We start from the raw sequence: 576,716 nt of genomic DNA on the forward strand, positions 1-576,716 counted from the left end.
TCTTACATTTTCTTCAGTAGCATTTCACTGACCATTTGGACCTGCTTCTTTGTCTCATTTATGGGGGCTGTGATAGCAATGCCATCTGCCAACTACTTTTGAGGTGGTGGCTGCAGAGACAGAGAATGCCAAATGTAGCCAGAGGCATGAGGACGGCCCGCACATGTTGCAACAGGAGGCCTTAACCTCCCAGGGTTTTCCGGGAGCACTTCTCCTACATTCATCTCTCAGAGGAGCAGTATGTTAGAAGGCTTCACTTCAGCAAGGAGGTGGTCACAGAGTTCTGCCACCTGCTGCAGCCAGACCTACAGCCTCAGGTCAGGACCAGGACTTCGCTCTCAGTGGCAGTCAAGGTCATACTTGCTCTCAATTTCTATGCTGGCAGCACCTTCCAGGCAACAGTAAGGGATATAGCAAGCATTTCACAGTTCGCCATCCATTGCTGCATCCAGGATGTGACAGACGCTCTCTGCAGCAGGACAAGGGAGCACATCTCATTCAGCATGACCAGGTAGAAGCAGCAGGAACACTCATATAGATTTTCAAGGATAGCGGCATGGTTCAGCGCCCCATTGACTGCCCCTATGTGATATTGCAGGCACCTCATCACTTGCAAGGTGTTCCGTAACCGCAAAGGCGACCACTCTTTGAACGTTTAGTTGGTGTGCGACCACAGGCAGCTCATCCTCACTGTCAATGCCTGCTATCCTGGCAGCAGCCACGATTCTTTCATCCTGTGACAGACCAATGTCCCAGCACTGTTCCAGCCATCACATGAAGCTCACAGCTGGCTGCTCGGCGACAAGGGTTATGCACTCGCCACCTGGCTGATGACACCCCTCCGCAACCCCAACACTCGTGCTCAGCACGCATATTATGAGAGCTATGCTGTCACCAGCAATCTCATTGAGCAGACTATTGGGGTGCTGAAACAATGGTTCTGCTGCCTTGACTGCTCTGGAGGAGCCCTGCAGGACTCCCCTGATTGAGTCTCTAGTTTCGTCATTGTGTAATGCATGCTGCACAACCTGGCCATTCAGTGGACCCAGCCATTGCCATCAGGATTGCAGATCCACCTCAGGAGGACAAAGAGGGAGCAGAGGAGCAGGATGATGATGATGAGGATGATGTACTAGATTTTCCATTATTTTTGCATGCATACCGCCCACTTAACGTCCATTTTAATGCAGAAATGTGGTGTAATGCCCATTTAGCCACAAAATGGAAAGTAATGCCCATTTCTCGGTCACTTATCACCGAGCGTTATTTTCGGCATGTATGTAACGCTGGTAAAAAATAATACCGCCCATCCACTTTTTTGGACGGAAAGATCAGAATGGGTGAAACCAACATTGATAATATCGCTCAGCGTTACTTACGTGACGAATTTAGGGAGCTAAATTAAAAAGTAGGACCTCAAAAGTAGTAATCTCAGGATTGCTACCAGTGCCACGTGCTAGTCAGAGTAAGAATCGCAGGATAGCTCAGATAAATACGTGGCTTGAGGAGTGGTGCAAAAGGGAGAGATTCAAATTCCTGGGACATTGGAACCGGTTCTGGGGGAGGTGGGACCAGTACAAACCGGACGGTCTGCACCTGGGCAGGACCAGAACCAATGTCCTCGGGGGAGTGTTTGCTAGTGCTGTTGGGGAGCAGTTAAACTAATATGGCAGGGGGATGGGAACCTATGCAGAAACGCAGGGAAATAAAATGGAGTCAGAAACAAAAGATAGAAAGGAGAATAGTAAAAGTGGAGAGCAGAGAAACCCAAGGCAAAAAACAAAAAGGGCCACATTACAGCAAAATTCTAAAGGGGAAAAGTATGTTAAAAAGACAAGCCTGAAGGCTCTGTGCCTCAATGCGAGAAGTATTCGGAATAAGCTGGATGAATTAACTGTGCAGATAGCAGTTAACGGCTACGATGTGATTGGCATCACGGAGACATGGCTCCAGGGTGACCAAGGCTGGAAACTCAACATCCAGGGTTATTCAACATTTAGGGAGGATAGACAGAAAGGAAAAGGAGGCGGGGTGGCGTTGCTGGTTAAAGAGGAAATCAATGCAATAGTAAGGAGGGACATTAGCTTGGATGATGTGGAATCGGTACAGGTGAAGCTACGGAATACCAAAGGACAGAAAACGCTAGTGGGAGTTGTGTACAGGCCACCAAATAGTAGTAGTGAGGTTGGGGACAGCATCAAACAAGAAATAAGGGAGGTGTGCAATAAAGGTACAGCAGTAATCATGGGCGACTTTAATCTACAGATTGATTGGATTAACCTAACTGGTAGCAATGTGGTGGAGGAGGATTTCCTAGAGTGTATTAAGGATGGTTTTCTAGACCAATATGTCGAGGAACCAACCAGAGAGCTGGCCATCGTAGACTGGGTGATGTGTAATGAGAAGGGACTAATTAGCAATCTTGTTGTGCGAGGCCCCTTGAGGTAGAGTGACCATAATATGGTAGAATTCCTTATTAAGATGGAGAGTAACACAGTTGATTCGGAAACTAGGGTCCTGAACTTAAGGAAAGGTAACTTCAACGTGAATTGGCTAGAATAGATTGGTAAATGATACTTAAAGGGTTGATGGTGGATAAGCAATGGCAAACATTTATAGATCACATGGGTGAACTTTAGCAATTGTCTGGAGTAAAAATAAAATGGGGAAGGTGGCTCAACTGTGGCTAACAAGGGAAATTAAGGATAGTGTTAAAGCCAAGGAAGAGGCATATAAATTGGCTAAAAAAAGCAACAAACCTGAGGACTGGGAGAAATTTAGAATTCAACAGAGGAGGACTAGGGTTTAATTAAGAGGGGGAAAATAGAGTACGAGAGGAAGTTAGCAGGGAACTGACTGCAAAAGATTCTATAAATATGTGAAGAGAAAAAGATTAGTGAAGACAAACGTAGCTCCCTTGCAGTCGGATTCAGGTGAATTTATAATGTGGAACAAAGAAATAGCAGACCAATTGAACAAATACTTCGGTTCTGTCTTCACGAAGGAAGGAAGACACAAATAACCTTCCGAATGTACTAGGGGACAGTGTGTCTAGTGAGAAGGAGGAACTGAAGGATATCCTTATTAGGCGGGAAATTTTGTTAGGGAAATTGATGGGATTGAAGGCTGATAAATCCCCGAGGCCTGATTGTCTGCATCCCAGAGTACTTAAGGAAGTGGCCCTAGAAATAGTGGATGCATTGGTGATCATTTGCCAACAGTATATCGACTCTGGATCAGTTCCTATGGACTGGAGGGTAGCTAATGTAACACCACTTTTTAAAAAAGGAGGGAGAGAGAAAACGGGTAATTATAGACTGGTTAGCCTGACATCAGTAGTGGGGAAAATGTTGGAATCAATCATTAAGGATGAAATAGCAGCGCATTTGGAAAGCAGTGACAGGATCGGACCAAGTCAACATGGATTTATGAAAGGGAAATCATGATTGACGAATCTTCTGGAATTTTTTGAGGATGTAACTAGCAAAGTGGACAAGGGAGAACCAGTGGATGTGGTGTATTTGGACTTTCAAAAGGCTTTTGACAAGGTCCCGCACAAGAGATTGATGTGCAAAATCAAAGCGCATGGTATTGGGGGTAATATACTGACATGGATAGAGAACTGGTTGGCAGACAGGAAGCGGAGAGTCGTGATAAACGGGTCCTTTTCAGAATGTCAGGCAGTGACTAGTGGAGTGCCGCAGGGCACAGTGCTGGGACCCCAGCTCTTTACAATATACATTAACGATTTAGATGAAGGAATTGAGTCTAATATCTCCAAGTTTGCGGATGACACTAAGCTGGGTGGTGGTGTGAGCTGTGAGGAGGATGCTAAGAGGCTGCAGGGTGACTTGGATAGTTAGGTGAGTGGCCAAATGCATGGCAGATGCAGTATAATGTAGTTAAATGTGAGGTTATCCATTTTGGGGGCAAAAACATGAAGGCAGATTATTATCTGAATGGCGGCAGATTAGGAAAAGGGGAGGTGCAACGAGACCTGGGTATCATGGTTCATCAGTCACTGAAAGTGGGCATGCAGGTACAGCAGGCGGTGAAGAAGGCAAATGGTATTTTGGCCTTCATAGCTAGGGGATTTGAGTATAGGAGCAGGGAGGTCTTACTGCAGTTGTACAGGGCCTTAGTGAGGCCTCACCTGGAATATTGTGTTCAGTTTTGGTCTCCTAATCTGAGGAAGGACGTTCTTGCTATTGAGGGAGTGCAGCGGAGGTTCACCAGACTGATTCCTGGGACGGCTGGACTGTCATATGAGGAGAGACTGGATCAACTGGGCCCTTATTCACTGGAGGTTAGAAGGATGAGAGGGGATCTCATAGAAATGTATCAGATTCTGACGGGACTGGACAGGTTAGATGCTGGAAGAATGTTCCCGGTGTTGGGGAAGTCCAGAACCAGGGGACATAGCCTTAGGATAAGAGATAGGTCATTTAGGACTGAGATGAGGAGAAACTTCTTCACTCAGAGAGTTGTTAACCTGTGGAATTCCCTGCCGCAGAGAGTTGTTGATGCCAGTTCATTGGATATATTCAAGAGGGAGTTAGATATGGCCCTTACGACTAAAGGGATCAAGGAGTATGGAGAGAAAGCAGGAAAGGGGTACTGAAGAAATGATCAGCCATGAACTTATTGAATGGCGGTGCAGGCTCGAAGGGCCGAATGGCCTACTCCTGCACCTACTTTCTATGTTTCTATGGCAAGTAATTAACGGCGAGATTTAATAATACCGCCCGGCCACGGTTTTTTATCGTAATAATATTTGCCGAAACCAACGCCCAGAAAAATCGGCCAGCTTTACTTTCGGCACCTCGCACACATCTCGCCGACAATATCGCTTGCCGAAAAAATAGGTGAAAAAGTTGAACTGACCTGAACTAATCACAGCGGTATGGACGCCATTTTCTAAATCGCAGGTCGCATCATTTAAAAGGCTGCTCTGCTTCAACTTTGGGGGAGTTTGGATGTACTCTCAAAGTCTTTTAAGGTGATGTGAACATCTGAACAAACATCTTTTCATACTGTGGACGACTGGAATTTACTTTCGGTGTCTTAGTGGGGACAATTATTGTTTGTGAAAAATTGGTGTAATACTGATAGTTATTGGAATGGGGTCTGTCATTTCTCAGCCTGTCTTGATGACCACGCACATGCTGCAGACTCAAGATGGCAGAAGGTGCATTCGACAGCATTATGTGCCCAATGTAAGGCGTGCCAGACTGATGATAAGAACCAGACGTTATACTCCCTGCACTTACAGGGAGAAGCAGTCTTACCTCAACTTGTCCGACTCCATCTGCCTTAGGAGACTGCGCTTCTACAAGGAGGTTATCAGTGAGATATGGCAGCTCCTCAGGCGAGATCTGCAGCCTTCCAGCACCATCAGGACCGCACTGTCCGTCGAAGTCATGGTCACCGCAGCACTTTCGTTCTATGCGTCGGGTTCCTTTCAGGACTTAGCTGGTGACATTTGCGCCATATCTCAGCATGCCACACAATGCTGCATTAGACAGGTCAATGAAGCCCTTTATGCTCGCAGGATGGACCTTTTCAGCTTCCCCATGTCGTGGGAGGCTCAAACTGAGAGGGCTTTAGGATTTTACCGAATTGCTAACTTCCCCAAGGTGCAAGGAGCAATAGACTATATGCACATTGCGATGTGGGCACCTTTTCAGAATGCAGAGGTTTTTAGGAACTGCAAGGGATTCCACTCTCTGAATGTGCAACTCGTTGTCGACCACCAGCAAATAATCATATCCTGCATGAGAGCGCTGTATGTGACATGTTTACCAGTCAACCACAAGGTCAATGCTGGATGCTTGGTGACAAAGGATATGGCCTCGCCACCTGGCTGATGACCCCCTGCGTGACACCCATGCCGAAGCCGAGAAGCGATAGAACGAGAGCCACAGAGATGTAAGCAGTTTTGATCCTAGCCCAATTGCTAGATGGACGGTTCGAATCGCCCCCGCCTTACAAAAGTTCGATACCCGGGGATTATTATTCAGAGTGTAAATGGAATAATCACAGACAGGAATGCTTCGGTGAAAAATCGTACTTATATTTATTTAGTCTAACATATGCTGGCTAAAACATGCACGACTAAACAAAATCTCTGTCTCTGTGGAGAATAAGATCCAGGCTACAAACAACATACATACAGGACAGAACTGAGGACCTGTAATATGCAGTTGCTATGGTGGATTCTAACCCTAACAATGAAGTCGCAGCCCCTTCGCCTGGCTAAACCAAACAAAGCTTCCTCCCCAGAAGAGCCCCGAAAAGTTTCACTTCTGAGAAAACCCTGAGCCCTTACACCTCACCTAGCTCACCTGGGATATCTGGTGACCGGCTTGGGACACTCGCGACCATGCTCACCCCCACACACAGTCACTGCCTGGAGGTCGAACCCTGTGAGGGGTATACAGTTCTCTGTCTCAGAGGCTTCTTCTGCGGAACTGCGGTTTCCTCCTCTGGTACTACTTCTCGTTATGTCGAGAGCGAGAGGGAGAAAGGGGTTGCAAAATGGGGAAAAAGAGTCTCTCTTGCTACCCCTATCTTTTCCGCCAACCTTTAAAATCCTTTTGTTTCTAAGCACTCCGGTGCTGAATCAGTGAAGGGCCATCAGACCCATGTGGGTGTATTGGACCAATGGCCCTGAGTCTGGGACATATCTCGGTCTTTGTGTTGGGAAAAAAAAATTGGCTCCTCTTTGGCTGGCCAGGCTAGTGGCTTCATTGTTCGGCTTCTCTTCTGAGATGGAGGTGAGAAGTGCTTTTGCATATGGTCCCCTCCCTTTAGCTAGGACTGGCGGGCGAACCTGTACATTCTGGATGACTGACAGTTCTTTTGTCACAGCCAACTGCCATGAGGTCTCTCTGCACAGGGTGATCCCATCACAGGGAAAAATACCCTCAGAAAAATCCCATAAAGTCCACAAAATATTCTTGACTGAGTCTATTCTTTAAACAGAGATTTTGCAATCTCTTCAGTGCCCCATTTGATGCCTTTTCTTTCCATAAAGCATCACTCAACGAGAGAGCAAAGGCCAAAGTCTCCCACAAGTGAAGCTGTTCCCCTGATTTTACGTTTTAAAACCCTGGAACTGTACCCCTTACTGCATGTTACAGTTCCCTTCTAGAGTCAAAACATCAATGAAAACGGCTTCTTCACACACTCAAACAGCTTAGACTAATCCCCAAGACGTTACCAAAAAGTCACCACGCACATCACACAGTACAGCATTGACAGGTGGTAACACATTACAAAAATCACAACAGCACACATCACGCAATACAGAGTGTAAAACTATAACCAGAATATAATACACTTGCTTACAGAATATATGTAAATTACAAGTTTTACAGACCAACTCAGGCAACAGATAGGAGAGAAAAAAGTTATGTCCAGTTCCACCCGTCTCCGGGTGGCCACACTAGGTCTCCTTGACCCTGGGCCTCTTACGACTCCGGTTTCCTTTGTTCACCGGTGTGTAAGGAGGCGTCCACAGCACCTGGGCCGTGGGATCCTGGCACTCCTTCTCATTCCTGCCCCCACAGGTGGAACGGCTGGTCGGTCTGTGGGCTCCTCACAGTCCCAGATTATGGGCTGGAGACCCACACCTGTAGCGCAGCTCACCACTCCTTGCTGTTTCCGCCTCTTACCAGCTCTTTCCCCAGGGTTGAAAAGCTTGCACTGATTGATATGGAAACACTTAGTGCATCGGGTCATTTTGACTGCATATACCATCGGACTTGCCTTATCCATGATACTGTATGTTCCCATGTATAACGGTTCAAAAGTCCCTACCCTGGCAAAGTTTCTGACCATTACTTGATCTCCGACCTTCCACTCATGGTGCTTCTGAGGCTCAAGCAATAAACGATATTGTTTCCCCATGTTACTGGCAGCCTGCCAATGGAGCTGTTTGAGATGCTCAAAAAGATTCTGAACAAACCTTTCCCGGTTCACCTCTCTTAACTGACCTTCTGTGAGAACCGGGGCCAGTACATGGCTGGGCGTTCTCATGACCCTGCCAGTCACGAGCTCATGCGGGGAATACCCTGTGCTTCTAGACAGGCTGGCTCGGACCCCATCAGAACTAATGGCAAGACCTCCATCCATTTTTTAGGCAAGTCTCCTGTCTCCTCCCGTAACCTTTCTTTGATGGTCCTATTCATCCGCTCCACAATCCCCGATGATTGCGGGTTATGGGCGACGTGCCACTTACCCTCTACACCTAGCATCTTCAGAGTCGCCTGCATGACTGCCCCTGTGAAGTGACTCCCCTGATCAGACTCCACATACTGTGGTAGCCCCCACCTAGAGAACACTTCTCTCACTAGAATCCTTGCGGTTCGCAAAGCTGTGGCTGTTCAGCATGGGAAGGCTTCTACCCATTTAGAGAACACATCGACCAGGATTAGGCAGTACTTGTAACCCTCCTGCGTGGTGGGAAGCGGTCCGATATGATTGACCTGTATGGACTGTGTAATGTCTGTAAGCTTGAATTGTTTGTAGCTCCACACTGTGGATGTGGACGTATTGTGTACTGCAAGTGCAGGGTTAATAATAAACAGAACCAGGCAATTCCGGAGACTTCCAAGAGAGCTGCCTGCCATGTTAGGAGCTGTGTGTGCTGTGCTCTGTGAATATATCACATTTGGCGACTGAGATGGGATTTTTCGGATGATTTAAGGCTTAAATTTTGTTGGTGAAGGATTCAGCCAGTAGACAGAGAGACTTTGGAAGTTTCTGTCTTTGGAAAAGGCTACAAAAATCCGAGGTAAAATACATCACACGGTGTGAACAGCTAGGGATTAAAATGGCAGCACCCGCAGGTGTATTGGGACATTTGGGGGAATATAGACATGACCGGGAACGTTTTAAAATGTATGTGGATCGACTAGAAATGTATTTCATTGCAAATAACATAATCGAAGTTCCAGACAATGCAGTCCAGAACCGGGCTGTGTTGCAACGTAAGAGAGCGATCTTCTTATTGGAGACGGATCCGACATTATACGAAACCCTTGTAAATCTGCTTGTGCCTGACAAGCCAAAGGACACAACGCTTAAAGAGATTTTAACGAAGCTGGAGCAGCACTATAACCCCAAACCGTTAGAAATTGCTGAAAGCTATCGTTTCGGGATTCGGAATCAAAAGACTGATCAGTGATTACATCGTTACATTAAAAAAGCTATCGATGCACTGCAATTTTGGAAACTTTCAAAACTGAGCATCACGGGATTGTTTTGTTTGTGGGGTGAAAAATGATGCGATCAGAAGGAAGTTATTGACGACGGATGACTTGACTTTTGAGATTGCTTGTCAGACAGCGAGGTCGATGGGCATGGCCGAACAATATTCCCGAGAATTAAATAATAATTACGGTCGTCAGTCAACCGAGGTAAATCACCTGCAGGTTCAAAGTAAAAGACGGGCATGGCCGAAAGTCTCAGAAACTGGAAATTCTAACAGAGTGTCGAAGTCATGCTATAGGTGCCTGGAACAACACATTGCTCAAAGTTGTCCATACGTGAAGGCAGAGTGTTTCTTATGCAGAAAGACTGGGCATCATGCGAAGGGTAAACCAGCTTCCAAAGCTATGAGTCCAGCGTTCAAAGCTATGAGTAGAAATCCCAAGACTACATAGCATGGAAGAACAACAACAGGACGAGGAGATGTTAGAGTTACACGCCATCAGGAGCACGAGGTTAACGGACAGCGATTCGGAAAGCATCAAAATCCACATAAATGTTGCGGGATTCAAGATACTAATGGAAATTGACACGGGTGCATCCGTGAGTGTAGTACCGGAGTCAGTATATTGCGACAAATTGTGTGATTTTCAACTGGAGAAATCCAAGATAGAGCTGCGAATCGACTCGGGAGAGAAAATTCCTGTGGTAGGTCGTATCACCGTACCGGTGAAATATATAGATCAATTTCAGAACTTGCCTCCAATAGTAGTGAAAGAAGCCAAGTCTAACTTACTAGGAAAAAATTGGTTGAGCTCACTGAAGCTGGATTGGAGTGAGATTTTCCATGTGGAAGCGAGATTTTCATCAACGGATGAGGTTATCAAGAAGTATCCGAAGGTGTTCTGCGAAACGGGCAGTCCGATCCAAGGCTTCAAGGCGTCTGTCAGGGTACAGAAGGACGCTAGATCGGTTTACTACAAGCCACATTCCGTACCATATGCACTCAAGGAGAAAGTTGAGCAATAACTCAAAAGACTAGAGACTGAGAACATTATTTATAAGATAGATTGATGTAATTGGGCTACACCCATTGTTGTTGTACCTAAGTCGGATGGTAAGGTAAGATTGTGTGGTGATTATAAAGTAACCGTAAACCAGGTTCTAGAGGGTAATGTCCCCAATACATTGCCGAATATAGAAGATTTGTTCACAACACTGACAGGTGGTCAGACCTTCTCAAAACTGGATCTTATGAATGCCTACTTACAGCTTGAACTAGATGAGGAGTCCAAGTCATGTTTGACTATAAATACTCATCTAGGCCTAGATCAATTTAATAGGCTACCGTTTGGAGTGTCTTCCGCCCCTGCCATATTCCAAGGGGTGATGAACCAGATTTTGCAAGGTATTGAAGGGTAGTATGTTATTTGGATGACATACTAATTTCAGCACCAAATAGGCAAATTCATAATAACATATTGAATGAAGTCCTCAAATGGCTAGAGAAGCACAGAGTACGAGTGTCTGCTCGTAAGTGTGAGTTATTTCAAAACTCAGTGGAGTACTTAGGGTATAGAGTAGACAAAGATGGTTTACATCCAACCATGGAAAAATTGGATGCGATCAGAAATGCACCCAGGAATGTTACTGAACTTTGTTCATTCTTGGGTCTTTTGAACAATTATGGGAAGTTCCTACCAAATTTGGCTACAGTATTACATCCACTGAATGAACATTTGAAAAAACAGGTCCATTGGAAGTGGTCAAAAGAATGCGATACAGCATTCAAGGAGTGTAAAAGAAAATTGGTAGAGAGCACCATGTTAGTTCACTATGACATATCTAAGGAGATTAAGCTAGCATGTGATACCTCTCCCTATGGAGTTGGGGCAGTAATCTCTCATGTATTAAGTAGTGGGGAGCAGAGACCAATTGCTTTTGCTTCATGCACTCGCAGTGAGAGTAATTATGCGCAAATTGAAAGGGAAGCTTTGGCATTAATTTTTGGGGTCAAGAAGTTTCACAAATACTTGTATGGTCGTAAGTTTACCATCGTTACGGACCATAAGCCCCGAACAGCAATCCTCCATCCAAAGTCCCCAGTTCCAACATTAGCTGCAGCCCGAATGTAGAGATGGGCTTTGATTTTGTCAGCATATACATATGATATTGAATACAGACAATCAGCTGATCACAGTAATGCTGATGCAATGTCTAGATTGCCTTCCCCATCACAAGATACACCCAATAGGGAAGAAGTGTTTTATTTTTCATACATTGATGAACTGCCAGTCACAGCTGAAGAGATTGGTAGAGCAACCAAACATGACCCAGTGATGTCAAAGGTGTATGAGTATATTGCAAATGGATGGTCAAACCAGGTAACAGACAAAGCTACACATCCATTCTTCATTCGTAGGAATGAATTATCAGTCGATAAAGATTTGTATCATGTGGGGTGCAAGAGTGGTTATACCAAATAAATTCAGGTCCAAATTATTAGGCGACCTCCATGACCAGCACCTGGGAATGTGCTTGACCAAGAGTTTTGCACGCAATTATTTATGGTGGCCAGGTCTTGATAAAGATATAGAGTACATCGTGAGTCAGTGGACGACATGTCAATTGGTAAGCAAGCAAACACCACCAGTACCATTACAGCCATGGAAATGGCCTCCCAGGGTGTGGCAAAGGCTACATATTGATTTTGCTGAGTTAGAAGGACAACAATTGTTCATTGTAATTGATAGCCATTCGAAGTGGGTTGAGGTGTTTCCAATGTGGAAAATAACAAGTAAAACATTGGACATTTTACGAAAATTATTTTCTTCATTTGGCCTCCCTGAAGAAATTGTTTCGGATAATGGACCACAATTTCGCTCAGAAGAATTTGCACAATTCACGAGCAAAAATGGTGTGAAATATACCAAGGTTCCACCATACCATCCTGCTTCGAATGGTGCAGCAGAGCGCACTGTACAAATTGTAAAACGTGCCCTCATAAAACAAATGTTAGATCCAAATCCAAGGAAACGACAGTTGTCATTGGATCACAAATTGGCTAATTTTTTAATTACATATCGAAATACTCCTCATACAACTACTGGTAGAACACCAGCAGAGTTGTTTCTCAAATGACAGCCTCGAACCAGATTCTTGTTGTTAAAGCCAAATTTGGCACAGTTCGTAGAAGAGACAGAAAGAGAATTAAGACAGAAAGAGAATCATGATAGAGGTAGAATAAAAGAGAGAAGTGTGAATTAAACCAGAAGGTGAGAATGAAGAACCATCACCATAAATGTTTAAAGTGGTTACCAGGAAGAGTGGTGAAGATATGTGGTCCTCGCACATATTTGGTGAAGATGTTTGATAATGGACAGGTTAGGTTTGTTCATATTGATCATATTTTACCTACAGACATGGAAGGAGTTGAAGGTGGAAAAGATTCAATTATTTCTGACTCATCAGATAGTTTTGATACACCAGGAGCAAATCCTAAATCCAATGTACTGGAAACAAATCCTGGAGAGAATCGGAATGAAAGTCTGAGTCCGAGTCAGGAAAACAAAGGGCCTGAAGTTAGAGTGAGTTCAAATGAAAATCAAGGAAATTCCTTGGAGTAAAACATTCCTCAGGATGAGCCTCGAATGAGTGTGAAATTGACAGCATGTTTGGAAGGTTTTGTTTGAGAGCGAAGGTATCCTCTTCGAAACAGAAAACAAGTGGTAAAGTTAAATTTGTAAATATGGAAAAAAAATAAGTTCTATATCCTGTGTTATGTCTAAACATGAAAGTTATGTATGATGTTGTTATGATGGCTTCTTCATTAAGAAGGGAGAATTTTAATGTCTGTAAGCTTGAATTGTTTGTAGCTCCACACTGTGGTTGTGGACGTATTGCGTATTGCAAGTGCAGGGTTAATAATAAACAGAACCAGGCAATTCCGGAGACTTCCGAGAGAGCTGCCTGCCATGTTAGGAGCTGTGTGTGCTGTGTTCTGTGACTATCTCACAGACTGCCATGGTCCCTCCACAGTGTGTCCCATGGATACCTTCCTTTTCTGGGGGTCAGGGTTGTTTGCAGCACACACCAAGCAATCCACGCACAAGTCGCGGACGTCCTCCTTCAGTTGCGGCCACCACACTGCCTGTTCCACCCATTGCCAGGTGGACTCCGGCTCGGGTGCCCTGCTCCTGGACCCTCGTGGGAATTCTCTCCAGTGCTGCTGCAGAATTACCCACTGTACCCCTCTGAAAACCATCCCTTCCTTTACTGTAATACTTGCCACTCCGTATGGATCCTCTACCTTAACTCCCTCAGCCAGCATCTCCAGAACAGCCTTTCGGACGAGATCCTGTACCTGAACCATCTTTAGGTCTGGGGCCAATGCTACCCCTGCACTCCCTTGTGTCCCACCTCGGCCTCTGATCGCTGCTACCGGACTCGACCCATATGGATCCCAAAATGAGCCCGTTCGAGCATTTTCTTTGGTCAGTACATCGGTCTGCTGATTGTCTTCCCCACGGGGTTCTGTCTTAGAATGGGCATTGACTTTGTGGATTTAGAAATCCTCCTGAGTTCCTATCGATGTTATGATCTGTCGCAACAATTGGTTGGTTGCTCAGGATTTCCCATCTGCAGATGTGAACCTGCGACGAAACCAAATGGCTAAATATTCTGAACACGAATTACAAGTGAACATGCTGTCCAAGCAAATCGTGTAGGGTGTAGGGAACTCTTCGGGGTGGGTAACCACTTACACAACTGCCAACAGTTCAGCATGCTGGGCGCTCATGGTGCTCGAGAGTTTAATGGCCATGGCAATGCCTGCCTTTGGATCAAAAATCCTGCATCCACTGAGTCGTTCCCCTGCCACCACTGTACTGGACCCGTCTACATATATCTCGCGGCCCATGGGATGGATCCCAGACCGAAACTCTATGTCAGTTATGTTCAGAATAACTCCACAAGACTGTATGCTTTAAGCTCAAACTGTTGTGACCTTGGTCGCTTTAATGTAACTCCAGAGTGAGGAAGCAACATGGTAGACTGCCTTTTATACCTGCTTGCCCGGAGTGTACAGGGGACCCTTGGGTCTCCCACAGGTGCGCCCCCGGTGACAAGTCTTACACACTGGTAAAGCTTACATACATAACATCATTCCACCCCCAAAATCTTATGTACAAGTCATCAATCACACCTAAAGCCGGTGCGGTCTGAAGATCTCTCTTCAGATGACTAAACGTTGCCATGCATTCCTTTCCCACTCCCAGCCCACTCCCTTGTGGAGGAGCCGGAGTAGAGGGGCTGCCATAGCAGCATAGTCTTCTATGAAATCCCTGCATTACCCTGTGAGTCCCAGAAAGGATCTTACCCCCGTTACCGAGGTCGGGGCAGGTAGCTCCTGTACCGCCTTCCTCCTTGCTTCATCGATGGCCCTCTCCCGAGCATGCACGGTCAGCCCGAGGAATTTTACTTCCTGCTGGCCGATCTGTGCTTTCCTGGGATTAACCTTGAACCCAGCTTCCTTTAACAGACTCAGCAGCTCAGTCAGCAGTGGGCCATACCCCTCCCACTCTTTGGAGAACAAAATCAGGTCGTCCACTTACTGCACAAGCTGCGGTCTGCTGAACCCTTTTAAACAGTTGGCCATACATTGGTGGAAAATAGAAGGACTGTTATGAAACCCTTTGGGAAGGCAGATCCAAGTGTACTGCTGACCCTTGAAAGTGAATGTGAACTTATACTGATTCTCCTATTTGAGAGGGATAGACCAGAATCGGTTCGAAATGTCCAGCACCGTGAATGTTTTCGCGGATGCTGAGATACTCTCGATCAGGTCGGCTACGGCTGCAATGGTGGGGGCACAGGCTGGGATGTTCTTGTTAAGAACCCGATAGTCCACAGCGGCTCTCCATGAATTGTCCGGTTTCCTAACTGGCCAAATCGGAGAGTTCACATGGGTCGCTATGGGTCTCAATACACCCTACTCAACCAGTGATACCAACGCTGTCTCTAAATCCGCCTCTGTGTCTCTGGGGAAGTTGTACTGTTTCTGTGGTCGGGCCATGGGGTCTCCTTCTATCTGACCTCCACCCCTGCTATCCTCCCGCAGTCGTGCTTGTATGCAGCGAATGTCGCGAGGTTGGCTCGCAAGGCGCCCTGTACTTTGGCGGGGTAGAAGTGACCAAAAGTACGAGGCCATTACTACCCTTGGTCTTCATCGTACACACAGTTCCCTTGCCTTGCTTCCCTGGTATAACTACCACCTCCTTCTCCTTTCCCGTGCATACTGCCCCCCAAAGACAGTGATTCCGGAAATCCACCAATATCTTGTGGGCCAGTATGAAGTCTGCCCCCAAAATGCCTATTCCCTCCCGCTCCCACCGCACCAGGACACATTTCCATTCCGTATGGAGTGTATCCAGATCGATGGCTAGCGGGATGGAGAAAGACCCAGTTCGTTCGCTCGTGGTGAACCTTACTAAGTTATATGGGACCCCGTTCGATTGAGACGAAGTGGTTGGGTTATCCGCATAGACAATGGTGCTTGAAGCTCCAGTGTCCAGCGTCCAGCAGATAGGTCCCTTGCACCTTCTCCACACCCATCTTCACGCACGGTCTTTTCCAAGCATCATAACTTAGTGGGCACAGGTAAACGGGTTGAGAAGCCCCTAGTCATGGGTCGGGATTGTACGGGGTGGATGAGAGTACGCTGCCTGCTGACACGTCTACCCTACCCTGCCCTGCCGGAAAGACTGCGCGGAAAGCAGCCACTAATCCCGTGAACGGATCTGTGCTGCTTCCCGCCACAGCTACGGCTTTCTGCACTGGCGCTGGAGGATCCCCTTTCCCGCTCCCTTTGTCAGGGACTGGGCAATCTCTCCTCCAGTGCCCTTTACTCCCGCACCCATAACAACCCTGCTTCTTCTTGAGCTACCCCCTTCCTGGCGCCACTCTCTCCTAACGTTGCCTCCACTTGGTTTTAACTCGTGCACTCTGCCCTTTGGTTTGTCATCCTCATCCCTGCCATTCTTAAAAGAGAGAGTTAACTGCCAGATCACTCTCTCTTCTGTGGTCTGGGGATCCCTGAAATTGAACCACCTCTTTGGTCTTGAGCCTGGGCAGGCTGTTCACCACCAGGGTCCTCAGCCAATAAGCCTTAGACTCCCCCTGCAGCTGCGTCTGGTCGGGCACCCCCGCACAGGCACTCCTGTAGACGGGCCACAGCCTGCCCGTGAAAGCCTGCGGTGCCTCCCCAGCTAACTGCAGTGTCCTTTCTATTTGAGAGAAGGGACTTCCATCATTGAGACCCATAGCCTCTAGGATGTCATCTTTATCTCCTCTAACGTACCCTGCCCCCTCTTGCTACCCACTGAGAGCGACTGATACAACCTACATCCAGGGAAAATAAAAGTAATTTGGCTGCCTCAGCTTCGTTACAATTACTGATCACCCCCACTTGCTTCACATCCGTAAAATTGACAGATGGGTCCCCTTTGCTTGTTAGTTTGGTCAGGTTAGAGACCAGTGCCTGCAGCTGGGAGGGCGTATATGGGATCACAAAGTCACTCTGCAGTGGTCCTTGCTCTTGACTGCCTACGGGTGCACCACATTTCCGCTGCCAGACAGGGCACATGGGTCCTGATCCCGGCATTTCGGGCGGTGGTCAAGCGTCCTCCTCTGCCTCACAGTCCTCCTCTTTCCCCGGCTCTTCCTCATCTACCCGGGCCAATCCCGGAGCTACCAAGCAGACCATCCCTTTGGCCTTAGATAGAGCATCAGTCAAATTCCGGATCTGCTCCTGGCAAGGACCATGATTACCCGTATCAAGCCCTCCTGTGCTAGCGACTCTGTATGCCACCTGAATATCCTTCAACTGCTCTTCCAGCACCTTTCCATCACACGACAAGCGAGTGTTCTCCTTCCTAACCACCCTCTCGTTCTCCTTTGCCTCAGTTACCTGGCATTGCAGGAACTCCTTATATTTACGGAAGGTTTTCTCCTCGCTTATTCCTCCCAGCTTCTCATCCCTTAGCTCCGTGCATAACCTGCTCCCTACTACAGCCCTTGCATCTGACTGTGCCTCGGACTCCCTGAGCTCTGCCTCTAACTTACCAACCTGCTCATCTAGCAGTTGGACTTGTCTTTGTAGACAGACGAGCCATATCGCCTTTTCAATACTGCGCCTATCCTCCTTGTCCTCCGTCCATTCTGCCGCTGCATCCGCTGGACGCTCAGCACGCAACAAGCCTAGTGATTTCTTAGTGATGTTAACCATCTTAAATACATATGAAGAAATCCTTTCCTCCATTTGGGATCTTTCGCCAGTAACGCTGTCCATGATTGATTTACACTCCTTTAACCCAGGTCCTGCCGCGGTCACCAAGAGATGTAAACGGTTTTGATCCTAGCCCAATTGCTAGACGGATGGTTCGAGTCGCCCCGCCTTACGAAAGTTCTTTCCCGGGGATTATTATTCACAGTGTAAATGGAATAACTCATGGACAGGAATGCTTCGGTGAAAAATCGTACTTATATTTATTTGGTCTAACATACACTGACTAAAACATGCACTACTAAACAAAATCACTGTCTCTGTGGAGAATAAGATCCAGGTTACAAACAACATACATACAGTACAGAACTGAGGACCGGTAACATGCAGTAATTCCCTTGTTGCTATGGTGGATTCTAACTCCACCCCCATAACAGTCGCAGCCCCTTCGCCTGGCTAAACCAAAAGAAGCTTCCTCCCCAGAATAGTCCTGAAAAGCTTCACTTCTGAGAAAATCCTGAGCCCTTACACCTCACCCAGTTCGCCTGGGATATCTGGTTACCGGCTTGGGATACTCGCGACCATGCTCACCCCCACACACAGTCGGTCTTGATCGCTCAGCTCAGCTGTGGGACGTCACTGCCTGGAGGCAGTACCCTGTGAGGGGTATATGGTTCTCTGTCTCAGCGGTTTCTTCTGTGGAACTGTGGCTTCCTCCTCTGGTACTTCTTCTTGTTATGTCAAGAGCGAGAGGGAGAAAGGGGTTGCGAAATGATGGAAAAGAGTCTATCTTTATAGGAGTCTTGCTACCCCTATCTTTCCCGCCAATATTTAAAACCCTTTTGTTTCTAAGCACTCCGGTGCTGAGTCAGTGATGGGCCATCAGACCCATGTGTATTGGACCAATGGCCCTGAGTCTGGGACATATCTCGGTCTTTGTGTTGGGAAAAAAAAACTGGCTCCTCTTTGGCTGGCCAGGCTAGTGGGTTCATTGTTCTGCTTCTCTTCTGAGATGGAGGTGAGAAGTGCTTTTGCATATGGCACCCTTCCTTTAGCTAGGACTGGCGGGCAAACCTGTACATTCTGGATGACTGGGACAGTTCTTTTGTCACAGCCAACTGCCATGTGGTCTCTCTGCACAGGGTGATCCCATCACAGGGAAATATACCCTCAGAAAAATCCCATAAAGTCCACGAAATATTCTCGACTGAGTACATTCTTTAAACAGAGACTTTGCGATCTCTTCAGAGCCACTCGCAATATCGTCGAGAAAACTGTTGGAGTGCTTAAGCAGCGCTTTAGATGCCTGGATCACTCAGGAGGTGAGCTCCAATACTACCCTGAACAGTTAGATCAATTTGTGGTGGTGGCTGGCTATCAGGAGGGGACAAGAATTGCCAGAAGGGACTGATGGTCCACCTCAGGAGAGAGAGGAAGAGGAGGACGAGGAAGTGGACGCTGACCTCGGACCAGAAAATCAAGCTGACGCTGAAACCATGCCCCCGCCCCTCTCTAGACTGCAGGAAAGGGCCCGTGGTGGCTACATAGCTGCAAGACTCTTACGTCAGCTCATAAATGAGCATTTTGCTTGAAAGAACCTTGTTATTATTTACTAAGCTGCAACACTGCTGGATGGCAGATCATACATCAATGGTGTGCATCACCTTGGTGACAGTTAAACTTTAAGTTGATTCAAGTTAAGTGTAATTATACCCTTTCATGTTAAGGAAGCACCAGTGTATAATGGTGTAGCTATCTGAGCCAATGCGCAACAAAGTTATGTTAAATAAAAAAACATTTAATCCGACCATTTGTCTGAAATCATAAGTATTTCTGTAAAAAACACCCCACCCCACAACAAATTGATCACATTTACATCATTACAATGGTCCCCATTTCCAGCAATATCAGAACACAAATGCAAACCAACAAGGTAGCCCCCTCAGCCCTTGCCCCGATCCTCCCACCAAAATAGCACCAGCAACCAAAAAATGTGCCCCAGACAATACCTGCGGCCATGCACCTCACTTTCCTTCCCCCCCAGCTTCTCTTCCCCACCTCTACCCCTTCCCTCCTGACTCCAAGGCGCCTGGCTGAGAAGCTCCTCAGGCACTGCTTCATTGGGGGGGGGGGCGGAGGGGGGGGCGGTGGGGAGGAAGACGGCAGAACCGCTGCTTGGACGGAAATGGGAGAGGACGGTCCCGAGGTGGGCACATGCTCCGAGCCAGAAGCAAGATGTTGCTCCTGGCTCTTGTGTCGTTAGCAATGGGGATGCGACACCTTGGGGTGCAGTACCACGCTCCGGGACCACTGGGAGCCCTCTGCCACCAGTGTTCCTGGCTACCAGCTCCAGGGCCTCCACCAGCCCTTCCATGTTATATCTTATTTGTTGGACAAAAACTCGGTGCCAACTATGTTCTTGGTGCTTAGTAGGCTTTTTGCTGCTGGTGAATCTCCCTCATGCCTCCCACAACAGCCAAACAAGCACACACCACAGCCACACATGCCTTCAGTCCCTAAGAGCTCCCTCTCTCTCTATCTCCTCTTCTGCGCATGTCATGATGACCTTTGACCTCCTGAATCGCGGGAAACGAGATTTGCCATGCCGTTGCTATGGTCGGCGACACTTTTTACGGCAGAAGGTCAAAACATTTTAACGCTATGCCCATTTCATATCGCTCATGGTAACGTCCATTTAAAAAATGGAAAGTTAGGGTTTTGGATATAGGCGATAATCCGGCGATCTGAAAACCCATATTTACTGCCCACGCTGGAAATAACGCCCATTTTTGGCTGATTTGCACAAAAGTGGAAAGTCTAGCCCATGGTGATTGTGCAGCACCAACAAATGGCTATGTGCACAGCGCAGCCCCTATCACCCTGCAAAGGCCAAATGAGAAATAGCACAAAAAGTGAAATGTCAAATTACCCATTTATTGTAACCCCCAACAGCAGCCGTAACTACCCACAACCAACAATAAGAATATTCAAAAGAACTGGTATTCAAAAATAAGAAACCACAACAAGCAACAAGAATATATTTACAAATTACTGAGCTGATGATGTTAGAAAAACTGCATTACTGCCCTTTAAAAAAATATTTATTTCCAGGTTCCTTCTCCTACTCCCAGCCCTACTGCTCCTCCTTAATGAGGCACCAGTGGCTGCAGCAAGACTGGTAGCAGGCTGCTCACTGTGCGACACAGAGACTGCAGATGACCTACAAGGATGCTCTCGCCAGCTCTGGGCCTGGAAGGCCTGGCTGCAGACTGCACCCCTCAGCATGGGCGGCAATAGTCTTGGATGGCTGGGGTGCAGACTGCACCAAGTGTAATGGCGAAATAGCAGTGGTGGGAGCCGGAATGCTGTCATCCTCAGAAGACAGCACCTTCCATTTCTACCGACACACTGCCATTCCCCCAGGGCAGCATCTCAGCATCCGGGGCAATCTGCTGGAGCATGGATTGCTGGCCTGCTTCAGCACCGTGACTTCCCCGTTGGACTGCAGGGAATGCAGGAACGATGGCAGTGGTCAATGCTTGCATGGCATCAATCTGAGTCTGTATTTCTTGCCCCATTCCTGCCTCCCTCCCCTGAACTTAACCACACTCTTATGTCTTTATGCTTTCAGATAATCAGCCAGCACGGCAGCAGCCTGTCCTTCAGAGGAGGAGGAAAGAAAGGAGACACCATCACTGCCTCGGTCACCTCAGCAAGCTGCCTCTTAGTGCTGTCATGGTGTCAGTTCTTGGTGGCATCCAAACTCACCCTCCGGGGAGCTGGCCCCGAGCTTTCCTTGCCCCGTGGCATCGCTGCATATCACTGGGTCCCGGAGCTTCACTCTCCTCGAACCTAGGACCATTGTCTCCTCCACGAACGTCGTCTCGCTAGAGTCGGGGGCAGATTGCTGAGTTGGACGCAGTGATGGTGTCTCCTCTCCTTCCTGCTCCTCTCCCACATCGCTGCCACTGGGAGGCTGAGGGACAGGCTGCTGCCAAGCTGGGCCTGCAAGAGAAAATAAAGCGTGTAAGTGAATGTGGGGCTATGTGATTGTCACATGTGCCTACCATAGTTGAATAGCTTTTAATATATGGAAGTGGTGAGATATGGATGTCACTTTTATGAGGTGGGCACAGTTTTTGGGTGAGTACTGTGATGTGGTGGTTTCTACAGTGTGTACAAATAATGAGGTTGACATTGTGGATTGCATAGGTTTTGGAAGTATGTTCCCACACTGACCATCCATGTGAGGTTATTGAACCTTTTCGACATTGCATGGCAGTCCTGTCCACCACGCTTCTGGGGGAGACATACTGAGCCACCTCTCTCCAAAGTCTTCTAAAGGCATTTGGAAGTGGTCTCCTGCCAGTATCTGGGAACATGGAGGCCTGTCGTGTTATGTTTAGAATAACTCCACAAGACTGTACATTGTAAGCTCAAACTGTTGTGACCTTGGTTTTTTCAATGTAACTCCAGAGTGAGGAAGCAGCATGGTAGACTGCCTTTTATACCTGCTTGCCCAGGGTGTGCAGGTGACCATTGGGTCACCCACAGGTGCGCCCTCTGGTGGCAAGTCTGATGCATTGGTAATGTTTACATACATAACATCACTCCACTCCCCCAAAGTCTTAGATACAAGTTATTTACAAGTTGAGGCAATCTGGGGCTCTGCGTTCCCGGGTAGATTGCCTGAGTTGAAGTCCTGGCATGGGTAAGTTGGTCGGATCATTGCTGCACGGCAGCGCGGCTGGTCTGATCGGACTGTCGGGCATGGTGGGTTCATCCTCGTGGTTGACAGCGAGGTCGATTGCTGGTTGGGTGTGTGTTGGTGGATGAATGATGGTAATGTCCTCTTCAAACTGTTCTTGGTTGTCAGTGAATCGCAGTTTGGTCTGATCCAAGTGCTTTCTGTACGTTTGTCCATTCAAAAGTTTGACACCAAGCACTCTATTCCTCTCCTTGGCTAACACAGTGCCAACAACCCCTTTGGGAACATGACTATAATTAAGAACAAACACAGGGCCATTAACCACAATGTCACCCGATACAGCCATGCGATCGTGGTACACGTTATGCCGGTGACGCCGGGTTTCTACATGATCATTCAGATCCGGGTGGACTAAGGAGAGTCTGGTTTTGAGTGCTCTCTTCATTAGCAATTCTGCAGGGGGAACCTCAGTATGTGAGTGGGGTCGCGTGCGGTAGCTGAGCAGAATCCGAGATAACCGGGTTTGCAGGGACCCGTCCGTCACGCGTTGTAAGCTCTGCTTGATGGTTTGGACTGCCCGTTCCGCTTGACCATTGGATGCAGGCTAAAACGGCATAGACCTGATATGCTTGATGCCATTGCGGGTCATGAACTCGTTGAATTCCGAGCTGGTGAAACATGGTCCATTGTCAAGGACGTCGGGCAAACCATGGGTGGTGAACATGGCCCGGAGGCTTTCAATGGTGGCAGTGGACGTACACGACGACACTATTATACATTCAGTCCATTTAGAGTAAGCATCCACTGCTACTAGGAACATCTTTCCTAGAAAGGGTCCAGCAAAATCTACATGGACCCTGGACCACGTTTTAGCGGGCCATGACCACAGACTCAGTGGGGCCTCCCTTGGTGCATTGCTCAACTGTGAGCAAGTGTTGCATTGGTGTATGCATGACTCCAATTCCGAGTCAATGCCGGGCCACCAGACATGTGACCTGGCGATAGCCTTCATCATGACTATGCCTGGGTGGGTACTGTGAAGGTCTCGTATAAACGTTTTCCTGTCTTTTTTTGGCAAAATTACACGATTCCCCCATAGGAGGCAGTCCGAATGGATGGACATTTCATCCTTGCGTCGGTGAAAAGGCTTAATTTTGTCTTGCATTTCCCCGGGAACCGCCAAACAGCTTCCATTGAGGATGCAGCTTTTTACTAGTGATAGCACAGGGTCCTGGCTAGTCCAGGTTTTGATCTGGTGAGCTGTGACAAGTGACCCCTCGCTCTCAAAAGTATCCATTACAAGAAGCAAGTCTGTGGGTTGCGCCATTTCCACCCCGGTGGTGGGCAATGGTAGCCGACTGAGGGCATCAGCACAGTTCTCAGTGCCTGGTCTGTGGCGGATTACAAAGTCATGCGCAGATAACGTTAGTGCCCATCTTTGAATGCTGGACGAAGCATTGGTGTTAATACCTTTGCTTTCTGAGAACAGCGAAATGAGCGGCTTGTGGTCGGTTTCAAGCTCGAACTGGAGTCCAAATAGGTATTGATGCATTTTCTTAACCCTGTATACACATGTTAATGCTTCTTTCTCAACCATACTGTAGGCTCTTTCAGCCTTAGATAAACTTCTGGACCATATGCAACCAGTTGCAGTTTGCCTGACACATTGGCTTGCTGTAACACACAACCGACCCCGTACAAAGATGCATCACAAGCTAGTACTAAACGTTTACATAGGTCATACAATGCAAGTAACTTGTTAGAACATAGCTGATTCATAGAAACATAGAAACATAGAAAATAGGTGCAGGAGCAGGCCATTCAGCCCTTCTAGCCTGCACCGCCATTCAATGAGTTCATGGCTGAACATGAAACTTCAGTACCCCCTTCCTGCTTTCTCGCCATAACCCTTGATCCCCCGAGTAGTAAGGACTTCATCTAACTCCCTTTTGAATATATTTAGTGAATTGGCCTCAACTACTTTCTGTGGTAGAGAATTCCACAGGTTCACCACTCTCTGGGTGAAGAAGTTTCTCCTCATCTCGGTCCTAAATGGCTTACCCCTTATCCTCAGACTGTGACCCCTGGTTCTGGACTTCCCCAACATTGGGAACATTCTTTCTGCATCTAACCTGTCTAAACCCGTCAGAATTTTAAACGTTTCTATGAGGTCCCCTCTCATTCTTCTGAACTCCAGTGAATACAATCCCAATTGATCCAATCTTTCTTGATAGGTCAGTCCCGCCATCCCGGGAATCAGTCTGGTGAACCTTCGCTGCACTCCCTCAATAGCAAGAATGTCCTTCCTCAAGTTAGGAGACCAAAACTGTACACAATACTCCAGGTGTGGCCTCACCAAGGCCCTGTACAACTGTAGTAACACCTCCCTGCCCCTGTATTCAAATCCCCTCGCTATGAAGGCCAACATGCCATTTGCTTTCTTAACCGCCTGCTGTACCTGCATGCCAACCTTCAATGACTGATGTACCATGACACCCAGGTCTCGTTGCACCTTCCCTTTTCCTAATCTGTCACCATTCAGATAATAGTCTGTCTCTCTGTTTTTACCACCAAAGTGGATAACCTCACATTTATCCACATTATACTTCATCTGCCATGCATTTGCCCACTCACCTAACCTATCCAAGTCACTCTGCAGCCTAATAGCATCCTCCTCGCAGCTCACACTGCCACCCAACTTAGTATCATCCGCAAATTTGGAGATACTGCATTTAATCCCCTCGTCTAAATCATTAATGTACAATGTAAACAGCTGGGGCCCCAGCACAGAACCTTGCGGCACTCCACTAGTCACTGCCTGCCATTCTGAAAAGTACCCGTTTACTCCTACTCTTTGCTTCCTGTCTGACAACCAGTTCTCAATCCACGTCAGCACACTACCCCCAATCCCATGTGCTTTAACTTTGCACATTAATCTCTTGTGTGGGACCTTGTCGAAAGCCTTCTGAAAGTCCAAATATACCACATCAACTGGTTCTCCCTTGTCCACTTTACTGGAAACATCCTCAAAAAATTCCAGAAGATTTGTCAAGCATGATTTCCCTTTCACAAATCCATGCTGACTTGGACCTATCATGTCACCATTTTCCAGATGCACTGCTGTCTCTTGAGCTTTACCCCAAACTGAGTCGTCATCCTTGCGTAGCAATAAATGCAATGGTTCCAGCAAAGTGCTCAACCCCGGTAGAAAGTTACCAAAATAGTTGAGGAGTCCCAGGAACAAATGCAGCTCTGTTACATTCTGTGGTCTGGGTGCATTCTTAATGGCCTCTGTCTTGGAGTCTGTGGGTCTGATGTCATCCGCCGCAATCTTTCTCCCCAGAAATTCGACTTCTGGTGCCAGGAAAACACACTTGGAACGTTTCAGCCCGAGTTCCACTCTGTCCAATCACTTGAGAATCTTTTCCAGGTTGTGCAAGTGTTTGGTGGTGCTGCGGCCAGTGATCAAGATGTCGCCTTGAAACACCACGGTGCGTGGAACCAATTTCCGCAGACTCTCCATGTTCCTTTGGAAGGTGGCCGCAGCCGAGCGAATCCGAGCAGCTGTGGTATACGAACAGTCCTCTGCGTGTGTTGATGCATGTCAATTTTTTCGAAGGTTCAGCCAGCTCCTGGTTCATGTAACAGAGGTTAGATCCAGCTTGGTGAACGACTTCCTCCCTGCTAGCGTTGCAAACAGATCATCCACTTTGGGTAGTGGGTACTGGTCCTGTAACGAGACTCGGTTGATCGCTACCTTGTAGTCCTGGCAGATTCTGACCGTCCCATCGCTTTTCAACACCGGAACAATTGGACTGGCCCACTCGTTGAATTCGACTGGCAATATCATCCCCTCTCGTTGAAGTCTGTCCAGCTCGATCTCGACTTTCTCTCGCATCATGTATGGGCCTTGTGATGAACGAGCCATGCATCAGGGACTAGATGGATCTGCACTTTGGCGCCTGTGAAGTTGCCGATGCCTGGCTCAAATAACGACGGCAATTTGTTTAGCACTTGGGCGCACGAGGTGTTATCCATCGAAGATAGTGCTTTGATGTCATCCCAGTTCCATCAGATCTTTCCTAGCCAGCTTCTGCCAAACAACGTTGGGCCATTGCCTAGTTCAATCCATAGTGGTAAATCATGCACAGCTCCAGCGTACGATATCTTCACTGCCGCACTGCCAATGACTGGTATGAGCTTTTTGGTGTAAGTGCGCAGCTTGGTGTGGATTGGGCTTAGTTTTGGCCTTTGTGCCTTGTTGCCCCACAGTTTCTCAAAAGCCTACTGGCTCATAATTGACTGACTCGCTCCATGTTCAATTCCATGGAAACTGGAATTCCGTTTAATTTGACTTTTAGTATTATCAGAGGGCTTTTTGTGGTGAAGGTGTGCCCTCTTCAGCCTCAGGTTGAGTTGCTTCTCTTACTCATTCAGCGTGATCCGCGACGGATCGATCATCTTCTGTCGACTCTGCCACGTGGTGAGACGCAGCACGTCTGCACATTCGCTGGAGGTGCCCCATTGTTCCACAGCCCTTGCACACTTAGTGCTTGAATCGACATTGATGGGCTCGATGATTTCCCCCGCAGCGCCAACATGGTGCTAATGGATTCACATTCACGCCCCACGGCAGACTCAGTCATCCTAGGTCTGGCCTCTGCAGGTGTGTAGGCCCCGTCATGTACAGTTCTGCCTGCTGAAGGCATTATTTTATGCACAGTACTTGCCAGTGAGCTTCGATGCTGCAATTATATCTTTTCAGTGTTGTCATTCATGGACATGAAAGCCTGAGCTATTGTGATGGCCTTGCTCAGATCTAGGGATTCGGCAGACAGCAGTTTGCGAAGAATGACCTCGTGACCAATTCCAAGCATGAACAAGTCCCACAACACTTCCCTCAAAAATCCAGCAAATACGCACAGTCCTGCAAGGCATCTTAGGTCAGCCACATCCTGGCCCTCAGAGCGATGGTGCATATAAAAGCAATACCTGGCCATCAAGATGCTCTCCTTCGGCTTGAGGTGTTCCCAAACCAGCGTGCACAACTCTTCATACGTCTTCCGTGTTGGTTTCGTCAGTGCTAGAATATTTATGATGAGGCCATATATCGTGGACTCGCAAACGATGAGGAGTATTGCCCTGCGCTTGACCGCGGTTTCTTCCTTTTCCAGCTCGTTGGCCATGAAGTACTGGTCAAGATGCTCAATGAAGGCTTCCCAATCATCATCCTCAACAAATCTCTCAAGAATACCAATGGCAGCCATAAAAGTGTGAAAGTTCATGATCTGTTACTCGTCGCCAATTGTTATGTTCAGAATAACTCCACAAGACTGTACATTATAAGCTCAAACTGTTGTGACCTTGGTCTCTTTAATGTAACGCCAGAGTGAGGAAGCTGCATGGTAGATTGCCTTTTATACCTGCTTGCGAAAGGTGTGCAGGTGACCCTTGGGTCTCCCACAGGTGCACCCCTTGGTGGTAAGTCTTACACATTGGTAATGTTTACATACATAACACGTTGTGTCCCCACCGCCTCCACCAGAGCCTCGAGCACGTGGTCGCTAAACCGCACTGCTCTTTGGCGTGGTCTCTGAGCTGCCATCGTGCATCTTCCACTCCTACTGCACAGGCTGGAGTGATGAGTTTGAGGCTGTGCAGCATCATTGCCCCTCCCCTTCAAGAACCAGATGGAGCCATTATGTCTGATGAGTCTACAGATTAGCACGCCGGAAATTGATTAGTGCTCTGAGACTAGCACCCCTCTTGTCGATAATGTCGCCCTAAGATAAGTGTGCACCACTTCTCAATCAAATTTCACGATTGCCGGCACTAATTATCGCCAGGCGCTAAACTTACCGACCAAGCGATGATAGCGGCTCAAAATGGTCGATAAGCAATTTTTCCACCAAAGTTTTTTATGTGTGCAGGGAGTGCTGCTGGACGCTTCAAATGGTAAAGGAACGCCTCGGAGAAGACAGAAAATGCTTTAAATACTCAACAGGATAGGCAGCATCCGTGGAGAGAGAAACAGAGTTCGCATCTCGGGTCAAGAGGCTGCATGACCTGCTGAATATTTCCATCATTTTCTGCTTTTATTTCAGATTTTCAGCATCTGCTCACAGAGGGACGAGGAAGACGCAGAAGAGAAAGATGCAGAAGAGGAAGAGGAAGAAGCGCAACAAAAGATGCAACCCAGACAGCCCTTTTCTGGCTGGGATATTCGGGAATGGAATCATTCATCTACAGAACCAGTGAACACAACCTCAATTCCTCTTTCAACATTAGTCCCACACCTTACCTTCCCTCTGTTACTGACCATCACAGCATTCTCTTGGCCACAATGCTGAAATAAAAGCCACCACAAGGCAAACTTCCCAATCCAACTTTATAAATCTATCCATCCAATATGACAAAAAAAATCAACTGATCATCTTTGTGCATTCCCTTGTGTATGCCTTTGCTTATCCGACTGATGTCCACAAAGTGCTACCCAGTGGCTGTAGCATGGCTGGTGGAAGGCTGCTGAGTTTCAGTGGGGGAGACTGCAGATGGAATTGCAGGACAACCTCGAGGAGCTGGTGGCTGGGAGTGTCAAATCAAGTGATGGTGTTCCTCTTTTTCTTCTTATGCCGGCTGGGCAGGCTGGATTTCTTGGGTGTGTGAAATGAGGAAGGCACAAGGATAGAGTTGTGTTGAGTGGGGGAGCGGGAAAGCAAGAGATGCATGCTTACAACTTGTAAACCAGAAGGAATTGTGAGATGAGGAGGAAGTGGGATATGAGAAGGATAACATATAAGGATACCAGTATCTTGTATTCTTTCAGCCCCATCACTAGCAAGGGCCTTGTCATGTCTCTGCCAAGAATGGCCAGCTCCATCTCCTCCAAGGGGTTGAGTTGAAGCTAGGAATGGGAGAGGTGTGCCTCATGTTTGGACAGATGGTTAATTGGTGAGTGATGGGGTGGTGGGGGGTGTGGTCATGCAATGGGCACTGTGTGAGGCTAGTTGTGCAGTTGGTAGGACAAAGCTTTTGAAGATACATTCACTGACCTAGATCACTGGTCAGAGGTCATGAAGCTTCTTTGAACACTGGAGCCAGGTCGCGGGGCGACACTGCTGGCAGTGACACTCTCGTTGATCTGGTCCCACGTCCTTCTTTCTGGAGGGACTCCTGGCCCCTCTGTGTGGATGACCTCTCTTATAGTGTTGACCCCCATGCATAAAGCTGGTGTGGTGCATGTGAAACCCTGGATGCCCCCTTCCCTGGCTTGTTGAGCAATTTGTGTTTATGCTGAAGCACTTTTAGGTGCGGAAGGCAGTTCAGCCTTAAGAGCTGATGACTCCCATTTGGGAATTATATTTAATGTTTCTTTTATCAGAAGGCATTTGAACTCTAAGGGCTAAAATTGCCTATTTTTAAATTATTTTTATTTTTTTCGTTTTGGATGGCAGTTCCCCTTTAAGTGACCGACAATGCTTTCTAAAATTATAATCTTGTCTTTAAGACAACGTTGCTCTTCCTTCAGGGATGCTGAGGCCATACTATATTACGCCTCCTGCTGAGTGTAGCACCGGAAAATTAGTCTTGCATGGTAGGTTTAGGGCTGCGCTGATTTAAATTAGCAGGCAGCACCATAGCTATGATTTTGGGTGGCCGTTAACTTCAGCCTGCAGTGGCACCAGCAGGTTTCCAGCATACTGCAACTTCTAGGCCATCATGTTTTCAGTTTATGGCGGTGACCATCACCACTGACCCTGAGAAAATATCGAAGGCAAACTTGTCATCTGTAACAATACTGTGTAAGTGCAAGTTGTTTGTATTTTATTAGGTAACTGTTAACAGAGATTCTTTGTAAATATGCAGGAATATAAACGTTTACCATTCATTTAACATATATTGGAACACACATCTTCGAAATAAATTGTATTTATATAGCAGTTTATTGTGTCCTCAGGATATCCCAAAATGCTTCACAGCAAATTAATTGCTGTTGAAAGTGCAGTCACTGTTATATAGGCAAGCATGACAACCAATTTGCATGAAACAGGGCCGCAAAAACATAAAATTAGACCAATAACCGAAGAATATGTTTTTTTTCTGTGGTGTTGGCTGAGGGAGGAATGTTGCAGAATACCAGGAGAACACATTGTTTAAGCATCGTATTGATACACAATTACACACGGCTATGAATGAAGTCATGATTGATTTAATATACATTTTAAATCTATCACCCAGCTCTGATTGAGATTTTGATATATGGGTGAATTCCAGATTGCCATCCAGGATGGAAAATATGCTAATCCAGGGTCTCCTAAACAGCAGTCAGCAGGAGACGGATCCATCAGATAATATCCGAGTGGCTTTCTTTGCTTGGGCAACCGGGTCACCATCAGCGGCTATGACTCTGCATCAGTGCAAGTATTTCCTCTTGGGGAAGAGGGATATTTTGTAACATTTTCTAACAGGCTTTATAGGGGTGTACCTTACGTTGAAAATATTTCCCATCCCCTTTCCCTTTGACTATTTTTGGGGGAAGAACAATTTAAAACTGCCATCATACAGGCGTCTGTTTAGATTGGATTCCAGGGCACTCACAAAAGCCAGGTTTGGGATTCCTTCACTGGGGTAAAGGAGCTGAATTCAGAAGCCAGTTTACAACACCACCACCTTTTATTTATATAGTGCCTTTAACGTAGTAAAACGTCCCAAGGCACTTCACAGCAATGATATAATAAAAACAGATAAGTTTAACACCGAGCCACATAAGAAGAAATTACGGCAAATTCCCAAAAGCTCGTTTAAAGAGGTAGGTTTTAAGGAATGTCTTAAAGGAGGAAAGAGATGTGGAGAGGCAGCGATGTTTAGGAAGGGAGTTCCGGAGCTTAGGGCCCAAGCTGCTGAAGGCACGGCCACCGATGGTTGAGCAGTTATAATCAGGGATGCTCAAGAGGGCAGAATTTGAGGAGCACAGACATCTCGTGGGGTTGTGAGGCTGAAAGAGATTACAGGCATAGGGAGGAATAGGGAGGGATTTGTAAACAAGGATGAGAATTTTGAAATCGAGGCGTTGCTTAACCGGGAGCCAATGTAGGTCAGCGAGCACAGGGGTGAAGGGGTGACTTGGTGTGAGTTAGGACACGGGCTGCCAAGTTTTAGATCACCTCTAGTTTACGCAGTGTGGAATGTGGGAGGCCAGCCAGGAGTACAGATACCAGTCTCCCAGAATCTGACCCATATAACCGCACATTATACTGTGGCTTATGGTACTGTCATGTATTAGCTACTTTGGTATTGTTTTATGCTGTTTTTATGCAGCCTCTTTTGTCCTACACAGCAGCACCACTTAAAAGAAACATGTTTTCTTGCCTGGCATCTTAGCAAATCTGACAAGATTATCCTTGTTTTGTCATTAACTGCCCAAGGCCTGTGTTTCAGGAATGGGCAACATGAACAGCACTAGAACAATATAAAACTAGTTAATATGGAGTGATCCCAGGAAAGTGCCACTCAAATGCCACTTCCAGCATGGCACTCCCTCATTTACTTTTCTTTCTGTTGCTGTAGGACCCATGAAAGAACGGGGTCCCCAATTATATTGGATTATGGAGGTTGTGTTATTTTTTTTATTAAAGTGTGATTCTGGAAGTGAAACTACAACCCGCTCCTCTTAATGACACACCATCAATATAAAACCACCTTAAGATTTGCTCACAACACTCAGCCATTTTTCCCAGGTTATATTGCTGCCCACCCAGGGAAGTGCAGGGAGGCAAGCTGTTTACCCCCTGCAGTGATGTTCATTAATTTACAATGCTGTATTATTTTAGTAATTTCAAATATTTCCTCAGAACTCCTCTATGAATATTCACTAACTTCAGTGCATTAAAGGCATTGTTGTTCTTCAAGCAGCAAGTGTCTCAACCTATTATTTAAGGACCACTGAGCGCTGAACTACTTTGAATGAAAGCATTTCTATCTGTTTGCTCACAGTGGTCTGGAATGTGCCCCATTGTGGAGCAGACTGCAAACTAGAGTGGTCAAATGCTTAAAAATTGAGATTGCAACTTTCACTCTCCGTCCATGGATTTTCTCATGTCACAGGAAGGTAAGTAGCAGGACAGAAATGCAAAAACTGCATTGCTGAAGTGCAAAATTAACTGATTGTGTCAAGGATCAAGCAGAGAGAACCAAAGGAAGATGAATTTATTTATAAGAACATAAGAACATAAGAAATAGGAACAGGACTGGGCCATATGGCCCCTCGAGCCTGCTCCGCCATTCAATAAGATCATGGCTGATCTGATCACGGACTCAGCTCCACTTCCCTGCCTTCTCCCCATAACCCCTTACACCTTATCGTTTAAGAAACTGTCTATTTCTGTCTTAAATGTATTTAATGTCCCAGCTTGCACAGCTCTCTGAGGCAGCAAATTCCACAGATTTACAACCCTCAGAGAAGAAATTTCTCCTCATCTCTGTTTTAAATGGGCAGCCCCTTATTCGAAGATCATGCCCTATAGTTCTAGTCTCCCCCATCAGTGGAAACATCCTCTCTGCATCCACCTTGTCAAGCCCTCATAATCTTATATGTTTCTATAAGATCACCTCTCATTCTTCTGAATTCCAATGAGTAGAGGCCCAACCTACTCAACCTTTCCTCATAAGTCAACCCCCTCATCCCCGTAATCAACTAGTGAACCTTCTCTGAACTGCCTTCAAAGCAAGTATATCCTTTCGGAACTATGGAAACCAAAACTGCACGCAGAATTCCAGGTGTGGCCTCACTAAAACCTTGTATAGCTGTAGCAAGACTTCACTGCTTTTATACTCCATCCCCTTTGCAATAAAGGCCCTGATACCATTGGTGTTATGTATACAACACTATGTAACCAGCATTCTACCGCTACCCGAGGGCGAATATGTTGGAGTCCCAAGGGATCCAGCATCTCTTGGGAGCACTCTATATAAGCAGGCCTCCCACGCTGTACCAGCACTATGGAGTTAGAATAAAGAGACTAAGGTCACACTTACTCATGTCTACAGTACTCAGTTACATTGTTTTATTCGAGACATAACAACTGGCGACGAGATAATGAACCATCACGCAAAAATGCAGAGAACTGTTGGTATCCTGGAGAAATTCTGAGAGTGGGACAATTGGGAGGCCTTCATGGAGCGAATCGACCAATATTTCCTGGCCAACAAGCTGGAAGGGAGTGTGAACGCTGCCAAACGAAGGGCGATCCTCCTCACCGTCTGCGGGGCAACAACCTATGGCCTCATGAAGAATCTTCTAGCTCCGGTGAAACAAACAACCAAATCGTATGAAGGATTGTGTACGCTGGTCCGGGAGCACCTAAATCCGAAGGAGAGCGTTTTGATGGCAAGGTATCGATGTTACACATGTCAACGGTCTGAAGGCCAGGAAGTGGCGAGCTACGTTGCCGAACTAAAGCACCTTGCAGGACATTGCCAATTCGATGAATTTTGGAACAAATGCTAAGAGACTTCTTTGTGCTTAGCATTGGCCATGACGTTATCCTTTTCAAACTATTGACTGTTGAAACACCGAACCTGAGCAAAGCCATAACGATAGCCCAGGCATTTATGTCCACCAGCAATAACACCAAACAAATTTTGCAGCATAAAGATGCTTCGGCAAGTACTGTACACAAAGTAACGTCGTTTACAGGCAGGAATGCATGACAGAACGTACACGCCTGCAGCTGCATGACCTCAGATGACTCAGAGTCCACCATCAAGTGCTAATGCGAGGCAATTGACACCTTGTTGGCGCTGCGGAGGTGATCATCGAGCCCATCAAGGCCGCTTCAAACACTACGTGCAAAGGCTGTGGAACAATGGGACATCTTCAGCGAATGTGCAGACGAGCTACAAAACCTGTAACCACCACGTTGCAGAAGAAGACCGATCCATGGCAGATCAAACTGAACTAGAGACTCAAACCGAGGAGGCAGAAGTGAGTTAGATGAGGTCCTTACTACTAGGGGGATCAAGGGGTATGGCGAGAAAGCAGGAATGGGGTACTGAAGTTGAATGTTCAGCCATGAACTCATTGAATGGCGGTGCAGGCTAGAAGGGCCGAATGGCCTACTCCTGCACCTATTTTCTATGTTTCTATGTTTCTATGTATGGGGTACACACCTTCACCACAAAATATCCACAGATCATGTTAAAAGTTGAACTGAATGGAATTCCAGTATCCATGGAATTGGACACAGGTGCGAGTTCAGTCTGTTGATTGGGCTAACCAAACTGGTAGCAATGCGGTGGAGGAGGATTTCTTAGAGTGTATTAGGGATGGTTTTCTAGACCAATATGTCGAGGAACCAACTCTAGAGAGCTGGCCATCCTCAACTGGGTGATGTGTAATGAGAAGGGACTTATTAGCAATCTTGTTGTGCGAGGCCCCTTAGGGAAGAGTGACCATAATATGGTAGAATTCTTTATTAAGATGGAGAGTGACACAGTTAATTCGGAAACGAGGGTCCTGAACTTAAGGAAAGGGAACTTCGATGGTATGAGGCGTGAATTGGCTAGAATAGACTGGCAAATGATACTTAAAGGGTTGACGGTGGATAAACAATGACAAACATTTAAAGATTACATGGATGAACTTCAGCAATTGTACATCCCTGGCTGGAGTAAAAATAAAACAGGGAAGGTGGCTCAACCATGGCTAACAAAGAAAATTAAGGATAGTGTTAAAGCCAAGCAATTGAGTGTAATATCTCCAAGTTTGCGGATGACACTAAACTGGGTGGTGGTGTGAGCTGCGAGGAGGATGCTAATAGGCTGCAGGGTGACTTGGACAGGTTAGGTGAGTGGGCAAATGCATGGCAGATGCCGTATAATGTGGATAAATGTGAGGTTATCCATTTTTTGGGGCAAAAACATGAAGGCCGAATATTATCTGAATGGCGGCAGATTAGGAAAAGGGGAGGTGCAACGAGACCTGGGTATCATGGTTCATCAGTCACTGAAAGTGGGCATGCAGTTACAGCAGGCGGTGAAGAAGGCAAATGGTATGTTGGCCTTCATAGCAACGGGATTTGAGTATCAGAGCAGGGAGGTCTTACTGCATATGTACAGGGCCTTAGTGAGGCCTCACCTGGAATATTGTGTTCAGTTTTGGTCTCCTAATCTGAGGAAGGACGTTCTTGCTATTGAGGGAGTGCAGCGAAGGTTCACCAGGCTGATTCCAGGGATGGCTGGACTGTCATATGAGGAGAGACTGGATTAACTGGGCCTTTATTTACTGGAGTTTACAAGGATGAGAGGGGATCTCATAGAAACGTATAAGATTCTGACAGGACTGGACAGGCTAGATGCAGGAAGAATGTTCCCGATGTTGGGGAAGTCCAGAACCAGGGAACATAGTCTGAGGACCATTTAGGACTGAGATGAGGAGAAACTTCTTCACTCAGAGAGTTGTTAACCAATGGAATTCTCTGCCGCAGAGAGTTGTTGATGCCAGTTCATTGGATATATTCAAGAGGGAATTAGATATGGCCTTAATGCTAAGGAGATCAAGGGATATGGAGAGAAATCAGGAAAGGGTTACTGAGGGAATGATCAGCCATGATCTTATTGAATGGCGGTGCAGGCTCGAAGGGCTGAATGGCCTACTCCTGCACCTATTTTCTATGTTTCTATGTTTCTATCATGAGCAAAAAGGCCTTCGAGAGGCTGTGGCGCAACAAGCCATACAGGCCCAAGCTGAGCCCTATTCATACCAAGCTGAGAACTTACACTTAAGAGCTGATCCTTGTAATTGGCAGCGCAGCAGTAAAAGTCTCCTATGATGGAGCAGTGCACAAATTCCAACTATGGATTGTACCAGGAGATGGCCCTACACTGTTCGGCAGAAGCTGGCTGGGAAAAATCCGCTGGAACTGGGACGACATCCGAGCACTTTCGTCCATTGACGACGCCTCATGTGCCCAGGTTCTGAGCAAGTTTCCGTTGTTGTTTGAGCCTGGCATTGGAAGTTTCTCGGGGCGAAGGTGCAGATCCACTTGATTCTTGGCACACAACCCATCCACCACAAGGCACGGGCGGTGCCATATATGATGCGAGAGAAAGTGGAGATCGAGCTAGAAAGGCTGCAACGAGATGGCATCATCGCGCCGGTGGAGTTCAATGCGTGGGCCAATCCGATTATTACAGTTCTCAAGGGCGATGGCACGGTCAGAATTTGTGGGGACTGTAAAGTAACAATTAGCTGTTTTTCGCTGTAGGACCAGCACCTGCCCCTAAGGCAGATGACCTATTTGCTTTCACCAAGTTGGACCTGACCTCGGCCTACATGACGCAGGAGCTGGAGGAATCTTCGGAAGGCCTCACCTGCATCAACACACACAAAGGTCTGTTCATCTACAATAGATGCCCATTTGGGATTCGATCGGCCACGGCTAATTTTCAAAGGAACATGGATAGTCTACTAAAGTCAGTTCCGCGCACCATGGTTTTCCAGGATGACATACTAGTCACACGTCGAGACACCATCGAACACTTGAAGAACCTGGAAGAGCTTCTAATTCAGCTTGATAGCGTGGGACTCAGGTTGAAATGCTCAAAATGTGTTTACGTGGCACCAGAAGTTCTTAGAGAGAAGAATCGCAGCAGATGGCATCAGACCCACTGACGCCAAAACGGAGGCCATCAAGAACGTGCCGAGACCACAGAACGTGACGGAGCTGCGGTCGTTCCTGGGACTCCTCAATTATTTTGGTAATTTCCTACCCGGGTTAAGCACCTTGCTAGAACCTCTACACATGTTGCTACGCAAGGGAGATGACTGGGTATGGGGGAAATCACAAGAGACAGCTTTTGAGAAAGCCCGAAATCTGTTATGTTCCAACAAACTGTTTGTCTTGTATAATCCATGTAAACGTTTAGTGCTAGCTTGCGATGAGTCTTCGTATGGGATCGGGTGTGTGTTACAACAAGCTAACGAATTGGGAACATTGCCACAGGTCTCTTAAGCCTCCAGGAGCTTGTCCAAGGCCGAAAGGGCCTACAGCACTTTTGAAAAAGAAGCTCTGGCATGTGCATATGGGATAAAAAAAATGCATCAGTATCTGTTTGGGCTTAAGTTCGAGTTAGAAACTGACCATAAGCCGCTCATATTTCTATTCTCAGAGAGCAAAGGTATCAATACCAATGCCTCTGCTCACATCCAAAGATGGGCGCTCATGCTGTCTGCATGTAACTATGTAATTCGCCACAGGCCAGGCACAGAGAACTGTGCTGATGCTCTCATTCAGCTACCATTGCCCACCATCGGGGTGGAAATGGCACAGCCTGCAGACTTGCTCTTAATGATGGATGCATTTGAAAATGAAAAGTCACCCGTTACGGCCCACCAGATCAGGACCTGGACCAGCCAGGAATCCTTTACTGTCCCTTGCAAAAAAAACTGTCCTCCATGGGAGCTGGTCTAGCGTCCCAGCAGAGATGCATGAAGAAATCAAGCCGTTCCAGCGGCGTAAAGACGAAATGTCCATACAGACGGACTGTCTTTTGTGGGGTAATCGCGTGGTTTTGCCCGAGAAAGGCAGGGAAATGCTCATACGCAACCTACACAGCATCCACAGAGGCATAGTAATGGTGAAAGCTACAGCTGGATCCCATGTGTGGTGGCCCGGCATCGACTCAGATTTGGAGTCTTGAGAACGCCAATGCAACATTTGCTCTCAACTGAACAATGCACCCAGGGAGACACCGCTAAGTTTGTGGCCATGGCCCTCCAAACCATGGTCTAGGATCCACGTTGACTTCGCTGGCCCGTTCCCTAGGCAAAATGTTCTTGGTTGTTGTGGATGCTTATTCAAAATGGATTGAGTGTATGATAATGTCTGTAAGCACGTCCACTGCCACCATCGAAAACCTACGAGCCATGTTTGCCACGCATGGTCTGCCTGATGTCCTTGTCAGCGATAACGGGCCGTGTTTCACTCGCGCTAAATTCAAGGAATTCATGTCCCGCATGTCACATCTGCCCCGTTCAAGCCTGCATCCAACGGCCAGGCAGAACGGGCAGTCCAAACCATCAAGCAAAGCTTGAAATGTGCGTCGGAAGGCTCACAGCAGACCCACCTGTTCCGATTCCTGCTCAGCTCCCGCACCAGACCCCACTCGCTCACCGGTGTTGCCCCAGCCAAGCTGTTCATGAAAAGGGCGCTCAAAACAAGGCTCTCTCTAGTCTACCCTGATCTCCAGGATCATGTCGAGGGAAGGCAGCATCAACAAAGCATGTACCATGATCGCGATTTGTCACGCGATATTGAAGTCAATGACCCTGTATTTGTACTCAACTATGGACATGGTCCCAAATGGCTTGCTGGCATTGCCATAGCCAAAGAAGGGAGTAGTGTTTTCAGGTCAAACTCGCAAATGGACTAACTTGCAGAAAGCATTTGGACCAAACCAAACTGCAATTCACAGACTGCCACGAGCAACCTGAAGAGGACACCACCAACTTCGACCCTCTGACACACACACAAGTGGCAACCGACATCACGGTTGACCACGATGTTGAACTCATCATCCCCAGCAGCCCAGCGAGGCCGGCTGCACAGCAGCCCAGAGAAGGCCCAACCAACTCACTTGCACCTGCATTTGTACCGAGACGATCGACTAGGGAGCAGAAAGCCCCAGATCGTCTCACCCTGTAAATAAGTGTACTCTTGACTTTGGGAGGGAGTGGTGTTATGTATGCAACACTATGTAGCCAGCATTCTACTGCCACCAGAGGGCATATCTGTTGGAGTCCCAAGGGATCTCAGCATCCCTTGGGAGCACTGTGTATATGTCGGCCTCCCATGCTGTACCAGCACTCTGGAGTTAGAATAAAGAAACTAAGATCACACTTATTCGCGTCCACAGTACTCAGTTACATTGCTTTATTCGAGACATAACAATTGGCCTTCCTGATCTCTTGCTGTACCTGCATACTATCTTTTGTGCTTCATGCACAAGTACCCAGCATTATCAGAGGCCAATCATCATAGAATTAATTTACAGGGCAATGTGGAAAAAGCAGGGAAGTGAAACTAATTGGATAACTCTACCAAAGAACTGGCATAGGCACAATAGGCCAAATGGCCTCCTTATGTGCTGTATAATTCTATGATTCTACGATTAAGATACTGCTGAAGGGGCTCCATAGGGCAATAACACTTTGGCCCAACCAACTTTAGCTATGTCCTGATTGAAGTTCCCTCGGTCAGGATTTTGGTCTCCCTTTGTCGAACAATTCCTGTGTTTCTATTGCTGGGTTAATATCCTAGAATTGTGTACCTAATGCAATCATGGCAGATCAAGAAAGCAGCCAACCAACACCTACTCAAGGCAACTAAGCAGTAAATGCAGCCTTGTCAGCATCGCCTCTGTTCCAAGATCAAATATTATAAAAGCAAACTTGAGGTTTGAGGCTAAAAAAAAAGCAGCGTCTGGGATTTCTAAGCTTACTGATGACAACCATTCATGTTGATTTGGCACTAATAATGTTTCTTCAAGGAAGACAAAATAATATGCTACCCTCTTTCCTAAAGCAACAATACAACTAGGAGCCGGTTTTCATCTGCACGTGCTCAGTTGGAGAAGGGAGGATGGGTCCTTCTTGACTTGTCTGCAAACTTAGACATGGTTGACAACTCCATCCTTCTCCAATGCCTCTCCTCCATCGTCCAGATGGGTGGGACTGCACTCTCCTCGTTCCATTTTTATCTATTAATTGTAGCCAGAGAATCACCTGTAATGGCTTCTCTTCATGCTCCCGCATCATTACCTCTGGTGTCCCCCAAGAATCTATCCTTGGCCCCCTCCTATTTCTCATCTACATGTTGCCTCTTGGAGACATCCAAAAACACAGCGTCAATTTCCACATGCATGCTGATGAAATCCAGCTCTACCTCACTACCATTTCTCTCGACCCCAAATTGTCAGACTGCTTGTCCAACATCTCGTTTTGGATGAGCAGAAATTTTCTCCAATTAAATATTTGGAAGACCAAAGCCATTGTTTTTGGACCTCAACTCAAACTCTGTTCCCTAGCCATTGACTCCATCCCTCTCCCCAACTTTTGTTTGAGGCTGAATCACACTGTTTGCAACCCCGGTGTCATTTTTGACCCCGAATTGAGCTTCGACCAGATATCCACAGAATAACTCCTATTTCCACCTCCGTAACATCACCCGTCTCCACTCTTGCACCAGCTCATCCACTGCTGAAACTCTCATCCATGCATTTACATAAGAACGTAAGAACTAGGAGCAGGAGTAGGCCATATGGCCCTCGAGCCTGCTCTGCCATTCAATACGATCATGGCTGATCCGATCATGGACTCAGGTCCACTTCCCTGCCCGCTCTCCATAAGCCCTTATTCCCTTATCGTTTAAGAAACTGTCTATTTCTGTCTTAAATGTATTCAATGTCCCAGCTTCCACAGCTCTCTGAGGCAGTGAATTCCACAGATCCACAACCCTCGGAAGAAATTTCTCCTCATCTCAGTTTTAAATGGGCAGCCCCTTATTCTAAGATTATGCCTTCTTGTTCTAGTCTCCCCTATCAGTGGAAACATCCTCTGTGCATCCACCTTGTCAAGCCCCCTCATAATCTTATACGTTTCGATAAGATCACCCACCTCTCATTCTTCTGAATTCCAGTGAGTAGAGGCCCAACCTACTCAACCTTTCCTCATAAGTCAACCCCCTCATCTCCGGAATTAACCTAGTGAACCTCCTCGGAACTGCCTCCTTTCGTAAGTATGGAAACCAAAACTGCACGCAGTATTCCAGTTGTGGTCTCACCAATACCCTGTACAACTGTAGCAAGACTTCCATGCTTTTATGCTCCAGCCCCTTTGCAATATGTGTTACCTCTAGACTTGACTTTTCCAAATCACTCCTAGCTGGCCTTCCACATTCTACTCTAGGTAAACTAGAGGTGATCCAAAACTCAGCTGCCCATGTCATAACTCGCACCAAACCCTGCTCACCCATCACCCCTGTGCTCGCTGACCTACATTGGCTCCCGGTTAAGCAACGCCTCAATTTCAAAATTCTCATTCTTGATTTCAAATCCATCCATGGCCTCGCCCCTCCCTATCTCTGTAATCTCCTTCAGCCCCACAACCCCTCCCCCCACCCAGAGATATCTATGCTGCAGTAATTCTGCCCTCTTGAGCATCCCTGATTATAAATTGCTCAACCATTGGTGGCCGTGCCTAGGCTCCAAGCTCTGAAAATTCCTGCCTAAACATCTCCACCTCTTTTTCCTCCTTCAAGATGTTCCTTAAAACCTACCTCTGTGACCAAACCTTTGGTTACCAGCCCAAGCTTTTGGTCACCTGCTCTAATTTCTTCTTATGTGGCTCAGTGTCAATTTTTTTTCTCATAATACTCCTGTGAAGTGCCTTGGGACATTTCACTACATTAAAGGTGCTACATAAATACAAGTTGTTGTTGTTTTCAGCAGTAGGAACGGGAGTTTCCCTGCTGTGTGCCACAGGGAAAATCATCACAATAATCCTCCTCAATCATCTCCTCCCAGTGACTGAAGAGCTCCTTCCAGAGCTGCAATGCAGATTCCGCCCACTAAGGGGCACAAAGGATATGATCTTCACCATGTGAAAAATCCAAGAAAAATGTAGGGAGCAGCATCAACTTCTGTACATGGCTTTCTGTGACCTCACAAACGTTTTCGACTCTGTCAACTGTGAGGGATTATGGAGTGTTCTTCTCAAATTTGGCTATCCTTAAAAATTTGTCACCATCCTCCACCTGCTTCACAATGACATGCAAGCTGTGATCCTCAGCAACGGATCCACCACAGACCCAATACAAGTACAGACTGGGGTCAAGCAAGGCTGTGTCATTGCACCAATGCTCTTCTCAATCTTCCTTGCTGCAATGCTTCATCTCACCTTTAACAAGCCCCCTGCTGAAGTGGAGTTAATCTACAGGACAAGCAGGAAACTGTTCAATCTCTGACATCTCCAGTCCAGATCCAAGGTTATTCCAACCGCTGTCATTGAATTACAATATGCAAATGACACTTGCATTTGTGCACACTCGGAGTCCGAACTCGAAACCATCGTTGACACCTTCAGTGAAGCGTATGAGAGTCTGGGCCTTACATTAGACATCCGTAAGACAAAGGTTCTCTAACAACCTGCCCGTGCCACATAGTACTGCTCCCCGATTATCAAGATCCATGACGAGACCTTGGATAATGTGGACCACTTTCCATACATTGGGAGCCTACTAGGAGTCAGCAAGGACAGACATCGATGACGAAGTCTAACACCGCCTTCAGTGTACCAGTGCAGCCTTTGACCGTCTGAGGAAAAGAGTGTTCAAAGACCAGGATCTCAAACCTGGCACCAAGCTCATGGTCTACAGAGCAGTAGTGATACCCACCCTCCTATATGCTTCAGAGACATGGACTATGTACAGTAGGCACCTCAAAACACTGGAGAAGTACCACCAATGCTGCTGCCGCAAAATCCTGCAAATTCATTGGCAGGATAGGCGCACTAACATCAGCGTTCTCTCTCAGGCCAACATCCCCAGCATTGAGGCATTGACCACGCTCGGTCAGCTTCAATGGGTGGGCCACATTATCCGCATGCCCGATACTAGACCCCCAAAACAAGCACTCTACTCAGAGCTACGTCACAGCAAGTGAGCCCCAGGAGGGAAGAGAAAACACGTCAAGGACACTCTCAAAGCCTCCTTGAAAAAATGTAACATCCCCACCGACTCTTGGGAATCCCTGATCCAAGACCGCTCAAAGTGGAGGAGTAGTGTTCGAGAAGCCAAGTACAAACAGCGGAAGGAGCGTACAATAAATCAAGCACCCCACCCACCCGTCCATCCAACCACCGTCTGCCCCACCTGTGACAGATACGGTAGCCCCTGCATTGGTCTCATCAATCACTTTAGAACTCATTTTAATGTGGAAGCCAGTCATCCCCAACTTCGTGGGATTGCCTAAGATGAAGAAGAAGGAGTCGGTAGAGCTCGCAAATGCTTAGATTTATTAGTGGATATTTTATTGGTTGAAGTAAGGACCAGAAAGAAAAGATAGTTGGTTATTGAAGCCAGGAAATCGCATAAGATGTTGATTCAGGTGTTATGGAGGGAGATTGCTGTCGCAATCAGTGTAATCTCAACCAAGGATATCTCATTGCAGCTAGAGAAGAACTTGAAATGAGAAGGGGAGGATCCAGTGTTCGTGGTCCACCTAGCAGTGGGGGCGTCCAAGCAGTGATGCCCCCACGACTTGGCTCCAGTTCACAAGAAGCTTCATGATCTTAGATCACTGAACAAGGTCAGTGAATGAATCTTCAAAAGCCATCTCCTACCAACTGCATCACGAGCCTCACAGGCTTGTCAATGCACAACCCCCACCGACTCACCTACTAACAATCTGTACCAAACACAAGGCATAATTCCCATCCCTAGCTTCACCTCACACCCTTGGAGAAGATGGTGAAGAAGAAGAAGAAAAAGAAGAACAAGAAGAAGTATGAAGGACAGAATAAATCTTCATTTAGGAAGACACGGATTAATCAAGGACAGTTAGCACGGATTTGTTAAGGGAAGGTCGTGTCTGAGTAACTTGATTGATTTTTTTGAGGAGATAACCAGGAGGGTCGATGAGGGCAAAGCGTATGATCTAGTGTACATGGATTTTAGCAAGGCTTTTGATAAGGTCCCACATGGCAGACTGGTCACGAAAGTAAAAGCCCATAGGATCCAGGGCAAAGTAGCAAGTTGGATCTAAAATTGGCTCAAAGTCAGGAAGCAGAGGGTAATATTTGATGGGTGTTTTTGTGACTGGAGGGGTTTCGCAGGGCTCAGTACTAGGTCACTTGATTTTTGTGGTACACGTCAATCTAGATTTGAATATAGGGGGTATGATTAAGAAGTTTGCGGATTACACTAAAATCGGCTGTGTGGTTAATAATGAAGAGGAAAGTCATGGGCTGCAGGAGGATATCAATCTACTGGTCAGGTGGGCAGAACAGTGGGAAATAGAAGTCAATGCTAAGAAGTGTGAGGTAATGCATTTGGCGAGGTCTAACAAGGAAAGGGAATACACATTAAATGGTAGGACACTGAGAAGTGTAGAAGAAAAATGGACCTTGGAGTGCATGTCCACAGATCCCTGAAGGTAGCAGGCCAGGTAGATAAGATGGTTAAGGCATATGGAATGCTTGCCTTTATTAGCCGAGGAATAGAATACAAGAGCAGTGGGGTTATGTTTGAACTGCATAAAACACTAGTTAGGCCACAGCTAGAGTATTGCGTGCAATTCTAGTCACCACATTACAGGAAGAACGTGATTGCACTGGAGAGGGTACAGAGGAGATTTACGAGGATGTTGCTGGGAGTGGAGAATCTTAGCCATGATTGGATAGGCTGGGTTTGTTTTCCTTGGAACAGAGGAGACTGAGGGGAGACGAAATGCAAGACGAAATTAAGCCGTTCCACCGACGCAAGGACGAAATGTCCATCCATTCGGACTGCCTCCTATGGGGGAATCGTGTAATTTTGCCAAAAAAAAGGCAGGGAAACGTTTATATGCGACCTTCACAGTACCCACCCAGGCATAGTCATGATGAAGGCTATCGCCAGGTCGCACGTTTGGTGGCCCGGCATTAACTCGGAATTGGAGTCATGCGAACACCAATGTAACACTTGTTCACAGTTGAGCAATGCACCAAGGGAGGCCCCACTGAATCTGTGATCATGGCCCTCCAAACCGTGGTCAAGGGTCCACGTAGATTTCACTGGCCCCTTTCAAGGAAAGATGTTCTTACTAGCAGTGGATGCTTACTCTAAATGGATAAAATGTATAATAATGTCATCATGTACGTCCACTGCCCCCATTGAAAGCCTCCGGGCCATGTTCGCCACCCATGGTTTGCCCGATGGCTTTGTTAGTGACAATGGACCATGCTTCACCAGCTCAGAATTCAACGAGTTCATGACCCTCAATGGCATCAAGCATGTCAGGTCTGCGCCGTTTAAGCCTGCATCCAATGGGCAAGCGGAACGGGCAGTCCAAACCATCAAGCAGAGCTTGAAATGCATGACGGTCGGTTCCCTGCAGACCTGGCTATCTCGGATTCTGCTCAGCTACCACACGCGACCCCACTCGCTTACCGGGGCTCCCCCTGCAGAATTGCTAATGAAGAGAGCACTCAAAACCAGGCTCTCCTTAGTCCACCTGGATCTCAATGATCATGTAGAAACCCGGCGTCACCGGCATAACATGTACCATGATCGCGTGGCTGTATCACGCGACATTGAAGTTAATGACCCTGTTTTTGTTCTTAATTAAGGTCATGGTCCCAAATGAGTTGCTGGTACAATGTTAGCCAAGGAGGGGAATAAAGTGTTTGTTGTCAAACTTTTGAACGGACAAGGAAACTTGGATGAGACCAAACTGCGGTTCACTGACAACCAAGAACAGTTTGAAGAGGACATTACCATCATTGATCCACCCACACACACCCGACCAGCAATCGACCTCGCGGTCAACCACGAGGATGAACCTACCATGTCCGACAGTCCGATCAGACCAGCCACACCGCAGTGCAGTGCAGCGCAGCAAGGATCCGACCGACTCACCCATGCCAGGACTTCAACTCAAGTGATCAACCCAGGAACGCAGAGCCCCAGATCGCCTCAACTTGTAAATAACTTGTACATAAGACGTTGGGGGAAAATGATGTTATGTATGTAAACATTACCAATGTGTAAGACTTGCCACCAGGGGGTGCACCTGTGGGAGAACCAAGGGTCACCTGCGCACCCTAGGCAACGAGGTATAAAAGGCAGTCTACCATGCTGCCTCCTCACTCTGGAGTTATAATAAAAAGACCAAGGTCACAACAGTTTGAGCTTACAATGTACAGTCTTGTAGAGTTATTCTAAACGTAACACTTCTGTGCTGTAACTTTTTATAGGACCGATTTTCATCAGCCCACCGGCCGCTGCCGCCGACTGCCACCCACTCCCACCGATATTCCTTGTGAAGTTCCGCCCAGTGCCACTTTGGTGGTGGCCTGGAGCGAGCGGGAGAGGAGAACCGCCGGGAACTACCCGCTGACGTCAGCAGACGGCCGAGTGGTGCACCTGAGCTCCCGCCCGCCGAGCTCCCAGATTCCTGCGGGTGGGAGTCGACGGGACTCGGCGGAAGAACAGGGGTGGGCTGCTGGCTGGAGGCGGGTCTGTATCCGACGGTAAGAAGGAAGAACCTGAAAAAAAGGTAATTGAACATTTTAATATTTTTTTTCAACAGCGACTTACCTGCATAGGGTCCCCTGAAGGTCTTCCGATATTTTCTGCTTGTTTTTTTTTCAGGTCGCGACCCTCCGAGGATGGCCTCGGCAGCGCTTGGGTGGTAAGTGCCTCTGTCGCTGAGAATGAGACCTCGCCCCCGCTGCCACCCAGATTAGTTGTGTACATCGTCCATTTGCTGTCCGCCGACCTTCAAAGGACCTCGGCCATGAATATCCCGCCCAAAATACCTTGGCGGCCATTGGCAGCACTTTGGGGGGCACTTGGGCGGCGGAGGCCTTGATGAAAATCGGCCCCTATGATTCTACTCTCTGCTTTCTGTCTTGAAACCAGCTAGCTATCCATTCTGCTCCTTGTCCCCCGACTCCGCAATCTCTGACCTTGTTCATCACTCTATTATGGGGTACCTCAGCGAAGGCCTTTTGAGAATCTAGATAAATTACATCTATTACATTACAATTGTGCACGCTTTCTGTTACCTCTTCAAAAAAATTCAATGAGGTTGGTCAAGCAAGACATTCCCTTTTGAAATCCTGTTTTATATGTAAACTTGTATATACCTTGTATAGCCACCAGAGGGCACATCGCCTGGAGTCCCAAGGGATCCCACAATCCCTTGGGAGTACAGGTACTTAAGGAGGCCTCACAGGCTGGAGAGGCACTCTGGAGACCTGCAATAAAAGACTAAAGTCACACTTTACTTTGAGCTCACAGTGTCCAGTCAGATTCTTTATTCATACATAACAAATCTATGCTAACTATTCATTATTATATTTTTGTTTCTCCGTTAGTAGACATTGCATTATTTTTCCTGCCACCGATGTTAAATTTACTAGTCTATAATTCCCTGGATATGTTCTATCCTCCTTAAATATAGTTATTACATTAGGTGTAGTGCCAGAGGACTGGTGGAAAGCGAAGAGTTAAAAGATGGCTGCCGGCGTGGCAGATCACTAGGGAGCTCCCCTGCGAATCAACTCCCATCCTCTACCACCGGCAAATTTCAATCCTTAACCTCCCCCTCCCACTGTCTAAACTACCCCTAGCAGTAATTGATCCTAATAGGGGGTCTTAAATACTTAAACCCTTACTTTAAACCCAACCCCACAAGTTTGAGCCTACCTCAGGCTTCCCACCACACCACCCATCGGCAACCGGGACTCCTGCAGCAAAGACTGGGATTCCTGCGGTGAAGACTGGGACTTCTGCGGTAACGACCTGGACCTGACGTTTGCACCCCCCCCCCCCGCCCAGCAGCGATCGGAACACCTCTAGGGGCAGCAGATGTGCCTCTCCTCCCCGACGACGGCGGGACCTCCTGCGACGATAGACGATCTCCTCCTCAGCGGTGACGCGGCGACTGGAGCTCTCCTGCCCCATTGGTGACCTGGCCTCTTCTCCTCCTCCAAGACATGGTGAACATCATGGCTACAACCCCCGACCTTCCACTCTGAACCCCAGTGGGCCACTGCCCCTCCCAATGCCTGCCCCCAACCAAGTCTCGGACCACCTACCGTCAAGAACGTTACTCAGTGCTGAGCCTACGGCCAACATCTTGCTGTCGGCAACTAGGCCCATACAGCAGTGCCTGGTCTCCAGTCGTCTTGGATCCCTTTGCCACTGGATCAAGACCTTGCTCAGCTAAGCCCGTGTGGTCGCCAGTGTGCAACGACCACCGCACGTTAAAAGAACTCATGCACAGGCACCTTCCACTCCTTTAACATGAAGTTCGGGACCTGGAACATCAGGACCCTAATGGACAACTCCAACAGCGGCAGGCCGGAACGTCGCACCGCCGTAGTTGCCCGGGAATTTAGACGCTTTGATATCGACATTGCCGCCCTAAGCGAGACCCGGCGGGAAGGGGAAGGCCAGCTCAAGGAACAAAGTGGTTGTTATACCTTCTTCTGGAAAGGGAAACGAGAGGAAGAATGCCGCCTCCACGGAGTCGGCTTCGCCATCAAAAACGAGCTGGTCGATTGCCTCAAAGACTCCCCCTGCGGGGTTAACGAATGCCTCATGACTCTTCGACTCACCCTATCCTGGAATCAATGTGCCACAGTCATCAGTGCATCCGCCCCAACACTCGATGCGGATGACAAACTGATCCTCCTCAGTGACTTCAACTCCAGGGTCAGCAAGGACACAGCCCTCTAGGGAGGCGTATTGGCAGAGAGGGGTAGGGAAAGCCAACTCCAGCAGTACGCTACTTCTGACAAAATGTCTAGAACATGAACTTCTCATCACCAACACCTTGTTCCGCCAGAGGGACAAATACAAAGCATCGTGGCAACACCCTCGCTCCAAACAATGGCACCTGCTCGACTATGAGTCCGTGAGTTCGGCGAGAGGCCTACAAAGGCTGCGAGGTCGGTAGGTGCGTCGCTGAGTCGGGAGTCCGTGAGTTCGGCGAGAGGCCTATAAAGGCCGCGAGGTCAGGAGGTGCGTCGCTGAGTCGGGAGTCCGTGAGTTCGGCGAGAGGCCTATAAAGGCCGCGAGGTCGGTAGGTGCGTCGCTGAGTCGGGAGTCCGTGAGTTCGGCGAGAGGAGCATATAGGCCGCAAGATCGGGAGGTGCGTCTGAGTCGAGAGTCCGTGAGTTCGGCGAGAGGCCTATGAAGGCCGCGAGGTCAGGAGGTGCGTCGCTGAGTTGGGAGTCCGTGAGTTCGGCGAGAGGAGCATATAGGCCGCAAGGTCGGGAGGTGCGTCGCTGAGTCGGGAGTCCGTGAGTTCGGCGAGAGGCCTATAAAGGCGTGCTTGTGCAGCTACAGGGAGAAGGCAAAAAAGAAGTAGAAAGAAATAGAAAGGTGACGTCACAGCCAAGGGGGTAAGTGATTGGTAAGTAGTTTTTCTTTTTTCTCTTCTATATCAGTGAGTAACTTTTAGCACTGTTGTTGCCAATTTGAGTTAATCTAAGGGTTAAGTCATGGCAGGAGAGCTCGGACACGTGTTATGCTCCTCCTGTACTATGTGGGAAATCAGGGACGCTTCCGGTGTCCCTGACGACTACGTGTGCGGGAAGTGTATCCGCCTCCAGCTCCTGATGGACCACGTTGCGGAATTGGAGCTGAAGGTGGATTCACTCTGGAGCATCCATGATGTTGAAAATGATGTGAATAGCACGTTTAGTGAGTTGGTCTTACCGCAGGTAAAGGGTCCACAGCCAGATAGGGAATGGAAGACCAACAGTAAGAGCAGTGCAAGGAAGGTAGTACAGGGATCCCCTGCGGTCATCCCCCTGCAAAACAGATACACCGCTCTGAGTACTGTTGAGGGGGTTGACTGATCAGGGAGGAGCAGCAGCAGCCAAGTTCATGGCACCGTGGCTGGCTCTGCTGCACAGGAGGGCAGGAAAAAGAGTGGGAGAGCGATAGTGATAGGGGATTCAAATGTAAGGGGAATAGATAGGTGTTTCTGCGGCCGCAACCGAGACTCCAGGATGGTATGTTGCCTCCTTGGTGCAAGGGTCAAGGATGTCTCGGAGCGGTTGCAGGACATTCTGAAAAGGGAGGGTGAACAGCCAGTTGTCGTGGTGCACATTAGTACCAACGATATAGGTAAAAAACATGATGAGGTCCTACGAGACGAATTTAGGGAGCTAGGAGCTAAATTAAAAAGTAGGACCTCAAAAGTAGTAATCTCAGGATTGCTACCAGTGCCACGTGCTAGTCAGAGTAGGAATCGCAGGATAGCTCAGATGAATACGTGGCTTGAGCAGTGGTGCAGCAGGGAGGGATTCAAATTTCTGGGGCATTGGAACTGGTTCTGGGGGAGGTGGGACCAGTACAAACCGGACGGTCTGCACCTAGGCAGGACCGGAACCAATGTCATGGGAGGAGTGTTTGCTAGTGCTGTTGGAGAGGAGATAAACTAATATGGCAGGGCGATGGGAACCAATGCAGGGAGACAGAGGGAAACAAAATGGGGACAGAAGCAAAAGACAGAAAGGAGATGAGTAAAAGTGGAGGGCAGAGAAACCCAAGGCAAAAAACAAAAAGGACCACTTTGCAGCAAAATTCTAAAGGGTCTATGTGTGTTAAAAAGGCAAGCCTGAAGGCTCTGTGCCTCAATGCGAGGAGTATTCGGAATAAGGTGGACAAATTAACTGTGCAGACAGCAGTTAACGGATACGATGTGGTTGGCACCACGGTGACATGGCTCCAGGGTGACCAAGGCTGGGTACTCAACATCAAAGGGTATTCAACATTTAGGAAGGATAGACAGAAAGGAAAAGGAGGTGGGGTGGCGTTGCTGGTTAAAGAGGAAATTAATGCAATTGTAAGGAAAGACATTAGCTTGGATGATGTGGAATCGGTATGGGTGGAGCTACGGAATACCAAGGGGCAGAAAACGCTAGTGGGAGTTGTGTACAGACCTCCAAACCATAGTCGTGATGTTGGGAAGGGCATCAAACAGGAAATTAGGGGTGCATGCAATAAAGGTGCAGCAGTTATCATGGGTGACTTTAGCATGCATATAGATTGGGCTAACCAAACTGGAAACAATACGGTGGAGGAGGATTTCCTGGAGTGCATAAGGGATGGTTTTCTAGACCAATATGTCAAGGAACCTACTAGGGGGGAGGCCATCTTAGACTGGGTGTTGTGTAATGAGAGAGGATTAATTAGCAATCTCGTTGTGAGAGGCCCCTTGGGGAAGAGTGACTATAATATGGTGGAATTCTATATTAGGATGGAGAATGAAACAGTTAATTCAGAGACCATGGTCCAGAACTTAAAGAAGGGTAACTTTGAAGGTATGAGGCGTGAATTGGCTAGGATAGATTGGCGAATGATACTTAAGGGGTTGATAGTGGATGGGCAATGGCAGACATTTAGAGACTGCATGGATGAACTGCAACAATTGTACATCCCTGTCTGCCGTAAAAATAAAAAAGGGAAGGTGGCTCAACCGTGTCTATCAAGGGAGATCAGGGATAGTATTAAAGCCAAGGAAGTGGCATACAAATTGGCCAGAAATAGCAGCGAACCCGGGGACTGGGAGAAATTTAGAACTCAGCAGAGGAGGACAAAGGGTTTGATTAGGGTAGGGAGAATAGAGTACGAGAGAAAGCTTGCAGGGAACATTAAAATGGACTGCAAAAGCTTCTATCGATATGTAAAGAGAAAAAGGTTAGTAAAGACAAACGTAGGTCCCCTGCAGTCAGAATCAGGGGAAGTCATAACTGGGAACAAAGAAATGGCAGACCAATTGAACAAGTATTTTGGTTCGGTATTCACTAAGGAGGACACAAACAACCTTCCGGATATAAAAGGGGTCAGAGGGTCGAGTAAGAAGGAGGAACTGAGGGAAATCCTTATTAGTCGGGAAATTGTGTTGGGGAAATTGATGGGATTGAAGGCCGATAAATCCCCAGGGCCTGATGGACTGCATCCCAGAGTACTTAAGGAGGTGGCCTTGGAAATAGCAGATGCATTGATAGTCATTTTCCAACATTCCATAGACTCTGGATCAGTTCCTATGGAGTGGAGGATAGCCAATGTAACCCCACTTTTTAAAAAAGGAGGAAGAGAAAACAGGGAATTATAGACCGGTCAGCCTGACATCGGTAGTGGATAAAATGATGGAATCAATTATTAAGGATGTCATAGCAGCGCATTTGGAAAGAGGTGACATGATAGGTCCAAGTCAGCATGGATTTGTGAAAGGGAAATCATACTTGACAAATCTTCTGGAATTTTTTGAGGCTGTTTCCAGTAGAGTGGACAAGGGAGAACCAGTTGATGTGGTGTATTTGGACTTTCAGAAGGCTTTCGACAAGATCCCACAAAAGAGATTAATGAGCAAAGTTAAAGCACATGGGATTGGGGGTAGTGTGCTGACGTGGATTGAGAACTGGTTGGCAGACAGGAAGCAAAGAGTCGGAGTAAATGGGTACTTTTCAGAATGGCAGGCAGTGACTAGTGGGGTACCGCAAGGTTCTGTGCTGGGGCCCCAGCTGTTTACATTGTACATTAATGATTTATACGAGGGGATTAAATGTAGTATCTCCAAATTTGCGGATGACACTAAGTTTGGTGGCAATGTGAGCTGCGAGGAGGATGCTATGAGGCTGCAGAGTGACTTGGATACGTTAGGTGAGTGGGCAAATGCATGGCAGATGAAGTATAATGTGGATAAATGTGAGGTTATCCACTTTGGTGGTAAAAACAGAGAGACAGACTATTATCTGAATGATGACAGATTAGGAAAATAGGAGGTGCAACGAGACCTGGGTGTCATGGTACATCAATCATTGAAGGTTGGCATGCAGGTACAGCAAGCGGTTAAGAAAGCAAATGGCATGTTGGTCTTCATAGCGAGGGGATTTGAGTACAGGGGCAGGGAGGTGTTACTACAGTTGTACAGGGCCTTGGTGAGGCCACACCTGGAGTATTGTGTACAGTTTTGGTCTCCTAACTTGAGGAAGGACATTCTTGCTATTGCGGGAGTGCAGCGAAGGTTCACCAGACTGATTCCCAGGATGGCGGGACTGACATATCAAGAAAGACTGGATCAACTGAGCTTGTATTCACTGGAGTTCAGAAGAATGAGAGGGGATCTCATAGAAACGTTTAAAATTCTGACGGGGTTAGACAGGTTAGATGCAGGAAGAATGTTCCCAATGTTGGGGAAGTCCAGAACCAGGGGTCACAGTCTAAGGATAAGGGGTAAGCCATTTAGGACCGAGATGAAGAGAAACTTCTTCAACCAGAGAGAGGTGAATCTGTGGAATTCTCTACCACAGAAAGTTGTTGAGGCCAATTCACTAAATATATTCAAAAATGAGTTTGATGTCGTCGTTACTACTCGGGGGATCAAGGGGTATGGCGAGAAAGCAGGAATGGGGTACTGAAGTTGCATGTTCAGCCATGAACTCATTGAATGGCGGTGCAGGCTCGAAGGGCCGAATGGCCTACTCCTGCACCTATTTTCGATGTTGCTATGTTTCTATGCCATCGTCTGAGCCAGGAATCGCAAGAATGTGTGCATCACCCATGCTATGACAGGAGCTGACGACTGCTGGATGGACCACCGCCTAATCCGATCCATCACTGACATCAACATAGCTCCAAAGCGGAGGGGGCAGCAGAAGCAGTGCTGCAAAAAAGTCAATGCCGGGGCACTTAAGGACCCAGCTAATAGAGCCCTATATAGTCAGCGCCTCACAGCTAACCTGGCACGTTCGATGACCCTGAGATGCAGAATGTCCACAACGCTTGGTCTGCCCTCCAGGCCTCCATAACCTGCGCCTGCGAAGAGACACTCACTCACTCAACCAGGAAACACCAGGATTGGTTTGATAAGAATGATCAGGAGATCCAAGAGTGTGATATATTCACAGACCACAGCACACATAGCTTCTAACATGGCAGGCAGCTCTGTCGGAAGCCTCCGGAACATGCCTGGTTCTGTTTATTATTAACTCTGTAGTTGCAGTACACAATACGTCCACATCCACAGTGTGGAGCTACAAACATTACAGGCTCCAGACATTACACTTCTCCATTCTTAATGAAGAAGTTATTATAACTATATCATACATAACTTGCATATTTATACATAACACAAGATATAGACTTATGTTTTCCATATTTACAAATTTAACTTAACCACTTGTTTTCTGTTTTGAAGAGGATACCTTCGCTCTCGAACAGAACCTTCCAAACATGATGTTGAATTTAAACTCATTCGAGGCTCATCCTGAGGAACGTTTTCCTCCACGGAATTTCCTTGATTTTCATTTGAACTCACTCTAACTTCAGGCTGTTTGTTTTCCTGACTCGGACTCAGACTTACATTCTGATTTTCTCTTGGATTTGTTTCCAGTACACTAGATGTAGGATACGCTACTGGTATATCAAAACTATCTGATAAGTCAGAAATAATTGAATCACTTCCACCTTCAACTCCTTCCATGTCTGTAGGTAAAATGTGATCAATATGAACAAACCTAACCTGTCCATTATCAAACATCTTTACCAAATATGTGCGAGGACCACATATCTTCACCATTCTTCCTCGTAATCACTTTAACCATTTACGGTGATGGTTCTTCACTCTCACCTTCTGGTTTAATTTCACACTTCTCTCTTTTACTCTACCTCTATCATGATTCTCTTTCTGTCTTAATTGTATCTCTTCTGCGGACTGTGCCAAATTTAGTTTTAACAACGAGAATCTGGTTCGTGGCTGTCGTTTGAGAAACAACTCTGCTGGTGTTCTACCAGTAGTTGTATGAGGAGTATTACGATATTTAATCAAAAAATTAGCCGATTTGTGATCCAATGACAACTGTCGTTTCTTTAGATTTGGATCTAACATTTGTTTTATGAGGGTACGTTTTACAGTTTATAAAGTGCGCTCTGCTGCATCATTTGAAGTAGGGTGGTATGGTAGAACCTTGGTATGTTTCACACCATTTTTGCTCATGAACTGTGCAAATTCTTCGCAACTAAATTGTGGTCCATTATCCGAATCAATTTCATCAGGAATGCCAAATGAAGAAAATAAACTTCGCAAAATGTCCAATGTTTTACTTGTTGTTATTTTCCACACTGGAAACACCTCAACCCACTTCGAATGGCTATCAATCACAATGAACAATTGTTGTCCTTCCAACTCAGCAAAATCAACACCCTGGGAGGCTGTAATGGTACTGATGGTGGTTGCTTGCTTACCGATTGACATGTCGTACACTGACTCATGATGTACTCTATATCTTTATCAAGACTTGGCCACCATAAATAACTGCGTGCAAAACTCTTGGTCAAGCATATTCCCAGGTGCTGATCATGGAGGTCTCCTAATAATTTGGACATGAATTTATTTGGTATAACCACTCTTGCATCCCATATGATGCAATCTTTATTGACTGATCATTCATTCCTATGAATGAGGAATGCATGAATATTTGTCTGTTACCTGGTTTGGACATCCATTTGCAATATAATCATACACCTTTGACATCACTGGGTCAAGTTTGGTTGCTCTTCCAATCTCTTCAACTATGACTGGCAGTTCAATGTATGAAAAATAAAAAACTTCTTCCCTATCGGGTGTAACTTGTGATGGGGAAGGCAATCTAGACATTACATTAGCATTACTGTGGTCAGCTGATCGTCTGTATTCAATATCATATGTATATGCTGACAATATCAAAGTCCATCTCTGCAGCTAATGTTGGAACTGGGGACTTTGGATGGGGGATTGCTGTTAGGGGCTTATGGTCCGTAACGATGGTAAACTTACGATCATACAAGTATTTGTGAAACTTCTTGACCCCAAAAATTAATGCCAAAGCTTCCCTTTCAATTTGCACATAATTACTCTCACTGGCACTGAGAGTGCGTGAAGCAAAAGCAATTGGTCTCTCCTCCCCACTATGTAATACATGAGAGATTACTGCCCCAACTCCATACGGAGAGGCATCACATGCTAGCTTAATCTCCTTAGGTACGTCATAGTGAACTAACATGGTGCTCTCTACCAATTTGCTTTTGCACTCCTTGAATGCTGTATCGCATTCTTTGACCACTTCCAATAGACCTGTTTTTTCAAAAGTTCATTCAGTGGATGTAATACTGTAGCCAAATTTGGTAGGAACTTCCCACAATAGTTCAAAAGACCCAAGAATGAACAAAGTTCAGTGACATTCCTGGGAGTGGGTGCATTTCTGATTGCATCCAACTTTCTCATGGTTGGGTATAAACCATCTTTTTCTACTCTGTACCCTAAGTACTCCACTGAGTTTTGAAATAACTCACACTTACGATCAGACACTCATGCTCTGTGCTTCTCTAGCCGTTTGAGGACTTCATTCAATATGTTGTTATGAATTTGCCTATTTGATGCTGAAATTAATATGCCATCCAAACAACATGCTACCCTTTTAATACCTTGCAAAATCTGGTGCATCACCCCTTGGAATATGGCAGGGGTGGAAGACACTCTAAACGGTAGCCTATTAAATTGATACAGGTCTAGATGAGTATTTATAGTCAAACATGACTTGGACTCCTCATCTAGTTCAAGGTGTAAGTAGGCATTTGTAAGATCCAGTTTTCAGAAAATCTAACCACCTGTCAGTGTTGTGAACAAATCTTCTATATTCGGCAATGTATTGGGGACATTATCCTCTCGAAACCGGTTTATGGTTACTTTATAATCACCACACAATCTTACCTTACCATTGGATTTAGGTACAACAACAATGGGTGTAGCCCAATTACATCGATCTATCTTACAAATAATGTTCTCAGTCTCTCGTCTTTTTAGTTCTTGCTCAAATTTCTCCTTGAGTGCATTTGATAGAGAACATGGCTTATAGTAAACCGATCTAGCGTCCTTCTGTACCCTGACACTCGCCTTGAAGTCTTGGATCGGACTGCCCATTGCGCAGAACACCTTTGTATACTTCTTAATAACATCCTTTGATGCAAATCTTGCTTCCACATGGAAAATTTCACTGCAATCCAGCTTCAGTGATCTCAACCAATTTCTTCCGAGTAAGGCAGACTTGGCTCCTTTCACTAATATTAGAGGCAAGTTCTGAAATTGATCTTTATATTTCACCGGTACAGTGATACAACCTCCCACAGGAATTTTCTCTCCCAAGTAGCCTCGCAGCTCTATCTTGGCTTTCTCCAATGGGAAATCACGCAATTTCTCGAGGTAAAGCGATTACAGTACTACACTCACAAATGCACCCGTGTTGATTTCCATTGATATCTTGAATCCCGCAACATCTATGTGGATTTTGATACTTTCCGAAATTACAGTGAATCGATAGCTTTTTTAATGCTACAATGTGATCACTGATACTGTGATCACTGATACTTTAATCAGGCTTTTGATTCTGAATCCCGAAACCATAGCGTTCAGCAATTTCTAATGGTTTGGGGTTATACTGCTGCTCCAGCTTCGTTAAAATCTCTTTAAGCATTGTGTCCGTTAACCTCATGCTCCTGATGACGTGTAACTCTAACATCTCCATGTCCTGTTGTTGTTCTTCCATGCGATGTAGTCTCTGGGGATTTCTACTCATAGCTTTGAACGCTGGACTCATAGCTTTAAAAGCTGGTTTACTCTTCAGTCGGCATGCCTTCGCAAGATGCCCAGTCTTTCTGCAGACGAAACACTCTGCCTTCACGTATGGACAACTTTGAGCATGTGTTGTCCCAGGCACCTATAGCACGACTTCAATGCTTTGTTAGAATTTCCAGTTTCTGAGACTTTGGGCCCCGACCGACTTGTACTTTGAACCTGCAGGTGATTTACCTCAGTTAACAGACGACTGTAATTATTATGCAATTCTCGGGAATATTGTTCGACCATGCCCATCGACCTTGCTGTCTGACAAGCAATCTCAAAAATCAAGTCATCTGTCATCAATAACTTTCTTCTGATCGCATCATTTTTCACCACACAAACAAAACGATCCCGCATTGCTCGGTTTTGAAAGTTTCCGAAATTACAGTGAATCGATAGCTTTTTTAATGCTACAATGTCATCACTGATACTTTCATCAGGCTTTTGATTCTGAATCCCGAAATCATAGCGTTCAGCAATTTCTAACGGTTTGGGGTTATAGTGCTGCTCCAGCTTCGTTAAAATTTCTTTAAGCATTGTGTCCTTTGGCTCGTCAGGCACAAGCAGTTTTCTCAGTGTTTCATACAATGCCGGTCCAGCTTCCGATAAGAAAATTGCTCTCTTACTTTCCAATTTTGCCTGATTCTGGACTGCATTGTCTGGAACTTCGATTATGTTATTTGCAGTGAAATACATTTCTAGCCAATCCACATTCGCTTTAAAACATTTCCGGTCATGTCTATATTCACCCAATTGTCGCATTACACCTGTGGGTGCTGCCATTTTAATTGCTAGCTGTTCACACAATGTGCTGTATTTTACCTCTGATTTGTAGCTTTTTACAAAGACAGAGAAGCTCCCTAAGTCTCTCTGTCAGCTGGCTGAATTCTTCACCAACAAAATTTCAGTTTTAAATCATTCGAAAAATCCATTCTCGCCGCCAAATGTGATATATTCACAGAGCACAGCGCACACAGCTTCTAACATGGCAGGCAGCTTTGTCGGAAGCCTCCGGAACATGTCTGGTTCTATTTATTATTAACTGTAGCACACAATAAGTCCATATCCACCGTGTGGAGCTGCAAACATTACAAGCTCACAGACATTACAAAGAGCTAATAGATCGCAAGCGCAGGGCATTTCTGAGCCTTAAACAACCCAAGTCGGGAGCAGCAAAGCAGCATTACAGACGGCTCAAGGCTGAGGTCCAACACAAAACCCGGGACCTAAAGAACAGATGGTGGATGGAGAAAGCATAGAAGATACAGCAGCTGGCCAACAGCCATGATGTGCAAGGATTCTTCATCTCAGTCAATGCCACCTACAGTCCAAACACCCAAGGCCCCACCCCACTGCTGGCCAAGAAGAGGGAACACTCATCAAAGACACCGAGGCAGTCAGGGCCCGCTGGAAGAAATCACTTCGAAGATCTCCTCAATCGTGGCTCTGCTTTGACCCAAGTGTTCTCTACTCCATCCTGCAGCATGCTACCCGCCACCACCTCAGCAAAACCCCAACACTGCACGAGGTAGAAAAAGCCATAAGATAGCTTAAAAACAACAAGGCTACGGGAGCGGATGGAATCCCCGTTGAGGCACTAAAGTATGGCAGAGAGGCACCAATGGCGCGAATACATGACCTCATCTCTCTCATCTGGAGGGAGGAGAGCATGCCGGGAGATCTCAGTGATGCAGTGATCGTGACTATCTTTAAAAAAGCAGACAAGTCCGACTGCGGCAACTACAGAGGAATCTCCCTGCTATCTGACACTGGGAAAGTCGTCGCTAGAGTCCTCCTCAACCGTCTTCTCCCCATGGTCGAGGAGCTCCTCCCGGAGTCACAGTGCGGATTTTGTCCCCTCCGGTACACAACGGAAATGATTTTTGCAACGTGACAGCTGCAGGAAAAATGCAGGGAATAGCGCAAGCCCTTATACATGGCCTTCTTCGACCTTACAAAGGCCTTTGACACTGTCAACTGTGAGAGTCCAAGGAGCATCCTCCTCCTTTTCAGATGCCCCCAAAAGTTCATCACCAGCATCTGCCTGCTCCACGATGACATGCAGGCCGTGATCCTTACCAGCGGGTCCATTATAGTCTCAATCCACATCCGGACCGATGTCAAATAGGGCTGCGTCATCGCTCTAACTCTCTTCTCAATCTTCCTTGCTGCCATTATCCACCTCACAGTCAACAAGCTCCCCGCTGGAGTGGAACTAAACTATAGAACCAGTGGGAACCTGTTCAACCTTCGCCGTCTCCAGGCCAGGTCCAAGACCACCCCAACCTCTGTCGTCGAGCTACAGTACACGGACGACACCTGCGTCTGTGCACACAGAAGCTGAAGTCCAGGACATAATCGATGTATTCATTGAGGCGTACGAAAGCATGGGCCTTATGCTAAACATGCGTAAGACAAAGGTCCTCCACCAGCCTGTCCTCATCGCACAGCACTGCACCCCCAGTCATCAAGATCCACGGCGCGGCCCTGGAAAACGTGGACCATTTCCCATACCTCGGGAGCCTCTTATCAACAAGAGCAGGCATTGACAACGAGATTCAACGCCGCCTCTAGTGCGCCAGTGCAGCCTTCAGCTGCATGACAAAAAGAGTGGTTGAAGACCAGGCCCTCAATACTGCAACCAAGTTCATTGTCTACAGGGCTGTAGTAATACCCATCCTCCTTGTATGGCTCAGAGACATGGACCATGTACCGTAGACACTTCAAATCGCTGGAGAGATACCACCAACGATGTCTCCGCAAGATCCTACAAATCCCCTGGGAGGACAGATGCACCAACATCAGCATCTTTGACCAGGCCAACATGACCCAGCAATGAAGCACTGACCACACTTGATCAGCTCCGCTGCGCAGGCCACATTGTTCGCATGCCTGACACAAGACTCCCAAAGCAAGCGCTCTACTCGGAACTCCTTCACAGCATGTCCTGGAGTTCACAGAATCTACAAGGGAGCAAGCTATCTTAGATCTGATCCTGTGTAATGAGACAGGAAAAATAAACGATCTCCTAGTAAAAGATCCTCTCGGAATGAGTGATCACAGTATGGTTGAATTTGTAATACAGATTGAGGGTGAGGAAGTTGTGTCGGAAACGAGCATACTATGCTTAAACAAAGGGAATTACAGTGGGATGAGGGCAGAGTTGGCTAAAGTAGACTGGAAACACAGACAAAACGGTGGCACAATTGGGGAACAGTGGAGGACTTTTAAGGAGTTCTTTCACAGTGCTCAACAAAAATATATTCCAGTGAAAAAGAAGGGCGATAAGAGAAGGGATAACCAGCCGTGGATAACCAAGGAAATAAAGGAGAGTATCAAATTAAAAACCAATGCATATAAGGTGGCCAAGGTTAGTGGGAAACTAGAAGATTGGGAAAATTTTAAACAACAGCAAAGAATGACTAAAAAAGCAATAAAGAAAGGAAAGATAGATTACGAAGGTAAACTTGCGCAAAACATAAAAACGGATAGTAAAAGCTTTTACAGATATATAAAACGGAAAAGAATGACTAAAGTAAATGTTGGTCCCTTAGAAGATGAGAAGGGGGATTTAATAATGGGAAATGTGGAAATGGCTGAGACCTTAAACAATTATTTTGCTTCAGTCTTCACAGTGGAAGACACAAAAACCATGCCAAAAATTACTGGTTACAAGAATGTGGGAAGGGAGGACCTTGAGACAATCACTATCATGAGGGGGGTAGTGCTGGACAGGCTAATGGGACTCAAGGTAGACAAGTCCCCTGGTCCTGATGAAATGCATCCCAGTGAATTAAAAGAGATGGCGGAAGTTATAGCAGATGCATTCATTATAATCTACCAAAATTCTCTGGACTCTGGGGAGGTACCAGCGGATTGGAAAGCAGCTAATGTAACGCATCTGTTTAAAAAAGGGGGCAGACAAAAGGCAGGTAACTATAGGCCAGTTAGTTTAACATCTGTAGTGGGGAAAATGCTTGAAACTATCATTAAGGAAAAAATAGCGGGACATCTAGATAGGAATAGTGCAATCAAGCAGACGCAGCATGTATTCATGAAGGGGAAATCATGTTTAACTAATTTACTGGAATTCTTTGAGGATATAACGACCATGGTGGATAGAGGTGTACCGATGGATGTGGTGTATTTAGATTTCCAAAAGGCATTCGATAAGGTGCCACATAAAAGGTTACTGCAGAAGATAGAGGTACACGGAGTCAGAGGAAATGTATTAGCATGCATAGAGAATTGGCTGGCGAACAGAAAACACAGAGTCAGGATAAATGGGTCCTTTTCGGGTTGGAAATCGGTGGTTAGTGGTGTGCCACAGGGATCAGTGCTGGGACCACAACTGTTTACAATATACATAGATGACGTGAAAGAGTGGACAGAGTTAGTGTAACAAAATTTGAAGATGACACAAAGATTAGTGGGTTGCGTAGAGGGCACAGAGAGGCTGCAAAGAGATTTAGATAGGTTAAGCGAATGGGCTAAGGTTTGGCAGATGGAATACAATGTCGGAAAATGTGAGGTCATCCACCTTGGGAAAAAAACAGTAAAAGGTAATATTATTTGAATGGGGAGAAATTACAACATGCTGAGGTGCAGAGGGACCTGGGGGTCCTTGTGCATGAATCCCAAAAAGTTAGTTTGCAGGTGCAGCAGGTAATCAGGAAGGCGAATGGAATGTTGGCCTTCATTGCGAGAGGGATAGAGTACAAAAGCAGGGAGGTCCTGCTGCAACTGTATAGGGTATTGGTGAGGCCGCACCTGGAGTACTGCGTGCAGTTTTGGTCACCTTACTTAAGGAAGGATATACTGGCTTTGGAGGGGGTACAGAGACAATTCACGAGGCTGATTCCGGAGATGAGGGGGTTACCTTATGATGATAGATTGAGTGAGTAGACTGGGTCTTTATTCGTTGGAGTTCAGAAGGATGAGGGGTGATCTTATAGAAACATTTAAAATAATGAAAGGGATAGACAAGATAGAGGCAGAAAGGTTGTTTCCACTGGTAGGGGAGACTAGAACTAGGGGCACAGCCTCAAAATACGGGGGAGCCAATTTAAAACCGAGTTGAGAAGGAATTTCTTCTCCCAGAGGGTTGTGAATCTGTGGAATTCTCTGCCCAAGGAAGCAGTTGAGGCTAGCTCATTGAATGTATTCAAGTCACAGATAGATAGATTTTTAACCAATAAGGGAATTAAGGGTTATGGGGAGCGGGCGGGCAAGTAGAGCTGAGTCCACGGCCAGATCAGCCATGATCTTGTTGAATGGCGGAGCAGGCTCGAGGGGCGAGATGGCCTACTCCTGTTCCTAATTCTTTTGTTCTTATGTTATGTTCAAACGAGCCAAAGGTGGGCAGAGGAAACGTTACAAGGACAATCTCAAAGCCTCCCTGATAAAGTGCAACATCCCCACTGACACCTGGGAGTCCCTGGTCAAAGACCGACTAAGTGGAGGAAGTGCATCCAGGAGGGCGCTGAGCACCTCGAGTCTCATCGCCACGAGTATGTAGAAATCAAGTGCAGGCAGTGGAAAGAACGTGCGGCAAACTAGTCCCACCCATCCATTCCCTCAATGACTATCTGTCCCACCTGTGACAGAGTCTGTGGTTCTCGTATTGGACCGTTCAGCCACCTATGAACTTATTTCAAGAGTGGAAGCAAGTCCACCTCAATTCCGAGGGACTGCCTATGATGATGATGAAGGGGCACTACACCTTTTGCTAATGAATTATTAAATATGTGTAGTAATGTCTCTGCTATCTCTTCCGAAATTCTTTTATAATGCATAGATACAATCCATCCGGACCAAGGGTTTTATCCTCTGAGTTTGATTTGTTTATTTAACACATCACACTCTTTTTATTTTAAATGCACTTATCTCAATACTAATCTCATCATCCAATGTCCTGTCCACCTGGTAAATACTGAAGCAAAATAATGATTTAATATTTCTGCCATCTCTATATTGTTACCTGTGGTATTCTCCTGTGTATCACTTAATGGCCCTCTCCCATCCTAACCTTCCTTTTTTTTAAATGTTTAGCCTGTGATAGATTTTACAGTTTTGTTTTATGGTCCTTGATAATTTAATTTCATAGTTGCTCTTTGCATTCCGAATTGTTTTTCTGACTTCTCTCCTAATCTTCTCATATTCTCCATTATCATATACTCCCCTGCTGTCTATATACTTAATGTATGTCTCTTTCCTTACCCTCAATTGTTCCCTTATGGCTTTATTCCTCCATGGAGTCTCATTTGTGTTTAGTTTGTTCTTTCATTTTAGCGGAATATATTGTTCCTGCACGCTATTGAATGTTTCCATTGCTGTTCGACATCATTTTTGCCAATATTGTTGCCCATTTTATTTCCCCAAGTTATAGTCTCACCCTCTCAAAATCTGCTTTTCTCCAATCTATTACCCTGCTTTTCGTCATACTTTTCAAGTGTCCTTCTCAATTATCATAAACTGTATTATATTATGGTCATTGTTGCCTCGATGTTCCCCTACTTTTACTTCTCTTATCCGCTCTGGTTCATTCCTCCTTAACAGATCCAATAATGAATCCGCCCTCGTTGGGCTTTTTTTACACGTTGGTTTAGAAAGGAGTCCTGTGCACATTATAGGAACTCCATTCCCTATCCCCTTTACCTGTCTCTTCTGTCCAATTAATATCATGGTAGTTGAAATGCCCCATGATTATTATTCTATGTGTTTTACTCATTTCCCTTATTTGTCTGCTTATTTCTTTCTCCAACTCCCTTCCACTATTAGGTCTGTAGACTGTACCTATTAGTGTGATTGATCCTTTATCTTTTATCTCTATCTATATGGATTCTATTTTTGTGTTGCTGATAGCCGTGTGACTATTTTCCACAGCTATTATGTTATTCCTAAAAAGTACAGCTACTCCACCTTTCCTTTTTTCCTCTCTATCTTTTCTAAATCTCTGATTTTAATGACTTAACCATTGGCGGCCGTGCCTTCAGCCGTCTGGGCCCTAAGCTCTGGAGTTCCTTGCTTAAACCTCTCCGCCTCTCTACCTTTCCTCCTTTAAGATGCTCCTTAAAACCTACCTTTTTGTCCAAGCTTTTATTTATCTGTCCTAATAGCTCCTTGTGTGGCTCGGAGTCAATTTTGTGTCTAATAATGCTCCTGTGAAGCGCCTTGGGACATTTTACTAGAGCGAGGGGCAAAGGTCGGAAGCGGCGAGGGGCAAAGGTCGGAAGCGGCGAGGGGCAGAGGTCGGAAGCGGCGAGGGGCAGAGGTCGGAAGCGGCGAGGGGCAGAGGTCGGAAGCGGCGAGGGGCAGAGGTCGGAAGCGGCGAGGGGCAGAGGTCGGAAGCGGCGAGGGGCAGAGGTCGGAAGCGGCGAGGGGCAGAGGTCGGAAGCGGCGAGGGGCAGAGGTCGGAAGCGGCGAGGGGCGGAGGTCGGAAGCGGCGAGGGGCGGAGGTCGGAAGCGGCGAGGGACGGAGGTCGGAAGCGGCGAGGGGCGGAGGTCGGAAGCGGCGAGGGGCGGAGGTCGGAAGCGGCGAGGGGCAAAGGTCGGAAGCGGCGAGGGGCGGAGGTCGGAAGCGGCGAGGGGCAAAGGTCGGAAGCGGCGAGGGGCGGAGGTCGGAAGCGGCGAGGGGCGGAGGTCGGAAGCGGCGAGGGGCAGAGGTCGGAAGCGGCGAGGGGCAGAGGTCGGGACGGGCAAGGATGAGAAACTATTACACATTGGTGGTCAGAAAGATTTAGATGTCCTCAAACAGAAAACACAGGGAGCTAATATACAGGTACAACAAGCAATTAGGAATGTAAAGGGGGTTGGAGTAAAGAAACAAAGAAGGAAGAAAGACATGGGGCTGGATTTTCGGCTCACTTGTGTCTCTGTTACCGGTAAAAGGTATTTCTGTCCATTACGGCAGGTGTAAAGATTTACCGCCCCGCCCTCTAGTTTCACGGAGATCATGACATCGATCATCATGCAAAGCTCCGCTAGCGCCCCGGATGCAAAATTTGGCCCCAACGCCTTATTAAACACCCATCCCACAAAACGTCTGAAAAAGCAGGCATTCTCAAGGTGCAGCAAGCGGTATTTAAATGGAGGGATGAGGATCCTACATCGCAGGTCACATTGACTGCAACAGTTGCACACATCATGTTGCGTGAAGCTCCTACTTGAAAACAGCAGTGTTATCTGCCATTACAGTGTCCTTACAATGTCAGTAAGAGAAATCAATGGAGGCAGTACTACTTCGGAAGTACATCACGCTGCATGCTATTGCCAGGCAGAGTCAAGCTAGAAGAAGGGCTCTTGTCCTGTCGGCCCATGGATGAGGAGAGGCCCAAAATATCTGGGGAGGAGGGCTTACGACCTATGGGTTTATACGCACCAATGCTCATACCTCCAGCTGTCCGAGGAGCAGTGTGTGAGAAGGCTGCGCTTCCGAAAGGAAGTGCTGACAGAGATATGCCACCTCCTACAGGCAGACCAATGCCTGGACTGCTCTGAGGCAGCCTTCAGTACTTCCTTCAATAGGTATCCGAATTCATTGTGGTGTGCTGCATGTTGCACAACTTGGCCATCATGAGCAGCCAGGCATTGTCAGTGGGCATTTTGCAGGCCCAACTCAGGAGGAGGAGGACGACAAAGAGGAGCATGGCGAGGCCCCCATTGGGTAGCCACACCATCTATGGGGGAGGCAGCGTGGAGATGCTGCTGGACCAAGAGTCGGAAACTGAGGAATGGAGCTAATACTGGACATGCTATGTGCCCCCATAAAGGCACATCTCCGGTGAACGTTGGAATGATGCACAAGACAACAATGCCGAAGGATAAATCATAAATTTTACTGCAACAAAGTAACAAAAGCTTTCCCTACCAGAAGAAAACCATACAATATACAACATTATGTTGCAGGGCACTGAATAACAATGAAGTCCCTTAAATCAACAAAACTTTTTTTAATGCCGCGATTTTCGGATGGGGAGCAAAATCTTCCTTGTGTAACCCCGATCATGGAACCTCATTTTTTGCCAAATTATGCAGACAAGGGCACAAACGTGTTCTAGGTGGTATCAGAATTGCCCCACCGCCATTACCGCCCCGAAATCTCAAAAGCCGAAAATCCAGCCCTTGTATTTACATTGCACCTTTCACGACCACCAGTCTCTAAAAGCACTTTACAGCCAATGAGGTACTTTTTGAAGTGTAGTCACTGTTTTACTATAGGAAACACGGCAGCCAATTTGTGTACAGCAAGCTCCCACAAGCAGTATTATGATACTGACCAGATAATCTGTTTTAGTAATGTTAATTGAGGGATAAGTAGTAGCCAGGAAACCAGGGATAATTCCACAGCTCTGCTTCAAAATAGTGCCATGGGATCTTTTACATCAACCTGAGAGAGCAGACAGGACCTCGGTTTAACATTTAATTCCCTCAGTTCTGCACTGGAGTGTCAGCCTAGATTTTGGTGCTCAAGTTTCTGGACTGGGACTTGATCCCACAACTTTCGAACTCAGAGGGAAGATGCTACCAACTCCCATGCCATGGCTGTCACACTAGAACAAGAGTAAGGAAGTCTTGTTTCAATTATACAGGGCATTGGTGAGACCACAGCTCGAGTACTGTGCACAGTTTTGGTCTCCTTATCTAAGGAAGGATATACTTACCTTAGATGCAGTGTAATCAAGGTTCACTGGTTTGATTCTTGGGATGAGTGGGACGTCCTATGAGGAGAGATTGAGTAGATTGGGCCAGTATTCTCTGGAGTTTATAAGAATGAGAGGTAATCTCAATGAAACATATCGGATTCTGAGGGGGATTAACAGGATAGATGCTGAGAGGTTGTTTCCCCAGCTGGAGATTCTAGAACTCGGGGGCATAGACTTAGGCTAAGGGCTCGGTCATTTAGGATGGAGATGAGGAGGAATTTCTTCATTCTCCATCTCTCTCCGCGGCTGCCATTTTGCTCACCTTGTGTTTCCTCTGGGCCCAGACAAACACAACAAGATTAAACACTATGAATCAGGAAAAGTTAGGTAAGCTACAGGCTCAAGTGCGGATAGGAGGAAAGGGCACAGCTCGCTGAAAGAAGGTGGTAGTGCACAGAAGAGCTACAGCTGACAATAAAAAATTGGAAAGTTCTCTGAAGAAACTGGCAGTTAATAATATTGCTGGAATTGAAGAGCTTAAATAAAAACAGAAACTGCTGGAAACACTCAGCAGATCCGGCAGCATCCGTGGAGAGAGAAAAGTAGGGTTAACATCTTGAGTTGATCTTCCGTTAAATCCCCAATAGCTGAGGAAGGTTATCTAGTGGGAACTTGAACTTTAGAGACCAGGAAGCTTCCAGATTTAAACTTTAATGTCAGTTAAGTCCTCTGATCTTGGATAAGGTTATATTGTGGAGTTTGTATTTTATTTGTTTCGGAGATGTGGTGACATTTTTTGCCCATCCATAGTTTCCCTGTGGGCATTAAGAGTCAACTATGTAATTTCATCGTTTCAGAATAAAGGGTCGCCCATTTAAAATGGAAATGAGGAGGAATTTCTTCGTGGAGGTTGTGAATCTTTGGAATTCTCTATCCCAGAGAGCTGTGGAGGCTGGGATATTGAATATATTTAAGGTGGAGATGGACAGATTTTTAAATGGTAAGGGAGTCAAGGGTTATGGGGAGTGGGCAGGGAAATGGAGTTGAGGCCGAGATCAGATCAGCCATGATCTTATTGAATGGCGGAGCAGGCTCGAGGGGCTGTATGGCCTACTTCTGCTTCTAATTCTTATTTCCTTAAACAACCTCTTCCATTTTTCATGTCATGAAGGATGCCTTGACAGATGAAGCCAGCTACTATCAGCCATTCCAGATATACAACTCCTGCCACCTCCAGATACACAACTCCTGGTACATCCTTACCAGCTCTGTCACTGCATTTCACCTACTTCACCATCTGCCCAGAGGTACCCTCTCCGAAGGAAGTTAAGGGAGCTGGCACTGGGTTAATGGGCATACATGGTAGTCGTGACTCGTGAGTCAAAAGGGTTTTCACTGGGTGAAGCACTAAGCAATAGCGGAGTGCAACGGAATGACCACTCTTGGCTAAGGTGCCTAGGGACCCAGCTCTTAGGAAGCCAGTCTTCAAATGATTAAGGAGCATATGAGAGTGCTAATCTGATATGCAGGCAGTGGAGATAGTCTTCTCTCATATATTGCAGATGTGGTTATGTGGGAGGAGTCCATGGACTGCATCTGGAACACATTGCAGAAAGATTCTCATGACATGCATAATACTCTGGTGGGAGTGACAATCCAGGAAATGTGTGTAGCAACAAGGCACCAGAGCTTTTTAAAACAGTGTTGGCTGGAGTGACAGCTCATATTACTCCAATAGATCCTTTGAGGGTCAGCTTGAACACTTCCACAAGAATTCCAAAATTTGGCTGTGACTAATTCTCAAAGCTTTGTATAAAGTGTTCCTGCTCAATAATGAGCTTCCTTCTATAGGCAGCTGCAATGCAAGAATCCCTGGTGCCTGCATTGACGAATGTCTGGAATGATCCTCCATTTAGTCAGTTCTGATTCCTCTGGAGCCATCTTCCCCTGTTTCTTCACACTTAGGCTGTGTGCTTCACCGGGTGCTCTCCTGAGCCTAACTACCTGAATCCACTAAAGATGTATCCAAACTGCTGCTTATGCAATCAGGTGTGTGCAACTGTTGCTCTTGAGAGAGACAGGATTCCTGGTCATCTCTGGTGCTAGCTACATCACCTTGGTAGACTTCTTTACAAAGAAAGTAAACATGTGTTAGCCTGGCGCTGGCAGGAAATGGATATGGTATTTGGGGGTGGTGCCAGAGGACTGGAGGGTTGAAAATCTTACACCCCTGTTCAAACAAAGGGGGAGAGATAAATCAGATTACTACAGGCCAGTCAGACTAACATCAACGGTGGGAAAACCTCTATAGAGACCATAATCCAAGAAAAAATTAATTGACACTTGGATTAACAAGTGACAGCCAACATTGATTTGTTAAAGGCATATCATATCTGACAAACTTATTGAGTTATTTGATGAAGTAATGGAGAGGGTTGATAAAGGTAGAGCAGTTGGTGTTGTGTATATAGACCTTCAAACACTTTTGATTAAGTACAACGTAAAAGATTTGCGAGCAGAATTTGAGTTCCTTGGGATTAAAGGGACATTGGCAGCGTGGATACAAAAGTGGCTAAGGGACAGAAAGCAAAGAATGATGGTGAACGGCTGTTTTTCAGATTGGAGGGAAGTGGTCTCTCCCAAGGGTCGGTATTAGGACCACTGCTCTTTTTGAATTGGAAATGTAGTAAACAGCCAGGAAGATAGTAGCAGACTTCATAAAGACATCGGCAGACTGGTGAAAGGGGCAGAAACACGGCAGATTAATGTTAATGCTGAGTTGTGTGAAGTGATGCATTTGGAAGGAAAAGTGATGAGAGGCAATATAAATTAAATGGTACAATTTTAAAGGGGGTGCAGGAACAGAAAGACCTGTGGATTGATATACACAAGTCTTTGAAGATGGCAGGAGAAGTTGAAAAGGCTGTTAAAAAGCATATTGGATCCTTGGGTTTATAAATAGAGGCATAGAATACAAAAGCAAGGAAGTTATGCTAAATCTTTAAAAATCATTGCTTTGACCTCATAGAATCATAGAATGGTTACAGCATGGAAGGTGGCCATTCGGCCCATTGAGCCCGTGCCAACTCTCAGCTAATCCCACTCACCCGCCCTATCCCTGTGGCCCTCAAAAAAAATTCCTTCAGATATTTATCCAACTCCCTTTTGAAAGATAAGATTGAGTCTGCCTCCACCACCCTTTCAGGCAGTGCATTCCAGAGCCCAACCACTCACTGTGTAAAAAGGTTTTGTCTTACATCGCCTTTGGTTCTTTAGCCAATCACCTTAATTCTGTGTCCCCTGGTTCTTGAACCTTCTGCCAATGGGAACAGTTTCACTCCACTCTGTCCAGACTCCTCATGATTTTGAACACCTCTATCAAATCTCCTCTCAATCTTCCCTGCTCCAAGGAGAACAACCCCAGCTTCTCCAGTCTACCAACGTAACTGAAGTCCCTCATTCCTGGAATCATTCTCGTAAATCTTTTCTGCGCCTTCTCTAAGACCTTCACACTCTTCCTAAAGTGTGGTGCCCAGAATTGTGCACAGTACTCCAGTTGTGGCCGAACCAGTGTTTGAAACAGATTCATCATAATTTCCACACTTTTGTAGTCTATACCTCTATTTATGAAACCCAGGATCCCATAAGCCACCCCAGTGTCCAGCCTGCATCCCAGCTTTGTGAACAACAAAGCAGTATGCAAACAATTTGATTTGGATCAATCTGATTGGAGACACAGCATGCAAATATTCGGTGTGACATTAATAACATTTTGGAGTGCCAGCCATCAAGTTTACCTGCAGCTTTAGGGAGGTGGAAATGCAGGTATAAAAAATCGAAAGGACTCAATGAGTCATCCTTCTGCCATATTTGCTACATGCTATGGCACATAGGAGGGGTCTCCTCAGCTCCAAATATGGCTAGCAGACCCTGCTGTATGTCTTTGAATAGAACAGCCAAGGTGGTTTCTGCCCACATTTCCTTGCCGATCTTCAATTATCCTTGGAAATTTGTTGTAACTAAAAAAATAGTCAATTTACAGTCGGGGCAACATCCTTTTAGAAGTTGCTTCTCTCTGGATATCCCACTTCTCCCTATCAAATGGAGGTTGCTCCATCTCCAACCTCCCTTTCCTCTTCAAATTCCTTGAGTGTGCTGTCACCTCCCAAATTTTACTGAAACTCCACATTTGATCCCCTCCAATCAGATCTCCATCCCTACTGTAGCACTGAAAAGCCGTTATCAAAGTCACAAATTACATCCTATGTGACTGTGACCATAGTAAACTATTCCACCTCATCCTTCTTAACCTGTCTGAAAACTTGGACATTGTTGACCATACCATCCTCCTCCAACACCTCACCACTGTTGCCGTCACTCACTAGTTCTTCTGCAAAGGAATAAGATGAGTACAGTTTTGGTCTCCTAACTTGAGGAAGGACGTTCTTGCTATTGAGGGAGTGCAGCGAAGGTTCACCAGACTGATTCCCGAGATGGCGGGACTGACATATCAAGAAAGACTGGATCAACTGGGCTTGTATTCACTGGAGTTCAGAAGAATGAGGGGGGATCTCATAGAAACATTGAAAATTCTGACGGGTTTAGACAGGTTAGATGCAGGAAGAATGTTCCCAATGTTGGGGAAGTCCAGAACCAGGGGTCACAGTCTAAGGATAAGGGGTAAGCCATTTAGGACCGAGATGAGGAGAAACTTCTTCACCCAGAGAGTGGTGAACCTGTGGAATTCTCTACCACAGAAAGTTGTTGAGGCCAATTCATATGGTCCTTATTACGAGGGGGATCAAGGAGTATGGCGAGAAAGCAGGAATGGAGTACAGAAGTTGCATATTCATCCATGAACTCATTGAATGGCGGTGCAGGCTCAAAGGGCCGAATGATCTATTTTCTATGTTTCTATGAGGACTTTGATGGGCCAAGCTACAGAAGAAGGCTGATGTACACGACCAAATGCATGGTGCACTGGAAAACTTGTGCTCAATGTCAAGGAACATAGAAACATAGAAAATAGGTGCAGGAGCAGGCCATTTGGCCATTCAATATGATCATGGCTGATCATGCAACCTCAGTACCCCGCCCCAGCCTTCTCTCCATACCCCCTGATCCCTTTAGCCGTAAGGGCCACATCTAACTCCCTTTTGAATATGTCCAATGAACTGGACTCAACAACTTTCTGTGGCAAAGAATTCCAAAGGTTCACAACTCTGGGTGAAAAAGTTTCTCCTATTCTCGGTCCTATATGGCTTACCCCTCATCTTTAGACTGTGACCCCTGGTTCTGGACTTCCCCAACATTGGGAATATTCTACCTGCATCTAACCTGTCCAGTTGTGTCAGAATGTTATCAGTTTCTATGAGACCCCCTCTCATTCTTCTAAATTCCAGTGAGTATAAGCCGAGCCGATCCATTCTTTTCTCATATGTCAGTCTTGCCATCCCGTGAATCCCGTGAACCTTTGCTGCACTCCCTCAATAGCAAGCACGTCCTTCCTCAGATTAGGAGACCAAAACTGCACACAATACTCAAGGTGTGGTCTCACCAAGGCCCTGTACAACTGCAGTAAGATCTCCCTGCTCCTATACTCAAATCCCCTCATTATGAAGGCCAGCATGCCATTTGCTTTCTTTACTGCCTGCCGTACCTGCATGCCTACCTTCAATGATTGATCTACCATGACATCCAAGTCTCTTTGCACCTCTCCTTTTACTAATCTGTCACCATTCAGATAATAATCTGCCTTCCTGTTTTTGCCACCAAAGTGGATAACCTCACATTTATCCATATTATACTGCATCTGCCATGCATTTGCCCACTCACCTAACCTGTCCAAGTCCCCCTGCAACTTCTTCACATTCTCCTCGCAGCTTGCACTGCCACCCAGCTTAGTGTCATCTGCAAACTTGGAGATCTTACCTTTAATTCCTTCATCTAAATCATTAATGTATGTTGTAAATAGCTGGAGTCCCAGCACTGAACCCTGTAGCACCCCACTAGTCACTGACTGCAATTCTGAAAAGGACCCATTTATTCCTACTCTTTGCTTCATATCTGCCAACCAGTTCATTATCCACATCAACACATTACCCCCAATACCATGTACCTTAATTTTGTACACTTATCTCTTGTGTGGGACCTTGTCAAAAGCCTTTTGAAAGTCCAAATACACCACATCCACTAGTTCTCCCTTATCCACTGTACTAGTTACATCCTCAAAAAACTCGAGAAGTATTGTCAAGCATGATTTCCCTTTCATACATCCATGCTGACTTGGACTGATCTTGTCACTGCTTTCCAAATGCACTGCTATTACATCTTTAATAATTGATTTGAGCATTTTCCCCACCACCGATGTCAGGCTAACTGGTCTATAATTCCCTGTTTTCTCGCTCTCTCCTTTTTTATAAAGTGGGGTTACATTAGCTATCCTCCAACTGATCCTGAGTCCATGGAATGTTGGAAAATGACCACCAATGCATCTACTATTTCTAGGACCACTTCCTTAAATACTCTGGGATGCAGACTATCAGGCCCTGGGGATTTGTCGGCCTTCAGTCCCTTCAATTTCCCTAACACCATTTCCTGACTGATAAGGATTTTCCTCAGTTCCCCCTTTTCGCTAGACCCTCTGTCACCTAGTATTTTCGGGAGGTTATTCGTGACTTCCTTAGTGAAGACAGAACCAAAGTATTTGTTCAATTGGTGTGCCATTTCCTTGTTCCACATTATGAATTCACCTGATTCTGACTGCAAGGGACCTACATTAGTCTTCACTAATCTTTTTCTCTTCACATATCTATAGAAGCTTTTGCAGTCAGTTTTTATGTTCCCTGCAAGCTTACTCGCATACTCTATTTTTCCCCTCCTAATTAAACCCTTAGTCCTCCTCTGCTGAATTCTAAATTTCTCCCAGTCCTCAGGCTTGCTGCTTTTTCTGGCCAATTTATATGCCTCTTCCTTTGAATTTAACACTTTACCTAATTTCCCTTGTTAGCCACGGTTGAGCCACCTTCCCTTTTTTAATCTTAAGCCACACAGGGATGTACAATTGTTGTAGTTCATCCATGTGATCTTTTAAATGTCTGCCATTGCCTATCCACCGTCAACCCTTTAAGTATCATTCGCAAGTCTATCCTAGCAAATTCACGTCTCATACCATCAAAGTTTCCTTTCTTTAAGTTCAGGACCCTAGTCTCTGAATTAATTGTGTCACTCTCCATCTTAATGAAGAATTCTACCATATTATGGTCACTCTTCCCCAAGGGGTCAGGCATGACCAGATTGCTAGTTAATCCTCTCTTGTTACACAAGACCCAGTCTAGGATGGCCTGCTCTCTAGTTGGCTCCTCGACATATTGGTCGAGAAAACCATCCCTTATACACTCCAGGGAATCAATCTCCACAGTATTGCTAGCACATTGATTAGCCCAATTAATATGTAGATTAAAGTCACCCATGATAACTGCTGTACCCTTATTGCACGCGTCCCTAATTTCTTGTTTGATGCCATCCCCAACCCTCCAACTTGTGGGTCTGTACACAACTCCCACCAACGTTTTCTGCCCTTTGGTGTTTCGTAGCTCCACCCACATTGGGGTCAAGTTTCAGCATGAGTTACTCTTATTTTTTTGGAGCAACTAGTTCAGAATGGTGTATCTTAGAAATTGCAATTCTCGGCATTTAGTTAGCTCCAATTCAAGTGAGTTGGAACAGTTTCATTTTAGAACAGATTTTTTTTTCAAAAGCCGGTGTGTTCAGCCACTTACGCCTGTTTTGCAAGTTTAGGCAGCGAAAACTTACTCCGAACTAACTTAGAATAAAAAATTAAGTTTCTACTCACCGACTGCGGCACCAGGAGCCCTCCAACAGCATGCTGGGATGGGGCCCCCCAGTATCTCTCTTGTCTGTCAGTGTCTCTCTGTGTTTAGAAACATAGAAACATAGAAAATAGGTGCAGGAGTAGGCCATTCGGCCCTTCTAGCCTGCACCGCCATTCAATGAGTTCATGGCTGAACATGCAACTTCAGTACCCCATTCCTGCTTTCTCACCATAACCCTTGATTCCCCTAGGAGTAAGGACTTCATCTAACTCCTTTTTGAATATATTTAGTGAATTGGCCTCAACAACTTTCTGTGGTAGAGAATTCCACAGGTTCACCACTCTCTGGGTGAAGAAATTCCTCCTCATCTCGGTCCTAAATGGCTTCCCCTTTATCCTTAGACTGTGTCCCCTGGTTCTGGACTTTCCCAACATTGGGAACATTCTTCCTGCATCTAACCTGTCTAACCCCATCAGAATTTTAAACGTTTCTATGAGGTCCCCTCTTATTCTTCTGAACTCCAGTGAATACAAGCCCAGTTGATCCAGTCTTTCTTGATAGGTCAGTCCCGCCATCCCGGGAATCAGTCTGGTGAACCTTCGCTACACTCCCTCAATAGCAAGAATGTCCTTCCTCAGGTTAGGAGACCAAAACTGTAGACAATACTCCAGGTGTGTACAATTGTAGCAACACCTCCCTGCCCCAGTACTCAAATCCCCTCGCTATGAAGGCCAACAAGCCATTTGCTTTCTTAACCACCTGCTGTACCTGCATGCCAACCTTCAATGACTGATGTACCATGACACCCAGGTCTCTTTGCACCTCCCCTTTTCCTATCTGTCACCATTCAGATAATAGTCTGTCTCTCTGTTTTTACCACCAAAGTGGATAACCTCACATTTATCCACATTATACTTCATCTGCCATGCATTTGCCCACTCACCTAACCTATCCAAGTCACTCTGCAGCCTCATAGCATCCTCCTCGCAGCTCACACTGCCACCCAACTTAGTGTCATCCGCAAATTTGGAGATACTACATTTAATCCCCTCGTCTAAATCATTAATGTACAGTGTAAACAGCTGGGGCCCCAGCACAGAAACTTGCGGTACCCCACTAGTCACTGCCTGCCATTCTGAAAAGTCCCCATTTACTCCTACTCTTTGCTTCCTGTCTGACAACCAGTTCTCAATCCATGTCAGCACACGACCCCCAATCCCATGTGCTTTAACTTTGCACATTAATCTCTTGTGTGGGACCTTGTCGAAAGCCTTCTGAAAGTCCAAATATACCACATCAACTGGTTCTCCTTTGTCCACTCTACTGGAAACATCCTCAAAAAATTCCAGAAGGTTTGTCAAGCATGATTTCCCTTTCACAAATCCATGCTGACTTGGATCTATCATATTACCTCTTTCCAAATGCACTGCTATGACATCCTTAATAATTGATTCCATCATTTTACCCACTACCGATGTCAGGCTGACCGGTCTATAATTCCCTGTTTTCTCTCTCCCTCCTTTTTTTAAAAAGTGGGGTTACATTGGCTACCCTCCACTCCATAGGAACTGATCCAGAGTCAATGGAATGTTGGAAAATGACTGTCAATGCATCCACTATTTCCAAGGCCACCTCCTTAAGTACTCTGGGAGGCAGCCCATCAGGCCCTGGGGATTTATCGGCCTTCAATCCCATGAATTTCCCCAACACAATTTCCCGACTAATAAGGATTTCCCTCAGTTCCTCCTCCTTACTAGACCCTCCGACCCCTTTTATATCCGGAAGGTTGTTTGTGTCCTCCTCAGTGAATACCGAACCAAAGTACTTGTTCAATTGGTCCGCCATTTCTTTGTTCCCCGTTATGACTTCCCCTGATTCTGACTGCAGGGGACCTACGTTTGTCTTTACTAACCTTTTTCTCTTTACATATCTATAGAAACTTTTGCAATCCATCTTAATGTTCCCTGCAAGCTTCTTCTCGTACTCCATTTTCCCTGCCCTAATCAAACCCTTTGTCCTCCTCTGCTGAGTTCTAAATTTCTCCCAGTCCCCGGGTTCGCTGCTATATCTGGCCAATTTGTATGCCACTTCCTTGGCTTTAATGCTATCCCTGATTTCCCTTGATAGCCACGGTTGAGCCACCTTCCCTTTTTTATTTTTACGCCAGACAGGAATGTACAATTGTTGTAGTTCATCCATGCGGTCTCTAAATGTCTGCCATTGCCCATCCACAGTCAACCCCTTCAGTATCATTCGCCAATCTATCCTAGCCAATTCACGCCTCATAACTTCAAAGTTACCCTTCTTTAAGTTCTGGACCATGGTCTCTGAATTAACTGTTTCATTCTCCATCCTAATGCAGAATTCCACCATATTATGGTCACTCTTCCCCAAGGGGCCTCGCACAACGAGATTGCTAATTAATCCTCTCTCATTACACAACACCCAGTCTAAGATGGCCTCCCCCCTAGTTGGTTCTTCGACATATTGGTCTAAAAAACCATCCCTTATGCACCCCAGGAAATCCTCCTCCTCCGTATTGCTTCCAGTTTGGTTAACCCAATCTATGTGCATATTAAAGTCACCCATTATAACTGCTGCACCTTTATTGCACGCAGCCCTAATTTCATGTTTGATGCCCTCCCCAACATCACTACTACTGTTTGGAGGTCTGTACACAACTCCCACTAACGTTTTTTGCCCTTTGGTATTCTGCAGCTCTACCCATATAGATTCCACATCATCCAAGCTAATGTCCTTCTGAACTATTGCCTTAATTTGCTCCTTAACCAGCAATGCTACCCCACCTCCTTTTCCTTTTATTCTATCTTTCCTGAATGTTGAATACCCCTGGATGTTGAGTTCCCAGCCCTGATCATCCTGGAGCCATGTCTCCGTAATCCCAATCACATCATATTTGTTAACATCTATTTGCACAGTTAATTCATCCACCTTATTGCGGATACTCCTTGCATTAAGACACAAAGCCTTCAGGCTTGTTTTTTTAACACCCTTTGTCCTTTTAGAATTTTGCTGTACAGTGGCCCTTTTTGTTCTTTGCCTTGGGTTTCTCTGCCCTCCACTTTTCCTCATCTCCTTTCTGTCTGCGAGGGGAGGGAGGAGAGAGGGGGGAGGAAAGGGAGGGAGGGGGAGGAGAGGGAGGGAGGGAGGGAGGGGAGGAGAAGAGAGGAGGTGAGGAGGGGGGGTGGAGAGGAGGGAAGGGGAAGGAGAGGAGGGAGGAGGGGAGGCTGAACAGGCCCGGCCGACGAGAGGAAGCCGGGCCAAAGACTTTGGACAGGGCCCGCCCCCAGCAAAATGCCCGGCGGGCGGGCCCCACCAAGGACGTGGAGGGAGGGAGAACGGCTGAATGGGAGGGCGGGGGATGTGGACTAGACTTGAAGGGGGGGGGGAGGTAGAGCCGGAGCAGACCTGAACAGGGTGGAGGGGGGCACGGCGGGGGGGGGGGGGGGCGGAGAAAGCTGAAGCGGGAGCTGAAGCTCAAGACGAAGGAGGTCCAGTCCGATCTTCACCGCCCCAGTGAGCCCATTTTGGCCAGGGCTAGGGGCGGCGTGCTTCGGGCCCCTCCAATGCAGCCTCGAAGGCCTGGAGCTACTGCACATGCACACACAGTCTAGCGTGCATGTGCAGAGGTCCTGGCACTGTTTTCAGCGCTGAGGCCTGGCTCCACCCCCCACAGCTTGTGCTGCGCTGCGCCGAGTCCAAAGCAGGCCTGATAATGGTGGAGAATACCAAGGTAAATATTAGGTGCGCTTTTTGTTCTCGAAAGCCGGCGGACCTCTCGGAGGTGCACTGTTCTATGGGTCGGTCAAAACTTGGGCCCATAGATTCCACTTCATCCTTGTTATTGCGTTAATCTCCTCTTTAACCAGTAACACTACCCCACCTCCTTTTCCTTCCTGTCTGTCTGTCCTTCCTGAATATTGAACACCCTTGAATATTGGGTTACAGCCTTGGTTACTTTGGAGCCATGTCTCCGTAATCCCAATTGCATCATACCCGTTAACAGCTATCTGCGCAGTTACTTCATCCACCTTATTACGAATGCTCCTCGCATTAAGACTCAGAGCCTTCAGGCTTGTTTTTTAACACTCTTTGTCCTTTTAGAATTATGTTGTAATGTGGCCCTTTTTGATTTTTTCCCTTGATTACTCTGCTTTCCACTCTTGCTTTTCCCATGCCTACCTTTTGCTTCTGCCCCCTTTTTACTTCCCTCTGTCTCCCTGCATAGATTCCCATCCCCCTGCCATTTTAGTTCAAACCCTCCTCAACAGCACTAGCATACACTCCGCCTCGGGGATCAGTTCTGGTCCAGCCCAAGTGCAGACTGTCCAGTTTGTACTGGACCCACCTCGCCAGAACCGGATCCAATAGTTTTGCACACAGTTATTTATGGTGGCCAAGTCTAGATAAAGATATAGAGTACATCGTTAGTCAGTGTACAACATGTCAATCGGTTAGCAAGAAACCACTCTCAGTACCGTTACAGCCATGGAAATGGCCTCCCAGGATGTGGCAAAGATTACATATCGATTTTGTTGAGCTAGAAGGACAGCAATTGTTCATTGTGGTTGACAGCCATTCAAAGTGGATCGAGATGTTTCCAATGCGGAAAATAACAAGTAAAATATTAACATTTTGCGAAGATTATTTTCTTCATATGGCCTCCTAGAAGAAAGTGTGTCTGATAATGGGCTGCAATTTTGTTCAAAAGAATTTGCACAGTTCATGAGCAAAAATGGTGTTAAACATACCAAGGTTCCACCATACCACCTGCTTCAAATGGTGCAGCAGAGCGCATAGTACAAATTGTAAAACGTGCCCTCATCAAACAAATGTTCCAAACTCAAAGAAACGACAAGTTGTCATTGGACCACAAATTGGATAATTTTCTAATTATGTCTCGTAATACTCCTCATACAACTACTGGTAGAACACCAGCAGAGTTGTTTCTCAAACGACAGCCACTAACCAGATTCTCATTGTTAAAACCAAACTTGGCACAGTCTGTAGAGGAGAAACAATGAAGACAGAAAGAGAATCATGATAGAGGTAGAGTAAAAGAGAGGTGTGAAATCACATCAGAAGGTGACAGTGAAGAACTATCACCATAAATGGCGAAAGTGGTTACCAGGAAGAGTGGTGAAGATATGTGGTCCTCGCACATATTTGGTCAAGATGTTTGATAATGGACAGGTTAGCTTTGTGCACATTGATTATATTTTACCGACAGATGTGGAAGGAGTCGAAAATTGGAATGATTCGATTATTTCTTACTCATCAGATACTCTTAATACAAGTACAATACCAGTAGAAAATCATACATCAAATGTACTGGAAACAAGTCCAAGGGAAAGCCAGAATTTTAGTCTGAGCCTGAGTCAGGCAGCCAAATAGTCTAAAGTTGAAGAGTTCAAATGTAGGTCAAGGACATTCCTTGGCGACAAATTCCCCTCACGATCTGCCTAGAATGAGTCTAAGTTCGATACCATGTTTGGAAGGTTATGTTCTAGAGCAAAGATATCCTCTTCAAAACAGTAAACATGTCGTTAAGTTTGATTTGTAAATATGGTAAAATATGTCCATATCATTTGTTCTGTGTAACCATGCAAGTTATATATGATAATTGTTTGTTATAATTACTTCTTCATTAAGGAGAGAGAAGTAATATATATATATATATATATAGCTCCACCTAGTGGGCTACTGTGATAATGCAGCCATTGCTGTATTCACAATAAAGCTTCAGGGACAGGTCACCTGACGAGTTCTTGCGTGAACAGCCATCTTTGGAAGTCTGTGTGTTTGTGAGGTCATACAGAAGATATAACACAAGCTCTCCTGATCAGCCTCTCATTATGCATCCTCCATAAACTTGAGCTCATACATAACTCTGCTGTTCGTAACTCACACCAAGTCGTATTCACGCATCACATCACCCCTGTGCTCGCTGACCTACATTGGCTTCCGGTCCGGCAATGGTTCAATTTATAATTCTAATCCTTATTTTGAAATCCCTCCATGGCCTCCCTATCTCTACAACCTTCTCCAGCCCTACATCCCTCCGAGATCTCTGCGCTCCTCTAATTCTTGTCTTTTGTATATGCCAATGTTAATCGTCCTCCATTGGCAACTGTGCCTTCAGCTGCCTAGGCCTTGGCTCTGGAATTCCCTCCCCAATTCTCTCTGCCTCTTTAGCTCTCTCTCCTTCTTTAAAACTCCTTAAAACCTACCCCTTTCACTATGTTAATGGTCAACTGTCCAACTATCTCCTTACCTAGCTTGATTTCAAATGTTATTTGATAATGCACCTGTAAAGTGATTTGGGACGTTCATGGCACTATAAAAATCCAAGTTGTTATTGTTGTTGTCAAACATAGCAGTCCAAGCGATCATGAAATATGTGCAGGGAGTATAGACTAATTATATGCATATACTGAATTGGGTGAGGTGGCTGACCACTCTATTAATTCAAAGTCCTATTTCTTTTACAGAATGGATTTTTTTTTTCGCTAAAAGAAACATTTCCTCCACTTAAAGAAATCTTGGAGAAATGGTACCTGTGCCCTTTTTCCCTCATTCCTTATCTCCCCAAAAAGCTGTGGATGCTGGATCAATTGAAATTTACTGAGATCAAAGGATATGGATCAAAGGCAGATAAATGGAGTTGAGATACAGATCAGTCATGATCTAATCGAATGGCAGAACCACTTGAAGGGTGGAATAACTTACTTCTGTTCCTATGTCAGATCCTGACACCATTTCAACAGAGATCACGGAATTGGATCTTAGCATTCCCTAACTTGAACATATCTTTTATTCATTTGATCAAAAAATATAAACCCGAGGGTTTATTTTAGATTCATGAGTGGAACTATAAATATATCCTTTATTTGATTTATTGTTTTTCATTTTACTGCAAAATTTATCCTACTGGAGGTGACTGACCATGGATTAAATCTGTGATCTACTGTCTCTTCCAATCGTTCTTGCATGCACATGATCACGTATATACTGGCACATAACCAAAGTAACTGTGGCATCTTACATGATTGGTAGATTTTACCTATGTTCTGTTGTTGTGGAAGTGAAACATCACACAGGAATACACTGATCAGGATATGACAAGGAAATCCAAATGAACTGTGTGTCCTAAAGATTTTCCGGAATCACATCAAAATCAGAGCACATATAAGAATCCCAAATTAACATTATTTTACATTCTTTTACAGTGATTTCAGTGTTGACTTAAAAGGAGGTTTCAGTCTGAAAAGCAAACGTATCCTGTCACATAACTCTGTTTCGGTGAATTATGCAGCTATTATTTGTCCTGGCCTTGGCACTGTCACACGTCTAACCATTGTAGTAAAAACCAATCAGAAATTAGGGCACAAGGGAAGAAAATTCAGGCAAAAGATCAGACAGACCGGAGTGGCCAGAACTTTATTTTGCCTTCATTAGTTTGGTTCTGCACCTTTAAGAGAAATAGTTAGTTTATTTTGATTTAACAAAATACCAGAAAATCAAGTGGTTCAGAATGCACACCTATAAAAAGGAATCTGCCTGATATTCCCGGTAAATGGAGGCAAAATCAGGTGGGTTCCTTCGCAGGCTTGCGCTCCGGCCTACTCAATATTCTGATATACGCTGTATCCAGATATTCAGTGCAACTGGCTGCGAGAGAATCTCCTCTACTGATGTATGCTGAAAAATATTACCATTGCTCAGACTGAGGCATACAGGTAGAGTAATAGGAAAAAATAACTGCAGGCCCAGGCTTTTGAGAGAGGCTGAATCCTCGGTCAAGATGCTGAACAGACATAAGGATGGAATATCCAAAGGCTTTCTCCAAATCTCCCACTGTGTCTTTGGCAGAAGATCAGCGAAAGGAAGGAAGTAAATTTTCCTTCATAGAATGATACAGCACAAAAGGAGGCAATTCAGCCCATCTTTGAAAGAGCTATCCAATTAACTCAGCTGCCCTTTCCCTATTGCCTTGCATTTTTTTCTCTTTCAAATATTTATCTAATTCTCTTGACAGTTATTATTGAATCTGCTTTCACTGCGCTTTCAGGCAGTGCATTCCAGATCATAACTCACTGAGCATAAAACAATTCTCTTCATCTCATCTCAGGTTCTTTTGCCAATCACCTTAACTCTATGCACTCTGGTTACTGACCATTCTGCCACAGGCAACAGTTTCTTATCTATTCTATCAAAACCTTTCATAATTTTGAACACCATTATAAAATCTCCCCTTAACCTTCTCTGCTCTAAAGAGAATATTCCCAGCTTCAATGGTCTCTCCAATATAACTGATGTTCTGCATCCCTGGTACCATTCTAGTAAATCCCCTTTGCACCCTCTCCAATACCTTGACATCCTTCCTAAAGTGTGATGCCCTGATAGAGTATTCAAACAGGCTCATTTAGACAGGCTGTGAAAAAACACAGGCCACATTGCATTAAGTCATCAATCAACTTGACATTTTAGGACCTTGGGTAGTGAGCCAATTAAAAGGTTAAAAGTCTATTAATTGAGCCAATAAGGTCAAAGAAGGCGAGTTCTTTTCTGTAAATTGAACCCGGTATAAATACAGCCATTTTGACTATGTGTCTGAGTAAGACAAAGGAACTGGCAATCAGCCAGCAGCTTGTTACTCTCTGCCAAAATAAAGAAGTTAAAACTACAATCGGAGTTCGTATTTCATTGGAAATTAAGAGATCTAACAATTTTGGCGTCACGAACACGATCGCTGAGGAAAGAAACTGAATTTTGGACATCGGACCTACATATTGAGGTAAGGACACCTCTTTTTAAAAAGTCCTCGGTCAAAAGTCTAAATTTGCCTCTCCTTCTACGCGATTCCGAAAGCCTCTGGTTTGCGAACCCTCCAGTTGGTAGTCGGCTCGAGGTCCCATAGACGTCTAAACTTCGGCGGTGTGTTAGTTAATTAATCACCGACCTAGTGATCGGCTAGAAAGCCTATGCCTCAAGACCACAGTAAAGAAATTATGGCAGCAGGAGATAAGAGCAAAGAATTGCCTACAACTGTTAAAGGTGGGCAGGCACCACCTGCAGTTTCGCTAGATTTAATTCTCAAACAGTTGAAAGAATACATAGAGCAACAATTCAACTTATCTAAAACCTGTATTAAGATCAAACAAAAGTACGGAACCTCCAAAGAACAATGGTCCTTGGACGAGATTAAAAAGGTCTGGGGAAAAACGACCCGAATGAAAAATAAGGAGCGAACTAGATGGTCCCTAGCGGTTATGGGAAAGATCCGAAACCGGAATGAAATTAAAATGCGTTCCCAACATGATCGAGAACTGACCAGTACAAAGGGTCAATTGCAAGCTGTTTGTGCGCAGCTGCGACAGAAAAAGCTTGAACTTGAAAAGCTGGAAACGGAAGTTAAAGATCTTAAAGGTGAAATTAAAGAATGGAAAAAATCATTAGGTCAAGAGACAGTAATAGGAAAAGGAAAATGTATTGATCAATTCCCAGGGTACCCATGTTTGGATAAATTAAAAGCGCAAACCCGAAGACACGACCAAGGAATAGATACGGATTCTGAATCCTCCGACGATACAGGGTCGGAGGATGAAGAATTAGGGGTGCGCTTTGCCCCGTTTAAAAAAAGACAAGTTGTAGTCAAATCAGAAGAGACTGCGGATGAGGGCGGGACCAAAAAAACAAAGAGAAGGGTGTATGCAGAATATTTAGTTCATGATCCGGCAGACCCAGAGAAAATTGATAAATGGTTCAAGGAATTGCCCAATCCAAAGAAAGGGGGAGTAAAAACGTGGGACCAATTGGACCGCTTAAGAAATATATATCAACTTCATCCCTGGGATGGAGTGCAAATTTTGACCATAATGGTGCCAAAAACACAGGGAAGAAAATTGCACGACAAGGTAGATGAAGCTTTGGGGCAGGATGAGCAAGAATTAGACGCAGGATGGGAGGCGATTAAACACTGGCTGCAAGCCTTCAGTCCAGCTAAGATAGACTGGGGAAAAATTGCAGCCTGCCAACAGAAAGGAACAGAGGAGGTCCTGGAGTATGACGAGCGGTTTAGATACACGAGGCTAGAACATTCGGGTATGAATAATACGGATGAGGAAATGGATGAACAAGTGTTTGGACTCCTGAAAGCAGCTTTCGTGGCAGGTCTAAAGCCAGAACTGTCCAAAATGCTTAAGGTAGTGTTACCGGAGTGGGAAGGTAGAGGAACTACCTTTGCAGCATTGGTGGATCGATGTAACCAATTAGATCGGGATATGGGAGCTAAAGTCTGAGCAGTACAGGCTATGGGATGGAAATCCCAGGATTCCGATAAACAGTTATTAGGAAAATTACCCGGAAAATGTCATTATTGTGGGAAAGAAGGTCACTGGGCCAAGACGTGCAGGGCAAAACAGAAAGGTCGTGGCTGGGGAAGAGGACACAGCCAGGGATACAATTCAACCAACAAACCAGGCTTGTCACAAGATAACAACCTCATAGAAGCATTTAAGCGACTGACAATATAACAACAGAAGGAGTTACTTGGGATAGCAAAAAACGATTAGAGCCCACCCTGGCCCCCCTCCTCGCACTAATACAACAAAGGGGAGATGGGCTATATATAACTGTGAGGGTGGGCGATAAGGATGTGGACTGTCTTTTAGACACAGGGGCGGAATTAACATGCTTACCCCTATAATATGGAAACTTTTTGCCGTTGGATGGTAGGGCACGTACAGCCGATGGAGTTGGGGGCCATAAAATGGAAATTAAAAGGACAACACCGGTACTTATAGGGCTGGGTCCACATGAACTAACCACGCCAGTCTGGATAGGCCCAGTAGATCAACCCCTTTTGGGAATGGACGTTCTAATCCAAGTAGATTCATCGTTGCATTTTGAGGATGGTCGGGTGACATGGTTAATTAGAACTTTGAAGAAAGAAGAATTGAAGGAACACCCGATATGGGCTAAAGATAAGAACGATTGTGGCCTACTCCAGATGGAGCCTGCGTCATTTACAGGGACCAAGCCTCCATGCACTAAACAGTATCCCATCAGTCCAACTGCCATCGCGGGAATCTTACCGGTTATTCAGCAATTGGAGAAACAAGGGGTGCTGATAAAAATGCATAGCTCCTCCAATAGCCCCGTGTGGCCGGTACAGAAATCTAATGAGACTTGGTGTTTGACTGTCGATTATAGGAAAGCTAACCAGTGTATTGATCAAAAAGCTCCTTTGGTCGCAGATCCCTCCACCATTTTTAATGCCCTCAAACCAGAACATAAATATTTCTCGGTTATAGATATGGCCAACGGATTTTGGTCGGTGCCTCTGGCACCGGAGGTTCGACAGTGGTTTGCTTTCACGGTTCAAGGACAACAATATACTTGGACCCGGTTACCGCAGGGTTTCCACAACAGCCCTACGGTATTCCACATGGCTTTACAAAGCCATTTGCGAGAATTACCTCCCCTGTTATCCACAGTCATCCAATATGTAGACGATATCCTGCTAGCTTCAAACACGGAAGAACAGCATGAACAAGATTTACGCGCTTTGCTGGACCACCTTCGGTTGAAAGGACATAAAGCCAGCATCGACAAAGCACAAATATCCCAAGAAGAGTTTGTATACCTGGGACAAAAGATTTCACAAGGAAAGAGAGAACTTACCCAGGGTAGAACTGCAGCCATTCGGGCTGCTAAAAAGCCCACCACTATTCAGGAACTAAGGTCTTTTTTGGGATTGTGCAACTTTAACAGAAATTGGATTGACTCCTTCACACAGCTTGCTCAGCCACTAAATGATATTTTAAAGGGGAAACGTGCCTCGAAAGAAGCCATCACCCTCACTAAAGAACAGCAAGAGGCCTTCCTGAGTTTGAAAAAGGCTTTGTGTTCGGCACCGGCTCTGGGAATCCCCAACAGTGGTAAGCCATTTACCATGTTTGTCCATGAGAAAGAAGGATATATGACAGCTATACTGACACAAGAACATGGGGATCGGTAAAGACCTATTGGCTATTATTCGGCAAAACTGGATGCGGTAGCCCTCGGATGGGGAAGTTGACTAAGGGCCATGGAAACTACATGTCGAGCGGTAATGATCACTGCGGGTCTAGTCCTCGACCAAAAGCTGATTGTCAAGTGTCCCCACACCGTATACGCTTTGCTGTCTATGAATAGAATGTCTCAGGTGACGGCAGCAAGATGGACCCGCTGGACAGCAGTTTTGGAAGCTCCTCATCTCCATATCGTCCGGGCCAGCCCGGTTAATCCCGCAACTATGCTCCCGATGTCAGAATAGAGGGAGCAAGAGGGGGGAGAATGTGAAGAGCATGACTGCGTGGAGATTTTAAAAGAAACAGAAGAAGCAGCCTTAGCAGCAGAGGAGCCTCTGCACAACCCAGACCTCATCCTGTTTACAGATGGTTCCTCCTTTGTTGACAATGGTCCCAGAAAAGCAGGATGGGCAGTTACAACCTTATATGAGGTAGTGGCAAAAGGATGTTTACCCTCAGGAACGTCAGCACAACAGGCCAAGTTACGGGCCCTGTCAGAAGCATGTCGAATAGCAGAAGGACAGACAGCTAATGTCTACACAGATTCACGTTATGCTTTTGGAGTCGCTCACGACTTTGGTCTGTTATGGCGGAAAAGAGGATTCCTCACTGCTGCTGGTACACCTATCCGAAATGGAAAAGAAGTCCGGGACTTACTGGAGGCCATACAATTACCTCAGGAAGTGTCCATCCTGAAGTGTAAGGCCCATACCAAGGAAAATACCACAGAAGCACAGGGAAATGCCCGAGCCGACCAGGCAGCTAAAGATGCTGCCTCACAGGGCGTTCCTCCAGAAGAACCAACACAGATGTGCAGATTGAAAGCACTTAGGACTCTGACACGAGACCTTCAAACAATGCAAGGCGAGTGCTCCCGAGAGGAAAAATGGACATGGATTGAGGCAGGAAGTAAGCTATGCGAAGATGGTGTCTGGAGACAAAGAGTTACCGACAAGCCAGTCGCGCCAGAAGCGCTTATGCCTTTTTTAGCCCAACAGATCCACTCGTGGGGACATTTGGCCTCACAACAGATGACGGCACGGTTCCAGAAAAGCTGGTGGGGTCGGGGATTTAAAAAACATGCCCAGCTGGTAGCAGACCGCTGTGTGGTCTGCCAGAAAAATAATTCTGGACCCATCACGGTAATGCCCCAACTGAGGCCCCCTGCCCCTGTTCCATTCCAGCAGATGGGTAGAAGCTGTCCCAACTAAAAGAGCCACAGCTAATCACACTGCAAAGGTCTTGTGTAAGGATTACATTCACCGATGGGGAATCCCGAGTTGCATTGACTCAGATCAGGGAACATACTTCATAGGTGCTGTCTGCCAAGAAGTCTGTCGGTTACTGAACATTATGTGGGATTTACACTGTCCTTATCATCCACAATCATCAGGACAAGTAGAATGAATGAATCGAACTTTGAAACAACGGCTTGCCAAATATCACCAAGAAGGAACACCATGGCCCCAGGCACTACAATAGTGCTATGAAGCATTAGGGCAATCCCGAACAGAACTACAGGTCTAAGCCCATTTGAAATTATAACAGGAAGACCCATGTCGCTGCCAGGAACTTTCGATTTACGGTTAGCTGATGTTCACTTAATGAGTGACACTTTGTTATCATACTGTCAGAACTTAACCAATGCTATTAGTTCTGTTTCCCGACAGGTATCGGCAGCTTGGGGTAATCCACCCGAAGGAGGACACGACATTATCCTGGGTGTATGTGAAAAAGTTGCATAAAGAACCTTTGGGTGCCAAGTGTTATTGACCACCCAGGCAGCTGTTAAAGTCCAAGGAAAGAAAGCCTGGATCCACGCTTCACACGTTAAACGAGCACCCGTAACTGAAGCTGAAATCTAATAAGGACAATTACTTTTTGCGAAAATGTATAAATTTACTGTATTATTGATTGTAGGTATTCTAGGCATAGGCCTACTTCTTACTAGCCGACCTTCTGCACCAAAGGGAAATAGTAGGGTAGCAAGGGAATTACATGTAAATACCTTTTTATATATGTCATATATTTATGCCAAACAAGGTAACATTTCTAGTTGTTGGGTGTGTGCACATATTCCTATTCACTCAAAGGGAGGGATTCCCTTGAGGCCAGTTCCCTTGAATATCTCGGAAATGGCTGAGTGGATAATTAATCAAAATAAAACAGGCAATGCATTTCAGGATACGGAAAACTGGGCACATAAATGTCAGCAGGTTACAATCTGACTACCTTTGAAGGGGGATACCAACCGTGCTACAATAATTCCAAACGGTGCCCATTTTTTGTTATCACTAATAGGAAGACCGGGGGAATCGGTCTGTCTGATTAGAAACATCAAAGGAGGCCAAAATATGGGGTATAGTAACTGCTCCCGGAATTATAATATAATCAAGCCACGGAACCGTCCAAACTGGGCCGATGTGGGAATTTTTAACGTAACGGGGATTCTGAATAAAACAGATGGAAAAGCCTGGACAGGCCCCGGAGTGTTGCTGACAAAGAAACAGCTAACGTTCATTGCATATAATGGCACCTATTGGGTGTGTGGCCACAAGGCCCCAGAATTGGATGGGATCCTGCTATTTAGCCTACATTGTGCCTTATATGTATCATATAAAGTCACTGTTGGAACATTTACACCGGCCTAAGAGAGCTATCACAGAAACAGAGAGGTTCTTTGCCATTCTGATCCCTGGGTATGGGACCGCCAAACTGGCAAGGGAATCCATTAACATGGCATCCATTGTGGAACGAGTAGCCAATGATACCTCAGAGGCCCTAGTTAAAATCAATGCAGAAATGGTAGCAATCCGCACAGTAGCCCTACAGAATAGACTGGCCCTTGACTACATCCTGGATGAAAAGTGAGGTACTTGCACCCTACTCGGAACTGAGTGTTGCACATGTATCCCAGATAGCTCCGAAGAAATTACCCACTTAGCGGAGCATATCCAAAAGGAGGTAGAAAAACTTAAGCAACCCCATCATTCACTTTGTGGAGAGGAGCCACTGAATGGCTAGGTTCAATAGGAACTTCATTGGTGGAAGGTTTAATTCTATTTGTTGTAATTGTTTTACTTTTATATTGTTTGTTTATGTTGATTAAATGTTGTTGCGACCAGGCGGCTGTAGCTGCTGTCCCGCAGGTGAGACACCTTGCAGGTCCCAGCAGACCATTTGTATGTGGCACAGGGGTATGTTATGCTTAAGGAAAGGTTGTTTACTGGTTGAATTAAGATATTGATTTGGATTAAATTGGAATAAGGTTAATCAACCTACTAAAACCAGACTTCCATTGTGGCCACGATGGAACTCGGGTTGGTGTAAATTTGTGTGGAAGCTACTAGTCCGGACATGTGGCGAAACACATCAACAAATTTTAGAAGGAAACTCTATTAACATGTATGAAATTATTTTGTAGAATGTTTAACCAGTGATACCTGAAGTTTTATGATTCAGTTTGTGAAAGAATCAAAGGGGGGGTTGATAGAGTATTCAAACAGGCTCATTTAGACAGGCTGTGAAAAAACACAGGCCACATTGCATTAAGTCATCAATCAACTTGACATTTTAGGACCTTGGGTAGTGAGCCAATTAAAAGGTTAAAAGTCTATTAATTGAGCCAATAAGGTCAAAGAAGGCGAGTTCTTTTCTGTAAATTGAACCCGGTATAAATACAGCCATTTTGACCATGTGTCTGAGTAAGACAAAGGAACTGGCAATCAGCCAGCAGCTTGTTGCTCTCTGCCAAAATAAAGAAGTTAAAACTACCATCGGAGTTCATATTTCATTGGAAATTAAGAGATCTAACATGCCCAGACACAATTCTCCAACTGGGGCCTAATCAGTGAGTTTTAAAGGTTTAGCATAACTTCCTTGCTTTTGTACTCCATGGGGCAAAAATCGGTAGCACCCAGTTTGGGGGGTTACGTTTTTCCTTTTTGAACATTTAGTGCCCACAGGTTTTTAGGCCCACGTGGGCAGAAGTATCGACCAGCGGCGTGGTCGACAGAAGCCCAACACATTGCTGGAAGAAATTCAATGAGTACATGTTTGCACAACTCTGACATAACAGACTCTGAGCATCTGTCTGTGCACACTCTGCAAACCAGCACTTAATCCAACAGGCAACCATCTGTATCAACTCAGTCACATCCTCATTTCACGCCTTGCCTACATTCACAGCTATTTAAGCATGGCAGGCATATCTTTCACACACATAACCGGACTCTTACTCACACAGGTTCCTTTCTTTTGCAGGCCAAGTGGACTGGAAGGGGGGGAAAGCTGAACTGCGCCAGCTGACTGACCTGGAGGAGCGAGTGCTGCGACTCATTGGTCCGCCGTGACTGACAGAGATGTCAAGCCCGCTGGGGGCAACATCATTATCTTTAAGCCCCTCTTCTCACCTCACTTCCCCATTGAACCAGAAAGCCTAATCACATTCCAGCTCCTCATACTGTATGCCTTCCTTGCTCCATTCCTACCACCTGCCCTCACCTTAACATGACGCGTGCCATTTATGCTTTCAGATAACCATGCAGCAGATGAGCAGCCTGTTCCTCAGCCCTCCCAACTGAGTCATGAGGGGGAAGAAGAGGGGAAGGAGGAGGGGGTGGAGAAGGAGGAGCGAAGTACTGCATCACTGCTTCTCTCACCCGCAGGCATCAGCTCAGATACTGGCACTATGCATTCCCTATAGGCTAGGTTAGGATATAGGTCTGCATTGGGTGACGCACCAGGGCCTAGCAGGCTGCAGCATGTTCAAGAGAAAAGGGAACCCTCGGCAGCCACCTCCCGCGAGGGCGAGTTCTGCTGCACAGGACACAGATGAGAACCTCGATGGGGAGGTGTTCACACAAAGGCTGATGGTCATGCACTCAGACATGATAGGTGCAATGGCAAGGGTGTCCAAGAGCCTGTCGGCAATGGTAAGGAGTGTGGAGGATTCCACCTCCTGCATTGTCACCATGGAGCCCATCATTGCCAGTCTGCAGACGATGGTGGAATCCCAGAGAGACCGTGTGGATCGAGACCTCATGACTCGTGTCATGGGCGATATGGTAGCTTCCATCGCAGCGCAGGCGGAAGCAGCACAACATCTTAGCGCTGTAATGGAGTAAATGGTTGCTTGCAAGGATGCTCAGACTGCTCTCATGCAGTCTGAGCTTGATACCACGCAACGTCTTGGTGCTCTCATGCAGTCTTAGCTGCATGACTCGCAAGCTCTCACTGCTGCTATTGCCGCTGGGTCCACCACAGTTGACCGGGGATCTCTCAGTGGCGCAGCAGCCCTGTGATTTTTCCTGCAGCAAATTAGTGGAGATGCTGAGGGGCTGCCCCAGGGGAGTGGCAGTGGGTCAGTGGAGCAGGATGACAGCATTCCTGATCCCATCACTGCTACTCTGCCATTGCACCTGTCGCTGATGAAGACCTTGACTGTCACTGAAAGAGCCATCCTCACCCTGTATGAGCCTCGCTATTGTGCCCGGAGGCACAAGCCGTTGATAAAGGGGAAATTTCACCCCTATGCCTCTGTTTATTAAGCCAAGAATCCTGTATGCTTTTTTTAAAATAAAAACAGTCTTCTCAACTTATTTTGCCACCTTTAAAGATTTGTGCTTGTACACACCCAGCTCTCTCTGTCCCTGCACTCCCTTTAAAATTGTACCATTTAGTTTATATTGCCTGTCCTCATTCTACCAAAATGCATCACTTCACACTTCTTGGAGCTAAATTTCATCTGCCATGTGTCTGCCCATTTCACCTGTCTGTCTCTGCCCTCCTGAAGTTTGTTACTATCCTCCTCATTATTTACTACATTTCCAAGTTTTGTATTTTCTGCAGACTTTGAAATTAAACCCCCTATACTCAGATCCAGGTCATTAACATATATCAAAAGACGCCATTTCTCCAGCATTTAAACCAATTAGAGAGATTGGGTGAGCACTTGCAGTAATAGAACTCCATTATATGGTTAATTTTAATTGTGTTATTGTAGAATATGTAATTTAAAAAAATGTTTCTATCATGTTTGACACCTTATTTTGAGGAAATAGGCATCAGGCTGAGGGGGAAACAATGCAGAGAAGAAAACCTTTCAAAAAAGTTTGAGTGCATTGATTGGCTGAGTTTCAGGTTTGATCGATTTTTGTGTGTCTTCATAATTTCAGGTGAGCCCAGAGAACCATAATTTTGAGAGTTACTTTTTTAACTTAATTTAATTGAAGTGTTGTGCCAAAGTGTGATCATTGAGCATCATGCCAGTCAGGAACAAGGCATTATCATACCCCTCTAAAATGATTATATTTAAAATGGTAAGGAGGGGATAGGAGGTGAGGAGAGGAGAAGAGAGGGAAGGATGGATGGAATTGAAATTTCTCTGACATGTTCCGCCAGTAGAAGTAGTGGCCTCTTGATGGTGGATCAGAGGCATATTATTAGAATGTGTAGAATGGGCACATTTACATGGGAAAAGCAGCACCAGCAAGCCAATATGTAGCTATAGCCAAAGCCACTGGTATGATTATTTTTTATTAGGCCCATTAGCACCCTTTACAAGGGGCCCAATTTTGCTGATGCAGCAGCAGTTTTATTGGGCCCAAGTTTTCCCCCTCTGCTAGAAGGTGTGCTGATTTTGTAGTACAGAAACGGCACCGATTTCTTACCTCTGTATTCTCCCCGTTGGTTCCAGCCCTGTGGCCTGTGGTGCAGTGCATCGGAATGCGTAGTGGGTGGAGCTACAGCCCTGCGCCGAAAAGAATGCCGGCAGCTCCGCGCGTGCGCAGTGGAGTCTGCGCGTGCGCGCAGTAGCTCCTGGCCCTCCAAGTGCATCCTGGCTCCGGGCGACCCTATCCCGGGCCGAATGGCCTGCCACACAGGCCTGCCGCTACCTTCCCGCGCTGAGGGCTACAAGAGAAAGGCTGGTGCGGGGGGGGGGGGGGGGGGGCAAGAGTTTTGATGGGGGTGGGGGGAAGGGGAAGAGTTTTGGGGAAGGGGAAGAGTTTTGATCCAGTGGGGTGGGGGTGGGTGAGGGAGAAAAGAATCTTCAAAGATTTTCCAGTACTTTCATATCTAGATATCTTTCGTAAAAATACACTCAGTTTAATCAGGCTGATAGCAACGACACCCTGTCCAGTCTCGCTGCTTGGGATTTAAAAAAAAATTAGCATTCCTATCATAACACTGTCATTTGGAGGCTGCCTGAGCTGATCTCTTAACTCACCTCAGGGTTTTTCATACAAACGTCGAAACATAGAAATTAGGTGCAGGAGTAGGCCATTCAGCCCTTCGAGCCTGCACCACCATTCAATAAGATCATAGCTGATCACTCCCTCAGTAACCCTTTCCTGCTTGGATAACTTCACATTTATCCACATTATACTGCATCAGCCAAGCATTTGCCCACTCACCTAACCTGTCCAAGTCACCCTGCAGCCTCTTAGTGTCCTCCTCACAGCTCACGCCGCCACCCAGTTTAGTGTCATCTGCAAACTTGGAGATATTACACTCAATTCCTTCATCTAAGTCATTAATGTATATTGTAAAGAGCTGGGGTCCCAGCACTGAGCCCTGCGGCACTCCACTAGTCACTGCCTGACATTCTGAAAAGGACTCATTTATCTCGACTCTCTGCTTCCTGTCTGCCAACCAGTTCTCTATCCATGTCAGGACATTACCCCCAATACCATGCGCTTTGATTTTGCACACCAATCTCTTGTGCGGGACTTTGTCAAAAGCCTTTTGAAAGTCCAAATACACCACATCCACAGGTTCTCCCTTGTCCACTCTGCTAGTTACATCCTCAAAAAATTCCAGAAGATTTGTCAAGAATGATTTCCCTTTCATAAATCCATGCTGACTTGGTCCGATTCTGTCACTGCTTTCCAAATGCGCTGCTATTTCATTCTTAATGATTGATTCCAACATTTTCCCCACTACTGATGTCAGGCTAACCGGTCTATAATTACCCGTTTTCTCTCTCCCTCCTTTTTTAAAAAGTGGTGTTACATTAGCTACCCTCCGGTCCATAGGAACTGATCCAGAGTCGATAGACTGTTGGAAAATGATCACCAACGCATCCACTATTTCTAGGGCCACTTCCTTAAGTACTCTGGGATGCAGACTATCAGGCCCCAGGAATTTATCGGCCTTCAATCCCATCAATTTCCCTAACACAATTTCCCGCCGAATAAGGATATCCTTCAGTTCCTCCTTCTCACTAGATCCACTGTCCCCTAGTACATTCAGAAGGTTATTTGTGTATTCTTCATGAAGACAGAACCGAAGTATTTGTTGAATTGGTCTGCCATTTCTTTGTTCCACATTATAAATTCGCCTGAATCCGACTGCAAGGGCCCTACGTTTGTCTTCACTAATCTTTTTCTCTTCACATATTTATAGAAGCTTTTGCAGTCAGTTTTTATGTTCCCTGCAAGCTTCCTCTTGTATTCTATTTTCCCCCTTTTAATTAAACCCTTTGTCCTCCTCTGTTGTATTCTAAATTTCTCACAGTCCTCAGGTTTGTTGCTTTTTCTAGCCAATTTATATGCCTCTTCCTTGGTTTTAACACTATCCTTAATTTCCCTTGTTAATCACGGTTGAGCCACCTTCCCCGTTTTATTTTTACTGCTGACAGGGGTGTACAATTGCTGAAGTTCACCCATGTGATGTTTAAATGTCTGCCACTGCCCATCCACCGTCAACCCTTTAAGTATTCTTTGCCAGTCTATTCGAGCCAATTCACGCCTTTTACCGTCGAAGTTACCTTTTCTTAAGTTCAGGACCCTAGTTTCTGAATTAACTGTGTCACTCTCCATCTTTATAAAGAATTCTACTATATTATGGTCACTCTTCCCCAAAGGGCCTCGCACAAAATGATTGCTAATTAGTCCCTTCTCATTACACATCACCCAGTCTAGGATGGCCAGTTCTCTAGTTGGTTCCTCGACATATTGGTCTAGAAAACCATCCCTAATACACTCCAGGGAATCCTCCTCCACCACATTGCTACCAGTTTGGTTAACCCAATTATTATGTAGATTAAAGTCGCCCATGATAACTGCTGTACCTTTATTGCACACATCCCTTATTTCTCGTTTGATGCTGTCCCCAACCTCACTACTACTGTTTGGTGGTCTGTACACAACTTCCACCAGCGTTTTCTGCCCTTTGGTATTCCATAGCTCCACCCATATCCTTCCTTGCTATTGCATTAATTTCCTCTTTAACCAGTAACACCACTCCGCCTGCTTTTCCTTTCTGTCTATCCTTCCTAAATGTTGAATACCCCTGGATGTTGAGTTCCCAGCCTTGGTCACCCTGGAACTCTGTCTCCGTGATGCCAATTACATCATATCCGTTAACTGCTGTCTGCGCAGTTAATTCATCCACCTTATTCTGATTGCTCCTCGCATTGAGGCACAGAGCCTTTAGGCTTGTCTTTTTAACACACTTTGCCCCTTTAGAATTTTGCTGCAATGTGGCCCTTTTTGTTTTTTGTCTTCGGTTTCTCTGCCCTCCACTTTTACTATTCTCCTTTCTATTTTTTGCTTCTGCCTCCATTTTATTTCCCTCTGTCTTCCTGCATAGCTTCCCATCCCCCTGCCATATTAGTTTAACTCGTCCCCAACACACAACAAACACTCTCCCTAGGACATTGATTCCAGTCCTGCCCAGGTGCAGGCCGTCCAGTTTCTACGGGTCCCACCTCCCCCAGAACCGGTTCCAATGTCCCAGCAATTTGAATCCCTCCCTTTTACACCACTCCTCAAGCCACGTATTCATCTGTGCTATCCTACGATTCTTACTCTGACTAGCACGTGGCATTGGTAGCAATCCTGAGATTACTACTTTTGAGGTCCTAATTTTTAATTAACTCTTAGCTTCCTAAATTCGTCTTGTAGGACCTCATCCCATTTTTTACCTATATTGTTGGTAATATATATGCACCACGACAACTGGCTGTTCACCCTCCCTTTTCAGAATCTCTTGCACCCGCTCCAAGACATCCTTGACCCTTGCACCAGGGAGGCAACATACCATCCTGGAGTCTCGGTTGCTGCCGCAGAAATGCCTATCTATTCCCCTTACAATCGAATCCTCTATCACTATAGCTCTCCCACTCTTTTTCCTGCCCTCCTGTGCAGCAGAGCCACCCATGGTGCCATGAACTTGGCTGCTGCTGCCCACTGATGAGTCATCCCCCTCAACAGTACACAAAGCAGTGTATCTGTTTTGCAGGGGGATGACCCCGGGGGACCCCTGCACTACTTTCCTTGCACTGCTCTTCCTGTTGGTCACCCATTTACTATCTGGCTGTGTACCCTTTACCTGCGGTAAGACCAACTTGCTAAATGTGCTATTCGCGTCATTCTCAGCATCGTGGATGCTCCAGAGTTCATCCACCTGCAGCTCCAGGGCCGCATCAGGAGCTGGAGGTGGATACACTTCCCGCACACATAGTCGTCAGGGACACCGGAAGTGTCTTTCCACATAGTACAGGAGGAGCATAACACGTGTCCGAGCTCTCCTGCCATCACTTAACCACTAGATAAAGTTAATTTGGCAACAACAATGCTAAATGTTACTTACTGATAAAGAAAAGAAAAAAGAAAAACTTACCAATCACTTACTGTCTTGGCTGTGACGTCACCTTTCGATTTCTTTCTACTTCTTTTTTGCCTCCCTGCTGCAGCTGCACCGACTGGGCTTTTGTCGGCCGCTCGCCTCCCGAACTCCCACCTCTCACGAACTCCCGCTGCTTACTGATGGGCCTTTTGTCGGCTGCTCACCTCCTGAACTCCCACCTCTCACGAACTCCCGCTGCTTACTGATGGGCCTTTTGTCGGCTGCTCACCTCCTGAACTCCCACCTCTCACGAACTCCCGCTGCTTACTGACATGCCTTTTGTTGGCCGCTCGCCTCCCGAAATGCCGCCTCCTCGAACTTCCCGGACTACTTACTGACAGGCCTTTTGTAGGCTGCTCACCTCCCGAACTCACGCCTCCTCGAACTCCCCGGACTGCTCACTGATGGGCCTTCAGAATGTACAAAAGTGGCCACTTACTCTGGCTGAACTTAGTTTGGAATAAGTTTTAGCTGGCTAAACTTGCTTAAGTGGCCAAAACAGGCATAAGTGGCTGGTAATGCCCTCTTTTGAAAAAAAAAACTGAACAAAAAAAACCTAACTAACTCACTTACACTAGAGCAACTTAAATGGGGAGGATTGCGATTTTTAAATTACTCCAAAAAAATCTGGTTGGTCGAAAAAAAACGGAGCAACTCCTGAAGAAATTTGGGCCCATTGAGTGGCCAGGCCAGGACCCAACACTGAGCATGATTGTACACCAGGTTCAGACTGGCTTACAGGTTGTTTGGCAGTAGGGAGGCTACGGCTGAAGAAATTCCTAGCATTGAAATTCCCTTTCCCTAGCTCTGTTGCTCTGGGCTCATGTTTCAGGCAGACTGAAGTTCCTCCCTGAAAGGCCCTTGTATACATTTGCCAGCCTGGACTGTGACCAGGTGTATTTGGGTCTTGGCCAATCTCCCTGTGGCTACGCTGCATTCCCAGTTGACTTATGTCGGGAGAGCATCACTGACCTTGCGGAAATTCAGAGCCATTCTTGCAATTATTGAAGTACAGAAAATTGTTTGAGACTAGTCCCTGCTTCAAATGATATAATCTGATGGAATTGTGTTATTTTACCATGTCTGCAAAGCACTTTTGTCAGGCAAAGCAGAAGTTCATGTATACGTGGTCACAAGTGCAAAGTTCCATTCAACAGTATTAACATAATGTTAGCGAAGAACTACTTGAATATTTAAATTATAATATTTAATTCATGCAAAGAAAGCATAGAAACAAAAATGGTGGGGGAGCAATTGGATAAAACTTAAAAATGGGCGCGAGGAGCGTGTAACGCGATGCACCCGCGCCCGTTCAAAGTGATGCAGACAGCATGCGAAATTGGTGCTGCCTGCTAATTATAATGATTGAAGCATTGATCTCAGGGGGCCGAAATTCAATAGCGCCAGAAAGCTGGCGCACCTCCCGACTTTTTGGGATTGATTGATTTTTAGCCCAAAAAGTTGAAAACTGGGTTCCAGTGGCAACGAGCACCTCCAAAGTGCAGTTTCCAGCAGTGTGGCTGTGTTCATTGAAGCGGAATCCCCGCGGAGAAATTCAGCATGCTGGTAATGTGTTTGTAATGAGCCAGCTGCCCCCTGGCCTTCTTAAAGGTCAGGGTTTGCAGTTAGGCCCTGAGAGGGGAAGGAGTTTACTTTGAGAATGGCTGGTTGAGAGGAGCAAGAAGGGCAAATCGCTTCATAGATGCAGAGCTGGACACCCTTATGCAAGGTGTAGAGAGCAGGAGGAGACTGCTGTATCCGGATGTGGTGAGACCAACTCGGCAGGTCTTGATAAATGCATGGAGGGATCTAGCAGAGGAGGCCTCAGGCACCTCCATTTATCAGAGGACTTCTATGCAGTGCAGGAAGCGATTCCATGACATGAGTACCTCTTCCACCAACTGCTGACCTTACATCTGCAAGCCCCTCCTTCAACATTCTCTTATTTCCCATCCTCACTGTTTAGTCATCGGAGCAGCATTTCATTGTTCACGCCTCTAGACATATATGTGTGTGTTCTCGCAATGGAGGCTCCCTTTCATGTCACACTTGTGCACTAATTTCTGATGCATAATCACAGTGGTACTCACCAACCATGCTTTCTTTTCTTTTGCAGACCAAACTGACTCACAATAGAGCCGAGCAAAGGAGGACCGATGGTAGCGAGGCAGACACGTAGGTCCTCACACCTTTGGAAAAGAGGGCTAAGGCACTGGTCAGCAGACATGGTCCCTTCCCTGTGGGCCAGAGTACTGCGGACACCGATGTGGGTAAGCGAAGGCCCTTCTTAAATGCGCGCTCTCCTTGAATACGCAGCGCCTACTGTTCCTTTCCTTCATGGAAGTCTGCTGGTTGCATCCTCCATCACCCATCTCCCCCTCACGTAGCCCTTCTCCCATTTATGCTTACAGATGACAGACCGAGAGGCAGCACACTGAGCAAAATCGCCAATGACGAGAGACGTCGAACAGCACCTGGAGGCCTGCATCACACCCTTCTCGTCTAAAGCCCTGAAATCTCAGGTCTCAGCAGTGACAACATTGAGGGTTTAAGCCCTGCTGCGAGCATCCACAGCACACTCTCGTTTGGGGATGCCACTGAGGAGGAAGAGAAGGAGGAGGACACTGAAGGCAGCAACACGTCACTGCTTCCACCCACATGCGCCAGCTCAGATACTGGGAGTGCGTGGTGTGATATAGATGAAGTAGTACGGGAGTCTGCACTGGGTGTTGCACCAGGGCCTAGCGGCTGCACCATAGTGACAGGGCTAGGCAACCTCATGTGCCATCACTCCAGGGGGCAAGTCTGCACCGGAGTTTTGCCGACGAGGACTCATATGATGCCATCGATGTAGTGGCATAAAAACGAAGGGTGGAGGCCATGCATTCCCAGATGTTGGGAGCACTGACAAGGGTGCCACAGAGGCTGTCAGAAGTGGTGAGGAGTGTGGAGGAGTCCACCTCCTGCAGAATTGACAGCTCTGTGCTCACCATGGAGCCCATCATTGCCAGTGTGCAGGCGATAGTGGACTCCCAGACTGACCTTGCGGATACAGCTGTGATGCTGCAACTTGCAGATGATATGGCAGCTGCCAGTTCAGCACAGGCGCGAGGCAACAAGCGCATTGGTGCTGGATGGTAGAGGATAGCCGCGGCTCTGGAAGGTCAGAATGCTCTTATGCACTCTGGGCAACAGGACACGGAGCGTCTTACTGCCTCCATGGAGCGTCAAACTGCTGCCATGTCTGCTGGCTTTGAGACTCTGGCTGCTCTCATGCCGTCTCAGTTCGATGCCACCAGACACCTCAGTGTTGCGTTCGCGGCTGGGTCTAACACAGGCCATGGAGGATCTTTCGGTATCGCGCCACTACACTGACCTGACCTCCCTCAGCTTGGTGGTGGTGGTAATGTGCCGGCCCCAGTGAGTGATTCAGGTTCCTCGGACCAGGATCCTGATGATGTCCTCTCTCAGGACCAGAACATTCCTGGCCCCAGACCTGTCACTCCGCCAGTGCCTCCACACATGGCCACACCCAAGCCAAGTCGACTGCACCCTCCCAGGAGGGTGCTGGCCAGTCAGCACCCGGCCCTTCTAGGCCCAAAGGTGGTCAAGGGCGTCCAACAAGGACATCTGGAGCTCTGACACAACAACCACAGCAGCCTTCCCAGACACATGATGCAGCCACAGGGGTGCTGACTGCACTCATAAGGGGTATAAAAATGATTATTTATGGTAGTTGATGGTAGTCTTTTTTGTTTCTGTTGTATTTTTGCACTGACTTACATCATTTGATAAATCTTTATTTTTGCACATATATCCGGCCAGGTGTTTTATTTGGGAGTGGGCAATTCTGTGTGAAGACACTCATTGGGATGGCCATGGAATGTGGGAGCTGAAGGGACATGTGAATCGAGCAGCAATCAGATGTAGCTGCACCTCCCTTGCAGGGTTGCGATGGTGACGATGCCTCCTGGCTGGATGGCGACAGGGATCCTCCTCCTCCTCCTCCTCATCATCAGGTAGTACTGCTGGCTCGACCTCCAGCGGCTGACCCCTCATGAGGGCCACGTTGTGCAGCATGCAGCAGACTGCCACGAATATGGAGACCCGTTGAGGAGAGTACTGCAAGGCGCCACCAGACCGGTCCAGGCAATGGAACCTCTGCTTGAGGATCCCAATGCAGTGCTCGATGATGCACCTGGTGCCAGAGTGTCGTTGTACAAATGCTCTGCCACTGTCCTGGGGTTCTGTAGTGAAGTGAGCGGCCAAGTGGGCAGGGGCTATCCCTCGTCATCAAGCAGCCAACCACAATCCTGATTTGGGCCAGTGAAGAGGGCGGGCACACTGGTCTGGCACAGAATGAAGGAATCATGGCTGCTGCCGAGGTACCTCGCATTAACTGCCAGGATCCGACGCTGGTAGTCACACATGAGCTGCAGATTGAGCGAGTGGAACCCCTTATAGTTGACAAAGTTCTCGGGGTGGTGTTGTGGCGACCTCAGCCCAATGTGTGTGTAGTCAATCGCACCCTGCACCCTCGGGAACCCTGCAATGCGGGCAAATCTGGCCTCCATTTCCACCTGCTTGTCCCTCGTCATCAGTAATGAGATGTAGTCCATTCTTCTCCTGTACAGTGCATCGGTAACCTGCCGGATGGAGCGATGTGCAGAGAATTGAGAAATGTTGCCAATGTCTGTAGTGGCAGACTGGAAAGACCCTGTAAGCATAAAAGTTCAGAGCTATGGTGACCTTGGTCTCAACAATCTGTGCAGTCCTGAGCCTTGTATAAGGCTCGCGATCTTGCCCCAACACATTGCAGAGCTCCCTCAGTACCTCCTTTCTGCATCTCAGCCTTCGCAGGCATAGCTCATCACTGAGCTGGAGGAAAGAGAACTGAGGTGTGTAGACCCTTTGAGGGTAGGGCCTCCTTCCCCCAGCTCGGTGTTGGCCACCTCCCATGACAGCTGGATGATGGCTATCTCCCTGGTCCTCCTTATGAACGCGTGCCTCTGCAGGCTGTTGATGGCAAAGCTCCTGGCCCAGTATGTGGTGGGGGGGGGTGGGCCTGCGGGGGGTGGTCAGTGTGCCTGACCCTCCTGACACCATCTCCCTCCTGGACACCCTCTCTACGTGCACATCTGCAGGCCCTTCTGGATGTTGGGCAGGCATGGCTGCTGCCTCCCTTGCTCACTGCCTCTCTGCATGTTGCTGACAGAGCCGCCTTCTCCTGCATGACGCCCTGCATTTTACAAGGTGTACCAGGCGCTCCCCTGCCATTGTGTTTCAATGCTGCACCCTGACAAGCAGGCCTCTGGAGCACAGAATGAGGCCGACGAGCCTCCACTATGAATCAGAGCTCAAAGTCCTGAAAATGCTCCCAAAAATTCTAAATAGCACTCAGCAGGTTCAACAAAAACAAAAAACATAGAGCAAAAGTTATCAGCAAAAATACCCCCGGTCACAGGAATCCTCCGTTGTTCTCCTCCAGCGGTGTCACGTATCACAGCAAAGTGTATCGACCCAAAAAGCTGGCGGGCCACTGTTCAAAAAAACCCTCACTCTTTAAACCTGAATATGGGCGGCATGGCCGCGTAGCAGCGGTGCGCACCCAGATGACATCACTGTGGCCGCAAGCCCTTTACCGCGGTTTCAGTTGGCCGATTCCGGCAGAAGTGCTCACCGCTGAAAACCCCCCAGCGCTGAATAAGCATCGGGGGGGTTGCCAATAGAGCAGAACACGTCGACCAATCGATTTTGCCGATTGGCTATCGAAATCCCGAGGTAACGGTCCCTTCCCAGGACACTGAATTTCGGTCCCCAGTACTAAACACACTGCTGGTTGACTTAGCGCTGAACAGGGGGTCAATATCAAATTCAGTCTACTGGTAAATATAATTTGGCTTAGGCTCTCTGCACTATTTAAGGGGAGGAGCTTTGTTGCAGAAGCATCTTATTGTCACTCTGGATGAAGATATGGCCAACAGGCAGAGAGAGATGACAAGGAGGTTTTCAGATGTGGCACTGGAGGACTTGGTCCTGGGGCTCACAGATGACATGAGGTTGTCAAACTGCAGTGGAGCTGGTGGCCTTCCAGGTAGCATGCCAGCAGGCTGTGAAAGGAAATAGCTCAAGCTGTCAGTAGCGCGAGTGTTGTGCCAAGAACCTGGATCCAGTACCGCAAGAGGTTTAATGATCTCACACAAGTGCTCAAGGTGAGTGAATGCATCTTCAGATTCCAGATTCCACCAACTGTACCATTAGCCTCATACACTGCTCAATGCACCATACCCACATCATTCACCTACCAACAAACTTTAGCAATCATGACTCATACCTCACAATCATAGCTTCACCTCACCCTCACACACAGTTACCGCTGCTACAAGACTCACACCCACATCTCACACCTCGCACACACTGCCAGATTTTAAACCAAGGCAGGGACATAACCCAAACACATTGCACCACACTAACTGACACACTTCCCTTTCTCTTGCAGGCAATGGTAGCTCATAAGCATTGAGAGATGAAGCAGACAGGCGGAGAGGAAGCACGACGTCACAACCTCACGTAGCTGGAGAACCCAGTGCTGGAGAAAATTAAAGGGACGGTCACTGAGGCTCTGGTGAGTGTCAAAGTTGGAAGCATTGCTGATGATGATGGTATGCTCATACCTTTGGTAGAGTTATTCTATTAGTCTCACTTTCCTGCTTTTTCCACATTGCCCTGTAAATTAATTCTATTATGATTGGCCTCTGATTATGCTGGGTACTTGTGCATGAAACACAAAAGGATAGTATGCAGGTACAGCAAGTGATCAGGAAGGCCAATAGAATCTTGGCCTTCATTGCAAAGGGGCTGGAATATAAAAGCAGGGAAGTCTTGCTACAGTTATACAGGGTATTGGTGAGGCCACACCTAGCATATTGCATGCAGTTTTGGTTTCCATATTTACGAAAGGATATACTTGATTTGGAGGCAGTTCAGAGGAGGTTCACTAGGTTGATTCCGGGGATGAGGGGGTTGACTTATGAGGAATGATTGAGTAGGTTGGGCCTCTACTCATTGGAGTTCAGAAGAATGAGAGTTGATCTTATTGAAACGTATAAGATTATGAAGGGGTTTGACAAGGTGGATGCAGAGAGGATGTTTCCACTGATGGGGAGACTAGAACTAGAGGGCATGATCTTAGAATAAGGAGCCACCCATTTAAAGCTGAGATGAGGAGAAATTTCTTCTGAGGGTTGTAAATCTGTGGAATTCGCTGCCTCAGAGAGCTGTGGAAGCTGGAACATTGAATAAATTTAAGACAAAAATAGACAGTGTTGTATATGCTGACTATGGATGTACTCTATGTGTAGTCACTGTGAGATTGTATAAGATGGAGACTTGTTTACCTGATGTACTATCAATAAGGTTCACAACGTCTCCATACATGTTGGCACCATTTGAGGGTGCAACTGGTGGAGACCGGGAGTGTACTGCCTTGGTGGCAGGGCCCTGTATAAAAGGCTGCACACCATGCTTGTGCAGCACTCTGGAGTTTGGAATAAAGGACCAAGGTCACTACAGTTCAAGTACAACACATTGCCTTGTGGAGTCATTCACAAGTACACTATAGACTTAAGGAGGATGGTGACGAATATTTGGGGGCATCCGAAATGGAAGAGGACACTCCATAGACCCTCGTGGTTGACAGTGTCAAAGGCCTTTGTAAGGTCGAAGAAGGCCATGTATAAGGGCTGGCGTTGTTCTCTGCATTTTTCCTGTAGCTGCCCCACTGCAAAAATCATGTCCGTTGTGCCCCGTAGGAGACGAAATCCATACTGTGACTCCGGGAGGAGCTCCTTGGCCACGGAAAGAAGACGGTTGAGGAGAACTCTAACGACAACTTTCCCAGTAGCTGATAGCAGGGAGATTCTTCTGTAGCTGCCGCAGTCAGTCTTGTCCTCTTTTTTAAAGATGGTCACGATTACTGCATCTCTGAGAACCCCGGCATGCTCTCCTCCCTCCAGATGAGAGAGATGAGGTCGTGTATTCGTGCCAGCAGTGCCTCTCCGCCAAACTTCAATGCCTCAGCAGGGATTCCGTCTGCACCCGTAGCCTTGTTGTTTTGCCGACATGCAGGCCGTGATCCTTACCAACGGATCCATCACAGACCCAATTCCCATCCGGACCGGGGTCAAACAGGGCTGCTTCATCGCCCCAACCCTCTTCTCAATCTTTCTCATCGCCATGCTCCACCTCACAGTCAACAAGCTCCCCGCTGGAGTGGAACTAAACTACAGTACCAGTGGGAACCCGTTCAACCTGCACCATCTCCAGGACAGATCCAAGACCACTCCAACCTCTGTCGTCAAGCTACAGTACGTGGACGACGCCTGCGTCTGCGCACAGAGGCCGCACTCCAGGACATAGTCGACACATTTACTGAGGTGTACGAAAGCATGGGCTTTATCCTAAACATCTATAAGACAAAAGTCCTCCACCAGCCTGTCCTCACCACACAGCACTGTCTCCCAGTCATCAAGATCCACGGCGCGACCCTGGACACTGTGGACCACTTCCCATATCTCGGGAGCCTCCTATCAACAAGAGCAGGCATCGACGACGAGATCCAACACCGCCTCCAGTGTACCAGTGCCGCCTTCAGTCGCCTGAGGAAGGGTGTTTGAAGACCAGGACCTCCAAACTGCCACCAAGCTCATGGTCTACAGGGCTGTAGTAATACCTGCCCTCCTGTATGGCTCAGGGACATGGACCATGTACAGTAGACACCTCAAGTTGCTGTAGAAATATCACCAACGATGTCTCCGCAAGATCCTACAAATCCCCTGGGAGGACAGGTGCACCAACATCAGCGTCGTCACTCAGGCTAACATCCCCAGCATTGAAGCACTGACCACACTTAATCAGCTCCGCTGTGCAGGACACACAGTCTGCATGCCAGACACGAGACTCCCAAAGCAATTGCTCTACTCGGAACTCATTCATGGCAAACGAGCCAAAGGTGGGCAGCGGAAACGCTACAAGGACACCCTCAAAGCCTCCCTGATAAAGTGCAACATCTCCAATGACACCTGCCCTGGCCCAAGATTGCCCTAAGTGGAGGAAGTGCATCTCCGAGGGCGTTGAGCACCTCGAGTCTCAACGCTGTGAGCATGCAAAAATCAAGCGCAGACAGCGGAAAGATCTTGCGGCAAACCAGTCCCACCCACCCCTTCCCTCAACGACTATCTGTCCCACCCGTGATAGAGTCTGTGGCTCGCATATTGGACTGTTCAGCCACCAAAGAACTCACTTCAGGAATGGAAGCAGTCTTCCTCGATTCTGAGGGACTGCCTATGATAGACTTAACAGACAGTTTCTTAAACGATAAAGAGGTAAGGGGGTATGGGGAGCGGGCAGGGAAGTGGAGCTGAGTCCATGATCAGATCAGCCATGATCTTATTGAATGGCGGAGCAGGCTCGAGGGGCCATATGGCCTACTCCTATTCTTATGTTCTTATGTTCTTCTCATATCCCACTTCCCCCTCATCCCACAATCGCTTCTCATTTACAAGCTGCAGACACCCAAGAGGTCCCACCAACCCAACCTATCCCCGAAGTTATGGAGGGAGAGAGAGGAGAAACAGAGACACTGTTACTCAATCTGACACTCCCAAGCACCAGCTCAGAAAATGGCACCATGTTGATTTTAGAGGGTAGTACAGAGGTAGGATTTGCACTTGATAAGTCACCGGGAATGAGTGGGCTGCAGCCAGCGCAGGGGGAAAGGGTAGCGAAGGTGCCAGCTCTTTGGAGGACGAGTTCGCACACGGGTTCTGCTGTAGAGGACTCAGAGGATGACCTTGATGGGCAGCTTTCAGAAGAAGCATATGGCATACACACAGAAATAATTGATGTAATGGCAAGCCTGCCAGAGAGCCTCTTCTCAGTGTCAAGGAGCATGGAGGAGTCCGGCTCCAACATTTCATGGGGCTTTGTATGGAGCTTGGAGCCCATGATTTCCAGGATGGAAGTGATAGGCAGCTCCAGTAGAGAATGTTTGGACCAACCATGAGGCAGGATATGATGGCTGATGTCTCAGTTCCATTGCAGCACAGGTGGAAGCAACCCAATGTCAGTGGTGTAGAGGAAGTTCAGATAGCACTCCTGCAGTCTCAGCTTGCTGCCACGCAAGCTCAGACTGCTGCCATAGTTGCTGGATTTACGAGTGTGGAAAGGAGCTTGCAGGATCTTATAATAATTCAGCAATATGTCCTCCAATAGATGGCTAGCAATGCTGAGGCGTCACCCCAGGAAAGTGACAATGGCTCCGTGGAGCAAGAACCTGCTGTCCTCTCTCAGGATGATAGCATTCGTACTCCCACACCTGCTACTTCATCAGTGCCCTTGCTGTTGCCTGTCATCCAGCCAGCCCAGTCTGCTTCCACCCATGCTGAGATGGTGCAGTCTGCAGCTGGGCCTTCTCTGTCCACAGCTGGTCGAGGTCATTGTGCAAGGCCATCTGCAGTCATCCCCTTTGAAAGTCAGCAGCCTTCCATCAACTGCTGTAGCCACTGGAGGAGCACTAGAGTAGGAAAAGAAAAACGAAAGACAGACACTAAGGGAATGCACAAGGGTGATTTGACATTGCTGTGTATTTTGGAATTGATAAATTTATAAATAATGTTTTGTGATGGCTATCATTCCAGCTTTGTGCCCAGAAGGATGATGTGATGTTCCCTGAAAGAGAGATGGTAACGTGGGGAAGTGATGAGGCGCTCACAGATAACCCGTCTGGAGCAGGTATCTGCTGCCTGCCTTCTCCCTTCCTCCTCCATTTCCTCTTCCTCCTCCTCTTCCTCTTCTGGTGGTCCTGGAACACATTTTGGCATGGTCCGTGCCCTCATGATGGCCAGGTTGTGGAGCATGCAGCAGACAACCAAGAAATGGAACACTCACTCCAGCGAGTACTGGAGGGCTCCTCCTGATTAGTCAAGGCAGCGGAACCATTGCTTTAGCACCCTGATGGTCTGATCAATGATGTTCCTTGTGGCAGCATGGCTCCCATTATATGGCTGCTGGCCACGAGCCGTGAGGTTGTGGAGTGAAGTCATTAGCCAGGTGCAGAGTGGATGACCCTTGTCTCCAGGCAGCCACCCTCCGGTTTGACGTGGTGACTGGAAGATTGCTGGTACAGTGGACTGGCACAGGATGAAGATATCATGACTGCTGCCAGGCTACCGGGCATTCACCATCATGAGGTGAGGGGCTGGCCACACACATTAATCGAGTGGTAGCCTTTGTGGTTGCGGTACATCGCAGGATTGATACGTGACGTATGTGCAGGCAATGAATGGCGCCCTGCACCATGGGAAAACCCGATATCCTGGCAAATGAACATGCATGCTCCTCCTGCTTCTCTCTTTTCAGAGAGAAGACAATGAAGTCCCTTCTCTGTGACCTGTTGGATGCAGTGATGAACAGCGAACGAAGAGATGTTAGCTATGTCTCCTGCTCCTGACTAGAATGATCCAGTGGTTAAAAAAAAAACTGAGGGCCATGACATCTTTGAGGACCACTGGCAACGCCATCATCGCCTTGCTCTAAGCCGTGCAGGAGGTGGCAGAGATCTGTAACCACCTCCTTGGTGAAGTGGAGCCTCCTAATACACTACTCTTGGCTTAAGTGCAGGTAGGAGAAGTGCTCTTGGAAGACCTTAGGTGTACAAGGCCTGCTAGGAAGAGCTCTCCTGTCCCTTCTCCTTCTCCCTCTGTAAGCAGCTTGTCTTCTTCTTCACTGCCTCTGCGTCATCTCTCTGTCATACTCGAGGGTGAAGGGGACTGCAAGTAGAGCCCCCGGGATCAAAATTCAGCTCCCCATAAGGCCCGTTACCGCCCATTTGCGTCGGCCGATTTCTGGACGAATGGCCGTTGCAAGCTAAATTCAGCTCGGGGTTTTTCTCTAGTGGTCCCCACTGCTGCTCTGCTACTGCTGACCAACCGTTCGTGCATCATGAGTGCACGTACTGCCGGGACCCCCCCAACTTGCCACAAAATTTAGTGAGCAAAATCTTATTGCCGCTGAGTGATGTCCCTGACAGCTTTTTCTGTCGGTGTACCTTATATGTTCTCTTTCTGCCGTGATGGTGGGGCGGACATTAAAGGCGAGGGCCCAATGCCACGGTCATTTAATTTTTTTCCATCCGACTTCCATGTTGGCCGAAGTTTTGTGCCCCCGGGTTTGGCCGGGTTGCCAACAGGCAGCCTGGCAATCCTTCTTCTGTGCCAGGCCCCTGGCCTGGCCGAAATCCTCCCTGGTGGTCCAGTGTCCGATCGCAACTGATGGCCGATTCTCACCCCTTTAACGGAGGCAAGATATGTGGTGAAGCCGACGCGCAATGACATCACCACCGCTCCGCTGCTGAGTGACAGCAGCAGAGAATCTGTCCCGCCTCCACTTCCGCTCTTCACAAGCACTTACCGCCGCACTTCCGCCCCCTTTACGACCAACTTCCTGGCCACTCAGAGCTGAATTTCGCGAAACCGAAACGGTGGTACAAGAAATGAAAAAATGGAGGTGTGCCAACTTTCAGGCGGGGCTGAATTTCGGTGCCCACCTCCCCCCTCCCCACCCCGCCCATGTCTGGGGCAAGTGATGTGAGCAGAAGCCTTCAAATGGGAAGCAAGGCGTTCTCAATTTGCAACACCACTACTTGTTACCTCATCAAATTTAATTAACTTTAGAAAGCTCGAAGCAGTTGCACAAACTTACACTGAGCGAGTAGAAATCAAGTTGTTGCTGATCCTTTTAAATAGCGCAGGTGGGGGTTCTTCCTGCTGCTGGATGCATGTTCAGCTGGTCGTGATTTGGAGAGGGCATTGAATGGAGCAGCGACGTTGAAAACAGCAGAATGTGCGTCAAATCAGCATTGCACACTCACTAACGGCACGATCTGCCTCGTTACCATTCCTCCGGTGAGAGCAGGCAACGGCAGAGCTGCCAATCTGCCCAAATTGGTAGCCGCTGTGGGACACGGCAGAAGTGGAGCTTATAGTACTGTGTGCAGTTCTGGTCAACACATTACAGGAACGATGTGATGGCACTGGAAAGGGTGCAGAGGAGGTTTACAAGAATGTTGCCTGGACTGGAGAATTTTGGCTATGAAGAAAGATTGGAGATGCTGGGTCTGTTTTCTTTGGAATAGAGGAGGCTGAGGGGAGACCTGATTGAGGTGTATAAAATTATGAGAGGCCTGGATAGAATGGATCATCATAGGCAGTCCCTCGGAATCGAGGAAGACTTGCTTCCGCTCCTGAAGTGAGTTCTTTGGTGGCTGAACAGTCAGTACAGGTTCACACAAGGCATGTAGATAAGTCAAGGTCACTCTGGACCTGCACCTTTATTTCACAGCTCACGAATGCTGCACTTGCCTGAGACCTGTCCTTATATACCTGTCTCTTGCAAGTGTACCCCTGGTGGTAAGGTATGCTGGTGGCTACAGGTCATATCTTATTACAGTCATGTATAGCATGTTAGGATACAGTTATATATAATAATGTAAGATACATGACATCACCCTCCCCCAAGGTCTTATTGTCTTTATTGGTTCAGTCTCTCAGGTGGTCTACGCTCTCACGTGGAGCGTCGTGAGTTGTGGTTCAGTTGTTTGCCTTGGTGTCTGTTTTTCTTTGGGTGTGGTTGCTGGTATCTCACCTGGGCTGTCTGTTTCGATTGGTGTGATTGTTGTTGACTCGCCTGGGCTGTCTGTTGGGATTGCCCTTTCCTCAGGTTGTTCCCTCTGTCTGTCCACCAGGTGTGGTGTGAGTTCCACATTGTAGTCTGCCTCTGGTTCCGCTGTGTTGTTGGTAAATCTGCTTTTGACTTGGTCTACATGCCTCCGGCAGGTTTTGCCATTGTCCATTTGTGCTACCAGTAGCCTGTTTCCATCCTTGCCTGTTACTGTCCCTGCAAGCCATTTGGGACCCCTACCATAATTTAGTACAAACACATTGTCCCCTATCTCATTCCATCTCCTCCTCGAATTTCTGTCATGGTACTCAGTCAGCTTACGGCGCTTTGCCTCAACGATTTCATGCATGTCTGGGAGGATTAATGAGAGCCTTGTTTTTAAAGTCCTTTTCATCAACAGTTGCGCGGGGGGGATCCCAGTCAATGAGTGCAATGAGATCTGTATGCCAGCAGCAGTCACGACAGGCGACCCTGCAGCGTGGGACCTTGGATTTTAAGCATGCCTTGTTTAATGATTTGCACTGCTCTCGCCGCCTGGCCATTGGAGGCCGGCTTGAACGGTGCCGTCTTGATGTGATTTATGCCGTAGTCAATTCTAAAGTCTTGGAATTCTGCGCTGGTGAAGCACGGACCATTGTCACTGACCAATATGTCAGGGATTCCGTGCGTTGCAAACATGGTTGCGAGGCTCTCCACAGTGGTGGAGGTTGTGCTCGAGTTTAAAATGGTGCATTCGATCCACTTTGAAAATGCATCTACAACTACGAGGAACATTTTGTCCATGAATGGGCCCACATAGTCTACGTGTACCCGCGACCACGGTTTGGTAGGCCAGGGCCAGGGGCTCAGTGGAGCCTCCCTGGGGGCATTACTGAGTTGGGCACAAATGGTGCACCTTCGGACACAGAGCTTCAAGTCCGCGTCAATACCAGGCCACCAGACATGGAATCTGGCTGTGGCCTTCATGAGAACGATCCCCGGGTGCTCACAGTGGAGCTCCCGGACAAATGCTTCTCTGTCTTGCAGAGGCATGACTACTCGGCTGCCCCACATCAGGCAGTCTGCTTGTAGTGATAGCTCATGCATGTGCCTGTGAAAGGGTTTTAGTTCCTCGGGGCAGGCATCGCGAGCCTCTGCCCAGTCACCAGTTAGGACACATCTTTTTACTAAGGATAACTTGGGGTCGCTGGCCGGCAAGGCTCTGATTTGGCGAGCCGTCATGGGCGAACCTGTGGACTCAAAGGGATTGATTGCCATGACTATCTCTGAGTCCTGTTTGTCAGACCCTTCCGTGGTCGCCAGGGGTAGCCTGCTGAGTGCGTCGGCATAGTTGTCTGTGCCTTATGGTATAGTCGTAGGACGCCAGCCTGAGTACCCACCGTTGAATTCGCGCCGAGGCGTTGGCGTTTATTGCCTTGCTCTCGGATAGGAGGGACGTGAGGGGCTTGTGGTCGGTTTCTAACGCGAACTTGGCCCCGAAAAGGTATTGGTGCATCTTTTTGACACCGTACACGCACGCGAGCACCTCCTTCTCTACCATTCCGTACCTGCGCTCCGCCCGCGAAAGTGACCTGGAGGCATAAGCTATGGGTTGTAATTTACCCGCACTATTGACATGTTGCAAAACTCACCCGACCCCATACGCTGACGCATCACATGTGAGAACTAACTTTTTACCTGGGTCAAAGAAAGTCAAAACACTGTTGGAACACAGAAGGTTGCGTGCCTTATTGAAGGCGCGTTCCTGGGCGTCCCCCCAAAACCAATCGCACCCCTTCCTGAGTAGCACGTGGAGAGGCTCCAGCAGCGTGCTTAAGTTCTGCATAAAGTTCCCAAAGTAATTGAGTAGCCCGAGAAAGGCGCGCAGTTCTGAGACATTCCGGGACCTGGATGTCAGGCGAATTGCTTCTGTTTTGGACTCTGTTGGGCGGATTCCATCAGCGGCAATCCTTCTGCCCAAAAATTCAACCTCGGGTGCAAGAAACAGGCACTTGGATTTCATGACTCATAGATCTACCCGATCCAACCGCTTTAGTACTTCCTCCAAATTATGGAGATGGAAGTCGGTGTCCCTGCCCGTGATAAGTATGTCGTCTTGAAATACAACCGTCCCCGGGATGGACTTGAGCAGACTCTCCATGTTGCGCTGGAATATGGCAGCTGCCGACCTGATGCCGAATGGGCATCGATTGTACATGAAAAGGCCTCGATGTGTGTTGATGGTGGTGAGTAGCTTGGATTCCTCGGTCAATTCTTGCGTTATATACGCAGATGTGAGGTCTAATTTTGAGAAAAGTTTACCTCCAGCCAATGTGGCAAATAAGTCCTCCGCTCTGGGCAGCGGGTACTGGTCCTGTAGGGAGACTCTGTTTATGTCCCCACAGATTTGTTGTCCCCACAGATTCGTACGGATCCATCAGGCTTCATGACTGGGACGATGGGACTTGCCCAGTCGCTAAATTCCACAGGTGATATGATGCCTTCCCGCAGAAGCCTGTCTAGTTCGTGTTCAATCTTTTCCCTCATCACATCGGGTACAGCTCTGGCCTTGTGATGGACTGGTCTAGCATTCTGTGTAATGTAGATTTTGACTTTGGCCCCTTTGAAAGTGCGCACACCTGGCTGAAAGAGAGGTTCAAATCGCTTTATAACTGTTGAGCAGGAGGTCCTTTCCTCTAATGACATGGCATGGACATCATCCCATTTCCAGTTTAGTTTTGCCAGCCAGCTTCTCCCCAGCAGTGCTGGGGGGTCTCCGGGGACAATCCACAGGGGAAGTCGGTTCACTGTCCCTTTGTGTGTGATGGAGAGCATGGCGCTGCCGAGGACTGGTACGATTTCTTTGGTATAGGTCCTTAGTGTGGTGTCGACCCTTGTGAGCTTTGGTCTGTCTCTCTTATGCGGCCACAGTTGTTCAAATTGTTGAGCGCCCATGAGAGATTGACTTGCTCCCATATCCAGCTCCATGTTGACAGATATCCCATTGAGTCGGACCCTCATCATTATATGAGGCGTCCTGTTGTAGGAGCAGCGGCCATTGATCGTGTTGACCCGCTGTATATCGGTGTCCCGGGTACTGTCCCCACCATCTTCTGGTGCGCTTTCCAACCCATCCGATTCATATACCAGCCGAGCTGCCCTTTTTTTGCACATGCGGGCCAAATGCCCTGTGTATTCTCAATTTCTGCAAACAGCCTGCTGAAATCGACATCCCCTTGACGAGTGCCTACCCCCACACCTCCAGCACAGACCTGTTCTATTGTTCAAAGAGTTCCCAAAGAATGAGCTGCGTCTGGCTGATCGCACTTGAGCTTCTCTCAGTTTGTAGTTGATTGCTCGCATTGTGGGTTGATGAGGTGTGAACGGCCGTTCCTGTGGCCCTTGATGGCTTCTGCCTGCTGTCGAGAGCCTGTTCTCTCGGTTTTGTCTGTGTGTGGGGGTAGCAGCTTGTTTAGTGCTGTGAACTTCTTGTTCTGATATTTCGTTAGTTGTCGTACCTGCATTGTAAATCAACCTCGTTTTTTCTTCCCCTACCAAGAATGTCTGTGCAACCAGTGCTGCTGCCTCTAAGGTCAGGTTCTTGGTCTCTATGAGCTTTCGGAATATGCCTGCGTGGCCTATTCCTTCAATGAAAAAGTCTCTCAGCATTTCTCTCCTCGGTTCATCGGAGAACTCACATAAACTAGCCAACCTCCGAAGTTCCGCCACGAAGTCGGGTATGCTCTGGCCCACACAGCGTCTGTAGTTGTAGAACCTGTGTCTGGCCATGTGTAGGCTGCTCGCTGGCTTCAGGTGGTCTCTTACCAGTGTGCACAATTCTTCAAACGACTTGCTTGCTGGTTTCTCGGGTGCCAACAGATCCTTCATTAAGGCGTATGTTTTCGAGCCACAGCTGGTCAAGAGATGGGCTCTTCTCTTGTCTGCCTTATCGTTGCCGAACCAGTCTTTGGTTACAAAGCTTTGCTGGAGCCTTTCTATAAAGTCCTCCCAATTGTCTCCCGCATTGTACTTTTCATCTGATCTGTTTTTCGCCATTCTGTGGATTCTGTAATCCCGTAACTGGTCGCCACTGTAAAGTCCTGTCCCCTCAGTACAGATTCACACGAGGCATGTAGTGAAGTCAAGGTCACTCTGGACCTGCACCTTTATTTCACAGCTCACGAATGCTGCACTTGCCTGAGACCTGTCCTTATTGTGGAAAGTATTTTTATCTAAGCTGATACCATACGGTATTTCTGTGCCTTTTGATTAAAATGGAGTCCTGGCCCTTCCAGAACTTTCTGCATTTTAGCAGCCAGCTTGCATAAACAGCTAAACCTGCTGTTAGATGGCTGATGGCCATCAGACAGCTAGGAGACAAGTCATGCTGAGACAAGTAACCCCCCCATGGTGCTCTCCTATTGTCTACACTACAGGAGTTCCATGTCACCCCACCCTTATCTTCTAGCCATTATCTCTTTCCGAGACCTCATCCATTTGAAGCAAACAGGTAAACTGACCAGGAAATTGGATAATCCTGACACAATACAAGACAGGTGATAGCCCATTACCTATGACTCATGGAGTAATGGCCGTTTGGCTTTCTGATAACCCTGACAAAAGGAAATATCTCGACACCCTGTCAGGACCAGGATATAGTAATTAACTCTTTATCTGTATTCACTGACTGTGAGACAGAGCAATACACAGGGAGAGGCCAGAACTTGGGTTTTACTGTATAAATATCTTGTGAAGCTGTACCATTGCGGAGGTGTTCATTTAGCCCTTGACTGAGTGAAACCTACCCCTTGCGAGCAAGTAAATTAAAAGGGAAACTTCTATCGGAGCTGTAAGTGTCGGAGTCATTCTTTTCTGAGGTCGAGATTTCGACATTATATACCTGTATCTTGCAAGTGCACCCCTGGTGGTAAGGTATGCTGGTGTTTACAGGTCATATCTTATTACAGTCATGTATAGCATGTTAGGATACAGTAATATATAATAATGTAAGATACGTGACAGACATGACTGGTGTAAGATCACAAACATAGGATACCTTAACTGCATTGGAGGTAAAGGTAGAGATATAAACCAAAAAAGCAGGACTTCAAGGTATGGGTGCTAGACAGCAGGATAAATGTCTATTTTCATAATGTTATCATCATCATCATAGGCAGTCCCTCAGAATCGAGGAAGACTTGCTTCCACTCCTGAAGTGAATTCTTTGGTGGCTGAATAGTCCAATACAAGAACCACAGACTGTGTCACAGGTGGAACAGATAGTTGTTGAGGGAAGCGGTGGATGGGACTGGTTTGTTGCATGCTCTTTCCACTGCCTGCACTTAATTGCTGCATGCTCTCAGCGATAAGACTCGAGGTGCTCAGCACCCTCTCGAATGCACTTCCTCCACTTAGGGCAGTCTTGGGTCAGGGACTCCCAGATGTCAGTGGGGATGTTGCACTTTATCAGGGAGGCTTTGCGGGTGTCCTTGTAACGTTTCCGCTGCGCACTTTTGGCTCGTTTGCCGTAAAGGAGCTCAGAGTAGAGCACTTGCTTTGGGAGTCTCGTGTCTGGCTTGCGAACTATGTGGCCTACCCAATGGAGCTGATCGAGTGTGGTCAGTGCTTCAATGCTGGGGATATTGGCCTGGACGAGGACGCTCATATTGGTGTGCCTGTCCTCCCAGGGGATTTGTAGGATCTTGCGGAGACATCGTTGGTGATATTTCTCCAGCGACTTGAGGTTTGCAGATACTGTTATGAAGGAAAGGTGGCACACTATGGAAGGTGCATTATATACAGTGCAGGGCAATAGAATAGTAATATTAAAGTATGTCGTACAGGAAGTCTCAGCTCATACAGTGGCTATTATATATTTGAATCTTTCTGATTCAGGGGCACTCCAGTTTATATAAAATTCCTGAAACCATTAAAATTCTGGTTAATAAGCATGCTGAATAACACTCGAAACACCGGCATGGACTTGTTGTGTCGAATGGTCTGTTTGTGTGTAAAGCTTAAGCAATGGTTAATTAACCCTTGAATATGGTTCAAACAAGTATTGCTTGGCTTTCAGAATAATTTGAGACGCCACACGTCCAAGATTGGCAAGATTATCCGTCCATTAATCAAAAGATGCAAAGTTGCAGTCAGTACCCCAAATATTTTCCACTAAGCCACCCTGTGCATGCAAGGCCCCGTCACTGGATTTTGGAAAACATATCCCATAGTCTGTTCTTATGATATGGTCATAAACAGGATACATCTGAATCATCACACAGCAACATAGTCATAGTGCATGTCACAGATATGGATCAACCAAGTACTTCACAAACACCTTGTAGTTTAATTGTTACCAATTTAAATTAAATCGGGATATTTTCCTTCCATGTTAATTGTTTTTTCCATAATGTCAAAAGCTGACTTGAATTTACTGGAATGTATTTCACACATTGTAACATTCCTTATTCTGTGACAATAACCTTGCATGTTTTGCACAACTAAACACTATTGTTTAGTTGATTGTGATTGTTTTGTTAAGAACATATTTTTCCAAGCTCCGGAATAAGAGCAGCCAAAGAACTAAACAGAGCTTACGATAGAGAAAATGCCAGCCGTTTGATTAGAGCGACAGGAAATTAAGTAACATTCCTGCAGGACTGTTGATAAGAGTTGATGTAAGGCTAATAGGCTATAGATTCAAAACTGTATATCCTTTGCTCAGGCTTTATAGAAAAAACAAAAATTCATTGATGTCCAAGAAAAAATAACTTTTGTGTTTTGTAATTCTCCATTTTCTGACAATTCATCAGTATGAATAGCTAAACAGACCAAAAATTCCCTAAAGTTCAATCAGAATGAAACACTGTGATTAACCCTGTGAGTACTGTGCTAGATTTCCTTTGTGGCTTTCATGTTATTCTGTAAAACTGATTCACTGTCTCTCTTTAAAAAAAGATGCTTAAATAAGTAGATATAATGGGCCCAAGTTTCCACATGATTTGCGCCTGATTTTTAGGAGCAACTGGTGGAGAATGGACTATCTTAGAAATCGCAATTCTCCACATTTTCTTTCTGTAGTTCTAGTCAGGTAGAACAGTTCCACTTTGGAACAGAATTTTTTCTTCAAAAGGGGGCGTGTCCGGCCACTGACGCCTGATTTGAAAGTTTCCACAGTGAAAATGTACTCCAAACTAACTTAGAATGGAGCAAGTGAAGATTTTTGTAGAACTGAAAAAACCTGTTCTACACATTAAAAAATCAGTCGCAGGTTACAAATTAGGCGTCCAGAACGAGGTGGGGGGGAGGGAAGGGAAGTCATTAAATTCGACAATAAATCCTTATTTATACTTATACAAATATTATACAAATAAATTCAACCTGAATAAAAATTTATAAGCAAAGGAAAGATTAAATAAACCATCTTCCCACCTGTGTGAAAGTGCTTCAGCCAGGGAGAATTCTGCAGCAAGCCTCACAAAACGAGGCAGCCGTTCTCAAAGGCGGGCGGGCGGGAGGGAGGGAACCGACTGAACGCGGGGGGCGCGGGGGGTGCAGGGGGGGAGGAAACCGTTCCAGACGGCGGGCGAGCGACCGAACGCAGCGGGGGGGGGGGGGAAGGAAGCCGTTCCAGACGGCGGGAGGGAGGGAGGGAACCGACCGAGCGACTGAACGCATGGAAGCCGTTCCAGGCGGCGGGGAGGGACCCAACCGACCGAACGCAGGAGGAGGGAGAGGGAAGCTGTTCCAGACAGCGGCCGACCGACCGAACGCAGGGGGGGAGGAGCCGTTCCAGACGGCGGGCGGGAGGGAGGGAGGGAGGGAAGGAGACAGAAGGCTGCAGGAAGCCTCAGAAATTGAGGAGCCATTTCCCGAAGGCAAAAGGGGGAGGTCGTCGGGAAACGGCTGCCTCAACTTTCCGAGGCTTCCTGCAGCCTTCTCAGTGCTGATGTGCTGATGGCAATGTGCTTTTATTAAAAAATGTTCAAAAACTAAACAGCGACAAAGAACTACAAAAATGGCCGAGTGGCAATGTTTCCTTCACACTGCGCGTGCGCGAATGCTCCAACGCGCACGCGCAGCGTTGCCGGTAGGAAAAAAACTAATTTAATAGTACCCGCCCCCTCCCACTTACAAAATCGGCGCGAGTGTAGGCTCCGCCCCCCTGGGCACCACGCCAAACAGACAAGGAGCTGCAGGGCGCTCCAGAATCGCGAGTTTTTTTTCCGGCGCCGTTTTAGGTGCGAAAAACTGGGGCGCCCGTTTTTTATTGTGTAGAAACTTGGGCCCAATAAATGTAAGGATTCATCCAGAGCTTCTTCCTTCCACATGTATGAAGTTGGGAACAGTCATTTTAAGAGCCCCATGATGGTTCCCAATAACATTTAGCAGTGTGTTGGGCTGTAAGTTTGAATATTTAAAATAACCTTGTCCATCATTACACATTTTTAAAATACTAACAGAGGAACATTCAACCCCTTGAGCCTCTTCCAATGGCTTCAGATGGCTGCTCTGTACCTCTACTCAGTTCACCCCCTTTGATCTATGTCCTGTGATACCCTTACATAATAAAAACTCTTGGATCTCAGTCTTCAAAATTTCAATAGACCCAGCATCCATACCCTTTTGGGAAAGAGAATTCCAGATTTCTACTAACCTTTGTATCAAAAAGTGATTCTTGATTTCACTCCTTTTAAGATTCTTCCCCCTTGTTCTGAATACTCCCACCAGAGGATATCGTTTCTGTGTATCTACCCAATCATTTTAAACACCTCAATTAGATCAATCCTCAACCTTCGAAACTCAAGCGAATACAAACCCTGTTTATGCAACCTGTCCTCTAAATTTAAAAATAACTCTAAGCCCTGGTAGATTTCTGGTCAATCTGTGTTGTACACCCTCCAAAGCCAGAGGCTTAGACATTCGGGGGTTTATCGCCACTCATTACCGTCATAATCAGGCATAAAAATGGCGGTTGCCATTCTTCCACCAGCTGACGGCGGGTCCCGCGGTGGCCGTCAATTTGGGGTCACCAGCAATGCTGCCAATAGCAGTGATCGCAGAAATAATTGAAAATAAACAATATGTGATGTCAATGAGTGTGCAATGTTCACTTGATGCCTCATCTGCTACATAGGATTTTGCCGCTCCACATACTAACATGCCTTAACTACGATGAGCTGAGCAAGCGTTGAGAAGCAGGAAGGAGGCTCCAGCAGCAGTATTTAAAGGGATCATTAGCAACAACTTGCAGCCAAAGGTTTTAACAACCTTTAGAAACTTTTAAACTGGGGAAATTTTTATAACCTATTATTGATTTACATCTTAGACTTTTTAACAACTCTTAGAAACTTATTAAATAAATTGAGAATCTTTATCAACTTTTAACTTTTAAAAGATTTAAGATGACACAAAGATTAGTGGGAAAGCGGGTTGTGTAGAGGACACAGAGAGGCTGCAAAGAGATTTAGATAGGTTACGCGAATGGGCTAAGGTTTGGCAGATGGAATACAATGTCGGAAAGTGTGAGGTCATCCACCTTGGGAAAAAAAAAAAGGGAATACTATTTGAATGGGGCAAAATTACAACATGCTGCGGTGCATGAAACTCTTTTTGGAGTTCATCTGCAAAACAAAAAAACATTAAACGGTGCCACCCGACCTGGGTGACACTCCAGACATTTACAAGGCCCTTTTTTTTTTTTCCCCCTTTTTTTTGGTTTTTTTTTGTGTTTTTCTTTTTTTCTTTTTTTTTTTGGGCACTAAAATCACAATTTTCCCCAGTGCCCCCTATAAAAGGGAAGGGGGACACTAAAAGCACCGGCAATTAAAACAAATTAAACTTAAAAACGTAAAATCAAATTAAAATTTGGTTGCCGGGCGTGATGATGCACTCCAGTCCCTCCGGTGCCCACCTCTCGCGGAAGGCCGCGAGCGTACCGGTGGACACCGCGTGCTCCATCTCCAAGGACACCCTGGACCGGATGCAAGAGCGGAAGAGAGGCAGGCAGTCAGGTTGAACGACCCCCTCGACCGCCCGCTGCCTGGACCGGCTGATGGCACCCTTGGCCGTGCCCAGGAGCAGTCCTACGAGGAGGCCTTCGGACCTACTCGCTCCCCTCCGCACAGGGTGCCCAAAGATCAGGAGAGTGGGACTGAAGTGCAACCAGAATTTCAGGAGCAGCCCCTTCAAATAATAAAACAGGGGCTGGAACCTTGTGCATTCCATAAAAACATGGAACACGGACTCTTCCAGACCGCAGAAATTGCAGGCGGCCTGGGAGTCCGTGAACCGGCTTAAAAATTTGTTGCACGGCACTGCTCCGTGCACCACCCTCCAGGCCAAGTCCCCGACGAATAGTGGGAGGACCCCTGCGTAGAGTGCCCTCCATCAGGGACCCCCGCCTCCTCCGGACGGCAAGATGGTACGCCATGGCATGGCTGCGGTGCATGAAACTCTTTTGAGTTTACCTGAAAATAAAGATAAACATTAAAACCATGCCACCCGCCTGGGTGACACAGCAGACATTTTCAAGGCCCCTTTTTTTTTCTTCCTTTTTTTTTGGTTTTTTTTTGGGGCGCTAAAATCAAATTTTTCCAGTGCCCCCTATAAAAGGGGAGGGGGACACTAAAAGCACCGGCAATGAAAACAAATTAAACTTTAAAACGTAAAATCAAATTAAAATTTGGTTGCCGGGCGTGATGATGCACTCCAGTCCCTCCGGTGCCCACCTCTCGCGGAAGGCCGCGAGCGTACCGGTGGACACCGCGTGCTCCATCTCCAAGGACACCCTGGACCGGATGTAAGAGCGGAAGAGAGGCAGGCAGTCAGGTTGAACGACCCCCTCGACCGCCCGCTGCCTGGACCGGCTGATGGCACCCTTGGCCGTGCCCAGGAGCAGTCCTACGAGGAGGCCTTCGGACTTACCCGCTCCCCTCCGCACAGGGTGCCCAAAGATCAGGAGAGTGGGACTGAAGTGCAGCCAGAATTTCAGGAGCAGCCCCTTCAAATAATGGAACAGGGGCTGCAACCTCGTGCACTCAATAAAAACATGGAACACGGACTCCTCCAGACCGCAGAAATTGCAGGCGGCCTGGGAGTCCGTGAACCGGCTTAAAAATTTGTTGCACGGCACTGCTCCGTGCACCACCCTCCAGGCTAAGTCCCCGATGAATAGTGGGAGGACCCCTGCGTAGAGTGCCCTCCATCGGGGACCCCCGCCTCCTCCGGACGGCAAGATGGTACGCCATGGCGTGGCTGCGGTGCATGAATCCCAAAAAGTTTGTTTGCAGGTGCAGCAGGTAATCAGGAAGGCGAATGGAATGATGACCTTCATTGCGAGAGGGATGGAGTACAAAACAGGGAGGTCCTGCTGCAACTGTACAGGGTATTGGTGAGGCCGCACCTGTAGTACTGCGTTCAGTTTTGGTCACCTTACTTAACGAAGGATATACTGGCTTTGGAGGGGATACAGAGACGATTCACTAGGCTGATTCCGGAGATGAGGGTGTTACCTTATGATGATTGATTGAGTAGACTGGGTCTTTACTATTGGAGTTCAGAAGGATGAGGGGTGATCTTATAGAAACATTTAAAATAATGTAAGGGATAGACAAGATAGACGCAGTGAGGTTGTTCCCACTGGTCGGGGAGACTGGAACTAGGGGGCACAGTCTCAAAATACAGGGGAGCCAATTTAAAACCGAGTTGAGAAGGAATTTCTTCTCCCAGAGGGTTATGAATCTGTGGAATTCTCTGCCCAAGGAAGCAGTTGATTGAATGTATTCAAATCACAGATAGATAGATTTTTAACCAATAAGGGAATTAAGGGTTATGGGGAGCGGGCGTGTAAGTGGAGCTGAGTCCATGGCCAGATCAGCCATGATCTTATTGAATGGCGGAGCAGGCTCGAGAGGCTAGATGGCCGACTCCTGTTCCTAATTCATATTATGTTCTCATGTTCATCGACATGTGATAGCGCTCGGATGTCATCCCAGTTCCAGTGGATTTTGCCCAGCCAGCTCCTTCCAAGCAGTGTGGGTCCATCGACCGGGACAATCCAGAGTGGCAGTTCATGCACCGTGCCCTCGTAGGTGACCTTAACCATGTCGCTGCCCATGACAGTGATAAGCTCTTTGGTGTACGTTCTCAGTTTCGTGTGGATGGGGCTCAGAGCTGGTCTGAGTGCCTTGTTGCACCACAGTCTCTCAAACATCTTTTTGCTCATGATGGATTGGCTCGTGCCAGTGTCCAGTTCCATGGCTACGGGTAAGCCATTCAATTTGACGTTTAGCATTATAGGTGGACATTTCGTCGAAAATGTGTACACCCCGTGTAATTCGGCATCTGCCTCCTCTCTCTGAGGCTCGAAATTGCTTTGATCCACCATGGACCGATCTTCCTCTGCCACATGATGGTTAGTAGTTTTGCAGAGCTTGCAGCTCGTTTGCAAGCTCGTTGGAGGTGCCCCATTGTTCCACAGCTCTTGCAAACATACCCTTTGAAGCAGCATGAATCAGCTGAATGGAAGCCTCCACAACACCAACAAGGTGTGAATTGCCTTGCACTCATCCTTTGTTGCGGATCTGAGTCATCTGGGTCACCTGAGGCCTGCTGGCAGTTGCATACTTGTGGGTTCTGCCCTGTACATTTCTGCTCGCAAATACAGTTCCAGTTAATTTATGAACATTGCTCGCACTTGTGTGCTGAGAGATTTGTTTGGTGTTATCATTGGTGGACATAAATGCCTGTGCTATTGCAATGGCCTTACCAAGGGTCGGCGTCGCTACGGTCAAAAGTTTTCGTAGGATGGTCTCGTGGCCAATGCCCAGTACAAAAAAGTCTCTGAGCATTTGCTCCAGGTAGCCATCAAACTCACATTGTCCTGCAAGTCATCTTAGCTCGGCAATGTAGCTCGCCACTTCCTGACCTTCAGATCGCTGGCAAATGTAGAACCGATACCTCGCCATCAGCATGCTCTCCCTCGGGTTAAGATGCTCCCGAACCAGTATACACAGCTCCTCATACGACTCATCTGTGGGTTTCACCGGAGCCAGAAGATTCTTCATGAGGCTGTAGGTCAGTGCCCCGCAGACTGTGAGGAGGATCACTCTCCTTTTTGCAGCGCTTCCTTCTCCGTCCAGCTCCTTGGCTACAAAGTACTGGTCTAGCCGTTCAACATAGGCTTCCCAGTCCTCACCCTCCGAGAGCTTCTCCAGGATGCCCACAGATTGCTGCATCTTTGCATTGGATTCGATTTCTCGTCACCAGTTATTGTGTTCCTGACACAGATGAGGTTGCACACAGGGAGGTTAAAGTAACAGTGACCTCAGTCTTTAATAAGACACTCCAGAGTGGCGAACAGGCTTTCGGAGCAGACTTATATAGTGCTCCCAAGGGATGCTGGGATCCCTTGGGACTTCAGGGGTGGCGGAACATGGGAGTGCAGGCTTTACAGATACACAACATTCGACCACTATATCGCTCAGAAAAAGTGGATCTAACCGGAACTAATCACAGCCTTATTGACGCCATGTTCTACATCACATGTCGCATCTTTTAAAAGACTGCTCTGCTTCAACCTGGAGGCATTGGAGTTGCTGTGAACATCTGTACAAACATCTTGAGCATACTGTGACCGATTGGAATTTTTAATAGGTGTCCTCGTCGGGACATTCATTGTTTGTGACCAATCGGTGGAAAACAGAGAGCTATTACAATGGGGCATGTCCTTTCTCACCCTCTCTTGATGACCAATTACATGCTGCAGACTCGAGATGGGCGAGGGTACGCTCCACAGCATTATGTGCCCAATGTAAGACGTACCAGACTGATGAGGAGGACCAGACATTACACCCACTGCAAGTACAGGGACAAGCGGTCTTACCTCGACTTGTCTGACACCACCTGCCTTCAGAGACTGCACTTCCACAAAGAGATTATCACTGAGGATGCTTGGTGACAAAGGATATGGCCTCGCCACCTGGCTGATGACCCCCCTGTGTGACACCCACGCTGAGGCCGAGAGGCGATACAATGAGAGCCACAGAGCCACTCGCAATATCGTGGAGAAAACCATTGGAGTGCTTAAGCAACGCTTTAGATGCCTGGACCACTCGGGAGACGAGCTCCAATACCACCCTGAGCAGGTAGCTCAATTCGTGGTGGTGTGCTCCATGCTGCACAACTTGGCTATCAGGAGGGGACAAGATCTCATAAGGGGAGATCTGCAGCCTGCCAGCACCATCAGTCGAGGTCAAAGTCATCGCAGCATGTCATTCTACGCGTCGGGTTCTTTTCAAGCCTCAGCTGGGACATTTGTGGACTGTCTCAACATGCCACACATTGTTGCATTAGACAGGTCACTGAAGCTCTGTACGCATGCAGGATGGACTTGATCAGCTTTCATATGACCAGGGAGGCTCAGAGTGCGAGTGTTCTAGGATTCTCCAGAATTGCTAACTTCCCCATGGTGCAGGGAGCAATAGACTGTATGTACATCGCGATGCGGGCACCTTTTCAGGATGCAGAGGTTTTCAGGAACCGCAAGGGATTCCACTCCCTGAATTTCCAAATTGTTGTCGACCACCAGCAAATTATAATGGCAGTGAATGCTAAATTTCCAGGCAGCATCCATGATGCTCACATCCTGCGTGAGAGCACTGTATCTGATATGTTTAACAATCAGCCACAAGGTCAATGCTGGATGCTTGGTGACAAAGGATATGGCCTCGCCACCTGGCTGATGACCCCGCTGTGTGACACCCACACTGAGGCCGAGAGGCGATACAATGAGAGCCACAGAGCCACTCGCAATATCGTGGAAAAAACCATTGGAGTGCTTAAGCAACGCTTTAGATGCCTGGACCACTCAGGAGACGAGCTCAATTCGTGGTGGTGTGCTCCATGCTGCACAACTTGGCTATCAGGAGGGGACAAGAATTGCCTGGTGAGTCTGACAGTCCACCTCACCAGAGAAAGGACGAGGAGGATGAGGAGGTGGACGCTGACATCGGCCCAGACAATCAGGCTGACGCTGAAGCCTTGTCCCTGCCCCCCTGTAGACCACATGAAAGGGCCTGTGGTGGTATGATAGCTGCAAGAGCCTTACGTCAGGAGCTCATCAATGAGCGCTTTGCCTGAAAGAATGTTGGTGTTATTTATAAGGCTGACACATTGCTGGGTGTGCAGGTCATACCTCAATGGTGGGCATCATCTTGGTGACAGTTAAAGTTTAAGTTGATTAAAGTTAAGTATAATTATACCCTTTGATAAGGAATCACCAGTGTGTAACGGTGCAGCTATCTGAGCCAATGCGCAACAAGGTTTTGTTAAATAAAAAACATTAAAACAAAACAGTTGTCTGAAATCATCAGTGTTTCTGTAAAAAAACAACCCTTCCCCCCGCTTCTCCTCCCCACCTCTACTCCTTCCCCTTCCCCTCCTGACTCCACGCCGCCTGGCCAAGGAGCTCCTCAGGCGATGCTTTATTGTGGGGGGTTGACATCCGATCCGCTGCTTGGACGGATACGGGAGAGGACGGTCCCGAGGTGGGAACGTGCTCCAAACCAGAAGCAAGATGTTGCTCCTGGATCTCATGTCTGGTTGGCAATGGAGGTGCGGCACCTTGGGGTGCAGTGCCACGCTCCGGGACCACTGGGAGCCCTCTGCCACCAGTGTTCCTGGCTACCAGCTCCAGGGCCTCCACCATTCCTTCCATGTTATATCTTACTTGTTGGACAAAAACTCGGTGCCAACTATGTTCTTGGTGCTTAGTAGGCTTTTTGCTAATGGTAAATCTCCCTCATGCCTCCCACAACAGCCAAACAAACACACACCACAGCCACACACGCCTTCAGTCCCTCTCAGCTCCCTCTCTGTCTGTCTCCTCTTCTGTGCATGTCATGATGACCCTTGACCTCCTGAATCGCGGGAATCGGGCATTGCCATGCCGTTGCTAAGGACGGTGACACTTTACGGCAGAAGGTCAATGAGATTTAATGCTACTGTCCATTTCATATCGCTTGTGGTAGCGCCCATTTTCAAAAATGGAGACAAGTTTCTTTGAGAATGGGCGAGAAGTCGGTGATCTGAAAATCCATTTTTATCACCCACTCCGGAAATGACGCCCATCTTTGGGCGATATGCATAAAAGTGTAAAATCTAGCCCCCACTTGTCACAAGATTACCTCCAATTCCATCCACTTTTACTTTTGCGAATAATCCCTCATGCAAAGCCTTATCAAATACCTACTGTAAGTCTATATAGACAACATCCAGATACTCTTCTGTCAATCATGATAGTGACTTTTTGAAAAAAATCAAGAAGGTTAGTCAGACATAATCAATCCTTCACAAATCTATGCTGACTCCCTTTGCTCAGCTCATACTTGTGCAGTCACTCTGTCCCTGATGATAGATTCCAATAACTTCCCTACACCTGACATTATACTGACAGGCCTCTCGTTTGCTGGTTTCTCACTCCCTCCTTTCTTAAATAATGGAGTGACATTTATAATTTTCTAATCCAAAGGGGTGATTCCCAAATCCAACAGAACATTAGAAAAATATGACAAATGATTCTGCAATTTTCCCATGTTTCTTTTAATACCTTGGGATGGAAACCATCAGATCTTAGATGTCCAATATTAGTCCCATTAGTTTCTCCATTCTCAGTGTTAGCCATGGCCCAGTGGGTAGAACTCTTGCTTCTGAGTTGGAAGGTTGTGAATTCAAGTCCCACTCCAGAAACTTGAGCACAAAAATCTCGGCTGACACTCCAGTGCAGTGCTGAGGGAGTGTTGCACTGTTGGAGGTGCTGTCTTTTGGATGAGACATTAATCTGTGGCTCCATCTGCTCTCTCAGGTGGATGTAAAATATCCTATGACAGTATTTCGAAGAAGAGTAGGGGAATGATCTCCGGTGTCCTGGTCGATACTTATCCCTCAATCAACATCTTTAAAACAGATGATCTGGTCATTATCACATTGTTGTTTGTGGGAGCTTGCTGTGTGCAAATTGGCTGCTGTGTTTCCTACATTACACTTCAAAAAGTACTTCATTGGCTGAAAAGTGTTTTGGGATGTCTCATGGTCGTCAAAGGTGCTATATAAATGCAAGTCTTTTTATTACCATTTTTTACTTATATGAAATCCAACTTACTCTTAGGTTCCCTTGTACCATTGATATTTTGTCCTCTTCCTGTGAAAACAGGTATAAAGCATTCATTTAACAATTCTGCTATTCGCTTATCACCTGCATCTGTCTTTAATGGGGCCACATTGTCGTAATATATTTATAAAATGTTTTACTGTTAATTTTGATACCTCTTGCAAGATTTTATTCATATTCCCATTTTACACCTCCTATTACTTTCTTTATATCCCTTTGTTGCTTTTTATAGCTCTCGCAGTCTGCTGGATTTCCACTTTTCCTTGCATTTGTGTAAGCCTTTTCTATTAGGTTAATATCATCTCTTACCTTGTTTGTGGACCATGGGTGCTTAACCACACAAGTGGAGCCTTTGCCTTTTAGGGGTATGCAAGTACCAAAACCTTTATTGAATACTTTTCACTGTTTGGTTTACCCATTAACAGCTCAGTTCAGCTCAATTCGGTCAATTGAGGTTAATTTATTTCCCATCCTTTCAATGTTTGCCTTACTTATTTCGAAAAGCTTGGTTTGTAACTCTCACTTTTGAATCTCAAAGCAAATATCAAATTAATAATTTTATGGTCATTATTTACAAAATTAGTTAACAATCTAAGAATAAGAGAACATTTTGTCATTATTTACAAAATGTTCTCTTATTCTAAGATTGTTAACTAATTCTGGTTTGTTACTCAGCACTAAATCTAGTAAGACATTCACAGTGGAAGACACAAAAACCATGCCAAAAATTGCTGGTCACAGGAATGTGAGAAGGGAGGACCTCGAGACAATCACAATCACTAGGTGGGTAGTGCTGGACAGGCTAATGGGACTCAAGGTAGACAAGTCCCCTGGTTCTGATGAAATGCATCTCAGGGTATTAAAAGAGATGGCGAAAGTTATAGTAGATTCGTTATAATCTACCAAAATTCTCTCGACTCTGGGGAGGTACCAGCGGATTGGAAAGCAGCTAATGTAACGTATCTATTTAAAAAAGGGGGCAGACAAAAGGCAGGTAACTATAGGCCAGTTAGTTTAACATCTGTAGTGGGGAAAATGCTTGAAGCTATCATTATGGAAGAAATAACGGGACATCTAGATAGGAATAAGTGCAATCAAGCAGACGCAACATGGATTCATGAAGGGGAAATCATGTTTAACTAATTTACTGGAATTCTTTGAGGATATAACAAGCATGGTGGATAGAGGTGTACCGATGGATGTGATGTATTTAGATTTCCAAAGGCATTTGATAAGGTGCCACACAGAAGGTTACTGCAGAAGATAAAGGTACGCGGAGTCAGAGGAAATGTATTAGCATGGATAGAGAATTGGCTGGCGAACAGAAAGCAGAGAGTCGGGATAAATGGGTCCTTTTTGGGTTGGAAATCGGTGGTTAGTGGTGTGCCATAGAGATCGGTGCTGGGACCACAACTGTTTACAATATACATAGATGATCTGGAAGAGGGGACTGAGTGTAGTGTAACAGAATTTGCAGATGACACAAAGATTAGTGGGAAAGCGGGTTGTGTAGAGGACACTGAGAGGCTGCAAAGAGATTTAGATAGGTTAAGCGAATGGGCTAAGGTTTGGCAGATGGAATACAATGTCGGAAAGTGTGAGGTCATCCACCTTGGGAAAAAAAAACAGTAAAAGGGAATATTATTTGAATGGGGAGAAATTACAACATGCTGCAGTGCAGAGGGACCTGGGGGTCCTTGTGCATGAAACTCTTTTGGAGTCCTTGTGCATGAAACTCTTTTTGGAGTTTATCTGCAAAAACAAAAAACATTAAACCGTGCCACCCTACCTGGGTGACACACCAGACATTTACAAGGCCCTTTTTTTTTCCTTTTTTTGTGTTTTTCTTTTTTTTTTTTGGTTTTTTTTTGGGCACTAAAATCACAATTTTTCCCCAGTGCCCCCTATAAAAGGGAAGGGGGACACTAAAAGCACCGGCAATTGAAACAAATTAAACTTGAAAACGTAAAATCAAATTAAAATTTGGTTGCCGGGCGTGATGATGCACTCCAGTCCCTCCGGTGCCTCCTTGTGCATGAATCCCAAAAAGTTAGTTTGCAGGTGCAGCAGGTAATCAGGAAGGCGAATAGAATGTTGGCCTTCATTGTGAGAGGGATGGAGTACAAAAGCAGGGAGGTTTTGCTGCAACTGTATAGGGTATTGGTGAGGCTGCACCTGGAGTACTGCGTGCAGTTTTGGTCACCTTACTTAAGGAAGGATATACTGGCTTTGGAGGGGGTACAGAGACGATTCACGAGGCTGATTCCGGAGATGAGGGGGTTACCTTATGATAAATTGAGTAGACTGGGTCTTTACTTGTTGGAGTTCAGAAGGATGAGGGGTGACCTTATAGAAACATTTAAGATAATGAAAGGGATAGACAAGATAGAGGCAGAGAGGTTGTTTCCACAGGTCGGGGAGACTAGAACTAGGGGGCACAGCCTCAAAATACGTGGGAGCCAATTTAAAACCAAGTTGAGAGGGAATTTCTTCTCCCAGAGGGTTGTGAATCTGTGGAATTCTCTGCCCAAGGAAACAGTTGAGGCTAGCTCATTGAATGTATTGAAGTCACAGATAGATATAGATTTTTAACCAATAAGGGAATTAAGGGTTACGAGGAGCGGGCGGGTAAGTGGAGCTGAGTCCACGGCCAGAACAGCCATGATCTTGTTGAATGGCGGAGCAGGCTCGAGGGGTTAGCTGGCCTACTCCTGTTCCTAATTCTTCTGTTCTTATGTTCTTATGTTATGTTTATCCTTTGTCGGTTCTAAAACATATTGTTACATTGCACCTGGACCAGGCTAAAGTCCCTCCCTACCACAGGCCACTCCTAAAAACCCACCATGGGTTTTCTTGCCCCTTCACTCCAGTTTGGGACTGAAGGACAACTCAACGTCCATGTATACCAGCAATTATTGCTGGTATCTCCATTTTCCCTGTTTTGTGTTGGGTTTGACATCAGCAACAGTGCCATTATTCAGAAATCAGAGTGGATAATTGAGCCTAAAGAATGCAATACTTTCGTTATTTCAGGGATCTATTTGGTTCAGTTTTTGCTAGTCTGTATCATTTATATATGTTAAACCAGGTGATAAAAACTTTTCTGCAGTCACAGAGGGGCCTTTTACAATTGATCTTTAAAGTCTGAAACCAGGGCTAAAAGGGTTAAATTATTAGGACAGGTTGCATTGGCTAACGTTGTATTCCCTTAAGTATCATCATCATCATCATCATCATAGGTAGTCCCTCGGAATTGAGAGAAGACTTGCTTCCACTCTTCACATGAGTCCTTAGGTGGCTGTACAGTGCAATACGAGAACCACAGTCCCTGTCACAGGTGGGGCAGATAGTCGGTGAGGGAAGGGAGGTTGGGACTGGTTTGCCGCATGCTCTTTCCGCAGCCTGCACTTGATTTCTGCATGCTCTCGGCGACGAGACTCGAGGAGCTCAGCACCCGGATGCACTTCCTCCACTTATGGTGGTCTTTGGCCAAGGTCTCCCAGGTGTCGGTAGGGATGTTGCACTTTATCAGGGAGGCTTTGAGGATGTCCTTGTAACATTTCCGCTGCCCACTTTTGACTCGTTTTCCAAGAAGTTCAACCTTCGCCATCTCCAGGCCAGGTCCAAGACCCCCCAACCTCTGTCGTCAAGCAACAGTACGCGGACGACGCCTGCGTCTGCGCACACACAGAGGCTGAACTCCAGGACATAGTCGACGTTTTTACTGAGGCGTACGAAAGCATGGGCCTTACGCTAAACATCAGTAAGACAAAGGTCCTCCACCAGCCTGTCCTCGCCGCACAGCACTGCCCCCCAGTCATCAAGATCCACGGCATGGTCCTGGACAACGTGGACCACTTCCCTTATCTCGGGAACCTCCTATCAACAAGAGCAGGCATTGACGACAAGATCCAACACTGCCTCTGTTCCCTTTGTAGACTGCATGACACCTGACCACCAGATAGTCCACCTGTTGGAGTCCCAAGGGATCCCAGCATCCCTTGGGAGCACAGTATATAAGCAGCCCACCCATGAGGTACCTACACTCTGGAATCTTATTAAAGGAGCGAAGGTCACACTTGCTCATTACACACAGTACTCAGTTTCACCCTTTATTATGAGTGTATCAGCCTCCAGTGCACCAGTGCAGTCTTCGGCTGCCTGAGGAAAAGAGTGTTTGAAGACCAGGCCCTCAAAACTGTCACCAAGCTCATGGTATATAGGGCTGTAATAGTACCCCTCCTCCTGTATGACTCAGAAACATGGACCATCTACAGTCACCTGAAGTCGCTGGAGAAATACCACCAACGATGTGTCCGCAAGATCCTACAAATCCCCAGGGAGGACAGACGCACTAGCATTAGCGTCCTCGACCAGGCCAACATCCCCAGCATTGAAGCACTGACCACACTTGATCAGCTCCGCTGGGCAGGCCACATAGTTCGCATGCCAGACACAAGACTCCCAAAGCAAGCGTTCTATTCGGAACTCCTTCACGGCAAACGAGCCCTTAAGTATATACGATTAAGGGCTGTTCTAATTGTAAGATGATTAATGGATTTGATAGAGTAGATAGAGAAAAACTATTTTTTTCTGATGGGTAACTCAAGAACCAGAACCTTAAAATTAGAGCTAGACCATTCAGGGGTGATGTCAGAAAACATTTCACACAAAGGACAGTGGAAATCTGGAACACTCTCCCGCATAAAGAGGTTGAGATTAGGTCAATTGAAAATTTCAAAACTTTGATAGATAGATTTTTGTTGGGTAAGTGTATTAAGGGATATGGAGCAAAGGAAGGAAAATTGAGTTGATCTACAGATCAGCCATTATCTAATTGAATGGCGGAACAGGGGGGCTAAATGATCTACTCTGCTCCACTCCATGTGGGTGGGAGTTGGCAAAAAACAGCTCTTTGTATGTAGATGTGTTTCCTAATTTCACTCCTAAAAGGTGTGTCTCTAATTTTTCGACCATGCCCCCGAGTTCTAAACTCCCCAACCAGCAGAAATAGTTTTTCTCTATCTGTTCCCCTTAATATTTTGAAAACTTCAATCAAATCACCCCTTAACCTTCTAAATTCTAGGGAATGCAACTCTAATTTGTGTAATCTCTCCTCGTAATTTAACCCTTGGAGTTCAGGTAACATTTTAGTAAACCTATGCTGCACTCCCTCCAAGGCCAATATATCCTTCCTAAGGTGCTGTGCACAGAACTGCTCACAGTACTCCAGGTGTGATCTAACCAGGGTTTTGTACAGCTACAGTATAATTTCTACTCCTGGTATTGAAAGCTGGCATGCAGGTACAGCAGGCGGCGAAGAAGGTAAATGGCATGTTGGCCTTCATAGCAAGAGGATTTGACTTTAGGAGCAGGGAAGTCTTACTGCAGTTGTGCAGGGCCTTGGTGAGGCCACATCTGGAATATTGTGTACAGTTTTGGTCTCCTAATCTGAGGAAGGACATTCTTGCTATTGATGGAGTGCAGCGAAGGTTCACCAGACTAATTCCCGGGATGGCAGGACTGACATATGAAGAAAGACTGGATCAACTCGGCTTATATTCACTGGAATTTAGAAGAATGAGAGAGGATCTCATAGAAACATATAAAATTCTGACGGGATTGGATAGGTTAGATGCAGGAAGAATGTTCCCGATGTTGGGGAAGTCCAGAACCAGGGGTCACAGTCTAAAGGTAAGGGGTAACGCAAAACCACGTGATTGCCCCACAAAAGACAGTCCACCTGTTTGGACATTTTGTCTTGGCGCCGATGGAACGGCTTGATCTCTTCATGCATCTCCGCTGGGACGCTGGAACAGCTCCCATGAAGGACACAGTTTTTTACAAGGGACAGAAAAGGATCCTGGCTGGTCCAGGTCCTGATCTGGCAGGCTGTAACGGGTGACTTTTTGTTTTCAAATGCATCCATCACCAGAGCAAGTCTGCAGGCTGTGTCATTTCCACAAGTGGGCAATGGTAGCCGACTGAGAGCATCAGTGCAGTTCTCTGTGCCTGGCCTGTGGTGAATTACATAGTTATATGCAGACAGCGTGAGTGCCCATCTTTGGATGCGAGCAGAGGCATTGGTAGTAACCCTATTGCTCTCTGAGAATAGCGATATGAGCGGCTTATGGTCAGTTTTTAACTCAAACTTAAGACCAAACAGATACTAATGCATTTTTTTCACCTCGTAAACGCTTGCCAGAGCTTCTTTTTCAATCATGCTGTCGGCCCTTTCGGCCTTGGACAAACTTCTGGACGCATAGGTGAGCGGTTGCAATGTTCCCGATTCATTTGCTTGTTGTAACACACACCCGACCCCATACGAAGACGCATCGCAAGCTAGCACTAAATGTTTACCTGGGTTAGAGAGAACAAGCAGTTTGTTGGAACCTAGCAGCTCCGTCACATTCTGTGGTCTCGGCGCTTTCTTGATGGCCTCTATCTTGGTGTCGGTGGGTCTGATGCCGTCTGCCACGATTCTTCTCTCTAAGAACTCGACCTCTGGCGCAAGGAAAACACACCGAGTATTTCAAACTGAGTCCCACGCGATCTAGCCGACTTAGAACTTCTTCCAGGTTCTTTAAGTGTTCGATGGTGTCCCGACCTGTGATCAATATGTCGTCCTGGAAAACCACGGTGCACGGAAGCGACTTTAGCAGACTCTTCATGTTCCTTTGAAAAATAGCCGCGGCCAATCGAATCCCAAATGGGCATCTATTGTAGATGAACAGACCTTTGTGCGTGTTGATGCAGATGAGGCCTTTCGAAGATTTCTCCAGCTCCTGTGTCATGTAGGCCGAGGTCAGGTCCAACTTGGTGAATGTCTTTCCTCCTGCCAAGGTCACAAATAGGTTATCGGCCTTGGGTAGCGGGTACTGGTCCTGCAGCGGGAAACGGTTAATCGTTACTTTATAGTCCCCACAAATTCTGACCGTGCCAGCGCCTTTGAGAACTGGAACAATTTAACTGGCTCACTCGTTGAAGTCCACCGGCACGATGATGCCTTCTCGCTGCAGCCTGTCCAGCTCGATCTCCACTTTCTCTCGCATCATATATGGCACTGCCAGTGCCTTATGGTGGATGGGTCGTGTGCCGGGAACCAAGTGGATCTGCACCTTCAACCTTGAGAAACTTCCGATGCCTGCCTCAAACAACGACGTAAACTTGCGCAGAACCTGGGCACATTAGACATCATCGACAGACGAGAGCGCTCGGATGTAGTCCCAGTTCCAGCGGATTTCCCCCAGCCAGTTTCTGCTAAACAGTGTGGGGCCATTTCCTGGTACGATCCATGCTGGTAGATCATGCACAGCTCCATCATAGGAGACTTTTACTGCTGCACTGCCAATTGCAGGGATCAGCTCTTTGGTGTAAGTTCTCAGCTTAGTATGAATGGGGCTAAGCTTGGGCCTGTGTGCCTTGTTGCACCACAGCCTGTTGAAGGCCTTTTTGTTCATGACTCGCGCCCATGTCCAGTTCCATCGATACTGGAATACCGTCCAGTTCGACTTTTAACATGATTGATGGACATTTTGTGGTGAAGGTGTGTACCCTGTCCACTTCTGCCTCCTCGTTTCGAGTCTCTAGTTCAGTTTGATCTGCCATGGATCGATCTTCCTCTGCAAAGTGGTGATTTGCAGGGTTTGCAGCTCATCTGCACATTCGCTGGAGGTGTCCCATTATTACACAGCCTTTGCACATAGTGTTGAAGCGGCATTGATGGGCTCGATGATCACCTCCGCAGCACCAACAAGGTGTTAACTGCCTCGCATTAAGGTTTGATGGAGGACTCTGGGTCATCTGAGGTCGTGCAGCTGCAGGCGTGTATGTTCTTCCATATGCATTATTGCCTGAAAACGACGTTACTTTCTGTACAGCACTTGCCAAAACCTGTTTATGCTGTGAAAGTCGTTTGGTGTTATCGCTGGTGGACATAAATGCCTGGGCTATTGTTATGGCTTTGCTCAGGTTCAGTGTTTCAACAGTCAATAGTTTGCGAAGGATAACCTCATGGCCAATACCAAGCATAAAGAAGTCTCTTAGCATTTGCTCCAAGAATCCATCGAATTCGCAATGTCCTGCAAGGCGCCTTAGTTCGGTGACGTAGCTCGCCACTTCCTGGCCTTCAGACCGTTGATACGTGTAAAATCAATACTTTGCCAGCAGAATGCTCTCCTTCGGATTTAGGTGCTTCTGGAGCAGAGTACACAGTTCTTCATACAATTTGGTTGTTGGTTTCAATGGAGCAAGAAGATTCTTCATGAGGCCATAGATTGTTGTCCTGCAGTCGGTGAGGAGGATCACTCTTCGTTTGGCAGCGTTCTCATCCCCTTCCAGCTTGTTGGCCACGAAGTATTGGTCAAGTCACTCCACGAAGGCCTCCCAATCGTCCCCTTCTGAGAATTTCTCCAGGATACCAACAGTTCTCTGCATTTTCACGTGATGGTTCATTATCTCGTCACCAGTTGTTAAGTTCATAATAAAGTAATATAACTGAGTACTGTAGTCATCAGTAAGTGTGACCTTAGATCTTTTATTCTAACTCCAGAGTGCAGGTATAGCATGGGAGGCCTGCTTATATACAGTGCTCCCAAGGGATGCCATAATCTCTTGGCACTCCAACAGGTACGCCCTCTGGTGGCAATATGATACTGGTTACATAGGGTAGCATACATAACACTATCCACTTCGAATAAGCATCCACACCACCAAAAAAATCTTGCCCAGGAAGGAACCTGCAAAATCTACATGGATCCTGGACCAAGGTTTGGATGGCCATGACCACAGACTCAGCGGCGATTCCGCTGGTGCTTTGCTGAGCTGTATGCAGGTGTTGCACTGATGCACGCATGCTTCCAGCTCAGAATCAATTCCTGGCCACCATACGTGGCACCTGGCGATGGTCTTCATCATCACTATACCAGGATGAGTAACTCACGCACAAACCTCTCTCTCCCTTTTTTAGTCATTACAAATCGATTGCCCCACAATTTGCAATCTGCTTGAATAGACAGTTTGTCCTTGCGACGAATGTACGGTTTGGCCTCCTCGCACATTTGCTTAGGTATGGCAGACCAATCCTCTTTGAGGATGCAACCCTTTACCACCAATAATATCGGGTCCTGGCTGGTCCAGGTCTTAACTTGTTGAGCCGTGACAGGGGTACCTTCACTCTCAAAAGCATCCATGATTAACATTAAATCTACCGGTTGTGGCGTTTCCACCTCCGGTGTGGGCAATGGCAACCGGCTCAAAGCATCGGCACAATTCTCTGTGCCAGGTCTGTGGCGAATAACATAATCATAGGCAGATAATGTCAGCGCCCACATTTGGATGCAGGATGAAGTGTTGGGATTGATACCTTTTCTCTCGGAAAACACCGAAATGAGCGGCTTGTGATCGGTAACTCATGAACCGCACCGTTATACGACACATTAATTTGTGCACTGCCGATCATCTTTGTAAGTTCTTTGGTGTACGTGCACAGCTTGGCGTTAACAGGGCTCAGCCTGGGCCTCACAATCTTAGTATCCCACAGCTTATTAAATGCCCTCTCGTTCATGATCGATTGACTCGCTCCTGTGTCCAGTTCCATCGATACCGGTATCCCGTTAAACTTCACCTTAATCAAAATTTGTTTACTCTTTGTTGTGAAAGAGTACAGTCCATTCACTTTCTCCTCTGGCATCTTGGATTGCGTATCCAGATCCACGCTAGTCTGACTCTCATCCTCTATGTGGTGTGTCGCAGCTCACTTGCTAATCTGCGGACACTTGCGCTGGAGATGCCCCACTCTCACAACTATATTGCTTAAATCGGCACTGCTGATGCCGATGATTTCCCCCACAATGTCAACACGGAGAAGTCCGTTTCTCGAATGCAGCTGGATCGGCCCTGCCATGTGCCGCTCTGCCAAACGCTGAATCATTCGCGAACGCAGCCGGATAGTCCCTGCTTGTGCCGCTCTGCCGAACATCGAATCAATCGCACTTACAGTACTTGCCAAGGTTCGGTTCTTCACCAATATTTGCTTTAAACTCCTGTCCGGCGTCATACATGATTGAGCGATCTGGATGGCCCTTTTAAAATCCAACTCCTCCATCGCCAGAAGTTTGCACAGGATCACCTCGTGCTTGATACCGATAACAAAGAAGTCCCGCAGCATGTCTGCTAACACTGTCCCGAACTTGCACGGTCCCGCTAGACGTCTCAGGTCGGCGACGAATTCCGCCGCGCTCTGGCCCTCCTATCAAACATGTGTATAAACCTGTATCTCGAGATGGTGATGCCATCGTCTGGCTTGTGGTGCTCCCGTACCAATGTACACAACTCCTCATACGTTTTCTCTGTTGAATCACTAGGTATGAGTAGATTCTTTATCAGACCGTAGATCTTTGAAACGCACACAGTGAGGATCATGGCCCGGCGCCGATCTGCATTGTCAACCCCCTTCATTTTATTGGCCACGAAGTACTGGTTCAAACGGCTCACAAAGTCTGCCCAATCTTCTCCCTCCCCCACGAATCGCGCTAAAAATCTAATAGTGCTCATTTTGCAAACACAGGTTCTTATATTCTCGTCGCCAAATGTTATGTATGCAATAAAGGTTTAAACTGAGTACTGTTTAACTCAGCAAGGTACAACCTTGTTTCTGCTTTATTTAGGCCCAAAGTGCCTGACTCTCAAAATGGCTGGTCTTTTATACCAGAGCAGCACCATGTGTGTGCGGCTCAGTGGCCTCCAACAATGGTACCATCTGGTGGCTACAAACAGCATGTACATACATGACAATTTAATTTATTCCTTATACTCTGCATTTATATAAAGAATGCTTCTTTGGGCCAAACACCCTAATCTGTCCTTCAGCTCTAATGTTTTATTCACATGTTTCTTATTCTGAATCCTGGTTTAATCCTTTTACACCTTTTAGTTTTCCATTTACCTGTCGTGCCTGAAGCACAATTTCTGATTGTAAATCTACTCTCTTCCTTTTTGTTTGTTTTTGAACTATTATTTGTACTGCAATTTCCATTTAAGCCCTCCCCCTAAATTTACTAGGTTAGTGTCCTTGTAACCACCCTGAAGGAAAAAAATGTGCAGGACTACAGGGGAGGTGGGGGCTGAAGGCGGGGGTGGGGGGAGATAGGACTATCTGAAGTGATCTTGCACAGACCTGGCATGGGCTCGACGGGCCGAATGGCCTCCTTCTGTGCTGTAACCATTCTATGGGGGAAATTGTCTGGCGTAATTGATGGCGCGTCAGTTGCGAAAGTGATTTTTTTTTACAGCGGGTCGGGACCCCACTGTTAATCCACCATCACGTGCCTTCACCAAATGTTGGGTCTGTCAGCGCTGAGCAGACCCAACATAGTGGGGAGGCAATTCAAGTCATTATGACTTGTTAACAGAGGATAAACAACAATTCAAGCTCACCTTTAGAATTTATCAGCTCGCCAACAGGGTCCATGCTGCTTGGGGATCACGTCAGGTAAGCAGGGCGGGAGTTGAATGGCCATGGAATCATCTCATTATTGACAGCTTGAAATGTGCTATAAAAGCTGCCAACTCACAGCTGTTTACTTTCCAAACTCAGAAGCTGTTGCTTACTGCATTAGGAAGACAGTGTGAACTTTATACAGGTTGCAAGTGTTTGGAGTAAACTCTCTATCCAGTGTCACCTCATTGGAACAACCACTCTCACCATTGACAGATCACTTCTGTCATCTCAAGTTCACTTGCCATCTATTCCATCAGCATGGTTACGGTTTATACTTTCTTACCTTGGTCCTCAGAATCTGACCACGATCAGCCACAACACCAGCATCACCAGGCACACCAGCAGCAACAACAACCACAATGATCTTCTCCACAATCACCTGATGCTGCACAGGACATATGGCATCAGCACCCGACCACATTGCTGCCCAGGACGCCAGGGATGGCCTCACCATGGCCAGATTTATTTCATGTGATGCTGCACACCCTGGCTGCCACAAGATGTGCCAGATAGGCACACCCCACACCAGCACCATAAAGCATCCCAAGCAATTCCTTTTACAATCATCACTATTGCGGGGGTTGCCATTATGTCTCACCATTCACTGAAAACTCACTAAGCCACTTCCAAAGGTGCACACAAATCTGTCCAACAACAGAAAGTGTTGAAAATAAAGATTTCAATGTTTGATAGCACATTAACAGAAACTTCACATGAACATTGGCTAAAACACACAAATGCCTTGAGTGTTGTTAGTTGGTATGATTGGACTAGGATGAGGTTGAGTGTGAGGGGTGCCTAGTGAGATGGGGAAGTGAGAATATAGATAGAGAGGGATGGGTGGAGGTGCAAGGTAAGTTGGTGTGAATAAGGGTGTGTAGGAGTAGGGTAGGGAAGGCAGAGTGATGGGGATGTGATGAGAGGTTGAGTGTGGCTTTTGTCGAAATCTCGACTCTCAATATACAACTCTAACACAATCAGCATTAGATGTCCTTTTAATTTTTACTTGCAGCAAGGAAGAGTCTCACTCAGTCAAAGGCTAAGCGATGACTCCCAAAATGATACAGTTTCACAATGTAGTTATACAGTAAAAAACAAGTTATGGTTCCATCCTGTGTATTGGTTCTGCCTTTGCAGTCAGCAAAAACAGATAAAGAGTTAATGATTACCTCATCCTTGTCTTTACATTTTTCTCAAATGTCTCATTTTGTGAGTGATTTTTGTGGGCCAGACAGCAATGACTCGATTAGGGTGTGATAATGTGCTATTACCGACTTTTCATTGTTTTAGGATTGTCCAGTTTCCCGGCCAGTTATTTGGGTCCATGATTTCCATAGTGATTGATTGGGTACTTGGCTTCTTGCATATTATGGATGAGTTCTGTACAAGAGATAATGGCTGGTAATTTGAGTATCTCTTAGGAGGTGAATTGATAACAGGGGAGCACAATAGGTGGTACTTATCTCAGCAAGACAGTCTTAATGTTGTCTGGTGGCTATTAATCAGCTATCAGCAGTTCCAGTCAGGGTTAGCATGTTTATGCAAACAGACTGTCTGTTGCAGAAGTTTCTAGCAGGTCCTGGTCTCCATTTTGTTTATGGCAAAAAGGGTACAAAAAACAGTGTAATGCAACTTAAAAAAATACATTTCCACACTTTGCAGTAACATTTCATGATCTACTGAGATCATTGAAAGGAGTGCACAACTGCAGCCTGGTCCTCTTGATGACATCTCTGCTTGTGCCCTCCTGTGCAATGTGCAGCCAGGCTGCATTGGTCTCCTGGGGAGGTCTCTTCTGCCCATTGGAAGGTAAGAGAACCTTCTTGTGTTGTGCTGTGATATGCTTATGGAGGAAGTCATGGGAGAGCCTGGGTGTAACCGTGCACCTCTGTGTAGTGTTTGTCAGTGTTTGCAGCACCTCACAGCTGTAGCACACTGATAACATAAATGTCAAAGTAATTTGTGCATGGTTCCTTTCAGGAAACTGGCTGATGAGGGGGTCATCAAATGACGTCATCAGACCCGCTTTCTTCAATTGGCCGGGAAACACGCTGGGGAAAGTCATGTTGGAGGCCAGGATGGAGCTAGTAGCGAGGCCGCGACCTACCACTGACCTTGCACTCCAAGGACCCACTGAGGTAGGGAAAATCTCGGCCTAAGATTCTATGATCAACAAGAGAAGGGGAGGAGGCTTCTGAACTTAGTTTTAGGGAATCAAGTAGGCAGGTGGAAGGGGCATCAGTGGGAGAGCATTTTGATGGTAGTGATCATAATTCAGTTAGAATTAAGGTAGTTATGGAAAAGGACAAAGAAAGATCAGGAATAAAAGTTATCAATTGGAGAAAAGCTAATTTTACAAAGTTGAGATATGATTTAGCCAAATTGAACTTGAATCAGCTACTTGAAGGTAAATCAGTGTCAGAACCATGGGAGGCATTCAAGGAGGAGATGGTGAGAGTTAAGCATAAGTATGTTTCCTGAAAGAAAAAGAGTGGGACTAACAAATCTAGAGCCCCCTGGATATCAAGGGGCATACAGGGTAGCATAAAGAAAAAAGGGAAGCCCTTTGGAAGGTAACCCTAGAAACCCTAGAGGTATATAGAAAGTTCAGGAGTGAAATTAAAAAGGAAATTAGGAGAGCAAAGAGCAGGCATGAAAAAAATATTGGCAAGTAAAATCAAGGAATATCCAAAGATGTTTTATAAATACATTAAGAGCAAGAGCAAGAGCAAGAGGATAACTAAAGAAAGATTAGGGCCTATTAGGAACCATAAAGGTAACCAGTGAAGATCTGGATATGGTTCTAAGTAAATACTTTGCATCTGTCTTCATAAAAAGAGAGGGACAATGCAGACTTTGCAATCAGGGAGGAGGAGTGTGAAATAAACATAGTGAGAGAGGAAATATTAAGGGGTTTAGCATCTTTGAAAGTGGTTAATCCCCAGGCCAGGAAGAAATGTATCCCAGGCTGTTAAGGAAGCAAGAGAGGAAATAGCAGAGGCTCTGACCATCATTTTCAACTCCTCTCTGGCTACAGGTGTGGTGCCGGAGGACGAGAGGACTGCTAATGGTATACCATTGTTTAAAAAGGGCGATAGGGATAGAGTGAGTAATTATAGGCTAGTCAGCCTAACCTCAGTGGTGGGAAAATTATTGGAAAAAAATTTGAGGGACAGAATAAATCTTCATTTAGAAAGACACTGATTAATCAAGGACAGTTAGCATGGATTTGTTAAGGGAAGGCCATGTTTGACTAACTGATACATTTTTTTGAAGAGGTAACAGGAGGGTCAATGAGGGTAATGTATTTGATGTTGTCTACATGGAATTTACCAAGCCTTTTGATAAGGTCCCATATGGCAGACTGGTCATGAAAGTAAAAGCCCATGGGATCGAAGGCAAAGTGGCAAGTTGGATCCAAAATTGGCTCAGCGGCAGGAAGAAAAGGGTAATGGATGATGGGTGTTTATGTGACTGGAAGGCTGTTTCCAATGGAGTTCCACTGGGCTCAGTACTAGGTTCCTTGCATTTTGTGGTATATATCAATGATTTGGACTTGAATGTAGGGGGTATGATTAAGAAGTTTGCAGATGATACAAAAATTGGCCATGTGGTTGATAATGAAGAAAAAAAATGTAGACTGCAGGAAGATATCAATGGACTGGTTAAATGGGTAGAACAGTGGCAAATGGAATTCAATCCAGAGGAGTGTGAGGTAATGCATTTGGGGAGGGCTAACAAGGCAAGGGAATACACAATAAATGGTAGGACACTGAGAAGTGTAGAGGAACAGAGAGAACTTGGAGTGCATGTCCACAAATCCCTGAAGGTAGCAGGACATATAGATAAGGTGGTTGAGAAGACAGACAAGATACTTGCCTTTATCAGCCGAGGCATAGAATATAAGAGCAGGAAGGTTATGCTTGAACTGTATAAAACACTAGTTAGGCAACAGCTAGAGTACTGCATGCAGTTCTGGTCACCACATTACAGGAAATATGTGATTGCACTAGAGAGGGTACAGAGGAGATTTATGAGAAGGTTGCCTGGACTGGAGAATTTTAGCTATGAGGAAAGATTGGATAGGCTGGGGTTGTTTTCTTTGGATCAGAAGAGGCTGAGGGGAGACTTAATTGAGGTATATAAAATTATGAGGAGCCTAGATAGAATGGATAGGAAGGACCTATTCCCCTTAGCAGATGGGTCAATAACCAGTGGCATAGATTTAAAGTAAAGTAAAAGGAGGTTTAGAGGGGATTTGAGGACAAATTTGTTCACCCACAGTGTGGTGGGGGTCTGGAACTCACTGCCTGAAAGGGTGGTAGAGGCAGAAAGACTCATAGCATTTAAAAAGTACTTGGAAATGCACCTAAAGTGTTGGTGTCATAACCTACACGGCTATGAACCAAGAGTTGGAGAGTGGGATTAGGCTGGATAGCCCTTTGAATGCCTGCACGTGCATGATGGGATGAATAGCTTCCTTGTGTGCTGTAAATTTCTATGATACTACAATTCTATTTATCCTTTCCACTAGGACCCTGGGCCGGTTCAGATGGAGTTCATCCCAACGGTACATTTCCTTCCTGTCCCAATACTGTAATAATGGTTAAAAAATTAAATTAAAGGTTCTTTATCTGAATGCACAGAGCATTCGTAACAAGATAGATGAACTATTGGCATAAATAGAGATAAATGTGATGGATCTATTAGCCATTACAGAGATGCGGTTGCAAGGTGACCAAGGTTGGGAACTAAATGTTCCAGGATGCTTGATGTTTCAAATAGACAGGCAGAATGATAAAGAAGGGGTGGGGGGTGGGGTGGGCAGTAGCCCTGATAATAAAGGATGACATAAGGACAATAGCGAGAAAGAATCTCGCTCGGAAGATCAGGAAGTAGAATCAGTATGGGTGAAGATAAGGAATAACTGGTAAGAGTAGTATATAGGCCCCCTAACAGCAGCTATACCATTGAACAGAATATGAATCAAGAAATAGCAAAAGCTTGTAACAAAGGTCATGCAATAAACATGGGGGACTTTAATCTTCATATAGACTGGACAAATTAAATTGCCAAAGGTAGTCTGGAGGATGAGTTTATGGAATGCATTCAGGACAGTTTCCTGGAATAATACATCATGGAACCAACTAGGGATCAGGATATTTTTGATATTGTATTTTGTAATGAGACAGGGTTAATTAGCAATCTCAAAGGATTCTCTGGGGCAGAGTGATCATAATACAATAGAGTTTCACATGCAGTCTCCAGAGAATACATCTGCTCCACCAGTAAAGACATGCCGATCCAGGCTGACTTGAACAACCGACGATCAACCCATCTCAAATCTAGAAGGCCATTTTGGACCGTTCCCGAAGCCCTTCAATGATTTTCCCTCAGCCTTGATGTCCGATGGCGAAATGCTTGGAAGAACTGCGACATACAGAATGGATTCCTTGAAGAGGATCCCACAGTACAACCTGAAGGATCAAACCTTCCTTACAAACAGTGGACAACCATCAATCGGCTCGGAACTGGTCATGGTAGATGCTGCCACCTTTTCCATAGATGGAAGATTAAAGCATCCCCATCATGTGACTGTGGAGCTCCTAATCAGACCCTGGAACATATCATTGAGCACTGGCCTCAGAGGAAATTTGCAGGCAGCCGACAAGATATCCACGCTGTTAGACTGGAATCTTTGGCCTGGATATCCAATATTGACATTTGATTTGCTTTGCTACGACCATATGAAAGAAGAAGACACACCTTCCCTTTTGTTGTTTCCTCTCCTGCTCCCTATCCCTGCCTCTCTACTTGCTTAAAACCTGTACATCTCTAACTTTTTCCAGTTCTGACAAAAGGTCATTGACCTGAAATCTATTTCTTTCTACACAGATGCTGCTTGACCTGCTAAGTATTCGCAGCATTTTTTGATTTAATTTAATGTTAAACTCAAAATCTGTAAATATCACAGTAACAGAATGATAAACATATGTTAATTGGTAACCCGCCTCTCCGAGGGGATTGCGTGCACGTAGCCTAATGCAGTCGAGTGTAATGCAGAAGTCGGCGGATAGGAGGCGACATTTTCCCCACCCGCACCCAAACCCACGTGTTCCATGTTAAAATTCTCCTAGACTATTCCAATGATCTATAGATATGTGAAGAGAAAAAGATTAGTGAAGACAAACGTAGGGCCCTTGCAGTCGGATTCAGGTGAATTTATAATGGGGAACAAAGAAATGGCAGACAAATTGAACAAGTACTTCGGTTCTGTCTTCACGAAGGAAGACACAAATAACATTCCGAATGTACTAGGGGACAGTGGGTCTAGTGAGAAGGAGGAACTGAAGAATATCCTTATTAGGCGGGAAATTGTGTTAGGGAAATTGATGGGATTGAAGGCCGATAAATCCCCGGGGCCTGATAGTCTGCATCCCAGAATACTTAAGGAAGTGGCCCTAGTGGATGTATTGGTGATCATTATCCAACAGTCTATTGATTCTGGATCAGTTCCTATGGACTGGAGGGTAGCTAATGTAACACCACTTTTTAAAAAAGGAGGGAGAGAGAAAACGGGTAATTATACACTGGTTAGCCTGACATCAGTAGTGTTGAAATTGTTGGAATCAATCATTAAGAATGAAATAGCAGTGCATTTGGAAAGCAGTGACAGGATCAGTCCAAGTCAGCATGGATTTATGAAAGGGAAATCATGCTTGACGAATCTTCTGGAATTTTTCGAGGATGTAACTAGTAGAGTGGACAAGGGAAAACCAGTGGATGTGGTGTATTTGGACTTTCGAAAGGCTTTTGACAAGGTCCCGCACAAGAGATTGGTGTGCAAAATCAAAGCGCATGGTATTGGAGGTAATTTACTGACATGGATAGAGAACTGGTTGGCAGACAGGAAGCAGAGAGTCGGGATAAACGGGTCCTTTTCAGAATGACAGGTAGTGACTAGTGGAGTGCCGCAGGGCTCAGTGCTGGGACCCCAGCTCTTTACAATATACATTAACGATTTAGATGAAGGAATTAAGTGTAATATTTTTAAGTTTGCAGATGACACTAAACTGGGTGGCGGTGTGAGCTGTGAGGAGGACGCTAAGAGGCTGCTAGGGTGACTTGGACAGGTTAGGTGAGTGGGCAAATGCATGGCAGATGCAGTATAATGTGGATAAATGTGAGGTTATCCATTTTGGGGACAAAAACACGAAGGCAGAATATTGTCTGAATGGCGGCAGATTAGGAAAAGGGGAGGTGCAACGAGACCTGGGTGTCATGGTTCATCAGTCATCGAAAGTTGGCACGCAGGTACAGCAGGCGGTGAAGAAGGCAAATGGCATGTTGGCCTTCATAGCTAGGGGATTTGAGTATAGGAGCAGGGAGATCTTACTGCAGTTGTACAGGGCCTTAGTGAGGCCTCACCTGGAATATTGTGTTCAGTTTTGGTCTCCTATTCTGAGGAAGGATGTACTTGCTATCGAGGGAGTGCAGTGAAGGTTCACCAGACTGATTCCAGGGATGGCTGGACTGTCATATGAGCAAAGACTGGATCAACTGGGCCTTTATTCACTGGAGTTTAGGAGGATGAGAGGGGATCTCATAGAAACGTATAAGATTCTGACGAGACTGGACAGGTTAGATGCAGGAAAAATGTTCCCGATGTTGGGGAAGTCCAGAACCAGGGAACATAGTCTTAAGATAAGGGGTAGGCCATTCAGGACTGAGATGAGGAGAAACTTCTTCACTCAGAGAGTTGTTAACCTTTGGAATTCCCTGCCGCAGAGAGTTGTTGATGGCAGTTCATTGGATATATTCAAGAGGGAGTTAGATATGGCCCTTACGGCTAAGGGGATCAAGGGGTATGGAGAGAAAGCAGGAAAGGGGGTACTGAGGGAATGATCAGCCATGATCTTATTGAATGGTGGTGCAGGCTCGAAGGGCTGAATGGCCTACTCCTGCGCCTATTTCCTATGTTTCCTGGCCGGCCTACCATCTTGTGATCTCCATAAATTTGAGCTCATCCAAAACTCTGCTGCCTGTATCCTAACTTCCACAAAGTCCTTTTCACACATCACCCCTATGCTTGCTGACCTACTTTGGCTCACAGTTCACAATGCCTCTGATTAAAAAATTCTCATCCTTGTTTTCAAATCCCTCCATGACCTCACTCCCGCTATCTCTGTAACCTCCTTCAGCCTTACAACCCTCCCAGATTTCTGCATTCACCAATTCTGGCATCTTGAGAATTCCCGATTTTCATCGCTCCATTATTCGCGGGCGTGCATTCAGCAGTCTTGGACCTAAACTCTGGAATCCCCTCCCTTAACCTCCCTGCCTCGTTAATTTCCTCTCCTCCTTTAAGATGTTCTTTAAAACCTAACTCTTTGAGCAACCTTTTGGTCACATCCTAATATCTCATTATGTGGCTCGGTTTGTGATAATGCGTTGGGACATTTTACTATGTTAATGGCACTATATTAATGCAAGTTGTTGTTGTAATACATTATTGTACAGGATAATTGGTGGCAGATTCATCAGATAATGGTGACTAGAGTTAAATATTTAGAAATCAAAAATTTTCCAGGCATGAGTTGGACCTGATTGTGGAAGAGGCTTGGGCAAGAACAGCTGTTAAATTATTTGAAACAGAAGCAAATTAATCAAAACCACAAACCAGGGCAAAGGCTGCTTAGCATTTGGATCTAATCTCCAGGAGTGAAATAATCTGCCACAGAGATCAAAAACCTATCAAGAAAACCAGCAAGGAAAAGTTTGCATTCAGTTGACAAGCCTGGATAGCAACTACAGGAGGATTGTTGGTGTTGACAGTAGCCAAATAGAGGGTTGCCATGTGCAATGTTTGGAGGGGGCTGCAGATCTGATATGGGAGCTGCCGACTGCTTCTGACAAGGCTCTCCCAGTGTATGTGTCTCTTTATACATCAAAATCCCAAAGTCTGGACCTGTCAGTAAGAACTTAAAACAGTAAAAATCTATCTGTAATTACTTATTTGATACAGTAAGTACATATCAAAAAAAGCATCTTAATGGATGATTTATTGTGATTCACTTCTAATATGACATTCTAAATCTCATCAAAGACGAGCCTGAACTTACATGTTCAGAAATAGAGCTGCAACAATCACAACAATTCGCATTTATACAGCACCTTTAACATAGTAAAATCTCCCAAGCTGCTTCACAGAAGCGTTGTTAATCAAAATTTGACACCAAATCACATATTAGACCAGGCGACCAAAAGCTTTGTCAAAGAAGTAGGTTTTAAGGAGCGTCTTATAGGATTAGAGGGATGTAGAGAGTCGGAGAGGTGAAGGGAGGGAATTCCTAAGCAGCTGAAGGCACGGATGCCTATGGTGGAGCAATTAAAATTGGGGTTGCACAAGAGGCCAGAATTGGAGGAGCACAAAGATCTCAGATTGTTTAGGAAGTTACAGAGATAGGGAGAGGTGAGGTCAAGGAGCAATTTGAAAACAAGTATTTGGATTTTAAAATTGAGGCATTGCCAGTCAGGAGCCAATGTAGGTCAGTGAGCACAGGGGTGATCAGTGATTGGGACTTGGTGCGAGTTAGGATAAGGGCAGCAGAGTTTTGGATGAGCTCAAGTTTATCGAGGGTGCAAAATTGGAATAATTGAGTCTAGGGGTAACAAAGGAATGGATGAGTTGTTCAGGAGGAGATGAGCTGTGGCAGGGGCAGAGAAGGGCTATGTTACAGTGATTGAAGTAGCTGGTTTTGGTGATGAAGAGGATATGGGCCGGATGCTCAGCTCAGGGTCAAATAGGACACCAAGGTTGAAAACAGTCTGGTTCAGTCTCAGACAGTGGCCAGAGAAAGGCCAGTGTCAGCTGTGGCTCAGTTGGTAGCACTCTTGCCTTTGATTCAGAAGATTGAGGGTTCAAGTCCCACTCCAGAGACTTAAGCACAAAAATCTAGGCTGACACTTCAGTACAGTACTGAGGGAGTGCTGCACTGTTGAAGGTGCCATCTTTCAGATGAGATGTTAAACTGAGGTCCAGTCTGCTTTCTCAGATGGATGTAAAAGATATGGCACTATTTCCAAGAAAAGCAGGGGAATTATCCCTGGGTGTCCTGGCAAATAGTTATCCCTCACTCAACATCACCAAAACAGGTTATCTGGTCATTATCACATTGCTGTTTGTGGGTGCTTGCTGTGCACAAATTGGCTGCTGAGTTTATTACATTACAACAGTGACTACACTTCAAAAAAGTACTTAATTGGCACTAGAGTGCTTTGGGACATCCAGTGGTGTGAAAGTCTTTCTGTTTTTTAGGCACTGAGTCAATAGCTAGGGATTGGAGTTGGTGACGGGTACTGAAGACGGAGGCTTGGGTCTTCCCAAGCTTGTTTCACCAGTCAATTACATCATAGCTGATCTGTACCTCAATTCCATTGACCCACGTTCTCTCCATATTCCTTGATACCCTTACCTAACAAAAATCTATCCATGTGTCCACTTCCCCGTCAGCAGTCACAATGCTTTCATTTGAAGGGGATCATCTATGCTAAGTTTAGTTGAAATAAACTAGGGTGGCTCTTCGGAGTCTAAGGCCCTAGCTAATGGGAACCTTGTTCAAGCCATGGGCAGAAGCTAATCATAGATCCTACAAAACCCAGGCAGCTACGAGGATACTGTGGAGGTGCTACACAACTTTGTGTTAAATTAAGTCCAAACCAAGGAGGAAGATGATGAAGCCATCCTGAATCACAAAGAGAGCCGAATGTAGGTTCTGAGCAAGAGGATGTCACTGAATAAAACACCTGTGCAGCCAGGAAGGCTTGTACCCCAAACATTAATTGAAGTGACCTTCAGCTAAGTGCTTAAGCTGTTCTTTAAACTATCCACACGTAAACTATCAAGTGGCTCAAAACACCATCACTCTAAATTGTCCACTGCACTACATCAACTAACAAGAATGTTCTTCCTTTGTTGGACTGTTACATTATTGTGTCCCATCAGATAGAAACTCTCTTCATAAAAGTGAAACAAATTGAAACTTGAATCAATGTTTCGAGCACTAGTCTTCCTGGCTGCACAGGTGTTTCTACAGTGACATCCTCTTGATCAGAATCTACATGGCTACAGGAGAATCAAGACTGGGAATTAAATATTGTAATACATAACATATTTAGAAAAGAAAGAAAGGGAAAAAAAGGGAAGTGAAGTAGATGTACTTATTAGAGATAACATAATACAGTAGGACAAAGTGATGCAGCCATCAGTAAAACAGAAATAGAATCCATGTGAATCACTCACACTAATAGGTGAAGTTTTTAGACGATCCAGTAGTGTAAGGGAGGTGGAGGAAGAAATATACAAATAAATTAGGATAATGAGTAAAAAGCACAGAATAATAAGTTTGGGGGATTTCAACTACCCCAAAATTAATTGGCCAGAAGAGGCAGGCAAAAGGGATAAGAGAATGGAGTTTCTACAATGTGTACAGGAATTAATTCTAAGTATGTAAAATGCCCAACAAGGGAAGATTTGCTACTGGGTCTAGTAATGGGGAATGAACCAGAGCAGTTAAGAGAAGTAAAAGTAGAGGAACATCTAGGTAATAGTGACCATAATATAATATGCTTTAAGATAATAAGTGAGAAGGACATAAACATGACAAAGACCAGGGTAATAGATTGGAGAAAAGCCAATTTTGAGGGGCTGAGAATAGAACTTGGGAACTTGGGAAAATAACATCGACGACAATATTGGCAAACAATGATGTAGAACAGCAATGGTAAATATTTAAAATGGTGTTCAATAGAGTTCAGAAAAAAAAAATTCCACTAAACACTAACGAGATGCCATGGATGAATAAAGATATACTGAAGTGTCAGCCTAGATTTATATGCTAAAGTTCCTGATGTGGGACTTGAACCCACTATCTGGCAGAGCAGGTTTGAGGGGCCAAATGGCCTACTTCTGCTATTTCTTACGTTTTTCTGTCTCAGAAGCAAGTGTGCTACCCACTGAGCCAGTGGGAGAGAAGTGAAAAAAATTAGGAAGGCAAAGAGGAACTATGAAATTAAATGATCAAGGAACATAAACCAAAATATTCTACAGGCACATAAATAACAAAAGGAAAGTCAGGATGGGAATAGGGCCACTAATGATGGACAGGACAATAGTGCTGAGACCACTGTTGTTCATAATTTATATTAACAATTTAGACTTTGGAATCAAAACACAATTTCTAAATTTGTGGACAACACCAAATTACAGGTGATAGTCAATACAGAGGAGAATGGCAACAAATTATAAGAAGACATTAATAAACTTGAAAAATGGCACATAATTGGCTAATGAATTTCAACATAGATAATTGTGAGGTTCAACATTTTGGTAAGAAAATTAAGGAGGTCACATATTGCTTAGAAAATAAGAATATTAATGGGGTAGAGAAAGAAAGATAGACTTGGACCTTTCACCTTGGACATAGCACCTTTCACCACCACCGGACATTTCAAAGCGCTTTACAGCCAATGAGTACTTTTGGAGCGTAGTTACTGTTGTAATGTGGGAAACGCGGCAGCGTTACTCCCCTGCGTCCCATTGATTTTGGATTTGGCTCCAAACTGCATTTCTGACCTCTGCTCGCTCACAGCCCTCATCCGGGCAGGTAAGTAATTTGGCTGGTTGATTGATAAACATCCCTCTTTCTCTTTTATAACAGATGTCCAATTAGAGGGATGGCAGGGCTGTGGAGTGCATGTCCTGCGGCATGGGGGAAGTCCTGGATGCTCCGTGCAGCCTCGACAACTATGTGGGCAGGAGGTGTCCCAGCTTCAACTACTCGAGCTTCGCATTTCGGAGCTTGAGCAATGGCTGGAGTCACTATGGTGCATTTGTGAAACTGAGAGCTATGTGTATAGCATGTTTCAGGAGGCAGTCACCCTGCAGCTTACAAGCATGCAGGCAGAGGGGAAGGGCTGAACATCAGATGGAGGAAGAATGCTAGGCAGGTAGTGCAGGAGTCCCCCCCTGAGTCAATCTCACTTTCCAACCTATATTCTCTTCTGAGCACCAGTGAGGGCGATGGTGCCTCTGGGGAGTGCAGCCAGAGACAAGTCCAAGGCACCACTTGTGGGCTCAGCTGCACAGGGGGGAGGGACGAAGAATAAAAGAGCTTTAGTGGTAGGGGATACAATAGTTAGGGGAATAGAGAGGCATTTCTGCAGCCATAGACGTGACATCAGGATGGTATGGTGCCTCTCTGGTGCCAGGGTCAAGGATGTCACAGAGCAGATACAAGGCATTCTGGGGGGAGAGAGTGAACAGCCAGAGGTCGTGGTCTATATCGGAACCAATGACATAGGTGGATGAGGTCCTGCAGGAAGAATTTAGGGAGCTTGGAGATAAATGAAAAGGTAGGACCTCAAAGATGGTAATCTCTGGGTTACTGCTGGTGCCATGTGCTAATGAGTACAAGAACAGAAGGATAGAGAGGATGAACACGTGGAGAGTTGGTGCAGGATGGAGGGCTTTAAATTCCTGAGACACTGGGACCACTTCTGGGAGATGGGACCTGTACAAACCGGACGGGTTGCACCTCAACAGCGCCGGGACCAATGTCCTCGCGGGGAGTTTTGCTACTGCTGTTGGGGAGAGTTTAAACCAGCTTGGCAGGGGGATGGGAACCTGAGAACAAATTCAATAGGGAAGGAAGTAAAGCTGAAATTGGATAGCAAGAATGTAGAAAGTGAATCTGTAAGACAGAGGAAACAAGGGTTAGTAAGTAGTAATCAAGGAGGTCTTCCTGTGTTAAATGGTATATACTTCAATGCAAGGAGTATAGCGAATAAGGCGGATGAGCTAAGAGCACAGGTAGACACTTGGGAGTATGACATTTTAGCCATTTCAGAGACATGGCTGAAAGAGGGGCAAGTTTGGCAGATCAATATTCCTGGTTACAGGAGCTTTAGACAGGACAGAGAGGGGGCTAAAAAGACGAGTGGGGGGGGGGGTGGGATGGATCGCGGTATTGATTAAAGGAACTATACAGCGGTGAGGAGGGATGATATTTTAGAGGGATTATCAAATGAGGCCATATGGGTCGAACTGAAAAATAACAAAGTGCCGATTATACTGCTGGGTGTGTTTTATAGACCCCCAACAGTGGGAGGGAGATAGAAGGGCAAATATTTAAGCAAATTTCTGTGAAATCCAAAAACCATAGGGCAGTAATAGTAGGGGATTTCAACTATCCTAATATTGATTGGAACAAATATAGTGTGAAGGGTTTAGAGGGTGTGGACTTCCTAAAATGCATTCAAGAGAACTTTTTTAGTCAGTATGTAACAAGCCCAACATTCTCGATTTAGTTTTGGGGAATGAAGATGGGCAGGTGGAAGGGGTATCAGTGGGAGAGCAGTTGGGTGCGAGTGACCATAATTCAGTCAGATTCAAGGTAGTTATGGATAAGGACAAGGATAGACCAGGAATAAAAGTCACAAATTGGGGAAAAGCTAACTTTGCTAAGTTCAGAAGTGATTTGGCCACAATGGACTGGAAACAGCTCCTTGTAGGTGAATCAGTGTTGGAACAGTGGGAGGAGATTCAGAGGGCTCAGGCCAAACATGTGCCCTTAAAGAAAAAGGGTGGGAATAACAATTCTAGAGCCTCCTGGATGTCTAGGGACTTACAGGGGAAGATAAATAAATAAAGTGAAGCTTATGTCATACACTGATGGCTAAATACTGTAGAATCTCTGGAGAAATTTAAAAGTTCAAAGGTGAAATTAAAAATGATATTAGGAATGCTAAGAGAGAGCATGAAAAATTCTTGACTAGTAAAATCAAGGAAAACCCAAGGGTGTTCTATAAATATATTAAGAGCAAGAAGATAACTAAAGAAAGGGTAGGGCTTATTAGAGACCATGAGGGTAATCTGTGTGTAGAGGAGGAAGATGTGGGTATGGTTCTTAATGACTACTTTGCATCTGTTTTCACAAAGGAAAGGGGCAATGCAGATAATGCTGTTGAGGAGGAGTGTGAAATTCTGGATGAAATAAATATAGTGAGAGAGCAGGTATTAAGGCGTTTAGCAGCTTTGAAAATAGATAAGTCCCCAAGCCCGGGTAAAATGCATCCCAGGCTGTTGAGCGAAGCAAAAGAGAAAATAGCAGAGGCCTTGACCATAATTTTCCAGTCCACTTTGGATTCAGGCACGGTGCCAGAGGACTGGAGGACTGCTAATGTGGTACCCTTGGTTAAGAAGTGAGAAAGAGATAGGCCGTGTAATTACAGGCCTGTCAGCCTAACCTCAGTGGTGGGAAAATTATTGGAAAAAATCCTGAAGGGCAGGATAAATCTCCGTTTAGAAAGGCAAGAATTAATTAGGGACAGTCAACACGGATTTTTTAAGGGAAGATTGTGTTTGACTAACCTGTTTGAATTTTTTGAGCAGCTACCCAGGACGGTCGATGAGGGTAGTGCATACAATGTAGTGTATATGGACTTTGGCAAAGCTTTTGATAAGATCCCATATGGCAGACTGGTCATGAAGGCAAAAGCCCATGGGATCCAGGGCAAAGTGCAAGTTGGATCCAAAATTGGCTTGGAGGTAGGAAGCAAAGAGTAATGTTTGAAGGATGTTTTTGTGACTGGAAGGATGTTTCCAGTGGGGTTACTCAGGGCTCAGTTCTGGGTCCCTTGCTTTTTGTGGTATACATCAATGATCTAAATTTGAATATAGGGGGTATAATTAAGAAGTTTGCAGTGACACTAAAATGGGCTGTGTGGTTGATAATGAAGAGGAAAGTCATGGACTGCAGGAGAATATCAATCTACTGGTCAGGTGGGCAGAACTGTGGCAAATAGAATTTAATTCGGAGAAGTGTGAGGTACTTGGGGAGGGTTAATAAGGAAAGGGTATACACATTAAGCGGTAGGCCACTTAATAGCCTAGATGAACAAAGGGACCTTAGAGTGCGTGTCCACAGAACTCTCTTTGGGAGAAAATTAAAACATTAAATCATTAAATCGTGTCCCCCCTGCTGGGGGGCGCACCAAACATTTCCAAGGCCCTTTTTTTGTGTTTTTTTTTTGTTATTTTGTTTTTTTTTAAAGTTTTTTTTTGGGGCACTAAAATCATATTTTTTCCTTTCAGTGCCCCCTATAAAAGGGGAGGGGGACACTAAAAACACCGGCAATTAAAACAAATTAGACTTTAAAACATAAAATCAAATTAAAATTTGGTTGCCGGGGGTGATGATGCACTCCAGTCCCTCCGGCGCCCACCTCTCGTGGAAGGCCGCGAGCGTACCAGTGGACACCGCGTGCTCAATCTCCAAGGACACCCTGGCGCGGATGTACGCGCGGTAGAGAGGCAGGCAGTCAGGCTGAACGACCCCCTCGACCGCCCGCTGCCTGGACCGGCTGATGGCACCCTTGGCCATGCTCAGGAGCAGTCCTACGAGGAGGCCCTCGGACCTACCCGCTCCCCTCCACACAGGGTGCCCAAAGATCAGGAGTGTGGGACTGAAGTGCAGCCAGAATTTCAGGAGCAGCCCCTTTAAATAATAAAACAGGGGCTGCAACCTCGTGCATTCGGTAAAAACATGGAACACGGACTCTTCCAGACCACAGAAATTGCAGGCGGCCCGTGAACCGGCTTAAAAATTTATTGCACGGCACTGCTCCGTGCACCACCCTCCAGGCCAAGTCCCCGATAAATACTGGGAGGACTCCCGCGTAGAGTGCCCTCCATCGGGGACCCCCGCCTCCTCCGGACGGCAAGATGGTACGCCATGGTGTGTCCGGACGGCAGGCGAGGATGGCAAAGTTGAGAGTGTGCAGGAGCAGCCAGTACAGGAAACCCCTCGGCGCGGAACTGAAAGGCACGGAGGGGATTTCCTCGAGGCGGCTCAAGTTGTGAGGCGCCGGCTCCCGAGGGAGGTTCCGGGGTTTGGCGCCGATGAGGAATTCTGTCCAGATGGGGGTCAGTTCGGACGGGATCTCCCCAGGTGCTTGAGCCTCCTCGATGCACCTAACGGAGTCAGGGCCCAGAGCTGTTTTTAGCGACTCAATGGCATTGGCCGCGCGGCGGACGTTGGCGGAATTTAGGCGCCGCGCCAGCGTGTCTGGCGCCATCCAACCCGCTCCTCCGCCATCGAGCAGGTCCCTGACCCTGGTCACCTTACCAGCCACAGCCCTCTCGTCCGACCGCCACCTAAAACGTCGGTCGTGGAGGTACGGATTCCCGAGCAGCGGCTCCTGCAGGACGGCCGCCACTCCAGCCGCTGGAGAGCTGCGCTTGGTGGAGACTTTGTTCCAGACCCTGATGAGTTCCTTGTAAAAGACAGGCAGCTCCTGGAAGGCGGTCCTGATGTCCCCCAAGCTCACAAACAGGAGCTGCATGTCGTAGTTGAGGCCGTGCTGCTGGCGGAAGAAATACGTCGCCAGAGCACGCCACCTGGGAGGGGGCTCAACGTAAAGGTATCTCTGCAGGGTCTGAAGATGGAAAGTCGCGAGCTGGGTGCTGACGCACACCAACGACTGACCGCCCTCCCCAAGCGGGAGACTCAAGACCGCGGCAGAGACCCAGTGCTTCCTGTTGTTCCAGAAGAAGTCCACCAGCTTCTTCTGTATCTTGGTGACAAACGCAGGGGGAGGGGTCAAAGTGACCAGCCGGTACCACAACATGGCGGCCACCAGCTGGTTTATGACTAGCGCTCGACCCCTGTAGGACAGCACTCGGAGCAGTCCTGTCCAGCGCCCTAGGCGAGCGGGGACCTTGGCCTCCAGCTCTTGCCAGTTCGCCGGCCAGGCTTCCTCGTCGGGGCTAAGGTAGACTTCCAGATAAAGGAGATGGGTCGTGCTCCAGGCAAAAGGCCTGAGCTCCTCCGGCAGGGAGTCCACCCGCCACTGACCCACCAGGAGTCCGGAACATTTCTCCCAGTTGATCCTGGCAGAGGATGCGGCTGAGTAAATCTCCTGGCACTCACGCATCCTCCGCAGGTCAACGGGATCCTCTACCGCGAGGAGCACGTCATCGGCGTAAGCCGAGAGGACGACCTCCATGCCCGGCCCTTGCAGAGCCAGTCCCGTCAACCTCGTCAGCAGGAGGCGCAGGAAAGGCTCCACGCAGATGGCATATAACTGGCCGGACATGGGGCATCCCTGGCGCACCCCTCTCCCAAAGCGAAGGGGCGCCGTCAAGGACCCGTTAACCTTAATCAGACACTCAGCGGCGGCGTACAAAAGTCGGATCCGGGCGACGAAATGCATCCCGAACCCGAAAGCGCGCAGAGTTCCGAACAGATAGTCGTGATCCACCCTGTCGAACGCCTTCTCTTGGTCGAAAGATAGGAAGGCGACCGACAGACCAGCCTCCTGGGAATGATGGATGAGGTCCCGAACCAGATGGATGTTATCGTGGATTGTCCGGCCCGGGACCGTGTCGGACTGGTCGGGGTGGATCATGTGGTCCAGCACGGCACCAAGGCGAGCAGACATCGCCCTGGCGAAGATTTTGTAGTCCGTGCTGAGGAGGGAGACCGGGCGCCAGTTCTTAAGGAGGCGGAGATCGCCCTTCTTAGGCAGCAGGACGATGACTGCCCTGCGCCAAGAGAGGGGCATCTCCCCGGTCGCCAGACTTTCCCCCAGGACCCGTGCGTAGTCACCCCCCAGGACGTCCCAGAACGCCCTGTGGAACTCCACGGTCAGCCCGTCCAGCCCCGGGGCTTTTCCCCTCGAGAGCCGGTCGAGGGCGCCGGTCAGCTCTGCCAGGCTTAGCGGAGCTTTCAGATTTTCGCCGCCCTCCGGGCCGACCTTCGGCAGGTCCTCCCACAAAACTCTACGCGCTTCCTCGCTGGACGGATCCGGAGAGAACAGAGCCCCGTAATATTCACGGGCCCTGTTGTTGACGCCCTCCGGATCCGAGACGAGAGAGCCGTCGTCGGCCAGCAGCGTCAAGAGCTGCTTACGGACACTCTGCCTTTTTTCCAGCGAGTAGAAGAAGGGGGATCCGCGGTCCAGATCCCGCAGGAACCGGATCCGCGACCTCACGAACGCGCCTTGGGACCCGACGAACTGCAGGTCCTTCAGCACGGCCTTCTTCGCTTCGTACACCGTCCGCAGGGCCGGGTCCCCGACGACTTGACCGAGACGGGACTCCAGGTCGAGCACCTCTTTTTCTAGGCGCCCGACCCTGGTCGACCCCCTCGCGTACTCTTGACAGAAGACGCGGACGAGAGCCTTGCCCACGTCCCACCATAGCCTCAAGGAGGGGAAGCCCCCCTGCTTCCTTCTCCAGTCGGCCCAGAAACGACGGAACGAGTCCTGGAACCGCACGTCCTCCATCAGCTGGTTGTTAAAGTGCCAGTACGCGGACCCCGTCCTCGCGCGGAGCGAAGCGAGCTCCGTCCACACCAGGTGGTGGTCCGAACACAGCACCGGCCGCATGGAGGCCGCCGGGACGCAGGAAACGTACGCCCGAGACACGTAAAGGCGGTCGACTCTGGACCATCCTACTCCAGGCCTCACCCAAGTAAAGGCGCTGGAGTCGGGATGGAGATTTCGCCAGACGTCCACCAAGTCGAAGGACCCGACCAGATCCCTCAACTTCTCCATCGCCGTCATGCTCTGCGGGGCACCGAAGCGGTCCCTCGCCTCGAGGGTGCAGTTAAAATCCCCCCCGAGGACAATGCAGTCGCCGACGTCGACGGAGCCAAGAAGAGCGGACACTTCTTCGAAGAAGCGCGTTTGCTGCGGGCCGGGCTGAGGGGCGTACACGTTCACGAGATGGAGCGGCACGTCCCCCAGGCGAACCGTGACATGCAGCAAGCGGCCTGGCACGGGCTCCTCGACACCCAAGATCTCCGGCTGAAAATGCGGGGCCAACAAGATAGCCACCCCACAAGAAGTGGTAGTGAGGTGGCTCATGCGAACCTCTCCTTGCCATTCCAGGAGCCACGTGGCTTCGTCTCCCGGAACGGTGTGGGTTTCTTGCAGGAAGCACACCGCATATTTCCCCTCCCGCAGGAGCGAAAAATTGTTAAATCTACGGCGTGCCTCTCTGCTGCCGTTAATGTTGAGGCTGGCTATGGTTATCTTCATGACAAGAGCAGAGTGCAACCTCTACCTTAACCTATTGTGGGGGGGGAGTGGAGTCGTTTGTTGACCTCCACTCCTTCAGCAGCCCAGCGAGGAACCCTTTGAGCCAGCGCAGCTCAAGGCCTTGCGCCTTTGATAAGGGCCCGCCCGCGGCCATGGTTTTAGCGGCGGCACGGACGGACGCGACGAGCAGCCCCGGCTCGGACCATCTTTCCAGGGCCAGATGGGCTCGGTTGCCGCGACCCTGGCTCTGGACCAAAACGTCCCGGAGTTCCTTTGCAGGAATGAGGGGGGACTCATCGACGGGCACGAGGAGATCCACCGCCTCACTGGCGATGGACTCGAGATCTTCTCCCGAGTCCCCCACCGAGTCCCCATCCCCCTCCGGGAGGTCGCCGCCAGCAGCTGACCCGTCGACCGCACGAGGTACGGCAAACAGCCCGGCCGCTCCATCCGGCCCTGGCTCTGCCCCGATCCCACCCCCAGGATCGTCGGCAGAGGAGTCCCCACTGGGCTCTTTTAAAAGCGGTGCTGGGTCAGGAAGCGACAGCGGAAGGGGTTCCTCCTCCACCCCAGGAGCCGGGGAACACGGAGAGACCTGGCCAAAGTAATTCTCCAGGTCCTCCAAGTACCCCAGCTCCAAAGTAGGGGGCGAGGGTTGGTGTTCTTCTCCCTCCCCACTGCCACCCCCAGCCCAGTGTGTACAGAATCGTTAAAATTGTTCATATTTTCCGTTTCTTCCGGGCCGAGCGACTCCCGGGGGAAGTTGGGTATTGGCTGGGCGGGCTCAGGTTCGGCCTTTTCGCCCCCGCCCGCCTCAGTCCCCGGGACGCTCGACCCGGCGGCAACGCATTCCTCCGCTGGCCCCACGCCCCCCACGACAGGCAGATCTTCCATGCCAACCCCTGGAGGCAGAGGCTGGGCAGCCTCGACTGTCTCACCCTCCCCGGGGACAGATTCCTCCTGCCTATGGCGCAGATTGGGGGCGCTGGTGGGATACGCGGGACACGCGGCGGGCACCGACTCCTCCGCGGAGGGATGTTGTTCCCCCTCCGCCTCATTGGAGCGGTGCCTCCTTTTGTTCCTGGGGGGGCGCAGAGGCAGGGAGACCACCATGTCTGCCGAGGCCTCCCGCTCCACTCCCCTCCCCTCTTTTTCTTATCTTGCTTGCGCTCGAACCCCTCTGTGATATTGGTCAAGGGCTCGGGCACGGGCTCAGGGCACCCCGCGCTCGCCGGTGACGGGGTTGGGCTGAGCGCGGTAAACAAATTGTCTGGCGCACTGAGGGGACCCGCCTCGATGTTTCGCCTTCTACCGCGCCTTCCTTCCGATCGGACGCTCTCCTTCCCCCCCGCCGGAGGCCGTGAAAACAAAGGCCCCCGACAATGCCCGCGCACCTACGGCTCCCGGCACGCGGACGCTACTAGGGGGAAGGGTGCCGGCGGCGCCAGCCTTGGCCGCCTTCGGTGGTTTGGCAGCCTTGGAGGCGGGGCAGTTCTTGCGAACGTGCCCCACCTCCCTGCAGGCATGGCACCGCACGCCGTCCGATGTCCAGAAGACACGGTAGGCAGTCCCCTCGTGCACCACATTAAAATTTCCCTCCGTCGTCTCCTCGCGCGCCAGCCGGACAAAGAGCTGGCGGCGGAAGGAGAACACATGGCGCAGGCTGTTCTCCCTGAGGCCGAGCGGTATGGGGTTGAACCCTGACCTTACCTCCCCCAGTTGGTGTAGGTGAGGGAGGAGGAGCTCAGCGGGAACAAAGGGCGGGATGTTAGAAAGGATGACCCTCTGCGCGGTGGCCTCGAGAGGGTCCACCGGCAGGAACGTCCCGCCCACCGTGAGCCCCTTTTCAAGGGCCAAGGCCACCGCCCGCTCCGACCCCAGGAAGAAAACAGCCTTCCCAGACATCTTGGAGGCTGCGACAATGGCCGAGGGGCCGACTACCCCAGCCATCGCCCGCACGCACTCCTCGATGCTCATTGTGGGGTGAGTGTAGCTCTTGACCCCGTGTTTTTTTGTTATTAGTCTGAATGGTGGCAGGGCAGCAGGAGGCGCAGGACGTGCCGTGGATATGGACGCCGCCTGCGCATATGTCCTTGCTGACCCCGCCACCGCCGTGGATGGGGTCGCCATCACGGGGTCCCTTTAAGGGCTACACCCACCCCAAAGTCACAGGCCTTAATGGTCTTAAATGCCCTCGTTGGTGTTTGAACAGATGGAGCTCTAAAAGAGGCACACCTCTCCCCTAGTTGACAATTGGGGAGGGGCCTTGCTCCCTCTGCTCAGTTGTCTTAAATGTCTTATTTCCAAATTAGGAGGAAAGGGCTCTCAGAGAGAGAGGGGAGAGACAGAGAGAGAGAGAGAGAGAAAGAGAGTGGGGGGTGGGAAAGAGAGAAGCTGCGAGGGCAGGTCTCCCCTCACAGCGATGGGTGTTTTTTGGGGTGCACTCCCCAGATGGCAAAAAACAGTCTTTGTAGATGGTCTTCGGGTGGGGGGAGAAGATGTCTTCACCTGGGGTAGCTGGAGCCACCCAGGCACACACTCCCAACGATGTTAAATAGGATAATTAAAGATTCTTCAGCCAGGTCACTCCAGCTATCCCAGGCTAGGCAATGTAAGCAAGACCCCCACACACACTTCCACACACGCACCCCCCCGCCGCGATGTTCCGGCCCTCGAGATATTTTCTTTCCTCCCCCCACCGATACAACAAAGTCTTTCGGGGAATGCACCAAAACACACCCACCTTTCGAAGATTGTAGAAATGGCTCTCCCTCCTTCCATACTGGATGGTGTTTTCTCAGGTTGTTCTTTTCCCCCTCTCTCCAACTCTCTGTAGCAGTAATAAAGTTGATAACATTTTCTGCTCTCCTCCTCTCCCTCTGGATGAATTGGAATGCAGCCAGCCCCCTCCTCCTCTTCCTGGGCTGGTCTCAGAGTTCACTCCAGGCCTTCCAGACAGGAGCAAAGCAGGGAGTTCCTTCTCTCGCAGCAGCACAGCTCCAACTGAATAGACCACGCCTCCAAAGCTCCACCATTGGTCCACAGAACTCTTTTTGTGAGAAAATTAAAACATTAAATCATTAAATCGTGTCCCTCCGATCTGGGGGGTGCACCAATCATTTCCAAGGCCATTTTTTTGTGTTTTTTTTTTTTGCTTTTTTTTTTTGTGTTTTTGTTTTTTTTTAAAGTTTTTTTTGGGCACTAAAATCATTTTTTTCTCCAAGTGCCCCCTATAAAAGGGGAGGGGGACACTAAAAAAACCCACCGGCAATTAAAACAAATTAAACTTTAAAACATAAAATCAAATTAAAATTTGGTTGCCGGGCGTGATGATGCACTCCAGTCCCTCTGGTGCCCACCTCTCGCGGAAGGCCGCGAGCGTACCGGTGGACACCGCGTGCACCATCTCCAAGGACACCCTGGCGCGGATGTACGCGCAGAAGAGAGGTAGGCTGTCAGGTTGAACGACCCCCTCGACCGCCCGCTGCCTGGACCGGCTGATGGCACCCTTGGCCGTGCCCAGGAGCAGTCCTACGAGGAGGCCCTCGGACATACCCGCTCCCCTCCGCACAGGGTGCCCAAAGATCAGGAGTGTGGGACTGAAGTGCAGCCAGAAATTCAGGAGCAGCCCCTTTAAATAATAAAACAGGGGCTGCAACCTCCGCATTCGGTAAAAACATGGAACACGGACTCTTCCAGACCGCAGAAATTGCAGGCGGCCTGGGAGCCCGTGAACCGGCTTAAAAATTTATTGCACGGGACTGCTCCGTGCACCACCCTCCAGGCCAAGTCCCCGATAAATACTGGGAGGACTCCCGCGTAGAGTGCCCTCCATCGGGGACCCCCGCCTCCTCCGGACGGCAAGATGGTACGCCATGGCGTGTCCGGACGGCAGGCGAGGATGGCAAAGTTGAGAGTGAGCAGGAGCAGCCCGTACAGGAAACCCCTCCGCGCGGAACTGAAAGGCACGGAGGGGATTTCCTCGAGGCGGCTCAAGTTGTGAGGCGCCGGCTCCCAAGGGAGGTTCCAGGGTTTGGCGCCGATGAGGAATTCCGTCCGGATGGGGGTCAGTTCGGACGGGATCTCCCCACGTGCTTGAGCCTCCTCGATGCACCTAACGGAGTCAGGGCCCAGAGCTGTCTTTAGCAACTCGATGGCATCGGCCGCGCGGCAGACGGTGGAATTTAGGCGCCGCGCCAGCGTGTCTGGTGCCATCCAGCTCGCTCCTCCGCCATCGAGCAGGTCCCTGACCCTGGTCACCTCACCAGCCACAGCCCTCTCGTCCGACCGCCACCTAAAACCTCAGTCGTGGAGGTACGGATTCCCGAGCAGCGGCTCCTGCAGGACAGCCGCCACTCCAGCCGGTGGAGAGCTGCGCTTGGTGGAGACTTTGTTCCAGACCCTGGTGAGTTCCTTGTAAAAGACAGGCAGCTCCTGGAAGGCGGTCCTGACGCCCTCCAAGCTCACAAACAGGAGCTGCGTGTCGTAGTTGAGGCCGTGCTGCTGACGGAAGAAATACGTCGCCAGAGCACGCCACCTAGGAGGGGGCTCGACGTAAAGGTATCTCTGCAGGGTCTGAAGACGGAAAGTCGTGAGCTGGGTGCTGACACACACCAACAACTGACCGCCCTCCCCAAGCGGGAGACTCAAGACCGCGGCAGAGACCTAGTGCTTCCTGTTCCAGAAGAAGTCCATCAGCTTCTTCTGTATCTTGGTGACAAACGCAGGGGGAGGGGTCAAAGTGACCAGCCGGTACCACAGCATGGCGGCCACCAGCTGGATTATGACTCGCGCTCGACCTCTGGAGGACAGCACTCGGAGCAGTCCTGTCCAGTGCCCTAGGCGAGCGGCGACCTTGGCCTCCAGCTCCTGCCAGTTCGCCGGCCAGGCTACCTCGTCGGGGCTAAGGTAGACTCCCAGATAGAGGAGATGGGTCGTGCTCCAGGCAAAAGGCCTGAGCTCCTCCGGCAGGGAGTCCACCCGCCACTGACCCACCAGGAGTCCGGAACATTTCTCCCAGTTGATCCTGGCAGAGGATGCGGCCGAGTAAATCTCCTGGCACTCACGCATCCTCCACAGGTCAGCGGGATCCTCTACCGCGAGGAGCACGTCATCGGCTTAAGCCAAGAGGACGACCTCCACGCCTGGCCCTTGCAGAGCCAGTCCCGTCAACCTCGTCCGCAGGAGGCGCAGGAAAAGCTCCACGCAGATGGCATATAACTGGCCGGACATGGGGCATCCCTGGCGCACCCCTCTCCCAAAGCGAAGGGGCGCCATCAAGGACCCGTTAACCTTTATCAGACACTCCGCGGCGGCGTACAAAAGTTGGATCCGGGCGACGAAACAGATAGTCGTGATCCACCCTGTCGAACGCCTTCTCTTGGTCGAGAGATAGGAAGGCAACCGACAGACCAGCCTCCTGGGAATGAGGAGTGTCTGATGGATGGATGAGGTCCCGGACCAGATGGATGTTATCGTGGATTGTCCGGCCCGGGACCGTGTAGGACTGGTCGGGGTGGATCATGTGGTCCAGCACGGCGCCAAGGCGAGCAGACATCGCCCTGGTGAAGATTTTGTAGTCCGTGCTGAGGAGGGAGACCGGGCGCCAGTTCTTAAGGAGGCGGAGATCGCCCTTCTTAGGCAGCAGGACGATGACTGCCCTGCGCCAAGAGAGGAGCATCTCCCCGGTCGCCAGACTTTCCCCCAGGACCCGCGCGTAGTCGCCCCCCCAGGACTCCACGGTCATCCCGTCCAGCCCCGGGGCTTTTCCCCTCGAGAGCCTGTTAGAGGGCGCCGGTCAGCTCCGCCAGGCTTAGCGGAGCTTCCAGATTTTCGGCGCCCTCCGGGCCGACCCTCAGCAGGTCCTCCCACAAAACTCTACGCGCTTCCTCGCTGGACGGATCCGGAGAGAACAGTGCCCCGTAATATTCACGGGCCCTGTTGTTGACGCCCTCCGGATCCGAGACGAGAGAGCCGTCGTCGGCCAGCAGCATCAAGAGCTGCTTACGGACACTCTGTCTTTTTTCCAGCGAGTAGAAGAAGGGGGAGCCGCGGTCCAGATCCCGCAGGAACCGGATCCGCGACCTCACGAACGCGCCTCGGGACCCGACAAGCTGCAGGTCCTTCAGCGCGGCCTTCTTCGCTTCGTACACCGTCCGCAGGGCCGGGTCCCCGACGACTTGACCGAGACGGGACTCCAGGTCGAGCACCTCTTTTTCGAGGCGCCCGACCCTGGCCGCCCGCCTCTTGGTCGACCCCCTCGCGTACTCTTGACAGAAGACGCGGACGAGAGCCTTGCCCACGTCCCACCATAGCCTCAAGGAGGGGAAGCCCCCCTGCTTCCTTCTCCAGTCGGCCCAGAAACGACGGAACGAGTCCTGGAACCGCACGTCCTCCAGCAGCTGGTTGTTAAAATGCCAGTACGCGGACCCCGTCCTCGCGCGGAGCGATGCGAGCTCCGCCCACACCAGGTGGTGGTCCGAACACGGCATCGGGACGCAGGAAACGTACGCCCGAGACACGTAAAGGCGGTCGACTCTGGACCATCCCACTCCAGGCCTCACGCAAGTAAAGGCGCTGGAGTCGGGGTGGAGATTTCGCCAGACGTCCACCAAGTCGAAGGACCCGACCAGGTCCCTCAACTTCTCCATCGCCGTCATGCTCTGCGGGGCACCGGAGCGGTCCCTCGTCTCGAGGGTGCAGTTAAAATCCCCCCCGAGGACAATGCAGTCGCCGACGTCGACGGAGCCAAGAAGAGCGGACACTTCTTCGAAGAAGCGCGTTTGCTGCGGGCTGGGCTGAGGGGCGTACACGTTCACGAGATGGAGCGGCACTTCCCCCAGGCGAACATTGACGTGCAGCAAGCGGCCTGGCACGGGCTCCTCGACCCCCAAGATCTCCGGCTGAAAATGCGGGGCCAACAAGATGGCCACCCCACTAGAAGTGGCGGTGAGGTGGCTCATGCGGACCTCTCCTTGCCATTCCAGGAGCCACATGGCTTCGTTTCCCGGAACGGTGTGGGTTTCTTGCAGGAAGCACACCGCATATTTCCCCTCCCGCAGGAGCGAAAAATTGTTAAATCTACGGTGTGCCTCTCTGCCGCCGTTGATGTTGAGGCTGGCTATGGTTATCTTCATGACAAAAGCATAGTGCAACCTCTACCTAACCTATTGTGCGGGGGGAGTGGAGTCATTTGTTGACCTCCAATCCTTCAGCAGCCCAGCGAGGAACCTTTTGAGCTGGTGCAGCTCAAGGCCTTGCGCCTTTGATAAGGGCCCGCCCGCGGCCATGGTTTTAGCGGCGGCGCGGATGGACGTGACGAGCAGCCCCGGCTCGGACCATCTTTCCAGGGCCAGATGGGCTCGGTTGCCACGACCCTGGCTCTGGACCAAAAAGTCCCGGAGTTCCTTTGCAGGAATGAGGGGGGACTCATCGGCGGGCACGAGGAGATCCACCGCCTCACTGGCGATGGACTCGAGATCTTCTCCCGCGTCCCCCACCGAGTCCCCGTCCCCCTCCGGGAGGTCGCCGCCAGCAGCCGGCCCGTCGACCGCACGAGGTACGGCAAACGGCCCGGCCATCCATCCGACCCTGGCTCTGTCCCGATCCCACCTCCAGGATCGTCAGCAGAGGAGTCCCCACTGGGCTCTTTTAAAAGCGGTGCTGGGTCAGGAAGCAACAGCGGAAGGGGTTCCTCCTCCGTCCCAGGAACTGTGGAACACGGAGAGACCTGGCCAAAGTAATGTGCCAGGTCCTCCAAGTACCCCAGGTCCAAAGTAGGGGGCGAGGGTTGTTGTTCTTCTCCCTCCCCGCCGCCACCCCCCGGCCCAGCGTGTAGATGTTCTGTAAAATGATCATTTTCAGTTTCTGCCGAGTCGAGCAAATCCCGGGGGAAGTTGGATATTGGCTGGGCGGGCTCAGGTTCGGCCTTTTCGGCCCCGCCCGCCTCAGTCCCCGGGACGCCCGACTCGGCGTGTACGCTTTCTGCCGCTGGCCCCACACCCCCCACGACAGGCAGATTTTCCATGCCATCCCTGGGAGGTAGAGGCTGGGCAGCCTCGACTGTCTCACCCTCCCCGGGGACAGACTCCTCTCGCCTACAGCGCAGCTTGGGGTCACTGGTGGGGGACGTAGGACACGCGGCGGGCACCGACTCCTCCGCGGAGGGATGTTGTTCCCCCTCCGCCTCATTGGAGCGGCGCCTCCTTTTGTTCCTGGGAGGGCGCGGAGGCAGGGAGACCTCCATGTCTACCGAGGCCTACCGCTCCACTCCCCCCTTTTTCTTATCTTGCCCGCGCCCGAGCCCCTCTGTGATATTGGTCAAGGGCTCGGGCATGGGCTCAGGGCACCCCGCGCTCGCCGGTGACAGGGTTGGGCTGAGCGCAGTGATCAGACTGTCTGGCGCACTGAGGGGACCCGCCTCAAGATGTTTCGCCTTCCTCCGCGCCTTCTTTCCGATCGGACGTTCTCCCTCCCCCCGCTGGTGGCCATGAAAACAAAGGCCCCCGACGATGCCCGCGCACCCACAGCTCCCGGCACGCGGACGCAAATAGGGGAAGGTGTGGCGGCGGCGCCAGCCTTGGCCGCCCTCGGTGGTTTGGCGGCCTTGGAGGCGGGGCAGTTCTTGCGAACATGCCCCACCTCCCTGCAGGCATGGCACCACACGCCGTCCGACATCTAAAGGACGCGGTAGGCAGTCCCCTCGTGCACCACATTAAAATAACCCTCCGTCGTCTCCTCGCGCGCCAGCCGGACAAAGAGCTGGCGGCGGAAGGAGAACACGTGGCGCAGGCTGCTCTCCCTGAGGCCGAGCGGTATGGGGTTAATCCCCGACCTTACCTCCCGCAGTTGGTGTAGGTGAGGGAGGAGGAGCTCAGCGGGAACAAAGGGCGGGACGTTTGAAATGATGACCCTCTGCGCGGTGGCCTCGAGAGGGTCCACCGGCAGGAACGTCCTGCCCACCGTGAGCCCCTTTTCGAGGGCCAGGGACACCGCCCGCTCCGACCCCAGGAAGAACACGGCCTTCCCAGACATCTTGGAGGCTGCGACAATGGCCGAGGGGCCGACTACCCCAGCCATCGCCCGCACGCACTCCTCGATGCTCATTGTGGGGTGAGTGTAGCTCTTGATCCCGTGTTTTTTTATTATCAGTCTAAAAGGTGGCAGGGCAGCAGGAGGCACAGGAGGTGCTGTGGATGTGGACGCCGCCTGCGCATATGTCTTAGCTGGCCCTGCCACCGGCGTAGATGGGGTCGCCATCACGGGGTCCCTTTAAGGGCTACACCCACCCCAAAGTCACATGCCTTAATGGTCTTTAATTGGCCTCGTTGGTTTTTTGAGCAGAGGGAGCTTTTAATGGGGCACACCTCTCCCCTCGTTAACGAATGGGGAGGGGCCTTGCTCCCTCTGCTCAGTTGTCTTAATTGTTTTTACAATTAGGAGGAAAGGGCTCTCAGAGAGAGAGGGGAGAGACAGAGAGAGAGAGAGAAAGAGAGTGGGGGGGGTGGGAAAGAGGGAAGCTGCGAGGGCAGGTCTCCCCTCTCAGCGATGGGTGGGTGTTTCTTGGGATGCACTCCCCAGATGGCAAAAAACACAGTCTTTGTAGAATGGTCTTCGGGTGGGGGGAGAAGATGTCTTCACCTGGGGTAGCTAGAGCCACCCAGGCACACACTCCCAACGATGTTTAATAGGGTAATTAGTACTACTTCAGCCAGGTAGCTCCAGCTCTCCCAGGCTTGGTAATGGGGGAGGGGTGCTTCAGTGGTGTGTGGTGCCTAGCTGTCAGCAAGACCCCCACACACACTTCCACACACACACACCCACCGCGATGTTCCGGCCCTCGAAAGGTCTTCTTTCCTCCCCCCACCGATACAACAAAGTCTTTCGTGGAATGCACCAAAACACACCCACCTGTTGAAGATTGTTGAAATGGCTCTCCCTCCTTCCATACTGGATGGTGTTTTCTCAGGATGTTCTTTTCCCCCTCTCTCCAACTCTCTGTAGTAGCAATAAATGATACATTTTCTGCTCTCCTCCTCTCCCTCTGGACGTTGAATTGTAGTAAACCAGCCCTCTCCTCCTCTTCCTGGGCTGGTCTCAGGGTTCACTCTCGGCCTTCCAGATAGGAGCAAAAGCAGGGAATTCCTTCTCTCACTGCAGCACAGCTCCAACTGAATAGGCCATGCCTCCAAAGCTCCACCATTGGTCCACAGACCCCCTGAAAGTTGCAGGCCAGGTGGATAAGGTGTTTAAGAAGGTATATGGAATGCTTGCCTTTATGATCCGTGGCATAGAATACAAGAGCAGGGAGGTTATGCTTTAATTGCATAAATCACTGGTTAGCCACAGCTGGAATACTGCATGCAGTTCTGGTCACCATATTATAGGAAGTACGTGATTGCACTGGAGAGAGTGCAGAGGAGATTTATGAGGAAGCTATCTTGAATGGAGAATCTTAGCTATGAGGACAGATTGGATAGGCTGGGTTTGTTCTTCTTAAAACAGAGGAGGCTGAGGGGAGATCTCATTGACGTGTAGAAAATTTTGAGGGGTCAATTACAAGGAGACATAGGTTTAAGATGGTTGGTGGAAGGTTTAGAGGGGATTTGAGAGGAAGCTTCTTAATGCAGAGGGTTGTGGGGGTCTAGAACTCACTGCCTGGAAAGGTGGTGAGGCAGAAACCTTCACCATATTTAAAATGTGCTTGGATGGGCACTTGAAGTGTCGTAACCTGCAGGGTTACAGACCTAGAGCTGGTAAGTGGGATTAGACTGGATAACCTCTTGGCTGGCGCAGATACGATGGTAAGTACTTCAGCGAATCTAATATGGCCAGGGTGATTTCCTGGACTAGTTTCGATCACCTGGATGGGCTGGAGAGGAATTTTCCCAGATTTTTTTCCCTAATTGGCCTGGGTGTTTATCTGTTTTTTTGCCTCTTCCAGGAGATCGCATGGCTCTGGGTGGGGTGGAATGTAAAATGTTGCGATACATGGGGTATTGCAGTTGTGTGTGGTGGACTGGTTGGGCCGGATTCTCTTTACCTGTCCGCCATTGTTCATTGTTCTTAGGTTTATACGTAACCTTCAGGGCTGCTGGCAGAGGGCCGTGTGGCTCTTTTTCGGCCGGCGTGGACACGATGGGCCGAAATGGCCTCCTTCTGCACTTTAAATTTCTATGTTACTATTTAAATTACAATTTTCTTTTCTATTTTTTCTGCCAAAGTGGATGACCTCACATTTTCCCACATTATAATCCATCTGCCAAATTTTTGCTCACTCACTTAGCTTGTCTATATCCCTTTGCAGATTTTTTGTGTCTTCCTCACAATTTGCTTTCCCACCCATCTTTGTATCATCAGAAAACTTGGTTACATTGCACTCGGTCCTTTCATCCAAGTCATTAATATAGATTGTAAATAGTTGATGCCCCAGCACCGATCCCTGTGGCACCCCACTAATTAATGTTTGCCAACCAGAAAATGACCAATTTATCCCGAATCTCTGTTTTGTGTTAGTTCGCCAATCTTCTATCCATTCTAATATATTACCTCCAACCCTGTGAACTTTTATCTTGTGCAGTAACCTTTTATGTGGCACCTTATCGAATGCCTTCTTGAAATCCAAATACACGACATCCACTTATCTACCCTGCTTGTTACATCTTCAAAGAACTCCAGCAAATTTGTCAAACATGATTTCCCTTTCATAAAACCATGCTGACTCTGCTTGATTGAATTATGCTTTTCCAAATGTCCTGCTACTGCTTCCTTACTAATGGACTCCAGCATTTTCCCAACAACAGATGTTAGGCTAACCTGGTCTATAGTTTCCTGCTTTCTGTCTGCCTCCTTTTTTAAATACATGCACTGTTATGTATGTAAACCTGTAAATACCATTTCTAACCACCAGAGGGCTTATCCTCTGGAGTCCTAAGGGATCCCACAATCCTTTGAGAGCACCTGTATATAAGGAGGCCTCACAGACTGGAGAGGCACTCTGAGATCTGTAATAAAGGATTACAGTCATACCTTACTTTGAGCTTGCAGTATCTAGTCTGACTCTTTATTCAAGACATAACAACTGGCAACGAGATACAAATGACAAACCCCACCGCAACAATGTAGAGAACCGTGGACACCCTGGAGAAATTTTCAGAGGGAGATGATTGGGAAACCTTTGTGGAGCGACTCGACCAATACTTCATGGCCAACGAACGGAAAGGAGAAACGAACGTTGACAAACGAAAAGCGATCCTCTTCACCGTTTGTGGGGCACCAACGTATAGCCTCATAAAAAATCTGCTCGCTCCAGCGAAACCCACAGACAAGTCGTACGATGAGTTGTGCACACTGGTCCGAGAGCATCTAAACCCGAAGGAAAGCATTCTGATGGCGAGGTATCGGTTCTACATGTACAAGAGGTCTGAAGGCCAGGAAGTGGCGAGCTACGTCGCCGAGCTAAGGCGCCTTGCAGGACATTGCGAATTTGAAGGACACTTGGAGCACATGCTCAGGGACTCCTTCTACTTGGCATTGGACATGAAGTAATACTTAGCAAACTTTTGACTGCAGAGACCCCAACCTTGAGTAAAGCCATAGCGATAGTCCAGGCGTTTATCGCCACCAGTGACAATATCAAACAAATTTCTCAGCACACAAGTGCTGCTGCAAGTACTGTGAACAAAGTAACGTAGTTTTCAAATCAAAATGTACAGGGCAGGACTTATACGCCTGCAGCTGCACGTCCACAGATGACTCAGAGTCCACCATTAAGGGTGGTGAATACCTTGTTGGTGCTGCGGGGGTGATCATCGTTTCCATTCATGCCACTTCAAAGGTTACGTTTGCAAGGGCTGTGGAACAATGGGACACCTCCAACGCATGTGCAGGTGAGCTGCAAACGCTGCTAATCCTGCAAACCACCATGTTGCAGAGGAGGACAGATCCACAATGGATCATGACGAACCAGAGCTTCAGACCGAGGAGGCAGAGGTATATGGGGTGCACACATTTACCACAAAGTGTCCCCCGATAATGCTGAAGGTAGAATTAAATGGACTCCCGGTGTCCATGGAGCTGGACACAGGCGCAAGCCAGTCTATAATGAGCAAAAAGACTTTTGATAAATTGTGGTGCAGCAAGGCCTCAAGGCCATTCCTGACTCCCGTTCGTACTAAACTGAGAGAGTACACAAAGAAACTGATTCCTGTAATCGGCAGTACTACCGTAAAGATCTCCTAAGATGGACCGGTGCACAAGTTACCACTCTGGGTGGTACTGGGCGATGGCCCCACACTGTTCAGCAGGAGCTGGCTGGGAAAGATATGCTGGAACTGGGATGACATCCGAGCGCTTTCGTCCATCAACGACACCTCATGTGCCCAGGTCCGAAACAAGTTCCCCTCGCTATTCGAACCAGGCATCGGGAAGTTCCAAGGAGCAAAAGTACAGATCCATTTGATTCCGGGGGTGCGACCCATCCATCACAAGGTAAGAGCGGTACCGTACATGATGAGAGAGAGGGTGAAGATCGAACTGGACGGGCTGCAACGAGAGGGCATCATTTTGCCGATCGAATTCAATGAGTGGGTCAGTCCGATTGTTCCAGTCCTCAAGGGAGACGGCGCCGTCAGAATCTGTGGTGATTACAAAGTAACTATCAATCGTTTCTCACTGCAGGATCAATACCTGCTACCGAAGGCAGACGGCCTATTTGTGACGCTGGCGGGAGGGAAAAAGTTCACAAAGCTGGACTTGACCTCGATCTACATGACTCAGGAGCTGGAAGAATCATCGAAAGGCCTCACCTGCATCAACACGCACAAAGGTCTCTTCATTTACAACAGGTGCCCATTTGGGATTCGATCGGCCGCGGCGATATTCCAGAGGAACGTAGAAAGCTTGCTGAAGTCGGTCCCGCGCACCGTGGTCTTCCAGGACAACATCTTGGTTACAGGTCGGGACACAGTCGAGCACCTGCAGAACCTGGAGGAGGTTCTTAGTCGGCTTAATCGTGTGGGGCTCAGGCTAAAATGCTCGAAGTGCATTTTCCTGGTGCCTGAAGTGGAGGTCCTGGGGAGGAGAATTGCGACAGACGGCATCAGGCCCACCGATTCGAAGACGGAAGAAATCAAGAACGCACCGAGACAACAGAACGTGACGGAGCTGTGGTCGTTTCTAGGACTCCTGAACTATTTTGGTAACTTCTTACTGGGTCTTAGCACATTGTTAGAACCCCTGCACTCTTTACTGTGTAAAGGAAATGAATGAGTATGGGGTAAAAGCCAAGAAAATGCCTTGAGAAATCTAGGAAGCTGTTATGTTCAAACAAATTGTTTGTGTTGTACGATCCATATAAGCGTTTGGTACTAGCACGTGATGCGTCATCGTATGGGGTCGGGTGTGTATTGCAACAAGCTAATGAATTTGGGAAATTGCAACCAGTTGCTTATGCATCTAGAAGTCTGTCGAAGGCCGAGAGGGCCTACAGTATGATCGGAAAAGAAGCGTTAGAGTGTGTTTACGGGGTAAAGAAAATGCATCAATATCTGTTTGGGGTCAAATTTGAATTGGAAACAGACTGTAAGCCGCTAATATCCCTCTTTTCTGAAAATAAGTGGATAAATACAAATGCATCAGCCCGCATCCAGAGATGGGCGCTCACGTTGTCCGCATGCAACTACGCCAGCTGCCACAGACCAGGCACAGAAAACTGTGCCGATGCTCTCAGTAGGCTGCCATTGCCCACCACAAGGGTGGAGATGGCACATCCCACAGATCTATTCATGGTAATGGAAGCATTCGAGAGTGAGAAATCACCTGTTACCGCCCAACAGATTAGAACCTGGACGAGCCAGGACCCCTTACTATCTTTAGTAAAAAACTGTGTGCTCCACGGGAGTTGGTCTAGTGTCCCGTTAGAAATGCAGAATGAAGGAGGTGCAAAATTAATAAGAAACCCCCCAGTGTTTGGGCTCATTTGAAAGGAAATTTAATTTGGGAATATCTACCGAAAAGTTTGGAACTCTAAAGTGCTTATGGAAGAAACTACGAACTTTAATAGAATTTTGGATTTTAAAAGACAAATTCAAGGCTGTGGGCGGGCCTGAGGAACTAGCAGGAGACAGTCTGATTAAATGAAGCTACCTGGGTGTGAGGACTAAGTTAACCTGTCTGGAAGAATGAGTATTCAAAAATCCTTCTCCCACAAGAAACATTTACATCACAAAATCACCCAGAGGTAGTTACCCATCAACATGGGTCTGGACAACCATTTCAGGATATACATCACAAAGAGGCCCAATCCAGCCTGTATGCGAAAGACTAAGCACAAAAGGACCTTGCAATTACCAAACTAATATTTCCATCAGGAAACAGTTTTCGAACATCAACTCACCCAAAACATGTCAACTTTTAACGAGCTCGCCAAAATATTACAAAGAAGAACCAAGCCCGCCAAAATTATACAAAGGATTTTGAACTGATTTGGCGCCAAGATTAGAAACACTGAAATCATATAACTGGCCCCTGTTTTCAACAGAGGGTAGGTCACACCTGACTGACACACTTCGCTATACAACCGAGACCAAGTTGTTGTCATCACAACAAGGAGAGAAACCAACTTGACAGTTGTAAACTAACTTCTCCAGCCTCGAAGTCCTGAAGTCCTGAAGGAAGAAAGAACATCACCTTCGTAGCAGCAACCGACCACAGTCAACGTGGTATCAACGGAAAACCCACCACAATCTACCAAACTCGAACAAAACTCCAACGGGAAAAAAACGAACAATCGAAAAATTTCCACTCTAAAATCTAATCCTGACCTACCAACAGGTAAAACCTTACCTAAAAGACTGTAGAAACCTATTTCTAACGAAGAAACCCAGGTACTTACCCCATAGATCCAAAACGCACCTTACCGCATCAGCGGACTCAACCCAACTGAAGATTGCGCAGCAAGAAGTCTTCTCCGACGTTCGGGGTACAGCAGGCAGACCCTGCCGCATCCAGCAAACCCCGAAACCGCAATCTATCATTAACTGTCAAAAGGATTGGTAAGCATAGTCCCTGCCTGCCCTGGAGTCCAACCTAGCTAGAATTAGGTATTGGGAGGTGGGAGGTATAATTTTACTGTAACCCCCTTTGAATATGTAGTGTATGGTTCTTTATTAGAGTGATTATAAGTTTGACCGTGTACCTTTCCTTGTATTGTCCTTTATTAGAGTGATTGTAAGTTTGGCCTTGTATTCTCTCACTAGAGTAATAAGCTTGTATTACCTTGACTGTAATAAAATCAAAGTTCTTTTGCACCAAACCAGTGTCCTTTGCACTTTTGTCACACCCCCCAAATAAATCCAGAGTCTAGAACCCAAGGGAGTGGGAGCGATTCGAACCACTCAAGTTGGTCAGAAGAGAACCTGACCCCCTGATAGAGACCACCCCCTTACAAGGAAGAAATAAAGCCGTACCAGCAGCACAAAGATGAAATGACTATACAGGCAGACCGCCTCCTATGAGTTAATCGGGTAGTGTGCACAAAAAGGGCAAGGACACTTTCATCCGTGATCTCCACGGCACCCACCCAGACATCGTAATGATGAAAGCGATAGCCAGATCCCACGTGTGGTGGCCCGGTATCGATACAGAGTCCTGCGTGCACAAATGTAATACATGTTCCCAGTTAAGCAATGCACCCAGGGAGGCACCACTAACTTTATGATCCTGGACTTCCAAACCGCAGTCCAGGGTCCATGTCGATTATGCAGGCCCATTCTTGGGAAAAATGTTCTTAGTGGTTGTAGATGCGTATTCCAAATGGATTGAATGGGTGATAATGTCGGCAAACACGTCCGCTGCCACCATTGAAAGCCTACGGGCCATGCTTGCCACGCACGGCCTGCCTGATGTCCTTATAAGTGACAATGGGCCGTGCTTTACCAGTGCCGAGCTCAAGGAGTTCATGACCAGCAATGGGATCAAACATGTCACATCTACCCCATTTAAACCAGCGTCCAATGGTCAGGCAGAACAATCAAGCAGAGCTTGAAAAGAGTAACTGAAGGCTCACTGCAGACTTGCTTATCCTGCCTAGTTACCGCACAAGACCCTACTCATTCACTGGAGTCCCTCCCACTGAACTACTCATGAAAAGGGCACTTAAGACAAGGCTCTCATTAGTATACCCTGATCTACACGAACAGGTAGAGAGCAGGCGGCTTCAACAGAATACATATCATGATCGCGCAAATGTGTCACGCGAAATTGAGATAAATGATCCTGTATTTGTGTTGAACTATGGACAAGGTCCCAAGTGGCTTCCTGGCACTGCTTTGGCCAATGAGGGGAGTAGGGTGTTTGTGGTCAAACTCTCAAATGGACTCAACTACAGGAAACACTTGGACCAAACCAAACTCAGATTTACGTACTATCAAGAACAACCCATAATAGACGCCACCTTTTTCGACCCTCCAACACACACACACACAAGTGGCAACTGACCACGAAGCAGAACCCATCACCCGCAGCAGCCCAGCAGGACTCACCATCCCCAGCAGTCCAGCAAGGTCAGCTGCGCAGCAGCCCAGCGAGGGCCCAACAAACGACTCACCAAAACCAGCATTTGCACCGAGACGATCAACCAGGGAACGGAAGGTCCCAGATCGACTCACATTGTAAATAGTTACACTATTGACTTTGGGTGGGGGAGTGTTGTTATGTATGTAAACCTGTAAATACCATGTCTAACCACCAGAGGGCTTATGCCCTGGAGTCCCAAGGGATCCCACAATAAGGAGGCCTCACAGGCTGGAGAGGCACTCTGAGATCTGTAATAAAGGACGACAGTCACACCTTACTTTGAGCTTGCAGTATCTACTCTGACTCTTTATTCAAGACATAACATGCACTATATGCACAAGACCTATACATTTCCACTTGCCTTTTCAATAGCCACTCACTAACTCTAACCATCTCTCCCTGCAGGAGAAGACGGCGCCTAATGTGATGGAGAGAAACAAGATGGGGGGAGGAATTGTCATCATCATTGCTCTCACCGAAGTAGAGCAAGACACACTGGAGATGATGGCCCCAGGCAGAGCCATCAGCAGTTTACCTCAGCAGGGTGTATGCATATTACTTCTACTCTTTCATTCACTTCAGCCAATATTTAGCATCACAATGCCAAGCTCTTTTCTGAAGATTTTCACCTGCAAATGTGCATCTTACACCTTCCACACTAACTCTTGTCCCTTTTCGCTTTCTTCAAGGCCTTATTGGCAGCAAGGTGGTCCTGCACAGGAAGACACTTCGGAGGAGAATGATCTTCCTGAGGCCATCATTCCCAGGATCTAGTCCAGACATTGGCACTCTGTGTGGGTCAGATAGCAGTCTATTCTGGAGCATGTAGTCACCTCCAGGAATGCTGCAGATAGGCCCTTACAACAGGAGTCTATGGGGCCAAAATTGCCCCTTCCCTGTTACCGCTGGAAATTGGCGACCACGCTGTGGAGTGCAATGGCTGCCATATTTTCGTGTAATTGCCGCCTTTATGAAAAGTCTACTCCTGCAGTATCCTGGCGGTGACCCGCTCACCCCACTCCACTGCTGCCGATCTATCGTAAGTGTATCATCAGAGCGCGCACTGCTGATGTTCGGCCCAATGGCGAAATTCCCGGCGAAAAAAATCTTGCTCCCGCTTTTTCTGTGGGTGTACTGAAATGGCGCTGCAGCTCCCATTAAAGGGGAGGCCATGTTTATTTTTGTCGGCCGACTGCCATGTTAGGCCGATAATTATGCCCCCGGGTTCGACCGGGCTGCCAACATGCAGCCTGGCACCCCCTCTTGTGTACCATGCCGCTGGCCCGGCCAAAACCCACCCTGGTGGCCTAGTGGACCAAAATTAAAGAATCGTGCAGGCTCCCCCCTTGAAGTGAAGAGGAGTGCCGTGGTGATGCGGCTATGCTGATGACGGACAGCGAAGGACACTACACCCGCTCCCAACTTCCGCCCCTCTCGACTGCGAACTTCCGCTTACCGCCGTACATCTGACTCCATTATGACCGACTTCTGGTCGCTGAAAATAAAGCCAAAGAGCGGAAATTCGCTCAAGAGCCACCGCATCCACTGCGCCGGTAAAAACAACAGAAACACTGTAGGTGCGCCCCGTTTCCGGCGGTGGGCAATTTCGGTCCCTATGTTTACTTGCTTTACAGCTTTGTGGTAATTGACACCAATGTCTGCTTTTGTTGATAAGAGGCTCCCGAGGTATGGGAAATGGTCCATGTTTTCCAGGGCTGCAGCATGGATCTTGATGACTGGGGGGCAGTGCTGTGCGGCGAGGACAGGCTGGTGCAGGACCTTTGTCTTACGGATGTTTAGCGTAAGGCCCATTCAGCACCTAGATTCAACATCGCCTCCAGTGCGCCAGTGCAGCCTTCAGCTGCCTGAGGAAAAGAGTGTTTGAAGACAAGGCCCTCAAATCTACTACCAAGCTCATGGTCTACAGGGCTGTAGTAATACCCGCCCTCCTGTATGGCTCAGAGACATGGACCATGTACAGTCGACACCTCAAGGCGCTGGAGAAATACCACAAACGATGCCTCCGCAAGATCTTACAAATCCCCTGGGAAGACAGATGCACCAACATTCACGTCTTTGACCAGGCCAACATCCCCGGCATTGAAGCACTGACCACACTTTATCAACTCCGCTGGGCAGGCCACATTGTCCGCATGCCAGACACGAGACTCCCAAAGCAAGCGCTCTACTCGGAACTCCTTCATGGCAAAAGAGCCAAAGGTGGACAAGCAAACGTTAAAAGGACACCCTCAAAGCCTCCTTGATAAAATGCAACATCCCCACCGACACCTGGGAGACCTGGCCAAAGACCGCCCTAAGTGGAGGAAGTGCATCTGGGAGGGTGCTGAGCGCCTCAAATCTCATCTTCGAGAGCATGCAGAAACCAAGCGCAGGCAGTGGAAAGAACCTGCGGCAAACCTGTCCAACCCTCCCTTACCCTCAACAACTGTCTGTCCCACGTGTGGCAGGGACTGTGGCTCCCATATTGGACTGTTCAGCACCTAAGGACTCATTCTAAGAGTGGAAGCAAGTCTTCTTCGATTCCGAGGGACTGCCTATGATGATGATGAATTGACACCACTAGGACTGTAAGTTCATTGTGGTGTCAAGCTGATCTACTAAGTGCTCAAGAGATCTGTTGTGACCCCTAAATTCTTTTAAACCTTGTCTTACCTCAACCTTTGGGAGTGGAAATGTTTAATAGAATTTTATGGTCTTCGGGGAGAAATTGGACAGCACCCCATTTGGGTCGTTAACTGTTAAAAGTTTGAAAAATTAGCACCAGGCGTTAATGTTTTCAAACTTTAAAAATTTGGGGCTTTGTGCTCCAGGAAGGAAGTGGAGTGCTGGAGCGCCAGAGGCAGCAGTTGGGACAGTGGCTGTGCAGCGCTGCACAATAGTGCCACGTTGGGAGGCTACCTTCCTCCCTTAAAGAGAAGGGCCATTGCTGCAGGTTCTGCAAAAGAAGACCTAACTTCTGCTTGCCGGAGCCGCGAGCTGGCCCAATCAGCCCGATGCACTGCAGCAGAGTGCTGAGATGATCGATCACGGGCAACCAGCAAGGTAAAAAATTGGGAAGAGATTTGAAATTTTTTTTTACTTACCTCAGCCACCTCATCTTTAAGTATCGCCCCAAAGCGCCCAGCCGCCCGATGGATACCTCCTGCAGCTGCCGGTGTTTTCGCCTGCCAATGCTGCAGGGGACGGAACACAACTTTGTGCCCGGGGCGCTGCCGTGGTGATGCACATGGCGATAACATCACATAGTAAGGAAAGACATTGGCTTGGATGATGTGGATTCGGTATGGGTGGAGCTGCGGAATACCAAAGGGCAGAAAACGCTGGTGGGAGTTGTGTGCAGGTCACCAACCAGTAGTAGTGAGGTTGGGGACAGCATCAAACAAGAAATAAGGGATGTGTGCAATAAAGGTACAGCAGTTATCATGGGCGACTTTAATTTACATATAGATTGGGCTAACCAAACTGGCAGCAATACTATGGAGGAGGATTTCCTGGAGTGTATTAGAGATGGTTTTCTTGACCAATATGTCGAGGAACCAACGAGAGAGCTGGCCATCCTAGACTGGGTAATGTGTAGCGAGAAGGGACTAATTAGCAATATTGTTGTGCGAGGCCCCTTGGGGAAGAGTGACCATAATATGTAGAATTCTTTATTAAGATGGAGAGTGACAAAGTTAATTCACAAACTAGGGTACTAAACTTAAGGAAAGGTAAATTCAACATGAGGTGTGAATTGGCTAGTATAGACTAGCGAATGTTACTTAAAGGGTTGACGGTGGATAGGCAATGGCAAACATTTATAGATCACATGGATGAACTTCAACAGTTGTACATCCCTGTCTGGAGTAAAAATAAAACAGGGAAGATGGCTCAACCGTGGCTAACAAGGGAAATTAAGGATAGTGTTAGATCCAAGGAAGAGGCATATAAATTGGCCAGAAAAAGCAACAAACCTGAGGACTGGGAGAAATTTAGAATTCAGCAGAGGAGGACAAAGGGTTTAATTAGGAGGGGGAAAATAGAGTACGAGAGGAAGCTTGCAGGGAATATAAAAACTGACTGCAAAAGCTTCTATAGATATGTGAAGAGAAAAAGATTAGTGAAGACAAACGGAGGTCACTTGCAGTCAGATTCAGGTGAATTTATAATGGGGAATAAAGAAATGGCAGACCACTTGAACAAATGCTTTGGTTCTGTCTTCACGAAGGAAGACACAAATGATCTTCCGGATGTACTCGGGGACAGTGGGTCTAGTGAGAAGGAGGAACTGATGGATATCCTTATTCGGCGGGAAATTGTGTTGGCTAAATTGATGGGATTGAAGGCCGATTAATCCCCGGGGCCTGATTGTCTGCATCCCAGAGTACTTAAGGAGGTGGCCCTAGAAATAGTAGATGCATTGTTGATCATTTTCCAACAGTCTATCAACTCTGGATCAGTTCCTATGGACTGGAGGGTAGCAACTGTAACACCACTTTTTAAAAAAGGAGGGAGAAAGAAAACAGGTAATTATAGACCGGTTAATCTGACATCAGTAGTGGGGAAAATGTTGGAGTCAATTATTAAGGATGAAATAGCAGCACATTTGTCAAGCAGTGACAGGATCGGTCCAAGTCAGCATGGATTTGTGAAAGGGAAATCCTGCTTGACAAATCTTCTGTAATTTTTTGAGGGTGTAACTAGTAGAGTGGATAAGGGGGAACCAGTGGATGTGGCGTATTTGGACTTTCAAAAATCATTTGACAAGGTCCCACATAAGAGATTGGTGTGCAAAATCAAAGCACATGGTATTGGGGGTAATGTACTGGCGTGGATAGAGAATTGGTTGGCAGAAAGTAAGCAGAGTGTCGGGATAAACGGGTCCTTTTCTGAATGGAAGGCAATGAGTGGAGTGCCACAGGGCTCAGTGCTGGGACCCCAACTCTTTTCATTATGCATTCATGATTTGGATGAAGGAATTGAGTGTAATATCTCCAAGTTTGCAGATGACACTAAACTGGGTGGTGATGTGAGCTGTGAGGAGGATACTAAGAGGCTGCAGGGTGACTTGGACAGATTGGATGAGTGGGCAAATGCATGGCAGATGCAGTATAATGTGGATAAATGTAAGGTTATCCACTTTGGTGGAAGAAACACGAGGGCAGAGTATTATCTGAATGGTGGCAGATTAGGAAAAGGGGAGGTGCAATGAGACCTGGGTGTCATGGTTCATCAGTCATTGAAAGTTGGCATGCAGGTGCAGCAGGCGGTGAAGAAGGCAAATGCCATATTGGCCTTCATAGCTAGGGGATTTGAGTATAGGAGCAGGGAGGTCTTACTGCAATTGTACAGCGCCTTGGTGAGGCCTCACCTGGAATATTGTGTTCAGTTTTGGTCTCCTAATCTGAAGAAGGATGTTCTTGCTATTGAGGGAGTGCAGCGAAGGTTCACCAGACTGATTCCAGGGATGGCTGGACTGACATATGAGGAGAGATTGGATCAACTGGGCCTTTATACACTGGAGTTTAAAAGGATGAGAGGGGATCTCATAGAAACATGTAAGATTCTGACGGGACGGGACAGGTTAGAGCGGGGACACAGTCTTAGAATAAGGGGTAGGCCATTTAGGACTGAGATAAGGAGGAACTTCTTCACTCAGAGAGTTGTTAACCTGTGTAATTCCCTACCGCAGAGAGTCATTGATGCCAGTTCATTGGATATATTCAAGAGGGAGTTAGATATAGCCCTTACGGCTAAAGGTATCAAGGGGTATGGAGAGAAAGCGGGAAAGGGGGTACTGAGGTGAATGATCAGCCATGATCTTATTGAATGGTGGTGCAGGTCAAAGGGCCGAATGGCCTACTTTCTATGTTTCTATGTTTCTATATAGGCGAAGGAGATCGGGCCGCAATGCCGTACCACTGCCGCAAAACTTCAGCCAAATTTACCGGGAGTCACTCATCTTGCCATGCCTGGTCGCAAATCCATTTGCACCCCATTATCGTTCCCCCAAAGTTTGTAACGGGAGGCACAAAGGAGCACAATTTCAAGTCTTTAGAATTTTCATTTGTGGGTACTGAGTTCCATCAGGACTCAATTATCTTTGCTCATTCCTAGCATTTCAATGCAGATTTTCCAACATCTCACTGTAATGTATGTGTGCCTGGGTTTAACTGTCACCAGTAGGAGCGACTATCAGAGGTCATTGGGCCATAGATACATACATGCAGCCCTTGTATATAAAGAAAGCCTCCATGTTTAATCCTCACTTTGAGAGCTAATAAAGTAAAGTCAGGTTGCACCTGATTGAGTTCACGGTACTAAGCCTATTGAGTTATTGCATACGCAACATTTGGCGACGAGGCACAATACGAACTTTCACACACAAAAAAAAATGAGCACCGTTGGAATCCTGGAGTGATTCATGGAGGGAGAAGACTGGGAGGATTTTACAGATCACCTCGACCAGTACTTCATGGCCAACAAGATGATTGAAGACACTGATGCAGTTAGGCGCAGGCAGTTTTCCTCATGGTTTGTGGTCCAAAAATCTATGGCCTCATAAGGAATCTGCTCTCACCTGCACGTCCAATGGAAAAGACCTATGAGGAATTGTGTGCTCTGAGTTGGGACCAACTCAAATCTAAAGAAGGCATCATTATCTCGAGATATCGCCATTACAAACATTTTCGTTCTGAGGGCCAGGACGTGGCGGAATTTGTTGCCGACCTAAGACATCTCGCTGGGCCGTGTAAGTTTGGAACTGTGTTGGAAGACATGCTATGCGACGTCTTTGTAATAGCCATAAACCACGAGGTGATCCTGCGGAAGTTGCTGGCTGCAGAGATGCTGGATCTGAGCAGGGCCCTCACGATCGCCCAGGCTTGCCTAACCATAGAAACATAGAAACATAGAAAATAGGTGCAGGAGTAGGCCATTCGGCCCTTCTAGCCTGCACCGCCATTCAATGATTTCATGGCTGAACATTCAACTTCAGTATCCCATTCCTGCTTTCTCGCCATACCCCTTGATCTCCCTAGTAGTAAGGACCTCATCTAACTCCTTTTTGAATATATTTCGTGAATTGGCCTCAACAACTTTCTGTGGTAGAAAATTCCACAGGTTCACCACTCTCTGGGTGAAGAAGGTCCTCCGCATCTCGGTCCTAACTGGCTTACCCTTTATCCTTAGACTGTGACCTCTGGTTCTGGACTTCCCCAACATTGGGAACATTCTTCCTGCATCTAAACTGTCTAACCCCGTCAGAATTTTAAATGTTTCTATGAGGTCCCTCTCATTCTTCTGAACTCCAGTGAATACAAACCCAGTTGATCCAGTCTTTCTTGATAGGTCAGTCCCGCCATCCCGGGAATCAGTCTGGTGAACCTTCGCTGCACTCCCTCAATAGCAAGAATGTCCTTCCTCAGGTTAGGAGACCAAAACTGTACACAATACTCCAGGTGTGGCCTCACCAATGCCCTGTACAACTGTAGCAACCTCCCTGCCCCTGTACTCAAATCCCCTCGCTATGAAGGCCAACATGCCATTTGCTTTCTTAACCGCCTGCTGCACCTGCATGCCAACCTTCAATGACTGATGTACCACGACACCCAGGTCTCGTTGCACCTCCCCTTTTCCTAATCTGTCACCATTCAGCTAATAGTCTGTCTCTCTGTTTTTACCACCAAAGTGGATAACCTCACATTTATCCACATTATACTTCATCTGCCATGCATTTGCCCACTCACCTAACCTATCAAAGTCACTCTGCAGCCTCACAGCATCCTCCTCGCAGCTCACACTGCCACCCAACTGAGTGTCATCCGCAAATTTGGAGATACTACATTTAATCCCCTCATCTAAATCATTAATGTACAGTGTAAACAGCTGGGGCCCCAGCACAGAACCTTGTGGTACCCCACTAGTCACTGCCTGCCATTCTGAAAAGTCCCCATTTACTCCTACTCTTTGCTTCCTGTCTGACAACCAGTTCTCAATCCATGTCAGCACACTACCCCCAATCCCATGTGCTCTAACTTTGCACATCAATCTCTTGTGTGGGACCTTGTCGAAAGCCTTCTGAAAGTCCAAATATACCACATCAACTGGTTCTCCTTTGTCCACTCTACTGGAAACATCCTCAAAATATTCCAGAAGATTTGTCAAGCATTATTTCCCTTTCACAAATCCATGCTGACTTGGACCTATCATGTCACCTCTTTCCAAATGCACTGCTATGACATCCTTAATAATTGATTCCATCATTTTACCCACTACCGATGTCAGGCTGACCGGTCTATAATTCCCTGTTTTCTCTCTCCCTCCTTTTTTAAAAAGTGGGGTTACATTGGCTACCCTCCACTCCATAGGAACTGATCCAGAGTCAATGGAATGTTGGAAAATGACTGTCAATGCATCCACTATTTCCAAGGCCACCCCCTTAAGTACTCTGGGATGCAGTCCATCAGGCCCTGGGGATTTATTGGCCTTCAATCCCATCAATTTCCCCAACACAATTTCCCGGCTAATAAGGATTTCCCTCAGTTCCTCCTCCTTACTAGAACCCCCGACCCCTTTTTTAACCGGAAGGTTGTTTGTGTCCTCCTTCGTGAATACCGAACCAAAGTACTTGTTCAATTGGTCCGCCATTTCTTTGTTCCCCGTTATGACTTCCCCTGATTCTGACTGCAGGGGACCTACGTTTGTCTTTACGAACCTTTTTCTCTTTACAGATCTATAGAAACTTTTGCAATCCGTCTTAATGTTCCCTGCAAGCTTCTTCTCATACTCCATTTTCCCTGCCCTAATCAAACCCTTTGTCCTCCTCTGCTGAGTTCTAAATTTCTCCCAGTCCCCAGGTTCGCTGCTATTTCTGGCCAATTTGTATGCCACTTCCTTAGCTTTAATGCTATCCCTGATTTCCCTTGATAGCCACGGTTGAGCCACCTTCCCTTTTTTATTTTTATGCCAGACAGGAATGTACAATTGTTGTACTTCATCCATGCGGTCTCTAAATATCTGCCATTGCCCATCCACAGTCAACCCCTTAAGTATCATTCGCCAATCCATCCCAGCCAATTCACGCCTCATACCTTCAAAGTTAGCCTTCTTTAAGTTCTGGACCATGGTCTCTGAATTAAATGTTTCATTCTCCATTCTAATGCAGAATTCCACCATATTATGGTCACTCTTCCCCAAGGGGCCTCGCACAACGAGATTGCTAATTAATCCTCTCTCATTACATAACACCCAGTCTAAGATGGCCTCACCCCTAGTTGGTTCCTCGACATATTGGTCTAAAAAACCATCCCTTATGCACTCCAGGAAATCCTCCTCCACCGTATTGCTTCCAGTTTGGTTAGCCCAATCTATGTGCATATTAAAGTCACCCATTATAACTGCTGCACCTTTATTGCATGCACCCCTAATTTCCTGTTTGATGCCCTCCCCAACATCACTACTACTGTTTGGAGGTCTGTACACAACTCCCACTAACGTTTTTTGCCCTTTGGTGTTCTGTAGCTACCCATATAGATTCCACATCATCCAAGCTAATGTCCTTCCTAACTATTGCCTTAATCTCCTCCTTAACCAGCAATGCTACCCCACCTCCTTTTCCTTTTATTCTATCCTTCCTGAATGTTGAATATCCTGGTCGATAGTACAAAGCAGATATCCTCACAGAGTCGGAACTCCACGGCAAGTACTGTGCACGAGATTGTGGCGTTGGTTGGCACAGCTGCACCTACCCAACTGTGTTTGCGAAACCTGCAGCTGCTCGAAGTCCGCCATTGGGCACGAATCCGATTTCACCCTGTTGACGTTGTGGCGGCAATCATCGGCCTCATCAGTGCTGTTTCAGACAGTATATTTGTAGAGGTTGTGCGAAAATGGGGCACCTTCTCAACAAGCCTGCTGTGACACACCACGTGGATGATGATGACCAATCCTGAGCAGATCCGGCAATGCAACCCGAGATACCCGAGGAGGAAGGGTATAGTGTACATTCGTTCCTGACAAAGAGCCAACTGATAATGATTGAAGTAAAATTGAATGGCGTGCCTTTATATATGGAATTAGACATGGGTGCGAGTCAGTCAATAATGAGCCAGAGGACTTTCGAAAAGCTGTGGGACACCAAGTCCAGTAAATGCAAAATTGCATATGTACACCAAAGAGCTCATACCAGTGATTGGCAGTGCAGCAGTCAAGGTGTCATACGATGGGGCGGTTCATGATCTATCGTTGTGGACCATTCCAGGCAATGGTCCAACGCTGTTCGGCAGGAGTTGGCTCAAAAAAATAAAGTGGAACTGGAACGATGTTAAAGCTTTGTCATCAGTGGATAACGCTTCGTGTGCTCAAGTGCTGAGCAAATTTCCTTCTCTGTTTGAACCAGACATCGGCAACTTCACGGGAGCTAAGGTGCAGATCCATCTGGACTCGGATGCAAGACCTGTCCATCACAAAGCCCAGGCGGTCCCGTACATGATGAGGGAGAAGGTTGAAATAAACTGGACAGACTCCAAAGTGAAGGGGTCATTTCACCGGTTGAATGGGCTCGTCCCATTGTTTCTGTGCTGAAGAGTGATGGCACTGTCAGGATTTATGGAGACTACAAGGTTACAATCAACCGAGTTTCGAAACAGGATCAGTACTCATTACTAAAGGCTGATGACCTGTTTGCAACGCTAGCCGGGGGAAAGTCATTCACCAAATTCGATCTGACGTCGGCCTATATGACACAGGAGCTTGTCGAATCGTCGCTGAAACTTATATGCATCAATACGCATAAAGCGCTGTTCATTTACAAGGTGTTCTTTCAGAATTCGCTCGGCTGCAGCCATATTTCAGAGAAACATGGAGCGTTTACTGAAGTCCATCCCTAGAACCATGGTGTTCCAAGACAACATTCTGGTCACAGGTCGTGACACTGCCGAACACCTGCACAACCTGGAAGAGGTTCTACATCGTCTGGACAAAGTGGGGCTCAGGCTGAAACGTTCAAAGTATGTCTTTATGGAAGTCAAATTCCTGGGAAGGAAGATTGCTGCAGACGGCATCAGGCCTATGGACTCAAAAGCAGAGGCCATCAAAAATGCACCCACATCCCCGAATGTGACGGAACTGCGTTCGTTCCTTGGTCTTCTCAGCTACTTCGGTAATTTCTAACCTAAATTGAGCACATTATTAGAGCACATGCTGCTCAGAAAGGCGACAACTGGGTTTGGGGTGTATCTCGAGAAGGCTAGAAATCTGCTTTGTTCCAACAAATTGCTGGTGCATTATGATCCGTGCAAGCGTTTAGTATTGGCCTGTGAGTCTTCATCACATGGGGTTGTTGCATGCTCCAACAATCCAATTTTGAGTCGGGCAAACTACAACCCATTTTGTATGCATCGAGAAGCATGACTAAAGCGGAAAGAGCTTATGGCATCGTAGAGAAAGAAGCTTAAGCCTGCATATATGGGGTTATGAAGATGCACCAGTATCTGTTTGGGCTCCATTTCGAGCTTGAAATTGATCACAAGCTGCTCATATCTTTGTTTTCAGAGCATAGATGTATCAATACCAACATGTCGTCCTGCATCCAGAGGTGGGCACTAACATTATCTGCCTATGATTATGTCATTCACCATAGACCTGGCAATGAGAATTGTGCCGATGCATTGAGCCGTTTACTGTTGCCCACGCTGGAGGTGGAAATACCACAGCCCACAGACCTACTGTTGGTCATGGATACCTTTGAGAGTGAAGTGTCGCCTGTCACTGCTCAACAAGTTAGGACCTGGACCAGCCAGAATCAAATCTTATCGGTTGTAAAACATTGTGTCCTTAGTGGTGATTGGTCGGCCATTCCCAGGGAAGTGTGTGATGAGACCAAATCTTACAACCGTCGCAAAGACGAACTATCCATTCAATCTGATTGTTTGCTATGGGGTAATCATGTTGATATGCCCAAGAAAGGCAGAAAGAGATTTGTACGGGATTTACACAGTAACCATCGCGGTATTGTGATGATGAAGGCCATTGCCAGGTCTTACGTTTGGTGGCCTGGCATTGACTTTGATTTGGAGTCATGTGTGCATCAGTGCAACACTTGCATGCAGTTAAGCAATGCAGCAGTGAAATCTCGTGGCCATCCAAACCATGGTCGAGGATTCACATTGACTATGCGGGTCCTTTCCTGGACAAAATGTTTTTGGTGGTGGTGGATGCGTATTCCAAATGGATAGAATGTGTAATCATGTCATCCAGCACATCCACAGCCACCACTTCGTGCCATGTTCGCCACTCATGGTCTGCCCGACATCGTTGTGAGTGACAACGGATCGTGCTTCACGAGTTTGGAGTTTCAAGAGTTTATGAGACTCAATGGTATCAAGCATATAAGGTCAGCACCATTCAAATCCGCATCCAATGGTCAAACGGCGCAGGCTGTCCAAACCATCAAGCAGATCCTGAAACACGAAACTCACGGTTCTTTGCAGACTCGCTTGTCACGATCACTGCTTAGTTACAGGATGAGATCCCACATGCTTACCGGGGTCCCCCCTGCTGAACTGTTGATGAAGAGAGGTCTCAAGACCAGGCTCTCGCTTGTCCACCCTGATCTTAACGATCACGTCGAAAACAGAAGTCAACATCAGCAGTGGTATCATGATCGCACTGCTGTGTCACGTGACATCACTATTAATGATCCTGTGTATGTGCTAAATTATGGTCAAGGCCCCAAGTGGATTACTGGCACTGTTATGGCCAAGGAGGGTAACAGGGTGCTTATTGTCAGGCTCACTAATGGGCAAACATGCAGAAGGCACATTGATCAGATGAAATTGCGGCACACAGATGAACCGGAACAGCTTGAAGAAGACACCATCAATGACCAACCGATTCATATTCAGCCATCAGAAGACCCTGCTGTTGTCAATGAATCTGGACCTTCAATCCCTGACATGGACACTATCACTTCCATTAGATCGGCTACCCAGCCTCAAGTCATGAATGACTCAGAGATATCACCCAGATCTGGAATTGAACTGAGACGATCAATTAAGGAGCGACCGTCGGAGGTCATTGGGCCAGAGACACACACGTGCAGCCCTTGTATATAAAGAAAGCCTCCATGTTTAATCCTCACTTTGAGAGCTAATAAAGTAGAGTCAGGTCGTACCTGATTGAGTTCACGGTACTAAGCCTATTGAGTTATTGCATATGCAACACTCACACATGGCGAAGACTCAACTACGCTTCTGTGAGTTCTTATAAATGAATCTTAAGATCCACAGAATTGCCAAGCCTTGCCTATCTGGTGACATGGCTGCCAGCAATGTGGTTGAGTAGAACTTCCACTCATCTGAGTGAACTGGTATTAATCCTGGCAAAATTCCCAGGGTCAACCTCATCAAAAGTCTGAAGCGATCTGCTGGTGATGTAGCTGCCTACATTTGAGAGCCCAGCACTAATCTAGGGTGAGGGAATGCAGGTATGGTTGTTGTCGCAGGAGTCAGATGTCAGCAGTGGTTTAAAGGAGCAGCAAGGGCAAGCAAGATATGTTGTTGTTTCTGACAATTAACATAAAGGGGTGCATGTTACTCTGTTTTCCCATCTGAAAAGTAGAATAGCAGACAGTAAATGGGACAGAAGTGAGCAGTAAGGCCTACTTTGATGTTTGCACCACAAGCTTCATTTGACTCCAACCATCCCTGCTGGGATCACTGCCAGCTGCCGCTTTTTGGTCTGGTGCATAAAAATGCTATCTTGGGTGGTGGAGCTAGTTTCCCAATATCAGTGAGAAAAGGAAAAGCCCAACCAAATTATGGCATTACATATGAATGCAGTGAAAGTCCCCACATTGATCACACTCAGTGCGGTGTGAGAGCAGCGATGGACCATTGATCACACTCACTGCGGTGTGAGAGCAGCGAAGGCCCATTGATCACACTCAGTACGGTGTGAGAGCAGCGAAGGACCATTGATCACACTCAGTGCGGTGTGAGAGCAGCGATCCCTCATTGATCACACTCTGTGCGTGTGAGAGCAGCGATGGGCCATTGATCACACTCACTGAGGTGTGAGAGCAGTGATGGGCCATTGATCACACTCAGTGCGGTGTGAGAGCAGCGATCTCTCATTGATCACACTCAGTGCGGTGTGAGAGCAGCGATCCCTCATTGATCACACTCAGTGCGGTGTGAGAGCAGCGATGGGCCATTGATCACACTCACTGCAGTGTGAGAGCAGCGAAGGCCCATTGATCACACTCAGTGCGGTGTGAGAGCAGCGATCCCTCATTGATCACACTCAGTGCGGTGTGAGAGCAGCAATCCCTCATTGATCACACTCAGTGCGTGTGAGAGCAGCGATGGGCCATTGATCACACTCACTGCGGTGTGAGAGCAGCGATCCCTCATTGATCACACTCAGTGCGGTGTGAGAGCAGCGAAGGCCCATTGATCACACTCACTGCGGTGTGAGAGCAGTGAAGGCCCATTGATCACACTCAGTGCGGTGTGAGAGCAGCGAAGGCCCATTGATCACACTCACTGCGGTGTGAGAGCAGCGATCCCTCATTGATCACACTCAGTGCGGTGTGAGAGCAGCGATCTCTCATTGATCACACTCAGTGCGGTGTGAGAGCAGCGATCCCTCATTGATCACACTCTGTGCGGTGTGCGAGCAGCAATGGGCCATTGATCACACTCACTGCGGTGTGAGAGCAGCGATGGGCCATTGATCACACTCACTGCGGTGTGAGAGCAGCGATGGGCCATTGATCACACTCACTGCGGTGTGAGAGCAGCGAAGGCCCATTGATCACACTCAGTGCGGTGTGAGAGCAGTGAAGGCCCATTGATCACACTCACTGCGGTGTGAGAGCAGTGAAGGCCCATTGATCACACTCACTGCGGTGTAAGAGCAGCGATGGGCCATTGATCACACTCAGTGCGGTGTGAGAGCAGTGATGGGCCATTGATCACACTCACTGCGGTGTGAGAGCAGCGATCTCTCATTGATCACACTCAGTGTGGTGTGAGAGCAGCGATGGGCCATTGGTCAAACTGACTGTGGTGCGAGAGCAGCGAAGGCAGCCTTATTCCTGCACGCACTGCTGTGGATGAACGTAATAATGTTGCCTGCACTGATCATACTTCCTGCAATGGGTGAGTTCAGCAATGGGCTCTGAGTTGTTTGCACTCATTGTTGTGGCTACTTAAATGTGACAAATTGTTGCACCTCACCGAGCGACATGGACTCCTATTATGTTCCGGCATTCCTTGTGTCCAGTATTGCTAGAGTGATAATGACAGAAAAGCTCTCCTCTGACGTCACTCCATCATTATTATATTGTTTGAATGTGCCCACCTGTATTTGGACTGGCGCTCTGTCGTCTGCTGTCACTTTTGGCAAAAATTGTTGGATTGAAAAATGAACAGGGTTCGAGGTAACTGACACATTTTCCTCACCTACTTGCCCCAGTACCACCAGACAAGCAGCATAATTGCAGAGGAAAAATCTGCCTGATGTGTTGTGTGTACAGTGAGGCTGCTTTGGTCACTTGCCACAGCATGCTGCCATTTTGTTTAAAAGGATGGACAAAACCAGAGCCAAAATAATTTATCTAAAATTAATCTGAAATTGCTTAACTTTAGTCACCTAGGCATATGAATTGCGATTAGTTCACATTCTAGAACTCTGGTTTTCAGAGTTGTATAGTGAGTAATTCTTGCTAATAGTACTACCTTTTACCTGCTTGTTGAACTGCCTTGGTTGATGATTCATGTGCTGTGAATTTGCTATCATTGTTTGTGGTTATATTTTAAGTCAGAAAGGGTTTTAATTATTTTTATTAAAACCAAGATACTTATTCAGTTGTATGCATTCATTGTTTGAAAAGGTAAGTGTATTTAATGGTTACTCCAGATCATATAATGGCTTATCCAGTTAATAATTAACTGATACTAAGCATTTACTTCATCCATTGTACCTCGGTGCTGTAGATCACCATCAGAATACAATTATGAAGAAAGCTATTACAAATTGTCGAGATTATTTTAACAGGGAATTCTTTCTTGCTTCTATGTACTCCAGTGCTTAGTTGGTGATGGACATCAGACCCATGTGTATTGGACTGATGGTCCTGGGTCTGGGACATCTCTCAACTTTTGTGTAGGGAAGAACTGGCCCCTTAGTCTGGACTAGCTAGTGGGTCCATTGTTCTGCTTCTCTTCTGAGATGGAGGTGAGAAGTGCTTTTGCATTTTAGAGTGGTTTTCCAATAGTTTATGCATGTCTCCTAACATATTTGAAGAGATCGCAAAGTCTCTGTTCAAAGAATGTACTCAGTCAAGAATATTTTGCGGCTTTTATGTTTTTTTTCTTCTCTGTGGGTACTTTCCCTGTGATGGGGTCACCCAGTGCAGTTACGTGAAAAGGCTGGTTTGTTGAAACTCCAGAGACCGCATGGCAGTTGGCTGTGACAAAGAACTGTCAGTCATCCAGAATGTACGGGTTCACCCGAGCAAAAGGAAAGGGGCTTATATATCTGAGACATGCATAAACTATTGGAAAACCACTCTAACATGCAAAAGCACTTCTCACCTCCATCTCAGAAGAGAAGCAGAACAATGGACCCACTAGCTAGTCCAGACTAAGAGGGGCCAGTTCTTCCCTACACAAAAGTCGAGAGATGTCCCAGACCCAGGACCATCAGTCCAATACACATGGGTCTGATGTCCATCACCAACTAAGCACTGGAGTACTTAGAAGCAAAAGGATTTCAAAGATTGGCAGGAGAGCTAAGGGCAGCAGGACTCCTTTAAAGATAGACATTTTTCCACCATTCTCTAGCATTCTGGAGCGTTCTCCAGTGTTCGAGCGCTCCCCCTCTCTCTCTCGCTCCACCAAGACCAACGTGACAAGAAGAAGGACCAGCTGAGTGATCGAAGCCGGTAACCAGAGCGCCAGGCGAGCTTGTGGGGTGTAAAGGGCTCAGAGTTTTCTTGGAAGTGAAGCTTTTTCGAGCTATTCTGGGGAGGGAGCTTCATGCGACTGGGTAATTCGCTGGTAGGGGGGAGTTAGACTCCACCATAGCAACAAGGAAATGACTGCATGTCACCGGTCCTCAGTGTTGTACTGTATGTTGTTTTAACGTGGATCTTATTCTCCACAGAGACAGTGATTTTGTTTAGTAGTGCATGTTTTAGCCAGTGTATGTTAGACCAAATAAATAAGTGCAATTTTTCACAGAAGCATTCCTGTCCGTGACTTATTCCATTTACACTCTGAATAATAATCCCCGGGTATAGAATGCTCGTAAGGTGGGGGCGATTCGAACCGTCCGTCTAGCCATTGGGCTAGGATCAAAACCGCTTACATATTTTGTGTGTTGAACTTTGATCCACTGATGGTTTTAAATCATTCTGAAGGGCATTTAGACGACATTGGTACAAGCACATTGATCCAATAACTTGCTGCAAATTTAGTTCTAAATGTTCAAGCTGTCAGATTTCAACTGGAGTTGGATTGTTAATTATGAACAAATCACCAAAGTGGTTGAGTGAGTATAGCGAGGGGTTGGGGGGGTGACATATAGTCGCTCCTCGGAAGCCACCACTGTGTTTCAAACTGATCAAGCTGTTATTGAGCAGATCATCTAATAAATTCGTAGGGGGAGAAATTGGCGTGATTTTCGCCTCCCAGGAGGCCACAGAGGTCGGTGAGGTGAGTTCGTGAGTAGCTCTCTTTTCTCTATTTCTTTTTAAGTAGATTTTAAACTAGATAAGGCTAACTAGAGGAATGGCAGTGCAACTCAGTCCCGTGGAGTGCACATCCTGCGGCATGTGGGAAGTCCTGGATGCTTCGCGCAGCCTAGACAACCACGTGTGCAGGAGGTGTCTCCAGCTTCAAATACTCGAGCTCCGCGTTTCGGAGCAGGAGCAGCGGGTGGAGTCAATAAAGTGCATCCGCGAGGCTGAGAACTAAGTAGATAGCATGTTCCAGGAGGTGGTTAGCCCACAGCTTAAAGGCGTGCAAGTAGAGGGGAAGTGGGTGACCACCAGATGTAGTAAGTGTATTCGGCAGGTAGCGCAGGAGTCCCCCCATGAGTCCATCTCGCTTTCAAACCTTTCACTTCTGAGTTTTGCTAAGGGCGATGGTGCCTCTGGGGAGCGCAGCTAAAGCCAATTCCAAGGCACGACGGGTGGCTCAGCTGCACAGGGGGGAGGAACGAAGAACAAAAGAGCCCTAGTGATAGGGGATTCTATAGTTAGAGGAACAGCCAGGCGTTTCTGCGGCTGTAGACGTGACTGTCGAATGGTTTTGTGCCTCCCTGGTGCCAGGATCAAGGATGTTACAGAGTGGATGCAAGGCATTCTGGGTGGTGGGGAAGGTAAACAACTCGAAGTCGTGGTCCATATCGGGACCAACAACATAGGTAAAATAAGGGATGAGGTTCTACAGGAAGAATTCAGGGAGCTAGGAAAACAATTAAAGGGTAGTACCTCAAAGGTCCAGGTTACTACCAGTGCCATGTGCTAATGAGTATAAGAATAGAAGGATAGAGAGGATGAACACATGGCTGGAAAGTTGGTGTAGGAGGGAGGGCTTTAAATTCTTGAGGCATTGGGACTGCTTCTGGGGAGATAGGACCTGTACAAACCGGATGGGTTGCACCTCAACAGCGCCGGGACCAATATCCTTGGGGGAGTTTTGCTAGTGCTGTTGGGGAGAGTTTAAACTAGCTTGGCAGGGGGATGGGAACCTGAGAACGAATTCAAAAGGGAAGCAAGTGAAGCTGAAATTGGATAGCAAGAATCTAGAAAGCGAATCTGTAAGACAGAGGAAACATGGTATAGTTTGTAGTAAGCAAGGAGATCTTCCTGTGTTGAATGGTATATAATTTAATGCAAGGAGTATAGCGAATAAGGCGGATGAGCTAAGAGCACTGGTAGACACTTGGGAGTATGACATTATAGCCATTACAGAAACATGACTGAAAGAGGGGCAGGTTTGGCAGATCAATATTCCTGGCTGCAGGAGTTTTTGAAAAGATAGAGAGGAGGGTAAAGCGGTGGGGGGTTGGGGCGGGGGGGGGAGGGGTTGCGGTCTGAGCAGTGACAGCAGTGAGGAGGGATGATATGTTAGAGGGATCATCAAATAAGGCCATATGGGTCGAATTGAAAAATAAAATGGGGCAATCATACTGCTGGCCGTGTATTATAGACCCCCAAATAGTGGGAGGGAGATAGAAGAGCAAATATGTAGGCAAATTGCTGTGAAGTCCAAAAACCATAGGGTAGTAATCGTAGGGGATTTTAACTATCCAAATATTGATTGGGACAAATTTAGTGTGAAGGGTATAGAGGGTGCCGAATTCTTGAAATGCATTGAAGAGAACTTTTTTAGTCAGTATGTAGCAAGCCCAACACAAGAGGGGCGGTCTTGGATTTAGTTTTGGGGAATGAAGCTGGGCAGGTTGAAGGGGTGCCAGTGACCATAATTCAGTCAGATTCAAGTTGGTTATGGATAGGGACAAGAATAGGCCTGGAATAAAAGTTCCGAATTGGGGAAAAACTAATTTTGCTAAGTTAAGGAGTGATTTGGCCATGATGGACTGGAAACAGTTACTTGTGGGTAAATCAGTGTCGGAACAGTGGGAGGCATTTAAGGAGGAGATCCGGAAGGCTCAGGCCAAACGTGTGCCCTTAAAGACAAAAGCTGGGAAAAATGATTCTAGAGCCCCCTGGATGTCGAGGGACTTACAGGTGAGGTTTAAGAAAAAAAGGAATGCTTATGTCATATATCAATGGCTAAATACTATAGAATCTTTACAGGAATATAAAAAGTTAAGAGGCAAAATTAAAAAGGATATTAGGAATGCTAAGAGAGAGCACGAGAATTTCTTGGCCAGTAAAATTAAGGAAAACCCTAAGACGTTCTATAAATATATTAAGAGTAAGAGGGTAACTAAAGAAAGGGTAGGGCCTATTAGAGAACATGAGGGTAATCTTTGTGTGGAGGTGGAAGATGTTGGGAGGGTTCTTAACGAATACTTTGCATCTGTTTTCACAAAGGAAAAGGGCAATGCAGATACTGCTATCGAGGAAGAGTCTGATATTCTGGATGAAATAAATATAATGAGAGAGGAAGTATTTAGGGGTTTGGCAGCTTTGAAAGTAGATAAGTCCCAAGGCCCGGATGAAATGCATCCCAGGCTGTTGAGCGAAGTAAAAGAAGAAATAGCAGAGGCCTTGACCATCATTTTCTGGTCCTCTATGGATCTGGGCACGGTGCCGGAGGATTGGAGGGCTGCTAATGTAGTACCCTTGGTTAAGAAGGGAGAAAGGGATAGGCCGAGTAATTACAGGCCTGTCAGCCTAACCTCAGTGGTGGGACAATTATTGGAAAAAATCCTGAAAGACAGGATAAATCTGCATGTGGAAAGGCAAGGATTAATTAGGGACAGTCAGCACGGATTTGTTACGGGAAGATTGTATCTGATTAACCTGATTGAATTTTTTGAGGAGGTAACATAGAAACATAGAAAATAGGTGCAGGAGTAGGCCATTCGGCCCTTTGAGCCTGCACCACCATTCAAAATGATCATGGCTGATCATGCAACTTCAGTAGCCCATTCCTGCTTTTTCTCCATACCCCTTGATCCCTTTAGCTGTATGGGCCACATCTAACTCCCTTTTGAATATATCTAACGAACTGGTCTCAACAACTTTCTGTGGTAGAAAATTCCACAGGTTCGCAATTCTCTGAGTGAAGAAGTTTCTCCTCATCTTGGTCCTAAATGGCTTACCCCTTATCCTTAGACTGTGACCCCTGGTTCTGGACTTCCCCAACATTGGGAACATTCTTCCTGCATCTAACCTGTCCAATCCCGTCAGAATTTTATATGTTTCTATGAGATCCCCTCTCATTCTCCTAAATTCTAGTGAATATAAGCCTAGTCGATCTAGTCTTTCTTCATATGTCAGTCCTGCCATCCCGGAAATAAAGAGGGTCAGTGAGGGTAGTGCATACGATGTAGTATATATGGACTTTAGCAAAGCTTTTGATAAGGTCCAACATGGTAGACTGGTCATGAAGATTCAGCCCATGGAATACAAGGCAAAGTGTCAAGTTGGATCCAAAATTGGCTTGGAGGTAGGAAGCAAAGGGTAATGATTGATGGATGTTTTTGTGACTGGAAGAATGTTTCCAGTGGGGTTCCGCAGGGCTCAGTACTGGGGCCCTTGCTTTTTTTGGTATTTATCAATGATTGAGATTTGAATATAGGGAGTATGATTAAGAAGTTTACAGACGACACTAAAATTGGCTATGTGGTTAATAATGAAGAGGAAAGTCATGGGCTGCAGCAGGATATCAATCTACTGGTCAAGTGAGCAGAGTAGTGGCAAATGGAATTTAGTTCAGAGAAGTGTGAGGTAATGCACTTTGGGAGGGCTAATAAGGAAAGGGTATACACATTAAGCGGTAGGCCACTTAATAGTATAGATGAACAAAGGGACCTTGGAGTGCTTGTCCACAGATCCCTGAAAGTAGCAGGCCAGGTGGATAAAATGGTTAAGAAGGCATACGGAATGCTTGCCTTTATTGGCCGAGGCATGGAATATAAGAGCAGGGAGCTTATGCTTAAATTGTATAATACTTTGGTTAGACCACAGCTGGAGTTTTGTGTGCAGTTCTGGTTGCCATATTATAGGAAGGACATGATTTCATGAGAGAGGGTGCAGAGGAGATTTACTAGGATGCTGCTTGGAATGGGGAATCTTAGTTATGAGGACAGATTGGATAGGCTGGGTTTGTTCTCATTGGAATAGAGGGGGTTGAAAGGAGACCACATCGAGGTGTACAAAATATTGAGGGGCCTGGACATAGTGGATAGTAAGGGTCTATTTCCATTGGTGGAGGGGTCTATTATGAGGGGGCATAGCTTTAAGGTGGTTGGTGGAAGGTTAGAGGGGATTTGAGGGGGGGCTTCTTTACGCAGAGAGTTGTGGGGATCTGGAACTCACTGTCTGGAAGAGTGGTGGATGCAGAAATCCTCACTACTTTTAAGAGATGGTTAATGTGCAAAGTTAAAGCACATGGGATTGGGGGTAGTGTGCTGACGTGGATTGAGAACTGGTTGTCAGACAGGAAGCAAAGAGTAGGAGTAAACGGGTACTTTTCAGAATGGCAGGCAGTGACTAGTGGGGTGCCGCAAGGTTCTGTGCTGGGGCCCCAGCTGTTTACATTGTACATTAATGATTTAGACGAGGGGATTAAAAGCAGTATCTCCAAATTTGCGGATGACACTAAGTTGGGTGGCAGTGTGAGCTGCGAGGAGGATGCTGTGAGGCTGCAGAGTGACTTGGATAGGTTAGGTGAGTGGGCAAATGCATGGCAGATGAAGTATAATGTGGATAAATGTGAGGTTATCCACTTTGGTGGTAAAAACAGAGAGACAGACTATTATCTGAATGGTGACAGATTAGGAAAAGGGAAGGTGCAACGAGACCTGGGTGTCATGGTACATCAGTCATTGAAGGTTAGCATGCAGGTACAGCAGGCGGTTAAGAAAGCAAATGGCATGTTGGCCTTCATAGCGAGGGGATTTGAATACAGGGGCAGGGAGGTGTTGCTACAGTTGTACAGGGCCTTGGTGAGGCCACACCTGGAGTATTGTGTACAGTTTTGGTCTCCTAACTTGAGGAAGGACATTCTTGCTATTGAGGGAGTGCAGCGAAGATTCACCAGACTGATTCCCGGGATGGCGGGACTGACCTATCAAGAAAGACTGGATCAACTGGGCTTGTATTCACTGGAGTTCAGAAGAATGAGAGGGGACCTCATAGAAACGTTTAAAATTCTGACGGGTTTAGACAGGTTAGATACAGGAAGAATGTTCCCAATGTTGGGGAAGTCCAGAACCAGGGGTCACAGTCTGAGGATAAGGGGTAAGCCATTTAGGACCGAGATGAGGAGAAACTTCTTCACCCAGAGAGTGGTGAACCTGTGGAATTCTCTACCACAGAAAGTAGTTGAGGCCAATTCACTAAATATATTCAAAAGGGAGTTAGATGAAGTCCTTACTACTAGGGGGATCAAGGGGTATGGCGTGAAAGCAGGAAGGGGGTACTGAAGTTGCATGTTCAGCCATGAACTCATTGAATGGCGGTGCAGGCTAGAAGGGCTGAATGGCCTGCTCCTGCACCTATTTTCTATGTTTCTATGTTTCTATGTTTAAAGTGCAGCAACCTGCAGGGTTACGGACCGAGAGCTGGTAATTGGGATTAGATTAGGTGACCAGTTGTTGGACGAAGCAGATATAATGGTAAGTACTGCAGGGAATTAAAAACGGCCAGGGTGATCTCCTGGACTAGTTTCGATCGCCTGGATGGGTCGGAGAGGAAATTTCGCAGATTTTTTCTCCCTAATTTAGCCTGGGTTTTTATCTGGCTTTTGCCTCTTCCAGGAGATCACATGGCTCCGGTTGGGGTGGAGTGTAGAATGTTTTAGTATTAGGGGTATCGCAGTTGTGGTGAGGTGGATTGGTTGCTCTTTGCCTTTCCATCATTGTTCATAGGTTTATATGTAATCTTTAGGGTCGCTGACCAAGGACCGTATGGCTCTTTGTCGGCCGGCACGGACATGATGGGCCGGAATGGCCTCCTTCTGCGCTGTAAATTTCTATGTTTCTATGTTTCTATGTAACAGGATTACTGACCGATGCCCGCAAACTTCCCTGGTGGTTTTGCTCTGGTGCTAACTCTTACTGCCTCACTCTGTCGCGCCCCATAGATCGTGACATCAGAGAGTGTGCAGCACCCCATTGCTGCCCCAGATGTGATATTCACTCCTGCCCCCCTGCTGCATCACCAGGCGTGAACAACGGCAGCTGCGGGAGGTACTGTCACTTCGGCTGGCTGCATGGGGAGTGCTGTTTAAAGGCAGTGGTGGTCAGGGAGGGCAAAATGTTTTAATCTCCCAGTCTGGTGCCTTTTGGTTTTTTTGCACCCGTCCATTCATCAGCGTTGCACTCTCTTAGCCTCCCTGATAAAGTGCAACATCCTCACTGACACCTGGGAGTCCCTGGCCAAAGACCGTCCTAAGTGGAGGAAGTGTATCCAGGAGGGCGCTGAGCACCTTCAGTCTCATCACCGAGAGCATGCAGAAATCAAGCGCAGGCAGCGGAAAGAGCGTGCGGCAAATCTGTCCCACCCACCCTCCCTTACCCTCAATGACGATCTGTCCCACCTGTGACAGGGACTGTGGTTCTCGTATTGGACTGTTCAGCCACCAAAGGATTCATTTTAAGAATGGAAACAAGTCTTCCTCAATTCCGAGGGACTGCCTATGATGATGATGACTCTCTTAGAGTGCTTGGTGCTCTTATGCGCCGAGTGCAGGTCCCATGGCCTCACAGAGATAGGATGAAAATTGAATGAAAATTAAGTGAGGGAAGGAGCCTCCGAATTCGACAGCGCTGCATTGTGCAGTGCTCTGCCGCTACCGCCCCTCTCACTCCCTTTTAAGCGCTCTAAAGAAAGTGATAGTTCTTGATTTAGCACTCCAATTCCACTTGGAGTGCTAAAGCGGAAGTTTCCGACAGCTGCAAATCTTTTTCGCCCGGCGAAACTATTGCGATCCCGCAAAAGTTATCGCCCCAAATGGGGCACTACACAATTTCTAGCCCTTAATATCCAATCAGCAATTATGAATAAAACAGGGCAATTCTCGCACTTTTTCACAATGAAGAAAAATATGACAACACGGGGCCGAAATTCAGGTCCACCCGAAACGCACTGTACCTACCGCTTTTTGGTCGTCATTACCGCCGCAATGTTGGAGTCAGGAATCCGCCCGAAATTCAGGAATTTTTGGAACCAAATGTCACTCAGCGGTATTGACCGGCGGGAATCGGCACTTTGCAGCAGTGTGGGTGGCCAGGGGCCAGGGTTTGCAGCTAGGCCCTGAGCAGGGAAACTTTTAACTGGAGGACACGGGTGCTAGACCTGCTGGTGCTGTAGCGAGGAGGGCAACCCATTTTTTAGATAGAGGACAGGAGACACTGATGCGGGCTGTGGAGGAAAGGAGGCAAGTCCTGTACCCTGATGCAGGGAGAATGAGTCGAGAAGTGTTCACCATTGCCAGGTGCAAGATATCTGTGGTGGTCTTAGGGACCTCCATTCATGACCGGATGGCCACCCAGTGCCGAAAAAGGTTGAATGACATCATCCATCTGATGAAAGTGAGTACCTGTTCCTCCAACTGCTGACCTTCCATCTGCAAGCCTCTCCTTCATTCTTCTTTTATTTCCCACCTTCACTATATAGTCACTGAAGCAGCATTTCACTGTTGAGGCCCCGACATATATATGTGTGTGTTCTCGCAATGGAGGCTCCATTTCATGTCACAGTCACAGCTGCATGTCAGGGACACACACCTGTGCACTCATCTCTGAGGTCTCATGACAATGCTACTCAGCAACCATTCTTTGTTTTGCAGGCCAAAGTTGTGCACAACCACATTAAACAGAGGAGGACTGTTGGTGGCGAGCCCCAGTTTCAACTTCTGACAACTTTGGAGGAGAGGGTAGAGGTGCTAGTGGGCAGACATGCTGCCTTCCCTGTGGTCACCAGTACTGGCGATGCCAATCCCCTTGCAGGCAGCTTGGGTGAGACCTTCCTTTAATGCTATCTCTCCCTGAAAGCGCCATTGGCTACTGTGCCTTTCCTTCTGAAAGTGTGCTAGTTGCAGCCTCCATGCATCAATCCCCTACCTCCCCTTCACGGGATCCCTTGTGGCATTTATGCTTGCAGATGAGAGGTCAAGTAAGACCCAACGAGTGGGTCCTAGCGTTGGTGCGAGTTGGAGGGCAATGGAGGAGGACAGCATTGAAAGCACTGAAAGCCGAGACCAGGCAGATGGTGAGCTGGAGAGTGGGAGGCGAGTTCTGAATGACAACTTTGAGGGGACTGAAAGCCATGGTGATCCTGACACCCTAGAGGACAACCTGGAGCCCCATCCATCCATTGGTGACCACTCAGATGAGGCAGAGGATGAGGGGGACACGGCTGGCAGCACTGCGTCACTGCTTCCGCTCACATGCGCCAGCTCAGATACTGGGAGTATGCAGTTGAATTTAGTGGAGATAGTAGAAAGGCCGGCACTGGATGATGCACCAGGGCCTAGCGAGCTGCAGCATGGTGACAGGCAGAGGGAACCTCGGGTGCTATCTCTCCGGTGGACGAGTCTGCACCGGAGTTCTGCTGAGGAGGCCACAGATGAGCTCATCGATGTTGGGGCTGATGAAAGAAGTGTGGAGGCCATGCATTCGCAGATGTTAGTGGCAGTGGCAAGGATGCCGGACAGGCAGTCGGAAGTGGTCAGGAATGTGGAGGAGTCTGCCCCCTGCATTGTCGACAGCTCTGCGGACTCCAGTGTGCAGGCGATGGTGGACTCCCAGAGAGACTGTGGGATCCAGCTGTGATGCTGCAAGTCTTTGGTGATGTGGCAGCTGCCATTGCAGCATCGGCGCAAGTGAACGAGCACATCGGTGCTGCTTTGGAGAGGATAGCTGCGGCCCTGGAAACTCAGAATGCTCTTATGCACTCTGGGCAACAGGACACGGAGCATCTCACTGCTGTCATCTCTGGTGGCTTTGAGACTGTGTCTTCTCTCATGCAGTCTCAGCTCAATGCCACCCATGTGGGACCTTCTGGTGTGGCGCCAGAGCACCGACCTGAGCTCCCTCAGATTGGTGCTGGTGATGATGTGCTGCCCCCGGGGAGTGACTCAGGCTCCTCGGACCAGGATCCTGATGATGTGATCTCTCAGGATCACACCATTCCTGACCCCAGACCTGTCACTCCACCGTTGCATCCCACCATGGACTCGCCCGAGCCAAGGCAGACTGTAGCTTCCAAGGAGGGTGCTGACCAGTCTTCAGCCGCCCCTTCCAGGATCAGAGCTGGTCGAGGCATCCTAGACAGACATCTGTAGCTTCCACACAGGAAACACAACAGCCTTCCTAGACCCATGAGGCAGCCACAGAGGAGACACTGTGGCATCTTAGTAGAATAGACACGTGTAAGAGAGGTTATAAGGAAATGCACACAGGTGAGAAATGATGTGTGCGTTTTTTGCACCGTTTTTTATGATGTAATAAATCTTTATTTTGTGTCCCTATATCTGGCCAGGTGTATAATTTGACGGTGGGCGATGATGTATGAAGGGACTCATTGGGATGGCCATGGAAAAACAAAGCTGAAGAGTCATGTGGGCTTTAAATGACCTGAAACGAGCAGCAATGAGATGGGTCTGCACTTCCCTTGCAGAGTTGGAATGGTGACGAACCCTCCTGTGTGACTGGCGATGTACATCCTGGTCCTCCTCCTCCTCCTCCTGCTGCACCTCCTCCTCCTGCTGCTGCACCTCCCCCTGAGGTGCTCCTGCTGGATCGACCTCCAGCAGCTGGCTCCTCATGATTGTCAGGTTGTGAAGCATGCAGCAGACAACTACTAAGATGGAGACCTGTTCAGGCGAGTATTGCAATGCTCCACCAGAGCGATCCAAGCAACGGAACCTCTGTTTGAGGATCCCAATGCAGTGCTCAATTATGCACCTGGTGGCGGAATGAGCGTCATTGTATGAATGTTCGCCTGCAGTCCTGGGGTTCCAAAGGGGACTCAGCAGCCATGTGGACAGGGGATATCCCTTGTCCCCAAGCAGCCATCCACAATCCTGGTTTGGGCCCGAGAAGGTGGTGGGCACACTGCTCTGGCACAGGATGAAGGAATCGTGCCTGCTGCCTGGATACCAGAGTAGGTAGATTCTACATTGGACTCATCAGCCACCTTAGCATTCACGTTAGTGTGGAAGCAAGTCATCCTCGACTCCGAGGGACTGCCTAAGAAGAATACGATTAGGCAGAGTCTACATAGTTTTATGAAATCGTGTTTTACAAATTTATTAGAGTATTTTGAGGATGTACCTCACAGGGTAGATAAAGGGGAACCAGTGGATGTAGAATATTTGAATTTCCAAAAGGCATTCGATAAGGTGTCACATAAAAGGTTGCTATGCAAGATAAGTGCTCATGGGGTTGGGGGTAATATATTAACAGAGATAGAGGATTGGTTAATGGACAGAAAACAGAAAGTAGAGATAAATGGGATATTTTTCTGTTAGCAAGCTGTAACTAGTGGGATGCTGCAAGGATCAGTGCTTGGGCCTCAGCTATTTACAATCTATCTTAATGACTTAGACAGGTTAAGTGACTTGGCAATAAAATGGCAGATGGAGGATAATGTGGGAAATGTGAGGTTATTCACTTTTGGTAGGAAGAATAGAAAAACAGAATATTTTTTTAAATGGTGAGAAACTATTAAATGTTGATATTCAAAGAAATTTAGGTGTTCTCATACAGGAAACACAGAAAGTTAGCATGCAGATACAGCACGCAATTAGGAAGACAAATGACATGTTGGCCTTTATTGTAAGGTGGATGGAGGACAAAGCTTTGGTGATACCACAGCTGGAGGACTGTGCACTGTTTTGGTCTCCTTATCTGAGGAAGGACATACTTCCCTTAGAGGTGCAACAAAGGTTCACTAGTTTGATCCCTGGGATGAGAGGTTATCCGTGAGAAGATATTGTGTAGATTTGGCCTATACTCTCTGGAGTTTAGAAGAATGAAAGGTGATCTTATTGAAACATATAAAATTCAGAGGGGGATTGACAGGGGTTGAGAGGGTGTTTCCCCCAGCTGGAGAGCCTAGAACTAGGGGACATAGTCTCAGGATAAGGGCTTGGCCATTTGAGACTGAGATGAGGAGGAATTTCTTCTCTCAGAGGGTTGTGAATCTTTGGAATTCTCTGCCCCAAAGGGTTGAGGATGCTGAGTCATTGACTATATTCAAGACCGAGATATACAGATTTTTGGACTCAAGGGGAATCAAGGGATATAGGGATTGGGTGGGAAAGTGGAGTTGAGGTCGAAGAGCAGCCACGATCTTATGAATGGCGGAGCAGGCTGTATGGCTTACTCCTGCTCCAAATTCTCATGTTCTTATGTTCTAATAGTAAACATGCAGACCATTAAGTCATGTGGAGGTTCTCCTGGTGACCACAATAACTTCAGTAGGAGACTCTCCATGGAATTTCAGGACTAGTCTCTATCCAAGGTTTGTTATTGCATAATACTCTGCAAACTATCATCACTCCACTGACTGAAACAGCAAAGTAAGCAACTGAAGAATATGCAATTAGAATGAAACTAAGGATTCAGTCATACCTTGCACCGATGTTGCAACTATAGCGTAAATGCAGTCTGAATCCAGCATTGGATTCACACTCCATGGAGACAGTATTTTAACTCTACTTTATTTTGGAATCTCTTTGGGCTTGGGAAACCAACTTACACTGAAGTGGTGACAAGAATATGAAACCACTTTGCACCAACGATAAATTTGTAAAGGGCAGATTTTCCTCTTTTAACTTCAATCTTGGCTGATGTCACTTGACAGAAATCTAACCAATGAAGCCCAACATCGCTACAATGAATGCCATATGATCACCAGATGTGTGATCGAACAAGCCATCGATGTGCTGTAGATGCAATTCACGTCGCTAGACAGATCTGGAGATGCCTTCAGTACGCACCAGCCAGGGTGTTCAGAATGATTGTGATGTGCTGCATTCTGCACAACATTGCACAGCAGCAAGGTTTCAACCTTCAGGAGGAACAAAGCACAGAGCTCAGATCATCGGTGAATTATTTCGAGGAGCAGGAGGAGGAAGATAAGGAGAAAGGTGATGAGGGTAACGCAACACCAGCTACTCACATTGCTGCCATTAATTGACACCAAACCTGGAAGTTAAATGATAATGAGCTGGCTGCAATAAAATGCCACCGACAGATGCACTGAACTTACTTCCATATTTCCCACACAACATTTGACACTCCCGCTCCCAACGCGTCTCTGATAATATCAGAACAATAGAATCTGAGAACACAGCAGGGGGCCATTCAGCTAATTGTGCCCATGTCAGATCTTTGAAACAGCTATTCAATTAGTCCTGATCTTTCCCCATAGCCCTACAAATGTTTCCTTTACAAGTATATATCCCATTTCCTTTTGAAAATTAGTATTGCTTCCATCACCTTTTCAGGCAGTGCATTCCAGATCGTAACAACTCGTGGCTTAAAAAAAATTCTTATCTCCTCCTTGGTTCTTTTGCCAATTATCCTATATCTGAGTCCTCTGGTTATTGACCCTCCTGCCAATGGAAAAAAATATCTTTACAGCATCAAAACCACTCATAATTATGAACACCTCTATTAAATCTCCTCTGAACCTTCTCTGCTCTGAGGAGAACAATCCCAGCTCCACATAAACTGAAGTCCTTCATCCTTGTTATCATTCTGGTAAGTCTCTCCTGCACCCCCTCCAAAGTATTAACTTCTTTCCCAAAATGTATTGCTCAGTATTGAAAACAATACTCTAGCTGAGGCCTAACCAGTGAGTTATAAATGTTTATCATAACCTCCTTGATTTTTTACTCTATGTCCCTACTTTTTAAACCAAAGAAACCATATGCTAATTTAACAGCTTACTAACTTGCTCTGCCACTTTCAGAGATTTGTGTATGTACACCCCCAGGTCTTTTTATTCCTCCCCCATTTAAAATGGGACCATTTAGTTTATAGAGGGCTAGAATTTCCACTTTGCTGTCTATCGCCCAAAAAATGGACGATGTTCCAGCTTTGGCGATGTGTCAGCCTTACTGATCGCTGGCACATAGCCCATTTTTTGGTCCGTGATTTTTACCTTGGCAATAGCGCACCAGTGTTAAATGAGCGAAGCGATAGGCCAGTGATGTTATGTGGGCCCAGCGATAGGCCAGCGATGTGGAAGGCAAAAGCTTTCCTAGCACCGGCCTTCTGTGCATGCATTTTTTTTTTCGGTGGACAGCTTTTCCCGTGTTTCGGGAGGTCAGGGGTCATCCACACATGTGCAGAAGGCCGTTTGTGGTGGGGGAGAGGGAGAGAGAGAAGGAGGAGAGAGAAAGCAGTGGAGGAAAGAGAATATTTAAAAGGCAATGAGAAAAAGGAAAATACAAATAATATTCTAATTAAAATACATATTTTATTATACAATAAAATATAATACAAAATAAAATACCAATACAATTGTGTCCTCGTCTTTGGAAAGTGTGGAGGGGGTCGCAAAAAGAAAAAGACATTTTCCGATGAGGCGAACGAGGCCCTCGTTCAGGAGGTGGAGTCTAGGTGGGTCGAGTTAACCCAGGGTGGCAGTGGGAAACCTCCATCCGGGGCCTGCCGAAAAATATGGATGGAGATTGCAGACGTCGTATCCTCGGCAGCCCACGAGGCGAGGGGGCCCGACCAATGCCGCAAGCGTTGGAGCAGCCTGGTTGCGTCAGCAAGAGTAAGTACAGATTTTATATAGTATTGATGAACATTGTAAATATAATTTTAATATAAAATCTCCTGGATTGAAATATATTGTGTACACACTGGGACACTTTTGTACATTAGCTCCTCTCATTGCCGACTTCAATGGAGATTGTATTAGAGAGAGATATGTTTGTGTGAATCATTAGCTCCCATCCCCGATATTTGTTATAACTGTGAAAATGTTGTCTTTCCTGTTGTGTTCCTAACACATATGAGACTGCACAAAGGAGGTTAAATAACAGTGACCTCAGTCTTTATTAAGACACTCCAGAGTGAGTAACAGGCCTTAGGGGCCAGCTAATATACAGTACTCCCAAGGGATGCTGCGATCCCTTGGGACTTCAAGGGATGCGCTCCCTGGTGCTGGAACATGGGAGTGCATGCTTTACAGATACACAACATCACTCCCCCCCAAAGTCAAAGTGAAAACTATTTACAAGGTGAGGCGGTCGGGAGCCTTTCTTTCCCTGGATGACCGCCTCGGTACAAATGTCTGTTCTGGTGTGTTGGCTGTGCCCTCGCTGGGCTGGCGTGTTGTTGGCCCTGCAGGGCTGCTGGGTGAGCCTGGCCTTGCTGGGCTGTTGGGCATGATGGGTTCGATTTCCTGGTCCGGGGTGGTGTCGTTGATCCTTTGGGTGTGTGTTGTGGGCTCGGAAAAGGTGGTGTCTGCTGTGGGTTGTTCAGGGCAGTCTGTGAACTGCAGCCTCATTTGGTCCAGGTGCTTTCTGCAAATTTGTCCATTGTCTAGTTTGACTACAAACACCCTACTCCCTTCTTTGGTGCGATCCACTTGGGACCATGTCCATAGTTTCGCACATACACAGGGTAATTCAGATCAATTTCCCGTGACACAATGGCACAACCATCGTTTACATTTTGTTGCTGCCGCCTGCTCTCTACCTGATCAGCGAGAGTCTGGTTTTAAGTGTCCTTTTCATGAGTAGCTCAGCCAGGGGCACCCCTGTGAGCGAGTGGGTAGCTGAGCAGTACTCGGGACAGGCGGGTTTGGAGTGAGCCTTCTGTGACTCGTTTGAGGCTCTGTTTGATTGTTTGTACTGCCCGCTCTGCCTGCCCATTGGAGGCTGGTTTAAACAGGGCCGAGGTGACATGTTTGATCCCATTGCGGGTCATGAATTCTTTAAATTCGGCACTGGTGAAACATGGCCCGTTGTCACTGACCAGTATGTCAGGCAGGCTGTGGATGGTAAACATGGCCCTCAGGCTTTCAATGGTGGCGGTGGCAGTGCTTCCCGACATTATTTCACATTCAATCCATTTTGAAAAAGCATCCACCACCACCAGGAACATTTTACCGCAAAACGGGCCTGCATAGTGACATGGATCCTCGACCATGGACTGGAGGGCCAGGACCACAAGCTTAGTGGGCGCGTTGCTCAACTGAGCACACATGCTGCATTGCCCTACACAGGACTCTAAGCCAGAGTCGATATCGGGCCACCACACGTCGATCTGGCTATCGCTTTCATCATTACTATACCCGGGTGTGTTCTGTGGAGATCCAAGATGAACGTCTCCCTGCCCTTTTTGGGTAACACTATGTAGTTACCCCACAACAGGCAGTATGCCTGAATGGACAGCTAGTCCTTTTGCCGCTTTAACGACGTGATTAGCTCTTCCATTTCAACGGGGATGCTGGCCCAGCTCCCATGCAGTACACAGTTTTTTACTGGGGACAGCAGAGGATCTTGGCTGGTCCAAGTCCTAATCTGGCGGGCCGTGACAGGCGATTTATCATTTTCAAACACTTCCATGACCATCAACAAGTCTGCGGGCTGCGCCACCATCAACAAGTTTGCAGGCTGCGCCGTTTCCACCCTCGTGGTGGGCAATGGTAGCCGACTGAGAGCATCCGCAAAGTTCTCGGTGCCTGGCCTGTGGCGGATGGTATAGTTATACGCTGCAGCATGAGTGCCCACCTTTGTATGCGGACTGAGGCATTAGTATTTATCCCCTTGTTTTCAGCGAATAAGGATATGAGGGGCTTGTGATGGGTTTCCAACTCAAATTTGAGGCCAAACAGGTACTGATGCATTTTCTTTACCCCGAACACACACGCTAATGCCTCTTTCTCAATCATGCTGTAGGCCCTCTCGGCCTTAGACAAGCTCCTGGAAGCATAGGCGACAGGTTGCAACTTCTCCGCAACATTAGCTTGTTGTAGTACACACCCGACTCCTTACGACGACGCATCACATGCTAGCACAAGTCTTTTACACGGGTTGTTGGAGCATAAAATGTTTCTGACTTTCTCAAAAGCAATTACTTGTTCTTTTTCCCCATATCCAGTTTTCACCTTTCCGCAATAACACATATAGGGTCTCTAAAAGAGAGCTTAACACCGGTAGGAAGTTACGAAAATAGTTGAGGAGTCCGTGACGTTCTGTGGTCTGGGCGCGTTCCTGATCGCCTCTGTCTTGGCGTCTGTGGGCCGAATGCTGTCCACCATTATCTTTCTCCCCAAAAACTCCACTTCTGTTGCCATGAAGATGCATTTCGACCTCTTCAGCCGCAGCCCTACGCAATCCAGTCGCTGGAGGACCTCCTCCAGGTTTTGTAGGTGCTCGACGGTGTCCCAACCCGTGGCCAATATGTTGTCCTGAAAAACCACCGTACATGGTATCGACTTGAGTAGGCTCTCCATGTTTCTCTGGAAGATCACTGCAGCCGACCGAATTCCAAACGGGCATCTGTTGTAGATGAACAGTCCCTTGTGCATGTTGATGCAGGTGAGTCCCTTCGAAGATTCCTCAAGCTCCTGCATCATGTAGGCCAAAGTCAGGTTGAGCTTGGTGAACGTCTTGCCTCCTGCCAACGTCGCAAATAGGTCGTCTGCCTTAGGTAGTGGGTATTGGTCCTGTAGCGAGAAACGATTAATAGTTACTTTATAATCGCCGCAAATCCTGACCATGCCATCACTTTCGAGTACTGAAACAATCGGGCTGGTCCACTCACTGAATTCTACTGCGGAGATGATGCCCTCGCGTTGCAGCCTGTCCAGCTCCATTTCCACTCTCTCCCTCATCATGTAAGGTATCGCTCGCGCCTTGTGGTGAATGCATCGTGCCTCTGGGACCAAGTGGATCTGCACCTTCGCCCCCGAAAAGTTTCTAATGCCTGGCTCAAAAAGGGAAGGAAATTTGTTAAGAACCTGGGTACATGAGGCCTCATCGACATGTGATAGCGCTCGGATGTCATCCCAGTTCCAGCGGATTTTGCCCAGTCAGCTCCTTCCAAGCAGTGTGGGGCCATCACCCGGGACAATCCAGAGTGGCAATTTGTGCACCGTGCCCTCGTAGGTGACCTTGACCATGGTGCTGCCCAGGACAGTGATAAGCTCTTTGGTGTACGTTCTCAGTTTCGTGTGGATGGGACTCAGGGCTGGTCTGAGTGCTTTGGTGCACCACAGTCTCTCAAACATCTTTTAACTCATGATGGATTGGCTTGCGCCAGTGTCCATGGCTACGGGTAAGCCATTCAATTTTACATTTAGCATTATAGGTGGACATTTTGTCGGAAATGTGTGCAACCTGCCTCCTCTCTCTGAGGCTGGAAATTGCTTTGGTCCACCATGGACCGATCTTCCTCTGCCACGTGGTGGTTAGCAGGTTTTGCAGAATTTGCAGCTCGTCTGCAAGCTCGTTGGAGTTGCCCCATTGTTCCACAGCTCTTGCAAACATACCCTTTGAAGTGGCATGAATAGGCTGAATGGAATCATCCACAATGCCAACAAGGTGTGAATTGCTTTGCATTCATCCTTTGATGCGGACTCTGAGTCATCTGAGTCACCTGAGGCCTGCTGGCAGTTGCAGACTCGTGGTTTCTGCTACTGTACATTTTGGCTCGCAAACACAGTTCCAGTTAATTTATGAATATTGCTAGCACTTGTGTGCTGAGAGATTTGTTTGCTGTTATCACTGGTGGACATAAACGCCTGTGCTATCACAATGGCCTTACTGAGGGTCGGTGTCTCTGCAGTCAAAAGTTTTCGTAGGATGGTCTCGTGGCCAACGCCCGGCACAAAAAAGTCTCTGAGCATTTGGTCCAGATAGCCATCAAATTCACATTGTCCTGCAAGTCACCTTAGCTCATGAACGTAGCTCGCCACTTCCTGACCTTCAGATCGCTGGTACGTATAGAATTGCTATCTCGCCATCAGCACGCTCTCCCTCGGGTTAAGATGCTCCCGAAACAGTGTACGTAGCTCCTTATGTGACCAGAGCCAGAAGATTCTTCATGAGGCTGTAGGTTGGTGCCCCGCAGACCGTGAGGAGGACTGCTCTCCTTTTTGTAGCACTTCCTTCTCTGTCCAGCTCGTTGGCTATAAAGTACTGGTCTAACCGTTCGACATAGGCTTCCCAGTCCTCATCCACCGAGAACTTCTCCAGGATGCCCACAGTTTGCTGCATCTTTGCGTTGGATTCATGTACTCGTCGCCAGTTGTTGTATTCCTAACACAGATGAGACTGCACACAGGGAGGTTAAAGTAACAGTGACCTCAGTCTTTATTAAGATACTCCAGAGTGAGTAACAAGCCTTGGGGGCCGGCTTGTATGCAGTGCTCCCAAGGGATGCTGGGATCCCTTGGGACTTCAGGGGATGTGCTCCCTGGTGGTGGAACATGGGAGTGCATGCTTTACAGATACACAACATTTCCATGATAGTACCTATACCTATAGAACTTGTGCCATGCACTTTGCCACTTTTTCAGATAAAGATATCAAACAACAGGGCACAGCAGAGGTGCACCGGAGGGGGCTCTGCTGCCATACAGCCGTTAAATGGGATCGAGGAGCGTGCGGCAGTTCTGGTTGGTAGCTACAGTTGAGCGGCCACCACCCGTGGTGCTGCAGAGCCCTCTGATGTGTCACATGAATAATGTGTCAAGCAGTGTTAAAGTAATGTAACGCCATTTCATTACAATGTACGAATGTACGCTCCTCTTAATCAATCTGTCTATCTCTGACTGATCCTGCCTCCACAATTCTCTGTGTTACTCAATTCTGCATAGAAGTACTACCATATGTACTAACATATGATGCATTGTTATGCAACATCTCTTGGTCTCATTTATTGTAGTAGTGCTGCTCCTCCTTCATATGCCAGCAGAGCGCAAGAATGTGTACCCTTCTGTTCTAATAAGCTCAATAAGCTCAATTGTGTTTTGCAGGTCCCACAACACCAATGCGCAGCGAAGCAAGACCTGAACCTGCACCGTTGCAGGTGGTCCTCACTACGGGTGGGGAGGAGGAAGAGGATGAAGAGATAACCGAGCCTGAGGAGGAGGATCTGGTGGAAACAGAGGAGAATGCCCCTCGCATCCCCCTGCCTCTGTTTGATTGACCTGTGGGACCTGTGGCCATCACGTCGAAAACTTTGACAGAAGAAGCAGCAGGACCAAGCGACTTGCAGCTGGCGATGCCAAGATGAGCATTAATGCCCTCGCAGACCCCACGGAGGTCGAGTCAGCTGAGTAGAGCACACGCCTACCCTGGCCGATCGCATGGAGGGCTTGGCTCAACTGTGCGAGGAGACTGTCACGATAAGTCGCGACCATCTCCAGGCATTTGTGGCCTTCACGGAGGCCTTCATGGAGGCAGACTCCAGGGTGTCCCAGCAGATGCTCGTGGAGATGCGTGAACAGACCGCTGCCACCGATGCCTTGCGGCCTGCTTTGTTGGCGGAACACAGCACTGCACCTGCTTCGCCTTCCCCTCCTGCACCCCCCCAACAGGCGATTGTGGCACCAGCTCCACCACCACGGCCGGAAGTCGTGCCATTGCCAGTTACACACCCACGATGTCTCGGTGCCAACCGAGGACCAAATTCGGCGGGTAGGGTTAAAGTACGGGGTAGCAGAGGATCTGGAGGGAAACGTGGCTGCAAGTGATGACATCTTCTGGTTATTTTTATTGTTATTGATATTGTTAATATTAATGTTTGTTATTGCTGCTGTTACTTTTTTACTGTTGGGGTGTGGTTTGGGAAGGTTGGGTGGGTGAGTGGGTGGGTGGTTGGGTTGTTTGGTGGGTTGTTGTTATTATAATATACATTTTGTTTGTTAATTAAAATGTTTTTATTACAATTTACAATTGTTGTGCATTTTCTTATAATAACATAATAACATATTAATGTAAACAATGGCTGGCCAGACCGGGCAAGGATGTAATGTAACTCAACGCAAACGCAAATGCAACCATTGTTTTGCCATAACCGTAACTGTAACTGTGACTATCCACAATGTAACTTCATGCAAAGCGTTCATTTATGAGCTGTTCATGCAACAGTTTTGCAACCGCATAACTCCCATGGGGTTTTTCCAGTCTTGCGGGTGGGCGTGTGGGCATGGGTTCATCACCAGGTTGATTATCCTCCACGAGGTGCTCATCGGCCTCCTCCTCCTCCTCCTCCTACTACTCCTCGTTGTCTACCTCTTCTGCCTCAAATCCTTCTTGAAGTGGACCGGCAGCCCCATCTGGCAAATATTATGTAACATGCAACACACCACAATAAACTCAGCGATCTGGTCAGGATGGTACTGTCGGCTGCCTCTAGAGTGGTCCAGGCATCTGAAGCGCTGCTTTAGGACTCCAATTGTCCTTTCGACGATGGTCGGTGTAGCTATGTGGCTTTCATTGTAACTCTTCTCGGCTTCAGTAACGGGAATACGCAGGGGGGGTCATGAGCCAGCTGACAAGGCCATATCCTTTATCTCCCAGCATCCAACCATGACCTTATGGCTGACTGTCAAACAGGTCAGAGACAGTACTCTCACACAGGATGTGTGCATCATGGATGCTGCTTGGAAAATTAGCATTAACTCTCATGATAATTTGGTTGTGGTCGACAATGAGCTGCACATTCAGCGAGTGAAATCCCTTTTGGTTACAAAATTCCTCTGGGTTCTGTAGAGGTGCTTTCAGGGCAATGTGCATGCAGTCTATTGCTCCCTGGACCTTGGGGAAGTTTGCTATTCTCAAGAAACCCAAAGACCTCCCGGTCTGTGCCTCGTTGGTCATAAGGAAGCTTATAAAGTCCATCCTGCGAGCGTAAAGGGCTTGAATCAACTGTCGAATGGAGCAGTGTGTGTCGTGCTGAGAGATACCACAGATGTCGCCAGCTGAAGCCTGAAAGGAGCCCGATGCGTAGAAGGATAGTGCCGCAGTAACCTTTATCTCAACAGGCAGTGTGGTCCTAATGGTGCTGGTAGGCTACAGATCCCTCGTGATGAACTGACAAATCTTATCAATGACCACCTTTCGGAAGCGCAACCTCCGAAGGCACGTGTTATCAGACAAGTTGAGGTAAAATTGCTTTTCCTTGTAAGTTCTTTGGCTGTAAGGTCTCCTCCTACGTCCACGCATTAGTCTGCGACCTCTACGATTGACCCCTTCACTAAACCCTTCACTTAACTCAACCCTTCACTTAACTTATCTGTGTCGTGATCTCTGTCCTAATTAGCAGTGCCGGGTGAGGACCGAGACAACTCATAGGCTGCTGCTATACATTTGTTCTGGGTGTTTCATCATGTGTAGTCCCATCTGGCCCATACAGAGTTCATGGGGCTGAAATTGGCTATCGCCCCGGTTGGGGATGGTAATCTTTCCGAGGCCGTACATTCTGCGCCCGGTGTAGTCCCGCCCCAGAAACGAAATTGGGGTTACCACCCCTCACAGGAAGTGGAGTGCAATGTTGGGATTCCTGGCATTGGGGGAGCTACCCGGGTGCATCGCGGAGCTCTACGTGGCCTCTCTGTGTTTCAATGCTCCTCCCCTTCTGTTAAATGGGAGAGATGCAGCAAGCTCTGATGACCTCCACTGGGCTACCAGGGATGCAGGGTGCCGTGGCCACAGCCCGGCACTGAAAAGGGCTGCCGGTCTGCATGATTGTGGCCCGGACCGCGCAAAAGCATCGGACAATGGCCTGACTGTTAAGTGGATGAAAAAAATGATGGCAGCACGTGGTGCAGCTCACCTCCCCTTTAACTTTCGTCCCGTGATGGGTGGCGGCCCAGTTTGCAACCCGTGAGGCTGGTGTGGGCTTTAGGCCACTGGCGGGACAAAAATTAAAGAGGAGGTGCGGCGCTGAAAACTTTAAAAGTGGCCAACTTACCAGTTGCGGCCTTCTCAACTTCATATCGAGGGATCCGTGCCGTGAAGTTGCAGCCCGGCACTCCACTTCTGTGCCGGGCTACTGCCAAGGCACCCCGCTCCCTAGTGTTCTAGCGGTGGCCCCTTCTCCCTCCTGGAAGGGGAGGGACCTGTGTTCCTACCAGCACTATACGTCTCTCTGCATAGTGCTGGAAACGTCGCGTTGGTTATTGCCCCAGTCCCGTCCCCAAGAGAAAGTGGAGCGCGAGATTTTGCGCTCAACTTCCTCTCGAGGGGGTGGTAAGCCCAATTTAGCTTGTGGGCGGGACTTGTGCACCTGGTATGCCCCAAGTAGGGCGGTATGCAATTTTGCGCTCTTGGTCTACTGAAGTTGAACAAAGAAAAGTGTCGGTAAAGACCCAAAACTGCAATATTCTTTTTCACCAACAATTGTAGCTAGTTCTTCAGGATATTATAGAAGAAAAGCTACCACTGAAAATATGCTGAAAATATGCTGAAAATATACAAAACTCTGACCAATTAATTCATGTACACCAGGAAGAAGCCAGCACCACCTGAGTCGGAAAATTACTCCAACTGTAGTTGAGATAGGAGATCCAAGAACAAGATGTGGCAGTTCACACAAATGCTATATATTGGCCCACTGACATTTAAGAAGCGAAAATCTGTGATCCCTGCCTGCTGGTGAAACAATGGCAGAGGAGGACTTCCGTGCTGAAATTTAGATGCCTGGTTGTTTCAGAGTTCTGGGGGTCAAGTTATTTACAAAAAATGAAGGACTGCTGGATGGAAGCTTGAGGGTGGGGCAGGGTAGGGGCTGGTAGGGCAGGAAATTGTGGTGTTGGCCAGCTGCAGGTCCAGCAGAAGAATGAAGAAATTAGGCAAAATGTGCCTCTTAATTGCTGATTTGCTTACACCTTGTGATTATATGGTGTACGGCAACTATTCTTTCAGAATCTGGTAGGCTTCCCCTTCTATCTTCTTGAAAATATGACATGTCAGCTTCACGTAGGAGTATAGTATGTTGAAGGCAGCACTAGAGGGAATTTGGGTGGGTAATGTTATTCCACCAATTTTGCCTCCATTCATGATGCCAGGTCCAAAGGAGAAATGCCAGTGCAGCACAAGCAAGGTGGTGACCTGACATAAACAAGTTCTGCCCCACAGCCAGCCGACCCATCTGGAATTGTCCCTGGGCTGGGGGTAGCAGGAACAGGTTTCCGATATGCCACATGTTTCCAACCCGCCCGGCGTGCCGACCCCTTACCACCCGGCGGTGACCACTTTTACGCCCCATGGAGGAAATTGCCCCATAGGAGCGCAATCACCGGGTGCTGTGCCGCTGGCCCAGCTGAACCTCTCCCTGGTGGCCCAGTGGGCTACACGTCAGCCTTGCAGCATCCCTCCCCTTTAAGTGAAGGGGAAGGACGTTGCGACACATCAGCGTGACGTGGCATGTCGGTGTCGCGCTGACATCATCAGCGTGGCCGTGATGGATACCACCCCACTCCTGACATAAACCCGCCCCTACACCGCTCAAACAGCGCTCCAATGCGCTGGGAGGTGGTGTCAGAGTTAAAGAGTCAAATTTTCTGGCTCTTCCCTCTGACTCCCGCCGGACGGTAAATTTCCTGATAATTCGAATTGGCTTCCCCAATTTCCCACTGAGGACAATTTCAGCCCAAGAGACCAATGGGCCAGATGACCCTTTCCTTAAGGCCTTTTACCACCATAAATCGGTGGCCACGCTGTGGAGTGGAGTGGTCACCAACTTTTGGTGGAATGTCCATGATAGCCCAATTGCTCTCCCGAGTTTTCCCAGCGGTGCCCCGATTCCCCCCCCCCCCTTACCGCTCTGCTGTTGCAGATCCGCGTTATGCACGTCATCACCGTGTGAACAGCCGATCAAACCCCCCCACTGTAACATTCCCCTCCGAAAATCTTCGGCCCGCCCGGTGGTGCCAAAACATGCATTCACCCAGTGGTCCAGTGAGGCTGTGGCCTTCCACAGAGGCGGTGCCACATTCCCATCGAACAGCTTATGAGATCAGCTGTCGATACACCCACCTGACAAATAGCACAAGGCAGACTCATGCTATCTTTAGTGGACCACCAAAGGGTAGATTTTATGAATTTATGTTCCTGGCACACAGTTGCACATAATGGAAATCTGGCCCAGTGTCGTGGAATTACACATGGCCAGATAGGGTGACAACAGGCAAAATTGCCCTTTTTATGCTTTACATATGAAAACATAACCAAAACAAGACCATAACTCCATCAGTGCTCACCCTCTCCATTAGATGGTGCAACTTCAGACACCACCTTCCCCCACTGCTAGAAATATTAACGCTGGCGGGGCAAAAAATACCTGTGATGAATTTCAGGAAAAATTCCAGGAAAACCTTCCTGACTTCCTATGGCAATGAAGCAAGCTCCAGGCGACCTTGGTTGCTCATGACACATCACTATATGTACTTAAATTAACCCCATCACGATCACCATTTGTCACAGTTTGCTTTAAAAACATGAGCTGGATTTTTGGTTGCCAATAGCCTCAGTTAAATGCGAGTGTTAGAGCTTCCTGACTGGGCGTGCAGCTTTTAGAGCATGATGTGTGAGCATCCGAGTTTGCAGAAGCAGACAGGCATAACAGTTCAGCTTGAGAAAAAGTCATTTTAAAAACTTTAATGGGGGTGTTACTAGTTCACCAGCATCGCATTCTACATGCTCTAGCAAGGCGACGTCAAGAAAGAAGGGCTGTTGGCCATGTCGGCAGCCGAAGGAGGAGAGCCCCTAGACATCAAGGTAGGAGGCCTTACCCCCACTTCCCGCCCCACAGCTTTACCGGTAGCAACGCCCATATCTGGGCCTGTCCGAGTTTTGAGGGGGGGGCATTACTGCGCGGAAGTGGTGAGCCAGTGTGCAAGGCCTCTGGTTGTGACACAGGATCGATATTTTGATCGCGCCCGATATTTGGAACTGGCAGCCGGAGTGAAGTAAGTAATGTCGACCTGTGACCTGTGGTTGATTTGGTTTTTTTGCGATTTATGTTGTGTTGGTGTGAGTTATTTATTGAGAATGTTTTGATGTGTTTCAGATTTTCTTTCCCCCCCCCACCGAGTCCTCTAGGAGGGAGCTCCGCGTCCGGCTGTTTAGCTCGGAACTTTCACTTGTTCAGCCAGCCTTCCACCCTAAAAGGGGTGTGCAATGCCTCCCTTTGCACTCCGCTCCAAACTCAGGGCCCAGCTGATGAATTTTGCCACGGCAGACGTAAACCATTTGCCAGTGCAAAATTTACCGTTCCGCCTGGATTAACGCTGCAACAGAGGCGCGACCAAATTTCCACCCCATTACCTCATAACCCTTAAATAGACTGTCAGGAATTTATTCATCACCTGGAATCATAGAATCATACAGCACAGAAGAAAACTATTCAGACCATCCTGTTATGTCAGCTCTGGTTCAGTAGGTAGCATCCTCTCCTCTGAGTCAGAAAGTTGTGGGTTCAAATCCCACTACAGAGACCCGAACACAAAAATCTTGGCTGACACTCCAGTGCTGTAGTGAGGGACACTGGTCCTCCTGCTAAGGTACATTCATGTGTGAGACTGTGTAGTAATCGGAAAGATCTTGTGCAGGCTGCTCATCGTCTTTTACATTATAAATACCGCGCATGCACAGTAATTTAAAATGACTGCGCAGAACAAAGTGCAGCTTACAGGGAACATTGCTGAGGGAGTGTTACACTATCAGAGGTGCGGTCTTTCAGATGAGACATTACATAGAAACATTGAAAATAGGTGCAGGAGTAGGCCATTCGGCCCTTCGAGCCTGCACCACCATTCAATATGATCATGGCTGATCATTCACCTCGGTACCCCTTTCCCGCTTTCTCTCCATACCTCTTGATCCCTTTAGCCATAAGGGCTATATCTAACTCCCTCTTGAATATATCCAATGAACTGCCATCAATGACTCTCTGCGGTAGGGAATTCCACAGGTTAACAACTCTCTGAGTGAAGAAGATCCTCCTCATCTCAGTCCTAAATGGCCTACCCCTTATTCTAAGTCTGTGTCCCCGGTTCTGAATTTCCCCAACATTGGGAACATTCTTCCTGCATCTAACCTGTACCGTCCAGTCAGAATCTTATACGTTTCTATGAGATCCCCTCTCATCCTTCTAAACTCCAGTGTATAAAGGCCCAGTTGATCCAGTCTCTCCTCATATGTCAGTCCAGTCTGGTGAACCTTCGCTGTACTCCCTCAATAGCAAGAATATCCTTCCTCAGATTAGGAGACCAAAACTGAACACAATATTCCAGGTGAGGCATCACCAAGGCCCTGTACAATTGCAGTAAGACCTCCCTGCTCCCATACTCAAATCCCCAAGCTATGAAGGCCAACATGCCATTTGCCTTCTTCACTGCCTGCTGTACCTGCATGCCAACTTTCAATGACTGATGAACCATGACACCCAGGTCTTGTTGCACCTCCCCTTTTCCTAATCTGCCGCCATTCAGATAATACTCTGCCCTCGTGTTTCTGCCACCAAAATGGATAACCTCCCATTTATCCACATTATACTGCATCTGCCATGCATTTGCCCACTCACCCAACCTGTCCAAATCACCCTGCAGCCTCTTAGCATCCTCCTCACAGCTCACACCACCACCCAGTTTAGTGTCATCTGCAAACTTGGAGATATTACACTAAACTGAGGCACCGTCTGCTCTCTCAGGTGGACATAAACAATCCATGGCACTATTTCGAAGAAGAGCAGGGGAGTTATCCTGGCAAATATTTATCCTTCAATCAACATCTTTAAAACAGATATATGTTCATTATCACATTGCTGTTTGTTGGAGCTTGCTGTGTGCAAATTTGCTGCTGCATTTCCTACATTACAACAGTGACTACGCTTCAAAAAATGTACTTCATTGGCTGTAAAGGATTTTGGGACGTCTGGTGGTCGTGAAAGGCGCTATATAAATCCAAGTCTTTCTTTTTTCTTTTTTCTTTATCCAATTCCCTTTTGAAAGTTACTATTAAATCTGCTTCCACGTCCCTTTCAGGCAATGCAATCCAGATCATAATAATTCTCATTCCACTTCCCCCCCACCCCTGGATTTTCTACCAAATATCTTAAATTGGTGTCCTCTAGTTACATACTTGCTACACGTCCGCTGCCTCTCTGGAAAGGCTATTCCACCACTTTGGATTATCTTTCTTTCACAGACATCTCATCTACTTTGAAATTATCCAAATAAGACAAACATTCAGAGTTTCTGAATGACTTGACCGAATTTGGAACTCCATTCCAGTTTGCAGACACTGTTTGTATATCTGTGATGAAATCATTTAGTGACCAGATCTGACTAATATATTGTGTGTACTCTCATTTGACACTAAATAAGGTAATAATATATCTGAATTGCTGTGATTTTGGTCAGTGGGATATATTTTAACATTTAGACTGAGCTGATAACATTGGATAAAATCTAAAATAAACAAGTAATAAAATATTTCATATTATAAGTTTAAAAATCTTATGCTAATATGATCTCAATAATGTATTGAAAAATCCCATTGGCTCTGCACATTATGATAGAATTCAGGGCAAATTTTACAAATGCACACTTTCACAAGAGCCTTGCTCGGATGGACCAGGTATGGGAAATGTGAACTCGTTGCTCACGATTTTCAAATTAATGGACCTAAAATTGCAGGGAGCTTATAATTATCCAATACATGCTGCCAGTGGGTGAGCCCATGAGGGTGTATTTGAATATGAAAGTTTTGAGATGATCTGTTGCATTTCAGATGTCACACCTTTGTATAAAACACAAATAAATCACAATGAACATTCTTTAAAAAAGATGCAAAAAGAAAAGTGAAGCCATTGATTAACTTTTAAATGACCTCAGCATGTTTCTAACTGCAATCAGTCTTTCATTTCTCTCAGGAAAGCAAGATTTGCATTTAATTAGCAGCTTATCACATCTCAAAAATATCCCAAAGCATTTCACAGACAATGAATTGATTTGAACTATAACGACTGTTACGGTTTACAGGAATTCGATACAGATCCACCTTAGCATCAAAATGCTGCATTGTGCGTTGCATGGTGCAAATCTCCTGTTATTATAAAACAGTGTGGTAGATTTTCTACTTGCCGCCTGGGCATAAAACTAGCAATGTTGATTGGCCACCCATCTCCCAGTCTTCATTTCGGGAGACCACCATTTTCATGCATGGGTGGAAAGTCTACCTCAGTATATCTTTTGAGCACAAACAACACCACTAGAAATCTGTGTATGCACATCAGTGAATGCTATGTTCAGTGAGGTGAAGAATGTATGAATGAAGCACTTTTAAAACATTTGAATCAATGTCCACATTAATGACCTCCAGCTCGAGTATGGCCTGACAAAGTGTAGATTGGAACTCTCTGTACCCTGCCCTTATCATGTACCTGACCAACCTCAGAAGGGCACCCTCTGCTCCCACAACACCGGTATAAAACATCTTTAATTAACATTAAATATACAAACTCACTCAGAGGACATAATGTCAAATGATGGTTCTTTTTTTGTCCCAAGCAGGATGTGGAGCAGATTGTTCATGCTTTTACATGGTGCAAGTAACTCAGGTTTCCTTGGAACAATGTTTCCCCCAGCGGGTTGCCTGGAGAATAATGGGAATCTCAGAGTAATATTTACTCTGTAATCACACACTAGATTTATTTGAAGTTGTAAATCACGAGAACAAAGCTTAAGAGCAGCTTGTTGTCCAAAAACCATTCCATGTATCAATTATCACAAAGGGTCTCCATGTGAAACATTAACTGGTTTTCACTCTTTTCAGATGTTGACAGACTTTTTACTTTTACTTTAGATTTTTGGCATTCACAGCTTTTGTTTTTACTGTGCACCAATATCTGTTTTTTAATAACATATTCTTTGGAGTTTGAGGGGGAAGTTTTATTTTGATTGTATTCCGTTTTTTCTCATTGACAGGCGTCCTGACAAACATCAGTGACCAGGAAGTTCCCTGAGTTGACCTGTAATAATATCCTCACTAAACAATCAAAATTATAATATGATGACTGGAAAGGCATTGGATTTTAAACTGCAGTAATTATCAAGTACAGGCACAATGTCCCAAATCCAGAATTGTCCGAAAACCGGACATTTTTGAGGCGGCCAAGATGGCGGCATCGGGTGGCAAGGGACGAGGAAACCGGTAAACAATGCAGCGCCGGGGTGCCGTGGGCGGTGGGAATCGACAGTGTGGTGAGGAGCGGAGAAGCGGCAGGTATCAGCGGACGGCGAGGTCCCGGCACAGTTTCGTCCCGGCACAGTTTCGGTCCCGAGGTTGCCAGATTTCAGACTATTGATTTTCTTGTCCGAAATCCGGCAAAACTCAAAAACTGGCACAGACTCGGTATTGAGGTTTCCGGGTTTCAAACGTTGCACCAGTAGTAGACTGCCATATCGGCAGCATATATTATAAAACATAAATTGCTTCTCCACCATGTTTTTATATAGATTACATAATACAGCGAGCAAAATGGAGTTAGTTAAAATATACATATCTTCTTAAAACAGCACATGTAAATATGTATATATCATGAGTAATTCATTGTTTGGTTTCCCACTGAAGAATCATACTCGTAGTTTGGTAAATGACAGGCATTTCGGTCTTCCCAACTATTCCCATCATGTTGTTTATCTTTCTTAGGGAATGTCCTGGCCACTAATGTTTGCCATGACCCCTATCAGTGAAAAAAAGGGAATGCAATGAAAATAAAATGTTCTTCCTAACTCGAAAGTACATGTTAATAAAAGTGATATGGAGATGGGAAATAAAAATAACTACAGACTCATTAGTCTTCCTTCCATGGAAGAAAAATCTAGCAGGTTCTGTAACTGGTTTGTGATTCTTCCTGCACAGATAATGCTTAAAGTCTAGGTGGTAAAGACAAAAATCTACACCAATTAGATGCTGCAAAGAGGGGACTTTAAGATGGATTAATTTAGTTGGGCTGAATATCCTTTCTCATCCGTAACTATCTTGTGATCTGGTGAATAATGGGAGAAATGTTTTTATACCAAAAGTAAACAAAACGTTCTTTTTAAATTAGGCACATTGAGTACTGTATAAATCCCAGAATGTTTAATATTCGAATACCAAATTTGGGATTCTGTTGTTCCACTACATTAGACCACCTTGACCAACTTAAATTCCTGAGTGAGTATCTCATTATTGAACGCAGAACTTCCCCAACTGAAACTCCGAATGGTTTGTCCTGTGAAAATGCACCAGCACAGGTAACAGATAGGGAACAACAAATCTAATGAAGCCAAGATGCTTATGAACGGCTATACAAATCCTTACAAACCATGAACTAGACAAACAAAAAGAGGTGATTTAAGAAATAAATTAATATGCGAATGAATAGTCTCCTGTGATAGAACAATGTAGTTGTCATTCATCACCAACATGCCAGAGGCTTAAGCCATAATATTCCAAACTTTGTTAGCATGAGGGTAGGATGTCAGCTTAGTTGAGTGTTATTTTACTGAGTTATGAATAGAGAGGAAACAATCTCACACAGTGAATGGTATTGTAACTACCTAAGTCATCATATTCAGTTAAGGAGGGCTATAACATTACTCAACCTGCCACAACATGAGCAATTGCTATTACCTGCGAGCAATAAGTTACATACTTGGAATACTTGACTGGCTACAGAGATCTGACTGTTGATATGTCGGCATTTAGCAAACACACAAACAGACTGATTCTAATTGAAATTACATGATTTGTATGTGAGCACAGTGAAATGACCCTTTTCTAATCATTACAATGTTTTCACTCCACCTTGTACAAATAATATTACCTGGTATATAAAATTTATGGGTTAAATTAACTCAATTGTGCTTCGTTGTGAAATGCACTATTGTTTTCAACGTGGCACAGTCTCTAGTTCTGCTGTGCGTCAGTGTATATTTTGTGCTCTAGCACATTGTGTGGACACGCAATTGTGTTTCTTTGGTACATTTTTGACTCCAATGCATAATTCCATTAACTAACTGTTATCTAACGAAAGACAATTTTTCATGCCACTGACAAGCACACGACTGTTCTGACGGCAAAGACTGCTTGATTAGCAAGGATACAAGGCTGTAAAATGGTCCACAACAGTGCCTAGCAAGACTGAACAGGGCTAGATTTTCCAGTTAGCGCTGAACATACCACTTGATGATTCATTGATTATTACCTGCAGGTGAATACAACCAGCAGGTGAAATGATTCTGCTTATGTCAACCCTCCTTCAATAGCATCCCTCTGGAATTTCATGCCCTTTGAAAACCGTGGGACTAACCTACACTGATCCCACTGCTTTCTCGTGGGTTCCAATCTTAACCTGTACATAAGAACATAAAAAATAGGAGCAGGAGTAGGCCACCTGGCCCCTCGAGCCTGCTCCACCATTTAATTAGATCATGGCTGATCTGATCATGGACTCAGCTCCACTTCTCTGCCCACTACCCAAGCCTTTATTCCTTTATCGTTCAAAAATCTGTCTATCTCTGTCTTAAATATATTCAATGACCCAGCCTCCACAGCTTTCTGGGGCAGAGAATGCCATAGATTTACAACCCTCAGAGAAGAAATTTCTCCTCATCTCAGTTTTAAATGGGAGGCTCCTTATTCTGAGACTATGCCCCCTAGTTCTAGTTTCCCCTGTGAGTGGAAATATCCTTTCTGCATCCACCTTATATTATCTTATATGTTTTGATAAGATCACCTTTAAATATGCAAATAGAGCTCAAATGATTTCACCAAGGCCTGACTGCCATGTTAACTAGAGTCCTGCACAGGGAAACCATTGTGGAAGAGGCGTCAGGGCCATAAGAACCTCATAAAGGAAAGTGGTTTTATTTTAGTATCCATTTCCTTGTGGGATCAGGGGGGCATTTGGCCCAGGCCCCGCTCACATGCCTCCTGTCCTGAGTTAAAATCAACCCTAAGGTGTATGGTAGCATATTGGCTAAAGAACTGAGGGCTAAAAATTTGTTATTGATCATTTTGAGGCGCTTACATTGACTGGTCCGTAAGTTTTTCATCTACATGTTGTCCTTTGGCGACATCATCTGAAAACACAGCATCAGTTTCCACATGTACGCTGATGACACCCAGTTCTACCTCACTACTACTTCTCTGGACCCCTCCAGGTCTCTAAATTGGCAGGCTGCTTGTCCAACATCCAGTTCTGGATGAGCAGAAATTTTCTCCAATTAAATATTGGGAAGACTGAAGCTATTGTTTTCGGCCCCCGCCACAAACTCTGTTCCCTAGCCACCGACTCCATCCCTCTCCCCAACTTCTGTCTGAGGCTGAACCAGACTGTTTGCAACCTTGCTGTCATATTTGATCCAGAAATCAGCATTCGACCATATATCCACAGCATAACTTATACCGCCTATTTCCACCTTCGTAACATCGCCTATCTCAGCCCTTGCCTCAGCTCATCTGCTGCTGAAGCCCTCATCCGTGCGTTTGTTACCTCTAAACTTCACTATTTCAACGCATCCCTGGCTGGCCTCCCACATTCTACCCTTGTAAACTAGAGGTGGTCCAAAACTCGGCTGCCCGTGTCCTAACTCGCACCAAGTCCTGCTCACCCATCACCTTTGTGTTCGCTGACCTACATTTACTTCCGGTTAAGCAACGCCTCGATTTCAAAATTCTCATCCTTATTTTCAAATCCCTCCATGGCCTCATCCTTCTGTAATCTCCTCCAGCCCTACAACTCTCCGAAATGTCTGCGCTCCTCTAATTCTGCCCTCTTGAGCATCCCTGATTATAATCGCTCAACTATTGGTGGCCGTGCCTTCTGTTGCCCAGGTCCCAAGCTCTGGAATTCCCTGCCTAAACCTTTCCCCCTCTCTACCACTCTTTCCTCCTTCAAGATGCTCCTTAAAACATACCTCTTTGACCAAACTTTTGATCACCTGCGCCAATCTATGCGGGTCAGAGTCAAATTTTTTTCTCATAATACACCTGTGAAGTGCTTTTGGCCATTTCACTACATTAAAGGCACTATATAAATACAAGTTGTTGTTGTTGTTGTTTAGCACTTGGCAATAAATAGCGCTGGTGACTGCAATATTCAGTTTTCGAGCCCCAAGAGGGAAGAGTAGCACTAAATCAAATCTTACACACTTCTCTTAGGATGATACAGTCGGCAAGCAGGGTACTAAGGTCACAGCGCGAATGAAGTTCAGGCGCGCCAATCAGAGAGCCATCAGAAATAATGGTGACATCCAATTCTTAAAAGGGGAGGTTCAATGATGCTGCACAGCCTCATTCTCATCATTGCAGCCTGTGCAGTGGTCTTGCAACAAGCAACATGGCAGTGCAGAGACTTCGCCAGTGGGCCCACGGGTTTTCTGACACTGCCCTGGAGGCTCTGGTCGAAGCGCTGGAGAGGCGATGGGCCATGATGTTTCCTCACAGTGGCAGGAGCCCATTGTCCAATGCTTTACGTCATCTATGGAGGGAGGTGACAAAGCACGTGTCGGCCAGAAGCGCGGTGTCCAGAATTCCCACGCAATGCCGCAAAAAATTCAACGACCTCACTCGGGTCGTCAGAATGAGTACCTTCTTCAGAAACCTCAACATGCCACCATCTCCTCCTCACTGTCTCACACACGGTATAAGCTACCACATCCCAACACTCACACACCAACTGTGCCCACCGAATGTAAATAACAGACAGTAACACCTATTCAACTATGGTAGGCACATCTGACAAATACGAAGCTGCACACTCACACACACGTTCCGGTTTTTCTTGCAGGCCAAGCTGGCACACAACAGAGGGAGTAGCTTCGCACTGGAGGAGGAGAGGTGGACCTCCAGTCCTTGACCGACCTCGAGGAACAAGTGGCTGCAATCATCGGGGTACAAGTGACGGGTGTGGTTGCCGTGGGAGAAGCCAATCCCTCTGGGGATAATAGCAGTATTTTCATCACCTCTCCCTCTTCGATCAGACCACGTCCCCTCACACCACAAGCCTTTCCCACTTTACATATAACTATGCTGTCTCAATTCCTTCCTGCCACCTTCCCTGAACTTAACAACACTTTTCTGCCTTTATGTTTTCAAATAATGAGCCAGTAGCCCAGGAGCCTGTCCCTCAGCCTTTGACTGCCAGTGACGCGTGAGAGGAGGAGGAAGAAAAGGACACAGTATCTCAGCCTGTGTCAGACCAGTCAGCTGCTTCTGAGGGTGGGAACACGACATCGGTGGAGGAGGCCATGTTCCAGGGGTCTGATGTGGGTGAAGCTCCGTGACCCAGTGGCATGCAGCAACGCCGTGGGGAAAGGGAAGCTCGGGGGCCAGTTCCCCGGAGGGTGAGTTCGCACGCGAGTTCTGCTCAGTGGGACTCAGATGAAGACCTCCATGTTGAGGCTGTGACCAGACGGTCAATGGTGATGCACAGCGAGCTTCTGGGTGCAATTGCAAGGGTGACCGAGAAGATGGATGCACTTGCTATGAGGTTGGAGGATTCCGTCTCCTGCGTTGCACAGCACACCTTCGAGCCCATCCTTGGCAGTTTGCAAAGGATGGTAGACTCGCAGAGAAACCGTGGGGACCCAGATCTCATGCCACATGTCATGGGTGAGGTGGCAGCAGCTATTGCAGCACAGGCCAAAGCAATGCAACAGCTTAGTACCGTAATGGAGTCAGTGCTTGGTGGCATCCAAACTCAGTCTGCTCTCATGCAGACTCATATTGATGCCACACAAGCGCTGACTGCTGCCATCGTCTCTGGGTTCCCACCAGTCCAACGAGGATCTCACGGTGCCAAAGCAGGCTAACAATTTGTGCTCCAGCAGATTGCTCCAGATGCTGAAGCGCTACCCTGGGGGAGTGGCAGTGTGTTGGTCAAAATGGGAGGTGCTGTGCTCTCTCAGGAGGACAGCATTCTGGCTTCCACCACTGCTACTTCACCATTGCACCTGCCGCTGTCTGCCCCACAGCCATCTGAGGCTGCTGCCGCCCATCCTGAGGTGGTGCAGTCTGCAGCCGGGCATTCCAGGTCCAGAGCTGGTCAAGGGCATCCTGCCAGGCCATCTGCAGTCTCTGTCACAGAGTGAGCAACCTTCAACCCGCCTTGCCGCAGCCACTGGGTCCACATTAAGGAGGAGCAGTCGGTTTGGGAGGGGAGAGAAGAGAAGGGGAGGGAAAGATGGAAAAAAAGCCAAATCAGCCAGACTTTCTTTGTGGCTTCTTATGTTTCAAAGGGGAGTGGTATTTGTTTATATATTGTTGGTCTTCTTTGCTGGTAGTTGTGCTTAACAGGAGATAATTGTGCATGAAATTAAATGTGTCATTTGACCTTTCCGTTTTGGTCATCTTTCTCATTGGACCTTTCCAGAGTGATAAGGCCTGCCACCTGCAGATAGCCAGGTCTTTCTAGAAACATAGAAACATAGAAAATAGGTGTGGAGTAGGCCATTCGGCCCTTCGAGCCTGCGCCGCCATTCAATAAGATCATGGCTGATCATTACCTCAGTACCCATTTCCTGCTTTCTCTCCATACCCCTTGATCCCCTTAGCCGTAAGGGCTATATCTAATTCCCTCTTGAATATATCCAATGAACTGACATCAACAACTCTCTACGGCAGGGAATAGGTTAACAACTCTCTGAGTGAAGAAGTTTCTCCTCATCTCGGTCCTAAATGGCCGACCCCTTATCCTAAGACTATGTCCCTTGGTTCTGGACTTCCCCAACATCGGGAACATTCTTCCCGCATCTAACCTGTCCCGTCCCATCAGAATCTTATAAGTTTCTATGAGATCCCCTCTCATCCTTCTAAACTCCAGTGAATAAAGGCCCAGTTGATCCAGTCTCTCTGCATATGACAGTCCAGCCATCCCTGGAATCAGTCTGGTAGACCTTCGCTGCACCCCCTTAATAGCAAGAACGTCTTTCCTCAGATTAGGAGACCAAAACTGAACACAATATTCCAGGTGAGGCCTCACTAAGGCCCTGTACAACTGCAGTAAGACCTCCCTGCTCCTATACTCAAATCCCCTAGCTATGAAGGCCAACATACCATTTGCCTTCTTCACTGCCTGCTGTACCTGCATGCCCACTTTCAGTGACTGATGAACCATGACACCCAGGTCTCGTTGCACCTCCCCTTTTCCTAATCTGCCGCCATTCAGATAATATTCTGCCTTCGTGTTTTTGCCCCCAAAATGGATAACCTCTCATTTATCCACATTATACTGCATCTACCATGCATTTGCCCACTCACCTAACCTGTCCAAGTCGCCCTGCAGCCTCTTAGCGCCCTCCTCACAGCTCACACCGCCACCCAGTTTAGTGTCATCCGCAAACTTGGAGATATTACACTCAATTCCTTCATCAAAATCGTTAATTTATATTGTAAAGAGCTGGGGTCCCAGTACTGAGCCCTGCAGCACTCCACTAGTCACCTCCTGCCATTCTGAAAAGGACCCGTTTATCCCGACTCTCTGCTTCCTGTCTGCCAACCAGTTCTCTATCCATGTCAGTACATTACCCCCAATACCATGCGCTTTGATTTTAGACGCTAATCTCTTGTGCGGGACCTTGTCAAAAGCCTTTCGAAAGTCCAAATACATCACATCCACTGGTTCACCCTTGTCCACTCTGCTAGTTACATCCTCAAAAAATTCCAGAAGATTCGTCAAGCACGATTTCCCTTTCATATATCCATGCTGACTTGGTCCGATCCTGTCACTGCTTTCCAAATGTGCTGCTATTTTATCCTTAATGATTGATTCCAACATTTTCCCCACTACTGATGTCAGGCTAACCGGTCTATAATTACCTGTTTTCTCTCTCCCTCACTTTTTAAAAAGTGGTGTTACATTAGCTACCCTCCAGTCCATAGGAACTGATCCCGAGTCAATAGACTGTTGGAAAATGATCACCAATGCATCCACTATTTCTAGGGTCACTTCCTTAAGTACTCTGAGATGCAGACTATCAGGCCCCGGGGATTTATCGGCCTTCAATCCCATCAATTTCCCGAACACAATTTCCTGACGAATAAGGATATCCTTCAGTTCCTCCTTCTCACTAGACCCACTGTTCCCTAGTACATTCGGAAGGTTATTTGAGTCTTCCTTCGTGAAGACAGAACCAAAGTATTTGTTCAATTGGTCTGCCATTTCTTTGTTCCCCATTATAAATTCATCTGAATCTGACTGCAAGGGAGCTACATTTGTCTTCACTAATCTTTTTCTCTTCACATATTTATAGAAGCTTTTGCAGTCAGTTTTTATGTTCCCTGCAAGCTTCCTCTTGTACTCTATTTTCCCCCTCCTAATCAAACCCCTAGTCCTCCTCTGTTGAATTTTAAATTTCTCCCAGTCCTCAGGCTTGTTGCTTTTTCTAGCCAATTTATATGCCTCTTCATTGGCTTTAACACTATCCTTAATTTTTCATGCTAGCCATGGTTGAGCCAACTTCCCCGTTTTATTTTTACTCCAGACAGGGATGTACAATTGCTGAAGTTCATCCATGTGATCTTTAAATGTTTGCCATTGCTTATCCACCGTCAACCCTCCAAGTATCCTTTGCCAGTCTATTCTAGCCAATTCACGCCTCATAGCCTCCAAACCAAATACAAATAACTAAAGGGAAATCAATTGCTCATGGCATTTTTATTTTTTTGTTTTAAATTTGACCACTTCTTCAGTTGCCCTGGAGACCAATGGCCACACTCAGATACTGCAGGTGCCCATCGAACAACTGCTTGGTTTTCCCGGTTAGTGTAATGGGCTGCAATTCTGGCAGGATTGCGGTTGAAGAGAAAAATCAAGCTGAATGTTTCTTATAATCTTACCCTTTTAACAAATGAGGCCACATTTTAAATAATCTCTGCTGACAATGTTTCATTTCACTGACAAAGAACTGAGAAACCACAAAATATTGTATTTGGGATGGACCCAAACCAACGCCTGACAGTAACTTTACCTTCAAGAGTCTCTGCAGCTTGTACCCAGATATCCTGTGTCTCCCTGTGTAACTTGGCACCGGAAGATTTCATTTTGGTGGGGTTTTTTTGCATCAGTTCTGGTTCTGCTGGAATTTTCTAAATCCTTCACCTTTAGTCTGTCTTCAAGTGACCTAGTGGACAGTATGCTTTGCAGTCGCCATCTCAGCAGTGATTTATTGGAAGCAATGCCTAATGAGCAATTCACGCACTGCCCTTACAGCGCCAACATTGCCACGATTCCTCCTCCGTGGCTGCTGCTCGTCCTCCATCATCATGCCCTGCCTCCTACTCCTCCTCTCCCTCCTCCTCCTCCTCAGGTGGACCTGCAATCCCTGCTGGCAATGGCTGGGCCATCAGAATGGCCAGGTTGTGGAATATGCAGCAAACAACGATGAAGAGGGAGACTCAATCAAGCGAGTACTGCAAGGTCCCTCCAGAGTGGTCAAGGCAGCGGAACCACTGCTTCAGCACCCCGATAGTCTGCTCGATGATGTTCCTGGTGGCAGCATAGCTCTCATTGTAACAGTGCTCAGCAGGGATGTTGGGGTTGCGGAGGGGTGTCATCAGCCAGGTGGCGTGGATAACCCTTGTCCCCGAGCAGCCAGCCGCGAACTTTATGTGGTGGCTGGAAGAGTGCTGGCACAGTGGTCTCTTGCAGGATGAATGCATCGTGGCTGCTGCCAGGGCATTCACGGTGAGGATGAGCTGCCTGTGGTCACATACCTACTGAACTGTCATGTGTGTAACCTTTATGTAACAACACTGTAATACTGTATATACGAAATGCACACCTTGACCACAGGGGGTGAACTTGTGGGAGACAGTCCTCACCTGGTCATCCAGGTACATAAAGGGAGGTCCCACGCAGGGTCATCACTTCTTGGTCCTGTTAATAAAGGTTCAGGTAATGGAGTGACCTTGTCCATAGAATGTGCCTCGTGTGGATTTGTGGTATTGTGTAAGGACTTTAAATTTGCGACGAAAAATGGGAATCAACGACCCACGAGAATGGCCACCGGCAGCACAGATGAACGGTGCTATGTTGGTGAGGGCTGGGACGATTTCATTAAGAGGCTCCAGCAGAGTTTTGTCATGAAGGACTGGCTGGGAGACACAGCGGCCGACAAGCGAAGGGCTCATCTGCTGACCAGCTGTGGACCTAAGACATACGCGCTCATGAAGGACCTCCAAGCATCCGAGAAGCCGGTGGACAAAACCTTTGAAGAGCTCAGCAAACTAATCGGTGAGCACTACAAACCGGCGAGCAGCGTACACATGGCCCAACACAGATTCTATACCCACCGACATCGGGAAGGGCAGAGCATACCGGATTTCGTTGCAGACCTCCGGCCATTGGCCAGCCTCTGTAAGTTCACAGACGCCTGCAGGGGGAGATGCGAAGGAATCTCTTTATTGAGGGCATCGGTCATGCTGGGATTTTCAGAAAGCTAATTGAGACCAAGGACTTGACCTTGGAAGCGGCGGCGTTGATGGCTCAGACTTTTATGGCGGGGGAGGAGGAAACCAAGATAATATACGCACGCAATTCTGCCTCTAACCAGGCTAATATATGAGGCGGAGGAACCAGATGAGGGGTCTGCGATGCAGGATGACGCTTGGGGCAAATCAATGGACGCTGGAGTTCAGCGGGTTCATGTGGCAAACATTCACAGCTCATATACCAAAACTATGATGATAAAAGTCCTATTAAACAGCATCCCTCTACGCATGGAGCGGACATGGCAGCCAGCCAGTCACTCATGAGTGTTCAACAATTCAAAAAGCTGTGGCCACTCAAAGCCAGCAGACCCAAACTAGAACGCATTGAGACGCAATTACGGACGTACACCAAATAAATCATTCCAGTGCTAGGCAGTGCAATGTTGGCGGTCACACACAATGGATCGGTGAAGCTGCTGCCGCTCTGGATTGTCCTGGGCAATGATCCCGCACTGTTGGGGAGGAGCTGGTTAGCTGAGATGAACTGGAAATGGGGGGATGTGCATGCCATATCATCTGTGGCGCGAAGTTCATGCTCACAGGTCCTACAGCAATTTGAGTCACTATTTCAACCTGGCGCGGGACGTTCAAAGGTACCAAAGTCACCCCGGACGCCAGACCAGTGCACCTCAAAGCCAGAGCTGTGCCGTATGTGATGCGGGAAAAGATCGAGAGCGAGTTGGACAGGTTGCTGAGAGAGGGCATCATCTCGCCTGTTGAGTTTAGCGACTGGGCGAGCCCCATCATTCCCGTCCTAAAAGCGGATGGCTCGGTCAGGATCTGTGGCGACTACAAGGCCACTATCAACCGGGTGTCCCTACAAGACCAATACCCGCTCCCGAGAGTGGAGGATCTTTTTGCCACGCTGGCAGGCGGCAAGCTGTTCACCAAGTTGGACCTCACTTCAGCCTACATGACCCAAGAACTGGCCGACGAATCTAAACTACTGACCACCATCACCACGCACAAGGAACTGTTTGTTTACAACAGGTGTCCATTTGGCATTCGATCAGCAGCCGCGATTTTTCAAAGAAACATGGAAAGCCTGCTCAAATCCATTCCCGGAACAATCGTATTTCAGGACGACATCCTCATCACCAGTTGTGACACCGAGGAACACCTCCACAACCTGGAGGAGATGCTACGCCGACTGGACCGGGTAGGCCTGCGACTCAAGAAGTCTAAGTGTGTGTTTTTGGCTCCCAAAGTCGAGTTTCTGGGCAGGAGGGTTGCTGCAGACGGGATTCGGCCTACCGAATCCAAAACGGAGCCGATTCGACGAGCGCCCAGGCCTTGCAACACATCAGATTTCTGGGAATTTTGAACTATTTCGGGAACTTTCTGCCGAACTTAAGCACATTGTTGGAGCTGCTACATGTGCTCCTGTGTAAGGGTTGTGATTGGTTTTGGGGGGACTGTCAGGAACGGGCTTTCAATCGGACGCAGAACCTACTTTGTTCAAATAAGCTGTTGATCCTGTACAACCCCCATAAGAAATTGGTTCTGACATGTGATGCATCGTCCTATGGGGTTGGGTGCGTTTTGCAGCAGGGTAACGCTGAGGGCCAACTACAACCTGTGGCTTATGCCTCCAGGTCGCGCTCTCAAGCTGAACGGGGTTATGGGATGGTTGAAAAGGAAGCACTCGCATGTGTCTACGGGGTGAAAAAGATGCATCCGTACCTTTTTAGCAGGAGGTTCGAATTAGAAATGGACCACAAGCCGTTAACATCCCTGCTGTCAGACAGCAAGGCTGTCAATGCCAATGCGTCAGCTCACACACAGTGATGGGCTCTCACGCTTGCTGCGTATGACTACATCATCCGGCACTGGTCCGGCACCGAAAACTGCGCTGATGCGCTCAGCAGGCTTCCAATGGCCACCACTGAGGGGGCAGCGGAGCAAAGCGCTGAGATGGTCATGGCTGTCGAGGCCTTTGACATCGCAGGCTCCCCCATCACAGCCCACCAGATCAAAATCTGGACCAACAGAGATCCCCTCCTATCCTTGATTAAGAAATGTGTCCTGACTGGGGATTGGGCGCCCGCACACGGAGCATGCCCTGAGGAGGTCAGACCGTTTCACAGATGGATGGATGAGCTCTCCATCCAAGCTGACTGCCTGCTATGGTAGGCAGCCAGGTAGTCATGCCCCAGAGGGGCAGGGAAGCATTCATCAGGGAACTCCACAGCGAGCACCCAGGCATCATGCTGATGAAGGCTATTGCCCGGTCACATGTGTGGTGGCCGGGAATTGATTCAGACCTGGAACATTGTGTTCGCAGGTGCACGACGTGTGCCCAGCTGGGTAATGCCCCCAGGGAGGCCCCGCTCAGCCCCTGGCCCTGGCCCACTAGGCCATGGTCATGTATTCACGTAGACTATGCGGGCCCGTTCATGGGAAAAATGTTTCTCATTGTGGTTGATGTGTACTCGAAATGGATCGAGTGCATCACTTTGAATTTGTGCACGACATCCACCACCGTGGAGAGTCTGTGCACGGTCTTTGCGACCCACGGCTTGCCGGACATCCTTTTTAGCGATAATGGCCCATGTTTCACAAGCTATGAATTCCGGGAGTTCATGTCGGGTAATGGCATTAACCATGTCAGGACAGCACTGTTCAAGCCGGCCTCCAATGGCTAGGCGGAACGTGCAGTCCAAATCATAAAACAAGGCATGCTCCGGATTCAAGGACCCTCCCTTCAATGCCGCCTATCGCGCCTCCTGCTGGCTTATAGGTCCCGACCGCACTCATTCACGGGGGTCCGGTCCATGGAGCTACTCATGAAATGAACACTCAAAACTCGACTGTCCCTCATTCATCCAGTCCTGTCTGACATTGTTGAGGGCAAGCGCCAGTCCCAAAATGAGTACCATGACCGAAATTCAAGGGGGAGATGTATAGAAATTGATCACCCCGTATTTGTTCTCAATCACACTTTGGGGCCCAAATGGCTTGAGGGTACTGTAATAGACAAAGAGGGGAATAGGGTCATCGTGGTTAAACTTAACAATGGGCAGGTATGCCGCAAGCATCTGGATCAAATAAAAAAAAGATTCAGCATGGACACTGAGGAACCTGAGGAAGATGGTATTCACACCACCGCCAGTGAACGAGCAACAAGAACATTCAGCAGCATGCACAGTCCCTGCGGTCAGCCTGGACAGGCCAGAATCACCACAGGTGACAGACACGCATACCAAGGCTCAACAATCAGAGCCCCAACTGCGGCGCTCCAGGAGAGAGCGCAGACCACCCGAGAGACTTAACCTATGATCCCAATAAGATGTTGAGGGGGAGGTGATGTCATGTATGTAACCTTTATGTAACAACACTGCAATACTGTATATACATAAGAAATGCACACCTTGACCACAGGGGATGAACTTGTGGGAGACACTCCTCACCTGGTCATCCAGGTACATAAAGGGAGGTCCCATGCAGGCTCATCACTTCTTGGTTCTGTGAATAAAGGCTCAGGTCATGGAGTGACCTTGTCCATCGAATGTGCCTCGTGTGGATTTGTGGTATTGTGTACGTTCAGAGAGTGGTATCCTTTGCAGTTAGGGAACACCTCTGCATTCTGCTAACGTACCCACAATAACACGTGGGTGCAGTCAATGGCCCCGTGAACCATGGGGAAGCCCCCAATATGACAAAGCCACATGAGCGTTCTCCCTGTTTCTCGCTTATCATGCTGAAGGTGATGTACTCTTTTCTCCTGCGGTAAGGAGCCTCAGTAGCCTCCCGGATGCAGCAATGGATAGCAAATTGGGAGATGTTGGAGAATATCCTCTGATGTAATCTGGAATTTTTTTTTTGTATCGTAGAAGCTCAGCGCCACAGTCACCTTAATTGTCACTGAGAGCGAAGTCCTGTTTCTGATGTGAGGCTGAAGGTCTGGCTGCAGAAGGTGGAAGAGCTCTGTAACCACCTCCTTGCTGAAGCGCAGCCTTCTTCGGCAGATAAGGTCAAAAGCTGCATTAACCGAACAATAGGGTAGTTTGTACCCACCTTGGCCTGCAGAATGTCAGGGAGATGAGCAGAGATGACACAGAACAGGACAAGCTACTCGAAGAGGGAGGAGGTGGAGAAGGGCTCTCAGGGAGGCTTATCACAGTCTCAATGCTGCAGAAACCCGAGAGGAGTATAAAAAGTGCAGGGGTAAAATTAAAAAGGAAATTAGGAAACCAAAGAGAGAGCATGAAAAATATTCACAAGTTAAATCAAGGAAAACCCAAAGATGTTTTAAAAATACATTAAGAGCAAGAGGATAACTAAAGAAAGAGTCGGGCTTATTCAAGACCACAAAGGTAATCTGTGTAAGGAGGCCGAAGATGTGGGTATGGTTCTTAATGAATATTTTGCGTCTGTTTTCACAAAAGAGAGGGGCAATGCAGATACTGCAATCAGGGAGGAGGAGTGTAAAATATTAGATGAAATAGACATAGTGAGGGAAGAAGTATTAAGGGGTTTAACATCTTTAAAAGTGGATAAATCCCCAGGCCTGGATGAAATGTATCCCAGGCTAGTAAGAGAAGCAAGTGAGGAAATAGCAAATGCTTTTACCATAATTTTCCAATCCTCTCTGGCTACAGGTGTGATGCCGGAGGACGGGAGGACTGCTAACATTGTACCTTTGTTGAAAAAGTGGGAAAGGGAAAGACCGAGTAATTATAAGCCAGTCAGCCCAACCTGATAGCGCCTGGAAAAAGCATACGCCTCCATCCGTAAAATTTGACCAAAACTGAGGTTTAATAATCGTGGGCACTAAATCAAGTGTTACACACCTGCGCTTGGCTGCCCCAGACGAAAACTGCAGCGCAAAAAATGCTCTACACTTCGCGCATGAACAGATACGCTCGTAGCTTCCCCGGCTCTGGCGAAAGCTGCCTCTTCTTCTTTCCTTCCTTCCTTCTTCCTCCGTGTCATGTATCTTACATTATTATATATAACTGTATCCTAACATGACTGTAATAAGATATGACCTGTAACCACCAGCATACCTTACCACCAGGGGTGCACTTGCAAGAGACAGGTATATAAGGACAGGTTTCAGGCAAGTGCAGCATTCCAGAGCTGTGAAATAAAGGTGCAGGTCCAGAGTGACCTTGACTTCACTACATGCCTCGTGTGAATCTGTACTGAGGGGACAGGACTTTACACTCTGCTTCCTTCCTTCCTTCCATCCTCCCTTCCTTCTTCTCCTCCTCCTCCCTTCTCTCTCTCCTCCTCCTCTTCCAACCCTCTCTCTCCTCCACCTCCTCCTCCTCCCCCACTAACACTTCTCCTCCTCATCATCCTACTCATTCCCCCCTCTCTCCTCCTCCTCCTCCCTCTCTCTCTTCATTCTCCCCCCTTCTTCCTCCCCCCTCCTCCACCTCCTCCCTCCCTCTCATCCCCCATCCTCTTCCTCACTCCTCCTCCTGCCTCCTCCTCCTCCTCTACTTCCTCCTTCACTTACTCCCCACCCCCCTGCTCCTTCCCTCTTCCTCCTCCCCTCCCCTTCCTCCTCCCCTGCTCCTCCTCCTCCCCATCCTCCTCCATCCCTCCTCCCCTCCTCCATTTCCACCTCCCCTCCTCCCTCTTCCTCCACCACTCCTCCATCTCCTCGCTCCATTTCCTCCCCACCCCGGTCTCTCCTCCTCCTCCTCTTCCCCCTCTTGCCCTCCTCCCTCCCTCCTCCCCATCCCCCTCTTCCTCTCCCCTTCTTCCTCCCCCTTTCTGCCTCCCCCTCCTCCACCTCCTCCCTCCCTCTCATCCCCTGTCCTCTTCCTCACTCTTTCCTCCTCCTCCTCCTTCTCACCCTTCCTCCTTCTCCCCCTCCCTCCTACTCCCATCCCCCCACCCTCCTCCTCCCCCTCCCTCTTCCTCCCCTCCCTCTTCCTCCCCCCCACTCCTTCTCCCCTCCTCAATCTCCACTTCCCCTCCTCCCTCTTCTTCCACCCCTTCTCCTCCTCCACCCGGCCTCCATCTCCTCCCCAACCCCCTCCTCCTCCACCTCCACCCCCCTCCATCTCCTCCCCAACCCCCTCCTCCTCCCCAACCCCCTCCTCCTCCCTTCCACTCTCCATCCTCCTCCCCCTCTTCCTCCCTCTCCTCCCCACCCCTCTCCTCCTCCCGCCCTCTCCCTTCTCATCATCCCCCTCTCCCTCCTCATCCCCTCTCCCTCCTCCTCCTCCCCCTCTCCCTCCTCCCCCTCTCCCCCTCTCCCCCTCTCCCTCCCTCCCCCCTCTCCCTCCTCCTCTCCCTCTCCCTCCTCCCCCTCCTCCACCTCTCCCTCCCCCTCCCTCCTCCTCTCCCTCTCCTCCTCCTCCTCCCCACTCTCCTCCCTTCCTCTCTTCCTCCTCCCCTCCTCCTCCTCCCTCCTCCCCCTCCTCCTCTCCCTCCCCTTCCTCCTCCCCCTCCCCTTCCTCCTCCCCCTCCCCTTCCTCCTCCCTCCTCCTCCTCCCCTCCTCTCCTCCTCCTCCTCCTCCCACTCCATCCTCTTCCTACCCCCCTCCCCCTCCTCTCTCTTCTTCCTCCTCCCCTCCCCCCTCTCCCTCCTCCCCCTCTCCCTCCCCCCCTCTCCCTCCTCCTCCCCCTCCCCCCCCATTTTCCTCCTCCTCCCCGCCTCTTCCTCCCCCCACCAACGTGCTCACATTTCGTAAGTTTTAACACCCACCTGCACCCAAACCCAAGCGCTCCTTCAGGTTAAAACTTCTGCCGTAGAGTACAAAATCTAATAACTGATTAGGTCTCTGCTGTTGCATTGTGTTCAATTCTGGGCACTACACTTTAGGAAGGATATCAAGACCTTGGAAAGGGTGCAGAGGAGATTCATTAGAATGCTACCAAGGATGAAGGACTTTTATTATGTGGAGAGACTGGAGAAGCTTTATTTTTCTTAGAGCAGATTTAATAGAGATGTTCAAAATTTTGAGATGTTTTGATAACATAAGGAGAAACTCTTTCCAGTGGCAGAGGTTTGGTAGCCATAGGAGACAGATGTCAGATAATTGGCAAAAGAATCAGAGGAGAGACGAGGAGAAATATTTTTATGCAAGTTTTTATGATATGGAATGCACTGCCTGAAAGATAGTGGACGCAGATTCAATAATAACTTTCAAAAGGAATTGGATATATACTTGAAAAGGAAACATTTGCAGGTCGATGGGGAAAGAGCAGCCGAGTGGGTCTTTCAAAGATACAGCATAGGAACGATGGAATAAATGGCCTTCTTTGTGCTCTATGATTCTAATCTAACATTTCAGAACAGTACTGAGGGAATGCTGCATTACCAAAGAGGCTAAACCACCTTTTCAGGAAGTAAAATATCCCGTACCACGATTTGAAGAAGAGCAGGAGTTCTCTCCTGGCCAACATTTCTCTCTCAAAAACTATCAATAAATCAAATTAAATGTTAATTTATCTCATTTGTTGTTTATAGGACTTTACTGTGCACAAATTGATAGCTGTTTGTAGAAACATAGAAACTTACAGCGCAGATGGAGGCCATTTCGGCCCATCGTTTCTGCGCCGGCCAACAAAGAGCCGCACAGCCCTCGGTCAGTAGCCCTGAAGATTACATATAAACCTACAAACAATGAACAATGGCGGAAAGGTAAAGAGCACACAGCCCAACCAGTCCACCCCACACAACTGCGGCACCCCTTGCACTGAAACATTCTACACTCCACCCCAACCAGAGCCATGTGATCTCCTGGGAGAGGCAAAAACCAGATTAAAAACCCAGGCTATTTGGGGAATAAAAAATGTTGGGAAAATTCCTCTCCGACCCATCCAGGAGATCACCCTGGCCGTATTTGATTCCCTGCAGTACTTACCATTGTATCTGCGCCAGCCAATAAGAGGTTATCCAGTCTAATCCTAATTACCAGCTCTAGGTCTGTAACCCTGCAGGTTACGGCACTTTAAGTGCCCATCCAAGCACCTTTTAAATGTAGTAAGGGTTTCTGCATCAACCACCATTCCAGGCAGTGAGTTCCAGATCCCCACAACCCCCTGTGTGAAGAAGCCCCCTGCCTTGAAATCCCCTCTGAACCTTCCACCAACCATGATAAAACTATGCCCCCTTGTAATTGACCCCTCCACTATATCCAGGCCCTTCAAAATTTTGTACACCTCAAAGAGATCTCCTCTCAACCTCCTCTGTTCCAATGAGAACAAACTCAGCCTATCCAATCTGTCCTCATAGCTAAGATTCTCCATTCCAGGCAGCATCCAGGCACCCTCTCCCAGTGCAATCACGTCCTTCCTATAATACGGTGACCAGAATTGCACACAGTACTCCAGCTGTGGCCTAACCAGAGTATTATACAATTTAAGCATAACCTCCCTGCTCTTGTATTCTATTCCTCGGCTAATAAAGGCAAGCATTCCATATGCCTTCTTAACCACCTTGCCTGCTATTTTAAGGAATCTGTGGACAAGCACTCCAAGGTCCCTTTGTTTATCTATGCTATTAAGTAGCCTACCGCTTAATGCATATACTGTTTCTTTATTAGCCCAAACATTACCTTACACTTCTCGGAATTAAATTCCATTGGCCACTGCTCTGCTCACCTAACCAGTAGATTGGTATCCTCTTGTAGCCCATGACTTTCCTCTTCATTATCAACCACACAGCCAATTTTAGTGTCATCTGCAAATGGGACCCAGTATTGAGCCCTGCGGAACCCCACTGGAAACATCCTTCCAGTCACAAAAACATCCATTAACCATTACCCTTTGCTTTCTACCTCGAAGCCAATTTTGGATCCAACTAGCCTCTTTGCCCTGAATCCCATGGGCTTTAACCTTCGTGACCAGTCTACCATGTGGGACCTTATCAAAAGCTTTGCTAAAGTCCATAAACACTACATCGTATGCACTACCCTCATGGTTCCGTCCTTAAAAAATTCAATCAGATTAGTCAAACATGATATTCCCTTAACAAATCCGTGCTGACTGTCCCTAATTAATCCTTGCCTTTCCAAATGTAGATTTCAGGATTTCAGGATTTTTTCCAATAATTTTCCCATCACTGAGGTTAGGCTGACATGCCTGTAATTACTCAGCCTATCCCTTTCTGCCTAAACAAGGGTACCACATTAGCAGTCCTCCGGCACCATGCCCAAATTCAAAGAGAACTGTAAAATGGTGATCAAGGCCTCTGCTATTTCCTCTTTTACTTCGCTCAACAGCCTGGGATGCATTTCATCCGGGCCTGGGGACTTATCTACTTTCAAAGCTGTTAAACCCCAATACTTCCTCTCTCACTATGTTTATTTCATCCAGAATTTCACACTCCTCCTCAATAGCAGTATCTGCATTTCCCCTTTCCTTTGTGAAAATAGATGCAAAGTGTCATGTCTGCAAACAGTTTGTATTCATTATGTAACTATGTACGATGTATCACCTGAGGGCGCTGCTGTTGGAGTCCCAGGGGCTTCCTGCCCTGGTGTGCACAGGATATAAAAGGCAGCCAGCCATGCTGCTCCTCACTTTGCAATCATATTAAATGGACTGAAGTCACACAGCTCTTACTCACAGTACAATGCCTCGTGGAGTTATTCGACGGTAATTGCAGACATAATAACTGGTGATGAGAATATGGACTTCCATGCAATTATGGCTACCTTTGGCACACTAAAAGACTTTGCAGAGGGTGATGATTGGGACGCCTTCACAGAAAGGCTTGAGCAACATTTTGTGGCAAACGATCTGGCGGGGAGACGGACACATTGGTGGAGAAGCACAAGCTGACCAGTTTTGGGCCCGAGGTCTACCGCCTCATCAGGGACTTGCTGGCACCCACGAAGGCCAAGGATAAGACATACGATGAGCTGATTGAACTAATTTGCGATACCATACAGATGACTTTCAACCAGAATCGGAGCTCACTGGCAAGTACTGTACGTAAAATAATGCCAATTGCAGGCAGAACTGTTGAACTACTAAGAACTATACAGAGCAGAGCCTACGAGCCTGCTGCTGCTAGGCCGCCAAGGAGTGTAAATGCGAAATCATTAACACAATGCTGGCGTTGCGGGGGTAATCATGGGGCCCATCAATGTCAATTTAAAAACTATGTGTGCAAAAGCTGCAGAACAAGGGGCCACCTCCAGCGAATGTGCAAACGTACTGCGACTCACCACCAGGCAGTGGAGTCGGCAGAAGAGTCCTGATCCAGCGGGGATCACAAAGGACAAGCTAGAGAGGCAACTCAGCCCAAGGGAGCAGTGTGCGGGGTGCACACCCTCTCCACAAAAAGTCCTCCTATGATGATAAAAGTCAAATTAAATGGTGTTCCTGTATCCATGGAGCTGGACACGGGGGCGAGTCAGTCAATTATGAGCCAGAAGGTATTTGAAAGGTGTAGGGCAGCAACAAAGTACAAAGACCCAAGCTGAGCCCGATTCAGATAAAGCTGCGCACTTACACCAAGGAATTGATACCAGTTATTGGCAGTGTGAACGTAAAAGTATCCTATGATAGAGAGGCACACGAGCTGCCACTGTGGATTGTACCAGACGATGGACTAACGCTGCTTGGCAGAAGCTGGACGGGGAAGATTTGATGGAACTGGGAAGATGTCAAAGTATTATCGTCAGTGGACAATGCTTCCTGTGCTCAAGTGTTGAGCAAGTTCCCATCTTTATTTGAACCAGGCATCTGCAACTTCACAGGCGCCAAAGTACAGATCCACTTGGTCTCCAAGGCACGGCCCGCTCATCACAAAGCTCGAGCGGTCCCCTACATGATGAGGTAAAAAGTGGAGATTGAATTGGACAGACTTCGTGAGGGGATCATATCGGCAGTTGAGTTCAACGAGTGGGCCAGCCTGATTGTCTCGGTACTAAAGAGCGATGGGACGGTCAGAATCTGCAACGACTACAAAGTAACGATCAATCGAGCCTCGTTACAGGACTAGTACCCACTACCCAAAGTGGATGACCTTTTCGCGACAATAGCAGGGGGAGAGCCGTTCACGAAGCTGGATCTAACCTCCGCTTACATGACCCAGGAGCTGATTGAGTCGTCGAAAAAATTAACATGCATTAACACGCACAAAGGACTGTTCGTGTACCACAGGTGCCCGTTCGGGATTCACTCGGCTGCAGCCATATTCCAAAGAAACATGGCGAGCCTGTTGAAATCGGTTCCACGCACCGTCTTATTTCAGGACGACATCCTCATCACTGGCCGCGACACCTCCGAACACCTGGAAGAAGTTTTAAGTCGACTAAACAGAGCTGGACTCTGGTTGAAACGATCCAAATGTGTCTTCCTGGCGCCAAAGGTCGAATTCCTGGGGAAGAAGATTGCGGCAGACAGCATCAGACCCACAGACTCGAAGACAGAGGCCATCAAGACTGCACCCACACCACGAAATGTAACAGAGCTTCACTCGTTCCTGGAACTCCTCAACTATTTTGGTAACTTTCTTCCAGGGTTGAGCACCTTGCTGGAACCATTGCACAAGCTGTTACGCAAGGGAGACGACTGGGCTTGGAGTAAAAATCAAGAGGCAGCCTTTGAGAAGGCCAGAAACCTGCTGTGTTCGAATAAGTTGCTGGTATTATATGACTCATGTAAACGTCTAGTTTTAGCATGTGATGCGTCGTTATACGGTGTCGGGTGTGTTTTGCAGCAAGCCAATGCAGTGGGCAAACTCCAACTGGTTGCATGTGCATCCAGAAGCCTATCAAAGGCCTAAAGAGGCTACAGCACGGTCGAAAAGGAGGCTTTAGCCTGTATTTACAGTGTAAAAAAGATGTACCAATATTTGTTTGGACTCAGGTTCGAGTTAGAGACGGACCACAAGCCCCTAATCTCGCTGTTTTCGGAAAGCATAAACACCAATGCTTCATCTCGAATCCAAAGATGGGCACTAACACTTTCTGCCTACAACTATGTGATCTGCCACAGGCCAGGCACTGAAAACTGCACCAATGCTATCAGCTGACTACCGTTGCCCACCACCGGGGTGGAATCAGCACAACCCGCAGACCTGTTGATCACTGTAAATGCCCCTGTGTTTGTGCTGAATTACGGTCAGGGCCCCGAATGGGTCACCGGCACTATATTAGCCAAGGAGGCGAATAGAGTGCTTGTTGTCAAACTGCTTAATGGACAAATGTGCAGAAAACATTTGGACCAAACCAAATTACGATTCACAGATAACCAGGAACCACGGGAAGGGGTCCTCATCTTCAGCGACCCACGCCCAATCAACAACAGACCTTGCTGCCAATCACGAGGATAATTCCACCATCCCCAACAGTCCAGCCCAACCAGTCACGCTGCAAGCAGCAGTGGCTCAACCAACTCACCCAGGCCAGAAGCGACACTCAGACGGTCAACCAGGGAGTGCAGGGTTCCGGTTCGCCTTGACCTGCAATCAACTCTCAAAGACTTTGGGGGGGAATAATGTCATGTATGCAAACTCTTTGTATTCACTATGTAACTATGTACGATGTACCACCTGAGGGTGCTGCTGTTGGAAGCCCAGGGGCTTCCTGCCCTGCTGTGCAGGGGATATAAAAGGCAGCCAGCCATGCTGCTCCTCACTTTGCAGCCGTATTAAATGGCCTGAAGTCACACAGCTCTTACTCACAGTACAAGGCCCCGTGGAGCTTTTCGATGATAATTGCAGACATAATACAAAGTGTTCATTCAGAATCATACCAACATCTTCCACCTCCACACAAAGATTACCTTCATGGTCTCTAATTGGCCCTACCCTTTCTTTTGTTACCCTATTACTCTCAATATATTTGTAGAACATCTTTGGATTTTCCTTAATTTTACTAGCCAAGAATTTTTCATGCTCTCTCTTATCTTTCCTAATATCTATCTTAATTTTACCTTTTGACTTTCTATATTCCTCCAAAGTTTTGATAGTATTTAGCCGTCGATATATGGCATGAGCTTCCCTTTTTTTCTTTATCCTTCCCTGTAAGTCCCTTGACATCCTGGGGGCTCTAGAATTGTTCTGGGGGCGGTGGGACCAGTACAAACTAGATGGTCTGCACCTGGGCAGGACCAGAACCAATGTCCGAGGGGGAGTGTTTACTAGAGCTGTTGGGGAGGGTTTAAACTAATATGGCAGGGGGATGGGAACCTATGCAGGGAGACAGAAGGAAATAAAATGGGGGCAGAAGCAAAAGATAGAAAGCAGAATAGTAAAAGCGGAGGGCAGAGAAACCGAAGGCAAAAATCAAAAAGGGTCACATTACATTGAAATTCGAAAGGGACAAAGAATGTTAAAAAGACAAGCCTGAAGGCTCTGTGCCTCAATGCGAGGAGTATTCATAATAAGGTGGATGAATTAACTGCGCAGGCAGCTATTAACGATTATGATATAATTGGCTTCAGGGTGACCAAGACTGGGAACTCAACATCCAGGAGTATTTAACATTCAGGAAGGATAGACAGAAAGGAAAAGGAGATGGGGTAGCATTGCTGGTCAAAGAGGAAATTAGCACAATAGTAAGAAAGGACATTAGCCTGGATGATATGGAATCTGTATGGGTAGAGCTGCGGAATACCAAAGGGCAGAAAACGCTAGTGGGAGTTGTGTACAGACCACCAAACAGTAGTAGTGAGGTTGGGGATGGCATCAAACAAGAAATTAGGGATGCGTGCACTAAAGGTACAGCAGTTATCATGGGTGACTTTAATCTACATATAATCTACTTTTATTCCAGGCCTATCCTTGTTCTTATCCATAACTTGAATCTGACTGAATTATGGTCACTGCTCTCCCACTAATACCCCTTCAACCTGCCCACCTTCATTCCCCAAAATGAAATCCAAACCACCACCCGCGCCCCCCCCCCCCCCCCCGCTTGTTACATACTGACTAAAAAAGTTCTCTTGAATGCATTTCAAGAATTCTGCACCCTCTATACCCTTCACACTAAATTTGGCCCAATCAATATTTAGATAGTTAAAATCCCCTACTATTACTCCCCTATGGTTTTTGGACTTCACAGCAATTTGCCTACATATTTTCTCCTCTATTTCCCTCCCACTGTTTGGGGGACTATAATACACACCCAGCAGTGTGATTGCCTCTTTTTTATTTTTCAATTCAACCTAAGTGGCCTCATTTGATGATCCCTCTAATGTATCATCCCTCCTCACCGCTCTAATAGTTTCTTGAATCAATACCGCGACCCCCCACCCTTTTTACCCCCATCTCTGTCTTGCCTAAAAATTCTGTAACCAGGAATATTGATCTGCCAAACCTACCCCTCTTTCAGCCATGTCTCTGTAATGGCTATAATGTCATACTCCCAAGTGTCGACCTGTGCTCTCAGCTCATCTGCCTTATTCGCTATACTCCTTCAATTGAAGTATATACCATTTAACACAGGAAGACCTCCTTACTAATCCTTGTTTCTTATGGCTTATAGATTCGCTTTCTAAATTTTTACTATCCAATTTCTGCTTTACTTCCTTCCCTATTGAATTTGTTCTCAGGTTCCCATCCCCCTGCCAAGCTAATTTAAACTCTCCCCAACAGCACGAGCAAAACTCCCTGCAAGGATATTGGTCCCGGCACTGTTGAGGTGATATAACAAATTTGGCTAGATTTTTAAAACAATTCATTAGCTGTGACCTGCCTTGGGCTATTCTGAGGACAAGAAGAGGTTGATATTCATTGCCTTTCCCTGGCATTAACAACTTCAAAATGGGTTTAGAGAGCGTACTGCTCCAATTACACCGGCAATGTAGCCTTCTCTATTTTGAAAAGGGCCTACTGTTGTGTCCAAAGCACCTATCTTTTTTTTAATTTGTTCCTGTGATGTAGGTATCACTGGCAAGACCAGCATTTATTGCCCATCCCTAATCCCTGCTTCAGGCAATAGGCCCCTTTTAATATGGGAATCAGGGTCCTATGACATGAATAGGACCCTGATTGCCAATTTTAGTCAGAACTTGTCAGAACCTGCACCGTGCAGCAGTTGTATGGATGATGGAACTGAAGAGTCCCTGCAAATGTAAGTGTTGAATTATTTTTAGTAACTCCTGCTCTTTCCTTCCGCAATTTACTTTACTGGAGGCCGCCCAGATATGGGCGCCCGCAACTCACCTACCAGATTTAAATGAAGTTGGGGCCTCAAAATCACAGGGGCCTCCACTGCCAGAATTGGAATACCCCTGCTGTTAGGTCCTGACTCTAATGTATTGACTTACACGAGACACATGCTGAAGTCAAGGTCACTCAGGACCTGCACCTTTAATTCTAGCTCTCCAGTGCTGCACTTGCCTGATACCTCCCTTTATATACCTCAGTGGGACAGGTATGGAGTGTCTCCTGCAAGTGCACCCCTGGTGGTAAGGTATGCTTATTGTTACAGGTCATATCCAGTTACAGTCATGTATAGCATGGTAAGATAGAGTTATATACAGTAATGTGAAATACATGACATCACCCTCCCCCAAGGTCTATTGCCTTTATAGATTCAGTCTCTCAGGTGGTCTGCGCTCTCACATGGAGCGTCTTAGTTGTTTGCCTTGATGCCTGTTTTTTGTTCGGTGTGATTGCTGGTATCTCGCCTGGGCTGTCTGTTGAGACTGCCCTTTCCTCAGGTTGTTCCACCTGTCTGTCCACCAGGTGTGGTGTGAGTTCCACATTGTAGTCTGCCTCTGGTTCTTCAGTGTTATCAGTGAATCTACTTTTTACTTGGTCGACATGCCTCCGGCAGGTTTGGCCATTGTCCATTTGTACAACCAGTAGCCTTTTTCCCTCTTTGTCTGTTACTGTCCCTGCAAGCCATTTGGGACCCCGGCCATAGTTTAGCACAAACACTTTGTCCCCTATCTCATTCCACCTCCCCCTCGAATTTCGGTCATGGTACTCAGTTAGCTTTTGACGCTTAGCCTCAACAATTTCATGCATGTCTGGGAGGATTAACGAGAGCCTGGACTTTAAGGTTTGTTTCATCAATAGTTGCGCGGGGGGAACCCCAGTCAAGGAATGCAGATGAGATCTGTATGCCAGCAGCAGTTGCGACAGGCGGCTCTGCAGCATGGGACCTTGGATTTTGAGCATGCCTTGTTTAATGATCTGCATTGCTCGCTCCACCTGGCCATTGGAGGCCGGCTTGAAAGGTGCCGTCTTAATGTGGTCAACGATAAAATCGTGAAATACTTGCTGGTGAAGCACGGACCATTATCACTGACCAATATGTCAGGAATGCCGTGCATTGCAAACATGGTTCTAAGGCTCTCCACAGTGGTGGAGGTGGTGCTCGAGTTTAAAATGGTGCATGCGATCCACTTTGAAAATGCATCGACGACTACGAGGAATATTTTGCCCATGAATGGGCCCGCATAGTCTACATGCACCCGCGACCACGGTTTGGTGGGCCAGGGTCAGGGGCTTAGGGGGGAGCCTCCCTGGGGGCATTACTGAATTGGGCACAAATGGTACACCGACGGACGCAGAGCTCCAAGTCCGCGTCAATGCCAGGCCACCAGACATGAGATCTGGCTATGGCCTTCATAAGGACGATCCCTGGGTGCTCGCGATGGAGCTCCTGGACAAACGCCTCCATGCCTCGTAAGGGCATAACTACTCGGCTGCCCCACATCACACAGTCTGCCTGTAGTGAGAGTTCATGCATGTGCCTATGGAAGGGTTTGACCTCCTCGGGGCAGGCATCGCGAGCCTCTGTCCAGTCACTGGTTAAAACGCATATTTTAACTAGAGATAACGTGGGGTCGCTGGTCGTCCAGGCTCTGATTTGGCAAGCAATCATGGGCGAACCTATGGATTCAAAGGTATTGATTGCCATGACCATCTCACAGTCCTGTTCATCGGACCCTTCTGTGGTCGCCAGGGGTAGCCTGCTAAGCGCGTCGACACAGTTGCCTATGCCTGGTCGGTGCCTTATTGTGTAGTCGTAAGCTGCCAGCATGAGTGCCCACCGCTGAATGCGCGCTGAGGCGTTGGCGTTGATTGCCTTGTACTCGGAAGTAAGGACGTGAGGGGTTTGTGGTCGGTTTCTAATGCAGACTTGGCCCCGAAAAGGTATTGGTGCATCTTTTTGACACCGTACATGCACGCAAGCGCCTCCTTCTCAACCATACCGTACCCGCGCTCCGCCCGCGAAAGTGACCTGGAGGCATAAGCAACGGGCTGCAATTTACCCGCATCATTGACGTGCTGTAAAACGCACCCGACCCCGTACACTGACGCATCACACGTAAGGACTAACTTTTTACCTGAGTCAAAAAAGGCTAAAACACTCTTGGAACATCGAAGGTTACGTGCCTTATTGAACGCGTGTTCTTGGGCGGCCCCAAAACCAATCGCACCCCTTTCTGAGTAGCACGTGGAGAGGCTCCAGCAGCGTGCTCAAGTTCTGCATAAAGTTCCCAAAGTAATTGAGTAGCCCAAGAAAGACGCGCAGTTCTGATGCCTCATTGGTTGTCGTACCCGAAGTATAGATCAGCCTCGTTTCTTCTTCGCCTGCCAAGAATGTCTGTGCGACCAGTGCTGCTGCCTCTAGAGTTAAGTTCTTAGTCTCTATAAGCTTTTGGAATAGGCCTGCATGGCTTATTCCTGCAATAAGAAAATCTCTCAGTACTTCTCTCCTTAGTTCATCGGGGATCTCACATGAACTAGCCAGCCTCCGAATTTCCGCCACGAAGTCGGGTATGCTTTGGCCCACACAGCGTCTGTAGTTGTAGAACGTGTGTCTGGCCATGTGTAGGCTGCTCGCTGGCTTCAGGTGATCTCTCACTAGTGTGCTCAACTCCTCAAACGACTTGCTTGCTGGTTTTTTGGGTGCCAGCAGGTCTTTTATTAAAGCGTATGTTTTCGAGCCACAGCTGGTCAAGAGATGGGCTCTTCTCTTGTCTGCCTTATCGTCGCCCAGCCAGTCTTTGGTTACAAAGCTTTGCTGGAGCCTTTCTATAAAGTCATCCCAATTGTGTCCAGCATTGTATTTCTCATCTGAGCTGTTGATACCCATTCTGTAGATTCTGTGATCCCGTAACTCATCGCCACTGTTAAGTCCTGACTCTAATGTACTGACTTACATGAGCCACATGCTGAAGTCAAGGTCACTTAGGACCTGCACCTTTAATTCCAGCTCTCCAGTGTTGCACTTGCCTGAGACCTTCCTTTATATACCTCAGTGGGACAGGTATGGAGTGTCTCCTGCAAGTGCATCCCTGGTGGTAAGGTATGCTTATTGTTACAGGTTATATCCAGTTACAGTCATGTATAGCATGGTAAGATACAGTTATATACAGTAATGTGAGATACATGACACCTACTGTGATAGGTTGGGCTAGGCTACGTGATCCCAGTGATGCTTATGAAGCGCATACATGGGCCCAGACCTTTGCATAGAGGACCAGGACCAGAAGTCTTCGAAACTCCAGGAACAACAGGTACTTTCATGGAAATGTTTGTGGTTGGAGGCATCTGCCTGCGGGAGGCCTCAGGCCAAGAATTTGCAGTCGATGTATACTAATGCCTGAGAGAAATACTGAGGGACTGCTGCATTGTTAGAACTCCTCTTCTTCAGATCGGATCAGGTTCAGATGTTAACAAATATGATGTGATTGGGATTACGGAGACATGGCTCCAGGATGATCAGGGCTGGAAACTCAACATCCAGGTGTATTCAACATTCAGGAAGGATAGAATAAAAGGAAAAGGAGGTGGGGTAGTATTGCTGGTTAAAGAGGAGATTAATGCAATAGTTAGGAAAGACATTAGCTTGGATGATGTGGAATCTATATGGGTAGAGCTGCAGAACACCAAAGGGCAAAAAACATTAGTGGGAGTTGTGTACAGACCTCCAAACAGTAGTAGTGATGTTGGGGATGGCATCAAACAGGAAATTAAGGGTGCATGCAATAAAAGTGCAGCAGTTATAATGGGTGACTTTAATATGCATAAAGATTGGGCTAGCCAAACTGGAAGCAATACGGTGGAGAAGGATTTCCTGGAGTGCATAAGGAATGGTTTTCTAGACCAATATGTCGAGGAACCAACTAGGGGGGAGGCCATCTTAGACTGGGTGTTGTGTAATGAGAGAGGATTAATTAGCAATCTCATTGTGCGAGGCCCCTTGGGGAAGAGTGAGCATAATATGGTGGAATACTGCATTAGGATGGAGAATGAAACAGTTAATTCAGAGACCATGGTCCAGAACTTAAAGAAGGGTAACTTTGAAGGTATGAGGTGTGAATTGGCTAGGATAGATTGGCGAATGATACTTAAGGGGTTGACTGTGGATGGGCAATGGCAGACATTTAGAGACCGCATGGATGAATTACAACAATTGTACATTCCTGTCTGGCGTAAAAATAAAAAAGGGAAGGTGGCTCAACCATGGCTATCAAGGGAAATCAGGGACAGTATTAAAGCCAAGGAAGTGGCATACAAATTGGCCAGAAATAGCAGCGAACCCGGGGACTGGGAGAAATTTAGAACTCAGCAGAGGAGGACAAAGGGTCTGATTAGGGCAGGGAAAATGGAGTACGAGAAGAAGCTTGCAGGGAACATTAAGGCGGATTGCAAAAGTTTCCATAGGTATGTAAAGAGAAAAAGGTTAGTCAAGACAAACGTAGGTCCCCTGCAGTCAGAATCAGGGGAAGTCATAATGGGGAACAAAGAAATGGCAGACCAATTGAACAAGTACTTTGGTTCGGTATTCACTAAGGAGGTCACAAACAACCTTCCGGATATAAAAGGGGTCAGAGGGTCTAGTAAGGAGGAGGAACTGAGGGAAATCTTTATTAGTCGGGAAATTGTGTTGGGGAAATTGATGGGATTGAAGGCCGATAAATCCCCAGGGCCTGATGGACTGCATCCCAGAGTACTTAAGGAGGTGGCCTTGGAAATAGCGGATGCATTGACAGTCATTTTCCAACATTCCATTGACTCTGGATCAGTTCCTATCGAGTGGAGGGTAGCCAATGTAACCCCACTTTTTACAAAAGGAGGGAGAGAGAAAACAGGCAATTATAGACCGGTCAGCCTGACCTCAGTCGTGGGTAAAATGATGGAATCAATTATTAAGTATGTCATAGCAGTGCATTTGGAAAATGGTGACATGATGGGTCCAAGTCAGCATGGATTTGTGAAAGCGAAATCATGCTTGACAAACCTTCTGGAATTTTTTGAGGATGTTTCCAGTAAAGTGGACAAGGGAGAACCAGTTGATGTGGTATATTTGGACTTTCAGAAGGCTTTCGACAAGGTCCCACACAAGAGATTAATGTGCAAAGTTAAAGCACATGGGATTGGGGGTAGTGTGCTGACGTGGATTGAGAACTGGTTGGCAGACAGGAAGCAAAGAGTAGGAGTAAATGGGTACTTTTCAGAATGGCAGGCAGTGACTAGTGGGGTACCGCAAGGTTCTGTGCTGGGGCCCCAGCTGTTTACATTGTACATTAATGATTTAGACGAGGGGATTAAATGTAGTATCTCCAGATTTGCGGATGACACTAAGTTGGGTGGCAGTGTGAGCTGCGAGGAGGATGCTATGGGGCTGCAGAGTGACTTGGATAGGTTAGGTGAGTGGGCAAAAGCATGGCAGATGAAGTATAATGTGGATAAATGTGAGGTTATCCACTTTGGTGGTAAAAACAGAGAGACAGACTATTATCTGAATGGTGACAGATTTGGAAAAGGGGAGGTGCAACGAGACCTGGGTGTCATGGTACATCAGTCATTGAAGGTTGGCATGCAGGTACAGCAGGCAGTTAAGAAAGCAAATGGCATGTTGGCCTTCATAGCGAGGGGATTTGAGTACAGGGGCAGGGAGGTGTTGCTACAGTTGTACAGGGCCTTGGTGAGGCCACACCTGGAGTATTGTGTACAGTTGTGGTCTCCTAACTTGAGGAAGGACATTCTTGCTATTGAGGGAGTGCAGCGAAGATTCACCAGACTGATTCCCAGGATGGTGGGACTGACATATCAAGAAAGACTGGATCAACTGGGCTTGTATTCACTGGAGTTCAGAAAAATGAGAGGGGACCTCATAGAAACGTTTAAAATTCTGACGGGTTTAGACAGGTTGGATGCAGGAAGAACGTTCCCAATGTTGGGGAAGTCCAGAACCAGGGGTCACAGTCTAAGGATAAGGGGTAAGCCATTTAGGACCACGATGAGGAGAAACTTCTTCACCCAGAGAGTGGTGAACCTGTGGAATTCTCTACCACAGAAAGTAGTTGAGGCCAATTCACTAAATATATTCAAAAGGGAGTTAGATGAAGTCCTTACTACTCGGGGGATCAAGGGGTATGGCGAGAAAGCAGGAAGGGGGTACTGAAGTTTCATGTTCAGCCATGAACTCATTGAATAGCGGTGCAGGCTAGAAGGGCTGAATGGCCTGCTCCTGCACCTATTTTCTATGTTTCTATGTTTCTGTGTCTGTTCTGGTGCTTCAAGTGGGTGTTGGAGATCCCATAATACAACCTGAGGAAGAGCAAACTTCTCCTGATACCCTACCAAAATTTTTTCTTTACCAATGCTATCAAAAACATCTCTTTAATATTTCTGGAATCTAGCTGTGTGAAAAATAGCTGCTATGTTTGCCTACAAACAATGACTGGGCTCAAATGTATGTCAAGCATTTTGAAATGTTACTCCGAGATGCGATAAGGCTACGAAATGCAAACCTGTCATTCTTAACCTGGCCTTTAATTGCCAATGTATAACCACATCAAAAACCTTTTGAAAATCTAGCTATGTATCCCCCCCAGTCCACCATGTCTGCAATATCTTCAAAGACTCCAGCAGGTTAGTTAAGCATGACCTCCCTTTTCTGAATCTATGCCGAAACTCGTTTAGAAGATATGCTTTTCCAACTGTTCACTGTTACATTTCTCAAGATCATTTCAAAGACTTTCCCTACCACAAATATTAAACTTACTGGTCCTCTAGTTTCTAAGTAAGATATTTGACTTTTTTGCAAATAATGAGGTTACTTTAGCCACTTTCCAATCCACAAACTTGCTTCTAATTTTAACAAGCATGCAAATGTCATTAATTTTAGTCCCCATATCATTTAAGACTCACAGATTCAGGTTGTCTGGACCATAAATTGGTTTCTCATTGCATTTATTTTCTGGGTGGAAAACAGGTGCAAAAAGTACCAATTTCTTGGGGCAATGCCAGATGTTCGACCCCATATTGGGTTAGGTGATATTTCAAGAGTCCCTAGCAGCCACATTAAAAATTCTCTGCTTGAGGGAGAAGTATTAAATTATGTGGCGCCATTTCCATAAGTAGTAAGAGAAGGAAAAATAGCTGTATTTGTTTCCCCAGTTGCAAAAATGTTAGTGGCAATTTCCAAGTATGCAGTGACAGTGGCGAACCACATCCAGTGCGAGCACATATCGGAACTGCAACATGGCCAGCGAGCCCCAGGTGGGCAGAGGAAACATTTCAAGGACACCCTCAAAGCCTCCTTGATAAAATGCATCATCCCCACCGACACTTGGGAGTCCCTGGCCAAAGAGCACCCTGAACATCATCCTATTTCCAGTTTCGTTTTGCCAGCCAGCTTCTCCCCAGCAGTGCTGGGGGGTCTCCGGGGACAATCCACAGGGGAAGTCGGTTCACTGTCCCTTTGTGTGTGATGGAGAGCATGGCGCTGCCGAGGACTGATACGATTTCTTTGGTATAGGTCCTTAGTTTGGTGTCTACCCTTGTGAGTTTTGGTCTGTCTCTTTTATGCGGCCACAGTTGTTCAAACTGTTGAGCGCCCATGAGAGATTGACTTGCTCCCGTATCCAGCTCCATGTTGACAGGTAACCCATTGAGTAGGACCCTCATCATTATAGGAGGCATGTTGTTGTAGGAGCAGCGGCCATTGATTGTGTTGACCCGCTGTACATCGGTGTCCCGGGTACTGTCCCCACCATCTTCTGGTTCGCTTTCCGACACATCCGATTTGTATACCAGCCAAGCTGCCGTTTTTTTGCACATGCGGACCAGATGCCCTGTATATTCACAGTTCCTGTAAACAGCCTGCTGAAATCGACATCCCCTTGACGAGTGCCCACCCCCACACCTCCAGCACAGACCGCTTCCATTGTTTCCAAAGAATGAGCTGAGTCTGGCTGATCTCTCTTGAGCTTCTCTCAGTTTGTAGTTGATTGCTCACATTATGGGTTGATGAGGTGTGAACGGCCATTCCTGTGGCCCTTGATGGCTTCTGGCGCCACAGCCTGCTATCGAGGGCCTGCTCTCCAGCTTTTGTCTGTGTGTGGGGGTAGCAGCTTGTTTGATGCTGTGAACTCCTTGTTCCGATATTTCGTTAGTTGTCGTACCTGCATTGTAAATCAATCTAGTTTCTTCTTCCCCTGCCAAGAATGTCTGTGCAACCAGTGCTGCTGCCTCTAAGGTCAGGTTCTTGGTCTCTATGAGCTTTCGGAATATGCCTGTGTGGCTTATTCCTTCAATGAAAAAGTCACTCAGCATTTCTCTCCTCAGTTCATCGGAGAACTCACATAAACTAGCCAACCTCCGAAGTTCCGCCACGAAGTCGGGTATGCTCTGGCCCACACAGCGTCTGCAGTTGTAGAACCTGTGTCTGGCCATGTGTAGGCTGTTCGCTGGCTTCAGGTGGTCTCTTACCAGTGTGCTCAATTCTTCAAACAACTTGCTTACTGGTTTCTCGGGTGCCAGCAGATCCTTCATTAAAGCGTATGTTTTCGAGCCACAGCTGGTCAAGAGATGGGCTCTTCTCTTGTCTGCTTTGTCGTCTCCTAACCAGTCTTTGGTTACAAAGCTTTGCTGGAGCCTTTCTATAAAGTTCTCCCAATTGTCTCCCACATTGTACTTTTCATCTGATCCGTTGTTCGCCATTCTGTGGATTCTGTAATGCAATCCTCATCGCCACTGTAAAGTCCTGTCCCCTCAGTACAGATTCACATGAGGCATGTAGTGAAGTCAAGGTCACTCTGGACCTGCACCTTTATTTCACAGCTCTGCAATGCTGCACTTGCCTGAGACCTGTCCTTATATACCTGTCTGGGGCAGGTATCCCAGTGTCTCCTGCAAGTGCACCCCTGGTGGTAAGGTATGCTGGTGGTTACAGGTCATATCTTATTAAAGTCATATATAGCATGTTAGGATACAGTTATATATAATAATGTAAGATACATGACAGGCATAAAGCATGGCTGGTGATTGGTGAGTAGCTTTTCTTTTTCGTTCTTTATCAGTAAGTAACCTTTAGCATTGCTGTTGCCAAATTATGTTGATCTAGGGGTTAAGTCATGGCAGGAGAGCTCGGACACATGTTATGCTCCTCCTGTACTATGTGGGAAGTCAGGGACACTTCCGGTGTCCCAGACAACTATGTGTGCGGGAAGTGTATCCACCTCCAGCTCCTGACGGACCGCATTGCCGCGCTGGAGCTGCGGGTGGACTCACTCTGGAGCATCCACGATGCTGAGAATGACGTGAATAGAACATTTAGTGAGTTGGGCACACTGCAGGTAAAGGGTACTCAGCCTGATAGTAAATGGATGACTAGCAGGAAGAGCAGTGTAAGGAAGGTAGTGCAGGGGTCCCCTGTGGTCATCCCCCTGCAAAACAGATACACCGCTTCGGGTGCTGTTGAGGGGGATGACTCATCAGGGAAGGGCAACCGTGGGTGGCTCTGCTGCACAGGAGGGCAGGAAAAAGAGTAGAGAGCTATCGTGATAGGGGATTTGATTGTAAGGGGAATAGATAGGCGTTTCTGCGGCCGCAACCGAGACTCCAGGATGGTATGTTGCCTCCTAGTGTAAGGGTCAAGAATGTCTCAGAGCGGGTGCAGGACATTCTGAAAAGGGAGAGTGAACAGCCAGTTGTCGTGGTACACATTGGTACCAATGATATCGGTAAAAAACGGGATGAGGTCCTCCGAGACGAATTTAGCGAGCTAGGGGATAAATTAAAAAGTAGGACCTCTAAAGTTGTAATCTCAGGATTGCTACCAGTGCCACGTGCTAGTCAGAGTAGGAATCACAGGATAGCTCAGATGAATACGTGGCTTGAGGAATGGTGCAGAAGAGAGCGATTCAAATTTTGGGGGCATCGGAACCGGTTCTGGGGGAGGTGGGACCAGTACAAACCAGACAGTCTGCACCTGGGCAGGACTGGAACCAATGTCCTAGGGGGAGTGTTTGCTAGTGCTGTTGGGGAGGAGTTAAACTAATATGGCAGGGGGATGGGAATCTATGCAGGGAGGCAGAGGGAAATAAAAGGGAGACAGAGGCAAAAGATAGAAAGGAGAATAGTAAAAGTGAAGGGCAGAGATTCCCAAGGCAAAATCCAAAGAGGGCCACATTACAGCAAAATTCTAAAGGGGCAAAGTGTGTTAAAGGGACAAGCCTGAAGGCTCTGTGCCTCAATGCGAGGAGTATTCAGAATAAGGTGGACGAATTAACTGCGCAGATTGCAGTTAATGGATACGATGTAATTGGCATCACAGAGACATGGCTCCAGGGTGACCAAGGCTGGGAACTCAACATCCAGGGGTATTCAACATTTCGGAAGAATAGATGGAGAGGAAAAGGAGGCCAGGTGGCGTTGCTGGTCTAAGAAGAAATTAATGCAATAATAAGGAAGGACATTAGCCTGGATGATGTGGAATCAGTATGGGTAGAGCTGCGGAATACCAAAGGGCAGAAAACGCTAGTGGGAGTTGTATACAGGCCACAAAACAGTAGTAGTGAGGTTGGGGAAAGCATAAAACAAGAAAGAAGGGATGTGTGCAATAAAGGTACAGCAGTTATCATGGGCGACTTTAATTTACATATAGATTGGGTTAACCAAACTGGTAGCAATGCGGTGGAGGAGGATTTCCTGGAGTGTATTAGGGATGGTTTTCTTGACCAATATGTGGAGGAACCAACTAGAGAGCTGGCCATCCTAGACTGGGTGATGTGTAATGAGAAAGGACTAATTAGCAATTGTGTTGTGCGAGGCCCCTTGGGGAAGAGTGACCATAATATGGTCGAATTCTTTATAAAGATTGAGAGTGACACAGTTATTTCAGAAACTAGGTCCTCAAATTAAGGAAAGATAACTTCGATATCATGAGGCGTGAATTGGCTAGAATAGACTGGCAAATGACATTTAAAGGATTGACAGTGGATAGGCAATGGCAAACATTTACAGATCACATGGGTGAACTTCAACAGTTGTACATCCCTGTCTGGAGTAAAAATAAAACAGGGAAGGTGGCTCAACCGTGGCTAACAAGGGAAATTAAGGATACTGTTAGATCCAAGGAAGAGGCATATAAATTGGCCAGAAAAAGTAGCAAACCTGAGGACTGGGAGAAATTTAGAATTCAGCAAAGGAGGACAAAGGGTTTAATTCGGAGGGGGGAAATAGAATGTGAGAGGAAGCTTGCCGGGAACATAAAAACTGACTGCAAAAGCTTCTATAGATATGTGAAGAGAAAAAGATTGGCGAAAACAAACGTATGTCCCTTGCAGTCGGACTCAGGTGAAGTAATAATGGGGAACAAAGAAATGGCAGACCAATTGAACAAATACTTTGATTCTGTCTTCACGAAGGAAGACACAAATGACTTTCCGGATGTACGAGGGGACCGAGGGTCTCGTGAGAAGGAGGATCTGAAGGATATCCTTATTAGACGGGAAATTATGTTGGGGAAATTGATGGGACTGAAGGGCGATAAATTCCTAGGGCCTGATTGTCTGCATCCCAGAGTACTTAAGAAGGTGGCCCTAGAAATAGTGGATGCATTGGCAATCATTTTCCAACAGTCTATCGACGTTGGATCAGTTCCTATGGACTGGAGGGTAGCTAATGTAACACAACTTTTTAAAAAAGGAGGGAGAGAGAAAATGGGTAATTGTAGACCGGTTAGTCTGACATCAGTAGTGGGGAAAATGTTGGAATCTATTATTAAGGATGAAATAGCAGCGCATTTGGAAAGCGGTGACAGGATTGGTTGACGTCAGCATGCTTAACCAATCTTCTGGAATTTTTTGAGGATGTAACGAGAAGAGTGGACAAGAGAGAATCAGTGGGTGTGGTGTATTTGGACTTTCAAAAGAGATTGGTGTACAAAATCAAGGCACATGGTATTGGGGGTAATGTCCTGGCATGGATAGAGAATTGGTTGGCAGGCAGGAAGCAGAGAGTCGGGATAAATGGGTCCTTTTCGGAATGGGAGTCAGTAACTAGTGGAGTACCGCAGGGCTCAGTGCTGGGATCCCAGCTCTTCACAATATACAATAACGATTTGGATGAAGGAATTGAGGGTAATATCTCCAAGTTTGCAGATGACACTAAATTGGGTGGTGGTGTGAGCTGTGAGGAGGATGCTAAGAGGCTGCAGGGTGATTTGGACAGGTTAGGAGTGTGGGCAAATGCATGGCAGATGCAGTATAATGTGAATAAATGTGAGGTTATCCACTTTGGTGGCAAAAACAAGAAGGCAGCATATTATCTGAATGGCGGCAGATTAGGAAAAGGGGAGGTGCAAAGAAACCTGGCTGTCATGGTTCATCAGTCATTGAAAGTTGGCATGCAGGTGCAGCAGGTGGTGAAGAAGGCAAATGGCATGTTGACCTTCATAGCTAGGGGATTTGAGTATAGGAGCAGGGAGGTCTTACTGCAATTGTACAGGGCCTTGGTGAGGCCTCAACTGGAATAATGTATTCAGTTTTGGTCACCTAATCTGAGGAAGGACGTTCTTGCTGTTGAGGGAGTGCAACGAAGGTTCACCAGACTGATTCCAGGGATGGCTGGACTGACATATGAGGAGAGACTGGATTAACTGGGCCTTTATGCACTGGAGTTTAGAAGGATGAGAGGGGATCTCATAGAAACATATAAGATTCTGACAGGACGGGACAGGTTAGATGCGGGAAGAATGTTCCTGATGTTGGGGAAGTCCAGAACCAGGGGACACAGTCTTAGGATAAGGGGTAGGCCATTTAGGACTGAGATGAGGAGAAACTTCTTCACTCAGAGAGTTGTTAACCTGTGGAATTTCCTGCCGCAGAGAGTCGTTGATGCCAGTTCATTGGATATATTCAAGAGGGAGTTAGATGTGGCCCTTACGGCTAAAGGGATCAAGAGGTATGGAGAGAAAGCGGGAAAAGGGTACTGAGGTGAATGATCAGCCATGATCATATTGAATGGTGGTGCAGGCTCGAAGGGCCGAATGGCCTGCTCCTGCACCTATTTTCTATGTTTCTATGCCAGATCGACCCCGTCCAAACCGGGCTGAACGGGAAGTACAGATCATAAAGCAGGGCATGCAGTGAGTGACGGAAGGCCCCTTGCAGACCCATCTGTCTCGTGTGCTGCTTCCATATCGGACGAGGCCCCATTACTCACAGGGGATCCGCCAGCCAAACTACTCATGAAGAGGACCATCAAAACTAGGTTGTCCCTCGTGCACCCGGTTTTAAGTGAGATTGTCGAAAACTGGCACCTGAAACAATGTACATATCATGACCACAACTCTGTAATGCGTTGATCAATGTCGATGACCCTATTTTCACGCTGAAGTTTCGTACGGGCCCCAAGTGGCTCGCAGGCACTGTTATAGCTAAAGAGGGGAGTAGGGTATTTGTGGTAAGACTCACTAATGGCCAACCCTGCAAGAAGCACATCGATCAAGCCAAATTGAGGTTCACCGATGATCCAGAACCGCTGGATGACTACAGTGACATCGACTTCCAACCACAAGCAACAGAACCAGCGGTTCACCAAAAGACAGAACCCATCGCACCGGGCAGTCCGACCAGAGCTGCAACACCACAAGGCAGCGATACTCCGGTCAGGCCACCCACACCCAACGTCCAACTCAGACGCTTAACCAGAGAGCGCAGATCCCCGGTTTGGCTTGACTTGTAAACCGCATCTAAGACTTGGGGGGAAGTGTTGTGATGTATTTGCAGCCATATTCTGTACCATGCATTGTACCATGTAATTACATGTAATAGCCAACAGATGGGGAAAGCCCGGGAGGCACACATTACTGCACCTCGTGCTGTCTCCCTATATAAAGCAGGCTACCCCTGCAGTGCTCACTTTTGGAATTTACATTAAACCTAAAGGTCACAAGGTGATCAGCTCCAGCATGGGCCATGTGTGATTTATTACAGTGATAAGCATACATATCGCACAAGCGCACAAGAAACGTACCAAATTGGTTCCTCTGCCTTGTTTGCTTAGAATATGCACGCTAGTAGCACTACTCACACTGTTCATTGGCAGCTCGTCTACTGAAAAGACTGGAATATCGACTTCCCTAATGGCATGTAAAGGCCTCATGAAGTGAAGGTACCTCTTGGCTTCAATTGGCTATAATTAGAGGTTTTCTGATGCTGCTTTGAAAATGTTGGTGGAGGAGGTTGGCAAGAGGATGGACATCCTCTTTCCAGCTAGCAAGAGGAAAATATCCAGGCGAGCTACCCAGACCTGGTGGGGAGAGGTGGCAGAGCAGGTCAGCATCAGAGGCTTTGCACCAATGAGCTGGCTGCAATGCAAGAAAAATGTTTAATGACCCGACAAGGGCTGCTAAATTAAGACTCATAACTCATATCCCTCATTACTCTCTGCCCTGTACTATCAGTAGCCCCACTCACAACCCTTCATTCCCTCACTTCCCATCACTCTCCTCCAATCACTGGAGCGCAACTTCACTTCGCCTCCTTCTGCAAACACCCTAAACCCGCTACTATTCTCACAATTAATTCCTTATCCTCCTCACACCTGTGCCATCTTTCACATGATTCTACTCTTATATGCATTGTGAAAACACCTACTCTACTCTTATATGCACATCCTCAAAACATCTCATTTGGCTACCAGGACTACACTGCCTTCTTTCTTGCAGGACAAATTGGCATGGGGAGGATGAGCGGCCATCCACATACTGTGCCCACTTGATGACAATATCTTGGACATTGTAAGCAGGATGCACATCTAGGGATTCCCAGGTGTTGGTGGGAATGTTGCACTTTATCAAGGAGGCTTTGAGGGTGTCCATGAAATATTTCCTCTGCCCACCTGAGGCTTGCTTGACGTGTAGGAGTTCCGAGTAGAGCGCTTGCTTTGGGAGTCTTTGTTGGGCATGTGGACGATGTGGCCTGCCCAGCCAAAGACCGCCCTATGTGGAGGAAGAGCACCCGGGATGGCACTGAGCACATCGAGTCTCGTCGCCGAGAGCATGCAGAGAACAAGGGCAGGCAGCGGAAGGAGCGTGCAGCAAACCAGACTCCCCACCCACCTTTTCCTCAACGACTGTCTATCCCACCTGTGTAATTCCCGTATTGGACTGATCAGTCACCTGAGAACTCACTTTTAGAGTGGAAGCAAGTCTTCCTCGATTTCGAGGGACTGCCTATGATGATGAATCTTCTGCAACTTGGTTCTAGCGTTTCTTCATTTCTTTGGGTGGAACTTTTATGTGACCTGTGCTGGTGTCCAGCTCCTGCCATCTGTTCTCAATCACAGAAAATAGTCCCTCCACTTCTTCCTGTAAAAAATTCTTGGTCCTTGCACCGAGCTGCGATATTTCTAATGCTCTCACACTGCACTCCTTCTCACACAGTCAAAAGGCTGATTGCCAAATCCGAGCTTTACTGAGCATACGCATCCATTGGAATGGCGTCAAAAACGTAACTTTTTTTTCCCGTGGTCAGTGCTTCGATGCTGGGGATGTTGGCCTGATTGAGAACACTGATGGTGTGTCTGTACCAAAAAACGAAGCCACACCTTCTGCGCATGCGCGGGAAAAAAAAGTTACGTTTTTGACATCATTCCAATGGACACGTATGCTCAGTACAGCTCGGATTTGGCAATCGACCATTTTTAAAGAGCCAGTTGTATGTATGAGAAGGAATGCTGGCTGAGAGCATTGGAAAAATCGCAGCTGGAGCAATACAAGATGCAACGTGGTGCAAGGACCAAGAATTTCTTACAGGAAGAAGTGCTGCGCAATGGAGACCACCAGTGTAAAATGAAGTGGCAGGACCTTGGTCAAATAGTTAGTGTAAGTAATATTTTCATTTATTCATATGATGCATGTCATCACACATGAGCTGCATATTAATGGAGTGGTAGCCTTTTCTGTTCCTGTACATCTCAGAATCCTCCAAAAGGTGCTCACAAGGCGATGTGGGTACAATCAATGAAGTCTTTTATCATTGGGAAGCCAGCAATCCTGGAGAAGCCCACAGCCTCATCATGGATTGCTTGGGCGGTCATGGAGAACTTCATGAAATCATTCCTATGTGTTTACAGTGCAGCCGTGACCCGGCGAATGGAGACATGTGTTGCATGTTGAGAGCTGGCGCACACATCCCCAGTTGTAGCTTGAAACGATCTGGAGGCATAAAATGAAAGTGCAGTTCTAACCTTCACTTCAACTGACAAAGCAGCCCTTCTGATTATTCTAGGTTGCAGATCTGTTTTGGCCAACTCACAGATCTCACTTACAATTTATTTGCAAAAACGCAGCCTTCTGGCACAGTCTGCATCACTCAGGTGGAAGTACGAATGCCTGTCTCGATATACCCGAGATGGGTAAGGCCTCCTGCACAGCACCCTACAGGCTCTGATGTTCCTGATGCGATGAAGTCGAATCAATTGTCTTCCACATAGCACCATGATGCAGAAGGCTCGCACAAGGTATGGCATTGTCAATATTGCCCCTGTTGTGTATCCGTAAAGCATTCACTCCCATGTTCCGCCACCAGGGAGTGCATCCCCTGAAGTCCCAAGGCATCCCAGCATTCCTTGGGAGACTGTATATAAGCCGGCCCTTAAGGCCTGTTCCTCACTCTGGCGTGTCTTAATAAAGACTGAGGTCACTGTTACTTTAACCTCCCTGTGTGCAGTCTCATCTGTGTTAGGAACACAATAACTGGCGACGAGTATACGAATCCAACGCAAAGATGCAGCAAACTGTGGGCATCGTGGAGAAGTTCTCGGACGGTGAGGACTGGGAAGCCTCTGTCGAACAGCTAGACCAGTACTTTGTAGCCAACGAGTTGGACGGAGAAGGAAGCGCTGCAAAAAGGAGAGCGGTCCTCCTCACGGTCTGCGGGGCACCGACCTGCAGCCATATGAAGAATTTTCTGGCTCCGGTGAAACCCACAGATAAGACATATGAGGAGCTGTGTACACTGGTTTGGGAGCATCTTAACCCGAGGGAGAGCATGCTGATGGCGAGGTATCGGTTCCACACGTGCCAGCGATCTGAAGGTCAGGAAGTGGTGAGCTACGTCGCCGAGCTAAGGCGTCTTGCAGGACAATGTGAGTTTGATGGCTACCTGGAGCAAATGCTCAGAGACTTTTTTGAACTGGGCATTGGCCACGAGACCATCCTACGAAAACGTTTGACTGTAGAGACACCGACCCTCAGTAAGGCCGTTGCGATAGCACAGGCATTTATGTCCACCAGTGATAACACCAAACAAATCTCTCAGCACACAAGTGCTAGCAATGATCGTAAATTAACTGGAACTGTGATTGCTAGCAGAAATGTACAGGGCAGAACCCACGAGTCTGCAACTGCCAGCAGGCCTCAGGTGACCTAAATGACTCAGAGTCCCCAACAAAGGATGAATGCAAGGTAATTCACACCTTGTTGGCATTGTGGAGGCTTCCATTCAGCCTATTCATGCCACTTCAAAGGGTATGTTTGCAAGAGCTGTGGAACAATGGGGCACCTCCAACGAGCTTGCAGAGCAAAACCTGCTAACCACCACGTGGCAGAGGAAGATCGGTCCATGATGGATCAAAGCAATTTTGAGCCTCAGAGAGAGGAGGCTGATGCTGAAGTACACAGGGTGCACACATTTTCGACAAAATGTCCACCCATAATGCTAAATGTAAAATTGAATGGCTTACCCATAGCCATGGAACTGGACACTGGCGCTAGCCAATCCATCATGAGTAAAAAGATGTTTGAGAGACTGTGCTGCAACAAGGCACTCAGACAAGCCCTGAGTCCCATCCACACGAAGCTGAGAATGTACACAAAAGAGCTTATCACTGTCCTGGGCAGCGCCATGGTCAAGGTCACCTACGAGGGCACGGTGCATGAACTGCCACTCTGGATTGTCCCGGGCGATGGCCCCACACTGCTTGGAAGGAGCTGGCTGGGCAAAATCCGCTGGAACTGGGATGACAGTCGAGCGCTGTCCCATGTCGATGAGGCCTCATGTATCCAGGTTCTTAAAAAATGTCCTTCCCTTTTTGAGCCAGGCATTGGAAACTTTTCTGGGGCGAAGGTGTGGATCCACTTGGTCCCAGAGGCACGACCCATTCACCACAAGGCGCGAGTGGTACCTCACATGATGAGGGAGAGAGTGGAAATCGAGCTGGACAGGCTGCAACGCGAGGGCATCATCTCCCCAGTGGAATTCAGCGAGTGGGCCAGCCCGATTGTTCCAGTACTCAAAAGTGATGGCACGGTCAGGATTTGCGGCGATTATAAAGTAACTATTAATCGTTTCTCACTACAGGACCAATACCCGCTACCTAAGGCAGACGCTGGCAGGAGGCAAGACTTTCACCTAGCTCGACCTGACTTCAGCCTAAATGACGCAGGAGCTGGAGGAGTCTTCAAAGGATCTCACCTGTGTCAGGTATGTAACCTTAATGTAACAACACTGCAATACTGTATGTACATAAGAAATGCACACCTTGACCACAGTGGGTGAACTTGTGGGAGACACTCCTCACCTGGTTATCCAGGTATATAAAGAGAGGTTCCACGAAGGGTCATCACTTCTTGGTCCTGTGAATAAAGGTTCAGGTCATGGAGTGACCTTGTCCATAGAATGTGCCTCGTGTGGATTTGTTTTATTGTGTAAGGACTTTACATTGGCGATGAGAAACGGGAATCAACGACCCATGAGAATGGCCACCGGCAGCACACATGAACGGTACTGTGTTGGTGAGGACTGGGACGATTTCATTGAGAGGCTCCAGCAGAGTTTTGTCACGAAGGGCTGGCTGGGAGACGCAGCAGCCGACAAGCGAAGGTCTCATCTGCTGACCAGCTGTGGACCTAAGATTTACGCGCTCATGAAAGACCTGCTAACTCCCGAGAAGCCGGCGGACAAAACCTTTGACGAGCTCCCTTTTATTGCTCTCCCTTTTATTTGCGGAGCAGGTTCAAGGGGCTAGATGGCCTACTCCTGTTCCTAATTCTTATGTTCTTAATTCTTGTGCTCAGCAAACTGATCGGTGAGCACCTCAAACCGGCGAGCAGCGTACACGTGGCCCGACACCGATTCTATACCCACCGACATCGGGAAGGACAGAGCATACCAGATTTCGTTGCGGACCTCCGGCGCTTGGCCAGCCTCTGTAAGTTCACAGACGCCTGCAGGGGGGAGATGCGAAGGAATCTCTTTATTGAGGGCATCAGTCATGCTGGGATTTTCAGAAGGCTAATTGAGACCAAGGACTTGACCTTGGAAGCGGCGGCGTTGATGGCTCAGACCTTTATGGCGGGGGAGGAGGAAACCAAGATAATATACGCACGCAATTCTGCTTCCAGTGGCGATGGATCAGGGAGTCAATATCATAAATGCGACATAGAGCCCCGCAGGCAGGCAAGGGCAGTTCGACACACCCCAGGCAGCAATAGACCCAAGAGTAAGTCTCCAACAGAGACAATGGCAGGCTGAACGACATTTACGCCCCCCCCAGTGGACAATGCAGCCTGGGATGGGGCCATTGACACCCACTAACAGGGTGCTCAAGAGCAGTCAAAGGGACAATCAGCGAGGAATGCCTTGTAACAGCTCTTTTGTTCACAACAATGGGAATCTCAGTTCATGCTGGCGGTGTGGGGGCAGACATGCTGCCAGGTCTTGCAGGTTTCAACAGTTCGTCTGCAGAAATTGTAACCTCAGTGGCCATTTAGCCAGAATGTGCAGAAAGCCTGTAACCAGGCTAATATACGAGGCGGATGAACCAGATGAGGGGTCTGCGATGCAGGATGACGCTTGGGGCAATTCAATGGATGCTGAATTTCAGCGGGTTCATGTGGCAAACATTCACAGCTCATATACCAAAACGGCACCGATGATGATGATGAAAGTCCTATTAAATGGCATCCCTGTACGCATGGAGCTGGACACGGGGGCCAGCCAATCACTCATGAGTGTTCAACAATTCGAAAGGCTGTGGCCACTCAAAGCCAGCAGACCCAAACTAGAACGCATTGAGACGCAATTACGGACGTACACCAAAGAAATAATTTCAGTGCTCGGCAGTGCAATGTTGACGGTCACACACAATGGATCGGTGAATTGGCTGCCACTCTGGATTGTCCTGGGCAATGATCCCGCACTTTTGGGGAGGAGCTGGTTAGCTGAGATGAACTGGAAATGGGGGGATGTGCACGCCATGTCATCTGTGGAGCGAAGTTCATGCTCACAGGTCCTGCAGCAATTTGAGTCACTATTTTAACCTGGCATCGGGACGTTCAAAGGTACCAAAGTAGTGATACGCATCACCCCGGACGCCAGACCAGTGCACCACAAAGCCAGAGCTGTGCCGTATGTGATGCGGGAGAAAATTGAGAGCGAGTTGGACCGGTTGCTGAGAGACGGCATTGCCATGTATGTAACTTTCATGTAACTGTAACCTTCATATACTGTATACACCTAAGAAATGCACACCTTGACCACAGGGGGAGAACTTGTGGGAGACATTCCTCACCTGGTCACCCAGGTATATAAAGGGAGGTCCCATGCAGGGTCATCACTTCTTGGTCCTGTGAATAAAAGTTCAGGTCACAGAGTTACCTCGTCTGCCGAATGTGCCTCGTGTGAATTTATAGTAATGTGTAAGGACATTACAGGCAACATCTTGCCCATTGAATTCAGCGATTGGGTGAGCTCCATCGTTCCCGTCCTAAAAGCGGATGGCTCGGTCAGGATCTGTGGTGACTACAAGGCCACCATCACCGGGTGTCCCTACAAGACCAATACCTGCTCCCGAGCGCGGAGGACCTTTTTGCCACGCTGGCAGGCGGCAAGCTGTTCACCAAGTTGGACCTAACTTCAGCCTATATGACCCAGGAACTGGCCGACAAATCCAAACTACTGACCACCATCACCACGCACAAGGGACTGTTTGTTTACAACAGGTGTCCGTTTGGCATTCGATCAGCGGCCGCGATTTTTCAAAGAAACAGGGAAAGCCTGCTCAAATCCATTCCCGGAACAATCGTATTTCAGGAAGACATCCTCATCACCGGTCGTGACACCGAGGAACACCTCCACAACCTAGAGGAGGTGCTTCGCCGACTGGACCAGGTAGGCCTGCAATTCAAGAAGTCTAAGTGTGTGTTTTTGGCTCCCGAGGTCGAGTTTCTGGGCAGGAGGATTGCTGCAGACGGGATTCGGCCTACCGAATCCAAAACGGAGGCGATTCGACGAGCACCACATCGGAGTTGCGTTCATTTCTGGGACTCTTGAACTATTTCGGGAACTTTCTGCCAAACTTAAGCACATTGTTGCAGCTGCTACACGTGCTCCTGCATAAGGGTTGCGATTGGTTTTGGGGGGACTGTCAGGAACGGGCTTTCAATCGGGCGCGGAATCTACTTTGTTCAAATAAGTTGTTGACCTTGTACGACCCATGTAAGAAATTGGTTGACATGTGATGCATCGTCCTATAGGGTTGGGTGCATGTTGCAGCAGAGTAATGATGAGGGCCAACTACAACCTGTGACTTATGCCTCCAGGTCACTCTCTCAAGCTGAACGGGGGTATGGGATGGTTGAGAAGGAAGCACTCGCATGTGTCTATGAGGTGAAAAAGATGTATCAGTACATTTTTGGCAGGAAGTTCAAATTAGAAATGGACCACAAGCCATTAACATCCCTGCTGCCAGACAGCATGGCTGTCAATGCCAATGCGTCAGCTCACATACAGCGATGGGCTCTCACGCTCACTGCGTACGAGTACACAATCCGGCACCAGCCCAGCACCGGACGCGCTCAGCAGGCTTCCACTGGCCACCACTAAGGGGGCAGCGGAGCAAAGCGCTGAGATGGTCATGGCTGTCGATGCCTTTGACAGCACAGGCTCCCCCATCACAGCCCGCCAGATCAAAATCTGGACCAACAAAGATCCCCTCCTATCCTTGATTAAGAAATGTGTCCTGACTGGGGATTGGGCACCCGGAGCATGCCCTGAGGAGGTCAGACCTTTTCACAGACGGATAGATGAGCTCTCCATCCAAGCCGACTGCCGACTATGGGGCAGCCGGGTAGTCATGCCCCAGAGGGGCAGGGAAGCATTCATCAGGGAACTGCACAGCGAGCACCCAGGCATCATGCTGATGAAGGCCATTGCCCGGTCACATGTGTGGTGGCCGGAAATTGACTCAGACCTGGAACACTGTGTTCGCAGGTGCAAGATGTGTGCCCAGCTCGGTAATGCCCCCAGGGAGGCCCCGCTCAGCCCCTGGCCCTGGCCCACCAGGCCATGGTCACATATTCACGTCGACTATGCGAGCCCGTTCATGGGGAAAATGTTTCTCATTGTGGTTGATGTGTACTCGAAATGGATCAATGCATCATTTTGAATTAGTGCACGACATCCACCACCGTGGAGAGTCTGCGTGCGGTCTTTGCGACCTACGGTTTGCCGGACATCCTTGTTAGCGATAATGGCCCATGTTTCACAAGCTACGAATTCCAGGAGTTCATGTCAGATAATGGCATTAACCATGTCAGGACAGCACCATTCAAGCCGGCCTCCAATGGTCAGGCGGAACGTGCGGTCCAAATCATAAAACAAGGCATGCTCCGGATTCAAGGACCCTCCCTTCAATGCCGCCTATCGCGCCTCCTGCTGGCCTATAGGTCCCGACCCTACTCGCTCACGGGGGTCCTGCCCGCAGAGCTACTCATGAAACAAACACTCAAAACTCGGCTGTCCCTCATTTATCCAGTCATGTCTGACATTGTTGAGGGCAAGCGCCAGTCCCAAAACGAGTACCATGACCGAAATTCAAGGGGGAGATGTATAGAAATTGATGACCCCATATTTGTTCTCAATCACGCTTTGGGGCCCAAATGGCTTGAGGGTAGTGTAGTAGACAAAGAGCGGAATAGAGTCATAGTGGTTGAACTTAACAATGGGCAGATATGCCGCAAGCATCTGTACCAAGTTAAAAAAAAGGTTCAGCATGGACACTGAGGAACCTGAGGAAGATTATGAGATGGTATTCACACCACCGCCAGTGAACGAGCAACAAGAACATTCAGCAGCATGCACAGTCCCTGCGGTTAGCCCGGACAGGCCGGAATCACCACAGGTGACAGAGACGCATACCAAGGCTCAACAACCAGAGCCCCAACTGCGGCGCTCCAGGAGAGAGCGCAGACCACCTGAGAGACTCAACCTCTGATCCCAATAAGATGTTGAGGGGGAGGTGATGTCATGTATGTAACCTTTATGTAACAACACTGCAATACTGTATATACATAAGAAATGCACACCTTGACCACAGGGGGTGAACTTGTGGGAGACACTCCTCACCTGGTCATCCGGCTATATAAAGGGAGGTCCCATGCAGGCTCATCACTTCTTGGTCCCGTGAATAAAGGTTCAGGTCATGGAGTGACCTTGTCCATAGAATGTGCCTCGTGTGGATTTGTGGTATTGTGCAAGGACTTGACAAGAACCTCAGATTCGAAGTGCTCAGCGCCCTCCCGGATGCACTTCCTCCACTTAGGGCGGTCTTTGGCCAGAGACTCCCAGGTGTCAGTGAAGATGTTGCACTTTATCAGGGAGGCTTTGAGGTTGTCCTTGTAACATTTCCTCTGCCCACCTTTGGCTCGTTGGCCATGAAGGAGTTCCAAGTAGAGCGCTTGCTTTGGGAGTCTCGTGTCTGGCATGCAAACAATGTGGCCTGCCCAGCGGAGCTGATCAAGTGTGGTCAGTGCTTCAATGCTGGGGATGTTGGCCTGGTTGAGAATGCTAACATTGGTGCGTCTGTCCTCCCAGGGGATTTGTAGGATCTTGCGGAGACATCATTAGTGGTATTTCTCCAGTGACTTGAGGTGTCTAATGTACATGATCCATGTCTCTGAGCCATATAGGAGGACGGGTATTACTACGGCCCTGTAGACCATGAGCTTGATGGCAGATTTGAGGGCCTGGTCTTCAAACACTCTTTTCCTCAGGTGGCCGAAGGCTGCACTGGCACATTGGAGGTGGTGTTGAATCTCCTCATCAATGTCTACTCTTGTTAAGAGCCCCATTATCATGTTATCTTGGGCTTCATTGTTCAGGACCCCACCTCCCCCCCACCACCCCCCCACCACCAAGCATAAAAAATGGGCGTATCTTAATTTTAAGCTATGCTACTACAGTCAAAACAGCTGAAAAAAGTCCCACCAGCACTCGCAATGATTAACTAGAGATTTGGCGGGCAAAATTGGGCCCCTTTGCACCTGCTGCTAGAGGCTCCGGGGGGCGCTAATGACCGCAAATTGGTATGCGACCAGGCGGGACGAGATCAGCACATCCCGCTAAATTTGGCAGAGGTTTAGGGGCGGCAGGACGGCATTGCGCCCCGATCTCCTGTGCCCGGCAATTGTGATGCCATTGCCGTGGGCAGCACCCCGGAAGAAAAATTGGCTCTCGACCACTGGTTGTGCACCTGCTGTTAACAACGATAGGTTGAGCAGTCGAGTTTCAGTCGGATGGCAGCTGGAGGAGCGCTATTTAAAGGCACCAGCATCCGGTTTACTTTTAGTCGGCCAATAATGGTTCCTTGTTAGTTTCACATAGGCAGTCAGGCCTTTTGACCAATTTGAGCGATTTGCTGTTGAGCAAGTGTTCTGGCTCATAAAGATTTGTGAGTTTCATTGAGGGAAAATTTGAAAGTTCAACATTCGAATCCTTTCATGGGGGCTGTGCTGGTACTGGATCTCATCCTCCAGCGTCACCGTCAGAGGTAGCTGAGGCACAGAGAAAGAGTGCAAAAAATGGCCAGAGGTGGGAGGGCCAACAGGCCTCTCAGCAGGAGACCAGACCCTCCCAGGGTATTCTGGCAGCAGCTCTCCTACATCAATTTCACTGAGGAACAGTGTGTTCGAAGGCTGTGTCTTAAGCAAGCTCTGCTTCCTGCAACCAGACCTTGAGCCTCAGACCAGAGTGAGGACAGCTCTCTCAGTGGCAGTCAAGGTCACCATCACGCTCAATTTCTATGCCAGAGGAGCCTTCCAGTGTACAACAGGAGATATCTCCAACATCTTCCAGTTTGCCGTCCATTGGTGCATCTGCGAGGCGAGGGGAATATATTTTGTTCCCCATGATCAGAGAGAATCAGCTGGAGCGTGCATGTGCTTGGTCAGGATAGCGGGCTTCCCCATGTTGCAGGGCGCCATTGACTGCATCCATATTGCTCTGCAGGCACCGCATAACAATCTTGAGGTATTCCGTAACTGCAAAGGCTACCACTCACTGAATGTGCAGTTGGTACACAGGCCGAATCCTCACCAACAATGCCCACTATCCTGGCAGCAGCCATGATGCCTTCATCCTGTGCCAGCTCTCTTCCAGCCACCACATCAAGCTCGCGGCTGGCAGCTCAGAGACAAGGGTTATCAGCTCTCCACCTAGCTCATGACTCCCCTCCGTAACCCCAATGCTCGTGCCCGGCACTTATATAATGAGCCACGCTGCCACCAGGAACGTCATTGAGCAGACCATCGGAGTGCTCAAGCAACGGTTCTGCTGCCTTGAACGCTCGGGAAGAGTCCTTCACTATTTGGCTGAGCGGATGATCCTTTTTGTCATCATCTGCTGCACAACTTGGCCATCATGAGGGCGCATCCATTGCCACCTGGCATAGCTCCACCACCTCAGGATAAGGAGGAGGACGAGAATGAGGACAAGGATGAAGAGGAGGACAAGGAGGAACAGAAGCAGGAACAGCAGCGACGGAGGAGGCAGCCACTCAATCGGCCTTCTGGAAGGGCAGTCAGTGGCCACCTCATCAGACTTCGGTTCCAATTAATTTCAGGCTACTTCCCAGTTGCTCAGCACGTCCCCATCACCACATCAATTTCTCATTCCATACCACACTCCAAAACCGAAATGAAAGAGACCACCAAACATTCCAATGACAAATGTATCCAAAAATATTAACCACAATAACAATAACAACAACATTAACTAATCATCCTTGTGCAAACCCTTACTTACACTCTTAACACTGCCATTTCCTATTCTACTGCTCCGATGTAGTGCCTCCCCATTAGTTGCAGCAGAGCTGGTGGAGGCTACTGAGTGTCAGGGCCAGCGACTACAGACCTGGAAGGCCCGGCTGTATACTGCACCACCTCAGGCTGGGCGGCGGCACTATGGGCTGGATAGATGACAGGCAGCAACAAGTGCAATGGCGGAGTGGCAGTGGTGGGAGCAGGAATGCTGTCATCCCGAGAGAGGACATAAGGTTTCTGTTCCACTGATTCACTGCCACTCCCCCGGGGCAGCACCTCAGCATCCCTACCAATCTGCTGGATCACAGATTGGTGGCCTGCTGCTACACCATGAGACCCCCAGTAGACTGTGGTGGGCCCAGCAGTGATAGTAGCATTCAGAGCTTGCGTGGCATCCAGCTGAGACTGCATGAGAGCAGTCTGAGCTTTGAGGCCACCAACCATTGTCTGCATTACAGCACGAAGACATTGCATTGCTTCCACCTGTGCTGCAATGGAAACTGCCACATCACCCATGACACACGTCATGAGGCCTGGGTCCCCACGGTCTCTCCACTATCATCTGCAGACTGTAAATGATTGGCTCCACGGTATGTGCAGAGCTCTGTGCAATGTGGAGTGTGTCCACGCTCCTTACTATTGCCGAGAGGCTCTCGGGCATGCTTGCCATTGCATCTATCATCTTGGAATGCATGGCCATCACCGTTCTTGTGCACACCTCGCCATCGAGATCCTCATCTGAATCCTGTGCAGCGGAACTTGCACGTGAACTCGTCCACCATGGGGCTAGGCCCTGAGCTACCCTTTCCCCTTGGCCTTGCTGCAGCCCACTCGTCCCAGTGCAGACCCCTCTACTAAGCTTGCCTCTAACAATCACGTAGTGCCAGTCTCTGAAGGGATGCCTACGGGTGAGAGATGCAGTGACATGGTGCTTTGCTACTCCTTTTCTTCTCCTTCCTCACTGTCAGTGGGAGGCACAGGGACAGGCTGATCATCTGGTTGCTGAGTATATGAAAGCAGAAAGGTACCAGACTCCCATTAAGGTGAGGGTAGCGGGGCAGAAATGGAGCAAGGAATGCAGACAGTATCAGGAGCTGGAAAGTGATAAAGACATGGTGTGAGGGGGAAGTGGGATGAGAAAAGGAAAGGGGATGAATTTTCCGTTGTTGCCCTCAGAGGGATCGACGTCGGCAACGGCCATGGCACACACCACCTGCTGCTCAATCAGTTGCAGCCTCACTCCTCCAGGTCAGACAGCTGCTGAAGATAAGGGTCACCCCCGCCTGTCCTTTGCTGTGCCCTCCTATTGTGGGCAATCTTGGCCTGCAAAAGAAACAAATGTGTGTGAATCAGAGTCCAGCTATGTGTCTAGGAGATATGCCTGCCATCGTTGAATAGCGTCCATTGTAGGCAAGGCCTGAGATGTGGATGTAAGTTTGAGTAGGGGCAGATGTTTGGTGGGTGAGTGGTAGGGGTGTGGTGCTTTGCGCAGTGTGCACAGACTGAGGCTCAGATGCTGGTATTTAGGACCTGTTGAAGCATGTACTCACCTTAATCACCCAACTGAGGTCGTTGAATGTTTTCCGACACTGTCAGGCTGTGTTGCACCACACTACTGGACGAGATGACCTCTGCCACTTCCCTCCACATTGCCCTGAAGACCTGGGGCAATAGCTTCCTTCCATTGGCCGGAAACAGAATTGTCTTCCTTTACTCCACTGCAGCCACCAATGTCTCCAATGCCACGTCTGTGAAGCGACGAGCTCTCTTCCTGGTGGGATTGGGATTGGGATTGGGATTGGGATAGGGATTGGGATTGGGATTGGGATTGGGATCGGGATCGGGATCGGGATTGGGATCGGCTATTGCCATCAGGGGATTCACTTCTTCACAGGTCACCCTCAGATCCAGCAAAGCTGAAAATGAGCAGCTGCACAATGTTACAACCTCCCCTTTTAAGAGCTGGAATGAGCCAATGTGAAGGATGAAGGAAACTCTTTTAGAGTCTACCTGTAAAACATAAAACATTAAACCGTGCCACCTGCCCTGGATGACACAGCAGACATTTACAAGGCCCTTTTTTCTTTTTTGTGGTTTTCTTTTTGTGTTTTTCTTTTTTTTTTGGGCGCTAAAATCAAATTTTTTCCAGTGCCCCCTATAAAAGGGGAGGGGGACACTAAAAGCACCGGCAATTAAAACAAATTAAACTTTAAAACGTAAAATCAAATTAAAATTTGGTTGCCGGGCGTGATGATGCTCTCCAGTCCCTCCGGTGCCCACCTCTCGCGGAAGGCCGCGAGCGTACCGGTGGACACCGCGTGCTCCATCTCCAAGGACACCCTGGACTGGATGTAAGAGCGGAAGAGAGGCAGGCAGTCAGGTTGAACGACCCCCTCGACCGCCCGCTGCCTGGACCGGCTGATGGCACCCTTGGCCGTGCCCAGGAGCAGTCCTACGAGGAGGCCCTCGGACCTACCCGCTCCCCTCCGCACAGGGTGCCCAAAGATCAGGAGAGTGGGACTGAAGTGCAGCCAGAATTTCAGGAGCAGCCCCTTTAGATAATGAAACAGGGGCTGCAACCTCGTGCACTCAGTAAAAACATGGAACACGGACTCCTCCAGACCGCAGAAATTGCAGGCGGCCTGGGAGTCCGTGAACCGGCTTAAAAATTTGTTGCACGGCACTGCTCCGTGCACCACCCTCCAGGCCAAGTCCCCGATGAATACTGGGAGGACTCCCGCATAGAGTGCCCTCCATCGGGGATGAAGGATGAAAGAAACTCTTTTGAGTTTACCTGCAAAACATAAAAACATTAAACGGTGCCACCCGACCTGGGTGACACTCCAGACATTTACAAGGCCCTTTTTTTCCCCCCTTTTTTTGTTTTTTTTGTGTTTTTTCTTTTTTTTTTTTTTTTTTTTTTTTGGGCACTAAAATCACAATTTTTCCCCAGTGCCCCCTATAAAAGGGAAGGGGACACTAAAAGCACCGGCAATTAAAACAAATTAACTTTAAAACGTAAAATCAAATTAAAATTTGGTTGCCGGGCGTGATGATGCACTCCAGTCCCTCCGGTGCCCACCTCTCGCGGAAGGCCGCGAGCGTACCGGTGGACACCGCGTGCTCCATCTCCAAGGACACCCTGGACCGGATGTAAGAGCGGAAGAGAGGCAGGCAGTCAGGTTGAACGACCCCCTCGACCGCCCGCTGCCTGGACCGGCTGATGGCACCCTTGGCCGTGCCCAGGAGCAGTCCTACGAGGAGGCCTTCGGACCTACCCGCTCCCCTCCGCACAGGGTGCCCAAAGATCAGGAGAGTGGGACTGAAGTGCAGCCAGAATTTCAGGAGCAGCCCCTTTAGATAATGAAACAGGGGCTGCAACCTCGTGCACTCAGTAAAAACATGGAACACGGACTCCTCCAGACCGCAGAAATTGCAGGCGGCCTGGGAGTCCGTGAACCGGCTTAAAAATTTGTTGCACGGCACTGCTCCGTGCACCACCCTCCAGGCCAAGTCCCCGATGAATAGTGGGAGGACTCCCGCATAGAGTGCCCTCCATCGGGGATGAAGGATGAAAGAATCATTGCTGAATGCATTGCACCTGAAATTCATTAGCAATCTGGTGGTAGCACCCCTGTAGCCCCCACACTGAGGTAATTAGCACTTGATTTAGTGCCTGACTGCCTTCCTGGGGCACTAAGCTCAATTTAGTAGAAGTTCAGAATCATTCGTGCCTGGCGCAAAATTTTCGCAAGTTCACAAGTTAACATCCTAAATGGGGCACTACTGAATTTTTCCCTCTTAGATTATTAGAGGTGAGTGTCTCTTTAAACCTGTAGCCTGTATCCTGACTGTTCCTGCCATGATTTGCTCAGCAAACTTAAAAGTTAGTGGAGGGCATTTCAACTCCCAAAAACGGGTGGGTTTTGGTCGGGTGGGAAGTAAAAATCTTTAAAGTTTCAAATCTGAAGCCAACCCGACTCAAACCTGTGCACTTTCGAATTTAACAGAGAGTAGACAGGGGATAGGTGACCAACCAGGAGGCGGGACCTTCATTTAAATACCTTAATGAGGCTGTGTGCCTTTCACTTGAGACGTTAAACTGCTCTCTCAGGTTGACGTAAAAGATCCTATGACACTGTTTCGAAGCAGAGCAGGGGAGTTATCTGTTATGTATGTAAGCTTTACTAGTGTGTAAGACTTGCCACCGGGGGCACACCTGTTGGTGACACAAGGGTCACCTGCACACCCTGGGCAAGCAGGTATAAAAGGCAGTCTACCAAGCTGCTTCCTGACTCTGGAGTTACATTTGAGAGACCAAGGTCACAACAGTTTGAGCTTACAGTATACAGTCTTGTGGAGTTATTCTGAACATAACATTATCCCCAATGTCCTGGTCAATAGTTATCCCTCAATCAACATCACTAAAAAAAACAACTTATCTGGCCATAAACACATTGCTATTTATGGGAGCTTGCTCTGCACAAATTGGCTGCTGTGTTTCCTACATTACAACAGCGACTACACTTCAAAAGTATTTAATTGTCTGTAAAGCACTTTGGGAATGCCCTGAGGTCGTGAAACGCAAGTGGAAGACTTTCTCTGTTCCAGCTTTATCACTGGACAGCTGTGTTTCCTGGGCATCAGAAAACCCGCCGCCTAAAAGGAGGCGGGGACTGCTGGATTGAACAGGTAAGTGCCTTTCCAGCACTACTTGTGGGCCAGGAGGAACAGGAGTGTTTCACTCTGGCCCAACAAGCTACCCTGTTAACCTCCCCAGCAATCGGATCCGCTCGCTATCCGATGCATTCCACGGTCTGCAATCTCCTCCACAGGACCCCTGTGATCTCCTCCACAGGACCCCTGTGATCTCCTCCATGAGCCCCCTGTGATCTCCTCCACAGGACCCCTGTGATCTCCTCCACGAGCCCCCAGTGATCTCCTCCACGAATCCCCGCGATCTCCTCCACGTGGCCCCTGCAATCACCTCCATGGGTCCCTTGCGATCTCTCCCCACTGCCCCCCCACCCCCGCACATCGATGTCCACCACCCAATATACAATCTCTCCGGGTCCCCCATTGATATCCACCCTGACCCTTGATCTGTACATCCCTCCTCCCTGGTTCCTGGCTGCAGCCTAGTGCCACAGGCCTACCCACCCGACAGCCTCTCAATCTGCCTGGCTGCAGTCATTCTTCTGTGTTTCCTGACCGCTAAACTGCTCTCCTGCTCCCTCCCCAGTGAATCAGTTGCTGGCACAGACCAATTTCACAAAAAGGTCCTGTAACGAGATAATGTATAGCGCCCTCTAGCTAGGAGGAAAGGGGAGCTGTATTGAGAGAGAAAGACTGTGGTGAATTCTAATGAACCTTCTCATCTGGCGAAACACACCAACTGAAGGCCTTGATAGTTCGCCAGTACAATGCTTGTTTGGTCGCCGCACAAAGACAAAGATCCCAATCGCAAATGAACTACTCAAACCAAGAATCATGCACAACATCATCGTCAACAAAGAAAGGAACCATGCCAAACAAGCACACAACTACAACAGAGGTGCTACAGCACTTCCTACACTGCAGGAAGGAGAAACAGCAAGAGTGAAACAAACGCAAGAAAGCAAAGCATGGCAAAAAGCTCAGGTTCAGAAACAATTCAGCATTCGTTCATATCAGGTCATTACAGAAGATGGCCTTGAGTATCGCAGAAATAGGAAACATCTGAGAAAGAGCCCTGAGACATTCATCGAAACTTGAGAGATCTCAGTGACACCCTCAGACGATCTGATGCCAACATAGCCAACTAACACGTGAAACAGCACTTCAATGACAACGTGTGAAAACAGGAATTTGTTGTCTGATATTTCCCCTCATAGCAAAGGTAAAGGGACTAAAGCTGTTGTGTATCTGTAAAGCATGCACTCCCATGTTCCGCCACCAGGGAGTGCTTCCCCTGAAATCCCAAGGGATCGCAGCATCCCTTGGGAGCATAGGCCCCTAAGCCCTGTTCCTCACTCTTGAGTGTCTTAATAAAGACTGAGGTCACTGTTACTTTAACCTCCCTGTGTGCAGTTTCATCTGTGTAAGGAACACAATAACTGGCGACGAGTATATGAATCCAATGCAAAGATGCAGCAAACTGTGGACATCCTGGAGAAGTTCTCGAAGCGTGAGGACTGGGAAGCCTATGTCGAACAGCTAGACCAGTACTTTGTAGCCAACGAGCTGGACGGAGAAGGAAGCGCTGCAAAAAGGAGAATGGTCCTCCTCACGGTCTGCGGGGCACCAACCTACAGCCTCATGAAGAATCTTCTGGCTCCAGTGAAACCCACAGATAAGTCGTATGAGGAGCTGTGTACACTGGTTCGGGAGCATCTTAACCGGAGGGAGAGCGTGCTGATGGCGAGGTATCGGTTCAACACGTGCCAGCAATCTGAAGGTCAGGAAGTGGCGAGCTACGTCTCTGAGCTAAGGTGACTTGCACGACAATGTGAGTTTGATGGCAACCTGGAGCAAATGCTCAGAGACTTTTTTGTACTGGGCATTGGCCACGAGACCATCCTACGAAAACTTTTGTCTGTAGAGACACCGACCCTCAGTAAGGCCATTGCGATAGCACAGGTGTTTATGTCCACCAGTGGTAACACCAAACAAATCTCTCAGCACACAAGTGCCAGCAATGTTCATAAATTAACTGAAACTGTGTTTGCTAGCAGAAATGTACAGGGCAGAAACCACAAGTCTGCAACTGCCAGCAGGCCTCAGGTGACCCAGATGACTCAGTCAGCAAACAAAGGATGAATGCAAGGCAATTCACACCTTGTTGGCGTTGTGGAGGCTTACATTCAACCGATTCATGCTGCTTCAAAGGGTATGTTTGCAAGAGCTGTGGAACAATGGGGCACCTCCAACGAGCTTGCAGACGAGCGGCAAGCTCTGCAAAACCTGCTAACCACCAAGTCGCAGAGGAAAATCGGTCCATGTTGGATCAAAGCAATTTTGAGCCTCAGAGAGAGGAGGCAGATGCTGAAGTATACAGGGTGCACACATTTTCGACGAAATGTCCAGCCATAATGCTAAATGTAAAATTGAATGGCTTACCCATAACCATGGAACTGGACACTGGCGCTAGCCAATCCATCATGAGTAAAAAGATGTTTGAGAGACTGTGGTGCAACAAAGCACTCAGACCAGCCCTGAGCCCCATCCACACAAAAACTGAGAACGTATACCAAAGAGCTTATCACTGTCCTGGGCAGCGCCATGGTCAAGGTCACCTACGAGGGAATGGTGCATGAACTGCCACTCTGGATTGTCCCGGGCGATGGCCCCACACTGCTTGGAAGGAGCTGGCTTGGCAAAATCTGCTGGAACTGGGATGACATCTGAGCGCTATCACATGTCGATGAGGCCTCATGTACCAAGGTTCTGAACAAATTTCCTTCCCTTTTTGAGCCAGGCATTGGATACTTTTCAGGGGCGAAGGTGCGGATCCACTTGGTCCCAGAGGCATGACCCATTCAGCACAAGGCGTGAGCGGTACCTCACATGATGAGGGAGAGAGTGGAAATCAAGCTGGACAGGCTACAACGCGAGGGCATCATCTCCCCAGTGGAATTCAGCGAGTGAGTCAGCACGATTGTTCCAGTACTCAAAAGTGATGGCACAGTCAGGATTTGCGGCGATTATAAAGTAACTATTAATTGTTTCTCGCTACAGGACCAATACCCGCTATCTAAGGCAGCGACGCTGGCAGGAGGCAAGACGTTCACCAAGCTCGACCTGACTTCGGCCTGTATGATGCAGGAGTCTTTGAAGGGCCTCACCTGCATCAACACGCACAAGGGACTGTTTATCTACAACAGATGCCCATTTGGAATTCGGGCTGCAGCGATCTTCCAGAGAAACATGGAGAGCCTACTCAAGTCAGTACCACGCACGGTGGTTTTTCAGGATGACATATTGGTCATGGGTCGAGCATCTACAAAACCCGGAGGAGGTCCTCCAGCGACTGGATCACGTAGGGCTGCTGCTGAAGAGGTCGAAATCCCTCTTCATGGCAACAGAAGTGGAGATTTTGGGGACGGCATTCGGCCCACAGACACCAATACAGAGGCTATCAGGAACGCGCCCAGGCCACAGAACATCACGGAGTTGAGGTCGTTTCTGGAACTCTTCAACTATTTTGGTAACTTCCTACCGGGGTTAAGCACCCTTTTAGAGCCCCTACATGTGTTATTGTGTAAAGATGAGAACTGGGTATGGGGAAAAAAACCAAGTAATTGCTTTCGAGAAAGCCAGAACCATTTTATGCTCCAACAAGCTGCTTGTATTGTATAACCCGTGTAAAAGACTTGTGTTAGCATGTGATGCATCGTCATACGGAGTCGGGTGTGTATTACAACAAGCTAACGTTGCGGGGAAGTTGCAACCTGTCGCCTATGCTTGTCGAAGGCCGAGAGAACCTACAGCATGATTGAGAAAGAGGCATTAGCGTGTGTGTTCGGGGTAAAGAAATTGCATCAGTACCTGTTTGGCCTCAAATTTGAGCTGGAAACCCATCACAAGCCCTTCATATCCCTGTTCGCTGAAAACAAGGGGGTAAATACTCATGCCTCAGCCCGCATACAAAGGTGGGCACTCGCGCTATCAGCATATAACTATACCATGCGCCACAGGTCAGGCACTGAGAACTGTGCGGATGCTCTCAGTCGGCTACCATTGCCCACCACGGGGGTGGAAATGGCGCAGCCTGCAAACCTGTTGATGGTGGTGCAGCCCGCAGACTTGTTGATGGTCATGGAAGCATTTGAAAATGATAAATCACCTGTCACGGCCCGCCAGATTAGGACATGGACCAGCCAAGATCCTCTGCTGTCCCTAATAAAAAACTGTGTACTGCATGGGAGCTGGGCCAGCATCCCCGTTGTATGCAAGAACTAATCAAGCTGTTCCAGCGGCGAAAGGATGAGCTGTCCATTCAGGCAGACTGTCTGTTGTGGGGTAACCGTGTAGTGCTACCCAAAAAGGGCAGGGAGACGTTTATCTCGGATCTCCACAGCACACACCCGAAAGCGATAGCCAGATCCCACATGTGGTGGCCCGCTATCGACTCTGACTTCGAGTCCTGTGTACGGCAATACAGAATGTGTGCTCAGTTTAGCAACGCGCCCAGAGAGGCACCACTAAATTTATGGTCTTGGCCCTCCAGACCATGGTCGAGGATCCATGTCGCCTATGCGGGCCCGTTTCTCGGTAAAATGTTCCTGGTGGTGGTGGATGCTTTTTCAAAATGGATTGAATGTGAAATAATGTCGGGAAGCACCGCCAGCACCACCATTGAAAGCCTGAGGGCCATGTTTGCCACCCTCGGCCTGCCTGACATATGGTCAGTGGCAACGGGCCATGTTTCACCAGTGCCGAATTTAAAGAATTCATGACCCGCAATGGGATCAAACATGTCACCTCGGCCGTGTTTAAACCAGCCTCCAATGGGCAGGCAGAGCGGGCAGTACAAACAATCAAACAGAGCCGTAAACGAGTCACAGAAGGCTCACTCCAAACCGCCTGTCCCGAGTACTGCTCAGCTACCGCACGAGACCCCGCTCGCTCACAGGGGTGTCCCCGGCTGAGCTACTCATGAAAAGGACACTTAAAACCAGACCCTCGCTGGTTCACCCCAACCTGCATGATCAGGTAGAGAGCGGGTGGCAGCAACAAAATGTAAACGATGGTCGCACCATTGTGTCACGGGAAATTGATCTGAATGACCCTGTGTATGTGCTAAACTATGGACATGGTCCCAAGTGGATCGCGGGCATAGTGATAGCTAAAGAAGGGAGTAAGGTGTTTGAAGTCAAACTAGACAATGGACAAATTTGCAGAAAGCACCTGGACCAAACGAGGCTGCGGTTCACAGACTGCCCTGAACAACCCACAACACACACCCAAAGGATCAACGACACCATCCCGGACCACAAAATCGAACCCATCACGCCCAACAGCCCAGCAAGGCCAGGCTCACCCAGCAGCCCTGCAGGGCCAACAACACGTCAGCCCAGTGAGGGCACAGTCAACACACCAGAACAGACATTTGTACCGAGGTGGTCCACCAGGGAAAGAAAGGCTCCCGACCGCCTCACCTTGTAAATAGTTTTCACTTTGGTATTTGGGGGGAGTGATGTTGTGCATCTATAAAGCATGCACTCCCATGTTCCGCCACCAGGGAGTGCATCCCCTGAAGTCCCAAGGGATCCCAGCATCCCTTGGGAGTACTGTATATAAACCGGCTCCTAAGGTCTATTCCTTGCTCTGTATTAATAAAGACTGAGGTCACTGTTACTTTAACCTCCCTGTGTGCAGTCTCATCTGTGTTCGGAACACAATAAAAGCGATCAGTGCACAGAACACCACTGAAACAACCAGTTTGAGGCGAAGCGACAGAATCTGCATAACACCAAAATACTATGTACAGAAATAATAAATCATGGACACTGGCCACTTGGATAAAGAATTAATAAGACAAGAGTTTTGTTGTTGTTGTTCGTTAAACTTGTAGTTGTTTAATACATGTATTCATAAGAAGTTAACTACCCGTTTATATTGGCTAACTTCAATTCATTTTTGTTTCTTATGAAAGGAAAGGTGCAATGAGATAATGTACAGCGCCTTCTAGCTAGGAGGTATCGATATAATGTAAAGCGCCCTCAAGCTGGGAGGTATCAGGAGCTGTATTGAGAGAGAGGGTCTGTGAAGGAATGCCATTTTACAAGCTCCACATGGCTTTCTGAGATCTCCCAAACAAAGAGTGTTAAGTTGAACTAAGGGTGTTCAAGAATGTTCAAGAAACTATAAAATACGGGTCCTAAAACAGTTGAAAGACTCTGATTTAAATATTTTAGTTGCCTTAAATGCTTAATTTAAGCCAGCACTTGGGACGACTAAGGGACGCCCAAATCAACTCATTGCACACGACTCATTTCTGCTTTATACTGGTTGCACGTGATTGCAGCCCAACATTGGTGAGTTTAGCACCTGCTTTGTGCTCAAAAAACTGGTGAAATGAGGTACAAATTTGCCTTCATGATTTCGATCATCATAAAAATAGAAAAAATTACAAGAAAACAAATACTTATTTTCTGAATTTGATATGCTTGGGTCAATATTTTCCATTGAAGTCCTGTGCTTTTGTAAATCTTTTTAGTCTTGAGTTTGTGAGAGATCCCAACTGTTAGCTGAAGAGAATGGCCCTTCGCAGGATGGAATTCCCAGCATGCACAGGTGCATGTAGCTTCCAGAAGTTTTCATGATTGACAGGAAGACACAACAGGTTAGGATTTGCTGTTTGTAAACTGTTTCCCTTTCAATGGAAAATGACTGAGAATGAATGAAGTAACCAGAATTTGTTTCTGTACAAGACATCTAACACAAGGTAAGGATGACATCTTTAACCTTCGTCAAGCAATTTTCCTGAAAAAAAAGGTCACTGTATTCAATAGGTTATTTAATTTATGTGTGTAACAAATGGAACTTCCAGCTGTATCAAAGTGGGATCTGTACATTTTGCAATTTATTCTAAATGTTACAGCAACTGCCCTTTCTTTTGTTTGTTTATGTAGATGCTAGCAATCTGAGAAAAATAAAGGAAACCAGAATTTCCTGCTGTTGCCAATCAACAGAGAAATAACGGGCAAAAGATCCACAGTCATTCTGGCAGACTGCTACCCAAATGGACGCAAACTCAGCTGTGAATCAGGTCTGCGAGAGAATACACAGCCTTGTGAGGGAATTTAAAGTCTCTATATACCCCTTGTACAGCAGTGGCACAGAGGAGAGAGCGGGGACTCAGGCCGAAGTTCCTGAGTTCTGGCCTTTAGTCAGAAGCCTGCAAATGTCGGTGAATGTAGACCATGAGATCCGTCGTACCAGAAGATCAGACGAAGATGGGTGTTAGTGGAGAGGATCTGAAGGCCCACACTGGGGTTGAGGTCTGGAACCTCGATGAGGAGGAAAAATATATTTTTCAAATATTTAAATATGCCTTCTGGGCTCGAAACGGTGACTTTGCTTGGCCAGTCAACAGCGGAGCCCACAGGAGGGCACATCCTGATATTTTTGCCAGGATGCAGTCCCTGTGGATTTTTGGGGACAGTGACATAAAAGTTAAAGGTCGTGTGGATCTTTGACAGCTGCAGGCAGCCCTGTCCACACCCTGGTGCGAGGCTCGAGTTGTGGTTGCAGTGACATAGCTCAGTGACAGCCTCCTTTGTGGAGTGAAGGCACCTTATACTTCCCAAAGGTTCATGTAGGAGACGTACTCCATGAAAACTTGTTGTGGGTGTGGTCTCCTGCAGTGTGCCCTCCTCTTCCTCCTCCCCCTTGTAGCAACTACCCTAGTCTCTGCTGTCTTCATTGTTGCTCACCCTCCTCCAATCTCAAAGGCAATTCCACAAGACCATGCCTGACTGCAGTCACAAATAACATCAACAACTTGTATTTATATAGCCCCTTTAACATAGTAAAACATCCCAAGGCGCTTCACAGGACTATTATAAGACAAAACAATTTGACACCGAGCCACATAAGGAGAAATTAGGACAGATGACCAAAAGCTTGGTCAAAGAGGTAGGTTTTAAGGAGTGTCTTAAAAATGGAAACATGAGGTAGAGAGACGGAGAGGATTAGGCAGGGAACTCGAGAGCTTAGGGCCTAGGCAGCAGAAAGCATGACCACCAATGGTTGAGCGATTATAATCAGGGTAGAATTAGAGGAGTGCTGACAACTCGGGGGATTGTGGGACAGGAGGAGATGACAGAGATAGCGAGGGGCGAGGCCATGGAGGGATTTGAAAACAAGGATGAGAATTTTATAATCGAGGCATTGCTTAACCGGGAACCAATGTAGGTCAGTGAACACAGCGGTGATGGGTGAATGGGACTTGGTGTGAGTTAGGGTGTGGGCAGCCGAGTTTTGGATGACCTCAAGTTTACATAGGGTAGAATGTGGGAGGCCAGGCAGGAGTGTTTTGGAATAGTCAAGTCTAGAGGTAACAAAGGCTTGGTAAGGGTTTCAGCAACGGATGTGCTGAGGCAAAGGCAGAGGCAGGTGATATTACGGAGCTGGAAATAAGCAGTCTTAGTTATGCCGTGGTCGGAAGCTCATTTCAGGATCAAATATGGCATCAAGTTTGCGAACAGTGTGTTTCAGCCTCAGACAGGTGTTAGGGAGAGGGATGGAGTCAGTGGCTAGGGAACGGAGTTTGTGGCGGTGACCGAAAACAATGGCTTGCATCAGCAAATGCTTCATCTCAGCAGTCAAACTTAACTTTCCAGAGTCAGATAAATGTCTCCCTGTTGTCTGCAGCCAGAATGTACCAAACCTTTTAAGAGATGCTGGCGTCTTTAAGTGACATTGGAGGCACTGGATATCTGGCCCCCAAACAGGCATACAGCCAATGAATAGCACTTGGCTGCATTTCAATTCATGATAATGAGTAGACAGCACAAATATTCCATACTGCCTGCTAATGAGCCCCGCGCACTCGTTTTGGGCACAATTGAAATTCTGCGCCACTGGACCCCCATCCAACTTTCGCAGAGTCATTGGGAGGAATTTTAACCCCCCAAAACAGGTGGATTTGGGTCAGGTGGGAGGTTAAGATGGTAGAAATCTGAATCCTGACCCTAACCCATCTCTAACCCATGCATTTCTAGTTTTAACGAAGGCAGTACAGGGGGGTTGTGCGGGTGTGCCAGCCCATTCCCAGGAGGTGGATTGGCACTTTAAATATTATAATGAAGCTGCATGCCTCATTTTCAATCTCCATTTTAAATCTAACTCTGGGTGGCCAGGTTTCCCAGGCGAGCTAAAGGGAGCTAGAGACGGATGGATCCAGTAGTTAAGTGCCTTTCCATTATGTAAGGGGTGGTCTATCGGGGGGGTCAGCTTTCCCTTCTGACCTTATATGAGCGGTTTCGAATCGCTCCCACACTCTTGGTTCTAGACCCTGGAATTAGGAAGGGACTGTGACAGACTTGGACAGACAATCGGTTTCAAGGTAGGAAGCAGGTATGGCTTTACTGTGTTGAAAAGGAAGTAAAAGGCACACCTTGAATAATACACACAGGATAGTAATACTAATACACACTGAGGGGTACAACACATAAATTGTCAACATACAGCCTGTGGGGGAAAGAATACAGCTTAAACTCTAAATGGGGTAAAGAGGAGAATGCAGATACATTTACACAAGTTATCCCAGCCTCCCTCTCCCAATTCCTCTAACTAACTAAGTTATAGCTCTGGAGGTTCAGGGGCTATGATCACCAATCCCCTTTTTGACAGTTGCCGGTGAATCACGGTTTCGGGGTTCGCTGCACTCGGCCTTCTAGGCGAGCCGTACCCCGGACGGAGGAGAGGACTTCGGACTGCGTAGTCTTCAGTTGGGGTAAGTCCGTTGATGCGGTAAGTTGCGTTTTGGATGTATGGGGTAAGTACCCACTTTCTTTGGTTAGGAATACTTTTAGTTAGTCCTTTTTGGTAATTTCTCACCCGTTGGTCATTCAGAAGTAGATTGTAGAGTGGAAATAAATGTCGATTCTTCGGTTTTTGCTGAGTTGGTTTCGGTTAGTCGCTTCGCTGGTTGTGGTGGCCCGGATTGTCAATTTGGTTGCTGACAACCTTCCATTTCGTGGGCCTCGTGCTCGGTCAGTCCTTGATGATTTCTTGTAGTTTCCTTCACTACTCCATTTCTTCACTCCCCACCTCCGGCTGCTTGTGTTCTTTTCCTTGTAAAACTGGGAATAGATATACCCCAAAAAGGCTTCCTTATCTCTCATCAAATCTGGCCCAGCTCTTTGTTTTAATTTTTCAGTGCAGCTAATTGAAACTTGATTAAGTGGTTTTAATCTGGCGTTGATCGGCTTTTCTGAGTTGGTGAGCTCTTGTCCATTGTGATAGTCTGGCCTGAGCCAGATATTTCTATGCCTGTTGAAAAGGTGTTGGAATATGTATGTGTCATTTGGGTCCTCTGGGTGGGGTGGATAATGTTTCTTCCGTGGTCAATTGTTAAAATGTAAATGTCTTCCAGGGACAGGTTTTGAGGGTAAACAGTTCCCAGACAATTTGATTAGCTCCAATGTCCAAACTGTCCCTTTAGAGATTGACCCCACCCCTTTTCTTGCAGACCCAACATTCACCTTTTAAAAATTCCAAATTCGATTAAAGTTCGTAGTTTCTTCCATGTGCACTTTAGGATTTCAAACTTTCTGGTAGATAGTTCCAAATTAAATTCCCTGTCCTATGAGTCCAAACACTGCGGTGGCGGGCGGGGGCGGTGTCTCCATGAATGCATCCCCTTTTATCCCCTCAGGCCTCGTCTTCCCCTTTAAACTCATTTGTGTCCCGAAGTTTATCCTTCCATTTTAAAAGTCCAGAAAGGGATTCTTCTCCTCTGCAGGGGAAAAGTACAAGGAATCTTTGCAAAATATTGGTCAATTCTACACTCCCCCCTTTGATACCATATCACTTATGGTATCAGCTTCCAGGTGAGTAAAATTCCTGACTCCCAAGAGATAACCTTCCCCGTAGATTAACTAAACTAATACCCAAAATATGCATTACACTTATGCAACATCACCATAGATACACACTTTTCCCTTTACAGGTACAAACCTTTTACATTTACACCCTCCCAGCTTGGAGAGGGTTCCATCATTACAATTGCATTTCAGCACAGTTACATTTCATTTCAATTACATTATATTCACCAGCATGTAGGCAAACATACAACCACATTACAGAAGGAAGAACATAGATGAAAATTAAACAACATCAATTGGTCTCTTGAGGTTTGTCCATCACCTGGTAATGTCTGGATCCTGCCCTTGAGAACTGCTCTCAGGCTGGCTGACACATCAGACAAACTCAAAACAATCACCTAAACATTACTGCAACATTAACCTTAATTCTAAACTAAACTTAAAATGTAAAACGGTGCAGTTAACTGCCTTAAACTAAAAATCAGAGCTATATACAACCGCCACCCGTCTCTGGGTGGCCTGGTTAATCCCTATCAGGCCCATGCCTTGTGCGGCCTGATAGCCGCCTGGATGCTAGGGTTTTCCCGCAGCCGGTGAGCTGGAGACCCTTGTCTCTAGGACAGCTCGTTGCTACTGCTCCTGTGAGACCCTCACCGCTGGAGGCGGCTGGCTGGGAGTCCCTACTCTGAGCGGCCTCTGTACTTCTGATCTTTGGCCTTCCCTGTCGGGCTGCCCTTCTCCTAGGGTAGAATTGCTGAGGCTTAGATGCCGGTGACCACGGTATCTTTGGCCGTGGTGTACGGAGGGTCCTTCTCAGGGCTTCGGTTACTGAGGTTGCGTCCAAATCCCAAACGATGGGTGGGATAGCCCCTCCAGTAGTGCGATTCACCGCCCCTATAGGCACGGTTTCTGAGCCTGCCACATTCCCTGTGGGCCCTCCACCGTCGGCGGTGGCCAACGGACGGTCCTTGTCCTGAGGACGGTTCACCCCTCCCGGCTGCCCTCTGTGCTTGGCTGACCCTGGGTTGTACAGCTTGCACTGGTTGATGTGGAACCACTTAGTACGGCGGGGCAGCTTTATGGCATAGACCATCAGGCTTGCCTTGTTGACAATGCTGTATGGCCTCATATATAATGCTTCAAAAACCCCTACCTGAGCATAGTTCCTCACCATGACCTGGTCCCCTATCTCTCATTTGTGGTGTTTGCTGGGTTCTAGCAGCAATCGGTTACTCCGATGCTGTCTGCCCATGTTACTAGCAGCCTGCCAGTGAATCTGTCTGAGGTGTTCAAACAGGTTTCCTGATAAACAGGTCCTGGTTCACCTCTCTGAGCTGACCTTCTGTGAGCACCGGGGCTAGGACATGGGTGGGGGTTCGCATGATCCGGCCAGTCATGAGCTCGTATGGGGAATACCCGGTGCTCTTTGACTGGCTGGCTCGGATCCCCATTAGGACCAACGGTAAGACCTCCACCCACTTTTGGGGTGAGTCTCCCGTTTCCTTCTGCAGCCTTTCTTTAATGGTGCGGTTTAAACGCTCCACAATACCAGATGACTGTGGATTGTGGGCAACGTGCCATTGCCCCTCAATGCCGAGCACCTTAAGGGTTGCCTGCATTACCTGCCCGGTGAAATGGCTCCCCTGGTCCGACTCCACATACTGTGGGAATCCCCACCAGGAGAACACTTCCCTCACTAGAATCTTAGCTGTCCCTAGTGCGGTGGCTGTTCGGCAGGGGAAGGCATCAACCCATTTTGAGAACACGTCCACCAGGACTAGGCAGTATTTTTGTATCCTCCCTGGGCAGTGGGTAGGGGCCCGATGTAGTCAATTTGGATTGATTGCCATGGTCCCTCTACCCTCCTGACGTGTCCTAGGGACACCTTCCTTTTCTGGAGGTCAGGGTTGTTCGCAGCACACACCAGGCAGTTCGCACAGAACTCGCGGACGTCCTCCCTGAGTCCCGGCCACCATCCTGCCTGTTCCACCCGTTGCCAGGTGGTCTCAGGCCCGGGGTGTCCCGCTCCTGGACCCTCATGGGCCAGTTTTAGGAATTCCCTCTGGTGTTGCTATGGCACGACCCATTGTCCCTCTTTAAACGGCACGCCTTCCTTAATGGTAATGGCTGCTGTGCCGTACGGACCTTCTACTCTCTCTCCTCTAGCTAGTGCGTTCAGGACAGCTTTCAGGACCGGGTCCTGTGCCTGAACTGTATTTAAGTCCGGGGCCAAAGCGATCCCTGTACTCTCTGCTGCCCTGTTCTTATTCTTGACCGCTGCTATGCGGCCGGTGTCATGGGGTCCCAGAACTTTCCCGTGCGGGCATCTTCTTTGGCCAGTTTGTCGGCCTGTTGGTTTCCCTCTGCACGGGGTTCGGTTTTTGAATGGGCCTTCACCTTATTTATGTAGACCTTTCCCTCTTCCCCCATCGCTGTCATGATTTTCTCCAGCAGGGGCTTGATTGCCAAGGGTCTCCCGTCAGCGGACGTGTATCCGCGACGGGACCAGATAGCCAGGTACTCCGTACATGAATTGCAGGTGAACATACTGTCCGAGCAAATCGTGTACAGGGTATGGAATTCCTCGGGGTGGGTCACCACGTACATTACGGCGGACAGTTCAGCATGCTGGGCATTCATGTTACTGGGGAGCTTGATTCTCAGGACAATACCTGCCCTTGGGTCATAGACTCCGCAACCAGTGAGTCGCTCGCCAGCAGATACCGTGCTGGACCCGTCCACGTAGATGTCCTGGCCTATAGAGTGTAACCCAGCCCGAAGGCCAATGTTCGCCTCCCATACCCCTTCTATGGAGCACCTGGGTAGACTAGGTTGGCTGCGAGCCCTGGCTCGCGGGGGCCTTCTACTCTGAGGTCCATCTGGGAGAGGAGCAGGTTCCAGCGAGCAATGCGGGCACTGCTCACCATCCTGTCCTTAATCCTCCCATCTAGGAGCATCTGAGTAGGTGTGTAGTGGGTTAGGAGTGTTAGAGGAGACCCTCCCGTGAAGATCAAGGATCTTTTCACTGCCCAATGTGTGGCTAGGAGGTGTCTCTCACAGTTGGAGTATCCCTTCTCCACATCTGTGAGGATCCTGGAGGAGTAAACCACCGGCCTCAGCTGGCCGTGCCGCTCTTGAAGCAGCACTGAGCTCAAACTGTCCCCGCTGGCTGCCACCTCCAGGAAAAATTCCTTTCCGACATTTATCGCTCCTAAGGTTGGCAAGTCCTTCTTGAGCTGATTAAATGCTGCCTCGCAACCCTCATCCCAGTCCCACTCTACACCCTTGTGTAGGAGCCTGAGCAGAGGGGCTGCGGTGGCTGCATAATCCTCAATAAAATCTCTGCAGTATCCGGTGAGTCCTAGAAAGGATCTTACCCCTGTCACTGTGTTGGGGGCTGGTAACTCCTGTACTGCCTCCCTTCTAACCTTGTCTATGGCCCTTTCCCCAACGTGCACAGTCAGCCCCAGGAATTTGACTTCATTTTGGCCGATCTGTGCCTTTTTGAGGTTTACTTTAAACCCTTCTTCTTTTAGCAGCTCCAGCAGCTCAGCCAGCAGTGGGCCATGCTCCTCCCCCTGATCGGTGAACAGGAGCAGATCATCCACATACTGCATCAACTGCTGGGGTCTGCTAAAGCCCTTTAAACAGTTCGCCATGCATTGGTGAAAAATGCTGAGAGTGTTCTGAAAGCCTTGGGGAAGACAGTTCCACGTGTATTGTTGGCCCTTGAGGGTAAAGGCGAACTTGTACTGGTCCTCCCGTTTTAAAGGAATGGACCAGAACCCATTTGAAATGTCCAGTACCGTGAAAGTGGTCACAGATGCTGGAATACTCCCTATGATGTCCGCTACGGCTGTTACAGTGGGTGCACAGGCAGGGATATTCTTATTTAGTACTCGATAGTCCATGGTGGCCCTCCATGAGTTGTCCGGTTTCTTAACCGGCCACAGTGGAGAGTTCACATGGGTAGCTATCGGTCTTAACACCCCTTGCTCTACCAGTGATCCCAATGCATTGTCAGGCCTGCCTCTGCCTCCCTGGGGAAGTTATATTGCTTTTGTGGTCTGGTGATGGGGTCCCCTTCTATACTAACTTCCACCCCCGTTACCCTACTACAGTCATGTTTGTGGGTGGCGAATGCTGCAAGGTGTACATACGCTTGGTACTCCACTGGGGTGTTACTGACCAGTAATTCCAAGTCGTAACCCTCCTTTGGCTTCACAGTACACAATGCTTCCTTGGCCCCTTTTTCTGGGATCACCACCACCTCACCTTCCCTGTCAGTCCCTATGGCTCGCCATAGACAGTGGTTCCTGAGATCCACTAGGATCTGGTGGCTAATGATAAAATCAGCTCCCAGGATCCCTTTTCCCTTCTGCTCCCATTTCATCAGGACACACTTCCATTTGGTTTTGAGTGTCCCCAACTGAATGGTGAGCGGGATGGAAAACGAACCAGTTTGCTCATTGCCTGTGAACCCCACTCGACTGTACATGACCCCATTTGATAGAGGTAAGGTAGCTGGGTTATCTGAATATACAAGGGTGCTGGAAGCACCAGTATCTAGCAGGTAGGTCCCTTTCACTTTCTCCACCTCCATCGTAATGCACAGTCTCTTCCAGGCATCGTACTCCAGGAAACACAGGTACACAGGCTGCGCTGGCTCTCGTCATGCATCTGGATGGGGTGGAGCAGAATGTTTTACCGTACCGGCTACTGCACCGGTTGCGATAGCTACTGCTCCCTGTCTGTTTATGAGTGTCTGTAGGGCAGCTACGAGTGTCTCATATGAGTCGGGTGTTCCTGCCCCGGCCTTACAGGCTGGGGCTGGAGTGGCCTTTCCCTTAGTCTCTTTCCAGGGGTTCCTACAGTCCTTCCTCCAGTGCCCACTTTTCCCACACCCAAAACACTCGCCCCCTTTGTGGGGAGGGTTCCCACCTTCCTGATGCCACTCTCTCTTGCCTTGGCTGGGTTTAATCTCATGGACCTTCCCTTTAGAGGAGGGCTCCTCTGTCCCTCCACCGTTCTGGTAAGTCAGGGTCAACTGTCTGACCACTGTCTCCTCGGTGGTTCTGGGATCTCTTGGATCGAACCAGACCTCGGCTTTTGCCTTTACTCCAGGTAAGCTGTTTGCCACCAGGCTGCGGAGCCAGTGAGCCAGCTCATTAGGGTTCAGGTGGGCCTGGTCAAGAACCCCACTACAGGCCCTTTCGTAGACCGGCCACAATCTGTCAGCAAAAGCCTGTGGAGTCTCCCCATAGAGCTGCACTGTTTTCTCCACTCGGGAGAAAGGACTCCCGTCGTTCATACCCATGGCCTCTAGAACCTCCTCCTTAACCGTAGCGTACGTGTTTCGCCCCTTTCTGCTGTCTGCAGAGAGGGAATGGCACAGCTTGGTGTCGAGCGAGAAGAGCAACAGCTTAACTTGCTCCGAATCATCGCACCCGTTAATATCCCCTGTGTGTTCCACTTCCAGGAAGTGTACTGAAGGATCCTCCTGTTGGGTGAGCTTACTTAGGTGACCTATCATAGCCCTCAGTTTTTGGGTGTCGTGGGGGACTACGAAGTTGCTCTCTAGGGGTCCTGCTGCCCCATTGGCATCAGGCGGGCCAAACTTCTGCTGCCGGACTGGGTGCATTGGCCCTGGTTCCGGCCCTCCTTGTATTGGCTCGCCCGCTTCCCCTGCTGCCAAGCCGAGTTAAAACTTGGGGCTGCCGGTGTTGGTAGTTCACAATCCTTGCCTGCCCCGCACTCTGGCTGACATCCCTGCTGCTCCGGGCCGTTCCCAGGAGCTGCAGGTGGTGACTGAGGGTTTTTTCCTTGCTCTACCAGGTGTTCCTGGGCTAAACCCGGGTTTATCAGGCACACCATGCCTTTAGCCCGGGATAGAGCAAGGTTCAAGCTTTCGATCTGCTGCTGGCAAGGGCCGTGGTCTCCTGCCTCAAATTCCCTGGTACTGGCTGCCTTATAGGCTACTGAATGTCTCTCACCCCCTCTCCATACTCTTTAACTTGCTTGGCGAGGCAGGAATTCCCTTCCCGCAACGCCAGATCGCTATTCTTGGCTTTAATAATCTGACACTGTGAAAGGTCCAATTGAGTTTTGTGCCTTTCTTTAGTGAGCTCTCTACTTTCCTTTAACTGACCCACCTCTGTCCACAGCCTTTCCCCGACTGTGGCCCTTGCACTGGATCTCTCTTCTGCCTGCCTCAAAACGCCCTTTAATTTTTCATTCTCCTCATCTAGAAGCCGGATCTGTCGCTGAAGGCAAATTAGCCAAATGGCCTTCTCTATCGACCTTTTATGGTCCTTGCTCTCGGTCCATTGAGCTGCAGCATCTTCTGGATGCTCAGCATACAATAGATCGAGTACCCACTCCTTAGCCACATTTACCTTCTTAAACACAGACAAGAAAATCCCCTCTTCCATTTTGCTTCTTTTCCTGAAACCAGTCTCTCTCTTATCACGTCCCTTGCACCAGTGTCCCTTCGTGGTCGCATTTATGTAAGGCGTGGTTTTAGAGGGGGTCAGCTTTCCCTTCTGACCTTAAATGAGCGGTTTCAAATCGCTCCCACACCCTTGGTTCTAGACTTTGGAATTAGGAAGGGACTGTGACAGACTTGGACAGACAATCGGTTTCAAGGTAGGAAGCAGGTATGGCTTTACTGTGTTTAAAAGGAAGTAAAAGGCACATCTTTAATAACACACACAGGATAGTAATACCAATACACACTGAGGGGTACAACACATAAATTGTCAACATACAGCCTGTGGGGAAAGAATACAGCTTAAACTCTAAATGGGGTAAAGAGGAGAATGCAGATACATTTACACAAGTTATCCCAGCCTCCCCCTCCCAATTCCTCAAACTAACTAACTTATAACTCTGGGGGTTCAGGGGCTATGCTCACCAATCCCCTTTTTGACAGTTGCCGGTGAATCGCAGTTTCGGGGTTCACTGCACTTGGTCTTCTAGGCGAGCCGTACCCCGGACAGAGGAGAGGACTTCGGACTGCGTAGTCTTCAGTTGGGGTAAGTCCGTTGATGCGGTAAGTTGCGTTTTGGATGTATGGGGTAAGTACCCACTTTCTTTGGTTAGGAATAGTTTTAGTTAGTCCTTTTTGGTAATTTCTCACCAGTTGGTTGTTCAGAAGTAGATTGTAGAGTGGAAATAAATGTCGATTCTTCGGTTTTTGCTGAGTTGGTTTCGGTTAGTCGTTTCGCTGGTTGTGAATTCAATTTCAATTTGGTTGCTGACAACCTTCCACTTCGTGGGCCTCGTGCTCAGTCAGTCCTTGATGATTTCTTGTAGTTTCCTTCACTACTCCATTTCTTCACTCCCCACCTCCGGCTGCTTGTGTGTGTTCTTTTCCTTGTAAAATTGGGAATAGATATACCCCAAAAAGGCTTCCTTATCTCCCACCGCCCAGCTCTTTATTTCAATTTTGCAGCCCAGCTAACTGAAACTTGATTAAATGAATTTAATCTGGCATTGATAGGCTTTTATGAGTTGATGAGCTCTCATCCATTGTGATAGTCTGGCCTGAGCCAGATATTTCTATGCCTGTTGAAAAGATGTTGGAATATGTATGTGTCATTTGGGTCCTCTGGGTGGGGTGGATAATGTTTCTTCCGTGGTCGATTGTTAAAATGTAAATGTCTTCTCGGGACAGGTTTCGAGGGTAAACAGTTCCCACACAATTTGATTAGCTCCAATGTTCAAACTGGCCCTTTAGAGATTGACCCCACCCCTTTTCTTGCAGATCCAACATTCACCTTTTAAAAATCCCAAATTCGATTAAAGTTCTTAGTTTCTTCGATGTGCACTTTAGGATTTCAAACTTTCTGGTAGATAATTCCGAATTAAATTCCTTTTCCTATGAGTCCAAACACTGTGAGGGGGGGGGGGGTTGGTGGGGCGGGGGCGGCAGTCTTCATGAATTCATCCCCTTTTATCCCCTGCAGGCCTCGTCTGCCCTTTTAAACTCATTTGTGTCCCAAAGTTTTTCCTTCCATTTTAAAAGTCCAGAAAGGGATTCTTCTCCTCTGCAGGGAAAAGGTACAAGGAATCTTTGCGAAATATTGGTAAATTCTACACTTATCTGCTGGATCCAGCAGCCCTGCTTCACCACCCACATATCCAAAACCCACCGACCTCCCTCCTGAGGCCTCCGATCTCGCCCCTGCCCCCGAGGCCTCTGATCTCCCACCCCCACGAGGCCTCTGGCCTCCGATCCCTGCCCCCCGACTCCCCTCTCCAGTCTCTGATCACCGCCTCCCAAGCCCTGCTTCAGCCTTCTGATCCTCAGCCCCCACTGTCCCCTATCCACCCCTCCAGCCCACCGATTCCGGCCTTCCAATCCTCGCCTCCGACCCCGAATCCTCACCGTACAACCGCTTCTGATCCTGGCCTTATGACCTGCTCCATTTCTCACCCCCTTCAATTCCGTCTCTCAGACCCCTACCTCCTTAATCTCCGACCACTCTAATCCCAGCCTTCTGATCCTCTCCCCCCAATCACCAATCCGCTCTGATCCAGGCCTTCCGACCTACTCCACTGATCTCCGCCCCTCCCCCCACCCGATCCCGGCCTTCCGACTACTAATTCCCTCTTATCTTCTCCCCGGCTGTTGCCTGGTATCGCAAACCTACCCATCTGGTTGGCTGTGAGCGGAAAACACAGAAAAAATATCTTAATCAGGCCGTGCTGTTAAATTCGGGAAACGCGTTATCCTGGGTTTCCTGACTGCAATCCATCGCCGCCCACCCCCCAGCACTCCCTACCTGTCTCCAAGTTATAATCCTGCCCAATCGCTTCTCCTCCAACCCTTCATCAGTTAAACCTGGCATTCTTCACCCTTACCTGGTGTGCAAGCAGGATGACAGAGGCAATGTCAGCACCTTGTAAAGAGACACACACATCTTTCAGGTAAGTTTATATTTAAGCTTCTGGACTGGGTTTTATTGATTTTATTGGAGTAGTGGGTTGTCGCATTAGATGTAAAAAGTCTTTTTATGCAGGTAGGGAGTGCTGCTGGATGTTTACAAGGGCTCGAATGGTAAATGAAGGCCTTGAGAAGGCAGAAAATGCTGCAAATACTCAGCAGGTCAGGCAACATCCATGGAGAGAAAAACAGAGTTCACGTCTCAGGTCACGATGCTGCCTGACCAGCTTAGTATTTCCAGCATTTTATGCTGTCATTTCAGATTTACAGCATCCGCTCACAGAGAGAAAAGGAAGACACAGAGAGAAGGAAGCAGACAGAAGGATACATCCAAGACAACACCTTTGTGGCTGGGATAACCGGGATGGAATCATCCGCCTGCAGTACCAGTGACCACATACCAAATTCCCCTTTCAACATTAGTCCCACACCTTACGTTCCTTCTGTTACTGACCACCACAGTGTCCTCTTAGCCATGATGCTGAAATAAAAGCCATCATAAAGCAAACTTTCCAATTCAATTCTTGGAAGTCTGCTGAATTTCAGTGGAGGACACTGCTGCTTGACCTAGAGGAGCTGGTGGCTGGGAGTGTCAAATTAATCTTCTTTTTGTTCTGGGGACTGGGAGAAATTTAGAACTCAGCAGAGGAGGACAAAGGGTTTGATTAGGGCAGGGAAAATGGAGTACGAGAAGAAGCTTGCAGGGAACATTAAGGCGGACTGCAAAAGTTTCCATAGGTATGTAAAGAGAAAAAGGTTAGTAAAGACAAACGTAGGTCCCCTGCAGTCAGAATCAGGGAAAGTCATAACGGGGAACAAAGAAATGGCAGACCAATTGAACAAGTACTTTGGTTCGGTATTCACTAAGGAGGATACAAACAACCTTCCCGATATAAAAGGGGCCGGAGGGTCGAGTAAGAAGGAGGAACTGAGGGAAATCTTTATTAGTGGGGAAATTGTGTTGGGGAAATTGATGGGATTGAAGGCCGATAAATCCCCAGGGCCTGATGGACTGCATCCCAGAGTACTTAAGGAGGTGGCCTTGGAAATAGCGGATGCATTGACAGTCAGTTTCCAACATTCCATTGACTCTGGATCAGTTCCGATGGAGTGGAGGGTAGCCAATGTAACCCCACTTTTTAAAAAAGGGGGGAGAGAGAAAACAGGGAATTATAGACCGGTCAGCCTGACCTCAGTAGTGGGTAAAATGATGGAATCAATTATTAAGGATGTCATAGCAGTGCATCTGGAAAATGCTGACATGATAGGTCCAAGTCAGCATGGATTTGTGAAAGGGAAATCATGCTTGACAAATCTTCTGGAATTTTTTGAGGATGTTTCCAGTAAAGTGGACAAAGGAGAACCAGTTGATGTGGTATATTTTGACTTTCAGAAGGCTTTCGACAAGGTCCCACACAAGAGATTAATGTGCAAAGTTAAAGCACATGGGATTGGGGGTAGTGTGCTGACGTGGATTGAGAACTGGTTGTCAGACAGGAAGCAAAGAGTAGGAGTAAACGGGTACTTTTCAGAATGGCAGGCAGTGACTAGTGGGGTACCGCAAGGTTCTGTGCTGGGGCCCCAGCTGTTTACATTGTACATTAATGATTTAGACGAGGGGATTAAATGCAGTATCTCCAAATTTGCAGATGACACTAAGTTGGGTGGCAGTGTGAGCTGCGAGGAGGATGCTATGAGGCTGCAGAGTGACTTGGATAGGTTAGGTGAGTGCGCAAATGCATGGCAGATGAAGTATAATGTGGATAAATGTGAGGTTATCCACTTTGGTGGTAAAAACAGAGAGACAGACTATTATCTGAATGGTGACAGATTAGGAAAAGGGAAGGTGCAACGAGACCTGGGTGTCATGGTACATCAGTCATTGAAGGTTAGCATGCAGGTACAGCAGGCGGTTAAGAAAGCAAATGGCATGTTGGCCTTCATAACGAGGGGATTTGAATACAGGGGCAGGGAGGTGTTGCTACAATTGTACAGGGCCTTGGTGAGGCCACACCTGGAGTATTGTGTACAGTTTTGGTCTCCTAACTTGAGGAAGGACATTCTTGCTATTGAGGGAGTGCAGCGAAGATTCACCAGACTGATTCCTGGGATGGCGGGACTGACCTATCAAGAAAGACTGGATCAACTGGGCTTGTATTCACTGGAGTTCAGAAGAATGAGAGGGGACCTCATGGAAACGTTTAAAATTCTGACGGGTTTAGACAGGTTAGATGCAGGAAGAATGTTCCCAATGTTGGGGAAGTCCAGAACCAGGGGTCACAGTCTGAGGATAAGGGGTAAGCCATTTAGGACCGAGATGAGGAGAAACGTCTTCACCCAGAGAGTGGTGAACCTGTGGAATTCTCTACCACAGAAAGTAGTTGAGGCCAATTCACTAAATATATTCAAAAGGGAGTTAGATGAAGTCCTTACTACTCGGGGGATCAAGGGTTATGGCGAGAAAGCAGGAAGGGGGTACTGAAATTTCATGTTCAGCCATGAACTCATTGAATGGCGGTGCAGGCTAGAAGGGCTGAATGGCCTGCTCCTGCACCTATTTTCTATGTTTCTATGTTTCTATGTTTCACTCTTCTCTCCCTCTTTTTGGTCACCCACTGGCTGTGCAGGCTTCATTTCTAACATGTGTGAAATGAGGAAGGCACGATGATGGAGTTGTGGTGATGGGAGGGAGGGAAAGCATGAGGTGCATGCCAGAAGGAGGATAACATATGAGGATACCAGCATTTTTTAGCCTTTCAGTACGACCGTTGGCCAAGGGCTCAGCCATGCTCCTGCCAAAAATGGCCTGCACCATCTCCTTCAAGGAGATGAGGTGAGGCTAGGAATGGGAGATGAGCCTTGTGATTGGTGCAGATTGTTGGTAGGTGAATGATTGGGGGTAGGGGGGCGGGGTGGGGTTGTTCAATGAGCAGTGTGTGAGACTAATGGTGCAGTTGGTAGGAGACCTTTGAAGATAAATTCACTGACCAGATCTGAGATCATGAAGCTTCTTGGGCACTGGAGCCAGGTGATGGGGATGACACTACTGGCGGAGATGGCCTCTCTGATGTGTCCCACAACCTTATTTTTGGAGGTCCACCTGGCTCCTGCGTGCAGAGGTCCTGTCTTGCAGTGATTACCCCCAACCCCCCCGCACAAAGCAGGAGTGCTGCATGTGAGACCCTGGGTTTCCCTTCCCTGGCTTGGTGAGCCATTTGTGTTTGTGCTAAACTGGTCTTCTCATTTTTGGATGATAGGATGGGAATTCAGCTTTCAGCGCTGAATATTCACATTTGGGACTTTTTAATATTCATTTTTGTTTTGAAAGGCAGAACGGACTGAAAACTGCATTGTTTCACTGCATAGAAACATAGAAAATAGGTGTAGGAGTAGGCCATTCGGCCCTTCGAGCCTGCATAGGTGCAGGAGTAGGCCATTCGGCTCATCAAGCCTGCACCACCATTTAATAAGATCATGGCGGATCATTCACCTCAGTACCCCTTTTCTGCTTTCTCTGCATACCCCTTGATCCCTTTAGCCGTAAGGGCCATATCTAACTCCCTCTTGAATATATCCAATGAACTGGCATCAACAACTCTCTGCGGTAGGGAATTCCACAGGTTAACAATTCTCTGTGAAGAAGTTTCTCCTCATCTCAGTCCTAAATGGCTTACCCCTTATCCTTAGACTGTGTCCTTGGTTCTGGACTTCCCCAATATCGGGAATATTCTTCCTGCATCTAACATGTCCAGTTCCGTCAGAATTTTATATGTTTCGATGAGATCCCCTCTCATCCTTCTAAACTCCAGTGAATACAGGCCCAGTCGATCCAGTCTCTCCTCATATGTCAGTCCTGCCATCCCGGGAATCAGTCTGCTGAACCTTCGCTGCACTCCCACAATAGCAAAAATGTCCTTCCTCAGATTAGGAGACCAAAACTGAACACAATATTCCAGGTGAGGCCTCACCAAGGCCCTGTACAACTGCAGTAAGACCTGCCTGCTCTTATAGTCAAATCACCTAGCTATGAAGGCCAACATACCATTTCTCTTCTTCACCGCCTGCTGTACCTGCATGCCAACTTTCAATGACTGATGTACCATGACACCCAGGTCTCGTTGCACCTCCCATTTTCCTAATCTGCCGCCATTCAGATAATATTCTGCCTTCGTGTTTTTGCCCTCAAAATGGATAACCTCACATTTATCCGCTGCATCTGCCATGCATTTGCCCATTCACCTAACCTATCCAAGTCACCCTGAAGCCTCTTAGCGTCCTCCTAGCAACATAGACATAGAAAATAGGTGCAGGAGTAGGCCACTTGGCCCTTCGAGCCTGCACCACCATTCAATATCATGGCTGATCATTCATAAGAACAACTCACAACTCACACCGCCACCCAGCTTAGTGTCATGTGCAAACTTGGAGATATTACACTCAATTCCTTCATCTAAATCATTAATGTATATTGTAAATAGCTGGGGTCCCAGTACAGAGCCCTGCGGCACTCCACTAGTCACTACCTGCCATTCTGAAAAGGACCCATTTATCCCGACTCTCTGCTTCCTGTCTGCCAACCAGTTCTCTGTCAACATCAGTACATCACCCCCAATACGATGTGCTTTAATTTTGCACACCAATCTCTTGTGTGGGACCTTGTCAAAAGCCTTTTGAAAGTCCAAATACACCACATCCACTGGTTCTCCCTTGTCCACTCTACTAGTTATATCCTCAAAAAATTCTAGATTTGTCAAGTATGATTTTCCTTTTATAAATCCATGCTGACTTGAACCGATTCTGTCACTGCTTTCCAAATGCGCTACTATTTCATCTTTAATAATTGATTCCAACATTTTCCCCACTACTGATGTCAGGCTAACCGGTCTATAATTACCCATTTTCTCTCTCTCCCTCCTTTTTTAAAAAGTGGTGTTACATTAGCTATCCTCCAGTCCATAGGAACTGATCCAGAGCCGATAGACTGTTGGAAAATGATCACCAATGCATCCACTATTTCTAGGGCCACTTTCTTAAGTACTCTGGGATGCAGACTATCAGGTCCCGGGGATTCATCGGCCTTCAATCCCATCAATTTTCCTAACACAATTTCCCACCTAATAAGGATTTCCTTCAGTTCCTCTTTCTCACCAGCACCTTGGTCCCCTAGTATTTCTGGAAGGTTATTTGTGTCTTTCTTCGTGAAGACAGAACCAAAGTATTTGTTCAACTGGTCTGCCATTTCATTGTTCCCCATTATAAATTCACCTGAATCCGACTGCAAGGGACCTACGTTTTGCTTCACTAATCTTATTCTCTTCACATATATATCGAAGCTTTTGCAGTCAGTTTTTATGTTCCCAGCAAGCTTCCTCTCATACTCTATTTTCCCCCTCCTAATTAAACCCTTTATCCTCCTCTGCTGAATTCTAAATTTCTCCCAGTCCTCAGGTTTGCTGCTTTTTCTGGCCAATTTATATGTCTCTTCCTTGGATTTAACACTCTCCTTAATTTCCCTTTTTCGCCACGGTTGAGCCACCTTCCCCATTTTATTTTTACTCCTGACAGGGATGTACAATTGTTGAAGTTCATCCATGTGATCTTTAAATGTTTGCCATTGCCTATCCGCCGTCAACCCTTTAAGTATCATTCGCCAGTCTCTAATAGCCAATTCATGTCTCATACCGTTGAAGTTACCTTTCCTCAAGTTCAGGACCCTAGTCTCTGAATTAACTGTGTCACTCTCCATCTTAATAAAGAATTCTACCATAGTATGGTTACTCTTCCCCAAGGGGCCTCGCACAACAAGATTGCTAATTAGTCCTTTCTCATTGCACATCACCCAGTCTAGGATGGCCAGCCCTCTAGTTGATTCCTCGACATATTGGTCTCGAAAACCATCCCGAATACACTCCAAGAAATCTTCCTCCACCGTCTTGCTGCCAGTTTGGTTAGCCCAATCTATATGTAGATTAAAGTCACCCATGATAACTGCTGTACCTTTATTGCACGCATCCCTAATTTCTTGTTTGATGCTGTCCCCAATCTCACTCCTACTGTTTTGTGGTCTGTACACAATTCCCACTTGCGTTTTCTGCCCTTGGTATTCCGCAGCTCCACCCATACAAATTCCACATCATCCAAGCTAATGTCCTTCCTTACTATTGCGTTAATTGCCTCTTTAACCAGCAATGCTACCCCACCTCCTTTTCCTTTCTGTCTATCCTTCCAGAATGTCGAATAATCCTGGATGTTGAGTTCCCAGCCTTGGTCACCCTTGAGCCATGTCTCCGTGATGCCAATTATATCATATCCATTAATTGCTGCCTGTGCAGTTAATTCACACACCTTATTCCGAATACTCCTCGCAGTGAGGCACAGAGCCTTCAGACTTGTCTTTTTAACACACTTTGCCCCTTTAAAATTTTGCTGTATTGTGGTCCTTTTTGATTTTTGCCTTGGGTTCCACTTTTACTTTTCTTCTTTCTATCTTTTGCTTCTGCCCCCATTCTACTTCCCTCTGTCTCCCTGCGTAGGTTCCCATCCCCCTGCCATATGAGTTTAACCCCTCCCCAACAGCACGAGGAAACACTCCCCCTGGGACATTGGTTCCGGTCCTGCCCAGGTGCAGACCACCCGGTTTGTACTGGTCCCACCTCACCCAGAACTGGTTCCAATGTCCCAGGAATTTGAACCCTTCCCTTCTTCACCACTCCTCAAGCCACGTATTCATCTGAGCTATCCTGCAATTCCTACTCTGACTAGCATGTGGCACTGGTAACAATCCTGAGATTACTAACTTTGAGGTCCTACTTTTTAATTTATCTCCTAACTCCCTAAATTCACCTTGTAGGACCTCATCCCATTGTTTACCTATATCGTTGGTACCTATATGCACCACGACAACTGGCTGTTCATCCTCCCCTTCCAAAATGTCCTGCAACCGCTCCGAGTCATCCTTGACCCTTGCACCAGGGAGGCAACATACCATGCTGGAGTCTCGATTGCAGCCGCAGAAACATCTGTCTATTCCCCTTACAATAGAATCCCCTACCACTATAGCTCTCCCATTCTTTTTCCTGCCCTCCTGTGCAGCAGAGACACCCACATTTTAAAATATTAGTTCAGAGTGCCTGACCCCTTTAATTCACAACCCTTTTCATTGCCCACAATTCCATGTAAGCACCACAGCATTGCTTCCAGAGGCTGTGCAATGCTCGAACACTGCACCTGGAGAGGAACATCAAGTTGGATGTCTCCAGTAATGCCACCAGGATGGTGTTACATGGAAGGTAAGTGCTGTGATACCAATATCCATCCCCCCAGATGAATTTAGCCCCATTCACATTGCAGCCATTTACAGTGGCCTTTAGCTCCACTGTCGTGGTGAACAAGAATTTCTCGGCCATAATGTTGTGAAGAATAGTCGTGTAGCCTGAGGATTGGGAGAGCTTTAGAACCCAGCATCATTGATAAAATGGGAGAAAATAGAATATGAGAGTAAACTCGCAACAAATATAAAAACAGATTGTAATCGTTTCTACATATGTGTAAAAAGGAAGAGAGTAGCAAAAGTAAGCATAGAGACTGAGACAGGTGAAGACCTGGATACAGTGTAGGAAGAAGTTTAATGATCTCACATAAGTTTTCAAGGTCAGTGAGCGCATCTTCAAATGCCATATCCTACCAACAGCACCACTAGCTTCATCCACTGCTCAATTCACCACACCCCATCGCTCACCTACCAACAACCTCTATCAATCAATACTCATACCTAACTTTCATATGTTTTACCTCACCTTCACACACTTAGCACTGTTGCAAGCCTTGCACCCACAACACACAGCATGCACACACTGGCACTTAGTCAACCATGACAGCCAGATCACACAAACTTGCAGGAGAAGGTGGCGCACAAAAGGAGGCAACAGGAATTACCAGGAGGTGGAGCTGCACACCTGCATGTTTTAACCCCCATGGAAGAGACCTGTCTGGCCAGTATGGGACGAGACATTATTGAGTTTCCTTCTCTCCCTCCTCCACCTCCATCTTCCAGCAGCTTCTCCTGCTCTGCATGGCTTCTGCTCATTCTCATGCTCATGCTCAATGCCAAGAGGAAGCCCTATTCGGCCACCCATGTCTGGAAGTAACTAATTTGTGCACAAGCCTTTATGTCACCACAAAAGTACTACAGCACCAGCCATACTACTCCCTGTAGACTATTGAAACTTTAAACAATTATGCAAGAGCACCCAAAATGCATAGAATTGCAGCAACAGCCAGAAGAACTAATTGAGCAACGAATCTGCAAGTAGTTCATAACCACTTTAAAAGGCGCTGGTGGGGGATACTTCATGCGTTGAATGTATGTTCAGCTGTATGAGGTTAAGAGAGAGTATAGGCTGCAGCGTGGAGCTCCAAAATGGCAATGCTGGTGTCAAATCAGTGTTCCACGCTGATTGATATCATGATTCACCTGCTCTGTTCATTAGGTGTGTACCCGAAAACCCCTTTACAAATATAGCATCCGGCGTTCTTCTCGTTGGAAGTGTACGTGCACATTGCAGTGCCACTTTAGTCGTTTAAGAAGCCTCATAGCGCCCCCAAAACAGGCACTACAGAGCCCAATTTCACCTTCCTTAACTTTCTGAGATGTGACTCCCACTTAGAACAAGCGAGGATGATTGGCAAGGGTACAAAGCCCGAATGGCAAATATTTGCAGAGTGCATTTACAGTGGGACCCACCTGATACTGAGTTGCCCAAATCATACCTGCAATAGTGATATTGCCTGTCATCTGCAAACTTCTGATTCATACCCCCAACATTCAAGTCCAAGTTATTGATATATACCACAAAAAGCAAGGGACCCAGCGCTGAGCCCTGCGGAACCCCATTGAATACAGCTTTCCAGTCACAAAAATACCCGTCCAAGCCAATTTTGGATCCAACTTACCACTTTGCCCTGGATTCCATGGGCTTTTACTTTTGTGACCAGGCTTCCATGTGGGGCCTTATCAGATGCTTTGCTAAAATCCATATACACTTCATCATATGCACTGCCCTCATCGACCCTCCTGGTTACTTCCTCAAAAAATTCAATCAAGTTAGTCAGACACGACCTTCCCTTAACAAATCCATGCTGACTGTTCTTGATTAATCCATGTCTTTCCAAATGAAGATTTATCCTGTTACTCAGGATTTTCTCCAATAATTTTCCAACCACTGAGGTAAGGCTGACTGGCCTGTAATTACTTGGTCTATCCCTTTCTCCCTTTTTAAACAAAGGTACAACATTAGCAGTCCTCTAGTCCTCTGGCACCACACCTGTAGCCAGAGAGGACTGGAAAATTATGGTCAGAGCCTCTGCTATTTTCTCTTTTGCTTCTCTTAACAGCCTGGGATACATTTCATCCGGGCCTGGGGATTTATCCACTTTCAAAGTTGCGAAGCCCCTTAATACTTCCTGAGATGTCATACCTAACTGAGAGGTTATACCTATCAGGAAAGATTAAACAGGATTTAAAAGAGAAGACTGAGGGTTGACCTAATAGAAGTCTTTAAGAATTTTTAAGGGTTTGAAGTGTAGAGACATTTTTTTCGCTTGCTGGGAAGACCAGAACTTTGTAGGATAGTCGCTAATAAATCCAATTGGGAGTTCAGGAGAAACTTCTTTAGCCAGAGATAGAATATGGAGCTCGCTGCCAGTTGGAGTAGTTGAGGTGACTAGCATAGATGGATTGATGGGGAAGCTAGATAAGCACATGAAGGAGAAAGGAACAGAAGGATATGCTGATGGGGTTAGATGAAGAAGGAGGCTCATGAGGAGCATAAACATGGTAGGGACCTGTTGGTCTGAATGGCCTGTTTCTGTGCTGTAAATACTTTGTGCAATACTATGTAATAAATTCAGTGCAGAAATATTGGAAAAAACAAGTCATATTGTAAAAATAGTCATTGCTTTTTGAGCTTATTTTATCGAAGTATAAATTATAATGCTTAAAATGTGGTATTATAACATTAAAAGATGGTGCTTTTTTTGAGTTAGAGAGAAGCAAGTTTGAAATTCAGGATAAGTCGCTCACTCTCATTACAGAGCTATAATAATTAACACAGTTTGAAAGAATTGTATCAAGTTCATTGGCCAGTCTTTGCTCCAGGAAGTGTTATTTTTTGAGTGCATTGGTGAACTTTATGAGCCTATGGTATTGTAGTCTATGCTCCTGCACTGGCAGCGATAACAGTTCCTTCCACCTGATATGATAAAAAAGCAATTCACTTTCCTTATCATCATCTTGATAAAATAGTTTTCGAGGTGAATACAAATTGAAATCTGTTCTGAAGGGACATGCTTTTGTTGCTCGATTCAATTTTGTTGCTACCAGTTGTTAATAAGTTTTGGTGTGCGTGTCTTAATACAGTTTGTGATTTTATGCTTCCATCACCTTTTCCTTCGAATTGACCTAAGCTTTGTGCTGGATGAAAAACAGTTGCATTGTTCTGGCTCAGAAGTTAGCATAAATCATTAACTCCCTGAAACTTTAGATTGCTTGACCATGACTTATTTTTCTTCGCATTGTTTATTTTAGATCTTTGTTCTTTTCAGAATTTGGCAATGGTTTACATACCTGGGCATTTATAGAAACATAGAAACATAGAAAATAGATGCAGGAGTAGGCCATTCGGCCCTTCGAGCCTGCACCACCATTCAATGAGTTCATGACTGAACATTCAACTTCAGTACCCCATTCCTGCTTTCTCGCCATACCCCTTGATCCCCCTAGTAGTAAGGACTATATCTAACTCCTTTTTGAATATACTTAGTGAATTGTTCTGCTTGCAGAATACTTGCATCTATGTAATGAGTCTGTTAGAAGTGTATACATTAGTATATCAGAGTCATGGAGGTAGATTTTCCTCTTTACCATCTGGGTGATAAGCATTGCCTGGGCAGAGCTCAGAAATGAAAATCTGGCACAAAGCTTTACACACCCCTAACAGAGCCTTTGTAACATTTTCCTTAAAAGAAAAACAGATGTTACTGGCTCATGAACCTCCCTGCCCGATTAACATATATGGTAGTTTAGTTATTATGGCCGGGATTTTACTAACCTCGGTGGGTCTGTGGCACACGATGTCGGTGGCAGGTTCCAAATCCCACTGCTGGCTCCATCCTGCTCTGTGAAATGAATTTCCCTTGATTGGGTTTGTTAAGACTGCCTGGCGCATTTCCCGGCCAATTAGAGGAGGAGGGTCTTGTGACATAATTTCATGACGTAGCATTTGATGACTGTTTCCTTAAAAAGACCATGGCCAACTTTCTTTTGTTCTGTCAGTGTTCTACAGCATAGAGGTGCTGCAAACACTGACAATGACTGCACAGAGGTGCAGCACTGTACCCAGGCTCTCCCATGGCTCCCTCCATGCATGCAGGGAGGTCTCTTCCAATCCCATGGGCGGAAGACACCTCCCCAGAAGATCGACGTAGCCTGGTTGCACATTGCAGCGGAGGGCACAAGCAGGGATGTGGTCAGGAGGACCTGGGCGCAGTGCTGCAAACATTTCAATGATCAATGTTGATCACAAAACATTAGTGCAAAGCCACATTCAACCTCATCCTGTTGTGCCTCTCTTCTTTTTCTTAGGCAGTCCCCCGGAGTCGAGGGGGACTTGCTTCTACACTAATATAAGTTCTAAGGTGATTAATGAGTCCAATGCGGGACCTACAGACTCTGTCAAAGGTGAGGTAGGTGGTGGTTGAAGGGAGGATGAGTGAGGTGCTTGGTTTGTCGTATGCTCCTTCCACTATTTGTACTTGGCTTCCATGTGCTCCCAACTCAAAATGTTCGGTGCCTTCTTGAAAGCTTCTCCTCCACTTTGAGCGGTCTTGATCCAAGGATTTCCAAGAGTTGGTGGGGATGTTACAATTTTTCAAGGAGGCTTTGAGGGCATTCTTGAAGCGTTTTCTCTGCCCTCCTGGGTCTCACTTGCTGTAGCAGAGCTTGGAGTAGAGTGCTTGTTTCGGGAGTCTTGTATCAAGCATGCGGACAATGTGGCCCATCCATCAGAGCTGATTGAGTGTGATCAATGCCTCGATGCTGGGGATTTTGGACTGAGCAAAAACACTGATGTTAGTATGCCTATCCTGCCAATGGATTTGCAGGATTTTGTGGAGGCAGCATTGGTGGTTCTTCTCCAGTACTTTAAGGTGCTACTGTATGCTGTCCATGTCTCTGAAGCATATAGGAGAGCAAATATCACTGCTGTTCTGTAGACCATGAGCTTGGTGCCGGGTTTGAGATTTTGGTCGCCAAACACTCTTTTTCTCAGGCAACCGAGGGCTGCACTGGCACACTGAAGGCGGTGTTGCATTTTGTCATTGATGTCTGCCCTCGCTGACAGAAGGCTCCCAAGTTATAGAAAGTGGTCCATGTTGTCCAACGCCTCAACGTGGATCTTGATAATCGGGAGGCAGTACTGTGTGTAATATATAGCTCCATCTAGTGGACTACTGCTCCACCTAGTAGACTACTCTGATAATGCAGCCATTGCTGTTCCTAATAATATAAATGAATGGAGCCATCTTGTAAGGGTGTGTTTGTGATGTCATAAAGAATATACCACACTGTGCAGCAGGGGCAGGTTGGTAGAGAACATTTGTCTCACAGATGTTTAATGTAAGGCCCAATCTCTTGTATGCTTCACTGAAGGTGTCAACAATGGTTTGGAGTTCGGCATCCGAGTTTGCACAAATGCAAGTGTTGTCTGCATAATGTAATTCAATGACAGAGGTTGGAACAACCTTGGTTCTGGACTGGAGATGTTGGCGATTGAACAATTTCCCGTTCGTCCTGTAGATTAGATCCACTCCAGCGGGGAGCTTGTTAAAGTTTAGATGACGTATTGCAGCGAGAAAGATTGAGAAGAGCATTGGTGCAATGATACAGCCTTGCTTGACCCCAGTCTGCACTTGTATTCGGTCTGTGATGAATCCATTGGTAAGGATCACAGCTTGCATGTCATCGTCAAGCAGGCGGAGAATGGTGACAAATTTTTGAGGACAGACAAATTTCAGAAGGGCACTCCATAATCCCTCACGATTGATGGAGTCGAAGGCCTTTGTGAGGTCAAAAAAGGCCATGTACAGAGGCTGATGCTGCTCTCTACATTTTCCTTGAATTTGTCGTGCGGTGAAAACCATGTCCGTTGTGCCTCTTAGTGGGCGGAATCCGCATTGCGACTCTGGGAGGATCTCTTCAGTCACACGGAGGAGATAATTGAGGAGGATTCTTGTGATAATTTTCCCTGTGACAAACAGCAAGGAAACACCTCTGTAATTACCATAATCGGTATTGACTCCTTTCTTGAAGATGGTCACGATTGTGGCACCTCTGAAATACCCTGGAATGCTCGCCTCCTTCCAGATGAGAGATGAGGTCATGGAAATATAGGAACATAGAAAATAGGTGCAGGAGTAGGCCATTCGGCCCTTCGAGCCTGCACCACCATTCAATATGATCATGGCTGATCATTCACCTCAGTACCCCTTTCTTGCTTTCTCTCCATACCCCTTGATCCCTTTAGCCGTAAGGGCCATATCTAACTCCCTCTTGAATATATCCAATGAACTGGCATCAACAACTTTCTGCGGTAGAGAATTCCACAGGTTAACAACTCTCTGATTGAAGAAGTTTCTCCTCATCTCAGTCCTAAATGGCTTACCCCTTATCCTTAGACTGTGACCCCCTGGATCTGGACTTCCCCAACATCGGGAACATTCTCCCTGCATCTAACCTGTCCAGTATCGTCAGAATTTTATATGTTTCTATGAGATCCCCTCTCATCCTTCTAAACTCCAGTGAATACAGGCCCAGCCAATCCAGTCTCTCCTCATATGTCAGTCCTGCCATCCCGGGAATCAGTTTGGTGAACCTTGGCTGCACTCCCTCAATCGCAAAAATGTCCTTCCTCAGATTAGGAGACCAAAACTGAACATAATATTCGAGGTGAGGCCTCACCAAGGCCCTGTACACCTGTAGTAAGACTTCCCTGCTCCTATACTCAAATCTCCTTGCTATGAAGGCCAACATGCCATTTGCCTTCTTTCACCGCCTGCTGTACCTGCATGCCAACTTTCAATGACTGATGTACCATGACACCCAGGTCTTGTTGCACCTCCCCTTTTCCTAATCTGCCACCATTCAGATAATATTCTGCCTTCTTGTTTTTGCCACCAAAGTGGATAACCTCACATTTATCCACATTATACTGCATCTGCCATGCATTTGCACCCTCACCTAACCTGTCCAAGTCACCCTGCAGCCTCTTAGCATCCTCCTCACAGCTCACACCGCCACCCAACTTCGTGTAATCTGCAAACTTGAAGATATTATACTCAATTCCTTCATCCAAATCATTGATGTATATTGTAAATAGCTGGGCTCACAGCACTGAGCCCTGCGGCACCCGACTAGTTACTGCCTGCCATTCTGAAAAGGGCATGTTAATCCCGACTCTTTGCTTCCTGTCTGCCAACCAGTTTTCTATCCACATGAGTACATTACCCCCAATATCATGTGCTTTAATTTTGCACACCAATCTCTTATGTGGTACCTGGTCAAAAGCCTTTTGAAAGTCCAAATATACCACATCCACTGGTTCTCCCTTGCCCACTCTACTAATTACATCCTAAAAATATTCGAGAAGATTTGTCAAGCATGATTTCCCTTTCATAAATCCATACTGACTTGGACCGATCCTGTCACTGCTTTCCAAATGCGCTGCTATTTCATCTTTAATAATTGATTCCAACATTTTCCTCACTACTGATGTCAGGCTAACCGATCTATAATTACCCGTTCTCTCTCTCCCTCCCTTTTGAAAAAGTGGTGTTACATTAACTGCCCTCCAGTCCATAGGAACTGATCCAGAGCCAATATACTGTTGGAAAATGATCACCAATGCATCCACTATTTCTCGGGCCACTTCCTTAAGTACACTGAGATGCAGATTATCAGGCCCCGGGGATTTATTGGCCTTCAATCCCATCAATTTCCCAGCAGAATTTCCCGCCTAATAAGGATTTCCTTCAGTTCCTCCTTCTCACTAGACCCTCGGTCCCCTAGTATTTCTGGAACGTTATTTGTGTCTTCCTTCCTGAAGACAGAACCAAAGTATTTTGTTCAATTGATCTGCCATTTCTTTGTTCCCCATTATAAATTCACCTGAATCTGACTGCAAAGGACCTATGTTTGTCTTCACTAATCTTTTTCTCTTCACATATCTATAGAAGCTTTTGCAGTCAGTTTTTATGTACACAGCATACTTCCTCTCATACTCTATTTTCCCCCTCTTAATTAAACACTTTGTCCTCCTCTGCTGAATTCTAAATTTCTCCCAGTCCTCAGGTTTGCTGCTTTTTCTGGCCAATGTATATGTCTCTTCCTTGGATTTAACACTATCCCTCATTTGCTTTGTTCGTCACGGTTGAGCCACCTTCCCCATTTTATTTTTACTCCTGACAGGGATGTACAATTGTTCAAGTTCATCCATGTGATCTTTAAATGTTTGCCATTTCTTATCCACCATCAACCCTTTAAGTATCATTTGCCAGTCTATTCGAGTCAATTCACGTCTCATACCATCGAAGTTAGCTTTCCTCAAGTTCAGAACCTTAGTCTCTGAATTAACTGTGTCACTCTACCATCTTAATAAAGAATTCAACCATATTATGGTCACTCTTCCCCAAAGGGCCTCGCACAACAAGATTGCTAATTAGTCCTTTCTCATTACACATCAACCAGTCGAGGATGGTCAGCCCTCTAGTTGGTTCCTCGACATATTGCTCGAGAAAACCATCCCTAATATACTCCAGGAAATCCTCCTCTACCGAATTACTACCAGTTTGGTTAGCCCAAACTATATATAGATTTAAGTCGCCCATGATAACTGCTGTACCTTTATTGCACGCATACCTAATTTCTTATTTGATGCTGTCCCCAACATCACTACGACTATTTGGTGGTCTGTACACAACTCCCACTAGCGTTTTCTGCTCTTTGGTATTCCGCAGCTCCACCCATACAAATTCCACATCATCCAAGCTAGTGTCCTTCCTTACTAATGCATTAATTTCCTCATTAATCAGCAATGCTACCCCACCTCCTTTTCCTTTCTGTCTATTCTTCCTGAATGTTGAATACCCCTGGATGTTGAGTTCCCAGCCTTGGTCACCCTGAGCCATGTCTCTGTGATGCCAGTTACATCATATTCGTTAATTGTTGCCTCTGCAGTTGATTCATCCACCTTATTACGAATACTCTTCGCACTGAGGCACAGAACATTCAGGCTTGTCTTTTTAACACACTTTGCCCCTTTAGAATTTTGCCGTAATGTGGCCCTTTTTGATTTTTGCCTTGGGTTTCTCTGCCCTCCACTTTTAGTTTTCTTCTTTCTATCTTTTGCTTCTACCCCAATTTTACTTCCCTTTGTCTCCCTGCATAGGTTCCCATCCCCCTGCCATATTAGTTTAACCCGTCCTCAACAGCCTTCGCAAACATTTCCCCGAGGACATTGGTTCCAGTCCTGCCAAGGTGCTGACCGTCCGGTTTGTACTGGTCCCACCTCCCTCAGAACCGGTTCCAATGTCCCAGGAATTTGAATCTCTCCCTTCTGCACCACTCCTCAAACCATGTATTCATCTGAGCTATCCTGCGATTCCTACTCTGACTAGAACGTGGCACTGGTAGCAATCCTGAGATTACTACCTTTGGGGTCCTACTTTTAAATTTAACTCCTAGCTCCCTAAATTCACCTTGTAGGTCCTCATCCCGTTGTTTACTTATATCGTTGGTACCTATATGCACCACGACAACTGGCTGTTCACGCTCCCCCTCCAAAATTTCCTGCAGCCGCTCCGAGACATCCTTGACCCTTGCACCAGGGAGGCAACATACCATCCTGGAGTCTCGATTGCGGCTGCAGAAACGTCTATTTATTCCCCTTACAAAAGAATCCCCTACCACTATAGCTCTCCCACTCACCTGCCATCCTGTGCAGCAGAGCCACCCACGGTGCCATGAACTTGGCTGCTGCTGCCCTCCCCTGATGAGTTATCCCCCCCAACAGTACCCAAAGCGGTGTATCTGTTTTGGAGGGGGATGCCCCGGGGACCCTTGCACTTCCTTCCTTGCACTGCTCTAACTGCTGGTTACCCATCCCCTATCTGTCTACATACAGAACATAAGAACATAAGAATTAGGAACAGGAGTCGGCCATCTAGCCCCTCGAGCCTGCTCTGCCATTTAAAAAGATCATGGCTGATCTGGCCGTGGACTCAGCTCCACTTACCCGCCCGCTCCCCATAACCCTTAATTCCCTTATTGGTTAAAAATCTATCTATCTGTGATTTGAATACATTCATGAGCTAGCCTCAACTGCTTTCTTGGGCAGAGAATTCCACAGATTCACAACCCTCTGGGAGAAGAAATTCCTTCTCAACTCGGTTTTAAATTGGCTCCCCTGTATTTGGAGGCTGTGCCCCCTAGTTCTAGTCTCCCCGACCAGTGGAAACAACCTCTCTGCCTCTATCTTGTCTATCCCTTTCATTATTTTAAATGTTTCTATAAGATCACCCCTCATCCTTCTGAACTCCAACGAGTAAAGACCCAGTCTACTCAATCTATCATCATAAGGTAACCCCCTCATCTCCGGAATCAGCTGAGTGAATCGTCTCTGCACCCCCTCCAAGGCCAGTATATCCTTCCTTAAGTTAGGCGACCAAAACTGCATGCAGTATTCCAGGTGCGGCCTCACCAATACCCTATACAGTTGCAGCAGGACCTCCCTGATTTTGTACTCCATCCCTCTCGCAATGAAGGCCAACATTGCATTCGCCTTCCTGATTACCTGCTGCACCTGCAAACTAACTTTTTGGGATTCATGCACAAGGACCCCCAGGTCACTCTGCTCCACAGCATGTTGTAATTTCTCCCCATTCAAATAATATTCTCTTTTACTGTTTTTTTTCCCAAGGTGGATGACCTCATGCTTTCCGACATTATATTCCATCTGCCAAACCTTCGCCCATTCGCTTAACGTATCCAAATCTCTTTACAGCCTTTCTGTGTCCTCTACACAACCCGCTTTCCTACTAATCTTTGTGTCATCTGCAAATTTTGTTATACTACACTCTGTCCCCTCTTCCAGGTCATCTATGTATATTGTAAACAGTTGTGATCCCAGCATCGATCCCTGTGGCACACCACTAACCACCGATTTCCAACCTGAAAAGGACCCATTTATCTCGACTCTCTGCTTTCTGTTCGCCAGTCAATTCTCTATCCATGCTAATACATTTCCTCTGACTCCGTGTACCTTTATCTTCTACAGTAACCTTTTGTGTGGCACCTTATCGAATGCCTTTTGAAAATCTAAATACACCACATCCATCGGTACACCTCTATCCACCATGCTCGTTGTATCCTCAAAGAATTCCAGTAAATTAGTTAAACATGATTTCCCCTTCATGAATCCATGCTGCGTCTGCTTGATTGCACTATTCCTATCTAGATGTCCCGCTCTTTTTTCTTTAATGATAGTTTCAAGCATTTTCCCCACTACAGATGTTAAACTAACCGGTCTATAGTTACCTGCCTTTTGTCTGCCCCCTTTTTTAAACAGAGGCATTACATTAGCTGCTTTCCAATGCGCTGGTACCTCCCCAGAGTCCAGAGAATTTTGGTAGATTATAACGAATGCATCTGCAATAACTTCCGCCATCTCTTTTAATACCCTGGGATGCATTTCATCAGGACCAGGGGACTTGTCTACCTTGATTCCCATTAGGCTGTCCAGCACTACCCTGCTAGTGATAGTGATTGTCTCAAGATCTTCCCTTCCCACATTCCCGTGACCAGCAATTTTTGGCATGGTTTTTGTGTCTTCCACTGTGAAGACCGAAGCAAAATAATTGTTTAAGGTCTCAGCCATTTCCACATTTCCCATTATTAAATCCCCCTTCTCATCTTCTAAGGGACCAACATTTACTTTAGTCACTCTTTTCCGTTTTATATATCTGTAAAAGCTTTTACTATCTGTTTTTATGTTTTGCACAAGTTTACCTTTGTAATCTATCTTTCCTTTCTTTATTGCTTTCTTAGTCATTCTTTGCTGTCGTTTAAAATGTTCCCAATCTTCTATTTTCCCACTAACCTTAGCCACCTTATACGCATTGGTTTTTAATTTGATACTCTCCTTTATTTCCTTGGTTATCCACGGCTGGTTATCCCTTCTCTTACCACCCTTCTTTTTCACTGGAATATATTTTTGTTGAGCACAATGAAAGAGCTCCTTAAAAGTCCTCCACTGTTCCTCAATTGTGCCACCATTTAGTCTGTGCTTCCAGTCTACTTTAGCCAACTCTGCCCTCAACCCAATGCTGCACAATATACAGTTTGGCCCATGTAAACTGGCCTCTTACGCGAAGTACCCACGTCTAACACCTCCCCTGAAAACCCCATAGAATTTGGTTGAGAGAATGCACGATACCCCCTCACACCATGGCTGTGGTCTTAAGAGATGTGCGTGCAGAAATGATGCTCATCGATTTGCTGGCTTACTCGCTGCTTCTTCTGATGAGAAGGTGTCTCTTCTGGTTTCTTCTCTCTCTTCCATATGGAGGATTGGACACTTGTAGAGGCGAAACAGTGAGGCAAGAGAGAGAGCTGTGTCCACATGGCCTTCTTTTATACCCCCATATTGTCCACCCCTTTCAGCCCGAATATAGTTTCAAGGCTTCTTGTGGTTTGTGTCTTTTTGGCTCGATAAAGTTTTCTTCCTTTGTTTCGAGGTTTCTTGTTTTTCCAGTGATGGATTTTGCTTCCAAGCGGTCTGGGCTTAATGGCTTTCTATTGTTCTGGTATCTCATCCAGGTAATGGCTTGATCACTATTCAGTTTTCTTGATGAGTTCACATTGCTTAACAAATGGACTCTCCATTTGCTCATCACCTCCAATGAATTACCTTATCTTGGCTATTGTCATCCCAGACCCCCTAACAATCATTCCAAGTCCAACATAGAAGAAGTATCTGGGCCCATCCCACAAACAGCTTCCAGCTTTTTCTGCAGTGAGAAATTAAATCGCAAGGTCCAGATAACAACAAAATCCTTGGGGATTAAAACGCAATGTCCAGATCCTTGGGGATTAAAGTGCAATGTCCAGATCCTTGGGGATTAAAATGCAATGTCCAGATCCTTGGGGAGTCAATCCTTACAGTCCCCCTTATGATATTTCAAGAGTCCTCTAGAACATATCAATGTCCGCTGGTGAGCAAGCATGGTGGTTCCCAACCAATCCTATCTTTACTTTTAAAACACCTCGAATATACGTCTCCAAAATATAACCGTGCATCGTTACCGTATAGATCCAGAAAATTACATTCAAGGTTCGTTAAAAGCCTGTGAAAAGCCCAGCGGGAGATCGAGAGCCAGCGGCAGTTGGCGAGAGGTGGGAGCAGCGTCGGAGCGGCCTATAAAAGGTGACCGGTGCAGCTACAGCGGGAGAGAAAGCAAAATAGAAGTAGAAAGGAATCAAAAAGTGACGTCACAGCCAATGGGGTAAGTGATTGGCTGGTGATTGGTGAGTAGCTTTTCTTTTTATTTTTTATATCAGTAAGTGAACTTTAGCATTGTTATTACCAATTTAAGGGTATCTAAGGGTTAAGACATGGCAGGAGATGTCGGTCACGTGATATGCTCCTCCTGTACCATGTGGGAACTCCGGGACACTTCCGGTGTCCCTGGGCGCTACGTGTGTGGGAAGTGTATCCGCCTCGAGCTCTTGACGGTCCGCGTTGTGGTATTGGAGCTGAGGGTGGATTCACTCTGAAGCATCCACGATGCTGAGAATGACGTGAGTATCACGTGTAGTGAGTTGGTCGTACCGCAGGGAAAGGGTCCACAGCCAGATAGGGAATGGAAGACCAACAGGAAGAGCAGTGCAAGAAAGATAGTGCAGGGGTCCCCTGTGGTCATCACCCTGCAAAACAGATACACTGCTTTAAGTACTGTTGGGGGGGATGACTCATCAGGGGAGGGCAGCAGCAGCCAAGTTCATGGCACTGTGGCTGGCTCTGCTTCATAGGAGGGCAGGAAAAAGATTGGGAGCGCGATAGTGATAGGGGATTCGATGGTGAGGGGAATAGATAGGCGTTTCTGCGGCCGCAACCGAGACTCCAGGATGGTATGTTGCCTCCCTGGTGCAAGGGTCAAGGATGTCTCGGAGCGGGTGCAGGACATTCTGAAATGGGAGGGAGAACAGCCAGTTGTTGTGGTGCACATTGGTACCAACGACATAGGTAAAAAAAGTGATGAGGTCCTATGAAAAGAATTTAAGGAGCTAGGAGCTAAATTAAAAAGTAGGACCTCAAAAGTAGTAATCTCGGGATTGCTACCAGTGCCACGTGCTAGTCAGAGTAGGAATCGCAGGATAGCGCAGATGAATACGTGGCTTGAGCAGTGGTGCAGCAGGGAGGGATTCAAATTCCTGGGGCATTGGAACCGGTTCTGGGGGAGGTGGGACCAGTACAAACCGGACGGTCTGCACCTGGGCAGGACCGGAACCAATGTCCTCGGGGGAGTGTTTGCTAGTGCTGAAGGGGAGGAGTTAAACTAATATTGCAGGGGGATGGGAACCTATTCAGGGAGACAGAGGGAGACAAAAATGAGGCAAAAGCAAAAGACAGAAAGGAGATGAGGAAAAGTGGAGGGCAGAGAAACCCAAGGCAAAGAACAAAAAGGGCAACTGTACAGCAAAATTCTAAAAGGACAAAGAGTGTTAAAAGAGCAAGCCTGAAGGCTTTGTGTCTTAATGCAAGGAGTATCCGCAATAAGGTGGATGAATTAACTGTGCAAATAGATGTTAACAAATATGATGTGATTGGGATTACGGAGACGTGGCTCCAGGATGATCAGGGCTGGGAACTCAACATCCAGGAGTATTCAACATTTAGGAAGGATAGAATAAAAGGAAAAGGAGGTGGGGTAGCATTGCTGGTTAAAGAGGAGATTAATGCAATAGTTAGGAAAGACATTAGCTTGGATGATGTGGAATCTATATGGGTAGAGCTGCAGAACACTAAAGGGCAAAAAACGTTAGTGGGAGTTGTGTACAGACCTCCAAACAGTAGTAGTGATGTTGGGGAGGGCATCAAACAGGAAATTAGAAGTGCATGCAATAAAGGTGCAGCAGTTATAATGGGTGACTTTAATATGCACATAGATTGGGCTAGCCAAACTGGAAGCAATACGGTGGAGGAGGATTTCCTGGAGTGCATAAGGGATGGTTTTCTAGACCAATATGTCGAGGAACCAACTAGGGGGGAGGCCATCTTAGACTGGGTGTTGTGTAATGAGAGAGGATTAATTAGCAATCTCATTGTGCGAGGCCCCTTGGGGAAGAGTGATCATAATATGGTGGAATTCTGCATTAGGATGGAGAATGAAACAGTTAATTCAGAGACCATGGTCCAGAACTTAAAGAAGGGGAACTTTGAAGGTATGAGGCGTGAATTGGCTAAGATAGATTGGCGAATGATATTTAAGGGGTTGACTGTGGATGGGCAATGGCAGACATTTAGAGACCGCATGGATGAATTACAACAATTGTACATTCCTGTCTGGCGTAAAAATAAAAAAGGGAGGGTGGCTCAACCGTGGCTATCTAGGGAAATCAGGGATAGTATTAAAGCCAAGGAAGTGGCATACAAATTGGCCAGAAATAGCAGCGAACCTGGGGACTGGGAGAAATTTAGAACTCAGCAGAGGTGGACAAAGGGTTTGATTAGGGCAGGGAAAATGGAGTACGAGAAGAAGCTTGCAGGGAACATTAAGGCGGATTGCAAAAGTTTCTAGAGGTATATAAAGAGAAAAAGGTTAGTAAAGACAAACGTAGGTCCCCTGCAGTCAGAATCAGGGGAAGTCATAATGGGGAACAAAGAAATGGCAGACCAATTGAACAAGTACTTTGGTTCAGTATTCACTAAGGAGGACACAAACAACCTTCCGGATATAAAAGGGGTCAGAGGGTCTAGTAAGGAGGAGGAACTGAGGGAAATCTTTATTAGTCGGGAAATTGTGTTGGGGAAATTGATGGGATTGAAGGCCAATAAATTCCCAGGGCCTGATGGACTGCATCCCAGAGTACTTAAGGAGGTGGCCTTGGAAATAGCGGATGCATCGACAGTCATTTTCCAACATTCCATTGACTCTGGATCAGTTCCTATCGAGTGGAGGGTAGCCAATGTAACCGCACTTTTTAAAAAAGGAGGGAGAGAGAAAGCAAGGAATTATAGACCGGTCAGCCTGACCTCAGTCGTGGTTAAAATGATGGAATCAATTATTAAGGATGTCATAGCAGCACATTTGGAAAATGGTGACATGATAGGTCCAAGTCAGCATGGATTTGTGAAAGGGAGATCATGCTTGACAAATCTTCTGGAATTTTTTGAGGATGTTTCCAGTAAAGTGGACAAAGGAGAACCAGTTGATGTGGTATATTTGGACTTTCAGAAGGCTTTCGACAAGGTCCCACACAAGAGATTAATGTGCAAAGTTAAAGCACATGGGATTGGGGGTAGTGTGCTGACGTGGATTGAGAACTGGTTGTCAGACAGGAAGCAAAGAGTAGGAGTAAATAGGTACTTTTCAGAATGGCAGGCAGTGACTAGTCGGGTACCGCAAGGTTCTGTGCTGGGGCCCCAGCTGTTTACATTATACATTAATGATTTAGACGAGGGGATTAAATGTAGTATCTCCAAATTTGCGGATGACACTAAGTTGGGTGGCAGTGTGAGCTGCGAGGAGGATGCTATGAGGCTGCAGAGTGACTTGGATAGGTTCGGTGAGTGGGCAAATGCGTGGCAGATGAAGTATAATGTGGATAAATGTGAGGTTATCCACTTTGGTGGTAAAAACAGAGAGACAGACTATTATCTGAATGGTGACAGATTAGGAAAAGGGAAGGTGCAACGAGACCTGGGTGTCATGGTACATCAGTCATTGAAGGTTGGCATGCAGGTACAGCAAGCGGTTAAGAAAGCAAATGGCATGTTGGCCTTCATAGCGAGGGGATTTGAGTACAGGGGCAGGGAGGTGTTACTACAGTTGTACAGGGCATTGGTGAGGCCACACCTGGAGTATTGTGTACAGTTTTGGTCTCCTAACTTGAGGAAGGACATTCTTGGTATTGAGGGAGTGCAGCGAAGATTCACCAGACTGATTCCTGGGATGGTGGGACTGACCTATCAAGAAAGACTGGATCAACTGGGCTTGTATTCACTGGAGTTCAGAAGAGTGAGAGGGGACCTCATAGAAACGTTTAAAATTCTGACGGGTTTGGGCAGGTTGGATGCAGGAAGAATGTTCCCAATGTTGGGGAAGTCCAGAACCAGGGGTCACAGTCTAAGGATAAGGGGTAAGCCATTTAGGACCGAGAGGAGGAGAAACTTCTTCACCCAGAGAGTGGTGAACCTGTGGAATTCTCTACCACAGAAAGTAGTTGAGGCCAATTCACTAAATATATTCAAAAGGGAGTTAGATGAAGTCCTTACTACTCGGGGGATCAAGGGGTATGGCGTGAAAGCAGGAAGGGGGTACTGAAGTTTCATGTTCAGCCATGAACTCATTGAATGGCGGTGCAGGCTAGAAGGGCTGAATGGCCTGCTCCTGCACTTATTTTCTATGTTTCTATGTTTCTATGTTAACTACAGCCTCCCATCGACTCCGGAGCGCCTGACTTCTCTTTTTACAAAAAATACACAACAGGTATATCACAATCAAAAACTGTACAATGACGAGAGCATGTGAGCATATCCGGATCCACGGAGGAACCTCCACACTTCTCCCAAGTCCTACCAGTGGGGAATTTATCCCTTTAATTCTTTCCCCTGCATCCCGGTTTGTCTCTTCCAGTGCAAAATAATGTTTTGGGGATAGCTCAACGGCCTTTATTAACGTTGTTAGGTGTTCTGGCAAAAAAGGAATCTGATACTGGGTAATGCACTGTTGCAGGTTCAGGATCGTGTCATTTACCATAATGTGTACCATGGATGTTTCTGGGATTGGAATAATACGTTCCTGTGCCTCTTGAACTTTGGCTTGGAGTTTGAAGCACAAAGTGCTGTCGGTGGCCGGACACCAAGTGTCCTGGTGCACTCGACACCGGTCCACACTCGTGGTTACGCAGTACGTCTCGTTGCCCACATATGCTACCTGAGGTGGAACGTGGCTCTGGGCCCTCACCTCCATGGTGCAGTTGATAGGCTCTCGACTCTCGGATTCAAACCCGCAGTCTGGCCGATCGAACGCGTTCAAATGCTGGGGACACAATATGACGTGTGCACCCCTGCTTTGGCACCCCTTGAGGTCAGTGCCGGTCATGGCGTGCTCCCACTTTATAACAAATAGTGGGACCGCATGATACCGCACGTGCACCCCTTCCCGTATGACCCCAATGTTCTCCACTCTGTATACTGGCGCTCGTTGTGATGTCCCACCCATTACCGGCATACACAATACTATCCCCATGATTGTGTGGTTGGACCGACCGCAATCCATTGGGACTGGGTCGGCTTCGGAGGCTAGACGGAGCTGACACAGGCTCATCGAATTACTATACGGGCTGAGCACTGCGAGGTGCCGATTGTTGATCCATGACGGAACGCGACCTTGCTGGAGGTCCTCTAAATTACTGCGCCCCTCGCTCAGCAACCAGGCACCGTATAATAAGCACACTTGGTTTCATGCTGCCTGCACCGAGGTGTTCTTGTCCTCCCATATTAATGTATTTACAGCCTTTGCATGTGTCTCCAGTTCTGCGATAACCTCCTTTAAATGGATAGTCATTGCCTGGTCCTCCTCTAACTCTGACTCTACCACCGCGTTCCCTTCCCCCAGGATTTTCTGCTGCTGGTCCTTTAAACCACTGATCTGCATTTGCAACTGCAGGTCATCCATGCTGTTGAGGAGAGATGTACCCACGCTAAATGCCATAGTGACATCATTGAGCATTCCTCGCCTCTGCCTCCCCGGACCAACGTTATCCCTTACTCTCATATCGTACGATCTTTCCCGACTCACATCCCCGTAATTGAGTTCAAAAAGCTGGCGGAACATTTCTTTAATGAGTGCTTCATACAGCTGCTCAGTTTCTTTTGGACAGCACTCGGGCAGATGTTAGGTTTAAAATGACTGACGCAACCGCATAATGCACCACCTGGAATAAAACTTTTCCAGTCGGGGCTAAAACTAAACTATTCCCTGGGCCTGGTGTGGTGGCTGGACACTTAACTTCTGCCGTCTGTAATGGTGGGGGTGTGGGCAGTGGCTTTTTATTGTGTGCTACAAGTTCAGTGGCAGTTATTGTGTTGGGAGGGTCTGGGATCATGCAGGAGTCTGTTATGTTCACAATAAAGGATGAAACTGAGTACTGTAAGCAATAAGTGTGACCTTAGCTCCTTTAATTAGACTCCAGAGTGCAGGTACCGCGTGGGAGGCCTTCTTATATACAGTGCTCCCAAGGGATGCTGGGATCCCTTGGGAGTCCAACAGGTAGGCCCTCTGGTGGTGGTATGATACAGGTTGCCAAGGGTTAAATACATAACATCATTCCCTCGTTAAGTCAAAAGTACATTTATTTACAGGGTGAGACGATCTGGGGCTTTTCGCTCCCTTGTCGAACATCTCGGTACAAATGCAGGTGTCGATGAGTTGGTTGGTTCTTCACTGGGCTGCTGGGCAGCTGGCCATGCCGGGCTGTTGAGGATGGTGAGTTCGGCTTCGTGGTCAACCGTGATGTCGGTTGTCACATGTGTGTATGTTGGAGGGTTGATGTTGGTGGCGTCCTCTTCGGGTTGCTCGTAGCTGTTAGTGAACCGCAATTTGGTTTGGTCTAAATGCTTTCTGCACGTTAGTCCATTGGCCAATTTGACATGAAATACCCTACTCCCTTCTTTGGCTATGACGGTGCCAGCAAGCCATTTGGGACCATGTCCATAATTGAGTACAAACACAGGGTCATTGACCTCAATATCGCGTGACAAGTTTGCGAGTACATGCTTTGTTGATGCGCCTGCCCTCGCCGTGATCATGGCGATCAGGGTGGACAAGAGAGAGCCTTGTTTTGAGCTCCCTTTTCATGAGCAGCTCAGCTGGGGGAACCCCAGTGAGCAAGTGGGATCTGGTGCGGTTGCTGAGCAGAACTCGGGCCAGACAGGTTTGCAGGGGGCCTTATGACACGCATTTCAAGCTTTGCTTGATGGTTTGAACTGCCCGTTCTGCCTGGCCATTGGATGCGGGCTTGAACGGGGCAGATGTGACGTGCTTGATCCCATTGTGGGTCATGAATTCCTTGAATTCAGCACTGAGGAAACACGGCCCATTGTCGCTGACTAGGACATCAGGCAGGCAATGTGTGGCTCATAGGCTTTTGGTGGTGGTGATGGACATGCTGACAGACATTATTACACATTCAATCCACTTTGAATAAGCATCGACAACAACCAAGAACATTTTGCCTAGAAATGGGCCCACATAGTCAACGTGGATCCAAGACCACGGTTTGGAGGGCCACAAACTCTGGGTTCATTGCTCAGTTGAGAGCAAGTGTTGCACTGACGCACGCATGACTCTAAATCTGAGTCGATGCCGGGCCACCGCACATGGGATCTGGCTATGGCTTTCATCAATACAATGCCTGGGTGGGTGCTGTGTTGGTCACGTATGAACGTTTCTCTGCCCTTCTTGGGCAAGACCATGCGATTACCCCACAAAAGACAGTCCGCCTGTAAGGTCATTTCATCTTTGCACCTGTGGAACGGCTTAATTTCTTCCTGCATCTCCATTGGGATGCTGGACCAGCTCCCTTGGAGGATACAGTTTTTTAACCAGGGACAGTAAAGGAACCTGGCTCGTCCAGGTCCTGATCTGGTGGGCTGTAACGGGCGACTTTTCGTTTTTGAATGCATCCATCACCATGAGCAAGTCTGTAGGCTGTGCCATTTCCACCCCGGTGGTGGGCAACGGTAGCCGACTGAGAGCATCAGCACAGTTCTCTGTGCCCGGTCTGTGGTGGATTACATAGATGTATGCCGACAGTGTGAGCCCCCATCTTTGGATGCGGGCAGAGGCATTGGTGTTAATCCCTTTGCTCTCTGAGAATAGCGTTATGGGCTTATGAGACCAAACAAATACTGGTTTTTTTTACCCCGTAAACGCATGCCAGAGCTTCTTTTTCAATCATGCTGTTGGCCTTTTCGGCCTTGAACAGACTCCTGGACGCGTAAGCGACCGGTTGCAAAATCCCCGATTCGTTAGCCTTGTTGTAACACACACCCGACCCCGTATGACGATGCATCGCAAGCTAGCACTAATCGTTTACATGGGTTATACAGAACAAGCAGTTTGTTTGAACAGAACAGATTTCTGCCTTTCTCAAAAATAGCCTCTTGTGAATTCCCCCATAGCCAGTCGTCTCCCTTGCGCAGTAGCACATGTAGAGGTTCTAGCAGGGTGATTAACCTGGGTAGGAAATTACCTAAATAATTAAGGAGTCCAGGAATGACTGCAGCTCCGTCACGTTCTGTGGTCTCGGCACGTTCTTGATGGCCTCCATCTTGGCGTCGGTGGGTCTGATGCCGTCTGCTGCGATTCTTCTTCCCAAGAACGCGACCTCTGGTGCCAGGAAAACACACTTCGAGCATTTCAACCTGAGTCCCATACGATTTAGCCGACTTAGAACCTCTTCCAGATTCTTCAAGTGTTCGATGGTGTCCCAACCTGTGACCAGTATATCATCCTGGAAAATCATGGTGCGTGGAACAGAATTTAGCAAGCTCTCCATGTTCCGTTGTAAAATTGCCACGGCCGAACGAATCCTGAACAGGCATCTGTTATAGATGAACAGACCTTTGTGCGTGTTGATGCAGGTGAGGCATTTCAAAGATTCCTCCAGTTCCTGCGTCATGTAGGCCAAGGTCAAATCCAATTTGGTGAATGTCTTTCCTCCAGCCAGGGTTGCAAATAGGTCGTCTTCCTTGGGTAGCGGGTACTTGGCCTGTAGCGAAAAACGGTTAATCGTTACCTTATCGTCCCCACAAATTCTGACCATGCCGTCACCTTTGAGTACCGGACAATTGGACTGGCTCACTCTTGAATTCCATCGGCACGATGATGCCTTCTCGCTGCAGCCTGTCCAGCACAATTTCCACTTTCTCTCGCATCATGTATGGTACACCCCGTGCCTTGTGGTGGATGGGTCTTGTACCGGGAACCAAGTGGATCTGCACTTTCTCCCCCAAGAAACTTCCAATGCCTGGCTCGAACAACGATGGAAATCTGCTTAGAACCTGGGCACATGAGGCATCGTCGACGGACGAAAGCGCTCGGATGTCGTCCCTGTCATGTTTGTAACTACAATGTAACACCACTGTATTACTGTATACACTCAACTCAGATGCACACCTTGACTACAGGGGTGAACTTGTGGGAGACACTCCTTTCCTGATCACACAGGTATATAAAGGGAGGTCCCACGCAGGGTCATCACTTCTGGAGTCCTGTAATAAAGAGTTAAGGTCACAAAATGGCCTTGTCCCTGGAATGTGCCTCGTGTGATTTCATGCTGTAGAGTAAGGACTTTATAGTCCCAGTGCCAGCGGATTTTCCCAGCCAGCTTCTGCTGAACAGTGTGGGGCTATCCCCTGGCACGATCCATAGTGCGAGTTCGTGCACTGCTCCATCATAGGAGACTTTGACTTCTGCGCTGCCAATTACAGGAATCAGTTCTTTGGTGTAAGTTCTTAGCTTGGTATTAATGGGGCTAAGCTTGGGCCTGTGTGCCTTGTTTCACCACAGCCTGTCGGAGGCCTTTTTGCTGATTATGGACTGACTCGCACCCAAGTCCAGTTCCATGGATACTGGAATTCCGTTCATTTCAACTTTTAACATTATTGGTGGACATTTCATGGTGAAGGTGCGTACCCCGTACACTCTTTGGTTCGAGTCTCTAGTTCAGCCTGATCCAACATGGATCGATCTTCCTCTGCAACGTTGTGGTTTGCAGGGTTCGCTGGAGGTGTCCCATTGTTCTGCAGCCGTTGCACACATAGTGCATGAAGCGGCATTGATGGGCCCGATGATCACCTCCACAACGCCAGCAAGGTGTTAACTGCCTCACATTAACAATTGATGGCGGATTCTGCGTCATCTGAGGTCGTGCAGCAGCTGCCGTGTACATTCTGCCATGTATATTCCTGCTCGAAAACGACGTTGCTTTGTGCACAGTACCAGCCGAAACCTCTTTATGCTGCGAAATTGGTTTGGTGTTATCACTGGTGGACATAAATGCTTGGGCTATCATTATGGCTTGGCTCAGATTCGGTGTTTCAACGGTCAATAGTTTGCAAAGGAATGCCTCAGAGCCAATGCCAAGCACAAAAAAGTCTCTCAGCATTTGTTCAAGGAATCCATCGAATTCGAAATATTCTGCAAGGCGCCTTAGTTCAGCGAAGTAGCTCGCCACTTCCTGGCCCTCCGACCATTGACACGTGCAGAACCGATACCTCGCCATCAAAACGCTTTCCTTAGGATTTAGGTGTTCCCGGACCAGCATACACAATTCTTCATAGGATTTGGTTGTTGGCTTTACTGGAGCTAGAAGATGCTTCATGAGGCCATAGGTTGTTGCCCCACAGACAGTTAGGAGGATCGGCCTTCGTTTGGCAGCATTCTCGTCCCCTTCCAACGCATTGGCCACGAAGTATTGGTCGAGTCTCTCCACGAAGGCCTCCCATTCTGAGAATTTCTCCAGGTTACCAATTGTTCTTTGCATTTTCGCGCAGTTGTTTGTTACCTCGTCGCCAATTGTTATGTTCATAATAAAGGATGAAACTGAGTACTGTAAGCAATGAGTAAGTGTGACCTTAGCTCCTTTAATCAGACTCCAGAGTGCAAGTACGGCATGGGAGGTCTGCTTATATACCGTGCTCCTGAGGGACCTTAACTAGAGTCCTTAACTTAAGGAAAGTTAACTTCGATGGTATGAAATGTGAATTGGCCAGAATAGACTGGCAAATGATACTTAAAGGGTTGACAGTGGATAGGCAATGGCAGATATTTAAAGATCACATGGATGAACTTCAACAATTGCACATCCCTGCCTGGAGTAAAAATAAAATGGGGAAGGTGGCTCAACCGTGGCTAACAAGGGAAAATAGTGAGAGTGTTAAATCCAAGGAAGAGGCATATAAATTGGCTGGAAAAAGCAGCAAACCCGAGGACTGGGAGAAATTTAGAATTCAGCAGAGATGAACAAAGGGTTTAATTCGAAGGGGGAAAATAGAGTATGTGAGGAAGCTTGCTGGGATCATAAAAACTGACTGCAAAAGCTTCTATAGCTTTGTGAAGAGAAAAAGATTAGTGAAGACAAACGTAGGTCCCTTGCAGTCAGAATCAGGTGAATTTATAATGGGGAACAAAGAAATGGCAGACCAATTGAACAAATACTTTGGTTTTGTCTTCATAAAGGAAGACACAAATAACCTTCCAGGAATATTAGGGGACCGAGGATCTTCTAGCGAGAAGGAGGAATTGAAGGAAATCCTTATTAGTCAGGAAATTGTTTTCGGGAAACGATTGGGATTGAAGGCCGATAAATCCCTAGGGCCTAATAGTCTGCATCCTAATCTGAGGAAGGACATTCTTGCTGTTGAGGGAGTGCAGCCAAGGTTCACCAAACTGATTCCCGGGATGGCAGGACTGACAAATGAGGGGAGACTGGATCAACTGGGCCTGTATTCACTGGAATTTAGAAGAATGAGAGGGGATCTCATCGAAACACATAAAATTCTGACGGGATTGGACAGGTTAGATGCAGGAAGAATGTTCCCGATGTTGGGGAAGTCCAGAACCAGGGGTCACAGTCTAAGGATAAGGGGTAAGCCATTTAGGACCAAAATGAGGAGAAACTTTTTCACTCAGAAAATTGTGAACCTGTGAAATTCTTAACCGCAGAGAGTTGTTGATGCCAGTTCGTTTGATATATTCAAGAGGGAGTTAGATATGGCCCTTACGGCTAAAGGGATCAAGGGGTAAGGAGAGAAAGCAGGAAAGGGGTACTGAGGTGAATGATCAGCCATGATCTTATTGAATGATGGTGCAGGCTCGAAGGGCCGAATGGCCTACTCCTGCACCTATTTTCTATATTTCTATGTTTCTATGCTGGGATCCCTTGGGATTCCAACAGGCAGGCCCTCTGGTGGTGGTGTGGTACAGTTTGCCAATACATAACAGAGTCCATGCTCCGATCCCATCTGATCCCAGCCCCGGCATCCTGCCATTGCCTTGAAAAGGCAATCGACACACCTGCTGGGCAGATCTGCTCCGACCCCCACACACACATAAATTCCCTGTTCCTCCTTCCACAACTTGTCCCAGCACACTTCCATTCCCCGCTTTGACCCCGTGATCTGTCGGTACGTATCGTTCCCCAGTCGTTGCTAGTCCGCGCCTGGTTCCTCGTGTCCTGACTCAATTTCCTGAGCCACCACCACCGTCCCAGGGGAATGTGTCCCTTGCACTTCAAGCATACGCGCTTGCCCTCGGTCACCCCAACCCTGTGGCTGTGACCTTCAGTCTGGGACACGGTATGGAAGCCTCCCCGTAAGTGAACCCGGAGTGGCTGGAGTATTTTGTTGTATTCGACCCCAGCCACCCTCGTGGAAGTAGGCTGCCATCCCGTCAGTGTCCCCTGTCCTACTCCCCCGTGTCATGGTGGGTCCGTTCCCCCCAGTACATCCATAGAGGAAGAACAACTCGGCGACCCCCTCCTACTGCACCCTGTTCCGGCCAAGCTCCAAAGAACGATTACCAGGCCTGTCTCCATCTTTCTCTCGGCTTCCTTTGAAGAGACAAAGAAACAACAACCTTTCTGTGAGAGGCTATACCTCCACAGGTTTGGCTTCATCAAAACATACTCTGTAAAACATGAAACTGAGAAGGAACCTGTCTACACCGCATCTGTCTCTGGGTGGCCCCACTAGGTCTCTCTGACCCTGGGCCTTTTACGGCTCCTCAGTGGTGTGTAAGGAGGCGCCCACGGTGTTCTCGGCCGTGGGATCCTGCTACTCCTCCTAACCACCACCACCACGGGCTCCTCACTGTCCCAAACTATGGCCGCGTCCACCATGCTGTTTAGAGCGCCTTGGTGCTTCTTTCTGTTTCTCGCTCTTTCCCCGGGTTAAACAACTTGCACTGGTTCACATGGAACCACTTTGTGCGCTTTGGAAGCTTAACCACGTACACTATGGGACTGGCCTTATCTACAATGCTGTAGGGTCCCATGTACAAAGGCTCAAACGTGCCCACCCGAGTGTAATTGTGGACCATGACCTTATCCCCTACCTTCCACTCGTGGGTTCTCCGGGGCTCGAGCAACAACCGATTGCTCCGGTGCTGCTTCCCCATGATGCTGGCAGCTTGCCAATGAATTGGGTTCAAGTGCTCGAACAGATTCTTGACAAGCTTGTCCCAATTTACCTCTCTCACCTGCCCTGCTGTGAGAACCGGCGCCAGAACATGGGTGAGCGTGCACATGACCCGACCAGTCGTGGGCTCATGCAGGGAATACCCTGTGCTTCTGGAGAGGCTGGCTCGGACCCCAGTCAGGACAAACAGCAGGACCTCAACCCACCTTTTCGGGGACTGTCATGTTTCCTTCTGCAGCCTTTCTTTGATGGTCCGATTAAGTCGCTCCACAACCCCCGATGACTGTGGGTTGTGAGCCACATGCCATTTCCCTTCTATCCCTAGCACTTTCAAGGTAGCCTGCATGACTTGCCCCGTGAAGTGGCTCCCCTGGTCAGACTCCACGATCTGCGGCAGTCCCCACCTAGAGAACACTTCCCTCACCAAGATTCTTGCCGTCGCCAATGCCGTGGCTTATCGGCAAGGGAAGGCTTCAACTAACTTCGCCAAAACATCCACTTGGACCAAATAGTACTTGTAACCCCCCTTTGCGGTGGGCAGTGGCCCGATGTAATCGACTTGTACCAACTGCCGTGGTCCCGCTACCCTTCTCATGTGTCCCATGGGAACCTTTCTTTTCTGGGGATCGGGGTTGTTTGCTGCGCACACCAGACAGTCTAAGCAAAAATCGCGGACATCCTCCTCAGTTGCGGCCACCACCCTGCCTGTTCTACCCTCTGCCAGGTAGTCTCCGGCCCTGGGTGTCCCGCTCCTGGACCCCCGTGGGCTATCTGGAGGAATTCCCTCTGGTGCTGTTCTGGAACCACCCACTGATCCCCCCTGCAAAGCATTCCCTCCTTTAAAGTAATGCCCGCTACCCCGAACGGACATTCTACCTTTTCTCCCCTAGCCAGCTGCTCCAGGACAATCTTGAGGATGGGATCCTTTGCCTGGACTTTCCTCAAGTCCGGGGCCAATGCTACCCCTACACTCCCTTGTGTTCCCCCTTTGTCCCGGATTGCTGTTACTGGGCTGGACCTGTATGGGTCCCAAAACTCTCCTGGTTTGGCTCCTTCCTTGGCTAACTCATCAGCCTTTTGGTTGCCTTCCCCTCTGGGCTCTGTTTTGGAATGGGCCTTTGTGAATGTAATGGTTTCTCTGGGTTCCCGTGGCCTCTAAGATCCTTTGCAATAGTGGTTTGGTTGCTAAGGGCTTCCCGTCTGCGGATGTGAAACTGCGATGAGACCAGATGGCCAAGTATTTGGTGCACGAATTGCATGTGAACATGGAATCCGAGCAGATGGTGTATGGGGTCAGGAACTCGTCGGCGTGGGCAATGACGTACACCACCGCCAACAGTTCGGCGTGCTGAGTGCTCAGGGTGCTCGGGAGTTTAATGGCCCTTGCAATGCCTGCCGTCAGGTCATAAATCCCGCACCCGGTGAAACGCTCCCCTGCTACAACCGAACTGGATCCATTGGCATATATTTCACAGCCCGTGGGGTGTAGCCCAGCCCGAAATCCTATGTCTACGTCCCATACTCCCTCTACCTAACACTTATGGGCTGTCCCTGCTGCTTTGTATGCAATAAAGGTACAAACTGAGTACTGTTTAACTGAACAAGGTACAACCGTCTCAGTTCGATTCCGGCCTTGGGTGAATGTGCGGAGTCTGTTGTGGCTGGTGGCTGGATGGCTGACTTGTTGGGGATGGCAGTGGCCATGTCAGGAATTGTAAGTCCATTTTTATTGAACAAGTCTGTGATGGATCTTCCGGGTTCACTGATGACCCTTGAGTCCACTGAAGGCCGCTGGTAGGTTGGTTGGTCATCGACGGTTCTGGCTCGTCTGTGTGCCTCAGCTTTGTTTGATCCATGTTTTTCCTGCAAATTTGCCCATTCTTGAGCTTAATAACAAATAATCTGTTGCCCTCCTTGGACATGACCATACCAGCGATCCATTTGGGACCCTGACCATAATTCAACACATATACAGGATCATTAACAGAAATCTCGCGTGACACAGTTGCACTATCATGGTACCCTTGTTGACTCTGTCTTCTGCATTCAACATGATTACTTTAATCCAGGTGTACAAGAGATAACTTGGTCTTAAGACCTGTTTTCATCATGAGTTCAGCAGGTGAGACCCCTGTGAGTGTGTGGGATCTTGACTAACTCAGCAGTATGCAAAACAAGTGGGTCTGCAGTGACCCTTGGGTTACTCTCCTCATGCTTTGCTTGATAATTTGTACTGCATGTTCTGCTTGCCCGTCGAATGCAGACTTGAACGGTGCTGACCTTACATGTTTTATGCCGTTAAGTTTTACAAACTCCTGAAACTCCTGACTGGTAAAGCACGACCTATTGTCGCTCACCAATATGTCAGGCAGACCTGACATTGAGACTCTCTATGGTTGCCGTGGACGTACTGGATGACATGATTATGCATTCTATCCACTTCGATTAAGCATCCACCACCACTAAAAACATATTGCCCAGGAAGGGACCTGCAAAATCTACATGGATCCTGGACCAAGTTTTGGATGGCCATGACCACAGGCTCAGCGGCGATTTCGCTGGTGCTTTGCTGAGCTGCATGCAAGTGTTGCACTGATGCATGCATGCTTCCAGCTCAGAATCAATTCCTGGCCACCATAAGTGGGACCTGGCGATGGCCTTCATGATCACTATACCAGGATTTGTGTTGTGTAACTCATGCACAAACTTCTCTCTCCCTTTCTTAGGCATTAAAACTTGATTGCCCCACAATTTGCAATCTGCTTGAATAGACAGTTTGTCCTTGTGACAAATGTACGGTTTGGCCTCCCCACACATTTGCTTAGGTATGGCAGACCAATCCCCTTTGAGGATGTAACCCTTTACCACCGATAAAATCAGGTCCTGGCTGGTTCAGGTCTTAACTTGTTGAGCCGTGACAGGAGTACCTTCACTCTCAAAAGCATCCATGATTAACATTAAATCTGCTGGCTGTGGCGTTTCCACCTCCGATGTGGGCAACGGCAACTGGCTCAAAGCATCGGCACAATTCTCTGTGCCAGGCCTGTGGCAAATGGCATAATCATAGGCAGATAATGTCAGCGCCCACCTTTGGATGCGGGATGAAGCGTTGGTATTGATACCTTGGCTCTCGGAAAACAACGAAATGAACGGCTTGTGATTGGTCTCTAATTCAAACCTCAGACCGAACAGGTATTGATGCATCTTTTTAACACCGTTCACACACGCTAAAGCTTCTTTTTCTACCATACTCTAGGCCCTTTCTGCTTTTGGATGCATACGCGACAGATTGAAGTTTCCCCGACTCATTGGCATTGGCAACACGCAACCAATTCCATATGACGATGCGTCACAGGCCAAAACTAAACGTTTACATGGGTCATAATGTACCAGCAGCTTGTTTGAGCAAAGCAGATTGGTGGCTTTCTCGAAAGCTCTGCCTTGCAATGTGCTCCACACCCAGTTGTTGCCTTTTCTCAATAGCATATGCAGTGGTTCCAGTAAGGTGCTCAATTTAGGTAGGAAGTTACCAAAGTAGCTGAGTAGACCCAGGAACGAACGCAGCTCCATCATGTTCTGCAGCTTGGGTGCATTTTTGATGGCTTTGGTTTTCACGCCAGTAGGTCTGATGCCATCAGCGGCGATTTTCCTCGCCATGAAGACACACTGCGAGCGTTTAAGTCTGAGTCCCACTCTGTTCAAATTCAGTTGAACTTCTTCCAGGTTGTTCAGATGTTCCTTGGAGTCACGACCGGTGATCAGGATGTTATCTTGGAACACGACGGTTCTGGGAACAGATTTCCGTAGATTTTCCATATTCCTCTGGAATATTGCTGCAGCCGAGCGAATTCCAAATGGTCACCTGTGATAGATAAACAATCCTTTGTGCGTGTTAATGCACGTAAGTCTCTTCGACGTCTTGACCAACTCCTGCGTCATATAGACCGACGTCAAGTCCAATTTTGTGAAGACTTTCCTCCAGCTTGCATCGCAAACAAATCATCAGCTTTCGGTAACAGGTACTGATCTTGTTTCGAAACCCTGTTGATCGTAGCCTTGTCGTCTCCACAGATTCTGACTGTGCCATCACTTTTCAGCACAGGAACAATGGGGCTGGCCCATTCATTATATTCAACCGGTGATATGATCCCTTCATGCTGGAGTCAGTCCAGTTCAATTTCGACCTTCTCCCTCATCATATACAGCACTGCCCAAGCTTTATGATGGACGGGTCTTGCATCTGAGTCCACGTGGATCTGCACCTTGGCTCCCGTGAAGTTGCTGATACCCAGTTCAAACAGAAAGTGGAATTTGCTCAATACTTAGGCACATGTATCTTCCTCTGATGACAACGCCTTTATGTCATTCCAGTCGTATCTGATTTTCTCCAACCAGCTCCTGCCGATCAGCGTTGGGCCATTGCCTGGAACAATCCACAGCGGTAACTCATGAACCGCACCGATATACAACACATTAATTTGTGCACTGCCAATCGCCTTTATCAATTCTTTGGTGTACGTGCGCAGCTTGGCGTTAACAGGACTCAGCCTGGGCCTCACAGTCTTAGTATCCCACAGCTTATTAAGTGCCCTCTCGATGATCGATTGACTCGCCCCTGTATCCAGTTCCATCGATACAGGTATCCCGTTAAACTTCACGTTAATCAAAATTGGTTTACTCTTGGTTATGAAGGAGTACAGTCCATACACTTCCTCCTCTGGCATCTCAGATTGCATATCCGGATCCGCGCTAGTCTGACTCTCATCCTCTACGTGGTGTGTCACAGCTCGCTTGCGCTGGAGATGCCCCACTCTCAGACAGCCTTTGCAACTATATTGCTTAAATCGGCACTGCTGATGCCGATGATTTCCCCCACAACACCAACACGGAGAAGTCGGATACATTCCCGCTGGCGGACTTTGGGCAGCCACAGGTTTCGCGAATGCAGCCGGATAGGCCCTGCCATGTGCCGCTCTGCCGAACGCCGAATCAATTGCATTTACAGTACTTGCCGAGGTTCGGTTCTTCACCGATATTTGCTTTAAACTACTGTCCGTTGTCATACATGATTGAATGATCTGGATGGCCCTTTTTAAATCCAACTCCTTCACCGCCAGAAGTTTGTGCAGGATCACCTCGTGGTTGATACTGATAACAAAGAAGTCCCGCAGCATGTCTGCCAACACCGTCCCTAACTTGCACAGTCCCGCTAGACGTATCAGGTAGGCAATGAATTCTGCCACGCTCTGGCCCTCTGATCGAGGTGTGTATAAAACCTGTATCTCGAGATGATGATGCCGTCGTCTGGCTTGCGGTGCTCCAGTACCAATGTACACAACTCCTCGTACGTTTTCTCTGTTGGATCACTAGGCATGAGTAGATTCTTTATCAGACCGTAGATCTTTGAACTGCACACAGTGAGGAACACTGCCCAGCGCCGGTCTGCATCGTCGACCCCCTTCATTTTGTTGGCCACGAAGTACAGATTCAAATGGCTCACAAAGTCTACCCAATCTTCTCCCTCCACAAATCGCTCTAAAAATCCAATCGTGCTCATTTTGCAAACAAAGATTCTTGTATTCTCGTCGCCAAATGTTATGTATGCAATAAAGGTTCAAACTGAGTACTGTTTCACTGAACAAGGTACAACCTTGTTCTGCTTTATTATGGCCTAAAGTGCCTGACTCACAAAATGGCTGGCCTTTTATACCAGAGCAGCACCATGTGCGTGCTGCTCAGTGGCCTCCAACAATGACACCATCTGGTGGCTACAAACAGCATGTACATACATGACACCTGCATAGATCATGTTAGCTGCCAGCTTGGGCTCACACAGGCCTTGCACTTTCAGTTTAATCTTTGAGAGCAATAATTTCCAGTGAGCAATGCGAACACTGCTCATTGCGTCTTTTATCCTCCCATCTAATAATATCTGAGTGGTGGTATGGTGGGTTAGTAGATTGATCTGGGATGACCCTGTGAAGAGCTGGGAGTGCTTCATGGCCCAATGCGTGGCAAGGAGATGCCTCTCGCAATTGGAGTACCCCCATTTTACACCTGCGAGGGACTCAGTTTGCCGTGCCGCTCCTGGAGCAGCACTGTGCTCAAACTGTCCCCCCTGGCGGCTAATTCTAAACAGAAGTCCTCCCACCATTAACCGCCCCTAGTACGGGTGCCATTTGCAGGTCTCCCTTGAGACGATTGAATGCGGCCATGCAGTCCTCATCCCACTCCCAGCCGACTCCCTTGCGGAGGAGCCGAAGTAGAGGGGCTAGCATGGTGGCGTAATCCTCACTAAAATCCCTACAGTACCCCGTGAGCCACAGGAAGGATCTCATCCCCGTCACGGTCATGGGGGCTGGTAACTCCTGTACCGCCTTCCGTTTGACCTCGTCTGTCGCCCTTTCTCCAGCCCTCACGGTCAGCCCGAGGAATTTGACTTCCCTCTGACCGATCTGAGCTTTCTTGGGATTGACTTTGAACCCAGTGTCCTTCAACAGCTCCAGCAGCTCGGCCAGCAGCGGACTATGCTCCTCCCCCTCGTCGGAGAACAGAAGCAGGTCATCTACATACTGCACCAACTGCTGAGGCCTGCTGAACCCCTTTAAACTGTTGGCCATACACTGGTGAAAAATGGAGGGGCTGTTATGGAAACCCTGGGGAAGGCACGTCTAGGTATACTGTTGCCCTTTAAATGTGAATGCAAACTTTTACTGGTCCTGTCTTTTGAAGGGAATGGACCAGAACCCGTTCGATATATCCAGCACCATGAATGTGATCGCAGATGCTGGAATGTTCCCTATCAGGCCGGCTGCGTCCGCGACAGTGGGGCGAGTAAGCTGGGATGTTCTTGTTGAGCACCAGATAGTCCACGGTGGCCCTCCATGACTGGTCTGGTCAAAGTGGAGAGTTCACGTATGTGGCTATCGGCTTCAACACCTCCTGGGCTACCAGGGATCCCAGTGCCGTCTCTCAGTTGGCCTCTGCCTCCCTGGGGAAATTATACTGTTTCTGTAGCCGGGACATAGTGTCGCCTTGAACCCTGACAACTTCTACCCCCATCACCCTACCGCAGTTGTGTTTGTGTGTGGCGAACAATGTGAGATTGTCCCACACGTAGGCCTGGTACTCGGCCGGGGTAATAGTAACCAATTTCTCTCGGTCATAACTACCCTTCGGCTTCATTGTACACACTGTGCCTTTACCCTCCCCCTTCCTTGGGATCACTAAAACTTCTTCCTCCTTATTGGAATCCACTGCTCCCCAAAGGCAGTAATTCCTCAAATCCATTATGATTCTGTGGGCTAACATAAAGTTGGCCCCTAGGACTCCTGACCCCATGGAATGATCCTAAATCGATGGCTAGCGGCCTGGAGATCGACCCTGTCTGTTTGTTCCCTATGAATCCCACCAGACTGTGTGGAACCATGCTAGACAAAGGTGAGGTGGTCGGATTATTTACGTGAATCACCGTGCTGGAAGCCCCGGTGTCCAACAAATACTTCCCCTCTACCTTCTCCACCTCCACCTTCATGCATGGTCTACTCCACTCATCGTACGTGAGCGAACACAGGTACTCAGGCTGGGTGCGTGCCAGTCAGGGTGGTGGGATTACCGGAGCGGTCGGGAGTTCCCTGCTCACAGCAGCGTCTACCCTTCCCTGCTCTGGCACAAAAGCTGTCCGAAGGGCGGCCACCAAAACATCAAATTGTTCTGGGGTCAGTCCCTTCGCCTCAACAGGTTTTGTCTCAGGCACTGGAGGATCCCCTTTGCCTTGCCTCTTCCTCGGGGCTGGGCAGTCTCTCCTCCAGTGTCCCGTCTTCCCACACCCGAAATACATCCTAGCCCTCTCTGAGCTACCTCCTTCCTGGCGCCATTCCTTTTTACTACCCTCACTGGCCTTTAACTCGTGAGCCTTCTCTTTAACTGGTTTGACCTCCTCCTCCACGCCGGCCTTAAATGTGATGGAGCACATCGGCCTCCGTGTTCTGGAGATTCTCAGGGTCAAACCAGTTCTCGGACTTTACCCTAATCCGGGGCACACTCTTTAACACTAAGGTCCTGAACCAATGGTTCCTTGGATTCCCCTGCAACTGCGCTCGGTCCAGCAATCCATGACAGGCTTTATTATGGACCGGCCAGAGCCGGTCCGCAAAAGCCTGAGGTGCTTCCCCAGCCAGTTGCAGTGTCCTTTCCACTCTGGAGAATGGGCTGCCTTGGGCGTGACCCATGGCTCTTAGGATTTCCTCCTTTAAGCCCTCTATGGTTCCCTGTCCCCTCTTGCTTTCAGCAGATAGGGCCTGATACATCTTCCCCTCCAGGGAAAATAATAGCAGCTTGTGAACCTTCGCTTCATTACACCAATTAATCCCTCCCACGTGTTCCACCTCCGTGAAGTGGACTGATGGGTCTCTTTCGTTGGTAAGCTTGGGCAACCCTGAAATCATAGTTTGCAGCTGTGAGGTTGTGAATGGGACCACAAAATCGCTTTGCAGCGCCCCCAGACCTTGGCCGATTACAGGCACCGTACTTCAGCTGCCATATGGGATGCATGGGCCCCGGCGCCTTTGGCGGAGGTCATGCGTCCCTGTCCGGCTCCCAATCCTCACTGTCTTCCCCTTCCTCTTCCCAGTCTACCCAAGCTTCCCCCGGGGGCATTAGGCAGACCATTCCTTTGGCCTTGGATAGAGTGTGGGTCAAGCTTTGGATTTTCTCTTGGCAGGACCCGTGATTCCCACTCTCAAAACCCTTACTGGTGGCTACCCAAAACGCTGTCTTAATATCCTTCAATTGCTCCTCCACCCCATTTACTTTGCTCGCTAGATGATCGGCCTCCTTCCGTGCGACCTGCTCATTGAGTTTGGCCTCTGTTAGCTGACACTGCAGGTACTCCCTTTTGTTACGGGAGGTTTCCTCCTGAGTGTGCCTCTCCTGCTTTTCTTTGCTCAACTATCTAAAAGCCTCGTTCCTATCACGGCCCTTGCGCTGACTGCTCCTCGGACTCTTTGAGCTTTGCCTTAAGCCTACCAACCTGCTCCCTAAGCAGTTGGGCTTGCTTCTGCAGACACGGGAGCCAGATGGCCTTTTATTTTGCCTTTCTATGCTCCTTACTGCCCATTTACTCAGCAGCTTTGTCCTCCAGACTCTCAGCCCGCAAAAGGTCTAATACCCACTATTGTGTTATGTTAACTTTCCCAAAGATATATGAGGAAATCCTATCCCACATTGCCGATCTCTTGGCCTTAATATCTTCCATAACTCTCTGTTCAGTACACCCACCTCCTGCCACTGTCACCAAATTCTGTAAGTGGTTTCCTTTCGGTTTTTTCGAAGCATGCCCACTTTACAATAGTTCTAGAGCTGGGAGTGATTACTGTACTGAACAGATGAATGAGTCATGAACGAATACCTTGGTCTCAAGCGGCAATGCTTTTATTAAAGTTAAAGCACATATCTGCACCCAGTAAAACCACACACACCCTGGTGTGTAAAGAAAACAAATGCAATACAATATACAGTTTGGCCCATCTAAACAGGCCTCTAACGCGAAGTACCCACGTCTAACACCTCCCCTGAAAACCCCATAGAATTTGGTTGGGAGAACGCATGTTGCCCCCTTACACCATGGCTATAATCTTAAAAGATGTGTGTGCAGAGATGATGCTCATCGATTCGCTGGCTTACTTGTAACTTCTTCTGATGAGAAGGTGTCTCTTCTGGTTTCTTCTCTCTGTTCCATACGGAGGATTGGATTCTTGTAGAGGCGAAGCAGTGAGGCAAGAGAGAGAGCTGTGTCCACATGGCCTTCTTTTATACCCCCATATTGTCCACCCCTTTCAGCCCGAATAAAGTTTCGAGGCTTCCTGTGGGTGTGTCTTCTTTTTGGCTCAATAAAGTTTTCTTCCTTTATTTCGAGGTTTCTTGTTTTTCCAGTGATGGGTTTCACTTCCGAGTGGTCTAGGCTTAATGGCTATCTGTTGTTCTGGTATCTCATCCGGGTAATGGCTCGATCAGTGATCAGTTCACTTGACGAGTTCACATTGCTTAACAAATGGAGTCTCCCAGAATCCCTGCCCATCATTCCAAGTCCAACATGGAAGAAGGACCTGGGCCCCTCCCACAAACGGCTTCCAGCTTTTTTCTGCAGTGAGAAATTTAAACGCAAGGTCCAGATAACAACAAAATCCTTGGGAATTAAAACACAATGTCCAGATCCTTGAAGATTAAAATGCAATGTCCAGATCCTTGGGGAGTCGATTCTTACAATGGTTTAGTACTTCGGAGAGGATTCCATCTGCTCCTAAGGCCTTGTTACTTTTCAGCTGTCGAATGGCCTTTTCAACCTCATGCCGGGCTGGGATTGTGCCGAGGTGGTGACGGGTAGCATGCTGTCGGATGCCCCCTGGCAGTGCTGCGCTCCCTCGGTGCTGCACTTCCGACGATGTGGCGCTCCCTCGGTGCTGCCCCTCTGACGGTGCAGCGCTCCTTCAGTTTCTGCTGATGTTAGTAACCCTTCAACTAGGCTGGAGTTTAATATTTTGATATTTCAAACAACAGTGTGTTGATATTTGATGTCTCCAAGATAAGAGATGACTAATTGATGTCCTGTTACTAACTGTTCCATTTTTGATCGGGGCGGAGGAGCGATGTGAGATCGGGGTGGAGGAGCGATGAGAGATCGGGGCCCAGGAGCAATGAGAGATCGGGGCCCAGAAGAGGTGAGGGTCAAGGGGCAGCACGAGCCAGCCCACACTGTGATATGTGTGCACACTTGGTCCGTGCAGCAGAGCTGGTCTCCAGTTGTCTTGGTTAACCCCTGCCACTAGACCAAGACCTAGCTCTGTCAAGCCCGTGTAGTGGCTGGTGTGCAACGGCCACCACACGTTAAAAAAATCCACGCACAGGCATCTTCCACCCTTCAATTTGTAGTTCGAGATCTGGAATGTCAGGTTCCTCATTCAAACACCTGTGAACTCATCCCTTTTTGGTCATCCTCGATACGAGGGACTGCCTAATACTGCTGTGGGATGGAGTCAAGGATACTCACGTCAAAGACAGCATCTTGGTTAAGGAGATCTTTGAAGTGCTCCTTCCAGCGGGCACTGACTGCCTCTCTGTCCTTGAGGAGCACCTCTCCGTTCTTAGCTCTCAGTGGGATAGGTCCTTGGGTGCTTGGGCCATAGATGGTCTTGACTGTGCTAAAGAATCCATGCACATCATGATTGTCGGCTAGCTGTTGGATCTCCTACTCTCTTTCCACCCACCATCTTTTCTTTAGGTCACGAGTTTTTGTTGGGCCTCGACCTTCAGTTGTCTATAGATCTGTTTTCATTCTCTTGAGTTGTGATTAGCTCCTGGATCTCCTGGTCGTTCTCATTGAATCAGTCTTGATTTTTTCTGATAGAGTAATCAATAATCTCTTCAGAAGTGCTAATTATGGTGAGGGAAGACTTGAGGTTTTGTGGACACTCTGATGCACCAGTACATTGGGAGTCGTCCAGTTGGCTGTAAGGCGTTGACTGAATAGGGCTTTCTTTGCAGCGTCTTTGAGTGCTTCAGCGTTGATTTATCTGCGGCAGCATTTCTGGTTCCGCCCCCATTTTGAGGTTAGGTTGATGGAAATAACAGAGCAAATGAGGGGGTAGTCAGTCCAGCAGTCGTCAGCTCCTGCCATGGCGTGAGTGATGTGGACGTCCTTGCGGTCCCTCGCTCGAACGATGACATAGTCTAACAGATGCCAATGCCTGGAACGAGGGTGTTGCCTTGAGGCCTTGTGCATATCTCCCTGAAGAAACAAGGTGTTTGTTATGAAAACACCATGTTCTGAGCATTTCGTCAGGCGGAAGATACCATTGGAGTTGGTTTTCCCTACCCTTCCCTGCCAATCTCACCTCTCCAGAGGCCTGTGTCCTTTCCAATTCTGGCATTAAAATCGGCAAGGAAAATCAACTTGTCGCCCGGTGGAACTCGGGACAGGGATTGTTCAACAACAACAACTGTATTTGTATAGCATATTTAGCATAGTGAAATGTCCCAAGGCGTTTAAGAGGAGTATTATGCAATAAAAATTTGACACCGAGCCGCATAAGTAGAAAAGCTTGGTCAAAGAGGTAGGTTTTAAGGAGTGTCTTGAAGTAGGATGGAGAGGTAGAGAGGCGGAGAGGTTTAGGCAGGGAGTTCCAGAGTTTGGGGCCTAGGTAACAAAAGGCACGGCCATCATTGGTTGAGCGATTGCAATCAGGATTGCTCAGGAGGGCAGAATTAGAGGAGCGCAGACATCTCGGGGGGTTGTGAGGCTGGAGGAGATTACAGAGATAGGGAGGGGCAAAGACACGGAGGTATTTGAAAATAAGGATGAGAATTTTGAAATCGGCATTGCTTAACCGAAAGTCAATGTAGGTCAGCGAACACAAGGGTGATGGGCGAGTGGGACTTGGTGCGAGTTGGGACATGGGCAGCCGAGTTTTGGATCACGTCTACTTTATGTAGGGTAGAATGTGGGAGGCCAGCCAGGAGTGCATTGCAATCGTCAAGTCTAGAGGTAATAAAGGCATGGATGAGGGCTTCAGCAGCAGATGAGCTGAGGCAAGGGTGGAGACAGGTGATGTAATAGAGGTGGAAATAGGCGGTCTTAGTTGATATGTGGTCGAAAGCTCATTTCAGGGTCAAATATGACACCAAGGTTGCGAAGATTTTGGTTCAGTCTCAGACAGGAGTTGCGTAAAGGGATGGAGTCAGTGTCTAGGGAACAGGCTGGAGTACAATTCCTCTCTGGCCTCGTCTGTAGCTTCCAGAGTTGGGGCGTACACACCGACGACCATAGCATACTGATGCCGGGTTAGGGTGAGCCGAAGGGTCATGAGGCGCTCATTTATCCCACAAGGGGAATCTCTAAGGCACCAAACTAGCTCATTCTTGATGGCAAAGCCAACCCCATGGAGACGCCGTTCTTCTTCTGGTTTGCCTTTCCAGAAGAAGGTGTATCCACCACCTTGTTTCTTGAGATGACATTCTCTTGCCCGCCGTGTTTCGCTCAGGGCGGCGATGTCAATGTCGAAGTGTCTGGGCAATGATAGCGGTGCAACATTCAGGTATGTCGCTGTTGGGGTTATCCATGAGGGTCCTGATGTTCCAGGTCCCAAACTTCATTTTAAAGTGTGGAATGTGCATGTGTGGAATTCTTTTAATGTGGGCTGGCCATTGCACACCATCTACCACATGAACTTAGCAGAGCAAGGTCTTGGTCCAATGGCATGGGGACCCAAGACGATTGGATACCAGGCTTTGCTGCATGGGCCTAGCACATACGCACACACATACTCTTACTAACCTCCTCGTTCCCTCCCTCAGGTCCTCTCATCCTGGTTTTCAGAGATGACATTGTAGCACATTAACCTTAGAACAGTTTGTGAGTTTATCCATAAAATATTGACACTGTACCCCGGGCCTCCCAGCTCCAGCTCCAGCCCCAGCTCGCTGTGTTCCATTCACAGGCTCTGCTGCACTTTTCCCACTCTCTCTCCAGCCACTCGCGCTTTGGCCATTGGGTCTTTACTAATGCCTCTCATCAGATCCCCATCACTCTGCCTTTCCAACATTACTCCTGCACATCCACCCATCCCTATCCACATTATCATATCCCCATCTCACGAGCCAACCCTCATACTCACCCTCATCCTAGTGCAATCCCACCAACTAACAATACACAAGGGTAGGCACTTGGGTGTTTTATGCAATGTTCATGTAAAGTTTCTGTTAATGTGGTGTCAAACACTGAAACCTTTATATTCAACACTTTGGGCTCGATTTTACACTTTTGTGCTTATCGCCCAAAAATGGGCATTATTTCCAGCGTGGGCAGTAAAAATGGGTTTTCAGATCGCCTGCTTCTCACACATTCTCAAAGCACCTAGTCTCCATTTTTGAAAATGGCCGTTACTGCGAGCGATATGAAATGGGTGGTAGCGTTAAATCTCGATGACCTTCTGCCGTAAAGTGTCGCCGTCCTTAGCAACGGCATGGCAATGAACGATTCCCGCAATTCGGGAGGTCAAGGGTCATCACGACATGCACAGCAGAGGAGACAGAAAGAGAGGGAGCTCAGGCGTGTCTGGGTGTGATGTGGCTGCTTTGGGAGGAAGGAGGGAGACTTTAGAGCTTCACAGCAAGTAGCCAAACAAAAAGTTGCTGTTACCAGCCACATATTTGCCCGAATTTGGCCTATAATGGAGGGAGAGGAGGAGGCATCACAGCACGCTGGGGAGACTGATGCTGGAGAGAGCAGTGAGGTGGGAGAGGAGCACATTGGAGGGCGCAAAAAAGCAAGGAGGTTTTCGGATGAGGCAAATGCCTCCCTCCTGCAGGAGTTCGAGTTACACTGGGGTGATTTGACACAGGGAGGGTGCGGGAAGCCCACCCCAAAGGCCTACCAGAAGATATCGGCTGAGATAGCAGAGGTGGTCTCATCGGCAACCAACGAGGTGCGTGAGGGCAACCAATGCCGCAAACAATGGAACGAATTTGTGGGATCCGCAAAAGTAAGTATTACATTGATTTACATGTACTTATGTATTTATATAATTTGATTTGTAACAGTCATGAGTGACAATCAGCAGATGTGAGGTCTTCCACTTTTTTCGGGAATGTTCTACTCAAAGCCTGTGGTCACGCTGAACGTCTTTAGGTAAAGAATGATTATTATCATAATAATCATGATTACATCTGTCGGTTATGTGTTGTATCAGTCTCTGTGACAGTACCTAGCAATGATATCACGCAATGATCTCATGCCATGTCGCCCTCTCACCTTTTACAGAAGAAGCTATCGATGATGAGGTCTGTACAGAGGTGAACGGGTGGGGGGTCACCAGTCCCCAGCGACATCACTGAGATGGAGGAGCGAGTGTTCGCACTCGTGGGGAAGCACCCCCGGACAGCCATGGAAGCATCTGCAGACCCTGAAGTGATGCCACATGAGTAAAGCTTACACCATTGCATGATGTAATATCAACAGATGCCACACACACTCATATCTGAACAATCATATAAGATAGATGATTTCTAAAATAGTCATAGAAATAACGCTGGCCTAATGATAAGCATTGCAATGCAAATGTGTTGATGGTCATGAAATGTAATGTCTGTGAAGATTTTGAAAGCGCTGGTGCTTTTGTCGTGCATATGCTGTGTGTAGCGCTGGACTCAGCTTGTGACCCTAGCACCCCCTTCTCCTCTAATAAGCTCATTTGTGTTTTGCAGCTCAGCCAGCAGCGCGGCTCCAGACAAGACCACAGAGGCCAGACGGTGGGGGCGTGGGGCCCGACTCTGCGGACAATCCTACTGCAGGCCAGGTGGATGAGGTGGTTAAGAAGGCATACAGAATGCTTGCCTTTATTGGCCAAGGGATAGAATATAAGAGCAGGGAGGTTTTGCATAAATTGTATAATACTTTGGTTAGGCCACAGCTGGAGTACTGCGTGCAGTTCTGGTCGCCGTATTATAGGAAGGATGTGATTGCACTAGAGAGGGTGCAGAGGAGATTTACTAGGATGCTGCCTGGAATGGAGAATCTCAGTTATGAGTACAGATTGGATAGGCTGGGCTTGTTCTCATTGGAACAGATGAGGTTGAGAGACCTCATCAAGGTGTACAAAATATTGAGGGGCCTGGACATAGTAAGGGTCTATTTCCATTGGTGGAGGGGGTTATTACGAGGGGGCATAGTTTTAAGATGGTTGGTGGAAGGTTTAGAGGGGATTTGAGGGGGGGTTTCTTTACACAGAGGGTTGTGGGGATCTGGAACTCGCTGCCTGGAAGAGTGGTGGATACAGAAACCCTCACCAATTTTAAGAGATGGTTGGATGGGCACTTAAAGTGTCATAACCTGCATGGTTATGGACCTGGAGCTGTTAATTGGGATGAGACTAGGTGACCTTTTGTTGGTCAGCACGGATATAATGGTAAGTACTGCAGGGAATAGAATATGGCCAGGGTGATCTCCTGGACTCGTTTCGATCACGTGGATGGGTTGGAGAGGAATTTTCCCAAATTTTTTCTCCCTAAATTGGCCTGGGTTTTTATCTGGTTTTTGGCTCTCCCAGGAGATCACATGGCTCCAGTTGGGGTGGAGTGTAGATGTTTTTAGTAAAAGGGGTATTGCAGTGGTGTGTGGCGGACTGGTTGGGCTGGGTGCTCTTTGCCTTTCCATTATTGTTCATGGGTTTGTATGTAACCTTTAGGACTGCTGACGAAGGGCCGTGCGGCTCTTTGTCAGCCGGCGCAGACACGATGGGCTGAGATGGCCACCTTCTGTGCTGTAACTTTCTAAGTTTCTCTGTTTCTATGCTGCTGAGGAGCTCTGATTTTCGCCCGTCAATCTGCTGGGTCTGTTCTCCACGGATGAGAGCGTGGACTTCGAGGAACCTGCATCACCACACTCCAGAAGCCATTCCACCCCAAGGCCATCTAGTGGTCCTCCGGTCATTCCCGCCTCCACTCTGGAGGTACCGGCAACAAGCACCTCGCCACAGGGTACCCCATTTGTCCCCAGGGTGGTGCTGACCCTGCGGAGGCCTCGTGGACGTGGCAGATCTGTTCCACAAGCGCCACATGAGAACGGAGAGATGGTACAGTTATCCAGGTGGACTGTCGACATTGGTGACCAGCTCATCCAAGCATTGGAGGGTATATCCCGACAGCTGGCCATCATGACTGAGTACAATCCGTGGATTGCAGAGGCCCTGGATGCGATAGCCAGGAACACTGCTGGCATAGTCCTCCCAGTGGTCCCAGAGCCCAGTACTCCACCCCTAGGTTCCGCACCAGCACTGCAAATGACAGATGAGAAAAAGGACCAAGATCCTGCTTCTGCATCAGAGAATGTTGCCCCCTTGGCACCCCTCCCCGTAACACCTGCACCCACCGCCTCTGCCTTCATCCCCCCCAATGACGCACCGCCTGAGGAGCTCCTCGGCCAGGCGCCATGGAGCGAGGAGGGGAAAGGGTACAGGTGGGGAGAAGAAGGAGAGGCGGGAAGGAAAGTGACGGAAACGTAGGTCCCCTGCAGTCAGAATCAGGGGAAGTCATAACGGGGAACAAAGAAATGGCAGACCAATTGAACAAGTACTTTGGTTCGGTCTTCACTAAGGAGGACACAAACAACCTTCCGGATATAAAAGGGGTCGGAGGGTCTGGTAAGGAGGAGGAACTGAGGGAAATCTTTATTAGTCGGGAAATTGTGTTGGGGAAATTGATGGGATTGAAGGCCGATAAATCCCCAGGGCCTGATGGACTGCATCCCAGAGTACTTAAGGAGGTGGCCTTGGAAATAGCGGATGCATTGACAGTCATTTTCCAACATTCCATTGACTCTGGATCAGTTCCTATCGAGTGGAGGGTAGCCAATGTAACCCCACTTTTTAAAAAAGGAGGGAGAGAGAAAACAGGGAATTATAGACCGGTCAGCCTGACCTCAGTCGTGGGTAAAATGATGGAATCGATTATCAAGGATGTCATAGCAGCGCATTTGGAAAATGGTGACATGATAGGTCCAAGTCAGCATGGATTTGTGAAAGGGAAATCATGCTTGACAAATCTTCTGGAATTTTTTGAGGATGTTTTCAGTAAAGTGGACAAAGGAGAACCAGTTGATGTGGTATATTTGGACTTTCAGAAGGCTTTCGACAAGGTCCCACACAAGAGATTAATGTGCAAAGTTAAAGCACATGGGATTGGGGGTAGTGTGCTGACGTGGATTGAGAACTGGTTGTCAGACAGGAAGCAAAGAGTAGGAGCAAATGGGTACTTTTCAGAATGGCAGGCAGTGACTAGTGGGGTACCGCAAGGTTCTGTGCTGGGGCCCCAGCTGTTTACATTGTACATTAATGATTTAGACGAGGGGATTAAATGTAGTATCTCCAAATTTGCTGATGACACTAAGTTGGGTGGCAGTGTGAGCTGCGAGGAGGATGCTATGAGGCTGCAGAGTGACTTGGATAGGTTAGGTGAGTGGGCAAATGCATGGCAGATGAAGTATAATGCGGATAAATGTGAGGTTATCCACTTTGGTGGTAAAAACAGAGAGACAGACTATTATCTGAATGGTGACAGATTAGGAAAAGGGGAGGTGCAACGAGACCTGGGTGTCATGGTACATCAGTTATTGAAGGTTGGCATGCAGGTACAGCAGGCGGTTAAGAAAGCAAATGGCATGTTGGCCTTCATAGCAAGGGGCTTTGAGTACAGGGGCAGGGAGGTGTTGCTACAGCCTTGGTGAGGCCACACCTGGAGTATTGTGTACAGTTTTGGTCTCCTAACTTGAGGAAGGACATTCTTGCTATTGAGGGAGTGCAGCGAAAATTCACCAGACTGATTCCCGGGATGGTGGGACTGACCTATCAAGAAAGACTGGATCAACTGGGCTTGTATCCACTGGTGTTCAGAAGAATGAGAGGGGACCTCATAGAACCGTTTAAAATTCTGACGGGTTTAGACAGGTTCGATGCAGGAAGAATGTTCCCAATGTTGGGGAAGTCCCGAACCAGGGGTCACAGTCTAAGGATAAGGGGTAAGCCATTTAGGACTGAGATGAGGAGAAACTTCTTCACTCAGAGAGTGGTGAACCTGTGGAATTCTCTACCACAGAAAGTAGTTGAGGCCAATTCACTAAGTATATTCAAAAGGGAGTTAGATGAAGTCCTTACTACTCGGGGGATCAAGGGGTATGGCGAGAAAGCAGGAAGGGGGTACTGAAGTTGCATGTTCAGCCATGAACTCATTGAATGGCGGTGCAGGCTAGAAGGGCTGAATGGCCTACTCCTGCACCTATTTTCTATGTTTCTATGTTTCTATGTCCACAGGTGATGGTTGCGTTATATCTCCATCTGGGTGTATGCAATTTGTTGTAATGTATGGGGGCAGGTGCTTTACATTTGTATTCTGTGTTGCTGGACATGTTGAACATTTGATTGATGTCAATTGTGGAAAAAGTGAGGTGTGGGCGGGGGTGGGTGTTTTGCCTGTGATACTTATGATTTCAGACCAATGTTGGTATAAATTTTTTTTTATTGAACATAACCTTGTTGCACATTGTCCCAGATAGCTGGACCATTACACACAGGTGATTCCTTAACATGAAAGGGTTAAATAAAACTTAACTTCAATCAACGTAAACTTTAATTGCCACCAAGTTGATGGGCACCATTGATGTTTGAGCTGCACACACACAGCAGTGTGTCAGCATTGTCACTCACATCAACGTTCTTTCAGGCAAATCGTTCAGATATCAGCTCCTCACGTAAGAGTCTTGCAGCTATGCAGCCACCGTGGGCTCTTTCCTGCGGTCTGGAGGGAGACGTGGGCATGATTGCATGGCCAGCCTGATTGTCTGGCCCTAGGTCAGCGTCCAGCCCCTCATACCCCTCTTCCTCGCTCTCCTGAGGTGGAGCATCAGTACTTTCTGCCAACCCTTGGACCCTCCTGATAGCCAAGTTGTGCAGCATGGAGCACACAACCACGAATTTACCTACTTGCTCAGGGTTGTATTGTAGCTCCCCTCCTGAGTGGTCAAGACATCTGAAGCTCTGGTTAAGCACAGTTATTGTTTTCTGGACTACATTGCGCATGTCTCTGTGGCTCTCGTTGTATCGCTTCTCGGCCTCGGTGTGGGTGTCACGCAGGGGGGTCATCAGCCAGGTGGCTAGGCCATATCGGTTATCACCAAGCATCCAGCATTGTCCTTGTGGCTGACTCTTAAAGATGTCAGAGACAGCGCTCTCACGCAGGATGTGAGCCTCATCGAAGGTGCCCGGACAGTATGATCTGGTTGTGGTCAACAACTAGTTGGACCTTCAGGGAGTGAAATCCTTTTCTGTTACAAAAACGCTCCGGGTCCTGAGAAGGCGGCTGCATGGCGATGTGAGTGCACTGTATAGCTCCCTGCACCCTGGGGAACTTAGCAATGTGGTAGAATGCTCCAGCCCTGTCAGTCTGAGCCTCCATGGTCATGGGGAAGCTGATAAAGTCCATCTTTCTCACGTACAGGGCTTCCTTGACCTGTGTAATGCAGCGATGGGTTGCATGGTGAGACAGAGGGCAAATCTCGACTGCGGAGGCCCGAAAGGAACCGGACGCATAGAAAGACAGTGCTGCAGTGACCTTGACCTCGACCGGCACTGATGCCCTGATGGCAGGCTGCATATGTGGCCTGATGAGCTCACATATTTCATTGATCACCACCTTGTGGAAGCACAGTCTCCGAAGGCAGATGTGGTTGGACACGTCGAGGTAAGACCTCTGTTCCCTGTACGTGCGGGGTGTGTATGGTCTGGCCCTCCTCCTCATTCTTGCATGTCTTAAATTGGGGACATAATAATGTGCATCATACATTGAGCCATCTGCACTCTGCAGCATCTGTGTATTAATCGATGCAGGCTGAGAAATGGCTGACCTCATTGCAATGAAAGTATAATCGCGATTGATCAGAAGCAATAATTTCCTCACTAAAATACACCTAGAGTAAACCCCCAATAGTCCAGAGTCTGAAAATAAGTCAGTTGAGATGGTCACTTTACCTGAGAAGAACTCCAGAGTCAATGCAAACTCCCCCGAAGTTGAAGCAGCCTTTTGAATGAAGCGACCTGTGATTTTAAAAATGGCAGCCACACCGCTGGCTTTAGTTCAGAACAGTTCCACTTTTTCTGGGCAGTTTTTTGAGTGAGCGATATTGTGGGCGATATGTGTGCGCGATGGTGAAAGTGACGGTGGGCAATCTCCTGGGCGTTAGTTTCATCAAATGTGCTCTTTACGACAAAAATAATGGGCTGTCGGTATTATTGAATCTCGACGTTAATTCCATGTGGAAAGTAACGCTGGGCGATATTATGGCCGTTGATTTCAGCCATTCTGATGATTCCACCTCAAAAAAGTGGGCGGGCGGTAATATTTTTTCCCGTTGTTAAGCACATGGGGAAAGTAACGCACGGCAATAAGTTTCCGAAAAATGCCCGTCAGTTTCCATTTTATGCCAAAATGGTCGATATATGGGCGTTACACATCATTTTAGCGGTAAAATGGATGTTAAGTGGGTGTTAAACATGCAAAAAACATGGAAAATCTAGCCCTTTGTGTTCTTGGACAGATTTGTGTGCAGCTTTGGAAGTGGCTTAGTGAGTTTCAGTGAATGGTGAGACATAACGGTACCCCCTGCAATAGTGTGAAAGGAATGGCTTGGGCATTGTAGGGATGCTTTATTGCATTGGTGTGGAGTGGTGCCAACCTGGCACATCATGTGCAGCCAAGGTGTACAGCGTCAAGTGAAGTAAATCTGGCCATGGTGAGGCCATCCCTGGCCTTCCGGGCAGCATTGTGATCAGGTGCTGATGTCCACTCTCCTGCGCACCATCAGATGATTGTGGAGAAGATTGGTGGTGTTGGTTGGTGCTGTTGGTGTTGGGGATGATCATGGTGGGATCCTGAGAACCAAGGTGAGAGAGTATAAAGGGCACCCATGCTGATGGAATAGATGGCAGGTGAAGTAGAGATGACAGAAGTGATGTGTCAATGGTGAGAGAGGTCATGAGGACAGACTGGATGAAGACTTGTGTAAAGACTTGCAGCATGATGACTCTATTGTGGAAATGCAGTGAGGAAGAGTTTGTCGCTGAGGAAAGATATCTCTAAGGTAGGAGCTTTTACTGTACATTTGAAACTGTCAACTCAAGAGCTGATTCAATGGCCACTGAACTCCCACCTCAGCTTGACGGATGTGGTCCACAACCAGCATGGACCCAATGGGCGAGCATGTAAAATCAAAAGGTGAGCTCAAATGTTATCTTAATGATTTCTAAACAAGGTCATAATGACCTGAATTGGGTCCTCTGCCATTGACAGACCCGACATTGGGAAAGGCATGTGGCAAAAGGTTCACAGCAGGGTCCCGACCTGCTGGGGAAAAAAACACTTTTCCACCCGACTCGCTACCAATCGCATCACTAAGCCCCTGCAAAATCTCGGCCTATGTTTCTGGACTAGGAATCCAGAGGCTTGCACCAATAACCCAGAGAACGTGTGTTTGAATCCCACCATGCCAGTTTGAGAAATGTCTAGCAAGCCACTCAGTTGTAATAAACCTCTGTTCAAGAAGAAAGTCCACCACATTCCCAGGGCAACTAGGGATAGGCAATAAATGCCAGTCTTGCCAGCGACCATCCCGAGAATGAGAAAAATATTTTTCTTTCGGCACTCTGCCCAGACAATGTTTAATGCCTTAGTGCTTAAGACAAAAATCTATCCCAGAGTGTTTTGTTGCCAGTGACTGGGTGAGTGGATAGCTGGCAGGGATGCATGGGACAATGTTGTTTTGTAGAATCCATTTTTACTGCTCATGGAGTGGGTGATGGTCCATTCCAATCTTCTCCCTTGTATTAGCCTTTACCTCTGTCTGCGGCATCTGTTGTGAAGTTCATGAAGTGTATTCAGTTGCTTAGGCCTCCAGAAAGAGATTTATAATCCTTAGTATTATCTTAGTTTTAAGTAGAGGTCATACATCACTTGCTGTGTCTGACCTATGTCCTACAGATCTAAATCCACATGTTTATGTTGGCGATATTGGTGGGGACATAGATTCCGACCATTAGCATAAGAACATAATAATTAGAAGCAGGACTATGTCTTACGACCGGCCCTTCAAGACAGCTCCGGCCTTCAATAAGATCATTGTTGATCTACGACCTCAACTCCACTGTCCTTGCTGGTGCAAGGGTCAAGGATGTCTCGGAGCAACTGCAGGGCATTCTGGAGGGGGAGGGTGAACAGCCAGTTGTCGTGGTGCATATAGGTACAAACGATAGAGGTAAAAAGCGGGATAAGATCCGACAAGCTGAATTTAGGGAATTAGGAGTTAAATTAAAAAGTAGGACCTCAAAGGTAGTAATCTCAGGATTGCTACCAATGCCACATGCTAGTCAGAGTAGAAATAACAGGGTAGTTAAGATGAATACGTGGCTTGAGGAATGGTGCAAGAGGGAGGGATTCAAATTCCTGGGGCATTGGAACCGGTCTGGGGGAGGTGGGACTCGTATAAAATGGACGGTCTGCACCTGGGCAGGACTGGAACCGATGTCCTAGGGGGAGTGTTTGCTCGTGCTGTTGGGGAGGATTTAAACTAATAGGATAGGGGGATGGGAACCTATGCAGGGAGACAGAGGGTAGTAAAATGGGGTCAGAAGCAAAAGGTATAAAGGAGAAAAGTAAAAGTGGAGGGCAGAAAAATCAAAAGCAAAAATCAAAAAGGGCCACATTACAACATAATTCTAAAAGGACAAAGAGTGTTAAATAAACAAGTCTGAAGGCTCTGTGTCTCAATGCAAGGAGCATTCATAATAAAGTGGATGAATTAACTGAGCAGATCGCTGTTAACAGATATGATGTAACTGGGATTACGGAGACATGGCTCCAGGGTGGACAAGGCTCGGAACTCAACAACCAAGGGTATTCAATATTCAGGAAAGATAGACTGAAAGGAAGTGGGGTAGTGTTGCTGGTTAAAGAAGAGATTAACGCGATAGTAAGGAATGACATTACCGTGGATGAGGTGGAATCTGTATGGGTAGAGCTGCGGAAACCAAAGGGCAGAAAATGCGAGTAGAAGTTGTGTACAGACCACCAAACAGTCATAGTGAGGTTGGGGATGGCACCAAACAGGAAATTAGGGATGCGTGCAATAAAGGTATAGCAGTTATCATGGGTGACTTTAATCTACATATAGATTGGGCTAAACAAACTGATAGCAATACGATGGAGGAGGATTTCCTGGAGTGTATAAGGGATGGTTTTCTGGACTAATATGTCGAGGAACCAACAAGAGAGCTGGCCATCATAGACTGGGTGATGTGTAATGAGAGAGGATTAATTAGCAATCTTGTTGTGCGAGGCCCCTTGGGGAAGAGTGACAATAATATGAGAGAATTCTTCATTAAGATGGAGAGTTAATTCAGAAACTAGAGTCCTGAACTTAAAGAAAAGTAACTTTGATGGTGTGAGACGTGAATTGGCTAGGATAGACTGGCGAATAATACTTAAAGGGTTGATGGTGGATAGGCAATGGCAAACATTTAAAGATCACATGGATGAACTTCAACAATTGTACATCCCTGTCTGGCGTAAAAATAAAAAGGGAAAGTTGGCTCAACGATGGCTTACAAGGGAAATTAGGGATAGTATTAAATCCAAGGAAGAGGCATATAAATTGGCCAAAAAAGCAGCAAACCTGAGGACTGGGAGAAACTTAGAATTCAGTTGAGGAGTACAAAGAGTTTAATTAGGAGGGGGAAAATAGAATATGAGAGTAAGCTTGCAGGGAACATAAAAACTGACTGCAAAAGCTTCTACAAAAGAGAAAAAGATTAGTGAAGACAAATGTAGGTCCCTTACAGTCAGAATCAGGTGAATTTATAAAGGGGAACAAAGAAATGGCAGACCAATTGGTTCTGTCTTCACTAACGAAGACACAAATAACCTTCTGGAAATACTAGGGGACCGAGGGTCTAGCGAGAAGGAGGAGCGAAAGGAAATCCTTATTCGTCAGCAAATTGCGTTAGGGAAATTGATGGGATTGAAGGCCGATAAATCCCCAGGGCCTGATAGTCTGCATCCCAGAGTACTTAAGGAAGTGACCCTAAAAATATTAGATGCATTGGTGGTCATTTTCCAACATTCTATATACTCTGGATCAGTTCCTATGGACTGTAACCCCACTTTTTAAAAAAGGAGGGAAAACAGGGAATTATAAACCAGTCAGCCTGACATTGGTGGGAGGGAAAATGTTGGAATCAATTATTAATGATGTAATAGCAACGCATTTGCAAAGCAGTGACAGGATCGGTCCAAGTCAGCATGGATTTATGAATGGGAAATCATGCTTGACAAATCTTCTAGAATTTTTTGAGAGTGTAACTAGTAGAGTGGACAAAGGTGAGTCAGTGGATGTGGTGTATTTGGACTTTCAAAAGGCTTTTGACAAGGTCCCACACAAGAGATTAGTGTGCAAAATTAAAGCACATGGTGTTGGGGGAATGTACTGACTTGGATAGAGAACTGGCTGGCAGACAGGAAGCAAGAGTTGGAATAAACGGGTCCTTTTCAGAATGGCAGGCAGTGACGAGTGGGGTACCGCAAGATTCAGTGCTGGGACCCCAGCTATTTACAACATACATTAATGATTTAGACGAAGGAATTGAATGTAATATCTCCAAATTTGCAGATGACACTAAGCTGGGTGGCAGTGTGAGCTGTAAGGAGGATGCTAAGAGACTGCAGGGTGACTTGGACAGGTTAGGTGATTGGGCAAATACATGGCAGATGCAGTATAATGTAGATAAATGTGAGGTTATCCACTTTGGTGGTAAAAACAGGAAAGTAGATTATTATCTGAATGGTGACAGATTAGTAAAAGGACCTGGGTGTCATGATACATCAGTCATTGAAAGTTGGCATACAGGTACAGCAGGCAGTGAAGAACGCAAATGGCATGTTGGCCTTCATAGCGAGAGGATTTGAGTACAGGAGCAGGGAAGTTTTACTGCAAGGGCCTTGGTGAGACCACACCTTGAATATTGTGTGCAGTTTTGATCTCCTAATCTGAGGAAGGACATTCTTGCTATTGAGGGAGTGCCGCGAAGGTTCACCAGGCTGATTCCCGGGATGACAGGACTGACATATGAAGAAAGACTGGATCGACTAGGCTTATATTCAATGGAATTTAGAAGAATGAAATGGGATCTCATAAAAACATATAAAATTATGACGGGATTGGACAGGTTAGATGCAGGAAGAATGTTCCTGATATTGGGGAAGACCAGAACCAGGGGTCACAGTTTAAGGATAAGGGGTAAGCCCTTTAGGACCGAGATGAGGAGAAAGTTCTTTACTCAGAGAGTTGTGAGCATGTGGAATTCTTTACCACAGAAGGTTATTGAGTCCAGTTCGTTAGATATATTCAAAAGGGAGTTAGATGTGGCCCGTACAGCTAAAGGGATCAAGGGGTATGGAGAGAAAGCAGGAATGGGGTACAGAAGTGCATGATCAGCCATGATCATATTGAATGCTAGTGCAGGCTTGAAGGGCCTACTGCTGTACCTATTTTCTATGTTTCTATGATCCCAATATCCCTTGATTTCCCTAGAGTCCAAAAATCTAACTATCTCAGCCTTGAATATACTCAGTGACTCAGCATCCACAGCCCTTTGGGGCAGAGAAATTCAAAGATTCACATCCCACTAAGTGAAGAAATTCCTGCTCATCTCATTTTTAAATGGCCGACCCCTTATCCTGAGACGATGCCCTTTAGTTCTAGACTCTCCAGCCAAGGTAAACAACCTTTCAGTATCTACCCTGTAAATCCCCCTCAGAATCTTATATGTTTCAATGAGATCACCTTTCATTCTTCTAAACTTCAGAGAGTATAGGCCTAGCCTACTCAATCCCTCCTCATAGGACAACCCTCTAATCTCAGGGATTAAGCTAGTGAACCATTGTTGCACCACCTCGAAGGCATGTATGTTTTTTCTCACATAAAACTGTGCACCATACTCCAGGCATGGTCTCACCAAAGCCCTGTACTATTGTAGTAAGACTTCCTTGTACTCCTACCCCCTTGCAATAAAGGCCAACATGCCATTTGCCTTCCTAATTGCTTGCTGTACCTGCACGCAAACTTTCTGTGTTTCCTGTGCAAAGGCACCTAAATCTCTTTGATCACCAACATCTCATGCTCGATCAGCTCCGCTGGACGGGCCACATCATCTGCATGCCTGATACTAGACTCCAAAAACAAGCGCTCTACTCAGAGCTCTGACATGGCAAGCGAGTTCCAGGTGGGCAGAGGAAAAGCTTCAAGGATAGCCTCAAAGCCTCCTTGAAAAAGTGCAACATCCCCACTGACACCTGGGAATTCCTGGCCCAAGACCGCTCAAAGTGGAGGACAAGCATCCGGGAAGGCGCCGAACACCTGGAGTCTCTTCGCCGGGAGCAAGCGGAAGCCAAGCAAGCGGAAGGAGCACACAACAACCTACTCACCCGTTCCCTCAACCACCATCTGCCTCACCTGTGACAGAGTGTAGGTCCTGCATTGGACTCATCAGTCAACTGAGAACTCATATTAGTGTGGAACCAAGTCATCCACAACTCTGAGGGACTGCCTAAGAAGAAGAGAAGATTTATGATAATATATTACCCCCAATCCCATGAGCCCTTATCTTGCTTAGTGACCTTTTATGTGACATGTTATCAAATGCCTTTTGGAAAACCAAATATACGACATCCACTGGATCCCCTTAATCTACCCTGCGAGCTACATCCTCAAAAAACTCTGAAAAATTTATCAAACACGATTTCCCTTTCATAAAACCATGTTGACTCGACCTAATCATATTATGATTTTGTAAGTGCTCTTTTAGCCCTTCCTTAATAATGGATTCCAGCATTTTCCCGACAACTGATGCTGGGCTAACTGGCCTGTCGTTCCTTGTTTTCTCTTTCCCTCCTTTCTTGAAGAGCAGGGATACATTTGCTACCTTCCAATCCTATTCTAGAATCTAGAGAAGTTTGGAAGATCACAACCAATGCACCCACTATCTCTGTAGCCACCTCTTTTAGAACCCTAAGATGTAGGCCATCAGGTCCAAGGGATTTGTTGGCTTTTAGTCCCATTAGTTTCTCTACTGATAGTAATTACTTTAAGTTCATCACAGTTGACTATACAAACACTCTTTGTAAGATTTATGCAGAACAGGAATTTCCTTAAATAAAAGGATGTGACTATTTGTACTAAATGAATGGCAGCTGTTTCTCTGATTTGCTCTCCATTATCACATGACCTATTGCTGATTGGTTCCCTTGAAGGATAAGCCACACCCTGAAGTTTCTCTGGAATGTGTAAATGGAACCGACTAGCCTAACTTTGCACATTGTAACATGATCCATTTTAACTTCAGAAGTCAGAGAGGACACATCTCGAACACAGAGAGGACACAACCCCCAGCCAAAGTCCCTTACCCCAACATAAGTGCATCCCTCCACCAGCCAAAGTCCCTTACCCCAGCGCATATGCTGCCTCCCCCAGCCGAAGGCCCTTACCCAAGTGCAAGTGCATGACCTTGCCGACCACCCCACCCCACCGCCATAGATGAGGCATTGTGTGTGAATTGTTAACAGGTTTATTGGGTATGAAGTGAATAGTGACAGTGTCGTGACTTCTAGATTTCATCCACCCCAACGATGTCCCTTGTAACATTCGCACTGAGCTTTCCAAGAAATTGGGTATGGGTGTAAAGGGGGTTGGAAGATCGTGATCCATCTTCCCGAAGTTCCCTCTCTCCCCTCTGACCTCCTCCCCCACCCATCTCTCTCCCTCCTCCCCATGTCTCTCTCTTCCATCCACCCCACCCCCATGTCTCTCTCTCTCTCCCCCGCCCAACCCCAAGGCTCTCTCTTGGTCTCTCTCTCTCTCTCCCCCACCAAGGCTCTCTCACTCCCTCCCCTACCCCGCCGCCCTCCGCACACCCAAGGCTCTCTCTTTCTCTCTCACTCTTCTGCCCCCCCTCCCAAGGTGCTTTCTCTACCCCACCCCCAAGGCTCTCTCTTCTTCCACCCCCCCACCCCACAGCCTCTCTCTCTCTCCCCCTACCCACCCCTCAGGCTCTCTCTCTATCTCTGCCTCCCCCCACCCCCCCCGCAAGGCTCTCTCTCTCTCCCCACCCCCCTCCCAACCTCCCAAGGGTCTCTCTCTCTCTCTCCTCCCTGTCGCCCCCCCAATGCTCTCTCTCTCTCCCCCCCACGCTCTCGGCTCTCTCTCTCTCTCACACCAACCCGCCCCCTCCCTTTCAAAGGCTCTCTCCCTCTCCCTCCGCAGGGTTTCTTTCTCTCTGCTTCCCCCAAGGCTCTCTCCCCACCACACCCCCGCCCCAGGCTCTCTCTCTCGCTGTCTCCCCACCCCCGCCACCCCAAGGCTCTCTCTGTCCACAGCCCCCTCCCAAGGGTCTGTCTCTCTCTCTCTCCCCACCTCCGCACAAAGGTTCTCTCTCCCCCCCACCAGACTCTCTCTCTCTCTCTCCCCACCCCCTGCAAGGCACTCTCTCTCTCTCCCTCCCCCCCGCCCCCAAGGCTCTCTCTCTCTCCCCCCCACAACCCAGGCTCTCTCTCATCAGTTCCCCCCCCCCTCCTGCCTCTCAAGGCTCTCTCCCTCTCCCCCCGCAGGCTTTCTCTCACTCTGCTTCCCCCAAGGCTCTCTTTTCACCACCACCACCCCCAGGCTCTCTCTCTCTCCCGCCACCCCCCCCTCCACCCCACCCCCCAGGCTCTCTTCTCTCCCGCCCCCCCCCCCCCACTCCCCCCCACCCCCAGGCTCTCTCCCTCTTCCCCTCACCACACCCCGGGTTCTCTCTCTCTCTGCACTCCCCCCCCCACAAGGCTCTCTGTCTTCCCCCCTCCCCCAGGCTCTCTCTTCCCCCCCACCCCCCGCCCCTCACCTCCAAGGCTCTCTCCCCTCCAAGGCTCACTCTCTCTCTGCAACTCCCCTCCCCACTCAAGGCTCTCTCCACCTCCCATCCCATGCTCGTTCTCTCCCCCTCCCCACCCCCCAGGCTTTCTCTCTCTCTCTGAACCCCCACTCTCCCCCCACCCAAGGCTCTCTCTCTCGCTCTCTCTCTCTCTGCCAAGGCTCTCTCTCTCATCCCCCCCGCCACAAGGCTGCATCCTCTGCCCGCCGCTGCCAGTTTCCTCCCCTGCCGGGGCCCGGTTGGAGGATCGGGGCTCGGTGGCTTGGGAATCAATGTGTTCAGGGCTCCACTTCCGGTTCCAGTTTTTGGCATCAGGAGGACTCATGCACAGAAAATTGTTAATACATTTATATAGTGCCTTTTAATGTAGTAAAATATCCCAAGGTGCTTCAGAGCTTCGAAGCGCTAACCACACTCGACCAGCTCTGTTGGGCAGGCCATATCATACCTGCCCAACACGAGACTCCCTCAGCAATTGCCCTACTTGGAGCTCCGACACGGCAAGCGAGCCCAAGGTGGGCAGAGGAAATGTTAGTTTTATCAAGCCTCCTTGATAAAAGTGTAACATCCCCACCGGCATCTGGGGATCCCTGGCCCAAGACCGCCCAAAGTGTAGGAAGAGCATTCGGTAAGGCGCTTGAGCACCTCGAATCTCATTGCCAAGAGCATGCAGAAACCAAGCGCAGAGTGAGGCAAACCAGACTCCCCACCCACCCTTTCCTTCAACTACTGTCTGCCCCACCTGTTACAGAGACTGTAACTCCCGCATTAGACTGTACAGCCACCTGAGAACTCACTTTTAGAGTGGAAGCAAGACTTGCTCGATTTCAAGGGACTGCCTATGAGGATGATGATCAAACAAAATTTGGCACAAAATCACATTAGGAGATTTTTGAACAGGTTTGGTCAAAGAGGTTGGTTTTAAGGCGAGTCTTAAAGGAGGAGAGAAAGGTGGAGAAATTTAGGTAGGTGTTATATATGTGGACTTGTATTTATTCTGCACAGCTACCGGAGGGCTCATTCCCTGGAGTACCAATGGATCCCATAATCCCTTGGGAGCACAGGTATTTAAGGAGGCTTCACAGGTTGGAGAGGCACTCTGGAGACCTGCAATAAAAGACAAAGATCACACTTTACTTTGAGCTCACAGTGTTCGGTCTGACTCTTTCTCCATACACAACAACTGCCGACGAGATGCAGATAGCGAACCCAAAGATGCAGAGAACAGTGGGCATCCTGGAGAAATTCTCGGAGGGAGATGATTGGGAAACTTTTGTGGAGCGATTCGACCAATACTTCGTGGCCAACGAGCTAGATGGGGAAGAGAGTGCTGTCAAACGAAGGGCGATCCTCCTCACTGTCTGTAGGACACCAACGAATGGCCTCATGAAGAATCTGCTCACTCAAGCGAAACCCACGGAGAAATCATATGACGATTTGTGCACACTGGTCCGAGAGCATTTGAAGGAAAGCGTTCTGATGGCGAGGTACCGGTTCTATACCTACAAAAGGGTCTGAAAACCAGGAAGTGGCGAGTTATGTCGCCGAGCTAAGAAACCATACTTCGCAAACTTTTGACTGTAGAGACCCCAGCCTTGAGTAAGGCCATAGCGATAGCCCAGGCGTTCATTGCCACCAGTGACAATACGAAGCAAATCTCTCAGCACACAAGTGCTACTACAAGTACTGTGAACAAAGTGATGTTGTTTTCGAATCCGACCATACAGGGCAGGTCACATATACCTGCAGCTGCACGTCCGCAGATGACTCAGAGTCCACCATCAAGGGTGATGAATGCAAGGCCATTAACACCTTGTTGGTGCTGCAGGGATGATCATCATTTCTATTCATGCCGATTCAAAGAGTATGGTTGCAATGGCTGTGGAACAATGGGACACCTCCAACGAGTGTGCAGGCGAGCTGCAAAGCCTGTTAAACCTGCAAACTGCCATGTTTCAATGGCGGACAGATCCATGGAGGATCACGACGAATCAGCGCCTCAGATAGAGGAGGCTGAGGTACATGGGGAGCACACATTCACCACGAATTGTCCCCCGATAATGCTGAATGTTGAACTAAATGGACTTCCGGTGTCAATGGAGCTGGACATGGGCGCGAGCCAGTCCATCATGGGCAAAAAGACTTTCGAAAGGTTATGGTGCAACAAGGCCTCAAGGCCAGTCTTAACTCCAGTTCGCACGAAACTAAGAACTTACACTAAAGAACTGATTCCTGTAATCGGCAGTGCTACCGTCTCCTATGATGGAGCGGCGCACAAGCTACCACTCTGGGTGGTACCGGGCGATGGTCCCACGCTGCTTGGCAGGAACTGGCTGGGAAAAATACGCTGGAACTGCAATGACATCCGAGCACGTTTGCCCACTGATGACACTTCGTGTGCCTAGGTCTTAAACAAATTTCCTTCGCTGTTCAAACCAGGCATCGGGAAATTCCAAGGAGCAAACGTGCAGATCCACCTAATTCCGTGGGCGCGACCCATCCATCACAAGGCGAGAACAGCAGCATACATGATGAGAGAAAGGGTCGAGATTGAGCTAGACTGGCTGCAAAGAGTGGGCATCATTTCAACGATCGAGTTCAGCGAGTGGGCCTGTCCTATTGTCTCAGTCCTCAAGCATCGTCAGAATCTGTGGCGATTACAAAGTAACTATCAATTGTTTCTCCCTGCTGGACCAATACCCACCACCAAAGGCCGACGACCTCTTTGCAAAGCTGGCGGGAGGAAAGACGTTCACGTAGCTGGATCTGACTTCAGCCTACATGACGCAGGAACTGGAGGAATCATTGAAGGCCCTCACCTGCATCAACACGCACAAAGGTCTTTTGGTTTATTAACAGATGCCCATTTGGAATCCGATCAGCAGCGGCGATATTGCAGAGAAAATGGAAAGTTTACTGAAGTCGGTCCCGCACACCGTGGTCTTCCAGGACGACATCTTGGTCATAGGTTAGAACATAGTCGAGCACCTGCAGAACCTGGAGGAGGTTCTTAGTCGACTCAACCGCGTGAGGCTCAGGTTAAAATGCTTGAAGAGCGTTTTCCTGGCACCTGAAGTGGAGTTCTTGGGAAAGAGGATTGCGGTGGACGGCACCAGGCCCACCAATGTGAAGACGGAGGCAATCGAGAATGCACCGAGGCTACAGAACGTGATGGAGCTGCGGTCGTTTCTGGGACTCTTGAATTAATTTGGTAACTTCTTACCGGGTCTCAGCACAATCCTAGAACCACTGCATGTCTTACTACAAAAAGGGGGCGAATGGGTTTGGGGCAAAATCTTGTAAAAGCGAGAAAATTGTTATGCTCAAACAAATTGCTTGTGTTGTATGATCCATGTAAGCGTTTGGTCCTAGCATGTGATGCGTCGTCATAAGATGTCGGGTGTGTATTGCAACAAGCTAATGATTTCGGGAAACTGCAACCAGTTGCTTATGCATCCAGGAGTCTGTCTAAGGCTGAGAAAGCCTACAGCATGATTGAAAAAGAAGCGTTAGCGTGTGTCTATGGAGTAAAGAAAATGCATCAATACCTGTTTCGGCTAAAATTCAAATTGGAAACTGACCATTAGCCACTTATATCCCTGTTTTCCAAGAGTAAAGGGATAAATACCAACGCATCGGCCCGCATCCAGAGATGGGCGCTCACGTTGTCCGCATACAACTACGCCATCCGCCACAGACGAGGCACAGAAATCTACGCCGATGCTCTCAGTAGGCTGCCATTGCCCACCACGGCGGTGGAAATGGTGCAGCCCGCAGATCTAGCCATGGTTATGGAAGCATTTGAGAGTGAGCAATCACCCGTCACTGCCCGGCAGATAAAAACCTGGACAAACCAGGACCCCTTATTGTCTCTAGTCAAAAGCTGTGTGCTTCACGGGAGCTGGTCCAGTGTCCCATTGGAATTGCAGGAAGAGATAAAGCCATTCCAGAGGCGCAAAGATGAAATGTCTATACAGGCAGACTTCCTTCTGTGGGGCAATCGAGTAGTGATCCCCAAGAAGGGCAGAGACACCTTTATCTTTGACCTCCACAGTACCCACCCAGGCATCGTAATGATGAAAGCGATAGCCAGATCTCACGCATGGTGGCCCGGTATCGATGTGTACTTGGAGTCCTGCATTCACAGATGTAATACATGCTCGCAGTTAAGCAATGCATCCAGGTAGGCGCCACTAAGTTTATGGTCTTGACCCTCCAAACTGTGGTCTAGGGTACACATCGACTATGCAGGCCCGTTCTTGGGTAAAACGTTTCTTGTGGTTGTAGACGCGTACTCCAAGTGGATTGAATGTGAGATTATGTCGGCTAGCATGTTCGCTGCCACTACTGAAAGCCTGCGGGCCATGTTTGCCACTCATGGCTTACCCGATGTCCTGGTGAGCGACAACGGGCCATGTTTTACCAGTGCTGAGTTCAACGAATTCATGACCCGTAACGGGATCAAACATATTACATCTGCCCCGTTTAAACCAGCATCCAATGGTCAGGCAGAGAGAGCAGTGCAAACCATCAAGCAAGGCTTGAAGAGGGTAACTGAAGGCTCACTGCAGACTCGCCTATCCCGAGTCCTGCTTAGCTACCGCACGAAACCACACTCACTCACTGGGATCCCACCTGCTGAATTGCTCTTGAAAAGAGCACTTAAGACAAGGCTCTCGTTAGTTCACCCTGATCTACATGAACAGGTAGAGAGCAGGCGGCTTAAACAAAGTGCATACCATGATAACACAAATGTGTCATGCGAGATTGAAATCAATGATCCTGTATTTGTATTAAATTATGGACAGGTTCCCAAGTGGCTTCCCAGCACTGTCGTGGCCAAAGAGGGGAGCAGGGTGTTTCGGGTCAAACTTTCAAATGGATTCATTCACCGGAAGCACTTGGACCAAATCAAACTCAGATTCACGGACTATCCTGAGCAACCCACCTTGGACCCTACCTTTTTTGATCCCCCAACACGCACACCAGTGGCAACCGGCACCACGGTTGACCACGAAGCAGAACCCATCATCCACAGCAGCCCCTGCAGGGTGCAACACACCAGGCAGCCCAGCGAGGGCCCAACAAATGATTCAACAACACCAGCTTTCACACCGAGACGATCAACCAGGGCAAGAAGGGCCCCAGACCGACTCACATTATAAATAGTTATACTATTGACTTTGGCAGGGAGTGTTGTTATATATATGGACTTGTATTTACCCTGTACAGCCACCAAAGGGCTCATTCTCTGGAGTCCCATGAGATCCCATAATCCCTTGGGAGCACAGGTGTTTAAGGAGGCTTCACAGGTTGGAGAGGCACTCTGGAGACCTGCAATAAAAGACCAAGATCACACTTTACTTTGAGCTCACAATGTTCAGTCTGACTCTTTCTTCATACACAACAGTAGGGAATTCCAGAACTTGGGTCCTAGCCAGCTGAAGGCATGGCTACCAATGGTGGAGCGAAGAAAACTGGGGATGCGCAAGAAAACTGAAGATTTGAAGATCGCGGTGGGTACAGTTAGGGAGGGGTGAGGGTATGGATGGGTGCTGACAATGACAGCTTCAGCTGTTGAGTTTCAGTAAGGAGTCGGCTGGAGGAGCACTATTTAAAAGCGCCAACTTTGGTAAAAATATTAGTCAGCCATTACTGTTTGCAGCTTACTTCCACATAGGCAGACAGGCTTTTTGACAGATTTCAGCAATTTTCATTTGAAGGAGTTATCTGGCTGTTAAACATTCCTGTCGCATTGAGGGTAGATTTGAAACGATAACATTTATATCATTTCACTGGGGCTGTTTTGGCACTCGACCTCCTCCTCCAATGTTGCTGTCAGAGGCAACTTAGGCAGAGCGAAAGGTGGTGCGAAAGGCAGGGAAAACGACAGAAAATGTGGCCTGAGTGAGGAGGCCCAACAGGGCTGTCCACAGGAGACCTTACTCTCCCAGGGTATTCAGCAGCAGTTCTCCGACATCTATTTCACTGAGGAACAGTGTGTTCAAAGGCTGCACTTCAGCAAGGACATGGTCACAGAGCTCTGCCATCTTCTATAACCAGACCTTGAGCCTCAGACCAGGGTGAGGACGGCTTTCTCAGTTGCACCATCGTGCTCAATTTCTATGCCAACGATCCTTCCATTGTGTAACAGGAGATATCTTCAACATCTCCTAGTTTGCTGTCCATTGCTCCATTCACGAGGTGACAGATGCTCTGTACAGAAGGAGAAGGGAATATATTTCCTTATCTATGATGAGAGAGAAGCAGCTGGAGCATGCATATGTCTGTTGTGTACGTGTAATTAACTGACAAACTGAGCCAGGAGTAAAGTAACTTAACTTAACTGTGCTTTTATACAACCTAAAATGGAGTCTCAAGCCGGCATGAATCAGAATGATTACAGCAACTCTGATAGCTCCCACAGGGTCCTAATGCCCATCCAGTGAGCTGCAACAAATAAATATAGTATGAACACAAGATATTTTCCCCCTTTTTTAAAACCACAGTCTATGCACAGACAAAGTCCTTGAGATAGCCAGGTCGTGTTCTGATACGCTGAGACCAGCATGGAGCTTGTGCTGTTTGCTCTAGGTTTTGGTTGGGAAACAGAACGGTGCCTCTGTTCCATCCAGTTGGTCTCTTCGCACTAGGTTTGGCTGGGGGTTTGAGAATGTCCAATAGCCAGCGAAGATACCGCCCAATCATGAGCTCAGCAGATGTCTTCCCTGTTAGCAAGTGCTTTGTCGAACGATATGTGCGGAGAACGATTTGAACCTCTTCATCGAATGTTTGGTCTTCTGCGCGGTTGGCTTTCAAATCCCCTTTGATGACACGGTTAAATCACTCAGCATCTCCGTTGCTTTGTGGATTGTACCCAGCAGTAAGGTGATGCTCGATACCATGATGAATGAAGAAATCCACGAACTGTTCAGACACAAACTATGGTCCATTGTCAGTGGTTATGAGCTCTGGGAGGCCCCACTTTGTGAACATACGCTGTAGAATAGTGACGATCGTTGATGAGGTCACTGAACTTGATGTAGCAATTTCTGGCCATTTGGAATGCAGGTCATGTGCTACAACAAGGAAACTCTGATGCTGTGGAGCTGCTTCAACTAGACTGAAGATATCTAACTGAAGTTGTTGCCATGGAATGGGCTTCATTGGCACTGGTCGGATGTTTGTAGCATTTTCATTCAGACTGCGTGCTTTGCAGTGTGAGACAAACTCCTCGATGCGAGTGTCAATCCCAGGCCATCATACTGAATCGTGACATCTCTGCTTCATGCGGATATTTCCAGAATGTCCATCGTGTGCCAATAAGAGAACACGGTGTTGGGAATTACTGCTCTATCACCACGAGCTAGGCCATCGTTCCAAATGGAAAATTCATCGTGAAGTCTGTAGAATGTTTTCAGCTCCTCTGGAATTTGCTTGCGCCACTCCGTCTGGAGGAAATGGCACATGTGCTGGAGCGTAGCATCACTCTGTGATTTGGTTGGGAGTTCATCTCAGGAGACAAAGTTTCTGATGGACTGAGTGATGATTGACATGACATATGTATCGTCATCTGTAAACAAGTCAGCACCAGAGTCCGAAACAGGTGCCGAGTGGCTGAACATGTCAGCTACGTGGTTGCGACTGCCAACGATGTACTGTACATCAAAGTTATACTGACGAAGGCAATCTGATCATCGGCTGATTCGTAGTGGTCTGTGCCCAGATCCAGTTGTAGTGAGTAGCGTAGTTAGTGCTTGGTGATCCGTACAGAGGATACATTTCCTGCTATAGAAATAGATGTGCCAGCATTCACATGCTTAGATGCAAGGGAGTGCTTTGCGTTCCCCTGTAGACTATTTATATTCTGAAGTCGAAAGCATGTGAGAGGCGAAGGTGACTGGGCGTTCGAGGCCGTCAATCCATTGCGAGAGCACAGCACCCGTGGTGACGTACGTAGTGGCATTCGGATCAAAGTGTGTGAGGATAGGAGGGGATGTGATTTTCTCCTTAAGTGTGGTGAATGCCTGAGCCTGGGAATCTGTCCATTCCCAAGGGACGCCCTTGCACAGCAACTTACAAAATGGTTCGGCAATGTGCACGTCATGCGGGACGAACTTCAGATAGATGTTGTAAGTGCTGAGGAATGATGAAAGTTCTTTGACATTGGTAGCCTCCTGTATTTGTTGGATCACGCCAATGTTGTCAAGACCTTGTGCTGTGACTCTGTAGCCCAGAAAATTTCTCTAGCAGTGAATGTACACTTATCGGCATTAAGTGTAATGTTATGTGTAGCAAGTCTAGCCATAACTGCGTGAAGTCGCTGGTTATGTTCTTCCATTGTCTGTCCATGGATGATGATATCGTCAAGCAGATTGAGGGCTCCCTCTATGCCTGCTAGCATAGTAGTGACAATCTTCTGAAATGCACTTGGTGCAGAAGATAGTCCGTAGGGCATGCGTAGATACTGATACAGACCATCATGCGTTGTGAATGCCTGGAGCGGTTTGCTGTCCTCCGCTAGGGATATTTGCAACTAACTGTGGTGGTGCATGTTGAGTTTCATAAAGACTATTGAGCCATGGAATTCTGAAAACAGGAAGGCAGATTATTATCTGAATGGTGACAGATTAGTAAAACGGGAGGTGCAACGAGACCTGGGTGTCATGGTACATCAGTCATTGAAAGTAGGCAAGCAGGTACAGCAGGCGGTAAAGAAAGCAAATAGTTTTCATAGCGAGAGGATTTGAGGAGAGGAGCAGGATCGATGGTAGGAAGAGGGTGCTTGTCGGGAATGATAGAAACATAGGTCCCAAGTTTCGGGTGGAGTTGCTCCTATTTTTTTGGTGCAACTAGTTTAGTTTGGAGTATGTTAGAAATTACAATTCTCGGCACTTAGTTTGCTCCAGTTCTAGTGAGTTAATTTAGGTTCGTTTTAGTTTAGGTATTTATTTTTCAAAAGGGGGTGTGTCCAGCCACTCAGGTCTGTTTTGCAAGTTTCAGCAGCGAAAACTTACTCCAAACTAACTTAGAATGGAGTAAGTGCCCACTTTTATAAGTTCTGAACAACCTTACCTAGAGTTAAGCTCAGTTCAGGCACAGCCAGAGACAGGGGCTGGGAATTAAACACAAAAAGGACTGAAGCATTAAAACACATCACTTAAAATGGCCTAAAACCTCTTTCGATGATATTTTGCCTTATATCTGTTGAATGAGGAGAGTTGGTTCTCTTTTTATAAATAAACAAGTGCCGGCTCCCGGCTGAGGCAGGCACATCAATACCTAATTATGGCTAATTTGATCCTTTGGAAATCATCATACCCCATTAGTCCAACCTATTACTTGAATGACTCACCTCATTTGTAAAACTAACTGTTTCGCATTGTGCCTCTGTCAGGGACTGACTGTTAGAGTAACGTGTTGTAAGCCTCCCTAACCCACCATTGTCTCCCACACCCCCAGCAGCACTCTTACCCCACCCCCGCCCCCCCCACGTCCCAACCCTTCGCTCCGTGTGTCTCTCCTCACTCCTACACACCCAACAGCACTCTTCACCTCCCCGCGCCGCCCCCCCACCTCCCCTCCCAGCCCCCAACCCAACTCCTCGCAGCCAGCAACAGGACCGATCTGTGTGTCTCAGACACTGTAGTGCAATTAGTCGCTGGCTTCCTCGGTCCACGGACACCCATCCCACTGCAGCAGGAGAGATCTCCGAGCCACGACATGCCACACCAGATCACCCCTCGGTCATGGCTCGGTGCAGGAGGCAGGCATGACTGAAGGGGTGAGGGATGTTTATCTTTTGCAGGTGTTCCTAAATGTTGTGTTTGGTATGATAATGGACCATGAATCAGTTGTAATGTTAAGTAATAAACTTTATTGAAACGTTTACAATGTACTTTACTTTAGTGCAATAATAATAAAAGCATTCTTGTCATGATTCAGTTTCAATGTACAATATATTTCATTGAAATCTTTACAATGTACTTAACTTTACTGCAATAAATTCATTCTTGTATCAAATTTGATATGACTCTTTCCGATCGCTTAACAACCCCAAAAACTTATATAGTTTTAAAGTTAGAAAACTTAGTAAACAATTTAAATTTGTGAACAACATCACTGAAAAACCTTAAGATAATTTTTAACGCAGTAAATTTAAACAACTTATTAAATATGAGAACATTTACACTTTAAGATCACTTAAAAACCATAAGATCACTTATATACTTGAAAGTTACAAAACTTAGTACACAATTTTAATTTGAAAACAGTTACAACAGTGACATCAAATCTACTACTTAATACCAACAGCAAAGAAAGGCTGCACCCAGCTCTCATCCACATCTCGGTGCATGTGCACTGTCTCATGGTGCAGGGGGGTGTAGGGGAAGAGAAGGGGTGGTGGGGGGAGAGAGGGGGGGTAGGGGAAGAGAGAGGGTTGGGGGGTAGAGAGGAGGGGTCCCAGCTTGGATCTCTACAGAGGCTGATACTGGGATTGCAGTGGGAGGGGCATTTGATTGGTAGGGAGGTGTGCGCTTATTGCAGCAGCTAACTGCCTGATGGCCTCTGCCAGCATTTGCGCTGCCCCAGCGATTCCCGCACTCAGTTCACGTGGCATAACTGCTATTTGCCCAGACAGCGCTGTCAACTCATCACCAACCCCTCTGATGGTGCCCTCCAGTGAACGGGTGAAGTCATTGCCCTCCACACCCAATGTAATAACGTCAAGTGCATTTGTTGAACGCTGCATCTCAGGAGAGCCTACTCGGGTTCTCCTTCCTCTCCCCCCGGCTCTGCCTCGTGGCACCACTCCAGTGCGAGGCGCAGGGTGGGACGGTGGGGCCCTGGGTGTTCCACACTGCATTCCACCTCCGCCACCACCACCACTGGGACCCGCTTCCTCTGACAGTGAGGCCCTGGGTGTTCCACACTGCATCCTACCACCACCACTGTGACCCTCTACCTCTGATAATGAGGCCCTGGGTGTTCCATGCTGCATTCTACCTCCACCACCACTACCATTAATGGGAAGTACAAAGTACCCGAATTTCATTACCCTCAATTTAAAAATTCTAATCCTTGTTTTCAAACCCCTCCTTGTCCTCACCCCTCCCTAACTCTTTAACTTCCTCCAGCTCTATAACCCGCCAAGATCTCTGTGCTTCTCCAATTCTGGCCTCATGCGCATCCCCAGTTTTCTTTGCTCCACCATTGGTGTCTGTGCCTTCAGCTGCCTAGGACCCAAGTTCTGGAATTCCCTATCTAAACCGCTCCACCTCTCTCTCCTCCTTTAAGACTCACCTTAATAACAACCTCTTTGACCAAGCCTGTCCTAAAACCTGGTAGAAATGAAGTAACAATGACTTGCTAAAGTGCTTTTTACTTCCAATTACATGCTGTGGACACCCTGAGGCTGCATGAATATTTGGAATGTGGGATACTTTACCGATCCGATTTTCTTTAAGGAAATTCCTGTTCTGCATAAATCTTACAAAGAGTGTTTGTATAGTTAACTGTGAGGAACTTAAAGTAATTAATATCAGTGGAGGAACTAATGGGACTAAAAGCCAACATATCCCCTGAACATAGAAACATAGAAAATAGGTGCAGGAGTAGGCCATTCGGCCCTTTGAGCCTGCACCACCATTCAATAAGATCATGGCTGAACATATCCCTAGATCCCTGATGGTCTACATCCTAAATTTTAAAAGAGTTGGCTACAGAGATACTGGATTCATTGGTTTTGATTTAATTATTTTCCTTACTACCTATGTCAGGCTAACTGATCTATAATTCCCTAATTCTCTCTCCCTCAAGAATACCACATTTTAAGAATCTCTTACCATTTAAAACATATTTTGTTTTTCTATTTTTCCTACCTATGTGGATAACTTCACCTTTCTCCACATTATATGCCATCTGCCATAACTCTGCCCTCTCACTTAACCAGTATCTATCTCTTTGCAGCCTTTTTGTGACCTCACAACTTACTTTCCCACCTAGCTTTGTATCATTAGCAAACATAGATATGTCTTATATCTAAGTCATTAATTTGGACTTTTAATTGGTGAGACCCAAGCACTATTCCTTGCGGCACCCCACTAGTTACAGCCTGCCAAACCGAGAATTTCCCCATTCTCTGCCTATGATTAGATATATAAGAATGGAACCAGGCGAGTGCAGTCCCACCCAGCTGGATGATGGAGAGGCGTTGGAGAAGGATGGAGTGGTCAACTGTGTCAAAGGCTACAAACAAGTCAAGAAAGCCAAGGAGGAATAATTTGCCTTTGTCACAGTCACAAAAGTTGTCATTTGTGATTTGGATGAGAGCTATTTCAGTACTGTGGCAGGGGCAGAAACCTGATTGGGATTCAAACATGGAGTTGCCGGAAAGATGGGTACAAATTTGGGAGGTGACAACACGTTTAAGATCTTTGGAAAGGAAAGGGAGGTTGGAGAAGGGGTTAAGGCTTGTTTTTTTTGAGGAGAGGGGTGATAACGGCAGATTTGAAGGAAAGGGGGATGATACCGGAGGAGAGAGAACCGATAACAATGTCAGCTAACATGGGAGCCAGAAAAGAAAGTTCGATGGTTCGCAGTTTAGTGGGAATAGGATCGAGGGAGCAGGAAGTGGTTCTCATAGACACGATGAGTACAGAGTGGTCATGAGGGGAGATCAGAGAGAAACTGTAGAAAGATCTGAGTTCAGGGCTAGGGCAGGAGGGGATCCTTAGAGGAAGTTTGGCCCAGTGGGTTTGGAGAAGGAAGGGAAGTGATAGAGGTAGCTGAGGCAGCTGAATGGATGGTCAGTTACAGAGTCAACTGAATGGATGGTCAACACATTTAACCAGGAAGATAGAACACTTTTACCTATCCTTCAAAGCAGGCAGTTGTAAGGGGTTGATATTTCCACAGAAACCATTTGTCACAGATACCAGCTTCTGGAATTGCTTCTTTCCTGTAAAATACAAATACCAGTTTCTGTAACCTGCCTTTGAAGCCAGACCAGTTAAAGGTTTCACTGAGTCAAACATTGTAATTGTAAAATCCTTACTCTACAGCATGAAACCACACGAGGCACATTCCAGGGACAAGGCCACTCTGTGACCTTAGCTCTTTATTACAGGACTCCAGAAGTGATGACCCCGTGTGGGACCTCCCTTTATATACCTGTGTGATCAGGTAAGGAGTGTCTCCCACAAGTTCACCTCCTGTGGTCAAGGTGTGCATCAAAGTTGAGTGTATACAGTAACACAGTGGTGTTACATTGTAGTTACAAACATGACATCACCTCCCCCCCCCCCAAAGTTTTACTGGGATCATAGGTTCAGTCTTTCAGGTAGTCTACGCTCCCTCGTGGAGCGAAGCAGTTAGGGCTCTGGTTGTTGGACACGGACGTGAGTGTCTGTCACCTGTGGTGATTCCGGCCAGTCCGGGCTGACCTCAGGGACTGTGCATTCTTCTGATTGCTCTTGTTGCACGTTTGCTGGCGGTAGTGTGAGCTCCATCTCATGGTCTTCTTCAGGTTTCTCCGTGTCCATGCTGAACTTTTTTTTTACTTGGTCCAGATGCTTACGGCATATCTGGCCATTGTTGAGTTTTATCATGATGACCCTATTCCCCTCTTTGTCAATTACAGTGCCCTCAAGCCATTTGGGCCCCATAGCGTGATTGAGGACGAATACAGGATAATTTTTTTCTATACATCTCCCCCTTGAATTACGGTCATGGTACTCGTTTTGTGATTTGCGCTTGCCCTCAACTATGTCAGTCAGGACTGGGTGGATGAGGGACAACCGAGTTTTGAGTGTCCGTTTCATGAGTAGCTCTGCGGGCAGGACCCCCGTGAGCGAGTACGGGCGGGATCTATAGGTCAACAGGAGGCGCGATAGGTGGCATTGTAGGGAGGGTCCTTGAATCCTGAGCATACCTTGCTTAATGATTTGGACTGCCCGTTCCGCCTGGCCAGTGCAGGCCGGCTTGAATGGCGCAGTCCTGACGTGGTTGATGCCATTGCCTGACATAAACTCCCGGAATTCATAGCTCGTGAAACATGGGCCATTGTCACTAACCAGGATGTCCGGCAAGCCATGGGTTGCAAAGATCGCACGTAGGCTTTCCACGGTGGTGGATGACGTGCATGAATTCAGGATGATGCACTCGATCCATTTCGAGTACGCATCTACTACAATGAGGAAAATCTTCCCCATGAATGGGCCCATGTAGTCAACGTGAATGCGTGACCATGGCTTGGTGGGCCGGGGCCACGGGCTGAGCAGGGCCTCCCTGGGGGCATTACTCAGCTGGGCACAGGTCATGCACCTGCGAACAAAGTGTTCTAGTTCTGAATCAATTCCAGGCCACCAAACATGTGACTGGGCAATTGCCTTCATCATCACAATGCCTGGGTGCTCGCTGTGGAGTTCCATGATGAATGCCTCCCTGCACTTCTGGGGCATGACTACCCAGTTGCCCCATAGTACGCAGTCGGCTTGGATGGAGAGCTCATCCATCCGCCTGTGGAACGGTCTGACCTCCTCAGGGCATGCTCCGTGTGCGGGCGCCCAATCCCCAGTCAGGACACCTTCTTAATTAAGGATAGGAGGTTATCTCTGTTTGTCCAGATTTTGATCTGGCGGGCTGTGATGGGGGAGCCTGCGCTGTCAAAGGCATCGACAGCCATGACTATCTCGGCACTTTGCTCAGCTGCCCCCTTGGTGGTGGCTAGTGGGAGCCTGCTAAGTGCGTCAACGCAGTTTTCAGTACGGGCCGGTGCCGGATGGAGTAGTCATAAGCAGCTAGCGTGAGGGCCCACCGCAGTATGCGAGCTGATGCGTTGGCATTGACAGCCTTGCTGTCTGACAACAGGGATGTGAGTGGCTTGTGGTCCCTCTCTAATTCAAACTTCCTACCAAAGAGGTACTGATGCATTTTTTTGACACCATAGACACATGCGAGTGCTTCCTTCTCGACCATGCCATATCCCCGTTCTGCTTGAGAGAGCGACCTGGAGGCATAAGCCATAGGTTGTAGCTGGGCCTCAGCATTACCCTGCTGCAACGCACACCCAACCCCATAGGATGATGCATCACAAGTCGGAACTAAACGTTTACGGGGGTCGTACAGGTTCAACAATTTGTTTGAACCAAGTAGGTTTCGCGCCCGATCAAAAGGCCGTTCCTGACAGTCCCCCCCAAAACCAATCGCAACCCTTACGCAGGAGCAAGTGTAGTGGCTCCAACAACGTGCTCAAGTTCGGCAGAAAGTTCCCGAAATAGTTCAACAGTCCCAGGAATGAACGCAGCTCCGATGTGTTGCAGGGCCTGGGTGCTCGTCGAATCGCCTCTGTTTTGGATTCGGTGGGCCGAATCCCATCTGCAGCAACCCTCCTGCCCAGAAACTCAACCTCAGGAGCTAAAAACACACATTTAGACTTCTTGAGTCGCAGGCCTACCCGGTCCAGTCGGTGTAGCACCTCCTCCAGGTTGTGGAGGTGTTCCTCTGTATCTCGACCCGTGATGAGGATGTCGTCCTGGAATACGATTGTTCCCGGAATGGATTTACGCAGGCTTTCCATATTACGTTGAAAAATCGCGGCCAAAAAGGCACCTGTTAGACACAAACAGTCCCTTGTGCGTGGTGATGGTGGTCAGTAGTTTGGATTCGTCGGCCAGTCCTGGGTCACATAGGCTGAAGTGAGGTCCAACTTGGTGAACAGCTTGCTGCCTGCCAGCATGGCGAAGAGGTCCTCCGCTCTTGGGATCGGGTATTGGCCTTGCAGGGACACCCGATTGATGGTGGCCTTGTAGTCGCCACAGATCCTGACAGAGCCATCTGCTTTTAGAACGGGAACGATGGGGCTCGCCCAGTCGCTGAATTCAACAGGTGATTTGATGCCCCCTCGCAACAACCGGTCCAATTTGCTCTCAATCTTCTCCCGCATCACATATGGCACCGCTCTGGCTTTGTGGTGCACTGGCCTGGCGTCCGGGGTGATGTATAACACCACTTTAGTGCCTTTGAAAGTCCCGATGCCCAGTTGAAATAGTAACTCGAATTGTTGTAGGACTTGTGAGCACGAACTTCGCTCCACCGAGGACATTGCGTGAACATCCCCCCATTTCCAGTTCATCTTGGCTAACCAGCTCCTCCCCATCAGAGCGGGACTATCCAGAGTGGCAGCCGGTTCACTAACCCATTGTGTGTGACAGCCATCATTGCACTGCAATGCACTGGAATGATTTCCTTGTTGTAAGTCCATAATTGTGTCTCAATACGTTCTAATTTGGGTCTACTGGCTTTGAGTGGCCATAGCTTCTCGAATTACCAAATGCCCATGTGTGACTAGCTGGCCCCAGTGTCCAGCTCCATGCGTACTGGGATGCCGTTCAACAAAACCCTCATCATCATTGGTGGTGTTTTGGTGTATGAACTGTAAATATTCGCCGCATGGACCCGCTGAACCTCGGCGTCCATCGGTTTGCCCCAAAAGTCATCCTGCCTCTTCTGGTCCCTCTGTCTCATATATCAGTCTAGTTGCAGGTTTTCTACACATTCGAGCTAAATGGCCACTGAGATTGTAGTTTCTGCAGACAAAATGTTGGAATCTGCAAGATCTGGCTGAGTTAAAGTTTCCATTGTTGGGGACAAAGGGACTATGGCCAGGAATTCCGCGCTGATTGTTCCTTTGACTGCTCTTAAGTACCCTATTAGTGGGTGTCAATGGCCCCATCCCGGGCCGCATTGTCCACTGTGATGGCGTGAACGTCCATTCAGCCTGCCATTGTCTCTGTTGAGATCCTGCTCTGGGATCTATTGCTGCCTGGTAAATGTCGGACTGCCCCTGCCTGCCTGCGGGGCTCTGAGCAGCATTGATGATGTTGACTCCCTGATCCATCGCCGCGTTAGAGGCAGAATTGCGCGCGTAAATCATTTTCGTCTCTTCCTCCCCCGCCATGAAAGTTTGAGCTAACAACACTGCGGCTTCCAAGGTCAAGTCCTTGGTCTCAATTAACTTGCGAAAAATTCCCTCGATGAAGAAGTCCCTTAGTATCTCCCCCCTGCAGGCGTCTGTGAACTTACAGAGGCTGGCCAAACGCCGGAGGTCCGCTACAAAGTGCGGTATGCTCTGTCCTTCATGACGTCGGTGGGTGTAGAATCTGTGTCGAGCCTTGTGTATGCTGCTCGCTGGTTTGAGGTGCTCCCCGATTAATTTGTTGAGCTCCTCAAAGGTTTTGTCCAACGGCTTTTCGGGTGCCAGTAAGTCCTTCATGAGTGCATAAGTTTTTGGCCCGCAGCTGGTCAGGAGATGAGCCCATCGCTTGTCGGCCACTGCGTCCCCCAGCCAGTCTTTAGTTACGAAGCTTTGCTGAAGCCTCTCGACAAAATCGTCCCAGTCTTCCCCAACACAGTGCCGTACCTCTGTGCTACCGGTGGCCATTCTCGTGGGTCCTGAATTCCCATTTCTCATCGCCAATGTAAAGTCCTTACTCTACAGCATGAAACATTCCAGGGACAAGGCCACTCTGTGACCTTAGCTGTTTATTACAGGACTCCAGAAGTGATGACCCTGCGTGGGACCTCCCTTTATATACCTGTGTGATCAGGTAAGGAGTGTCTCCCACAAGTTCACCCCCCTGTGGTCAAGGTATGCATCTAAGTTGAGTGTATACAGTAATACAGTGGTGTTACATTGTAGTTACAAACATGACAGTAATAGTTAATGGCTTCATTCCTGTGAAACACAAATACCAGTTCCTGCAACAGCTTTACAGTGAAACTTTGTCTTCAATGTCAGGTATGTTAACATACTTATGAAAACGGCTATTGTAATTATGCTTAACGCTCCTTGACTGGAAGGCAGTCACAAAAGACAGGACATGGGAACAGATCATAAGATTGGAACACGATAATTCAATCAACAGAATGATGCAAAGCTCAGACAGACAACAATTAAGAATGGGCCGATTGTATATTGAAAGAGGGTATAAGAACGTTAACTTACAAATCCCTCGTCACACGGAGGAGACAACTTCAAGGAAGGAAGGGAGGGTGTCCAGCAAAGCATCCCACGTCAACGCGTTCCTTGGTTGTATGGTAGCTGAGGCAGCTGAATGGATGGTCAGTGGCAGAGGCAATTGAATGGATGGTCAACACATTTAACCAGGAAGATAAAACCTGTATTTTAACCAAGTCTTCACTGTCCAATTTTGCATAATGCATGTGTGTGAGTGTTCAATAAACTGTTCTGGTTTACTAAAGCAGGTAACCTTGTCATCACCATTTATACCAATCGAATCTAAGCAAATAAGGGCACTTAAAATACCCTACAAAGGAAAGGGGAACAGTATCTGAGGAGACAGAACCGATAACAATGTCAGCTAACATGAGAACCAGAAAAAGAAGTTTGGTGGTTAGCAGTTTAGTGGGAACAGGGTTGAGGGAGCAGGATGTGGGTCTCATGGTCAAGATGAGCATGGAGAGGTCATGAGGGGAGATCAAAGAGAAACTGTAGAAAGATCTGAGTTCAGGGCTAGGGTAGGAGGGGATCCTTAGAGGAAGTTTGGCCCGGTGGCCTCAGGGAAGGAAGGGAAATGACAGAGGTAGCTGAGGCAGCTGAACAGATGGTCAGTGGCTGAGGCAGCTGAATGGATGATCAACACATTTAACTAAGAAAATAGAACACTTTTCTGTGTTGTTGACTGCGCTCTAATCTTCATGTTACAAAAATAGGAAAGAATAAGGATGATTGTTTTTCTTTTTGGCTTGCTTCCTGTTATGTATGTAACTATGTAAAACTTGCCACCAGATGGCGTGACTGTTGGAGTCCTAATGGTCGTTGCACACACGTGCAGGGCCAGTATAAAAGGTTGGCTGCCATGTTGTTTAGGCACTCTGGAGTTGTAATAAAGAAGACTAAGGTCACACTAAGTTTAGCTCACAGTACTCAGTCTTGTGGAGTTCTTCTATACACAACAATTGGCGATGAATAACAGAATACAAACGTTCATGCAACCATGGCTGCCGTTGGAATATTAGAGAGATTCGTCAAGGATGATGATTGGGAAGCCTTCGTCGAGCGTCTCGACCAGTACTTCATGGCCAACAAGCTGGAAGGAGACACTAACGCGGCCAAGTGCAGGGCGGTTCTCCTCACCGTCTGTGGGCCTAAAATATATGGCCTCATCAAGAATCAGCTCACACCGACAAAACCAACGGAGAAGGAATATACAGAGTTGTGCACGCTGGTTCGGGACCACCTCAAGCCGAAGGAGAGTATCCTCATGGCCAGATATCGTTTTTACACGCACCATCGCTCTGGAGGCCAGGACGTGGCGGATTATGTCGCCGACCTGAGACGCCTTGCGGGACCTTGTGATTTTGGACCTGCATTGGGGCAAATGTGCGGGACTTTTTCGTGCTGGGCATCAGCCACGAGGTCATTCTTCAAAAGCTGGCCATCGATGAGCAGGGCCACCATGATCGCCCAGGCATGCATGGCCACAGACAATAACACCAAACAGATATCTTCTTAACATCGAAGCTCACCGGCAAGTATTGTGCATAAAATGACGTCGCTAGCAGGCTGAACTTCATATGGCAGGGCCTATACGTCTGCGGCTGCAAGACCGGTGATGACTCAGAGTCCGCCGTCGGGGGTAAATGTGAATCCATTAGGGGGTAATCATCGGGCCCATCAATGTCGATTCAAGCACTACATGTGCAAAGACTGCGCAATGATGGAGCACCTCCAGCGAATGTGCAAACGTGCTGCGACATACCATGTGGCAGAGGATGATCGATCCGGCGTGGATCACGCAGAACAGGCAACTCAACCCGAGGAAGAAGTGTATGGGGTCCATACCTTCACCACCAAGAGCTCTCCTATAATGCTGACAGTCAAATTAAATGAAGCTCCAGTATCCATGGAGTTGGACACGGATGCGAGTCAGTCAATAATGAGCGAGAAGGCTTTCGAGAAACTGTGGGCAATAAAGCACAAAGGCCCAAACTGAGCCCGATTAATGCAAAGCTGCATACCTACACCAAAGAGCTCATGCCAGTCATTGGAAGTATGGCAGTGAAGGAATCGTATTATGGAGCTGTGCATAACCTATCATTGTGGATTGTTCCAGGCAATGGCCCAACGCTGTTCGGCAGAAACAGGCTAGAAAAGATTAGATGGAATTGGAACAACATCAAAGCACTATCTTCAGTGGATGATGCCTCGTATGCTCAAGTGCTGAGCAAGTTTTCCTCGCTATTCGAACCAGGCATTGTCAACTTCACTGGTGCCAAGGTACAGATCCATCTCGGCCCCGATGCATGGCCATCCATCACAAGGCTCGGGCGGTTCCGTACATGATGAGGGAGAAAGTCGAGATCGAACTGGACAGACTCCAATGCAAAGGAATCATATCACCAGTCAAGTTCAATGAATGGGCCAGTCCAATTGTTCCAGTGTTGAAAAGCGATGGCACGGTCTGCGGCTACTACAAGGTAACGATTAACCGAGTCTCACGACAGGACCAGTACCCGCTGCCCAAGGCGGATGACCTGTTCACAACGTTAGCGAGGGGGGGAAGTCGTTCACCAAGTTGGACCTAACCTCCGCCTACATGACACAGGAGCTGGCTGAATCTTCGAAAAGACTGACGTGCATCAACACACACAAAGGGCTGTTTATATACCAAAGGTGCCCTTTCAGGATTCGTCGGCTGCAGCTATTTTCCAGAAAAACATGGAGAGTTTGCTGAAATCTGTTCCGCGCACCATTGTGTTTCAAGATGACATCCTGATCTCTGGTTGTGACACCATCGAACATCTACACAACCTGGAAGAGGTTCTAATTCGCCTAGACAGAGTGGGACTCAGGCTGAAACGCTCCAAGTGTGTTTTCCTGGCGCCAGAAGTTGAATTTTTAGGGAGAAAGATTGCAGCAGACGGCATCAGGGCCACGGACTTAAAGACAGAGGCCATCAAGAATGCACCCAGACCACAGAATGTGACGGAGCTGCGTTCATTCCTGGGACTCCTCAACTATTTCAGTAACTTTCTACCCGGGTTGAGCACTTTGTTAGAGCCTTTGCACATGTTGCTACGTAGGGATGACAACTGGGTTTGGGGCAAATCTCAAGACACAGCCTTTGAGAAGGCCAGGAACCTGCTGTGTTCAAATAAGTTACTTATACACTATGTAAACCATGACTCATGTAAACGTTTAGTGCTAGTTTGTGACACCTCATTGTACAGCAAGCCAATGTATTGGGCAACCTCCAACCGGTTGCATACACGTCTAGAAGTCTGTCTAAGGCTGAGAGAGCCGATAGTATGGTCGAAAAAGAGGCGTTAGCCTGTGTATATGGGGTTAAGAAAATGCACCAATACCTATTTGGACTTCGGTTTGAGCTTGAAACTGACCACAAGCCGCTCATTTCGCTGTTTTCAGAGAGCAAAGGTATAAATACCAATGCTTCATCCTGCATCCAAAGATGGGCACTAACATTATTCGCTTATGATTATGTTATCCGCCACAGACCAGGCACTCAGCCGGCTACCATTACCCACCACTGGGGTTGAAATGGCGCAGCCCACAGACTTGCTACTGGTCATAGATGCTTTTGAGAGCGAGGTGTCGCCCGTCACGGCTCGTCAGATCAGGACCTGGACCAGCCAGGATCCTGTGCTATCATTAGTAAAGAGTTGCATCCTAAATGGGAACTGGTCGGCCGTTCCCGAGGAAATACAAGATGAAATTAAGCGTTTCACCGACGCAAAGATGAAATGTCCATCCAGTCAGATTTCTCTTATGGGGTAATCGCGTGGTTTTGCCAAAAAAAGGCAGGGAAACGTTTATACGCGACCTACACAGTATCCACCCAGGCATTGTCATGATGAAGGCAATTGCCAGGTCACATGTTTGGTGGCCAGGCATTGACTCGGTCTTGGAGTCATGCATGCATCAGTGCAACACTTGCTCACAACTGAGCAATGCACCGAGGGAGGCTCCACTGAGTATGTGATCATGGCCCTCCAAACCGTAGTCCAGGATCCATGTAGATTTTGCTGGCCCCTTTCTAGGAAAGATGTTTTTAGTAGTGTGGATGCTTACTCCAAATGGATTGAATCATATCATCGAGCACGTCCACAACCACCATTGAAAGATCCAGGCCATGTTCACCACCCATGGCTTGCCCGACGTCCTTGTCAGTGACAATGGACCGTGTTTCACCAGCTCGGAATTCAACAAGTTTATGACCTGTAATGACATCAAGCATGTCAGGTCTGCTCCGTTTAAGCCCGCGTCTAACGGTTAAGCGGAACGGGCAGTCCAAGCAATCAAGCAGAGCATGAAACGTGTGACAGACGGCTCCCTGCAGGCCCACTTGTCTCGCATTCTGCTCAGTTACCGGACACGACCCCACTCGCTCACATGGGGGTCTCCAGGCAGAACTGTCAATGAAGAGAGCCCTCAAAACCAGGCTCTCCCTAGCCCACCTGGATCTTAATGATCACGTGGAAACCCGGCGACACTGGTAGAACATGTACCCTGTGTTGTCCTGAATTACGGTCATGGTCCCAAGTAGATTGCTGGCACTGTTTTGGCCAAGGAAGGGAATAGGATGTTTATAATCAAACTGTTAAATGGCCAAACATGCAGAAAACATTTAGATCAGACCAAATTACAATTTACTCACAACCAGTTCCGACTTGAAGAGGACATCACCATCGACGATCCACCAACACACACCCAACCAGCAATCGACCTCGCTGTCAATCATGAGGATGAACCCACCGATCTTGACAGTCCGGTCAGACCAGCCACGGTGCATTGCAGCAATGATCTGGCCAACTCACACACACCAGGGTTTGAACTTAGATGATCAACCAGGGAGTGAAGGGCCCCGGATCGCCTCAACTTGTAAATAACTTGTACTGAAGACTTTAGGGGAGAGTTATGTATGTGAGTATGTAATACTTGCCACCAGAGAGCACAACTGTTGGAGTCCTAATGGTCACCTGCACACACGTGCAGGGCCAGTATAAAAGGTTGGCTGCCATGTTGTTTAGGCACTCTGGAGTTGTAATAAAGAAGACTAAGGTCACACTAAGTTTAGCTCACAGTACCGAGCCTCGTGGAGTTCTTCTATACACAACCCTTCCCTATTATAATAACTTTTGGGTCCGTGGCACTGCAAGCAGACGAGGCAGTATCATTAGAAAATTATGTAGCTTTACTTACACACAGATGGAAACACAGCCATGAATGTCATTGATATAACATACTTATATTCCACTTAAAGTTTAAATATGTAGGAGGCAGGGTGGGGGGTAATTTTCATCTTCTGACTGTGATGTAAATCCGTTGTTGCAGGTTCAACATCTGTTCTCGAAACCACCTGACTTTCCTTTCTATTGATTTCAATAAAAAAGAACATTGGACGGTTTCTATAACGAATGCCTGACCCACAATGCCAGATATATGCTTCAGCAGTAAATTGAAAATTGTCCCCATAATCTTTGGACATAAACAATTTCATTCTTAAAGAAAATAATATCTGGAGCCATTCAAAAGAGAGTTAGATGCTGTGATCAGGGACAGAGGTTTTCATAGAAAGATGAGCTAGATAGGGTGAATGGCTTCTCTTATCTGTACTTATCTTTGTGATGTTTGTGAAAACTACATAACTTAAACAAGATTTTAAGAACTGTGTTTCCCTTAAAATGCAATGGTGAATGATTAAGATAGCCCAAGTTTTAATGGAATAATACTTCACCACAAGGACTGCAGCAATTCAAGAAGGCAGCTCACCACTACCTTCACAAGGACAATTAGGGATGGGCAATAAATGCTGGCCTTGCCAGCGATGCCCACATCCCAGGAATGAATAATAAAAAAGTTCCTCCTGCAGACCACAGTTATCTTCCAACCCAACCCCTGACAGCCCTCCGATCAGACTCCGAGGCTGAGCTGTTCCTCGTCCAGATCCCCGCAATCCAACAAAATCACTTACCTGAAAGTTGGTGCACTAACCTGTGCCGGCTCCTACCGATGCACCATTTACATAGTGCTGTGAAAAGAAGATTTACTAATTCTGCTACCCCTACAATGTGCTCCCTCCAATGGCTTCAGCAGAGCTTGGGGAAGGCTACTATTGCTCATGCTGGGGCAGTCTGGCGCAGCTGGTTTTCTAGCACCGTGTTTGCTATTAGTTGAGCAGGTGGTGAGGAAGCAGCCATCCTGACATCCTGAGAGAGAGAAACATGTGCTGCTCCCACTGCGCCACTGCCACTGATCTGTGGGACCGTAGACTGCAAAGGATGAGTGATGCCTCAATCCATTTGCTCTATCAATCTCTCAAAGGTGGATGTCTCCCTCTTTAAGGGATGGGGGGCTGGTAGAAAGTATATGCCTATAACAGACCTAACAACTGTTTGAGGCCATCTCTGCAATATTGGAACGCCCTGAGAGTAGCCAGCGCTGGCAGCATTCAGAAAAAATAGGTCTAACAGTTGACTCTTAAATGGAGTGCTTCTCACACATTAAAAGGTTGTGGGCCACTGCTAGCACAACTCCCCACTCCCTGATCGCCATTGCCACCTCTGCCATCTCCCACCCCACCTCCCCCCCGATCACCACTGATATCCTCGCCAATGTAACCTCTGATTTCCCTGATCCTGGTCTCTACATTCCCCGATATGCTATCCTCTCGACCCAATAGCCTACCCTCTCAACTCAATTCCCATTCCCGGTCACTCCCTCCCAGTCCGGTTTCACCACATACCTGAGGGACACTACTGGCGAGCTGTCTCGGGACACATATTAGGTATCCACAGCTCGAGGCCCTATATCACACATGCCTCGGGCCTTACTGTTCAGATGCAGAGATTGATCCCTGTGCCTCCTGCCTGAGCATTTTGGGGGCACACGCAAATTTCAAAACAACTATGCGGGCAAATTTGCTCCATTTTATAGCCCCGTTAGCACCTCCAGGGGGCACTAATGGGGTGCTAGAGAGTTTTCGCCCGGGGATTTGCAACGGCGCTGCCATGGCAGCTGCACGCCCCGCGATTCACAACCCCGGGCTGCCGCACAGCCCTACGACATCAGCTGCAACACCTCAGTGCCCTGCACCGACCCCTTAATGACCCATGGGAGAAATTGCCCCGCGAGCTGTGAGGCTGGCTCGAACAGTTGTTAACGCCAGCGTTGCAGGTCACAAAGCTGGCAGACAACCGCTCTTGGGGCGGTGAATAAAGGGCAGGGCGCAAGCGCCCTGGGCTGCCATTTTTTTTTGTTGGCCGAATCTCGGCTCGACTCAATGATGGCAGCCCTATCATGTAGCCCCGCACTCCGTCTTGAGTGCCGGGCTGCTGGCCCGGTCGCATGCTACCCTGGTGGCCCAGTGGTGACCCAGAGGCCTTGCAGAGGGCACAAAGGCCCTCCCCTTTAATCGAAGGGGAGTGACATTGAAGCGCATCAGCGCTATGCAGAGCATCCATGTAGCACTCAACTATTTGCCCCAGTAGTGCCCCGAGACCCGTCCCCAAAGGAAGTGGAGCATGGGAGATTATTCTCCACGACCTTTGAGGGGCGGTAAGCCCAATTCAGCAGTGGGGGCGGGACTTCCATGCGGGCGCTAAAAGCCCTGGCCCCGGAAGGTTACCGCCCCCAATCGGAACACGATGCAATTGCGCCCCCATCTGTTTTGAAAGAAATACATGCTGTAAAAGGGCAGTGTTATTTGAAAGAAAACCCTCAATTAAAGGAATATCAAAACAGAAAATGCTGAAAGTACAAAGCAGGTCTGTCAGCATCTGAAAAACAAACAGGCTGGTGTTTTGAATCAAGCCCTTCCCTTTAGCCTAACATTTTGCTTATATTCTAATTAACCAGTTCTGGCTTTGTTTAATATAGTGTCGTTAAAGCATCAATCATGCACTTTGGATATACCATACACAGCGCCCCAGCGATGAAAATATAATGGGAGAAATTGGTCCTCATTGCACCAGTTTTGCAGGTGAAAAGCTTTACGCTGAGGTGACCATTTTCAACTCCCTGGAAATGCGCCAGCTGTAAAATTGGAAAACAATGATTTCCAAGTGTCGAGGGTTCCCACCTAAAACAGACGTTAGGTGTCTTGAATGTGCAAATCAATGCCCTAATACTTGTTTTAGGATCCTGCTCTAAATTAGTCAACTGTGCATTAGCATGCACAGTTTTTCCAAGTCTGCAATGGCCTAACCAACAGTTCTAAAGGGACCACTGGAGACTGCCCACAAAAAGTTATGTAGGTTTTTTATTCTTTGGTTTCTGTGGAACCAGCAGGAGCACTTTCTGACTCCACAAAATACTGAGGGCCACTGTTGGCCCTGCCTTGCCCCCCTCTGGTTCAAATCTCCACCTCACCCTCCCATCCCCTCACTTACCTGCAGGCTGGCTCAGCATCAGGAGCTGGCCGAATTTCCTGAGGCCTCGACCACCAAACAGCATCAGGATTGGCATCTGTAGCTTGCGGGTTTTCTGAGGAAAAGGCACGAGGCCCAGATTCCACCAAGCCTTGGGCTGATGACTTCACACGTGTGTTACAGTCACGAATTCCATTTCGTGCCAGTTTATAACATTACACGAATTTCACCCCCAGCCATTTGTAAGGTTCAGAGTATGTGCAGTCTTCAGAAAAGCGTAGAGAGATTGTTTATTGTTTCATTGAAACTGGCAGAATGCCATTACTTTGCTGGAATTAAAAATAGTGTAAATTTAGAAACCTCTAGGTTAAAAATAACTTCAGTAACATTTAGAAAGAGCTAATAATATGCATGCAGTTAAAAACAGTCAGTATTATTTATAGATATTGGAAATAAGCATTGGGCACCTTTGAGATAATCACAAATAATGTTATTTGGATTCAATCTTGTGACAAATGTATATTGCAAGGGTAGAAATTTGGTGACATCATTGCATTGTTAGAGGTGCAGTGGGGCTGAACTTGCACCGATCACTTTGGCCCTGCAATATTACCATTCCAAACCCCTGGGACAAAGTGATTAACAAATTAAAGGCTGGTGCCCATAACAGTAGCGACACTGCAGATGTGCCCACCTAATGGAGCTACTGTTATTTTGGAGCGGCACTTTGACACTCTATTGAAGGAATCCAATAACCATTTGACTGCAGGTATAATGTTTTGCTACCATCATTTCTCCTTACTACCTCTGGGATAATTTGCCGTATGATTTCTCTTTTGCGCATTCAGTCCTGTAAGGCATGTCTGCCTGTTTCATGCAGGTGTAAACCTCACTAGCTGTAAAAGTGTCATATTTGTCGTGTTTTCATGGGGAGCCTGGGACCCTCCCCCCTCCACCCCAGAAACACCCCAAACTGACATCTACAAATGGAGGGGATAGGCAGAAGAAGTGCCCTCCACATCCCCCCCACCCCACCGAAATTTGTCATGGCTGATTTCAATTAGCGGAGAACCCAGCTTCCATTTCCTTGTTACCACTATGCCAGACCTCTACCCCAAGAAAAGTTGGAAACTGAAAAAGTTCTTAAAAAGTCGAACAAATAATGAGCAAACTGAAAGAAATGACTAACATTAAATTTGTTTGATCTGCCACAGGCTCAACATATTGTTTGAATCAGTTTGAAAAGACAATCTAGTGACATGGTTTGCATTGAATGTAAAGTACTAATCCTAGCTGCAGCCTGTAAAGAAGATCTTTCACAATGCAAAACTTCGAGTGAGCAAGCAGAGTAGTCTTGTGAGAGGCCTGAATACAAGCGCAAATGTAGAAACAAGAACAGTCCTGTGGGGATGATCAAGGGCGTCAACAATTTAACTGCAGTCAACTGGATCTTGTGAAGGAAATTGAATTTTTTAAAGCTGCACTTAATAAAATAATTGGAAAACAAGGTTTAAATTAATGTGGTTTTTCGGGTTCCAATCAACTCCCCGGCCACCAATTGCCCTCACCCCGGGTACCGATTTACCCTCACCTCAGCCACCAATCACCCTTCCCCAAACACCGCAACCTCCTGACCCAGTCATCCTCCCTTCCTTACTTACCCGAAGGCTGCTGATCGTGTTGCATTGGCCTGAACTTCAAGCACACTATGCTGGTCGAGCTGTTTCTTACTCTCTGTAGCTTGTGCGCTTCATGGAAATGTGGTCTGAGGCCCAATATTGCGGGCGCCTTGGGCCTCATTATTCAGGCAGAGGGATTGTGCCCTGTACCTGAATTACAAATTCTCAGAACAGATTGCCAAACAGACAACTGGTTCTGACTCATTTTGGTGATCTTCTCTTTCAGCAGCAGTGCCCAGTATTCATTTCAGTGCAGTCCGGATGAATCATCAATGCCATTGTTAGCCTGACTTGCTTACCCTCACCTCTAAATCAGACAGTTGTTAAGCCCCATTGCAGTACTTGAGTGTCATTTAGCCTGACACTCTGGTGCAATACGGAGTGAGTGCTGTCATCATCATAATCATCATAGGCAGTCCCTTGAAATGAGGATGACTTGCTTCCACGCCAAAAAAGGATGAGTTCACAGGTATTTCAATGAAGGACCTAATATTCCGGATTCAAAACTACATCCTGAAGGGTGGAAGATGCCTGTGCGTGGATTTTTTTAATGTGTGGTGGCCGTTGCACACCAGCCACCACATGGGCTTGATAGAGCTAGGTCTTGGTCCTGTGACAAGGGTTATCCAAGATGACTGGAGACCTGCTCTGCTGCACAGACCTAGCACGCACACATATTGCAGTGTGGGCTGGTCCATGCTGCCCCTGGGCCCCTGGCTCTCATGGGCTCCGATCACATCTCTCCACAGACCCTTGCCGCTCCTGTTGTATCTGCCCATGCTCCAATCACTGACCTGAACCTTGATGACAACACTTTTCTCTGCCGTCGCCCTCCTGCACCAGCTCACGCTCCCTGAAGTGGCATGCCTCCACGCTGCTCCCGGGGCCGCCGCACCTCTGCTCCTTTTATGGCCCCGACCTGCCGCTGGTGCTTTGCTGCTGTGTCACTTGGATGAACTGTTAAACTGAGGCACTTTTCCTCCCTGCCAGTATTCCTCCCTTAACCAAAACTACCAAAATAGATTACAAAGTAATTCATTAATTTTCTGTTTATGGGGCCTTGCTGTGTGCAAATTGGCTGTTGCATTTGCCTACATTACAGCAGCAACTGAACTGAACTTCAACTGTCATCAATAGTTATAAAGTTCTTCAGGATCTGATAAGATGTTTTATAAATGCTTTGACAATTTCATTTTCAGAATTATATTCGATTTTACTGTTGCTGCTCAGTTTTCATATTTTGGATATGTGCTTTAACATGACAATCTGTAACCTCAACCCACATTCTCAGAACTGGGTCTGGTGACTCAGCGGCAAACATTGAATATTCCCACCCAAAAGAGGCGTCACTTAAAGAAGAGATGGCAACTCAAGTTCTTACTATTATTAAAACCTGCTGATGTTCGGTGTTTTATCAGACATGGTGAATTTCTGTTTTGCACTTTCATCGTCGGAAGTTTTGCGCTGGGAACATTACATTATAAGATTTAATTCAATGAGTTCAGTGCCAATTGGGAAGTTTTGATGCCAGTTCATATTTTCCAACATACTTTTGGCAGGGAGGTAAATATTTTGATTCGTATGGGAAAAGAGCAATATAAGTGATTATAGAGAAGTACATCCAGTTACTCAGTTATGCCGCAATTTTGTGGTGTAACCTACTCTCAAACCAGCCCTCAACTCAGTTTATGTGTTACAACAAAGTTAATTATTTAATATTATGCAGATAAAATAAGTCTGCATGTGGTATTGATGCGTGTGGAAGCGCCATGCACTAATGCTGACATGAACCACCCATATACGTGCAAATAACTCTCTTCTCATTGCAATAGTACAGAACACTAATCTGAAAGCACGCATTACAAATAGAAGGAGGAAATAACTGCTCTGAGGTAAAGTCTTGCCTTTAGGATCCTGACCTAGAGCTTGACAGCATCACATATCGGGAATTCAGGAACATGCCCCCAGCCACCCATGCACGATTTTCCATCCATAAATTTTTTATTGACTTGGGTGCACTCCATTTCCTGGTATGCTTCCAGCATGCTAAGCTCTGCGCTGGGACCTTCCACATAGATTATTGATGATACCAGCACTCCCTCTGACTGCATTACAGTGCCACGTCTCAGCAATGACCAGGTATGAAAATAATAAAGAATAATACCATTTAAACCCTTTCCTCGAGGAAGTCCTAGTGCAGCAAGTTTCACACGAGGGAAAGATTTGTCCCTGCAGTTATACTGGCTCCGAGGCATAACTTCAACATTGCCCATCTCTGTGACCATTTGTCTTTTGCTGCGCACTGCACATGCTTTATTTGGCTTTTGGACAAAAAAAACATTCATGTTGTTTCTATTGGTTCCCTCCTAATATTAAAATATAACTGACTTATACTAATAACTGCAGTATTTGGACATGGACTTTAACAGAATTTTGCAATTCCTGGACAGAGAACAACATGGGAAGAGCAGTGTAACGTGGGTCTGCTGTCTCCGTATCACTTGTTGCAGGCAGCAGCCTGAGACTGTCATATAACTGGTTCCTCAGCTATGTCGCTAAACTGGAAAACCAGCAGTTTTTAGACAAATAATACAAGATCTGATTTCACTTTATGAAAGAAGGGGTTTTGTTTGAATTTACCACTGCATAACTGGAACTTCCTGGTAATTGTCTGCAGCTGACATTCCTGCATCGAAATGTCCTCCTTTGTATTGTGTGCTGAGGATAGCATCTATACAAGAGTTTCATAAAAACACAGACAGCTTATAGAAAAATATCCAAGCAAGTCTGATTGTTAAGAAGGAAGCTTTGATAAAAAATATGTTTTTTGAGGGTCATACTATCTCTGTTGCTGCTGTGCAGGAAACCATTAAGACTACCAGGCTTAATCCCTTCCTTCTGTGGCATTGAATGTGAGTTATCAGTCGGAGATGTAGACATCAGTGACCTCATAGAAACATGCATCCGGTTTATGTCCAGTGCACAATACCTTCATGTCACAAACAGCTGATGTGGTGAATGAATGCACTGAATCCCAGGACAGGAAGGAAAAGTATTCAGAATTCCAAACATGTTACATAGGGCAAAAAGAAAGATAACATTGTGCAATCCATTTAAAAATACAAAACACTAATTTAAGAAAGAATGTGCCAGTCAACTTGATGCAAGTGAAAAGTTAAAGGCGAAGGGATCTTGTTGCATTCAGCTACATTTCCCATCTCCCCTCTCAGCATAATTTTGCCTTATAGCATACTCACTGTCAAGGCACCACAGAGTTAACCCATGGTCCCAGTGGGATACAACAATGAAGCTCCAATTCTCCTTATGAGCACAGCCCCACCATAAGGATGTGAACATGCGATCACCGCTTAAAAGAGGACTTTCAACAAAAAACAACTTAGAATTAAGGTTCCTTGGTATCAGTTTAAACTGACTTCCCTTGAATGTTCACATATTTTTAAATCATTTTGAAAATGTCAGACTTGCTGACTCGTGCAACTTCACCAAAGTTCAAACCTTTAGTAGTCCTTGAAAATTTGCTTCATGGGTCTCTTTTAGCTACACATGGAGATAATGGCTTGGATTTTCTGATCCGGCACGAATCCAGCAGGATCGGTGGTGGTACAACCTTTATGCCCAATAGCCTCGCTGAGATCAGGCCCAATTTAATTTTTGCAGCAGGGTCCTAACCATAATTCCAATCCTGCCAGGTTGCCTGCCTTTGATGGGGAGAGAAGGGAAGTGGCTGTTGGCACTTGCCGCAGACTGGCAAAGCTGGCGGTGCTGCCTCAAGAACGGAAGTCAGGGTTAGGGTTAGTGCAAAGCTTTAATTTTTTTAATTCCACCCACCATTGCTAAGGCCCTAATGACAGAAAATACATCAGATGATGTGTTCCTATCATTAACATTTCATTCGAATATGCCTGCTTAGATATGGGATTGCCATCACTTCCAACAGAAAATCCAAGAGGTGGCGGCAGAGGCTGGGGAGCTTGCGGAATGACTCCACACTGCATTTACAGTTCTCACCCAGAAACTACAGTAAAGCAGGCAGTATATCCACAAAAAATCCAAGCCACTATCTTGTCTGGCCTATAGTATTTAGTTCCATCATTTGGATGGCATTAAACCAAAGTTTCAACTGCCTCTCCAGGTAGAAGTTATAGATCCCGGCCGAGATATTCAATTGCATAGTGCCCGGTATTTGGGTGCTACAGGTACTATTTTGGGTCATAAATAGCATCCAAGCAACGAGCGCACAATTCTAGCATGGGCCACGCTGGACGCCATTTTGATGAGGTCAGTAGTGCAGCACTGGAAGTGTGCGCCAGAAGTATACAGCGTAGGCAGATCGTGATGTCAATCAGCATTGACGCCAGCACTGCCAAATACATCCTCAATTTTGGAAGTAACACCCTGTGTTAACCATTCTCTGGTTAGTTGCTGATTGATTTCTACTGGCTCTGTGTGAGTTTGTGGAACTGTTTGCAGTATTCTAAAGTTGCTTAAAGTTGGTCAGGTGACAGGGAGTGGTGCAGCAAGTGGCAAAGGCCTTGCTTCTGACTTCAAGGGTTCTTATCAGACCACTTCCTCCCAATGATGGGTGCTCTAGTTGTCATCCCCCTTGGCCTATAACATGACAGGGAAATGGAGCAGAGGCAGCAAAGAAGAGAACAAGCTGCTCACAGAGGGAGGAGGAGGGAGAAGGACTCTCAGCAGGAGGTCTTACCCACCTAGAGTCTTCTGTGAACAATTCTCTTACCTGAACCTGAGCCAGGAGCAGTGTGTGAGGCGTCTGCATTTTACGAAGGAGGTGGTCACAGAACTCTACCACCTCTTGCAACCATACTTGTAGTCTCACACCAGGGCAAGAACAGCACTGCCAGTGGCTTTAAAGCTGACCGTGACCCTGAATTTCTTTGCATCGGGATTATTCTCGGCTGGAACAGGCGTCATCTATAACATCTCACAGTTCATCATCCACTGCTGCATAAGAATGGTATTAGACCCTCTTTATGTCAGGAGAGGGGACTTCATTCAGAGAGACACAGCAGGAGCGTGCATGTGGCTTTGCCAGGATAGCAGGCTTCACCAATGGTGCAGGGCGCCATCGACTGCATACTGCATGCAAGCACCATGTCTAAGATGTACCTCAACCGCAAAGGTTTCCACTTCCTGAATGTGAACTTGGTGCGACCATGCTCAGCACATCATGATAGTGAATGCTCAGTATCCTGGCAGCAGTCATGATGCTTTTATTCTGCTCCCTCAGTCTTTGAGCCACTAAGACAAACCATAGGGTGGCTACTTGGTGATAAGGGCTATCCACTGACCACCTGGCTCATGACTCCGCTCCACGACCCAACCGTAAGTGGCCAGCAAGCGTACAACGAGAACCATGTTTCCATACGTAACATCACTGAGCAGCCCATGGGGCTGCTGAAGCAATGGTTCCGCTGCCTGAACCACTCTGGAGGAGCCTTAAAGTACTCACCGGAGTGTGTGCCCGATTCGTGGTGGTCTGCTGTATCCTCCACAACCTGGCCATCATGAGGATGCAGCCTTTGCCACTAGAGATATGGCCACCACCTCAGGAGCACGAAGAGAAGGAGGAGGAGGAGGAGGAAGAGAAACAGGAGAAGGAGGAAGAGGAGGAGGGGAAGAGGAGAAGGAAGAAGCGAAAGGAAAGATGCAACCCACATCACCCATTGTGGCTGGGATATCCATGATCGAATCATCCGCCTACAGTATCAATGACCACAACCTCAATTCCCCTCTCAACATCAGTCCCACATCTTACCCTTCTTCTGGTACTGACCATCACAGCGTCCTCTTGACTACAATGAAATAAAAACCACCACAAAGCAAACATTCCAATCAAACTTTGTAGATCCAATATTGCATCAAATAAATCAACTTATCACTCTGTGCATTCATTTAGTGACTGTCTTGTGTGTGCCTTCATCTATCCTAGTGCACCTTCCCAGCAGCATGGCTGGTGGAAAGCTGCTGACTTTCAGTGGGGGAGATTGCAGATGGCCTTGCAGGACGACCTTGAGGAGCTCTGGGCCTAGTAACCCAGCTTTGGACTGCACTATCTCGGCATGGATGGCAGCAGTCTGGGCTGGCTGGCTGACCTGCAACAGCAAGGCCACTGACGGATTGGCAGTCGTGGGGGTACAAATGCTGTCATCCTGAGAGAGGACAGCAGGTTCGGCCTCCACAGATCCATTGTCACTCCCCCACGACAGCACCTCAGCAATCCTGGTAATCTGCTGGAGTCAAAACTGCTGGACTGCCGTGACACCCTGCAAGCCCTTTTTAACACTGGTAAACCCAGCCATGATGGCAGCAGTCTCTGCTTGCATGGCAGCAAAGTGAGCTTACATGACTTCTGTCTGAGCTTCCATTGCAGCAAACAGACATTGAGTGCCTTCTGCTTGTACTGTAATGCAAGCTGAGACTTCAGCCGTCAGATGCGGCATGATGTTTTGGTCCACAGGTGCATTAATGGATCTGCCCACCTTTTCCACACAAGAAAGGATGTGTTGCAAGCTCTGCCCAAAGCACTGTGCAAGGCTGGAGCTGGAATCCTCCATGGTCCTTGACATTAAATTGAGGCTTCCTGACAGAAATATAGAAACATTGAAACATAGAAAATAGGTGCAGGAGTAGGCCATTTGGCCCTTCGAGCCTGTACCACCATTCAATAAGATCATGGCTGATCATTACCTCAGTACCCCTTTCCTGCTTTCTTTCCATAACCCTTGATCCCTTTAGCCGTAAGGGCCATATCTAACTCCCGTTTGAATATATCCAATGAACTGGCATCAACAACTCTCTGCAGTAGAGAATTCCACAGGTTAACAACTTTCTGAGTGAAGAAGTTTCTCCTCATCTCAGTCCTAAATGCTTACCCCTTATCCTTAGACTGTGTCCCCTGGTTCTGGACTTCCCCAACATTGGGAACATTCTTCCTGCATCTAACCTGTCCAGTCCCATTAGAATTTTATATGTTTCTATGAGATCCCCTCTCATCCTTCTAAACTCCATTGGCCCTACCAATGCACCAAGCAATTAATTGCGCATACCCATCAGCATTCTTCTGTAGGCTGCTCCATCGAAGTCTTCATCTGAATCCTGTGCAGCAGAACTCGCCATCCAGTAGGCTGGCATCTGTGCGACCCATTCCTCCTGCCCTGGCTGCAGGCCATTTGTGCTTTGAGTTTCACCACATGCAGATCCCACGTCTAACCTATCCTATAAAGTATGTGGAGGTTCTTAGGAGTTGTAAGGCATTTTATTAAAGAGCGACAGTTTTAAGCATAATCATACACAGCATGCGATTAAGATAGATATAGTAGATATACAACCCTTGACAGATGGGAGCGATCTACGGCCCCGGAATGGAACGGAATGAATGGACAGTGAAGCAGAACGGTGGTCTCAGATAGGGTGGATTCCTACAGCCTGCGACAGTGGTCCTTTATGTTTGATCATTCCCCGAACTATTGGAGGTGTTAGGCCGAAACCAGCATTGATCCACCCCAGAGGTTGAGCTTGACCAAGGTGTTAGGCCGAACCCAGCATGTATCCACCCCGGGGAAGCCCTTCCCCTAACTGTCTGTTTCTCTCTCTCGGTCACCCGTTTATATACCTTATTTCGATGGACTGGTGGATACCTGGTTCAATCATTTTTACCCATTCCATGGTCTAATTACAGGGGTGTGAATACCACTGACAGCACCCCCTCCACCATCCTCCTGAGGTCAGCTTTTTCCTTATCTCTGTTCTAAATGCCTTGTTATTCTTCTACAGACATTTTGCTTAACCTACAGCTTCTTTCCACCTCCGTTATCAGTTTAGTCATGTCTGCTGGAAAGACTGTTGTTCATATCCTGACCTCGTAACAACCTGAGCTCTCTGTGTCTGCTCAGCTGGCAGAAGTACATCTTTTATAAAATCATTATTTCTCTTATAATTCGCAATTTCATCAGATTCATGATTTCTTACACCTTTAAGGAAACCGGCTGATGATGTGTCATCAAATTATGTCATCTGACCCACTTCCTTTTAATTGGCCAGGTACCTCGCAGGGCAAAAGCACTTCAACAGAGCGCGATGGAACCGGGAGCAGGGTCGCAGTCCGCCACCTACCCCGGCCGCACTTAACCCGTCTCGGTAGGAAAAACCTCGTCCAATGTGTGCTTTCTATAGTTGTATAAAGTTTCAAAAGTCTACAGGGAGTGGCGTGGCAGGTGCTGAAATATTTATTGGATGACTTCATGGCCTCTGCACAGACCAGTTGCTCACAGATATGTGTGCACTGGTAGGTCTTCCTCTTTGAATTGAGCATGACTAGGAGAATGAAGAGAGGCCACACAGAACAGGATAAGCTGCTAGAAGAGGGAAGTGAAGGAGGGGAAGAATTTCTCTCAGCTGGAAGCTATATCTGCCCAGGATGTTCAGGGAGCAATTCTCCTACCTGAACCTCAGCGACAACCAATGTTTGAGACGTCTGCACTTCACTAAGGAGGTCATCACTGAAATCTGCCAACTGCTGCAGACACAACTCCAGCTTTAGAGCAGGGCAAGAAACGTATTGCCAGTGGCTGTGAAGGTGACTGTAGTTATGAACTTTAATGCATCTGGCTCCTTCCAGGCTGATGCTAGAGATATTAGCAACATCTCGCATTTTGCAGTGCACTGCTGCATAGGGGAGGTAACTGAGGCTCTCTAGGCATTTAAATCCCTCTTACCAGATAGAAGCAGATGGTGTGAGCACGAAGGTTTTCAAGGACTGCAGGCTTCCCCGTAGTGCATCATTATCATAGGCAGTCCCTCGAATCGAGGATGACTTACTTCCACGTCAAAAAGTTCACAGGTGTTTCAATGAAGGACCAAATATTCCAGGTCCCGAACTAAATCTTGAAGGTTGGAAGATGCCTGTGCGGGAATTTTTTTAATGTGTGGTGACCGTTGCACACCAGCCACCACATGGGCTTGACAGAGCTAGGCCTTGGTCCAGTGGCAAGGATTACCCAAGATGACTGGAGACCAGCTCTGCTGCACGGACCTAGCGAGCACACATATCACAGTGTGGGCTGGCACGTGCTGCCCCTGGGCCTGCGGTAGTGCAATGTGCCATTGACTGCCGGCACATTTGGGCTCAATTTAATTATTTAATTCAAAGTTTCCCCCTGGAATTTGCGCCGGCCTAACTGCTTTAGTTACAATTTTTCTAGGTTAGGTTTTTTTGACGTCATTAGGGGCGTTCCCTCATGTCTGCGCCAGTTTTCAGCATTTTTCGCAGTTTGCCCCCAAATTTTTTATCCTAGGTCGGCTTATCTGGCCACTCCCGAAAAACCTTCTGGTGAGTTAACAGAAAGCAGCACACATTGAAAATTTGCGCTGATAGAAGCCATTGTTTTTCATTGAAGTTTTTGGAGGGAGCCTCTAACACTTGAAATATCCATAATAAAGTTCAACTTTTTTAACTTTTCAATGGAGTACATAGAATTTTCTTGGATTTATGAAGTTTTCATTTTTTTTTACTCACACACCACCACCGAATGTCTTCAAGCAGGGCTGGAGCGGGGCTCGTCGCATCGGCCATCAGAATCGGGCCCGCACCCGGACACAGGGGCTCGGAGCTTGGCTGGAAAACAAGCTCGGGGGAGGAGGGAGAGGTGGCAATCAGAAAGCTTCTGCACTGAGCCCGGAGAGGGAGGTGGCGATCAGAAGGCTGTTTCACGAGGCACAAGACTGCAAAGAGTTTGGGGGAGGGGGGCGGGGAGAAGGGGAGAAGTTGCAAGGCTGCAATGATTTGGGGAGGGGGGAGAGAAGGGGAGAAGTCACAAGACCTGGGTGTGGTCCATCCTTACAGATCTTGGGGAGAGAGAACAAAGAACCTGTCCTGCCTACTGTGTTAATAATGGAACAAATAATGAAAATGATTCATTAATTTAAAATATATTTTATTCAAAAGTTTACCAAATAGTTATTTGTGCTTAACTTAACTTTAATTAAATTTATTCTTGTATCAAACTTGAAAGTTTTCAGTTATGATCACTTACAAACTTTAAGATCACCAACAAACCCTAAGATCACTTAAAAACTTTAAGATCACTTAATAACTTTTAAACTTGTAAATTTACATAACTTACAAAAATCTTTTAATTTGAAAACAACAGTTACAACAGTAACAATGGCCCTGAAATCCTGGTTTCTTCTTCCCGCAGGCGTTCGACTAAAAGTAGGAGAAAAGATGCGCGCTTACCTTTAGGTCAAATGCTCGTCAGAGATCCCGGACTCAAGGCTTCCTCTGATTGCGCAACGGAGCGCATTCACGTTGGGACATCCATAGGAGTCATGTGGGCCTGGACACCCAATCACGGTAAAGTATTTTCTCATTCATAGTAATTGGAGTTTCGTAAGTCCAAAACTCTTATTACTATGAATGAGAAACACCCCCAAACACCCAAACACTACATAAAACATAAATAAAACACCTCACATAAATACATTATAGAAATTAAAGTTGATAGAAATGTTTTTGAAAAAAAATATTTTCCAATTTTTAAAAAAAGTTTTAATTATGGTTTAAAATAAAATTACCTGAGTGGGCATGGTTTTTAACATAAATATGTATTTTAAAATTTTATTTTAATATGTTTTTGATATGTTTTCGCAAGAGTTTTGAGGACATGCGCAGGGTAAGAGATGGGCAAATAGCCCAATCTCTTCCATGGGAATGTCCTCGCTCCCGAGATGCGAGCGATCTGTCAAGCCAGAATCTTGACAGATCGGAAAAGCCGTACGGACCCGGGTAAGCCGGAATTTCAGGGTCAATAATAATAACAACAACAACAACAGCAGCAGCAGCAAAGAAAGGCTACACCCATCCCTCCTCCACCTTATCCGAAGACCGACCCCTGTTCTTGTTCTTGGTGTCTCCACCACCCTTGCCCGCAGGTGGTGGCGCAGTGTCTCTGGGGTTCTTACCAAGCTTATTCTTTCTAAGATCTCGGGTAGTGTGCACCTATTGAGGGGGTGATGGACGGCAGGCGGCAATGTGGAGGGCCCAGGCGGCAATGTGGAGGGCCCAGGCGGCAATGTGGAGGGCCCAGGCGGCAATGTGGAGGGCCAAGGCGGCAATATGGAGGGCCCAGGCGGCAATGTGGAGGGCCCAGGCGGCAATGTGGAGGGCCCAGGTGGCAATGTGCAGGACCCAGGCGGCAATATGGAGGGCCCAGGCGGCAATGTGGAGGGCCCAGGCGGCAATGTAGAGGGCCCAGGTGGCAATGTGGAGGGCCCAGGTGGCAATGTGCAGGACCCAGGCGGCAATATGGAGGGCCCAGGCGGCAATGTGGAGGGCCCAGGCAGCAATGTGGAGGGCCCAGGCGGCAATGTGGAGGGCCCAGGCGGCAATGTGGAGGGCCCAGCTTGGGGCTGGTGTGGGGACTGGAATGGGAGCGGCAGTTGATTCTGTAAATGGGCGCGGGGTCTGGGCATGTTCCCTTATTGCTGCAGCTAACTCCAACATGCTGTCACTCATGCACGCTGACAGTGTCTCAACGACCTGCAACATTCCCTCCCTCATGTTGAGCAAAACTGTCTCAACTACCTGTGACAGTCCCTTCCTAATGTTCAGTGATAGTGTTTGCACTATCTCTGACATTCCCTACCTGATGTTCACTGACATCGTTCCATTTCTTGTGAGATTGCTGTTACTGCTCCCGATAGTCCCGCTACCTCATCATCCACCCCACTGATGGTATCCAGGAGTGATCGCGTAAGGCCAAGGCTCTCCCCACTCATTGCCATCATTTGAACCACATCTGTTAGACCCTGCATCTCAGGAGAGCGCTGTCGAGCTCTTCTTCCCCTCCTCCCCACAAGTGTGGCTCGCACCCCACCACTGGGACCCGCAACCTCGGAAGGTGGTGCCCTGAGTGTGCCCCGCTGCACCATACCACTGGGACCCACAGCCTCGGACGTTCGGAAACCATGGAATGTCCCACCAGTCAGTCGAGGAGGCGGGAACTCGGAGCAGCGCGAGTCCGGGGTCGGCGAGAGGCCTATAAAGGCCAGCGGGAGTCGAGCAGTTCGAGCAGTCAGTCGAGGAGGCGGGAGCTCGGAGCAGCGCGAGTCCGGGGTCGGCGAGAGGCCTATAAAGGCCAGCGGGAGTCGAGCAGTTCGAGCAGCCAGTCGAGGAGGCGGGAGCTCGGAGCAGCGCGAGTCCGGGGTCGTTGAGAGGCGTACCGGTGCAGCTACAGGGAGAAGGCAAAGATACAAAGGTGACGTCACAGCCTAGGGGGTAAGTGATTGGCTGGTGATTGGTGAGTAGTTTTTCTTTTTCTTCTTATATTGGTCAGTAACTTTTAACATTGTTATTACCAGTTTAAGTGTATCTAAGGGTTAAGACATGGCAGGAGAGCTCGGTCGGGTGTTATGCTCCTCCTGTACCATGTGGGAACTCAGGGACACTTCCGGTGTCCCTGACGACTACGTGTGCGGGAAGTGTGTCCACCTCCAGGTCCTGACGGTCCGCGTTACGGAATTGGAGCTGAGGGTGGATTTACTCTGGAGCATCCACGATGCTGAGAATGACGTGAGTATCACGTGTAGCGAGTTGGTCTTACCGCAGGGAAAGGGTCCACAGCCAGATAGGGAATGGAAGACCAGCAGGAAGAGTAGTGCAAGGAAGGTAGTGCAGGGGTCCCCTGTGGTCATCCCCCTGCAAAACAGATACACTGCTTTGGGTACTGTTGAGGGGAATGACTCATCAGGGGAGGGCAGCAGCAGCCAAGTTCATGGCACCGTGGCTGGCTCTGCTGCACAGGAGGGCAGGAAAAAGAGTGGGAGAGCGATAGTGATAGGGGATTCAATTGTGAGGGGAATAGATAGGCGTTTCTGCGGCCGCAACCGAGACTCCAGGATGGTATGTTGCCTCCCTGGTGCAAGGGTCAAGGATGTCTCGGAGCGGGTGCAGGACATTCTGAAATGGGAGGGAGAACAGCCAGTTGTCGTGGTGCACATTGGTACCAACGACATAGGTAAAAAAAGGGATGAGGTCCTACGAAACGAATTTAAGGAGCTAGGAGCTAAATTAAAAAGTAGGACCTCAAAAGTAGTAATCTCGGGATTGCTACCAGTGCCACGTGATAGTCAGAGTAGGAATCGCAGGATAGCGCAGATGAATACGTGGCTTGAGCAGTGGTGCAGCAGGGAGGGATTCAAATTCCTGGGGCATTGGGACCGGTTCTGGGGGAGGTGGGACCAGTACAAGCCGGACGGTCTGCACCTGGGCAGGACCGGAACCAATGTCCTAGGGGGAGTGTTTGCTAGTGCTGTTGGGGAGGATTTAAACTAATATGGCAGGGGGATGGGAACCAATGCAGGGAGACAGAGGGAAACAAAAAGGAGACAAAAGCAAAAGACAGAAGGGAGATGAGGAAAAGTGGAGGGCAGAGAAACCCAAGGCAAAGAACAAAAAGGGCCACTGTACAGCAAAATTCTAAAAGGACAAAGGGTGTTAATAAAACAAGCCTGAAGGCTTTGTGTCTTAATGCAAGGAGTATCCGCAATAAGGTGGATGAATTAATTGTGCAAATAGATGTTAACAAATATGATGTGATTGGGATTACGGAGACGTGGCTCCAGGATGATCAGGGCTGGGAACTCAACATTCAGGGGTATTCAACATTCAGGAAGGATAGAATAAAAGGAAAAGGAGGTGGGGTAGCATTGCTGGTTAAAGAGGAGATTAATGCAATAGTTAGGAAAGACATTAGCTTGGATGATGTGGAATCTATATGGGTAGAGCTGCAGAACACCAAAGGGCAAAAAACGTTAGTAGGAGTTGTGTACAGACCTCCAAACAGTAATAGGGATGTTGGGGAGGGCATCAAACAGGAAATTAGGGGTGCATGCAATAAAGGTGTAGCAGTTATAATGGGTGACTTTAATATGCACATAGATTGGGCTAGCCAAACTGGAAGCAATACGGTGGAGGAGGATTTCCTGGAGTGCATAAGGGATGGTTTTCTAGACCAATATGTTGAGGAAGCAACTAGGGGGGAGGCCATCTTAGACTGGGTGTTGTGTAATGAGAGAGGATTAATTAGCAATCTCATTGTGCGAGGCCCCTTGGGGAAGAGTGACCATAATATGGTGGAATTCTGCATTAGGATGGAGAATGAAACAGTTAATTTCAGAGACCATGGTCCAGAACTAAAAGAAGGGTAACTTTGAAGGTATGAGGCGTGAATTGGCTAGGATAGATTGGCGAATGATACTTAGGGGGTTGACTGTGGATGGGCAATGGCAGACATTTAGAGACCGCATGGATGAATTACAACAATTGTACATTCCTGTCTGGCGTAAAAATAAAAAAGGGAAGGTGGCTCAACCGTGGCTATCTAGGGAAATCAGGGATAGTATTAAAGCCAAGGAAGTGGCATACAAATTGGCCAGAAATAGCAGCGAACCTGGGGACTGGGAGAAATTTAGAACTCAGCAGAGGAGGACAAAGGGTTTGATTTGGGCAGGGAAAATGGCGTACGAGAAGAAGCTTGCAGGGAACATTAAGGCGGATTGCAAAAGTTTCTATCGGTTTGTAAAGAGAAAAAGGTTGGTGAAGACAAACGTAGGTCCCCTGCAGTCAGAATCAGGGGAAGTCATAACGGGGAACAAAGAAATGGCAGACCAATTGAACAAGTACTTTGGTTCGGTATTCACTAAGGAGGATACAAACAACCTTCCGGATATAAAAGGGGTCAGAGGGTCTAGTAAGGAGGGGGAACTGAGGGAAATTCTTATTAGTCGGGAAATTGTGTTGGGGAAATTGATGGGATTGAAGGCCGATAAATCCCCAGGGCCTGATGGACTGCATCCTAGAGTACTTAAGGAGGTGGCCTTGGAAATAGCGGATGCATTGACAGTCATTTTCCAACATTCCATTGACTCTGGATCAGTTCCTATGGAGTGGAGGGTAGCCAATGTAACCCCACTTTTTAAAAAAGGAGGGAGAGAGAAAACAGGGAATTATAGACCGGTCAGCCTGACCTCAGTAGTGGGTAAAATGATGGAATCAATTATTAAGGATGTCATAGCAGTGCATCTGGAAAATGGTGACATGATAGGTCCAAGTCAGCATGGATTTGTGAAAGGGAAATCATGCTTGACAAATCTTCTGGAATTTTTTGAGGATGTTTCCAGTAAAGTGGACAAAGGAGAACCAGTTGATGTGGTATATTTGGACTTTCGGAAGGCTTTCGACAAGGTCCCACACAAGAGATTAATGTGCAAAGTTAAAGCACATGGGATTGGGGGTAGTGTGCTGACGTGGATTGAGAACTGGTTGTCAGACAGGAAGCAAAGAGTAGGAGTAAACGGGTACTTTTCAGAATGGCAGGCAGTGACTAGTGGAGTGCCGCAAGGTTCTGTGCTGGGGCCCCAGCTGTTTACATTGTACATTAATGATTTAGACGAGGGGATTAAATGCAGTATCTCCAAATTTGCGGATGATACTAAGTTGGGTGGCAGTGTGAGCTGCGAGGAGGATGCTATTAGGCTGCAGAGTGACTTGGATAGGTTAGGTGAGTGGGCAAATGCATGGCAGATGAAGTATAATGTGGATAAATGTGAGGTTATCCACTTTGGTGGTAAAAACAGAGAGACAGACTATTATCTGAATGGTGACAGATTAGGAAAAGGGAAGGTGCAACGAGACCTGGGTGTCATGGTACATCAGTCATTGAAGGTTAGCATGCAGGTACAGCAGGCGGTTAAGAAAGCAAATTGCATGTTGGCCTTCATAGCGAGGGGATTTGAATACAGGGGCAGGGAGGTGTTGCTACAGTTGTACAGGGCCTTGGTGAGGCCACACCTGGAGTATTGTGTACAGTTTTGGTCTCCTAACTTGAGGAAGGACATTCTTGCTATTGAGGGAGTGCAGCGAAGGTTCACCAGACTGATTCCCGGGATGAATGGACTGACCTATCAAGAAAGATTGGATCAACTGGGCTTGTATTCACTGGAGTTCAGAAGAATGAGAGGGGACCTCATAGAAACGTTTAAAATTCTGACGGATTTAGACAGGTTAGATGCAGAAAGAATGTTCCCAATGTTGGGGAAGTCCAGAACCAGGGGTCACAGTCTGAGGATAAGGGGTAAGCCATTTAGGACCGAGATGAGGAGAAACTTCTTCACCCAGAGAGTGGTGAACCTGTGGAATTCTCTACCACAGAAAGTAGTTGAGGCCAATTCACTAAATATATTCAAAAGGGAGTTAGATGAAGTCCTTACTACTCGGGGGATCAAGGGTTATGGCGAGAAAGCAGGAAGGGGGTACTGAAGTTTCATGTTCAGCCATGAACTCATTGAATGGCGGTGCAGGCTAGAAGGGCTGAATGGCCTGCTCCTGCACCTATTTTCTATGTTTCTATGTTTCTATGTAACACTCAAACCTCTAGTCACGGAAGCAGCTAACACCTCAAACTGCGGTACCTGCACCTCCACCAAAGTCAGTAAAACAGTGGGGGCTTCATCCATCTCCATCCCTTACCCCTCACCCCCATGCCCTTGGTCTGGAGGGTGGGATTGGAAGATGTTCTCTTCTGGCTCGTCCTTGTCTGAATCGTCTTCTGCATCATCAGGGTTGGCCTCAAGTTCTGCAAAATATAACAGAACACAGACAAATGGTTAACAGCAGAGTGGGGGCAGGGTGGGTGACCATCATAGGCAGTCCTTCGAAGTGAGGATGACTTGCTTCCACGCCAAAAAGGGATGAGTTCACAGGCGTTTCAATGAAGCACCTAATATTCCAGATCCCGAACTACATCGTGAAGGGTGGAAGATGCCTGTGCTTGGATTTTTTTAACGTGTGGTAGCCATTGCACACCAGCCACCACGCGGGCTTGACAGAGCTAGGTCTTGGTCCAGTGGCAAGGATTACCCAAGACGAACTGGAGACCAGCTCTGCTGCACAGACCTAGTGCGCACACCTATCGCAGTTTGGGCTGACCCGTGCTGCCCCTGGGACCTCGCCTCTTCTGGGCCCCAGATTGCACGGTGACATGAGTAAGCTCACACAGCTCAGGCAGCAGGCTGATTTGAAGGACCACATTGTATCAACCAAAGCGTAGCTGATAGAGACATCCCCAGGAACCAAAGCATGGCTAGCCCACACAGTACTTAACATTTAGCAAAACCAGACTGTGGAATTTGCAGGACCTACCCTCTCCCTCGAGTGTGGGCCCAACTTGTGCAGTGGTGGTTGCTTTTCTCCAGGCAGGACCCATCAAAGCAGCAACCCTCTCTTCCAAGGGTGTCAGTGGCTGCAGATTTGCCGGGCCTCCTCCTGTTCGAATTCTTTCCCTTTTATTATGTGCCACCTTCCTCTGCAAAGATGAAAATGCAAAATGCAACTTTTTAGAGATGGTGTATTTCTGTTGGATGGGACATATACAGCTAGTCACATTTACAATTGCAATTCCATTGAATAAATGAAAATATTACTTACGCTAAGTACTTGACCAAGGTCTTGCCACTTCTTTTTACACAGGCCTCTAGATCTCGTGGTGGTCACCATTGCGCAGTAATCTTCTGCAACTTGGTTCCAGCGTTTTTTCATTTCTTTGGGTGGAACTTTTATGTGACCTTTGCTGGTGTCCAACTCCTGCCATCTGTTCTCAATCACAGTAACTAGTGCCTCCACTTCATCTTGTAAAAAATCCTTGGTCCTTGCACCGCGTTGCATCTTGTATTGCTGCAGATCCGATTTTTCAAATGCTCTCACACAGCGCTCCTTCGCACACACACAACTGGCTCTTTAAAAATGGGCGATTGCTAACCCGGAGCTATACTGCAAGTCCATTGAAATAACGTCAAAAATGTCACTTTTTTTGTCGCGCATGCGTAGAAGGTGGGCGCAGACAGCAGGCTCCACCCCCCCCCCCCGAGACGACTGGACACGCTGCGCGGTGCTAAATTTGAATTATACATCGGGGAAACTTGGGCAAAACATTTCTGCCGCATTTCTGGCCTAGAAAAATGAGCATAACTCTGGCAATACGCCAGAAAACGGGTTTGGGCAAAATTGAGCCTGCCCCTGAACCAAAAAGGATTCCATTCCCGCAATGCGCAGCTGACGTGTGACTATAGGCAGCGCATCATACAGGTCAATGCCTGGTATCTTGGCAGTAGTTAGGATGCATTCATTCTATGACAGTCTTTTGTGCCACTATATTTCAACCACCATGGCAAACCATAGGGTGGCTACTGGGGAACATAAGAACATAAGAAATAGGAGCAGGAGTAGGCTATTTGGCCCCCTGAGCCTGCTCCATCATTTAATATGATCATGGCTAATCTGATCATGGACTCAGTTCCACTTCCCTGCCCGCACCCCATAACCCTTTAATCCCTTATCGCTCAAAAATATCTCTATCCCCACCTTAAATATATTCAGTGACCCAGCCCCCACAGCTCTCTGGGGCAGAGAATTCCACAGATTTACAACACTCTGAGAAGAAAGTCCTCCTCATTTCAGTTTTAAATGGGCGGCCCCTTATTCTGAGACTATGGTCCCTAGTTTTAGCTTCTCCTATGAGTGGAAATATCCTCTCTGCATCCACCTTGTCAAGCCCCCTCATTAGCTTATATGTTTCAATAAGATCATCTCTCATTCTTCTGAACTCCAATGAGTATAGGCCCAACCTGCTCAACCTATCTTCATAAGTCAGCCCCCTCATCTCCGGAATCAACCTAGTGAACCTTCTCTGAACAGTCTCCAATGCAAGTATATCCTTCCTTAAATATGGAGACCAAAACTGTCTGCAGTACTCGAGGTGTGGCCTCACCAATGCCCAGTACATTTGTAGCAGAGACTAACCGCTGATGACATGGTTAATGACATCGGTTCGCAACCCACGCACATGTGCACACTAGGCATAAAGTGAGACACATGCTGCCACAAAAAAATCTGATAGAGCAGACCATTTGCATCCTGAAGCAAAGTTTCCGCTGCCTGGATTGCTCTGGTATGCTGCATGTTGCTCCACCTTGCCATCATGAGGGAACAGTCCTTGCCCCCTGCTATCAGGCGAGAATCTGGAGCACGGAGAGGAAGAGGTGCAGAAGGAGGAGGAAGAGGAAGCGAGCCTTCAACCTAGATATTCCCTTTCTGCCCAGGCTGCATGTGAACAACTAATGCAAGAGCGATACCAGTAACCTCAATCCCAATTCACCAACAATCCCACACTTCTTACCTTCCCTCTGTTATCATAGAATCATAGAATCATAGAAATTTACAGCACAGAAGGTGGCCATTTCGGACCATCGTGTCCGACCGGCCAACAAGAGGCTATCCAGCCTAATCCCACTTTCCAGATCTAGGTCCATAACCAGCAGGTTACGGCACTTCATGTGCACATCCAAGTACTTTTTAAATGTGGTTAGAGTTTCTGCCTCTACCACCCTTTCAGGCAGTGAGTTCCAGATCCTCACAACCCTCTGAATGAAGAAATTTCCCCTCAAATCCCCTCTCAACCTTCTACCAATTAATTTAAATTTATGCCCCCTGGTTGTTGACCCCTCTGCTCAGGGAAATAGGCCCTTTCTATCCACTATATCTAGGCCCCTCATAATTTTATACATCTTAATGAGGTCTCCCCTCTGCCTCTTCTGTTCCAAGAGAAACAAATCCAGCCTATCCAACCTGTCCTCATAGCTAAGATTCTCCACTCCTGGCAACATCCTCGTAAATCTCCTCTGTACCCTCCCCAGTGCAATCACGTCTTTCCTGTAATGCGGTGACCAGAACTGCACGCAGTATTCCAGCTGTGGCCCAACCAGTGGTTTATACAGTTCAAGCATAACCCCCCCCCCACTCTTATGTTCTATGCCTCAGCTAATAAAGGCAAGCATTCCGTATGCCTTCTTAACCACCTTATCCACCTGGTCTGCTACCTTCATGAATCAGTGGACATGTACTCCCAGGTCCCTTTATTCCTCTACACTTCTCAATGTGTGCTACCACTTAATGTGTATTCCCTCTCCTTGTCATTGGCCATCACATCGTCCTCTTGCCCTCAATGCAAAAAATAAAAGCCTACACAAAATACACATTTCAATCCAAATTTATAAATTAAATCATGTCCTATTGCATAGAAAAATAAACACATCACCTTTGTGCATGCCTTAAGTGTCTGTCTTACATGTGCTTTTGCCTGTCTTAGTGCTCCTATGAAGTGCTACTGCAGTGGCTGCAGTGTGGCTGATGGAAAGCCACTGACTTTCAGTGGAGCAGACTGCAGATGGCCTTGGTGGATGACTTCAAAAGCCTTTCAGCCTAGAAGGCCTGGCTTCATAGAAACATAGAAAATAGGTGCAGGAGTAGGCCATTCGGCCCTTCTAGCCTGCACCGCCATTCAATGAGTTCATGGCTGAACATGCAACTTCAGTACCCCATTCCTGCTTTCTCACCATACCCCTTGATTCCCCTCGTAGTAAGGACTTCATCTAACTCCTTTTTGAATATATTTAGTGAATTGGCCTCAACAACTTTCTGTGGTAGAGAATTCCACAGGTTCACCACTCTCTGGGTGAAGAAATTCCTCCTCATCTCAGTCCTAAGTGGCTTCCCCCTTATCCTTAGACTGTGTCCCCTGGTTCTGGACTTCCCCAACATTGGGAACATTCTTCCTGCATCTAACCTGTCTAACCCCGTCAGAATTTTAAACGTTTCTATGAGGTCCCCTCTCATTCTTCTGAACTCCAGTGAATACAAGCCCAGTTGATCCAGTCTTTCTTGATAGGTCAGTCCCGCCATCCCGGGAATCAGTCTGGTGAACCTTCGCTGCACTCCCTCAATAGCAAGAATGTCCTTCCTCAGGTTAGGAGACCAAAACTGTACACAATACTCCAGGTGTGGCCTCACCAAGGCCCTGTACAATTGTAGCAACACCTCCCTGCCCTTGTACTCAAATCCCCTCGCTATGAAGGCCAACATGCCATTTGCTTTCTTAACCGCCTGCTGTACCTGCATGCCAACCTTCAATGACTGATGTACCATGACACCCAGGTCTCGTTGCACCTCTCCTTTTCCTAATCTGTCACCATTCAGATAATAGTCTGTCTCTCTGTTTTTACCACCAAAGTGGATAACCTCACATTTATCCACATTATACTTCATCTGCCATGCATTTGCCCACTCACCTAACCTATCCAAGTCGCTCTGCAGCCTCATAGAATTCTCCTTGCAGCTCACACTGCCACCCAACTTAGTGTCATCCGCAAATTTGGAGATACTACATTTAATCCCCTCGTCTAAATCATTAATGTACAGTGTAAACAGCTGGGGCCCCAGCACAGAACCTTGCGGTACCCCACTAGTCACTGCCTGCCATTCTGAAAAGTCCCCATTTACTCCTACTCTTTGCTTCCTGTCTGACAACCAGTTCTCAATCCATGTCAGCACACTACCCCCAATCCCATGTGCTTTAACTTTGCACATTAATCTCTTGTGTGGGACCTTGTCGAAAGCCTTCTGAAAGTCCAAATATACCACATCGACTGGTTCTCCCTTGTCCACTCTACTGGAAACATCCTCAAAAAATTCCAGAAGATTTGTCAAGCATGATTTCCCTTTCACAAATCCATGCTGACTTGGACCTATCATATTACCTCTTTCCAAATGCACTGCGATGACATCCTTAATAATTGATTCCATCATTTTACCCACTACCGATGTCAGGCTGACCGGTCTGTAATTCCCTGTTTTCTCTCTCCCTCCTTTTTTAAAAAGTGGGGTTACATTGGCTACCCTCCACTCCATAGGAACTGATCCAGAGTCAATGGAATGTTGGAAAATGACTGTCAATGCATCCACTATTTCCAAGGCCACCTCCTTAAGTACTCTGGGATGCAGTCCATCAGGCCCTGGGGATTTATCGGCCTTCAATCCCATCAATTTCCCCAACACAATTTCCCGACTAATAAGAATTTCCCTCAGTTCCTCCTCCTTACTAGACCCTCCGACTCCTTTAAATCCGGAAGGTTGTTTGTGTCCTCCTCAGTGAATACCGAACCAAAGTACTTGTTCAATTGGTCCGCCATTTCTTTGTTCCCCGTTATGACTTCCCCTGATTCTGACTACGTTTGTCTTTACTAACCTTTTTCTCTTTACATATCTATAGAAACTTTTGCAATCCGTCTTAATGTTCCCTGCAAGCTTCTTCTCGTACTCCATTTTCCCTGCCCTAATCAAACCCTTTGTCCTCCTCTGCTGAGTTCTAAATTTCTCCCAGTCCCCGGGTTCTCTGCTATTTCTGGCCAATTTGTATGCCACTTCCTTGGCTTTAATGCTATCCCTGATTTCCCTTGATAGCCACGGTTGAGCCACCTTCCCTTTTTTATTTTTACGACAGACAGGAATGTACAATTGTTGTAGTTCATCCATGCGGTCTCTAAATGTCTGCCATTGCCCATCCACAGTCAACCCCTTCAGTATCATTCGCCAATCTATCCTAGCCAATTCACGCCTCATACCTTCAAAGTTATCCTTCTTTAAGTTCTGGACCATGGTCTCTGAATTAACTGTTTCATTCTCCATCCTAATGCAGAATTCCACCATATTATGGTCACTCTTCCCCAAGGGGCCTCGCACAACGAGATTGCTAATTAATCCTCTCTCATTACACAACACCCAGTCTAAGATGGCCTCCCCCCTAGTTGGTTCCTCGACATATTGGTCTAAAAAACCATCCCTTATGCACTCCAGGAAATCCTCCTCCACCGTATTGCTTCCAGTTTGGTTAACCCAATCTATGTGCATATTAAAGTCACCCATTATAACTTCAGATGGCACCATCCTGGTTTGGGCTAGTTGACTGACAGGCAACAGCAAGGGCACTGGCAAAATGTCAAGAGTGCGAGCATGAATGCTGTCATCCTGACAGAGGATAGCAGGTTCCTGCTCCAGGGAGCCATTGCTACTCTTCCGGGGTGGCGTCTCAGCAATCCTAATAATCTGTGGGAGGACAGATTGCTGGACTGCTGTGACACCCTCGAAGGCCCTTTGAACACTGATATTCAGAGCCATGATGGCAGCTGTCTGAGCTTCCATTGCAGCACTCAGATGATGGGTAGCTGCTGCATGCTGCAATGGAAACTGAGACATCGGCCATCACGGTTGGTTCCACAATTGTGTTGCTAGAGTTAGCCACACATTCCATGGAAAGGATGGGCTCCAAACTCTGCACAAAGCCCTGTGCCAAGTTGGTGCTGGACTCCTTCATGCTCCTTGACATAGAATGCAGGCTTTCTGGCAGGTTTCCCAATGCAACAAGCATTTAGGTGTGTACACCCATCAGCCTTTTTCTGTAACCTGGCGCATCGAAGTCCTCATCTGAATCCTCTGCAGCAGAACTAGTGTGTGACCTCGCCCTCTGGTGAGCTGATAGCTGCGCTCTCCTTTCCTCCCTGCCCTGGCTGCAGCGTACTTGTGCCAGTGTCTCATCAAGTGCAGATCCCACCTCTGTGCTATTCTCTAAATTACAAGCAGCGTCAGGAGCTGAGCTGGTGGCTGCGAGTATTCATCTTCACAGTCTTCATGCTCTTCCACCACTGACTGAGTAGGTTGCAGTTCTTGGGTATCTGAAATGTAAAAGGGACAAGGGTTGAGTTGTGGTGAGGGGAGAGGAGAAAGTAAGTAATATATGCTGACACCATCAGCAGCTTGTAAGTCAGAAGTGAATTAGGGGTGACCAAGAAGTGGGATGTGAGAAACAGGATTCGGTCTGAGGATATTGTCATCTTCAGTGGCTTCAACATTGCCGGTGGCCACGGCCTCAGCAGTGGCCCTTCCCATAATGGCCAGCACCATCTCCTCCATGGGAGTTAGAACATGCAGGCGTGCTTAGTTCCTGTTGCCTTCGGTTGTGTGCCACCTTCACCTACAAAAGAGGGGAAGTGTGTCAGTGAGTGTCATGCAATGAATTTGGGTGATGTGGCTGTCAGGGTTGAATAGCTGGCAGTGTGTACAAGCTGTGAGATATGGGTGTGAGGCTTGTGTGTGAAGGTGAGGTGAACCATATGAATGTAAGATACAAGTCCTGATTGAGATTAATGGTAGCCGAGTGATAGGGATGTGGTGAATTGAGCAGTGGCTGAGGTTAATGGTGCAGTTGGTAGCATATGGTATTTGAACGTGCGTTCACTGACCTTGACCACTTGTGTGAGTTCATTAAACCTCTTGTATCACTGAATCTTGGTCCTTGGAGCTAAATTCCTGACATTGACCTCTGTGACTATCTGCACCTATTGCCTTCTCATTGTGTGTCTTGAAGATACAGGACATCTCTTCTCCATTCCACCTACTCCAGCGAAACCTCCAGTGCAGCATCCGAATACCTGGGGCCTGCACTTTTCCATGGTTATCCAGCCTTCTTTCTTCCCCAGGTCACAATCAGTTGCAGAACGATGCCCAGCGCCTGCTGCAGCCACAATGCACCTCGCCTTTAAGAGTCACAGGCTAGCTTTAAGTAGTACAAGTTAGTAACAATATTGGGCCCCCTGCTGCTACATGCAGCCAATGAATAGTGCGGGTTAGTCTGGCTGCACGCAGCAATCATTATAATAAGCAGGCAGCACAAAGTTGGCATGCTGCCTGCATTCCACTCAACAGGTGTGGGTTTATCTCGGATCACGATCCTCGCACATGGGTTTGGGGGCGAACCAATTTAACCCCGCTGATCTCCACATTACAAAAAGGATATAGAGGCACTGGAGAAGGTGCAAGAAAGATTTACAAGAATGATACTAGAACTGAGAAGTTAGAACTATCAGGATAGACTCAACAGGCTGAGGCTGAGGGATGACCTTTTTAAAATGATGAAGGGGTTTGATACGGTCGAAGTAGAGAAGCAGTTTTCACTTGTGGAGGAATCAAAAACTAGGGGTCATAAATATAAGATAGTTACTAATAAATCCAATAAGGAATTCAGGAGAAACTTCTTTACCCAAAGTGTGGTGAGAATGTGGAACTTGGTACCACATGGAGCACTTGAAGCAAATAGCACAGATGCATTTAATGGAAGGCTAGATAAGTCCATGAGGGAGAAAGGAATAGAAAGATATGCTGATATAGTTAGATGAAGTAGGTGGGAGGTGGCTCGTGTAGAGCATAAGCACCGGCATAGACCAGTTGGGCCGGATGGCCTGTTTCTGTGCTGTAAATTCTATATAAATATAATGTAGATTGACAACCTGAGATTTTCACTCCTAGCCTGAGTATTATTTGTGAAATGGGAGGTAACATAAATTTTGTGAGGCTATAAATAACCTGAAAAGTTACAACAGCAAGAGGAAAGTGTTATGTCTCAAATAAAGCAATGTGACTGAGTACTGTAGTCTTGAGTAAGTGTGACCTTAGTCTCTTTACTCTGACTCCAGAGTGCTGGCACAGCATGGGAGGCCTGCTTATATGCAGTGCTCCCAAGGGATGCTGGGATCCCTTGGGACTCCAACAGATGCGCCCTCTGGTGGCGGTAGAATGCTGGTTATAAGGTGTTGCATACATAACATCACTCCCCCCAAAGTCAATAGTACACTTATTTACAGGGTGAGACTGTCTGGGGCTTTCCGCTCCCTAGTCGATCATCTCGGTATAAACACAGGTGCAGATGAGTTGGTTGGGCCTTCACTGGGCTGCTACACAGCTGGCCTTGCTGAGCTGCTGGGGATGATGAGTTCAGCTTCGTGGTCAACTGTGATGTCGGTTGCCACTTGTGTGTATATCGGAGGGTCGAAGTTGGTGATGTCCTCTTCAGGTTGCTCGTGGCTGTCTGTAAATTGCAGTTTGGTTAGGTCCAAATTCTTTCTGCAAGTTAGTCCATTTGCAATATTTGATCTCAAACACCCTACTCCCTTCTTTGGCTATGACAGTGCCAGCAAGCCATTTGGGACCCTGTCCATAATTGAGTACAAATACAGGGTCATTGACTTCAATATCGCTGGACAAATTTGCATGATCATGGTACATGCTTTGTTGACGCCGCCTGCACTCGACATGATCATGGAGATCAGGGTGAACTAGAGAGAGCCTTGTCTTGAGTGGCCTTTTCATGAGCAGATAGGCAGGGGGAACTCCGGTGAGCGAGTGGGGTTTTGTGCGGTAGCTGAGCAGGACTCGGGACAGGCGGGTCTGCAGGGAGACTTCCAACACGCGTTTCAAACTTTGCTTGATGGTTTGGACTGCCCGTTCTGCCTGGCTGTGTGATGCAGGCGTGAACAGAGTAGATGTGACGAGCTTGATCCCATTGCGGGTCATGAATTCCTTGAATTCAGTGCTGGTGAAGCATGGCCCATTGTCGCTGCGTGGCAAACATGGCTCGTAGGCTTTCGTAGCAGTGGACATGCTTACAGACATTATTACACACTCAATCCATTTTGAATAAGCATCCATAACAATGAAAAACATTTTGCTAGAAACGGGCCAGCAAAGTCAACGTGGATCCTAGACCACGGTTTGGAGGGCCATGACCACAAACCTAGCGATGCCTCTCTGAGTGCATTGCTCAGTTGAGAGCAAGTGTTGCATTGGCGCACGCAAGACTCCAAATCTGAATCGATGCCGGGCCACCATACATGGGATCTGGCTATAGCTTTCATCATTACTATGCCATTACTGTGTAGGTCACGTATGAATGTTTCCCTGCCTTTCTTAGGCAAAACCACGCGATTACTCCAGAAAAGACAGTCCACCTGTATGGACATTTTGTCTTTGCGCCGCTGGAACAGCTTGATCTCTTTATGCATCCCCGCTGGGACGTTGGACCAGCTCCCATGGAGGACACGGTTTTTTAGAAGGGACAGTAAAGGATCCTGGCTGGTCCAGGTCCTGATCTGGCAGGCCGTAATGGGTGACTTTTCATTTTCAAATGCATCCATCACCAAGAGCAAGTCTGCAGGTTGTGCCATTTCCACCCTGGTGGTGGGCAATGGTAGCCGACTGAGAGCATCCGCGCAGTTCTCTGTGCCTGGACTGTGGCGAATTACATAGTTATATGCAGACAGCGTGAGCGCGCATCTTTGGATGCGAGCAGAGGCATTGCTATTAATAACTTTGCTCTCTGAAATTGGCGATATGAGCGGCTTATGGTCAGTTTCTAACTCGAACTTAAACCTAAACAGATACTGGTGCATTTTTATCACCCCATAAATGCATGCCAGAGCTTATTTTTCAATCATGCTATAGGCCCGTTTGGCCTTGGACAAACACCTGGATGCATAAGCGACCGGTTGCAATGTTCCCGGTTTGTTTGCTTGTTGTAACATACACTCAACCCCGTACGAAGACGCATCGCAAGCTAGCACTAAATGTTTACATGGGTCATACAGAACAAGCAGTCTGTTGAAACATAACAGATTTCTGGCTTTCTCAAAAGCAGTCTCTTGTGATTTCCCCCATACCCAGTCATCTCCCTTGCGTAGCAACACATGTAGAGGTTCTAGCAAGGTGCTTAATCCGGGTAAGAAATTACCAAAATAATTGAGGAGTCCCAGAAATGACCACAGCTCCGTCATGTTCTGTGGTCTCGGCGTGTTCTTGATGGCCTCTGCCTTGGCGTCGGTGGATCTGATGCCATCTGCTGCGATTCTTCTCCCTAAGAACTCGACCTCTGGCACCAGGAAAACACACTTCGAGCATTTCAACCTGAATCCCACATGATCTAGCTGACTTAGAACCTCTTCCAGGTTCTGCAAGTGTTCGATGGTGTCCCGACCTGTGATCAAAATGTCATCCTGGACCGACTTTAGCAGACTCTCCATGTTCCTTTGAAATATAGTCACGGCCGATTGAATCCCAAACGGGCATCTATTGTAGATAAACGGACCTTTGTGCGTGTTGATGCAGGTGAGGCTTTCAAAAATTCTGCCAGCCCCTGCGTCATGTAGGCCGAGGTCAGGTCCAACTTGCTGAATGTCTTACCTCCCGCCAGCGTCGCAAATAGATCGTCTGCCTTGGGTAGCGGGTACTGGTCCTGCAGCGAAAAAAGGTTAATCGTTACTTTATAGTCCCCACAAATTCTGACCGTGCCTTCACCCTTGAGAACCGGAACAATCGGACTGGCCCACTTTTGAACTCAACCGGTGCGATGATGCCCTCTCGTTGCAGCCTGTCCAACTCGATCTCCACTTTCTCTCGCATCATGTATGGCACCGCACGTGCCTTGTGGTGGATGGGTCGTGTACCGGGAACCAAGTGGATCTACTCCTTCGCCCCAGAGAATTTTCCGATGCCTGGCTCAAACAAAGACGGGAACTTGCTCAAAACCTGGGCACATGAGGCATCGTCAACAGACGAAAGCACTCGGGTGTCGTCCCAGTTCCAGCGGATTTTTCCCAGCCAGCTTCTGCCGAACAGTGGAGGGCCATCTCCTGGTACAATCCATAGTGGGAGTTCATGCACCGCTCCATCATAGGAGACTTTTCCTGCTGCACTGCCAATTACAGGGATCAGCTCTTTAGTGTAAGTTCTCAGTTGATATGAATAGGGCTCAGCTTGGACCTTTGTGCCTTGTTGCACCACAGCCTCTCGAAGGCCTTTTTGCTCATGATAGACTGACTCGCACCTGTGTCCAATTCCATGGATACTAAAATTCAACTTTTAACATGATTGGTGGACATTTTGTGGTGAAGGTGTGTACCCTGTACACTTCTGCCTCCTCGGTTCGAGTCTCTGGTTCAGTTTGATCCGCCATGGATCAGTCTTCCTCTGCAACGTGGTGGTTTGCAGGGTTTGCAGCTCATCTGCACATTCGCTGGAGGTGTCCCATTGTTCCACAGCCTTTGCATGCATAATGTTTGGAGCGGCATTGATGGGCTCGATGATCATCTCCGTAGCGCCAACAAGGTGTTAATTGCCTCGCATTCACATTTGATGGCAGACTCTGAGTCATCTGAGGTCGTGCAGCTGTAGGTGTGTATGTTCTGCCATATGCATTCCTGCCTGAAAACAACGTTACTTTGTGTACAGTACTTGCCGATGCATCTTTATGCTGCAAAATTTGTTTGGTGTTATCGCTGGTGGACATAAATGCCTGGGCTATCGTTATGGCTTTGCTCAGGTTCGGTGTTTCAACAGTCAATAGTTTGTGAAGGATAACCTCATGGCCAATGCCAAGCACAAAAAATCTCTTAGCATTTGCTCCAGGAATCCACCGAAATCGCAATGTCCTGCAAGGTGCCTTAGATTGGCGATGTAGCTCGCCACTTCCTGGCCTTTAGACCGTTGACATGTATAAAGTCAATACCTTGCCATCAGAATGCCCTGCTTTGGATTTAGGTGCTCCTGGACCAGTGTACACAGTTCTTCATCCGATTTCATTGTTGGTTTCACCGGAGCAAGAAGATTCTTCATGAAGCCATAGGTTGTTGCTCCGCAGACGGTGAGGAGGATCGCCCTTCGTTTGGCTGCGTTCTCATTCCCTTCCAACTCATTGGCCACGAAATAATGGTCGAGTCGCTCCGTGAAGGCTTTCCAATCATCACCTTCTGAGAATTTCTCCAGGATACCAACCGTTCTCTGCATTTTCGCGGGATGGTTCGTCATGTATTACTTGTTACCAGTTGTTATGTCTGAAATAAAGCAATGTGACTGAATTCTGTAGATTTGAGTAAGTGTGACCTTGGTCTCTTTAGTCTGACTCCAGAATGCAGGCACAGCATGGGAGGCCTGCTTATATGCAGTGCTCCCAAGGGATGCTGGGATCACTTGGGACTCCAACAGATGCACCCTCTGGTGGTGGTAGAATGCTGATTACAAGGTGGTGCATACATAACAGAAAGTAACCTCAGCAATCTGATACCGAATACAATATCAGAAAGCAGGCTCAAAAATTGAGGTAAATGAACTAAACACATTTTGTGGTGTTTTCTGTAATACTTAGTACATTTAGTTCAACCAATTATATTAGCCTTTAGGGGACAGTTATATAATGCAGAGCATCTTTTTAAACCTTTTTCACTCCTGTTTACTGATAAAAAGCATACAAAAGGGTTTGGAGCTGACAGGGCTGAAAATTAGTTTGATAAGAAATTCCTCCCCTGGGGCGTGGAATCAAGTCAGAGAGACAAAGGCATCACACACTTCTTACCTCAAGGCCACAAAAGAACCAAGTTCACTGCCAAGAAATGAACAAGCTGCCAGTCACAGACGTCAGCACGGGCAACACCTATGCTCTGCTATTGTGTCTTTATTGATGAACTCTTAAACAACACTGCTTAATTCTTGCAATCATGTGAAGTTATGCTGGAAGTCTGCCTGTATTTGTCTCACTACTCCAATACACCTGTTTTACGTAGCTTTATTCACTGGGTTGCACTGAGGTTAGGTTTTAGGTTTATATGGACTGGTGGAAGCTTCAGATACATTTAACTTCAGTGAGTTTTGTATCGGCTTTTTTGAGCAATAATCAGTGGGAAAGTAAGTGTTCATTTCATGGTCATAAAATATGGAAAGGCCATCTTGCGTATAGTCCTCCCATCACAACATCCAACCAATTCTTAAATGATTTCAGGATTTTTTGCCTCCACTACTCCAATCGAAGTGCATTTCATGTATGGATCAATCTGGCTGTGAAGAACTTCTTGATGTTACTTCTAACTGTGTCTCCTTGTCCAACTGTCATGGTCGAGCTCATTTTGTATTATCTGAGCTGCCTCCTTACATCAAAATGACTCTCCTAGTTTGGTATCAGCTACAAATTTATCCAGATTGCACTGAATCCAAGTTGTTAGCATAAATTAGAAATAGTGGGGCCCCCAAACATCATGATGTCAGTGAGCTTGCAACGTTCACTTGAAGCCTGATCTCCCAACTTCATTTTAGCCATTGAACTTACTGACTGCAAAAAGCAACGACAGCTTCAGGTGGCGCTCAGTAGCAGGAAGCCGTCTCCAGCGACACTATTTAAAGGGATCCTCACCAATCACTCGCAGCCGACAGGATTTTGAAGTTGGAGTGGCTGTGTGCTACTTCCTGCTACTGCAAGAGTTTTTCCTTAGTCATTTCAGGGTTCTTTTGGTATCAGGGAGTGTTCTGGCAAGTACAAAATTCCCTCATTATTTTTGAAACACTTCAATCCACAGCACTTGCTAAGATTAATGGGGCTGTACTGGCAGTCGACCTCGCCCTCCAGGATTTAAAACGGAGGGAACGAAGGCAGCAAGAAAAATGGGAATATGTATGCAGAGGGAGGAGGAGTGCCATCAGGGCACTCAACAACCGGCCTTACCCACCAAGGGTCTTCCGACAGCACTTCTTCCACTTTCGATTAAGCGAGGAGCAGTGTATTAGGAGGCTTTGCTTCACCAAGGAGGTGAACTCTGCTACCTCCTATAACCAGACATCCAGCCTCAGACCAATGGCAGTCAAGGTCACCGTGGCCCTCAATTTCTTCACCAGTTTATCCTTCCAGTCTGCAACAGGAGACATAGCTAACATCTCACAGTTTACCATCCATCGCTGCATCTGGGAGATCACTGAGGCTCTCTACACCAGGCGAAGGGACTTCATTGGCTTACTGATCACCAGAGAGAAGCAGGATGAACATGCATGTGGCTTTGCCAGGATAGTGGGCTTCTCCATGGTGCAGGGCACCATCGACTGCACCCACATGACATTGCGGCCACTGCGTAACAATCCTGAGATCTTCCGTAACTGCAAAGGCTACCACTCACTTAATGTGCAGTTGGTGTGCAACCACTCACAGCGAATCCTCAATGTCAATGCCCGCTATCCTGGCAGCAGCCACAATGCCTTCATTCTGCTTCCAGCCACCACATCAATCTTGAGGATGGTTGCTCAGAGACAAGGGCTATTTGCTCTGCACCTGGCTCATATCTCCCTTCCGCAACCCCAACACTCCTGCCCAGCACTCATATAATGAGAGCCATGCTGCCACCAGGAACATCATCGCGCAGACCATTGGATTATTGAAGCAATGCTTGGGAGGAGCCCTACAATACTTGCCAGAGCGGGTGTCCCATTTCATGTTGTCCGCTGCATGCTCCACAATTTTGGTGCCTGCTGTGGTTGAATAGCTGTCATTATGTGCAAGGTGTGAGAGTGTTGCTCGGTAGGGATTGTTAGTGGGGGAGTACATGGGGTGTGGTGCATTGAGCAGCACAGGGACCACAGTGCTGCCCGTGATATGGTGTGCCACCTCCCTCCACATAGTCCGGCAAACTTGTGACTAGGGCCTCCCTGCCAGTTGTTACAGGACCACCTGCCTTCTCTCCACCGCTAAAACCAAAGCCTCCAAAACTTCCTCGGAAAGCCTCGGGCTCTCTCCCTGGGAAGGCGATCTGCATTTGTAAATTCGTGCTCCTTCTCTTTGTCCTTCTTCTAATGGTTGTTGAGGCAGCTGTACACCCAACAATGCTGAGAATGAATTGCTGCAGCATAAATGGGCCTTCCCTTTAAGTAGTGAAAAAAGCTGGTGGCAATCATTACTTGTGTTTAGACTACACCTGAGATTTGTCCATCTTTCAGTGCAACACCAATGAGCTTGGGTTTTTAGAATAGAATCATGACTACAATCATTTTAATGAGGAGTGAGGATGAATTTTACATGCATTCTAGATTTTAAAATGGCACTATTTAACCATTTTTGTTTAAACACGCCCATTTCTTGCCTATAATGAATTTCTGGTCCATTTGTGTTGTAGATTTTTCACCGTCCATTTGGGATGTCACAATTGCAGAATAGTCAGACAATCGCAATTGTGAGGGCACATGGGGAAGTCATGCCTGTATCAGACTGGAGCTTCAAGGATTGATATCATGGTATAGAACACACAGGTTAACTGTGCTTGACATAGTTCGCCATTAGATTTTAGCTCAGAAATAGCTCTGACTATTGACAGTGTAAATTACACCAGTTACAGGAGTTTAGGAGTTCCATTCTGGTTCAGTAATCATTTATTTTTTTCAAGTTGTAAAGTGCCTGATGCAGAATACATACTACATCTTCGTCTCCCAATATGGCTGCCTCCAGTTCTCTATTTAATCGTGTAATACCATCTATTGGCCAACACAGCCTGAAGTTCCTGCTGTATATCATGCCTCAAAGAACTTTTGGCTTAGTGGTAGCACATGGAGATGGGAGCTCCGGCTCTGAATTCTGGGTTGACATCCAGTAGGATACTTGCGTCTGGTGGGGTAGGTGGCCATAAAACCCTCAGCTGTATAGGACTAAGCACTTTATCAGGTGGTATAAATAGTTATGGCCATGGAAGGAGTGCTCACATTGCAGCCTGTCTGTTAATCAGTCTGTAAATCCTTCCACAACTCCACACTATTCTCCAAGTGAAGAGTGTGAAAACAATCATGAGACTGTGTTGTAAACTTAATCAGTGCTATCATATACTCACACATTCCAGGTCTAATATACTTATTTCTATGTGATTATACATGCTATATTCTGAACTTTAGTAATATTTTAAGGCAGAAAGTTATTGCAACACATTGGAGCACCAAAGTACGATGGCATGACCTCGGACACAGGTTCCATCCCTCACTTCACTGAATTCCCAAGCTTAGCTTTACTGCCGTAGGCAGGCACTAAGCAAAAGCCAGACGCCTCTCCACAAGAAAGTTAGTTGTCACCAATTGGGCATCTCCTCACGTTGGTCTGAAGGCAAACATTAGCATAAGCCGAGCAACAGGTCACCCGCCCATTCACTTGGTACCAGGGAATGCACAGCCTAAAGAAACCTCTGCAGGGAAATAAGGTTTTATAGTTTATGGTTTGATGTTAATGTAGCTCATATCCACACATCTTATTTTGCCGAAGAGTTAGAGTCCCTCTATTGGCCAACAATATTTTAACAGTAGGGTAGTTAGACTTTCAGAGAAAGGAACAGAGAGAGAGGGACAGATGCATAAAGTTTGAAGTTACTTTAGATTATATTACTGGCCAAACACTTATACATTGACAGGACATTCCAGAGGTGTTAGGTTTATTTTAAATGAGTTAACGTGTCTATTAAAATAGACGACAGAGGAAAGTTATGAGGATATATTAAGCCAATATCAACAACAGTCATTTCTTGCCTGTTAGAGAGATTTGAGGAACAAAACACAGACTGCAACTGTACAAGTTCACCATGTATTGGTGTAGTTACAACTCCATTGTTAGACAAAAAATGAGCCTGAAATTGCGCTCAATTATGCCCACGGGTTCGGCTGGGCCACCAACAGGCAGCCTGGCACACCCTACCATTAAATGCTCCCTGGCTGTTGACCTCTCTGCTAAGGGAAATAGGCCCTTTCTATAAGGTAAGTTTATTTTTAGACCCTTTAAAATATGTACATTTATTTTTCAAAAAATTACATTTTGTTTTAAATAATTAATTACATTCAATTTTTATTAATTTCAAATGTGTGATTTTAAAAAAAAGTTATTTTCAGTGTTTCTCTGTTTTTGGGCGTAGTCCCATTCATACCTTGGTGAGTTCCATATCTATGTATAAGTATAAATGGGGATCCCCCTACTCTGATAGGTTGGGCCGGCCCACGTGATCCCAGTGATGCATACAAAATCCTTGCGCTGCTGGGATACGTGTGCCTCTATAAAGGCCTACGCGTAGCGGCCCAGAACCTCCAAGCCTTCATAGAAATCTTTGAGGTCGGAAGCCTCCGATCGCAATTTCTGGGCAATGGGTGTGATTTTCTGAGCTCATATACCAGTGGTTGTGCATATTAGGACATTGGGAGTATGGTGCTTAGGATTTTCCATCCATAAAATTATAAACAGCACACGAATGAATTAATTCCTTGTTTCCCATCAGGATCAGAACTCTCCCACTCCTTAAAGTCTGTTGCTTCACAATCTGGATCTCCTGGACAACAAACATCTGCTCTGCTGTCAGTTCTTTATATTTTGTTTTTAGTTTCCAATTATCATAGAAATTTACAGCATGGAAGGAGGCCATTTCGGCCCATCTTGTCCGAGCCAGCCAACAAGAGGCGATCCAGCCTAATCCCACTTTCCAGTACTAGGTCCGGAGCCCTGCAGGTTACAGCACTTCAAGTGCACATCCAAGTACTTTTTAAATGTGGTGAGGTTTTTCTGCCTCTACCACCCTTCCAGGCAGTGAATTCCAGACCCCCACAACCCTCTGCGTGAAGAAATTTCCCCTCAAATCCCCTCTAAACCTTCTATTAATTACTTTAAATTTACGCCCCCTGGTTGTTGACCCCTCTGTTAAGGGAACTAGGCCCTTTCTATTCACTATACCTAGGCTCCTCATAATTTTATACACCTCAATGAGGTCTCCCCTCAGCCTCCTCTGTTCCAAGGAAAACAAACCCAGCCTATCCAATCTGTCCTCACAGCTAAGATTCTCCACTCCCAACAACATCCTCGTCAATCTCCTCTGTACACTCTCCAGTGCAATCACATCTTTCCAGTAATACGGTGACCAGAACTGCACGCAGTACTCTAGCTGTGGTCTAACTAGTGTTTTATACAGTTGAAGCATAACCCCCCTGCTGTTGTATTCTCTGCCTCGGCTAATAAATTCCGTATGCCTTCTTAACCATCTTATGTAATGTATGTACATAAGGTCTGCCCACCAACAGGGGGCACTACCGTCGGAGGCCCTAGGTTCATAGGTACACTCATGCTGGGTCCAGTATATAACCTGAACTTCAGCGTTGTATCTTCACTTCTGGAAGCCATTAAAGACTGACCAAGTTACACCTAGTCATCGGCTCACAGTACAGAGTTCATTGTATCATTTCATACATTGGCGACGAGGCAAATACGAACCCACGCAAAAGTATGGCGAGCACAGCACCATCAAGTACTATTGGAATTCTTGAGAGATTCAATGAGGGAGAGGATTGGGGAGATTTCATGGATCGTCTTGATCAGTATTTCATGGCAAACAACCTAAACAAAGACAAGGATGCAGTGAAGCGCAGGGCAGCTCTTCTCGCCGTCTGTGGCCCCACAATCTATGCACTCATCAAGAGTCCGCTCTCACCCACTCTTCCTACAGAAAAGGATTACAAAGAACTGTGTGCTCTAGTTCGGGAACACCTTAAACCCATGGAAGGAATCCTCAAATCCAGATATCGCTTCTATACGCACGTTCGTCCAGAAGGCCAGGACGTAGTGGCATTTGTTGCTGACCTCAGATGACTTGCAGGGCTGTGCAAATTTGGGCCTGTGTTGGAAGAGATGCTGCGTGACTTTTTCATGATCAGGGTCAACCGCGAGGCAATCTTAAGTAAGTTGTTGGCTGCGGAGACGCTGGACCTCAGCAAGGGCATCACCATCGTCCAGGCTTGCATGACCATGCAGAAAAGCATGAAGCACATATCGCGACTGATATATATGTGGACTTGTATTTACTCTGTACAACCACCAGAGGGCTCACCCCTGGAGTCCCAAGGGATCCCATAATCCCTTGGGAGCACAGGTATTTATGGAGGCTTCACAGGTTCGAGAGGCACTCTGGAGACCTGCAATAAAAGACTAAGATCACACTTTACTTTGAGCTCACAGTGTTCAATCTGACTCTTTCTCCATACACAACAACTGGCGACGAGATACAGATAGCGAACCCAAAGATGCAGAGAACAGTGGGCATCCTGGAGAAATTTTTGGAGAGAGATGATTGGGAAACTTTTGTGGAGCGACTCGACCAATACTTCATGGCCAACGAGCTAATGGGGAAAGAGAGCGCTGTTAAATGAAGGGCGATCCTCCTCACCGTCTGTGGTGCACCAACGTATGGCCTCATGAAGAATCTGCTCACTCAAGCGAAACCCACGGAGAAATCGTATGACGATTTGTGCACACTGGTCCGAGAGCATTTGAACCCGAAGGAAAGTGTTCTGATGGCGAGCTACCAGTCCTACACCTAAAAAAGATCTGAAGGCCAGGAAGTACGAGTTATGTCGCCGAGCTAAGACGCCTTGCAGGACATTGCGAATTTGAAGGATATTTGCAGCACATGCTCAGAGTACTTGGATTGACCACGAAACCATACTTCACAAACTTTTGACTGTAGAGACCCCAACCTTAAGTAAGGCCATAGCGATAGCCCAGGCGTTCATTGCCACCAGTGACAATACGAAGCAAATCGCTCAGCACACAAGTGCTGCTACAAATACTGTGAACAAAGTGATGTTGTTTTCGAATCATAACGTATAGGGCAGGTCACACATACCTGCAGCTACACGTCCGCAGATGTCTCAGAGTCCACCATCAAAGGTGATGAATGCAAGGCCATTAACACTTTGTTGGCGCTGCGGGGGTGATCATCGTTTCCATTCATGCCGATTCAAGGAGTACGTTTGGAAGGGCTGTGGAACAATGGGACACCTCCAACGAGTGTGCAGGCGAGCTGCAAAGCCTGTTAAATCTGCAAACCACCATGTTGCAGAGGAGGACAGATCCATGGAGGATCACGACGAACCAGAGCCTCGGATCGAGGAGGCAGAGGTACATGGGGTGCACACATTCACCACGAATTGTCCCTCGATAATGCTGAATGTTGAACTAAATGGACTCCTGATGTCAATGGAGCTGGACACGGGTGCGAGCTAGTCCAGCAAAAAGATTTTTGAAATATTGGGGTGCCTCAAGGCCAGTCTTAACTCCAGTTCGCACGAAACTAAGAACTTACACAAAAGAACTGATTCCTGTAATGGGCAGTGCTACCGTAAAAGTCTCCTACGATGGAGCGGTGCACAAGCTACCACTCTGGGTGGTACCAGACGATGGTCCCACGCTGCTCGGCAGGAGCTGGCTGGGAAAGATATGCTGGAACTGGGACAACATCCGAGTGCTATCGCCCGCTGACAACACTTCGTGTGCCCAGATCTTAAACAAATTTCCTTCGCTGTTCGAACCAGGCATCAGGAAATTCCAAGGAGAAAAAGTGCAGATCCACCTAATTCCGGGAGCGAGACCCATCCATCACAAGGCGAGAGAAGTACTGTACCTGATGAGAGAAAGGGTAGTGATTGAGCTATACCGGCTGCAAAGAGAGGGCATCATTTCACCGATCGAGTTCAGTGAGTGGGCCAGTCTTATTGTCCTAGTCCTCAAGGGAGACGGCACCATCAGAATCTGTGGCGATTACAAAGTAACTATCAATTGTTTCTCCCTGCAGGACCAATACCCACTACCAAAGGCCGACGACCTCTTTGCAACGCTGGCAGGAGGAAAGACATTCACGAAGCTGGATCTGACTTCAGCCTACATGATGCAGGAACTGGAGGAATCATCGAAGCCCTCACCTGCATCAACATGCACAAAGGTATTTTTGTTTATAACAGATGCCCGCTTGGAATCCGATCAGCAGCGGCGATATTCCAGAGAAACATGGAAAGTTTACTGAAGTCGGTCCCGCACACCGTGGTCTTCCAGGACGACATTTTGGTCACAGGTCGGAACACAGTCGAGCACCTGCAGAACCTGGAGGAGGTTCTGAGCATGGGGCTCAAGTTAAAACGCTCAAAGTGCATTTTCTTGGCACCTGAAGTTCAGTTCCTAGGAAGGAGGATTGCGGCGGACGGCATCAGGCCCACCAATGCGAAGACGGAGGCAATTGAGAACGCACCGAGGCCACAGAACGTGACGGAACTGCGGTCGTATCTGGGACTCTTGAACTACTTTGGTAATGTCTTACCGGGTTGCAACACACTGCTAGAACCACTACATGTCTTACTATGAAAAAGGGGCAAATGGGTTTGGGGCAAAAGCCAAGAAAATGCCTTTGTAAAAGCGAGAAAATTGTTATGCTCAATTGCTTGTGTTGTATGATCCATGTAAGCATTTGGTATTAGCATGTGATGCGTCGTCATTCCAGGGATGGCTGGACTGACATATGAGGAGAAACTGGATCAACTGGGCCTTTATACACTGGAGTTTAGAAGGATGGGAGGGGATCGCATAGAAACGTATAGATTCTGACCGGACTGGACAGGTTAGATGCGGGAAGAATGTTCCCGATGTTGGGGAAATTCAGAGCCAGGGGACACAGTCTTAGGACTGAGATGAGGAGAAACTTCTTCACTCAGAGAGTTGTTAACCTGTGGAAGTCCCTACCGCAGAGAGTAGTTGATGTCAGTTCTTTGGATATATTCAAGAGGGAGTTAGATATGGCCCTTCCGGTTAAAGGGATCAAGGGGCATGGAGAGAAAGCGGGAAAGGAGTACTGAGGGAATGATCAGTCATGATCTTATTGAATGGTGGTGCAGGCTCAAAGGGCCGAATGGCCTATTCCTGCACCTATTTTCTATGTTTCTATATTTCTATATGGCGTCGGGTGTATATTGCAACAAGCTAATGATTTCAGGAAACTTCAACCGGTTGCTTATGCATCCAGCAGTCTGTCTAAGGCTGAGAGAGCCTGCAGCATGATTGAAAAAGAAGTGTTAGCATGTGTCTATGGGGTAAAGAAAATGCACCAATACCTGTTTGGGCTAAAATTCGAATTGGAAACTGACCATAAGCAACTTATATCCCTATTTTCCGAGAGTAAAGGGATAAATAGCAAAGCATCGGCCCGCATCCAGAGACGGGCGCTCACGTAATCCGCATACAACTACGCCATCCGCCACATGCCAGGCACAGAAAACTGCGCCGATGCTCTCAGTAGGCTGCCATTGCCCAACACAGGGGTGGAAATGGCACAGCTCGCAGAACTAGCCATTGGTATGGAAGCATTTGAGAGTGAGCAATCAACGTCACTGCCCAGCAGATCAAAACCTGGACGAGCCAGGACCCTTTATTATCCCTAGTCAAAGCTGTGTGCTTCATGGGAGCTGGTCCAGTGTCCCAGTGGAAATGCAGTAAGAGATAAAGCCATTCCAGCGGCGCAAAGATGAAATGTCTATACAGGCAGACTGCCTTCTGTGGGGCAATCGAGTAGTGATCCCCAAGAAGGAGAGAGACATCTTCATCAATGACCTCCACAGTACCCACCCAGGCATCGAAATGATGAAAGCGATAGCCACATCCCACGTGTGGTGGCCCAGTATCGATACGGACTTAGAGTCCTGCATTCACAGATGTAATACATGCTCGCTGTTAAGCAATGTACTCAGGGAGGCGCCGCTAAGTTTATGGTCTTGGCCCTCCAAACCATGGTCAAGAGTACAGGTCGACTATGGAGGCCCGTTCTTGGGTAAAATGTTCCTTGTGGTTGCAGACGCGTACTCCAAGTGGATTGAATGTGAGATAATGTCGGCTCGCACGTCCGCTGCCACTACTGAAAGCCTGCAGGCGACGTTTGCCACACACGGCCTACCCGCTGTCCTGGTGAGCGACAACAGGCCATGTTTTACCAGTGCTGAATTCAAAGAATACATGACCCGTAATGGGATCAAACATGTCACATCTGCCCCGTTGAAACCAGCGTCCAACAGTCAGGCAGAGAGAGCAGTGCAAACCATCAAGCAAGGCTTGAAGAGGGTAACTGAAGGCTCACTGCAGACTCACCTATCCTGAGTCCTGCTTAGCTACCACACGAGACCACACTCACTCACTGGGATCCCACCTGCTGAACTGCTCATGAAAAGAGCACTTAAGACAAGGCTCTCGTTAGTTCACCCTGATCTACATGAACAGGTAGAGAGCAGGTGGCTTCAACAAAGTGCATACCATAATAGAGCAAATGTGTCACGCGAGATTGAAATCAATGATCCTGTATTTGTATTAAATTATGGACAAGGTCCAAAGTGGCTTCCCGGTATTGTCGTGGCCAAAGAGGGAAGCAGGGTGTTTCGGGTCAATCTTTCAAATGGACTCATTCACCGGAAACACTTGGACCAAATCAAACGCAGATTCACGGACTATCCTGAGCAACCCACCTTGGACCCTACCTTTTTTGATCCCCCAACACACACACCAGTGTAAACCGGCACCACGGTTGACCACGAAGCAGAACCCATCATCCACAGCAGCCCTGCAGGGCACAACACACCAGGCAGCCCAGCAAGGTCAGCTGCACAGCAGCCCAGCGAGGACCCAACAAATGATTCAACAATACCAGCCTTCACACCGAGACGATCAACCAGGGCAAGAAGTGCCCCAGATCGACTCACATTGTAAATAGTTACACTATTGACTTTTGCGGGGGAGTGTTGTTATATATGTGAACTTGTATTTACTCTGTACAGCCACTAGAGGGCTCATCCCCTGGAGTCCCAAGGGATCCCATAATCCCTTGGGAGCACAGGTACTTAAGGAGGCTTCACAGATTGGAGAGGCACTATGGAGACCTGCAATAAAAGACTAAGGTCACATTTTATTTTGAGCTCACAGTGGTCAGTCTGACTCTTTCTCCATACACAACAACGACAAAACAGGAACTCCACGGCAAGTACTATGTACAAAATTGTATCAACAGCCGGCAGAGCTGCATATGGCAGGGTCTACTCAACTGCATCTGCAAGACCGGGAGCTGCTCAAAGTTCACCATCGATGGCCTATTCGACTGCATGTGCGAGAACGGGAAGCCGCTCAAAGTTTGCCATCGGGCACGAATCTGAGCTCAACATGTTGGCATTGCGGGGGCAATCACTGACCCCATCAGTGTTGCTTCAGGCAGTATGTATGCAGAGGGTGAGCGAAGATGGAGCATCTTTAGCGGACGTGTCCACAGCAGAGTAAGCGAGCTGCGACACACCGTGTGGATGATTCAGCGTGGATCTGACGATGCAGCCCGAGGCATTTGAGAACCCTACGTGTGTTCCTAACAAAGAGCCAACTGAGAATGATGGAGGTAAAATTTAAATGGCGTGCCGGCATCCATGGAATTAGACACGGGTGCAAGTCAATCGATAATGAGTCAATTGAAAAGCTGTGGGAGACCAAGGGAGACCCAAGCTGAGTCCGATAAATGCGAAGTTCCGTACCTGCACCAAAGAGCTCATACCAGTGATCGGTAGTGCAGCAGTAAGAGTGTTGTACGAGGGAGCGGTACATGATCCACCATTATGGATTATCCCGGGCCAGGGCTCATCGTTATTCCGCAGGAGTTGGCTCGAGAAAATAAAATGGAAATTGTTATGTAACCTTGTAACCAGCATTCTATCGCCACCAGAGGGCATAACTTTTGGCGTCCCAAGGGATCCCAGCATATAAGCAGACCTCCCATGCTGTGCCTGCACTCTGGAGTCAGAATAAAGAGACTAAGGTCACACTTACTCAAATCTACAGTACTCAGTCACATTGCTTTATTTGAGACATAACAACTGGCGAGGAGTAATGAGTAACAAACCATCATGCGAAAATGCAGAGAACGGTTGGTATCCTGGAGAAATTCTCAGAAGGTGACGATTGGGAAGCCTTCGTGGAGCGACTCGACCAATACTTCGTGGCCAACGAGCTGGAAGTAAATGAGAAAGCTGGCAAACGAAGGGCGATCCTCCTCACCGTCTGCGGGGCAACAACCTATGGCTTCATGAAGAATCTTCTTGCTCCGGTGAAACCAACAACAAAATCCTATGAAGAACTGTGTACGCTGGTCCAGGAGCACCTAAATCCGAAGCAGGGCGTTCTGATGGCAAGGTATCGATTTTATACATGTCAACGGTCTGAAGGCCAGGAAGTGGCGAGCTACGTCGCCGAACTAATGCAGAGCATTGCGAATTCGGTGGGATCCTGGAGCAAATGCTCAGAGACATTTTTGTGCTTGGCATTGGCCATGAGGTCATCCTTCGCAAACTATTGACTGTTGAAACACTGAAACTGAGCAAAGCCATAACGGGACATTTATGTCCTCCAGCGCTAACACCAAACAAATTTTGCGGCATAAAGATGCATTGGCAAGTACTGTACACAAAGTAACGTTGTTTTGAGGCAGGAATGCACATGGCAGAATGTACACGACTGTAGCTGCATGACCTCAGATGACTCAGAGTCCACCATCAAGTGTGAATGCGAGGCAATTAACACCTTGTTGGCGCTGCGGAGATGATCATCGAGCCCATCAATGCCGCCAAACACCATGCGTGCAAAGTGGTACAATGGGACACCTCCAGCGAATGTGCAGACGAGCTGCAAACCCTGCAAACCACCACGTTGCAGAGGAAGACTAATCCATGGCGGATCAAACTGAACTAGAGACTCGAACCGAGGAGGCAGAAGTGTACAGGGTACAAACCTTCACCACGAAATGTCCACCGATCATGTTAAAAGTTGAACTGAACGGAATTCCAGTATCCATGGAATTGGACACAGGTGTGAGTCAGTCTATCATGAGCAAAAAGGCCTTCGAGAGGCTGTGGTGCAACAAGGCACAAAGGCCCAAGCTGAGCCCTATTCAGACCAAGCTGAGAACTTACACTAAAGAGCTGATCTCTTTGGTAATTGGCAGTACAGCAGGAAAAGTCTCCTATGATGGAACGGTGCACAAACTACCACTATGGATTGTACCAGGAGATGGCCCCACACTGTTCGGCAGAAGCTGGCTGGGAAAAATCCGCTGGAACTGGGACGACATCCAAGCGCTTTCGTCTGTCGACAACGCTTCATGTGCCCGGGCTTTGAGCAAGTTCCCATCGTTGTTTGAGCCAGGCATGAGAAAATTCTCTGGGGCGAAGGAGCAGATCCACTTGGTTCCTGGTATACGACCCATCCACCACAAGGCACGTGCGGTGCCACACATGATGCGAGAGAAAGTGGAGATCGAGTTGGACAGGCTGCAACGAGAGGGCATCATCACGCCGGTTGAGTTCAATGAGTGGGCCAGTCCGATTGTTCTGGTTCTCAAGGGCGATGGCACAGTTAGAAGTTGTTGGGACTACAAAGTAACGATTAACCGTTTTTCGCTGCAGGACCAGTACCCACTACCCTATTTGCGACTCTGGCAGGAGGGAAGACGCTCACCAAGTTGGACCTGACCTCGACCTACATGACGCAGGAGCTGGCAGAATCTTCGAAAGGCCTCACCTGCATCAACACGCACAAAGATCTGTTCATCTACAATAGATGCCTGTTTGGGATTCAATCGGGCGTGGCTATTTTTCAAAGGAACATGGAGAGTCTGCTAAAGTCGGTTCCGCGCACCGTGGTTTTCCAGGACGACATTCTGATCACAGGTCGGGACACCATCGAACACTTGCAGAACCTGGAAGAGGTTCTAAGTCAGCTAGATCGTGTGGGATTCAGGTTGAAACGCTCGAAGTGTGTTTTCCTGGCACCAGAGGTCGAGTTCTTAGGGAGAAGAATCGCGGCAGACGGCATCAGACCCACCGACGCCAAGACGGAGGCCATCAAGAATGCGCCGAGACCACAGAACGTGACGGAGCTGCGGTCATTCCTGGGACTCCTCAATTATTTTGGTAATTTCCTACCCGGGTTAAGCACCTTGCTAGAACCTCTACATGTGTTGCTACGCAAGGGAGATGACTGGGTATGGGGGAAATCACAAGAGGCTGCTTTTGAGAAAGCCAGAAATCTGCTTTGTTCCAACAAACTGCTTGTTCTGTATGACCCATGTAAACGTTTAGTGCTAGCTTGCGATGCGTCTTCGTACGGGGTCGTCTGGATAAAGTGAGACTCTGTCCGAAACGTTTGAAGTGCATTTTCATGGCACTAGATATCGAATTCCTTGGACGAAAGATTGCTGCAGACGGAATCAGGCCTACAGACCCAAAAACAGAGGCCATCAAAAATGCGCCCAGGCCCCAGAATGTGATGGAGCTGCGTTCATTCGTGGGTCTTCTCAACTACTTCGGTAACTTCTTACCCAAATTGAGCACAGTATTAGAGCTTTTGCACCACCTGCTCAGGTAAGGAACTTCAGGACAGAGCCTTTGAGAAGGCTAGAAATCTGTTGTGTTCCCACAAGCTACTGGTACTGTATGACCCATGCAAGCATCTAGTTTTGACCTGTGATGCGTCGTCCTATGGGGTCGGCTGCGTACTCCAGCAAGCCAATGAGTCAGACAAACTATCACCAGTAGCATATGCGTCTTGAAGCCTGTCCAAAGCGGAAAGAGCCTACGGCATGGTAGAGAAAGAGGTTTTAGCATATGTTTATGAGGTAAAAGAAATGCACCAGTACCTGTTTGGGCTTCACTTCGTGCTGGAAACCGATCACAAGCCGCTTATATCGTTGTTCTTGGAACATAAAGGTATCAATACCAACACCTCATCCCACATCCAGAGGTGGGCGCTGACATTATCTACCTATGATTATGTTATTCGCCATAGACCAGGCACCGAAACTGCGCTGATCCATTGAGCCAGTTACCGGAGGTGGAAACGCAAATGCCCGCAGAGCTACTCATGGTCATGGATGCCTTTGAGAGTGAAGGGTCACCTGTCACTGCTCAACAAGTTAAGACCTGGACCAGCCCGGATCCGACCCTGTTGGTTGTAAAACGTTGTGTTCTCAACGGGAATTGGTCGACCATCCCCAAGCAAATGGGTGATGAAACCAAACCATGCAGCCATCGCAAAGCTGAGCTTTCCATCCAGTCTGACTGTTTACTGTGGTATAATCATGTTTAATGCCCAAGAAAGGCAGGGCGAGATTTGTACGGGAGTTACATAGTTACCACATCCCGGTATTGTCATGATGAAGGCCATTGCTGGGTCCCATGTTTGGTGGCCTGGCATTGACTTGCATGCAGCTAAGCAATGCCCCCAAGGAAGCTCCGTTCAGTCTGTGGTCATGGCCATCCAAACCGTGCTCTAGAATCCACATCGACTTTGCGGGCCCCTTCCTCAGTAAAATGTTTTTTCTGGTGGTGGATGCATATGCCAAATGAATAGAATGTGTGATCATATCATCCAGCACTTCCACTACCACCATTGAGAACCTGAGAGCCATGTTTGCCACACATGGTCTGCCAGACATCGTTGTCAGCGACAACGAACCGTGCTTCACGAGCCTGGAGTTTTAAGAGTTCATGAAATGCAACGGTATAAAACACGTGAGGTTAGCCCTGTTCAAACCCGCGTCCAATGGTCAAGCGGAGCGGGCAGTTGAAACCATCAAGCAGAGCCTGAAGCGTGTAACTCATGGTTCCTGTTTATCAGGTGGAATAGTTTGGTACAAGAGGCAATAGAGTCAAACAGGTTTGTGAGGCATAGTTGCAATCATGCCACATGCTATTGAAAGTGAAGAATATTCCATGGTGCACCCCAACATTCCGTCACTCGTGTAAAAGTTCTTAACGTGTGGTGATCATTGCACACCAGCCACCCAGTATCAGGAACAGAGTCAAAACTGCAACAGTCAGCAGTGTGTCTTCGAGACGCAAGCTGCAACTAAGATCCGGGCCTACAGTCAACCTCAGCAGACAGCCAGGGAATTGATGATTGCATGTTTCCAGTCAAATCATAGAAGGGTTTTTTGATTGGGTTTGGATAACTTTATGTATAGCAGTCAAATCGCGGACAGATTTAACTGTGTCAAATTGTGCTGATGCAAATGACTCATAGGGGTTTGTATTCTGGGGTATGCTAATCCCATATAAATCATGGGGATTTATACAGTTGTGTGTACTGTGCAGCTAACTAGCACAATGCTTGTGATGGTGTTCATGGAACAGCATGCTATCTATGCATTAATAATATCAGGCGTATGGGTTCATTTGATTTCTCACCAGAGCACTGGAGAATGCAGCAATGGAAAACATTGTGGTGTATTTCCTCAGAGCTTCCTCCACTCCACCACTGTAACTTCAGCAGAATCCCGGTTTATCCAGTGAAGTTGCAGAGCAGGAACAGCTCCAAGGAAATTCATTCCATGGATTTTTTAGTTCCCGGTCACTGCTAAGAGAGAAAGGAGAAGTTGATATACCATGTGTTTCCCTAAGCTAATGACCATGGACATTATTGATGGTTATAGTTGCTCTAGCATGAGTTTGCCAGTGTGAGCATCATTCAAGGTAAGTGTAGTGTCACCTGCACTGTAGCATGTTAATTGTGGGAGCCCAGGCACTCAAAATCTTCAGTCATGCAGCATTTGCCCATTAATGTAATAGATGAAAACAATGCCTGACAGAGTCGCAAAGAAAATAAGAGTGATGTCTCAATTCTATAGGATGCCTACTTACATTGCAGGGCACCTTTATCAGTGTTACAAACACTTAGTCAGAGAGACAAGTACAAGGCATCATGGCAACACCCTCACTCCAAGCACTGGCACCTGCTCGACTACGTCATCGTCCCAGCGAGGGACCATAAGGATGTACACATCACCCACGCCATGACAGGAGCCAACGACTGCTGGACGGACCACCGCCTAATCCGTTCCGTCATTAACATCAATATAGTCCCAAAGCAGCAACGGCAATAAAAACAGTGCCACAGGAAAATCAATGCCGGGGCACTCAGAAACCCAGTTAAGAAAGCCCTATATAGCCAATGCCTCACTGCCAACCTGGTGACCCTCGATGACCCCGAGACACAGAGTGCCCACAGCACCTGGTCTGCCCTCAAGGTCACCATAACCAGCGCTTGCGAAGAGACGTTCGGTCGCTCAACCAGGAAAAACCAAGACTAGTTTGACAAGAACGACCAGGAGATCCAGGAGCTAATAAACGACAAGCGCAAGGCATTTCTGAACTTAAAGCAGCAATCCGGAAGCAGCAAAGCAGCTCTACAGGTGGCTGAAGGCCGAGGTCCAGCAAAAAACCCGTGACCTAAAGAATAAATGGTGGGTGGAGAAAGCACAGGAGATCCAACAGCTAGACGAAAACCATGACATGCGAGGATTCTTCACCGCAGTTAAGTCCACCTACGGCCCAAGCACCCAAGGCCCAACCCCACTGCTGGCCAAGAAAGGAGAGGCACTCGTTAAGGACACCTAGGCAGTCAGGGCCCGCTGGAAGCAGCATTTCGAAGATCTCCTTAACCGAGATTCTGCCTTCGACATGAGTGTCCTCGACTCCATCCCGCAGCATGCTACCCGCCACTATCTCAGCAAAACCTCAGCCCTGCATGAAGTAGAAAAGGCCATCCATCAGCTCAAGAACAACAAGGCATCAGGAGCAGATGGAATCCATGCTGAGGCACTAAAGTATGGCGCAGAAGCACTATTGGCACAAATGCATGACCTCATCTCTCTTATCTGGAAGGAGGAGAGCAAGCTTGGAGATCTCTAGAGATGCCGTAATTGTGACCATCTTCAAAAAAGGGGACAAGTCCGACTACGGCAACTAAAGAGGAATCTCCCTGCTGTCGGCCACTGGGAAAGTCATCGCAAGAATCCTCCTCAATCGTCTTCTCCCTGTGGCTGAAGAGCTCCTCCCAGAGTCACAATGCGGATTCTGTCCAATGAGGGTACAACGGACATGATCTTCACCACGCGACAATTACAAGAGAAATAGAGGGAATGGCACCAACCCTTCTAGGGCCTTTTTGACCTCACAAAGGCCTTTGACACTGTCAACTGTAAGGGACTATGGAGAGTATCCTCCATTTCGGCTGCCCCCAAAAGTTTGTCACCATCCTCCGCCTGCTTCACGATGACATGCAAGCCGTGATCCTGACCAACCGATCCACCACACACCAAATCCACATCCGGACCGGGGTCAAGCAGGGCTGCGTCATCGCACCAACGCTCTTCTCGATCTTCCTTGCTGCAATGCTCCATCTCACTCTCAACAAGCTCCAACTAAACTATAGAACCAATGGAAACCTGCTCAACCTTCATCGTCTCCAGGCTAGATCCAAGGTCGTTCCATCCTCTGTCATCGAGGCACATTCAGAGGCAGAACTCCAAGCCATCGTCAATATCTTCACCGAGGTGTACGAAAGCATGGCCTTACACTAAACAACCGTAAGCAAAGGTCCTCCACCAACCTGACCCCGCCACACAGCACTGTCCCCTGGTCATCAAAATCCACGGCGCGACCTTGGACAACATGGACCAATTTCCATATCTCGCGAGCCTATTATCAGAAAGGGCAGACATTGATGACGAGGTCCAACACCGCCTCCAGTGTGCCAGCGCAGCCTTCCGTCACCTGAGGAAGAGAGTGTTTGAAGACCAGGACCTCAAATCTGGCACTAAGCTTATGGTCTACGGAGCAGTAGTGATACCCGCCCTCTTATATGGCTCAGGGATGTGGACTATATACAGTAGACACCTCAAATCCTGCAAATCCACTGGGAGGATAGACACACCAACATCAGTGTTCTCGCTCAGGCCAACAACCCCAATATCGAAGCACTGACCACACTCAACCAGCTCCGTTGGGCGGGCCACATCGTCTGCATGCCCGATGCAAGACTCCCAAAGCAAGCGCTCTACTCAGAACTCTTACACGGCAAGCGAGCCTCAGGTGGGCAGCGGAAACATTTCAAGGACACCCTCAAAGCCTCCTACATAAAGTGCAACATCCCTACCGACGTCTGGGAGTCCCTGGCCCAAGATACACCCAAAGTGGAGGAAGAGCATCCGGGAAGACGTTAAGCATATCGAGTCTTGTCGCCAAGAGCATGCAGAAAACAAGCGCAGACAGTGGAAGGAGAATGTGGCAAACCAGACTCCACACCCACCCTTTTCCTTCAACCACAGTCTGCCCCACCTGTTACAGAGACTGTGGGCTAGAATTTCCCTAACCTGTTTTTCTGGCACCCTCACTCGAATGACGCTGCTTTTGTCTGCTCCAAGCGCGCTGAAAAGAGACCTCCGTATTCTGGCTGCTCCCCAGCCTCTCCTCCATCATGGCGCAGCGTGGCCCAATGGATTGGGGTTGGAACCAGGTCCCAACGCTGAAAACAGTGCCGGGATCTCTGCACATGTGCGTTAGAGTCTGCGCGCATGTGCAGTAGCTCTTGGCAGGTCATTTCTGCAAACACATGCTGCAAGCTGTGTGGGAGGGGCCCGAAGCAGGCCGTACCTAACCCTGGCTGAATGGGCTCCCTCATCAGCAGCCAGAGTGTGCTCTGCAGGCTGTGTCATCTAGTTGTTTTCTTCCCTTCATGTCAAAAGATGATTTGATTCCTTTCAGCCTTGGATTAGGGGATTTACAGATTAGAAACACTTTAAGAAAATCAAGATGGAACTTTGACCTGGGAGGGGCCCGTGATGATGGTTCTTGAATCCACCAGTGGCGACGCCTCTGACCTAATTGTAAAACTCCTGAAGAGTTTCTGGGGGTCTGGGTTTGTAACTCTTGACCAGATGAACTGGGGATTCATGCAGGTGTTTGATGCTGTGCCGGTCATCAGTCTAGACGTGCTTCGCAAAAGGGTACTTCCACCTTCCACCCCTCCTCTCCCCCGGCTCTCCCTCCCCCCTCCTCCTCTCTCCCCCCCCCTCTCCTCCGCTCTCCTCTTCCCTCCCCCCCTCTCCCCCCCACCCCGAGCCCTGGCCGAATGGGCTCTTACATCGGCAGCCCGCTGCATTCCCTAAGGTAGGACTACTATTTTTTATTTGTTATTTACTGATTGATTTTGGTGCTTTAGATGCAGGGTTCCTTATATTTTATTTGTTAATTAATTGCTTATTACTTTTTGTGCTTTGCTTGATGCTTGGTGGTTCTTTAAATGTAGTTACTTGCACCGATTCCTTAACTGTAAGTAAGGTCTTTCTGTGCGGACAAAAGTGGACACCAACGCTGCCCTAAGTTAGTATAGTACAACTTTTTTCTGGCCAAATTGGCATAAATGGTGTAAGTGGCTGAGAACACCCCCTTTTGAAAAAAAAACTGACCTAACAAAAAACCTAACTAACTCACTTACACTGGCGGAAATTAAATGGCCATATTTGCAACTAAAAAGATACACCAGCAAAATCAAGTTACACCAAAAAAACGGTGCAACTCATGGGGAAATTTGGGCCCTGTAATTCCCGCATTGGACTGTACAGCCACCTGAGAACTCACTTTTAGAGTGGAAGCAAGTCTTCTTCGATTTCAAGGGACTGCCTATGATGATGATGAAACACTTAGCCATGCTGAAATCTTATGAAAATGACTAAAATGTCAACTTTTTACATTCCGTACTGTTCTTCATATTGCTTCAGTGCAATGCAAATATTGCTGCAAATAAATTCCATTTTGTAAAGACACTGCAGTTTCTCATGCAATTCGCCAAAGGAGTTTCTGTCACACAAAGTACACATGTACAATGTCACCACAGAAAATACAGCTGTAAATCACCATATATAATACACATAAATATACGAAATACACAAACAGCATGCCACACAAAATACAAAGTGGTGTAAGGTGCCATTCAACACAGTATTCAGAAACTCAGCAGACAATGTATTAACAGTGAACATTTAATCAGGTGCAAAGCAAACGTTCTATTCACTTATTTTGTGTTTACCTTTGGCAAATATACTCTGAGCTTCAGAAACTCTGTAGTTAGCTACTGGCACTCAAGCAAAAGCACTCAAATAATTGGCCATGTAGACGGCTCAGTAACCTCAATAGCAGTGCAACTTTTGGCACAAATGTTTTGATAGTGGTCCAAATCAAAGGCAATGTTATCTCTTCCATGGACTCCTGAATGAAACAATTTGTCCCCTGAAACCCCATGCTTTAATCTGTTGTGTGCAATAATGATTAGTAGATAAAAGTATTTCAATTTTCAGGTAGTTGAAATCTGCTTTATCAGACCATGCAGTAGCTCGGTACGTTCTTGTCCCTGTTTGGCCACTGCGAGCTGCAGTTGAAATTCTACCATGGTTACAATAGCAGACTGTTTATACTCACATACAGGAAACAACGAGAAGAAAACAGGATTTGGATGGCTCCGGCCTAACTAACCCAAGAATTCTAGGAAGTTTTTGCACTTTAAAGTGGCCTTGTGGCCCGTTAGATGTCTGCAACCTGTAAGGTCAAGTTATGTCTTGTTACTACAGAAACATTTCAGAAGGAATGCAGGTCTTCACAATTGAAAGTGCATACTCGGGCTCTATGCTGGTGCTACAGTAACAATGTGTTTCATTAGCACTGTGTACTATATCAAACAGACATGGCATTGTGTAGTATACATGGTAGAATTTTAATCATAATTATTTAAGAAAATCATATTTCTAAAATACACATCTTTATAATGCTGAGATACCATTTTTGTGGATTTATTTGTTGTCGTCTGGGATGAAGCTACAGGCTGGGCAAAGTTTCAGACACACAGCCAGTTTTCTGAAACTTCCCAAGAGACAATAGGGCAGATCTTGCTGTCACTGTGCTTGGGCATAAAATATCACCCGGGCCCAGCACATAGTAGAGAATTGGCCAGAGGAGCACACTCCTTAATCTTTCAATTGATGTAAATGTCTGGAAAAAGGTGGCTATACTCCCCGTCCAATACTTCCTCTCTGTGCTGTGCCCAGGCGATCCAATAGACCCAACTGCATTAAAAGGAAAATCTGTCCAAATCTCTATTGGAAGTTAAGGAGCTTGCCTAAACTGCCATGATAATAAAAGGACTTTTGTGCTGCATTTAATTAATTTTTTGTCTGATTACACCTCTGTGAAGTGCCTTCGGATGTTTTTTCTATGTTAAAGGAGCTATACAAATGTAAATTTATTTATAGATTTTTAAGAGGGTAATCCTGGACATAAAGTGCAAATTCTGATGTTTAGCCTTTGATTTACCCATCACTGTAATAAAGCAAATTTATCGAAGCAATGTACAGCATGACTGTCACAAAGCAACAATATAGCACAGCTTACTAATACTGGAAGTTAAGGCCAGTTACCCAGCTCAGACACTTCCGGGAGGAAGCTCAGGTCAGGAAATTGCAGGCCTGCAGTGCCTGATGTTTCATACATTTAAATTAATGGTATCAATCATGTGATCTATTTTAATTTAAGAGATGGAAACTCAGGCATTGCAGGCCTATGATTTCCTAACCAACTATCTTGCTGAGTGGTGCAATGTGCTGGAAGTGTCTGCTCAGGAAAATCAGCTCTATAATATTTGTATTATTATTTATCTACTACTTTACAAAATATGCTTAAGATACAACAACAATTTGCACTTATATTGCATGCTTAATGTAGTAAAATGCATGGCAGATGCAGTATAATGTGGATAAATGTGAGGTTATCCACTTTGGGGGCAAAAACACGAAGGCAGAATATTATCTGGATGGCGGCAGATTAGGAAACCGGGAGGTGCAACGAGACCTGGGTGTCATGGTTCATCAGTCACTGAAAGTGGGCATGCAGGTAAAACAGGCGGTGAAGGCGGCAAATGATATGTTGGCCTTCATAGCTAGGGAATTTGAGTATAGAAGCAGAGAGGTCTTACTGCAGTTGTACAGGGCCTCACCTGGAATATTGTGTTTAGCTTTGGTCTCCTAATCTGAGGAAGGACATTCTTGCTATTGAGGGAATGCAGCGAAGGTTCACCAGACTGATTCCAGGGATGGCTGGGCTGTCATATGAGGAGAGACTGGGTCAACTGGGCCTTTATTCACTGGAGTTTAGAAGGATGAGAGGGGATCTCATAGAAACGTATAAGATTCTGACAGGACTGGACAGGTTAAAAGCGCGAAGAATGTTCCCCATGTTGGGGAAGTCCAGAACCAGTGGACACAGTCTTAGGATAAGGGGTAAGCCATTTAGGACTGAGGTGAGGAGAAACTTCTTCACTCAGAGAGTTGTTAACCTATGGAATTCCCTGCCGCAGAGAGTTGTTGATGCCTGTTCATTGGATATATTCAAGAGGGAGTTAGATATGGCCCTTACGGCTAAGGGGGTCAAGGGGTATGGAGAGAAAGCAGGAAAGGGGTACTGAGGGGATGATCAGCCATGATTTTATTGAATGGCGGTGCAGGCTCGAAGGGCCGAATGACCTACTCCTGCAACTATTTTCTATGTTTCTATGTTTAAAATGTCCCAAGATTCTTCACAGAGGCGTAATCAAACAAAAAAAAATAAAAACAGAAAATGCTTGAAATACTCAGCAGGTCAGGCAGTATCTGTGGAGAGAGAAACAGAATTAATGTTTCAGGTTGATGACCTTTCATCAGAACTGGAAAAAGTTTGTGACATAACAGGTTTTATACAAGTACAGAGACAGGGAAAGGGGGGAGGGGAGGAAAGAACAAAAGCGAAGGTCTATGATAGAGTGGAAGGTAGGAGAGATTAAAAGACAAAAGGGATGATGGTGCAAGGCAAAAGAAGATGTTAATGAGACAAGTAAAGAAACAAAAGATGGGTCCAGAAGAGGTGTAAATGAGAACAGCAAAATTATCAACAGCTATTATCCACACAAAAAAAGGGAGCAGAGATTATGATCTGAAATTGAAAAAAATAAGTTGCAAGTATCTTTTATACAAAAGCAAAATACTGCGGATGCTGGAATCTGGAATAAAAACAGAAAATGCTGGAAATCTCTGCAGGTCAGGCAGCATCTGTGGAGAGAGAAACAGAGTTAACGTTTCGGGTCGATGACCATACGGGTCTGATGAAGGGTCATTGACCTGAAACGTTAACTCTGCTTCCTCTCCACAGATGCTGCCTGACCCGCTGAGATTTCCAGCATTTGCTGTTTTTATTACGAGTATCTTTGTTAGTTCCTCCTCAAAACCTCTCACTCACAGTTAATTGCACTTTTTGCTGTACCTTCCATGGGATTTGCACTTTGTTTACTGTACCATCCATGGAATTTGCACCTTTTTGCTGTAGATGCTAGTGTCCATATTTTATGAGAAATAACGCCATCTGAATGTTGCACACCATTATTAATGCACAAATTGGCCAGCAACTTGTAGCGAGGAAGAGATACAACGTGAATTGTAAATCGCCTCAAGTTGCTGGCCAGTTTGCGATTTCCACCGTTAGCTTTGCGAAAACAGCATCTCGCTCTTAACCTCTCATGATTTTCACAAAGTTGCTTCATTTGCACATTAATTGCCCATTAAACTCGCCACAGAAAGTTAAGTCATAGAGTCATAGAGTAATAGAGTCATTACAGAACAGAAGGAGGCCATTTGGCCCATCGAGTCCATGCCAGCTCTCTGTAGAGCAATCCAGTCAGTCCCATTCCCCTGCTCTATCCGCGTAGCCTTACAAGTTTATTTCCCTCAAGTGCCTATCCAATTTCCTTTTGAAATCATTGATCGTCTCTGCTTCCACCACCCTCATCGGCAGCGAGTTCCAAGTCATTACCACTCACTGCGTAAAAAAGTTCTTCCTCACATCCACCCTGTATCTCTTGCCCAAAACCTTAAATCTGTGTCCCTGAGTACCATCAGCTAATGGGAACAGCCTTTCTCTGTCTACCTATCCAAACTCGTCATAATCTTGTACACATCTATCAAATCTCCCCTCAACCTCCTTTGCTCCAAGGAGAAAAATCACAGCTTCTCCAACCTAACCTTAAAGCTAAAATCCCTCATCCCTGGAAATATTCTGGTAAATCTCCTCTGCACCTTCTCAAGGACCTTTACATCCTTCCTAAGGTATGGTGACCAGAACTGGACGCAATACTCTAGTTGTGGCCTAACACGAGCTTTATAAAGGTTCAGCATAAATTCCCTGCTTTTGTACTCAATATCTCTATTTGTGAAGCCCAAGATCCTATATGCTTTGCTAACTACTCTATCAATATGTCCTGCCACTTTCAAAGATCTAAGCACATGAACCCCCAGGTCCCTCTGTCCCTGCGTACTCTTTAGAACTGTGTCATTGAGTCTATATTGTCTCTCTCTTTTGCCAAAATACAACACCTCACACTTCTCTGTATTAAATTCCATCTGACATTCTGCTGGTCTATCTATATCCTGTTGCAGTCGATTGGTATCATCCTCACTGTTTGCTACACCTCCAAGTTTGGTATAATCGGCAAATTTTGAAATTTTACTCTGTATTCCAATATCCAAGTCATTTATATTTATGTGTGACATTTTGTCAAACGCTTTCTTAAAATCCATATAGATAACATCCACTGCATTCCCTTCATCAGCCTTCTCTGTTACTTCAACAAAACATTCAATTAGATTAGTCAAACATGATCTGCCTTTTACAAATCCATGCTTGCTCTCCTTAATTAATTTAAACCTCTCCAAGTGCTTGTTAATTATTTCCATGATTATTGATTCGAAAACCTTACCCACCACTGATGTTAAACTGACCGGCCTGTAGTTACTAGGATTGTCCTTACACACTTCTTGAACAATGGTGTCACAGTTGCCATTTTCCAATGCTGTGGCACCTCCCCGCATCTAGGGAAGATTTAAAGATTATGGCAAATGCCTCCACTATCTCCACCCCCACTTCCCTTACTCGGAACTCCTACACGGCAAGCGAGCTGTGCAGAGGAAACATTTCAAGGACACCCTCAAAGCCTCCTTGATAAAATGCAACATCCCCACCGACACCTGGGAGTCCCTGGCCAAAAACCATCCTAAGTAGAGGAAGTGCATCCGGGAGGGCGCTGAGCACCTCAAGTCTCATTGCCGAGAGCATGCAGAAACCAAGCGCAGGCAGCGGAAGGAGCGTGTGGCAAACCAGTCCCACCCACCCTTTCCTTCAACGACTATCTGTCCCAACTGTGACAGAAACTGTAATTCCAGTATTGGACTGCTCAGTCAGCTAAGAACTCATTTTTAGAGTGGAAGCAAGTCTTCCTCGATTTTGACGGACTGCCTATGATGATGATGATGATGTCAGTTGGTATGATTGAACTAGGATGAGGGTGAGGGGTGGCTAGTGAAATGGAGAAGTGACAATGTAGATAGAGAGAGAGAGATATGGGTGGAGGTGCGACATCAGTTGATGTGAGTAAGGATGTGTAGGCGTAGGATCGGGAAGGCAGATTGATAGAATGTGATGAGTTGCACAGCAGGATGAGGTTGAGTGTGGCTTTTCAGTAACTGTTATGTCTGCAATGTACTTACGAATGACTCCACGAGGCAATGTATTGTACTCAAACTGTAGCGACCTTGATCCTTTATTCGTAATTCCAGAGTGTGGCACAAGCATGGTGAGCAGCCTTTTATACTGGGCCCTGCACACCTATGCAGGAAACCCCGGTCTCTACCAGTTGCATCCTCTAATGGTGCCAGCATAGTATACACAGTATAAACCTTATTGATAGTACATCAGGTAACAAGTTTCCATCTTATGCAACTATAAGGTGACTACACAGAGAGTATATCTATAGTCTGCATATATAACAGTAACGTTTCACAAGAACATAAGAATTAGGAGCAGGAATAGGCCATTCGGTCCCTCGAGCCTTCTCCCCCAACCCCACGACGGGCGTAAGAGGGTCAGGTTTAAAAAGGTAAATATGGGAAATGGGACCATAACCTGCAATGTTCCCCACCATCGCTTTTACGTCAATGTATATCAGGGCGCCGAGCGAGAGGGACGGAACAATTCATTAACGTATTTAAATCGGGATCCTACAGTGTAATTTGAAGCTTGATTTAAAATTGATTGTTGCTGCATGGGTTTCCCAAGGTTGGGAAACCAGGCAGTGAAAGGAAGATGGGAGCAACTGGCTCCACAAGATAAGTACTTTTATCAGCACTCTTTGTGGGCTAGGAGGAGCAGGAGAGCTACCACCAGCCCCTCAAGGAACCTTTCACCGCACCCAGCCCGATCGCAAGACTCCACCCCATTCCCTCCCCAAGCCCTCCCAATTGCTTGACAACCTCTCAGCTCTTTCCTGGTCGCTTGCAGAACTCTCTTCTCCTTATCCAGTAGCTTGCTGACTTCTCCCCACTACCCACTCTGATCACGTGCTGACCTCCCTCTCCTGATTGTGGCCACTCTCCCACCTCCCACCAGTTGTCTATTTTGGCCAGCTGCCGAGTGGGAAACTGAACCAAAAAATATTAATAGGGTCCTGATGTTAAGTTCAGCAGGATCTCCGCTTCTTTGGCCTTGGTGGGTTCAACGGCTGTTTTCGACCCCCATAAATATTTGGCCCAACCAAGCAACTTGATTGGTTGATTTTACAGGTACTGTGCCTAGAACCAGGAGTGTTAGCTCATGTTAGCAGCTGCTGCTTTCTTATACAGTTGAAAAGTTGGATCATTTAGTTGAGTGTTTATTACATTATCATCCTGCAGCAAAGTTTCTGATACCAGAGTACAAGGTGCAGTATTAGTATAATTAGTATAATTACCAAAGATGCCACGGGGCACAGTATTAGTGTGGTATACAAAAAATATTCCAGGATACATTATTAATGCAGTATACCAAAGAAACTGCATTTTGCAATATTAGTGCTGTTTACCTCACACCAAGCAACAGATGCCAGATTTTATTTTCCCAGATGGATTTTTCCTGCTCGAATTAAACTAATAGAATGGTGGAATCCTGAATTATTAGCTGCACAAACGCATCTTGGAATCATTATCAAATTCGGAAGGATGCAGAAGACTCATGAACTGTTTCATGATTATGGGCTGCAGCATTAATGCCATATACCACAGACAATCCAGGGTACAATATTAATGCTCGATAGCAAAATCACTACAGGCTGCAGTATTAGTGGCACATACGAAAGACACTGCAGGAGTATTAGTACTATATACCTAAAATACTGCAGTTGCGGTATTGGCTCTGATTTTAACTCCAGGTGGGTTTTGGATGGTTTGGTGGCATGGTGAGTTGGAAACTTGCCCAGTGCAGCAAAAATAGACCCTGAATATTTTAAATTTTGGGCCCCATTAACATGCCACTACTCCACTGGAATGAAGGTGAGTGTGAGGTAGGGGTTCTGGAATTGTCTCACAGGAAGGAAAGGGGAAATTCTGGGGCACGAGTGCTTAGGTGGACAATAATGTACAACAATATATTTGTGGAGATATTAAATTAGCATGTTCCTGTACTAAGTTGTTCATGGATCTAATAACACTGGGTCAGGGTCACTGATACATGAACCATGGTCCTGCATTGCATGTATCAGTGACCCAGAACAAGTTACAATCCATGAACATTTTAGTACTGGAACCTGCCCCTGTATCACTTAAACTAATATGTTCCAAGGGTTGAGGCCATTTTACATGCTGTGTCCGTTCCTTTATCGTATAATATGTATTAATCCAGCATTAAGAAATGAAGTGCAGGAGTCAGGTTAAAAGTCCAAAATAAATATGTTTATTAAACATTTGTACAGCACAGTTGTAATTAGCTTAACATGACTTATAATAAAACCTTCATATTTTTAAAAACTTTAATGATTACAGTAGCAAACTTTATAAAAAGCTATCAACCAGACCAACCAAAAAACAAACAAACAAGCCACATATTCTCCTCTTTAGCGCTGTGCGCCAATCCTGCCCCAGTCGATGCCGCTACCCCTGCATGTGCCCATCGTTTCAGACTTCTGCTTCCTTGGCCCCCTTAACCCCAGGTTTAATCTGTATTTTTTCCGTTACGGCATTTCTTGCTGCTGGTTTGCAACAGGGACAGAGCCAAGATGTGTCATTGTGGAAGGCTCAGGTTGCTCTTCGTTATCATCCTCAGGATCAACCCTTGATTTTGGTGCAGAGCAGAAAGCGTTCCTCGCATCAATGACAGCCTGGGTTAGCCCCCTTATTGTCGCTACGACCTCGCTCTTCTGTAATGACAGTCCCCCGAACTCTGCCCTCACCCCACCAACGGCTTCCAGGAGCAAGCGTGATTGTTAGATGTTTTCCCCACTCATCCCCACAAGATGTCCTATGTTCTCTGAATCCATTGTTTCTGCATCAGGTCCACAGTGCACCCTCCTTTGATGTCTAGTAGGTGTGGCTTGCTGCAACACACCTGGACCCGCAGCCCCAGACGTCATACCTAGAAAAGTCCCTTCGCTTGACTCACTCATCAGAGGGCTTGGAATGCTCAAGGGGTTCATCATTTCCAAATCCAAGGTAACCACGTCATCATCGTCAACGCCTTCTAGCATCCCATCATTCTCCTGATTTGGAGTGGTGGTTTCCTCAACATTCTCTCTTTCAACTTCATGTGGACCTTCTGTCTCCTCCTGATGCTTAACCTCTGCGAAACAAAAGATCGATGGCAGGTTAGCAGCATTGAGGAAGGAGAAGCGTAGGCAGCACATGCAGTACATAACATTTAGCCAACCCAGAGGGCTTACCCTCTATTAGGAAACTGGGACCAACTTCCGCATTGATGGTTAGTCTTCTCCTGTGACATTTAATCATAGACGCTATCCTACTTGGCGGACCTCCTCCAGTTTGTGACCGTTCTCAGTTGATCTGTGACACCGTCCTCTGCAAAGATGAAAATGGAACTTTTAAAGAGAAGGTCTGAACACACACACACAGATCACATTTACAGATGTTATTGCAGTGCATAAATATACATATGCTTAAAAACCCACATAAATGTAAATATAACTTATTACTAACAGTCACTGCTTATCCGAGGTCTTGCCACTTCATTTTCAGCTGCGCACCGGTTCTCGGGGTGATGGACATTCCATTAAACTCAACTGCAGCCTGGTCCCAAACTTTTGCGAGCACAGAGGGTTTAAATTTATTTTTACTGAAGATCCCCTTGTTTTCAATAACTTCCCACCTACTTGCAATTAAATCTATTCGCCCTTACTGCTTCCCCTTCTCCGGCTCCGTCTCTGCCCCTTTCGCCTTCTCTGTGCCCTTCGATTTCAGCCATCTCGTGATCGAAGCTGTATTTCCTACCTGCAAATCCACCTCCGCCACCAATGGATTTCCAATGGTGATCCACACAGTCTCCGCACATGCTGTTTCTTTTACATTATACAGCACATGCGCAGGTTTTTTTTTGTGCGCATGCGCGTTGTGCATGCGCAGTGCGTTTAAAAAAAAGTTTTTTTCAATGCGCATGCGCAATTACTTGCCCATTTTTTTTTCTGGAGCGCATGCGCTGTGTGGTTCTGGTGCACACTGGAAGCTCCGCCCTGCGAGTTCAGCTCGGGTAGCGCCAGTGCCATAAGGTGCGCATAAGGTGGGACAAAACTTTGTTTATTTATTTTCAGCACTGAGGGGCCAAATAAAAATGGGCGTCCAGGTAAGTGAGCGCCATTATTTTTTATTAGGGAAACTTGGGCCCAAAGTATGTTAGCTTTTATTACAAAGGGAGTAGAGTATAAGAGTAAAAACGTCTTGTTGCAATTGTGTAGGGCTTGGGGGGACCAGAGCTGGAGTAGTGTGTACAGTTTTGGTCTCCTTGCCGAAGGATTTACTTGCCTTACAGGGAGTGCAACATGGGTTTACTAGACTAATTCCAGGGATGAGGGCATAGTCCTATGAGGAGAGATTGAGGATAGGTCTATATTCTCAAGGGGTTAAAATTGGTAGATATACCACCGCATACCACCTGCAGACCGCCCACATACCACCCAGCAGGAAATTCATCAGCGACATACCACCGGGCGGTATGCATACCGTCCGCCCACACGGAATACCGTACAGACCACCCAAAAGTCCGACACTGGTAGCATATCACCGATATACCACCGGAGCTGCACACCATCTAAAAAAAGGTGGTTTTATGCCGATGGTATGTCGGCGGTATGTAAACTACAATGTTCTTCCCCTTTCCCCCCCCACGAGAGATATAGTCCTCCCCTCCAGCGAAACCAATTCTTCCCCCCCAGAGATCTAATCCCCTCCCCGAGATCGAATTCCCCCCCAGTGGAGGAGAAGCATCCGGAAGGCAGAGAACACCTCGAGTCTCTTTGCCGGGTGCAAGCGGAGGCCAAGCACAAACAGTGGAAGGAGTGTACGGCAACCGAAGCACTCCACCCATCCGTCCCTTCGATCACCATCTGCCCCACCTGTGACAGAGACTGTAAGTCCCGCATTGGACTCAGAAAGTTGTCGGGATCTGGAACGCTCTACCTGAAAAGATGGTGGAAGCTGATTCCATAATTTTAAAAGGGAGTTGGACAGGTACTTGAGGATGAGGAACTTACAGGGTTACGGACACAAAGCGGGGATGTGGGACTAAGCACGACTGCTCTTTCAAAGAGCCAGCATAGGCATGACAGACCGAATGTCCTCCTTCTGTGCTATGATTTCTATAATTCTATGAATCTGCCTTGTTTTTCCATTTTCATTTTTCTAGACTACTGGCAATATTTTTCACATTTGTGACTGCAAACTGAATTCATTTCATATGAGCTAATGATCTACACCCATGGTGGTCGTGTTCTCAGGGGAGGCTTTCCAGGGGACCTGCGATGCTAGAATTACCAGTACATTTAGGGTCATCAGTACAGTACGTGCAGTCACTCAAACAAAGTAAGGCTTCACAGAGCTTCTGTCAACTCAGCCTGTGGTTTTTGAGATTAATAACTTTGTCTAGGAATGTAGATCGCCTCTTACTATTAATGTCTTTAACACCCATCTAGTCACAAACGTAGTAAGAATTTAAAGGGGATGAAATTCACTAAAGCCCCATTTGAGTCGCTAATTTTTAAAAGTTTGAAAAGCTAGTGGCAGGCGCTAACAATTTAAAACTTTTTAAAAATTCGCCATTTGCGTTCCAAGAAGGAAGTTGAGCAATAAATCAAGCACAGATTTCCTTGTTGGAGTGCTAATGGAAATGGGTGGGGCAGAGACATTAACAGCGTTGCACACTGGGCCATGCAACGTTGCCGCATTCAAAGGTCCCTTCCCTCCCTTAAAGGGAAGGGCCATCGCTGCAGGCTCTGCAATACGAAGGGGACCTACCTGGGCTGCCAAGGGAGCGGAGAACCTGCCACATCAGCCCCGCACTCAAACAGAGTGCCGGGATGAACAGATCCGGCAGGAACCCGCAAAAAAACAAGAAAGCTAAGATTTTTTTTACTTACCTCGGCCCCTTACCTTTAATCATCGCCCCTGTAGTGTCCGGCCTTCCGATTCATGCCTCCTGCAGGTGTCGGTGGTTTTGCCTGGCGCTGCTTCAGAGGGCAGAATTGAATTTCGGGTCCAGGGCGCTACCGGGGCGATGCGCACGGCATGACATCATGATCTCCCACCAAATATGGCGGAAGTCGATGTCAGCACCGCGCCCGGTCGCAAAGACATTTGCGCCCATTCGCGCCCCCAGGGATGCTAACAAGAGGCGCAAATACACCCAATTTCTCCCCCAAAAATTTCAAGTTTTTGGACAGAGTCAGTTTCTGGAATGTCATGGAACAGGCAGCCTTGAAAACTACTCTGCCATATCACAGTATCTGCTGCTAGGAATGGTTTATGCTGCTGTAAGCAACTCCGGTGGTACACAGATTTTTAAAGATATTCTACTTTTTATCCTAAGATTTATTAAAGACTAAAATAATACAGCAATAGCAGCAGACAGATCAGTACCAAACTGATTTATCACATCAAAGGATGTGGTCTTTCTCTTATGGTATAAGGCAAAGGTCTCCAAACTTTTTTTCTTCGTAGACCAATTCATAGAATTCTATGAGCAATTACACTCATTCAGGGAACACATTAAAAAGTTTAAATCTGTTTTCCAACGAAGAGCTCCTATTTTGTTTTTCAACACTATCCTTTCTTTACAAGTTGAGGGCTTACATCATTAAACTAGCCTCATTTTTTCACCCATTGAGAATCTTCGTCCAAAGGGCACTAGGACAGTTGCTATGGGAAATAGAAAATTTCACATTGGTGCAGCAGGCTGGGGTGCTTTTCTGAGGTTTGGGATTAAAGCTTTACCCTGGATTAATTGTGCGATGGGCAAATGCCACAGGTGCACAGTTTTATTGTGTTGACTTGCACCCTCTGCTCCCTATGATTAAAAAAATCCGCAAGGGTAAATTTTAACATTTAACATTCCCAACGCAGAACTTTGCATTGGCAATTTGAGAATTCAGGCACGGGTGCAGACAAGTCTGATTCATGGCCCACACAATTTTCCATTAAAAAATTAATTACCAGAAAATCCCATGGGCTCATCGCCAAGCCGGCATTCCTATCATGCACTTCGACTGGATGGTAAGATTTATCCCATAGATGCCTCAGAGTTTAGCACAAAACCAGTTGAGGAGAAAACAAGTTCCTTTAATAGCTCTGTGGGGTCACATAGGCTTTGAACGTCATGTCTTATGTTTTGCTGGTGTGTTTAGCACTGGGATTTGCTTGGCATGTCACTAACTTTGTTTTTTAATCAGTGTGTTCAGTCATTGTTGAACTATGGCTCATTCCCAAAACCTTAATTCGTAGAATGCCAAATGCATGAGGTGTGTAGCTGATTGCACCAGAAAGGAATGTGTCAGTACAAACCTAGCCAAAGGCGTTTGATTCATATTCGTTAGTTTGTGCTGACCAAGAGTTAAAGTCTCCAGGAGCACTTTTCTTCATTGACCGATGAGTTTCCAGTTTCTGTGGAATATAGTGTAACTGAAGATGTTTGGTCTTGTGTTGGAGCAAAATGAAAGGAAAAGGAAAGAACTATAGTGACCTTCATGGACTCAGGACGTCCCAAAGTGCTTTACAGCCAATGAAGTGCTTTTGAATGTAGTCACTGTTGTAATGTAGGAAACACCCCAGCTAAATTGCTCACAGCAAGGTCTCACAGACAGCAACTTAACGAGATAATCTGTTTTAGTTGAGGGATAAATATTACCCAGAACAACAGGAGAACTCGCTTGCTCATTTTCGAATTGTGCCTTGAGATTTTTTTATATCAGATGGGCCTCGGTTCAGTGCGACTCAGAGGCAAGAGTGCTACCAACTGAGCCAAGGCTAAATTTCATGATGCCCACCAAGCTGTACAATGCCTCATTTTATTTAATCATCTCAAAGTGCAGTGCTATGTTACTTGATACTGAATTTCATGAAATCATATCAATGTGATTTTCATGAAATCATATCAGGCTCTTTTATTATCATGAGGAAATGGCTTCGTAGGGTGCATGAGCAACTCAAAGCCCATTTTCTCCCTGGTGATGGGTAATAGATTAGGCAATGGCCTTTGACCTCTGGGAATCTGCTCATATCAGCCCTGACTGATGGGGTGACTGTTTTCTCGACTGACGGTATGAGTTCTGCATGAAATCATTCGGCAGTTTCTGGAAGGAGTCGGCAGCAGAGGCAACGGCAGATAATAAAGAGCGCGTGAGTCCAAGGCAGCAGACCTGGAAGGAGTTGACAGCAGCCTCGTAGTTGTCGGCTGGAGGAGCTCGAGCTCCAGGTTTCAGAGCTTGAGAAGTAGCCAGTGTCACTGCGATGCATCCATGAGGCTGAGAGCTATGTGGATAGCACATTTCAGGAGGTGGGCACCCTTTCGCATAGGAGTGTGGAGGCAGAGAGGGAATGGATGACCATCAGACAGAAAAGGAGGACAAGACAGATAGTGCAGGAGTCCCCTGATTGCATCTTACTCTTGAGCCAGTATTCAGTTCTGGTGAGGGTGATCCTTCCTCTGGGGAGTACAACCAGAGTCAAGTCAAAGACACCACAGAGGGGAAGGAGGAAGATTGTGAAATCAATAGTGGTAGGTGATTCAATAGTTAAGGGAACAGATAAGCATTTCTGTGGCCGCAGACGTGCTTCCAGGATGGTATGTTGCCTCCCTGGTGCCAGGGTCAAGGATGTCACTGAGCAGCTCCAGAACATTCTGAGGGGGGAGGGTGAACAGCCAGACATCATGTTCCATATTAGTATCAACAACGTAGGTAGAAAGAGGGATGAGGTCTTGCAGGTGCATTTTACGGAGCTAGGAAAAAGATTAAAAAGCAGGCCCTCAAAGCTAGTAATCTCCGGATTACTCCTGGTGCCTCGAGCTAGTGAGTATAGAAATAGGATAGAGCAAATGAATGAGTGGCTGGAGAGACCGTGCAGGAGGCAGGGCTTTACACTCCTGGGACATTGGGACCAGTTCTGGGGGAGGTGGGATCTGTACAGGCCAGACGGGTTGCACCTCAACAGAGCTGGGACCAATATCCTCGTGCAGGGTGGGGGGATAGTGGGTGGTGCGGGGTTTGCTAGTGCTGTTGGGGAGGGTTTAAACTAATTTCACAGAGGGATGTGCCAGTATAAGGGAGAAAAAAGTGCACAAACGATTGGGAGAGACAAATAGCAAATAGAGTAGGAAATAGCACAATATTAGTCAGACTAAGAGAGAATACAAAGTCTAAGATAAGTTTACAGTGCATGTATGTAAATGTACGAAGCATGATAAATAAGGTTGGTGAGCTGCAGATGCACATAGCCACATGGGAATATGATGTCATGGTGATAACGAAGACCTGGCTCAAAAAAGGGCAGGATTGGGTATTAAATATTCCTTGATATAAGATGTTCAGCAATGATAGGGAAGGAAAGAAAAGAGCTGGGGTGACAGTATTGGTTAAGGAGAATGTTACAGTGCTGGAGAGAGAGGATGTTCTGGAGGGGTCAAGGACAGAATCCAAGGTGCAAGAACTATAGTGCAGTGATAATGGGGAACTTCAACCATCCTAATATAGATTGAGATAGTAATAGCATAAAGGTCAGAGAGGGAGAAGAATTTCTGAAGTGTATTCAGGAGAACTTTCTTAATCAGTATGTTTCTGGCCCAATGAGGGAGGAGACATTGCTGAATCTGGTTCTGGGGAATGAGGTGGGGTAAGTGGAACAAGAGTTAGTAGGGGAACATTTAGGGCACGGTGATCATAGTATTATAAGGCTTAGATTAGCTATGGAAAAGGACAGGGAGCATTCTAGAGTAAAAGGTTTGGATTTTCTGCTCATTTGCGCCTCGATTAGCACCCCAGCGAGGGCGTTAAATACTGTTTTTGGGCATAATGCTGGCATCCAAGATTTACCTCCCTGCCGGTAGATTTGGCTACTGGTTAGCGCCGGCGCAAGAACTTACCGCCCCGCCGTCCATTTTGACTGAGATTATGACACAATCATCCTGGATAGAACATTTGGCCCCTACGCCTCATTTAACACCCGCCCCAGGAAATGTCTGAGAAAACCAGGCTGTCCTAGGGTGTGGCAGGTGGCAATGGCAGCATTTTTAAATGGAGTGATGAGGATCCTCCATTGCAGGTCACATTGACTACAACGGTTGCGCACATAACGCCGCGTGACGCTCCGACTTGCAAACTTCACTTTTAACTGCCATTACAGTGCCCCGAATGGAACAGTCTGTTTAATTGATGATTGTAGTGTGGCTGATTCAATAAAACCACTTCATTGACAAGAGATGGAGACCATAGAGAAAGAAAAGGTAACAAATGTAGAAAGCTAACACAGAGTTTCCATAAAAATCAACCAGATTTGTGGGAAGTCAAAGTGTGGGATCGCGCCAGAGAATGAAGGAAACTTTAGATGATGAGACCTACTGCAGCCTCACTGCCCCGACTGGGATTTCTCTCACACCAGTGAACCCCTGCCAGGACCACCTCTGACCACTGCTTCCCCACCTGCTGCAAGCAAATGGTAGTAAGGGGGGATGAGGTCCCGGTCCCCAGACAATTTGCCACCTGTCAGTCCCCACTTAAGACTATTTCTTGTTTATGAAATTCATTTAAAATGAAAGGGAAGGCTTCAAAATGTTTTTCTCCATGGGGATTTCCCTCTAAGATTTATTTCTTGGAGAAGAATGTGCACAGGCAGAACAGGCAACCAGAGAAATCAAATTCATAAGGCAATCACAGGATTCACAGGAGATCTAGGAGGAAACATCTCGTTGCACCCTGTTTTGGGGCAGTAACACTCACGAGGCGCCTCTCGCAAGAGATTACAGTCCCCGAAAGGAAATGGAGTCCAAAATAATGCGCTCCACTTCCTTTCTGGAGGCAGTAGTAGGGCAGTGACGTTGGGAGCGGGGCACAGTGCTACACACTGGGCCGCATAACACTGCCACGTAGGAGGGGCTCTCTTCTAAATTAAAGGGAATAGCCCAAGCTGCAAACTCTGCAATAATGAAGGGGTTCTGCCTGTACCAGTGGGGGTGTAGGGACAGTATGCCAGGCTGGCCAATTGTGGCACGGACCCTGCAATCAAAACACCAATGGGGCAGGACAAAATTGGCAAAAAATAAAGTTGTCATCGCCAGCGGAGCGGGGTGCTATGGGTCACCGCCACCACTAAACCCCCGTGGAATTTAGCAGGAGTCGTTAACGGTGCCGCACCTGGGCAAAAAGTCGTTTGTGTCCCGCTAGCAGTCCCCAGCCATAGAATTTCTAGCCCATAGACTCTCCTGTTGATACCCAACCATCAGGATCTAAAGCTTCATTCCTCAATATATCCATACAGTTATGTGTCAGAAGGCCTCTGTATTCTATGGGATGTGTGTAGGAGTTTAATGGTTTGCAGCCTCTCTGATAACTAATGCTGTTGTCACCAAACACCCACACTCTACCTCAAGACCACAGACCCTTAGAATGCTTCTGCTTATAAAATGGCAACTTATTTGAGGACAATACTTTCTACAAATGCTTGTTGGCTTGAAATGAAACATTATAGAAGGACCTCAATCCTCACTGGAGCATTCCAAGTAACATTGCAATTTAAGTCTACAGCCACTCCTGCAGTTTTGTTCCTTGCAGTGGATTCTTCCGCCAGCCACTCTACCTCAGAACTATAGTTTTTACTCATTAGCTAGTACGCTACTATGTTTCCTTACAAAGATTTGGACATTAGGATCAAAATCGATAATTAAGGAAATATTATGAAAAAAAACAAATACCAACTAGTTCTTAAAAACATTTAAATTTCATTGACAAGCTTGAATAATTGTGCCTAGAAATTCCTGATGGGGCAAATGTTTAATGGGTTCATGTTTTAACATAGCTAATCATTAAATCTGCCCAGGAGAAATTTCTGCATTCCAAAAACATGTTAATGAACATAAACAGCCTGAAGGTGCAATTTCCTGGGTTTCTCACTAGGAATGCACTATGTGATGACTGGGCTTGTGTAAAATGAAAGTCTGACCTGGCCTTTGAGAGTTTATGATCTTAAAGATGTGCTGTAGTATTTGTAATGCAGTTTTGCTTCTTGGATTTCTGCTTTCTGTATTACTTTTTCAGCATTAGTTTTTGCATTTTCTATCTCTAGGTTTCAAAGAATCACAATTTCTGTTGTTGTAACCTAAATCCCTGTGGGTGTTCCTTTTCTTTTTCAGTGATTTTGGAGGAGGTAGAGGAAATCCTGAGAAGCTATGAGAGGTAAGACCAATAGCACCTGGGAATAACTATTCTTATCCAAACTTAACTAAGGATTCTGTCTATAGTTTAAGACACAAACTACCTCGGTATGTCTGAGGGAACAGGACTTCTGCTGACTCCACTTCACCTGGAGACAGCCACAGAGTTATCCAGCAAGACCTTCAGAAAAGATCAATGATAGGGATGGCTCTGCCAGTGCCTTTGAAAGTGACCACAGTGCTGAACTTTTATGGCACTAGATCATTTTAAGCCACCTCAGGGGATATATGCCAAATCAATCAGCTGTGCACTGATACGAACAAATGCTGACAAATATCTCTTTTACCACGGCAAACTCTCCCATCATTTTCCCCTTGGAAAGCTGCCAGCAACACAAGAATGCAGTTGCTTTTTCTGGACAGAAAGAAAAAGAGAAAAAATGTAAGAAAAGAAAGATAGAAAGAAAGAAAGAAAGGGCGAAAAAAGCAAAGTAAGAAAGAAATAAAAAAAGAAAGAAGGAAAAAAGAAAGAAGGAAAGGAAAGATAGAAAGAAAGAAAGCAGGAAAGAACAAAGTAAAGAAAAAAAGAAAGAAAAAGAAAGGAAAGAGAAAAGAAAGAAAGTAAGGAGGATAGAAAGACAGAAAGAACGATAGAAAGAAAGAATTGCCCCGCCAGGAGCCGCGCCACCGTAAACCACTTTTGCTGTCAGTGCACTCTGTGTGAAATGGCGGCACGGCCGCCCTTAAAGGGTAGGGCCCTTAAAGGGGAATTGTCTCTCTCAACACTTCCACAACCTATGTGTTATTAATTTGCCATTGCGGCGACCAGAACACTTCAAAAACAGTAGGTGCACCCCATTTCCTCTTAGGTGCCAGGCCACGAGCCCGGCTGAAACCCTCCCTGGTGGCCCAGTGAGCCTAACTAAAATGAATGCAGAGTTTGCAGCGACCCTCCCCTTTAATTGAAGGGAAGCGACTTTGTGACATGCCAGCACTGATGACTGAGAACTGTGGACACTCTGTCCCGCCCCCACTTCCGCTCCTGCTAGTGATGCTCACTCCACTCTGCTCCCACTTCTGCCCCCACGATAATCCATTTAAGTCCCGCTGGAAATAAAACGCCGAGGAGCTGAATTTCTCTGGCTAGGCCATCGTTTCCATTGCGTCAGCAAGAACACTTCAAAAATGGTAGCTGTGCCCCATTTCTGGTGGAGGGAAATTTCTACCCCTTATAGTAATTGGTAGGTGGATCAGAGGGGGTTTGAGGAGAAACTTTTTCACCCAGAGGGTGGTTCGAGTCTGGAACTCACTGCCTGAAAGGGTGGAAGAGGCAGAAACCCTCATAGCATTTAAAAAGTACTTAGATATGAATTTGAAGTTCCATAACTTACACGGCCACAGCCCAAGAGCTGGAAAGTGGGATTAGGCTGGATAGCTCTTTGTTGGCCGGCACAATGGGCCGAATGACCACCTATAAATTTCTATGATTCTATGATTCTATGAAAGTAACCAAGACGTAAAATGTAGGTTGTGTTGTGTAGCAAGACACATTTTTTTTTACCAGCCTATATTTTAACAGTTCCACATATACACTACGGATGTGACGTCACACTATTTGAAGTGCATTCAGACACCGTTTATAAATAATTCAGTAACATTGCTCAGGAATGGCAGTTTTTCATACCCGCTGTCTATACGGGCTATTCAGAACATTTTTTTTCGTATTATTGCCCATATAATTTATTTTTCACTGATTTATTAATGATTACTGTGCTATCTCTGCATTTAAAGAAATGACGACTTTGTTTCTTTCTCCTTGTGGAATGCACATAGAGATTAATCTCCATCAACCATCACTGGTTAAGATTGATTAGATAAGATAAAGAAACTACATATGCAAGACATTTGAAACAAAAACATCAGCTCAATGAGCAATGAAGAAAATAAATATTTTTGGGGGGACCAGAGTTCTTTACAACTAGGGGTTGAATAAAGCACGTCAATTAATAGGAATATCCCCATTTAGTACTTTAGTCTTCCATAACACGGGTGAAATATTGGGCTAGAAATTGCATAGTGCCCTATTTAGGGCGAAAACTTTTGCGGGAACGCAAAAGCATCATTGGGCACTACCCAACTCTAGCGGACACGAACTTCCAGTTTAGTGCTTCAGGAGAGAAGTGGAGTGTTAAATCAAGTGCTACTACTTCCCTTGGAATGCTAACCAGAGCAGGCAGGGCAGTAGCGGCAGAGCATTGCACAATGTCCCGTGCAGCACTGTTGGATTCACAGGCTCCTCCCCTCCTTTAAAGGGAAGGGCCATTGCTGACGTGCTTTGAAGTTAAGTCTGGGAATGCTGGGCGACGTGACCTGCGATCCACCAAGAGCAGCCCCAAGCCCTATAAGAGAGTACAGGGCTGCTCAAGTGTGCCATGGGAAACATTCAAAAAGCAGCACAGAGGGCTCAGAATAGAATTTTGGCCAACCTGGCCACCATTGCCTTTAAGTACAGCTCCACAAGCGGCCGGCCGAGCTTAGAACGCCTTCTGCAGCTGCCGTTGTTGATGTCCAGGGGGTGAAAGCGAATTTAGTATACAGAGTGGTAATAGGGCACTGCACACTGGATGACGTCACGATATCCAGGGCGCAGGAGATCGAGGCGTTAAGGTTTACCGCCAGCGTTAACCTGCAAGTGATGTTCGCGGGCATCGGTACTTTTGCCATGCCCGGTCAGAAAGCCATTAGCGCCCCGTTATCACCTCCCAGAAGCACTAGCGAGAGGCGCAAAGGAGGTCAATTTTCCCCCCCTTAGTGTACAGGGTCCAGGCTAAGTTTTCAGGGTCTGGGCTCAGTGTTCAGGGTTTGGGCTCAGTGTTCAATGTGTCAACTCAGTGTCTGCGCTCAGTGTTCAGTGTCTAGACTCAGTGTATGGGCTCAGTGTACAGTGTCTAGACTCAGTGTACAGTGTCGAAACTCAGTGCCTGGGCTCAGTGTACGGTGTTTAGACTCAGTGGGGATCTAGGTTCAGTGGTCAGGGTTAGTACATGCTTCAACCGGTCTTACATCTGAACCTCTGTCTGTACACACTGCATAAACCACCACACCGTCACCAATCACCCAGGAAACATTTTTCCCTACGAATCCACATCCACATCTCATGCCTTCCCTACATTATTCAACTATTCAACTATGGCACGCACATTTCCCAAATACGTAATTGCACTCTCACTCACACACATTCATTTCTCTTGCAGGCCAAGATGCCCCACAATAGGAGGGAGCAACAAACATCAGGCGGGTGTGATGCACAGCTCCAGTAGCTTACAGAGCTTGAGAAGCCAGTGCTGTGCCTCAGTTGGCACCAGGTGGTGGGTGCCATGGCTGTCGGCGACATCAACCCCACTGGGGACAACAACAGTATCATCATCCACTCTAGTTCCACCATCCCACTTCCCCCTCATACCAGAAGCCTTTCTCAATTTCCAACTCTTGATACTGTTTGTGTCAGGTATTCAACTGTCATTGTAACCCATGTATAAACTGACCTAAGTTGCACACCGTGAGAACACTGACCACTAGGTGGTGGACTTGTGGGAGACACTCGTAACCTGGACTTTCAGGTATAAAAGGGGAAGCTCCACCCACCTTCTTAACTTCAGTGCTGGCTAATAAAGGTTACTGGTCACAAAGTGACCTTCTCTCAAGAATGGGCCTCATGTGCATTTGTACTGTATCGTAAGGACATATTATTGGCGATGAGAAACTGGGATTTAAACCACGTGAGCATGGCCACGAGCAGCACAGACGAGAGGTACTGTGTCGGTGATGATTGGGATGATTTTATTGAGAGACTACAGCAAAGTTTCGTCACCAAGGAATGGTTGGGACAGGATTCAGCCGACAAACGCAGGGCTCATCTCCTGACGGTTTGAGGATCCAGGACGTACTCCCTGATGAAGGACCTTCTAGCGCCAGAGAAGATGGCGGACAAGACTTTTGAAGAGCTCAGTAAGTTGATCGGGGAACACGTTAAACCGGCGAGCAGCATGCACATGGCAAGACACCGGTTTTACATGCACCGGCGGTGAGAAGAGCAAAGCATTCCAGACTTCGTGGCAGACCTCCGGCGACTGGCGAGCCTATGTAAGTTCCCAGATGCATGCAGAGCGGAGATGCTGTGAGACTTTTTTATTGAGGGCATCAGGCACGCTGGGGTTTTCAGGAAACTGATTGGGACCAAAGACTTGACCCTGGAAACGGCGGCTTTGATGGCCCAGACATTTATCTCAGGGGAGGAAGAGACCAGAATGATGTTTGACAAAAATATTGGTTTAAATGCAGCAAGTGGACAGAGAGTCAACATTGTTAATGCGGCACACAGTTCTCCAGGCAGACAGGGGCAATCGGATATGCCTGAGCATGTAGTCAAACCCAAAGGGGGAGTTCAACAGAGACAATGGCTAGCTGAACGACGATTCATGCCATCGCAAGGGACAATGCAGCCAGTAATGGGGCCATCAACACTTGTCAATGGTGCGCTGAAGGACAGTTACAGAGACAGTCAGAGATGATCGACTGGTAATGGACCTTTTGTTTCCAACCAACGGCTCATGTTGGAGATGTGGAGGCAAACACACAGCCAGAGCTTGCAGGTATCAGCAATATACCTGCAGAAACTGCAACGTCAGCGGTCACTTGCCGCGTATGTGCAGGAAGCCTGCAGCCAGGTTGATGTACGAGGAGGATGGGGCCGATGTAAGCCCTACGAGGCCAAATGGACACTGGGAGAAATCGCTGGAAGCTGAAGTTCAGCGAGTTCATGTGGAGCACATATACAGTTCATACATCAGGACGCCACCGATAATGATGAAAGTGCTCCTCAATGGCATACCAGTATCAATGGAGCTAGACACAGGGGGCAGCCAGTCCCTGATGAGTATCAAACAGTTCGACAAGTTGTGGGCGTCCAAGGCCAGGCCAAAATTAGTGCCGATTGACACACAGCTACGGACGTATACGAAGGAGATCATTCCGGTGCTAGGCAGCGCCATGGTAGTCGTGACCCACAAAGATTCGGAGAACAGGTTGCCACTCTGGATTGTCCCAGGGGATGGTCCCACACTGCTGGGGAGGAGTTGGCTTGCTGTCATGAACTGGAAATGTGGCGATATCAATGCAATTTCTTCTGTGGAGCGAATATCATGCTCACAGGTCCTGTACAAATTTGACTCACTATTTCAACCTGGCATTGGCACTTTCATGGGGACCAAGGTAGTGATTCACATAAACCCAGACACCAGGCCAGTACACCACAAGGCCAGTGCAGTGCCGTACGTGATGCGGGAAAAGATAGAAGGCGAATTGGACCGCCTGCTGAGGGAAGGCATCATCTCGTCAGTCGAATTCAGTGACTGGGCGAGCCCGATTGTGCCGGTGCTCAAGGCGGATGAAGTCGGTCAGGTTATGTGGTGATTACAAGGCCGCCATCAATCGGATGTCACTCCAAGACCACTACCCGCTACCGAGAGCGGAGGACCTCTTTGTGACGCTATCCGGTGGCAAACTTTTTTCAAAATTGGACCTGACCTCAGCTTACATGACCCAGGAACTGGCGAGTGAGTCAAAGAAGCTGACCACCATCATGACACACAAGGGGTCATTTGAGTACAACAGATGTCCGTTCGGAATTCGCTCGGCTGCCGCGATCTTTCAACGAAACATGGAAAGCCTCCTCAAGTCGATTCCAAGGACGCTGGTTTTTCAAGATGACATCCTCATCACGGGTTGCGATACTGAAGAACACCTCCGAAACTTGGAGGAGGTGCTACGCAGACTGGACCAGGTAGGGCTGCGACTGAAAAAGGCGAAGTGTGTCTTCCTAGCTCCAGAGGTAGAATTCCTGGGGATGAGGGTAGCAGCAGACGGGATCAGACCTACTGCGTCCATAATGGAAGCGATCCAGAGAGCACTCAGACCCCGTAACACGATGGAGCTGCATTTGTTCCTGGGGCTCCTGAACTATTTTGGTAACTTTCTTCCCAAATTGAGCACGCTGCTAGAGCCACCTCACGTGCTCCTATGCAAAGGTCATGAATGGGTCTGGGGGGACAGCCAGGAAAGGGCTTTTGATAGAGCACGCAATTTGTTATGGTCCAACAATCTATTAACGCTATATGACCCATGTAAAAAACTTGTTTTATCGTGCGATACGTCGTCCTATGGGGTCGGGTGTGTGTTGCAGTATGTTAATGCCAAGGGTCAGTTACAGCCGGTAGCTTATGCCTCCAGAAGTCTGTCCCAGGCAGAAAGGGGCTATGGGATGGTAGAAAAGGAAGTGCTTGCATGTGTATATGCAATAAAAAAAATGCACCAGTACCTGTTTGGCAGGAAATTTGAGCTGGAGACAGGTCACAAACCACTAATGTCCCTTTTGGCCGACAACAAGGCCAGAAATGCAAATGCATTGGCATACAGAGGTGGGCACTCATGTTAGCTGCCTATGACTATACAATTCGGCACAGACCGGGCACTGAAAACTGCGCCGATGCACTCAGCAGGTTCCCACTAGCCACCACCGAGGGGACAACCGAGCCTGCTGCTGAGATGGTCATGGCTGTTGAAGCTTTCGAAAACGAAGGCTCACCCGTGACAGTCCGTTAGATTAAAGTCTGGACAAATAGAGATCTGTTACTGTCTTTGGTCAAGAAATGTATCCTGAATGGGGACTGGGCAGCCACGTACGGGACATGCCCTGAGGCATTCAAACCATTTCACAGGCGCAAGGATGAACTCTCGATTCAGGCCGATTGCCTACTATGGCCCAGATGGGCAGAGGGGTGTTTATCAGAGAACTCCACAATGAGCACCTGGGCATGTCATGATGAAGGCAATTGCCAGGTCACATGTTTGGTAGCCAGGGATAGATGCAGACCTGGAACTTTGTGTTCGCAGGTGCAACTCGTGTGCCCAGCTGGGCAATGCGCCCAGGGAAGCTCCCTTTAGCCCATGGTCCTGGCCCGCCAAGCCATGGTCACGCATCCATGTGGACTACGCAGGTCCTTTCATGGGAAAAATGTTTTTGGTTGTAGTAGACGCTTACTCCAAATGGATCGAGTGTGACATTCTCAATTCAAGCACATCCTCTGCCACGGGAGAAAGACTACGGGCAATGTTCGCTGCCCATGGTCTACCGGACGTCTTGGTCAGCGACAATGGCCCGTGCTTTACAAGCATTGAATTCCAGGACTTCATGGCAGGAAATGGTATCAACCATGTCAGAACGGCACCGTTCAAGCCGGCCTCAAACGGTCAAGCGGAACGAGCAGTGCAGATAATCAAACAGGGGATGCTCAGAATCCAAGGGGGTTCCTTACAAAGCTGCTTATCACGCTTCCTGTTGGCCAATAGATCCCGACCACACTCGCTCACAGGGGTTCCACCCGCAGAGCTGCTAATGAAAAGGACGCTCAAAACCAGGTTATCCCTTATACACCCCACCATGAAAGAAATTGTTGAGAGCAATGTGACTACCATGATGGGAATGCGAGGCACGATGAATTGATGTCAATGATCCTGTCTTTGTCCTCAACTACACTGCAGGGCCCAAATGGCTCGCAGGCACTGTGATTGCTAAAGAGGGGAATAGGATTCTGGTAGTTAAACTTACCAATGGACAAATCTGTCGCAAACACGTGGATCAAACAAAAAGGAGGTTCAGCAACCCCATAGAAGAAGCAGAGGAAGAACACAATGTAGAGTTTATTCTACCACAGGTGACCGAACACCAGAACCAAGTAGAGGAGAGCCCAGTCACTGTGGGCAGTCTGGACAGGCCTGAAGCACCGCAAAAAGCAGACACTCAGGCCAGCGCCCAACAACCGGAGCCCCAACTCAGGTGCTCTACAAGTGAGCGGAAATCACCAGAGAGACTCAACCTGTGATCCCAATAAGACTTTGGTGGGGAGGTGATGTCATGTATTCAACTGTCATTGTAACTCATGTATAAACTGACCTAAGTTGTACACCGTGAGAACACTGACCTAGGTGGTGAACTTGTGGGAGACACTCCTAACCTGGACTTTCTGGTATAAAAGGGGAAGCTCCACCCACCTTCTTCACTTCAGTGCTGGCTAATAAAGGTTACTGGTCACAGAGTGACCTTCTCTCAAGTATGGGCCTCGTGTGCATTTGTACTGTATAAGGACATATTAGTCTGCATTCCTTGTTCCATTCCTGTCCCCCCTCACCAACCCTCCCCCCCACCCCCCGCCAACAAGGCCCCCCATCATCACCTTAACACAAGTCTTGTGCCTTTATGCTGTAAGATAATCAGCAAACAGATGACCAGCCTGTCCCTGAGCCGCCCAGTGAGAGTGAGGCGGGAGAAGAGGAGGAGGAGGAGCAAAGCACCGCGGCACTGCATCTCTCACCCGCAGGCACCACCTCAGATACTTTTGTTTGATAGAGGGGTGTGCACTGGGTTCCTGATGAATTTAAAAACTGAGTTGGGTTAACAAACAATTTTGATCTCGACAGATTCTGAAGCCTTTGGTAAGGTTTAAACAAACTGCCCCTTACTTGACGAGAGCTTTTCAGCCTCTGCTCTTCAGCTACTGATGAAACCCACTTCTCTCTGTGTTGCCATAGTTTTCACTGTGATGTTATGTGACATAACCTCCTCAATTACAATATAGAGGGTGATGCAGGCCCTTGGTTGAGAACCCATATAAGGACTGCAAGCTGTTTAATGCTGGCTGAGGTTAAGTACAGACTTGAGATACGCTGAGGGCCATTTTAATTTAAGCCGCTTTTTGGGAAACTGATGGGATCTGGTACAATGCTGGTTTTGCACCTGCTTAATCTCATGCTCCATTGAAGTCATCACATGGAGTATGAACACTGGCATAGACCTGATGGGCTGAAAGGCCTATTTCTGTCCTGTACAATCTATGTAATTCTATGTATATATTGATTCATTTCTCTATATCCTGGACTCTGGAGCGGCCTATTTTGTGAAAGTGATGAAATGGAGAAGAGAATGGTGAACAGTTAGGGCAAAGCTGGCTAAAGGGGCATTTAGCTGATTACCCGCAGTCTGTATGGGTCAGCTCATTTCAATAATTACCATAAGATATTGTTTTTGGTTTGTGACAGTAACTGGTGGAAAGCGGAATGCGACAAAGTTGGCTGCAGCTCATATTTAAAGGGATGCACCTCCTTTAATGGCAGGTTATCATTTTTGGGAAGAGGGAGCAATTTTAACCTTACCCTCCCAGCGGGATCCTGATGCAATCAGATTGGCCATCAGAGGTTGCGGTGGTGAGTGGGGAAGAGATTGATGGTGAATGGGGAAATGCTTGGTGTTGAATGAGGAAGGGCTTGTGGTGAGTTGGATAGGGGTTGTTTTGAGTGGGGGAGGGTTTGTTTGAGTGGGGAAGAGGATGTTTGAGTGAGAAAGGGGTTGTGTTGAGTGCGGAAGGGGTTGTGGTGAGTGTGGAAGGGGCTGGTGGTAAGTGGGGAAGGGGTTGTGGTGAGTGGTGAAGAGGTTGTGTTGAGTTGCGAAGGAGTTCTTTAGAGTGGGAGAGGGATTGTGTGATGAGTGGGTGGTGAAAAATCAATGAAGTGTTGAAATGTCACGGAACTATAAGGTTATGTGGTGGGGTGACCGCTTCAGAATTTGGTGAGTGGGGAGCATGGACAAGGTTAGTGGGATGAGCTTTGCGTAAGGAAGAGAGACTTAGAGCAGGTACGCAGAACAGAATGGTGAAGGAAAAGGTAGTATATCAGGAAATTGAAATGAAACTTGTCCCATGCCAGATCCTGAAGGACTGGCCAACTACCGGTCCCAGTTTACCTCATTCTCTCCACTGCCGCTGGCCATCCAGAACGGAAAATGTACCATCACGGTTTAGTGCAGGAACGTAGGCAGTTAGGCTCTAGGACAATAAAATTGGTTGGGCCTTGAGCCAATCACGGACCCCAAGTGGATCCAACAATAGGACAGTTACAAAATGGGAATGGATGATCCTAATCATTTCATCAACTATATTTATATTATGTATTCGGAACAAACATAGGAACACGACCGCCTCAAAGACTCCCCTTGTGGGGTTAACGAACGTCTCATGATTCTCTGAATCATCCTATCCCGAAAACAATGCGCCACAGTCATCAGTGCATACACCACAACACTCGATGTGACAGATGAGATCAAAGAGGGTTTTTACTCCGCCTCGAAAAACCCCTGTCCCGCTTCCCTGCAGACGATAAACTGATCCTCCTCGGTGACTTCAACGCCAGGGTCAGCAAGGACACAGCCCTCTGGGGAGGCATGATTGGCAGAGAGGGGGTAGGAAAAACCAACTCTAGCGGTACCCTACTCCTGAAAAAATGTCTAGAACATGACCTTGTCATCAACAACATGTTCCATGAGAGGGACAAATACAAGGCATCGTGACAACACCTTTGCTCCAAACAATGGCACCTGCTCGACTATGTCATCATCCAAGTCAGGGATCGCAAGGATGTGCGCATCACCCGGCCATGACAGGAGCTGATGACTGCTGGATGGACCACCGCCTAATCCGATCCATCCAATGACCAGGAGATCCAAGAGCTAATAGATCGCAAGCGTTTGAGCCTTAAACAACAACCCAACTCGGGAGCAGCAAGGCAGCATTACAGACGGCTTAAGGCCGAGATCCAACAAGAAACTCGGGACCTAAAGAATAAATGGTGGATGGAGAAAGCACAGGAGATAAAGCAGCTGGTCGACAGCCATGATGTGCAAAGATTCTTCATCGCAGTCAAGGCCACCAACAGACAAAACATCCAAGGCCCCACCCCACTGCTGGCCAAGAACGGGGAAACACTCATCAAGGATCTCCTCAATCGACACTCTGCCTTTGACTTGAGTGGCCTTGACTCCATCCCGCAGCATGCTACCCGCCACCACCTCAGTAAAACACCAGCCCTGCACGAGGTAGAAAAAGCCATAACACAGCTTAAGAACAACAAGGCTATGGGAGCGGATGGAATCCCCGCTGAGGTACTGATGTATGGTGGAGAGGCACTGTTGGTGCGAATGCATGACCTCATAGAAACATAGAAACATAGAAATTTACAGCCAGAAGAAGGCCATTTCAGCCCATCGTGTCCACGTCGGCCGACAAACAGCCGCACGGCCCATGGTCAGCAGCCTTAAAGGTTACATATAAACTTATGAACAATGACGGAAAAGCAAAGAGCACCCAGCCCAAACAGTCCGCCTCACACAACTGCGACACCCCTTATACTGAAACATTCTACACTCCATCTGAACCAGAGCCATGTGATCTCCTAGGAGAGGCAAAAGCCAGATAAAAACCCAGGCCAATTTAGGGAGAAAAAATCTGGGAAAATTCCTCTCCGACCCATCCAGGCGATCGAAACTAGTCCAGGAGATCACCCTGGCCGTATTCTATTCGCTGCAGTATTTACCATTATATCTGCGCCGTCCAACAAAATGTCATCCAGTTTAATCCCAATTACCAGCTCTAGGTCCGTAATCCCGCAGGATATTGCACTTTAAGTGCCCATCCAACCATCTCTAAAAAGTCGTGAGGGTTTCTCCATCCACCACTCTTCCAGGTAGCGAGTTCCAGATCCCCACAACCCTCTGCGTAAAGAAGCCCCCCTCAAATCCCCTCTAAACCTTCCACCAACCACCTTAAAACTATGCCTCCTCATTATAGACCCCTCCACCAAATGAAATAGGCCCTTACTATCCACTATGTCCAGGCCCCTCAATACTTTGTACACCTCGATGAGGTCTCCTCTCAACCTCCTCTGTTCCAGTGAGAACAAACCCAGCCTATCCAATCTGTCCTCATAACTAAGATTCTCCATTCCAGGCAGCATCCTAGTAAATCTCCTCTGCACCCTCTCTAGTGCAATCATGTCCTTCCTATAATACGGCGACCAGAATTGCACGCAGTACTCCAGCTGTGGCCTAACCAAAGTATTATACAATTTAAGCATAATCTCCCTGCTCTTATATTCTATGCCTTGGCCAATAAAGGCAAGCATTCCGTATGCCTTCTTAACCACCTTATCCACCTGGCCTGCTACTTTCAGGGATCTGTGGACAAGCACTCCAAGGTCCCTTTGTTCATCAAAACTATTAAGTGGCCTACAGCCTAATCTGTATACCCTTTCCTTATTAGCCCTCCAAAAGTGCATCACCTCACACTTCTCTGAATTAAATTCCATTTGCCACTGCACTGCCCACCTGACCAGGAGATTGATATCCTGCTGCAGCTCATGACTTTCCTCTTCATTATCAACCACACAGCCAATTTTAGTGTTGTCTGCAAACTTCTTAATCATGCTCCCTATATTCAAATCTAAATCGTTGATATATACTACAAAATGCAAGGGACCCAGTCCTGAGCCCTGTGGCACCCCACTGGAAACATCCTTCCAGTCACAAAAACATCCATCAGTCATTACCCTTTGCTTCCTACCTCCAAGCCTATTTTGGATCCAACTTACCACTTTGGCTTGTATCCCATGAGCTTTAATCTTCATGACCAGTCTACCATGTGGGACTTTATCAAAAGCCTTGCAAAAGTCCATATAGACTACATCGTTTGTACTACTCTCGTCGACCCTCTTGGTTACATCCTCAAAAAATTCAATCAGGTTAGTCAAACACGATTTTCCTTAACAAATCCGTGCTGACTGTCCCTAATTAATCCTTGCCTTTCCAAATGCAGATTTATCCGGTCTTTCAGGATTTTTGCCAATAATTTTCAGTGTCTCAGTGTCCTAATGTCTCTGTGTCACCGTCTCTCCGTGTCTCAGTGTCCCAGTGCCCTGTGACCAAGTGTCTCTGTGTCCAAGTGTCTCAGTGCACCAGTGTCCCAGAGTCTCTATGTCTCCGTGTCTCCGCGTCTAATTGTCCAAGTGTCCCAGTGTTCTCGAGTCCCTATGTCTCCGTGTCCCTGTGTCCCTGTGTCCCATTGTCCCAGTGTCTCTGTGTCTCAGTGTCCCTGTGTCCCAGTGTCTCCGTGTCACAGCGTCCCAGTGTCCCAGTGTCCGACTGTCTGTGTGCATCCGTGCCTCAGTGTCTCAGTGTCCTAGTGTCTCTGTGTCTCCGTGTCCCAGTGTCCAAGTGTCCCAGTGTCTTAGTGTCTCTGTATCTCACTGTTCCAGTGTCCAAGTGTCTCTGTGTATCAATGCCCCGGTGGCCGAGTGTCTCTGTGTCCCAGTGTCCTAGTGTATCTGTGTCTAGGTGTCTCAGTGTCCCAGTGTCCTAGTGTTTCTGTCTCTCTCTTTCTCCGTGTCTCCGAGTCCCAGTGTCTCAGTGTCTGAGTGTCTCTGTGCCTCAGTGTCCCAGTGTCCTCGTGTATCTGTGTCTCCGTGTATCAGTGTCCCAGTGTCTCAGTGTTCTATTGTATCTGTGTCTCTGAGTCTCCGTGTTTCAGTGTCTCAGTGTCTCAGTGTCCTAGGGTCTCTGTGTCTCCATGTCTCAGTGTCACAGTGTCCTAGTGTTTCTGTGTCTCCGCGTCTCAGTGTCCTAATGTCTCTGTGTCACCGTCTCTCCGTGTCTCAGTGTCCAAGTGTCTCTGTGTCCAAGTGTCTCTGTGTCCAAGTGTCTCAGTGTACCAGTGTCCCAGTGTCCCAGTGTCTCTATGTCTCCATATATCCGTGTCTCATTGTCCCAGTGTCCCAGTGTCCTAGTGCCCCTATGTCTCCGTGTCCCAGTGTCTCATTGTCCCAGTGTCCCAGTGTCCTAGTGCCCCTATGTCTCCGTGTCCCAGTGTCCCATTGTCCCAGTGTCACTGTGTCTCAGTGTCCCAGTGTCCCAGTGTCCCAGAGTCTATGTGTCTCAGTGTCCCAGTGTCCCAGTGTCCTAGTGTTTCTGTTTCTATCTGTCTCCGTTTCTCAGTGTCCCAGTGTCCTAGTGTCTCTGCATCTCTGTGCCCCAGTATCCCAGTGTCCCAGTGTCCCAGTGTCGCTGTGTAAATGTGTCCCAGTGTCCCGGTGTCCGAGTGTGTCTGTGTCTCCATGCATCAGTGTCACAGTGTCTCAGTGTCCAAGTGTCTCTGTATCTCAGTGTCCCAGTGTCTGAGTGTCTCTGTTTCCCAGTATCCTAGTGCCTCTGTGACTCAGTGTCTCAGTGTCCCAGTGTCCTCGTGTTTCTGTCTCTCTTTGTCTCCGTGTCTCAGTGCCCCAGTGTCCCAGTGTCCTAATGTCTCTGTGCCTCTGTGTCTCAGTGCCCCCGTGTCCCAGTGCCCCAGTGTCCCATTGTCCCATTGTCCCAGTGTCTCTGTGTCTCAGTGTCCCAGTGTCCCAGTGTCCAAGTGTATCTGTGTCTCCATGTATCAGTGTCCCAGTGTCTCAGTGTCCTAGTGTCTCTGTGTCTCTGAGTCTCCGTGTTTCAGTGTCCCAGTGTCTCAGTGTCCTAGGGTCTCTGTGTCTCCATGTCCCAGTGTCCCAGTGTCCTTATGTCTCAGTGTCTCTGTTTCTCATGTGTCACAGTCTCCTCGTGTTTCTGTGTCTCCGCGTCTCAGTGTCCTAATGTCTCTGTGTCACCGTCTCTCCGTGTCTCAGTGCCCCAGTGCCCTGTGTCCAAGTGTCTCTGTGTCCAAGTGTCTCAGTGCACTAGTGTCCCAGTGCCTCTATGTCTCCGTGTTTCCGCGTCTAATTGTCCCAGTGTCCCAGTGTTCTCGAGTCCCTATGTCTCCGTGTCCCAGTGTCCCAGTGTCCCATTGTCCCAGTGTCTCTGTGTCTCAGTGTCCCTGTGTCCCAGTGTCTATGTGTCTCAATGTCCCAGTGTCCCAGTGTCCTAGTGTTTCTGTTTCTCTCTGTCTCCGTTTCTCAGTGTCCCAGTGTCCTAGTGTCTCTGCGTCTCTGTGTCCCAGTATCCCAGCGTCCCAGTGTCGCTGTGTAAATGTGTCCCAATGTCCCGGTGTCCAAGTGTCTCTGTGTCTCCATGCATCAGTGTCACAGTGTCTCAGTGTCCTAGTGTCTCTATGTCTCCGTTTCTCAGTGTCCCAGTGTCCCAGTGTCCTTATGTCTCTCTGTCTCTGTGTCTCAGTGTCCCAGTGTGCTAGTGTTTCTGTGTCTCAGTGTCCCAGTGTCCTAGTGTTTCTGTGTCTCTGCGTCTCATTGTCCTAGTGTCTCTGTGTCTCCATCGCTCTGTGTCTCAGTGTCCCAGTGTCCCAGTGTCCCAGTGTCCTGGTGTACTTGTGTCCCTGTGTCTCTGTGTCCCAGTGTCCCAGTGTGCATGTGTCTCTGTGTCCAAGTGTATCAGTGTCCCAGTGTCCCAGTGTCCCAGTGTCTCTGTGTCTCTGTGTCCATGTCCCAGTGTCTTAGTGTCTCTGTGTCTCCATATCTCAATGTCACAGTGTCCCAGTGTCCCAGTGTCTCTTTGTCTTCATGTTTCGGTCTCCCAGTGACCCAGTGTCCGAGTGTCTCTGTGTCCCAGTGTTCCAGTGTTCTACTGCCTCTGTGTCACAGTGCCCCAGTGCCCCAGTGAACTGATATCTCTGTGTCTCTGTGTGTCAGTGTTCCAGTGTCCTAGTCATTTTGTGTGTCCGCGTCTCAGTGTCCTTGTGACTCTGTGTTTCCTCGCTCCGTGTCTCAATGTCACAGTGTCCTTATGTCTCTGTGTCTCCGTTTCTCAGTGTCCCAGTGACCCAGTGTCCCATTGTCCTTGTGTCCCTGTGTCTCTGTGTCTCAGTGTCCCAGTGTCCTAGTGTCTCTGTGTCTCCGTATATTGGCAATTAACAGGCCCGTACTTACTCGGCCTATCCCTTTCTCCCTTCTTAAACAAGGGTACTACATTAGCAGTCCTCCAATCCTCCGGCACCATGCCCAGATCCAAAGAGGACTGGAAAATGATGGTCAAGGCCTCTGCTATTTCCTCTTCTATATCGCTCAACAGCCTGGGATGCATTTCATCTGGGCCGAGGGTGTTAGCTACTTTCAAAGCTGCTAAACCCCTTAATACTTCCTCTCTCGCTATATTTATTTAATCCAGAATACCACACTCCTCATTGATAGCAGTATCTGTATTGCCCCTTTACTTTGTGAAAATATATGCAAAGTATTCGTTAAGAACCCTAGCAACATCTTTCACCTCTCCAGAAAGATTACCCTCATGGTCTCTAATACGCCCTACCTTTTCTTTAGTTACCCTCTTACTCTTAATATATTTATGAATGACGTGAATAACACATTTAGTGAGTTGGTCTTACCGCAGAGAAAGGTTACACAGCCAGATAGGGAATGGAAGACCAACAGGAAGAGCAGTGCAAGGAAGGCAGTACAGGGGTCCCCTGCGGTCATCCCCCTGAAAAACAGATACACTGTTTTGGGTACTGTTGAGGGGGATGACTCATCAGGGGAGGGCAGCAGCAGCCGAGTCCATGGCACCATGGGTGGCTCTGCTGCACAGGAGGGCAGGAAAAAGAGTGGGAGAGCGATAGTGGTAGAGGATTCTATAGTAAGGGGAATAGATAGACATTTCTGCAGCCACAACCGAGACTCCAGGATGGTATGTTGCCTCCCTGGTGCAAGGGTCAAGGATGTCGCAGAGCGGGTGCAGGACATTTTGAAGGGGGAGGGTAAACAGCCAGTTGTCGTGGTGCATATAGGTACCAACGATCGGTAAAAAACGGGATGAAATCCTTCAAAACGAACTTAAGGAGCTAGTAGCTAAATTAAAAAGTGGGACCTCAGCAGTGCTACCAGTGCCACCAGCTAGTCAGAGTAGGAATCACAGGATAGCTCAGATGAATACGTGGCTTAAGGAGTGGTGCAGAAGGGAGGGATTCAAATTCCTGGGACATTGGAACCGGTTCTGGGGTAGGTGGGACCAGTACAAACCGGACGTTCTGCACCTGGGCAGGACCAGAACCAATGTCCGAGGGGGAGTGTTTGCTAGTGCTGTTGGGGAGGAGTTAAACTAATATGGCAGAGGGATGGGAACCTATGCAGGGAAAGAGAGGGAAGTAGAATGGAGGCAGAAGCAAAAGATAGAAAAGAAGAAAAGTAAAAATGGAGGGCAGAGAAACCCAAGGCAAAAAACAAAAAGGGCCACATTACAGAAAAATCCTAAAGGGGCAAAGGGTGTTAAAAAGACAAGCCTGAAGGCTCTGTGTCTCCTAGAAACATAGAAGCATAGAAAATAGGTGCAGGAGTAGGCCATTCGGCCCTTCTAGCCTGCACCGCCATTCAATGAGTTCATGGCTGAACATGCAACTTCAGTATCCCATTCTTGCTTTCTTGCCATACCCCTTGATCCCCCTAGTAGTAAGGACTTCATCTAACTCCTTTTTGAATATATTTAGTGAATTGGCCTCAACAACTTTCTGTGGTAGAGAATTCCACAGGTTCACCACTCTCTGGGTGAAGAGGTTTCTCCTTATCTCGGTCCTAAATGGCTTACCCCTGATCCTTAGACTGTATCCCCTGGTTCTGGACTTCCCCAACATTGGGAACATTCTTCCTGCATCTAACCTGTCTAACCCCGTCAGAATTTTAAACATTTCTATGAGGTCCCCTCTCATTCTTCTGAACTCCAGTGAATACAAGCCCAGTTGATCCAGTCTTTCTTGATAGGTCAGTCCCGTCATCCCGGGAATCAGTCTGGTGAACCTTCGCTGCACTCCCTCAATAGCAAAAATGTCCTTCCTCAGGTTAGGAGACCAAAACTGTACACAATACTCCAGGTGTGGCCTCACCAAGGCCCTGTACAACTTTAGCAACACTTCCCTGCCTCTGTACTCAAATCCCCTCGCTATGAAGGCCAACATGCCATTTGCTTTCTTAACCGCCTGCTGTACCTGCATGCCAACCTTCAATGACTGATGTACCATGACACCCAGGTCTCGTTGCACCTCCCCTTTTCCTAATCTGTCACCATTCAGATAATAGTCTGTCTCTCTGTTTTTACCACCAAAGTGCATAACCTCACATTTATCCACATTGTACTTCATCTGCCATGCATTTGCCCACTCACCTAACCTATCCAAGTCGCTCTGCAGCCTCATAGCATCCTCCTCGCAGCTCACACTGCGCCCAACTTAGTGTCATCCGCAAATTTTGAGATACTACATTTAATCCCCTCGTCTAAATCATTAATGTACAGTGTAAACAGCTGGGGCCCCAGCACAGAACCTTGCGGTACCCCACTAGTCACTGTCTGCCATTCTGAAAAGTACCCATTTACTCCTACTCTTTGCTTCCTGTCTGACAACCAGTTCTCAATCCATGTCAGCACACTACCCCCAATCCCACGTGCTTTAACTTTGCACATTAATCTCTTGTGTGGAACCTTGTCGAAAGCCTTCTGGAAGTCCAAATATACCACATCAACTGGTTCTCCCTTGTCCACTCTACTGGAAACATCCTCAAAAAATTCCAGAAGATTTGTCAAGCATGATTTCCCTTTCACAAATCCATGCTGACTTGGACCTATCATGTCACCTCTTTCCAAATGCACTGCTATGACATCCTTAATAATTGATTCCATCATTTTACCCACTACCGATGTCGGGCTGACCGGTCTCAATGCGAGGAGCATTCGGAATAAGATGGATGAATTAACTGCGCAGATAGCAGTTAACGGATATAAAGTAATTGACATCATGGAGACACGGAGACATGGCTCCAGGGTGACCAAGGCTGGGAACTCAACATCCAGGGGTATTCAACATTTAGGAAGGATAGACAGAAAGGAAAAGGAGGTGGGGTGGTGTTGATGGTTGAAGAGGAAATTAATGCAATAGTAAAGAAGAACATTAGCTTGGGTGATGTGGAATCTGTATGGGTGGAGCTACGGAATACCAAAGGGCAGAAAACGCTCGTGGGAGTTGTGTACAGACCACTAAACAGTAGTAATGAGGTTGGGGACAGCATCAAACAAGAAATTAGGGATGCGTGCAATAAAGGTACAGCAGTTATCATAGGCGACTTTAATCTACATATTGACTGGGCTAACCAAACTGGTAGCAATGCGGTGGAGGAGGATTTCCTGGAGTGTATTAGGGATGGTTTTCTAGACCAATATGTTGAGGAACCAACTAGAGGGCTGGCCATTCTCGACTGGGTGATGTGTAATGAGAAAAGACGAATTAACAATCTTGTTGTGCGAGGCCCCTTGGGGAAGAGTGATCATAATATGGTAGAATTCTTTATTAAGATGGAGAGTGACACAGTTAATTCAGAGACTAGGGTCTTGAAGTTGGGGAAAGGTAACTTCGATTGTATGAGACGTGAATTGGCTAGAATAGACTGACGAGTGATACTTAAAAGGTTGACGGTGGATAGACAATGGCAAACATTTAAAGATCACATGGATGAACTTCAACAATTGTACATCCCTGACTGGAGTAAAAATAAAACGTGGAAGGTGGCTCAACCGTGGCTAACAAGGGAAATTAAGGATAGTGTTAAATCCAAGGAAGAGGCATATAAATTGGCCAGAAAAATCAGCAAAACTGAGGACTGGGAGAATTTTCTAATACAGCAGAGAAGGACAAAGGGTTTAATTCGGAGAGGAAAAATAGAATATGAGAGGAAGCTTGCTGGGAACATACAAACTGACTGCAAAAGCTTCTATGTGAAGAGACAAAGATTCGTGAAAACAAACGTAGGTCCCTTGCAGTCAGATTCAGGTGAATTTATAATGGGGAACAAAGAAAATGCTGACCTGTTAAATAAATTCTTTGGTTCTGTTTTCACGAAGGAAGACACAAATAACGTTTGGAAATACGAGGGGACCGAGGGTCTAGTGAGAAGGAGGAACTGAAGGATATCCCCTTAAAGTGGGAAATAGTGTTCGGGAAATTGATTGGATTGAAGGACGATAAATCCCCGGGGCCTGATAGTCTGCATCCCAGAGTACTTAATGAAGTGGCCATAGAAATAGTGGATGCATTGGTGATCATTTTCCAACAGTCTATCGACTCTGGATCAGTTCCTATGGACTGGAGGGTAGCTAATGTAACACCACAGTTTAAAAAAGGAGGGAGAGAGAAATCGGGTAATTATAGAATGGTTAGCCTGACATCAGTCGCAGGGAAAATGTTGGAATCAATCATTAAAGATGAAATAGCAGCGCATTTGGAAAGCAGTGACAGGATCGGTCCAAGTCAGCATGGATTTATGAAAGGGAAATCATGCTAGACAAATCTTCTGGAATTTTTTGAAGATGTAACCAGTAGAGTGGACAAGGGAGAACCAATGGATGTGGTATATTTGGACTTTCAAAAGGCTTTTGAGAAGGTCCCGCACAAGAGATTGGCATGCAAAATCAAAGCACATGGTATTGGGGGTAATGTACTGCTGTGGATAGAGAACTGGTTGGCAGACAGGAAGCAGAGAGTCGGGTTAAACGGGTCCTTTTCAGAATGGCGTCAGTGACTAGTGGAGTGCTGCAGGGCTCAGTGCTGGGACCCCAGCTCTTTACAATATACATCAATGATTTGGATGAAGGAATTGAGTGTAATATCTCCAAGTTTGCAGATGACACTAAATTGGGTGGCATTGTGAGCTGTGAGGAAGACACTAAGAGGCTGCAGGATGACTTGGACAAGTTAGGTGAGTGGGCAAATGCATGGCAGATGCAGTATAATGTGGATAAATGTGAGGTTATCCACTTTGGGAGCAAAAACACGAAGACAGAATATTATCTGAATGGCGGCAGATTAGGAAAGGGGAGGTGCAACGAGACCTGGGTGTCATGGTCAATGAAAGTTGGCATGCAGGTACAGCAGGCGGTGAAGAAGGCAAATGGTATGTTGGCCTTCATAGCTAGGGGATTTGATTATCGGAGCAGGGAGGTCAGGGAGAGCAGTTGTACAGGGCCTTGGTGAAGCCTCACCTGGAATATTGTGTTCAGTTTTGGTCTCCTAATCTGAGGAAGGACGTTCTTGCTATTGAGGGAGTGCAGCAGAGGTTCACCAGACTGATTCCCGGGATGGCTGGACTGACATATGAGGAGAGACTGGATCAACTGGGCCTTTATACACAGGAGTTTAGAAGGATGAGAGGGGATCTCATAAAAACTTATAAGATTCTGATGGGACTGGACAGGTTAGATGCGGGAAGAATGTTCCCGATGATGGGGAAGTCCAGAACCAGGGGATACAATCTTAGGATAAGGGGTAGGCCATTTAGGACTGAGATCAGGAGAAACTCCTTCACTCAGAGAGTTGTGAACCTATGGAATTCCCTACCGCAGAGAGTTGTTGATGCCAGTTCATTGGATATATTCAAGAGGGAGTTAAATATGGCCCTTACGTTTAAAGGGATCAAGCGGTATGGAGAGAAAGCAGGAAAGGGGTACTGAGGGAATGATCATCTATGATCTTATTGAATGGTGGTACAGGCTCGAAGGTCCGAATGGCCTACTCCTGCACCTATTTTCTATGTTTCTATGTTTCTATGTTTCTATGTTTCTATCTCCCTCATCGGGAGTTCTCAGAGATGCAGTGATCGTGACTTTAAAAAGTCTGACTGCGGCAGCTACAGAGGCATCTCCCTGTTATCAGCCACTGGGAAAGTTGTCGCTAGAGTTCCCCTGAACCGTCTTATCCCTGTGGCTGAGGAGCTCCTCCCGGAGTCACACTGCGGATTTCGTCCCCTACGGGGCACAACGGACATGATTTTTACAGCGTGACAGCTGCAAGAAAAATGCAGGGAACAGAACCAGATCTTGTACATGACCTTCTTCAACCTTACAAAGGCCTTTGACACTGTCAACTGCGAGGGTCTATGGAGCGTCCTCCTCCGATTCGGATGACCCCAACAGTCTCGTCACCATCCTCCGCCTGCTCCACGACGACATACAGGCCGTGATCCTTACCAGCGGATCCATTACAGACCCAATCCATGTCCAGACTGGGGTCAAGCAGGGCTGCGTCATTGCCCCAACCCTCTTCTCAATCTTCCTCGCTGCCATGCACTGGAGTGGAGCTAAACTACAGAACCAGTGGGAACCTGTTCAACCTTCATCGTCTCCAGGCCAGGTCCAAGACCACCTCAACCTCTGTCGTCGAGCTACAGTACGACGACAACGCCTGCGTCTGCGCATATACAGAGCCAGAATTCCAAGTTATAGTGAACGTATTCACTGAGGTGTATGAAAGCATGGGCCTTACACTAAACATCCATAAGACAAAGGCCCTCCACCAGCCTGACCCTGTCACACAGCATTACACCCCCAGTCATCAAGATCCACGGCATGGCCCTGGACAATGTGAAACATTTCCCATTACTCTGGAGTCTTTTATCAACAAGAGCAGACATTGACGACGAGATTCTACACCACCTCCAGTGCACCAGTGCAGCCTTTGGCCGCCTGAGGAAAAGAGTGTTCGAAGATCAAGCCCTCAAATCTGCCACCAAGCTCATGGTCTATAGGGCTGTAGCAATACCCACCCTCCCACATGGCTCAGAGACATGGACCATGTACAGTAGACACCTCAAGTCACTGGAGAAATAACACCAACGATGTCCCCGCAAAATCCTGGGAGGACAGACGCACCAAAGTTAGCATCTCAACCAGGCCAACATCCCCAGCATTGAAGCACTGACTACACTTTATCAGCTCCGCTGGGCAGGCCACATTATCCGCATGCCAGACACGAGACTCCCAAAGCAAGCGCTCTACTCAGAACTCCTTCACGGCAAACAAGCCAAAGGTGGGCAGAGGAAACGTTACAAGGACACCCTCAAAGCCTCCCTGATAAAGTACAACATCCCCACTGACACCTGGGACTCCCTGGCCAAAGACCGCCCTAAGTGGAGGATGTTAAGTTCAGAATAACTCCATGAGATTGTGTTGTAAGCTCAAACCATTGTGACCTTAGTCTCTTTAATATGACTCCAAAGTGAGGCAGCAGCGTGGTGAGCTGCCTTTTATACCTGCTTGCTCCAGGGTACACAGGTGACCCATAGGTCTCCCACAGGTGTGCCTCCTAGTGTCTTACACACAGGTGAGGTTCACATACATAACATCACTTCCCCCCAAAGTCTTGAGTACAAGTTATTTACAGGTTGAGGTGATCTAGCGCTCTGCATTCCCTGGTCGATTGCCTGAGTTGAAATCCTGGCATGGATGAGTTGGTCAGATCATCGCTGCACGGCAGCTCGGCTGATCTGATCAGACTGTCGGGCAAGGTGGGTTCATCCTCGTGGTTGACAGCGAGGTCAATTGCTAGTTGGGTATGTGTTGGTGGATCATAGATGGTAGTGTCTTCTTCAAACTGTTCTTGGTCGTCCGTGAATCGCAGTTTGGTCTGATCCAGGTGCTTTCTGCACATTTGCCCATTCAACAATTTCACAACAAACATTCTATTCCCCTCTTTGGCTAAGACAGTGCCAGCAATCCACTTGGGACCGTGACCGTAATTTAGAACAAACATCGGATCATTGATCTCAATGTCATGCGAGGCTGCCGCGAGATCGTGGTATACATTATGCCTGTGCTGCCAGGTTTCTACGCGATCATTGAGATCCAGTTGGACTAAGGAGAGCCTCTTCATTAACAATTCTGCAGGTGGAACCCCGGTGAGCGAGTGGGGGCACGTCCGGTAGCTGAGCAGGATCCTAGATAACCGGGTCTGCAAGGAGCCGTCCATTGCGCATCTCAAGCTTTGCTTGATTGTTTGGACTGCTCGTTCCGCTTGGCCATTGGATGCGGGCTGTAATGGGGCAGACCTGATATGCTTGATGCCATCGCGAGTCATGAACTCGTTGAATTCCGAGCTGGTGAAACATGGTCCATTGTCACTGACGAGGACGCCGGGCAAACCATGGGTGGCGAACATGGCCCTGAGGGTTTCAATGGTGGCAGTGGACGTACATGATGACATTATTATACATTCAATCTGTTGTGTATGGAGAAAGAGTCAGACTGAACACTGTGAGCTCAAAGTAAAGTGTGACCTTAGTCTTTTATTGCAGGTCTCCAGAGTGCCTCTCCAACCTGTGAAGCCTCCTTAAATACCTGTGCTCCCAAGGGATTATGGGAGCCCTTGGTACTCCAGGGGATGAGCTCTTTGGTGGCTGTACAGAGTAAATATAAGTTTACATACATAACAACATTCCTTCCCAAAGTCAATAGTGTAACTATTTACAATGTGAGTCGATCTGGGGCACTTCTTGCCCTGGTTGATCGTCTCGGTGTGAAAGCTGATGTTGTTGAATCATTTGTTGGGCCCTCGCTGGGCTGCTGTGCAGCTGGCCATGCTGGACTGCCTGGTGTGTTGGGCCCTACTGGGCTGCTGTGGATGATGGGTTCTGCTTCGTGGTCAACCGTGGTGCCAGTTGCCACTGGTGTGTATGTTGGGGGATCAAAAAAGGTAGGGTCCAAGGTGGGTTGCTCAGGATAGTCCGTGAATCTGAGTTTGATTTGGTCCAAGTGTTTCCGATGAATGAGTCCATTTGAAAGTTTGACCCGAAACACTCTGCTTCCCTCTTTGGCCACAACAGTGCCGGGAAGCCACTTGGGACCTTGTCCATAATTTAATACAATTACAGGATCATTGATTTCAATCTCGCGTGACACATTTGTGCTATCATGGTATGCGCTTTGTTGTAGCCACCTGCTCTCTACCTGTTCATGTAGATCAGGGTGAACGAACGAGAGCATTGTCTTACGTGCTCTTTTCATGACCATTTCAGCAGGTGGGATCCCAGTGAGTGAGTGTGGTCTCATGCGGTAGCTAAGCAGGACTCGGGATAGGCGAATCTGCAGTGAGCCTTCAGTTACCCTCTTCAAGTCTTGCTTGATTGTTTGCACTGCTCTCTCTGCATGACCATTAGATGCTGGTTTAAGCAGGGCATATGTGACATGTTTGATCCCGTTACAGGTCATGAATCTTTTGAACTCAGCACTGGTAAAACATGGCCCATTGTCGCTCACCAGGACATCGGGTAGGCCGTGTGTGGCAAACATGGCCTGCAGGCTTTCAGTAGTGGCAGCGGACGTGCTAGCCGACATTATCTAACCTTCAATCCACTTGGAGTACGCGTCTACAACCACAAGGAACATTTTACCCAAGAAAGGGCTGCATAGTCTATGTGTACCCTAGACCACGGTTTGGAGGGCCAAGACCATAAACTTAGCGGCGCCTCCCTGGGTACATTGCTTAACTGTGAGCATGTATTACATCTGTGACGCAGGACTCTAAGTCCGCATCGATACCGGGCACCACATGTGGGATCTGGCTGTTGCTTTCATCATTACGATGCCTGGGTGGGTTGTGGAGGTAATTAATTAAGGTGTCTCTGCCCTTCTTGAGGACCACCACTCGATTGCCGAAGATAGTCTGCCTGAATAGACATTTCATCTTTGCTCCGCTGGAACGGCTTTATCTCTTCCTGCATTTCCACTGGGACACTGGAGCAGCTCCCGTGAAGCACACAGCTTTTGACTAGAGATAATAAGAGGTCCTGGCTTGTCTCGGTTTTGATCTGCCGGGCAGTGACGGGTGATTGCTCACTCTCAAATGCTTCCATAACCATGGCTAGATCTGCGGGCTGTGCCATTTCCACCCCCGCGGTGGGCAATGGCAGCCTATTGAGAGCATCGACGCAGTTTTCTGTGCCTGGCCTGTGGCAGATGGCGTAGTTGTGTGGAAATTTATTTTTTTAAGTTGCATTACACTGTTTTTTGTACCCTTTTTGCCACAAAACAAAATGGAATCCAGAACCTGCTAGAAACTTCTGCAACAAACAGTCTGTTTGCATAAACATGCTAACCCTGACTGGAACTGCTGATAGCTGATTAATAACCACCACACAACATTAAACTGTCTTGCTGAGATAAGTACCACCCATTGTGCTCCCCTGTTATCAATTCACCCCCTAAGAGATACTCAAACTACAAGCTATTATCACTTGTACAGAACTCATCCATAAAATGCAAGAAACCAAGTACCCAATCAACCACTATGGAAATCATGGGCCCAAATAACTGGCCGGGAAACTGGACAATCCTAAAACAATGAAAAGCTGGTACTAGCACATCATCACACCTTAATTGAGGCATTGCTGTCTGGCCCACAAAAATCACTCACAAAAGAGGCATTTGAGAAAAATGTAAAGCCAAGGATGTGGTAATCATTAACTCTTTATCTGTTTTCGCTGACTGCAAAGGCAGAACCAATACACAGGATGGAACCATAACTTGTTTTTTACTGTATAAATACTTTATGAAACTGTATCATTTTGGGAGTCGTCACTTAGCCTTTGACTGAGTGAGACTCTTTCTTGCTGCAAGTAAAAATTTAAGGAACGTCTCCCGGGCTGATTGTGTTAGAGTCGTATATTGAGAGTCGAGATTTCGACAGTTGTATGTGGATAACCTGAGCGCCCATTTCTGGATGCGGGCCGATGCATTGGTGTTTATCCCTTTACTCTAGGAGAACAGGGATATAAGTGGCTAATGGCCAGTTTCCAATTTGAATTTTAGCCCAAACAGGTATTGATGCATTTTCTTTACCCCATAAACACACGTTAACGCTTCTCTCTCAATCATGATGTAGGCTCTCTCAGTCTTAGACAGACTCCTGGATGCATAAGCAACCGATTGCAGTTTCCCAAATCATTAGCTTGTTGCACACCCGACGCCATATGATGACGCATCACATGCTAGTACCAAATGCTTACATGGATCATACAACACAAGCAATTTGTTTGAGCATAACAACATGCTCCACCTCACAATCAACAAGCTCCCCGCTGAAGTGGGATTAAACTACAGAACCAGCGGGAAGCTGTTTAACCTACGCCGCCTCCAGGCCAGGTCCAAGATCGCCCCAACCTCTGTCATTGAGCTGCAGTATGCGGACGATGCCTGCGTCTGTGCACATTCAGAGGCTGAAATCCAGGATATAGTCAATGTATTCACTGACGCATATGAAAGCATGGGCCTTACGCTTAACATCCGTAAAACAAGGTCCTTCTCCAGCCTGTCACCAGCGCACAGCACTGCCCTCCAATCATCAAGATTCACGGCGCGGCCCTCGACAACATGGACCATTTCCCAGATCTCGGGAGCCTCTTATCAGCAAGGGCAGACATTGATGCAGAGATTCAACATCGCCTCCAGTGCACCAGTGCAACCTTCGGCCGTCTGAGGAAAAGAGTGTTTGAAGACCAGGCCCTCAAATCTACCACCAAGCTCATGGTCTATGGAGCTGTGGTAACACCCGTCCTCCTGTATGGATCTGAGGCATGGACTATGTATAGAAGGCACCTCAAGTCACTGGAGATATATCACCAACGATGTCTCCGCAAGATCCTGCAAATCCCCTGGGAGGACAGGCAGACCAACATCAGTGTCCTCGACCAGGCTAACATCCCTAGTATTGAAGCACTGACCACACTCGATCAGCTTTGCTGGGCAGGCCACATAGTTCGCATGCCAGATACAAGACTCCCGAAGCAAATGCTTTATGTGAAGCTCCTTCATGGTAAACGAGCCAAAAGAGGACAGCGGAAACGTTATAAGGACACCCTCAAAGCCTCCCTGGTAAAGTGCGACATCACCACTGACACCTGGGAGACCCTGGCCGAAGACCGCCCGAGGTGGAGAAAGTGCATCCGGGAGGGTGTTGAGCTCTTCGAGTCTCAACGCAAAGAGCGTGAAGAGGCCAAGTGCAGGCAGCGGAAGGAGCACACGGCAAACCAGCCCCACCCACCCCTTCCCTCGACGAATATCTGTCCCACCTGTGACAAGCTCTGTGGCTCTCGTATCAGACTGTTCAGCAATCAAAGAACTCACTTAGGGAGTGGAAGCAAGTTTTCCTCGATTCCGAGGGACTGCCTATTATGCTCAGCTGTGAGCAAGTGTCGCATTGAAAACCTCAGGGCCATGTTCACCATCCATGGTTTGCCCGGCGTCCTTGTCAGTGACAATGGACCATGTTTCACCAGCTCGGAATTCAATGAGTTCATGGCTCGCAATGGCATCATATCAGGTCTTCCCCATTTTAACGCACATCCAACGGCCAAGCGGAACAGGCAGTCCAAACAAGCAAGCAAAGCTTGAGATGCGTAACGGATGGCTCTTTGCAGACCCGGTTATCTAGGGTCCTGCTCAGCTACCAGACGTGCCCCCACTCGCTCACCGGTGTTCCAACTGCAGAATTGTTAATGAAGAGGGCACTCAAAACCAGGCTCTCCTTAGTCCACCTGGATCTCAATGATCAAGTAGAAACCCGGCAGTACAGGCATAACGTGTACCATGATCACATGGCGGCCTCGCGTGACTCTAATTCAGTGTCAATGCCGGGCCATCAGACTGGCGACCTGGCGATAGCCTTCATCATGACTATGCCTGGTGGGTACTGTGTAGGTCGCGTATAAACTTTTGGGCAAAATCACGCGATTCCCCCATAGGAGACAATCCAACTGGACTGACAGTTCATCCTTGCGTCGGTGAAAAGGCGTAATTTCATCTTGCATTTCCCCGGGAACCCCCGACCAGCTCCCATTGAGGATGCATCTTTTTACCATTGATAGCAGGAGTTTTGGCTGATCTGGCGAGCCATGACGAGTGACCCCTCGCTCTCAAAAGCATCCATTACCAGGAGCAAATCTGCTCGTTGCACCACTTCCACCCCGGTGGTGGGCAATGGCAGCCGACTGAGGGTGTCAGCTCAGTTCTCATTGCCTGGTCTGTGGCAGATTACATAGTCATATGCAGACAATGTTAGTGCCTATCTTTGGATGCGGGATGAAGCATAGGTATTGATACCTTTGCTTTCTGAGAGCAGTGAAGTAAGCAGTTTGGTCAATTTCGAGCTCGAACTGGAGACCAAATAGATATTGGTGCATTTTCTTAACCTCGTATTCACAAGCCAACTCTTCTTTCTCAACCATACTGTAGGCTCTTTCAGCCTTGGATAAACTTCTGGACGCATATGCAACCGGTTGCAGTTTGCTTGACACATTTGCTTGCTATAACACACAACCGACCCCGTACGACGACGCATCACATGCTTGTACTAAGCGTTTCCATGAGTCATACAATACAAGTAACTTGTTAGAGCATAGCAGGTTTCTGGCCTTATTAAAGGCTGTCTCTTGAGACTTATCCCAAACCCAGTCATCACCCTTGCGTAGCAACAAATGCAAAGGTTCCAGCAAAGTGCTCAAACCCAGTAGAAAGTTACCAAAGTAGTTGAGGAGTCCCAGGAACGAACGCAGCTTCGTCACATTCTGTGGTCTGGGTGCATTCTTGATGGCCTCCATCATGGAGTCTGTGGGTCTGATGCCGTCCGCCGCAATCTTTCTCCCCAGAAATTCGACCTCTGGCACCAGGAAAACACACTTGGAGCATTTCAGCCTGAGTCCCACTCTGTCCAGTCACTTTAGAACCTCTTCCAGGTTATGCAAATGTTCGGTGGTGTTGTGACCAGCGATCAAGATTTCATCTTGGAACACCATTTCAGCAGACTCTCCATGTTCCTCTGGAAGATGGCCGCTGCTGAGCGAATCCCAAAGGGGCATCTGTGGTACACGAACAGTCCTTTGTGCGTGTTGATGCACGTCAATTTCTTTGACAGTGCAGCCAGCTCCTGTCTCATGTAAGCGGAGGTTAGGTCTAGCTTGGTGAACGTCTTTCCCCTGCTAACGTTGTGAATAAGTCCTCCGCTTTGGGTAGTGGGTACTGGTCCTGTAACGAGACTCGGTTGATCGTCACCTTGTCGTCCCCGCAGATTCTGACCATCCCATCGCTCTTTAGTACTGGCACGATTGGACTGGCTCACTCGTTGAACTCGACTGGCGATATGATTCCCTCTCGTTGAAGTCTGTTCAGCTCAATTTCGACTTTCTCTCGCATCATATATGGGACTGCTCAGGCCTTGCGATGAATGGGCTGTGCCCCAGGAGCAAGATGGATCTGCACTTTGGTGCCTGTGAAGTTGCCGATGCCTGGCTCAAATAACGCTGGGAATTTGTTTAGCACCTGGGCGCACGGGGTATCATCCACCGAGGACAGGGCTTTGATGTCGTCCCAGTTCCACCGGATCTTGACTAGCTAGTTACTGCCGAATAGCGTTGGGCCATCGCCTGGTACAATCCATAGTGGTAAATCATGCACCATTCCGTCATACGATACTTTCACTGCCGCACTGCCGATAACAGGTATAAGTTCTTTGGTGTAAGTGCGCAGCATTGTGTGAATCGGGCTCAGTTTTTACCTCTGTGCCTTGTTACTCCACAGTTTCTCAAAAGCCTTCTGGCTCATAATTGATTGACTCACCCCCGTGTTCAATTCCATGGAAACTGGAATGCCATTGTTTGACTTTTAACATTATCGGAGGGCTTTTGGTGGTGAAGGTGTGTACCCCATACACTTCCTCCTCATCCTCCGGTTGAGTTGCCTTTCCTGCTCGTTCAGCATGATCCGTGCTGGATCGGTTGCTCTCTGCTGACTCTGTCACTTGGTGAGTCAGAGGTCGCTTGCACTTTCATTGGAGGTGCCCCATTGTTCCACAGCCCTTGCACACGTCGTGCTTGAATCGACATTGATGGGCTCTGTGACTGCCCCCGCAGCGCCAGCATGGTGTTAATGGATTCACTTTAGCACTCCCCAGCGACCTCCGAGTCACCCTAGGACTGACCTCTGCAGTTGTGTCGGCCCTACTATGTACAGTTCTGCCTGCTGAGGGCATTATTTTATGCACAGTACTTGCTGGTGAGCTTCGATTCTATGAAGCTATCTGTTTCGTGTTGTTGCTCGTGGATGTGAAGGCCCGGGCTATCGTGATGGCCTTGCTCAGATCTAAGGATTCGGCAAACAGTCAAAAAAGTCCTGCAACATTTCCACCAAAGTCCTGCAAATTCGCACGGTCCCGCAAGGCGTTTTAGGTCGGCGACAAAGCTCGCCATGTTCTGGCCCTTGGAGCGATGGTGTGTGTAAAAGCGATACCTGGCCATTAAGATGTTCTCCTTCTGCTGGTGGTGTTCTCGAGCCAGCAGACACAGCTCTGTGTAAGTCTTGTCCGTTGGTTTGTCTGAGACCAGTAGATCTGTGAGGAGGCCATATATTGACAACCCGCAAATGGTGAGGATAATCGCCCTGCGCTTGGTCTCTGCCTCAGCTGTGTCCAGCTCGTTCGCCATAAAGTACTGGTTGAAACGCTCAATGAAGGCTTCCCAATCATCATCCTCAACAAATCTCTCAAAAATACCAATGGCAGCCATTTCCGCATGAAAGTTCGTTATCTGTAACTCGTCGCCAGTTGTTAAGTTCCGAATAACTCCACGAGACTGTGTTGTAAGCTCAAACCATTGTGACCTTGGTCTCTTTAATATAATTCCAAAGTGAGGTAGCAGCGTGGTGAACTGCTTTTTATACCTGCTTGCTCCAGGGTACACAGGTGACCCATAGGTCTCTCATGGGTGTGCTTCCTAGTGGAAAGTCTTACATACAGGTGAGGTTCATATATATAACAGAGGAAGTGCATCCAGGAGGGTGCTGAGCACCTCGAGTCTCATCGCCAAGAGCATGCAGAAATCAAGCGACTAGCTGTCCCACCTGTGACAGGGACTGTGGTTCTCGTATTAGACTGTTTAGTCACCTAAGGACTCATTTTTAGAATGGGAGCAAGTTTTCCTCGATTCCGAGGGACTGCCTATGATGATGAGGAACAGGACTAGGCCATTCAGTCGCTTGAGCCTGTTCCACCATTCAATTAGGTCATGGCTGATCTGTTTCTCAACTTGATCAACCCTATTAGGTTCTGTAAACATAATGAAAACATAATAATCTCAGTTTTTAAATTTCCATTGACCCACCAGCCTCAACAACTTTTTGGGCGAGAGATTTCCAGATTTCTATTATCCATTGTGTGAAGAAGTGCTTCCTGCTCCATTGCTCACCCATCCCAACTACTTGCCAACTTGCCCACCTGTCTTTGCAGAATTATTTTCTGCCCCATTTACTTGCCCACTCCTCGACCCGCTGAAGTCGCGCACTTACTAATCCCACTTTTCTCTCCACCCACACAGCCTCCCAACAACCCTGCATGACCGACCCCAGAGCTTTGTTCACTAGTATATGTGAGGCCTCACCAGGACCATCTCCCAATATCAATACCCCTGCACCTCTCGTAAATGCTCCTTGTTTCCTAGCTTTTAATATAATTCCTTCTTTTGTTCTGGCTTCCACCCTGAATTCCAATGGATAGTCCTTTAATCAGAATTCATTTTCTTATCTTCCATTACTGTACCCACTGTCCTGTACACCTCCTCTCTGGTTTCTTTCAACAATGTCTTATAGATGCCTTCTGATGCATGGAGATTAAAAGGCTGATTTCCCCAGTTGCTAATGATAGAAAGTAAGAGAGGAGATGATTAACTTTGGGCCAATGACCCACTTACATCACTCCAGGATTACCTGGGCCTTCCCCAAAGGGGCTGACCTGGGCCTGGATGTCAGCCTGCTCAAGTTCCCATTGAATCAAGGAGACAGGAGGCATGGACTCTGATCATGGACTCAGCTCCACTTCCCCGCCTGCTCCCCATAACCCCCTATTCCCTTATCATTTAAGAAACTGTCTATTTCTGTCTTAAATTTATTCAATGTCCCAGCTTCCACAGCTCTCTGAGGCAGCGAATTACACTGATTTACAACCCTTTGAGAGAAGACATTTCTCCTCATCTCAGTTTTAAATGGGCGACCCCTGATTCTAAGATCATGGCCTCTAGTTCTAGTCTCCCCCATCAGTGGAAACATCATCTCTGCATCCACCTTGTCAAGCCCCCTCATAATCTTAAACGTTTTGATAAGATCACCTCTCATTCGTCTGAATTCCAATGAGTCGAGGCCCAACCTACTCAACTTTTCCTCATAAGTCAACCCTCTCATCCCCGGAATTAACCTAGTGAACCTTCTCTGAACTGCCTCCAAAGCAAAAATTTCTTTTGGAAAGATGGAAACCAAAACTGCACACAGTATTCCAGGTGAGGCTTCACCAATACCTTGTATAGCTGTAGCAAGACTTCCCTGTTTTTATACTCCATCCCCTTTGCAATAAAGGCCAAGATACCATTGGCCTTCCTAATCACTTGTTGTACCTGCATATATCCCTTTATGTTTCATGCACAAATACCCCCAGGTCCCACTGTACTGCAGCACTTTGCAATCTTTCTCCGTTTAAACAAATACTTGCTCTTTAATTTTTTCTGCCAAAGTGCATGACCTCACACGTTCCAACATTATACTCCATCTGCCAAACTTTTGCCCTCTCACTTAGCCTGTCAATGTCCTTTTGCAGATTTTTTGTGTCCTCCTCGCACATTGCTTTTCCTCCCATCGTCAGCAAACTTGGCTATGTTACACTTAGTCCCTTCTTCCAAGTCGTTAATATAGATTGTAAATAGTTGGGGTCCCAGCATTGATCCCTGCTGCACCTCACTAGTTACTGGTTGCCAACCAGAGAATGAACCATTTATCCCAATTCTCTGTTCTCTGTTAGTTAGCCAATCCTCTATCCATGCTAATATATTACCCCCAACCCTGTGAACTTTTATCTTATACACAAGTGACCTGCCCAAAACAGTGTCTTGCAAGTTCGTATACACTGATGACATTGCCTTGGCCACACAAAACATGAGTCTATCCATTATCGAAGATACCCCACCTTCACAGAAGCCAGTCTTCAGCCAATTCGAATCACTTCATGTGATATCAGTGGCAGAGCAGCCAATATACAGCAAAGGCTAGGCCCTGAAAAATCCCAGCTGTCGTGCTGAAGACTTGTAGTCCAGAACTAACCATGCCTCTAGCCAAGCAGTTCCAGTACAGCTATAACACTGACATCTACCCAACAATATGGAAAATTGCTCGGGTATACCCCAAAAGCAAGATAAATCCAATCCGGCCAATTACTGCCCCGTCAGTCTACTCTCATTCATCATCAAAATGATGGAAGATGTTATCAACAGTGCCTTCAAGCAGCACTTACTCAATAATAACCTGCTCACCAATGCTCAGTTTGTGTTCTGCCAGGCCCACTTGGTTCCAGACCTCATTACAGCCTTAATCACAACAAGGACAAAAGTGCTGAATTCCAGAGGTGAGGTGAGAGTGACTGCCCTTGACATCAAAGCAGTATTTGACTGAGTATGGCAGCAATGAGCCCTAGTAAAACTGAAGTCAATGGGAATCAAGTGGAAAACTCTCCACTGGTTGGAGTCATACCTAGCACAAAGGAAGATCGTTGTGGTTGTTGGAGGCCAATCATCTCAGCCCCAGGACATCGCCGCAGGAGTTCCTCAGGGCAGTGTCCTGGGTCCAACCATCTTCAGTTGCTTCATCAATGACCTTCCCTCCATTACAAAGTCATAAGTGGGGATGTTCGCCGATGATTACAGTGTTCAGTTCCATTTGCAACTCCTCAGATAATGAAGCAGTCCATGCCCGTGTGCAGCAAAACTTGGATGACATTCAGCTTTGGGCTGATAAGTGGCAAGTAACATTCATGCTAAATATGTGCCAGACAATGACTATTGTTAAGTATGTAAATCTGTAAATACCATGTCTAACCACCAGAGGGCATATCCCCTGAAATCCCAAGGGATCCCACAATCCCTTGGGATCACCTGTATAAAAGGAGACCTCACAGGCTGGAGAGGTACTCTGAGATGTGTAATAAAGGACTATGGTAACACTTTACTTTGAGCTTGCAGTATCTAGTCTGACTCTTTATTCAAGACATAACAACTGGCGACGAGATACAAATGACGAACCCCACCGCAATAATGCAGAGAACCGTGGGCATCCTAGAGAAATTTTCAGAGGGAGATGATTGGGAAACCTTTGTGGAGCGACTCGACCAATACTTCGTGGCCAACGAGCTGGAAGGAGAAGCGAACGCTGCCAAACGAAGGGCGATCCTCCTCACCGTTTGCGGGGCACTAACGTATGGCCTCATGAAAAATCTGCTCGCTCCAGCGAAACCCACAGATAAGTCGTATGATGATTTGTGCACACTGGTCTGGGAGCATCTAAACCCGAAGGAAAGCGTTCTGATGGCGAGGTAGCAGTTCTACACACACAAGAGATTTGAAGGCCAGGAAGTGGCAAGCTATGTCGTTGAGCTAAGGTACCTTGCAGGACATTGCGAATTTGAAGGACACTTGGAGCACATGCTCAGGGACTTCTTTGTACTTGGCATTGGCCATGAAGTAATACTTCGCAAAATTTTGACTGTAGAGACCCCAACCTTGAGTAAAGCCATAGCGATAGCCCAGGCGTTTATCACCATCAGTGACAATACCAAACAAATTTCTCAGCACATGAGTGCTGCTGCAAGTACTGTGAAAAAGTAATGTTATTTTCGAATCGAAATGTACAGGGCAGGACTCACAAGCCTGCAGCTGCACATCCGCAGATGACTCAGAGTCCACCATCAAAGGTGATGAATGCAAGGCCATTAACACCTTGTTGGTGCTGCGGGGGTGATCATCGTTTCCATTCATGCCGCTTCAAAGGGTACGTTTGCAAGGGCTGTGGAACAATGGGACACCTCCAACGCATACTAATCCTGCAAACCACCATGTTGCAGAGGAGGACAGATCCACAGTGGATCACAACGAATCAGAGCCTCAGACAGAGGAGGCAGAGGTATATGGGGTGCACACATTTACCACAATGTATCCTCCAATAAAGCTGAAGGCTTAATTAAATGGACTCCCGGTGTCATGGAGCTGGACATGGGTACGAGCCAGTCCATAATGAGCAAAAAGACTTTCGATAAATTGTGGTGCAGCAAGGCCTCAAGGCAAGTCCTGACTCCCATTCGTACTAAATTGAGAACGTTACACAAAGGAACTGATTCCCGTAATCAGCAGTGCTACCGTAAAGGTCTCCTACGATGAAACGGTGCACGAGTTACCACTCTGGGTGGTACCGGGTGATGGCCCCACGCTGTTCGGCAGGAGCTGGCTGGGAAAGATACGCTGGAACTGGGATGATGCTGAGTGCTTTCATCCGTTTACGACACCTCATGTGCCCAGGTCCTAAACAAATTCCCCTCGCTATTCGAACCAGACATCGGGAAGTTCCAAGGAGCAAAAGTGTAGATCCATTTGATTCCGGGGGTGTGCCCCATCCATCACAAGGCGAGAGCGGTACCTTACATGATGAGAGAGAGGATGGAGATCGAACTGGACAGGCTGCATCGAGAGGGCATCATTTCGCCGATCGAATTCAATGAGTGGGCCAGACTCATTGTTCCTGTCCTCTAGGGAGATGGCACCGTCAGAATCTGTGGTGATTAGAAAGTAACTATTAATTGTTTCTCACTGCAGGATTAATACCCGCTACCGAAGGCAGACGACCTATTTGCGACGCTGGCGGGAGGGAAAACGTTGCACGAAGCTGGACTTGACCCCGGCCTACATGACGCAGGAGCTGGAGGAATCATCGAAAGGCCTCACCTGCATCAACACACACAAAGGTCTCTTCATTTACAACAGATGCCCGTTTGGAATTCGATCAGCCGCGGCAATATTCCAGAGGAACATGGAAAGCTTGCTGAAGTCAGTCCCGCGCACCATGTTCTTCCAGGACGACATCTTGGTTACAGGTCGGGACACTGTCGAGCACCTGCAGAACCTGGAGGAGGTTCTTAGTAGGCTTAATTGTGTGGGGCTCAGACTAAATTGCTCGAATTGCGTTTTCCTGGCGCCTGAAGTGGAGTTCTTGGGGAGAAGAATCGCGGCAGACAGCATCGGCCCACCAATTCAAAGAGGAGGCAATCAAAAATGCACCAAGACCACAGAATGTGACGGAGCTGCGGTCATTTTTAGGACACCTGAACTATTTTGGTAACTTTTTACCGGGTCTTAGCACATCGTTAGAATCCCTGCACTCTTTACTGCGTAAAGGAGATGAATGGGTATGGGATAAAAGCCAAGAAAATTCCTTGGAGAAAGCTAGGAAGCTGTTATGTTCAAACAAATTGCTTGTGTTGTATGATCCATGTAAACGTTTGGTACTAGCATGTGATGCATCATCGTACGGGGTCGGGTGTGTATTGCAACAAACTAATGAATTTGGGAAATTGCAAATGGTTGCTTATGCATCCAGAGGTCTGTCTAAGGCCGAGAGGGCCGACAGTATGATCAAAAAAGAAGCGATAGCGTGTGTTTATGGGTTAAAGAAAATGCATCAATATCTGTCCGGGCTCAAATTTGAATTGGAAACCAACCATAATTCGCTTATATCCCTCTTTTCTGAAATCAAGGGGATAAATACGAATGCATCGGACCGCATCCAGAGATGGGCGCTCATGTTGTCTGCATACAACTACGCCATCCGCCACAGGCCAGGCACAGAAAACTGTGCCGATGCTCTCAGTCGGCTGCCATTGCCCACCACAGGGGTGGAGATGGCACAGCCCGCAGATTTAGTTATGGTAATGGAAGCATTCGAGAGTGAGCAATCACCAGTTACCGCCCGACAGATTAGAACCTGGATGAGCTAGGACCCATTACTGTCCTTAGTGAAAAAACTGTGTGCTCCACGGGAGTTGGTCTAGTGTTCCATTAGAGATGCAGGAAGAAATAAAGCCGTACCAGTGGCACAAAGATGAAATGTCAATACAGGCAGACTGCCTCCTATGGGGTAATCGGGTAGTGGTGCCAAAAAAGAGTAGGGAGACTTTCATCAGTGATCTCCACAGCACCCACCCAGGCATCTTAATGATGAAAGCGATAGCCAGATCCCACATGTGGTTGCCCGGTATCGATGCAGGCTTAGAGACCTGCATCCACAAATGTAATACATGTTCACAGTTAAGCAATGCACCCAGGGAGGCGCCACTAAGTTTATGGTCCTGGCCCTCCAAACCGTGGTCCAGGGTCCATGTCTACTGTGCAAGCCTATTCTTGGGAAAAATTTTCTTAGTGATTGCAGATGCGTACGCCAAATGGATTGAATGTGTGATAATGTCGGCAAGCACAACTGCTGCCACCATTGAAAGCCTACGGGCCATGTTTGCCATGCACGGCCTGCCTGATGTCCTTGTAAGTGACAATGGGCCGTGCTTTACCAGTGCCGAGTTCAAGGAGTTCATGACCCGCAATGGGATCAAACATGTCACATCTGCCCTGTTTAAATCAGCGTCCAATGGTCAGGCAGAACGAGCAGTTCAAACAATCAAGCAGAGCTTGAAAAGGGTAACTGAAGGCTCACTGCAGACTAGCTTATCCCGAGTCCTGCTTAATTACCACACAAGAACCCACTCGCTCACTGGGGTCCCTCCCTCTGAACTGCTCATGAAAAGGGCACTTAAAACAAGGCTCTCATTAGTACACCCTGATCTACAGGTAGAGAGCAGGCGACTTCAACAGAATACATATCATGATCATGCAAATGTGTCACGCGAAATTGAGATAAATGATCCTGTATTTGTGTTGAACTATGGACAAGGTCCCAAATGGCTTCCTGGCACTGTTTTGTCCAAAGAGGGGAGTAGGGTTTTTGTGGTCAAACTCTCAAATGGACTCACCTGCAGGAAACACAAACCAAACTCAGATTTACGGACTATCCAGAACAACCCACAATAGACTCCACCTTTTTCGACCCTCCAACACATCCAAAAGTGGCAACCGACCCAGCGGTTGACCACAAAGCAGAACACATCACCCGCAGCAGTCCAGCAGGACTCACCACCCCCAGCAGCCCAGCAAGACCAGCTGTGCAGCAGCTCAGGGAGGGCCCAACAAATGATTTACCAAAACCAGCATTTGCACCTAGACGATCAACCAGGGAAAGAAAGGCCCCAGATCGACTCACATTGTAAATAGTTACCCTATTGACTTTGGCGGGGGCGGTGTGGGCGGTGGTGGGGAGAGTTGTTATGTATGTAAACCTGTAAATACCATGTCTAATTACCAGATGGCTTATCCCCTGAAATCCCAAGGGATCCCACAATCCCTTGGGATGACCTGTATAAAAGGAGACCTCACAGGCTGGAGAGGCACTCTGAGATCTGTAATAAAGGACTACAGTCACACCTTACTTTGAGCTTGCAGTATCTAATCTGACTCTTTATTCAAGACATAACAACTATCTCCAACGAGAGAATCTAACCATTGCCCCTTGACATTCAATGGAATTTCCATCGCCAAATCACTCACCATCAACATCCAGGGTGTCACCATTGACCAGAAACATAACTAGACCAACCACATAATACTGTTGCTACAAGAACAATTCAGAATGTCTCACCTTCTGACTCTGCAAATCCTTTCCACCATCTACAAGGCACAAATCAGGAGTGTGATAGACAAGGGCAGCAGGCACATGAGAACACCATTACCTCCAAGTTTGCCTCCAAGTTACACACCATCCTGATTTGGAAATATATTGCCGCTCCTTCATCTTCTTAACAGCACTGTATGTGTACTTTTACTATACGGACGGCAGCTGTTAAAGAAGGCGGCTCACCACCACCTTCTCAAAGGCAATTAGGGATGGGCAATAAATGCTGCCCTTGCCATCAACGCCCACATCCCAGGAACGAGTAAAAAGAAAGCCATCATTTGATGTTGCAAGTAAGTGCAATTGTGTGGAGAAGCAGAATAAAAGGAAACCATGTACAGCTCTGTATGATTCTGTGCTGCTGATCACTGACCAGCTGCACATTCATTGAATGCTATCCTTTCCTTGTTGACAAAGGCTGCTGGCTGGTTGTTAGGTGGCCTATGGATGCAAAGCCCATCGCCCTTTCCTGCTGACTGCTGGTGTCTATTGGAAAATAGATGCTGTTGTTGGCTCTGGAAAAGAGGGCATTGGTGAGCTGCTTTCTGTATGTGTAGACTGCATACTGACTTCTGCAGCCTGAAAGGAGCTCGAGGCAAAAAAGTTAAGAGCTGTGGTCACTTTGACTGCCATAAGTAATGCATAGCCACGTGGCAGAGTGGGTTGCAGGTCTTGTTGCAGGATGATGCACAGGTCTGTGACAGCCTCTCTGGAAAAACATCACCCCTTCATGCTCCTCAGATAATTCCAGGTAAAGGACTCAAGGCCTATAATTGCCACAGGCTGGGTAAGGCCTTCTGTGAGCAGCCTCCCTCATGCATGGTTTACCGAGAGAGCCAACTATTGCTCCTTGTGGCTCCCCAGCTTGCTGCTCCTGCAGCTTTTCTTCCTCCAACCAAACTAGTGTGCCCAGGCTGACACTTATCTTGATCCCTGTCCTTCTTGAGGGCACAGAAGCAGAATAATGTGCAAGAAAGCAATATTCAAAGTCTCCTGTGGAAATCCAACCAATACTATAGCAAACAGGTCCTAATGATTTGAGTACTTGCAGGTGAGAGAACACCTTTAAATATTACTTCCCATTGCTGTTTGAAACCTGTCCCACCCAGTATTACTGGGCAGCACTTCTGTTCCCACAAATTAAACTGGAGTTTGGGTCCTAATGCTTTGAGTTGAATTAGTCATAGTACTCTGATTAGAATCCAGAAATGAAACTCCTGTCTGTTTCAGGTAAATCCCTTGGCTACCTTTCAAAACCCTATTGGTAATATGCCGCTGGGTAAGAAGTGAGTGAGAGTGGGGCGGTAAGTCAACCGCTATGGTTTTAATGTCGCTACCAACCATTTCAACCAGGCAGAGGGAGATAAAATTGTCCCTAATATTTCCAACTAAAAATGAAAAACATACCCTCAGTACCTTTGTTAAAGCCTATTATTCAGTGACGTTATCTGCAGCTAAATAAATGTAACCTGGAATTGGTGATTTCCAATGGCACATATTTGAATTTTGCCCCTCCAGAATAGGTATGTGTTTCACAATTTACATTTTACAGTTCTGTGTCCTAGTTATTTTATGGGGCAGTTAAAAGTTCGATGTTTTCTTTCTATTTTATTAAATTTCAATCTCCAACACATTATTTTTTAATTTTCTCCCCCTGCCAACTATTGGCAAAGGAGATTACTTTCTCTCCCATGTATGTTATACACGTATCCCATCGACACTGATCGAGAAATAACGGATACTTTCATCGAGTTACTGAAAGCATTTTTATGCAAACACAAACAACAGATTTGCAGTCTTCATGTGCCATCTAGTGGATGATTGTAAATGTTCTCCACGTTGTCCAGGGCGGCGCCGTGGATCTTGATGACTGGGGGACAGTGCTGTGCGGTAAGGACAGGCTGGTGGAGCACCTTTGTCTTGTTGATGTTTGGCGTAAGGCCCATGCTTTCGTATGCCTCAGTAAATATCCCATATCTTGGGAGCCTCATATCATTGACGACGCGATCCAACATTGCCTCCAGTGCACCAGTGCAACCTTCAGCCGCCTGAGGAAAAGAGTGTTTGAAGACCAGACCCTCAAAACTGCCACCAAGCTCATGGTCTACAGGGCTGGAGTGATACCCGCCCTCCTGTATGGCTCAGAAACATGGACCATGTACAGTAGACACCTCAAGTCGCTGGAGAAATACCACCAACGATGTCTCCGCAAGATCCTAAAAATCCCCTGGGAGGACAGATGCACCAACATTAGCGTCCTTGACCAGGCCAACAGCCCCAGCATTGAAGCACTGACCACACTTGATCAGCTCCGCTGGGCAGACCACATAGTTTGCATGCCAGACACGAGACTCCCAAAGCAAACGCAGTACTCGGAACTCCTTCATGGCAAATGAGCCAAAGTTGGGCAGAGGAAATGTTACAAGGACACCCTCAAAGCCTCCCTGATAAAGTGCAACATTCCCATTGACTCCTGGGAGACCTTGGCCAAAGACCGCCCGAAGTGGAGGAAGTGCATCCGGGAGGGTGCTGAGCACTTCAAGTCTCATCGGCGAGAGCGTGCAGAAATCAAGCTCAGGCAGCGGAAAGAGCGTGCGGCAAATCAGTCCCACCCACCCCTTCCCTCAACGACAATCTGCCCCACCTGTGACAGGGACTGTGGTTCTTGTATTGGACTGTACAGCCACCTAAGGACTCATGTTCAGAGTGGAAGCAAGTCTTCCTCGATTCCGATGGACTGCCTATGATGATGGTGATATATATAAAGACCCAGCGGGAGCTCGAGGGTCAGCGGCAGTTGGAGAGAGGTGGGAGCAGCGTCGGAGCAGCCGATAAAGGCCCAGCGGGAGCTCGAGGGTCAGCGGCAGTTGGAGAGAGGTGGGAGCAGCGTCGGAGCAGCCGATAAAGGCCCAGCGGGAGCTCGAGGGTCAGCGGCAGTTGGCGAGAGGTGGGAGCAGCGTCGGAGCGGCCTATAAAGGCCCAGCGGGAGCTCGAGGGTCAGCGGCAGTTGGCGAGAGGTGGGAGCAGCGTCGGAGCGGCCTATAAAAGGCCCAGCGGGAGCTCGAGGGTCAGCGGCAGTTGGCGAGAGGTGGGAGCAGCGTCGGAGCGGCCTATAAAGGCGTACCGGTGCAGCTACAGCGGGAGAGAAAGCAAAATAGAAGTAGAAAGGAATCAAAAGGTGACGTCACAGCCAATGGGGTAAGTGATTGGCTGGTGATTGGTGAGTAGCTTTTTTTTTATATCAGTAAGTGAACTGTAACATTGTTATTACCAATTTAAGGCTATCTAAGGGTTAAGGCATGGCAGGGGAGCTCGGTCATGTGATATGCTCCTCCTGTGCCATGTGGGAACTCAGGGACACTTCCGGTGTCCCTGACGACTACGTGTGTGAGAAGTGTGTCCGCCTCGAGCTCCTGACGGTCCGCATTACGGAATTGGAGCTGAGGGTGGATTCACTCTGGAGCATCCACGATGCTGAGAATGACGTGAGTATCACGTGTAGTGAGTTGGTCTTACCGCAGGAGAAGGGTCCACAGCCAGATAGGGAATGGAAGACCAGCAGGAAGAGTAGTGCAAGGAAGGTAGTGCAGGGGTCCCCTGTGGTCATCCCCCTGCAAAACAGATACACCGTTTTGAGTATTGTTGGGGGGGATGACTCATCGGGGGAGGGCAGCAGCAGACAAGTTCATGGCACCGTGGCTTGCGCTGCTGCATAGGAGGGCAAGAAAAAGAGTGGGAGCGCGATAGTGATCGGGGATTCAATTGTGATGGGAATAGATAGGCGTTTCTGCGGCCGCAACCGAGACTCCAGGATGGTATGTTGCCTCCCTGGTGCAAGGGTCAAGGATGTCTCGGAGCGGGTGCAGGACATTCTGAAATGGGAGGGAGAACAGCCAGTTGTCGTGGTGCACATTGGTACCAACGACACAGGTAAAAAAAGGGATGAGGTCCTACGAAACGAATTTAAGGAGCTAGGAGCTAAATTAAAAAGTAGGACCTCAAAGGTAGTAATCTCGGGATTGCTACCAGTGCCACATGCTAGTCAGTGTAGGAATCGCAGGAGAGCGCAGATGAATACGTGGCTTGAGCAGTGGTGCAGAAGGGAGGGATTCAAATTCCTGGGGCATTGGAACAGGTTCTGGGGGAGGTGGGACTAGTACAAACCGGATGGTCTGCACCTGGGCAGGACCAGAACCAATGTCCTAGGGGGAGTGTTTGCTAGTGCTGTTGGGGAGGAGTTAAACTAATATGGCAGGGGGATGGGAACCAATGCAGGGAGAAAGAGGGAGACAAAAGGGAGGCAGAGGCAGGAGACGGAGGGGAGATGGGGGGGGTGGGGGGCAGAGAGGCCCGGGGCAAGGAACAGGAAGGGCCACTGTGCGGCAGAATTCTAAAAGGACAAAGGGTGTTAAAAAAAACAAGCCTGAAGGATTTGTGTCTTAATGCAAGGAGTATCCGCAATAAGGTGGATGAATTAACTGTGCAAATAGATGTTAACAAATATGATGTGATTGGGATTACGGAGATGTGGCTCCAGGATGATCAGGGCTGGGAACTCAACATCCAGGGGTATTCAACATTCAGGAAGGATAGAATAAAAGGAAAAGGAGGTGGGGTAGCATTGCTGGTTAAAGAGGAGATTAATGCAATAGTTAGAAAAGACATTAGCTTGGATGATGTGGAATCTATATGGGTAGAGCTGCAGAACACCAAAGGGCAAAAAACGTTAGTGGGAGTTGTGTACAGACCTCCAAACAGTAGTAGTGATGTTGGGGAGGGCATCAAACAGGAAATTAGGGGTGCATGCAATAAAGGTGCAGCAGTTATAATGGGTGACTTTAATATGCACATAGATTGGGCTAGCCAAACTGGAAGTAATATGGTGGAGGAGGATTTCCTGGAGTGCATAAGGGATGGTTTTCTAGACCAATATGTCGAGGAAGCAACTAGGGGGGAGGCCATCTTAGACTGGGTGTTGTGTAATGAGAGAGGATTAATTAGCAATTTCATTGTGCGAGGCCCCTTGGGGAAGAGTGACCATAATATGGTGGAATTCTGCATTAGGATGGAGAATGAAACAGTTAATTCAGAGACCATGGTCCAGAACTTAAAGAAGGGTAACTTTGAAGGTATGAGGCGTGAATTGGCTCGGATAGATTGGCGAATGATACTTAAGGGGTTGACTGTGGATGGGCAATGGCAGACATTTAGAGACCGCATGGATGAATTACAACAATTGTACATTCCTGTCTGGCGTAAAAATAAAAAAGGGAAGGTGGCTCAACCGTGGCTATCTAGGGAAATCAGGGATAGTATTAAAGCCAAGGAAGTGGCATACAAATTGGCCAGAAATAGCAGCGAACCTGGGGACTGGGAGAAATTTAGAACTCAGCAGAGGAGGACAAAGGGTTTGATTAGGGCAGGGAAAATGGAGTACGAGAAGAAGCTTGCAGGGAACATTAAGGCGGATTGCAAAAGTTGCTATCGGTACGTAAAGAGAAAAAGGTTCGTAAAGACAAACGTAGGTCCCCTGCAGTCAGAATCAGGGGAAGTCATAACGGGGAACAAAGAAATGGCAGACCAATTGAACAAGTACTTTGGTTCAGTATTCACTAAGGAGCACACAAACAACCTTCCGGATATAAAAGGGGTCAGAGGGTCTAGTAGGGAGGAGGAACTGAGGGAAATCTTTATTAGTCGGGAAATTGTGTGGGGGAAATTGATGGGATTGAAGGCCGATAAATCCCCAGGGCCTGATGGACTGCATCCCAGAGTACTTAAGGAGGTGGCCTTGGAAATAGCGGATGCATTGACAGTCATTCTCCAACATTCCATTGACTCTGGATCAGTTCCTATCGAATGGAGGGTAGCCAATGTAACCCCACTTTTTAAAAAAGGAGGGAGAGAGAAAACAGGGAATTATAGACCGGTCAGCCTGACCTCAGTCGTGGGTAAAATGATGGAATCAATTATTAAGGATGTCATAGCAGCGCATTTGGAAAATGGTGACATGATAGGTCCAAGTCAGCATGGATTTGTGAAGGGGAAATCATGTTTGACAAATCTTCTGGAATTTTTTGAGGATGTTTCCAGTCAAGTGGACAAAGGAGAACCAGTTGATGTGGTATATTTGGACTTTCAGAAGGCTTTCGACAAGGTCCCACACAAGAGATTAATGTGCAAAGTTAAAGCACATGGGATTGGGGGTAGTGTGCTGACGTGGATTGAGAACTGGTTGTCAGACAGGAAGCAAAGAGTAGGAGTAAATGGGTACTTTTCAGAATGGCAGGCAGTGACTAGTGGGGTACCGCAAGGTTCTGTGCTGGGGCCCCAGCTGTTTACATTGTACATTAATGATTTAGACGAGGGGATTAAATGTAGTATCTCCAAATTTGCGGATGACACTAAGTTGTGTGGCAGTGTGAGCTGCGAGGAGGATGCTATGAGGCTGCAGAATGACTTGGATAGGTTAGGTGAGTGGGCAAATGCAATGACAGATGAAGTATAATGTGGATAAATGTGAGGTTATCCACTTTGGTGGTAAAAACAGAGAGATAGACTATTATCTGAATGGTGACAGATTAGGAAAAGGGAAGGTGCAACGAGACCTGGGTGTCATGGTACATCAGTCATTGAAGGTTGGCATGCAGGTACAGCAGGCGGTTAAGAAAGCAAATGGCATGTTGGCCTTCATAGCGAGGGGATTTGAGTACAGGGGCAGGGAGGTGTTGCTACAGTTGTACAGGGCCTTGGTGAGGCCACACCTGGAGTATTGTGTACAATTTTGGTCTCCTAACTTGAGGAAGGACATTCTTGCTATTGAGGGAGTGCAGCGAAGATTCACCAGACTGATTCCCGGGATGATGGGACTGACCTATCAAGAAAGACTGGATCAACTGGGCTTGTATTCACTGGAGTTCAGAAGAATGAGAGGGGACCTCATAGAAACGTTTAAAATCCTGACGGGTTTAGACAGGTTAGATGCAGGAAGAATGTTCCCAATGTTGGGGATGTCCAGAACCAGGGGTCACAGTCTAAGGATAAGGGGTAAGCCATTTAGGACCGAGATGAGGAGAGACTTCTTCACCCAGAGAGTGGTGAACCTGTGGAATTCTCTGCCACAGAAAGTGGTTGGTGCCAATTCACTAAATATATTCAAAAGCGAGTTAGATGAAGTCCTTACTACTCGGGGGATCAAGGGGTATGGCGAGAAAGCAGGAAGTGGTTACTGAAGTTTCATGTTCAGCCATGAACTCATTGAATGGCGGTGCAGGCTAGAAGGGCTGAATGGCCTACTTCTGCACCTATTTTCTATGTTTCTATGATGATGACGATGGTAAAATGTTCTGCTCTGGACATTTAAGTCTCAAGTTACAACACTTTGGAGACAAAATTGCCCTGCGTCCCGATTGAGGGCGGTAACCATCTGGGGCCGGGACTTTCTGCGCCTGCCGTTTCGGTGGTTTTTATCGCAGCTGCGGTTCAGGTCGACTCTTTCGCAAAATTGTGCTCTTCGTTTTTTTTTTGTTTTGATCCGGAAGTCGGTCATAATGGGGATGGTGACTATACCTGCGGGGCACACGGCAGTGACAGCAACTGAGGAGCGGAAGTTGGGTGCAGAGCGGACTCACCGCCGTGATGACGTCATCACGGTGCCACGTCACCACGGCGGTCCCCTTCACTTAAAGGGGAGAGCCTCCGAGCTTTTAAAACTTCGGCCCACTGGGTCACCAAGATGGGGGTGCCAGGCTGCCTGTTCGCGGCCCGGCACAACCCGAGCGCATATTTGTCGGGCCAACATACAGTCACCCGACAAAAAAAAAACATGGCAGCAGCGGCAGTGAGCTCTCCCCTTTCAGGGAAGATGCACCACCACTGCTGCAAAAGGCTACAGTCTCCGGGGAAAAGGTTGTTGTCGCACTGCCGGGCGGGCCTGAATATTTTACAAGGGGCATGTCATCGTTGTGGGGGGTGGGTAGATCGGCGGTGCACACGGTGATGACGTCCTTAATACCGATCAGCAGCAGCGGAGCAGTAAGGGGGGGAATCGGGTCACCGCTGGGAAAACTTAGGTGGCCAATTGGGCTGTCAGCGGCAATTCCACCAAAAGTCAACGGCCACTCCACTCCACAGCCTGCCCACCAATTTGCGGTGAGAACAGGACTTAAGGAAAGGAGCAATTTCAGCCCCAGAATGTTTAATATGGTGGTGCCAATCAAGCAGGCTGCTTTGTCCTGGATCATGTCGAGCTTCTTGAGTGTTATTGGAGCTGCACTTATCCAGGCACACTCCTGACTTTTGCCTTGTAGATAGTGGAAAGACTTTGGGGAGTCAGGAGGTGAGACACTAGCCACAGAATACCTCACCTCTGAGTTGCTCTTGCAGCCACATTATTTCTGTGGCTGGTCCAGTTAAGTTTCTGATCTATGGTCACCCCTCAGCATGTTAAAGGTGAGGCGTTCGATGATGGTAATGCTGTTGAATGTTAAGGGGAGGTGGTTAGACTATCTCTTGTTGGAGCTAATCAATGCTGGGCAGTTGTGTGATGCGAGTGTTACTTGCCACTTATCAGCCCAAGACTGAACATCATCTAGGTCTTGATGCATGTGGATTGCTTCATTATCTGAGGAGGTGTGAATGGAACTGAACAGTGTGCAATCATCAGAGAACACATCCATATTTATTACTTTATGATGGAGGGAAGATCATTGATGATACACTTGAAGGTGATACCCTGAGGAATTTCTGCAGTGATTTCCTGGAGCTGTGATGATTGATGTCCAACAACCACAACCATCTCCCTTTTTTTCAAGGTATGACTTCAGCCAGTGGATAGATTTCCCCCTTATTCCCATCGACTTCAATTTTACTAGGGCTCCTTAATGCCACACTCTGTCAAATGATGCCTTGATGTCGAGGGCAATCACTCACTCTCACCTCACCTTTGGAATTCAGCTCTTTTGTCCATGTTTTGATTAAGGCTGTATAGAGGTCTGGAACCGAGTGGTCCTGAGGCAACCTAAACGGAGGATAGGTGAGCAGATTATTGGTGAGTAAGTGCCGCTTGATAGCACTGTCAACGACACCTTCCATCACTTTGCTGATGATTGAGAGTAGACTAATTGGTCGGTTTGGATGTGTCCTGTTTTTTGTAGACAGGACATACCTGGGCAGTTTTCCACGTTGCTGGGTATATGCCAGTGTTGTAGCTGTACTGGAACAGCTTGGCTAGTTCTGGAGCACAAGTGTTCAGCATGACAACTGGGATGTTTCCTACCAAAGTGGATAACTTCACACTCCTCCACATTAAAGTCCATGGGCTAGAACCCCCACATTTGTGCTTATCGCCCCAAAATGGGCAATATTTCCAGCGTGGGCGATAAAAAAGGGTTTTCAGATCACCGGCTTCGCACCCATTCTCAAAGTACATTGGGCTAAAACCTCCACTTTTAAGCTTATCGCCCAAAAATGGCCGCTATTTCTGGCGTGGGCGTTAAAAAAGGATTTTCAGATCACCGGCTTCTCGGCCATTCTCAAAACACCTAGTTTACATTATTGAAAATGAGCGTTACCGCGAGCGATATCAAATAGGCGGTAGCGTTAAATTTTTCTGACCTTCTGCCGTAAAATGCAGCCGTCCTTAGCAACAGCATGGCAACGCTCGATACCGGCAATTCAGGAGGTCAAGGGTCATCATGACATGCGCAGAAGAGGAGACAGTGCGAGAGGGAGCTCAGAGGCTGTGAGCCTCTGTGGTGTGGCTGTGGTGTGTGCTTATCTGGCTGTTGTGGGAGGCACGAGGGAGATTTACCAGCAGCAAAAAGCCTACGAAGCACCAAGAGCATAGTTGGCACCGAGTTTTTGTCCAACAAATAAGATATAACATGGAAGGAATGGAGGAGGCCCTGGAGCTGGTAGCCAGGAACACTGGTAGCAGAGGGCTCCCCGTAGTCCCAGTAGGCACTGCAACCCAAAGTGCAGCACCCTCATTGCCAACCACACAGGCGAGCCAGCAGCAACATCTTGCTTCTGGCTCGGAGCACATTCCTACCTTGGGACCGTCCTTTCCCACATCCATCCAAGCAGCGTTTCGGCCGTCAATGTCCCCCACCCCCCCTACCCCCCGGCCAATGAAGCATCGCCTGAGGAACTCCTCGACCAGGCAGCTTGGAATCAGGAGGGGAAAGGGTAGAGGTGGGGAGGAGAAGCCGGTTGGGGGGCGGGGGAAGGGTTGTTTTGTACAAAAATACTGATGATTTCAGACTAATGTTCGGTTTAAATGTTTTTCATTCAACAAAACCTTGTAGCGCATTGGCTCAGAAAGCTGCACCGTTACACACTGGTGATTCCTTAACATCAAAGAGTATAATGACACTTAACTTCAATCAACGTAAACTTTAACTGTCACCAAGGTGATGCCCATCATTGATGTATGACCTGCACACCCAGCAGTGTGTCAGCCTTGTAAATAACACCAATGTTCTTTCAGGCAAAGCGATCATTGATGAGCTCCTGACGTAAGGCTCTTGCAGCTATCATGCCACCACAGGCCCTTTCATGCGGTCTACAGGGTGGCGGAGGGTATGGCTTCAGCGTCAGCCTGATTGTCTGGGCCGATGTCAGCGTCCGCCTCCTCGTCCTCTTCTTTCTCTCTCTGGTGAGGTGGACTGTCAGACTCAGCAGGCAATTCTTGTCCCCTCCTGATCGCCAAGTTGTGCAGCATGGAGCACACCACAATGAATTGCGCTACCTGCTCAGGGTGTTATTGGAGCTCGCCTCCTGAGTGGTCCAGGCATCTAAAGCGCTGCTTCAGCACTCCAATGGTTTTCTCCATGATATTGCGAGTTGCTCTGTGGCTCTCGTTGTATCGCCTCTCGGCTTCGGTGTGCGTGTCACGCAGCGGGGTCATCAGCCAGGTGGTGAGGCCATATCCTTTGTCACCAAGCATCCAGCATTGACCTTGTGGCTGATTGTTAAACAGTGCTCTCACGCAGGATGTGAGCATTATGGGATGCTGCCCGGAAATTTAGCATTCACTGCCATTATAATTTGCTGGTGGTCGACAACCAGTTGGACATTCAGGGAGTGGAATCGCTTGCAGTTCCTGAAAAGCTCTGCATCCTGAAAAGGTGCCCGCATCATGATGTGCATACAGTTTATTGCTCCCTGCACCTTGGGGAAGTTTGCAATTCTGGAGAATCCTAGAGCCCTCTCACTCTGTGCCTCCCTGGTCATAGGGAAGCTGATCAAGTCCATCCTGCGTGCGTACAGGGCTTCAGTGACCAGTCTAATGCAGCAATGTGTGGCTTGCTGAGAAAATCCGCAAATGTCTCCCGCTGTGGCCTGAAAAGAACCCGAGGCATAGAACGACAGTGCCACGATGACTTTGACCTTGACGGACAGTGCAGTACTGATGATGCTGGCAGGCTGCAGATCAGTGATAACCTCTTTGTGGAAGCACAGTCTCTGAAGGCAGGTGGTGTCAGGCAAGTCAAGGTAAGAATGCTTCTCTTTGTACTTGCGGGGGTGTGTAAAATCTCGTCCTCCTCATCAGTCTGTCACATCTTACATTGGGCACATAATGCAGTGGAGCGTACCTTCGGTGATCTTGTGTCTGCTGCATGTAATTGGTTACCAAGAGAGGGTGAGGAAGGACAGCCCCCATTGCAGTAACTTTCTGTTTTCCACCGATTGGTCACAAACAAGGAATGACCTGACAAAGACACCTATTCAATTCCAATTGGTCACAGCATGGTCAAGATGGTTGTAGAGATGTTCACATCAACTCCAACGACCTGAGTACATCTGAACCCCCCCAAGGTTGAAGCACAACAGCCTTTTAAAGGATGCGAAATGTGATGCAGAACATGGCGTCCATAATGCTGTGATTAGTTCCAGTTAGTTCCATTTTTTCTGGACGGTTTTGTGGGCGATATGTGTGCGAGGTGGTGAAAGTGACACTGGGCGATCTCATGGCCGCGAGTTTCGGTAAATATGCTCTTTACGACAAAAAAAAGTGGGCAGGCAGTATTATTGAATCTCGGCATTAAATCAGTGCGGAAATTAATGCTGGGCAATATTACGGGCGTTGATTTCGCACATTCTGATGATTTTGCCCCCAAAAAGTTGGTGGGCGGTATATCTTTTTGTGGCGTTAAGCACATGGGGAAAGTAACGCTCGTCGATAAGTTTTCTAAAAATGCCCGTCAGTTTTCATTTTATACCAAAATGGGCGATATATGGGCGTCATTTCAGCGGTAAAATGGGTGATAAGTGGGCGTTAAGCAGGCACAAAAAGTAGAAATTCTAGCTCCATGTTCTTGCCTACTCACTTAACCTGTCCATATCCCTTTGCATCCTCTGTGAGGATAAAGTCACCAGCAGACATTTGGGTGTCAAAGCAGCATTTTTGATGGTTGGAATTCTTTGGGGACAGGGGTTTTGCTGTAAGCCCAGTGAGATTTGGCAAAATAATTGTGGTTTGTTGTGTGTCTTTGCTATTTGGATATCTTACATATGAATCGAGGAATGTACAGGGATACAGCTCTCTCAAGCCTGTTTCGCCATTCAATGAAGTCATGGCTGATCTGTATCTTAACTCCAGCTACTCGCCTTGGTTCCGTAACCCTTAACACCCTTCCCAAGGCGCTTCACAGGAGTATTATGAGGTAAAAAATTTGACATCGAGCCGCATAAGTAGAAATGAGTGCAGTTGACCAAAAGCTTGCTCAAATAAGTAAGTTTGAAAGAGTGTCTTGAAGGAGGAAAGAGAGGGAGAGAGGCAGAGGGGTTTAGACATGGAGTTTCAGAGCTTGGAGCCGAGGCAACAGAAGGCACGGCCACCAATGGTCAAGCAACTATAAACAGGGATGATCAAGAGGGCAGAATTAGGAGAGCGCAGACATCTTGGGAGGTTGTGGGGCTGGAGGAGATTGCAGAGATAGGGAGCGGCGAGGCCATGAAGGGATTTGAAAATGAGGATGAGAATTCTGAAATCAAGGCGCTGCTTAACCAGAAGCCAATGTAGGTCAACGAGCACAGGAGTGATGGGTGAGCGGGACTTGGTGCGAGTTAGAAAATGGGCAGCTGAGTTTTGGAACACATCTAGCTTACGTAGAGTAGAATGTGGGAGGTCAGCCAGGAGTGCATTGCAATAGTCAAGTCTAGAGGTAACAAACATAGAAACAAATAAAATAGGTACAGGAGTAGGCCATTCGGCCCTTCGAGCCTGCACCGCAATTCAATAAAATAATGGCTGATCATTCCATCAGTACCCCTTTCCTGCTTTCTCTCCATACCCCTTGATCCCCTTAGCCGTAAGGGCCATATCTAACTCCCTCTTGAATATATCCAATGAAATGGCATCAACAACTCTCTGCGGCAGGGAATTCCATAGGTTAACAACTCTCTGAGTGAAGAAGTTTCTCCTCATCTCAGTCCTAAATGGCCTACCCCTTATCCGAAGACTATGTCCCCTGGTTCTGGACTTCCCCAACATCGGGAACATTCTTCCTGCATCTAACCTGTCCCGTCCCATCAAAATCTTATACGTTTCTATGAGATCCCCTCTCATCCTTCTAAACTCCAGTGAATAAAGGCCCAGTTGATCCAGTCTCTCCTCATATGACAGTCCAGCCATCCCTGGAATCAGTCTGGAGAACCTTCGCTGCACTCGTTCAATAGCAAGAATGTCCTTCCTCAGATTAGGAGACCAAAACTGAACACAATATTCCAGGTGAGGCCTCACTAAGGCCCTGTACAACTGCAGGAAGACCTCTCTGCTCCTATACTCAAATCTCCTTGCTATGAAGACCAACATACCATTTGCCTTCTTCACTGCCGGCTGTACCTGCATGCCCACTTTCAGTGACTAATGAATCATGACATCCAGGTCTTATTGTACCTCCCCTTTTCCTAATCTGCCGCCATTCAGATAATATTCTGTCTTCGAGTTTTTGCCCCCAAAATGGATAACCTCACATTTATCCACATTATACTGCATCTGCCATGCATTTGCCCACTCACCTAACTTGTCCAAGTCACCCTGCAGCCTCTTAGCGTCCTCTTCACAGCTCACACCACCACCCAGTTTAGTGTCAGCCACAAACTTGGAGATATTACACTCAATTCCTTCATCTTAATCGTTAATGAATATTGTAACGAGCTGGGGTCCCAGCACTGAGCCCCGCGGCACTTCACTAGTCATTGCCTGCCATTCTGAAAAGGACTCGGTTATCCCGACTCTCTGCTTCCTGTCTACCAACCAGTTCTCTATCCACATCAGTACATTACCCCCAATACCATGTGCTTTGATTTTGCACACCAATCTTTTGTGTGGGACCTTATCAAAAGCCTTTTGAAAGTCCAAATACACCACATCCACCGGTTCTCCCTTGTCCACTCTACTAGTTACATCCTCAAAAAATTCCAGAAGATTCGTCAAGCTTGAATTCCCTTTCATAAATTCATGCTGACTTGGTCCGATCCTGTCATTGCTTTCCAAATGCGCTGCTATTTCATCCTTAATAATTGATTCCAACATTTTCCCCACTACTGATGTCAGGCTAACCAATTTACAATTACCCGTTTTCTCTCTCCCTCCTTTTTAAAAAAGTGGTGTTACATTAGCTATCCTTCAGTCCATAGGAACTGATCCAGAGTCGATATACTGTTGGAAAATGATCACCAATGCATCCACTATTTCTAGGGCTACTTCCTTAAGTACTCTAGGATGCAGACTATCAGGCCCTGGGGATTTATCGGCCTTCAATCTCATCAATTTCCCAAACACAATTTCCCGCCTAATAAGGATATCCTTCAGTTCCTCCTTCTCACTAGACCCTCGGTCCCCTAGCACATCCGGAAGGTTATTTGTGTCTTCCTTCGTGAATCCAGAACCGAAGTATTTGTTCAATTGGTCTGCCATTTCTTTGTTCTCCATTATAAATTCACCTGAATCCGACTGCAAGGGACCTACATTTGTCTTCACTAATCTTTTTCTCTTCACATATTTATAGAAGCTTTTGCAGTCAGTTTTTATGTTCCCTGCAAGCTTCCTTTCGTACTCTATTTCCCCCCTCTTAATTAAACCCTTAGTCCTCCTCTGTTGAATTCTAAATTTCTCCCAGTCCTCAGGTTTGTTGCTTTTCCTAGCCAATTTATATGCCTCTTCCTTGGCTTTAACACCATCCTTAATTTCCCTTGTTAGCAATGGTTGAGCCACCTTCCCCGTTTTATTTTTACTCCAGACAGGGATGTACAATTGCTGAAGTTCATCCATGTGATCTTTAAATGTTTGCCATTGCTTATCCACCGTCAACCCTTTAAGTATCCTTTGCGAGTCTATTCTAGCCAATTCACGCCTCATACCGTCGAAGTTAACTTTCCATCAGTTCAGGACCCTAGTTTCCGAATTAACTGTATCACTCTCCAGCTTATTAAAAGAATTCTACCATATTATGGTCAATCTCGCCCAAGGGGCCTCGCACAACAAGATTGCTAATTAGTCCCTTCTCATTACACATCACCCAGTCTAGGATGGCCAGCTCTCTCGTTGGTTCCTCGACATGTTGGTCGAGAAAACCATCCCTAATACACTCCAGGAAATCCTCCTCCACCGCATTGCTACCAGTTTGGTTAGCCCAATCAATATGTTGATTAAAGTCGCCCATGATAACTGCTGCACCTTTATTGCACACATCCCTTATTTCTTGTTTGATGCTGTCCCCAACCTCACTACTACTGTTTGGTGCTCTGTACACAACTTCCACTCACATTTTCTGCCCTTTGGAATTCCACAGCTCCACCCATACCGATTCCACATCATCCAGGCTAATGTCCCTTCTTACTATTGCATTAATTTCCTCTTTAACCAGCAATTACACCCCGCCTCCTTTTCCTCTCTCCCAATCCTTCCTAAATGTTGAATACCCCTGGATGTTGAGTTCCCAGCCTTGGTCACCCTGAAGCCATGTCTCCGTGATGCCAATTACATCATATCCGTTAACTGCTGTCTGCGCAGTTAATTCGTCCACCTTATTCCGAATACTCCTCGCATTGAGGCACAGAGCCTTCAGGCTTGTCTTTTAAACATACTTTGCCCGTTTAGAATTTTTCTGTAATGTGCCAATTTTTGTTTTTTGCCTTCGGTTTCTCTGCCCTCCACTTTTACTATTCTCCTTTCTATCTTTTGCTTCTGCCTCCATTTTATTTCCCTCTGTCTCCCTGCATAGGTTCCCATCCCCCTGCCATGTTAGTTTAACTCCTACCCAACAGCACGAGCAAACACTCCCCCTCGGACATTGGTTCCGGTCCTGCCCAGGTGCAGACCGTCCGGTTTGTACTGGCCCCATCTCCCCAAGAACCGGTTCCAATGTCCTTGGAATTTGAATCCCTCCCTCTTACACCACTCCTCAAGCCACGTATTCACCTGAGGTATCCTGCGATTCCTACTCTGACTAGCATGTGGCACTGGTAGCAATCCTGAGATTACTACTTTTGAGGTCCTACTTTTTAATTTAGCTCCTAGCTCCCAAAATTCATCTCGTAGGACCTTATCCCGTTTTTTACCTATATCGTTGGTACCCATATGCACCACGACAATTGGCTGTTCCGCCTCCCTTTTCAGAATGTCCTGCACCCGCTCCGAGACATCCTTGACCAGGGAGGCAACATACCATCCTGGAGTCTCGGTTGCAGCTGCAGGAACGCCTATCTATTCCCCTTACAATCAAATCCCCTATCACTTTTGCTCTCCCACTCTTTCCTGCCCTCCAGTGCAGCAGAGCCACCCACGGTACCATGAACTTGGCTGCTGCTGCTCCCCCCTGATGAGTCATCCCCCTCAACAGTTCCCAAAGCGGTGTATCTGTTTTGCAGTGGGGTGACCGCAGGGGACCCCTGCACTACCTTCATTGCACTGCTCTCCCTGCTGGTCACCCATTTACTATCTGGCTGTGTTCCTTTTTCCTGCAGTGCGACCAACTCACTAAACGTGCTATTCACGTCATTCTCAGCATCGTGCATGCTCCAGAGTGAATCCACCTGCAGCTCCAGTGCCACAATGCGGTCCGTTAGGAGCTGTAGGCAGATACACTTCCTGCACACGTAGTCGTCAGGGACACCGGAAGCGTCCCTGACTTACCACATAGTACAGGAGGAGCATAACGCATGTCCGAGCTGTCCTGCCATGAATTAACCCTTAGATTAACTTAATTTGGCAACAACAATGCTAAAAGTTACTTACTGATATAGAAAAGAAAAAAGAAAAGCTACTTACCAATCACCAGCCAATCACTTACCCCCTTGGCTGTGACGTCACCTTTCAATTTCTTTCTACTTTTTTGCCTTCTCTCCCTGCTGCAGCTGCACCAACTGCCTCCTCGACGAACGCTGGGCCTTTTTATCGGCCTCGGATACTGCCCGGACTCCCGCCTCCTCGACTGCCTCCTCGACGAAAGCTGAGCCTTTTTATAGGCCTCGGACGCTGCCCCGGACTCCCGTCTCCACGACGAAAGCTGGGCCTTTTTATAGGCCTCGGACGCTGCCCCGGACTCCCGTCTCCACGACGAAAGCTGGGCCTTTTTATAGGCCTCGGACGCTGCCCTGGACTCCCGCCTCCTCGACTGCCTCCTCAAAAAATGCTGGGCCTTTTTATAGGCCTTGGACACTTCCCCGGACTCCCGCCTCCTCGACTGCCTCCTTGGCGAACGCTGGGCCTTTTTATAGGCCTCAGACGCTGCCCCGGACTCCCGCCTCCTCGACTGCCTTCTCGATGAACACTGGGCATTTTTATAGGCATGGATGAGGGCTTCAACAGTGGATGAGCTGAGACAAGGGTGTAGACAGGCAATATTACGGAGGTGGAAATAGGTGGTTTTAGTCATGCAGCGGATATGTGGTTGAAAGTTCATTTCAGGGTCAAATATGACACCAAGGTCACAAACAGTCTGGTTCAGCCATAAGTTGAGCTGAGAGATGGAGTCAGTGTCTAGGGAACAGAGTTTGTGGCGGGGACCGAAAACAATGGCTTAAGTCTTCCCAATATTCAATTGACAAAAATTCTTCGAGCCTGCACCACCATTCAATGAGTTCATGGCTGAACATGCAACTTCAGTATCCCATTCCTGCTTTCTCGCCATACCCCTTGATCCCCCTAGTAGTAAGGACTATATCTAACTCCTTTTTGAATATATTTAGTGAATTGACCTCAACAACTTTCTGTGGTAGAGAATTCCACAGGTTCACCACTCTCTGGGTGAAGATGTTTCTCCTCATCTCAGTTCTAAATGGCTTACCCCTTATCCTTAGACTGTGACCCCTGGTTCTGGACTTCCCCAACATTGGGAACATTCTTCCTGCATCTAACCTGTCTAAACCCATCAGAATTTTAAACGTTTCTATGAGATCCCCTCTCATTCTTCTGAACTCCAGTGAATACAAGCCCAGTTGATCCAGTCTTTCTTGCTATGTCAGTCCTGCCATCCTGGGAATCAGTCTGGTGAACCTTCGCTGCACTCCCTCAATAGCAAGAATGTCCTTCCTCAAGTTAGGAGACCAAAACTGTACACAATACTCCAGGTGTGGCCTCACCAAGGCCCTGTACAACTGTAGCAATACCTCCCTGCCCCTGTACTCAAATCCCCTCGCTATGAAGGCCAACATGCTATTTGTTTTCTTAACCGCCTGCTGTACCTGCATGCCAACCTTCAATGACTGATGCACCATGACACCCAGGTCTCGTTGCACCTCCACTTTTCCTAATCAACAGCAGTGCTCGGCGATAATCTGGGCCATAATCGGGCGCAAGTTTCCATTATAAACACTATTTTTGGCCTTGCACGAGGATGTTGTCATTTTTTTTTTAAATTGGCTGGACGAAGCAACTTATTCAAATATGCCGAAAGTTGGGCCAGCGATAAACGGGCTATAATCGGGCGCTCGTTCCCACTTTTCAACAAATATGGGTGATAGCCTGCATCTCAGCACTTATATGGCGCTAAATGGACGATAAATGGGCGACGATGTGCCGAAAGTCTAGCCCATGGAATACTTGCCTTTATTAGTTGAGGCATGGAATACAAGAGCAAGGAGGTTATGCTTGAACTGTATAAAACACTGGTTAGGCTGTAGCTGGAGTACTGTGTGCAGTTCTGGTCACCACATTACAGGAAAGATGTCATTGCACTGGAAAGGATGCAGAGAAGATTTACAAGAATGTTGACTGGAGAATTTTGGCTATAAGGAAAGATTGGAGATGCTGGATTTGTTTTCTTTGGCACAGAGGAAGATGAGGGGAGACCTGATTGAGGTGTATAAAATTATGAGGGGCCTGAATAGAGTGGATAGGAAGGACCTGTTTAGCTTGGCAACAACTTGCCTTGTTGGACCTCCCCAAATGCATTACCACACACTTTTTCGGATTGAATTCCATTTTCCACTGTTCTGCCCACCTGACCAGTACATAGATATCTTCCTGCAGTCCGCAGCTTTCTTCTTCATTATCAACCACAAAGCCTTTTTTGGTGTCATCTGCCAATCTCTTAATCAGAGCCCCAACATTCAAATCCAAGTCATTGATATTTTCCACAAAAAGCAAGGGACCCAGCACTGAGCCCTGCGGAACCCCGCTGGATACAGCCTTCCTGTCACAAAGACACCCAGCAACCATTACATTTTGCATCCTGCCTCCAAGCCAATTTTGGATCCAACTTGCCACTTTGCCCTGGAACCTGCGGGCTTTTACTTTTGTGACCAGTCTGCCATGTGGGACATCAAAAACTTTGCTAAAATCCATATACACTTCATCATACGCACTGCCCTCATCGACCTCCTGGTTACATCCTCAAAAAATTCAATCAAGTTCGTCAGACATGACCATCCCTTAACAAATTCATGCTGATTGTTGTTGATTAATCCATGTCTTTCCAAATGAAGATTTATCCTGTCCCTCAGGACTTTTTCTAATAATGTTCCCACCACTGAGGTTAGGCTGACTAGCTTGTAATTACTCAATCTATCCCTTTTTAAACAAAGGTACAACATTAGCAGTCCTCCAGTACTCTGGCACCACACCTGTAGCCAGAGAGGACTGGAAAATGATGATCAGAGCCTCTGCTATTTCCTCTTTTACTTCTCTTAACAGCCTGGGATACATTTCATCTGGGCCCGGGGATTTATCCACTTTCAAAGCTGCTAAACCCCTCAATACTTCCTCTCTCACTATGTTTATCTTGTCTAATATCTTATACTTCTCCTCCCTTATTGGAAAGTCTGCATTACCCCTCTCTTTTGTGAAAACAGATGCAAAATTTTCATTAAGAATCATACTCATGTCTTCTGCCTCCAGACAGATTTGCTTTGTAGTCTCGAATATGCCCCACTCTTTCTCTAGTTACCCTCTTGCTCTTAATATATTTAAAAAACATATTTTGGTTTTACTTGCCAACATTCTTTCATGCTCTATCTCTGCTTTCCTGATATCATTTTTAATTGCACCCCTGCACTTTATATACTCCTCTAGAGTTTTTGCAGTATTAAATTCTCAGTATCTGTCATAAATTTCCCTTTTATTCTTTATCATACCATTATGTCCCTTGAAATCCAGGAGGCTCTAGATTTGTTAGCCCCACCCTTTTTCTTTAAGAGAACAGGCTTGCTCTGTACCCTCAGAATCTCATCCTTGAATGCCTCCCACTGCTCTGACACTGATTTACTATCAAGTAGCCGTTTCCAGTCCACTTTGGCCAAATCCCATCTCACGCTCAGCAAAATTGGCTTTTCTCTAATTGAGAACTTTTTTTCCTGGTCCACCTCTGTCCTTTTCCATAACTACCCTAAGTCTTACTGAATTATAATCATGAGCATCAAAATGCTCTCCCACTGATACCCCTTGCACATGTCTCTCTTCATTTTATAATACAGCAGAGGAGGACAAAGGGTTTAATTAGGAGGGGGAAAATAGAGTATGAGAGGAAGCTTGCTGGGAACATAAAAACTGGCTGCAAAGGCTTCTATAGATATGTGAAGAAAAAAAGATTAGTGAAAACAAACGTAGGTCCCTTGCAGTCAGATTCAGGTGAATTTATAATGGGGAACAAAGAAATGGTGGACCAGTTAGACAAATACTTTGATTCTGTCTTCACGAAGGAAGACACAAATAACCTTCCGGAAATACTAGGTGGGTCTAGTGAGAAGGAGGAACTGAAGGAAATCCTTATTAGGCAGGAAATTGTGTTAGGGAAATTGATGGGATTGAAGGCCGATAAATCCCAGGGGCCTGATGGTCTGCATCCCAGAGTACTTAAGGAAGTGGCCCTAGAAATAGTGGATGCATTGGTGATCATTTTCCAACAGTCTATCGACTCTGGATCAGTTCCTATGGACTGGAGGGTAGCTAATGTAACACCACATTTTAAGAAAGGAGGGAGAGAGAAAACGGGTAATTATAGACCGGTTAGCCTGGCATCGGTAGTGGGGAAAATGGTGGAATCAATTATTCAAGATGAAATAGCAGCACATTTGGAAAGCAGTGATGGGATCGGTCCAAGTCAGCATGGATTTCTGAAAGGGAAATCCTGCTTGACAAATCTTCTCGAATTTTTTGAGGATGTAACTGGTAGAGTGGACAAGGGAGAACCAGTGGATGTGGTGTATTTGGACTTTCAAAAGGCTTTTGACAAGTGATTAGTGTGCAAAATTAAAGCACATGGTATTGGGGGTAGTGTACTGATGTGGATAGAGAACTGGTTGGCAGACAGGAAGCAGAGAGTCGGGATAAATGGGTCCTTTTCAGAATGGCAGGCAGTGACTAGTGGGGTGCCGCAGGGCTCAGTTCTGGGACCCCAGCTATTTACAATATACATTAATGATTTGGATGAGGGAATTGAGTGTAATATCTCTAAGTTTGCATATGACATTAAGCTGGGTGGCGGAGTGAGCTGTGAGGAGGACACTAAAAGGCTGCAGGGTGACTTGGACAGGTTAGGTGAGTGGGCAAAAGCGCAGCAGATGCAGTATAATGTGGATAAATGGGAGGTTATCCACTTTGGTGGCAAAAACACAAAGGCAGAATATTATCTGAATGGTGGCAAATTAGGAAAAAGGGAGTTGCAATGAGACCTGGGTGTCATGGTACATCAGTCACTAAAAGTGGGCATGCAGGTACAGCAGGCGGTAAAGAAGGCAAATGGTATGTTGGCCTTCATCGCTAGGGGATTGGAATACAGGAGCAGGGAGGTCTTCCTACAGTTGTACAGGGCCTTAGTGAGGCCTCACCTGGAATATTGTGTTCAGTTTGGTCTAATCTGAGGAAGGACGTTCTTGCTATTGAGGGAGTGCAGCGAAGGTTCACCAGATTGATTCCAGGGATGGCTAGACTGTCATATGAGGAGAGACTGGATCAACTGGGCCTTTATTCACTGGAGTTTAGAAGGATGAGAGGGGATCTCATAGAAATGTATAAGATTCTGACGGGACTGGACAGGTTAGATGCAGAAAGAATGTTCCCGATGTTGGGGAAGTCCAGAACCAGGGGACATAGTCTTAGGATAAGGGGTTTAGGATTGAGATGAGGAGAAACTTCTTCACTCAGTTGTTAACCTATGGAATTCCCTGCCGCAGAGAGTTGTTGATGCCAGTTCATTGGATATATTCAAGAGGGAGTTAGATATGGCCCTTATGGCTAAAGGGATCAAGGGGCATGGAGAGAAAGCAGGAAAGGGGTACTGAGGTAAATGATCAGTCATGATCTTATTGAATGGCGGTGCAGACTCGAAGGGCCCAATGGTCTACTCCTGCACCTATTTTCTATGTTTCTATGCTTCTATGTAATACATGGCTCTTGGTCAGCAGCCCTAAAGGTTACATATAAACTTATGAACAATGATGGAAAGGAATAAGAGCACCCAGCCCAACCAATCCGCCTCACCACAACTGTGACACCCCTTATACTAAAACATTCTACACTCCAATCCAACCGGAGCCTCCTGGGAGAGGCAAAAACCAGAAACAAACCCAGGCCAATTTAGGGAGAAAAAATGTGGGAAAATTCCTCTCCAATCCATCCAGGCGATCAAAACTAGTCCAGGAGATCATCCTGACCATATTCTATTCCTTTCAGTTCTTACCATTACATCTGCTCCGTCCAACAAAAGTTCATCCAGTCTAATCCCAATTATCAGCTCTCGGTCCGTAACCCTGCAGGCTGCTGCACTTTAAGTGCCCATCCAACCATCTCTTAAAAGCGGTGAGGGTTTTTGCATCCACCACTCTTCCAGGCAGCGAGTTCCAGATCCCCACAACCCTCTGTGTAAAGATGGCCCCCCTCAAATCCCCTCTAAACCTTCCATCAGCCACCTTAAAACTATGCCCCCTTGTAATAGACCCCTCCACCAATGGAAATAGATCTTTATTGTCCACTATGTCCAAGCCCTTCAATATTTTGTACATCTCAATGAGATCTCCTCTCAACCTCCTCTGTTCCAATGAGAACAAACCCAGCCTATCCAATCTGTCCTCATAACTAAGATTCTCCATTCCAGGCAGCATCCTAGTAAATCTCCTCTGCACCCTCTCTCGTGCAATCACGTCCTTGCAAGAATACGGCGACCAGAACTGCACACAATACTCCAGTTGTGGCCTAACCAAAGTATTATACAATTTAATCATAACCTCCCTGGTCATATTCTATGCCTTGGCCAATAAAGGCAAGCATTCTGTATGCCTTCTTAACCACCTTATCCACTTGGCCTGCTACCTGGAGTGGACAAGCACTCCAAGGTCCCTTTTTTCATCTTCACTATTAAGTGGCATGCCGCTTATTGTGTATACCCTTTTTTTATTAGCCTTCCCAAAGTGCATCGCCTCACACTTCTCTGAATTAAATTCCATTTGCCACAGCTCTGCCCACCTGACCAGTAGATTGATATCCTCCTGCAGCCCATGACTTTCCTCTTCATTATTAACCACACAGCCAATTTTAGTGTTGTCTGCAAACTTCTTAATCATACTCCCTTTATTCAAATCTAAATCGTTGATACATACCACAAAAAGCAAGGGTCCCAGTACTGAGCCCTGTGGAACCCCACTGGAAACATCCTTCCAGTCACAAAAACATCCATCAATCATTACACTTTGCTTCTTACCTCCAAGCCAATTTTGGATCCAACTTGACACTTTGCCCTGTATTCCATGGGCTTTAACCGTCATGACCAGTCTACCATGAGGGACTTTGTCAAAAGTTTTGCTAAAGTCCATATGTACTACATCGTATGCACTCCCCTCATCAACCCTCTTGGTTACCTCCTCAAAAAATTCAATCAGGTTAGTCAGACACGATCTTCCTTTAATAAATCCGTGCTGACTGTCCCTAATTAATCCTTGCCTTTCCAAATGCAGATTTATCCTGTCTTTCAGGAATTTTTCCAATAATTTTCCCACCACCGAGGTTAGGCTGACAGGCCTGTAATTACTCAGCCTATCCCTTTCTCCCTTCTTAAGCAAGGGTACTACATTAGCAGTCCTCCAATCCTCCAGCACTGTGGCCAGATCCAAAAAGGACTGGAAAATGAAGGTCAAGGCCTCTGTTATTTCCTCTTTCACTTCGCTGAACAACCTGGGATGCATTTCATCCAGGCCTGGGGACTTATCTACTTTCAAAGCTGCTAAATCCCTTAATACTTCCTGTCTCACTATATTTATTTCATCCAGAATATCACACTCCTCCTCGATAGCAGTATCTGCATTGCCCTTTTCCTTTGTGAAAACAGATGCAAAATATTCGTTAAGAACCCTCCCAACATCTTCCTCCTCCACACAAAGCTTACCCTCATGGTTGCTAATAGGCCCTACCCTTTCTTTAGTTACCCTCTTTCTCTTAATATATTTAAAGAACATCTTAGGGTTTTCCTTAATTTTACTGGCCAAGAATTTCTCATGCTCTCTCTTAGCTTTCCTAATACCGTTTTTTAATTTTGCCTCTTATCTTTCTACATTCCTCTAAAGATTCTATAGTATTTAGCCATTAATATATGACATAAGTGTCCCTTTTTTTCTTAATCCTCCCCTGTAAGGGGCTCTGGAATTATTTTTCCCAGCCTTTTTCTTTAAGGGCACATATTTGGCCTGAGCCTTCCGGATCTCTTCCTTAAATGCCTCCCACTGTTCCGACACTGATTTACCCAGAAGTGGCTGTTTCCAGTCCACCATGGCAAAATGACTCCTTAACTTCGCAAAATTAGCTTTTCCCCAATTCGTAACTTTTATTCCAGGCCTATTCTTGTCCTTATCCATAACCAACATAGTCTACAGCCCATTTAATAGTGTAAGGGAGATGGAGGAAGAAATAGGCAGACAAGTTAGGGACATTAGTAAAAAAACAGAATAATGAAGGATTTCAACTACCCTGATATTAATTGGACAGAAGAGGTAGGTAAAGGAGATAAGGGAATAGAGTTCTTATAATGTGTGCAGGAATCCTTTCTAACCCAATATGTAAAAAGCCCATCAAAGGAGGATTTGAAAATGGAGAATGAACCAGAGCAGATAATAGAAGTAAAAGTGGGGCAATGTCTAGGTAATATTTACCATAATATAATATGCTTTGAGATGATAATTGAAAAGGACATAAGTTTGATGAATACCAGGTTAATAGATTGATTTTGAGGGGCTGAGAATTGAACTTGGGAAAATAAAATCGGCAACAATATTGGCAAACAACGATGTAGAACAGCAATGGGAAACACTTAAAACGGTGTTCACCAGAGTGCAGGAAAAATATATTCCGCTAAAGGAAAGAACAAACTAAACACTAATGAGACTCCATGGATGAGTAAAGTCAGAAGGGAACAATTGAGGGTAAGGTAAGTGGCATACATTAAGTAGGGGAGCGCATGATAAGGGAGAACACGAAGAGATTAGGAGAGAAGTAAAAAAAAAATTAGAATGGCAAAGAGGAACTATGAAATTAAATTATCAAGGAACATAAATCAAAATAGTAAAATATTAATGGCATGCAGTAGATGTAATTTATCTAGATTTTCAAAAGGCCCTTGATAACGTACCCCATAATAGACTGATGAACAAGGTCAGTGAATGCGGAGTCATTGGACAAGTAGCAGAATGGATAGCTAGCTGGCTTCAAGACAGAAAGCAGAGAGTAAGGGTAAAGGGTAGCTATTCACAAGGATCAGTGCTGGGACCACTGAAGTTCACAATTTGCATTAACATTTTACACTTTGGAATCAAAAACACAATTTCTAAATTTGCGGATGACACTAAATTGGGGGGATAGTCAACACTGAGGGGGACTGCAATAAATTACAGGAGGCCATTAATAAACTTTCAGAATGGGCACATAATTGACAAAAGTTTAACACAGATAAATGTGAGCTATTACATTCTGGTTGGAAGAATATGGAGGTCACTTATTACTTGGAGGGTGCGAGTCTAGGAGGGGTAGAGGAACAAATAGATCTCAGAGTACAAATACACAAATCACTAAAAGTTGCGACACTGGTTAGCAAAGCCATAAAAAAAATCAACCAGGCACTAGGGTTTATTTGTGGAGGTATAGGGCTGGAAAATCAGTTCCAGCCATTTTGCGGTATTATTCCTGGTGGGGCGGTAAGTAAATTCTAAAAGTTTGCGCCACCGATCGGGAAATTTGTTTGAAATGCAGCAAGAGGGAAAGGGGGCACTAAATCAAGCTTTCCACACCTGTGCTCGGGCGCTACAACCGAAAACTTCAGCAGTAAAATGCGAAGCAAAATGCGCATGCTCCGAGGCCCCGGTAGATCCTGGGCCCAGCCGAGTCTCAAAGGCACTGCACTATACGTATGCGCATGCACAGTGCCAACTGTGCACTTTGAGCAGAGCATGAAACTGGAGACGCAGGAAGTTCACCATCGTGCACGCCGCTTCTCAGTCACGGCCGCTGAGGCATTGATTGAGGTTGTTGAAAGGAGGTGGCATGTGTTACAGCTTCCTGGAGGAAGGCGGTCCATTCCACAAGTTTATCAAAGGCTTTTGAGGGAGGAGGCACAGGAACTGTAACACCATGTCGCAAGATGTTTAACGACCTCACGAGGGTCGTCAGGGTGAGTACCCTTTATATTAATGCACCAATGCCATGATTTGAAACTCACTGTCGCACACAATGTAGTCTTTGCAATATCTATCCCTTTTCTACGTGTTCCAGGCCATAGCGTTGGTTGGTCAAACCACCTGAAAAGTGGAGGCTCAGTTCACCAGCATGCAAGTGTCGTGCACCTTCTTGTTCCCTACTCAGTCTCACCCCTCCTCGCACTACCCTTTCACTCTTGATATGCTTTTGCAAAATGTCACCCTGAACCGCAATCCTAGGTGGCTCTCGCCTCATCCCACCCTTCCCACATGCTCTGTGCACAACCATGCAGATTATTATGGACATCTTTACACTTCCACACAGTATGAGCTACTCTACTATGGAAGGCACATGTTCCACATGATGAGCTGTACATTCACACACACCACCTTCTTTTTAATATTGTAGGTAAAATTGCCGCATAATTGTCGGGAGAAGCAGTGCACCGGAGGTGATGAGCCTGATCTACAGGACCTCACGCAGGTCGAGGAGCGAGTGTCCACCCTCCTGGCCACACCATTTTGTGAGTGGCGGGCGCGAGGCAGAGACCCCCATGGAGAGTGACAGTATATGAATGGTGTTCGCGGCTTATGTGAGTTCCGTGACCCCTGACTCCTCTTAACTCCCTGCCCTCTCCCCTGCTGCTAACCACACGTCTGTTCCTTTGTGCTTCAGCCAGAAGCAGCAATCACATCACAGGTCGAAGCCACGCCACGACTTTGTGATGTGATAGTGTCAGTGATTGCTGGCATGAACTCGCAGACTGCTGCATTTAAGCCTCAGTCTGCTGTGAGTCAGTCTCACATTGATGCCATGCACACACTGACTGCTGCCATCCTCTCTGTGTTCCCCAAAGTCCAACGGGGAACTGACGGTGCCGAAGCAGGCCAGCAATGTGTGCTGGGATGCTGATGCTTTTCCCGATGTGAGTGGATGTGGGCCATTGTGAAAGGTGCTGTCCTTCCTGAGGATGACAGCATTCCGGATCCCACCACTGCTACTCTTCCTTTGCACCTGCCACGGTCTCTACCCGAGCCATCCCAGACTGCTGCCAACGATGCGGAGGCGGTGTAGTCCGCAGCCGGTCATTCCAGGTCCAGACCTGGTCCAGGGCGTCCTGTTAGGCCATCTGTACTATCCGCTCCGCACACACAGCAGCACTCAAGCAGCCTTGCTGAAGGCACTGAGGCACCATTGGAGGGGAGCACTAGGCGTGGGAGGAGGGTAAAGGTAAGGGGTGGCAAATGTGACCAGAAGTCTGAGTGAGGACTTTGCCCATCATGTTCAGAATATAAGAAATAGGAGCAAGGGTAGGCCATTTGGCCCCTTGAGCCTGCTCCGCCATTTAATAAGATCATGGCTGATCTGATCTTGGGCTCAGCTCCATTTCCCTGCCCGCTCCTCATAACCCTTTATTCACTTACCGTTCAAAAATGTGTCTATCTCCACCTTAAATATATTCAATGACCCAGCCTCCACAGCTCTCTAGGGCAGAGAATTCCACAGATATGCAACCCTTTGAGAGAAGAAATTCCTACTCATCTCAGTTCTAAATTGGTGACCCCTTATTTTTAATCTATGCTTTAATCCTAGTTCTAGATTCCCCTCGAGTGGAAACATCCTCTCTGCATCTACCTTATCGAGCCCCCTCAGTATCTTAAATGTTTCAATAAGATCACCTCTCACTCTTCTAAACTCCAATGAATATAGGCCCAACCTGCTCAACCTTTCTTCAAAAGTCAACCCCTTCATCTCAGGAATCAACCTAATGAACCTTCTTTGAACTCCCTCCAATGCAAGTATATCCCTCATTAAATAAGGGGACCAATACTTTTGGTGTAGTCTCTCCAATACCCTGTACAGTTGTAGCAGGACTTCTCTGCTTTTATACTCTATCCCCCTTGCAATAAAGGCCAACAGTCCATTTGCCCTCCTGATTACTTGCTGTACCTGCATACTAACTTTTTGTGTTTCAGGCACAATGACCCCCAGGTCCCTCTGTACTGCAGCATTTTGTAATCTCTCTCCATTTAAATAATAATTTCCTTTTTTATTTTTCCTGCCAAAGTGGATAACCTCACATTTTCCCACATTATACTCCATCTTCCAAAAGTTTGCCCACTCACTTAGCTTGTCTATGGTCCAGAACCGCCACTTTTTTTGTATGCTTAACGCCCACTTAACACCCATTTTACTGCTGAAATGACATATAACGCCCAAATATCGCCCATTTTGGCACAAAATGGAAACTGGCGGGCTTTTTTAGGAGACTTATCACCGAGCGTTATTTTCCCAATGGGTTTAATGGCGAGAAAAAATATTACCGCCCGCCCACTTTTTTTGGATGGAATCAGCAGAATGGGCAATTTCAACACCTATATTATCGCCCAACATTACTTTCCTCACGGAATTAATGCCGAGATTCAATAATAACACCCAGCGACTGTTTTTTGTCACAAAGAGCATATTTACCCAAATAGCGGCCATGAAGATCGCTCACCGTCAATTTCACCATCTCGCACACATATCGCCCAGAATATTGCCCGCTCAAAAAAACCGCCCACAAAAAGTGGAACAAACCGGGACAGACCCCAGCGGTGTGGCTGGCATTTGTTAAATCCAACTCTTACTTGAGGAGCTGATGTCGGAAAGATTTACCTGAAAGAGCGTTGATGTGAGTGACAACGCTGACACACTGCTGTGTGTGTGCAGCTCAGACATCAATGTTGCCCATCACCTTGCTGCCAGTTAAAGTTTACGTTGATTGATGTTAAGTTGTATTTAACCCTTTCACGGTAAGGAATCACCAGTGTGTAACAGTCCAGCTATCTGAGACAATGCACAAGATTATGTTCAATAACAAAAGTATAATAGCAACATTGGTCTGAAATCATAAGTATCACAGCCAATAACACCCAACCCCCGCCCACACCCAACTTTTTCCACCATTGACATAAATCACATGTTCAACATGTCCAGCAACACAGAATACAAAGGCAAAGCAGGAGCGTGGTCCCCTCCCCCCATACATTACAACAAATTGCATACACCCAAATGGAGATATAACACAGCCATCACCCGTGCACATGCACCTCACTTTCCTTACCCCCCCCCCCCCGCTTCTTCTCCCCACCTCTACCCTTCCCCTCCTCGCTCCATGGCGCCTGGCCGAGGAGCTCCTCAGGTGCTGCCTCATTGGGGGGGATGAAGGCAGATGCGGTGGTTGCATGGGTACGGGAGTGGGGGGTGCCGAGGGGGCAATATTCTCTGATGCAGAAGCAGGATCTTGGTCCTTGCTCTCATCTGTCATTCGCAGTGGTGGGGCGGAACCTAGGGGTGGAGTGCCGTGCTCGGGGACTTCTGGGAGGCATGTGGCAGCAGTGTTCCTGGCTATCGCATCCAGGGACTCTGTCATGCATGGAATGTACTCGGTCATGGTGGCCAGGTGTCGGGATATGCCTCCCAATGCCTCGATGAGCTGGTCACCAATGTCTACAGTCCTCCTGGACAACTGTACCATCTCACCGCTGTCATGTCGCGCTCGTGGAACAGACCTGCCGAGTCCACGAGGCCTCCGAGGGTTGGCGCCGGCCTGGGGACAAATGGGGTGCCCTGTGGGGCCAGCACCTCCAGAGTGGCGGCGGGAATGACCGGAGGATCACGAGATGGTCTTGGGGTGGAATGGCTTCTGAAGCGTGGCGATGTAGTTTCTTCGAAGTCCGCGCTCTCATCCGTCAAGAACAGACCCAGCGGATTGACGGGTGAGAATCGGAGCTCCTCAGCACCAGATGTAGGATCGTCCGCCGACTCCTGCCCTGCACCCCCACCTTCTGGCCTCTGTGGCCTTGCCTGGGGCCGCGCTGCTGGCTAAGCTGCAAAATACAAATGAGGATATTAGAGGAGAAGGGGGTTCTAGGGTGACAAGGTGAGTCCAGCGCTACACACAGCATATGCACGACAAAAGCACCACCGTTCTCAAAATCATCGCAGACATCACATTTCATGACCATCAACACATTGTGCATTGAAATGATTTTCATGAGGCAAGCATTATTTATATGACACTTTTAGAAATTATCTATTGTATATGATTATTCAGATATGAGTTGGTATGGCATCTATTGACTTTAGATCACGCAATGGTGTAAGCTTTACTCACATGGCATCACTTCAGGGTCTGCAGATGTGTCCATGGCTATCCGGGGGGTGCTTCCCCACGAGTGTGAGCACTCGCTCCTCCATCTCTGTGATGTCGCTGATGACTGGTGGCCCCCACCCGTTCGCCTCTGCACGGACCTCATCGTCGATAGCTTCTTCTGTAAAAGATACCAGGATGACATGGCATGAGATCATTGCGCAATATCATTGCTAGGTACTGTCACAGACACTGATACAAGACGTAACCAACAGATGTAATCATGATTATAATGATTATTATCATTCTTTACCTAAAGATGTACACCGTGACCGCAGACTTTGAGTAAAACATTTCTGGTAAAAGTGAAAGACCTCACATCTGCTGATAGTCACTCATGACTGTTACAAATCAAATTATATAAATACATAAGTACATGTAAATCAATGTAATACTTACTCTTGCAGATCCCACAAGGTCGTTCCATCGTTTGCGGCATTGGTTGCCCTCACGTTGTTCGCCGACAAGACCACCTCTGCTAGCTCGGGGTTGGCTTCCCACGCCCTCCCTGTGTCAAATCACCCCAGCGTGACTCGACCTCCTGCAGGAGGAAGGCATTTGCCTCGTCTGAAAACCTCCTGGCTCTTTTGCAGCCTCCAATGTGCTCCTCTCCCACCTCACTGTTCTCTCCAGCGTCAGTCTCCACAGCGTGCTGTGATACCTCCTCCTCTCTCTCTATTATCGGGCAAATTCAGTTAAATATGTGGCTGGTAAAGCTAATTTTTGTTTGCCTACTTGCTGTGAAGCTCTAAAGCCTCCCTCCTTTCTCTCAAAGCAGCCACACCACACCCAGATACGCCTTCAGTCCCTCTGAGCTCCCTCTCTCTCTGTCTCCTCTTCTGCGCATGTCATAGTGACCTAGAATCGCGAGAATCGAGCGTTGCCATGCCGTTGCTAAGGACGGCTACATTTTATGGCAGAAGATCAGAAAAATGTAACGCTACCACCCATTTGACATCGCTTGTGGTAACGGCCATTTTCAAAAATGTAAACTAGGTGTATTGAGAATGGGCGAGAAGCCGGCGATCTGAAAACCCTTTTTTACCGCCCACGCCAGAAATAACGCCCATTTTGGGGCGATAACCACAAAAGTGGGGGTTCCAGCCTTATAACCCTTTGCAGATTCTTTGTATCCTCCTCACAACTTGCTATCCCACCTATCTTTGTACCATTAGAAAACTTGGCTACATTACACTCGGTCCCTTTATCCAATTCATTAATATAGATTGTAAATAGTTGAGACCCAGCACCGATCCCTGTGGCACCCCACTAGTTACCATTTGCCAACCGGAAAATAACCCATTTATCCCGACTCTCTGTTTTGTGTTAGTTAGCCGATTCTCTATCAGTTTTAATATATTACCTCCAATCCCTGAGCACTTAGCTTGTGCAGTAACCATTTATGTGGCACCTTATCGAATGCCTTCTGGAAATACAAATACACCACAGCCACTAGTTTCCCCTTATCCGCCCTGCTTGTTACATCCTCAAAGAACTCCAACAAATTTGTCAAACATGACTTCTCTTTCATTAAACCAGCAAATTTGTCAAACATAATTTCCCTTTCATTAAACCAGTCTGCTTGACTGTATTACGCTTTTCCAAATGTCCTGCTACTGTTTCCGTAATAATGGACTCCAGCATTTTCCCAATGTCAGATGTTAGGCTAACTGGTCTATAGTTTCCTCCTTTCTGTCTCCCTCCTTTTTTTAAATAGAGGTATTACATTTTTAGTTTTGCCATCTGCTGGGACCTCTCCAGAATCCAGGGAATGTTGGTAGATTGCAACCAATGCATTGACTATTTCTGCAGCCACTTCTTTTAAGACCCTAGGATGTAGGCCATCAGGTCCAGGGGACATGTTCTTAGAAACATAGAAAATAGGTGCAGGAGTAGGCAATTCGGCCCTTCGAGCCTGCACCACCCATTCAATAATATCATGCTGATTATTCACCTCAGTACCCCTTTCCCGCTTTCTCTCCATGCCCCTCGATCCCTTTCGCCGTAAGGGCCATATCTAACTCCCTCTTGAATATATCCAATGAACTGGCATCAACAACTCTCTGCGGTAGGGAATTCCACAGGTTAACAACTCTCTGAGTGAAGAAGTTTCTCTTCATCTCCATCCTAAATGGCTTACCCCTTCTCCTTAGATTATGTCCCCTGGTTCTGGACTTCCCTAACATCGATAACATTCTTCCTGCATCTAACCTGTCCAATCCAGTCAGAAATTTATATGTTTCTATGAGATCCCTTCTCATCCTTCTAAACTCCAGTGAATACAGGCCCAGTCGATCCAGTCTCTCCTCATATGTCAGTCCTGCCATCCCGGGAATCAGTCTGGTGAACCTTCACTGCACTGCCTCAGTCGAGGAGGCGGGAGCTCTGAGCAGCACGAGTCCGGGGTTGGCGAGAGGCCTATAAAGGCCGGCGGGAGTTGAGCAGTTCGAGCCGTCAGTCGAGGAGGCGGGAGCTCGGAGCAGCGTGAGTCCGGGGTCGGCGAGAGGCGTACCGGTGCAGCTACAGGGAGAAGGCAAAAAAGTCGAAAGAAACAGAAAGGTGACGTCACAGCCAAGGGGGTAAGTGATTGGCTGGATTGGTGAGTAGTTTTTCTTTTTTCTCTTCGATAAGTTACTTTTAACATTGTTGTTGCCAATTTAAGTGTATCTAAGGGTTAAGTCATGGCAGGGGAGATCAGTCATGTGATATGCTCCTCCTGTACCATGTGGGAACTCAGGGACGCTTCCGGTGTTCCTGACGACTACATCTGCGGGAAGTGTATCCGCCTCCAGCTCCTGACGGACCGCGTTGCGGAATTGGAGCTGAGGGTAGATTCACTCTGAAGTATCCACAATGCTGAGAACGACGTGAGTAGCACGTGTAGCGAGTTGGTCTTACCGCAGGAGAAGGATCCACAGCCAGCTAGGGAATGGAAGACCAGCAGGAAGAGTAGTGCAAGGAAGGTAGTGCAGGGGTCCCCTGTGGTCATCCCCCTGCAAAACAGATACACTGCTTTGAGTACTGTTGAGGAGGATGACTCATCAGGGGAGGGCAGCAGCAGCCAAGTTCATGGCACCGTGGCTGGCTCTGTTCCACAGGAGGGCAGGAAAAAGAGTGGGAGAGCGATAGTGATAGGGGATTCAATTGTGAGGGGAATAGATAGGCGTTTCTGCGGCCGCAACCGAGACTCCAGGATGGTATGTTGCCTCCCTGGTGCAAGGGTCAAGGATGTCTCGGAGCGGGTGCAGGACATTCTAAAAAGGGAGGGAGAACAGCCAGTTGTCGTGGTGCACATTGTTACCAACGACATAGGTAAACAAAGGGATGAGGTCCTACGAAACAAATTTAAGGAGCTAGGAGCTAAATTAAAAAGTAGGACCTCAAAAGTAGTAATGTCGGGATTGCTACCAGTGCCACGTGCTAGTCACAGTAGGAATCGCAGGATAGCGCAGATGAATACGTGGCTTGAGCAGTGGTGCAGCAGGGAGGGATTCAAATTCCTGGGGCATTGGAACCGGTTCTGGGGGAGGTGGGACCAGCACAAACCGGATGGTCTGCATCTGGGCAGGACCGGAACAAATGTCCGAGGGGGAGTGTTTGCTGGTGCTGTTGGGGAGGAGTTAAACTAATATGGCAGGGGAATGGGAACCAATGCAGGGAGACAAAGGGAAACAAAAAGGAGACAAAAGCAAAAGAGAGAAAGGAGATGAGGAAAAGTGGAGGGCAGAGAAACCCAAGAAAAAGAACAAAAAAGCACCACTGTACAGCAAAATTCTAAAAGGACAAAGGGTGTTAAAAAAACAAGCCTGAAGGCTTTGTGTCTTAATGCAAGGAGTATCCGTAATAAGGTGGATGCATTAACTGTGCAAATAGATGTTAATAAATATGATGTGATTGGGATTACGGAGACGTGGCTCCAGGATGATCAGGGCTGGGAACTCAACATCCAGGGGTATTCAACATTCAGGAAGGATAGAATAAAAGGAAAAGGAGGTGGGGTAGCATTGCTGGTTAAAGAGGAAATTAATGCAATAGTTAGGAAAGACATTAGCTTGGATGATGTGGAATCTATAGGGGTAGAGCTGCAGAACACCAAAGGGCAAAAAACGTTAGTGGGAGTTGTGTACAGACCTCCAAACAATAGTAGTGATGTTGGGGAGGGCATCAAACAGGAAATTAGGGGTGCATGCAATAAAGGTGCAGCAGTTATAATGGGTGACTTTAATATGCACATAGATTGGGCTAACCAAACTGGAAGCAATACGGTGGAGGAGGATTTCCTGGAGTGCAGAAGGGATGGTTTTCTAGACCAATATGTCGAGGAATCAACTAGGGGGGAGGCCATCTTAGACTGGGTGTTGTGTAATGAGAGAGGATTAATTAGCAATCTCGTTGTGCGAGGCCCCTTGGGGAAGAGTGACCATAATATGGTGGAATTCTGCATTAGGATGGAGAATGAAACAGTTAATTCAGAGACCATGGTCCAGAACTTAAAGAAGGGTAACTTTGAAGGTATGAGGCGTGAATTGGCTAGGATAGATTGGCGAATGATACTTAAGGGGTTGAATGTGGATGGGCAATGACAGACATTTAGGGACCGCATGGATGAACTACAACAATTGTACATTCCTGTCTGGCGTAAAAATAAAAAAGAGAAGGTGGCTCAACCGTGGCGATCAAGGGAAATCAGGGATAGTATTAAAGCCAAGGAAGTGGCATACCAATTGGCCAGAAATAGCACCGAACTCGGGGACTGGGAGAAATTTAGAACTCAGCAGAGGAGGACAAAGGGTTTGATTAGGGCAGGGAAAATGGAGTACGAGAAGAAGCTTGCAGGGAACATTAAGACGGATTGCAAAAGTTTCTATAGATATGTGAAGAGAAAAAGGTTAGTAAAGACAAACGTAGGTCCCCTGCAGTCAGAATCAGGGGAAGTCATAACGGGGAACAAAGAAATGCCAGACCAATTGAACAAGTACTTTAGTTCGGTTTTCACTAAGGAGGACACAAACAACCTTCCGGATATAAAAGGGGTCAGAGGGTCTAGTAAGGAGAAGGAACTGAGGGAAATCCTGATTAGTCGGGTAATTGTGTTGGGGAAATTGATGGGATTGAAGGCCGATAAATCCCCAGGGCCTGATGGACTGCATCCCAGAGTACTTAAGGAGGTGGCCTTGGAAATAGCGGATGTATTGACAGTCATTTTCCAACATTCCATTGACTCTGGATCAGTTCCTATCGAGTGGAGGGTAGCCAATGTAACCCCACTTTTTAAAAAAGGAGGGAGAGAGAAAACAGGGAATTATAGACCGGTTAGCCTGACCTCAGTAGTGGGTAAGATGATGGAATCAATTATTAAGGATGTCATAGCAGAGCATTTGGAAAGAGGTGACATGATAGGTCCAAGTCAGCATGGATTTGTGAAAGGGAAATCATGCTTGACAAATCTTCTGGAATTTTTTGAGGATGTTTCCAGTAGAGTGGACAAGGGAGAACCAGTTGATGTGGTATATTTGGACTTTCAGAAGGCTTTCGACAAAGTCCCACACAAGAGATTAATGTGCAAAGTTAAAGCACGTGGGATTGGGGGTAGTGTGCTGACGTGGATTGAGAACTGGTTGTCAGACAGGACGCAAAGAGTAGGAGTAAATGGGTACTTTTCAGAATGGCAGGCAGTGACTAGTGGGGTACCGCAAGGTTCTGTGCTGGGGCCCCAGCTGTTTACACTGTACATTAATGATTTAGACGAGGGGATTAAATGTAGTATCTCCAAATTTGCGGATGACACTAAGTTGGGTGGCAGTGTGAGCTGCGAGGAGGATGCTATGAGGCTGAAGAGTGACTTGGATAGGTTAGGTGAGTGGGCAAATGCATGGCAGATGAAGTATAATGTGGATAAATGTGAGGTTATCCACTTTGGTGGTAAAACCAGAGAGACAGACTGGTGACAGATTAGGAAAAGGGGAGGTGCAACGAGACCTGGGTGTCATGGTACATCAATCATTGAAGGTTGGCATGCAGGTGCAGCAGGCGGTTAAGAAAGCAAATGGCATGTTGGCCTTCATAGCGAGGGGATTTGAGTACAGAGGCAGGGAGATGTTACTACAGTTGTACAGGGCCTTGGTGAGGGCACACCTGGAGTATTGTGTACAGTTTTGGTCTCCTAACTTGAGAAAGGGTGTTCTTACTATTGAAGGAGTGCAGCGAAGGTTCAACAGACTGATTCCCGGGATGGCGGGACTGACCTATCAAGAAAGACTAGATCAACTTGGCTTGTATTCACTGGAGTTCAGAAGAATGAGAGGGGACCTCATAGAAATGTTTAAAATTCTGACGGGGTTAGACAGGTTAGATGCAGGAAGAATGTTCCCAATGTTGGGGAAGTCCAGAACCAGGGGTCACAGTCTAAGGACAAGGAGTAAGCCATTTAGGACCGAGATGAGGAGAAACTTCTTCAACCAGAGATTGGTGAACCTGTGGAATTCTCTACCACAGAAAGTTGTTGAGGCCAATTCACTAAATATATTCAAAAAGGAGTTAGATGTAGTCCTTACTGCTAGGGGCATCAAGGGGTATGGCGAGAAAGCAGGAATGGGGTACTGAAGTTGCATGTTCAGCCATGAACTCATTGAATGGCAGTGCGGGCTCGAAGAGCCGAATGGCCTACTCCTGCACCTATTTTCTATGTTTCTATGTTTCTATGTTATCCCCATTATACTGCATCTGCCACGCGTTTGCCCACTCACCTAACCTGTCCAAGTCACCCTGCAGTCTTTTAGCGTCCTCCTCACAGCTCACACCGCCACCCAGCTTAGTGTCATCTGCAAACTTGGAGATATTACACTCAATTCCCTCATCCAAATCATTAATGTATATTGTAAATAGCTGGGGTCCCAGCACTGAGCCCTGCGGCACCCCACTAGTCACTGCCTGCCATTCTGAAAAGGCAGTCCTTTCGTTCCATTATTTTACCAATACTTTTTCTTTAGTGATTGTGATTGTTTTAAGTTCCCCGCTCCCTTTAGCCCTTGATTATCTATTATTGGGATGTTTTTAGTGTCTTCTACTATGAAGACCGATACAAAATATTTGATCAAAATCTCTGTCATTTCCCTGTTCCCTATTATTAATTCCACAGTCTCATCCTCTAAGGGACCAACGTTTACTTTACTTACTCTCTTCCTTTTTATAGACCTGTTGAAGCTCTTCCTGTCTGTTTTTATATTTCTTGCAAGTTTACTCTCATAATCCATCTTTATTATTTTTTTAGTCATCTTTTGCTGGTTTTTAAAAATTTCCCAATCTTCTGGCCTTCCACATTGTATGCCATTGTATTCAAGTTAATACCATCCTTTACTTCCTTAATTGTCACGGATGGTTCTCCCTTCTGTTAAAGTCTTTCCTTCTCACTGGAATATATTTTTGTTGAGCATCCAAGTTTTGTGTAATGACCTCTTGCGTTGCACCTTATCAAATGCTTTTTGAAAATCCAAATACACCACATCGACTCGTTCTCCCTTATCCATCCTACTAGTTACATCTTCAAAAAAACATGAACAGATTTGTCAAACACGATTTCCCTTTCATAAAACTATGCTGACTCTGCCGAATCATATTATAATTTTCTAAGTGCTCTGTGACCACGTCCCTAACAGTAGATTCTAGCATTTTGCCTACCACTGATGAAAGGCTAACTTGCCTGTAGTTCCCATTTGGGGACTGTTCTAGAATCTAGTGAATTTTGGAAGATTAATACCAGTGCATCCACTATCTCTGCAGCTAACTCTTTTAAAACCCTACGATGCAGACTGTCAGGTCCAGAGGATTTGTCGCCACTTTGTCCCATTAATTTCTCCAGTACGATGGGGCGGTGGCGGGGAGGAATTGCAACGGAAGGATGCCAACCACTCCTCAAGTATGTTTCTTTCGGAACAGGAGGAGGCCATTCAGCCCATTGAACCTGTTATATTAGGAACAGGAGGAGGCCATTCCGCCGCTTGTGTTTATTACATTAGGAACAGGAGGAGGTCATTCGGCCCATCGGTAATTTTACAAAAGAACAGGGGTAGGCCATTCAGCCACTCGAACCTGATGCATTAGTAACAGGAAGAGACCATTCAGCCCCTTGATTTTGTTAAATTATGAACCGGAGGAGGCCATTCAGCCACTCAAGCCTGTAATAAACAGGAGGAGCCATTCAGCCCATTGAGTTTGTTATGTTAGGAACAAGAGAAATCCATTTAGCCCCTTGAGCTTGTTACACAGGAACATGGGCAGGCCATTCAGCCCCTCATATCTGTTACATTCCGAATAGGAGTAGGCCATTCAGCCCCTTGAGCCTGTTATACATGAACACGGGTAGTGCATTTGGCCCTCGAGCCTGTTAAATTAGGAACAGGAGGAGGCCATTCAACCCCTAGAATTTGTTACATTAGGAACAGGAGGAGGCCATTCAGCCCCTTGAGTTTGTTACATTAGGAAAAGGAGGAGGCCATTCAGCCCATTGATAATGTTACATTAGGAATAGGAGGAAGCCATTCAGTGACTCATGCCTAATACAAAAGACAGGGGTACGCCATTCAGCCCCATGAGCCTGTTGCATTAGGAACAGGAGGAGGCCATTCAGCCCCCTTGAATTTATTATATTGGAGCAGGAGAAAATAGAACATATGAAATAGGAGCAGGAGTAGGCCATTTGGCCCCTCGAACCTGCTCCGCCATTTACTAAGATCATGGCTGATCTGATCATGGACTCAGCTCCACTTCCTTGCCCGCTTTATTCCCTAATCGCATAAAAAATCTGTCTATTTCCGCTTTAATTATATTCAATGACCCAGCCTCACAGCTCTCTGGGGCAGATAATTCCACAGATTCACAACACTATGAGAGAAGAAATTCCTCCTCATCTGTTTTAAATGGGTGGCCCCTTATTCTGAGACTATGCCCCCTAGTTCAATTTCTCCTATTAGTGGAAATATCCTCACTGCATCCACCTTGTCAAGCTCCCTCATTGGCCTGGAAATTGTGGTCTCCCCGTTCGAAGTTTCGACGGAGCCGGGAAGACATCAGAAAAGCCGCTTTTCAGCGCACAATGCGCATGCGCTGAAAACCGTCTTTTCCAATCTGTCAAGCTGGAGCTTGACAGATGATCTGCAGTTTGGGAGCGAGGACATTTGCTTGGGCAAGATTGCGGGATTTACGCATATCTTGCCCAGCAAATGTCCTCAAAATTCTTGCGTCTGAAAAGGCAGGCACATACATAAACATAAAATAAAATGAAATAAACACACTTTATTGTTAAAAACTCTTCCCACTAAGGTATGTTTATTTTTAACCCGAATTACAAAACTTTAAAAAAATCGGGAAAATATTGTTTTTTTTTAAAGGCATTTATTAACTTTAATTTCAATTAATTTTAATTATGTGAGGTCTGTTTTTTATTTTTTATTATTGTGTATTTGTTTTTTTAGATACGGAGTTCTCATTGCTATTAATGGGAAAGCTGTGGAATACGTACCTGATTGGTTGAGCAGTCACACATGACTGCATCTTCTGCGTGGGAACTCTCCGGACGGGAACGCGCTTCGCAGAGCTGGAAGAGAAGGCCTCCCCAACGGAATCCAGGGCACCTCCGAGACAACCAGGTAGATTCGTAAGAATTCTTAGGCCAATATCTTCTACGTTTCAATAAGATCACCTCTAGTCTTCTAAACTGCAATGAGTATAGGCACAACCTGCTCAACCTATCGTCATATGACAATCCCTTCATCTCAGGAATCAACCTTGTGAACCTTCTCTGAACTGCCTCCAAAGCATGTATATCCCTTCTTAAATAAGGAGATCAAAATTGTACGCAGTAGTCCAGGTGTGGTCTTACCAACGCCCTATACAGTTGTAGCAGGACTTCCCTACTTTTATATTCCATTCCTCTTGCCAACATTCCTAATTACTTGCTGTACCTGCATGCTAACTTTATGTGTTTCATGTACAAGGTCATCCAAATCCTTCTGTACCGCAGCATTTTATAATCTCTCCCCATTTAAATATTAATTTGCTTTTTATTTTTCTTACCAAAGTGAATAACCTCACATTTTCCCACATTATACTCCATCTGCCAAATTTCTCCCCACTCACTTAGCCTATCTTTAAAGGCTAGAAATTCCACATTTAAGAATAGCATCGTTTTTTGGTGCTATTTGCAAATAACGGCCGATTTTTTATGCCAAAATAGCGCCAAAAATAAGTCCTTAGTTTCACCAAAAGTTTTTAAAACTTTGGCGAAGTCTTAAAATATCACTGATTCACCTTAAAAATATCACCCGTTCTGCACACGCCCAACACTCGAAGCATTTAGGTTTCCAGGGTAACGTTCTTCAATGAAACGCGAGGCACAATTGCAACTTGGCAAGTTTGTTCACAAAAAGACGGGGCTCTGAGCAATCTTAACATATCCTTAAATTGCATTTTCTGTTTGCATTTCGCCCCAGCTCCTTATACTAATAACAGCTAATAGTAATCTGAATTAAACAGGAGGGATTTGTTCAGAAAACCTCGAGTTGGAAGGATTTCCACTGACCCAATTATGGATGGCAGAGATTTTGGACTGTTCATGTCCCATCTCCGAAACTTTTATTTGTATTTTACTATTTCTAAATCGCCCTTTAGTGGCACTCCATAATATCTCAAGCATATCCAGCATTCATAAACACAATAACAGCATTTAAGTACTAGAATCTACAAGCATGTTTCTCTTTAGCTCCATATTGTACCATTTACTCCCTCTCAATCTTTCAGGATATAACGAGCATGGTGGATAGAGGTGTACCGATGGATGTGGTGTATTTAGATTTCCAAAAGGCAATCGATAAGGTGCCACACAAAAGGTTACTGCAGAAGATAAAGGTACCCGGAGTCAGGGGAAATGTATCAGCATGGATAGAGAATTGGCTGGCTAACAGAAAGCAGAGAGTCGGGATAAATGGGCCCTTTTCGGGTTGGAAATCGGTGGTTAGTGGTGTGCCACAGGGATCGGTGCTGGGACCACAACTGTTTACAATATACATAGATGATCTGGAAGAGGGGACAGAGTGTAGTGTAACAAAATTTGCAGATGACACAAAGATTAGTGGGAAAGCGGGTTGTGTGGAGGACACAGAGAGGCTGCAAAGAGATTTAGATAGGTTAAGCGAATGGGCTAAGGTTTGGCAGATGGAATACAATGTCGGAAAATGTGAGGTCATCCACCTTGGGAAAAAAAACAGTAAAAGTGAATATTATTTGAATGGGGAGAAATTACAAAATGCTGCGGTGCAGAGGGACCTGGGGATCCTTGTGCATGAAACTCTTTTGAGTTTACCTGAAAAAAAACATAAACATTAAACCATGCCACCCGCCCTGGATGACACAGCAGACATTTTCAAGGCCCCCTTTTTTTTTTCCTTTTTTGTGTTTTTTTTTCTTTTTTTTCCTTTTTTTTGGTTTTTTTTTTTGGGCGATGAAATCACATTTTTCCAAGTGCCCCCTATAAAAGGGGAGGGGGACACTAAAAGCACCGGCAATTACAACAAATTAAACTTTAAAACGTAAAATCAAATTAAAATTTGGTTGCCGGGCGTGATGATGCACTCCAGTCCCTCCGGTGCCCACCTCTCGCGGAAGGCCGCGAGCGTACCGGTGGACACCGCGTGCTCCATCTCCAAGGACACCCTGGACCGGATGTAAGAGCGGAAGAGAGGCAGGCAGTCAGGTTGAACGACCCCCTCGACCGCCCGCTGCCTGGACCGGCTGATGGCACCCTTGGCCGTGCCCAGGAGCAGTCCTACGAGGAGGCCTTCGGACCTACCCGCTCCCCTCCGCACAGGGTGCCCAAAGATCAGGAGAGTGGGACTGAAGTGCAGCCAGAATTTCAGGAGCAGCCCCTTCATATAATGGAACAGGGGCTGCAACCTCGTGCATTCAATAAAAACATGGAACACGGACTCCTCCAGACTGCAGAAATTGCAGGCGGCCTGGGAGTCCGTGAACCGGCTTAAAAATTTATTGCACGGCACTGCTCCGTGCACCACCCTCCAGGCGAAGTCCCCGACAAATAGTGGGAGGACCCCTGCGTAGAGTGCCCTCCATCGGGGACCCGCGCCTCCTCCGGACGGCAGGATGGTACGCCATGGCATGTCCGGACGGCCGGCGAGGATGGCAAAATTGAGAGTGTGTAGGAGCAGCCCGTACAGGAAACCCCTCCGCGCGGAACTGAAGGGCACGGAGGGGATTTCCCCGAGGCGGCTCAAGTTGTGAGGCGCCGGCTCCCGAGGGAGGTTCCAAGGTTTGGCACCAATGAGGAATTCCGTCCGGACGGGGGTCAGTTCGGACGGGATCTCCCCACGTGCTTGAGCCTCCTCGATGCACCTAACGGAGTCAGGGCCCAGAGCTGTTTTTAGCGACTCGATGGCATCGGCTGCGTGGCGGACGTTGGCAGAATTTAGGCGCCGCGCCAGCGTTTCTGGCGCCATCCAGCCCGCTCCTCCGCCATCGAGCAGGTCCCTGACCCTGGTCACCTCACCAGCCACAGCCCTCTCTTCCGACCGCCACATAAAACCTCGGTCGTGGAGGTACGGATTCCCGAGCAGCGGCTCCTGCAGGACGGCAGACACTCCAGCCGGCGGAGAGCTCTGCTTGGTGGTGACTTTGTTCCAGACCCTGATGAGTTCCTTGTAAAAGACAGGCAGCTCCCGGAGGGCGGTCCTGACACCCCCCAAGTTCACAAACAGGAGCTGCGTGTCATAATTGAGGTCGCGCTGCTGGCGGAAGAAATACGTCGCCAGAGCACACCACCTAGGAGGGGGCTCGACGTAAAGGTATCTCTGCAGGGTCTGAAGACGGAAAGTCGCGAGCTGGGTGCTGACGCACACCAACGACTGACCGCCCTCCTCAAGCGGGAGACTCAAGACCGCAGCAGAGACCCAGTGCTTCCTGTTGTTCCAGAAGAAGTCCACCAGCTTCTTCTGTATCTTGGCGACAAACGCAGGGGGAGGGGTCAAAGTGACCAGCCGGTACCACAGCATGGCGGCCACCAGCTGGTTTATTACTAGCGCTCGACCCCTGTAGGACAGCACTCGGAGCAGTCCTGTCCAGCGCCCTAGGCGAGCGGCGACCTTGGCCTCCAGCTCCTGCCAGTTCGCCGGCCAGGCTCCCTCGTCGGGGCTAAGGTAGACTCCCAGATAGAGGAGATGGGTCGTGCTCCAGGCAAAAGGCCTGAGCTCCTCCGGCAGGGAGTCCACCAGCCACTGACCCACCAGGAGTCCGGAACATTTCTCCCAGTTGATCCTGGCGGAGGACGCGGCAGAGTAAATCTCCTGGCACTCACGCATCCTCCGCAGGTCAGCGGGATCCTCTACCGCGAGGAGCACGTCATCGGCGTAAGCCGAGAGGACGACCTCCACGCCCGGCCCTTGCAGAGCCAGTCCCGTCAACCTCGTCCGCAAGAGGCACAGGAAAGGCTCCACGCAAACGGCGTATAACTGGCCGGACATGGGGCATCCCTGGCGCACCCCTCTCCTAAAGCGAAGGGGCGCCGTCAAGGACCCGTTAACCTTAATCAGACACTCCGCGGCGGCGTACAAAAGTCGGATCCAGGCGACGAAATGCGTCCCGAACCCAAAAGTGCGCAGAGTTCCGAGCAGATAGTCGTGATCCACCCTGTCGAACGCCTTCTCTTGGTCGAGGGATAGGAAGGCGACCGACAGACCAGCCTCCTGGGAACAATGGATGAGGTCCCGGACCAGATGGATGTTATCGTGGATTGTCCGGCCCGGGACCGTGTAGGACTGGTCGGGGTGGATCATATGGTCCATCACGGCACCAAGGCGAGCAGACATCACCCTGGCGAAGATTTTGTAGTCCGTGCTGAGGAGGGAGACCGGGCGCCAGTTCTTAAGGAGGCGGAGATCGCCCTTCTTAGGCAGCAGGACGATGACTGCCCTGCGCCAAGAGAGGGGCATCTCCCCGGTCGCCAGACTTTCCCCCAGGACCCGCTCGTAGTCGCCCCCCAGGACGTCCCAGAACGTCCTGTGGAACTCCACGGTCAGCCCATCCAGCCCCGGGGATTTTCCCCTCGAGAGCCGGTCGAGGGCACCGGTCAGCTCCGCCAGGCTTAGCGGAGCTTCCAAATTTTCGGCGCCCTCCGGGCTGACCTTCGGCAGGTCCTCCCACAAAACTCTACCCGCTTCCTCGCTGGACGGCTCCGGAGAGAACAGAGCCCCGTAATATTCACGGGCCCTGTTGTTGACGCCCTCCGGATCCGAGACGAGAGAGCCGTCGTCGGCCAGCAGCGTCAAGAGCTGCTTACGGACACTCTGCCTTTTTTCCAGCGAGTAGAAGAAGGGGGAGCCGCGGTCCAGATCCCGCAGGAACCGGATCCGCGACCTCACGAACGCGCCTCGGGACCCGATGAGCTGCAGGTCCTTCAGCGCGGCCTTCTTCGCTTCGTACACCGTCCGCAGGGCCGGGTCCTGGACGACTTGACCGAGACGGGCTTCCAGGTCGAGCACCTCTTTTTCTAGGCGCCCGACCCTGGCCGCCCGCCTCTTGGTCGACCCCCTCGCATACTCTTGACAGAAGACGCGGACGTGAGCCTTGCCCACGTCCCACCATAGCCTCAAGGAGGGGAAGCCCCCCTGCTTCCTTCTCCAGTCGGACCAGAATCGACGGAACGAGTCCTGGAACCGCACGTCCTCCAGCAGCCGGTTGTTAAAGTGCCAGTACGCGAACCCCGTCCTCGCGCGGAGCGAAGCGAGCTCTGCCCACACCAGGTGGTGGTCCGAACACGGCACCGGCCGCACGGAGGCCGCCGGGACGCAGGAAACGTACGCCCGAGACACGTAAAGGCGGTCGACTCTGGACCATCCTACTCCAGGCCTCACCCAAGTAAAGGCGCTGGAGTCGGGGTGGAGATTTCGCCAGACGTCCACCAAGTCGAAGGACCCGACCAGGTCCCTCAACTTCTCCATCGCCGTCATGCACTGCGGGGCACCGGAGCGGTCCCTCGCCTCGAGGGTGCAGTTAAAATCCCCCCCGAGGACAATGCAGTCGCCGACGTCGACGGAGCCAAGAAGAGCGGACACCTCTTCAAAGAACCGCGTTTGCTGCGGGCCGGGCTGAGGGGCGTACACGTTCACGAGGTGGAGCGGCACGTCCCCCAGGCGAACCGTTACGTGCAGCAAGCGGCCTGGCACGGGCTCCTCGACCCCCAAGATCTCCGGCTGAAAATGCGGGCCCAGCAAGATGGCCACCCCACTAGAAATGGCGGTGAGGTGGCTCATGCGGACCTCTCCTTGCCATTCCAGGAGCCACGTGGCTTCGTCTCCCGGAACGGTGTGGGTTTCTTGCAGGAAGCACACCGCATATTTCCCCTCCCGCAGGAGCGAAAAATTGTCAAATCTACGGCTGGCTATGGTTATCTTCATGGCAAAAGCATAGTGCAACCTCTACCTTAACCTATTGTGGGGGAGGGAGCGGAGTCTTTTGTTGAACTCCGCTCACTCCGCAGCCCAGCGAGGAGTCCCTCGAGCTCGCGCAGCTCAAGGTGTTGCTCCTTTGTCAAGGGCCCGCCCGCGGCCAAGGTTTTAGCGGCGGCGCGGACGGACCCCTTGATCAGCTCTGGCTCGGACCATTTTTCCAGGGCCAGTCGGGCTTGGTCGCAGCGACCCCGGCTCTGGGCCAAAAAGTCCCGGAGTTCCTTTGCAGGAATGAGGATGGTCTCGGCGGCGGCCGCGAGCAGATCCACCGCCTCCCTGGCGGTGGTCTCTAGTTCTTCTCCCGCGTCCCCCACCGAGTCCCCGTCCTCCTCCGGGAGGTGGCCGCCAGCAGCCGGCCCATCGACCGCACAAGGTACGGCAAATGACCCGGCCGCTCCAACTGGCCCTGGCACTGCCCCGATCCCACCCCCAGGATCGTCGGCAGAGGAGTCCCCACTGGGCTCTTTTAAAAATGGTGCTGGGTCGGGAAACAACAGCGGAAGGGGTTCCCCCTCCGCCCCAGGAACCGGGGAACAAGGAGAGACCCGGCCATAGGAAATCCCCAGGCTCCCCAAGTGCTCCAGCTCCAAAGTAAGGGGCGAGGGTGGGTGTTCCTCCCCCTCCCCGCTGCCACCCCCCGGCCCAGCATGTACAGTTTCATTAAAATTGTTAATTTGTGTTTCTGCCGGGTCGAGCAAATCCCGGGGGAAGTTGGATATTGGCTGGGCGGGCTCAGGTTCGGCCTTTTCGGCCCCGCCCGCCTCAGTCCCCGGGACGCCCGGCCCGGCGGCAATGCTTTCCTCCGCGGTCCCCACGCCCCCCACGACAGGCAGATCTTCCATGCCCTCCCCGGGAGGCAGAGGCTGGGCAGCCTCAACTGTCTCACCCTCCCCGGGGACAGACTCCTCCCGCCTACGGCGCTGCTTGGGGGCGCTGGTGGGGGACGCGGGACACGCGGCGGGCACCGACTCCTCCGCGGAGGGATGTTGTTCCCCCTCCGCCTCAATGGAGCGGCGCCTCCTTTTGTTGCTGGAGGTGCGCTGAGGCAGGGAGACCTCCATGTCTGCCGAGGCCTCCCGCTCCGCCCCCCCCTTTTCCTTATCTTGCCCTCGCCCGAGCCCCTCTGCGGTATTGGTCAAGGGCTCGGGCACGGGCTCAGGGCACCCCGCGCTCGCCGGTGACTGGGTTGGGCTGAGCGCGGTGGTCAAACTTTCCGGCGCACTGAGGGGACCCGCCTCTAGATGTCTCGTCTTCTTCCGCGCCTTCTTTTCGATCGGACGCTCTCCCTCCCCCCCCGCCGGAGGCCGTGAAAACAAAGGCCCCCGACGATGCCCGCGCACCTACGGCTCCCGGCACGCGGACGCAACTAGGGGGAGGGGTGGCGGCGGCGCCAGCCTTGGCCGCCCTCGGTGGTTTGGCGGCCTTGGAGGCGGGGCAGTTCTTACGACGCGGTAGGCAGTCCCGTCGTGCACCACATTGAAACTTCCCTCCGTCGTCTCCTCCCGCGCCAGCCGGACAAAGAGCTGGCGGCGGAAGGAGAACACGTGGCGCAGGCTGTTCTCCCTGAGGCCGAGCGGTATGGGATTGATCCCCGACCTTACCTCCCCCAGTTGGTGTAGGTGAGGGAGGAGGAGCTCAGCGGGAACAAAGGGCGGGACGTTTGAAATGATGACCCTCTGCGCGGTGGCCTCGAGAGGGTCCACCGGCAGGAACGTCCCGCCCACCGTGAGCCCCTTTTCAAGGGCCAGGGACACCGCCCGCTCCGACCCCAGGAAGAATACGGCCTTCCCAGACATCTTGGAGGCTGCGACAATGGCCGAGGGGCCGACTACCCCAGCCATCGCCCGCACGCACTCCTCGATGCTCATTGTGGGGTGAGTGTAGCTCTTGACCCCGTGTTTCTTTGTTATAAGTCTGAATGGTGGCAGGGCAGCGGGTGGCGCAGGAGGTGCCGTGGAAGCGGTTGCCACCTGCGCATATGTCTTCGCTGGCCCTGCCACCGGCGTGGATGGGGTCGCCATCACGGGGTCCCTTTAAGGGCTACACCCACCCCAAAGTCACAGGCCTTAATGGTCTTAATTGGCCTCTTATAGTAAGACTGAGCAGAGGAGCTCTTAACGAGGCACACCTCTCCCCTAGTTGGCAATTGGGGAGGGCCTTGCTCCCTCTGCTCAGTTGTCTCAATTGTTTTTTCACAATTAATTTGGGAGAAAAAAGGGCTCTCAGAGAGAGAGGGGAGAAACAGAGAGTAACAGAGAAAGAGAGAGGGGGGTGGGAAGGGGGGGAACTACGAGGGCAGGTCTCCCCTCGCAGCTGTGGGTGGGTGCAATCCCCAGATGGTAAAACACAAAATAGTCTTTGGGATGGTCTTCGGGTGAGGGGAGAAGATGTCTTCACCTGGGGCAGCTAGAGCCACCAGGCACACAATCCTAACGATGTTTAAACAGGTGGTAAATAAAATCTTCAGCCTGTTAGCTCCAGCTATCCCAGGCTAGGCAATTTGGGGGGGGGGGTCAATTGTGTGTGGGGCCTAGTTGTAAGCAAGGCCCCCACACACACTTCCACACACACACACCCCTCGCGATGTTCCGGCCCTCAGTGGTCTTCTTTCCTCCCCCCACCGATACAGCAAAGTCTTAATGGGGAAATGCACCAACACCCACCTGTAGAATGTTGTAGACTCTCCCTCCTTCCACACAGGTTGTTGTTTTTTCCCCCTCTCTCCAACTCTCTGTAGTTGTAATAAATGTTAAAATTGTTTCTGTGCTCCTCCTCTCCCTCCGGATGTTGAATGGGTAGCAAGCTAGCTCTTTCCTCCTCTTCCTGGGCTGGTCTCAGGGCTCACTCCAGGCCTTCCAGGCAGGAGCTAAGGTTGGTAGCTGCTCCTCTCACTGCTCACAGCTCCAACTGAACAGGACACGCCTCCACTGCTCCACAATTGGTCCTTGTGCATGAAACTCTTTTTGGAATTTATCTGCAAAACAAAAAACATTAAACCGTGCCACCCGACCTGGGTGACACACCAGACATTTACAAGGCCCCTTTTTTTTTCCCTTTTTTTTTGTGTTTTTCTTTTTTTGGGTTTTTTTGGGCACTAAAATCAATCCCAAAAAGTTAGTTTGCAGGTGCAGCAGGTAATCAGGAAGGCGAATGGAATGTTGGCTTTCATTGCGAGAGGGATGGAGTACAAAAGCAGGGAGGTCCTGCTGCAACTGTACAGGGTATTGGTGAGGCCGCACCGGGAGTACTGCGTGCAGTTTTTGTCACCTTACTTAAGGAAGGATATACTAGCTTTGGAGGGGGTACAGAGACGATTCACTAGGCTGATTCCGGAGATGAGGGGGTTACCTTATGGTGATAGATTGAGTAGACTGGGTCTTTACTCGTTGGAGTTCAGAAGGATGAGGGGTGATCTTGTAGAATAATTTAAAATAATGAAAGGGATAGACAAGATAGAGGCAGAGAGGTTGTTTCCACTGGTCGGGGAGACTAGAACTAGGGGGCACAGCCTCAAAATACGGGGGAGCCAGTTTAAAACCGAGTTGAGAAGGAATTTCTTCTCCCAGAGGGTTGTGAATCTGTGGAATTCTCTGCCCAAGGAAGCAGTTGAGGCTAGCTCATTGAATGTATTCAAATCACAGATAGATAGATTTTTAACCAATAAGGGAATTAAGGGTTATGGGGAGCGGACGGGTTAGTGGAGCTGAGTCCACGGCCAGATCAACCATGATCTTGTTGAATGTTGGAGCAGGCTCGAGGGGCTAGATGGCCTACTCCTGTTCCTAATTCTTATGTTCTTATGTTCTTATGTTCAATGAAGAGCAGCAGCTATCTAGAATGCTGGATATACATTTGTGGGAAATGCTGTAAATATTTTTAAGTAGTTTTTATGTAAAATATAGGTTTTGTTCCCCCCAAAAAACTTTAACTTTTAGCTCCATTTCCCAAGATGGCGCCGTTATCGGCGATTTTGATTGGACTCGATCAGGTAAGGCAAGCTTTTTCAAATCGGTATTTAGCACTGTCCTTAAAAATATCCTTACTGGGGAAACTCGCAATCACGGCGTTATCATTGGGTTTGACCCCGAGTGATGTTGCAAAAACGGTTCTCAAAAAAATCGGCCCTTATTTTTTAAGGTTGACGTTACACCACTGGCGAAACTAGCAAAATGGCCTTAAATTTATTTCGCTCCAAAAAAATACCTTTAGCTCCAAAAAATGGAGCTAAATTGATCCTTACGGTGGCAAATTTCAGGACCTACTTCCCTTTGCTGATTCTTTACGTCCTCCTCACAATTTGCTTTCCCAGCTATTTTTGTATCGTCTGCAAATTTGGCTACATTACACTCGGGGTGCAGGAGGGGTCCATTCAGCCCATCGATCCTGTTACATTAGGAACATGAGGAGGTCATTCAACCACTTGAGCCTATTAAAAAGGAACAGAAGGAGGCCATTTAGCCTCTCGAGGTTGTTACACAGGAACAGGAGGTTTCCATTCAGCCCCTCAAACCTGTTGCAAAGGTACAGGGGTAGGCCAATCAGCCCCTTGAGCCTGTTGTATTAGGAACAGGAGGAGGCAATTCAGACCCTCGAGCCCTTTACGTTAGGAATAGGAAGATGCCATTCAGCCCCTCCAGGTTGGTAAAGGAGGAACAGGAGTAGGTCATTAAGCCCCTTGAGCATGTTGCACAGTAACATAGGAAAGCCATTCATCCCTCTAGCCTGTTACAGTAGGAACAGGAGGAAACTTCAGACCCTCGAACCTGTTACATTAGAAACAGGAGGTACACATTTAGCCCCATGAGGCTGTTACAAAGCAACAGGAGGAGGCCATTCAGCCTCTTGAGCCTGTTACACAGGAACATGGGTCGGCCATTCAGTCCTTTGAGACTGTTAGTTTAGGAACAGGATCTCGCCATTCAGCCCCCTCGAGCCTGTTACACAGCAACAAGGGTAGGCCATTCAGCCCATCGAGCCTGTTACACAGCAACATGGGTAGGCCATTCAGCCCCTCAAGCCTGTTACACAGCAAAATGGGTGGGCCATTCAGCCCCTCAAGAATTTAACATTCGGAACAGTAGGGGACCATTCAGCCCCTCGAGTCCTTTACATTAGGAAAAGGGGGAGGCCATCTAGCCGCTTGAACCAGTTACATAGCAAGGGGAGAATGCCATTCATCCCCTCAAGCCTCTTACATAGGAGCAGGAGGAGGACGTTCTGCACCTTGAGTTTTTTAGATTTGGAACAGGAAGTCGCCATTCAGCCTCTGGAGCCTGAGGGAAACATGCAGCCCTTCGAACTTGTAACAAAGGAACAGGAGTTGCCAATTCAGCCACTCAAGCCTGTGACATTAGGAATAGGAGGAGGTCATTCAGCCCCTCGAGCCTGTTACATAGCAACAGGAGGAGCCCCTTCAGCCCATCGATCCTGTTACATTAGGTACAGGTGGAGGCCATTCAGCCACTCGAGCCTGTTACAAAGGAATTGGGGTAGGCCATTCAGCTCCTCAAGCCTGTTACATCAGGAACAGAAGGCAGCCATTCAGCCCCTTGAATTTTTTACATAACAACAGGAGGACGCCATTCTGTCCCTCGCGCCTGTTACATTAGAAACAGGAAGTGGCCATTCAGCCTCTCGAGCCTGTTAAATTAGGAACAAGAGAAGGCCATTCAGCTCCTCAAGCCTGTTACATTAAGAACAGGATAAGGACATTCAGCCCCTTGAGCCTGTTACATTTGGAACAGCAGAATGCTCCTTGAGTTTTTTTAGATTAGGGGCAGGAAGTAGCCATTCAGCCTCTCAAGCCTGTTCCACAGGAACAGGAAAGACACATTTAGCCCCTCGAGCCTGTAACAAACAACAGGAGGTGGCCATTCAAGCCTGTTGTATGAGGAACAGGAGAAGGCCATTCAGTGCCTCTAGCCTGTTACAAACGAACAGGAGGAAGCCATTCATCCACTCGAGTCGTTAAATACCAACAATAGGAGGCCATTCTGCCACTCATGACTGTTACATTAGAAACAGGAAGTGACCATTCAGCCTATCGAGCCTGTTACATTAGGAAAAGGGGGATACCATTCTGCCTCTCGAGCCTGTTATATTTGGAACAGGAGGGACACATTCTGCTCCCTGAGCCTGTAACAAAGGAACTGGAGGTGGTCATTCAACCCCTCGAGCTTGTAGCATTAGAAAAGGAGGAGACTATTCAGTTCCGCGAGCTTGTTATATTATCAACAGGAGGAGGCCATTCAGCCCCTCGTGACTATTGGGAACAGGAGGTGTCCATTCAGCCACTCGAGCATGTTATATCGTAACAGAAGGAGGCAATTCAAGTCCCTCGAGCCTGTTATGCAGCAACATGAGTTGGCCTGTCAGCCTCTCGAGACTGTTGTATTAGGAACAGGAGGAGGTCATTCATCCTCCGTGAGACGGTTACACAGGAACAAGAAGATGCCATTCAGCCCCTTGAGACTGTTGCATTAGGAACAGGAGGAGGCTAGTCAGTCGCTCAAATTTTCTACCGTGAAGATAGATACAAAGTATTTGTTTAATGTCTCTGCTATTCAGCCCCTTGATCCTGTTACATTAGGAACAGGGGGAGGTCAATCAGTCCGTAGAGCCTGTTACTTAGGAACATGAGTAGGCCATTAAGCCCCCACGAGTCTATTATATAGCAACATGAGTATTTGTTTAATGTCTCTGCCATTCAGTCCATCAAGCCTGTTGCAATAGGAACAGGATGATTCAGTTTGGCTCATCGAACCTGTTACATTAGAAACAGGATCTGGCCATTCAGTCCTTCGAGCCTTTCACTTTAAAAACAGGAGGAGGCTGTTCAGCCCCTCAAGCCTGTCACTGTATGTAATATAGGTTGCACCTAGTGGAAGACTGCTCCACCTAGTGGACTACTGTGATAATGCAGCCTCAAGAATAAGAATAAAAGGAATGGAACCAACTTGTCAAGTCTGAGTGTGTTGTGATGTTGTAAAGAATATACTACATTGGCGATTAGGATAGGATTTCTGGATACCCTAGCTGAAATTTGTGTTGGTAGATGATTCCAGCCAAACAACAGAAAGACTAGAGAGGTCCTTTGTTTGCAGAACAGCTAAAAATCCAAGGTAAACTACAAGCAGACTTGGTTGAACTGAAGAGTTCATATGGCCACGCCTATGGGCCATATGGATAATAGGGCGCTTGAGTGAGTTTCAATGCGACCGTGAGATGTTTGGAGCGAATTTGAGCGGCTAGAAATGTTTTTCACCGCGAATAGTATCATCAAAGTCCCCGATGATGAAAACCGTAACCGGGTGGTTCTGGAAAGGAAACAGACTATTTTCCTCATTGTAGCAGGCCTGGTGGTGTATGAAACCTTGAAAAATGTGCTTGTTCCCGTCAAGCCAAATGATACATTACTTACGGAGAACAGCACTACAGTCCTGAGCCCCTGGAAATTGCTGAAAGTTATCATTTCGGAATAAGAAATCAATTACCTGACGAGAGTATAAGTGAGTACATTGTAGCATTAAAGAAGCTGTCATTTCGGGAACTTCCAGGACCCAGCATTGTGTGACCGCCTTGTTTGTGGGATGAAAAATAAATCGATCAGAAGAAAGTTGTTGACAACTCCTAACTTGACTTTTGATTTAGCTTGTCAGACAGCTATGTCAATGGATATGGCTGACCAATATTCCCGAGAATTTCGTATCATTTTCAGTTGTCAGACAACCGAGGTGAATCGCCTGCAGGTTAAAAGTAAAAGGCAGTTGGGCCCCAAGGTCTTAGCAACTGGCCAAGGTAACAACACATTGAAGTCATGCTATCGGTGCATGGGATAACACATTGCTCAAAGTTGTCCATATGTGTTTCTTCTGCAGGAAAGCTGAGCATCTTGCGAAGGCACGCCGACTGAAGAGTAAACCCACTTTCAAGGCTATAAGTAGAAATCTCCAGAGACTACAAAGCATGGAAGGCATCATCAGGAGCACGAAGGTATCTAACAGTGATTCGCAAAGTATCATCATCCAAGTCGATGTTGCAAGAACCAAGATACCCATGGAAATCGAAACTGGTGCATCCGTGAGTGTAATACTGGAATCGCTATATCTCAATAAATTGCATGATTTCCCATTGGAGAAATCAAAGATAGAGCTGCGAGGCTACTCAGGAGAGCAAATTCCTGTGGTAGGTCACATCACCATACCGGTGAAATACAAGGATCAATTTCAGAGCTTGCCTATCTTAGTAGTGGCAGGAGACAAGCCTGCCTTATTAGGTAGAAATTGGTTGGGATCACTGAAGCTGGATTGGAGTGAGATTTTTCGTGTTGAAACGAGATTTGCATCAAAGGATGATGTCATCAAGAAGTATCCGAAGGTGTTCTGCGAAACAGGCAGTCCGATCTAAGGCTTCAAGGCGAGTGTCAGGGTGCAGAAGGACGCTAGTCCAGTTTACTGCAATCCCGTACCATACGCACTTAAGGAGAGAGTTGAGAAGAACTCAAAAGACTAGCGACTCAAGAGACTGAGAACATTGGCATGGAAATCCTGCCCGCCCCGGGTCCGTACGAAGTTTCTACAGTCCTGGGAAGGCATCAGAAAAGCTGGTTTTCAGCACGCAATGTGCATCCATTGAAAACCAGCTTTTCCGATCTGTCAAGTTTCTGGCTTGACAGATCGCGCACTTATCGGGAGCGAGGTCGTTTGCAGTGGTAAGATTACGGGATTTGCGCATATTTTGCGCAGCAAATGTACTCAAACCTCTTGTACCTGATAAAAGCAGCCGCATAGCCTACTTTTACAGGTGTAAGAATTTAAAAACATATCAAAAACATGATTAAAATAAAATTTTGATAAACATATTAATGTTAAAACCCTGCCCACTCAGGTAATTATATTTTAAACCATAATTAAAACTCTAAAAAAATCGGCAAATTTTTTTTCTTTAAAAAACATTTCTATCAACTTTAATTTCTATAGTGTATTTATGTGAGGTGTTTTTTTCAATGTTTTATGTAGTGTTTGGGTGTTTGGGGGTGTTTCTCATTCATAGTAATAGGAGTTTCATAAGTCCGAAACTCCTATTACTATGAATGAGAAAATACTTTACCATGATTGGGTGTCCAGGCCCACGTGACTCCTGCAGACGTCCCAACATGAGCGCGCTCCATTGCGCAAGAAGAGGAAGCCTCGAGTCCGGGATCTCTGGCAGGCATTCGACCAAAAGATAGGTGTGCATCTTTTTTCCTATTTTTAGCCGAATGTCCGCGGGAAGAAACAGGGATTTCTGAGCCAATATCTCTAAGATAGATCTATGTAATTGGGTTACACCCATTGTTGTTGTACCTAAGGCAGATGGTAAGGTAAGGTTGTGTGGTGATTATAAAGTAACTGAAAACCAAGTTTCAGAGGGTAATCTGCCCAATACATTGCCTAATGTAGAAGATTTCTTCACGACACTGTCGGGGGGCCAGATCATCTCAACATTGGATCTAACAAATGCCTACTTACAACTTGAACTAGATGAGGAGTCCAAATCATGCTTGACTATAAACACTCATCTTGGCCTATATCAATTTAATAGGCTACAGTTTGGAGTGCCTTCTGCCTCCGTTATATTCCATGTGATGATGAACCAGATTTTGCAAGGTATTGAATGGGTAGTATGTTATTTAGATGACATACTAATTTCAGTACCAAACAGGCAAATCCATAATAACGTTTTGAATGATTTGCTCAGAAGGTTAGAGAAGCACAGAGTCCGAGTGACTGCTCACAAGTGTGAGTTATTTCAAAATTCAATGGAGTAATTAGGACACAGAGTAGATAAAGATGGTTTACATCCAACCAGCGGAAAGCTGGATGCAATCAGAAATGCATCCACTCTCAAGAATGTGTCTGAACTTCGATCATTTTTGGATCTTTTGAACTATTATGGGAATTTCCTACCAAATTTGGCTACAGTTTTACATCCATTGAATGAACTGTTGAAAAAACAGGTCCAGTGGAAGTGGTCAGAAGAATGCGACACATTATTCAAAGAGTGTAAAAGCCAGTTGGTAGAGAGCACCATGTTAGTTCACTAGGACGTATCTAAAGAGAATCATGATAGAGGTAGAGTAAGAGAGAGAAGGGTGAAATTAAATTAGAAGGTGAGAGTGAAGAACCATCACCATAAATGGTTAAAGTGGTTACCAAGAAGAGTAGTGAAGATATATGGTCCTCACATATATTTGGTCAAGATGGTTGATCATGGATAGGTTAGGTTTGTTCACATTGATCATATTTTACCTACAGATGTTGATGGAGTTGAAAGTTGGAATGATTCGATTATTTCTGACTCATCAGATCATCATCATAGGCAGTACCTCGGAATCGAGGAAGACTTGCTTCCACTCCTGAAGTGAGTTCTTTGGTGGCTGAACAGTCCAATATGAGAGCGACAGACTCTGTCACAGGCAAGACAGATAGTCGTTGAGGGAAGGTGTGGGTGAGACTGGTTTGCCGCGTGATCTTTCCGCTGCCTTAGCTTGATTTCTGCATGCTCTCGGCGTTGAGACTCGAGATGCTCAGCGCCCTCTCAGATGCACTTCCTCCACTTAGGGCAATCTTGGGCCAGGGACTCCCAGGTGTCAGTAGGGATGTCGCACTTTATCAGGGAGGCTTCACGGGTGTCCTTGTAGCGTTTCCGCTGACCTCCTTTGGCTCGTTTGCCGTGAAGGAGCTCTGAGTAGAGCACTTGCTTTGGTAGTCTCATGTCTGACATGCAAACTCTGTGGCCTATCCAGCGGAACTGATCGAGTGTGGTCAGTGCTTCAATGCTGAGGACGTTAGCCTGGACGAGGATGCTGATGTTGGTGCGCCTGTCCTCCCAGGGGATTTGTAGGATTTTGCGGAGACATCGTTGGTGATATTTTCCCAGCAACTTGAGGTGTCTGCTGTACATGGTCCATGTCTCTGAGACATACAGGAAGGCAGGTATTACTACAGCCCTGTAGACCATGAGCTTGGTGCCAGTTTTGAGGGCCTGGTCTTCAACACCGTGGACCACTTCCCATATCTCGAGAGCCTCCTATCAACAAGAGCCGGCATCGACCAAGAAATCCAACAGTGCCTCCAGTACTCATCAGTTCGTCTTATTACAAGTACAGTATATCCTACATCAAATGTACTAGAAACAAGTCCAAGTGAAAGTCAGAATTTAAGTCGGAGTCCGAGTCAGGCAGACAAACAGTCTGAAGTTGTAGAGAATTCAATGTAGATCAAGGGTATCCCTTGGAGGAAAATTTTCCTCAGGATCAGCCTAGAATGAGTCTAAGTTCAACACCATGTTTGGAAGGTTCTGTTCGAAAGTGAAGTTATCCTCTTTGAAGCAGAAAACCAGTGGTTAAGTTTGATTTGTAAATATGGCAAAATAAGTCCATATCTTTTGTTATAGATAAACATGCAATTTATGTATGCTGAATGTTTGTTATAATTACTTCTTCATTAAGAAGGGAGAAGTGTAATATAGGTTCCACTGAGTGGACTACTGCTCCACCTAGTGGACTACTGTGATAATGCAGCCTCTGCTGTTTACAACAAGAATAAAAGGAATGGAGCCATTTTGTAAAGGCTGGAGGGTCAAAATTCACCGTCGCCGAAGGAACATCTACTGCGGGGTTTGGGAGGCCAAACAAAAAAATTGATCAACCGCCGCGCTCGGGTACTTTTCCCTTCCTGAGCCATATTCACCCCGGGGGGGGGATTTGAGCGGTGCACACTTCCGCCGGAAATGGCAAGGTGAAGCTGAAGTAAAGGAAGGTTTCCCGCAGTGAGATAATCAATGGGCAAGCCACTGGGAAACAGCCACCACAGTGATTTTCACCCACAAAACGGTAGGACATCTTCAGGCAGTGTCCCTGCAAGGTATTCGAGTTGGTGCTCGAACGTGACACCGCTGGAGTTTTGCCGCGATCAGATCCCTTTGGTACGAAAATAGTTTTATTAATTTTAGTGTTTTTATTTCAGATTCCATCATCCGCAGTATTTTGCCTTTCATATAGTTTTATTAATTATTAGTGTTTTTGTCATATTCCATCCACAGTATTTTGCTTTTCATAGAGTTTTATTAATTATTAATGTTTTTATGTCATATTCCATCATCTTCAGTATTTTGCTTTTTAAACAGTTTTATAATTGTTTTGGCTCCATTAAACCTACTGAGTGCTGCTCAGAGGTTTTCATATACTGTTGTGCAACTTTCAGGTCTGACTCTTTAATGGAGGCCTCTGGACTGCAGAGACCTGCTTGGCAGGGTTCACCCGAGGATAGGAGGAGTGTTGGGATGGTGACATCTGGTACACCTGGTCAGAAGCAAGCCAGCACACAAGAGAAAGCTTCGCCATCAGCACCATGCAGACAGGCAGTGGGAAGGGAGGCAGCAGCCATGATTCGTTCATTCTGTGCCAGACCAGTGTGCCTGCGATCTTCACCAGCCCAAATCAGGATTGCGGTTGGCTGCTTGGGGACAAGGGATATCCCCTGTCCATTTGACTGCTCACTCCACTGCAGAACCCCAGGACAGTGCCAGAGCATGCATACAATGATGCTCATTGTGCCACCAGATGCATCATTGAGCAGTGCATAGGCATCCTTAAGCAAAGGTTACAATGCCTGGACCGCTCTGGTGGCACCTTGCAGTACTCTCTTCAACAGGTCTCTATAATCATCGTGGTCTGCTGCATGCTGCACAACCTGGCCATCATGAGGTGATAGCCGCTGGAGGTCGAGCCAGCAGTACCAGCGGAGGAGGAGGAGGCACAGGAGGAGGATGAGGAGGAGGAAGAGGAGGACATGTTACCCCAGAGCTAGGACACGTCGACCCAGCTCCACCCTGAAAGGGCCGGGTGCAGACTGGCCTGCACCCTCCTGGGAGGGTGTCTGACACCTTCCCTTATGTACTGGCAGTCTGCCAGGTCTCCCCGTGTCAGGAAACAGTATTCTTCTTCTGTCGTCCACACCATCCATCAGTGTCTCCAGCTCCATCTGTTGGCTCTCCTTGCACCTCTTACACCAGCCATCCTTCTAAACTCCTTCCAAACTCCAAACTCCGTCCCTCTCAGGGCCTTGCTGCAAACCCTGAGATTTCTCAGTGGTGATAACGCTCAAATTAAGACAACCATACCGTTGAAAAATCCCCTTTGAAAGGGTTCATTAGTGCTAGAAGCCATTTTTTCATTTTTGGAGCTGAATATGTTGCCAGCCACAAACATTTTTTGGCACTAATGGTCACTAAAAAGTGGGGGAGCACCAGCTTTCCAGCAGTAATGAAGTTCGGGCCCTGATTGTGTTGTGATGTATTAAAGAATATTCTACACTTTAGGAACAGGATCTGGCCGTTCAGCCCCTCAAGTTTTTTTACATTAGGAACATGGGTAGGGCATTCAGTCCCTCGAGTCTGTTACGTTAGGAACAGGAGGCGGCCATTCAGCCATTTGAGCCTGTTACATTGGAACAGGAGGAGGCCATTCAGGTCCCTCGAGATTGTTATAGGAACAGAGAAACATAGAAAATAGGTGCAGGAGAAGGCCATCCGGCCCTTCGAGCCTGCACCACCATTCAATAAGATCATGGCTGATCATTCCTTCAGTACCCTGTTCCTGCTTTTTCTCCATACCCCTTGGTCCCTTTAGCTGCAAGGGCCATATCTAACTCTGCCTTGAATATATCCAATGAACCGGCATCAACAACTCAGCAACATGAGATGGCCTGTCAGCCTCTTGAGACTGTTGTCGTCAGAAAAGGAGGAGGCTATTCAGCTGCTCAAATCTTCTGCTGTGAAGACAGATACAAAGGGCCCAAGTTTCGGCCTCAGTTGCTCCTGATTTTTTGGAGCAACTGGTGTAGAACGGAGTATCTTAGAAATTCAAATTCTCGGCATTTAGTTTGCTCCAGTTCCAGTCATTTAGAACAGTTTCACTTTGGAACAGAATTTTTTTCAAAAGGGGGCGTGTCCGGCCACTTACGCCTGTTTTCAAAGTTTCGGCAGTGAAAACTAACTAACCAGTTACTCCAAACTAACTTAGAATGGAGTAACTGAAGGTTTTTGTACGCTCGAAAAAACCTTGTCTACACTTTAGAAAATCAGGCGTAGGTTAGGTTACAAATCAGGCGTAGGGAATGGGGGGTGGTTTAAAGGGAAGTTTACAAACATTAAACACTTCAGTTTTACAAATAAAGAGCCATCATCAATAATAAATGATAAAAACATCAATAAATCAACCAATAAATCAATCAAAACAAATTAATAAGAAATAATGTTTTTTTTAAATCAACAAATAAAACATTTTCTACTTATCAACTGCAGCACCGGGAGCCCTCCAACAGCGTGCTGGGATGCCCCGGGGAAGGGGAAGGGGGTGGGAGGAGAAGGGGAAGGGGGGAGGGGAAGGGGGGGAGGAGGAGAGGGGGAGGAGGAGAAGTGGAAAGTGGGGGAGAGGGGTGGGGGGGGAGGGGGAGGGGAAGGGGGGAGGGGAAGGGGGGGAGGAGGAGAGGGGGAGGAGGAGAAGGGGAAAGTGGGGGAGAGGGGTGGGTGGGGAGGGGGAGGCTGAACTGGGGGGGCGGGGGGGAGCATGAACGGGCTGGGCCCAAGACTTCGGGCAGGGCCCATCCCCAGCACCAGATTTACAGGTAGGTGGTGTTGGGTCGGGTCGGGTCCGGGGTCGGGAGCGCGGGTCGGGTCGGGGGGGGGGGGTGGTGGGAGGGAGGTCGGTTCGGTTCGGATTGGGGGGGTGGGGGGAGTGCGGGTCGGGTCCAGTCCGGTCCGGGGGCGGAGGGGGGGGGAAGCGGGAGTCGGGTCGGGTCAGGAGGAAGCAGGAGCTGGGCGTGGGAGGAGCCTTATGCACGCAGTCCCAGTGAGGCCATTCGGACAGGGCTAGGGGCTGCGTGCTTCGGGCCCCTCCCACACAGTTTTGGGCGCCTGGAGCTACTGCACATGCGCGCCCACTGTAGCGGGCATGTGCAGAGGTCCCGGCACTGTTTTCAGCACAGGGACCTAGCTCCACCCCCCACAGCTCGTGCTGCGCCGCGCCGAGGGCCAGAGGACCAGCAGGGAGCCGGAGAATCTGGAAGTTTTTTTTAGGCGCACTTTGTGGCGTGAAAAACGGCCGTCCAGGTCCGGGCTGCGCCGTTCTAGGTGTGGCCTGAAACTTGGGCCCAAAGTATTTGTTTAATGTCTCTGTCATTCAGTTCCTCGAGCCTGCTACATTAAGAACATGAGCAGGCCATTGAGCACCCTCGAGTCTATTATACAGCAACATGAGATTGCCTGTCAGCTTCTCAAGCCTGTTGCATTAGGAACAGGATGATTCAGTTCAGCTCATCGAGCCTGTTACTTTAGGAATAGGAGGAGGCCATTCAATCCTTCGAGCCTTTTACTTTAGGAACAGGAGGAGGCCATTCAATCCTTCGAGCCTTTTACTTTAGGAACAGGAGGAGGCCATTCAATCCTTCGAGCCTTTTACTTTAGGAACAAGAGGAGGCCATTCAGCCCCTCAAGCCTGTTACTTTAGGAACAGGACCTGGCCATTCAGCTCCTCGAGTTTTTTTTGTATTAAGAACATCAATAGGCCATTCAGTCCCTCAAGCCTGTTACTTTAGGAACAGGATCTAGCCATTCAGTCCCTCGAGTTTTTTTTACATTAGGAACAGCATATGGCCAATCAGCCCCTTGAGCCAGTTACATAGGAACACGATAACGCCATTCAGCCCCTCAAGTCTCTTACATAGGAGCAGGAGAAGGCCATTCTGCCCCTTGAGTTTTTTTAGAAATAAAACAGACAGTGGCCAATCAGCCTCTCGAGCCTGTTACACAGGAACACATTGAGCCCCTCGAGCCTGTAACAAAGGAACAGGAGGTGGCTGTTCAGCCCCTATAATCTGTTGTATTAGGAACAGGACCCCACCATCACAGAAGACAGTCTTCATCCAATTCGATTCACTCCACATGATATCAAGAAACGGCTGAGAGCACTGGTTACAGCAAAGGCTATTTGCCCCGACAAAATCCCGGCTTTTGTGCTGAAGATATGTGCTCCAGAACTAGCTGTGCCTCTAGCCAAGCTGTTTCAGTACAGCTACAACACTGACATCTATCCGACAATGTGTAAAACTGCCCAGGTATGTCTTGTCCACAAACGCAGGATAAATCCAATCTGGGCAATTACCGTCCCACCAGTCTACTCTCAATCATCAGCAAAGTGATGGAAGATGTTGTCAACAGTGCTAGCAGGCGGCATTTACTCACCGATGCCCAGTTTGGGTTCCGCCAGGACCACTCGGCTCCAGACCTCATTACAGCCTTGGTTCAAACATGGACAAAAGAGTTGAATTCCAGAGATGAGGTGGCATTTGACTGAGTGTGGCATCAAGGAGCCCGAGTAAAATTGAAGTCAATGGGAATCATAGGCAAAACTCTCTACTGGCTGGAGTCATACCTAACTCAAAGAAAGGTGGTTGTGGTGCTTGGAGGTTAATCATCACAGCCCAGGACATCGCTGCAGGAGTTCCTCAGGGCAGTGTTCTAGGCCCAACCATCTTCAGCTGACCTTCCCTCCATCATAACGTCAGAAGTGTGGATGATCGAAGAGCCGGAGGAGGGAGCGTGGGTTGGAGGGAGCATGTGTTGGAGGGAGCGTGGGTTGGGGGACACTCAATGATCGAAGGGCCGGAGGAGAGAGCAGGGGTGGCTCCTTCCAGCCTCTCCTCCACACCCCCCACACGCACCCTCCCACCCACATCCCCCCAACACACACAGCCCCCTCCCACCCCCCCACACACACACACCCCTCCCACCCACCCCCACACACACACACACACTCTCACCCCCTCCCAACACACATAACCCCTCCCACCCCCTCACACACACACACACCCTCCCACCCCCACCTCCACACACACCCTCCCACCCCCACCCCCACACACGCACACCCCACCCCTCCCACACACACCCCCCCCACTCCCACACACCCCCCCCACTCCCACACATATACACACACAGACACACACCACACACCCACCCCCCCCACCCCGTACCCCTCACTGTCAGATACAGAGAGAGAGAGACACTACAGAGAGAGACACTGACAGAGACACCTTCTCTTCACATAAAGGTAGGACTTCTATTTTTTATTGATTGATTACTTATTACTTTGGTCTTGGTGCTTTAGATGCAGGGTTCCTTCTATTTTTTATTAATTAATTACTTATTACTTTTTGTGCTTCGTTTAGTGCTTGGTGCTTTAAATGTACTGCTTTGTTTTGTGCTTAGTGCTTTAAATGTACTTTGCTTCTTTAATGTTGTTGTGAAGGTGTTTATGGAAAATCCTCTAACTTCCCTTACCCCCCGCTGTTGTGATGTTGATGTGTCCTTTGTGTTTAATGCTTCCCACCCGCCCTCTCTAGCTGTGCCTGCACTAAACTTAACTCTAGGTAAGGTTTTTCAGAACTTACAAAAGTGGACACTTACTCCATCCTAAGTTAGTTTGTAGTAAGTTTTCACTGCCAAAACTTGCAAAACAGGCCTGAGTGGCTGGACACACCCGCTTTTGAAAAAAAAGTACCTTACCTAAAGCCAACCTAAACTAACTCACTAGAACTGGAGCAAACTAATATTCGAGAATTTCAATTTCTAACATACTCCAAACTAAACTAGTTGCACCAAAAAACTAGGAGCAACTCCACCCGAAATTTGGGCCCAGGAGCAGGCCATTCAGACACTCGAGCCTATTTCAAAGGAACAGGAAGAGGCCATTCAGCTCCTTGAGTTTGTTACATTTGGAACAGGAGGAGACTCGAGGCTATTACATTAGAGAAAGTTTGGCCCAGTGTTAGCATGCAGGTACAGCAAGTAATTAGGAAGGCAAATGAAATGTTAGCCTTTACTGCAAGGGGGATGGAGTATAAAAGAAAGGTTGAGCGGGTTGTGCCTATACTCATTGAAGTTTAGAAGAATGAGACGTGATCTTATTGAAACATAAAAGATTCTGAGGGGGCTTGACAGGATAGATGCAGAGAGGAATTTTCACCTCGTGGGGGAATCTAGAACTAGGGAGCATAGTTTCAGAATGAGGGGTCGCCCATTTAAAACAGAAATGAGGAGGAATTCATCTGTCAGATGGTCATGAACCTTTAGAATTCTCTACCCCAGAGAGCTGTGGAGGCTGGGTCATTGAATATATTTAAGGTGGAGGTGGAAAGATTTTTGAATGATAAAGGAGTCAAGGGTTATGGGAAGCAGACAGAGAAGTAGAGTTGAGGTCAAGATCAGATCAGATATGATCTTATTGAATGGCGGAGCACGCTTGAGGAGCCAAATGGCCTACGCCTGCTCCTATTTCTTATGTTCTTATGTAGAAGGTGCCCATTCAGCCTCTCGAACCTGTTACGTTAGGATTTTGAGCCTGTTATCCAGTAACATAAGAGGGCCTATCGGCCTGTCGAGCTGCTCAACCTATCTTCATAAGACAACCCCTTCATCCCAGGAATCATCCTCATGAACCTCTGAACTGCCTCCAATGCAACAGTATCCCTCTTTAAATAAGGAGACCAAAATTTTATGCAGTACTCACCAACACCCTGTACAGTTGTAGCAGGACTTCCCTACTTTTAGACTCCATTCCCCTTGCAATAAAGGCCAACATTTAATTTGCCCTCCTGATTACTTGCTGTACCTGCATGCTAACATTTTGTGTTTCATGTACAAGGACCCTCAGATCCTTCTGTACCGCAGCATTTTGTAATCTCTCCCTATTTAAAATAATAATTTGCTTTTTTTTTTCTACTGAAGTACATAACCTCACATTTTCCCACATTTTACTCGCTTAACCTATCTATGTCCCTTTGCAGATTCTTGACATCCTCCTCACAACTTGCTTTCCCACCTATTTTTGTATCATCAGCAAACTTGGCTACATTACACTTGGTCCCTTCCTACAAGTCATGAATATAGATTGTAAATAGTTGAGGCCCCAGGACTGAAACTTGTGGCACCCCACGAGTTACAGTTTGCCAACCAGAAAATTACTCATTTATCCCGACTCTCTGTTTTCTGTTGGCTAGCCAATCCTCTATCCATCCTAATATATTACCCCCAACCCCGTGAGCTTTTATCTTGTGCAGTAACCTTTCATGTGGCACCTTATCGAATGCCTTCTGGAAATCCAAATACAAGACATCTACTGGTTCCCCTTTATCTACCCTGCTTGTTACATCTTCAAAGAACTCCAGCAAATTTGTCAAACATGATTTCCCTTTCATAAAACCATACTGACTCTGCTTGACTGTATTATGATTTTCTAAATGTCCTGCTACTACTTTCTTAATAATGGGCTCCAGCATTTTCCCAATATCAGATGTTAGGCTAACTGGTCTATAGTTTCCTGCTTTCTGTCTCCCTCCTTTCTCAAATAGGAGCATTACATTTGCAGTTTTCCAATCTGCTGGAACTCTTCAAAATCTAAACATTTTGGTAGATTATAACCTGTTCCTAATGTAACAGGTTTGAGAAGCTGAATGGCCTCCTCCTGTTTATAATGTAACAAGCTCGAGGGCTGAATGGCCTATCAGTGTTCCTATGTAACAGGCTCAAGGGGCAGAATGGCCTCTTCCTGTTCCTGTGTAACAGGCTCGAGGATGATGAATGGCCTACCCATGTTCCTATGTAACAGGCTCGAGTGGCTGAATGGCCTCCTCCTGTTCCTAAAGTAACAGGTTCGATGGGCCTAATGGTCTCTTCCCGTTGTTATGTAACAGGCTCGAGGGACTGAATCACCTACCCCTGTTCCTTTCCAACAGCTTCGAGGGGCTGAATGGCCTGCTCCTGTTCCCAATGTAACATTATCGATTCGCTGAATGGCCACCTCTTGTTCCGAATGTAACAAACTCAAGGGGCTGAATCGCCTTCTTCGATTCCTAATGTAACAGGATTGATAGGCTGAATGGACCCCACCTGTTCCTAATGTAATGGGCTCAAGGGACTGAATGGCCTACCCTTGTTCCTAACATAACAAACTCAAGGGGAAGAATGGCCTACTCCTGTTGCTGCGTAACAGGCTTGAGGGGTCTGAATGGCCAGACCCTATTCCTAATATAACAGGCTCGAGGGGCTGAATGGCCTCCTCCTGTACCTAATGTAAATGTTTCAAAAGATTGAACGACCTACCCCCTGTTCCTATTTAACAGGCTCAAGGTGCTGAATTGAATTCTCCTAATGCAACTGGCTTGATGGGCTGAATGGTCTCCTGCTTTTCATATGTAACAGCCTCGAGAGGCTGACAGGCCATTTCATGTTGCTGTATAACAGGTTCGCGATGGCTCAAAGGCCTGCTCATGTTCCTAATGTAACAGGCTTGAGGGGCTGATTGGCAGATACATTAAACAAATACTTTGTATCCGTCTTCATGGTAGAAGATTTCAGCAGCCGTATAGCCTCCTCCTGTTCCTAATACACTATTCTCGAGGGGCTGAATTACATCCTCCTGTTCCTGTGTAACAGTCTCAAGGAAGGTGAATGGCCCCTTGCTGTTCCTATGTAACAAGCTCACGAGGCTGAGAGGCCATTGCATGTTGCTGCATAACAGGCTCGAGAGGCTTAAATGGCTTCCTCCTGTTCCTTTGAAACAGGATTGAGTGGCTGAATGGCCTGCTCCTGTTCCCAGTGTAACATTATCGATTGGCTGAATGGCCTCCTCCTGTTCCTAATGTGAAAAAGTCAACAGGCCGAATGGCCTCTTCCTGTTACTAACATAACAAACTCAAGGAGCTGAATGGCCTCATCCTGTTCCTAATGTAACAGTCTCTGACTCTTCCCTTCCATCCCCGAGCTTACCGAGTCAAACTTTCTCTAATGTAACTGGCTCGAGAGTCTCTTCCTGTTCCAGCTGCAACAAACTCAAGAATGATCTCCTCCTGTTCCTTTGAAACAGGCTTGAGAGGCTGAATGGCCTCCTTCTGTTCCTTTGCAGGGTTCAAGGGGCTGAATGGAATCTTCCTGTTCCTGTGTAACAGCCTTGAGAGGCTGTTACATTAGGAACAGGAGGAGACCATTCAGCCCCTTGAGTTGTTACGTTAGGAACAAGAGGAGGCCATTCGCCAATCAATAATTTTACATTGGGAGGAGGAGCAGGCCAATCAACCACTCGAGCCTGTTTCAAAGGAACAGTAGGAGCCGATTCAGCTCCTTGAGTTTGTTACATTAGGTTGGCGAGGAGGCCATTCAACCCCTCAAACCTGTTGCATTTGAAACAGGAGGAGGCCATTCAGCATCTTGAGGTTGTTACATAGGAACAGGAGGATTCCATTCAGCTCCTCAAACCTGTTGCAAAGTAACAGCGGTACGGCATTCAGCCCCTCTAGCCTGTTACATTAGTAACAGGAGGAGGCCATTAAGCCCCTCGAGCCTGTTGTATTCAGAACAGGAGGAGGCCATTCAGCCCCTCTAGCCAGTTACATTAGCAACAGGAGGAGGCCATTAAGCCAATCCTGTTAATTTAGGAACAGGAGGAGGCCATTCATAGAAACATAGAAACATAGAAAATAGCTGCAGGTGTAGGCCATTCGGCCCTTCGAGACTGCACCACCATTCAATAAGATCATGGCTGATCATTCCCTCAGTACCCCTTTCCTGCTTTCTCTCCATACCCATTGATCCTCTTAGCGGTAAGGGCCATATCTAACTCCCTCTTGAATATATCCAATGAACCGGCATCAACAACTCTCTGCGGCAGGGAATTCCACAGGTTAACAACTCTCTGAGTGAAGAAGTTTCTCCTCATCTCAGTCCTAATTGGCCTACCCCTTATCCTAAGACTATGTCCCCTGGTTCTGGACTTCCCCAACATCGGGAACATTCTTCCCACATCTAACCTGTCCCGTCCCGTCAGAATCTTATACGTTTCTATGAGATCCCCTCTCATCCTTCTAAACTCCAGTGCATAAAGGCCCAGTTGATGCAGTCTCTCCTTATATGACAGTCTAGCCATCCCTGGAACTAGTCTGGTGAACCTTCGCTGCACTCCCTCAATAGCAAGAACATCCTTCCTCAGATTAGGAGACCAAAACTGAACACAATATTCCAGGTGAGGCCTCACTAAGGCCCTGTACAACTGCAGTAAGATCTCCCTGCTCCAATACTCAAATCCCCTAGCTATGAAGGCCAACATACCTTCTTCACCGCCTGCTGTACCTGCATGCCAACCTTCAATGAATGATGTACCATGACAACCAGGTCTCGTTGCACCTTCCCTTTTCCTAATCTGCCGCCATTCAGATAATATTCTGCCTTCGTGTTTTTGCCCCCAAAATGGATAACCTCACATTTATCCACATTATACTGCATCTGCCATGTATTTTCCCACTCACCTAACCTGTCCAAGTCACCCTGCAGCCTCTTAGCATCCTCCTCACAGCTCACACTGCCACCCAGTTTAGTGTCATCTGCAAACTTGGAGATATTACACTCAATTCCTTCATCCAAATCGTTAAGGTATATTGTAAAGAGCTGGGATCCCAGCACTGAGCCCTGCGGCTCTCCATTAGTCACTGCCTGCCATTCTGAAAAGGACCCGTTTATCCCGACTCTCTGCTTCCTGTCTGCCAACCAGTTCTCTATCCACGTCAGTACATTACCCCCAATATCATGCGCTTTGATTTTGCACACCAATCTCTTGTGCGGAACCTTGTCAAAGACCTTTTGAAAGTCCAAATACACCACATCCACTGGTTCTCCTTTGTCTACTCTGCTAGTTACATCCTCAAAAAATTCCAGAAAATTCGTCAATCATGATTTCCCTTTCATAAATCCATACTGACTTGGACCGATCCTGTCACTGCTTTCCAAATGCGCTGCTCTTTCATCTTTAATGATTGATTCCAACATTTTCCCCACGACTGATTCAGCCCCTCGAGCATGTTACATTAGGATCAGGAGGCGCCCAATCAGCCACTCGAGCCTGTTACACCAGAACATGGTTCGGTCATTTATCTCTTTGTTTGTTACATTAGGAACAGGAGAAGGAAAGTCAGCCCCTCGAGCCTGTTATGCAGCAACAAGAGATGGCCTTTTCGCCTCTCAATCTTGTTACCAAGGAACAGCAGTAGGCCATTCACCCTCCTTGAGACTGTTACACAGGAACAGGAGGATGTCATTCAGCCCCTTGAGAATAATGTATTAGAAACAGGTGGAGGCTATACAGCTGCTCAAATCTTCTACCATGAAGACAGATACAAAGTATTTTTTTAATGTATCTGCCAATCTGTCAGTCTCTCGAGCCTGTTAAATATGAAAAGCAGGAGGTAGGCCATGCAGTCCTTCGAGCCTTTTACAGTAGGAACAGGAGGAGGTCATTCAGCCCCTCGAGTCGATTTCATTAGGAACAGGATCTGGCCATTCAACCCTCTCGAGCCTGTTATGCAGCAAATGGAGTAAGCCATTCTGCTCCTTGGGCTTTTTACATGAGGGACAACGATAGGCCATTCAGTCCCTCGAGCCCGTTAGGTTAGTAACAGTATGAGACCATTCAGCCACTCAAGCCCTTTACATTAGAAAAAGGGGGTTGCGATTAAGCCCCTTGAGCTTGTTACATTAGAAACAGGAAGAGGCCATTCTGCCCCTCAGACCAGTTCATAGGAATAAAATAACGCCATTCAGCCCCTCGAGCTTCTTACATCAGAACAGGAAGTGGCCATTCAGCCTCTCGAGCCTGTTACACAGGAAGTGGATGGAAACATTCTGCCTCTCGAGCTTGTAACAAAGGAACAGGACGTGGCCATTCAGTTCCTCGAGCCTCATGTATTTGGAACAGGATGAGGCCATTCAGTCCCTCAAGCCTGTTACATAGCAACTGAACACTGAGCCTCGATCCTGAACACTGAGCCTCGACTCTGAACACTGAGCCTAGACGCTGAACACTGAGCCTTGATCCTGAACACTGAGCCAAGACCCTGAAAACTGAGCCAAGACACTGAACACTGAGCCGAGACACTGAACACTGAGCCTAGACCCTGAACACTGAGCCTAGACACTGAACACTGAGCCTTGATCCTGAACACTGAGCCAAGACCCTAAAAACTGAGCCAAGACACTGAACACTGAGCCTAGACAGTGAACACGGAGCCTAGACCCTGAACACTGAGCCTTGAATCTGAACATTGAGCCGAGAACCTGAACTCTGAGCCGAGATCCTGAACACTGAGCCTCGACACTGAACAATGAGCCGAGACACTAAATATTGAGCCGAGAACCAGAACACTGAGTCTTGATACTGAACACTGAGCCTAGATCCTGAACACTGAGTCTCGACCCTGAACATTGAGCCTTGACACTGAACACTGAGCCGAGACCCGGAAAACTGAGCCTCGACCCTGAACACTAAGCCTAGACCCTGAACACTGAGCCAAGACACTGAACACTGAGCCTCACCCCTGAACACTGAGCCGAGACACTGAACACTGAGTCTAGACACTGAAAACTGAGCCGAAACCAAGAACACTGAGTCTAGACAGTGAGCAATGAGCCTAGACACTGAACACTGAGCCTCGACCCTGAACATTGAGTCGAGACACTGAACACTGAGCCTGGACCCTGAACACTGAGTCTAGACACTGAACACTGAACCTAAACACTGAAAACTGAGCCTCGACACTGAACACTGAGCCTTGACCCAGAACACTGAACCTAAACACTGAACACTGAGCCGAGACCCTGAATACTGAGCCTCGACACTGAACACTGAGCCTCGACCCCGAACACTGAGCCGAGACCCTGAACACTGAGCCTAGACACTGAACACTGAACCTAAACACTGAACACTGAGCCTCGACCCTGAATACTGAGCCTCGACACTGAACACTGAGCCTAGACACTGAACACTGAGCTTCGACACTGAACACTGAGCATCGACCCCGAACACTGAGCCTAGACGCTGAACACGGAGCCGAGACGCTGAACACTGAGCCTCGACCCCGAACACTGAGCCTAGACACTGAACACTGAGCCTCGACACTGAACACTGAGCCTTGACCACGAACACTGAGCCTAGATGCTGAACACTGAGCCGAGACGCTGAACACTGAGCCTAGACGCTGAACACTGAGCCTAGACGCTGAACACTGAGCCTCGACTCTGAACACTGAGCCACGACACTGAACACTGAGCCTAGACTCTGAACACTGAGCCGAGACACTGAACACTGAGCCTCGACACTGATTACTGAGCCGAGACACTGAAAACTGAGCCTCGACCCTTAACACTGAACCTAGATCCTGAACACTGAGCCTAGACTCTGAACACTGAGCCGAGACACTGAACACTGACCCTTGACACTGAAAACTGGGCCTAGACCCTGAACACTGAGCCTCGACCCTGAACACTGAGCCTAGACCCTGAAAACTGAGCCTAGACCCTGAACACTGAGCCTGGACACTAAACACTGGGCCTAGATCCTGAACACTGAGCCTAGACCCTGAACACTGGGCCTAGACACTGAACACTGAGCCTGGTCCCTGAACACTGAGCATTGACCCTGAACACTGAGCCTAGACCCTGAACACTGAGCCTCGACCCTGAACACTGAGCCTAGACCCTGAACACTGGGCCTAGACACTGAACACTGTGACTCGACCCTGAACACTGAGCCTAGACACTGAACACTGAGCCTGGTCCCTGAACACTGAGCATTGACCCTGAACACTGAGCCTAGACCCTGAACACTGAGCCTCGACACTGAACACTGAGCCGAGACCCTGAACACTGAGCCTCGACCATGAACACTGAGCCTAGACACTGAACACTGAGCCTCGACCCTGAACACTCAGCCTTGACACTGAAAACTGAGCTTCGACACTGAACACTGGAGTCGAGACACTGAACACTGAGCCTGGACCCTGAACACTGAACCTAGACCCTGAACACTGAGCCTTGACCCTGAAAACTGGGCCTAGACACTGAACACTGAGCCTCGACCATGAACACTGAGCCTGGATACTGAACACTGAGTCTGGTCCCTGAACACTGAGCATAGACCCTGAACACTGAGCCTTGACCCTGAACACTGAGCATTGACCCTGAACACTGAGCCTAGACCCTGAACACTGAGCATTGACCCTGAACACTGAGCCTCGACCCTGAACACTGAGCATTGACCCTGAACACTGAACCGAGACACTGAACACTGAGCTTCGACACTGAACACTGAGCCTAGACCCTGAACACTGAGCCTTGACACTGAAAACTGAGCCTAGACACTGAACACTGAGCCTAGACACTGAACACGGAGTCCACATACTGAACACTGAGCCTCGACCCTGAACACTGAGCCTAGATTCTGAACACTGAGCCTAGTCCCTGAAAACTGAGCCGAGACCCTGAACACTGAACCGAGACCCTGAACACTGGGTCTAGGCACTGAACACTGAGCCTAGACCCTGAACACTGAGCCGAGACCCTGAACACTGGGCCTAGGCACTGAAAACTGAGCCTCGACCCTGAACACAGAGCCTAGACACTGAACACTGAGCCTGGTCCCTGAACAATGAGCCAAGACACTGAACACTGAGCCTCGACCCTGAACACTGAGCCTCGACCCTGAACACTGAGCATTGACCCTGAACACTGAACCTAGACACTGAACACTGAACCTAGACCCTGAACACTAAGCCAGAACACTGAACACTGAGCCTGGACCCTCAACATTGAGCTTCGACCCTGAACACTGAGCATTGACCCTGAACACTGAGCCTAGACCCTGAACACTGAGCATTGACCCTGAACACTGAGCCTCGACCCTGAACACTGAGCATTGACCCTGAACACTGAACCGAGACACTGAACATTGAGCTTCGACCCTGAACACTGAGCCTCGGCCCTGAACACTGAGCCGAGACCTGAACACTGAGCATTGACCCTGAACACTGAGCCTAGACCCTGAACACTGAGCCTTGACACTGAAAACTGAGCCTAGACACTGAACACTGGAGTCGAGACACTGAACACTGAGCCTGGACCCTGAACACTGAGCTTCGACACTGAACACTGAGCCTAGACCCTGAACACTGAGCCTTGACACTGAAAACTGAGCCCAGACACTGAACACTGGAGTCGAGAAACTGAACACTGAGCCTGGATACTGAACACTGAGCCGAGACCCTGAACACTGAGCCTAGACACTGAACACTGACCCTAGACCCTGAACTATGAGCCTGGACGCTAAACACTGAGCCTACACCCTGGAAACTGAGCCGAGACCCTGAAAACTGAGCCAAAACGCTGAACACTGAGCCTAAACCCTGAACACTGGGCCAAGACACTGAACACTGAGCCTCGACCCTGAACACTGAGCCTAGACACTGAACACTGAGCCTGGTCCCTGAACATAGAGCCTAGACCATGAATACTGAGCCTCGACCTTGAACACTGAGCATTGACCCTGAACACTGAACGTAGGTAGACATTGAACACTGACTTCAACACTGAACACTGAGCCTTGACCCTGAACACTGAGCCTAGACCCTGAACACTGAGACTAGACCCTGAACACTGAGCCTAGACACTGAACACTGATCCTCGACCCTGAACAATGAGCCTGGACACTGAACACTGAGCCTAGACCCTGGACACTGTGCCTAGACCCTGAAAACTGAGTCTGGATACTGAACACTGAGCCGAGACACTGAACACTGAGCCGAGACACTGAACACTGAACCTGGACCCGAAACACTTAGCCGAGACATTGAACACTGAGCCTCGAGCCTGAACACTGAGTCTAGTCCCTCAATACTGAGCCTGGACCCAGAACACTGAGCCTAGATCCTGAATACATTCGCCCAGAGCCTGAACACTGAGCCTAGACCCTGAACACTGAGCCTAGACACTGAACACTGAGCCTGGTCCCTGAACAATGAGCCAAGACACTGAACACTAAGCCGGAACCCTGAACACTGAGCCTGGACGCTGGACACTGAGCCTAGACCCTGAACACTGAGACTAGACCCTGGACACTGAGCCTAGACACTGAACACTGAGCCTGGATACTGAACACTGAGCCGAGACCCTGAACACTGAGCATTGACCCTGAACACTGAACCTAGACACTGAACACTGAACCTAGACCCTGAACACTGAGCCTCGACTCTGAACATTGAGCCTCGACCCTGAACACTGAGCATTGACCCTGAACACTGAGCCTCGACCCTGAACACTGAGCATTGACCCTGAACACTGACTCTCGACACTGAACACTGAGCCTCGACACTGAACACTGAGCCCAGATACTGAACACTGAGCCTGGACCCTGAACACTGAGCCTAGACTCTGAACACTGAGCCTAGTCCCTGAAAACTGAGCCGAGACCCTGAACACTGAGCCGAGACCCTGAACACTGAGCCTAGACACTGAACACTGAGCCTGGTCCCTGAACAATGAGCCAAGACACTGAACACTGAGCCTCGACCCTGAACACTGAGCCTCGACCCTGAACACTGAGCATTGACCCTGAACACTGAACCTAGACACTGAACACTGAACCTAGACCCTGAACACGAAGCCGGAACCCTGAACACTGAGCCTGGACGCTGGACACTGAGCCTAGACCCTGAACACTGAGACTAGACCCTGGACACTGAGCCTAGACACTGAACACTGAGCCTGGATACTGAACACTGAGCCGAGACCCTGAACACTGAGCAGAGACACTGAACACTGATCCTCGATCCTGAACAATGAGCCTGGACACTGAACACTGAGCCTAGACCCTGGACACTGTGCCGAGACCCTGAACACTGAGCCTGGATACTGAACACTGAGCCGAGACACTGAACACTGAGCCGAGACACTGAACACTGAACCTCGACCCGAAACACTGAGCCTAGACCCTGAACACTGAGCCTAGACCCTGAACACTGAGCATTGACCCTGAACACTGAGCCTCGACCCTGAACACTGAGCATTGACCCTGAACACTGAACCGAGACACTGAACATTGAGCTTCGACCCTGAACACTGAGCCTCGGCCCTGAACACTGAGCCGAGACCTGAACACTGAGCATTGACCCTGAACACTGAGCCTAGACCCTGAACACTGAGCCTTGACACTGAAAACTGAGCCTAGACACTGAACACTGGAGTCGAGACACTGAACACTGAGCCTGGACCCTGAACACTGAGCTTCGACACTGAACACTGAGCCTAGACCCTGAACACTGAGCCTTGACACTGAAAACTGAGCCCAGACACTGAACACTGGAGTCGAGAAACTGAACACTGAGCCTGGATACTGAACACTGAGCCGAGACCCTGAACACTGAGCCTAGACACTGAACACTGACCCTAGACCCTGAACTATGAGCCTGGACGCTAAACACTGAGCCTACACCCTGGAAACTGAGCCGAGACCCTGAATACTGAGCCAAAACGCTGAACACTGAGCCTAAACCCTGAACACTGGGCCAAGACACTGAACACTGAGCCTCGACCCTGAACACTGAGCCTAGACACTGAACACTGAGCCTGGTCCCTGAACATAGAGCCTAGACCATGAATACTGAGCCT

The sequence above is a fragment of the Pristiophorus japonicus genome, chromosome 5 (assembly GCF_044704955.1).
Source record: "Pristiophorus japonicus isolate sPriJap1 chromosome 5, sPriJap1.hap1, whole genome shotgun sequence".
In the NCBI taxonomy this organism is placed as follows: domain Eukaryota; kingdom Metazoa; phylum Chordata; class Chondrichthyes; family Pristiophoridae; genus Pristiophorus; species Pristiophorus japonicus.